Consider the following 568,123-nt stretch of genomic DNA (forward strand, 5'->3'; position numbering starts at 1 on the left):
CATCCAAGTTTCCTCAGATAGGATGAAAGATTTATTCATGTTTGAATCAGCAGAAGAAAATGGATGCATGGATGGATAATTGGATGGATGGGCTGTGTATAAAAATACAGTGCAGGTGTGGGCAATTCATTTCCCCAAGGGGCCACATCAGAAATCAGGACCGCTAAGCTGAAATCAGTTCTACTCAACATTAATTTTATCTCTTTATAAACTGTTACTTGTAAGAGTAGATGTTGCAATTAAGGAATGAGAAGACAAAATATTTGTAGTAAAAATGCCAACATTCTATCACATTACAGCAACATTCGCAAAAGCAGTTCTGAATAAAATGTGTATGCTTTCACAAAATTTCAAAGACTTTTAACTTTATTCAACTTGGTATTGCAATTTTACTTGAAGTTACTTCATCTTTAGTTCTTTTTTCTTCTTTAGTGAGAAAAGGTTAATCTGTGCTTGAACAAATGGATTAACGTCAATGATTGAGGTGAAGATTCAAAAGACAGTACAGCAAACGCAAGGTCTGCCTTCCATTCTGTATCTGAAAGCTCTTTGCCTTTCTTCTCACAAAACATTTAAGTATTTCTTCACTGAAGTCAGAGGTAAAGCCATGTGCTTAATTTGTGGAGAGCTCATTGCAAAGTTTTAGAAAGATTATGGACCTGACAACAGAAATCTGTGAGTTGTGTGTGAAGAAAGATACAGAATGGAAGGCAGATCTAGCATTTGCTATACTGTCTTTTGAAATGTCACCTCAGTCAAAGTTGTACATTACAATACATTAACAAATGTATTAAACCACTTGACATAAAAACAAGAAAACACAAACAATTTCAGAAATCTGTCGAGACTTCTTTAAAACTAAACATTATACTGTTATTTATCAGGCCAATCACAAATAAATTGAAGATTTTACACCCAAATTTGAGCCAGCACTAGTACACTTCTCTGAGAAGCCTCAAATTAATTGAGGACAGCATACAACCACTAAAAGTGACTTTGTAACATATGGAACTAGTATGTAATTTTAAAAAATCTGTTTCTTTCTTTTCACCTTTTTTTCTAAAACAATACATTTGAAAATGTATAGATATCAGCAATATTTCTATTTTAGCTTTATTAAATTCTTTTTGATTAAAGAGTTTTTACATATAGTGTTGGATTAACCTTTACAGAAACATAAAAAATGATTTTGGTAGTTACCAGTTTTGTTCATTTAGGTCAGTCTAACGAATGTGTTAAGCACTCAATAACTATTTACTTCGTCATTTCTTCTCAGTCTTATACGAGCCACTTAGTGACAACCAAACAGCCGGAAGTGGCCCGGGCAGTACAGCATCCAGAACTCGTCTCCAATCACCCAAAACTCCCAAAAGTCACCAGGTCATGTACAAATGAGAAGGTTGATGGTTCGATCTCTGGCTGCTCTAGTTTGCATGATAACGTATCATCGGACAAGATACTGAATTGCTCCTGATGCATTCATTAGGAAAAGTGCATCTGTGAAAGAGGCATTTTGAATAAAGTGATTTCACTGCTCAAATAGAGTACTATATAAGAACCAGTCCAATTACCTCTCTCTGTTGGCATACCTCTCAATCAAAATGTCCACCATCATAACTTTAAGTCTCACCAGTATCAGAATGGAAGAATTACAACAACAAAATCACTCAGTACACTTGTTATAAAGCAGAAAACTCCTTAAGTTGGACATGGTGACATGGCCATTTGAAGGGATTGACTCACTTTTGGAGCCTGCCTCGAGAGGACTATGAAAGAACTACAGTTTTTTTTTTTGTTTTTTTTTTGTTTTTTCATTTATCATTGGTTTCATTTTTTCAGCCCTAGAGGCTGCCACTTGGACCAAACACATTTTTTTTTTACCAACCATCCAATCCCATTTGATAGATAACTGTGCCTGTGCTCTGATTTGACAGACCGGTGATTCAGTGTGGGCTCCAGGCACTTGTAGAGTTATTGCTGCTGGGCCATGAGCCTTTAAATACATAAAAAGTTTCCTTCTCAGTTTTTTTTTTATTAAATATGAAATCACATCAACTATTCTGAAGTTTTAGAAAGGCTTTGATTTACAGTAGTAGAAGACTGCTGTGATTCACATTTCTCTGTACAGTGATGTCTTTATCATGTGTGGTCATGCTCCTCGACAATGACCACACAACACTGTGGTCATGCCACACGTCATGTTTCGTGCAGTTGTCTCCACATGCTTTTACGCCACCTTAGAATACAGCCAAATCTTGTGCGGTGCAGTCAAGGCATCTTAATGCTCCAAAGTCAGTATTTGAATGTCATGGACAACAACATTAGCCATTCCATTGAGCCCTATTTACGGTGTCTTTGTAGCTGAGGCAAGTGAGCGCAGGCAGGGCTATGTATAGGCTTACTGTGAAGTGGATGAAGTAGGCTGACGACTCAGGGCAGATGCACACGATGAGTGATGGTGTCAGTCTGAGAAACCGTCTGTCGCCTTGTGTGAGAGGGCTAAAGAGTTGACCAGCATGTTGGGTGAGTGAGAGGCTGCAGGCACCATGCAGTGTTGGAGAAAGCCATCTGTCATGCAACCGACAGCCAGCGTTCAAACTCCCGTATCAGATACAGGCTTACTCTCACAATGTGCTCACAGTTTTTGTCTAAGAGTTAGTGGTCGAGCAGACAATCTTTAAGAATGAATTTCTCACATATTTTACCATTTTATCTTAGTGAAAGTATCATGTTCATGTGGCCTATTTGTGTAATTATTTGGAAAAAGAAAAGTTTTGAGTCTTTCTGTGAGAAACCAGCTGACCTGAACAACATAGCTTGGTTTAAGCCACATTACTTAAGAGTAGCGTGTACGGTACTTAAGAGTTCTTTAACATGACATCACAACATCGCAAAACTATCGTCACACAACTTAGTATGACATTGAATTCTTTTAATATTTGACTAGTGATTCCATACAAGCAGTTTTTATGTTCCAGTGAGCATCTATAAGTCCTGAAAAAGGCCACACCATGAACAAGCTGCCGTCCTATTGCAGTGCTAAGACATAGAAATATATAACCATTCACACTCATGTTTTCCAGTGAGCATTGAAAATGAAGTTATGGTTCTTTCCTTATTTATTTAGGTTAAAGATTCAAAATAACTGGCTGGATTTATTCAAGGTGAGACTTACTACTAGAAAGACTTTCACTAAAACCTGTCACGGCGGGGTGCGCCGGTGTGTTTTTTGAAACAGGACCCAAAAGCAGATGTGGACGAGGAGTTGCAGGTTTAAACAGAAAGCGATCCTTTATTTGGATGATAGCAGGGGTTAAACATGGAAACCTAAGCAAACTAAAAATCACTAAGAAACAAATACTATGAACTACTATGACTAAGACTATAAGAATGACTATGACTAAGACAATGGTGGGGATAACAGACGACCTGACAACGACATTCAGAAAACAGAGGACTTAAATACACACATGAGGTGATCAGGGGAAGTGGAGACACATGAGAACACAGCTGACTCGAATGAAACATAATGACAACCCAGGGGAGAGTAACACTAACTACAATGAACAAAGAACACCAGACTCTTACAAAATAAAACAGGAAACACGGAGACATAGACATGGAGATAAAACATGACATGAACTTAACACAACCACATAGACATGAAACAGACGCAGGAACCAGGGAGACTGTACAAGGGGAGATGACAGAAATAACTAAGAAATAAGGTCTGAACAGCAACCTAGAAATTAACTAGATTGAAAATGAATACATAAAACTCAAACACTGGGTCACACAACCCAGTACCGTGACAAAACCTTTAAGATTGTATTGTGTATGTTCGTTGTTCCACAGTAACATTTACTTCCATGCACTAATTTAATAAAATCTTTTCTCCAAATCCCATTTGTATGGAAGAGGATTAGGGCCGCGGGAAAAAAAGTGGGCATGTCGTTTTTTCTTCTTTTCCAGAATTCTGAGATTAAAGTCGGAATTCTGACTTTTTTCTCAGAATTTTGGAAAAGAAAAAAAAAAGACGTGCCCACTTTTTTTTTTCTGGTGGTCCTAATCATCCTCCGTACATTTGAGAGGAGACCTGTTGTGCAGAAATTATGTCGACCAGATCAGGTGGACATCAGTAACCACTGTTACATGTCAGGCCAATCCCAAAGATTCACAGATTTGTGACATCTTCCCGTCTGTGAGAGCTCACAGCTGTCCTACTGTTATCATGACAATATTAGAGTTCTCTGGCACTTTATGCATGTTTTCTGTTGAATTACCCACATTTCAGTTTAGATTCACTTATAGAATATCCCAGGCTCTCTTCAACATCAGCTCCTCATCTTTTGAAGCTAGGAGGTTCACATGAGCTCTCTGTATATTTCTCATGACTTCCTTGAAAAGCTCATCTTTTTGCCCGAGCTTTTCCTGGTGCAGACTCGTCTCTATCCATTCTCAAAGATGGCAATCTCCTCCATGATGTCGAGACTTGTTCAGAGACTTTTTTTGATGACAGAACAGAGGGCATCTCAGTCCTTGAATAACTGAGTTTTTAGTCAGATGATTGGTGGAAAATAACTCAAAAGTATGAAGGAACAAATCATGTGTGTTGTCCTTATGTTTATTCCAGTTTTCTGGTCCCTGCCCTGCTTTTTCGAGACAAGACTATATACAGACCAAAGACAGTATAAAAGATGGATCATGTTTTACAATCCAAACAAATGGTGAATCAGATTGTGAACCTGAATGCTCTCTAGCTAACAACTTGTGATTAGCATACTGGGGATAATTCACTTCAGTTCAATTAAATTTTATTTATTTAGCACCAAATCACAACAACAGTTGTCTCAGTGTGCTTTACATTGTAAGATAAAGATCCTACAATATTACAAAGAAAACAGAGAAAACCAGAATAATCTCCATGATGCCCCATCAGCAAGCATTTTGGAGACAGCGGGAAGGGAAATCTCCCTTTCAGAAATTAATTATTTAATCAATATGACCTGAAACCAGCAACTAGGGCTATAAAATCACTAGCAGTGTTTACAGGGGTCACAGATTCAGAGAGCTGAGAGTCGTTTTCAGTCCATCTGTGAGCCACACTGGTTTCAAAACACCTCAATGGCATCTGCCACTGAACCTGAGTAACAAAGACAGCTACTTCTTGTACCATAAAACTTCTTACTGTTCCAGGGTGTCACTCTTGAGGGCCGCCCTTCAGTAGAGTCTGCGAAATTAGTTCTTGTCATTGTTGACTTGTGTAGTGTTGTACTTAGACTGCCCTCAGAGGTCAAACACACTGCAGCTTAAGAAAACACTGGCAAATAGAAAAATGGTGCAAAAGCAAACAGAACACAATGGATGTTCAATAAAACATAAGAGAAATAGCAATAAAACGTAATAGCTGTGGAAGTGAAAGAAACCAAAACATGCAAAAGATCGCACTGAAACAAGGACTCCAGTTCTTTACTAGAAAGGTTAACTTCTTAATATAATAACATGTTGTTTTTGCTTTGTTTTTTCTTATTAGCGGGGTTCACAAGAGACAGCACTGCATATGCAGATTTAAATGAGTGCAAAAACACTGCAAACAGTTATATCAGCCCTGGAGCAGATTTTGTTGCAGGTTTGGTTTGAAAAGTTTTACTTTTCTTGTTTAGTGGCTTTTATTGTTTATTCCTGGGCAGAGGTCACAGTTGGCATAGACTATAACCCTGAAAAAGCTTTTGAAGCTTTTCCTTTGGTGTTTATAAGATGGTGACTCCAAGCAGCAGATTTTCACTGCAGTAAATCTTCCAGTAACTGTTTTTTCTGACCACTTGGGGGCAGTGGAAAGAAGTTTTGGATCCACAGTCTCCTTTTTATTTCTAGAGCAAACATAGCACTTAGTTATCAAAGATAATTTAATGAATAAAGCAGACAGTATATAATGGCAGTAATGACAGTGAGATCACGGGTTCCTACTTTGGGCTGAGTTACATCTCTAATGTTACCTGCCTGGCTCGTTTCCAAAAGCCACATTAAAGCACTTCCAGGGTGGAGGAGTGTGATCAAACAACAACAAAAAACTCAGCTGGCATTCAGAAACTCCTGTAGCTGCCTATAGGTCAAATTAATTCTGCTTAGAAAAGCAGAATTGCTTTAACAAATCAGAAAGAATGATAGTTTAACAAAACAAATGTGCTCTCCACCTATCTATACATCTGATCATAAATCAGGTTTTTTTCATTGCATTTTCTGTGTTTGGGCCACAAGAAAGTCTTGAGCTGGGTCTTTGTGCCAACAGCATGTACAATACACATCTGAGATTTCATAAGGAGCTATTTTCACACTGGAGACATTTGAGTTAATAAAAAATAAATAAAAAAGCACTGCCGAAGAGTAATCACTATGTTGTACATTCCTGCTTAAAATACTAGAAATCAGGTTTCCAGTTGGAGTACATTCCGGTCTATATCAGTCCTCTGCATGTGTGTGTTTTATGATGACATCATCCTATTTTATTAGAGCTAGAGACATTCCAGAGGGACTGCATTGTTATGCTTTGCGATCACGGCTTTTTTCCTCATTAATCTGCAGTTAGCAGCACTTGGCTTCAGACTATCAAGTGTCTGTTCTCTGCTTCCACCTTCAGCCGACTGTCGGTTCAGAGTGCAGCTTGCAGATTGCTTACTGCTATCCTCCTCGTGGCTCTTCCTGGCACTTCCATTCTCCCAGGAGGCCGCAGGTGCAGGCGGCTGTTTGATGCCTTTCCCAACATGTGGCTGTCCTCGAAGAAGCCTCTCTCCCCGCTGCCCTTTGCCTTGGACACCTTGGACCAGCTTGCGCTCATCTGCTGATAATCCTAGTGTTGACGTGTTTGAATTGCACTGATCCTCTTCTAGGCATTGTGCTCTAGTCAGCCTCAGCCGCCTCCAACCTGTCTCCTCCTGGAAGTTGCCAGGGCTGTGGCACGCCGCCTCTCTGCCACATGCAGCCTGAGCTTTAATTTGAGGGAAAAATGAGGGAGGGGTAGGTTTGCTGCACAGAGGAGCTGGGGTACCTCGACACACCACATCCTCCAGATGCTTGTGTCCATTCTGCTCTATGGGGTTGGCGCGCGTCAGCTGTTGTCTTGCTGATTGATTTTGCTGCTGGGCTTTGACTGGTGCAATGGAAGCTGAAGGAAATGCCTCTGCTTTTACCAGTCTTTGCCTCATGCATGATTTTACCTTCCTCGTATGGGTCACATCCAGCTTACAAGAGGCTGGGTTGGGTTCTTGGTGGATAAACTTAAGCTTTTCCTTCTGAGCCTCCTTCACCTTCTCTGGCAGCTCCAGCGGGGCAAGTTTCAGGGGTCGTCTGAGGGGTTGAATCTCAGTCTGGTTTTCTACATCAGGCTTCGGAGACTTGAGAGCTAACAAGTCCAGCTGTGGCAAGCCTTCCTCGGTAGGCAAGGAGGTCAGAAGGTGACCCGCTGCCTCCCTTTCGTGGCCAGGTGTCTTGGAGTCGCGGCCCTTTTTAGCAGCTGGTCTCAAGTTTTGACCATTCCGATGCAACGTGGTATTTTTAGCTTGAATAGTCAACATTTCTTCTTGCTGCAAAACACCATGAACAAAAGACACGTTATTGACTCAGATGAGTCATACAATAAAAAATAATGTGACTTTTACCAGTTATAATTTTGAAAAACAACTTTTTAAAAAGACGTTTGGTATGTGGCTGAAACACGTTCTAACTCCAACCGGGTCTCTGATGTCTCGGTGGATGTTAGGATGCTCATTAATGTTAATATGGGCAGTAACTGGGAGAGCCAGGTATCTCTGTAGCTCTTAAAAGCTCATTAGGATAGCTGTTTCGAGGAACTGTTAGACTCAATCCATTCTGGAAAATAACTGAACACCTGGATTCGGATCCATTTATTAACGACTGATTAATATTTACAACTGCCAAGTTGAACATCTATAATAAACTGAGGAACTATTTGCTTACTTACAGCATTGGCTGTTTTAAATTTAGAAAGTCATCAATACAGATCCCTACTTTGCAGTGAGCGTTGGCTGTGGTCATAAATTCACTTAATGGTGCTGTCACTGTGATCAGCATGGAAATGTAATGAAATGTTAACACATTTGTTTTTCAAATGCTGCACAGTGTCCTTTAGAATAGTGGTCACAAGCCTGAAGGCTGGGAGAACAACAAATGGCCGTGAGATGAATATTCAGATGGAAAATCAGAAAGTTTGTGATACACGGAATGATTCCGTCTTTAGATCTATCCAGTTTTTTATATCCAGTTTTACTGTGTACAGTGAGTCTTATTAAAATATTTTTTAAAAAACACATGAAGGGAAAATTGCTCTTTATATGACAGAACCTCAATCCAACCTAAAAATATCTCAAATAATAAATTTCAAATACCAGTTCTGTCAGAAGAACTGTTGATGACTTTACTTTGATTATATCTGCACATATAACTAAATTAAATAAATGCAACAGGCAAATGTGTCTCTCAACACATCCAGTAACATAAATATTGTTTTCACTCTTAACTTTAAAAGTTCCTCATTCCTAAGCTAAGGCTGTTTAAAAGTCTATTACACTCACATCACACTCTGTCCTTATGCTGCTGGGTTATTACTGCACACCAAAAATAAATAAGCTAGTACAGTTCACACGTCTTAGCTCGGGATTTTTTTTTTTAATTTATTAATGAATTAAAGAAACATAGAATGAGAAGCAACAGATTATACTGGAAATAAACTATATTGATTTTTTCAGCGCGTGGTCGACAAACTACACTCAAAAGAAAAAAAGGTTTACTTTAACTAATTCAATGACATATAATTTTCCATGTAAAATGTTAAATTTAATGAAATCTGATCAAATGAAACTTAGTTGATTGGTCTACTTTCAGTTTTTGCCAATCACATTATTTGAATAAATAAACTTTTGGTTTTTTGGAAGTTTTTTTTCCTTTAAGTTGTTTCATCTGGAAAGTTACTGTAAAGCCATTGCTTATTATTTATACATTATTAGAAGATGATCTAAGACATAACTGTAAAACATGACTACATCTGCACATGCACGTTGACTTCCTCCTAGATAACAAGTCACTGATGAGGATCAGTGTAAGGATACTCACAGGTTTAGCAAACATCTCTTGCTTGAACTTTTGTTGAATCATATCTCGCAGAGAGGAGCGTTCTTGTTGTTGCCCCTGCTTTGTTGGACCGTGCCACCCGAGTGAAGGCAGTGCCACTATAGTTGCAATGGATTTTAGCAGCCTTAATGTCATTACACAGATTAGGGTCACAATGAGGCACAGTGATCTCTGCTGATCTCCAGCTTAGCAGCCAGTGTCCACACTCACTCTGAGTTCTTGTTGTTTGTTTTCATTCCCCTCAGCAGGATTTTACGTTAATAAAAAATGAGTAGCACCTTGCTGATCAAATTATGACTGAAAAGTAGCAGTAATTTTCATTTTTCACTGACCACCAGATGGTGCCAGAGACAACCTTTGAAGAGTATTGTGACCTCACTGTTGCATACATAACAGGGCCAGCTGTGAGCTGGAAGAGACCTGCAGAAATTTGATTCTAACTTATCAAATATTAATATAATCATAAAATAAACCATTTTTCCTCCCAAATAACAGTCGATTTCCATTTGCACACATTATAAAAGAGCTGCTTTGCATTTTAAGATTCCAACCTTAACACATTACTGTATGGAAAATCTCTGTATGCTCACAATATTATGTTGCATACATACAGCTGGAGCAAACAGGGAGTTCTGTGACAATTTGTAACCGATTGAGCTAAACATCACACAGCCTCGCATTACATGAAGATAAAAAGACACTGACACAGGCTAAATTCACAGAAGAACCTCTCTGGAATGTAAAAATGTCTGTCCAAGTTTCCTAAAAACTGAGCACCTGAATGGTGTTTCTGCTTGAATTATTAATTTCATTTCGTTTTCATCTTATATGCACTGTCACAAACTGTTTGGGTTCACTAAGATCTTGCTTTTAATGTTTTCATGTTTTTACATGAAAACATAATGAAATGCCTTCAACAGTTAAAAACAGATGCATTCAGTCTCCTTTAATCATTGATCATTTTTAATGGAATATTGGCACAAATGTATGCATGGAGGTTTTTTTTTGCTGAAAATCCGGTGGAACATTGTGTTACCTAATGCAAGTTTATCAGGGTAAAAGGCTGATCGATCATTAGAAAACCCCTTTTACAAATATGTTAGCACAGCTGAGAACTGTTCTGCTGATTAAAGAAGTGAATGTCTAGCTGAATGTCCGGAGCGTGAGCAATTACAAAAACAGAAATTTCTCCAGAGTCATCTTCATTTGTTTAAAAGAAACAAAGGATATAACTCAGCAGACATGATCTAAAACGTAAAAATTTTATAATACTACTTTATACCATTCCCTTCTTAGAAGCTAACTGCCTTTAACCAATGTAGAAAGAGAAGTAGGAGACAGAACTAAGCAAGAGGACATGAATCCCTTACAAGTTCTCATCTGGCAACATCATTAACATATGGCAACGTATCCATTAAGCCACAGTCTCATTGTCAACAGTGAAAAGGGACGTATTGCATTGACAACTAGAGTGCTAAAAGTCTGCAAGGAGATCCTCTGAAGAAGGCAAACTTTTAAATGCTTATTTCTAACCTCGTCAGTTTCTTAGGATATTTATCTGATGTGATCATAGCTCCAATTCACTTTGCAACTCACCCAATTAATAGATTTTCATAAAAAAAATTCTCCAGACTTTTGACTTGACCCCTATGTCGTTATAAGAAACTAATAATTCTGCAGAGCAAATAGCTTTATATGCAGATATAAAGCTATTTGCTGATATATATATATCAGACTGAACGTATGACAGATCATAACTGTCCCGTTTGAAGAGTCACACATTTACTTACCAATGTAAGACGGTTCCTTTTGGTGATACTATTACATCATCTGCAGTTCACACAACACATTGTGGGATTAAAAATAAGGTGGGCAAAGAACAGATGTTTTTGTTAACTGAATTCAGCTGGCTGTGGTGTGGATATGTGGCCAAAGCTGAAATTCCTCTGATGTTCACTTCAGGCTGCCTCCACTTCACTCCATAGAGTCACTGAAATGGACCGAGCAACCATTGTTTTTGTAGCCCTTCTTAATGGAATTATCAGGAAGAGCATCCTTTGTAAAATTCTCCTAAATCCAACATGTGGAGCGACCCACTGTGGCAATCCCTTGTAGACTGTGCAACAAGTTTTAGTTTCAGTTTTGCTGAGTGAAAGTCTGGTATTGTGTTAGTCTGTAACTCATCTCTAATAAGCAGTTTGTGTCTGTGTAATAAACGCTCTACAGTTTATGGATATAGCTAGCTAACCAAGCCTGCTAGCTGTCGCCCAATTTAACATACTAATCCAGCCCCTTGTCCCATTATTTGTCCCATTTACTCCAATAAAGCAACATGTGGGGATGTCAAAATGCTAACGTTGAGGTTTCAAAATTCAGAATTAAAATGAATGGGTGTTGTCATGTGTTTAATTCTATCGCATAAATGTATGTGGTTTAAAACCCAGTGCAATAATTTATAAAGCCCCCCCACAAAAAATATCATTTTAACTTAACTGATTACAAAAAACAAAAGGAAATTGAAAAATTTACTGCATGATTTGTAACCTTTGCATTACCTTAAGAAAGGGGCTGTGTAGACATGTCTGCTATATTATCAATCTTCACTGGAATTACACTTTAATCCCATTTCTCTTCACTTCACATGTAATTCTTCTCTTTTTCAGTCTAAATATCTTGAGACAATCAAGATAAGACAATGATGTGCTGTGTGTTGCCTGCAGGAATATTTGCAGATCTTAATCACCCTCCTATTGCAGCTTGGTTTAAATTTTAGCTCTATTGTTCCCACATCAGCCTCATTCATTGTATTTAGAAGCAGACTTTTCCTAAATGGATGAGACTTGTGTGAGACTAGTTGAACCATCAAATGTACAGGCAGACTCAATCATCATTTTTTTTTTTAAAAATCTCCTGTTCTCCATTGTCTTGTTCTCTTGCATCCCTCCCCTAAAAACGAAATGTCAGCACCTGCTTATTGCATCATATTATTGGTGTGGTGGAGTTGGTACCACTGCAGAACAACTTGGCTCTGCTTACATGATTATTTGAGATGCAAAATTACAGGCTTACCGCCAAGAGAAGGCCTCAACGCCCCTCTGCCACTGTTCTTATTGTGTCGCCCTCTGTGTTGCCTGACGTTCAGGGCTGACAGTATAATTACTACGGTGTGGGAAGAGGATAAAAAGGGATGTTTGTTCATTCTCCCACCTACTAAACATCCAGCTGCACCACATGAGCCACTCACAGAGAAGAAGGTGGCGACTACCAGAAATCCTTCATAACATAAAATTGAATGCTTACAAGCTGTACTTTATTACTGTATGCAGTGTCGTGTGCAGAGGACTAGACTTACTAAAAAGTTAAGTCCCAGGCATCTCTGGCTCTTAAATAGTTTTCATCATACTTATCTGACAGACAGTTCAGAATTTATATTTAAACAAATATGACTTCTCCTTTGTGGAATCCCTCAAGGCTCAGTCCTTGGACACCATTCTGTTTTCTATATATATGTTGTCTTTGGGTATTATACTTTACAGTTTTAAAGGAATTTCCTACCATTGCTAAGCTGCCAATATACAGTCGTGTTCAAGTCTAGCAATCTCAACAGCTTCTCCTACCTCAGCTCATGTTTTTATGCTATCACTAATTGGAAGTGTTTAAATTTCCTCGAACTCAACTCTGATAAAACTGAGGCTTTTGTTCTCTATAAAGAATCTTGGTGTTATTTTTGACTGCTATCTGAATTTTGAAACTGGAAATTTGAGTGCACACTTCAATTGACAAGACACATACTTGTCTTGTGTATTTCTCAGTCCTCTCTTGGTTGTCTTCAACTGGTCCAGAATGCAGCATCTAGGATGCCAACAAAAACTAGCCAGTAATCACATAGAACCAAATGTTTCTTTTATATTAACCTGGTTTGGGGAGGTGGCTGTTTCGGACCAACCAAGGGCTTGTTAGAAACAGGGGTGTTTTGATTTGGTTATGTTATTTTGTGCTTAGTTAGGATTGGTGTTTGTTTTTGTTTCCCCCTATTGTGTGTAAATGGTTTGGCCAAACCACTATAAAGGTGACCCTCCTGTGTCTTTGTGTTTAGGTCAGGTTGGGAGTTAAGTTGTGTCTACTTTGTTTGGTTAAGTTTCTGGAAGTTACTTTTTTATTAGAGTTATATTTAGTTGACCTCTTTTATGGGCCAACTAATTATATTTTGAACTTTGTCTTTTTGAACTTTTTGGGGGGCTTAAATTTTTTTTTAAAAGCCCATTTCTGAAGACATTTTTCCGTGTCCTCTATGCTTTTGCTGCTTGGTCCCTCACATGTGTCTAACCTAAAGCAAAACCATACCACCAAACATAAATGACTGAAGAATGGAAATCACCATCATCTTTTCATTGCAGTGTCCTTTTTTGCTTTCTTGTCTTAGGAACTGGAAACAATGTCAAATAGCCAGTTAGGCTCTATGCAAAGCTGACCTCGGAACACCTCTAAATCTCAATAAAAAAGCACATAACCTTAAATATTCTTACTAAGTATCTTTATTTCTACTCATTTGTTTTGTAAAATGCACAAATTTGGAAGGCTAGTTTTTTCCCCATTGTTTTAGTTTTTATAATAAATTCAGCTATTATTCTGCTTTAAGTAGGCCTGGAAGTGATATCAATAATCTCATCTTACTTTCAGGAAGAAACTGAATAAGCATATTTCTCAATAGGTTAATATAATCCCTTTAACATGGACACTTACGGAAAGAAAGTAAAACTTAAATATTTTAAGCACAGGCATGGTGATTTGGTTTGCATACGATTATCATTTATTTTCTCCTGCAGCTGAGATTTGCTCTGATCCTTGCCTGACCACCCAAGTACTTAAGACCTCTCTCTTCATAGTTTTAATTTTTAATTTTTTTAACCAAATACTTTGGGGGTTTTAGTTGCTTCCGGCTTAGAACCTTCTCTAAACTTTCTCTTAAAAGATAAATCAACAACATGTTATAAATTTTGAGAAAAATTGATCACAAATGAGTTTGATAAACTTGCCTGCAGCTGTTTAATGAATATGTAACAATGAAACTCCCCGGACCGGATTTTGTTCTCGAAATGAAAAACTCTTCTTGGATTTTGGTAAAATGACTTCAAAGTTGGAGATGTTAAGCACTTACAAGAAGACAGAGGCTTTCAGAAGGAGGCTCATCATTTTTATTCAAGTGTGTTATGGCTTCACCCAGGCTGTTCAAACCCAGTGAGTCACCCACACCAAATCATGCACACACACTCACCAAAAAAAAAGGAAAGAAAGAAAAAAGAAAACATACAAATGTAAAATGTTATGTAAAATGTTCATTGCACTCTGAACAAATCTCAACGATCTCTTCTCTAAATGTTGAAAAGAGAGCCACACCAGAGAGCACTGTACAGACATCAGTTTCAAAATTGCAACAGAGGACGTCAGTGGCCTCAAACCACATGATTACCAGCAAGATGGGCTATAATCTCCTGTAAGGAATATGGTACATGGTATTATTTGTTCATCAGACCTACAGAAGAACCTATTGCAAAGGATATTTCACAAATAGAAGTTATGGAACACACTTTCTATTATTACACAGATAGTAGTGCAATTTGTGTCTCTTTGTCCCTGTCGTAGATAAACATGGCACTGTTGACAGAGAAATGGCCTGCACATACTGCCACATGCAGTAAGGAACACCTGGAAGCCAAGCATGGCCACATACGGGATGCCGTAAAAAGAAGCAGCAGCCAATGACCAACGGGAATCAAATCACCTCCGTATCGTATGACCCCACGTGGCAGAAGACAATATGCAGCCGTGTTTGTCTGGTGAGAGCAATGGCGTGTGCGGCTGTTTCTCCGTGCCATCTGCATCTGTTACAGAGTAACATTCAGTCGAGGACCATCAGCGTGACATGTGGCGTGGTGGTTGAAAAATCAGAGTAATATGAACGCGTGTGGGAGGGGGATGAAAAACGATCTGACTTGCAGCTCATGAAGATTAAATGAGTTCATTTGTTTGCTTCTTCCATTCAAAAATAAAAAAATAAAATGATGCATTATGGCTGATACATTCCCCAGAAATGCTGCTTGGAAAAGTTTTACTGTGAAAGTGGAAGCAAAGCAGATGAAACTGATCGCTTAGTGAGCGTAGATATTTGGTTAACCCTATCAGTGTTCTGATAGTGATAGATTTCGATAATGGTAACGATCATTCTGGTGTACTGCATTCTCAGAGTAACAGGTGAGAGGAGGAAGCACTGAAACGTCTCAACAACAAAGTCCAAAAAGAACAGTTGTTTTCTCTTCAGTGTACTCCTTAAGTACATTCAGATAACCTTGGGCTTTATTAAGGTTTCGTATTCTCAACAAATCCCCCAAAGAGATCAAACTCAATGATGCATACAGCTGTCTCACTATCTGACCTTATATATTTTTGTGACATTAAGCTGGAATTCCATCATCCCCTTCCTTGGTTGACAGGGATTATATGACTAGGTAAAATGGGGGAAAACAACAACAACCACAAAAAGAAAATGGGAGACTTGGAGTAAGAATCATTATCACCCTAAGCTAAATTTGTTTGTGCATTTTGGATAGCTGATTTTCTGGGCCTGCTCTTGTCTCAATGCTTTTTAGCTAGAAATCTATCTGCCAAGAATCAAACAGCAAGCAAAGTTCTTAACTAGCAGGTGATAACATCCAAGCAAACTTGGGAGCTGCATATTTATCTTGGGAAAGAGTAAATATTGTTCTTTTGTATAGATCAGTAGATCTATTGATCTATACATGACTCCGTAATGTTAAACATGTTTACTGGAGAATCTTTCTCACAATATATCCTTTTTCATTGGTAATGTACAAAGACATTAAGTAGCTGCTAGCTTAAAACTGACGCTCCTGACTCTCAAAATTGACTCTAGCAGCCTGTAAAATAATTTTTATGGAAAACTTTCAGGGCACATTTCAAAAATACAAAAATATGTGAAGTTTCCGCTCATCCCCAAATGCGTTGTCATTGCTACTTTACAGCCACAACAGAGAAGAACACTAGATAACATTAGTCACAGGACTTTTAAGATCAGTCTACTCCTTTAGCACTACAGGGTTTGTGTGTTTTAGCTTGCCTCTTATAGCTCAGTGACGCCTCATTGAGGCCACCCTCATTGAGACTAGAAAAAATAGGTGGTTACTCTGTGATTGCACTCATTTTATTTTGTTGCGTTTGTCAATCAATTGAAAGTAGTTGCAGCAACCAGCTGGTTACCTAACCTGTGTTAGCCTGGGGGCCACTTTCAGTTACAAGGGGATTTTGTATTTTGCAGTAGAATGACAATTTATCATTTTATCAGTTTATTTCCATATTATCACAAACAGATGTTGGTATGTAGCTTGACCCCATTCAATTGTAGACTGATAGCAACAAGAATAAGAGCTCCATGTTGTTGCTGATACATCAGAGTCGCCTTAAAGATGGCATCTCATTTCAAGTGGTCGCGGACTTGGTTGCACACAGTCACAATAATTTTTGTCATGTCACCATCTCTAACCACTGTGTGGCTGCAGCATTAGCTAATTGAAGTACCCACATGCTACCAAACATAGCTAAATATGGTTTTAAGTTGATAAGGTCAGCTGATTTATCCAAGTTCACAAAAAATAGCTGATGCAGCTTCGAAAATAGGCTGTGTCAGCTTTGCGTCAGTATTTACTCCTTAGCCATAAAAGGCTATTGGGGTATTGTCATTACCCTGCTGTGTGGGCGAGCAGATGGCGTGAACACCTAAATTTGTGAATGAGGTAAAAATTGATGCCATAGGTGTATTTACTAAAAAAAATCTCAGCCGAATCTGAATCTCGGTGACCTCGACCCCAAAAGTCAGACGTCAAGTTTTCTGAAAATCTTGTGAATGCAACAACTTGATAGTAAGGTGATGTAGGATTCTGAAAACTGATAGCATAGTTGTGTCTTCTAGGAGGCTGAGGGGAAGCATTGGCTATTGGTAGTATTTTTAATAAATACTATACTTTTTCTGTGATTGTTGCCTGTTGTGGGTTATGTTGAACTTTCCATGTTATATCCTTTAAACCTGTCAAATAATCACACTCCTTGTGTTTCTTGCACCATCTGACTTCATTGTGGGAGGTTGTGGCAAAGCTCAGCAATTATCTCTGAAAGCACAGTATTATTATTACTGAGGAGTAAAGACCCAACATTATGAGAAGGATACCCAAGCTGCTATACACCAGAATAATCTTTTGAACCATTATGAGATGATTGTGTCTTTTAAAAGTTAGGAAGTGATTCAGTCTGCTTTGTCAATGCGTGAGTGCCTGACTCTGCGTGGTGGGTTTCAGATGTAGATTTCCTTATCATCATACGACTTATCAGGACTGAAATCTGTCTCTATGTAACCGCATCTGCTCTATTGTTGGCCCCGAAGCCAGACTGCTATAGTCTAACAATAGATTTGGTAACGTACAAACAGATCTGCTGTTGAAATGTGCCCACTTTAACAGAAACACTGACTGCTGTTTCTTCAAGGCACATATGCTCATGTGTAAAAATACATATGCATCTCAGCCATGAAAAGGCTTTTTTTATTCCAAAGATTGTTATCTAAATATCCTGTACAAAATGTTTAAAAGCCAGTAAAGTTCCAATAATGAAACAATGCTTTTAGGGCTTCTCTTAGACTCCATGCCTATGTTTGTCACGACTGAATAGGATCCATAGCTTTTTACCGTTTGCCCAAACAGAATGGCATTCACCTTGTGAGGCATGCTCAGCTACCCAGGAAATTAATAAAAGCCTGTTAAACACAAGGCTGCAGAGAATACTGAAGGTCACGCTTTAACTTGAAAGTTAAAGTGCAAAAGTTTTACCAGGTTTCCAGAAGTATTCATTGATTTTTACATGACATAACCTGCTATGGGAATAAAAAGGCTCCCAGGCCTGTGCAACTTAAAAAAAAAATTCTCGCCATCCTGCTCCATACTTTACAAAGAATATACACTTAAATTTACATTTGCATGTTAAAATGCATTTTAAATCCTGACTAATTTACATGATGGAAATTTAAACACATGTGAAGGTAGATTGGACCTTAAAAACAGGCTGGTAATCAACATGAACATCCAGAGTTAATCAAGTATTTCCTAGCCTCATGGCGAGACACAGGCGTCAGGGAGATGATGTTTCTAAGTTGCATTTCTCTGAAAATTTCAAAATGAGAATTTGATATGTACATTGGTTTGTTTGGCCTGTGCGCTTGGACTTCTTGGATTGCATTCATCACCTACAGGAAATCAAGAAAAGGGGGTTTCATTGAAGATTGAAATCTTGGTTTTTTTGTTTTTGTTTTTTTCCTTTTTTTGAATTAAAAATCATAAAGCAAGGTAAATAACTGCAGAGATTTATCAAAAGAAATGTTCATTATTTGGTAAATCATTCTTAATTGTTTGTAATTAACATACGCAGTTATAATGGAAAAAATCGATCTGCCCATTCATTACATTAAAGTTCATGCACTTCCACAGATCAGCCTTTCAACAACAAAAGAATCCTCCCTCTCCATTTTCTTCTACTGCTATTTTACTGAGAGTGAAAGGATCATCCTGGTGTTATCAAGCTTGCCTTATTCACAATCTTGAGCTGTCCCCTCCTATTAATTCATTCTCACTATTTCAGCTTTCCCCCCCTTGTTGATGTGTTTATCACCTCGTGTTTCCCTAATGGCTCCAAAGTGTATCCAAATCTCAAGAGTTGTCACTTCAGATCTGCATGCCTCCCCGTCACTGTTTGCACTCGGGCTCTCAGTGCTACGTGGTTACATTTGTGCAGGTTTCAGAAGCACGCTCAGGGTTAGCTGCTACAGGCATGCATCATGTACTATGCAGGGCTTTGGAGCATGCTCATATGTGTCTGTAATTAAACGTACACTGCTTCTAAATTCAGATGGAGTAATTTAATTGCACTTAACGAAAATTCCACCCTCTGGGTCCGCTTACACTCATCAACGTCACGGCACGGTAATGCCAACTTCATTAATCTGACTTAATTTGTGATTTTCAAACAACCTATAAATTATCTTTTCTCAGCTTAACTCATAGACCCCCATCTTGATAGTGGTGAGCGACATTTCCCATAATGCTCCCGTTTACTTGCCATTAAGAGACTGAATATAAATGCTGGCCAGAACAGAAGTTTCATTCTTTCCAAATATCGACAGGGGGTGCTGACTCCTCTGGTTGCAAAAAGGACTCTGTGAAGTTCACGTAAAAATGAACTTACTGCTGATTTATGATCTCAGTAAAGGTTGTCTTGAGCTTAAGATCTCAATAGTTTAACATGATCATTATTTTATCAAATGTGGTTCCATTTATAGAAAACAAATGATAAAGCAAGGTATACTTTGCACATTGCTGATGTCTGATTAAAAAAAAGGGTGATGTCATGGTGAATTTTCCCATCTTCTATTTAGAGTCTATGACTGTAAATAAAAGATGCCAAAACTACTGTAGAATATCTTATGGCGCTCATGAAGCTTTTCGAGGTATAGAAAAACAACCCTGCTGATGTCAGAGTGATGTTATTAGGGGTAACTTTTATTTTTATGTTTTAGCGTTAGAATTTGTAAAAAGTCACCATTCGAGGTCAAATGAAAGATAGGTTTCATTATGGAAAACATAAGAGTCAGTTGTTTCCGGGTATTGAGCCATACGAGGGACTAAGAGTCTGATTCTAAAAAAATATTGCTCAATTTACTAAAGATGCAGCACAATTTCAGTTTTATGTGTGCCCTCCAAATGGCTGGAAGCCAAAGCACTGAATCATCAATTTGTTATACAGTTTGTGGCTGCACTGGATTGTTATCCATTAAGGCAACTCCTACTACAAAAACCTGCCTTTAAAAACATTTTTAACCATATTTGAATGCTAATTATCTGCGCAAAATCATGAATGCAGAGAGAAGCCTCTGCACTTTAACTGAACTCATATTTAGCATGAATGTCAGCGGGAGGGAAAAATCATTATCAGACTCTCGGTACATTAGACCCCAAAAGTGGAAAATCTGTCTAAATGGAAAAGAACTGAGGGCTGATTTTTGTGGGTGTGTGTGAAAATAAAGCTTTTATGATGTTTCTAACAGGAGGAAATATCAATAACAGCAGCATGATCCTTTCTGATCAAAGACAAACAGATGCCTTTCACACAAATGTTCTGGAAAAGAGACGCAAACAATGTCACAAAAACCATGGCATACTATTAAATGACAGCTAATGCACATGCTAATATTGGCAACAGTATTTTGGCTTGATGTGTTGTGAATCCGTTTAAATACATGATTGCTTATAGAAAACAATACCTGATGCTTTAAGTCACTTTAAATTCTCTGTCTGCAGTGAGGCAATGGAAACATACATAACGGTAAATGCTGCTTCAAGTTATGGTGAAACAACTCCCTTTGAAAAATAGCATTTCCCCCAGTGTGCATCATTTGGTATGTAACCAAAGGTTAATATATCAATTTCTGTAGTGTAAATCTGTAATAAGGAAAAGTCTTGCAGTTTGTGTTGTGTGGTTCTTAAATGGAGCAATCTCTTGAAAAAATAGACATCCATGCTTCATGCTTTGCATCCCCTTGTGTCCGCGCCTGCTGTTCTTGAATAGTTTCCCAAGAATACTTCGATTACATACAACCAAACTGGAGGGAAAAAGTGCTGAAATAAGATTTGGTAAAGGAGCAGCATTGGAAATGTTTGACCTTGTGTATAAAACTTATGGTCCTGTGGTTGTTGGGGTCTAGATAGATTTCCTTCTCCTCATGAGCTGGTGATTGTCTGTGAAGCTGTGAAGGCCTGGAGACACCGAGCTGATGGGCGAAGGGAAGAAGCTGTTTTTCAAGGTGCTGGGCGAGATCTCCTCGATCCTATAGGAAACCGAGTGAAAGTACTGGTTGGGGTTCAGCTGTGAGCTGAATGAGTTCTTGTGGGAAAAGGCACAGCCCAGACCTCCCATACCCGGACTAGGGCTGTCATGCGAGTGATAGTGCATACAGGAGCACACTGACTGCAGATCAGTCACTTCTGCGTGGTATGGCTCCCGTCGCCGCCGTGCCCGGTGCAGCGATTCATCTTGGATGTGGATGATCATGCTGTTCCGATTGCCGGCGAGTGAGGCCCGTTCCTCGGCATCCCGCCGCTCATCCTCACTATTCATAGTCAGGAAACGGAGCACCACTAGATTGAGGAAGGCCCCGATGACCGTAAGGCCCACCAGGATGTACATGAAGCTAAAGGCCACATAAAGGGGTTTCTTCTGGAGGGCCCGATTCTTTTGAAGGGCCACAAAGTCCCCAAAGCCAATAGTTGTTAATGTGATGAAGCAATAATAGTAAGACTGGAAGAAGCTCCAGTCCTCATAATGGGAGAATGCAGCGGCCCCGATGCACAACGTGCCAATGCAGGAGAAAAATCCCACCGTCACCATGTTCTCCATGGACACATCAGTGATGCGCATGCCGCAGCACTTCTTGATGCGTTTCAGAAGGTACTTAACAAAAGTGTTCATCCTCTCGCCCAGGCTTTGAAACATGACAAGAGTCAAAGGGATTCCCAGGACGGCGTAAAACATGCAAAAGGCCTTTCCTGCATCGGTCCCTGGCGCTGCGTGCCCGTAGCCTGAGAAGAGAGCAGAAAGACAGCAGAAATTAGTGATGCAGAAAGACATTAAGTGCGGGCTACTTTTGATGGCACCAGTGCTACTGTAACCGTATATTCAAAAAGCCCCAGATCAGCTTTTGTTGACAAACATGACCAAGCAAGAAATCTTCTAAAGAGTCTGCAAGCCGTGCCAAAAGAGGTATTGAATAGGCACATGCCACAGAAATGTGTCTGCTCATTAATCTTATTTGGGCTCAAAGATTATGGCAGGAGGGGCGTCCAATTAGTCTGAAGTTTCCGGCGAGGTAAAACAGTTTGGAGGAAGGATTGGAAAAGAGTCATGGGGGAGCCAGTGAAGCTTTTAGCTTAATTAGACTTTATCTTTAGACCACAAGCTGCTGACTCACACACAAACAGACTATTGGAAATCAACCTGTGGGGCAAACAATAGGATTGATACACCATATTCAACTGGGTTTCTAAATGAAGTGTAATTGATTTTAAGTGCATGAATTGTAATTGAATGTTACTTCATAGATTGCAATATGAATGAAACCTGTAGAGCGTCATATTGATTATCTCTCCTCTAGCAAAGCCTTTAGCTGCAAGTATTAAACACCAAAGTCCTAGCCAAGATACACCCACCATCAGTTGGCATGTGTATCGCTTCAACAACTGACCTTCAAACAGAGACATAATATTTTTGGTGTACTGTATACATAAAAAAAACATTTAATGTTCTGTGTTTTGAATTTGAATTGTGATTCTGTCTTTTCCCATATGCCCGTCCACCCACACAGGCATGTTTAGCTAAGACTGAAAGCAAACTTGGCTAGTTCAATCTGATTTGCAATCGGAGCATTTATATTTGCATATGTAATGTGTGTTCCTGACCTGAGGTTTCATTAGTGGACTTTAAAGAAATGCATTAAGCGAGATTTCAAATGTTGCCTTATCCTATGGCAGAGTTTAAGTGGTTGAATTTTTTTTCAAAGCTGCACTGTCGTTATTTTTGCACGTAATATGAAAGGAGCAGATTGCACGAAGGAAATTAGAATTAAATTATCACTAAACAGCAACCTGCCATGCTGAAAAACAGCCTGCATAGAGCTGAAAGTTGAAGTTCCTCAAACTGAGGCTAACTCCAAAAGGGAGCTAATGACAACCGATCCCTCTGGCAAACAGTGTTGGGTGTAATGCGTTACTAAGTAACGCGTTACTGTAATTAAATTACTTTTCCACTGAAAAAGTAGAGTAACTAATGAACTAACTGTTCATTTTTAGGTATTTTAATTACAGTTACTTACAATGTACTTGCGTTACATTGTAAAATAATTAAACTCGCTGAATATCATTATTTAATTTCAATAATTTATCTTCTAAACATAGAAGTAAACTCTGCCGCTTTAACATCGCTGTAGTGCAGCTGCACGTCATTTCGCGCCAGTTTGCTGCATAGTCATATTCTAAAGCGGAAGATGTCAGACTCGGCTGAAGCGAGTGGCTGTTTTATGACATGGACATATTCCCGTCTCTTCACTTTTCTGAAACAAGCAGACAAGAATATTACAGTAATATGTAAGCTATGTCCTGGGGAGAAAAAACTATCGGCGGCTGTTAATAGCGCGAGTAATCTACTGAAGCGCCTGACACCAGAGCATAGACGAACACTTCTGAGTGATCCTTGTTCATCATCCATGGATAACACCGCAGCAACTCCTGCTAAGCAGGCAAAACTTGATTTTACTTCAGCAGCACAGAAAGCGTCTGAAGGTGAGCTTAATAAAATGATTGCAGGCTATCTGTTCTATTGTTTGTCCACTCAAGGTTTATAGGGATTTTTAAGAAGTATTTAGTTAAATTACTTACTGAGTAATTAAGTTACTTTTCTGACACAGTAATTAGATAAGTATTTTAAATACAATATTGACTAAGTAATTAGTAATTAATTACTTTTTTAAAGTAACTCACCCAACACTGCTGGCAAAATGCCAACTTTTACGCCAGAAATAAACAAGTTTACAGCAATTATTCTTGGTTTCAAACGCCAATTGATAAGACCAGTGCTGGTGGTGAATTTTGAAATATGTCATTCTTTAATTATTTATTCAGTTGTGCTTTATCATGCGTTAGCAGGTTTTAAGCCTATTCTAAGCCTAGCCTATCTTTGCTAGCTAAAATTAGCATTGCATTTATTATTACAGTGAGTTTATGAAAACACCTTGCTAACCTAGCTGACTAGTTTGAGCTGGCTTTATTTCAAAATGATTTATGGTTCTCAACCAATCAATAGCTCTCATTAGATTTTTGTATCTTTTGGGTTTTTTGAGTTTATTATTTTGGTTTTATTGTTAGCATACTCTAGCTTCATCAGCTCTTTTATGTGGCTTTTTTGGGTACAATCTAAAAAATTCCACAGCAAGTGGGTTAGCAAAGTGGAGCACTGAGCCATACAAATTAATAAATTAATTAATTAATTAATTAGTAAGAAGATAAAGACCAAAATGTGAGAAAAAGCGATGTGGATACTAGCAAAACAATGCAACTGTAAATTAACATGCAAACATTCTGATTCTGTTCTCAGACATGTGAAGCTAGAGACACCGGCAACCATAGTCAATTGTCTTCCAGGGGCCAGAGCAGGCGACATTGAAGGAAATTTAAAACTGCTGGCTAAGGGTAAACGTAAATACAGTAAGATCATAATTCACGTCGGCAGTAATGACACCCGGTTACGCCAATCGGAGGTCACTAAAATCAATATTGAATCGGTGTGTAACTTTGCCAAAACAATGTCGGACTCTGTAGTTTTCTCTGGTCCCCTCCCCAATCAGACCAGGAGTGACATGTTTAGCCGCATGTTCTCCTTAAATTGCTGGCTGTCTGAGTGGTGTCCCAGAAACGATGTGGGCTTCATAGATAATTGGCAAACCTTCTGGAGGAAACCTGGTCTTGTTAGGAGAGACGGCATCCATCCCACTTTGGATGGAGCAGCTCTCATTTCTAGAAATATGGACCAATTTATTAACCCCCCCAAAATATGACTATCCAGAGTTGGGACCAGGAAGCAGAGTTGCAGTCTTACACGCCTCTCTGCAGCTTCTCTCCTCCTGCTACCCCCCCAAAAACCCATCTCCATTGAGACTGTGTCAGCTCCCAAAAAGACAAAAAACAAACCAAAAACCAGCAATAAACAACTTAAACATAAAAAATCACAAAGAAAGAACAATACAGTATCCACATCTGAACCAAAGAGTAAAACAGTGAAATGTGGATTATTAAATATTAGGTCTCTCTCCTCCAAGTCTCTGTTAGTATATGACTTAATAATTGACCAACAAATCGATTTACTCTGCCTTACAGAAACCTGGTTGCAGCAGGATGATTATGTTAGTTTAAATGAATCAGCACCCCCGAGTCATTCTAACTACCAGAAATCTCGAAGCACAGGCCGAGGGGGCGGTGTGGCAGCAATTTTTCACACCAGCCTATTAATCAACGAAAGACCAAGACAGACTTTTAATTCATTTGAAAGCGTGATGCTTAGCCTCGTCCACCCCAGCTGTAAAACTCACAAACCAGTCTTACTTGTTATTATCTATCGTCCACCTGGGCCTTACACAGAGTTTCTCTCTGATTTCTCAGACTTTTTATCTGATTTAGTGCTCAGCTCAGATAAAATAATTATTGTGGGTGATTTTAACATCCATGTAGATGCTAAAAATGACAGCCTCAACATTGCATTTAATCTGTTATTAGACTCAATTGGCTTCTCTCAAAATGTAAAAGAACCCACCCACCACTTTAATCACACTCTAGATCTTGTTTTAACATATGGCTTAGAAACTGAACATTTAACAGTGTTTCCTGAAAACCCTCTGCTGTCTGATCATTTCCTGATAACATTCACATTTACAATAATTGATTACACAGCAGTGGAGAGTAGACTTTATCAAAGTAGATGTCTTTCTGAAAGTGCTGTAACTAAGTTTAAGAATATAATCCACCCACTGTTATCATCTTCAATGCCCTGTACCAACATAGAGCAGAGCAGCTATCTGAACGCTACTCCAACAGAGGTCGATTATCTTGTTAATAATTTTACCTCCTCACTACGTACGACTCTGGATACTGTAGCTCCTGTGAAAACTAAGGCCTCAAATCAGAAGTACCTGACTCCGTGGTATAATTCTCAAACACGTAGCCTAAAGCAGATAACTCGTAAGCTGGAGAGGAAATGGCGTGTCACAAATTTAGAGGATCATCATTTAGCCTGGAGAAATAGTTTGCTGCTTTATAAGAAAGCCCTCCGCAAAGCCAGAACATCTTACTATTCGTCACTGATTGAAGAAAATAAGAACAACCCCAGGTTTCTCTTCAGCACTGTAGCCAGGCTGACAAAAAGTCAGAGCTCTATTGAGCCAACAATCCCTTTAACGTTAACTAGTAATGACTTCATGAACTTCTTCACAAATAAAATTTTTATCATTAGAGAAAAAATTACCAATAATCATCCCACAGATGTAATATCATCTACAGCTACTTTTAGTACCATTGATGTTAAGTTAGACTCTTTTTCTCCAATCGATCTTTCTGAGTTAACTTCAATAATTACTTCCTCTAAACCATCAACGTGTCTTTTAGACCCCATTCCTACAAAACTGCTCAAAGAAGTCCTGCCATTAATTAATTCTTCAATCTTAAATATGATCAACTTATCTCTAATAATCGGCTATGTACCACAGGCCTTCAAGCTGGCTGTAGTTAAACCTTTACTTAAAAAGCCATCTCTAGACCCAGCTGTCTTAGCTAATTATAGGCCAATCTCCAACCTTCCTTTCATATCAAAAATCCTTGAAAGAGTAGTTGTCAAACAGCTAACAGATCATCTGCAGAGGAATGGCTTATTTGAAGAGTTTCAGTCAGGTTTCAGAGCTCATCACAGCACAGAAACAGCTTTAGTGAAGGTTACAAATGATCTTCTTATGGCCTCTGACAGTGGACTCATCTCTGTGCTTGTCCTGCTAGACCTTAGTGCAGCGTTTGATACTGTTGATCATAATATCCTATTAGAGCGATTAGAACATGCTGTAGGTATTACAGGTAGTGCGCTGCAGTGGTTTGTATCATATCTATCTAATAGACTCCAATTTGTTCAAGTAAATGGAGAGTCCTCTTCACACACTAAGGTCAATTATGGTGTTCCACAGGGTTCAGTGCTAGGACCAATTCTATTTACATTATACATGCTTCCCCTAGGCAGCATCATTAGAAGACATAGCATAAATTTTCACTGCTATGCAGATGATACGCAGCTCTATCTATCCATGAAGCCAGGTAACACACACCAATTAGTTAAACTGCAGGAATGTCTTAAAGACATAAAGACCTGGATGGCCGCTAACTTTCTGCTTCTTAATTCAGATAAAACTGAGGTTATTGTACTCGGCCCTGAAAATCTTAGAAATATGGTATCTAACCAGATTCTTACTCTGGATGGCATTACCTTGGCCTCCAGTAACACTGTGAGGAACCTTGGAGTCATTTTTGACCAGGACATGTCCTTCAACGCACATATTAAACAAATATGTAAGACTGCTTTCTTCCATTTGCGCAACATCTCTAAAATTAGAAATATCCTGTCTCAGAGTGATGCTGAAAAACTAGTTCATGCATTTATTACTTCCAGGCTGGACTACTGTAATTCACTATTATCAGGATGTCCTAAAAACTCACTGAAAAGTCTTCAGCTAATCCAAAATGCTGCAGCAAGAGTACTGACAGGGACTAGAAAGAGAGAGCAGATTTCTCCTGTATTGGCTTCCCTTCATTGGCTTCCTGTTAAATCCAGAATTGAATTCAAAATCCTGCTCCTCACATACAAGGTCTTAAATAATCAGGCCCCATCTTATCTTAATGACCTTGTAGTGCCATATCACCCTATTAGAGCACTTCGCTCTTGCTCTGCAGGCCTACTTGCTGTTCCTAGAGTATTTAAAAGTAGAATGGGAGGGAGAGCCTTCAGTTTTCAGGCCCCTCTTCTGTGGAACCAGCTTCCAGTTTGGATTCGGGAGACAGACACTATCTCTACTTTCAAGATTAGGCTTAAAACTTTCCTTTTTGCTAAAGCATATAGTTAGGGCTGGACCAGGTGACCCTGAATCCTCCCTTAGTTATGCTGCAATAGACATAGGCTGCCGGGGATTCCCATGATGCATTGAGTTTTTCCTTTCCAGTCACCTTTCTCACTCACTATGTGTTAATAGACCTCTCTGCATCGAATCATATCTGTTATTAATCTCTGTCTCTCTTCCACAGCATGTCTTTATCCTGTTTTCCTTCTCTCACCCCAACCGGTCGCAGCAGATGGCCGCCCCTCCCTGAGCCTGGTTCTGCCGGAGGTTTCTTCCTGTTAAAAGGGAGTTTTTCCTTCCCACTGTCGCCAAAGTGCTTGCTCATAGGGGGTCATATGATTGTTGGGTTTTTCTCTGTATTTATTATTGTGCTATCTACTGTACAATATAAAGCGCCTTGAGGCGACTTTTGTTGTGATTTGGCGCTATATAAATAAAATTGAATTGAATTGAATTGAATTGAAACAAGCAGATATTCTGTTTCACAGCCACAAGTGGTCCTGCCTTACAACAAAAACCAAAACACAAACTTGATCACACAGGTTTAAGTTTGCTTTTAATAATCTAAAATAATATATAACCACTCAACCCACTAATATGTTATACATATCAAATTTCGCCGCTTGAGATTAAAACCAGAAATCCTGCATATTCGTCTTGTCTGATTACACTTACATGACACACTTACAGTATGTGTCATTCGACTTAAGCAGCTTGAAGCAGTGATAGATCTTCTTTATGATACAATAAAAGTAACAGCAATCGACGGGAGGATTAGTATCCACATCAGCTTTGTCGGTATCTGTGAGAAAAGAGCAATTACAGATCATATCTCATGCCAAGCACTGGCATTAAAGAGGCTGTCTAATTTTTCACAGAGACGTCTGAGATCTGCTGCTTGTTCATTAATGAGAGAGCAAACTAAAGTGGGGGGAAAATCAAACCCTTTTCCCATAACTAAACAAAATAATATATACATTAATCTTGATTTTTCAATTCGCCCCGAGCCTGATTCAACTCCGATAATCAAACTCATACAGTGCAAAAGTTTTGGCTTCCCACACGATATGCAGCAGGATGTACTATAATGTTGCAGCACAACAACAGATCGCACCTAATCATAACCTTACTGCAGAGAGGCCAGACCAGCCATATTTCTTCTTTCAAAATAAAGTACTCCTTACAATAAATTTCACTTTCAGAATGTGTATTACTGACTTTTCCTGATCTCCTATTACTTATTGTGAAACTCACAGGAAACAGACAACAGCCTCTCACTTTATGACAGCTTAAATTGTTTTAACAGGTTAAATTGATTTAATCCCCCTCCCAACTTAAATGGCATTAATGATGAAATGAAAGTGGGGGCAGTACTGTTAGTTAAATAAAAGTCCAGTATTTCGAATTTCCGTCTTTAAAAGGATTTGAGCTTCCTGAATAAAATCTAGAAGCAGGAAATTTGAGTAAAAACACTGAGCGTAGGTGTTTGTTTTGCATTGCAGCACAGCTTATTTGAAAATTCTTTCCGTGAAGTTGGAAGTGTGTGCATAAAGTGTTGCTGCTGCGTGCTGACTACAAATGAGCCGACTGAATCTGTTGAACAATGAGCAGCGATTACTTTAAATATGGACTACAAAAAGATACGTTTAAAAAAAGGAAAATAAATTTTACTGCAGACTTATTTCGACACAGGTATAGTATTAATGCAAATATATATCATGCAGATCTGCAACTGCTTAATCATGCGAGCAAATATCCGCATTTCAGAGAAAATGCCTCTTCAGTCTATCCACTGAATTTACTAATTATTGCAGGAGAAAAAATATTTTTCAGGGTTAATGTCATGTGGAAAATATAGCAAAAACATGCCTGTGGTATCTCAAAAGTCTTAGGCAACTCTAATTACATCTCAGGACAGATTTGTATACCCAGCCATCTGTCTTTTTCCAATCTTGCTCAAAATTAGCAAATTAATTGATATTGATTCTTATTGCTTAAATTTGTTCTCAGCGAGTAATTAGGACGTAATGAATTACAGCAGCAGCTGTGAAGGAGTGACAGCTTTCATTTGATTACAACTCGACAGAGTATGCATATTACCACAAATGTCGTCCACAGATAATCCTTCAGCATTATGGGCTGCACTCGAAGACATTATGCCAACTAAAAACTACTTCTGTTCAGTCATTTGAGCTTCCTGTCACAGGAAGCTCAAAGGAGAATCCACACAAGGCTCGTGTGGATTCTCCTTTTTTTATTATTTAAATCTGGACAGATAAGCACCTAAATGTCAGTCTGATGGTGAAAGCAATGTACCATTAAAAATGTGGACCTGTTAGTGATAAGACTAATGATATTAAAAGGGAAAAAAAGCAAAAAGCAATAAAATCATATTCACAGTGATGTCCTGTCAGTCGGAGCTCTCGTTGCTCCAGCATTCATCAGTGTCCTTGCATTTCCAAGGCAATAAACAGAAGATGATTAACAGGGCTTTACAGGGATTCAGAGAGATGACCTACAGACCTACAGAGTGGATATTAACTTGTAAAAGTAATCATCCCTGACATTTATTGTATCAAATAATATCCACTTGGGTGCTGTCTATCTTGGACTGATAGGACGATACATCCAGGAAAGCTTATCGTTTTTCTAGTTTGTCCCTGCTGCGTAACTCCTGGCACACACAAAAATCATTTCCAAGCTCGAAGAAAAAGAAAGTTGTGAAATGTAGGATAAACTATCCAACTGTCTTAAAGTATTTCTTTGATGTTGCTGATGGGCTGTGTGGAGTCCGTGACAGCATTGCACTGTGTAATCTGTTTGTCCTGTTATAATGACTCTATTATCTCTCGTTGTCTTGGGAACAGACTTATTTGCTCTGCCACGCAGAGCCTGTGCCATGCACAGGTGCTTTGTGCTCATGTGTGCACAGGTGAATGCGTGTGTTTGTGCGCAGCACAGCGGAAAGAGAATCGTACTTTAATGAATGATAAAAGCATAGGACAGGAGCCCGGTCACGCTAATATTAAACATTAAGACGTGTTATGAAAAAGGAGGGTTGTGTTTCTGTAGGACTTCTCAAGGGGAGGAAGACGAGACTGGAGCTGCAGCAGGCGGGATTTGTTTGTAAAACACACCGGCCTTATCAGCCTGGAGCACAAAGTGTCTGAAACATAGACGAGCTCTCAATCCATTCAGTGAGATCCTGCTCATTTGCCAAATGCAGATTTGATATGACTCACTAAAATATCTTTGATAAATGATCTCCTAGACAGGAATCTGTTAAAACGTGTTAAAATTTCAGGGTTGCAATAACCTATGTAGCAGCTGATTGCATTGCTTTAGTAACAGGAACACACTTTCTATTTTACAGCATTTCCATAAATAGGGTATACGAGGAACATCTGCTAACATGTAAAAAGAAGAACAAAGAAGCTCAGTATTCTGTGTGTGATCTTAACGTCTCTTCTAGAATATTTCTGTATGTACACGTTTTCTGTATCACTGCACATCTGTTGACTCAGTCTTGAAATGTTTGAACAAACCGTAGTGGGAAGTTTGATAACACGACGACACAAAAGTGCCTCCTGAAAGTCGCGTCAGTATCGTCTGGAGCGGGAGGAGGTAAAAGCTGCAGATCAGTGCGCTTTCACGTTACATCCTTTTTTACAACCAAGCCACGATGAAATTAGTCTGCGAATCACCAGCCATGCTATCGTCTCTGTGAGCCTTTGCTGTCAGGGTGCTGATGTTCAGCAGGTGTACTGTTCGACATCTTAGTTCAGTTTTGCTAATTAACGCCACAGCGCTTTTCTCATGGGGGGGAAATGTAATTAGATTTACAGATACTGGTCCATAAAGCAACAAGCAAATTAAAAATTCCCACCATAAAGAAATAATACAGAACTTTAATGTGTGTACCAAATGCCATGGCACTACGGTGCATTTCCATCCATTTCACAGTATGCATCGAGGCAGCGTGTTAGTGTACATTTCAAGTGGCTTTTTATCGTAAAATTAAAGGAGTTGTTGAGAGTGCTGATCAAATCACACTGACTTGTCAAACACCAAACCCGGTGCTAAAAAACATAAAGTGTCAGAAACCACATCTTTGCTTATGAAGCACCAAATCACATTTCCCTCAATGCACTTTCTATTTTAAGGTAAAGACCCTAAAATAATACAGATTAAACCTTAACAAGCTGAGAGACTGTCTGGGTTTCTATCAGCACTCAGACGTTGTATTAGTTCCTATGCAACTGGTATCTTATATATCTAGAAAGGCACCATCAATGCTGGAAGGTACTGCATTTATAGGATTTAGAGCAACATATGCTCCCATTTACACAATGTTTTTTTGTTTTGTTTTTTCAGAGAAGGCATTGCATATTACTGCAAGACAATCTTACACTGCATTTTGCATCTTTTACAAGAGCAGATCTGCCTCCAGTCCAAACCTTTTACCAGTTGAAAACATTTGAAATGAGTGACAATTATCGGTGACTTTAGATTGAATAAATGAACTTCATTCAAATAATATATAAAATATGCATGATCTTGAAAATACAGCCTTCAAAAAGCACCTTCAAAAGTCACACAATAAAACCAAAGGTTCTGTTTGGTCCTAATCTCCTCACTGTAACCTTCAAAACTTCAGTTTGAGTTTAGAAATCACACAACCTGTCTTCAGTTATCTTTTTGATACAACCTAAAGTTAGGACTGGTGACCCTGAAGAGCACTTCAATTATGCCGCTATAGGCATCACGATGCACACAGCATCTCTCTTCTGTGCTCTTAGACTCTCTGCACATTTACAATCTAAAAACTGCATGCTGTTAGCGTTGTGTGTCTCTGTCATGTAAGTCTGCCTCTCTCTGCCCCTGGAATTGGATGTGCTAACAAAATGCCAACTGTTTTTTTCTTGCTTCATAAGGATGTTTGGTTTTCTCTCTATAAAATCTTTGTCTGAGACTGTTGAAGTAAGTTAGTGCTATATAAGGAAAAAAACATTAATAACTAAATCATATTTGTAAACTTTCTTCTAGATTTTAAGGTTCAATATCAGGAGCCAAAACAAAAGACATACAAAAATATACACAAAATGTTTTTCAAATTTTACTGTTTATTCAAGCTAAATGAAAGCATATAATGCTTTCTAACAGGTTGCATTCTGCAAATGTCATGTAAATCAGCAGCATAGCAGTACTATGGTTTAGCACTAATATAAAAGGTCAAGGAGTCTAGAAAAGCACTACACAAATACCAGCCCATTTCCTAGTGTGAATGAATAGAAATCAATAATGACATCAGTACATAACTTACAAAGGTGCATATTTGTACCCCTGCATTAGGGTACAGAAGTAGTCTGATCTTTATAAGGTACAAATCATCCCAATATATACAGTGATCTAGATAACAATAAAACATATTATTGGGAGTATGTTAGTATGACTCAATCATCTACCAAAACATTGTTTTTCATTTTCATTCAGTTTCACGACAAATATGAGACAGATACAAAGATGTATATCACTGCATTAAATATATACACAAAAGAGTTGCGTATAACCCTTTAAAATTTTTTAAATGTCTTTTGAAACAATCTCAAAATTCAATCTATAAGCGAACAAATGTGTCACACCCCCTGCTGCTCAGCACGCTCACCTCCAAACTGCTTCTTATGTTTTACACACTTCTGAATATACCAAAGCAGCTTTCGTGATAAATTGGATGACTCAACCTTTGTTTGGATCCAATCCACTTTACTATGACTTATTTTGAATGTCTGCCCACACCCACAATGTGAATCCATAGGTCTCTGTGAGTGTGAGTCATTGTTGCTTAAACTCGAAACTGACACAGCTGGCTGCCTAAATCCAATTATTATATCATTCTATTATTATAATTCGTCCTGTATGGGAAGAAAAGGGACCATCCCACAGTTGTAGACTGGCTTAATGAATTAACCACCAACCTACACCCTGAAATTGTCAGTCTCTGATCTGCTCGTGAGTCAAACATAATCCCTCAAATAACACAAATCTGAAAAGTGTTTGTCAGGAGCATTAAATATTCATGACTAAATAATAAATCAGAGTTAAAATTTATAGAAAATGTTCTTAGGATCACTTAAAATGAATAACATTTTGACAGAGGACAACAGTCCCAAAACTGTCTTTTAACTGTGATGCTTAAACCCTGTCAGCTGCTTGGAAATTGATCAGTTAAAAGATCCCAAGGGGTCACTGAAAGGAGTGACCCCTGCCGATATTTCATTTTCTTATCGTTGCCTAGCATTGTACCGGTATAACCGTGAACGGTATAATATGGCCCAGCCCTATTCTCTACCTACATTTTATGTGTTACAGTTTGAAATGTGATTTTGCATCACATTGGAAATGAGGGCATGTGTTTTTGACTGGAATGAGAGAATAAATTAAAATGGCAAAAAACAACAATAATTAGAGCTAGAAAGTTATTTTCTAATCATGTGATCGCCTATGCAAAGAGACTGCTGTGAATGAGCAGATATTTCTCTATAAGTTGTCTTTCATTTTCACACAAAGCTGGTTATATAATATGTATCATCCATAATTCATAACACTATCAAGGTAGTCCCTCATTAGTACTCACATACAAGATGGATAGTAACTCTACAAGTGTCAAGCAGTTGCTTAAACCAACTGCCTTTTGGTCGTTTGATCCCGAGGTTAATCTGCCTCACATTATTTCAGGTGCCCTGGTGGCATTAATTGCTACAGGCCATGGCATTTTAATGAAGGTCAAGAAGAGCAGAGAGCGCAGAGGTGAGAACACCTTGTTCAGCTCTCTGCCTGAGTCTCCACCACGTCACCAACAAGAGCTTAATGTGTCTGGGAAGTGGAAACGCCATGGTTACCTGCTACAGGCAGGGAACCTTTCATTATCAGTGCTTTTTGAAACACAAGTCTCCCTACAATTCCACTTTGTTATGGTACCATAATGGTTATGGTCTTTCAGCTGCGAGTCAGCTTAACTCTGTTGTTAACAAAAAAAAATGTCAAATGTACAATTGTACACTGACAAAGAGGCAATTCCACTGATATCAGAGATGCCTGCCAGCCATGTAGAAAGATCACATTTACATTTTAAGTGTTTTGTCCAATGCTCTTATTCAGAAACTTCCCGTGAGTGCAGTATGACAGAGCAGAAAACATACAGACTGAAATTACATTCACATTAAAGTCAGGAACCAATATTTTTTGTGAAACAGTGCTTGTTTTGCCTCTTGCAATGACCAGTGTACATAACAAATTTATAAAGCTAACTTCTCTTTGTTATTCTGGATGGTCTTGAATCAACAAGTCCATCATGTTATATGTAGAAGAAAAGAAAAAGCAGCTAACATCAACTATCACGACAAGCAAGGGTGCTACATGGCTTACAGAAAGTTAAACTTCAAGGCAGGGAACATTTAGAACATCCTGTTCTCAAGTCCTGGATTTCAAGAAATTGGAAGTCATAAAGGGTGGAGATTTACTATCGGCTCTAAAGAAAACTTTCCTAAAAGCATTTGACCACCGTCTTCAAATCATATGACGCAGGATCTTAGGCTATATAGCAGAAGACGTGTCACGGGGAAACCTCCTGGTGGTGTTTATGCTGGACCTCTTTTTATTTTATCTTTTGACAGAGTTCTACACAGAACCTTCTGATGGCTGTAGTAATCACAATGAAGAAGAAAGGTGATTTAAGTGACTCTGACTATGGTGTGGTTGTCATGCCAGAAGGGTTGGTCTGAATATTTCAGAAACTGCTGATCTACTGCTGCTGATCTTCCCACACAACCATCTAGGATTCATACAGAATGGTCCAAAAATAATGTGAGCAGTGTCCAGCAGTTCTCTGGGTGAAAATCCTCCGCTGGTGTCAGAGGTAAAAAGCTAGAGAGAGGAAAGCAACAGTAACTCAAATAACCACTCGTTACAGCCAAGACACAACATGTCCAACCTAGAACCAGGCAAGGCTACGGCTGCAAAAGGCCCCAGTGGGTGCCACTGCTGATGACTAAGGGTGGGAAACTTAGGCTATAATTCACATGAACTAACCATTATTGTACCATAGAAGAAAGAAAAACATTGCATGGTCTGCTGAGTCTTGATTTCTGCTGCAACATGCAGATCATAGGGACCAAGTTTGGCATAAAAAAACAAAAATGCTTAAATCTAATCTGAATGAACAGTGAGGCTGGTGGTAGTGCTGTAATGGCATGGGGGATATTTTCTTGGTTCACTTTAGACACTTGAACATGACACTAACTTCACTATACTCAAATGGTCTGTCCAATGACCAGATTTCAAAGCGCTTTGAGTGTTCAGGTACAGTAAAAAAGCGCTATATAAGAACTAGTCCATTTACCAGATTTCAATCCATTCCTTTTCATTACTTGAACAAGCCACCTCTAGTAGACAAGTTCCTGTTTGTGAATGAGACCTTCCAAATTTCACTTAGTCATTTAGATCTATTTGTTATGGTCCAGACAGGCATGTGTTTTCTTTTCGGGGGGGTATACCCCGCTTTTGCTCCCTCTCTCTTGTTCACAGGTGGAGGTGTGGCCTGGGGTTCCTTCATGCTTTATCTGCAGGCGAAGCTGCTTTCTATTGGGAGTTCCTTCAACATCTGTGTTGCACCTTCTTCACCTCCAGATCAATGTTCCCTCTAATTTTTCATGTGTCTGAGTGAACACACAAACTCCCTGAGCGATCCCTTGGACCACTGTGAGCAACAGCAGACGTGTGCACTGTGGTCACGCTAGGGCTGCTCAATTAATCGAATTTTAATCGTGATTACGATCTGGGCTTTCAACGATCATTAAAAATGACTGAGCCGATTATTAGCTCCTCCTCTCGCGCTGCTCCGTGTGGCAAATTGAGCGCACCTCTCTGCGTTTCGAACATGCATCACAACAATTAAGAGGACCCGAGGGAAGCTCGGAAAGCTAAGCAGAAGTTATTTGGTGAGGAGAGGATAATGGCTGCTGAAGAAAGAATGCCGTTGGTTGAAAAGAGAGGTAAAACGACTTAAGTGGTGTGGAAACATTTTGGGTTTGCGGAGTCAGACGTGGATCAAGTAGACATAGTGTGTAAACTTTGCTACGGTTTCGTAGCTGCACCACAGAACAACACTACAAATTTATTCAATCATTTGAAGACCGCTCACAAAGTGACATACGATCAAACAATGAAGGAACATAGAGAAAAAACTCTTGACAACACCTGCTTCATCCTCACAGACTTCCATTCACGCTACCCTGTACAACGCGACTAAATATCCCACCAGCTCCCAGAGACACAAGGATATAACAAACGCGGTAACGTTTTCCTCGCCAAAGACCACTGCTCAATTAACACAGTGAACAACCAGTATTATGCAGTATTTTGAAGTTCACTAAACATAGATGTTTACATTTTTCATTTATTTTTTATATTGCAAACATTTGCACTGTTTTCAGTATTTGCACACTATTTTATATTATTTTTTGACATCTTTAAAGCCATTATTCAATACATTGTTATTGTTAAATAAATATCGTCAAATAATCGAGATCTCAATTTCAGTGAAAATAATCGTGATTATCATTTTTGCCATAATCGAGCAGCCTTAGGTCACGCCAGCATCGAATCCATCCACGTTACATGGTTTATTAAAATAATCAAATTACAGCATTTACATTTATGTTAGACTACTTTTAGTTAAGTGCTTCAGCCCACTTACAATGAAAATTTAAAAAAAGAAATCTTGACCTGTGTAGTATGTTAACACTATTGGAAGTAAAAATAACTTGAACTCCAATTTTGAAAACACAACTTTCTTTCTTTTTAAGAAAAAAAAAAAATGAAGCTCTGACTTGTATAATGAGTATGAGTCTGTGGTCTGGGAGAAAGTCCTGTAACTCTCTGTCTGCAAAATACAGTATATAATGACCAATGTTGGGCAATTAATTATATAGTTCTTCAAAAAAGTAACCCAGTTATGCAAACAACAAAGTTTTTTGCAGCTGTTTACCTAAAAATGCAGCAAAGGCGTTTTTTTAAATAAGCATTTCAAACTATTTACAGAACAATCAGCTGTTCTGCATCAAATTTGATGCCACACAAATTATTTGTGCCACTCCAAAAAATAATTTCTGTCCACTATGAGATAAAGGAGAACAACAGCCTGATACCTGCAGGCCTGACAACAGGAGATGTATCACTCCTGTAACACCTGTAACATTCAATAGTCACCTCATTGTTCTGACACACACAACAAAACTATTGACTACACTACACACTGACTACACAAGATTTGCGCTAAACGTCGAAAATCTCTCACATCTCAAAACACCGCCGTCACTCCTAAAACTTACCCCTTCCTAAACAATAAATGCCATGTTGCCATATCATTTTTTGATTGGTTGACATGGTACTTTTTTCGACCAATAGGAAAGGGTGGGGGTTTTTTCATTTTGTTTTTGCCCACAGGCGGAGAGCGCTTTCCAGCGTTTTCCTTATAAAACGCCGTTTTCACTGTTTCTTCCCGCAGTAAATATAAACAACGATAGTATTCAGGAAGAAAACCAAACATTGCAGATATTTTTATCATAACTCTGGTTTTACGTGGCCTATCAACACAATTTAAAAACTGGTATAAAGTCCACACTGTTTCCGTCTGTCCTGCTCACATCTCCAATGGTTGTACACGTTGTCATTAACGTGGCTTCACTCCACATCAGCCACGCTGCTTTGCTAGATAAAACACCGGTGTCGGCACATAAGGATGCTGTCATAGACCGTCAACGACGTTGATTAGCTGCATATATACGAATGTGAATCACATTATTGGCTGGACTATGGGATAAGGTGGCATCGTTCTAATCCCATACGGGAGCAGCCAGTCACTTACTGACTAACACTGCAAAACAGAATTGTTAAAGTATTAATTTTAATTTCAATTCAGGTTAGATTTTTTTTCTGAGCGCAACACAGATTTTCTGTGCGCAGAGACCGTGCCAGCAGTGCGCAATTGCGCACGCGTGCAGCTTAGAGGGAACATTGCTCCAGATACGTAAGAAGTGACCGTGCGTTACTGCCCTCTGCCAAATTGTTGTCACCAATATAGTGGTAATTTATAGAGGTGGGTGGATCGAGCTAAATATCGATAGTATTGATACAAACGCTGGTGTTGGTATCAGATCGATACTAGTGAGATAGGTTTGATACTTTATTAACTTTTCTATAAGTTCAGGATGTAGCTCAATGAATTGTGTTAATTTTTTTGGATGGGAGGAATGAAAAAATGTACCTCGAACATGCACTATGAAATGTCTTTGACGGTCGCGTCTATTTTATTTATTGCCTATAGCACATGTACTCAACAGAAGTTGACCCAAAGTGTTTTAGAGACAGACAGATTCACGCTCCAGGTCTAAAAAAACCCCCCCAAAAAACTAAATGGAAAGCTGAAAAGTGTGTTTTGTTGTGTTAACTAATTACTGTGGAAAGTAAAAATCGCAGTGATTTAGTGGTCATAAAATGCATTCGGAATTTGCAAATTGATGAGTCGTCTCGTATGTACAGACTGCTCTCCCCTACATAAGCTGCCTTTATAAGTTAAAAGTATCAGTATCAGCAATACTGACCCTGTATTTACTTGGTATCAGATCAATAAGAAAATCTGGAGTATCGCACAGTATTAATTAGGCCTTCCGTGTTCTTAGTGTTCATGCTGCTCTAGCGTCATCTCCTATTTCAGCTCCGCTGTACTTTGACTCATATTTTCTTCTGAGCCCAGTTGAATTGTTTTTTCTAAAACTGACTGCCAATCAAGAAAACTGCTACAGACCTGCCTGCGCACTCCACCAGGTCATCAACTCTGCCTCCAACACCCACCTCACTGACAACAGCCCCTCCAAATCAGCAGTTCCAAGAAATGTCAAGTGAGCCACTCTTTTTTTGAGCTACCCTTTGGATTACTTTCAATCCCACCTTGGCCTCTATTAAGTGTATCTCTCGTCTCCTGCCCCACTGCCATAATGAACTCACCCTCCTGAGTCATTAACCTGTTTTTTGATCCAGCTTCTCATCTGTTCAATAAACGGTTTAAAGCGCTAGTCAGCAGTCTGACTATGCTTATTGGGTCCAAATAACACTTAAATATGACAGAATAATCCGGCCAGCCTCTGGACCCTGCAGACGCGTTCCTTCTATTAGGTCTACATGACCAAATTTTGGCTTCCCTGGTTGAACAAATATGTTCCACTCACCAAAGCCTACACCAAATGTTTAACACAGTTCAATACATAAATGCTAAGCCCCCTCAAATGCCTCCCACTGAGTTACCAGACCACTTTGCCGTAGTCCTCCATACACAAACATGCTATCTGACGCCTAGATCTTTAGGGGATGAGTAGAAGTTTTCCCTTGCAGTACTCTATATTATTCGGTCGCTCACTCTGAGCTTTTCCTGATCATCGTTTCAAACTTTCTGTCATTATAGGCTGTGTGGTAGGCAAGGGTACTCACAGGTGAGAGAAATAAACTAAAAGAGGCAGCTTTATTGATGTGATACAAACTGAAAAAGGTATGAAGGAACACCAAAAGAAACAAATTAAAGATAAACTAGAAACTAAAACTTTTGTAAACAAGGAAATCAAAACTTGGCATAATGAGAGCACAAGGAATACACACAAGAGCACACAGCTAACTTGGACAACGCGACAACAAGCAGAGGGAGACTGAGGACTTAAATACACACAGGATAACGAGAGGATGGGCGACAGGTGGGAACGCAGGAGGAACAAATCAGACGTAACGAGACAGGGGAAGCAAAACTGAACACGTTGAACACAGGATGAGGGACTGTCAGAATAAAACAGGAAACACACTGAGAAGCAGACACACGGGCTTGACACTGGGGCCAGGGAAGAAACAGACAGGTGCCTTCTATCACTCTTGAATAAAATAAAATTAAAGATTTTCAAGACGAGCCCAAGATGTTTGAAGATCCAGTGATACTTCCTATTAGAATATATCATCAACTCCATGGACGTAGTAAGGAAAGAGACTGCAAATCCCAGGAAATGGGGACATGTGTCAATTCCACTCCAGCTGTCTTGTTTGTGCCTGGGGTGTGGGCTGTTCTCTCACAGCATGTGGAACCAGGCAGTAAACCACCAATATGCTTTCTATGCACTGTGGTTGATGTATGCTGAAATGAATTATGATGTAGGTAAACATGAATTGCTTGTCCTAAAACTGGACTTGGAAGAATGGAGACACTAGTTGGAGGGATCAAAGGAGCCTTTCATAGTGTGGACTGACCACAACAACTTGTCTTTAACTCCAGACAAGCTAGGTGGAGGCTGTTCTTTGGTCGATTTAACATTACCATAACTTATTGCCCAAGTTTTTGTAACCTAAAGCCTGATGCCTTCTCTATACAGTTCTCCTTTGAGACCAGCACCACTAGAGATGATGTCTTAGCCTGTGCAGCCTGTTCCTGACTCTGGTTTACTGCGACAATTGCCTTTCCCAGGTAATCCCTGATCTCACATAGCTTTAGACTTTGTAACTTGTCTGCCTCTACCTAAGGTAATATAGCCATCTTAACCAATCAACAACAGATTCTCAAAAGTTGCTCATTTTATCACTCTATCGAAATTGCCTAGCAAACAGCTAGATCATAATCCAGCATGTGTATCTCCATGGTATACCTATGACATAGTCTCTGATCAGGCCCCTCAGTTTATTGTGCAAGTTTGGGAATCTTTCTCTAAAGCATCAGGAACAAAAGTTAGTTAATTAGTAACTTCCTGCTACCACCCACAATGGTAGACCGAAAGAGCTAATCAAGAGCTCAAGGCGGCACTGCGTCTCTCTTGGAGCTCCCCTTTAGCCTGGGTTGAATACCCTCACAGAACATTAACTTCCTTGTCCCATCACGTCACCTTTTGAAACCTCAGTAGGTTATTAGCCTACACTATTCCCATCAAAGAAAAAGAAATGATGTCACAGGCAACCATCTTTGCCGTTGCTGCCATATCTGGAAACACCAAAGCAGCTCTTCTCAGAACCATGGAGCACAACTGTCATCAGGTTGACAGGAGGAGGACCCCAATATAAGCCAGGTCAAAGAGTTTGGCCATCTTCCAAAGATATCCCTCTGAATTGCAGAAAGAAAGAAATTAGCAGCTAAATTTATTGGACTATTTGAGACTGACAGTCTGCAGTTTTCCTAAAACTCTCAGCCTCAATGAAAATTCACGCTACCGTTCACAAATCAAACCACTCCTTTCCATCCCATCTCTGTCCAGTTTGTTCTCAAATATGAACAAAAATGAATTTGGTACAATTGCTGCCATTGTTTAAAGCACAGGTGTCGAACTCCAGGCATCGAGGGCTGGTGTCCTGCAGGTTTTAGATGTGTCCTTGATCCAACACAGCTGATTTAAATGGCCATATGACCTCCTCAACATGTCTTGAAGTTCTCCAGAGGCCTGGTAATGAACTAATTATTTGATTCAGGTGTGCTGACCCCAGACCTGGAGTTCGACAAGAATCCATTTGGGCTGTGGCTATAAATGTGACAATGAACTCTGTCTTGGTCACATTTTGATGGCCCAGCCACCCTGACCGGTACTGTAATTGTTCCTTGAATTATTCTGTCACCTTGTTTCGAATACAATCCATTATTCCCACATGTAAATGTGTCTCAGTTTGCTGAGAGAATAATGTGTAACACACATGAATACAACACCCCAAATAAATGTGACTTTTTGGTAAAGCAACATCAGAAATCGCCTCATTAAAAATAGATTGCAATAAGGGATTTCGAGCGCCAGTCGACTGCGATATTACCTCAGTTACTCCATCATATCAAAACCTCACATTGCCTGCATTCTCACTGAAGCATTTCTTGTCAGGAAAAGTTCTCAAGGTCAGAGAAACTGTTCCACTGCCTGCACCAGTATTTACTGATAAATAAAAAGAAATGAATTCTGTATGTGAATTGTTATTCCCCTTGTGTTTGCCAAAAAGAAATTCTGAAATTAGCTGAATTAAGAGCAGTAAGCAGTCTATTGCACTGTCAACTTACACTAAGTCACATTTGTAGACCCTGAATCTTCTGTTAGCTCTGAGTTCAGTATTTTCTTAGGGATGGGGTAGATACTATATAAAAGAGAGAGCGTGAGCTTTAAGCAGAGCAGCCTGAATGCTAAAGGTAGATGCAAACTGGGTATAATCCATCATATAAGTAAGTCTTTGTATGTCTGCGAAGACTGTAATTCTCTACGTGACACTAGCAACAGAGGATGTAGCTCCATTCATTGCATGAATGGTTAAACCCTTTTTTTTGTGAAACAGTCTCCTCATGAGCGTGTCGCCTGATGGAACCGAGCAGCCTTGCAGGATTCAGTGAGAAGCACAACAAACAACCCCCTGAGGCGAGAAAGAACAGAAGCCAACAGACACACGTATACCAAAAGAACAAGGCTAGAGATCATCGAGTATGGTAATGAGAAAGTAGACAGAGGAAAAGTGGAAGTACTGTGCAAAAGTCTTGAGCACCATCATTTCTTTATATGTTGCTTGGAAAATGGGAAATTGATGCAGTGATTTATTGAAATGTGCAAACATAAGATTGAAAGTCAGTATTTGTTGTGACTATTTTCTCTTCCAAATAGCCTGCACTCGCTTTTGCAAGTTTTCCTTTAATTTCTTTATCTAGTCTTCAGGAATAGTTCTCCAGGCTTATTGACAGACATGCAAAGCTCTTCTTTGGCTGCCTTTTGTTCAATTGTCTGTCAAGATGATCCTACACTATTTCAACAATGTTGAGGTCCAGGCTCTGAGGAGGCCGAGCCACGACTGACTGTGTTCCACGGTGTGTTTTGTATCCAGGTATGTTTTTAGTGCACTGACAGTGTGTATAGGGTCACTCTCATGCTGAAAAATGAAGATGTTGCCAATAAGATGTTTTACAGATAGTTTGTTCCTAATTTCATCAATTTTTACAAGATTGCAAACACCACTGATTGAAATGCAGTGACAAATCATGAGAGAGTGTTTTACAGATGTCTGCAGATGTTCACTACACCGCGTTCCAAATTATTATGCAAATTGTGTTTAAGTGTCATAAAGATTAAATAAGTTGTTTTTCAATTAAACCCATGGATGGAATTGTGTCTCAGGACTCTTTGTATCGCTGAAATCAATCTCGGACACCTATGATCATTAGTTTGCCAGGTGAGCCCAATTAAAGGAAAAACTACTAAAGAAGGATGTTCCACATTATTAAGCAGACCACCATTTTCAAGCAATATAGGAAGGAAAAATGATCTCTCTGCTGCTGAAAAGCGTGAAATAGTTGAATGCCTTGGACACGTAATGAAAACCTTAGATATTTCACAAAAATTTAAGCGTGATCACCATAATGTTAGGAGATTTGTGGCTGAGTCAGAGCACACATGGGTTCGTGCAGATAAAGGCACAATGATGAAGGTTTCTGCCAGACAAATACATCAGATTAAGAGAACAGCTGCTAAAAGGCCATTACAAAGCAGCAAACACATATTTGAAGCTGCTGGTGCCTCTGGAGCCCTGCGAACATCAAGGTGTAGGATCCTCCAGAGACTTGCAGTTGTGCATAAACCTTCTATTCGGCCACCCCTAACCAATGCTCACAAGCAGAAACAGCTGCAGTGGGCCCAGAACTACATGAAGACTAATTTTCCAAACAGTCTTTTTCATCGATGAGTGCAGTGCAACCCTGGATGGTCCAGATGGATGCAGTGGTGGATGGTTGGTGGACGGCCACCATGTCCCAACAAGGCTGCGTCATCAGCAAGGTGGCGGAGTCATGTTTTGAGCCGGAATCACGGGGAAAGAGCTGGTCGGCCTCTTTAGGCTCCCTGAAGGTGTGAAAATGACCTCTGCAAAGTATATGGAGTTTCTGACTGACCACTTACTTCGATGGTAAAAAGAGAAGAACTGTGCCCTCTGCAACACAACCATCTTCATGCAAGACAATGCACCATCTTATGCTACAAGGAATACCTCTGCATCATTGGCTGCTATCAGCATAAAAGGAGAGGAACTCATGGCGTGGTCCCCATTCTTCCCTGACTTCAGTCCTATTGAGAACCTTTGGAGCATCCTCAAGGAAAAAACTATGAGGGTGGGAGGCTGTTCACATCCAAACAGCAGCTCTGGGAGGCTATTCTGACATCCTGCAAAGACATTCAAGTAGAAACTTTCCAAAAACTTACAAGTTCCATGGATGCAAGAATTGTAAAACTGCTATCAAATAAGGGGTCCTATGTTAATATGTAACTTGACCTGTTAAGATGTTTTTGATTGAAATAGCTTTTGATTTCAGTGAAATTGATCTACTAATGCTGTAAATTCAACAAATGATCTTTTTCAATTCTCTACAACCTATAAAATCTTTTGAAACTCTGTGTGCGTAATAATTTGGAAGAGTGCATTTTAAGTTTTTTACTTAAAATGCACTGTTTTACCCCTGTTTCCCTTCTTTAACATCCACCCCTCCACTGGCAGTAGATCACAGGTGTCAAACTCCAGGCCTCGAGGGCTGGTGTCCTACAGGTTTTAGATGTGTCCTTGATCCAACACAGCTGATTTAAATAACCTCAACATGTCTTGTAGTTCTCCAGAGGCCTGGGTGACCCAGGGTGATATCTAAAACCTGCAGGACACCGGCCCTCGAGGCCTGGAGTTCAACACCCCTGCAGTAGATGATTGAGCTGAAGGGCCAGAAGTATCTATCAAGTCCTTTGCCAGGTGTTTGCTGTATTTTTTTCCTATTTCTCAACTTTCCTATTTCTCCAATTTCACAACTTTCAAATACAATGGCAGTTTTCTCAATTCTTTAAGGCCACACAACATTCCATGCCGAGATAAGACAAACGCATTAGTTCATGAACTCCTTTTTAATCGTTAGTGCAAAAGCACAATGTTTACCAACACTGGTCTTGTTTTAAGTGGATGCTGTTTGATGGGGTCTGATTAATCTCCTTTAATATGCCGTCTTCTTGATATCAATGCAGACATTTCCTGCAACAGTCTTTTGCCCGTACCATCTATTCCAGGTCAGCCACAACCTGTCCATCTGGCCACATTGATACTGTTGCAGGTTGCTCAGATTGATCTGCAGCCTGAAGGATGTAACCAGCAACCACAGAGCTAACACTAACAAAAGTCAAAAAATCATATAAAAAAAACCAAAAAAAAAATATCAGTTATGGTGTGCAATTTCAAGTTCTGGCTGAATTATTTATTGCCGTTTCCTTTGTTGTGATTTGTTGTTCTCTGTGTGTTGTTCGCAATGTCCCAGCTGAACTGCTGCAGAGGCAAAATATGCCAACTGTCGCAGGTTTGCGGTCCACAGTAAATCCTGCTTTAAACAGAGTACATTAGCTCAGCATCTCTGGATATAAGTAATTCTAATATAATCTTTTTTTCTTCATCAGGGAGATGATTCTTACTGTGTTTATTGTGGACCTCTGATATTGACACACTTACATGTAAGAAGTTATTTTCTCGATTACCATAGTGATAGGTTTTAACAGCAAAGCGTCAAAGGTAAATAAGAGGTGCTGCCTATACTCAGATTCACATCTACAGTTCTCTGTTTACCTTCTTGACACCCAGAAACACACATACTTCCAAAAAGGAGACTCAGAGGCAAACCTATCTCCTGAAAACTACTAATCAACAATGAGTCACCCAACATCTTATCAAACAGTTATTGCTGCATCACTCTTCAGTTTTCTTTGGGCTTTTTTTTTTTCTATCTTCAGCTTTAAGCACAGTGCTGCCTAAGAGTGATTTCAGTGATAAAACATCGCAGGAGAGATGAGTACTAACAAAGGTGACTCATGCTTCTGCAACCTCTGGGGCAAATCACAATTCTATAACTCATCTGAAACGGTATTTCATAAATTTTCTTCTTTTTTAAATGCACTCTTTCAAGTCTCCCATGTCTGTGTCTGTCTGTGCACAAACTACTACTGTCTATAGTACAGAGAGGTTATATAAGACTCTATTATCTATAACAACGTGTAATTATATCTATATCACAGGATATTTTTACTATATATGCATAAACTAAAAAGAATTGATTGGATACATTTTTCACAAATTTTAGCAACTAAGATGCAATTGTTATAAATTTTAGAGCCAGTACAACATATTGTATGTAGAAGATGGATGTAGCTACCTTGTGTCATGTTACACTGTGTTGGTAAATTTGTGGACCCAGATGCAGGACGTGTGAATCTGGAGCTGGCTTTAAAATTTTAAACACCGAGTGATTACAAAGTCCAGAAAACCAGAGAATAAACAAACACATGCCTGGGAATCCAAGGTTTCCAGAAATCATTAAATGTAAGAATACAAAACTTGGAAACAGACTCCTTAAAGGGACAACAATGGAGGAGACTGCAACAATATATACAAAAGATAACGAGGGAAGTGGAAACCAATGGGGAACACAGCTGCAGACAATTGACATGGAAGTAAAACTCAACACACAGAGACTAATGATTGCTAAAAAAAAAAAAGGAAAGATGCACAGATGAACAGGAAAACAGGACAAAGACACAAAGAGACAAGACTGAAGGAACAGAATGGGAACACGAAAGGGAACTAATAAACCAGTCATATTTAACTGAGCTAAGAACTAAAGGCAACAAATACATTAAAATTAAGGAAATGATTCTGAAATTGTTTCACAATTTGTAGGTGCAGTTTTTTGCACATTGATGAACCTCTGCCTCTCTTAAGATGCTGTTTGTATACCCAGTGTTACTGACCCGATGCCAGTCAACCTAATTAGTTGCAAAATGTTCCTCTGAAATCTTAGATTTTTGAAATGTTCTTTTTAGTATCACCACTTTCATCTTTTCTTCCCAACTTTTGAAATGTCTGCTATAAATTTTTTAATGCGCTTATATTTTTACATGAAATGTCTCAGTTTAAACATTTGATGTTGTCTCTGTTCATTTGTGATTGAAATATGGGTTTGTGGGATTTGCAGTCATTGCATACTGTTTTTTGTTACATTTAGATCTAAAGGCACTATACAAACAGTATGAACATGCCAGAGCAGTTCTGTTCAGTGACTTCCAGTATCTACGTTTTTTCAGGCACAATTTTGCAACTTGCAGTGATTTTTTTAAATGCTAGTTAAGCTAGCATGGTAATGTGGCTGACATAGTGTCAACTGAATTATTTACTTCAGTCCTTTAAAAGGCTTGAACCATACTTATCTGTTTTTAAATTCTTTTATTTTCTATCATTTGTTTCCCCTTCCACCAGAATCTGCGAGCAGCTGCACTGATGTAACCGTGACGTCCACTTCAAACCGATCTATTACCTAAACGAGCTGTTTATAGCCTCCCAAACAATGTTACCCGACTTTTGCACCTCACTTGCCAAGATTTCATTGCTGACTATTTATAATTAATGCAGATGTTTTCTCAAAATTGATTGGTCTTGACTGTTTTGCCAGCACCTCTGGAATGACTCGATGGAAATTGACCTTCACGAATGCACTAAAGACATGTGTATGGCTAGAATTGCAGCAGTGAAAACAGCAAGTCTAGTTAACATGTAGGGCACAAATAGGTCACAAAGAGATAACCCTAACTCTTAATCTGATTACGTAATTTTTGTCTTTATGAAATTGTTCTCTAATGATTTGGTAATCAGGGGACATAAAATGAATATTCTTACACATACAAATACGTAAGGTGGGGTAGGGTCAGGTGTGTTACTTATGATGACCTCAGAGGGTTAAACCAGATGAAGAGAAGGAAAATACCCAAACAGATATGGGAGAGAATAGATGCAGGTAGACAGCAGGTAGACAGCAGGTGTTCTGAGTAAAAAAAGAAAAGTATGAGCCAATTAAGATTAGCATAGAAAAATCTTAAGAAATTGGACGCCTAGGATGGCTCCCTGCATGCAACCAAACCTGTTCTGCTTTCAGGCAAAGTAGCTTGGACTGCTATTTTTAAACCATACTCTGAAAACACTTAAAAAGAAAACTTGTATTGTTGACTGCAGAACAATTTTTACATGTAAGCATTTAATTGAGGTGTCTTTTAACCTCTCTCTGCCTCTGAGTGGTAGGGTTAGCGTGATGTTGCATTTTAGCAACATGCAAAACAAGCAAAGTTTCAGGAAGCAGAAGATGCTTTGAACTGATTTACGTGAATTTTGGCCTTACAGTTCTTCTACACGAATTCTATTTGAGTGTACCAGGGGGTAAATATGTAACCAAATCATAGACAGCCTGACTTGAAACATTTTAAGGGTTACCTGAGATTGTATAGGTCATGGTGAGGATGAAGAAATTCTTCAGCTGAAATGCTTTTTCAGACTGTGGCCACAAGAACACAATAATAACACGACAGTGAAGCTGATACTGTTATGTCTGGACAACCCTGTGTTAAGGAAACTCTGTTTATTTGTTCACTGTACTGCAGTGAGTGTGGAGCCTTTAGGTGTTTGGTGTAGAAGCTGCTTGCTGACTGTGAAAAAAACACTGACATAGGCTGTCTGTTTTTAGGTCTTTACAAGAACAATAGATTTTGTTATTAAAATATAATATTTAATCTATGAAAATAATACATAGATTTGAATAAACCACAATTCACCTAGATTGATGATCATATTATTATGATCATATCATATTGTACATATTATGTGAGCTTCATCTCACTATTAAAGATTAATAAGTAATATGATTTTCTTACAGAAAATCATATTACTTATTAAATTACATTATAGATTAGTCTAACGGGACAATGAAAAGCAATAGCTATTTCCAGTAACAGATACTGAAACATCACCAATATTTCACCAATAAACAGTGAAGGAAAATGTCGATGGACTGTCAGTAAAGTAAAAGCCAGTAATTAGTGCTGTGCAGAGAGACTTTCTTGCTCTTAGCTGACAATTACCAGCAAGAGCCATATGGATTTAATGCTTCATCACTGAAGACTGTGGTTCTACACTCCCCTACAGCACAGTTTGTTGTTATTCCTATGTCACAAAACACTGCTTTTTAGTAAAGGCTGTAATACTGGAATAATTAGAAAGAACTATTCTAAGTATTTAGAAGATGCTTAAAGAAAGAATATTTAGAAATTAACAAAGCATTTGGATAGCGCATTTGCCCAATACCCAATTTTATATTTAATACTGAATTAATTAATACTGAAAATATTCAAAAAAGTCTGTAGATCATATGTAAAAAAAGAAAATTAAAAAAGTCTCATAAATGTGGTATGGGTAGGGGGTACACTGATAAAAGCAATTACAAGATATGTGAGTGTGTCATTAATCTGTATTCTATTATTTCAGTTCAAACAATCATTGTGAAACCTACTTGTTTGTTGTTTAACATTTCTGTGTGTATCCGTTTTTCTCTGTTGCTTCAATTTAATAAAAATATCTGAGAAAAAAAAGTCTCATAAAATGATGTGTAATGTTTTTTCTCGATATCACCAGAAATATCTAGTAATATCTAGAAATAGAAATATTGTTATTGATTATATATAGATATATAAATCTATATATAATATAGTGTTAGTTGGTAAATTTAAAAAAGATGTTATGGTGCATACTGGGGTAGCTGTAGCTCAGGAGATGCAGGTCACCTACTTATCAGAAGGTTGGTGGTTTGATCCCTGGCTGCTCCACTGCCAAATATCCTTGGGCAAGATACGAACCCCAAGTTGCTCTCTGATGCATCCATGCGAGTGTGAGTGCGTGTGAATGGTAGATAGAAAGCACTTAAGCATAGAAGAAAGTGCTTGTGTGAATGAGGCATGTTGTATAAAGCACTTTGAGTGCTTTATAGAAATGTACTAAATAAGAATCTGTCCATTTACCGTTTATTCAGTAATTCAGGAAAGAAATGCCAGACTGTTGATTCTGTTCATGTGCAGTGTCCAACTGGATCCAATCAACTTTCTGGAATTTAAGAAAATGCTTTGATGATATCCAGAATTAACAACATGTTATTTTTTGTTTATTAGTTTGTTGGTTGTTATTTTTTACTGTTTGGATGTTTCACCTCCTGCAGACATGTTGCTACAGTTAGTTTGTCAACAAGTATCCAGTTGTGTTCGTAGCTTCATGGTGAATCCAATAGTCACTCGCTTTCACATCACTTTTCCAGTTAGTTAATTAACCGTGCTGGAAATAAAACTAATGAGACAAGAGTAACTGGTTGCTATGGAACAACAATTTCACATCAATACAATCTGTTCACTTATTTATAAAATGAATGTTGATAAGCAATTAATGAATAATCTAACTATAATACTCCCAAATAAATCAAGAGGTAGTCATTGCTGCAAAATGTAATACAAAACTTTTCATTAGATAATTTCATCTCTGGTAATCAAGGTGAAATCTCTGGGGTAAGAAAATGAAGCTTTTCAGAGTGTTACCGAAAGAAATAAAGACAAACGAAAAAGGTTTTCACCCTCATGGATGATTGAATGCAGTTTGCTAACCAAGCTTGGAGATTTTAGATGATAACTAAAACATGGTTTTATGTCAAAATGATGTTTAATTTTCATGCTTCAAAATGCAGAGTCCTGTCATCATGGTGACTACTTCCATCTTTTATATACAGGCTTTGGTGGTAATTTATTTCTTGTGTTTTTCCCATAGTAACACGAGAAGCAGGCTCCCCTTGCTTGACTCTGCATCCTGCCACATCACAAACTCCTCAAGAATGGCTCAGGAAACATAACACAGTCCACGTACTGCACAGTCTACAGGTCCCAAAGGATCTGCTGCTTGTTTTAGGGAGAAGGGTGCCTGTAGTACACAATACGTGTACTATACATGCAGACAAGTCGGGGCTGATTAGTGGTTACTGTATACTGCCCACTCATCTTTTTCATTTCCTTTATTGCGTTTATTAGTTTTTAGATTTTTTTCAGTTCATTATTAAAATGTTATTCTGTTTCTCTGCTTCTTCAGCTCGCTCTTTACTTTCTTATTACATGTTTTAGAGTTAATGACCCCAACAAATTAAAATGTACAAAGGGGACTTTCTCTGACACTATTTCATACAGATACAAACTCGAAATGTGCTTTAGGCAAGATTAATTGTAATGTTATGTTCTATGAGGCGAACAAACAAATCACGAGAAACCTGGAGCACAGTACCAACATCAGCTCTGCTCTACTCACTGTTGAAAACTGCCATTAACTTCAAAGCATAATCTCCCCGTGCGTCCTATAAAATGCCAATTAAACCTCTGTAGAGAACATTTCGCTGAATGCATTCTGCAGCAGCCACAGCGCAGCGTGGTCATCACAATCCTCCCGGTGCAGAATTAGTACAAATTCGTCATGTAGCATTCACATCCTGCAGCCTGCTCCTGGCAGGACTCTGAGCTGTCCCAGGTGTCACTGTATATCCCCCTGTTAGGCTGCACCTAATGACGCTCATTGCCCAGCATCGGGAAATATGGTCACTGAGTGCTGCTAAGCAACAGACATTCACACTCTTCTCACTAAAATCACCTCCCCAGCGAAATGGACACCACTACACCGCTGGGTAGGCCGCTGTTGCCTCTCTCAAGTCTCATCGACATGACTTTCTCTAGTTAGAAAGTTATATCCAACTGAGGTCTCAGTTAGTTTTTGCAATTCAGAGACAAAGGACGCACATCCCAGCAGGTCTGTGATAGTGTTGATCCGCAACAGCCAGGCAGCCTTCACTAATGGTCAGCCCGTCGACTCTTGGCTCCACGTTACAGCTTGTCTGCAACTGAAAACTGGCTTCGCTGTTTTCCACCTTCACTTCTGCCTGGTACACCACACAAAGATTTGCCAGTATTTTTATGGCATCTAACTTCAGCACACTTAACTTAAAGCTAATCAGGCCTTTTGTAGGTACTTACATATTTGAAACATTCATCAGAAATTGAAATTCATCAGGAAGATTCAAGATTTCCAGATTAGGTCCCAGAGAGTAGAACCCCCAAATGGAGTGGCAGGTGGATTATATCTTATTTAAACCTCTGACATCAAGGACCTCGTGTTTCCTTTGCTACTGAAGTGTGGTACCATCGTGTTAAGACTTTAAAGAAGGCCTTCAAAAGAAAAGAACTTATGGATGCCTGTGAGCAGGAAATGGATTTTAAAAAGAAGAAAAATCATCTTTATGTTGTGTTCAATCCCAATGACGTATTAAGCCAAACTGCAGACTGTTCAAGATTGTTTAAAAAGATAAAAATAAAGAAGTCTCCTGTAATCTTACAATTTCTTAGAATATCTGCAATTAATTATTACAGCTGTTGATCAATGAACATATGGGCCAAGATAAAGAAAGTAGGAATGACATGCTCTAGTCTAGACAGACAAACAAGAGACAGAGTAACAAGTCTGCAGGTGTGATGCAAATTTCCAGGAAAAAACGTCAAACCAATTTTGAACTGTGGTGCTACCGTTACCGTTGCTTTTCTCCCTCAGGAACAGGACAGCTTGCATTCATTGATTCTACTAACAGTTCCGCGTTATATCAAAGGGTTCTTGGCGATAAGGTGGGGCCACGTGTCCCAAAGTCAACAGGATAATCATCCTACGCACACTAACAAATTTACCAAGGAACAGCTCAAAAAGTAGAATCTCAGGCTTCAGCACTGGTCTAATTAAAAGGGACTTTACCCCTCTAATACATCAACATTAAGTCTCATTTTCTTTTATCTATTTGAAATTGTATTCATCCTTAAAACGTATGATTTGCTTTTGAATGTTCGTCCCTATTTTGCTACAGCAGTCAATCACATGGCAACTCAATGCACCGAGGTGTGTAAGACATGGTCAAGATGACCTGCCAGATGGGCTGGACTGGGTACGTCAGAAACAATCTACTGGGATTTTCCCACAGAACCATCTCTAGGGTTTACTGAATGGTCTTTTTCAGACCATTCTCTAATGGTCTGAAAAAGAGAAAATATCCACTGAGCAGGAGTTCTTTGGGTGAAAATGTCTTGCTGATGCCAGACTGCTCTGAGCTGATAAGAAAGCAACAGGGACTGAAATTACCACTCATTACATCAAAGAAAGAGTATTTCTAAATGCACGTGTCAAACCTTAAAGCATTTGGGCTACAGCAGCAGAAGACCACATCCGGATTCCTCCTCTCAGCTAGGAACAGGAAATTTACACCACAGTTCACATGGCCTCATCAGAAATTGGACAATAGAAGATTGGAAAATCTTTCCTCGTTCAGTCTCGATTCCTGCTGTGACATTCGGTCGGTAAGGTCAGAATTTGGCTTAAACAATATGGAAGCATGGTGCTGGTGTAATGACATGGCAGACCTTTTCCTGGCATGCTTTGACCCCTTAGTAGAAACTGAGCATTGTTCATGTTCATCCCTTTATACTGACAGTGTAGCAATCGTCTGATTCCAGCTGGATAACGCAGCGTATCACAAATCTTGAATCACCTCAAACTGTTTTTTTGAACAATACAATGAGTTACATGAGTTTATATTTGTATGTAGGTCAGAATATGCACACATTTTTTCTGATCTAGGAAAAGCAGGCTTAAAGCGAGGGAGAAAGGAGCTAAGATGGCTTGTTTCAGACAGAGGATAACCTGAGGGGGCTGCACCAAGGCCTGGTAAAAGGTAAACAACAAAAAAACTGTGACTCATACAAAGTACAAAAAACTTGGAGCAGGGATGAACATGAGTCCAGATTGCATATTGAAGTGATGTGAATTTTAAACAGAGTTCATTCAGTTCTGTTTTATAAGGAGAGAATATTTCAACGTACGAGACAAACACAAGAAGTTCTTTTTGCCATCTTTTGATGGGAAGCGTGAACTCAATTTTTCCACAAAACAACATTACATATTTTCCCACTTTCCAGGAATGATAGAAGACATCATTTTCCTTATAATGTTGCTCAAATGTACCACATTTATGTACAGGTGCTCTATCAATGAGGTGCGTGCATGGAAAATTTGCCTGAAATGCCAGCGGTTTCTATGGGACGCACTCACGTTTCTTTATGCGGCTGACTGGATTGCAAAGCCGGCCACCTGCATGCATAATTTTTCAGCGCTCTCTAAAAGCGTGCGTTGCATAATCAGTGCAGCACCGTGTTAATTCCTTTTCATTGTTAAATTAAAGTAGTATGACCTTATTAGTCCTACAATTCAGAGCAAAATAAGTTCACATGCACCCACACTGTTTGTGGTTTATAATGCAGGCGATACTGTGAGAATTAAAGCCCACGCCACGCTGCTTTATTTGTTTTTTCCAACCTATGTAACTCTACTGTCACTGTGCTTTTACTCTGTATTTGTATTTCACCCTCTGGGGGTCCCACATTTAGTATCAGAGGCACTACTCGTGTATCAAAAACACTAGCGGACCACACACTGTGCGCAAGCCACCGACGCCGATTTCATGCTGCTGTTCCGTGGCAATAACTCATACGGGAGACCACACACTCCCACTCTTTCTACAGATGGAATAAAGTGGTTGAGATAAGACCGTGTGGGAGTGTATTACAGTGCAGAGCGGCATAGTGAAGATGACTGTCAGGGTCCAGCGGGAGAGAATTAACAGCAGGTGGAGTAGCATTGGTCATCGGCGCTCTCAATGTATGTGCTGAGAAATTACATAAAATACCTGTGCAGTGTTATACGCAGGCCCTTTATAGGAATTACATGTCAGAGACTTCAGGAACATAACAATAAGATGAAAAGAAAACGTTCTTTGTGTCTGAGCTGCAAGCAGGAACACCCAGCAGTTTGGCAGCTGTATAGTTTGCCATGCTGACTCACAGCCTGGGGCGGCCATAGTGGATCAAAATGCAACCAGCAGCCAAAGGATGACGTGAGCTAAATGTCAGATCTTTGTTGCACAGTCCACTTTAATCCCAGACTGCTGGGAAATACGACTTGGATTCAGGTGATGACGTTCACAGGAACCTCTCAGTGTAACACACTTTAGGACAGAAAACGTTTTGGATAACTCCTACTGACCATCCCACAGATTTCCTGTGCACGCTCATTTGTTGCTACTGAAACGCTCATCATTTTCAAAGGGTTCGATGACACTCTGGTCATTCAGCATGAAGGAAGAATACGACAGCAGCAACGTGCCACCTGTTGTGTTGTAGAATCACAAATCAGATAAACATATTTGCGACTTGAAAATTCACTTGAACACCAGCTCAAGTTGGAAAAAAAAACACCTTGGAAGGTCGAACAGAACTTGTAACATTGTATTAAGCCAGTGGTTCCCAAACTTTTTTTGCTGGGCCCCCCTTTGTTTACAAGAAAAATGTTCGCGCCCCCCCGCACGCGCGCACGCACACGCGCGCACACATCCTCCAACCACACACACCCATATTTTGCTCCATTGCGGTTTATTTCACACCTCAAACATTTAGTAAAAAATTAAGCAAATACAAGTAATCTGCAATAAATTACAGGTAGTAATAAAATAAACTACTAACTCTTTCACGCTACGTCCACACCTACACGGGTATTTTTGAAAGCGCAGCTGTTTCGTCCACACGTAAACGGCGTTTCGAATCACCGAAAACGGAGATTTTTTTAAAACTCCTTTTTTGCGTTTACGCATGGACGAGGAATACAGAGTTCATCACAAAACGTCAAAGGTATGTGCCTTTTTCCACGTTATTGTTTACATGAGATGAATTGCAGAATGGCAGATAGAGACACAATACTGTTAATCTGACTGTCTGCAGGTTTTACACGCTGACATATACACAGGCAGTTACTGTCCCTCCATTTAGAAAGGCAGAGGCGTCATGGTGTAATTATTTTACGTGTAGTTGTTTTTTTCATGTGTAATAATATTCAACACTGCTATCAATACATTTTTCAAAAAATGTCTCTCTGTGCAAAATGGGTTCAAAAACATAAACAGCTGTGGGATACTGTTTGTCCGTGATTTGGAGAGCCCCAACCAATTCTGCAGGGAGACCTACCTCAGCACTTGTGCAGCTGAAGCCAAAGGGAAGATATGCTTCACTATATTTTCTAGTCTTTGGCTTAGAATGAAGTTGGTTTGGAAACATTCAGCGATGCTTCATCTCCTGCTTTGCGTGTCTGTGGCTGCCCCGTGCTAGCAGTGTCCAAGCGTTTTGTCCCCCCCCCTGCAATGGCTCTGCGTCCCCCCCCCTAGGGAGCGGGCCCCACACTTTGGGAAGGTCTGTATTAAGCTATAAGTGTTGGTTACAGTGTGTGTAGTGCAACCTAGATTAGTTATTGATAGCAAGTCAACAAGCCAGATAATGTGATCATTTAGGTGGAGAGACAGCTGTTAACCTGCAGCTTAAACAGATAATAACACCTTGTTTTTTTAAACCTATAACAGCATTAAAAAAACAGAACACATCGTCTTTGTTCTGATGTATCCACAGAGGCCCAAGCATGTACCAGTTATTTGCTTTTTGATGCTGGTGAGTTGAGCATTTTTAACACTGGACTCTTTGGGGATTCACGTGCTTTTGGAAAGAGCTAAAAGTAGCCATTTTTGTGCCAGTTTTCAGTACTCCTTTTTGGGATTGTCTGCATGTATCAGCTCCAGATTTTATTGACAGGGAGCACATAAAATGCACAGACAAATTAATTGTAATGTTACAGCATGCTGGCAGGTCAACGACTGCAAACATAGAAGCTCTTCAGTGAGTACCAGCTTACTCTTAGATTAATTTTTAAACAAGTAGTTGCTTTGAGTTACTAAAATGTTTAGCAGTTGCAGATATTTCCTTTATTGTGTCAAATCTCTGTTTTGTGGCCAGACATGCTGGGCTCCTTCAGGCCTCACTGTCACCTCACTGAGTGTGGGCTCTCTTCCACAGCAAATCTGTTATCCTGTCTTCTCTCTCCAGCAGATGGCCCCGCCCCTCCCTGAGCCTGGTTCTGCCGGAGGTTTCTTCCTGTTAAAAGGGAGTTTTTCCTTCCCACTCTCACCAAAGTGCTTGCTCATAGGGGGTCATATGATTGTTGAGTTTTTCTCTGTATGTATTATTGTAGGATCTACCTTACAATATAAAGTGCCTTAAGGCGACTGTTGTTGTGATTTGGCGCTGTATAAATAAAATTAAATTGAATTGTTGGCAGACAACTATCAGATTTTTGATGTTCACTTCTGCTTACAGCCACGATGCTCATGAGTCAGAAGGCAGAAGTACTTCAAGTTTCACCCTTTTTTGGTTCATCTCTTTTGAAGTTGTAGTGATTATCTATTAAGAGGCATTCCTCATATATTAAACAGCACGACGCATGAATTTAAATGTCCCACAGTGTGTTCTTGTGCCAACAGATGATGCAGTGTGGTGTCTCTTGAAACCTTTAACTTTGATTTGTCTTTGTAACTTGCTGTATGTGACATAACCCAGCATTAATGCTTGAAGAAATACTGACCTGTGGTTATGCATCTCCTCAAAGTCATAATATACCGCGTTGATATTATTTTGTATAATTTATAAGCAAAGCCCACTGCATTTTAGTTACGTTATATAAAAAGTTAAGTAATATATGTATTGAAGTTGGCATTCGATCCTGGAGTCTTATGTGAGGATGGTAAAAGGTCCTGCGCATATTTATTAGACCCTGTGTAACAAGAGCAAACACGTGGGATTTTTTGGTACTCATACACATATGAGAAGAAAGTAAAAGCCGTGTTTGTTAAACTTTATATACCAGCTACATTTTCCCTCACGCCCACATTCTCCCATTCAGCATGGCTCCTCTTGTAAGCTGCCTAAGAAGGACGCCACCTGGACTCAGTGCCCCCCTGCGACAAAGAGGCACTACGGTTCATCAAGCAACAGCTCACCGAACCACACTCGAGTCTGAGTGAGGCGCTCTGCGCTCTGTTTCGTCAGTGCTGGAGTGGAACAACCAGTCATCGCAACACCGAGAGACTCTGGCTGTGAGAGCAGGGCTCCCTCCCTGGGGGATGTGAACACACACATATATATATATCTATAGTATAGGTTTCTCTCCTCACACGGATGAGAACATGCTTATAAAATACTATTCACATGCACTGACAGTGTTGTGATGGATGAAATCAGTGGTTTAATGGGGAGAAAGAACAGCACAGGGCACTGAAGCTTGAAATTCTTCTGCTGTTGTAGCTAGATGTTGCTTACCTCAGCCTCAAGCTTATTGCTCTTGTGAGGTAGATATCTCTTTGGGAGAACTAAAAGCACAAAGCCAGCAATTACAACAGTGTCTTGCATAGTTTTTTTTAAAATAAGACTACAATACTGTAGCAGCAGGAGTCATATTAACAGTAAATTATGTCATTTATATTAGGTTTTTTTTTTTATTCTGTCCATCCACAATCAGGATACCAGTTTGCACTGGTACCATGCATTAATAAACTTCAGGAATATCCAGTTTTTAATCAATTTCACCTGCTCTGGATATGAGGGAAAGGGACAACAGGTGCACTGAAGAGGCAACAACAACATAGACCCCCCCCCCCCCCCCCCCCCCCTCAGATCTCTGAGTCTTTGTCACTGCTGGAAACAATGTGTTAGGTAAGTCCTAAATATGAATCTCAAATTCTTGACTCACATTTACTCTAAATGTGGGTTTTTGTTACGTTTGTTAACCTGGAAACACACAACCTTCTTATTAGCTCTGCTCACCTTAGCAAAACAGCCTTACCGTCCATGAAATTTCATCCTACAATTGTGGAAATGAATCCAATTGGCCCCGAAAGACTCCTACACAGGCATGCGCCAAGTCATGCTTGACAAAAGCAGAGATAGCTTCACTTTTATCTTTAGTGCATCATTGAGGTTATTTTGATAGACGTTAGAAAATCTGTCTTCAGCGACTGAGAAAATTCGGCTGTTATCACAGGCTGAGAAGCACTTCTTACAAATAAGCAGACTGGGCATGCTACACTCCTTTATATCTTTTCATTTATCTATTTATTTATTTTTAGGATGAAGCCACAGGGCCAAACTGGGCTGCACAGAGGGACCTCATGCAAACAGTTTACCCTCTGAGCGTTGAAAACAGACCAACCGGATCCGGAGTGAGTGACTCCCACAGTGAGCATCAGCACCACAGAAACACATTCCCATCGATCTGCGTGGAGACCTCCATCAAGCTCCCGGTAGGACACTCTAGCAAAGTGAAAATAATCTACTTGCTACAAAGTGCAGCTAGGGTAAGCGGCTCAAGTTATTTTTCAGTGAGAAGTCAGACAGTATATTAACAACTTTCTTGTTTTCAGAGGAGTGGCAAGTATAAATTCTGCCAACATAATGAGGAATTACAGCTATCAGCTGCCAAACACACTGGCTGTAATTCACAGCATCGTTTTGAGCATGCATACTGGGGATGAAAAAAAGTATCAAGTGAGAAAACCTCAGAGGACATTAATCATTGATAGAACTTGCTGGATGCACCCAGGTAACGTAACGCTGTAGCCAAGGGGATAACAACAGTAGAATCATGTAGCAAAAGCCTTGCTCGTTCTTTAGATCAGTGTTTTTAAAAATTTTTTAAAATTTTAAAATACTATAAAAAAAAACATAAAAGAAAAAAATCTGAACATTGTTACTTCACATTCCAGATGCAAATGCTACATTATTTCTTACAAATATGAGAGGATCGTCTCATTGAACTCAGTATTGTACATTTAAATATTCTGTGCCCGTGTTATTACATTGGTGATACGGGAAACGCTGATAGTCATTTTAAACATTTTACAGGTGATGAAGCAACACATAGCATTTGTTTGTGTGTGTGTGAGTGGTTGGAGGGGGGTGTAAATAAGTATTGAACATGTCACCAATTTTCTAAGTAAATATATTTATAAAGGTGCTATTGACATGAAATTCTCACCAGATGTCTTTAACAACCCATCAGATCCACACATGCACCTGAGCCCAAAGACTTAAGCCAGGTATAAAGACATAAAGGAGTCCAACCTGGAACCAGCAAGATGTACCTAATAAACATGATGTGAGTTTCTGAACATCTCCATTACCTAGTTTTTTTATTCTTTGCAACTTTTTTTGTTGTAGCAAGTCCAATGTTTATCAAGTTTATCACCTCGGTTTAATCCGGTCTTTAAGTAATGACGTATGAATCCTGCTTCTGGGTCCAAACTACTGTGCGTTTATCAAGGCTGTTGTGTTTCTAACATGTTTTAATGCTTTGTATCTTGTTCTGTTTAATCTTAACAAGCCCCTAAAAAAGACAGTGATCACTGTCGGCCTCTCTCGGTTTTTATTACCATTGTTTATTTTAAAGATCAGTTGTTAGAACCTGACAATGTAACTACAGCCCAGCCCATGCAGCAGTTTATTGATGACTAACCTCGTATTGTTGATGGATTATCTCAGTTGTTCACTTGACTGAAGTTTGGTCTGTTTACAGCATCCTGCCATCCGATTGCATTTGTCCCTGACCATCAGGCACCCTCACGTTAACTTGTATCGAGTGGAAAAAAGTTAGCATTTATCCTCCAGCTTCATTGTGCTAATGTGTTTATATTATGCTAACCATAGCTGTGTCACTAGCCACCACGTCATTATATACCAACTAGCCCAACTTCAGTAACCCTACAAACGTCACTGCTGTTTAGTTTTCTGTCTTCATTTATGTCAGAAGTGATAGCAGAGCTGTATTTTTCAGAAACCTCTCAGTCAGAACATGGTATATTATGTTTGGGTGGAAACTAGTGAGTAGTGATGTGCGATACCACTGATTTCCTTTCCGATCCGATACCAAGTAAAATTCAGGGTGGTATCGACGATACTGATCCAATAACGATACTCTGTACAAAAACTTAATGTTTCATTGTATTTCATAAGACAATATATAATTGTATTATGTAATTGTAATAATAATATAATAATATAGCTTCATAATCATTACAGGACATCAGACTACTTGTTCTTATTGCTTAATAATGCAGAATTATCATATAGAAATTAAAAAACTGAAGTTGTGCACTATTTGAACACGTTGCCTGCCTGAAGCACTAAAGGAGTCCACTAGAGACGTCTGTCTCGCCCTAGCAGCACCTGTCCCTCTCCTCCTCTTCAGTTTGCCTCAACATAAGCTCATCATATTCTGTGATATGATTTACTCTGAGGTGTTTGACGAGGTTAGTGGTGTTGCCACAAAACCTCACTGTCTTGCCACATGTATCGCAAATCGCGTCTTGGCTGTTTGTGAAGGTAAAATACATCCACACATAACTCCGTTTACGCTCAGCCATTGTTGTGAGTGCGCACGCCAAGGGGCTGCGACACATTTATACAGCCGTATTTCGCATATGACTATGAAAGACGTAAGAGGAAGCAGTTCCTTCCAATTTATACGATCCGAATGATATAATCTCTTTCCACTGCATTCCTCTTAATGAAAAACTACAAATTTCCCCCAAAGTACAAAAATATCGATATTTTAATATGAGAATCGATTCTAGAACATTAATTACTGGTATCGGAAGAATCTATATTTCAATATCGATCCGCACATCACTACTAGCGAGTTAACTCACTGCTAACTTCTAACTGCCTGGACGTAGAGCAGCCACACTCATCATTTCATTAAAGATTAAAGAATTCAGACAGTTTTTAACTGTCAGTGATGCAGTTTTCGTTTGACTTTGGGACCTGAAGCGGAGTTTGGACCTGGAAACGGCTAAAGAAGTCAGACTTAAAGACCGGATAGACTAGCACGCTAACATTTGCTAATGAGAGCAAAGTATATCAGAGTCTGAGGTGTGTGTTCTCAAACAAAATTACAGGGGAAAAAGTAGACCCGATCCCAGGCAGTGATCATTTGTCTGCGCAATATTTTGTGCCAGTCGTTGACACATTTTAGTCTAAATTCTTAAAATGAAACCAACTCCGAGCTGAACCTCGTGGTTCAGGAAAAAGGTCTCAAAAATATCCACTAACACACGTCACAATGATTACTTATAGGACTGGGAAGATTTAGTACACTTTTACAGAATAGAAATGTGGTTATTTTTGTTCCATTGCTTCTTAAATGATCTGAGAAGTGAGCTTAAAAAAATGAATTAGTCAGTTGTTTGGATTGATGACAACTAAAGTCTTGCCAAATCAGTAAAAAAAAACACTATGGCATTTTTAATTTAAGCCTTTATTCATATCCTTAATTGTACCATAATGTGCTATTAATCATTATAAACGTGCTGCTCAGTGTCTTGTATTATTAATGAGCAAATCACCTAGATTTAAAATACACTGTATACTCCATCATGCACTGCTTGAGAGAGGAAATCATCTAATCGTGTGTCCTTGATTTATGTGTCTATGCAAAGTAATGTGAAAGTCGTGGTTTTCCAGCTCATAACAGCATCAAGAAAATTCATATTTATTTTACCTGCACAGCTGGAGGTGCAGTAACTGCTGCACCACAGCCAGCCAAGAAAAGCAAAGTTGAACAGTGATGTAAAATATACATTGTATGTCCAGCTCTCCTATCAGTCCTTGAGGTGCATACAGATTGTCCATGTTGGACAGTTGAATCTGTATTTAGCTCTTACCAGACTAACCCTCCAGCCCATCTCACACACACACACATAAACACACAACAATCACTGCATGCTTCACTTTGCCAGGACTCTACCTAACAATTCCTGTCAAGATTACAGTGTTTATTATCAAACCAGAGGATGACGAGCAAAAAGCTGTTTTTAGCAGCTTGTAGGCCGACTGCAGTATCACACCAATCAGAGGATGTGCATCCTATGCAAATGGATCCTAAAACATCTGCATATTGCATGTCAATTACATGTAATATGCCTTATACCATCTATATACCATCTACATAAGTCATACACACCATGACCAATACACCTCAGCGTATTCAGTAAAAACAGTATGACCTTTATTGACAATCAGTTAATAATTACACACTACTTTTCTACCATTAGATAATTTATAGATATTATAAAAACCTTACAGTCCATAAAGACTTGTTTTAAACAGGTCACTTCATAAAGTACTCTCTCTGAGTGGACTGCTACATAAACCGGCTTCAGTGAGTGAGCGCAGGTTCACAAAGCCTGCAAGAAGACGTGTGCTGGAAGTGCCAGTTGCTTTGCAGTGTAATGGAAACTGTGACTGGCACAATAGCTCCAACAGAGACGCAGCATCTGACTCATCTTCACAAAGAGCTTTCATTAGAAAGGACGGGTGATGAATTTATCTACGAGGACACCACTCACTTATGGAGCACTACAAAATAAAAGCATTTGACTCGACTTTTCTGAAAATAGGCTTTCACAGTTTCACTGTTGAATCCTGTTAAGCTATTCACCTTAGGTTTCCTCTAGCCTTGTATCTCTGTGGACAATAACAATAATAGCGTTTTACTACAGAGTACTTCTCAGCTGCAACGGTCAACATTTGTAAGTTACTGGTGATACACAAAACTGTATTTAAGGTGAAAAGGGTTAGCGCTGGGGAAAACCCCACAAACAGGTAAACCTGTAAACACTGACTTCCTGCTCGGCACTAAACAGCAATGTTTGAGCGCAGCTACTTCATGAAGGCACTGGAGTTTTTTTCAAAGCTAAACTTGTCTGTAGCGCAGGGTACTACTATACTGTGTACCCCTGGCAGGCCTAAACACCTAGAGCACAACATAGAGCTTTTACAGAAGCTGTGTGTTATGCTAACTAATAAAGGTTATGAGTCTACTCTTCCTGTTAGCCATTTTATACAAATAAAAGCAGTTAAAAAATCTAAAGAAGGAATAAAAATCTCTCCCAGATGAGCCCCCACATTGTTAGTTATTACTGTTTCTGTTTAGTTTATATATGTGCATTTAGGTTTGCTAATTATAGATTTAAGCTAAAGCATCGTTGGATGTGGAAATCTCTGCTAGCATGCTTGTTCTACTAGCTCAATTTATTTTTTAAAATCAACTTAAAGGAGGAATACCTTTATTTGTTTATCACGCTAAACTCTGAATATAATGTAGGATAAAGCTAAAAGACTCATTGCTCTAGATGCTTATCTTTGATTAGCTCATGCTAATCAAATTTGATTAGCTCATGCTAATCATATGCTGTCATGCTAATTGCTAATATGTTACTCTGATTTTGTCATTATTTTCTCTTACATTTGGCTGATATTGTTTATGTAATATGAATTGTAGTTTTGATGGTTCAAACTGTAAAAGAGGAGGTTGAAAAATCTTTAATTTGAGTTATAAGACCTTATTTTATATTTGATTATAAAGCATTATGCTTTTGTTTGAAATCTAATCAGGGTTTAAAGTGGTGCTCACACTGATAAACCTTTATTAGACTGGGTGTCATGGAACACTTTGATAATGTTTTGGCACATCATAACAGGACACAGTGAATAATTACACCATATGTGGCACATTAATATTGACAAGAATTTTGTTACAGTTTGAGTCACTGTCCAAAAATATAACTGGTGACAGTTTTCAGTCATACCCTGAACTGTTCATATCCACCGTATAGACAAATGTTGATATTTCCAGACATTTGGCAGAGATGACTTTCACCTTTTAAGCTGTCTTTAGTCTCCTGGCAACATGAGGCAGGTGTATATGCTCACTATAGCACGCTGTTGTTGCTCTTCTCCCTCTGAGCAGAGTTTCGGCGAGAACACCTCGCGCTCGCCACATGCTGTCATTACATTTGGAGCAATTAATCACGAGAAATAAATAGAGTGAACTTGCAGGCCGGCCTGAATCGAGGGGTGCTGCGCAGAGTGCTTACAGCTTCATCCTGGCAGCCGAGATGGGCCCCTCAAGACAGCTGCTCTGACAGTCAAGTCAATTCAGTTTTATTTATAAAGCTGTAAATCACGACAAAAGTCATCTCAGGGCCTTTATACATATTAAGGCTGAGACCTGCACTAACATCATCACAGCTGGGCTCCAGTTTCAGGCCTCTGGCCTTTTCTCTCATGATCAGGAGTATGATGGTAATAAGAATTAGCTTCTGATCACGGACTTGCACTATAACTTTTCCTGGGCCTAAGGCACGCCCAGGTGAGGCTTCCAGATGTAGATGATAGACCAGATTTAACCCTGGAGAACCCATGGGGTCAGAGCCGACCCCATTGGTTTTCTAGGGAAACCATGGGGTCAAATTTGACCCCATGGGTTCTCCAGGGTTAAAAAAAAACAAACAAACAAAAAAACTTCTGTAAGTATATTAAGTATACATCCTTAATTTAAAGTGCAGCCCTGACCTTCAGGATTTTTCATCCTTCAGCTCTCCCTGTTATTACCACAACTACTATCTCCAACTCCTGTTACCACTGCTGCTGTGGCAGTAAAGAATTTTCAGTAGCATTTGAACTGAACTGTATTCACACTGGTCATACATAGAAAAGAATCATTTCCAGTGTTAACTCCATTAAAAACTGTATCTATTCAGTTTTGACCCCATAACTCCAAGTATATCATATTTGATACCTGAGTTTTAGACCTCTACAGCATCTATCCTAACAGCCTTATATGTTTTTGTTGTTTGAGACGAAAAAACTGAAAAAATTATGCAAATTAAAACTCATACATGCAAATTGATACTTAATTTCCCTCTTTTTTATTTTATGAAAGGTTCAGTAACCTTGGAATTGGGAATTTATCTCAATTTATCTCAGGAAATAATTTTTAATATAAAATCCAAACAAAGTGAGAAGGTTAATTGCTTTGGTTTCTTTGCAGTGCCCTTCCCACAGCTTGTTTGTTCGCTCATGTTAACCAAAACACTTTTTCTAAATGATGATCAATACTGAAGTAATTATTTTCCTTTAAAACTAGATTTTTCTTTTAAAAAACAAAATTAAATTACTACATTATTTTGGGATTTATCTAGTAAATACAGTATATAATTTTATATAATATTTATTCACTTCACTTTATGGGTGATTCATAAAAGAAGGTTTCTTTTACTTTATCACCAATGAGTATGTGATGCAGTTGGACTCATGGGGTATGCATCGATATTAATAGAAAGATCTTTAAAGATTTATAGTGAGCCAATGACGAATGTACTTGGCTGAATGCTGGCAGGTTTTACAGTAATATGGTAGCCTGTCTTGTCGATAGGGTCATGTGATATTCGGTGTATAGTGTGTGTTTTATACCCCTGTATATGTACATAACCAAGAAAAACAACGTGTAGTACCACATATCTTAATAGAGATCTTTGTACCTCACTTGCATAGTCCCTCGTGTTCACACTGAATTTAATTAGCTTCCACAAACAGCTCATAGTTGACACAGCCTAAATTGGTCCCTTATCTTTGCAGCAGTTTCATTTCACACAAAACTACTTCCACTTTTAGCGGCTGAAATAATGACTGGAAAAACAAAACGGGTTTCATTATTTCTGAGAACAGGTAGGAGTGTAAGAATTAAAGTTTCCACTGTCAGATGAATGTTACTTTTGAGCGTGCCATCCAATCATTGAGTGAACTCATCAAATCAGAGAGAGAAAAGAAAAATCAAAGCTCCACTGCCTAAAGGCACAAACGGCTGGGTCAAATACGACCCACAAGTAAGATTTAACCTACTTGGAGTGTCAGATGAAATGGGTCTACCTTATGAAGTCTGAAGTGGCTGGAAAATCACCAAAAAAAGATATCAAACTCACATCAAGACACTTTTCTGTGATTGCCTTGACTTTCCAGTTGTATAGTGTCCCCAAGGCACCAAGAAAATAAATGCCATCTGACTAAAACCTACTGTAATATCATTGAGAGTATTGAACATATCAAACTCACTGAACTTTGCTATGACCAGGTGACGGTTTCATCTAATGAAAACTGTCTTTGTCCATTTTGTCCAGTCTGTGCTTCATCTTAGTTTTTTGGGGGTTTTTTCTCAGAGAAGAAGAAGAACTCTCTTGCTTGATGAAAAAGCAAAGTTTGGTGATCTTGCAGGCTTCTGCTCTAAAGCACAGAGTCCTTTGCTTTCAGGTCAGATGTACATTTTAGGACCATTCAATCATTGGGTGGATGACTAATTTTTAACATAAAAAATGATGTCTTAAAACAGCTGTTTGGTGGTTTTCAGTAAATCAGATGGATTTGTGCATTTGTTTTTGGACAGTTTTTAACTCTGGATTGAGACATATTTGACAAAAAACACAAGCACTAATATGGCAACCCCAAAAAGGAGCTCTGTGGCACAGAGAGATCAGATATATGACCCTTAGAAATCCTGGAAACACATTTAATGACCTTCATTAATTTGACATAAATTTTAAAAAAGGCAAATATCAGGGTACCATGCCAGTAAATACACTATATCATATTAGTTATGTTAATCATTTATATATATTATGCAGTATTGTGAAAAAAGTCTTGGTTCCGCCTAAATTTTTTAAAATATTTTGCTAGAAAAATGGGAAATTGGTGCAGTGAGTTATAGCAAACATAAATGTAGATACAGTAGATAAAACAAAAACAGCAAATGTGCAATTCTCACTTGCACTTGAAAGTCCGTCATCTTTATTCTTCAACGCTGCCTCGACTTTCTCAGCCAAGTTTTCCTGTAATTTCTTTAAGTAGTCTTCAAGAATAATTCTCCAGGCCTCTTGAATGACTTTCAAAGCTCTTCTTTGGATGTCGACTGTCTTTTGTTTTTCTGTCAAGAAAACCCACAATGCTTGAATAATGTTGAGGTGGATCCTCTGTGGAGGTCAATCCAATCCACACTGTTCCCCTCTGTGTTTTACTATCCAGGTGTGCTTTTACACCACTGGTAGTGCAGTTTGGGATGATTGTCATGCTGAAAAATGAAGCTAAACTCACTGTTGTACCTGACCTCCTGCTTACATACTGATGAGGGTTTGAATCAAAAATGTCAAATTAGGATTCATCGGGTCCATGTGACCTGTTGCAGCTGATTTTCTGTTCGGTTCTTATGTAATTTGGCAGACATCACCCTTTTCTCCCTGTTGCCCTTCCTTAACCATGGGTTTTTGACAGCCACCAGTTCACAGTAGATGAACTGAAGGACCAGATGTATGTGTCAGGTTCTGTGTCGGCTCTTTCATTTATTTTTCCTGCTTCTTAAGGGCGTGACTTTCAAACACTGTTCATCTGCTGTAGATAATTTTTAGGTCTGATGCTTCTTCTTTTGCCCTTCATTTGTCCAGTTTCTGGTGCAAAAGTACTTTTGTATTCCATTTAAACTGAGTGATCTTTGGCATTTTCTATAGATTCAACAAAAGAAACAGGAACACGTTATGTACTTTTGCAAAAGCCTGCTAGTAACAAAGTGCCTAAAAATACAATTTAAAATCGGTTCTTTGCTAAGTTGTCTCTTGTGTTCATCTTATAATCCAAAGAAACACTTTGAAAGACCTTCAGAAAGGCTGGAGGACTTTTGCTCAAGAGCACTTTCAGAAAGATTCAAGAAAGTCTGACACCTTGAAAGTAGAACTGTAAAATATGAAAAAGCTTTTGCACAGTACTGCATGAATTTTGAATAGAATAGAATAGAATAGAATAGAATAGAATAGAATGGAATATATTTACATATGTCATCTAAAGTGCTAATAAATCCAATCTGATTTCAAGAAGCGTTCCTATTCAAATATGAGTAATATATGGCAGGTGTGAGGTACACATACACTACTTCTTAGTGAGGTCAGTTTATTGTTGTTTTGGGGTTTATCGTGGTGAAAACAACAAAACCATCACAAGACTAACGCTAAACTAATCCTTTAAAATAAAAAAAGGTGGTGGCCGCGGGGGGGGGTCTAACAGAGGAAAGTTTATCTGTATCCTTCTTTTTTTTAAATGTACCTGTAAATTAATAATCAAACTGAAGTCCCGCTGAGTGTTCTGTTCCCCTGATGTTTTACATTAGGGAACCGCAATTATAAGTCAATACTGATTTTAACGACATTTTGCAGAACGGCCTGACTGTGTCAGCTTTATCTTTGTGGTGCGTTTCTAAAATGAAATGAAGCTCTTGCAATCAATAACTTTTTGGACAGTGTTCTTTTCTCGTCTCTTTTTTTTACTGCAGGCTGATACAATAATATAATTTCCATCCTGCATTAGTGGACTCAAAACAATTGTGTGTCTAATCCCATCCTCTTCCTCAGTTTAACGCGTCACACCAGGAAGTCAACCAAAGGTCAGACCTTCACATGTTGCAGGGGGGGAAAAAGAGAAAGAAAAGTTGGGCTGTCCTCTAAACTGTTGGAACTTAAGAGTATGATAACGCATAAAGAGCGCTGTCTCCCACAGAGCTGCAGTAAATGTGGCCACTTCACCCGACGTGAATATTACAATGGCTCTCGTTGTAGCCTGGAAACAAAAGTAGATCCACCTTCACTGCGCCGTGCTGGTGTCTCTTTTAGGTGTTGCCTGGCCAACTATGAGTCTAGTGCATTAGTCCTCCTCCCCATAAGAAAATCATCTTGAATAACACCATGTCGAGTCTCTGTGACCTCTGCGTAAAGAGAAGTTCGTTTTCGAGTTTCGGGCTTTTTACAATCTCAATCTGGGCTGATTAAAAGGTCGGATTTTTTCTATTTTATTATTTTGCTGAGTTCATTTCAATTAATCTAATTAATTACAAGTCGCTTCAATCTGACATTATGGTTAGTATGATTACTAAAATGCACTCCGACGGTGGAGCGTAAACAAAGACAAACTCGGTTTACCCCTCCTTCCCAGCTTGAAATAAACCTTTATGACGCACATGCGTCAGAGCCAGGGGCGTCAGACTGATGTGATGTATGTTGCATTTTAGGAGACTCATAAAAATAAATGCAAGGAATGGAAGGAAAGTAGGATGATTTGTGCCCACAGGCGGGCTCTGCAGCTGTCTTCATTTGTAGCCAAGTTGGAGCAAAGTGTTCACTGTCCATTTTTTTGTTCTTGTGGCAAACCATTAAACCTAATGTAAATATAACCACAGGGACAAAACACACTGTTTCTTTTTAAAAGCAGGATCTGAGCAGGATCTCTAGGAGTGACGTCAGGTTTCAGTTGCTGAACTCTCGTCCTGCCTGCGGCTGCTCTCAGAGGAACTGTCTCTTTCAGCACCAACACACCGCCCGCTGCTCTTCTTCCAGCCACAGCTTTGTCTCTCCGGCCTCTCAGGATCAGTCTCGGGGTGTCTCGCAGCCTGAGCTCGATCTGCTCTGTCAGACTTTCCTGGTGACGCATCGTTAAAAGTTCAAATTGTGCAGCTGCACGAAAAGAAATGATGTATGTTTCCACAGTGCACTCGAGCACATCACGCTACGTCATTCTTCCGCGTAATTTAACCTACAGGTGATGTTCATGAGCTTAAATCTCACGAGGTTGATGACACACAAAGCTCCATTCTCACCGCGCAGTTCCCTTTGGAGCAGGGAGCGAGTGCTGCAACATGTTGCTTAAAACTTTACCTACAGACGTGTGCTGTAAATATGTTCCTGCTCTCCCCTAATTGTTGCTGACAGCCCGCTTTATCGCCCTAAAAATGTAACTGTCCTCGTCAAAGATCACAGTGAGCCTGTAAAGATTTATACACATGTTAGAGTTTAGGCTTACCTATGGTGGTTATCACCGTGATGGCAAAGTAAAATGACCCTGCGAATTTCCACTGCACCCCGGCTCTGTGGGGCTCAGCCTCCATGATGATGCTCTCCAGTTTGCGGTAATCATCCTCGCTGATGTTATATTTCCCCTGGAGACGCTTCTCCTCGGCTTCCAGCTGCTCTTTTTCACGCATCTCGAAGTCGGACTCCAGGGCGTCAAAGACAGCGGCCCCGACGAGCAGGTATGTAAACGTGCAAATGATCAGGGACAAGGTCCGCACGTTTTGCCGCTTCATGGCCAACAGGAACCGGCGACCGAGGGGCTCATGTCCCCTCGGATTCTCCGGGAAGACGCAGCAAGCGTGGGAATAGCCGTGTGGACAGCGCCTGGAGGCGGAGGCGCGGAAAGGTGCGCTCCGGTGAACGCCGGAGTTGGAGCCCCCCGCCTTGTTGTGATCCCGGTGGCAGAAGCCCAAATCCTGCTCCTGGTTCGTGGAGAGACACAAGAGACTGCTCGAGCGCCTGGACCAGGAGCCTTGCAGCCGAGAGACCCTGCGCAAGACCTGCCCAAACCAAGTCCTCCCGGTGCGCAGTGCCATCAACAAGCTGCTTCCAAGCTCGTCTGTTGCTCTCTGTTCTCTGTTCTCTACGTAGGTCGGAATGAACCACAGAAATCAGCACTGACGGATCCTTTCTTTTTCTTTCCTGCCCCAGTCGAACTTTGTCTGTGAGGAGAATTAAAATGTCCTACAGCCGAGCATCTTTCCGCGGGTCTTTAAGTTTCAGCTAAACAACAACAACCTGTTCATCGTAACATCTCCGGGATATTTTTAGCTGCCATTCTCCACACACGGGAAAGAGAGGAAGAAATCAATTTACTGTCCGCGGAGCCCTCAGATCTTCCTCGCAAGCGGCGGACATCCTCATCACAAATGTGCTGAGTCGTCCCTAAGATGGGAGGGTCACGGAGTAAGGAGAGTGGCGGGGAGTTTGGAGTTGTTACTCACACAATGCACATGAAAGATTCACGGCTTTATCCTCCGCATCTGTTGCTTCATCCGCGCCTCAGCTCAACACTTGTTGTTGTTGTCGTTTTAGGAATGGAAAAAAAATTTCCTATTAACTATCAAAACAGTTTCCATCGGAACGAAAAGTTTCCTTCAAAGGTAAATGTGTTTAGCAGCTGGAGCTGCAGGAAAAAGACACTTTACTCGTGGAATAAACACAGCTGCTCACAGCGTGCTCCGTGTCCGCAGTGGCACTCATGCTCTGTTGCACACCGCGCTCCAAAGCTCTTCTCCCGATCTGTATGTTCATCACTTTGATTTGGGACGAAAAAAAAAAAGAAAGAAAAACCCACATGTGTGTTTTTACTCCTCGTGTCGGGGTTTCTCAGTTCACCGTGCGTGTCACGAGCTGCTTGTATTTTGAAGGCTCCACATTTGATGTCACCACTCACTCCAGACGCTGCTCGGTGGGCGTCGCTCCTCCTTTTCTCAGCGTTTTTCTCTTTTTCCAAGTGTCACGATTCAGCTCTCAGTCTGCCCACTCTTGGACGCTTTCTCTCCGCAGGAAAATCAGCCCGGTGTGCAACAGATCGAGCCCCCTCCCACCCTCCTGTGCTCTCCATTACCCACGACCCCTTCCACAGTGACCACTCCTACTCATTATATGGACAGAGAGAGTTCACTTTAATGTTCACAATAAAGCTTTTTCTTTCCCTCCACATTCTGGCAGCAGCGGGAATCAGCTCTCCAGACCGGACTCAGCTGCGCATGTTAGCGCGCTCTCCATGGTGCTGAGGACAGACGGACGGAAAGCTCACTGCTCTGCACCATACAGACACGGGCTTTTGTACACATACTTTAAACAGGCACAGAAACACGTGACATGCAACAAGAAGGCATCAGATCGAGTGCATTTTAAAGAGAAAATCGAGACTGGGTTCCCACATGGCAGCAGCGGGAGACTGTCCCGCAGCAATTACAGTAATCTGATTAACAGCAGTGATGATATTCAGCACAGGCAGCAAGTAAGAGGTTCTAGTTTTTTTCTCTGAACTTCAATCCGAAACATTTACACTGCAGTTTGTCTGAGTTTGTACTGTGTTTGATCCACAGTGTCCACGTTTTACACATTCCACACAACAATGGAGAGTAAACGCAGACAGACCATGCGTGCCGAACCCTGTGTGTCGGTCAGTTTTTCCCCACAGTGCGTGCATGCTGACTCAGGTTCATCAGACTTTGTTGCCAGACTTGGTAGAAATCCCGTAGTTTTTCTTTTTAAGAGAAGTTCTGGGTACTTCATGAGAGAGGTGAGGTCAATATGAGGTGTGAGTACAATCCGATCTTTTAGGCACATAAGTCAAATTAGAAGACGCCATCTGCATGATGTTCCTTGCTTATGTAGAGCCCCGGAGTCATACCACAGAACAGTGTTTCTTGGTTTATCGTGAGTACCAGCAGAGCAGTAAAGTTTGAGTCAAGCCAAGAATTTCACCAACACAGAGCAGTGTTCAGTTCAGTTTTATCTGTACAGCACCAAATCACAGTCACCTCAAGGTGCTTTAAATTGTCCTGTAAAGTCTCTACAATAATAATCTGTGGAAACTATAAACTATAAATAAGCTACGAAAATATAAATTAAGAAAAAAACATGCAGATTTGTGAAAATGTAAAATGAAAGGCGTAATAATGTTGTCTCCCCTGAAATCTTCAGTTTTGTTTTCTTTGTTTTTTACTTTGCCAGTAACAGTGTTCTTGTGCAAACAACGACTAAACGCTGAAAGCAATAGATATAACATAATCCATGTTCTCTTACTTTAAAGGGAAATTTTCTAGTTCATCCCAACTCTACAAAAATAGAATTTTAACAACCGTTTCAATGAAAAACACAATTATGTTATTATTGAAATAATTGTTCAAATGAAAACAATATAAAAACGAATATTTCTATTTATCTTGTTTGTTAGTTCATTAGTTATTTAATGTGTGTCTCTTCCTTAACAGTTCAGTTATTTATTTAATTATCATAGCACACAGACACAAAAAAGTAGGAGAAATGGGGGTCAAAGGTTAGTCGGAGCCCACAGCTTTATTGGATCTGAGACCTAAAATATACAAAAACGAAAGCACTTTTGTGAAATACAGTATCATTCCACTACAGATTTAAAAGGTCCAAGTGATCTTGAGCAAGGCAGTTAATCCCGTGCAGCAGTAGGAACAGACTCGTGATTCTGACAGCTGCATTTGTCTCCATACATCAGACAACAAAACATTTCAGTTAAGACATTAAGAGGCACGCTTCTTTGTGCTGAACCTAAAGGTTACGAGAGCGGTCCTGTACAGATTAAAGGTCCAAATGTGATATCATAAAAACACAAATCCAACATGAATAACAATTATGACCTGGATGTGAAAAAGTACACATTTTGGCATATCAGACCTTTGTGTTGCAGCCATGTCTCCTGGCAGTAGGCTGCTAAGTTTCTAAAAAAGATGTGGTGTGAGTCACTGCAATCTGCCTTCAGTCTGTCTTGAAAGGAAGAAAAAGTAGAGCTGTCCAGAGATGGTATTTTTCTTTTCCAGTCTATGATCCTGACCTTGTGTCAGTCATGTTGAAGGACACAGAGTCATTAAATAAAACAGCAGAAGCATTTTGCACACAACCACTGGAGAGTAGGACTAAAGAGAAAGGTGACCAGCAAGGGTTCATTTGAATTATGCTGTTTCATTACATGCCAATGCAACGATGTCTATGCTGTCACAACACATACAGTAGCTATAATAGATGTGAACACCACTTCTGTCAGAGTCCATGTGCTTAACCCGGGTAAAGCAACAAAAATGGCACCAAGCAGAATCAGAAATTATGGTTCCCCTTCCTTATATGAAAACATTCCACCTTAAAACAATGAAAAATACATTAGATTCTACAGATTAATTTTGACCTTTACTCATTCCTTAGCCAGGTCATTTCTGAGTGGTTTAGTGAAGAAGGTCAATGTCCTGGAGTGGTACAGGATTAGGATCTAAATGCAGACTCAAGACAGCTGAATGAACTAAAACCAGAAGGTGGGTAAAATAAAACACAATCATGAAGTCCACTGAAAGACCAAACTGAGGGAGGGTAATAGAACTGACAGCCGGATCAAAGGACCTCAAGGAAGCTCAAGAATGTAACAGACTGACACCCACCTGGGTCCACTCTGGCCCAGGTGGGGTGGAAACATCAAGAGCGAGGGACTGAAAAGCAAAATGAATACAGGGAGCAAATGAAGGGGAAAAATTGGAAAAGTTCTGAAGGTCGACCCAGCCACAGAGCTAGGTGGTGGAGCAGTTTATGGACCCGGTTGGGGGACCGGTGGTGGAGACGAAGCATCTGCCACTGGAGTTCTCAGTGTCTGGGTTGCCAGCTCGGTTCAGTCTCTGGCTGGGGGTGTCCTGGCAACAGCTGATCCAGGCACAGAAGTAGCTGTGCACCTCTTGCTCCTTCATCCTCAGCACAGGAACAGAGATGGTCCTGGCCTTAGTCATCCTAATGTTGACCCACCCAAGTGGAAAGGCTGGTTAGAAGCTGACTTTGTTGCTGATGCAGCAACAATGCTTGAGTGCTGAGCTGCTCCTGTACAGGCCCCAGACCTTAAAATACCCACTTTGTGCATCTTTCTTCCATTTCAGCCTCTTTGATCAACTCCTTATCAGTGAATAAATGATTGTTCTTTTTAAATTTTGTGGTAAATTACAGTAGAGTTTTGTTGCTTTCATGTTTATATATTTATTTTAATGTACATACAAGCGTTGCAGATTCACTGTAAATGCGTTGGAACCAGCGTTAATTAGAGATGTGAGTTTGCTAGCCTTAAAACATTGCAATTCACATAACACATGCAAGGACTGAACAACCAACTTTCCAATTAGTAGATGACCTGCTCAAACTCCTACAGCCACCCCTGTAGCTGAAGAGCAACACAGCCCAGTTATGATGTCTCATATATGGAATAACTAGTGATTCGTTTGCAGAGATAAGTGCATGTTTGAAGAGGCATGGCCTACAATTGGGACAAAAAGGAAGCTTATGGAACAAGCAGCTGTCCAAATCTGAAAGGTAAAAATGGTGGACATAAAAAAACGAAATAAATTAATACATCTTTTATTTGTGAATTGTAATTTATACCAGGGGCTGCTAGGTGAGTCAACTGTTCATATTGTAACTGTTTCAGGGCAAGAGTGCAGACAGTTTGTTGCACTTTTGGAGAAGCATAAGAGTGAATATGGTGACATAGGCTACCACAAAGCATTTTCACCTTAGACACTGAACCTGACATTTAATTGACTTGTTCAAGCTTTGTCTCACTTAAATAAGATAACTGAAAAACTGAAGATAAAGTAATTAAACTATATGCAGTTTATCAATAGCACACTGTATAAAGTTAAAAGTCCTTTGAATTTTGCAAAAAAATGTTTTGTTGACAACTGGTTTTGGGAATGTTTATTAAATAGTGATCAAATCTTGGCATTTTTGCTGCATATTTTACATTTTCATCCTCCAATTTTCACTTACATCTACTCTCACCAGTAACAGTTTAAAAAAAATCAAGTTAATATTGAGTGGAACTGAGATCAGCTTGTTAGCATGCCCTTCCACATGTGGCCCTGTAAAAAAAAGTGAATTGCCCACCCCTGTCCTAACATCTGTGTGTAGTCTCCTCTCAGTATGAGCTGTTTACTACAGTGTGAGTAAATCTTTAAGAGTATATCAGGAGCACTGGCAAAATATTTCTTCCTTCTCCACAGCCCCCCTCCATCTGGTGGTGCCTGAGATGAACCTAGCCGGCCTCTGCCAAAAACTGACCCTAGTTAGAAACATATGGGGATAAATCTGCAGTAAGATGAGAAAAACACAGTGATGGAAGTGGAAACCATTAGAAAGCAACCCACAGCATGAGAATAGGGTAAAGGTGGAGTGCAAATGAAAACTGAAAATCCACAACAGCAAAATCCTAAACAATACATATTTACAACAGCAACTGTTCTCCATGGTCTTCTGCTCCTTCAACCATGATGCACGTTTTCCCTCATTTTTGCCGAGATAAAAATTGATCTTGGACTGCTCCGCTTCCCCGACATACCATCATAGTTTAGATTTTTTAAATGCATCATCTTGTTCATTTGAGGACTGTACATGTTATTCTCCTACATTGTGGTGTGGAGCTACTTGTCTGCCACTGATTTTATGTTGACTGAATTATTGAGAGGTTTTCCTGAAACACGTTTGATTCATGCTCTTTAACTGTTACTGTTCATGTTTAACATCCCATTTTTTAAAACCAGAAATACAAGAAATTGACGTGGATGATACCAAACCCTTTATCAAATGCAAAAGTTTTTTATAAACTTGAGTTATTTTTTTATGCATTTTTAAATGCATTGATGTCATTTCCTCTTCTACAAAGCTTTTAAAGGGGTTTTCTTTCCTCCTAATTTGAGATTCTGAAGGAAACCCAGCAAACTTGACCCAAGACTCATCTTGACACGGGTAAGAAGCCGAATGTGTTCATAAACCAAGGCATTGACCAGCGGTTCATAAATGCAGCCATTTAAGAGTCTAAACAGCTCCACTAATCAGCAGCGTCTGGATCTGTAGTTGCTCTATATTTAGCTCATAGCTCAAGTCTCAGCCCACCTACAGAACTGTTAATGCATTTCTGGAGATGCTCCGAGAGGAAAGTTTAATAATGGCAACTTCTCAGATTAGTCTCCATGGTAATGACACAGAATTTACTGTGCAATTGCTCTTCTCATCATGGCTGCACAGACACTGAAACATATTTCTGAAGGCTGCACGCGGGCAGAATTTCTCTGCATATGATCTGAGCTGACAGAAAAGACATATGACAGAAAAAGTCTACAGTGATGAGTGAGAGAAGTTGGAAATTCAACCCAGATGGATTAACTGACTGACGGCAGAGTACTCTGATTGGTTAACCCCAACCCAGTTGGAAATACCAGCCACAAACAGGAGATACACTAATGTCAACTAATTGGTTAGGCTAGTTGACAAGACGTTACTGTTTACACTCTGTTGGGGATGTATTGCTTCACAGCTAAGAGCACTGAATAAAGTACATTAACCTTTTATTTCTCTTTTTAGGGTCCTGGTTGCATCAAGTTCTTCAGATGAGCAACAGAATTATTTTTATTAGGTGTTTTTTTGTGTGTTTACCCATACATGTGTATTAAAAAAGAGAAAATAAACAACTTTTTTCACCTACTGAGAAACCAAGACCAGCCAACAGTGCAATGGAAACTGAGAAAAATGAGCTGCTGATGCACAAATGTTTCTGTGTGGGTTTGTTCTAGTAGAGGAGTGCTAGTGTAACGCTGTCTTCTTGTTTTGAAATGTAAATTACATATTTTCTGTGGCATTCAAGTAAAAGTACTTCATCAGACCTATTTTGTTACATTGCAGGAAGTTAACTAATAGAAGGGTTGATTTGATTTAATACTCTGGGAAAATATGTTTCAGTCTTCTTAAGCTATTATCAGACAACATGATGCGAGGTCGATGAGAAGCTGATCTGGAAGAGGCAAGACGACGGAAAATAGTCCCATATATCTATAACAATGCCATATAAAAGAGAGATGCTAGACAGAGAACCATAGATGTCTAGCTCTCAGTAGCGACTCCTGGTTGTACAAAACGGGCAATTTTATGTTGGAATATAAGCATAAAATACCTGCTGCAAAGAGACACATTGCAGATGAGCTGCAATTATTTGTAAAACAATCTGAGAGTGAATGCAGTCTGTTTGAGTCAGACCAAATTGTTTGGGGACAGGTTGCCTCCCACCAGGCGACCTGTACAACTGCTTTGCAACAACAGCCTCTATGGAGAAAACAAAATCCCTGCAATCACTGGTCAACCACCAGGGAGGAGGAGGATGCCGTGCTGTTTTTACTCTAATGTGACACACTTGGGTCTGTTGATCTTTGATTTCTGTAAACACCTGATGGCCTTACAGTCTTAAGCTTGTCCCCACTCCTTTATGTTGTGAATTATGGTTTCCATTACTGACCTTGTGACTGACAAGTCGCTACGACGTGAGCACGCAAGGCTGCCTCGGCTTCTTAGATTTACACTTCATTTGTTGTCTGGGATTTCAAAAGATCGAGGTATTGATGAGGAAAACTCAACTCAAGGCTTCACATACGGATTGCGCTACTGATGTCACTGATGATGTTGCAGTAACGCGGTCTGTCTTTTACGGTCTTGAGTCTATAGCTGTGGTTTATGACAACAGTGGCTGTGGCAGATAAGATATAATAATTTTAAAAAAGCTGAGCTGGAAGGGCCTGTGGCAGATAGATGGGTTAGGGACAAAGATCTAGTCCAGGGGTAGGCAACTCCAGTCCTCAAGGGCCAGTGTCCTGCAGGTTTTAGATGTGTCCTTGATCCATCACAGCTGATTTAAATGGCTAAATCACCTGTCTTGAAGTTCTCCAGAGGCCTGGTAATGAACTAATCATTTGATTCAGGTGTGTTGACCCAGGGTGAGATCTAAAACCTGCAGGACACCAGCCCTCAAGGCCTGGAGTTCAAGACCCCTGATCTAGTCTGTCGTGTGTTTTAAGAGTTTTTTACTCATCTAATTAGACAAAGTGTTGTCTTCTTATTTGTTAAGTTATTATCTGTAAGTCAGCTTGTCCACTTTTTCAATTCAACTCAATTCTAATTTATACAGCACCAAATTACGACAGTCACCTCAAGGTGCTTTATATTGTAAGGTAGACCCAACAATAATACATACAGAGAAAATCCCAACAATCATATGACCCCCATGAGCAAGCAGTTTGGCAACAGTGGGAAGGAAAAACTCCCTTTTAACAAGAAGAAACCTCCAGCAGGTTATTGGCTGTTATAAATGTGAATACATGGAAAGTTTAACATTTTCATCTTGTCGGGACTTTAACTACATACGCAGCAGCACTCATCCACACCGAGTTCGGGTTAGGTATTTTTCATATTTTATATACAGTGGCTTGCAAAAGTATTCGACCCCCTTGAACTTTTCCACATTTTGTCACATTACAGCCACAAACATGAATCAGTTTTATTGGAATTCCACGTGAAAGACCAATACAAAGTGGTGTACACGTGAGAAGTGGAACGAAAATCATACATGATTCCAAACATTTTTTACAAATAAATAACTGAAAAGTGGGGTGTGCGTAATTATTCAGCCCCCTGAGTCAATACTTTGTAGAACCACCTTTTGCTGCAATTACAGCTGCCAGTCTTTTAGGGTATGTCTCTACCAGCTTTGCACATCTACAGACTGAAATCTTTGCCCATTCTTCTTTGCAAAACAGCTCCAGCTCAGTCAGATTAGTTGGACAGCGTTTGTGAACAGCAGTTTTCAGATCTTGCCACAGATTCTCGATTGGATTTAGATCTGGACTTTGACTGGGCCAGTCTAACACATGGATATGTTTTGTGTTAAACCATTCCATTGTTGCCCTGGCTTTATGTTTAGGGTCGTTGTCCTGCTGGAAGGTGAACCTCTGCCCCAGTCTCAAGTCTTTTGCAGACTCCAAGAGGTTTTCTTCCAAGATTGCCCTGTATTTGGCTCCATCCATCTTCCCATCAACTCTGACCAGCTTCCCAGTCCCTGCTGAAGAGAAGCACCCCCAGAGCATGATGCTGCCACCACCATATTTGACAGTGGGGATGGTGTGTTCAGAGTGATGTGCAGTGTTAGTTTTCTGCCACACATAGCGTTTTGCATTTTGGCCAAAAAGTTCCATTTTGGTCTCATCTGACCAGAGCACCTTCTTCCACATGTTTGCTGTGTCCCCCACATGGCTTGTGGCAAACTGCAAACGGGACTTCTTATGGTTTTCTGTTAACAATGGCTTTCTTCTTGCCACTCTTCCATAAAGGCCAACTTTGTGCAGTGCACGACTAATAGTTGTCCTATGGACAGATTCCCCCACCTGAGCTGTAGATCTCTGCAGCTCGTCCAGAGTCACCATGGGCCTCTTGGCTGCATTTCTGATCAGCGCTCTCCTTGTTCGACCTGTGAGTTTAGGTGGACGGCCTTGTCTTGGTAGGTTTACAGTTGTGCCATACTCCTTCCATTTCTGAATGATGGCTTGAACAGTGCTCCGTGGGATGTTCAAGGCTTGGGAAATCTTTTTGTAGCCTAAGCCTGCTTTAAATTTCTCAATAACTTTATCCCTGACCTGTCTGGTGTCTAAATCCAATCGAGAATCTGTGGCAAGATCTGAAAACTGCTGCTCACAAACGCTGTCCAACTAATCTGACTGAGCTGGAGCTGTTTTGCAAAGAAGAATGGGCAAAGATTTCAGTCTGTAGATGTGCAAAGCTGGTAGAGACATACCCTAAAAGACTGGCAGCTGTAATTGCAGCAAAAGGTGGTTCTACAAAGTATTGACTCAGGGGGCTGAGTAATTACGCACACCCCACTTTGCAGTTATTTATTTGTAAAAAATGTTTGGAATCATGTATGATTTTCCTTCCACTTCTCACGTGTACACCACTTTGTATTGGTCTTTCACGTGGAATTCCAATAAAATTGATTCATGTTTGTGGCTGTAATGTGACAAAATGTGGAAAAGTTCAAGGGGGCCGAATACTTTTGCAAGCCACTGTATATATTGCAACATTTTTCCTCCACACTTGTCTTTCTTCAGCACACACCTTAATCCTCCCACCACCATTTCACTCCCGAGATCATTTGCATATCGAGACTGCCGACATATGTGAATGGACATGACTTAGCAGTCAGTACTGAAAGAGAGGAGAGAGGAGATTTAATTGAACTCTGGCTTCTTGCAGAGTCATTTTCATCACCGTTTTCATACAGACACTTTATGGTCTTCAGCAGAGCTCTGGGGGCGTCTTTGCTACAAAATGAACGGCTCTCATTTTTTCTGAAACTAAAGACTTTCCTCACGTTTGAAACAATCTAATTTCAGGCAGAGAGGAAGTGCATCAGATTGATGGATGATTGTTAGGCTGATTACAATCAGAATTACAGGTTTGCTGCAAGTTAATGAAGCTTGGGGGCTAATAATGCAGTGCTGATGTTTGATAAGAAACCTCATTTAAACTCAAAGACATGATGCTGAAGTCTGTTCTGGGTGGTCTCACTCCTGGGATGGTCAGTATACTGTTTGGGACAAAGATGAGATTAAAATATATACATTAATAAAACACCTTTATATAAAATATGTTTTAAGTGCTTGTTTTTAAATCCAGACACTATTTCCAAAAGGACTGCCTGTGTGCCACCTTAAAAAGAAATTCCCTCATTTGGAGTTTTGAAGATGTCGATGGAGAGCACTGGACAACACGACGCATGAAATGTCCTGTAAAGGTTTTGATGAAATATTTAGTCAACGATGGCCAAAACGAGATGAGACCCAGGCGTGTCCGTCATTACGGTTTTAGCTCTCATCCTCCTCCCTTACAGCTTTCTAATTGGCCAACAACCAATTAGAAAGCTGTAAGCCACAGGTCTGTGAAAATGGTTGTCAAACGTCTTCAGTAGCTCTGAGGGAACTTTGCTAACAGGAAACAGAAACCGATGATGTGGCGTTTGTAAGACAGGCAAGTGTTTGGTTTGACCGATGAGGATAAAATTCATACTTTCTAACACGTGCCGTGTTTCTCGCCCAGGCCAGTCTGTGAAGCACACAGAACGTTCACTTGCTTCTTAATGCTCCAGTTTTCTGCTTTTCATTTTCAGCTCTTCTTCTGGGCCCTGAAAGGCATCCACAGTGAATTAGTGGAATCTGTGCTCCAATACTAGGATACAAACCAAAACACGATTCTTTGCCTCCATAAACATGACGCAATCATTTGGAGTAAAACGCAACTGAAACAGTGTCAAATGTATTAACACTTTATAACACAGTCTGTGACTAAGGGTGTCATCCCACTTTAAATTATATGCAGCGTAACTTATTTGAAATTACAGTGTAATTATATTTATCTGCAAATATCGAAAGGTAGATACTCTAGAATAACGGCATAAAAAGTCAAGTTTTTAAAGGAAACAAAAAATTATACTCTAAGTAAATGTAACTAGCGCATGATTTCCTGATCATTTAACAGAAAAACTATTTTTCCCCATCTTACACCATAAGTACACAAAGGACAACTGAATAACACAAAACCCGTCACACATATCAATATAATGAATATTAAATAACAATGTAGGAAAATAAAGATGTAAAAAAGCCAAGGTTAAGACACTCCATAATACAGCCTCTGTCCCAAAAAGTACTTAAAAATTACTTATGCACTGCTTGTATTTATTTACAGTATGATTGTTTTAAAAACCTGACCTGTTACCTTTTTATTCTAGTGTCTAAGTATTAGTAAATATAATTACATTGTCATTTCAAATACAATACACTGAAATTCCATTTAATTACATGGGGAATTACGTTATTTTAAGCTAAATAAGTATTACTAGTTATTCAAATAATTAACCTCCTAGGACCTGGCATCCACATATGTGGACATCACATTTTGGGTTATTTAGACAAAATACTCCATTTTGCTCTACAAGGGCCTGATATCCGCATACGAAGACATTATACTGCTACTGTTCTATCGAAATTTTAAACGAATATCCTCATATGTGGCTCTCATTTTTCTTACAAACAAAAATTAGGTAAAAAAAAAAAAAAAATCTGGTAATTCTTTGTTTTTACATTCATCAGGTCCCAATCAGCCCAAATATCAAAAGGAAATTAAAAATGCATGTCGTGGAAGAGTTCGGGTCTTAGGAGGTTAATTATTAAGGAAAAGATTTACATGTAATCAAATTACTTAAAGTCAGTAGGATACGTTTAATTGCTACCTTTGCTTTGTTATTTAGGTTGATTTTCAGGTCCAGCACATTTGAAAGTGAGAGTGTACTGCACCAGAAGCTCAGAGTGCACACTTTGATATCAACAACTGTATTTAAGAGAAAATATGTTTTTACCATATGAATGCAGGAGGAACCACCCAGAGCTACAGTTCATTTTTAAATTAGTTCCACATTGAGCCGATAGACGCTCACGCGCAGAATCTATTAATAGTCTAACAAATAAATACATAGATAAACTCATCAGTACAGAGGGCATGAGTTTGGAACTGTTTGCATTGTATGCAGGAGAAAACATCACAGCACTAAAATAAAAAGTAGTCCATTAAAACACACCTATAAAACCTGCATTTTTACCGTCTACAACTATATATGAATACAAACTCTTTCATGGTTAACAGGTTCAGTGTCAGGTGGTGGGAGAGCTTGTTATTAGCCTTCTTTTCAGACTCCACTGGGACCTGTAGTAACCTGAAAGGTTGCAGAAATTCAACTGTTACTGGAAAACAGATTTCAAATAGACTCTATGGGTGACTGCTGTGGGTGCTCTGGGTAACTCCCAGTGCATCAATGAGCATTAAAACACAGATGTGTACACTGTGGTGAGTGTCAGTGTAGCTGCTACTCAATCACAGGCTATAAATATACTGTGTATAACTCAAAGTGCACAAACAGCCTGCAAGCTATCACTGGTCAACAACACGGTTCCAGCATTAATTCAACATTAAAAATTATTATTACTCTGTAATATTTTTCTCTCTAATTGCAGTTTATGGATTTTGAAGAATGTAAATGTCAGAATCGAGCGTCCGCAAAAAGCTGTTATAGTAAAGGTCACCTCAGTGGGCACGATAAATGAAGATCAGCACAGATATTTAATGGCTTGGATAGACAAATGAAAACTTTAATGATGCCCAAATGAACAATAGCCGACTTCTTTTAACATTTATTTACAGCTATCATAAGTCACACACAACGGGCCTAATCTAAGAGACTCAAATCCATAATTCAGTGTACTGATACAGGCTGAGGTAAGTCCATACAGCAGTGGAAACAGTTTCAGTGTTCACTCTTGGCTAAACCCAGAATTTGGCACTGTAGTAATAATAACTAAAGAAAGCACTAGCATTGTTTTGCACGTCCTTGTTGAGTCTTGTGCTACCTTTCTGTGGCTTATCCAGCAGGCTGCTTCTAACCAGCCAGTTTATGAGGTGAGAAAATCAAAACCATTCTTAACTTAAACTTTTGTTCAAGGTCACCTTCTTCTCATATAGCAGCCATGTCTCCTATGAATATGCTGAATGTGCAGGCCAGGAACAGCAGGCTTTGTGAGCAGACTGTGGTTGTGTGCAAGTAAATGGTGGATCTTGAAACCGCTGGCAATGCTCAGATATAAGTGCGCTCAGGTTTTCATATTATATTTTATCAGCCTTCTTTAATGCATCAGCCTTTGTTAAAATTGAGGCTGGTACAGAACAGGAAGTGTTGTTCCAAATATCCCCCAGTTGAGCGCCATGGGCTAAAAAAGCAGGCTAACTTTGGCTCGCATGCACCCACTTAACAAACCGGCTTGATTTTTCAGACAATATGAAAACATGAGCACACTTACTCCCCTTGACTTACAACTGACAACCAACCACACAGTATGTGTAATACAGAGCAATCCACAGTCTGACAAATCAGGGCTACACAAAATCAGATGCTGCTGCACAGCTAATAAGATGACTTCCTGTATTTGAGGCTAGCTAGCTTGCTTCCTCAGTGATCAACATTGTTAACATGTGTTGCTGCTGGTTAACAGTATGAATTGCTGTGCTGTCTTAACCAGGAAACATGAGCCGATTTACTTTGTCTCCCTGCTTTGATTGCACTGAAATGGCTGCGCTCAGAAAGGATGGAGAATTGGATTCCACCTGACATTACCCCGCGCAAATTTGCAGATTGTGTGTTTTGTTTTTATTCACCCCAAGCACACATGTTGTGTTAACTATACAAATGCAGAAACATTTACCAAAATGATATTCACATGTCAATTCATTATAATGCTACTGTATTTACATATAACAGCAACAAATAGCCCGATCTCTTGGTCAGGTCTATGACCTTGAAGTCCTTAGGCCCCGGCCTGTGGTGGAGTGTCGAGGGCTCTGATGTGGACGCTGGGCAGAGTGAACCAGGCCAAAGGAAGCTCTCGTCCAGCGCTGTCGTCCTGGAATTTGATATTCAGGTAGAAATCTCCGGTGTAAAGGAAAAGCAGGGCACCCTCACATACAGTACTTTCATTGGGTTTAACCTGGTGACAGAAAAGAGACACAGCAGTAAGAACTGTTAGTGGTCACCTCGCTGTCATTTCCTAATGCAGGTTCAGCTGCATGACTGGCTTTGATGATGAGGAGCAGACAAGTTCTCGTTCAGCTGAGAACAACAGCCAGAATTAAGCAGTTCTGCACATTCATGAAAACGAAGAATTCAAGTATTCTTTCATGTGCTTTTAAAACTCTTTGTTCAACAGCCTGCAGCTTGTTTAACATCAGAAATGAGAAGCGGTTATATACAAATACTGACTCTGAGGATCTCTTCAGAGCCAATAGAAATTGTTTACGATGAGAGTAAAAGGACCATGCCGTCTTTTGAGACGTTAGGGTTGTTTTGCCAAGAAAAGTAGACCCTTTAGACTTTCCAGTGTGTTTTCCTCCGCGTCTACTTAGCCACTCAGTTCTATTTAAAGTAACTGACAGTGACTTGTGCAATCGATCAAAACAAAAGTCCCGTCTGTCCCTGCCGTTCCCAGATGTGCAGCATATATGGAAAACAGAGCTGTAAAGATCTTCTATAATAACTTCAAATACTGCACATGAGTAAACTCTTTAAACTGTATTTACACACCAACACCAACTTTTCTATAGTGTGTTATAAAGCATTCATTAAATCTCTTTAGCGTGTAGTGCTCTCTAGTCCCGTGTAACATCTTTTTGGGGGTAACACTGTATTTATCTTCTCTTATCATCCTTTGAATGACCCTCAGATTAAATAACTATTTTCACTTTGGCTTTCAGCACAATTTTTTTATGTGGATTGATTCAGTGTGAGTTGGCTCATTTACTAGATATCAGTGGTAGCGACTGTTGCATACATGAATTTAAAACTAAGAAGACTAAACTATGCCTCTTTCCAGAAATTATGACCTTAACCCTGGAGAACCCATGGGGTACAATTTGACCCCATGGTTTCCCTAGAAAACCAATGGGGTCAGAGCCGACCCCATTGGTTTTCTAGGGAAACCATGGGGTCAAATTGTACCCCATGGATTCTCCAGGGTTAAAAATGCAATTACCTTAGTTAGGAATTACTGAGCCCATTACAATATCGGCTTAAACTCCTGTGATGTGACTGTGTTACAATCGAGTATATGTGACCTCTGCTGCAACGACCTATCACCATTAAGAATAGATTTGTATTTTCATATCTCAGGTCTTTGCTGGGAAACAACATGAATATAGAACTGTGGCTCTGACTGACTGTATCAATGTAGAAGGTGTTGGAGCCGATGAAGGTGACTCCGTCCTCCAGATCGTAGTTCTGGACTCCATTCTGATAGTCTTGATATGGCACCACGTTCAGAGCCAGGGGCCCCACTGAATTCTTGCTGCGATTGGTCAGTTTTACTTCCAGGCTCACAGCATCCCCCACTTTACAGTCGGCTATGACATCGCAGTCACACGGTTTCTTATTCACCAACACATCTTGAAACAAAAAACGAACAAGAAGGACAGAAAGGATCAGTATGGGTAGGACAAGAGAGAAAGAATAAAAAAACAACATTCAAATCTAGCAAGTGTTCATTGTAGTAATATAACAACCACCCAACACACACACACACACACACCCTGTCACAACCGCAAAAGAAATAAATCCACACTGAGTGAGTTCAGTTCAATTCCTCTAAAGGTTGGCCACTGAGTCCTGATGTGTTCCCTACTTGGCTAAGGTGCAGGGGGAGACACGACGATTTGTTTTGAACAATGAGCTCAGTGAACTGAGCGCCTACACGCTCCAGGCGGGCTAAGAAGACCGACTTCAAACGTGGGAGTTCAGGGGCTCCCGAAAAGATCACCTGAGTAATGACTCCTCTGAGAGTAACAGCAGTGCACGCGTGCACACACACACACACACACACACATGAAAACCACTTGTCATATACTTTCTAGTGTCACACCTGCGGCTGTGATAAACACTGAGTCAGAGCGGCTCAGTCTGTGTGACAGGCAGATGAAAGAGCTGAGCTCGCTGCCGCTGGTGCGCCGATCTGTTGTGTACAGTGAGGGGTGGTGGCAAGTGGGGAAGTATTAAGATAGGCAATCCAGCAGGAAGGTGGGGGGGGGGTGGGGGGGGGGGGGGGGGGGGGGGAGACGAGGACGGGTGTGGGCAGCTGAGGCTGTGCTGTCACAGCCAGTGAGAGAGAGCCCCAGGGAGGCTGGAGCTACAGGAGGGTGACATTGAGACTCATGTCTGTATTAAAGAACACACTTCACTCAACACAGACTACCACCAGCACACACTGAGGGGCTACGAGAGCTTTTCTTCTCCTTCTTTTTATTATTTGTGTTCAGCGTCTGTCTAGACTTCATAGGATGCATATAGAGAAGTTTCTGGATCTAAAAAGTAAAGCTAACTTTAACTGGCTGAAGCTTGCATTTTTTCTAGTGGCCAGCAGGGTGCAGCTCCTCTGGTAGCAACAAGAAATCATTTTGTAGAAACAAAAAAAAAAAAAAAAAAAGAAACAACATCGTCCTCCTCGGATCTATGACCTCAGTAGACACTTCTCCCTCTCTGGTTTAGTTCCAGCCCTTGCTCGTCATGTTTTCCTTCACCCGTCTTTGACATTTGGACTCAATATACGATTCCACCATCACAATGTGAAACTCTTGTTATTGACATTTCTCTTGATTTTAAATGAATATGATACATATTTAAAATTCAGAATGTTTTTGTTTCCTCGCTGAAATTTTTCAATTTTAAGTACAAAAATTTGGCAAAATAAAAAGCAAGAAAGCTGTAAGAGGGCAAGATTGTCATATGTTGCAATGATTATACTGAAAAATGCTGCGCTACTCTGCTGATATTGGACCAGGAATGGAATAAACAATCCACATAACAGTGCAATATCCTGCAAAGAAAAGTATTTTTGTAGTTAAAATGCATATCAGGTTAAAAAAAAAATTACGTTATTCTTTGTTTTTACATTAATAAGGTCCCAATCAGCCCAAATAACCAAGAGAAATTAAAAATGCATGCCATGAAAGAGTTCGGGTCTTAAGAGGTTAAAGTGGACGTCCAAGATCTCAATGCAATCAATTAAAAATCCCATTATGATTATTATATTATTATTACTTAATTTTAACAAAAGCCCTGAGAGTAAGGCTGGATTATGAAGATAATATCATCAACTGTCTTTGTTTATTTTTTGCAATATTGCAGATTTTCCAGTTTTTACTAAATTTAGCTCGAGGCTTCTTCCACACTTTTTGTACCTTTGTAGTCTAGAATAAAAAGAAGTTTGTTTTGTTTTGAGTAGTTAATGTGGTTTATTCACAGCAGCAGATTTTTTTTTTTAAAACAAACCAGGCATGAATAAGAGAAAGCACTTATGAAGGAACAAGTTGAGAAAGTACTCAAATGTGAAGCTGATGGCTGGGCCAGACGATGCAGAGGTTTCTTTCTTTAGAAAAGAAAGTGTTGACTTCTTTAACAGCACAGTGATCCATTCCTGCTCTAAACCCGGATCATTTTGTGGCCGCTCAAGCAACTGAGCTCCATCTGCAATGTGTTCTGCGTGCATTTAACCCCCATTACATGCGCTGTCCCACCAAGATTAATTTGATAGCTATATGCATGTATAAATAATGCATTTCCCGGTACGAGTCAAACTACTTTGCCTTTTCCAGTACACGAACTCACTTAGCAGAAACTGCAGCTCTGTGATCCGCTCATTGTCTCTATACAGGCCTCTTCCTGCAAATACTTATTACATTGTGTCAAAACTAAGTAGGTTTAGCCTTGTGGACGTGCACATGATCAAGTTTTCCTACGCTGTATAGCAGAGATCTGCTCGAATTGCTTGCTGTTATTCAAACACTGTAATCACCTCACGCTGTTGTGAAGAGCATATGGAAAATTACGGACTTTTGCTCTTACTGGAAGACCTCTGGTGATGTGCGTGCACACACCCATCCATACACACACGCACAAAACATAACCCTTTCATAGTGCTCAGCCTATAGTGACACCTTTGCAAGTAGTTATATTTAGTTTGTTCAAAGTCTTGTTGCTAGGAGATGTGCAAATTATAGGTAGCCTACATTGACTCTAAAACTGGAAACAAATTCTTTCACATTAAAAGTGAACAAAAGAGGATGGTTAGTCTGTAATGAGCTGATGAACTCCCACACACACGCAGCTCTGTCACACACACACCCACAGCCTGAACACTTGCTGCAGTTTCTCTACTCTGCCATCCTCGATTGCATATCAGCACAGAGGCAATCTTCTGACTTAGATAACCAACGCAAAAAAACAACAAGTGGGAAGAAAAAGAGGGCCACTGCTAAGAGGAAAATTCCACAAGAGTTAGAAATAGATGCAATTACCTATGATTATATAAAAAGGATTTCATTAAATTGGTAAATTAGCACATACGAGAAAAGTAAAAGCCAGCCAAGACGGGAGAGATCAAGGTCTCTGACTGGCTATGGCTCACTAGGCGTATCTGCAAACGTCTACGAGCCCCTCCAGCTTTTGAAAAGCATCTGCCGTGTTTTTCTTCTTCTTGTGCAGAACTGAGAGTAACCACGGTGTGCAGTTTATCTCCAAAGCCTTCTGTTAAGTTCTGCGTCGAGGTTTTATGAAGGCTGAATAAGCATGAGTTTCATCTCACAGGCTTTAAATGGGAAATAATTAATCCAGAACAAGTTAAGGAGAACACGTTTGTAATGAAAATCTGATTAAAGTTGAGATTTTTTTGTGTATCTACACAGTCATTCAATCAAATCTATATGCACAGCTTCAAATTTTCCAGGCAAAGTCTACGCCAAGTACACTTTAAGTGACACCTTTTGTTATCACGAAGATTTATAATTGTGTCTGAAATTATTTACCAAAGATTAAGAGGAGATGTAATTTGTTGATTCGTATAGTCTTAGCTCTACACTGCAGCTTCTCCAGCTAATGTTAGCTTAAGGTCTCATCTCTGATATTTCAAAGTGAGAAACTTAAAACACTGATTTAATATGAAACCGAGAGTTTACAAGTTTTGGACAACTTTCAATAACTGTTATTTTTAACCCTTTAAAACTGCCTGTTCCCTGTTAAGCAGAAAAATGTTCATTATCGTCTCTTTAAATAGTAAGGTCGTGCTTGTGCTTCCATAAATCCTGTTTTTGTTACTAATAAAACTTGAATTACAATGATCTGTGGCTGGAAAGCAATAAACCAAACTATTGCTTAGCTGTCAGATCCTAGAAAAAATGTGAAATAAATATCCTCATCTGAACTTTACGTCAGACCAGGCAGGAGGACGAGGGTTGGGTAGCAGAAAAGAAAATGAGGTGGTAAATGAGCCATAGAGCAGTTTGGCCAGCTGAGGGAATTACGCAAGCGAAAGACGCCACAAAACACAGATTAGGTAAAAGTCAGCATGAAGGAGGATTAAATATCCAAATGCTGCTCCAACAAGTGCTGCAGGAGCAACAGGTGCATCACAGGGAATGTGTGTGTTTTCTAAGAACTGACTTGGGAGAGCACTCAGCTCATTTTTAATGTATTGATTTGTTGGGTTGTGACAGGTTCATTAATAAACTCCAAGGAACGAGAGAAATTGATCTGTTTATTAATTTGGTGCCTGTGCTAACTTGTTACATAATATGTGTAACGCACTCACACACACTTCTGCCCAGATGCTGCTGGAGTTGGCAGAAGTGAAGCGCTGCAGCAGGCGTCGCCACAGCAACCAGGAAGGAAACAGAGAGAGAGAGAGAGAGAGAGAGAGAGAGAGAGAGACGACACTTTCTCCTGCGAGTATGAAAGCCACCGATCAAAACACAACTCGGATTAAACAAGCCTCTCCGCCCCTCGCAGTGTCTCTGTCACCCTTGAAGTAGGAGCGCAGGTGAAGATAAGGATGACGACCGACACCGGGTGATTTGCCCGTGTTTATTAGACTATAACGTGCGTCACCGTGGGTGTCAATACAGCTCATTAAGATTCACCCTCAAATACTGTGCAGCAACAGAGAGAAGAGGATGAGTTAGAGCCAAACAAATACAGATGTCACGTTCATCACACTTCGTGTAGGAAATGCTCATTAAACATGGAGAGTTAACGCCGCAGAAAACTGATTACATCAGCGATATGCCGACAATGAGCGTGCACGCGTTTGTGGTGCAAGAAAAGCAATGGCGTCAAGAGAAGAGGCTTACAGTAATGTTAGTAATTATTAAAGCTAACTCCATATCTGATTAATAAATAGTTAATTACAAATCGCTAAAATCAAGAACAATCAACAGTGATTTCTCTGACCTGCTCACGACCAAAAGACCTTGTGTAAAGTAAAACCAGGCTTACTGGTGAGGCTTACTACACCAACAGTGATTTATCCAGCAGGATGAACATTAACAAAGAGTTGTGCTCTGGCCCAGATGACCAGGTCAGCAGAGTTTAACAGCTCATCCCGGGCAGCGGCCGCTAGCAAGGCAGGGTCATTGATGAATGCTCCAACGGAGGTGGAGGATGTGCTTTGAAAGGTTGAGGTGTGCTGCAGTAAGTCTAAAAATAACCCACCAGCCTGTGATATTCCCCAAAGCCATCTGCCCCCTTTTAGAATTATCCCCATAACAACGGCTCATTTGATATCTCTCATCTTTCCATCAAATATTCCATCTGCTACAACGAAAAGATGATAGGAACCCGCTTACTTCAGGTGACATAAATACACTTCCACGTTAATCATTTTGGAGCAGGAGGCCAGTACATCTACAAGTCTGCTGATTTCGGGCCGCCCTGTGGCAACATATGCAGTCTAATAAGTTTGCGAAGACAAATTTACTCGGCTATAAATTTGCTCTCATTGCAACATGTTTCTAAAAGGTCTGAGTAATCGCTGTCCATCTGTCCCCTCTCCTCAAAATCCAACACTGTATGTAATTATTAACAGTTAACAGAAGCATATTTAAGAAGCTTCACCCTAAACAAGCAGACTTGCTCAACTCAGCAGCAGCAGCCTGTAGCAGAAAGATTGGGGGTTATGTTGCAGCAACAGTTTATGAGCTTGGTAGAAAAATATTGGCTCGTCTCCACTCGGGACACCTTACCGAGGGCTGCTTCCAGCCTGTACGCACTCATCGCTGAGCACCACGACCACGGCAGCAGCAGCATTACTCATCCAAAGCGTTCGCTTTAATTCCCGACTGGTGGCTACGTGACTTATGTTTACCAAAATAATACTTCTCTCCCTTTTCGCCCTTGATTCAATCTCTGTGTTTTCCTCTTCAACAATATTGCTGTACTCTGCTGGCTCACTGTGTGCATAGCAGCACCCAAGGTTGCCATTGTTTTGCATCCTTATTCTTCACTTTCAGCTGCACTCAAAAGGGGGATGCACAGGTTAAGATGCTCATTCAAACCTTTTGAGACATTTAACAATTCCACTTATTGCTACACGTCAGAATACGAGTGGAAATAAGAGCGTGCTCTTTAGTGCTTCATAAAAGTATCACATTAGATGTGAGAGGCTCTCTTGTATAAGAGAGAATACAGAAATGCCATGAATGAATACAAAAACAAAACTAGGCCAACAATGTGACTAGACTGGCTCTTGGCTCTTCAAATGTTTTAACATCAGCTAAAATCTGGTTTTAAGGTGCCAAATCTGCACAAGCCTGCAGGTTTCAACACAAGGCAGATGTCACCCAAAGTCCTCACAATGTAAAGACCCCATCCAAACAGCACCATCGACTAACACGCTCCCACCTGTGATCCTAAAATGTCAAAAATGCATAAATAAAGTGGTAAACTTCAATATTTTCATTCTGTTTGTTTTCCATTGCTTTCTAATTCCATTTGCCTTCCTGCCTGTATTGAAACAACCGACGCATGATATAACACAGCCCGCCTTAAGCACATGGTTCACACTTTACCAGATATTTGGATTTTTTCCTCAACAATTTTGTTTCCACTAAACTGTGAGTGTGATAAGAGAAAATAACGCTTTAGCTCTAGTATCTTTGCTATACAGCAGCGTCTCGAAATAAAACAGATCAATAGTGTGGGAGAGCAATAGTGAGATGGCTGTGTGCCATTACACTTTAGTGGCCCCATACTGGGATGATAGTTTTGGCTTGAGCTTTTTGTAAAAAGTTCTTGACTTCCTGCCAGACCTAACTGCGGATAAAGCAGAATGATGAAACAACCCACAGCCCCCTTTTGTGACCTCCACAGCACATCCAGACACTGAGGAAAAACTGAAATTAGAACTGGACAGCTGTGGGATTCCTCAGAGGATTCTCTAGCAGTTTATAGAGAGAGTTAATAAACTGTAACAAGAGTGTGTGGGTATAAGTTTAGCTAACACTATTCTGGACAAGTGCACAGTATACATATACCACCAACAGGTGAAGTAAATAACACTGTTTATTTCTTCACCGTGGCACCTGTATAAATTAGGGAGGAAGTGAAAGTTGACGTGTTATAAGCTGGAAAAATGGGCCAAGTTTAGGGATTTGAGTGAGTTTGACAAAGGACAGACTGTCCCTGCAGTGGTCCGTATCTATCAAAGGTAGTCCAAGAAAAGTCCAAGTGATAGAAACGTGGCAGAACACACAGAGCATCAGAGTTTGTTGTGCATGGCTGCATAGACACAGACAGTCAGGGTGTCCACTGCTGAAAGCACCAACAATGGGCACGTGAATATCAGAACTGGCCCACAGAGCAATGGAAGAAAGAAAGCAAACTATGAAATGAAGGCAAACCAGTGGCAGCGTGATGCTTTGGGCAATGTTCTGCTGGGAATCCTCGGGTCCTGCCATCCATGTGGATGTTACTTTGACTCGTACCATCTACCTAAGCATTATGTCACACCATGCACAGCCTTTCATTGAAACAGTGTTCCCTGATGGATGTGGCCTATTCAGCAGGATGATGCGCCCCGCTACAAAGCAACACTGGTTCAGGAATGGTTTGAGGAGCTAAACAATGACTTTGCATTGATTTGACCTCCAAATTCCCCAGAACTCAATCCAATCGAGCATCTGTGGGATGTGCTGGTCAAATAAGGCCGATTCACGGAGACCCCACCGCACGACTTACAGGACTTAAAGGATCTGTTGCCTAACATCTTTGTGTTTGTGTGTCCAAAACAGATCACTGTCACTGTTAATAGGCTGATTGCCGAGCATCCACTAAAGTATAGAAACAATATCTATTTTTCCCCAAAAAATGTAACTGTAAAATGGAAATATACACTATACTGTGAGGTTGTGACAATTTTATCATTAATCCTTTACACTTGACCTTTAATAATATTCTCAGACCCATGATGGATGTTTAGAAAACTTGGTATAATTTGCTCAACATACAGAATCGGGTGTTATGCAAATACTTTAATGTAGGCGACAGCTCCGAGGCTCAGATCACAATCAGCTACAGAGATTTGAGTAAGCTTACATTTTTCTCACTGCACACGAACTGACTTCAGTTCCAGCTGATCATACACACTTCATGCAGTTTCCTCTGGAGCCACAAATGTCTTTATATGAATTCCATACATACTATAATACTCTGTAAGGCCTCAAACGGCATTTGTAATTTTGAGGGGGAAAAATAAAATAAAAGTCCACAATTGGTTTGAGAGAAATTCAGCTTTCGCATGTTTATGCCAGCCCCTTGATAGACTATGGAAAATATTTTTAAATGTGTAGGTTTTTATGTCAATTTATGTACCCATGTAGCAGCATTTAGATGGGATCCAAACAACTTATAATTCTCTTAAATGCCTGGTTGAAATGATGCAGCCCATTAGCTCTGCAGGGGTGGATTCTTTTTTAACTGCTGTTTTTTTTTTCCAGTGCAGATGCTTGTATATAATTTTTCCAGTTGTGGTTTTATCATATGCTGAGAATTGGTTATGAAAATGCTTGTGTAGTCTGGAGCTTTAAGAGATAAACGCACTCTGTCCAAATCCCAATAGAGCCTATGAGTTGAGGATAAAGGAAACTGCTTATTTGTACATTTTTTGTCAACTACCCATTCAGCAACCTCATTGTCAAAGACTGCGAATCACATCTCATCAGCAACACATCACATTATTGTTAATTCACTCTTCATATTTATAGTAGACATACCAGGCTGGTGGCAATTATTAGCTACCCCAACAGCAATACTGGTCTAACGTGTGTACAAAGGAAGCAGCACTCCTACTACAACGTCATCTTTTCAGCACCTAAGAGAGAAAATCTGGGCAAAAAAATAACTTTGTTTACACTATGAAGAATTATTAGTCAAATACATATGTTACTATTTTTTTTCCACAGGAAATTAAGGTTCAACTTTATGATGAATGATTTTTCCTGCTCTATGAGTTATATAGAAATAAACCATTCCTGTGCTTCTGGACTAATTAAAACACATGCAGTGTGCTAAAGAGAACACTATCATGAACAATAGTTTATTCTTAAACTGAGGAAAAACTGTGACTGATATGTATCCATCCATCTTTTTCTGTGTATCCAATTCAGGGTCATGGAGCCTATTCCAGCAGCCATAGGTCGAGAGGCAGGTACACCCTGGGCAGAATCACCACTTTAAAACCACCCAACCCCACTCACATCTCAGGACTGTGAGGGGAAGCCAGAAAACCCAGAGACAACCTACACAGACATTGGAAGAATATGCAATCTCCCCACAGATTCAAAACAAGGACCAACTGAGAGAGACAATATGGAGAAAACCTAAATCCACAAAAGTTTTCCAAGAAGCTTAGAACAACCCTATATGCCAGGTACACTGAAAAACCCCAACTCAACATCACTGTGACACTAGAACAAGTGTCAGAAAGCACTGGAGTCATTAAAAGTCATCCCCAAAGGACTATGATTGCTAAAGTTAGCAGTAACCTATTAAATAGTTGTGACAACATTTTTAGTATGAACCACAGCCGCTGCACCTGAGCGGCAAAGGAGAACACCCTCTAGGCCTACACTGAAACTATTTGGCTGTACACATTTTTATCTAGCCTTCTGCAGCTTTAACTTTGAGGACTTATTGTGCTACAGCGTGATATTACTTTTTGAACTCTTATTCCTCCCCTCTGCATATCTTCCCAGGAAGCATCAGCTAGCAGGATATGAGCTTTGGGCTTTGGCTTTCTTTCCTGTCTTCTTCCCCTCTCGCATATCCACCTGTAACCAAACAGCAATAAAACTGCCATGATCCAATTTTTCAATTTTCCAGAAAGTAATTTAGTGTGGCACTTGGCCTCAATTAGGCAAAAAAACACTTGATTGCAGACTACATTTGGGAGTGATATCAGAAAACTCTGAATTAATTAAGGCCAATCAAGTTAACAGCTCAGAGATGCACTCGCCTGATTGAGACAACACTTTTGTGACTGCAATACATACAAAACGACACTGGTCATGATAAATTATCTCGAGGCGTCTTCGACCATTCTACGTTACTCAAATTATTAGAAATATAAATGTAAATTCATATTCCATGTGTCCAATGTGGTTTGGAGCACAATCAGGAGTACGCCTGAAGCTACTGGTCCATGTCTGAGGTGAGCCGGACAGAAGATAAGTGTTGAACAGACCCTTAAACTTAGAATTTAAAGGCAAATCTCTGTTAATCACATATAGACAAGAAGTAATTGGGGCCATCTTCCCCCAGCAGACATCGATAGCTTGAGTGTGAAACAGGAAAAAGCAGCTGCTGCAATAAATCTGAAAATCCAGAACACTGATTTTAACACAACCAGAATGGCTTTTCTCTCTATCAGTGACCATACAGCACGACGGATTATACATTCACCAGATGACTTTCAATCATCAACTATTATTCATTAAAAAAGTCTTAATGTTTCCTGTTCTCAGGCGATTTCCAAAAACAAGAAAATTCTCATTATCTGCTTTAAAACAAATTACTCTGACTTCTATAAGATTCAACAGCTTAGATGCAGAGAAACAAACAAAAAATTCAATTACAAAGTCCTGCTCTTATTCATTCTGCCCACTGTCACAATCCATAAAGTGACTCATCTGCGTACTGTCAATAAAGAGACCATGGAGATTGGTTGCCGATTTGCTGACTTAGATGACTGATTTGTTGTTTTGGGGGTTGGGTAGATAGCCAACCCTGTGGATTATAAACAAAACATCCACATTCTCTTCATGTACAGGGTAGTTTTACAAGTGTTAAATCAGAGGCTACAGTCAGCAGCTGCTTAGCTTTGCATAAACACGTAAGAAACAACCAGGCCTTCTTCCCCAACATCAGTGTCAGACCTCACAAATGCGTCTCTGGTTAAAACCTCACATAAACACACTCTTGAAGCTTTTCCAGGAGAGGTGAAGCTGCTATAGCTGCAAAGACTTGGCTTTGGAAGGATTAAGAATAGGATGCCACTCAAATTCATATGCGTGTGAAGGCAGAGGAGCGAATACTTTTGGCAATATATTGCAGCTTTTACTTTTTGTCAACTCTGGTTTCTTGCTTCTTCTTGACTGTATTATTGTAACTGGATGCTATCTTGCTCACTGTTGTAAGAACAGATATCCCTGGGGTGTGTGGAGGCTCATTTGGGTTAATAAATATCACAACTGGCCTGACAAGCACTCTTCAGGGAGTGCTATAACACATGATGATGATATAGTGACGCTAATTAAAGGGATAGAATATTTAACTAACCTAAAAAAAGTGTATGATAATTTGATAACTGCAAGCATAGTAGCATCACAGATTTGAAAAAAAAAAAAAAGGTACACTGAGTGCTTTGGCCATGTATTAACAATTCAGCGATGTCTGCAAACACAGACGAGCACAACAGCAAACTGAAACATGATAAATGTGGGAACTGTATTGCATGACAATAAGGTTCATAGTCTCTGCACCATCAAATATTTGCTAACTGGGATGGTGTGGCATATGTAATTGCAGGGGACGTTCAGCACCATAAAGTATCTGCCTATTCTTCCACAAGCATAATCTCCAAAACTGGAAAACCAAACAAGGCTGCTGTACAATCGCTCGCTGTGCCAATTCTACCCTGAGCACTGGAACAACAATATCAACAGGAGGTGGAGGTGTTTGTTTGAGGAGGACAGATTCCGAGTTGGGGAGTGGGAGAAGGCAGAGGCAGCAACTGTTTTGACTCATCTCCAGACAAATCAAAGTCATTAGTGAGCCTCCCTTGAGAGATTCGCTGCGTTCAGATCTAAACATGCCTGGTGTCATATGCCGCTCTGCACTCTTACTCTCATTTTCTTGGCTCATTACTCTACTGTGCCTCTCCTCTTAATATGTTCCAACCCTAATTATGCAAATGAATCCACTTTTTCTTCTTGGAGATACCTTCGGGCACCGTGGTGGAATTCCTGTCCGAGTCCCAACTTTACAGCCAATTAAAACCAGCTCAGAAAAGAAACCGCTGTTTCGTCGACATCCACGCTGATCTTCGTTTAATAAGGTGAAAACCCCACTGACACGGAGAGCTTTCATGAGAATGACCTTAGAAATAAGGATATCCCTTGAAACCATGTAAGATTCTAATTTTACGGACTTGCACTTTAAAACGTGTTATGGTGGTAAGGAATAAAAAGGATCTTAGTTAAAAACTAAGGTTTAACAGCAATTCTCTGGACATTTAGTACAGATTACACTAGAAAGGCACAATGAAAATAAAATATCCTTCAAGCTGCTTCAAGATGACAGACAAGGTTTAAAAAGAAGGCAGGGGAAGCACCTCTGTTTCCCATAGCGCCTCGCTTTGTTTTTCAAGCTTGCAATCATGTGGGAGGTTGAAAGTGGTAAAAATTGCTCCTGATGACGCAGATGCAGCAGTGACTGAAGAGGATTTCCCAGGCAAGAACCAAAGGGCTGACAGTAAAGGGAATGTTGTTTTCTTATGTATTTATTTAAAAAAAAAGGAGGGGGGGGGGATGCACAAAAGAAATCCCTGCATGTTCACCCACACACAATCTGCTGCTGCATGATGTCCCTCTTGCTGCTTTTTTGTTTCTTGAGCAGATAATGTTCCAAACAGAAACACTGTGGGGTACAGTACTTTAATGTAGCAATTATGTCATGGACAAATTAAACCCGAGGGTGCATGCAATCCATGTAGGCTTTAAGAAACTACCAAAGAAAGAGTTTGTACAGGAGATGTGTTTTCCTGTGGATGTACAGAAACACACACACAAAACTATCCTTACTACTTCACCTTGTCACAGTTTCCTGTACATCATATTCCATTATATCATAGCCCTGTTAAGTTCACTGTGTTACATTTTAACAGTTATGTAAAATTTGAGACTATACACTACAAAACTCTCACATCCAATAAAATCAGTGTTATTGCTCAGACCTGTGTGCAAGTAGCAACGGCGCCACCTTAACCTGAAACCTGTTGTACGTCTCTTCTGAGATGCTTAACCTGACTCCAGTCTTACCCTGTTATCTCTGCCACTATCACAGGGACGAGAGGTGTGCAAAAACCAAGTGCAAATCACCTGCATCATTGCTCAATTTTTGACTTTCCATTTCATTTATGGTCATTACTGTTAACTTAAGATTGGTCAGTGCTGCCATGTTTAAGATGTTTAACATCGACTAAGCAGGAATCTACATAAACGTTTAAACTGGATTGATTAACTTTATCTCATCGAGATGATCTATAAAGTCTGGTATTTCCTGTGGACTGTCTGCTGTAAAAATGCTGGTATGACCTGACGTTCAGCTGTCTCAGTAAAAATAACTGAAAAGCAAAATTAAGTCTTCTCATTCATATAAATGAAGCACACTCATCAAAGGGAAAGAAACCAAGGGGTGACATGCATGGCTTTCTGGGTGAATTATCAGTGTGAAGAAGGAATTCTGAGGTAATGAGCTGTCAGTACCTCGCTGGGGGGCAAATCACTATAGACAGCAGAGCTACCTGCAAGGTTATTATTTCCTCCACAGAATGTGTGGCAATCAATGTCTTAGAAAAGTTAGTTCAGTCACCTGCAGGGACATCAACGATTCAACAAGGACCGATACAGTAAATGCAACTGCAAATCTTCTCATTCAAAACTTGCGCTACCATCCGCATTATAAACAAACTCCAACCTGCAGAGATTCTTATTTTCTAATCAAAACAGCCTTAAACATGGAAAAGTACTGGGTTTAAAGTTTGAGTTTGGCCAAAGCCCTTGTCTCTGTTGAGATCTGTTAGTGATGCTTCATTGCAGGTCTTGTAATGACTGCACTGTATTCCAACACATTTTAATTACCACCTTTCTCAGCACAGTGGAGATGAATGCACTTAATTTCAGATGTGAGACTGCGAGCCAGCATGCAAACAATGCTTATCAACATCATGTGTGACTAAAGCTGAAGAGGATGTAGATCTTATAATAGGACTGTTACTTTTATCACTGCATGACTTCAGACTATGGAAAGTGCATAATTTTTGAGGAATTTTAAAATGATTGCATGTGTAAGTTTCTAGGAAGTTATTGTCAACATGCATCCACAGGACTAAAAAATAAAATAAAAAAATAAGAGAATGATATTCAAAATTCATCCTATTAGACACAGAACTCGTTTTGGTTTCCATTCTGTTGAAGAAATTATAAAATCACAATCATGGAATATTAAGACTAGAAAGTCCTCTTCTGTCACTGGTAAAGCGTCCTTCATGCCCACCCTAGAGACTGGTTAGTGACGGCCTGGTAACCACTGGTCAGTAGATAAACGTTTGCATTCTGTGACCGGTATGTGGTTGCAGGAGGTTGCTTGCAGATACTAGTTTGAAATTGGTCACAATCCCTAGCAGGGATCAAAACGATCACAAGCCTGCCATGGTTGCAGTAGTTTGCACGAAAGACACCAACTTGACTGCAAACACTTGCAAACTACTTAACCAAGCAGTAGTGAAACTGAAACCGAAAATTTAAAGTAAAATTTGCCGTTTGGTTTCAGCAATAAGGCATGGCTTTTACTTTGAAGGCAAATTATCTGCATTGACAGTTTGTTTCACACTCTTCACAATTTTTAGTTGCTTGGTAAGCAGTTTTCAAGTAGTTGCAGATAAGTTGGTGTCTTCCACGCAAATTTCCAGCACATGAGGTGATAAAAGCAACGGTAAATAAAGATCTTTACAACCATTTTCACTTTGTGACAGACACCTCTGTCACCAACCGGTCGACCTTAACTATGTCACTAATGAATATGTTTCAACTCTAGCTTCTTTATTTTGGAAAGGATTTCAATACTCTGTTGCACAGTGGAACGGCGATGTCTAATTATCGGATTGGTTGAAGCTTGCTTATACATTCGTGTGTCTGTTCCTAGCATTAATTATCTTGTATGTATATTTTAAGGCATTATAAAGGGCCCGAAAAGCAATAAGAAGCACTTTTTCAGCCATACATAATGACAACTGGTATTTTTCATAGATTATATATGAACAGTAGGCATACCAGGCTAACTAGCATGGCTAGCAAGGTGCATCTAAAATTCTCTAATATTAAATTGAACTCAAATTTTGACTCCTGAAAAAAATTTAGAAAAGAAAACATCTTATGGGAAAAAAATGGTCTGCTTACTTCTCAGGTTCCCACCTGTTATTCATACCAAAGCAGCTCTCATATATAATTTAAGCCGTAATACAATAAAAATGAGTTACCTGGAGAAAAAACCCCTAAAACAAACAAACAAAGTTTGGTAGTTTTTATGAAAGAAATGTGTTATAGAGATCACATTTTCTTTTTCTGCCAGCTGGTAGGAAAAAAAATGTAAAAATGTAATCAACTTACATTTTTACATTGCACTACAGAGGAAAATTACAACAGGAAAAATGCTTAAAAAATAAACTAAACTAAAATAAAACGACATGCACAGCTAGTTAATAAAAGATGGTATTGTGACACACTGCATGCACACATCAACAAAGTTGGAAACTAGCCATGGAGAATATATTTTTGTACCTCTTGTTCAAAACAACAAAACAAGTACTAGGATCATTATTATCATCATCATCTTTGGCATGTAATGATAAACCAATTGAGTAAAGTTTACTCAACATGATAAATGAAAAAATAACGTGAAATTTTTCCAACAATCTAAAGACGGTCGAGCAGAATTAGCCAACACCAAGTTTCTAGACTCTAAGTTAAACCTCACTGGACAGCATTACATCACTAAACCAACCTCCTCCAATCAACTTCCTAAAGCAGGTACCCGAATGCAGTTGCTCCATCAGTCTAGACTACCCCTCTCCCAGATCACTGTCAGTATGCGAAACTATCCATCCTCCAAACTCTTCCACTGACTGCACTCCATCTCCATCTACCCCTCTGTCACTTCTCAACTCCATCATTCCCCCTCATTAAGTGATGTGGGACGTGCTCGCCGTATCCATCTCCACAAGTCAAATTTGATTCCTTCTTCCCACTCTTTCACATTAATTTGTATCCTCCACCTTGCAGCCCCTTCCTCCCTCATCCTCTCCCTCTCAGCATTTCCTATCAGTCTTCCTTCATTAGCACTGGTGGCTTGCTCATTGTGATCATTGATTTTACTTTCCATTAGCTGTATCTTCTCTGTAAATATGATCCCTGCGTTGTTACATTTCCAGATTATTTTCTTTATGTAAAACCTGAGTGTTTATGCATTATAAAAAACAACGAGGTAAAGATTTAAGGATAGAAAAAGTAGCTTGAGGTGACCACTAGACTGAGCAAATATAATTAGATTTTATTCTCAAACAGCTCTGGTGCAAAGTGCTCACTGCGGTAAAATGTTTGTACTGCACACACCCAACAAAGCACCATGGCTGCTGAAAAATTAACACACATTACTTCCCCAACACCTGATTTTGCCAAGGCCAAAAAAAAAGAAATAAAGAAGTTATTATTGCTTTATGTTAAATGCCACTGTTAAGTAATAAAGCAGTCAATTCCAAGGTATTAAGACAGGTTATTTACGCTGGCAAATCTTATGCCTTTACTCAGATTTGAATATAGGAAAAAGTAATGAGTACTGGGGGCTATCAATTATCTCTATAGTAGACGAGTGAAGTAAACCACCTTCACAGGCCATCACAAAGGCCATCAAGAGAGAGCCAGGGGTGTATTAGACATCTTTCGATTCATGAGAGTTTCAGAATAAGACACGCGGCGCTGTTACTTTATGCGTGATTAGATACTTGCAGATCACAGATAAAAGAGATTTCTGTAATCTGAAGGCAGTTTGTTTAAAACAAAAAAGACCATTAAAATTGACTCAGAAATAAAACAGGGAATTGTAAAATCTGCACCTTGAATGGACCCCTGCAGGCATCATAATGATAAGCAGTGAGTCTTTAAGCTTTCAGTAATTAGTAATGAAAAGCTTTAAAATTTTAACTGTGAAAATAAAGACTTTGAAAAAATAAACCTAGACTTTGATAGCAATATTGTTCTGCATTATTTCAGCAACATCTTCTTTATGCATTTATATTTCCGTTAATACTTTTCTATGTGCTAGTTTCCATGTCGTTGGTGATGTCGGCCAGGATACAAAGAGGATACCAAAAGCTAGGTATTACTTGGTGACACCATCTGCACTGCTCACTGTGTATGAAAAATGGTCTTAGCCACTGTGACATCATAAATTGATTTCTATTGATTTCTGGTCTTTGGATCCAAACTTTAGCATACCGACTGCCACCATACTTTTTTTTAAGCCAGGACCAACCAAGTTATCAGCTAATGCTACCTACATTCATAAACTGAAGGGGTGTTACGTATACATACACACAAATTAGTGCTAAGTGACTGACTAATTGGATGGTCTGTACCACACAACCATAATCCATATCATTTGTCAAACGACTCCATTAAAAATGGAAAAAGAGCCAACAGCAACAAAAGGGCCAAGCAGACAGCAGACAGCTGCCTGTGTTGGCACAGCTGTCTATCAAAGCTAATTTAAGTGAAAAATAGTCATATCGCCACCGAGTCCGGTCAAAATTCCATGTGCTGCCCTTGGCTGGATGATGAAAGACTGATGAGAAATGATTAAAACGAACATGCATTATCCAGTGGTGCAGCACACCCTCGCGTCCTTGATGTTAACACTTCGACAGAGGCCTCTGTAGATCGTTGTCTTGGATAAATTCAAAATTGCACCGCCACAAGGTCTCACAGCTCACAAAACAGAAGCTATAAATCTTCTTCTACTGTCAAGTACCATTCAACATCTGGCTATTTATTTGCCATCTGTTCACAGACCAAATGGCTGTTGCAGCAAATGGGGGCTTGTTATGGCTATTGCTGAACACCTGTACAATTGAATGCAATCCAATTCAATGGCTCTGGAATAAAAGTGACATTCATAAAGCTTATTATACTCAATTTTTATGGTTTGTGACAGAAGCTCATTCGTATGTTTTCTCTAGTTTCTTATTTTACTTCTGCTGCAAAGTCTGCCAAATCAAGCACGCAGATCCATCCGCTATGGTGTCCTCATGGGAAAAAAGGGAGCTGCCAAAAGTGTGTACCCACTAAGTGCATTACAACTATACTGAAGTACAACATTTAGCTGTTTTCTACTGTCAGTGAAAGAATGTGATTTTGGTCAAATATGAAAAAGTCTGTTCCTAATAAAGAAACAGCAGCCAACAACAACAACAACAAAAATCTAACCATAAAAACAGTGTGATATTTGACCTCTGACCTCACTGTTACATTTCAAATCTGCCTTTCTTTCAAGCTGACCCAAAATACGTTACATCTTTATAGAAAGTACTGTCAGGAGAAAGAAAGAGCAACTTAGTTTGAAACATACTGTAATATAATATGATATAATAAGTTATTCATGTCCAGTTATTTACACATCAATACCTTTTATCCATTACCTACTTTTATATAATGTTTAAATACAAATTCCCTTAAAAGTAAACACTGCACAGAGTGAGCTGGGCTCTCTAAGTGCTTCTTGTTATAATTATTGTGAAAAAGCATAAAGTGGCAGTCAATGTAAAGTCACAAATACATAAGCAACACACAACAGTATGAATTCACCTCAGCAAACAAACTAATTTCATTTAAAAAAAGCAGTTTACTTTGTCAAGGCTGGGTATCTCTTTGTACACAAAACAGGATGTGGTCAGTTCCAGGTTTGCAGTGTAGAGGGAGACTTGTGGCTCGAGCTAGCTGGCTGGAAAAAAATCCAACTATTGCAATCCCCTCTTGTCATTTTTTCTTATTACCAAACTGATCAAAAGAAGTGACCGACTTATGAATAATATTCTTTCAATTTATTACATGATCTCACAGAAAAATCAAAGGACTTCGTCTGATAATTTCGGGCAGTGATAAAGCATCTGAAGAGTAAATGCAGAAGGTTCACTCATACTCCAATGAAGAGCGAGTGGACGGTAACTCAAGATGCTTGAGCTCGAGGAGGTTTAACAGGCCAGCTGAGCTCGGCTGCTCCCGTCCCCCCCATCAGAACTTTATTGTCTAAATGTCAATAGAAGGTTAGCAAAATCTTGTTAAGGAGTGAATATCAGATGCAATTATACAAGGAGGCATGAGCAAAACCTCTGTGGCTCTCATCCAAGGTCTAATTAGGCAGAGCAGGTTTGTGTGTGTTTGATATAATTAAGGGGTAGAGGAGAGGCTGTGTCACTGATGAGGACCAAGATCAGAGCACCAGGCACAACCTGTTGATAAAGAACACTAATCAAAAACACTCCAGTATTTTATTTGGCTAATTTGAAGCAGAGAATTGTTATTGCAAAATTAAAGTGTGTGTGCAGATGCTCACTTGTTTAATGAGTCCAGGATTCTTAATCAAAACATGTAAATGTCCACTGTTACACAGGGTTGGGAACCGGAATAAAGTGGTCAGCGTTATTCAAACTTTAAATAAACATTTTATGAAACTGAAAATTCACTTAAAGTTAGACTCATAATTATTGAAAACAAGTCTTTTTTAAAGCCCATTTTACTCACACGCCCCTCGATTCAACCCAGCACACACTGTAAGTGCTGCTTCACAAAAAGCTCAGACTTCTAAAAAAAATAAAATAATAAAAGGAGGGCACCAAGTTACCAAAATGAATGATTTATGGATTTTTGTAATAATAAATCAAGTCTGGAAAGACGCAAAGAAACACTGACACTTAAAGTGGTCCAGGCTGAGGTCTTTGAGAAAAACTATAACTTAGAGTCGGTGCAGCTCTGAACAACCTTTGAACTTCACTGGCACAAACACGAGCTACAAGACGTGGACACGAATGCACACAACAGCACAAAAACTTAGACTTTCCTACAGCACGAATATATCTTCTTAGTTACTACTCTAACATTGTGTCAGTCATTCTAAATTAAAGAAGAAATATACGTTTGCATATATGAACTTTATTTTTAGGTTTTTGAGGAAAAACAAAAACCACGCTGGTCTCAAATATGATACATTATTTGTGGATTCACTACTCAAATGACTCTAGTGTGAGTTAGAAATGATCAAAATAACTTTCATTAAGTCTGAATATTATTGGTGCTTGTGTGAATACTGTACATCAATTCCCTTACGGCATATTAAGTTAGGAAAATACTTGTGCATGTATATTTCATCTAAATCTCTTCTTCAGTGGTAGCTCAACGACACCATTCCTGTATTTGGCACTGATACGTTGAAGCAGAGCAGAGGGGTGTCAGTGCAGACAAAGAAAGAAAAAATTACCATACAGCCCATGTTCTGCTGGGTAAGAAGATAAGAAGAATTCCAATTCTCAGTGAAGATTCCTGCTGTGGTTTTCTCTTCTCACACAAATATATTTGCCTGCATTGGGAGTTAGCGGGTGAAGGTCTATTACTACAAAGGAGACTAAAATTTAAGTCTAACTTAATATTCAATAGTAGATTTTAATAATAATAACAATAATAATAATAATAATAATAATGGATTGCATTTATATAGCGCTTTTCGAGACCCTCAGAGCGCTTTACAATTCCACTATTCATTCACTCTCACATTCACACACTGGTGCAGGCAAGCTACAGTTGTAGCCACAGCTGCCCTGTGGCAGACTGAAGCGAGGCTGCCATAACGCGCCATCGGCCAACACCAGCAGGCGGTAGGGTAAAGTGTCTTGCCCAAGGCCACAACAACCAGGACAGAGAGAGCTGAGGGATCGAACCGGCAACCTTCCGGTTACAGATGAGCGTCCCAACCCCCTGAACCACGATCGCCCCAATTTTCAATGGCTTTAGCAGTTATCCAATGTTTGGGGTCAGGACATAACTTTATGAGGCTAACAAAATCACTGTTCTTGATTAAGGATTGAGGGATGAAGGAATAAGAACTCCACAAGTACCAGTAGTCATTATTATGAAGCACAATTACTTACTTAAAACCTCCAGCCGACTTGCATGCTACATAAAGCTGGCAAAACGAGATAGTCTGACTTACAGATAGACATCACAGACATAACCACAGTGAAAATAGCTTACATCTATATTAATATTCATTGCAATAAAAAGCCACTTGAAAGCCAAAAGACTTTTTTGTAGCTTGAATGAGAACAAGCTGGTGAATGTGATTACATATGAAACGACTGTTAGGAAGACAAAGGTAAGTACCCTGTAACTGTGTGGGAGGATAAAACAAGAGCATAGTTGGCAGCAAAAAGAATTCAAAGATGCAGCATTAAGCATTATAATCATATACAACCCAAGTCAGTCCAGCTCATCTCCCTTTCTGCGTGTCAATCAGATAAGTTGAGAGTGGGAGTAAACAATGAGAGCACTGGTGACAGATCGCTTGTAAAGACCTACATGACTGTTTCTGGGGTTTGCCCGTGCAGCTTTACACCATGAGCATGCTTGACAGAGGAGAACAAAAGGCAAAAGGACAACTCTCTGACAGCATGTCAGCTGAATCCCAGTGAGGGCTGACATCAGGGCCAAGATCACATTTGTCAATGTGGCTCTGAGGGTTGCCTCAGATATTCTGCATCCATTTGCGCCCCTTGGCTTAGCTAAGCAAATTATCTGGAAGTTTGGATTCAGTTGAAAGCACCATGATGCTGGAACAACTGGCCCCTCTAGTAGCTACCACAGCAGCTCTCAGTAGTAGCTCATGCGCTTGCTCTGTCCCTGAAAGTCTTACATGTCTGCACTACAAATGGCATTGGTGCTACCAGAGCAGAGGTCCTTTAAAGACCACTACAATGCTTTCTCTTTAAATATATTCTCTTTGTTACCAGTAATATCAGATACACTTAGAGATGAAAGACTGACTCTGAGACTTTTATCTGCTGGAGACAGCTGACTGGTGGCTTTTCATATCCCTGCACCAATACAATGAAAACAATTAAGAAATATCAAAGGGAAAATTACCATATGAAAAATAAAAAAGCTAGAAAGTAGTTGCCGTGTAATACTTCTCTATCTTGGATCAATTCTATTCGATTTTATTTGAATAGCGCCAAATCACAACAACAGTTGTTTCAAAGTGCTTTACGCTGTAAGGTAAAGACCCAACAATAAAACAGAGAAACTCCAACCCTGTTTGAGCAAACACCTAGTGATGGTGGGAAAGGAAAAACTGCCTTTTAACAGGAAGAAACCTCCATCAGAATATCACCGTCTATTGCTTTCTAGGTGAAAAAGACGTGAAGAGGTTTCCAAACAACTTCATCAAAGACATTGTAGCTGTGTTTTTCTTACCTTTGGTTCAAGAAGCAACAAGTATCAAACCTAATGACTTGTCCATAACTCCTCTCCAAAGAGTTGGAACAAACGTGAGAGGATTCCTAGGACCAGATTTACTAATCCAATTAGCTCAAATTAGCTTCATGCCACAACAGCAAAAATGTGTCGATGGAGTGGAAACTTCTGTGAGCGATATGCTAACAACGTGCTAATTTGTAAACAAGATGTGGCTAGTTCATTTCAATAAGAAGTAGCACTCTACCAAGAACAAAGCAAATTAGCAGGTCAAAACTAGCAGAGCTGATGAGGGAGTCTGTAATCTCCAAACCAAAAATAAAACAGGTTATTATAAGCGTATGTGTGTTTTCTGGAAACAGCATGACAGTTCAGATAAATGAGAGGTATCTGAAACAGTTTTTATCTCAAGAAGAAGAATTTTGTGTTAGAAATTGCTGGGGACTGTGAAAAATGTCATGGCTGAGAAGGAGCAGAAGATTCTTCCAGACAAGAGCTGCGATATTACAAAAACCTGAAATTTGTCTCATACAGCCAACTGTATAATGTGCAGACAGAACATAAAAAACGACACCAACAGATCCCCATTTGTGTGTTACTGCTGACGTGCCATGTCTGTAAATGTTAGCAACACACTTAAAATCTGTCTGAGCCCCATTAATTGTTGCAATTTGGCATCTATTTCCATATAGCAGGTAAGAGCTCTAAAACAATACAGTATCACTCTGATATTGTGCACTGCAGAGAAAAGACACAGACAATTGTTCACTTTGGCCCGACTGCTGTTTCAAAATGTGGCGATCACTCTAAAAAAGGAACTTGGCTGCCAGTAACCAACACAAGACCATTATTAAATCTAGTCCCTAATATTTTAATCTGTTACTGAAGGATAAAGACACAAAATGTAACTTTTTCATAGAAACCTGGAGATCAAACCAAAAAAGGCCTGGCAGGAAAATTTTACTTCATATTCATCACAGCCTTGAATCCAACTTAAAATAAATAATAATGTTGCTCTGGAGAGAGCAGCTACATGCATACAGAACATCTGCAAGTTGTTTTTTTTGTTTTGTTTTTTTTTACTTTTGGGACGCATAATTGACCAACTTTCCCACGACCAAAGCATCTGCACGTCTTGCTGGATAGATCTTGTTTAAAAAAAAAGAAAAGTAGGCTTAGAAGCCAGTTTTGAAAGCTGGGGGTTGCAGTGTCAGGCAGGTCAGAGTCATGTCCAGCAGTGAGTGGCAGGTCCGCAGGTGGACTGACCCTTGTAGCTTCTCTGGGCCAGTCTACACACCTTTATCATTCTGCAGAGATAACATACGAGTCCCAAAATAAACATTTTGGGACAAGGTGAGGTCACAGGTAGGAAGCTAGATCACCTATTTCCATGAGCTCTGGGTAGTGACCGAAAAAATACTATGAATAGATAAGTAGCAGAAGAAGGATTGATGGATGGAAAAGGTGTGCAGTACATTTCTTACATCCTGGATCCTTACAGCCTTCTTCAAAATCTGCCACTATTGCAGGCATGTGAGCAATTCTATAAATTGGTATTTCAATGCATGGTTTCCACTTCCATGAGTTATTATTTTCATCACTGTGACAACTGAGATCTGGGACTGCTGTTCAGCTGCACAGAGAGAGAAAATGAAGAAGGCAACCCATCCCGATATGATGAATGAGTGAGACAGGAATGAGATTAAGAGGAGTCCACTGAATAAATGAACAGATTAATGAAGTGAGGAAAAAAGAACAGGCGAGATGCTGCAGACGACGACACGCTTCTCTCCTTCTAAATAAAAAGTGCTGCTTCCAAGAATAGCTGCACTTGCCTCTGGCTGCGATCGCCATCATCATTAGCACCCTTGTAGTGTGATTCTCAACATAGCACAAGCTGCAATGTGACAGTAGGAGATGATGGCAAGCTGCTGACTTGTTCGGTTCGGTTTTCTACCTGCCATTTAAAAGAATCACGGGTGGTCTGAGAGCATTTGTTTCCAGCATGAACATCAAACTTGGGCAAAAATTAAAAAACAAAAAAAGTCGAGCTGCTTCATTTTTACATACCCTGGAGCAAAAATATGTGGCTGCACTTCTGATTAGTTTGCACTGAGGATATTGTACTGGAAATTCAGTTTATCTGTTTTCTTTAGGAGCTACATGGCAATAGATCTAACTCTCAACTCTATGGGTAACTCATAGATTTGAGAGCTGTATTGATTACCGTACAGTGATCCTCGGGTGGAATGAAGAATTTCCTGCCATGTCTTAATTTTCTTTTCTGCTTTCTAAAAATAAGTAGAACTTAATTCTATTTTATATCTATGAGAAGCAACTCCTTGACCTTCTCTCCCTCGCAAAGATATACACAGATTGAAAATAGAACCAAGTTATTTTTATATTTATTTAGTAGGCACAATGCAGCACATGAAACAAAAAGCTGCATCTGATGGAGTGTGAGTGTGCGGGTGAATGTTAGACAAAGTGCTTAAGAACAGAAAAAATGCTTGAGGTGAATATGTAGGTGAATTGGTAAATAGGGCTAGTAGTAGAAAGCGTTTTGAGTGCTCAGAGTAGAAAAGCAGTATATTAATTGCCAGTCCATTCACATAACCATTCTTAATGGTCAATTTCATGATGATGGATCCATTATCCTCAACAGTAGAGTATTAGGCGCTGACATGTTGTTTTTACAAGTCATGAATACTTGGATATGAGGGTGGAGCTGATAGCTAACGCACCTAATCGGCATCTATAAAGTGTACAGATATATAAAGGCAAAAATATTTGTTCCTTCTCCATTTGAGTTTCACATAAGGCCAGGTAGGTTTGGATGGCTTTCTTCCCTTAATAATGTAATCGCCATTTAAAAACTGCATTTTGTATTTCCTCTTCTTATTTTTGTCTGACATTAAAGTTTGTTTGTTAATCTAAAACATGTTAAGTGTGACAAACATGCAAAAAATAACACATCAGGAAGGGGCTAGCACTTTTTCACAACACTTTACGGGAACTGACTTGCGTTTTGAGCCAGCCTCGAGTCACTGCAGCAAGACACAAGGTGATCATCCTACATCAATCATTTTTCTTCAGGGGAGACATTTCTAGACATGCTGTCCAAGTTCTTCTGCAGAAGCACAAAGCTACAGGCAAGGTTAAGGACCGGAAACTCAGCAGCTGGCCAGGGAGAAAGACTTCTCAAAATAACTTTGCTTTAAAGTTGGAAGATGTCCAGTAATGCCATCAGCTAAGAACCATCAGGAATCAGTGGGACCTTGGTAAACCCATCTATACAGTCTGGTCATGAGCAGCGTTTTTGGAAGACTTGAAGTAGAATAAAGTCACCCCTTCAAAGTGGAGAAAAAAGCCAACAGGCTCACCTACGCATAAAAAACTGGAGCACTGAACAATGCCAGCAGGTGCTTTGGACTGATGAGTCAGAACATGAAATATTTAGCTCAAACAGAAGACATGGATCAGTGTTTGTAGGCAAAAACAATGGAGGTGGAAGTTTATTGCAGGCCATATTTCTGCAAACTACGCCGGAGAACTGGCAAAAACTGGTGGTTTTGCTCACTGTCAGATTCATACCCATGACATAACGCATTCAAGGAGTTACAAATCCATTCACTGTAATTCAAATAGTCTCAGATTCTTCTACATGTCAGATTAAGATTATTGATTAAAATACTTTGGAGATGCTGGCTGTTAAATGGTGGATATAATCAATGCCAGTCAAACAGTCTCTCAGTAGCAGTAACCTCTGTTGATGGTGATGAGTGATTCATTCCCTTGTGTCCACTGCTCATGTGTCCTAGTGAGGCAAAACTAGCATTTGAGAAAGTGGGTCAGATGTTTTTATGAGTTTATTCTATTTATTCATAACCATGTTTTCACTATTACAATCATTGTTTGTAATCTAAAGTAACATGGTGCAATGAAATATAGTTTTTTTGTATTCTGAGTAGTAATCCACCTTTCCTGAGCCTCTTAAATGTCATGGACTTCATCACTGCAGTGGCTGGTATCTTAACAAAAGCCACTTTTAGTTGTCTTACAAGACTAATATGTTTACTGCTCAGCAAGGTCCCTTAAGGCAAGGCTGCTTATGTCAGAATGCCACTTTATTCAAGTAGCACACACTGTGCCAGTTAACATTTTCACTACTCATTTTAAAATCCTCTGAGTCCTCCAGTAGTGAAGCTGCCCCATATCCTCTATATCCTTACACTGTTTCACAAAGCAGGTACCCTGAATCCTGTATGAGACTGTAACAGGGACTATTGTTCCTGCTCATGGAATTTCAAATCTCCCTTGCCAGAAATACTATGATTCTGAAGTGCAACGTTAAAGGCAACACTGAGTAAATACAACAGTTGGATCCCTTCAGGGTGGCATTAGGTAAGAAGACAGCATATAGCAAAATGATTCATCAGCTAATTAGAGTCGTCCATCAAAAGCGCCCCTCTATTGGTTACATACGCCAGTTCTTTCTGGCACGAACACTTGCAACAACTGGCAAGTGGCACATTAAAGCAGCATGACAACTGCATGATATGTAAACATAGCAGCCAAGTGCCAGCAGAACATCAGCATCACAACAGCAGTCAAGAAGACATCACTGAAAAAAGTGGCATACCACTGTTAACAATAGGCAGGGAGATGTGCCAGTAAATCTGAGTGGCAACACTTCAGTCACACATGGATCTCAGCACTGCTGCTGGCACTAGGACACTAGAACAGACACATGGAGATGGTATGGGGTTATACGTACTGATGGCTGATATTGAACAATGACAATTCAACTTCTAGTTGTCCTTGTAAACATCTCAATGACTTTTCGGTTTGCATTCGAAGGCTTAAACATAAGAGATGTCATTGCAATTAAGAGAAACACCAACAGGGTTCAGTTTTGCACTTGCGTGTGAGCAACATTTCCATCCAAATGCATCTTAACATTTTTATTGATAAGTTTAATTGATAAGTTTTTAATCCCACCACCCACTTAGATTTTTAATCAACAAACTGAAAAATAAACAAAACATGAAAACTTGCAACGACAATCGCATTAAAAGTACAATTTGAAGCCTCTTCTTTGGACACTTTCACACCGGGGTTTCTAATAGTCTTTGTCAAAGGCCAAAAACATTCTAAAAACCTTTTAGTGTAATGAAGTCAAATAAAACTAAACCCGCGCTGAAGCAAAGGAAACAACAGAGTCATGTCAAAACTTCTGTGGCACATTATCTACATGTGTTACATACAGCTGACTTCCAGCATCCAGCACCTACAGGTATTTAAGTATCACAGTGAAATTTACTGTATTATATCTACCAGTTATTGGTCCTTTACCTTGTAACTGCAGGTTAAGTCCACATCCATATCCACTGCAATTTCTTTCCAATTTAAAAGCTATAAAATGATCTAAATCACACCTTCCTATATTCACAACCTCGCACATCTGATGTGGAACATATTTAAATGGATTATTTCCTTATTATAGTATTAGATTAGGGTTCAGTGGATCATGGATGACATAACACCTTTGCCTCAAATGGTGATGTGAATTACTATGCAAGCCTGGCCACAGTTATTCGTTACACTGGTTCTCCATACATGGTAAAAAATTAATCATCCTGGCATCCTTTCATTGCTTTCCCTTCGCTGGCCCCCCTGTAGACCTCCGAGTGCTCTGAAAGTACAACAGCTCTGGGTACGTGTAGCCACATCTTATTCCCTCTTTACCTTCCATACAATCATAGTATGCAGTGATTGCGTGCAGACAAACACGGAAAATATATGCAGCACAGACTACACATTTCCAATGGCAGCACTAATTCTGACTCATAAACCTTGAATATATAGAAGTACTATCAAAAAGTAGATGAGATACTGCAGGGCACTTCAGAAAAAACACTCAGAACCAGCAGAAAGAAAAATAATAATAATATACGTGACACAGCCTAGCTGATGTTGAGGCAACAGAAGCACTAGTCATAGGTCTTAGCTCATGAAGGTTTATGCTGGCGACCTTTCACATGAACTTTCACACTTACAAGAATCCTTTTTCTACTTAAAAAAAAATTTCCTCTTCTCATGACTTCTATCTAACACTGATAAATCAATAGTGTGCAAAGTGGATACGACCTCACAGGCCACCCACTTGAGCCACAGAAATACTGTGCAGATCCATGTCAAATTATTGATATTTTCAAATACAATGTTTCGGATGGAGGATCAATTTTTTTATTTATTAAAAGATCAATACATCAATGGGGCCACAGTGGGAAGTAAACAAATATGCTACTATCAGCGAAAGAATCAGTTAATTTTCTTCCAGCTGTCACAATAATAAGTCTCAGTCTTATTTTATTTGACTCATTTACATGTTTATTGCGACATGTATTTATTTACTAGGCATTTTTGTCGTAGCAAATATTTGCATTTTTACTGATTTTAGATGATTTTCCAAGAGTTAGCAACTATTATAAGATGTCTGGGAAATTAAATGTGTATTAGAATAATGTGTATCTGTTTGAACTGAACTCTGGTACACAATAAATATTTATAATGCATACAGCTTATACTTAAAATGAAAATCACAGGTTACACATATCTATAAATATATATAATAATATATATAATTTATTTAGGTCTGGATTTAAAAAATGAAATAAGGAACAATGCTATTTTAACAAACTGTAGCTATATCACCATAATGCTTGCTGGCATCACCCCTTTTTTATTCTTTTAAAACAGTGTTTTGAGCCAATCTAAACCCAGATCAAGGAATAAAATTTACCCAGGAACTACACAGGTATGACAAGGATTAGCTTTTTTGTTTATAAGGAGACAAATAAACTTTTTGAAAAAGAATGGAAGGATAAATAGATGAATAAATAAATGGATGAATGAATAAATCAATGGATGAACTTCACTGAATGAGCCAGAAAAGGATTTGAGGAGGGGGGATAATGATGTTGGATACCAGTCAAGTCTTATTTTTCCCTTTCACACAGTTAAGTCAGTGAAATGGTGGGGCATTGATAGCATGCCACCCAACATTTGTGTTTTGATGCTTGAGATGCCCCACTGTCCCAGAGCTATTAGTTGAGACTGATAGGTAAAATAGTCTCTTTTTTTAATTTTAAATTAAACCTAAACATTAAATACGGCTAAGACTTGGACCTCAGACGACCAGCGCTACAGGCACATTACTGTAGATCTGACTCCTGAGTCATTCATGTGTGCAAAAGTCTTCAGCCACCACCTATTTGTTTATATTTTGCTACCAAGGATCCAGACTTTCTTGCAAATTTTCATAAAATGGTCTTGAACAATGACTCTCCAGAAGATCTTTCTGAATTTTTTTCTTTGAATATTTTTAAGGAAAATCTGCTTTTTCACTAATTTTCAGTCCAGTCCTTGAAGAATGTTGTTTTTGTTTGTTAAGCCCCTAACACTGATCGATGAATCCAAGGGATGAACCAGTGATGTGTCTGTGTGTAACAAAGAAGTTGGCAACTAACAAACTTTTACTGTGGGGATGAATTGTAGGGAAACTTGGCATATGTTTGCATGGGTGTGCAGTATCTGTTTAAAAAAAACCCGGAGGAAACTGCAGAATGAACAAAGTGACAAGCGACACAAAAAGGCATAAAAAAATGATCAGAGATTTGATGAACAGAATCTCAAAGTCATATCTTTAAGAAAAGCAAAAACCTGACACAGAACCTGAGAGACACATTTTATTAGAATCTATTTTAATCTACTATTTTATTGATTTCTTTTTCTCTTTGTAAGGTGACCTTGGGTTTTAGAAAGGTGCCCTCAAATAAAATGTATTATTATCATTATTTATTATTATTAACCCTTATCAGAAATAGAATTGAACAGAGTCTAAGGTCATTCTCAGGGAGGAGGAGCTATGGTGAGCTAAATTACACAATAACTGGACTGAAAATCAGTGCAACAGGCCTTAGGAAGTGATTCATCCAAATCTCTAATTTTCAGTTCATGATTGTCATCAGTATATACATAAGAGGTCACAAAAGAGGTACAAGAGGGAGTGTCTACAGCCTGGGTCCGTTACAGTTTGGGGCTGCTTTTCAGCCAGTGATGTTGGTGAGCTTGTAAAAATTGATGAATAGTGCCGTCAGATTTTGATCCCAAATGCAGTACCATATTGGAAAGCATCTGATTAATAACTACATTTTTCAGCAAGACAGTAATCCCAAATGCAATGGCAATAAAGTACCTGCATAGGAAAACCTACAATGGAACACTAAGTGGCCCAATCACAGCTCAAATCTCAACACTATTAGCAGACTGATTCAACAACTGAAGGAGTGTGGCATCTTCTTGACAGAGAATGGAAGAAAAGACATTAAACATCCAAAGACTACTTAAATAAATGACAAGAAAACTTGCCTATCAGAGTTCAGGCTGTGTTGAAGCTGTGGGAGGCACCTCGTCTCCAAACAGCTGACAGACTGACTCTCAGACACATTGGCATAGGTTTGCAAATAAATGCCGTCTAAATTTTAAATGCAGACAGCCAGTATGTTGCACTTAACCTGAGTCAGTCTGTGCCGATGAGCTCAACTTATCTGTGACACGTCTCCTTACAATAGGGGACTCGATCCAGCTGGTTGCCAACTAGTTGTGTTCTGGTTACATTCCCTTTGTCATTTTGGAATAACTACGTTACTGTTGCTAGAGAAATCTGTGTGTATGTTTTAAATCTATGATACTCTAACTACTTATAGAGTCCAGCCAATGTGAATTCCTCCCTATACAGACAGCAACAGAGTTATGATTTTTGATGATTAATCCAGTTAATTGCAATAATATCACCAACCGATTGTATGTAATTGCCATCTTAAACCAATTCAAGTGCAACCTGATAGCAAACTCACTCTTAATGGAAAGTGAAGTTAAGCATCACTTTGAGCATTTTTCACACTTTCTGTCTACCAAATTTAAGCAAAACTGATGACAACACTGTGTTCTGACTAATTTTAAAGCTTTAAGCCTTTTGAGCCACTGAGATAACATATTTACAAAAAAAACCCTCATTTTATTCTGTGACAATACTCCATAGAAGGAAGCACACAGATATGTTTGTTATTTTATTTAAAGCATCTATCCAGCAGCTTAAAGCTTCAAGACTTCAACTGAATTTCCAGACAGCTGGGGAGGTGAGCCTTCTGCAGTCTCTACTCTGAGTGACACATATTGTCAGTATGTACACCAGATTAATCAGGCTGCATTGGTAAATCCTGTACAGCCCAAACTTCAAAGATACCCCACAACCATGGAGCTAAAATTATGAGGATGATGGAAACAGAACCCTGCGTTGGTTGAATTTCGTAGAGGGTGAAGTCAAAACAAACATTATCTTACATTTGGAAGCTCCTCTGGACCTCTCTGACTAATTATTAAAGTAGCAATATGTCATGGTGGGATGAGTACGAGAGAAAACACTGACTATGACTAGCCCTTAGCACACCCAGTGATAATGAAAATTTGACAGGTGTTTTTGTCAAATTCCACCATGTTTCCATGTGAGCCCCAGGTGTGCTGTGCGCCTCCAGCAAAAAAAACATACTACCTGTGAACAAAGTACTTCAGCACACCACAGTTTCAAGTGTGCCATGTACTCTGCATCAATGTTATCTCACATTATCATTCTACATCTCAACAGTCTGACATTAAGCACGAAGAGACTGAAGAAAAACCTGATGATAAAATATATTTGAGAGAAGATATTATGATACTAACAGGCTACCACATCAGTACTATATATTAGTGAAAATACAAATATTCCATGTAGAACCTGCAGATGTAGAGGGCTGTTTTCAGCTATGTCAGTCTACTGTTGCATAAGATTTAAACTTCAAACACACCAGTGGTAAGTTGGACAACTACTGTACAGAACTCAATGGATCAAATAACATCTATTTTCCTTAAAATGGATTAAATATCTTGTGAGCAATGTTCATTTGAGATATTGTGTCTTTCGAATAATGGAATAATACTAATCTGCAGGCTCATTAACTATTATAAAAAAGATTTCTTAAGATTTGCATGTGTAAGTAAGTAAGCAGTTGCTTACTTTTGACTACTCATGCTTAAGTTGACTTTAGATTGACCCTTGCATATAAAATCTTAATAACCACATCCATTAATAATTATGGCAGTAGATAATTCCCTCTAAAATGAAATGGGTTATGAGTGCTTGATAAAAACCAACAGTATTTAGCGCTTTTGTAGCCGTTACACCAGTAACATTATTAGGATTTACTGCTACAATATACAGTACTGCAGTGGTGGTCTCACAAACAAACTTTTTTGTTAGTCTCTCTGCAGCCCTGGAGCAGCGTAGTTGATCAGTTATGTGTGTAGTCCCAGCTTGGGCCAAATCAAAAATTCATGCCCTCCTAACCATTTGCTTTGGATTAAAACTACACCTTCCCTTGCTACACCCAGTTTACTTATTTGCTGGAGCTACAGCACAAATAGAAGTGAGCTCAATTAGCATATAATAAAAACCTGCACCTAGTATTGGCAAGCTGCCTGTTGATGGGATGTGGAGAGAAAACGAAAACATCATTTTTTGGCAAGCCGATGCGTTATAACGCTGCTGTGTTTGCAGGTGAAAAGGTCTCTTCCTCCAAATCATCAGAACAGGCAGGGGTGAAAGGTTCAGGGCAATCACAGTGTAGTAGCAGGCTGTAGTGCGGTTTTAGCCTGTGAACTCTTATTTGTACAGTATTTGGTGTAATCTAAATGCACAGTCCTGGACAATAGACTAATTTTCATATAATTATATTGCAATGAAAAGCTACTTTTGGCTGCTCCCCTACTCCCAAGAGGTCACCACAGTGAGTAGCTCTGCATGTTCAATTTGGCAAATTTATATGTCGGGTGTCTTTCGAGACGCAACCCCAAAGGAATTTGTGTCTCCTCCTGGGACTGAACTAGCTTTTACTTGTTAGGCGAATCTATAAACTACTACAATATGGGGCCTCTACATAATTATAATAATTCATTACTGCATGATTATAATTATTGCAACATAATCTTTATAGCAAAAACAATACCACGAGTAAATGCCTTGATTTTCTGTACAGAATAGGCCTTAGGCTCAACTGTCTGCAAAAAAACAAAAGCAAAAAAAACAAAAAACGATGTGCACACAACAACATGCAGTATCTGGAGCACTAACCTATGATTTCTAATCACTTAATTTACAATTTAGACGTGCACCACTAAACAATGAGCACAATCTGTAATGCTTTTCATAAAGCTGATTGAGTCAGCTATCATTTTTGTATTTTACTTCCACGTAGACGGGCTTTTGTGTAACTCGGTCCCATTTCCTTAGTTAAACTCACAAAAATAACAGTTTAATAGGCTTAATTTTTTTTGCACCAACAAGGTGATTCCCAACCATTTCAACATGCTGTATAGTGTGTTCTTATTTGACGAAACTGGACAAGTGGAGGATAAATGAGGCATAAAAAATACCCACAGCAGATGAACAGTATGTCAAAGTCATGTCCTTAAAAAAAATAACGGAAGAAAACAATCCTCTAAAGACCTGACAAAGGACCCGAGAGGAAATTAATCTGACCCTTCAAGTGATCCATCTACTGTTTACTAAAGGCCTCCTCAGAAAGGGTCTCAGTGGGAGGATGGCTGTCAACAAGACATTTTAAGGGTAAAAACTGGACTAGACGTTCAGGTCTTATGGAGTGATGGATCCAAATGAGAAAATTTTGGTTCAAACACTTGTCAGTATGTATAGAGAAAGTCAGGAGAGAGGTACAACAGTGAGTATCTACAGTCATCTGCAAGACACGGTGGAGACTATGTGATGGTTTGGGGCTACACTGCAGCCTGTTGGGGATTTTGTCAAAAATTGAAAGACTCATGAACGATCCCAGGCGGGAGCTCACCACCTGCCGTACCTCAGCATTATTCAACCAGTCGGGCATCATCTCGACAGAGAACGAAGCCTGGAGAACTATTCCTGAAGATTACTTAAAGAAATTACAAGAAAGCTTGCTTCGAGAGTTCCAGCTTTTTTAAGTGTGGTCCTACCAAATCTCATTAGAAGTGTACAAACTCTGTTATTGGCTTATATACTTTATTCCCATTTAAGCTTCAATACATTGCTGTACCCACACAAGAAATGAGGTGGTCAAAACGCTTGTGCAGTACTGTATCTCTAATCAATTCCCCTTTTTCTAGTTGGGAATTTTTTCCCCAAATTTCTTTTTTTTTTTTTTAAATGTAATTTGCATCGAAAGCATAAGAAACAGAGAAAAATGAAAATGAACTACAACCAAAGATCTGTTTTAGAAATTATGATTTCTTTTACATTTTGTTTAAAGATTGTTTTAACTAAATACTTTACAACAGCACACACGACCAGCTGTTACTTTCAGAAAGTTTCCAGAAATATTGCATTCAACAAGAATAATGCATTTGAACTTCAGAACAGAAAAGTTTGTAACAAGACTTTGTTAGTTGGCATCACTTCAGTGGTCAGACTGTCACCCATCATGAAGCTTTTACCCTTTTCAAGCACATAAATCTGCCTATTACTGTATTTTTGAGGAGACCTACAGTAGCTTTAATAGGGCTATAGCTTTCATTTTTTTTGAGAGGCCACTGTGGGTGAGTAAGGATAATAACAGACGACCCATGCTACAGCCCCCAGTACCCGTAATTGAGACCATAATTACATTTAGCTCCAGCCATGAGCTGAATTAAAACTAAGATTTAAAGCTACTACCTGAAACGCTTCTCTCTAGCTCACCTTCACTCTTCCCTTCCCTGTCTCTCCTCTCGCCCAGGATGACTCAGTAAGCACAACCTTCCCAAAAATCTCATTAAGGCCCACCACAGCCACTGAGTGCTGTTGCATTATTCATGTGTTTTTCCCAAGCACTCTCGAAAAATGGGTGAATAATTCCATCTGATGTTTAAAATGCACAGCAAGAAATCAGCTAGGTTGCATCTAAGCATACTTTTAAACTAACAATTCCCTGGCTGAGCTCCCAGTAATTCATGACCACACACAGACGAGATTTAATTCAGACTTAACAAAAGCTTCGTGAAGTGACACGGATATCAAAATTAAAATAAATAATTCAATTTGGGTGATAAAAGTCAGTATAATTAAATCAAGATCATCAGTCTCAGATTACGTGACTCGTGAGGACCGAGACATTTCAGTGGACTTCATACCTCCAAAACATTAGCTTTTTATTTATGCATGACATGCTAATCTTCTGTGTTCTTACCAATCCCTGCACAGGCTAAAGATATCTGCATTAATTCTTTAGGTGATGTTGGAGATGTTAGACAGCCTGTCAAACTTCAGAGACATGGGGAATTGGTCCATGTGTGCAAGCACAGAGAGGCAGGAGTGTCTGGGAGTGAAAGGATCAGCGTGTGCCTATCTGAGTAGTGTTATACTAACAGGGATACATATACTACATGGACTATCACATAACATGTTATGATTGACTTGCCTTCCAAACCAATCATATCTTGAGTGAGCCTTGCCGGCTTGCACGTAAGGCTGCCACTTAAACATAACAGATAAAACATCAGATTATGTATCCGCATTCATTGCACAATGTGCTACTGATGAAAAAAAAAAAATCAGGATAAATTGATTAAGTGAAACCAAGTGACTCAGTTTAATTAGTGCAAAAAAAAAAGTTTTGGCAAAGATGATGAAAAGGATTCATTTCGTTTGTAAAACAACTAACAATTTAGTAAACAGCTACAGGCAATAAAAACATTATTTAAAAAATATTACTATTGTAAGTCTAATGAATAACAACATTTTCACTGGCAAGAACAGTTGTACAGCTCAGGCCTGCCAGTAGCCTGGGTGTTAAGTGCAGAATTAAATCCCAGATTGATCTCAGAGGTTAACTGACTCACAGTTAGTCTGCTAGTGTGGACATATGTCCGCGGGCTATATTTATGACATGACTGCAGTCTCTTACTTTAACTAACTTCCTATACATATTTCTTCTGCACAGTTTAGACTGCTGTATCATTTCATGACTTCATTTTTACCTGCATATGAGACAGATGCTGTAGGCGAGCCCCAAGGAGGACGGGAGATTCCACAGCTGTTGCTGCTAAAATATGCAAATTGGTAAAATATGGCTCCAACTAAATATAACCCACCATTAAAATTTTAGTGTTACATTAAACAGGAGCATAATGCAATAATGACCCCGTGGAGTCATGACAGAGAACGAGGAAAACATATGAATACATGTGTTTCAGGTTTCCTTAAAAATGAACAGGTCATTTCAGTATATTTATTACATTATAACACGCATACACTGATTTATGAGTTTCACAGTTCAGGGGTTCTGCTAGTGTATAACAAAGTGTGCAGCTACTGCACCTACAATAAGTCTTTACAGTGGTGAAGATTGCATTTCTTATAGATTTAATCTTAGAAGTAGGTAGGTTATAGCACCAATACAGGATACTGATTTGATTTTTTTTGGTGCTGAAAGTTGTTGTTTATTTTATATTTAGTCATATTGCTGCTATAAAATATTTGTTTGAGGTTTACTCTGTATTATCTATATTATAAATTTTCTTTATTTGTTACAAGTCACTACAAAGCCACTGCAGATCAAACAGTGATGTTTGATAAGTTAATATGACCATTCAGTAAAAGCAGAGGAGTTTTTCCAACTGTGATATAACCTTTTAGGATCGTATTTGACTCGGCGTCGTGAGGTCATGTACCACTTTTGAACGTAGGAAGGTGGATTATTAAACCACGTTATTCTTGAAACTACAACAGAGGTAGGTGTGGGTTTTGTAGGTTAAAGTAAGGAGTGTAACATGTGACAACATGTTGAGTACGTGACATTAAACCATCAAGAGCAAATGACAAAATTTAACTTATTACCAAATCTTAAAGACTCCATCTCCAAATTGAAGATCTATAGCAAATTTCTGGGAAATGTGTGACATATTAAGACCTGTTTTTTATGTAATTAATTTAAGACTTCATTTTTGCCAAGCTTTAGTGAAATTATATTAATGGGTACTGGCAGCGCTGAGGGTTGTAATCATTCGGTTAAATATAGATATAGATAAGTGAATGCATAGTATTTGACCCCTTGATTGCACTCTTTTAATTTGAATACCGTCTGGAACTGCCGACAAAATCTGATTTATTTTCTCAGTACCATGACGCAACTTGTTTCCACGGCTTCCACTTCAAAGTGCCATACGAGCAGTTAGAGCAGAGACTAACTCAAACTGGCAGATGGGCAGAGGACATCCAGTAAACAGCCACACAGGTCAGGATGACATTAAAATGTCTTTCACTGGCCAGTTCACTAAAGAAGGGAAGCTCTAACACATGCACAGGCAGCAGCCTCCAGCCTCTAAACTATAGCCAAACCTAACTGAACAGTTTCTAAGTTGTAATTGTGGGATGTACAAAAAATTAAACTTTTATTCAGAGTTTAAGCCAACAGTGGTTAAAATGATCACTTAACATGTTTATTGAGGTCAGCTGTAACAGTAAAGTGCATATGAATGAACCACACGTGGCAACAACACATTTGTACTGTACTCAGACCAGCAGACCAGGACATCCTGCTGTCTGCAAGATCGTCTCTCAAAGCAGCATCCAAAATTTACCACACACTCAGGTGAGGATCCTGCCTAAGGACACTTTAGAGTCACGGTGAATAAAAGGAACCACCACTGACTCTACCACCCACTCTGCAACCTACTCTAGAACCTGAGCCACAACTGCCCTGCTAGTTTTTGTATTTTTCCTTTTCAAAATTAGCAATGGTAGGAATATTGAATCAAACTATTGCTGACTGACCAAAACTAGAAGACGAGAACTTCTGCTGAAGATCCAGAATCGCTCCCTAAAGGCCTGCTTAACATCGTTGTGTCCTGACAGCTTTAGGTTAGGGTCAGGATCGATAGAGTCGATTCCTCTTACAAGACTGATTAGCACTAAATTCCCACAGGGCAGAAACAAGACCAACACTGATGTAAAATGCATCTACATTAACTTACTCAGCCCGTGCATTCGTCTTGCTTGGAAAAACCTGCATTACACACAATGCAACTGAACAGTGATTTGGCGATTTTTTTACCCATGGTGTGTGATGTAGGCTAAGCACAAGATAAGATCCAGTATTAGCAAAGTTTGGGCCTGGTACTGGCCGGTTGTCAAATATGGAACGTGTGGGACTCAGATCGAGTTTATACATGTGTGCGTCTCCACCTGTTATGTGACCGCGTCCTGCTCACGCCAGACTGTCTGAATCACGCTCGGGCAAGAAGGCAGAACTAAGGCCCTTCTGCTTTCATTTATAATTCAGAGCAGCGCCACATACCATTTGTCTCCTTCAGAATTACAATTTCATATCTCCCGTTTCTGGGGAATTGCTTATCGAAACAGAAAGAAGCGGGTGGACATGTATTCAAGGTTTCAGGTGTTCTTTTATAAAAGCTCTTAGGGAATAAAAGGAGTATCATGCTGGAAATTTATCAGGGAAAAAAAAATCTGTGTGAAAGCAGCGAGAGATATCTCCTCACAAAAGGCTTCCAAGGGTTGCATGCATTCATCAGTGACAAAATCAATTAATCTGCTCCACTTTGGCTGCATCTCATCTTCTTTCTCTCTGTGCAACCCAGGTCTGATGCCTCTATAACCAACACTAAATCTCTTTAGATACAAGTATATGCTGTTGTGAATACACTGAACTTAATGCAATGAAAATATAAAGGGCTTAAACACACTATGCTGTGTCTGGGAAACAGATTAGCCACAACAAAAGATGTGCGTTCAAAAGATGTAAACAGCTCCAGGATGTGTTACGTCTGCAATTTGCTACTGATTCTCATGAGGATTTCTAATCAATACTGACTGAAAGATTTGCAATTTAAATCCTTGAAAGCTTGGGAAAAATCTCTTAAATGCCAAGCTTAAATCCAGCATTCAAATTCCTTCTTTTCATAGCACGGCCTCCTAAAATCTCAATTTTTTTTTGCTTTTAAACTGGATTTGCAAATCTATAATTAGCACTGCTCCGGTTCAGACCGAGAAAACGTTTATTCTACAGCAATCCCTTTTCAGCTTTCCCCTTTGTGACCATTTAAGTCATTTAAGAACCAGTTTCACTCCGAAGAATGCCCCTGAATTCCCTGCAGTACTGTACGTGTCTCAATTTCAGCGACAGAAAGGCACGTTCCATGTGCAGCTGAGGGTAGCACATAAGAAAGCAGAGTCCAAATTTAAAACAGAACAAATATTTTATTCAAGCAATTTGGTCGCCTGTTAATTATTAAGAATTAGAAAGTTGGAAATGTAGCTAATGTGCTCAATTAGAACTGTGTGGGTGTGGTTGGAACACATTTGGCTGACTGGCTCATTTGGGGAGAGATGTGACACAGATGTGCCCTCGCTTTTCTCACTATAAGCTAGTGAGAAAAGCGAGGGCAAAACCCCAAAAGCAGCGCTCTAAATGGAAGTTTATTACCAATTAGTAAATACTCTTGCAGGAGGCTATTAGGGCGTTTAAAAGGGATATTTTCTTGGCCAATATTGGGAAAAAGTAAAAAAGTATTGAATGCCTGCAGTTCTGTTTACATCCACTAACCGAATCCTCTCAGTTCACAAACTAAAAGTTCTTATGTTTGGTGCATTATGTTGATCAGCAGCATTACATGCCAACAAAGTGATTCCAAACAGAAAGAATAACCCATCTTTAATATCTCAAAGTCGATGTCTGTATGCTGGAGAAGTAACAGAGAATAGATTTATGGTTACAGAACATGGACTGAAGCAGAGCACAACAATTCAATAAAGCCCAGTGAGCTGAGAGAATGACATTGTGTGTGTGTGTGTGTGTGTGTGTGTGTGTGGTTGTCGCATCTGCTGCACAAAGCTCCATGGCAGCCTGGCTGAGACTCTCTGGTCAACCTGTCATCACTGGTTCTGACTCACTGCTTAACCTTTGTGAGCATATGCCGTTATTTAGCACAACACTGGCCCCGTGGGGAGAGAGAAATGGATAAATGGATGAGGCGGCAGGCTCCCTCCCTCTCGCCTATCCATCGACACACAGACACATATTGTACATGTACACACGCTTATCTAGTGCACTCAAATACTCAGTTTAGACAGTTCACTTATCTGTGAAATATCCCAACATCTGCAGGCATTCATTCAAAAAGAAAAAAAAAAGAAAAAGAAAAAAAGGCAGGAAATTCAACAGATCCTTGAATTCTAAGGCTTCTCACCCACCAAAAAAAAAAAAACGGCACAGTCTGTCCTAACAAGCTCTCACTGTATTTTACGACTCAGAAAAGAGGATCACAGTGCCAGCATGCTTTGAAAAATGTAATCCCTCTGGACTGTGTTCTTGCATGGATGTGTCCTGCAAAAACAGCACGCTACCAGATGATGTCAGAGGTTGAGCTGGGTTTAAAACTTTCTTGCCAATCATCTCTGCACCCCTGACGTGCTGCTGGAATGGTCTCAATCAAATGACTGAAAAATAGAGGTTTTTGATAATCCCCCAGAGCTTCTATGACGGTAAAGATCATCAACATTACATTTGGTTGACATTGTTAGCATAGCAATTCAATTTTATTTATATAGCACAACTTTAAACGTCAGACTTTTTAAGAAAGTTTAAAAAGAACGGTAAACACCTTACAAAAAAAGAGCTCCAATGATCAGGCGATCCACCAGCAACAGGCAATATTGGGGACAAAGAGCTCTAGAGAAGAACGAAGCTAAAGGCGGTGCAGCCACCTACTCTGACAGGTTGGGGCGAAGGGAAAGGCGAGAGGATCGTTAGCCATATTAAATTATGCATTACTGTCACGGACATTAAGAAGTCTTAAATCAAAAATGGCAGAAAGAGTAATTAGTCCAATCATTGCCATTGTTACATTTAGTTAAGGCATCAGTCACAGAATCTAAGAGACCGGTCAGCAACCCCCTGGCAACCGCTTGTTGCTAGGAAAAAATTTGTATTCCCAGACAGTTGCAAACGACTGCTGGCAGTCACTGTGAATATAACTGCTAAAGCCCCAGTCACACAGACGTAGTGATTGGTCAGTGACCCCTTGCCAACCTCAGGTTTCTAGGGAAAATCATGTCCAACTGGCTGTCGAGTGGTTGCTGGACACTGCTGGCAGTGGTTAGAAATTTTCCTTAAAGAGGAGCTATACCAACAACATCTTTGTGATTCCTTTTTTCCTCTAGCATATTTTTCCGTTCACCATACTTTACTTTGAAGACGCCGACTTACTGAAGGAGACCGTTCACCTTCAAAGTAAAAGCTGCAACTTTTGACATGTACTGATTTCAGCAGGGACAACTGTTATTTTTCTGGTTTGTTTGACACTTTTCCAAGTTTTAGTTACAGTCGGTGGTTAGTTGGCAAATGTTTGCAGACATGTGTCATCTTCCATGCAAACCATGTATGAGCACAGTAACCTGCTCGTGACCAAAGCAAATACAAGGAGCTCTATGTCACCCAGCAACCACTCGCAAAGGGATCATGAAATATACTCACCTAGTTTTCAGCAACAGGGAATGGAAGAAGGGCTCTCATGTGCAATATACTTATGCAAATAAACAAGTTTTTTATTTTGAAGTATTGTCTGTATTTTGAATAGTTAAAAACAGACTACTTTCTTCCTCTGTAAGAATCACATACTGGAAAACGGCACTCGAGATTATGCAGACAGGCTTCTATACAAAGAGAAACATTAGATCTTGCTGATGCCTCAAGTGAACAATGCATGCTTAACATATAATATGGGCCTCTAATTTGCTTTCCATTATAAAATAAAAAAAGACAAATGGTGCAGTTTATGTTGAAAAGAACAAAACCGAATGGAGGAGTGTTAGTATGACTCACGGGCAATCTAAAAACTCACCATCACCCAGTCCAATCCAGTGCAGCTGATTCAGGTAACTCAGCTAGCAGGCATAGATGTGCAAAACCTTAGAGCCCTGTGGGGTGTAGGTTACTGTATTAGATATTTTTTGAGCTGCGAAAGCAAACCAAAAATCCTACAAATACCCTACAACAATGCTGGCAGTGTGACTAGATAACCTTTAAATTCTGAAACAGTCTAAATGCTCATGTTTCTTTGGGGAGAACAAAAACTCCATCCTGCTCCCTAATCTGCAAAACACTAAAAAGACCAGTTACCTGTTATATGTATTTGTTGCTTCTTTTTGTGATCCATGAATAAGACTTTGGCATTATGTTTGCAGACAAAGTCACTATTGGAAATAGACTAGTAAATGGGATCTCTGGAACTAATTACAAGGCTCTGACTGCCTTTAAATACCAGGTGGGTAGAACAATACCAAGTCCTGATGACAGAGGAGAACAAAAGGCCACCCCAGCTGGATAAAAGGAGGACATAAAGCGATTCAGCCTTTAAAAACACAGTGTGTATGTGTGTGTTGGTCAGACTGTGCTCAAAGGTCAGTTACAAAGTAATAACATTCTGCGTGGTACTCAAACCTCTGATTACTACACCAATAATCCCTCTTTCTTTAACTCTTTCTGGGACAATTAGTTCATTTAAAGTCACCTGAATAGAAATCTAGTCTAATGCTTTCCTGATGGATTTATGGTCTCGACCGTTAGCTTTAAATCTTTTTGAATACAACGTAATGTTCCTGACGTCTGCGTTCCAAAGCTAAGCTGTTCGCTCGGAATGATGTTTTGGGACTTTGCAAACAGTGCTGTTACACATCTACAGTCAATCTCCAAAAGTTGAATCTGTTCATCTGGACGTAGCGTTTTGTGGGAGAAACGTTTCGTCACTCATCCAAGTGACTTCTTCAGTCTCAGCTGACTGCAGGTTTCCCCAATCTTATAAACAGTACATCTGCATAATGACTGAAACCAGCCCACTGAAGGAACAATGGGCTGTGAGGTCAGTTCCTTAATCATAATTATGCAAATTATGCAAATTCTCATGACCATTGATCAACAATCACTGACCAAAACCCACTGATCAAAGAACACTGATCAATGACCATGAGTACCATTCACAGAGAGTTGGGGAATGGCTGCAATCACAGCATTGTAAGATGGTGAAAGATGTACCCTTAGGCCCCCTCCTCGATTCAGAGATGGTCTTTCCCTTTTCACGTAAATGGCCTCCTTGACTCCGCGCTCAAACCAGCGTTCCTCCCTGTCCAGGATGTGTACATCCTCATCATTGAAAGAGTGTCCACTGGCCTGTAGGTGTAAATAGACTGCAGAGTCCTGGCCTGACGAGGTAGCTCTTCTGTGTTGTGCCATCCGCTTCGCTAGAGATTGTTTGGTTTCCCCCGATGTATAAATCCTAGCAATCCTCCTGGCACTTAACAGCGTACACTATGTTACTCTGTTTGTGTCGGGGACCCGATCCTTGGGGTGGACCAGTTTTTGGCGCAGCATATTTTGGGGTTTAAAAGCCACAGAGACGCAGTGTTTAGAAAAAATGCGTCTCAACTGCTCCGATACTCCTGACACATATGGGATCACTACAGGTTTTCGCTTGGGCAGCGGTTGTCCTTCTCTCCTGGATCAGCTGGAGCTTTCTTTAGGTGTCTTTCCAGCTTTGACAAAAGTCCAGCTGGGATAACCACATTTACTCAGGGCCTTCTTGATGTGCTGTTCTTCTGCCTCCCTGCCCGCTGCGTCAGTGGGGATGGTGTTCGCTCTGTGTTGTAGCGTCCTGATGACACCCAGTTTGTGCTCCAGTGGATGATGAGAGTCAAACCTTAGATACTGATCCGTATGTGTAGGTTTAAAGAGTATGCCCATATAGCAGACAGAATAGTAAAACAAAGAATCACATTAGAGCAGCCCTGTGATGGACTGGCTGTCCATGGTGCAGCTTAGCCTGTGGAGCCGATACAGCCACCGGCCCAACCGAGACCCTCATTCAATAAGCAGCCGAGAAAATGGATCAATCGATCTGATTAAACAACAGTGGACTGAGACAACTCGCCGCAATTCTAGTCTAAATTCTACTGCATTAACAAAAGAGACATTTAACTGCCCTAAACTGAATCTTTGCCTCTGTATGCCCATTAAACTGTTCCATCTATCTTTTTTCCCCCATGTATGTCTTAGTGACCCAGTGAACATATTTAGTTCAACTGCAACTCCGTAACAGGAGTGGAGAGGTGGTAGATGCTCTCATTGTAACAGGAGCTAGACATGAGCCTTTGCTGGTCATTTCACCCATGTCTACAACCCAATTATTTCTCCTAGACTTCATTGTAATTACCCCTTTCAGTCAGCACTCTGATATTCAGAGAAAGGCCGTGTAATGGATCTGTGACCAAGCTGTCACATCACATTCAGAAGATGTGATGAGATACGAGATGGCACTTCTTAAAACCAAATCATGGGTTTGCTGCTACCACACTGCCATTAAATTTAAATTCAGGTAAAATTTAGAAAGTAGACAAAACTAGTCAGGTCTGTGCTAGTCTTTACTCATGAATTTCCACATCACTGCTCTCTAGGGTAGTGCATCCTTTGGTAAACATCTGAAGTATGTTGGCTAGTACTGAAACATTACAAGACTGTCAAATATTTCAATCAAATAAACATATGTATTCTGTCATCTGTGAGGGATTGATACAGATCCCTGGGGGGGGGGAAAGATAACTGCTGACCAAAATTCAAAACTTGCTTTAAATAAGTGTTGGTCAGCTCCAAATTCTAACTGATTTTGGAAGAAGATGCCTTAACGTGACTCAGCTCATAAAATAAATAAATGAACCCCAAAAGTTCCAAAACCAGTGCTTTCATTTAAATAATATAGTGTTCCACTAGATAAATGTATCGTTAAAGCCTTACGACTCCATCTGACAGTTAAGTGACAATCTGCCTTAGTTAATCGTTTTTAATGGGGTCAGTTCAATTTGAATCAAACATTAAGCTGTTCAGATGTTTGTATCAATTAGCTGCTTCCTACTGGGACATTTAGACTTTATTAACATTCTATTGTGAATTTTCTTGATGTGTCCTTCCTGACAGCTATGAAAGCTATTAATTAGTGACAATTAGGCCAACAGCCAATGACAGCAGTTATGTGGAAAGGCAACATTCTTGCCCGTCTTTCAGAATGATTAATCACGTAGTCTGCACTACCTTTTTAATTGATCTCGTGTGCTACAAAGCATTTATCTTAGCAAACATTAAACAACCATAGTAGCGCCCATTATCAGAGGTAGCAACATTAGCGTTTAAACTCAGTGTCAAAGTGTTTTGGATTTGTATGAAAGGGTGTATGAGACCAAGGAAAAGAGTTTTAAAGGGCAAATTAAAAGAAAGGGCAAGAGAGATTATGGGATGCTACGATCTTTTCAATTGTTTACAAAAATGGACCACCTGTGTTTTCCGAGCAAAGTAGGGTGCTGCAGTGATGTTGTACAGCCCTCCAAGTCTTCTCATAATATGCTGTCACCCAGGCACATATCATTTTTGCAAACTGCAAGCTCTGTGCACACACACTGCTTGCTCTGGAAGATACAGTTTGCATTCCAGGTCAGAGGGCAATGACAGGATAACAGTATGCTCAGTGGTTCTCAGCAGGTGTTCAGTTACAGCCACGGCCGGTACGTGTCAGGGCCAGAAACCTGTCAGTGGTGTGAGCAGCATCAGTCCATTACATTCTAAAAAAGTTTCAGTTACACGGATCCACAGCGCTGCTGTTCCTGTGGATCCTTGACCAACATCTGATGAGCCTCAATGAAACATGATAGATGAACTGCTTCATAGCAGCCTTATGGAAGGAAAATCCATACTGTGTGAGAGGAAAAGGTATAAACTGGCAGCGGTGGGAGACTTGAGATCCTTTCAGCAATGGCAGACAAAGCAAACACAGAAGGAATTAGGTACTGATATCAAATTAAATGAACACTTATTCACGCTCATGCCTCCAGCTAATTTAAAATAAACAAATATAATAAATACATGTCTTAGAACTGTGTGAAGAAGACTAAGATACCCAGAGAGATCCCATCCAATCACAGGGAGAACATGCAAACGTCACACACAAAGACACCAGCTGACTGATGGCTGAGGAGTGACAGTGCTAACCACTGCACTGCCCTGTGAATCATAAACAATCATTAAAAACTTGACTTATTTTGATGCACAGCTGCAGCAGAAAAATACAATGCCTGTCCACATCCCAAGTCTTATATAGTTCACATGATGAAGGTCAAATGATACAAACAGACAAATTTCTATACTTTCCATTATTCATTTAATTTTTCAAACAGATCCGAGGCATCCACAGACTGAAATCAGGAGGGGAAAAAAAGCAAAGGTACTCCATTCATGTGAGAAAAGATCTGATTACATCTCTGTGGCATCAGAGCATCAATGAGGAGGATTGATAGTGACAGATGATGCAGTAGAGCGACTTCTCTCTCACTGACGCTATGTCGTCTACCACTGTCGCCAAAAAGAACGGCGGGCTCGACACATGTCCGAGAATTATGTTTAAAGAGAAAAATGCTTGTGCACTGGCCCCAGCTCTAACCCAGCAAACCCCAAGTCCGACAAGGTGGTCACATCACCAAGAAGCAGGCCAAAGATCTCGATGGTTCCTGTTCTGATTACAGCGAAACAGTTTCTCAATATATATCGAGACAGAATTTTATATCAGAGTATTAATATTCAATGCCTTTAAATAAGAAAAAGACATATTGTGAGATTGTTAGTATAGCTCAGTCAATGCAATTAATACCCTATATATAAAGTGCTTATTATATGCAATCATCTCATAGTTTATTCCTCTCTAATTTTACTGACAAACACACTTTGTACTCTATACATAACATTCAGAGCAACCATCAAACTAAAGTCTTTATTATCGAGGGTGGTTTTCAATGTACAAACATGACTCACGCACGGAAGAGATGACTCGGTGCCACTGTGATTAAAATACTTCAGATGGTATTTATGATATAAATTATATAGCTACCCGTAGTTTCTCTCTGCTGATTGTTGTCACTTTGATTTGCACCAAAACAAGTGAAAATGATGATTCCTAACTGGACAGACTTAAGTGTAAATGACTTTGTATCATATTATGATGACCCAGTGCTCCCCTCATTTTTTGAATAATAAGGGCATTGAATAATGTTTTTCCTTACAGACACACAACTAAAGTAAAAATAATACAGAAAACAAAATATCAACTATAATAATAATTAAATGATCCAACCTTTAAATCAAACAGTAACTGAATAGTTACTATTGATTTTAAACTGGATAAATTTACCTTTTAATATTAATCTAATTAATTTTACCATCTTTAAAGGTGCAATCAAAACTTTTTTTTAAGGTTATTTAATTGAAAAGTGTTGTACTCTTAAATACACACTGACTAGAGTGTAATTTTCGAATAAATTGATGTGTTTGCATAAACTTAAAATAATTCATTTCAAATACATAAGAGCAAGTGCCGGTTTGTGGAAGCTGCCATGTTCCTCTTGAATACGGTGGCCAAGATGGGCAGCGCAGTTCCACCTAATCATGTTTTATGAGCCACATACATACACCTTATAAGCTACTCTCAATTTAAAGATAACAAGTGGCTCTTTCAAACTATATATGAAACTATACACAATTAGACGTGTGACCCTCCCATCTCTGGAAACCTAACAACAAACAAGCTAAACAAGCATTCATTCTGCCAGCTAATGTTAGGCTCAAATGTCCTAAAAAGAAAAGAAAAGAAAATGGAGTAAGAGTCTCTAAAAATAGAGAATGTACATAGAGTGTATTTGCTGAGTATCCCAGTCCAATGATGACAGATTCGCTTTAAAGAAAGTTTGACTAACACCGACTAACAGCAGCAAAAACACCAGTGCTTAGTAATAGAAAAGCCCAGGATATCCTCTACAGCTCATCTCAGTATTGCTGTCATCAGACAGAAGACTCCTTTCGAAGTTTTACAGTTTTACAGAAATAGACGAGGACACGTATTGACAGCTGAGGTAAACTGGACTGACAGCCTACACTCATTACGATGAAAGGCTACTGTTAGTTTGCCCTACAGTAGCCACCGTAGCTTGGATTACAGTATGCACGTGAATTTGGAGGGGTACGAGTGTAGAGCTTTTACACATTGTACTTTCAACTTTAAAGTAGTTCTCCATCCATCCATCCATCCTCTTATTCTCATGATAATGATTTCAACTCTCCAGGCTTATCAGTGTGTCTATTTCAAGCTACACATTATTTTCGATACACTGAGCACCTTGGTTCAGCATCACAAGTGAGCAGAAAAAGGTCTGCAGTCAAGCACTGGCTACAAGATAAGTTGCTACCTAGTTTGTGAAAGAAACTGCCCGAAATCAAAGTTAACTAACTCTGTATTGACCCAAGTAAAAGTATGTCTCCATTGAAGACACACAATCAGATGTTTGTTAGTATTTCCCACAGTTAAAGGTTTATGGAGGAAAGTTTAGTAACTTGGCAACACACCTGTCTTTGTACGACAGCAGGTGAAGCAACTGTGCTACAACGTTCCTCCTTTTAGCAGAAATAAGTGTAGGAACATTGGTTGGACTTGGTTGCATTTAGAAATGTCAGGTAATCTGTCTTTGAGGAATGAAAAGACAGCCGTTGGGGATACTCTTGTTTCCTCTAAAGAAATCAATAAGGGAGGTGGTTTTATTTGATATAAGACTGGGAAAGAGAAATAGGTTTAGGCCGAAAATACATTTGGAAAACAGTGAGAACTAAGCCGATGCTGAAGAAACACTGGATAGTTACAATTATACAACACAAATAATGAGTTCAAATGGAGCACGTTTTTTCTGGACACTGTGACGAAACCTCCCCAAATTGATCTCCACAACTTCAATTCAAACCTTTACTTTAGCTGCATCTATATAATTTTACTAAACTTTTATTTCTCCTACTCTTTCCTCCCATCCCAGCAGTCTAAATGAATGGGCGAGTGTGTAGTGTGCTATCTGTGGCAAGCCGGGGGAGTTTTGATTTATTTCCACAGCTCACCCAAACTGACGCACTGACAGCCCGGATTGTTCTGTAGCCATGATAAATACCCCATAAACAGACGCTCCAAGCCAGTTAAATGTGCTAACTGTGGATCCATACAGGGCCGGAGAGAAAAAGGAAAGGCTAGATAGGGAATCGCAGAGTGGGCTGGTTTACGCTTTGCTCTCATTTCCACATTAAAGCTACCAGGGTGATAGGATAAGACTGGTGATTTCAGCCAAAGTAGAACAAATGATCCTTTCATGCCTCCTCCTAATGTGGTAAAAATGTATTAACAATGCTTTGTTACTCAGTGTTGTGTTATGGTAATCCTACATGACACAATGTGCAGAAATCATTATTCACGTTCATAATGGGTTAAATAATGAGCTGAAAAGCAATTGACTCTTCCTGTTAGATCCCCTTGCTCAGGCTAACCGGGAAGAACAATCAATTGAAGCCTCTCCTGTTATGCTACCCCGTGATTTCCCCTCCACTGCACATATGACTCTCTTTGTTTCCATCCACACATCCATCTTAGTCCATCTGAGTCAGGGCTGCCTCGGTAAATCACGCAGACTAGCTGGAAAACTTGCAAAAGAAGTGTGAATGGTCCCATATCTCTCTCTGGCTTCAATTGGAGATCTTTAGGCTGCCTGACTGACAGAGCTAAAAAAGAAACAAGCAGATAAATGAGCCTCTGCCAACCCAGTCCTCCTCACAGCACCCATCAGTCAGCTAAATGGGCCACACCTGCTGCAAATTTAAGGCTACTCGCACTCCAGTAGATGGAGGCTGGTAAGGTATGTGTTTGTGTTTATGTCCTAGCAGATATAGAAGCATACGAGTAGATTTTCCAGTAAGCCATACCCACTCATTCATAGACACATTAAAACGGAGCTTTACTGTGTACCTTTAAGAACTCACACTCTGATGAATGCATCAGGGGCAGCTGGGGTTCAGTATCCTGCCAAAGGACACTTTAACATATGGACCGAGGAACCAGGTATCAAACCACCAATCTTTGGATCAGTATATTCTACCTCCTGAGTCACAGGGTAAGTAATGTTCACTAACAAGTGGCTGACGTCACACCGGCTACAACTTGACATCCAGTATATGTGCTGGAAACAAGAAAAAAAAATCTACAGCGCTTACTCGCCTTCCTTTTCTGCTGCTGCAGAAAAACCCAACAACTGAACAGCTCTAAACAACTACGAATACAAATTCCTTCCAACAAGTCTTTATTCTCAATTATTTCATGTAATTATTACTTTTAATGATTTTCTAAACACAAAACACATCAGGCTAAAGACCAACACAGTACATTCATTAAACGCTTGTTTGTCCATTGATGCTAATTTGTACGGCAGTTTAACTGATTAACTTATTCATCAAGTAAAAAATACTAAACTTTGAAGGGAGGAACACCCATGTGAGTATGTGATTAATTCCTCTGTTTCACATTTAACACTTTTTCCAGTCTTTTCAGTTGTGTGACTGTAATAAACCATTTGCAGAGTCAATTAAAATTAATTATTAGAATTAAAAGTAGACTGACTACTTGCATTGCATTCATGATTAAAATCGAAGCACTAAGTTTTTATTCCATGTATTTTTCTTCATACTCAAAACATAGTGTGTGTGTGTGTGTGTGTGTGTGTGTGTGTGTGTGTGTGTTAGCCAGAACGCAACAGGCTGATTATGATTTGTGAAGCCGTCTAGCGCTGCTGCCCTTCATTCAATACTTTGGATTCTAGCAATTTTAAGTAAAATGTAACAGAACAAAAACAACCAGAGACAAACATGACATCATGCTAGGAAGTACTAATGCAGTCAAGATTTGATGTAGCTTAATATAGAGCAACAAATGCCTTATACATTTTTGACAGCAGTAAGTAAAGCAAGTAAGCATATTGCTAACTTGTAAACACTAAACAGCCTGTGATAGCGGAAAAAGGTGGAAGTATCCCTGAATCAGTTAATCAAATAACTGTATGAGTATTAGATGCAGAACAGGGCATGTTCATGTAAGACTGAGTCATTTAACCTTTACATACTGTTGATATTCCATGCCTTCACAGTATAGAAGCTGAGATAGTGACTCTGATCAGTATAAGTGGAAGAGAATGGATGGATGGATTTATTTTAGATTATTTAGTTATATTGTGGGTGTCTGTGCTTGCAGGTGCAAAGGTAATGTGCTTGTTTTTATATAGCAATGTCACATTCATTCAGCACTTTATTCCACACCTCAAACACTTAAACTATCTCACATTAATGGCTTATTTAGAATTACACATTAATCTAACAGGTGGATTGTGGGAGGATGCCAAAATAGCTGGAGGAAGCCCAGGGGAAAGCTCGTCAGTGCGGTAACAGTGCTAACCACCACAGCACCGTGCCACCACATTTCAAAATTTGTGCCTATGTGAAGAGACAATTTCTCAAGGTACTCTGTCGTAGGACTTTTTGTGCACCAAATATGATCGCGTCTGTGCCGTTTTACTGTTACCACTTTTTTCTTTATTTGACCTACACTGGTAGATCTAAAATCCATTCAAGGAGATACAAAAATATAACATTTTGATACATTTAGTTTTGGGCTTGTGTATTGCTTAACTGGTGATTCTAAATTGCCTAGAGGTGTGAATATGAGTTTGAATGGTTGTCTGTCTTTGTGTGTTAGCCCTGTGTAGCTATGGTAACTGGGAGCTCCAGCCCCCCTGTGACCCTGAATTGGATAAGTGGAAGAGGATGGATAGATGCTGCATAGTGGGCCACTTTGGGGAAAGTCTTCAGTTAAATAATGTAAAGTCGTATTATTATTAAAATATTTATCATTTACACAAAATTTCTGTTTTCTTGCATATTAGGTTACAAACAAGCAAAACGTTTGCCTTTCAAGCAAACGCATTTAAAAGATTTAAAGGGATCTGTTATGCTCATAACTAGAACAGCTTTCCAATGAGTGACAGTTCAAAATAATCCTTATTTTTCTGATGCTTCATCTTAGTGCAGCCCCTCAGTTCATTCATTGTCAGAAACAGGCTCTTTTATCGCTCCTCACTTTACCTTCAAGCCAACTTTCTCCTAATTCACTGCCCCCCAGGAGCTGAAAGTTTAAAAAGCAGGTAGTGTGGTTGTCTGTGGTCACAGCTGGAGCTGTGTGCCTGAGATAACCATATAGAGAGATCTGCTGTCAATGGCATCATCCACAGCCAGACTGGAAAAAAATTAGAGCAGTCTGAAATTCTAGCTTCTGGTTCATACAGATGACTTATGATTAACTCGCTTTTTGAAACTTTAGCCACGTTTATTATAAGCATTTACATATTATTATATATTACATAAACATAAAAGAAGGGCAGATGTTTAACTAGATCTAAACCTAATCATGGTGCACAAGTTTGCACACGAGGTTCAGTTATATCTGAAATAAAAACAGAGATGTGCCCAACACCCAGTAGATGTGTTTGCATTTCTAGGAACTTGTCACAGACTGAAGGCGGCTTTCTGCCATCTCCCACCGGCCCCATAACTGCTATGCTGAAAACCGCAGAGGAGCCTGAAATTGATGTGCTCACAGATGCGACATATTAGCAGCTACAGGTGGAGTCAGAGCACTTCTCTTTCATTTTAGTCATGCATGCATTCGCCTCTTTCCTCTCTCTCAGGTCAGCTCCTCTAATCATCGTCACTGCAACAGGACTTCAGTGTAAGGTGAGTCTGAGCTGTTTGGCAGCATCATTTGTCAAACCTGCAGCACTTACGGCAGATGAGCTTCTGACAATCACTTAAAGCCACATTATTCCATGAGGCATCCCCCCCTGTGTGTGTTGAAAAGCCACCGCCTGTGACTGCTCCAAATGTCTATCTGTGAATGCGGAGGGTACTGGGGGGAGAAAAAGGGAGTGTGAGTCGTTTCAGAAGTGCTGTCTTATTAAATTATCTCTTCGCCTTTTACAGCGTGGTCTCCACCCTTCGCTTTCCATCCCTCTGCTAGACTAAACATTTGTCTTTCCATTCATGGCTGCATTTGTATTCCACTGAAATGGTTTCCTGGTGGCGTAGCGAGGTGGGGGGAGGAATGGGTACAAAGTCCGCGCTCAGGCTCGGAGTTTTCCACATCACTGCATGGTAACAACGCTCAACACACAGAATGCTGAAAATCATCAACTGTCCATAATTACTTAATTCAGCTTCAAAATTTTGGAGTCAGATTTTTATCCAGGAATAGGATAACAGTAAATAGCTTTTGCAACTGACTTGACACATGTGTATATAACATGTGCTCTCATTTACAAAGTACAAAGATGATTGCTTAGAGATCAATTAAACCGTCACTCCCATCCTACACATGTCAGGGTCCTTCTTGCCTGATATAAACCTGCTGCCCTCTCTGTGTACAGTATCACCATCCACCCAGCTGGTGTCACACCCTCACACAGCTTTGTCTTGATTGGCCAGGTCAATGTTTATTTAACAACACTCCATTACGCTGACTCCCATCACAAGTTGCACCACTTTACCTTTAATCAAACTGACAGCTGAGATGCTATAATCAATGAGGCTTTACAGAATGGCCGGCTGTGAACAAAAGAGGGCACCTGCTCTGGCACTGTAACTATGAAGGGCCTGTGTGGGGGGTTGGTTTCGTGTTAAAGTCACTACGGGCGTGTTAAACTGTTCAAATGCTTCTACTTTCAGTAAATATGAATATTTGTATTCATCCATCCATGAATTTTCTTCTGCTTTTCCAGGTTAGGGTCACACGTGGTCCGGACCCTCTCTGAACACGTTTATGTTCGGGAAAAATCCTACATGTTTAAAATGCAGCACAGCACGAATTCACATACTGTTTTCATATGCAAATGTGACTTTGTTCATATAAAAGAAAATGCCACAGAGTATTTTTCTAACTACTATGAAAGAATTTTGATATGCTTTTGGTCAGCAATGAGACAAAATCATTCTCTGAAATCATCTATGTTGAAAATCTGGGCACATTCACGTAAACTTCTTGTCCGTTTTGGTAGCACCAGATTCAGTTCCCTGCTTTCTCAGCTCAGCTATGTCCTGTCTATTATACACAGTATCAGAAAGGAGATTTTAAAAAGTGGGGTGTGATTTGTGCTGAGTAAAATCTTTCCTCTGAAAAATGTGATCTAACAGCCTCCCGTCAAACGTCCTCCCTCCAATTTTAAGGATGACAAGTACTCCTTATGGGTTTTGGGAGTGCAATAAAATTTTGTCACAGATAATTAAACCAGTCAGCCAGCAGCCTTGTGAAAAACAATAGCTGAGAATCTCCAAGACTGCCCTGCTGACATTTAGACTGTTTGTGAAGCCGTCTCACAATTTCAACAGTGCTTCCAAATCCACGGTCAACATATATAGTTTAGACTTGCTTTTCAGGATCTGTAACAGACTGGCGGACTGCTGGAGCTGAAAATTAAAGGACTATGAAGAGCAGCGAAAGTCAGAGGACTTTTTTTTAATTAGAGCTCAAACTCAGGCAAAGAGAAACGTATCAATCCAGACTCATATAGCGCCAAGTGCAGCTATTCTAGGGATAAGCTATGATATAATCTGTCATAAAGGTTTTTCCTCATCTGTAACAACATGGCCTTAAATTACATTGTAAATACGTCTGGTATACTGAAGTCACAGCACTATATTCATACTTCTCTTAAACAAATAAAAACCCAACGGCAGCAGGTTAGGAATTATAGCTTCTGTGAAATCAAACTCGTGGAGATGATGTAAAAGTTGTCGACTCTTTCCACGTACTATATTTTAGGGCAGACAGAACAGTATAAACGAGTGCAGCTCTCTAATCTAGTGTTCACTGCATAATGTCTTTTCACTTGATGTTTTGTCGTCAGCAAAGGTTTACCACAGAAACACAAAAGTAATCCGCTTTAATTTCTTGCCCACTCAGTGAATTAGAGCCATTTTTCTGAACCTCAGCAAAATGAAATTCAGCACTAACAAAACGATGTTTTACTAATTTAAAAAAAAAGACTTGCATATTTGTGATAACGCAGTGAATTTGATCATATATGATCTCACTTTATTGCAAGTCTGCTGATTGGACTGTGGGGCTGATTCTGCCCTGAGGTAAAATCATTTACTAATGGCCTCTGTTTGCTCTCCATTCAATAATAGTAATGAGACTATAAACAAACACAAAGCCATAAAACTGATTCTGGTACTTTCCATGTTCTCTTGAACCTGTGTGATTAAATATTCATAGGGTTTCTATAGAAGCAAATCATGAAGAGGATCAAGTTTCTCATGCAACACAATTGTTTAAGCACAGGCAGAGATGCCCGTTTCTCCAACTTAAGGCCAAGAACGTGTAACTAAAAAGCATTTACACAGTTGAATTTTTTAATATATTGTGTTTCACTACAAACAGCTATGATGACATACAGTTAGTGACACATGACAAATTTCTGACACCAGCTGAGCGGATGTAATGTGATTACATGTTAAGCTTTTAGACTCGACTTAGTACTACAGCCCTGCGCTGCCTGGAGGATGGGTGGACAGAGTACCTTAAAATAATGTGAAAAAAACCCAAACAAACAGAATTTACTTTAAGAATTAAGTCGACCTGAAGAGTTGGAAAGAAAAAAAGTATGAATAAGTAGTTGAAAACATTAAATTATCAATACAAATTTGTAAATTATTAATAGAAAGTAAGGCTAGCAGCTGTTAGGTAATGCATGAGCAGTGTAAACAGCCAGCTAGAATCACGAATAAAGAAGTTGGATATGTTTGAATTGTTGATTGAAAATGAAAATGATAGACTGTGGACTACACTGTTAGAAGTAGAACAATCAACAGCATTAAATGAGTAGGTATACTAACTAAACTGTGGATGAGTGGTTTTAATGATATACTAATAGGACACCAGCTGTAACAGATGGTTACAGTAAGGTGATAGAGTTCATATCCAGTTTGAACGTGCAGACAACCCACAGGCCTGAGAGCACTGGGGGCATCTGACCCCGTCCTGCAACAGCAACAGGAACAACAAACAAGTCCTTTATTGAATAAGCATCTCATTTTTTTTAATTATAAGTGCAATATAAGGTTTTAAGATTACAGTTTAGTTTTGCAAATGATTGAACATTTGTCATTACACATCAGAAAATAAAATGAATTATTGTAGAAGAACATCATTATGGAGAAGTTCAAAAATGAATTTTGGATAACGTGGTACTAGTTACACTAAGATAAAGCATGCACTGTGAAACCGACTCACAGTTTGCTACGACAAAAACACATTTTATTAAACTAAGTATTGCAAAAGTAAAACGACAGTCCGTCAGACCTGCAGCCTCCCTGTCGTCCAGCGCTCACATTGCTCTCCCCAGGCCTAAGGCTCTGCTCCGGATTTCACTCTTTATTTATTTACTCTGGACTCTCTGCTCAGTTCGGCTACACTTCCTCTGCTACTCTTGCACAGCCAGCAACCCACCCGGCTCTCCACGCATCCAGCCACACACTCTGCCCTGGCTCAACATCCCATCTGCAACGCCCTGCAGTAATTATTCATCTTTTATCTAAGCAGATCTTGGCCAAGGGAAAAAGATATTTTCCCAAAACTGTGATGCTGTATAAAATGTAAAAGGCAGAATGATTTTCAAATCTCATAAACCCTTATTTTTCCACAATAGAACACAAAAATCACACTGAATCTAAACTGAGACACGTTACTATTTCTAATTTTTTTTTTTTTTTTACATAGGTTTAATATCAGCTCATTTTCAATTTGATAGCAGTAAGACGTCTCAAAACAGTTGAGTCAGGGTCAAAAAAAGGACAGAATTGTAAGTAATTTTAAAAGGAGACAGCCATTTTGCAAATACTTGAGTAAATTGGTAACAGATCAATCATGACTGGATATAAAAAGAACCTGAGTTCAAAAGTAAATATCGACAGAGGTTCACCAATCTGCAAAAAAAAAAAACAATGTCTAAACATTCCAGAATATAAAAAAGTGAATACTTTAAATCTTCTCTTCATCCAAAATCATCAAAAGATTCCAGGAGTCTGGAGAAATCTCTGTGCACAAAGGCCAAGGCCTAAAAAAAATCTGTGCTGGATCTCTACGACATTTCAAACAGCACTGCACTGAAAGCAGGAATGATTCTGTCTCAGAATTTACAGCATGGGCTCAGGAACATTTCCACTCATCACTGCCTGTGAACACAGTTTGATATGCCATCCACAAATGGAGGTTAAAGCAAAGATGAAGCCTGCCATCTTGAGCGAGGCCAAGTGGAAATCCTAAAATCTGATATGAATGACACAAACTGTTTTACTGTAGAGTGTGATATGAATGAGGGGAGAAAAACACTATTCCATTTGACTGGAAAATGCCATAAAACAGACCAGGGGTGGCACTGGGAAGTAAATGACTCCTTTGGCACACTTAAGCACTTTGAGATGTTTATTATTGACAGCTAACACCCCTTTAAATTTGCTAAAATTACATGCTGATGGTTCAGAGACGTATGCTGAGATGCAACGTGGATTTTTTATGCACTCATCAAGACTATTAAGGAGTAGAAAATAATTTGATTTCCAAACAGCACAAATCTCATGCAGCCATTTCACATCAGCGCTGTAATAATCTACGCATGCCATTTCTAACAGACAGTGAAATTATATCTGCAGCAGCTTCTGCATCAATCTTAGAAAACATAAGAGTGTGTCACACAAACCAAAAGAGAGAAAGAAAAAAAGGAGAGTAAAATTATTAGATTGAAATTCTGGAATGATTCTATATTAACAATTCTGAAACAGCATTAACATAATACGTTACTTAAGCGTTGAGAGTTTCATTTAAACTCTTTGGTCATCTCTCACGTCAGGAACGAGTTACCTTTGTATAGTGACAACACAGCAAGGCAAACAAAACAGCTCTCCACAGACGCTGTGGGAATTAAACACAAGTGTAATCAGAATGTTTGAAATTAAAGATGCATTCACCTACAGCTATTTTACTAGAGTGAGGCTTGGAGAGCAAAGACATTTCAAGCATCCAACTGGACTAATGATTTTAGACATTGGGGAAATCGTTGAACTATACCCATAATTGAGCCTGTGATAGCCTTGGCAACCCTGATAAAGGCATCCTAATGGGCTGAGGCAAATTATCTGGCTCACAACAAGCAATCCTCGCAAAGGCCCAGGTCTGAGCTGCATAACTACTTCTGCAGAAATGAAGACATGAGGGATTAACAGTTATGTCTGCAATAAGAATGCACACATGAAACAGAACATCAGCTTTTCTCTGGAAAGTATTTGAAGAAAGTGCATGTCAAATGCCAAAACACCCAGCGAACAGTGAATCCACTCAAGCGTTTGCTCCTGATTCCTCCATTTCTGTCTCAACAGATTCTTACATTTCCATGCTTGATCTGCTGTGTCGCTTCATTTCGCAGATTGCTTTCTCTTTGCAAAAGGAGGACAGCCCCAGCTGACTAATCAAAATGCTGGCAGGGCCCGAAGAGAGGCCAGGAATCTCAGAAAACAAACACCGGCAGTAAATCAAAAGTGATTTTAGAGGATGATCACAGATGGTGAGACTGAAAAGTGCTCCTACAAATTCTGTGAGTCCCCGGTGATTCACACATTTCCCAAGCTGCTGTCTACACTTCTCCAAAATAGCTTGTGGCCCATTATAAATGCAAATAAAAAACATGGCTTGAGACCAGTTCTGGAGGTTTATGCACTAACTGACAGGTGAGAGATGGTCATGGAACCACCAAAATAACCGTAACTGGAAGACAAACATGCTCAAAGACGTAAAATAAAATCCACGTAGAGCTTTAGTCATAATGTTGCACATTTCCAGTAGCTCGAGTTCACAAACATTCAACTGTGGGTGTGGCGTGTGAGCACAACCATTAATCTCGCAGGAAGACAAATGCAAGCACACACACAAAAGAGACTCACCCCACTGCAAAGGAGCAAGCTGCAGGTGCTCCAGGACCAGCTGATTGAGGACTCCCTCAACGCTGGCTTCTCCACAGCGACGCAGAGATGGGTGGGCGTGGTTAAGGACAGCAGCATGGAAAAGCTTTGGAGAGTTTCAGGAATTAATCAGCACAGGAGTCTCTGCTCTATATTTACACATGGAACACTAACTGCATACCTGGTATTAAATAAAAATACATCACACTCTAAATATAACAACAATAACTAACAGACAGCTACTCTGAGGCAGGAACGAAGCTGGAGAAAAGTCAAAGATACTCTAATGTAATTAAATTAAAGGAATGAACAGGCCCTTGAACTTCTGTGTTTGTCGGTGTATGCTTGTACACCGGTGTGGAGGATTTCGCACAAAGAAATAGATATCACTTCCTGTTTCCACTCAGTGCCTGCTGTATACCATATGTCAAAGAGCACATGTGAAAATCAGCTAATGCTTGTGTAATAAGACTGATTACCTTTTGGCAGCAAATCTAACTCAATATTAAAGGCTATTTAGATAAGACAAACTGAGTATCATGTGCCTGTAAATAATTATATAAAAGTTTAAGTATAAACCTGGAAATTGAAAAAAAAAAGAAGAGGCAATTAAACTGCTTTATAAATTCAAAATAGCAGGCTTCCTGTTAGGTTTAGGGAATGGCTCCAACTAAGTCCTGTGGTGGTACATGTGTATACTGAATACTTTCAGACGTGTAGCTGAAATTTAGTGCCAGGGCTACTTTTTAAGCTATAGAACCCATATAAACCATCCATGTCCATAACCCATAAAATGTGCAATTTTTCAATAGTGTCTGACACAAAGTTTCATGAGTTTTCAAGAATGATTCATTTGTCTAAAGAATATTAAAAGGAGCAGGGTTTTGTACCAGCCAGTGCATGGACACTTAGGAAAATAATAGTCTATAACATCATTAATTTAATTTTATCATTGGAGTTCTGATTAAATGGCGAAAAAGCTATAAACACAAGACAATTCTGATAGATTACAGCAAGTCACAACCATTTAGATTAAGCTTTATATCTTCTGCACAAAAGTGGAAACAAACATTAGCCTGTGCTTACAATTGAATGTGTATGAGAAGTGTTTGCAGAGTGTCTGCTCTCACGTCTCTCTGTAGCCACTTTCATTGATTACAGTAGAAAAAAGGGATTAATTAGAAAAAGTGTGAAGCTGGTAGTCTGATTAGCAATGATGGCTGACTTATGTAGCGAATAACATGTCAGCTTTTGGAAAATACCAACCTGGGCTGAACCATGAATTTAATTTGTTTATATCTTGCCTGTTGCTAACATTCCAAAATTGTGGGTCCAACACAATGAGATGCTTTAGAGAAACTGAATGCTGGATATTTGTACTGTCTGCAGCTATAACTGATGTCTTGGGTTTTTTTAAGAATTGGTTTTCTGAAATAGGTCTGAAGCACCGATAAAACATCTGCATGAAAATTGTGAATGATGAATTCATTTATGTTAGGTGACCCAAAGGATCCGTGTAAGTGGGGAAAAACATTAATGAAAACAAACACTGAGTCCTAGATATGAACACGAGAAAGGTTGGTGGGGTCTAAAGTACTTTTTTAATTCAATTAAATTCAGTTTTATTTATCTAGTGCAAATTCACAACAGATCCTACAATAACGGGACGAAAACCTCAGAATCAGATGGCTCCCCTATGAGCAAACGCGTGGCGACAGTGGGGAGGAAAAACTCCTTTCTAACAGGAAGAAACCTCTAGCAGAACCAGGTTCATCGCGGGGCAGCCATGACGGGACATAAGACACATAGAAAAGTTCATTGTGCATGTAAGAAATACAGTGTTTGAAATCTTTTCTCTATGCCAAATACCAATCTCAACACTGAGTGCCTCTCTGTGACAGTTTTTATGTCTATATACAATATGTACACAGTAGTAATCTGACAGGCCATTTGCCTGCTCCCTATACTACCACTTTAAGTTCAGAGCACGAGGCCACATGCTTTCATTTCTCTCCTCCTTTCTTATTTTTCCTTATATCAATTTTTATTTTTCTCCCATTCAGATTCTTTCTGCCAGCTTCTAGTTATCTTTAACGTCATATAAACTGCAAAGTCAATCATGGGGAAATGAGCAATTTAGTGGACGTTTTAACACAAACCCACAACCCTCTGAGGCTTTCAACAATGACGAATCCCCTTTTAAAATGCTCTTAATGGTAATTGTAGGCCAATACTGTAGTCCTTTTGTGTACCTTTTGTTCCCAGAAGTGTGTAACAGATTTACTACTGTAGAGAGGAAAGTCTGACACAGTACAAATGCAGGAAAATGATCTTACTTCAGTTTAGGTCGTATATACCGAAGAAACTGACCAGATCTGTCAGTCATTTGGATTACAGTACAAACCTATGTAGATCAGCGGTTTACTCATTGACCAAAACTGCTTAAACTTCCCTACTATATTATTAAAGAGCCAACACAGCTGCTTCTGTAGTATACACTAAATGTGTGGATGTATGCACGTGGCTGATATTACACAAACATCCTCAAATAACTACCAAAGCTGTCAAAAAAACAGACATTATTTGCTGGTAACAGCACTGAAGACAGATCCATCATGTTATGTTTATGTTTTGCATTCATCTAGAAGTCAAAGGTGAACGGGGAGCATGTTTTTATAACGATGGCATTAAACTGATCACGGGGAAGGCTATCAATGTATGAATACTGCATCAAAACAAATACGGTTGTCAGAGGGCAATTACCCAGATAATATGTGATGACAAGGACGCCGCTGATCATTTACACAGCTGACATTTGGAATAATGGGTGAGACGAGCAGCGCCTAGAGCACCAAACCTGTGTCTATTAACCTTTGAGAGAAAGTGCAGAATGCATGAAGAGGGTGAGAGAAAGAGAGAGTGAAGGCATCTATGGACAAAGCATACTGTGTGGAAAGGTGCGGCTACCTTTCTGTTGAATTGTCTGAGTCACGATGAATCACGTCACATCATCCGTATTCCAGAGAATAACGGTAAAGTGTCAGTGTTGCAGCTTTGATCACTCAAAGCCATGTAGAATTTCTATTTCAAGGCTTTGCTGGAATTGTTGGGTAACACGAGCTGCTAGCAGATATGGTCTGTTTTCAGGTGTACAACAGGGATGATACAGTAGTATAATGATCAGTATCCTGAGCCATGCTTGACTTTGAAATAGATATATTATATAATATGGGCATGATTAATGCACAAAGAGTAGTCTCTGTAACAGCACTCTATTGTAAAGAGAGCGTAAACTTTCACTACACTCATCCAACTTGCAGGAAAGATGTCATGTTCTGAATACAGAACATGTTCTGAATTAAGTGGATACTGGGTGAAGTGAACAGAATGAGTGTATATGTATATGTGTGTATGTGGGAATCCACATACATGAGGATCTCATCTGGACAACCAACTGCTCCAAGTTGGTCAAGAAGGCCCACCAGCGCCTCTTCTTCCTGAGGACTCTGAGGAAGAACCACCTGTCCTCAGACATCCTGGTGAACTTCTACCGCTGCACCATCGAGAGCATCCTGACCAACTGTATAACAGTCTGGTATGGGAGCTGCTCTGCCTCGGCCCAGAAGGCGTTGCAGAGGGTCGTGAAAACTGCCCAGCGCATCTTCGGAGCACCACTTCCTGCCATAAATGACATCTACAGGAAGCGGTGTCTGAAAAGGGCTGGGAAAATCATCAAAGACCCCAGTCACCCAGCACATGGACTCTTCACCCTCCTGCCCTCTGGGAGGCGCTACAGGAGCCTCCGGACTTCTTCCCTACAGCTGTCAGGCTCCTGAACTCTGTCTCCTGACATCTGACCCACATTAAACTCATGGACTGAACATAGACAGTATGTTCTACAACTGTTTATAACTTGTATAGTTCATATTTCCGTAAAGTTTTCATATTTATATCCTGTTCATAGCCTGTACATAGCTTGTACACTCACTACAGCCTGTACATACTTATAGTTATAGCATATTCATAACATACCTTCATACCGTGTACATTGTAACATACCCATAATAGACCCATATTTTGCACCCTCATACCTATAATACACCCATTTTTGTAATATATCTATATTATTGCTAAAGCACTTTCTGGATGGATGCAAACTGCATTTCATTGCCTTGTACTTGCGACATGTGCAATGACAATAAAGTTGAATTCAATTCTATTCTAGTCATACAACCAACTGTGAAATAAGCCGGTATTAAGTTAACTTATATTATATTGATCTGGTCAGTTGAGTCGCAGAGGGGGTTGTTAATCAGTTTCAGCTTCTTTGGTGTTAATGAAATTAAAAACAGGTGCACTGGGGGGCAACAATGAGATGATCCCCAAAGAGGAATGATTTTAGAGTTGGAAGCCCCCGACATCTTTTCTGACTGTTTGTTCACTAACTTTTCTATTTGACTACGGTCAGTGTCACTACTGGTTGCATGAGGTGATACTTGGACATTATAGAGGTTGCACAGGTGCACAGTCCAACTCCTCAGGGATGGAACACCAATATGTGCCATTACCAGAAGGTTTGCTGTGTCTCCCAGCACAGTTTGAAGAGACTAAAGGAGATCAAGGAGACAGGCAGTTAGTCAAGGAGAACTGGAGAGGATGGTGGAAGGTCCTTAACCTATTGGGACGACCGGTATCTGCTCCTTTGTGCCAAAAGGAACTGCCAGAACCCTACAAAATGACTTCCAGGAGACCACTGGTGTGAATGTCTCAGACCAAACTCACTGCCCGGCACTGTGGAGTCTGATTGGCATTTGTGCTGTGCTTTTCACAGCTAAGAGCAGCTTCACCCTGAGCACATGTGATGGATTTGAAAGGGTCTGGAGAAGCTGTGGAGAACGTTATACAGCCTGTAACATTGTACAGCAAGACTGCTTTGGTGGTAGGTCAGTGGTGGTCTGGGGAAGCATATCCATGGAGGGATACAGAGACCACCACAGGCAACAGCAGCCCGACTGCCATGAAATCCTTGAACCAACTGTCAGACCGTATGCTAGTGCAGTGGGTCCTGGGTTGGTCCTGGTGATCATCAATGCTGGCCTCATGTGCAAGAATCTGCAGGCACTTCAAGGTGGATGAAGGAATTAATACCATGCCATCTCGGGCATTTTCTTTGGTCCATCCAATGCTGTCAGGTTGTGTCTCAGACTATCCAGGAGCTCAGTGATGCCCTGGTCTATATCTGGGAGGATATCCCCAGGGACACCTTCTGTCATCTCATTCGGAGCACTCAGGGTATCTCTGAATCAAGCCCTCTGGAGATTGATAATTTTCATTTCCATTAACGCTGTGGCATCCTTTCATTCCTAAAACATTACCCAGTCCATATCAGCATAGATATTTAGAAATTTTTTCCCCCGCCGTAGAGATCTGTGTTCCTTGAATTCTTCTGAGCAGCGTATTTCAGAACTCGTATCCGGAGTGGCTTCCAAATTCACCTTTGCTATTTTATATTCAGTATATCTGTGGGCACTAAACATCACATTCAACAGGCCATTTCAGAGAAAACTGGCGCTTGTGCAAATGATTAATATGCATGTCAGCTGTCTATACTTATTGTCAACAGCCATTCACGGTTTGGTACTTTTCTATTTATTACCCAGATTAATTTGGATAGTTCTAAACAATTTCACATTTCTATTATGCAGTTGAAATAAAAAGGAATCCAGAGTGTTGCTTGGAAAATTGGTTCATCCTACTTTGAGCTGAAAGAGTGACTTTTAAGCTGTTAATTTGTGAATCTGTATTGTTCTGCTTTTAAGTAGCTTCTTATTGGATAAGCCCAGACAGTCAGGGAGACCTTCAGAGCTGAGGTTTGACTGATGAATTATACAAACAGCCTGCCTAAGCAGTTCAGCTGTGCAGTGAAGGTGATTTATCACAATTTAAAACTAGTCCTAGATTGCTCTGGTACAAGGTGTATATTTCAAGTCAACGTGAATATTGGCATTCTTTTTAACCAAGTTCTGAACTTTAAACTATGTTGAGTTAACAAATATTTCAAGAATTTAAGATATAGTAGCGACCAAAAATACAGAACATGTGAAATTGTACTTTTTCAAATAACTGTATGTGTACATCTAGTTTAATCAAAAGTTCAGAGAACAGGTCAATAATCAATTTTTAAGGCTTATCTGATCATTTCCCATTTAAAATCATCTTCCCATGCACCTCTGGACCATTTTTAGCTATTCTGCTATTAATAAATCATTTTACAGAAGAAGAAAAAAAAACCTCTTGCACTTTGCTCCTACCCTCTGATACAGCACAATGCTGGGACACAACATAATTCATGTGATTTCCACTGAATGTTATAACTAAGGTGACTCAGGACAAAAATCCACATTGACATTCTCACTCTGTTTACGGAGCAGGACCTGGTGAATGCCGAATAAAATGACGAGCATGCTTCTGCTCTGCATTCCTGATTGGAAACTATGAGCCCTTCAACTGAAAACTGCTTAGATTTAGTTGGCAAGTCATTTTTGATCCTTCACACAATTTCAGGTCAGTTTTAAGCAGATGTTACAAAAGTTGGGGTCCACAGCAAAACATCAAAGTGCACAGTGCAAATGTCAGAGGGAGACTTTAAGGGAGTGATCAAAAAAAAAATAGCAGCAGTGTTGGAATCCATGCGGACATTCAAGATGATCTTAAATGGGAAATCAACGAAGTTTCAATCAGATTAAATTTTTGACTTTTATAAACCTCCTTACTTTTTTGCATACCTTATATGTATGTACTTTTTTATTTTTATACATGCATTTTATTTGGATTTTATATTGATATTAATTGATAGTAATTATTGATATAATCATAACTAATGACTACATATCCAGAGCTTTTTAAGCTCACTATTGAGAGAAGAACTTCCACACTGTGCATTGAGAGATGACTCATGGACTTGGCTATGACCTCCTCAGGGGGAAGACACACACATAGCATTTGCTTTTATCTCTTCCACTTTTCATGGCATCTGTACTGCGTGTGGCAGAATCACTCTCTATGAATCAGTACCGAACACCATCAACAAACCTAGAGTAATACTGGAGGGAAGCTCATAAATTACAAATTAAAGTGACTGTTAGTTGCTCAAGGCCAAATAATTGTGTCTAAGTGTGACATGCAGTGTAATCAGATTTTATAGTTCTCTATTTTTCATATTGTAAAAAGGAAAATCTACCCTGAAGCAGAATTTACATTGTGCTATTCCGACAAGTTTAGCAGCTGAGTCATTATCAACAAGGATGTGTTTCAGTGTGCAGAAAATGATAGGATCAAGGTTTGACTTGATGATATAATGTGGCATCTGTCGCATAGTTGAGTCGCTTGCACTGAATTAGTAACAGACTCTATACTAGTTCTACTGTACCCTAATGAGCCATTTTCAAACACAAGCCACTCATAATGAAGGTTAAAAGAGTAAAATGTCACATTTTTAATTTCTAGTACAATTTCTCACTTGAGAGCCCGGGGTGTAGCTCATTTCAAATTAGATCAATACTGCAAAGCCTCTAAATCCTTTTCTTTGGCTTGTTCTTATAGGTCAATCTCCTGTTGACACCATCCTGACTAATATATCATACATGCTACATGCTATTCACACTTAAAAACAAAAAAAGAAACAACAATAGTAACATATGTTCAAACAGTCTGCTTCAGGTTTTTTTTTTTGTTGCAGTAAAGGGAATGCTGTTGGGAATATATTGGTACGTCGCTTTCTTTCTTCATTCCTGCCTACAAGCCGCCAAAGTGCTGGGAGATAAACCAATGCATATGGTGATAGAAGTGTTTACGCCCTCATGAAAAAACAAAATACATACACACATAGAAAACAGCATTTTCAGCTCCCAGACTGGATTCCCCATTAATTGGTTACCATGCTCACTAACAATCAGTAGCTCTTAAATACGTGCATGGTACTGCCAACTACTGAGTGATGAGCTGATATAAGGCACTAAAGATAAATCCAGACTGACTGACTATATACTTCTGTAAAGCTCTGCTTCCCTATCCTGGCAGCAGAAAAGAACTAAAGATGTCTTAGCTGTAAGCAAAGGACATTGTAGGGGCTTTGCTTTAAAATATAAAGTGGCCATTGTTATAATTTTGTGCTATATTAATAAAACTGCATTGAACTGAATTGAAGTCCTGGCTGGATTCTGAATTTAAATAGTTTACAGGAATTTCTGTGCATGTAGACTGCAACAGATTTGCAATTTCTGAAACCTTATCAAAGTTAAATTAAGTTCTTTGCAGACAGTAGAAGTAATTTCAGTGATCCCATGGGCTCCAGCTATTGTTTTCACTTGTGTCAATGTAGCACAACATACCAGACACTCAAGTCTGGATGTGGAAAGTGTTATGTGGACTAATGTAGGTTAATTAAAATACAGATAGTATAAGGTGAAATCGCGTCAGCTTTTTTTTGCAAAGTTCTTAAGCCTTCTTCATTGTACTGTTTCTTGCTGTATTTTGAAAATATGATTTTCCTTCACTGTCTTTGGTTTTGTCCTTTTCTAACCAGCCCTGGCTCATATCACCCATTCCTCCTTGTTTATTTAGTTGTGTGTGCTCCTCAACACTGTTAAGCTACCTGAGCAGCTTTAGTTTATTTTTTTTATGCTTCTTTCACCACCCCAGTTTTCCATGTTTCTAATATGTGTAGTCTCGCTACTAAGTTCTGGACTAAAATTTTCTTTTGGTGGAACAGTCTTCCCAAAAAAACATCCTCTTTGAGCAGAACATCTAAGAATCAGGAAATCAAGTACCAAGGTAGCAAAAGATGAGCAGCTGTCCAAATAGCTGTCTGTAGGCAAACAGCTCAAAAAGGTTTTCTACCTTTCCCTAAAACTCAATTTTTCCACATAGAGATTTTAATATAGAATAGAACCCCTGACTTGGGGATAGTCTATATCTGCTAAATTAAAAACATCTTCAACATGGAGAACAACAACAGATACGAAACATATGAGCCAAAACATTAACCCCTCCTAACACACTCCTCTCTGGTCTTTAAGTCTGACGTCATCAACCGTTTCCAGGTCCAAACTCCGCTTCATGTCCCAAAGTCAAACGAACACCGCAGCATCACTGATGGTTACAAACTGTCTAAATTCTTTCATCTGTAATAAAATGACCAGTGTGGCTGCTCTACCAGGTGTAACATTTAATTTTAACATCCAGGCATCCATGAAAACAGAATTTATGATTTTTAACAGATTTAGAAGTTAGCAGGGAGTTAGCTCGCTAGTTTCCATCTATGACAGTTCATGTTCTGACTGAGGGATTATTGAAAAATTAAAACAGAGTTCTGCTGTCACTTCCAACATAAATGAAGACAGAAAACTAAACAGCAGTGACATTTGTAGGGTTACTGAAGTTTGACTAGCAGGAATATAATGATGTGTTAGCTACAGAGCTGTGTTTAGCATAATATAAACACAGTGAAGCTGATGAACGCCAACTTTTTTCTGCTCAATGAAGTTAACTTGAGGGTTCACGGTGGTTAGGGACAAACGCAATCGCATGGCAGGACGCTGTAAACAGGCCATCATCACTTAACAGCTGGATAAGCACTCTGGATGGTGGTTTCATGAAACAATGTTAGGCACAATCAGATCACTGCCAACCATTCCCGCTTGTGTTTTATCCACATGCTATACTCACACATTTTGAAAAACTACAAATGGAAACTTTTTTAATTAAATCTCGCAGAGTAGGTATGCTAATACAATGTCACTATCTTTAATGGAGCTCTGGCAAAGTGTCTCATTTCACAATTCACAAATTTCACATTTATATTCCCACATACTAATATATCACTTCACAGTGTCAGAGTAGCAAGTGCTCTGCCATAAGCGTCCCCATCTGCTAATGCGGGCAAAAAATGTTGCCTACTGGCCAGAAGGCCTCCAGATGAAGGGTCCAGATGTGCTCTAACACTGATCTAACTGATATCAACAAACAACAACAGTTAAAGGAATGCTGACAAAATCTGTTTGACCGTGATTATGGCCACGACTGTAGGGGATTATTAGCTGCAACTGGTAGAGCGTATTTCAAAGTATTTACCAACTATGTCTATGGTCTTTGTAGTTCACTTTAGGCCAATTCCCCTAAAGATGCTTTTATAGTACATGTAACCACTGAAAGGATATAATGCTCCAACAGATGCCCAGCTTGCTGTTGATCTGACAGCCTTGGGCGTGCTGTCGCTCCTCCTCCAGCTGTTTGGGGTTACTGAAGCGAACACTTTCTTGGTCCGGCTGTGGCAGACTCTCAAAGTCAAACTTGTCCACCTGGATGGCCATCCTGGAACAGGAAATGGGAGAAGCACTTAGATGTACATTCGTACTTATGTAATTTTTCACTCGCCAAAAGGAAAAGGTTTATGACTCTGGAAATAACCCTTACATAACTGTCATTTAAAACTTTGAAACTAAGTTAAAAAAGCATGAATGACATGAATTTTTATTAAGTTCAAATTGCTCACAGCTGATATTTGAGCTACTGTTAAGCTTTGGACGTGTCCAAATATTAAAAGTTAAACATAAAACATCAAAAATATAAAACATCAATATTTAGCAGGTTCTTGAGAGAATTTATTATTGCATTTTTATATACATATATTTGTATACAACAAAACTATTGAGAGTGTTAGCAGAGTACAGTAACAGTATGAGAAGTCTTGGGGTCATTCTGACCAGTATTCGTCTTTCTGTGTGCACATTAAACAAATATGTTTTTTATATGACTACCTTCATTCATTTGCACAATATCACTAAAATTAGAAATATCCTGTCTCAGAATGATGCTGAAAAGCTAATTCATACAGTTATTACTTCTAAGATGGACTATTGTAATCAGTTCAGGTTGTTCTAAAAGCTCCCTGGAAAGCCTTCAGCAAGATTACTGACCGGGACTAAAAACAGAGACCATATTTCCATGAGAGGTGGAAAGAGAAGAACTGCGGTAAAGCAGGTGGCCATTACACAACTTTTACGAAAAGTGACACAAAAATCAGAATTTCCAGATCCAAACTTGTCATGAAATGCATACGCACACTGAACGTGTTGTGTTTTTGTAGAAAATTCTAAAAACGCACTGTGAAAATAACGATGCCAGAATCAAGCAATGATGAGCTGGATCTGATGTTTCTAAACAAGAAAAGGAAGCAACAGGGATTCTGCGTTAATCAAACTCTCACGAGAAGGCAGGACAAGGGAGAATTTCATAGTTTGACCCAGGAGTTGAAGCTGTATCATGGTTGCTTTAATATATATTTCAGGATGTCAGTGGGGCAGTTTGAGCTGTTAGCAGATGTGGGACCAGATCTGAGGAGGCCATGAAATCATTTCAGGGAGCCAACTTGTAGCAACATCTAGCTGTATGGAGGTAAAATTGTACTATTTTACTATTTGTATGTCATTGTATACAGTGTTTTGAACTACAAGTGCACTTCTTGCCAAACACAGCAGTATAACCAGTGTGAGCAGCTCCATTAAGAATGGGTGAGTTGAAAAATATATGCATGTATTTTATGTGTCTGGTGTGTAAAGGACTTAAGTCAGGAGTGGGAGAGAAATATGCAAGGCTGGTGCAGGACTGGTATGGTAAATGGATGGAATGGACTGGTTCTTATGTTGCTCTTTTCTACTGTAGCTGAAGTGCTCTATGCAACATTCACCCATTGCGTGTGCATAGGTGCATTTTATCTAACATTCACATACACATGGATGTAGTGAAGGAGGATGACGGCAGATGATTCGGTGTTGTGCCCCCTAGAGGGAACAGCTGAAAGAAGAAGACAGAAAGAGAAAGAAGAAGAGCAAGGCTGTAACTGAGCAGAGGAGACTTCAATTCAAGTCCATGGAGTAACTAAAAAATTGATGTGTTCAGGGTCAATGATACATTTTCTTAGATACAGTTCATACTGTAACCAGCTGTAACTACATTCAAACATTTAAAATTGTGATTAGGATATAACTACTACAAAAGAGATGGAAGTTCTACTAATCCAGAGTATGTAATCACCACAAATCTGATGACAAAAAAGTAAACATAAAAAGCTTAAACCACTTCCTGTTGACACAAAACAAAGAAATGTCACTTATAAGAGCAAGAAAATGTCAAAAAATACAAAAAGCCTTTTAAAGTAACACTTCAGGGTTTAGTATCCAATATTAACTATATACTTCATGAACTTACAGGTCACATTTTCTCATTATTCCTCAACAGATCTCAGCAGAAAACCTTGCATACACCTCAGCATGATGGCAGCCAATGCAACCTGCCTTTGTGTGGTTTGGCCAGTGCTGAATTATTTATCTAGTCTGAGCAAACACCCTCAGGTGCAAGTTTCCTCGTCTATACTGTGGGTGTTTCTAAGTTATTTATTAACAAAAGTCAGGCTCATCTTTGCCTGAGGTTACCTCAAATGTCACATCCAGGATTCAGACTGTACTTGGAACAAACTAGACAGACCTTTCCTGCATGTGTGGAAAAAGAAGAAGAAGAAAATGACCCACAAGACCACTTGTAATTACCTCTACATTATTCAGGACTTCTATTCAAAGAGGACTAGATCCATTGGATCCATTCTTTCTCTACCTGCATACATTTCTGTAGAATTCAGAGTGAATTACATGTATCCTAGCACACCGATACTAACACACAATCATCAGGGATTTTTATAAGGCAGGCAAAAACAATCGCAATGAAGGGCTTTGAAACCTAGCATAAGGCTATGGGCGTGTGTTGCATTTTCTCTAACTTATGATTCGTCCTCAGAAAACCATGTAGATAGAACAATTTTAAAAGGAAGTTTTTATGCTTTTCCAGTTCATTTTTAGTAGCATTGTACGATTAAGTTCAAAATAATTCTTCTTTACATTATGCTTCATTCAACAAGTATATTATACTTTGTCAAATTCACTGTCTTAGGAAAACTATTTCACCTCACTTCCTTCCTTTATGCTAACCTTAGCATAAAGGACCTTAGATAGCCCCCAAAGACATATGGTTTGAATCACACATGAGTGGGGGCTTATGTGCTCACAGCCAGACCCTGTTTGCCTCAGTCACACAAACCTAGAGACTGGTTGGTGACTGCCTGGCAACCAGTGGTTGCTAGGGAAAAATGAACATTGCCTGACTGATAATGAGTGGTTATTGACAGTCATGTGAGCCAAGACACCAATCAGCGGCTCCCTGGTAACCATTCACTGCTGCACCAAAAACCTCATCGCAGTTGCTTTGGTCACAAGCAGCTTGCCAGAGTCACCTGTAGTTTGTATGGAAGGCATATTTCTGCAACCAATTTCATCCAGTGACAACCAGCAACCACTTGCCAACAGGTCATGGAATACTCAATGACATCATGCAGAGACATTTTGGTTGTTTAGGGCAGTTTAACGCCAGAGATTCTGGCTCAGAGGAGTTACTTCTACACACATCAGCCTAAAAATGTGTCCTTGTTTAAAATGAAGCCAAAATTATAACCGTATATGACAGAAAATATGAAAAAGAATAACAAGCGTCTTTTGAGGAGCTTGTTACTTGTCTCTAAGGTCTATTAATTACAAACAAATGGAATGACGTGTGAGAGGGAGTCCCACTTGCTTGCCATCATCCATTGAGCAAGCACAGCTAAAAGAAGTTCAGTCATCAGCTAGCAGCTACAAACATGTGTTTCTGTCAAGTGCTGATAGAGACATGGCTGCATTTTTGTGGATGATGTTCCTCATCTGCTAGATGTTGTAATATGCAAATGTTTGGTTAAATTTGAGCTATAATAACTCTGTGATGTGAAAATTTGGTAGTGTTAGACTTCTTGCCTGTTTTAGAGTGTTGCTAAACTGTGCAGCCACTTATTGCAACTTTTACCACGATACTGAATGCATTTTAAAGGGTTTTATGCATGCAGCCAGTGAAACTAGGTAATCTTTCGGCTTATTACAAAACTATTAAATTCCTTTTGCAATCTGAGACATGGGCATAATGCAACTAGAAAAAAAAAGTCTACAGCAGCACTTAACAGCAGACAAGAAATTTCTTAGGCCTGTCTTACTGGTGTCATGATCAATGTTCCCTCCAAGCTGCGCACGTGCGCAATTGCGCACTGCTGGCACGGTCTCTGCGCACAGAAAATCTGCGTTGCGCACAAAAAAAAAAAAAAAAAAAACTTTAACAATTATGTTTTGCATAATTGTTAAAGTAAGTGACTGGCTGCTCCAGTAGGGGATTAGAACGATGCCACCTTATCCCATAGTTCAGCCAATAATGCGATTCACATTCGTATATACGCAGCTAATCAACGTCGTTGATAGGCTATGACAGCGTCCTTATGTGCCGACACCGGCAATGTGTACAACCATTGGAGATGTGAGCAGGACAGACGGAACAATTGACGGAAAAAGTGTGGACTTTATACCAGTTTTTAAATTGTGTTGATAGGCCACGTAAAACCAGAGATATGATTAAAAAAATATATGCAATATGTTTGTTTGTTTTTCCTACGTTGTTTATATTTACTGCGGGAAGAAACGGTAAAAACTGCGTTTTATAAGGAAAACGCTCGAAAGCACTCTCCACCTGTGAGCAAAAATAGGCCCCCTTCCAACCCCCGCAGCCTTTCCTATTGGTGGAAAAATGTACCATGTCGACCAATCAAAAAAATGATATGGCATTTAGTTGTTTAGGAAGGGGGAAGTTTTAGGAGTGACGGCGGTGTTTTGACATGTGAGAGATTTGCAACGTTTAGCACAGATCTTGTGTAGTTAGTGTGTAGTGTAGTCAATAGTTTTGTTGTGTGTGTCAGAACAATGAGGCGACTGCTGAATGTTACAGGTGTTACAGCAGTGATACATCTCCTGTTGTCAGGCCTGCAGGTATCAGGCTGTTGTTCTCCTTTATCTCATAGTGGACAGAAATAAATTTTTGGAGTGGCACAAATAATTTGTGTGGCATCAAATTTGATGCAGAACAGCTGATTGTTCTGTAAATAGTTTGAAATGTTTATTTAAAAAAATGCCTTGGCTGCATTTTTAGGTAAACAGCTGCAAAAAACTTTTTTTTTGAAGAACTATATAATTAATTGCCCAACATTGGTCATTATATACTGTATTTTGCAGACAGAGTTACAGGACTCTCTCCCAGACCACAGACTCATACCCATAATACAAGTCAGAGCTTTATTTAAAATTTTTTTAAAAAAAAATAGAAAGAAAGTTGTGTTTTCAAAATTGGAGTTCAAGTTATTTTTACTTCCAATAGTGTTAACATACTACACAGGTCATGAACAAGATTTGTTTTTCATTGTAAGTGGGCTAAAGCAGTTAATTAAAAGTAGTCTAACATAAATGTAAATGCTGTAATTTGAATATTTTAATAAACCAGGTAACTTGGATGGATTCGATGCTGGTGTGACCACAGTGCACACGTCTGCTGTTGCTCACAGTGGTTCAAGGGACCGCTCAGGGAGTTTGTGTGTTCGCTCAGACACATGAAAAATTAGAGGGAACATTGGTCATGATGATGTTTTGCTGTAAAACTGTGAGGCAGACGCCAACAGACTCTACCTCACATAGAAAGTTCAGAACAAAAGTGAAATCATTAGCACTCTTTCTTCCTGCTTTTATTAGTCTTATCACTCTCTACTTTGAGAAATAAAACAATATGACTTTTAGTTCTCCAGTCACCTGCAAATCACCCAAACATCCATCAGGTAGCATGGAGGCTAACTTAAACTTCCTGCTTACCCCCAACCAATCATAGCAGAGAGCTGTCCCTCCCTGAGCCTGGTTCTGACAGTTTTCCTTCCCACTGTCACCAAGTGCTAGTTCATATGGGGCCATTTGATTGTTGTGGTTTTAATATAAAGTAATAGGAAGTTCCTTGAGACAACGGTTGCTGTGATTTGAATGAACTTGCAAAAACAGTTTTGATAAAAGTCGTGTCTCCCTCCCAGTTTGTTTCTAAGCCTTAAGGTTGAACCACTGCTTTGACAGGAATCAACATAAAAAGTATAGTAACGACCACAATCCACAGCGGAGCTCTTTGTCCACTGACTGGTTCACCTCTGGATTCTGGTTCATAGAGCACAGTGGCTGTGTCCTGTGAACTAGTTTCTTGTGTTGTCTTTCACTATATCATCATCACCGACAACTCAAATGATAACTTATTAAGCCTCCAGTTTTGTGCACCCCCACCCCCCTTACTTTACTGTTCCTGGTCAAAATTGACTGGTCTGTTTTAACAGCTCTTAAATTACGATAACAAACATTTTTCATCATCAAATTCAGTTCAGGGGGTCGTTAGGGGAACACCACAGAGGTTGATTAAAACACTCAAAATTCAATAAAAGAGGTGATCTTCACTTTTATATGTTCAAGTGCATAGTGTGGAGGATATCATAAGGCCCTGAGGCAATCAGATGTAAAACACAATATTTACGAGTGTTTTAAGTTGTAAATCGGGGAGATTTGACCTGATCACGACAGGAAGGTTAAGTTAGTAGAATTTTATTTTTACTGAACCTTTGGAGATAAATATTGCTTCACAACAACAAAGCTAAGCTATATAAACAAAAATCTGCCCAAAAACAAGCCTAACGAGAGCACTGAAAGAGCACAGCTACCGCCAAAGGGCAAGCGCTTTAGTCATAAGGCGTCGTACTGAAAAAATAAAAAGTGTGTTGTAAAGCTCCTTCCATGCCCTTTCATATGATGATTTTTTTTTCAAGATCAACTTTGACCTTGGGAGCTAAGAATGAGGGTAAAGGTCAAATGCTTAGCCAACCTAGGTTGTCACGTCTCCCAAGGAATTGAGTACTTATTATATTACTGTGAAGACATTACAGTTAAAACAAAATTTTACTGATTGTCACATTTGGTGTGACCTTAAGCTCAACCTGATTTTTACCAAAATTAAATCAGCTCAAGCCGGTATTGGTCTCTACCGTGTGTGTTTCTGGGTGTGTCCAGAAACACACATGCATCAAATTAAGGTGGAGGAGAAAAAGCAATGCAATTATTATTCCACAGCCTTTACAACAAAGCACAACACAAATTAAATAACAATTACGACTTCAAAACCAAGACAATAAGGAAAGCTGCTCTTTGCTGCACCACAAATACACCCGCCTTTGAAGATTAGTGGCACTAGGCTTATGTCACTGACTGAAGTCCCACCTTCAAATGGGCACTGTGTTTTATTTAGTCATCTTCAAAAGCGCACATGACACACTAAGTCTATAAATACTGTGTAGCACAATGAAAATGGTTGATAAATTGGAGGGCGCAGACTGGCAGAGTCTGGGACTGGTTTTCTTCATGTAATTACCAAGAGACAGACGGTCACATTCAAATCTACACTTCAAATGGTAATACGGAAAGAAATGCATTTTAAGGGAAAAACAAAATAAACGTTTAGCAATTACAACACTGAAGAAAGTGTGGTTTTCATATTTATCACGTCCACTTCTCCTGCAAAACTCGGGTTAAAAAGTGCATTTTTCAAACATCCCTTGTTTGTCCTTCAACATATGTCATTTTTGTGTAGTGGCAGTCATGACAACACTTGTCTCATGCGGTGGGTAACATTTGGTCAGTGAGAGATTGTTTAGAGCAAAACATTGACATTTGAAACTTTGAGATTCAATAGTGTTTGTTCACTGCAGATATAATCAAGTTTATATGACTACAAACCAAGAAGAAGCAGCAGGTTTTCTTCAGTCTTTTGCTCCACATGCTAAACAAACTGAAACAACTGCTTAAATGCTTTCAATACACGCCTTTGTATTATAACCATTAAAACTCTGTAGGATTTACATGTTTGCATTACCAACATTACATATCTCAGATTAGATCTCAGACTGTATTCATTGTCTAAGTAGAAACACCAGAACAAACTGATTTCCCGTGCTCTGTGGAGCTTCCAGTTTGAGCTCATAAAGTCACAAAAATTCTCAAATCACTTACTTCTGACTTGGTTTTAATAAAGAATTAAAAAAATTAAAACTCTATAGAGCACGGCTTCAGTTCTGGCAACATTTTCAGTAACACTTTAAACATGTAATACAAAAGTGAATGAAAGTTCGTCTACCGATGCCATGATATTATAAATAATGATATCCGTCAATCATTCTCACGGCTTGGACACCAAATATTGCCATTATGTCAAAACTTCTGGCATCTCACTACTGACTGATTACAGGAAAAAAGATACTAACAAATATCAAATCAGGTATTGCTTTATCATTTAAAGAGTCACATGGTTTTTAATATTGATCAGGTTTAATTGTTATTGTACGTAAAATACAGACTGCCCATTAGGTGTAAATAGTCAAAATACAGGGGAATAAATCTATCAAAACAATGTCCTCCTGAGAACTGAGGGGAAAACAGCATCTCTCAGTTTAACTTTTTTGTCCACTAGAGAGGACATACTGAATAAGCTGGGTCTCAGGAGGATATTAATTAGATTTCAAAACAGTATTATAAAGCATAGAAGACAATGTCTAACCTGCTCAAATACATTTTAAAACTGGGTTAACTGCATTCCGGATAACCCTGTCTTTAAAAAAGACAGAAAAACTGAAATCCATTATAAGCAGGGCCACTGCACAGCAATTAAATGTGGAGCCAAGGCAACATCCACCACCTAACCAGACCCAAAATGGTGTTTTTCTAAAGCAGGAGAGCATTAACAAAGAAAGCTCTCCTACTCCCACTCCCACCATCTTCTTCCAGTGATTTGATTGTGGAGTCTTTCAAAGATTACACCATATCTAGAGATTAATCTAGCCTATTACAAAGCTTTTAATAACAAACTGCGTGCTGAGCTGTGGCCACCGTGGAACATCTCTACTCCTAATTCCAAGTCCATTTCACCTCCCTGCTCCCCTCCTTCAATAACAGACAGCTTGGCCTTTATTTCCCAAGGCTGAAAAAGGTGGAGATGTGAGATTAGATGGATGTACGGACTGATTTCACCAACATTCCTATGTGTCAAAGGGTGAGCTGTGAATTGGCCACTCAAACAAATGTTCAAAGGCCATGTGCTTATGGAAGCCAGAGCCACAGAAATAAGCAATTGTATTCATGTCCACGACAAATACCTTCAAATACAGAGGTCTATTCTTTTGCTATCATGTGTCTGGGAGCAGGCCTTTGGCACTGTTATTTTCATAAGGTGCAAATATTTTTTTTTGTTTTTGTTTTCTAGCCTGCATCTATTCAGTATTATGATGACTAACAATGAGCTTGACTCCCAGTGACAGCAGAGGCAAGGCAGAGGTGTATCACAGCATGTTTAAAGCACAGAACATAAGGGTACAGTCATGTTCTGCGCTATTTTTTGTGGCTTTGCTGAGCAGTCCGGGTTTAAACAGACCCTACTGATTACACTTTATCTTCATGGTGCTGTGCTTACTGACTGTAATAAAACAAATAACCAATTTTGTCAAAGAAATCTGCATCTGATAAAAGAGATTCATAGAAGCAGGTACTTGTGTCATATGCTGTATTTGTAAAAAGGAAAAAACGTGCCTAGCTTTGACGCAGTACCAGTGTGTATTTTAGTCCAGAAAGTTTTTCATCGCTTTGCTAGAGCAGGGATGAAAGGTTGGGAACACAAAGGACAGGGCTGAGAAAGCTGAAGCTGGGATTTGAGTTCAGTCCTCCACGTGGTGTTGGTTTTAAGGTTAGTCAAAGATTGCAGCTTCTGTCTTCACAACTAGCTTGTCCGTCCATAAACACGAGCTCTTGAGGAAACTGGCTGGATATAAATCTGATATCGATCAGTCTCTGCTGGGCTGACCGATATCAGATATTTATGGACTGATCTATGTACTGATTCAAAGAGTTTATCAACTGGGTTAGGGGACCTTCCTGGCGTAAAACCAGACTAAAAACTGATCACCCACTACTAAATAAACTAAGTTTTTAAATAATAAATGAAATTGTTGGCTAATGACTGGTCTTTTATGTTTACTTGTATCATTAAATTGTGTTATGATGAAGAAGCAGCAGCTGTGAAGCTTTAATTTTGGTGATATTTAAGTTTACTCTCTGCTTGGCAGCCATGAAGTTTATGTACAGCCTTCTAACCAAGCTGGTAAATGAGGCCTCCAGCACTCCATCCACATAATGTCTCAGTTACACTACAAAAAAAAAAAAAAGGGATGCAAACATTGCTGCTAACAAAAATGAAAAAGAAAAAAAAGTTGGTTGCCCATCCATGTGTACATGATGTCTATTTTCCACATTTTTTGACCAACTGCACATAGTTGCTGCAACAAAGTGCAGCAGTGGTGCACTCTCAACCTCTAAGCAACCACCTTCAATCATGAGCTGATTGCATAGGCTGCCTGGTGGGAGGCAACTTGTCTCCAAACTTTCAAACAATTACTGTCCCACTCAGACTGACTGCAATCACTCTCAGACAGCTTGTAAATAATTGCCTTCTAATTAGTAAATGCAGACATTTTGCCAACACACTGCAATCAGTCTCAGTCAACCTGCGCCAAGAAGCACAACTTGTCCGCAACAGGCAACTAAACTCAGCTGAGCCAACTGGTTGCATTTGTTTGCAGTCCTGCAGCAACTAAGACACGATATGTGGTGGAAGTTTCTGCCTTACAGCTCTGAGATTCTGGATCTCTGAGACTGAATGTAAGTAGTTAATGTCCATTTCAGTGTAAACGACAACCGACCGACCGACAGATGTGCTACCATTGCTTTATTTTCAGAAATAAATATGAGCAGTAGTTTCAGCACTACTCTTATTTGAACAGCAAAAGCAATTTCACAACCCTTGGAAGATGCTGAGCAAACACTACCCCCCCCCCCCCACCAAGAAACAAAAACAAAGTTCACTCACAAAAGCATCGACTGGATTAAAATTTTCATGCAGAGAGCTACAGGTATTCCATAAATGTACATGTGTGCTGTGTTAGACATGAAAAAGCTCTAAACACAAACAGGCCTTGTTTTACTAAATACCATCTTGTCCACTGGGTGTGACTTCTAACACTTTATTCCTAATTATCACCATCCTGCAATAAGCTGTGTCAGTGAAGCCCTTTTTAATGGCAGTAATGACACCAGCTTAGGATGCGACGGTCACAGAAAAATGACCCCTTCCTAATTAAATGCTGTGTTGCCTCAGACCAAACGTAGACGATAATCACATTAAAGCATATGGGGCTGCTTTCATCTGACCAACGTGAAGAAACGAATCATTTCAGCTGTAAGATCTGTGAACGCACGCCTCTCTGCTTCAAACACCTCAGCGGTGCAAGAGATTCAAGTCTTCAAAAACAAACACTACCAACAGATTATTCATTTAAAAAATGATTCCAATGACGGCAGTGGTGATGCTGAAGCTTCATGAAATTTTCTGTAATTGCTTCCCGCTAGCAACTATTGATTGGTATTAAAGCTATTTAGCTTGTTGCTGGAGATATTTTGTGTAGTTCCTGTGGTCGCAGCGCTATGCATGCATGTCCTCTCGAGTGACAGGCTGTGATCCTGCTGTGAGGAGTGTGTACAATTTCAATCACGTCCTCCACGGCGTGTTAGAGAAAAGCAAATCGTTTGCAATCGACAATTTCTCCCGAGCCTTTTTGCATATTTCTTTAACAGTGCGCGATTGTGTTCTGTCACTGGGGAGAAGCAGAGAGCGACGAGCGTACCGAGAGCAAGTGTGTGTATGTTTTCACAAAGAGGGTTATTTTTAGCTCACGTGCAAAAGCTTAAGAGTGAAATCCACAGAGGCCTGTGCAGAGGCAGGCGAGAGCAACAGTCTATTTTTAGACTGCGGCTGACTCTTTGTAACCCTTTGTTTGCAGCAGCTGCAGAGGCGGTGATGCTCCATCCATTAGCGTCTCGTTCGATATATGCTGAGCTCCAGCAAAGAGGAATCCTTACAGCCAATTACTGGATGTGGATAGGTAGCGAAGAATGCCTCTGTGCAGACAATCTCCTAATGCGCTGGCTGTCATTAAAAGTGAGGATTCGTGTGCTATTACAGGGCTTGACAGTGTTTTCTATTTCTGTTTCAGCTGTTAAACGCCAGCAGCTTTTTTGGGGGCTGGGTGAAGGCATTTTGCCATTATTAGACAGCGCAGTGAAGAGAGGCAGCAGGGCATGTGAGTGCAAAGAAGAGAATGACGTGCAATTTAATCCCTCAGTTGGAGTTGAACCAAGGATGCTGCAGTTTGCAAATAATAATACATTACAAGTGTTACTGTAAGAGAACTGGATAATCCCTTGAGGGCGCAGGGCTTAAATGTCACATCAAGGTTAATTAAGTTACTGGAGAAGAAACCGTATGAGAGTCATATAACCGCCATGTCTGTCTGTATGAATAGCAGAACACGTTTTAATAACCAAATAAAAGATGAAAAATGACTGTGAAACAACTACGAGAGGCTGATAGATGGAGTGGTTCTAGCAGCGCTGTATATAAGAACATGTAAAAAGAGATCTCAGTGTTCCAACAGCTTAAGCATCCACAGACAGCAACAGAGCTAAAACGCCCCCTAGGGAATTTATCGTTTCAAGAAAATGTGAGAGGAAAAAGAAAATCTCTGTAGACGATGACAAAAAAAAAAAGACCACGGGTTGTGGAGCAAATATACGTGTCAGTGGTCACATGTTCTTATGCCCTGTCCCCAGCAGATATAAGGTGCTTTTAATAGATGTGATACATAATGAGTATGTGTATTTTCTAAATGCTTTTCTAAAAAAGAAAAGAAAAGATTATGATATAAAAACTGAGCTGGGACTGCTGGGGATGGGATAACTGACTGCAGATGTATTATGTGCTCTACTGCCATAAAAGTAGCACAAGAAGGGGGAAAGGTGGTCACCATGGAAACAAGCTTTGTTTGAAAAAGCTCATGAGGCGTGTCTGCCCTTGTGCGCACCGATCCAGCAGAAGCAAAAGGCACAGCGAATGGGGAGGAGACGGCAAGAAATGAGAAAGTGCTGCAGTGAGTGCTAGCCACACGATCGACTACAGCTATTACGGAGCTGGCTCAGCACTGATAATGGTGGACGGCAGTGGGGAACTAGTTAGCGCCAGGAGGTTGATGCCGTAATAAGATGTAAACCCCCCCAAAGGCCTATTTAAATCTCCAAGGAGACGCAGCTGTCTGCTGATGCAGAGTGGGTGTTGGAAGGTCCGAGAGCAACCTGCTGCTGGCAAGGAAAAAGACACCAGATGACTTTCAAGGCTCGGAGCACGCAAACTACTCAGCCCTCAGAAATGATGTTGATTTTAAAAATAGCCACTGACTGATGTGAATACTACTCTCCCATAAGACAACAATAAAAAAACCTAACAACATGACCGTATACTGATTGCAGATAATGACCAGAGCTGAGCAGTACAAAAACTGAGGCGTTTTATGAGGAGGAAATATTAAACAACATTTTTCTGCAGATGATTTTTCTGTGTAATTCCAAAAATAAGTCATTCTATCAAAAATTACTGTGGAGCCAGGAGAAATTTTGATTTCTTAAAATTAAATACAAACAAAATCTAAATTAGCACTAGAGGAACGCGTTGAGGCAAATGTGTGCGTGTGTGTTTGAGTTTACTGAAATCAGCATGTTGCCTCACAGCAAGAAGGTCCAGAGTTTAATTCCACTATGAGGCCAGGGTCTTTCTGTGTGGGGTTTGCATGTTCTCCCCGTGTTTGCGTGGGTTCTCTTCGGGTACTCCGGCTTCCTCCCACAGTCCAAAGACATGCAGTTAGTGGGGATAGGTTAATTGGAATGTCTAATTTGCCCATAGGTGTGAATGGTTGTCTGTCTCTGTGTTAGCCCTGCGACAGACTGGCGACCTGTCCACGGTGTACCCTGCCTCTCGCCCTAAGACATGGACGGAAGGCATGAAGTCCCAAGGCTGCTCTTAAAATAATTAAATAAATACATAAATAAAAACCGTAATAATCTTAAATGTATCTGATTTAAAGTTGGCATCTCCTTTTGCACTTCTGCACTGCTGTAACCACTTGCACTTTAATGTCCACCAGTTTGTCAGTGTGTTAAACGTGAAACATGAAAGACTAGTGAGTAAAGAGAAAACTCAAGATTACACTTGATTGTTTCCTTGAATGTCCTCTTTCAGACACACTGTCAGGGCAGATTACAGTACACAGTTACACATAAATGTACAAGGACAAAAAGACAATGATTGTGGATTTACTGTTGAGCTCATGCTGCCTCAAGTGTGGATACTCTGGAGTCTTCTGCTGAAAAATGCAGACCCACCACTCATTACCACTGATGATCCATAACATGAAATTTGGATCTTGGTGCCAATGTCCAAGAGAAACAATCAAGATGTACACAAAGGTAAAGGCTTGAAGGGAAACTTGACACGCATAGTGCAGCTTTTAATATCCAGCATTTTTCCTAATATTTGAACCATTGATTTGTAAACTCAAACCCACCTTCCAATTAGTGTAAGATTTGGGCACAGTGGCCTAAACTGTGGAATGAAAACTTAAGAAAATAAGGAAGATATTGACGATGAGGTAAGAAGAATCACACGAAAAAGAGGTGGTCACGGACCTTCTCCAATGGGTTACATTCATCCAGATGATAGCTATAGACAGAAGCCTCAGGGCTTCCGCTCTCCATTTCCAATAATTAGATACTGCTCCAACACGTGCATCAAACCCATCCTACACAAAACAATCAGTCACCAAACAAACTGACTGACTTGCAATAAAACCCACGTAATTACAGTGCTTAAGAACTCATCTTGGAAATGAAAATGACTTTTCAGTGTGACATATTGGACAGTATTTCTTATTTTCTATTCATATTAACAACAATTTGCTTCATCTCATAATTTGCTCTATAGAATCTAAGAAATGTTGTATCCACTGCTCTGTTGTATCCAGAGCAGTGACCGTTAGTGTGTCATCATTTTGGGGGGATTAGCTACCATGCAGTAATCGCAGGATGAATTCACTAGTTCATCAAATCCATAATTAAAATAAATGGTGAAACATACTAAAGAATGAAAGCTACATTTTACAGTGCCATTATTCAAATGGGCGTAATTTCAGAGAATTTCAAAGTTTACAGACCGCTTTTGCGTTATATTTTGCAATGACAAATCCATTAATCACATTTAATTTAATCCATCAAGATTATCCACACTGACACCACAGAAGATGAATAATGTGCAAAAATGAACAGATTTTTAGCGTTATACCTGCTTATGTTATTAGATAGCTGCTTTGTGAGTTTACAGTATGTGCTAGCAAACTACAAAAGGGCACCTAAATTAAAAAAAGAAAAAGAAAACAGACAAGTCAATTAAAATGTCCTTCCATTAAAATTTCACAGTCACCAACTAGAACTGTGCAGGTTAGCTAGCTTTACAGAGGCTTGTGCCAATTGCAGGACTAGCTATCCTAACTATGTAGGACTCACCAACAAGCTGTACAAGCATCTCACTTTCTATGGAGCTTTTCATAATGTGGCTTTAATTTGCCAGAGGTACTTCCAAACCTCTCAAATCTTCAATGATATCAAAAGCAACATATCCACAATTCAGTTTGCACTAGTAGTTGTCGTCCTTTTTTTCAAACGAACTTATTCTCCAGAGGGTAAACAGCGACTTTAAGAACTGATGCCGCTGTAGACACACTCGAACATATTTCAGTGTTTCAAGGCCCTTGCCTCACACTCACTTTCACTGAGTTATGTTGCTAGAGTGACACTGAAGTTTGAAAGTGACACACCTGACCTATGTTTGGATCTTGATTGTTTAGCACCTTTAATTGCTGACAGCTGAGAATTTGCTGATATTTTTACAGACTATCAAAAAAAGACAAGACAAAACAAATAAAATCAATTGGAAAAGGTCAATGACAAGTTTCAGTATCCTTCAATTCTTACAAGTTAGAAATTCAGTCTCAAATACCAACGTATAGGTCTGCATTTCAGTAGCAGTAACGGTGCTTGAAATTTGCATTTCACTGTATTCCAGAGCAGCATTCCATTTTCAGCACGATCCTGTAAAATCTCACACTTTGAATAGTTTTGAGAAAGAGCAATATTATGCCAGGAAAATCTGCAAAATCTAGGCACAAAAGAAGAAAGGACACACTATCGTTCCTCTGTTCTTCTCTGTTAAAAGCCGAAATGGGGGGAAATAATGGTTTGGATATCACTGTGGTTGGATCGCGTCAGTGTTTCGGAACCTTTTCAGGCTCCCAAACATCAAAGTGAGCATTTGCAGTGTGAGGTACTTCACTTTTTCTCCCATTTGCCATAAAAGAAGACCATGAAGAGGATGAAGACCTTGTAAGACATGTCTGTGAATGATGTGAGAAGATGAAAGGAGCACTCAGTCTCTCACCCTCACAGGAAGAGATTACACATGTCACAAACTGAACTTCTCCAACACCGATAAGCTCTGTGTTTTCCTGTGACAGAAACTAAGTTATCGGGTGTCATGTATCTGAAAATGCAGAAATGTGTATGAATATGGAAAAAGCTCAGTGTCTAGAAAAGTCTAAAAACTGCATTTCTCCTCTTCACTCAAGGCGGGTTTTTCATGACTTTTTATTTGCGTAGCTTTGAAAAGGCTCAATGTAAACAATTAAAAATCATAGCAGGAAAATACGGATGACTGACAGAGTCATTTCTGCAAACGTCGGATTGAAGCATTAGCTTCAGCAGTCCTGGATGAAGACTCCAGAAAACATCTTGTGCCTGACACCTCATTCATCATAGAACAGGACAGAAATATGAAATGACAGGGCCATCTGATGTCGACAGAGGATGGAGCTGGAAAGACGAGCACAATATGGTTCAGCACACAGAGCTCTGCGACTCCGTGGCCCCGTTTCTCACCGCATGCAAAATTCTACCCCACTCTGAATTAAGCATGCTCTGGGTATGTGAGAAAGGCATTTTCCAAACAAGGAATGGGGGATGAGTGATGCTGGGGAGGATATTCTCTGCCTGGAAATAAGTGCATGCTGTGAAAGAATCAGTAGGATGCTTCTGAACTGATCTCCTGATGAATTCAAATATCAGGCCTCAAGAGAAATATCTATGGGACGGATATGCTGATTGGTGGGGCCTAAGGCAATAGCTGTCTTTAAATGGAATTCCATTCAAAGGAGGAAAAGACGTGCAAGTCCATGCATACATCAACACGTGAATGTTCGACGGAAAGCATTAAAAAGTGCTTGGGTAAATGGGGCTGGTGTATAAAGCGCTTCAAGTGCTCAGGCAGAGTAGAAAAGCACTACATACCAGTCCATTTAGCATCAGCATTTGCTGCTACTTGATATTTGTTTGCCTCAGTGATTCACACTGTCCGATTCTAAAGAGGCAGTGATTTAAAGCAGTTACAGAGCATTTGACTTCCATTTAAGGTCATGTGCATATCTTTGGTTTTATGATTGCATCTGTGATGGAAGAAAGTGAAGTTCAGCAACTAAAGAAATTACATAGCAGCAACAGATGGCCTGACTTTAAACAGCAGAATAAAAGACATTAAAACAAAGACTGATACTAGAAAATCAGCATCAACAAACCTTAATTCAATAATAGTTTTATTTCTGGTTTAAACTTTTCCAGCCACCAAGTTTGGGTTGTATAGTTCGCTGTACTCAAAGTTTACCCGTCAGGATTCTCCTTAAATTCGGACTTGTTGACTGGCTTTTTGAAAGCAGGGATGGAACAACGTTAGAGAATTGTCAGCGTTCAGTTGTGGATTCTTTGTGTGCCATGTTTCTCTTTTACATTGTCTCAGTTACAAGTAGTTATGAATAACCCCCGAGCACATGCATTTGGTGCTTCACACAACTGCTCTGAGGTTTTACTTGCTTATTTTCAAAGATAACTACACTATCTGAGAGGACCAGGGTCAAATCAATCATTGGTGTATGGATGCATGCATCTTTTATAAGTATAATAATTTCAGTCTAACATGAAAGTTCTACATTTTTTGTTCCACAGAGGGTGGTAAATGGAAAACCAGCATGGAAGTTTGGAACAGAAATCTCTTCCAAGAGACTGAAAATGGTAAAATTGCATTTTCAATCAAAGACATGTATTCAACATACGGCATTATTCAAGTTAACAATTACTTGCAGAAAACCCCTGACATCAACACCTATAGGCAAATGTAAAATAATTGTTTTGGGTCTGTATAGTAATTGGAGCACCTGGAGAGCCAACAAAGTTCAAACCATGGTCTTTAAAGAAGAAAGAATGCTGGAAATAACTATTAGGAAAACCTTTAAATTGAGACATAAATGTAACGAAACAGATCCTCCTGTGGTCATAAATGACAGCAATGGCTTGTTTGGAAGTCTTACCAGGAGAAAGCTTTTTTTTTTTTTTCCTTTTTTTGGAATGTCCTTTGGATAAAACCAAACAGCACATCAACACAGACACTTCATACCAGCTACGGATGGTGGTAGCGGGGTGGTGATTTGGGCTTGTTTTGCAGCCTTAGGACACGGGCACCTTACTGTGACTGAGCTGACCATGAACTCCGGTGTCATGCAACAGAACAAGGATCTAAGCACAGCAGCAAATCTACAACAGAATGACTGAAAAAGAAAAGGATCACGTTGCTGCAACGCTCCGGTCAAAGTCCAAACCTCAATTGATTAAAATCCTGTGTGGACTTGCAGATAAACACCCTCAAACCTCAATGAACTGAAACAATGTTGTACAGACGTGTGGGCTAAAATGCCACCACAATGATGTGATGGATTATCACACAGAAAAAATTACTTGAACTTATTGCTGGTAAAAGTGGTTCTTTAAGCAACTGAATCTTTGGGTAAACTTGATCTTTAGCTGGACTGCACACAGTCCTATGAAAACAGTACCCTTCAGTGTTACAATGAAAACCCACTACACTGCTGGTATTATAAAAATGTAATTTTTCCTTTTAGAAATTTGAAGTCATCTCCTTTTAGACAATAATAGTGTCAAAATTGTGGCAAGCCTGTTGAACTTAACTAGTCATTTCTAACCAGGAAAGATTACTTGAAGAGCCGATTGCTGAGCTGTTTGGCTGTGTCTGAAAAGATCCCTTTCCACCCCCTAATTCGTCTCAGAAAATAACATCCCACCCCTGTAGAGAAGGGCCTATGAGTCACCAAACGGTGTACCTTCGCTCATGACCAAAGATTGCACTGGAGAGAGAGAGTGCCGACAGGAATCATAATTTGCCACTTTCCAGTGAAATGACAAGCTGAGAGAGACAGACACACAAGCGAGTGAGGCCGAGGTAAGCTGCAGGAGACGCTGGTGATTTATGTGCACATGTGCTGGTATGTCTGAGTGGTATGGCTGGGGATGGAAGTAGGAAATTACAATTATTCTCTGACTTAGTAGATTTGTGTGCATTTATATTGTACTTTGTTACACTTTAAATTAATCTAACCATATTACAGAGGGAAGAAACACTTATCTATGCTTAAGGAATCAAAGTGATCTTCTTCTACGCCAAGAGAGCCACAGAGCTCTTCGCTGTATGTCTCAACATTGTCAAGGAAACAAAACAACAACAGCAAAAAAAAAAAACCCTTTTATTATGAACAGTGCCTGGGACCACTGGATGGCCATAATTACTGTGACCATTGCAAGAACTTCAAGCTTGTTGCCTTTGAAATGGTTGTTTCAAAGACAGGGAGCGGGTCTGTGGCCACCCGCAGTCGGCTGCCATCCTTAAAGAGGCTTTGATCTGTCAAGATGGTGATAAAATGGCAATAACACAGTCAGTCTGCTATAAGTTTGTGACTGAACAGGGTAAAATAACATTTTTCTGAACTGGTGAAAATTGCAATTCTGTAGCCGTCTGTTTCAAATACACAGAACTAGAAAGTCATATTAGACTACTGTGAAAAAGCACTTCCCCCTGTCTGATGAACCTTTTTTGGCATATTTGTCACACTTGTATGTTTTAGATGATCAAAAGCATTTTAATGTTAGATGATAATAACCTGAGTAAATACAAAACGTATCATTTTTTTGGAAAGCCAAGTTAAATTTCATTTGGCACACACAGGCCTGATTACTGCTACATGTGTTGAATGAAGAAATCGCTTAAATAGAACCTGTCAGACAAAGTAAAGTAACCTAAAAGATGTCAAAAAGGAACACATCGTGGCACAAAAGAAACTCAGGAACAGAAAAGAAAGAGAAACAAAGTGGTTGACATCTATGAGTCTGGAAAAGGTTATAGCGCCATTTCTAAGGCTTTGGGACTCCAGTGTGTCACGATGAGAGTCTTTATCCACAATTGAAAATGTAGCCAACCTTCCCAGGAGTGGACGGCCTAATTACCAATTACAAAATTAATCCAAGATCGTACTAATGACTCATCCAGGAGGTCTCAAAAGAACCCAGAACAATATCTCAGCTTTCAGGATGGGGTTATCAAACATAAGGCCCCGGGATGGGGGGGCTAAAACATTTTGAACTTTTAACTTTTTCTTAATTTTACTGCTTGTCCTTCTACTGAAACTTCCACTATGGTATTTTATAGCACACTAAAAAGTCTTCCTGTTTAGTTTGCTTTTTCTCTCTCTACAATAGAAATGTCTTTAAAAAAGTGTGTCCAGAGTAAAATTATAGGACAGTCTGGGCAATGAGCTCCCAAGCACCTTTTCTGTAATTTCACACATATGTTTCTTGCAATCGAGTCCCAGATTTCTTTCATTACACAAAGAAACATTTCTTCATCGTGTAGTAAAAGTAAGACGTGCTGTTGAAATTACATTTCTTTTTCTTATATTGAGAAAATGAGGATTTAAATGCTATTTACACTGAAAGAACGGAAATTGTTACTAGTTCGGCCCACTTAAACTCAAAGTGTGCCCCCATTGTAAAATAAATAAAACACAGCACCACTACATTAAATAAAAGAGCTTTCTGAGGGAAAATGCACGTGTCAAGTTCTGCTTTACCTTTCCTATATTTAAGGATAAGCTATGCAGTTTAATAACAAATAAACACTTAAAGCAATCATCGATTGACATTATTACCTACACAGAAAGCTCCACAGATTAAAAGTCTACATGTCTCATACTTTCTGGCATGACCGAGGCAGGTTGTAACTGAGCCACATACATCATAATATACAGATGACTTAATGGTACATCCAAGACTTTCTCAGGTTTATATGAGAATCAGAAGTCCAGGCTCAGCGCAACAATATTTTGCAATTACACCTACAAGTCAGTGTGTTTATATAACTCACAAATAGCTGAACAAATCCATTAAAGACATGTTCATACCCACAGATCATGGCCATAAGCAAATACACGCAGCTATAAGAAAGAAGAAAAAGAAACACCTATATTAACATTTAAACACTCGCCCTGCAGAGTTCTACTTGTCAAGTAGCTGGAAGGCAGGACGTCAATACATAACTTTGATTTTTGCTTTAGGCAGTAACTAGCAGTGAAGTGAACCAGCTCTGAAAGACCTAAAATATTGCCTGAATGCCTCAGGTGAAAGAAAAGAGCCAAATAAACTTGAGAAATTGTTATATTTTGACTCATCACGATACAGGAAGTACGCTGAAAATATCTGTATGTTTGTAAAAGTCAAACCTTCCACTCACCTCTGGCATTCGCTGGCATGGAGAACCAGGTCCTGATTGTTCTTGGCCCTGACAGTGAGTTCGTGCTCTGTTGGGTTGAAGATGTCGAGCAGTAGATGACAATGGCGAGTGCTGTGGACACAGAAACAAGAAGTGACTGTATATTCTGCACCATGCTGCCGTCAGTAGTTTTAGCATTTAAGAAACGCTGCAAATGTTAGGAAGAGGTCCCAGGAGGATGCTGGAAAAACTCTACTATAACGCCATCCTCACAGAAACATCGAAAAATCACCTCAATGGCCTTCAAATGCTTCAACAAGGTGCCACTTTTGTAACTTACAAAAAAGGCAACTATGACTACACAACACCTGTATCATGCGTGTCTCAGAATTGAAATCTATTCTTTTTTAAGGTCATTTTAAATATCAAATTATAGTTTGCATCTAAATATCATGGCACACGTTTGAAATCTGATTTCTCTATTACCTTTTTTCTTTCTTTCAAGCTGACCTCAAAATGAGAGTATCAAAGAAACTACTGTCACGAGAAAGAGCATGAGCTGCCTAGTTAGTTAGAAATATACGGTAGTATAATATTATCTAATAATCCCGAGTTATACATGTCCAGCTATTTATAAATCAATACTTGGTATATATTATCTACTTCTGCATAATGCTTATATATCTAATACAATACCATTTCCTTCCTGTGTTGTTTGTGGTCTACTGATGGTTTTTGTATCTTTATTCTATACTCAATGTGAAGGAGGTACTCTTAGTATGTCAGTTGTTCAATTGCTCTCATCATTTTCTCCTCATCTGTCATCTGTATTATTTTCCATTACTCCTGTTGTTTTATTTTTTGTAGATTTGTTGTTTTTAAATGTGCTTATAAATGAATTGACTTAGTTTTGCATTATCTATATAGTTCTGTTGCTTGTGTGTGTGGGTAGTTTAAGCTGCACCTAGAATGAGATATGCTGCATAAATAAAGTCTTGCTTTTTTCCATTTTGCACAGGTTTACATAATTCACACTCACAAATGCTAAACTTAAAGCTCATCATCTGTGTGCTGCAGTCTGTCTGTAACCTGTGCATATAACGGTTTGCTTATTCATATAGGAGTTCATTATTTTCTAAATTAAATTACCTTCTAAAAATACAGGCCAACATACATGGGCCGACCAAAAGCACGACATCAAGAGAAGACACGGTGTGAAGTACTCATCACTCCTTGTCACAACATCAAAGGTGGCGGTGCTTTCATCAGGCCCACAGGTCTAGCTGGAGCAGGTCATCTCCACATAATACCGCGCCTGCTTTTCTCATGCAGATCATAAGAGGGCCAATTTGTGATTTAGATCAAGACAGGAGAGATGATGCTGGATTTTCAAAGAGTTAATTTTAACCCCTAAGTAGGTGTTATTTCTTTTTCCCTCCATAATGACAGATAAAAGGAAGGGCTGTCGCAAAACAGAAACAGAAGCAGACTGACCAGTGCAGCGAGTATATGGTTACATAAACAAGCAGTTTATAGACGTACAGCAACAATGTGACAGAACTTCATGGCTTTACGGTATTATAGAAAGTGGCCAAACTTTCTGGGTAAATTATATGTAGAAGCTTTGGACTATTTACATTATATAGCTTAGGATATTTGCTTTAAAATCAATATTTACCACATTATTGGTTGACCACGATAAACCATGATAAATGAGTCAAACGTGTAAAAAATTACAGTTAGGACCTAGAATTAATTGCCGACATTTTACTTTGTAAACAAACAAACTGTGTTCAAACAGTGAACACAGAAACTATAACTAGGAACGACAGAACTGACACCAGAAAATGACACAAAGTGTTGTAAAATTTTGTGAAGTCTATACTGCCCATTGTTCCATCATCCCTCACATTCACCCTCCTCCCACCGAGCTCTTTGCCTCTTAAATCTCACGGTTAATGGAGGCTTTAGTTGAGCTTTCCCTAGTCCCTAATAAACTGACGTGGCAATTAAAGGAGCATATTTTTTAAGGCCTATCCCGGTTCCTTTAATTGTCTAGTTGTCTTTGTTGTCGGATGTGATTAACAAGCAGAAAGGGGGAGGTGCTGATTTATCAGCCACCCTGTTCAGCGAAGGAGATCAATCAGGCATCGAGTTAAGAAAGCAAGCCTCATTGCTCATGTGCTAAGCACCAGGTAGAGTGACAGAACAGACAGCAATGGAGGCGCACACCATGTGAAGTCACACATTTTTGTAGGCGTTAAAAGACTAAAGGATGAAATGATTCTGCGCAGCGGTTGGACGACTTCATTCAAGATCTGTCGCCGCAACAACTACCGAACGTCTGTAGACGAAAGCTAAAGATTATGCTTTTGAACTAGTGGGAACTGAGTCATAACACTGAATCATTTTGATAAGTATTCTGAGCTACTACGCTGGGCACAGAGATCTAAGCTGAATAAATAATTCAAAACCGCCAATAGGGTTTCAAACTATTTGTCTCCATTTCAGTCAGTGAATTTTTACATTCCTCTTTGAAAGCAGAGAGAAGCGGAGAGGGAGCAAAATTATCCCCAGCGTTTCAAAGTGAACGCACATCCAACCTGCTTCTTTGTTCGTGGTGTACAAAGCAAATCATTCACTAATGAAACAGCAGTACTGCTGCCTTATATACATTTAATATAACTCACAACTATAGATTGCTTGCTTTGGTTGTGGAGCAACACCCAAAGGTTTTGAAGGTGGCAGGGATTCGTTTCATCCTACTACCAACATGCACAGATTTCCATGCATATGTGATGACACCTGCGAAAACAGCAGATCATTTTCAGTGCACCTGGTGCTGTGCCAAAGAACAGAGTACAGTGAGTTAATGACTGTCACTGCCTATTCCCGAGAATCCCACAACACTAACAAATGAACCACGAGGTCAGTATTCTGCTCATTTGAAGAGGACCCTGTTGCAGAAGAGTAATTCTCCGAGTCTGCCACATATTTCTTTGAAACCACGACCACAAAAAGCAAGACTATGCAAACTCTGTAGGTACAAAAAGGACAACAACTGTTGTTTTATGCCTATAAAATATTTCTGGCTCTATGTTTTTCTTGTGTTCTTGGACTCTGCTGGAAATGCTTTAAAATATTTGGCTTTGCATGAACCTCAGTTCAAAGCTAGGTCATGCTGGCTTTGTAAAGCAAACATAAATATAGTTAAACGACAGTATATAATATATAGTTAATGTGTACCATTCTCTGTGGACACATCCTACTTTGCAACTGCATATTTTTATCCTCGGACTGCACTAGAGTAGTTTTGCATGACTCTCAGTTCAAAATAATCTTTATTTATGGGCCTCGGTGCTGCTACTTCCCTTAAAGACAACTTTCCTCTGATTAGTTTCCCCTCACAAAAAGGTTTGAACAACACACGAGGTGATCTCCCTTCCAGAGCCGTGAAAGTCATAAAGAAAATCCCCCGACTGACATCATACAGAAAGACAAATGGGGGGGAAAAAGGACCATCTGAGACAGAGTGGTTAGAAAAAGCTCAGTCTGAAGCCTGACCTTTTAACCCACAGGGATTACTTTGTATCTGACTTTGTTATTTGAGGTTTTGCCCATGTTTAATATGAGTATATATGTCAAAAAATGAGGAAAAGTATAATGGGTCGACTTTTTTAAAAAAACTATTCAATCAAAGTGTTTGTCATTTTGATGTGATTGGGGACATTGTTGAGGCAAGATAGTAGGGTGGTAAAAATAACACTGTGAGAACCAAAAACGCAAAGATCGTTAGAGCTGGGCCCACACCTCAGTCAGTTCTGCAAATTGCAATCAATAGGTGCTGATTTTGCAGGCCTAGTCTGACACAAAAATGTGACATACTCCCTGCACACTAAATGTAACGGCGACTGAAGGGGTATTTTTAGCTACAGCAGCCAGCAATAAGGGACAGCTGACTCCATGTTTATGTCTACATTTAACCACTGAGATTATTAAACACACAATGAATATTTGTTATACACTAATGTCCATAAAGAATTAAAATCAAAGCCCAAACAATCCTTTGCCAAAAAACAGTCAAAAGAAAACACACTAAAGAAGAATTAGAATATCATGAAAAAGGTCTTTTTTTGTACTTAGTGCTAATTAAGCACATGCAGCCACAATCAAAAGAAAGACTGTTGATTTGAAAGCTGTCCAGATGACAGTCATCACAGCCCGCCTCCTCCTCAAGGAGGGTAAGACGCTGAAAAGGCTGGATGTTCACAGAGTACAGCATAGAAGCACTTTAAAAAAGGCATTGATGGCAAAGGAAGAATCTGGTCGGACAAACTGAATCTTTGCCTTTTGTCCCGTCTTCCTCCCATCACCCTCCAACTGGTCGAGGCACTCAGTGTTGCGATTGGCATTTGGCATAGAGAAAAGATTTTAAACACTGTATTTCTACATGTCTTATGTCCTGTCATGGCTGCCCCACCATGAACCTGGTTCTGCCGGAGGTTTCTTCCTCTTAAAGGGGAGTTTTTCCTTCCCACTGTCGCCAACTACTTGCTCACAGCGGGTCGTCTGATTGTTGGGGTGTTCTCTCTAATATTGTAGGGACTTACAATATAAAGCACTTGAAACAACTTCTGTCATGTGGCACTATATAAATACAACTGTATTGAAATTAAGCCCACTATTAAAGCAACTGGGATTGCAATAACACCTCAGCTGTGCCATAAACCGACTGCCTCCATGTCCTGCTGCTTGATGCAGTAACTCATGGTAAAAGAAGCCCAACCAAGGGGGTTTAAACTCTTTTTTGATTGGTCCTAGCAAATATTCTAATATTTTGAGACAATGGATTTTAGATTTTCATAAGATACAAATCATAATCATCAAAATGAAAACAAAAAGGCTGAAAACAAATATGAAACTTAACTTTTTCATGATGTTCTCAGTTTTAGAGATATACTCGTATTTTAATTTTTTAACAGTATCTCCACATGGAAATAGATTTTATCTCTCCGAGTTTTACTTTACCTCTCCTTGACATTTTTCATTCACGCCAAAATAATTTTCACATTAAAATTTCGACATGATACCCAGTGAGGGCTGATGTCAAAACTTTTTCACAGCCCTACTGTTTACCAGAAAGTTGTGATATCTGCCAGCAGTTGAGGCTGATCTCCATATTCTCAGTAAGGCCTCAGTCATACAAGAGAATGTGAGAGGTTTTTCACTCGGGTGCCTTGTGACCTGACGCTAAATAATGTTTCGTGTTCTTTAACACATCGTACGTGTCAGCTGTTACACTCAAAATTCAGATTTATGCAGAGGAACAGTTTGTAGTAAAATCTGCTAAAATCCTGCGCTCCACACACACTCAGCCCCCAACAATTTCTAACAGAAGACTTATTAACACATATTTATCCATCTTCAGTATCGTCTCATTTGCTATCACATTGTTTTAAGAGAGCAACACATGCGTAAAACCTGAACTATTCTATTGTTTTGTTAGTGCATTACTTGCTCCCTCATTTTTGAGCCACAAATTTTTGCTGTTTTTGATAAAATGCTGGTCATTAATGAAGTGAACAAGCTGCATCTGTTTAGAATTTCTAAATGATGAATTTTCCCCACTTAGATGGGGCCCATTCTCAGCCTGATGTGTGGTTTCTGTGCATGCCACCGCTGGCAAGTTTGCCCCTGGTTCATACCACAACAGATTTGAGATTTATCACAGGCAATTGTGGTATTATCACAAACAGACTGCATGTAAGTGCCAACTTGATCCAGTTAAACTAAAATTGATAGACTGACTCCATCCTACTGCCGTTTTATCCCTGTCTTGCAGCTAGCTTGACACACCAAAGCCAGTTTGAATTTTGAAGATTTCAAAGGCACATTGTCACAATTACTTTGGTCATGCAGTGGTTTCCAACGACCGTTTTCTGATGTGACATAGCCTGAACTATGCATGATTAACAGAATGCACATCCATAAAATGTTCCTCCTCAACAGCAAAGCATTTTTCCAGGTCGACACAGTGCTAAGTGAATAGGATTTTAACAGGTTCCTGTAAAGTATGGATCACTGAGCATTTCACACATCCTGCCTATTCATCACATTCTTTAAGAGATCTGTCAACTCACACATGGCCTTACTCTGAAGAGGCCCAAAAGAACAAAAACGCTACTGAATTGTGTCATAAACATTATGAGTAAAAGGTAAAATAAGATGTGATCGGTAGAATAGAGAAAACTCAAACTGGCATTTAACTTAGACTATAAAAAATATAAACTGCAGGCATGTTGGTGGGTATGTTGGGAGGCTTACTGAGAATATGGAGAATTGAAAAAGGGTTTACAATGTCAAAAAAAGCTTATTTTATATCGGTAAGAAGTAAATACTATATATAGACACTGCTCCCAGAAATTAAAAAACAAAAACAAAAAAACCCCACACACACAGAAAAGACATCAGATCTCAGCAGAGGGGGAAAAAGCCATGCTGGAAACACCGATATGGACTGTGTCAGGAAAAAAACTAAAATGATCGACCTACAGAATTCCCAGAAACCCAAAGTGAAAAAATGATGCAGCAGGCTAGTCCATTTTGCAGCAACTCTAAATGGTACTCAGTAGTTTGTATAACCCCCACGTGCCTGACAATGTCAGGATAATCCTCAGACAGTGTCCTTTTGGAATTCTTTCCAGATCTATTCTATTGGATTTAGGTCAGGCAACCATGACTCCAGTCAGTTCTTCCAGGAACTACCTGCATACTCTTACCACATGAGGCCAGGCAGTGACATGAACCAGGAGGAACCAAGGACCCACTGCACCACCGCAGGATCTTACAACGGGCCCAAGGACTTCATCCCGATACCCAATAACACACAGGGCGCTGTTGCCCAGCCTGTTGAGATCTGTGTATCCCTCTACTGATATGCTCCTGGCAGTGCTCATCCTGTTCCTGCTTGCACGAAGGAGCAAATACCGGTCCTGTGGGGTCCAGGTATCGCCTCGTGCTACCAGTAGTGACACCGACCTCAGAAAAACACAAAACTAGTGAAGAAACTGTCAGAAAAGATGAGGAGGGGGAAAAAACATCAGGGGCCTCCACCCAGGTTGTCTCATTGTTCTCCCGCTAGTGCACCTGCTGTTAATTTCATTAACGCCAAAGCACCTGAGACAGATTAACAATTGCTCGGCTACCAAACGAGAAACAAAAGGAGATGGAAATCATATCGCGTTATTTTAAGCACAGAACCACTGCAGTGGGGCTAGCCATGGGGGGTTGAGGTGTATGGGGAGAGGAGAATCAGGACAAAGTATAAAGTGGAGTGAATGTAATTTATGTTTGGAAAATGCCCAAACGCTTATTGAACCTGGTCATTTTTTCATTAAAGACTGATTTAAAAAACAAAAAGATGAGTGGGTGATCGTCTTGGGAGGGTCCAGCTTTAATTTTCTTCAGGGGGCTCCTGCCAGGAGAAAGTTTTGATAACCACTGATTTAGGGTGATTAAGTTTTACTCTTTCACATCGTAGACAGATGATGTTGTCAAGCACAGCATGTACTCGTTCATTTGGCTTACTTCAAGGTATTTGATCTTGACATGATTTAGTAAAATATTCCATTTTTCAGCCAGAACTAACAGGAAACAAGCCTGACTAGACTACACTCAGCAACACTCAGTTTTAAACATAGTGCAATTTCTCACATTCTCTTTGCTCATAAGAAGCCTAAAGGTTAAATCAGTTTGTTAGTGGCCAGATTTTATTTTTATTATTTTGAAGGAGAGGAAAAAAAGCTTCTCCCTAATTCATAAAAGGTCACTAAAGCATATGGCTATGCATAAGGAGATTTAACCTTTTGCACATTTGCCTAATGTGCAAACCACTATTTTATTTTGACATAAACTTTTTTAATTTTTCTTTTCACTTTACTCACATTGTGTTCCTTACTTGATATAAGCATATTTAAAATGCTGTGCATTTGTTCTAGAAGTTTAGCATTGAGAACAGCATAACTCAGAAAAAGAGACACAGAGACAGACGAGTTAAAGTTCTTCAGCAAGAGTAGAGTGGTAAATGAGATGAAGAGGTCACAGCAGAATGTAATTCATTAGCGTAATCTGCTGGTCTGCTGTTATAATACTAATATTACTGTACATATCAGGTGGTGACATGCTGTTGAAAGTGTGAGCATTGAAAAAGGCAAGCAGGGAGTCAAAGGAGGACAGTAAAAGGTGAACAGCAGACGGTGGCAGCTATCTTATTAGCCGTGATGGAAACATTACGCAACACTGATGAGGGAGCCAGTTAGCTAGCTAGGCGACAAAACATGCCTCACTGGACAGTAACAGTGAAGGACAGAGACAGGAGAAAGAATCACAACTGTATGGAGTAATGAGCAGATTTATCTTTGTAAAGCTGTATTTATTCTTCTTTGTCTGCACCCGTGGATCATTGCGAGTCATCTCTAGGACACATTCACGAGTTGATGTCACTAGCAATCCAGCAACACACAATTCTGGCCCAAAGATTAACCATATTCAAAGCCACCCACTTGTTGGGAGCAGGTGAGATAATTCTTTTACAAAATGTCATGCATTTATTAGAAAACAACACTTAGATAACAGACAATGCAGAGAGATGCAGCAGTGGTTCACTAGTTGAATTCTACCAGAATCTGTGGTGATGCTGTGTTTCTGTGTTCTTTTATTTGTTTAAGGTAAGACGTGTAACACAACCACAAAATCAAAAGCTTTACCATAAAGTAATTTACCAGCTAAACAAAAGTCTTGTTTTATTCTGAATTTAGCAGTGATGCCAGGAAGGAACTATATACGAAGCGCTACCTTTAGTTGAATTAATTACACAGCCATATGAAGGTGACTAATTGGGCATTAATAACACAAATTTAATTAGTTTTAGCTTCCCCCCCCCATACTGGTTCTGAAATACAATTTTCATATTTACTATATCAGCATTGGTAGAAACTGTGGTCATGTGAACTATGTGATGGTTCCCTTTTAAGTCTGCTTCACATGTAACTTGATACAGAACATGGCCTGAGTTAACTGTTTTATTAGTTCAAAAAAGAAATAACAATACTGTACTGTTTTATCTGTTGATATTGTCTACATCCACTAATCATTAAATACCAGTGTTTCCCCAATAGTGAATTCATTGGAGGACAGAAAGAAGAAAAAACAGGAAAAAAAGAAAAAGGTTTAAAAAAAAAAAAGTAAAGTAAGTAAAAAAGAAGATGATGATGAAAAGGAATAGACTGGATGAGGAGAACAGTGGACACTAAACACTGATGCAAGCATCTGCTGTACTACTACACAAATAAGGAGGATTTCTCCTGGTTTTCTTTCTTTTTTTAAGAGACATGAAGAGGAACAGTAGATAAGTAGAGAGACAGGAAGGGGAGGAGAGGGAGGAGAGGGAGAAAAACAGAAAAACAGATCGTAAGGATAAGCTGCTCTGTTATTGAGCAGTTTCGTACCACCACTTCCAAATTCTCTCTCAACTTCTCTTTTTTTAAAAATTCAATAGTGCTTATCATAACAAGTAACGCTGACTCTTCAACAGGGGAAATTCAAACAAAATGAATGTGTGTGGACTCTGCATGGGTAAGCAGACAATGGGTTTTTGAATAAATGTTATTACACTGTGAGCCCCATGTGTCTGAAATATTTATTGTAAACTATCTCAATCCCTCATCTGTGAGCCTTGTAAAGGTAGTCTTAGAAGGTCCAGACGTGCTATTATTTATTCTGTGAATGTTAAATGGTAACAGTGATGCATCAGTGTATGGTCAAAGGTCGTTTCAAACATAGGTGCCCCCTATGTTTGGTGGTGCATCTTATTAACACAGTAGGAAAGGAAAGTTGGCGGCACCGACTTCTAACAACTAGTTTGCTGAGCTGTGAAAAAGAGCACTCATCCTGATTTTTTTGTTTTTATATTTATTACACATTTCATCTTTTCAAGTTTTCATCATCGAAAAATTTTAATAGAAGACAAAGCTAACCCGACTAAATGCAAAATGCGCTTTTTAAAAGATCATTTCATTTATTAAAGGAAAAAAGTTATCCAAACCTATCTGGCCCTGTCTGAAAAAGTAATTGCCTCCTAAAACCTAATAACTGGTTGTGCCACCCTTGGCAGCAAGAACTGCAATCAAGCATTTGAAATTACTGGCAATGACTCTTTCACATCGCTGTAGAGGAAGCATCTCAATTAGTTTTAAGTCGGGACTTTGACTAGGCCACTCCAAAACCTTCATTTTGCTTTTTTTGCCATTCAGAGGGTGACTTGGTCGTATGTTTCCGATCGTTGTCTGCTGCATAAGCCAAGTTTGTTTATTTATAAGGACAATTCAAGTTAATCGACATTCACACCTAAATTCATAATGTAAATATGTCAGATTTAGCCACATAGACTAATTTTCAGCTATAGTATGCGAATAAGTAAAATACAGAAAAACGTAGGAATTAAACTTACATCCATATACCAACGCGAGCTCGAGTTTCAGGACATGAACCAATAGCTGGATATTCTCCTGCAGGATTTTCTGGTAGAGAGCAGAATTCATGGTACCTTCAATTGTGGTCCAGGTCCTGAAGCAACAAAGCAGCCCCAGACCACACTACCTCCCCCATGTTTGACTGTTGGCATGATATTCTCTTTATGAAATCCTGTGTTAGTTTTTACACATGATGTAACCTTCCAAAAAGTTCAAGTTTGCTTAAGCAGTCCACAAAATCTTTTCTCAAAAGTTTTAGGGATTATCATGTTTTTGGGCAAATCCCAAAATGTTGATTTTCTTCTTCATCCTCTCGAGTCTCAAGAAGTCACTGGGATGAGTGACGAAACGTTTCTGTTCACATCCAGTTGAATGGAATCAACTTTTTGGGATTTCCTTACCATGACTGAGCATGCATCAAGACATTTTCTGGCTAATGTGAGACGACTTTGTATTCTTTCTGGTCAGTAACAGATTTTACTTTTAACTCTCCAATGGATGCCACGCTCACCACTGTTTCAAGTTTTTCTCCATTTGTGAGTAATCTCACTGTTGTTCAAGTCCCAAATCCTTGGAAATGGCTTTTTAACCCTTTCCAAACTGATATATGTCAATACTTTCTTTCTCACCTGTTCTTGAGTTTCTTTAAATTTTGCATGATGTGTTGCTTTTAATGATCTTTGGACGACTTCACTTGGTCAGATAGGTTCTATTTAAGTGATTTGATTTAACAGGTCTGACAGTAATTAGGCCTGGGTGCGGCTGGTCAAATTCTATTAACCATATTTCTTTGAGTAAAGTTAACAATATGCAGTTACTCAATGAAAGAGCATCATTCTGCTGAGCAGGCATGCAGGGCAATGAGGGAGGAAGTGATGTAGTAACAAAGGTCATAGAGCGTTAGCACAGGGTTTGTGCACATGTTTCTCTTTGAAAATAGCATTGCAATTCAGAGCAACGTCAGGCAGCTGAAGGAGAATCATTATGTTTCTGATATAATTTGCCGACAGTGTAGGTCCCGCAGGTTGAGGATGGTCATTCTCTAAAAAGAAAATGTGATGGCTGAAGACACGATCTTATTACAAGTCATTCCACCATAAAAATCAGAAATACCCAGAGCTCGGCTTTAAACATTCAGAATGAGAAGTTGGTAAAGAGCTAAAGGTAAAGACAGAGGCCGAGTTTTGGGACACACTCATTCTGAACATCTCCTCTCTTATTCCAATAAATGAACACTTTTAAAAGCAACTATCCTAACCGCATCAAATAATTTCAATGTTCTGATCACTCAATGAGTAAGAAAAATCTGACAAAGTGTTTAATGCCAGTTTTTGGTACTAGCCAAGTTTTCAAGGTATTGTGCTAAAGACGTTTTATGAATATCTTTATTATATATTTAAAAATCCCAATCCTAAATTTACCTTAAGCAACTCAGATACAAAATACAGCATGCTCTGCATGAGACTCTCCATGCAAACATGGAAATGGGCCAAATATTCACACATTATGTCAACAGTACAGTCTGTCTGTCGGTGAGGAGACTTCTTGCACGTTAATATGTGCTGCGGTTTTGGAGCACCTTGCTTTTGGGTTGGTGAGGGTCAAGGACTGAAGATATAAAGCCCACTGAGTCACTAAATGTGGAATTGAGCCATAATAAATTTTTAAAAGAAGAAAGAAAAAGGTTAGTTCACTTTAGAGGAGTTTTTAAGAGTCAGTCTACTGAAACATTTCTAAACCTTTCAATTTCAGCACATTTCAAATGTTTTCAGATCTAGCTGATAACCAATAGAGACTGTATAATAGAGCTGTGAGGCTGAGAGAGCTAAGGGTGCAATAGAGATAAGGGAGAGGGGGCTGTGATGGCAGGGTGATGGTATAACAGTCGGTGCAGCACATCTATCAGCACAGTGCCAAGATTGATGGCTTAAACTGCAGATATTATTACTGCTAATGATTCACCTCAAGTGGCCATTACTGTGCTATGATCCGTCTCCCTTGCTTAGAGTTTTTTCACGACAGTTGGGGGAACTAAAATAGTAAAGTGAAGCGAGACAGACCAGGGAATAAAAGTGGGTGAGGATGGGTGAGGATATGTGAGGCCATGAATATCCATTCAGTATGCCTTCACGTCTGCTCCTATCTGACCCATCTGTGAAAATATCATCTCTATGTCCTCGGGTTTGGTTAACAATAGTGTCATAGCAGGGCTGCTGCTGCAGTGGTTAAAGAGAATGTCAGTATCTGCTCCCCAAATCAAGAGAGAAAACTGTGTATGAGGCAAAATGAAGCTTTAAAAATGAGATTTATCACCAGTTGCTGTGACAAGGGAAGCTCTGTGATAGGTTATTATTCATTGCTTGTCTGATACTGTAGTCGCTAACGTTGAGTTAGTATTGTTATTTTATCTGTTTGAATGATGAAGTCACACGAATAGCCCGGTAAGATATAAAAGCAGCATGGAAGTTGTAAGTCACAAGATCAAACATTGAGGAAGAACCACCCCCAAATTATCCAGAGACTTAACAACTTCTTTACTGTCAGCATTTAGAAAAAACTGCTTCACTTTGCTAAATATGAGATACTTTAACACTTCCTTTAACAATTTTAGGCAGCACTGAGCATTAAATGATGAGTGAATTAGTCTTCTGGAAAGCATTTACTGGAAAAGCTATCAGCAGAATGTGAAGAAACAACTATGGTACAATGTCCATCCTTTATATACAGTCAATGTTATCCATGTTATCATATTCTAGTTAATGGGACAGCGAAAGACTTAGAAATTATGATTATTTATGATACTATTTATGACCATTCATTCATTCTTTAATTTATTATTCATACCTTTTTGTGCACTTCATATCCACTTTAAAGTTTACTGTGTTGTGTTTTGTTGTGCTTTAGAGGCGATATGGGACAGTTTTCCAATTTTGCTGTACTATTGTACTACGTATGACAGTGCAATGAAAATAAATAGTTATCTTATCATTATTATCCTGTTGTTCACCAAACTAGCCCACCAGTCTCTGCAGATCCCACATTCACTCTTTGGATAAACTTCTTTATGTAAAAAATGTGATTTTTACAGTAAAGTAAACATAAAAAACAGAAAGGCTATACAATTTTTTAATAGTTACCTGGTAGCAGGGAGGGTGCTGACTCGGGTAAAAAACACTGAAGGTTCCACATCAACATGGACACCCAAAGACAACTCCCTGTAGTAGCCCTCAACTTTGCCTGCTCCCCCAGAGTACTTGAAGTTCAGCACTGCCTCCAAAGTCTGCAAAAGAACAGAGGAGGGGAAAAAATGTAGATCAAAACAAACTAAAACAAGCAGGCACAGGTGTTGCAAAGTTACTCCAAAACAGATGATTCATGAACAACATGTCACATCCTAAAACTGAGAGGAGAAGGTGTTGAGTGTGGGTGAAAAAGCGTGGATTTTCTGGCTGTGTGCCACTATAATGGGGGGAGGGTGGTGGAGATTGGACACACAGAATTACTCAAAGGTACTCTGTGTTGGGGAGAGAGGAAGGGCCACAGGATAAGCAGCCAAGTGGGCGAAGCGTGGGGAAATTAAAAGTGGCAGTTTATGGTGAGCGAGCACTAGCTGACTCAGGCAATGGGGCTGAAACAGGGTAAAAAGATCATCCAAGGTCCTGCTTTTTTTTCTTATGCAGCATATATCATCTCTCTGCAAATTGCTGATGGAGGAACTGGCTGCGCCTTTCTAGAGAAAATAAAATCACTGATTCCTTGATTATTTTCGCTCTTTGTCCACTTTTGTGGAGGCTGAGAGCCAAAATGGAATGATTTGGAGACTGCTGGCTAGACGGCTGACCTATTACAACCTAATGAACAAAGCAGAGCCCACTGAGCAATGAGAGATAACAACATTAGAGAGAATTATTATTATTGTACATTCGACAGCTTAATTCCAAACTTACACTTATCTGGTACGGTTCTGGCTTTATTTCACGTCCTAGTATATTTTCATGTTCTACAAACCTACACTCTTCCTTATACATTATAATGCCATCCATGGCGCCATGGATTCCCATGAAAGCTATTCATCTTCCCCTTAGGATGAAACCATTAGCATGCTTAAAAGAGTATCCTTTCTCCTTTGGGTGCGGATGTGCAGCTCAGTCTTGTCCCATTATGTGGCCTGTGACAGAAGCTGTCAGCCACCGATGATGCAGTCTTGAGATGCCTTCCCTTGCGACTGAACCCAAAATGACAACTTGACCCTTGTAACCTTAATGACTCACATGATGGCAGGGTGGGGGGCAGTGTTTCACAAAGGACTTAAACCTTGGCTCATGTGACCCTTAAAGACTGACACTATTATTATTATTATTATTATTATAATAGGGTAGATCAATGGCTCTCAGGACCACCACCAAGGGGAGAACCCCACTATGGATTAAACATGTGGGACTCCATCAGTTTTTAGGATTGAAGACGTCTCTTGGATGTGAGGTGAAACATATTCACCGTCCAGCTGCCTTCATTTCAAGCACATAAGACCACCAATTAGTTAACAAATTACACAGACACACTAACTCTGTTCTTTTAACTGGAAAACTTCAAAATCTAAACAGAAGAAACTTGACTGAAGTAGATCCAGACTAGAAACAAGTACATTTATCTGTAAACACGGTAGAACGCAGATAAGAAAAGCACTCGGCTAAATGAAATAAACTTGAAACTAGCTTGTTACCACTTTTCTCGCTGATTTTTTCCCCTGGTCTCTGACTAAAAATTCTTCTTATAAGGCTTCTTCGTCCTGAATGGTGTGCCTTAGTATAAAGCTTTGTAACCTTACATGTTCAACAGAACATTTCACAATGTTAAACACCCCCAAATTATCCAGAAGTTAGTAAACCTAAATATCATGAAGCTGATACGAGTTGATTTTCATCCAGCTTAACCAGACATTTCTAAGCTAATTCATCTATTTTGTCTTATTTAATTGTAACATAATCTTTCCCACACTGCAACAGTGTAATCTACATTACTACAACCAGATGATTTCACTGACCAACACGAAGGTCAATGAAACAAGACCTAAGCAACTCAACAATCATGATGGAACAAACATACGTTTCAGCTTTGCTAATGCAAACCCAGAACTTTCCAGACATGCTCACTTAAGACACCACACTAACTAAAACTGACAAACAGGTGCTGGTTGGTCTTTTATTCACCTTCCTCTTGCATTAAAAAAAATCATATTTAGTACAGTCTGACTGCATGTGTAACGCCACAATCAGCCAGAGAGAGCTCTAATGACGCTGTCTTATGCTTTACATACACACATGCTGAAGCAGACATAAAAAATTGACATGATTACAGTAATAAGTGGTGTTTATGTAATCTGCCAAGTAGTTCAGGTTAATTAAAAATGAGTTAAATTACCTGAAAAAGTAAGAAAATGTTAAATGGAGTGGTGGATAATATAAAGGGGTAAACTGCAATGATGAGTTGTTCATTAGTGAACTCATGTGAACAGAATCACAGCTACTGCATTAAGATATATGCATTAACTTTGAGATGTTTGATCTTAAAGCAAATGCACAACTTTTTTGTTGTTTTTAAGCAGCAGTCACCTGACTCCAATTTTCAAAACTGTCTGTAAGTTACTCACAATATCCTCTTCACAGTAATGAACATTACATCTTTATACATAAAAAATGACTAGTTTATGGGGGGGACTGACAGAATAAGACATTAAGACATGGACAGTAACAGTATAGTGTGAAGTCTTTGGACTTATAAAAACACATGGTACAGTGGCTGGATCCTAGAATGTTGGTCATACATCACATCACCCAATGAGTCTCAAAAACAGTGATGGTTTGACAAAATGTAACAAAGGTCACTAACCTTTGAATTACAAATAAATAACTATACTAGATAAGGTATGGAAACAGTATGGTAAGTAATACAGCTGAAGCCTATGATTTATTACTGCGCTGTACATAAATGCATTGATGTAGATTTAAAATAATGCATGCAAGCCAAAACTGTCTTAAATGACACATGACCTGAAACTGTGTTTCTGGCACTGATTTGGCTTCGAGTGGCAGAACAAGAAGAGAAAAAAAGACAAAAAAAACTTTACACTTCACTGAAAGTCATCCATCTGTTAGTGGCAGATCAGTGTACTCAAATACCAAACAGCTAGAATAATGTGCTGTTAAAACACTGGCCTTAGTATCATATCAACAGCATCAGAATGCTTAATTTTAAGTCCAACCTTGTGATCGAATGCAAAATAAAACACAGGCTGCAAATGAAAACTCTGATATCCTCTGAATACTTTCGTCTTCTACTACTACTGTGGAAGTGAAGCGGTGGAGCCAGTCTGCTTTGGATCTGGACGAAGAACAGCTGTCTTACAATTCCAGGAAGAGACAGACTCATGCTGTGCTGGCAGCAGAATGAAAGGAACAGCATGTTGATATAAATCTCATTTAAATTGATTGACTAAATTCCCTTTGCTTCCTTGAGTAGAGAAACCAGTTGTAGACAGTTCCCAGGAGTCCACATTTTCTCTCACTTGTTTTCCTCCAACAAAGAACAACTTTATCCTCCTAACATCGTTGTCTAAAGCTTTGCTCTGCAGCAGAACTCGTCTGTTGTCAAAATTATTTTAAACACATCAAACAGCTATAACATTGCATTGGGACACAAAATGCTTCATTCAAACAAACAACCGATGCTTCATATCTCTACAGTGTATTGCAACATATTTGTTTATAGTGAGTATTTCTAACAGTGAGACATAAAAAGATATGCAACTCATTTTTCCTCCAAGCCGACCCGTTGCTATGTTACGTAAGTGTCATCTTGTGGCTGCCTATGTGGTACTAATAACTTCAACATGATCCTCTTGAGGATCAGCGATTGTCTCAGTGACACTATCAAACAGCGATTGTGTACTCTGATTCTCTCTTCAGTCCAGGGCCAGCCCCTGAGCTCCTCATTCATTCAATTCTCACTCTGCTCTTGGTCCTCTTAGGACTCCACGCCAATCACACCATGCTAAAAATATGTCCTTCTGTAGTGAGCTGGCTGTGCTAGGAGCATGCCAGTAACAACACACTGCTTTAACAGCACAACACAATGCCTGGCTGCACAGATGCATAGAAACAACATGATTAGTGAGAATGCCCAGATTAGAGCAATGACTTTATCAAAGTGTTCACCATCACTGACAACTAGAGGTTGTATTTAGTGGGGGGGGTTTTTTCCATCCAAGTTAAAGTCTCATAGTTTGTGACCAGCAAGAAAATAAAAAAAAAGCGAAGCAAGAGGAAATAAATTAAAAGAGCTAGAGTTAATTTATTCTAGTGAATGGTGTATCAGCCTTTTTTGAAATAGGATAAAGCAGGAATACTGACAGAACTGAAATAACAGTGACAAATATTAAAAGTGACACTAAACCGAATCTGCAATGATCACCACGCTAGCATATGTGTAACTGCTAAAATTAACCACAATAAGCAACCAAATAAATTCAATTTAGTTCTAGTCAGTTTTACTGCACATGAGTTCAACTTTTCAGTTGTGCAAAAACAGCAACACGTCTCAAAAAAAAAAGTTGTGCGTCTCGAAAAAGTCCATAAACACCTGGAAACTGAAGACACCAGCTTGCTGGACTGGAGAGGAAAGTCGTCCCATTCTGACTGTTCCAACAGTTCTGGCTGATCTTTCACATACTTTTTGTTTCTTGCAGTCTGGACTGCAGGCAGGTCAGCTTGATACCTACTCTTCTACTACAAAGTCACGCTGTTGTGCTCGATGCAGTATACAGTTCACTATTGTCTTGCTGAAATACAAGAGGTCTGGAATGCTCAAAGAACTGTGTACCGATGGCGTCTTTCCAGATGTGTAAACAGCATATCCATAGGCAATAATACATCCCCATACATGCAGACTTTTGTTTGTCTTAGTCGATGTGATTCCCATGACAGAATTGTGGCCATTTTTAATGCAGCACTGCTCATTGGCCTGAAGATCACATATATCCAACATTGATTTCCAGCCTTGTTCTTTGCCCACAGAGATTTCACTAGATTTTGCTAGGACTGGGACGATATTAAGCTCTGTAGATGGGAAGATATTTACAGACATTACATTTATGTAGAGGAACATTATACTGAAATTGGTCACAATTTACAGACAGTTTTTTACAGATTAATGAATTTCTATCCAGCTGTACTTCTGAGAAACTCTCAGGTGTAAAAAGAGGATCTTAGACATGTTACTGACCGGTTGCCAGTTGACCTAATGAGCTACAAAATGTTCCTCCAGCTGTTGTTTTTTAGTACCACTTACTTTTTCAACCTTTTGTTACTCACACCTAATTCAAAATGAGCTTATATTTTATTAAAGCAGTAATATTTTCTATTTTAAACATTTGATATGTTTTCTGTTGTGAATAAAATATGGGTTTATGATTGCATTTTATTTCTATTTACATCTTACATAGTGCCCAAAGTCTTTCAGAATTGGGTTAGTATGAATAGGAGTTTAAAATAAATAAAAAACAAACAAACAATACATTTGGTTAACATATCTCATAAAAATGAATCATTCCTCTTACATATTTTAAAATAATTGAATTAACTCTACACACAGAGAAATTGCAAACTATATTTAGATTGAGTAAAGGCTTGAATATTTGATATTTGATTGCTTTTATCCAAACCTTAGTTATCGTGTCTGAAACTGCGTCTCAGAGTCTCAGTCTCTGCAAAATAAAACACTATCAAAGGACGAAATTCTCAAAGACAAGCACACAATGAGATATGTGGGAAATAAAAAGGCCTCCCGGATTACCATCGGAATAATAGTACAGTAATATGTAAAAACGGCTCCACACTAAACCCAAAGATCTTAACTCTAATATAGCTGAAGAATATAAAAGACCTTGAAGATGGTTTTTGCTGATTATTCGCTTCAAACCTTGGTGAGAGTGCAAGGAACCAAATGACATAGAAATGATTCAGGATAACGGCTGGCAGTTAATATTATTGCTATCTAGCTTGTGCTAAGCCATTTATAATTGCTCACTCTGCACCTGTGACTTGGTGGTAAATAATCCACACAGGTCAGTGGACACAGGACAATGCTTACCTCTGCACAACCTCTACTCACTACTGTTCAACAGCTTAATATAAAAAGTGACTGAAAACAGTGAATCTCGCCAAAATAAACTTACATATCCAGACAGAGAAGAAAACAGGGTGTTTTCTTTGCATCTTTGCAAACCTTATGCCAGCAATGACACAAAAAGACAGTTTACATTTTTATAAACCAATTTGCAACCATTCCTACACATTTTATGCCTGTATTGATGTTTTTCTACATGCTTGATAATAATATCACCATTAAAGCTGGTCTAAATTAATATAAATGTACTACAGAAAACCAACATTGCCTTGTGTCTTCATTGGCCTTTTTTAAATCTTCTTAAAAACACTTTCTCACTGCAGACGGGACACGGATGGCAGATTGGCTTTCACCTTGAATGCCATCACTCCACATTGCTGTGTTGTGTCACAACAAAACCCCATAAGACCATCCTCTGTGTTCATCAACACAAACTGCAGCATCTGTTCGACAATGGATGTGCACACTGAACATCACGCACTCCTACACATAATGGGTTAACAAAAAAGGAGAAGACAAGACAAATAACTGAAGGCTTTTTGAATGCACTGGAATGGAGATAAAGACCCTGACACATCGTGCTGAGAAGATTATGGCATGGCCACACGTCTCCTGACAGGAATACTAAGAAGCAGCATCACAGTGACATGTAGGCAGAAATGGGGACTCTCAAAAATGCACAAACTTACGAGGTTTATTGACTGCTGTTTGTTGGCACAAAGGCAATGCTTTGGTGTTTCTTAGAGGACTTCAACATTTTGGAAAATTCACTTATAGGCTGTCTTACTCAGGAAATCAATATCAGTTTAAGCAGTGTGGATTCAATACCAACGCAGTTCCTTGACAGCATAGTCAAGCACACTATGCAATTACCACTGAAGGCACACGTATAGTCAATGAAATAAAAATAACATCAATTTTTGAAGTCTCTAATGTTTTGAAGAACAATCAACAGTCAAAAATGCAAAGAATTCTGTGACTAATGAGGGTTTTTTTCCACTTTTCTTCTGTTTGAGCAGAAAATGCATTGCTTGCCCACAACTTTTGCAATCACTCAGCTGTCCATCTGCATCTGAAGGACAAAGGTCACTCTTTCGAGGATGCCAATGTTCACATTTTGGACAGAGAAGACAGATGGTTTGAAAGAGGAGTGAAAGAAGTCATCTATGTCCACTGTGAACGACCAACTTTGAACAGAGGCGGTGGTTTACGTCACAAACTGTCTGCCATCTATAATCCAGTTTACAGATCCCTTCCCAGACGCCTTAACGCCCACTCACATCCTGGGCCATTTGACATCAGTAAATCACATGACAGGGTGGGGCTAGGTTTCACAATGGGTTCACCTGAAACGTTGGCTGATTGTGACCCACACCCGTTTTCACACCTTGGCTCGTGTGACTAGGCAGAGAATCAACAGGGCGTCCATGACCCTCTTGGGGACACTCGCATAGGGCTTAAAATCCGGGGCTCTCCACTAATTGTTCTTAGAACTGAAGAAGCTTCTCGGCTGACAGGTGAAACGTCTTCAAGGAAACGTAAAGAATTCCAGACGCTTTTCTTTCCAAGCTTCTTAGACTACGAAGACCTGGATGACTGAGAACCTTCACAGACAACCTCTGCGATGGTTTCCCAGTTCAGTGTGTTGTGGAAGCAGATGCCCAGGTACGGGAGCCATGTAGCTCTCCCTCTTCCTTCCATGGTCGATCACCATGTCTCTGAATGATTTACAATCAGAACCAGATGATTTCTCTCAAGACGACACGACCAGGTCATACACCTATGCTCTGCACTCCTCTCCTGCTCATCAATTATACATAAAATTACTACAGAATCATCCGATTATTTCTATAGATTTACAAGGTGAACAGGACTGGAGACAGCACAGTCCATTGTGAAGCTTCTATACTACACCTCACCGTATAAGTTAGGGTAGGGCTGGGCCATATCATACCGTTCACGGTAATACCGGTATAATGTTCGGCAACGATAAGAAAATGAAATATCACGATAGAATATGGGTAAAATGCGCATGCGCAGTGCCTTTATTTTCATACGCACATGGCGGAAAAAGCATGGCAGTGACGGAGAATGAGAAGGGCGAAAGCGGATCGTTGAATGAAACAGATGAACCAGAACTGGTTTGTAAAAATGCTGCAACTTCAGTGGTGTGGAACTGGTTTAGCTTTCATCCGTCAGATACACAACAAAGCACTATTTTTGGTAGAGCATGCTAGCGGGCCGTCGTTATTACCGTGTTTGTTGGAAAATACGGCACACTTGAAATCAATCCTTTCATTTTTCTGAAAATCGACAGTGCCCCTTATAATCCCGTGTGCCTTATGTATGAATTCTGGTTGTGTTTACTGACCATGAAACGATTTTATGTGGTACACGGTGCTCGAAAATCTGTCAGATGTTTTAGTACAACTTTGCTAAGCTACGAACCCGCACCGCTTGATGGATTGTCGGAGCATTACGGCTATCGTAGGCAGGAGCCTCGCGGAGTGCGCTTCAACATAATATTACCGTATTGTGTGTGTATAACCTCTTTTTAAGTTTTGTGGATATTATACATAGTTATGCTGAGAATATGTTGGCCAATTTCCACTGGAAATGCCTTTTGGTTAAACTGTCAGCAAGGAATTTGCATTTGCACTGTTAAATTTTTATATAACTTTAATGCACATAAAAAACAGCTGCTTGTTTAAGTGAAAATACACTGATCTTTTGGGGTTTTTTGCACTAATAAAGTTGTGGAGTTGTAAAGTATTTTGTCTAGTGTCAATTATTTCGTCAGTTATATCGTTATCGCAAATTTTCAAATGTATATCGTGATAAATATTTTTGGTCATATCGCCCTGCTCTAAGTTACGGCACAGCCCAGTCTCACATACCGCATCACTCAGTAATCCATGAGATTCAGATGTATTTACTGATATTTCTTAAAGCTTCTCCATCAGCAGCAGATGGATTGTGGGGAATGTACCTGACAAATCAAACACACTGTTTCTAACAAGCAGTCACTTCTGTCAGAATGAGATTAAGCTCTTTGCAGCATACAGATGATTTGGTCACCCATTCCCAGAAGAACAACGGTGAACACTTCTTTGTTACATGAAACAGTCAGGATGGTATCTTCTGCTGCTTTAGACTCCGTTTACAAATGTGGCTCAGGATCAATGACAGCAGCCAAGGACTATGAGGGGCCGTACAAGCCAAAATTCATTCTTTCATTCTCACACACATATACTCTTCTGTCAGACATGTATTGTCACTCTCACATACATATATTCTTCTTTCACATACATATACTTTCACTCTCACATAGTTTTAGTTTAATTTTTATATTTAGATATTTTTATTCTCATGTTTACACATATTTAACACACATTCCAATATTGTGCTCTCTTATACAAGTATTTTAATGTACATATTTACAAATTTTCACTCTAACATACATGCATTTTCATTTATGCATTCCTACATTTTGCTCTCATTTACATGCATTCAATATGCATTTAATCTCATGCATTCTCTTCTTACATACATATATTATTTGTGAGATTAAATGCATGCATGTATGTTAGAGTGAAAATTTGTAAATATGTACATTAAAATACATGTATAAGAGAGCACAATATTGGAATGTGTGTTAAATATGTGTAAACATGAGAATAAAAATATCTAAATATAAAAATTAAACTAAAACTATGTGAGAGTGAAAGTATATGTATGTGAAAGAAGAATGTATGTGTGTGAGAGTGACAATACATGTGTCTGACAGAAGAATGTATGTGTGTGAGAGTGAAAGAATGAATTTTGGCTTGTACGGCCCCTCATATGATATGTTTAACTGACATTTTTTATTGTAACAATTAACGATTTATACAGGGAAATAATGACTATTAACAAGGTTGCCCAAACTTTTGCATCCCATTGTATATTATATGGAGGTCTTCGTTCATTTATCTCAGGCATACTGGGTAAAGTTTAATAAAAACAAATGCTTCAAAAAGAATGAATGTTTGTCTTCCACAGTCTATTTCCTTTTTTAAAAACAATGTTAGATTAAAGAACCTAACACTAATTTAATGGCAGTAACTGCAGACACAAGCACACAGAAAGAGACTTTCACCACATTATTTCCACAGACCTAGACCTACAAACCTAGAAACGGCATAAATCAAAGACACACTTACACCAGTTTCTATTATTGTTTGAAAACATTTACTTTTTCAACTTGATCTGATACTTGTTCTTGTTTTTATTATCTGGAATGCAAGTCATCTTTTATTTTCAGATTTTCCATCATATCTGGGACAGGTGGCTGAACCCAGGGTTGACAGAGGGTCACGGCGTACTTTGACAATGAGATGAAATTGTAGCCTCTGTGTCTAATTGTCCTTAAAATGAGGCTTGACCCCTGCCTCGGTTGCATCTGCCTAGTGGCAGGGAAGCGAGCCATTTAAGTTGCCTGCTGGCCTCGACTTCAGCGGGAAACTGAGAAATCGCCTGAGGGCATTCAGATGCAGTATGTTCATTTGGAAAGATGCTAGGACTGCGTCTCATGTGTGTTCCTGGGTGTCAATCACTGAGCCAATCAGCTGGGCACCCGAGGGCGAACAACTTACAGAGAAATAGTGAAGAGTTAAACAGCTGAAGTGAAATCCAGATCAAATATCGGACAGGACTAAGTTGCCAAATGCCCTGCAGACACTTGGAAACTGATGCTGAGCGCTCTTCTTCATTACTGAAGACAGCCTATGATGGCGTCAAACTTGACGCAACATGCTGGCAACAATAGGAGAATGTGAGATCACTGTGCTGTCTTTTACTTAAAGTTAATCAGTGTATAAGTCAACCATCATTTGGTTCTGTCTGAATTTTATGCTTGCAAGAGGCACTGTCAAACAATTTATAGCCTTGACACAGTTTGACATTAAGATGTTTCTGCTGAGCTTGTTGGCAACAGATTCAGGAGAGGGCAGAAGGACTGATAAGAGTGAATATGTTTTTATTGGCCCAGTGGTGTAATGACTTTGTAATAATCGCTAGACGATGAGGAGAGAGGACGCTGTGAACAAGTCTGTTGATTTGACAGCTGATGGGGGACAGGGCATCTAAAACTACTCGGTAACAAACACGCTGCATGGAAACATAAATAGCTAGCATTGCTGACAGGGAAAAGATGGAAGGTTTTATTTATTCACAAGTACTTTTTGGTAAGAAAGATGACCTGGGGATGCACACAAGTTGCCATAGCATGGTATAATCACCTCACCGGCTCCGAAACCTGCCGAAAAACCTCACCAGCCTATGCGGAAGAGTCCAGAGCAGATCCATTTAATGATGGTCCTGACATTTCTGCCTGCGGCGTTTATAATGTCACGCTCTGCACCCCCTCACAGTTAGGGTTTGCTTCTGATGTGGCAATTAGGATGGGAGACATTTTAAACAGTGGGTGAGCAGCCTTCCCAACTATGAGGAATCTGCGATGAGGGGGGTTACGAGATGTCAAGCTCAAGTTATTATAGGAAGTGGAGGAGAGCGGAAACAGTGCCACAAAATGTGAAGAGCACTGTATGACATAAATTCCCTCCGGCAGCTGCATCATTCCGGTAATATGATTGTCACTGTGACATGCAGTGAGAGGGGGAAAAAAAGCAGCAACATAAGCCCGTAGTGATGTTAATAATCATCTTTACAATGACATAACTGCCATCAAGCGGATATTAAGTTGTAATCAAATTATTATACATTATTAAACGTACCACAATAATTCTATATCAGGAGCTCATTTGACTCATATTGCTTTTAATATCCTGCTTTCACGTCTTTTATATTTATAGTTTCTATAGTTTAGTTTATATTTTCCCTAATCAGATTTACACTGCTGGTGTAAAGCTGATCGTGCCTGTGTTCTTCCAGGGGTCTGAATAAAGGGGGGTCTGAGGTGTCACTGCCCATGCTAAAACTTTGTTGCAACCATCTGTTGAAATTATTGGGGCCGGCTTCCCCATTACTCCATAATGCATTATCGTAAATATAACTCTGCATATTAAATATTGATATAATATGCAATAAATATAAAGAAGGGCTAATAATAGATACAATACATACAATACAAGTTCTGGAAAAAAAAAAAAGAAGGATACCTTACATCCCTTACAGTCGCCTATAATTTCACATTTCATTTACTCTGCAAATGTGAACTTATTCTCCATTTTCACGACTCGGCAGCCTAAAACCGAACAGCAGTTTGTTAGCTCTATTACCTCGCCACTGAATTTTATTCTTCATTGTGGCCCACACATTGTTACGGGTGGCAGGAGGTCTATCCACAATTAATATCTTTATTTCTCTCTGGTATTCATTTCTGACACAATTCCCATACACCCTTTCCGAATGTTTTTTTACTCCTGCCATGCCATCCTAATTGCATAACACTAGAAATGACTCTCTATCCTCCTGCAGACCAAAAACACATGCTTTGATGAGGTGGATTTCAAGCAAACTTGGGAAAAGTATAATAGTAAAGACTTATGGGGTCTGCAGATGTCCATCTCCAGCAGAATATAATCCCCTCTAACAGAGACATTACATTTTTTTTAGCGATGACTGAATGAGGAAAATCTAAACCGTGTCGAAATTGGCTATATTTTAATGAAAACATTTCAGCCTCTTCATCAGATGATTTGTAGAATAATGATCCATTAAACTGAAAGTTTGCAGACTGTACAATTAGTATTTTTAATAACTTATTATGCAGTGGTTTCTGGCCAACATGAACCAAAATGAGTTTAACACTTCTTTTCAAATGATTAAAGGCAGTCCAGTAACGTCAATAAAAAAAATTTGGGTTTTTGACATTTTATTACATGTAATTATGAGAAAAAGCCATTAAGCATTAGCTACTGGAAAAACAGTCAGGTCCAGTGGAAACCACCTCGTAAGAGGCAGTCTGTAGGCATGTCTCATTGCTCATAACTGAAAATACAATGAGTGCCTGCGTTGCAGTTTCACTTTGCACTACCCCACTTTGTTTTTAAGACATAAAAATGATTCATGGAGGGATAATTGGATTTTTGGGATCAAATCCCACCCTGAACTGCCTTTATTCTGGCAAATCGTACCTCTAACAGTGTTGTGCCTGCAAATAGTGTCAAACTGCAAACTCTCTCATGTAGCAAAAGAGTCTTCTGTGGATACTGTTGGGTAATTATTCCAAACTCTTGGGGATGATCTAATTACTTTACCAGCAACATTCAGATGACACACTAATTTTATTTTAAACTTTCATTAAATATTTCCCAGGTTATAAACACAAAACATTAATAAATAAATACATAAAATGTCTATCAGAGGTAGAATTATTAATAAAAACAATTCTTTCAAATTGTGTAATCTTGCCATTCAGAACCACATTCAGCAACTTTTTTTTATGGTTGAACTTCCTTTGACATCACCTGAAATGGCAGATTTGTGATGCATGACAGTTTCTAATTTGAGTGATTTGCATGTTAAACCACACACAGGCATTGCAGATTTGCTGGGAAAACAGCACCAGACACACTGGCCTGGTTGGGATACATTATGCTACACCGTTTCAGTTTCTGCAGTGCAAAATCTACATGAGTGCTGAGGTAGTGACATCCTCAGGAGGGACATACAGTCCACACAGTTCCATGAAAATCAGAAGCCAATTAAAGCTTCTCTCTCCTCTTGAGCTCGCTGAAACCCTTCAGGACTGTCCCTGCTCACAAATCCTCTCTCTCTCTCTCTGCATCCTCACCCAACAACACCCGGTTACCAGGGAAACGCCTGCGTGCCGCTTGTGCAAATATTTAAAATCACAGCTCCCTGACTGGCTACAACACCAGGGTCATCAAGGTCCTACAAAAATGGAGCTGAAACAATGGAACAATGCTGCTGTGCCACTTCTGTATACACTCTTAGATGAATAATCTTTAGTCAAGTCATTACGTTTAAGATTTTTCACATGCTTCAGTTACTCAGACAGAACTACCTATATGTTTCATATACACATATACATATATACACACACACACATACACACAATAACCATTTACCAAGTTTCATAAAAAGTAGTTACAACTTTATAATGATTCTTGTAATCGCTATTATTATTGTGGCCAACTGTTGCCTGTGAATTCTACACACAGTGTCTTAAATTTAGACAGTAAACTAATCCGTAGCTATTGTCAATATTATTTGGGCACTTACTCATACAATGCAAACCCAGGTGTCTCTGCTTCATGAGTGTAAGTACTTCCTGTGGATGATAAAAGAACCATTTCATCCAGAGTAATTTGATTTGTTGTCTGAGTGTTGACTAATTCGCTTACATACTGTTCAATCTGATTATAGGTTGTGAGTCATGTAAGGAAAGGAAAGAGGATGAACAGCAGCACTGCATTTTCTCAGGGACAGAGTTGTATCTGTATGAGATGCAGGCTGGCTACTGCAGACACGCAGCATTGCCTCTGTTCATGTGTGATCAGAGGTAAACAGACGACCCACGGGTGCCTCAGACACCAAACGCCTGCTCCTTTATGTAACCCTGTGGTCCAGTACAGGTGTCACACCATTTACCAGCTGGAGAGACTACAGGAAGAAGCCTCTCATCACACCTTGGACCCCCACTGCTGTTCTTATAAGTTATCAGCAGCAGTCGACCACAAAGATGTGAAACCTGCTTTGAAGAGCTGAGAGCAAATTATAAACTGCATGCTGATGCACACACACACTAAATATAAACAAATAACTCGCCAACAAAGACCTGTCAGAAGCACGTTGCTACACAAACATCCTGTTGAGGGTGACTTTGGTGCATCCAAAGGTGATCTGATTGACACCGGTTCAGTCATTGACCATGGGCAGCATATGGAGCCACGCTTGGCCTGCCTCACTGGATTTCACACATGGATTCAAGTCCAGCAAGCATGATGAAATGCTTGATTCTCTACTAATTTCACCCCCTAGGCTTGCATATACCAGCAATTTCACACTCACAAACGAACACATGAACACACAAAAACACACACACACACACCAAGCTAATAAACAAAACTTTACCGTGACCTTCTTGGGGCGGGGCTGAGTTTTTCACTGAGCTTCATTTACTTGATCACAGCGGGTTGTGCTGTCTTTGATATTTTTGGACCTGTTACTCCTCCTTGCTGTAGGAGGTCATTTCTAATTCATAACCTGCCAATTAAAACATTAACTTAAAAGTAAATGTTTCCATATTTAATTGGGCTGTCAATTTTCCCCAGAAGTTGGGTTGGATGACATGGGTTAGACAGCAAACACCTTGCTCAGATATACGTTCTATGCTGCTCATGCACTGCTTTTATCCACCATTCTAACAGCCATCAAGTTTACGTCAAGGTACTTTCATACATTTCACTGATGTGTAACACACATCAGTAGTGCTAGGTGCTAGATGAGGTGCTGTGATTTATTTATTTTTTTTGTCTGTATAATGTAAACAGCTGCTGTGTTTCGTGTGATGATTCAAGCTTGTTTTGCCGCTAGAGGACTTGGGCACCGATCATTGAGATGACCATGAACACCTCAGTATAGCAAAATAGTCTAGAGTCAGATGTGAGACCATCTGACCAACCAAATGCAGCAGAAGACTGATCATGAGCACAGCAGAAAAGAGATAAAGGAATGGCTGAAAAGGTGGGTAATGATTCGGGTTGTTTTTTTAAGCCACAGGACCTTAAAGGAGCTGAACTACTCTATATATCAAATTATTCTGGAGTTAATGTCAAGCTAAAGCTTGGCTAAAATTGGGAAATGCAACAGGATGATGATCCCAAGCACACTCACAAAGCTAGAGAATGATTGAAGGAAGAAAAAAAAAAAAAAAGATCGAAGTGTTGATCATGAAGAGGATTCAGCCACAAATGCTGTAGTGGAAAGTTAAAAGAACTGTGCATAAACAAATGTTCACAAACCTCAATGAACTGAAGCAACATTGTAACGAAGATCGTTTGAGAGAGGTTTGCGGCTACACGTGATTCTATAAGCTTTTAAATCATGGGTGTATTTTCACGGGAGTCCATAAGGTGCAGTATAAAAAAAAAAAAAAAAAACCTGTACAACTGTAGCTTTCACGTCACATTCTGGTCTGTTAAATATACGCAACAATATTCTATTCATTATATATTTCTGGTATGACTGCAACTAACAAATTGCCAAAGTGGAGTGTTGGAGTGTAACAGGTTCCATTTAAACCTCCCTGGTTTTTATGTAGAACCAATTTGGCCTAAAGGTTAATCTTCTTTACACAAATTTGACTTCAGATTTGAGTAATATTTTTACCATTTAAATCCTATTTGCACATTCTATTTCTTCACCATCATTTTAAATATGACATATATTTATGTTTAGGTTCGGTTTATTAAAAGATAGAAGACAAAAGTACCACTAAAGAGATCTTTCTGAAATCTAAAGACCTATGGGGACAAGCCAGTCGACCAACTGTTGCTTAGCTAATAAAAAGCTGCCTGGGAGCTCAGACAGAGTTGTGCATATTACATGAGTAGTAATTAGAAAGAAGAATACAAAACTCAGATGTCCCTGGGGAACATGTCTTAATGGACCAGATCATTTGGCCATCAGTTAGAGACAGAAGGTCCCAAATCACAGCGTTAGCACTAACGTAGCCGTGACAGGCCATCAGGGAAAAGATGAATGACACCGACTCGTCTTCCCTGTGCATTTATATATGAGCACAGCCAGGATGAAAGAGCTAATACTGAATAAGACGACTCGTGTTTCTGCTATTAGAAATGGGTGCTCCCTTTGCATGTTGCAACTAGGCTCTAAAGATTTCCTCTGAAGCGACAGGCTTGATGACTCTCAGAGGAAATCAAGTTCTCCCTTTCACAGTTTGCTCAAATATAAACGATTCTCACTTGGGTAAAGCTCAGAGGTTTAACTTAATGAGTGATGCATTCACAGAAGCTAACCTTTAAAGAAAAAGAAAGAGCTACATGTAAGGCAAACAACCAAAAGGGGGTAAAAAACAAGGCTCACACTCAACTGTAGTTCTGTTTTGTTTGTATTTTATATTTTATCAGAAGGAAATGCAGTAAATTATACATCTGAGCTCATCAAACCGCTACCTGGAGCATGAAAGAGTCTGTAGAAGGTCTTGCTTACATTTTTGTAGCAAAGACCAAAACAGAGGCAAAATAAAATATAATAAGAAATCTAGAAATCTCTGGAGGCTTCCACACTACATCTTGGTGACACATCCCCCAGCCTTAACACCATCTATTTTCCCATTTCTCCCCGCTCATGTTTCCTCACGTCAACTCGCACTGAGGCACGAGCGATGTACCTGCTGCAGCCCGGAGACAACAGGCGGCCATATGCTGATAAAGTAGGGGAAATATAGGTGCTATGGGCACAGCTGTGGTTCACAGCCAGGATTTCAAACCGCAATCAGTGACGACTGTGTAGTGCCAACAGGTAAATAAAGCACAGGGAAATAAATGGCTTGTAGGAACAAATCCAATGGCACTGTGCAGTGCGCGGGTTTTCTGTATACTTATAGCTCATGATGATTATGCCTTTTGGTTATTCTCCATTATTTTACATTCCCTCAACTCTCGAGAACACCACAGTTAGAAATCTAACCAACACCTGAGAACTGTGGCACTGTGAACATTTTGCATAAACACAGATGGTGATCATAGACATCAACAGCAGGCTCACAAAAGTCAACAAAATCTTTTCTCTTTGTCGCAGTAAAGTTCAGTTCAGCCTTCAGACCGATACTATCCACCATGATACAGCAGCCAAAGCCAAGATGTCTGGGTACACAGGACGTCTAATCATAGGTTAACTGAATTATTGCTTTTATCCTGTGTCGCTGTGGATTAGGCTGAATAAAACTCGTACATCGCTATTGACTTGTTTACAACCAAAGTGAGCTTTGATATCAAAGCTTTCTGTTATTACACCAGTGTGGAGCCCTGGAAGTGAAAAACACAGTACTTCATTTTTCAGCTTTTGTTATAAGCATTAGTTACTGTACTGAGCAAAAAGCCTCGAGCCACACCTTGGAAAAAAAAACAAAAAAAACAAGGTGGGGAAATAGGTGCAGTGATTTATTGAATCGTGCAAACACACACGGACATACAGTATATGAAGCAAAAAAACAGAATTTGTACAATTCTAATGAGCTTAAAGTCAATATTTGGAATGACTAACATTACTCTTCTCATGGGAGTGACACTGCAGCGTCAACTCACATTCTCTGCTAAGACTCTGCATGTGCAATTTTCTATAGACGTCAATAACTAGCGTTTTGGATAAAGACCGGTAGTAATGGATAGCCCGGAAAGAAAATGTGTTATTAACTGTGCTGAATTGTATGAATTGTGTTCCTCTTGAAAAAGCTCCTTCAGGTAAAGATGAGATAATAATGTTCACTTTGTGCTGCACTTTTAGATTTCTTGGTGAGATGCCATTGCTTGGCCAACACTAAACATCCCATTCATTCATTTTCAATACACTGGTGAGTGGCATTTAGATAAATTTGCATGCTATCTGACGTGGATTCATCTATAACTTCAGGGTCATTGTAGTATGACGTCTACGCAGCAATAATAATCTAACCACTCCCAACCAATCTAACCATTGGGGAAAAAAACATGACAATAATCTAATAACTATTTTCCACTGTCAGAATGCTATAGTCTCTGCATTGCTAGCAGTTGCTCACAGACTGTGTCTATTTATTTGCCTCTGAAGCAGAAAGAGGCCTTCTCTATTAAGCCACTTCTAGCATGTCTAGAAGACATTAAATCTTGGATGTCCCTAAACTTTCTAAGGTGTAATTCAAGCAAAACTGAGGTGATTCTGTTTGGTCCTAGTGGACCTTGTGAACCCTCTGCTATTGATTTGGGACCCCTGGCAGAGTATTTTAAATCTGTTGTTACAAACCTGGGTTTTAAGATGGACAGTGATTTTAAATTAGACAGTCAAATTAGGGCTACTGTCAAGTCCAGTTTTTATCATTTAAGGCGCTTGGCAAAGATAAGACCTATTTTATCCAGGCAGCATCTTGAAACGGTAATCCATGCTTTTATTTCATGTCGTCTAGATTACTGTAATGCTCTGTATTGTGGAGTTAGTCAGCATCTTCTCTCTCGTCTGCAGCTGGTCCAGAATTCTGCTGCACGACTTTTAACCAAAACTCGTAAAAGAGAGCACATAACTCCCATCCTGGCTTCACTCCATTGGCTGCCTGTATATCTTAGAGTTCATTTTAAAATTCTCATGTTTGTGTTTAAATGTTTAAACGGTCTTGCCCCAACTTACCTCTCTGAGCTTCTGCATCCTTACTCACCCCCCAGGTCTCTCAGGTCAGCTGACAAGCTGCTCCTGGAGGTACCCAGGTCCAAGAGGAAGCTCAGAGGGGACACAGGGCCTTCTCTATTGCTGCTCCTAATCTGTGGAACAGTCTGCCCCAGCACATTAGAGAGGCCCCTTCACTGTCCACTTTTAAAACACATCTTAAAACCCATTTTTACTCCTTGGCATATGACACAGTCTGACCCAATTTTATTGATTTTATTGTTTTGATCTAATGTGCTGATTTTATTGTTTTAAATGTAATTCTCATCATCATTTTTTATACTATTTTATTATTGTCTTTGCTATTTGTGCTAATTTTATTTATTTTAATGTCATTTTAATAATCATTTTATATATACATTTTATTTATTTTTATATTATTATTTTTCTTATTTTTTAACATGTTCAATGTATCACTCTGGCATGTCAAGTGTACAGCACTTTGTGTTCAGCTGGGGGCTGATCCGAAAGTGCTATATAAATAAATTGCTTGCTTGCGTCTAGTCTTGAATAGTTGCCATATCAGTTCATCTGACTTAACTACTATCCAACATTTTAACTAAATAAATGGTGAAAATAAATGGAAGGTGTCCAACTGTTAATGTCATGTTAACTGAAAAACACAACCTAAATTCTAACAAAGTGAAGGCTTCTACTTGGTCTCGCAGTGGATTTCCAAAATTTTATGGTGTGATATGGAATGATCAAATCAGACACGATAGAGTTCAGTCTTTCAGATCGACAAAATGCTATTTGCACTGACAAACTACATAGCTGATGCAATTAACAGTGGGTTGAAACAACAAACCCATATTTTTCAGAAGTCTTTGGAAACATTTAACAGTCATTTCAGATTTGATTCACAGCGTCATGACCGGTTTCAGAGTCTATAAATCTTGGGGTTGTCACATAACTAAAAACAGCAGAAAAAAAAAGAAGCTATATGCAAGCAGCTTAGTTTAGCATGATGGGACCGAGTTCTAAGGTAAGCACAGGTTGTGGTGACACGCATAAAATGCATCAGTTGTCACTCTATACACCCATTGCTAAAACAAAGCACAAAAAAAAAAAAAAAAGTGAGAAAATGCCACATCTTGCGGAAAATGGCCTGACCCAAACCTGCAATCAACTTTAAATGCTTAATTTCTTCCCTAGGCACAGCATCCTATAGCTAAATTCACAGTCTTCAAAAATCACAACCCAAAGCGCTATACAACTGAACATAAAGTTGGTTGTGGATAAGCCAAAGGGGAGAGAAAAGAAAGAACATTTTTAATCCTGCGCCATGGAGGAGAAAATCATTCAGTTGTTCAGTTGGAGTTTCACACTTGGGCAGACAACTGTGGCAGTTATAAATATCTCTATCACGAGCCGGGATCTGTACATGTGGAGAGAGCTGGGCTGGGCTTCTAAAAATAGCAGGCAGGTTGGCTGGCAGGCAGCAAGCCGACTCTGACTGTCTCTACTGGATTTGATTAGGCCTGAAGAAGCTCTGCCCGCCCACCCCCAACACTCACCCAACTGTGTGTGTGTGTGTGTGTGTGTGTGTGTGTGTGTTGGACAGCATTTCTTTTCCAAAGGCATAGCTCTTTCTCACTGCACACAGTCACAGGCACACTCGTCTACTGTTTCAAAAGTGCTTACATTAGCTTTTCTCAAGCACGATTCAATTTTCCTTGTTGCCAGGATGTTTAAGATGAATGTCTTGGCATATATGTGTGTCTGGGACTTACCGACAATCTGAAAATAAATAAAACCTTGCTCAAGTTATGACATAGTAATGGTGTGTTATGAGGTTCAAAAGGTAACAAAAAAAGAATAAATTCTGGAAAGGTTTTTGAAGTTTGCTGAGTCAATGCTTCCTGAAGAGATTTCGAAAATTTACCTCCTAAACTCATCATAAGAACTAACGAATGTTTCTACATTAACGAATCCAGAATCATCTAGATTTATGTTTATAACCACAACCTCACACAGCATTACTAGTTTGAGGATATTTTAACTAAATATTCACATGAGCTGAACCCCATTTGAACCCATCGGCTCGGGCACGTGTGTGAAATGTGTGTCATGTGTTGTCTGGTTTCCATTTACATCCTATTCAAAAATCTAAATTTTCCATTGTTGTGAATATAAGCATGACTGAATGTTTGTAACAATGTTTCAGACCATTTAAATTCTTCTTTTTTTTTAGTCTGAACTGCTAAACTGATTTTTCTAAACTTAAACTGTCATTTGCACTCTTCTGTCACTGTTTGTGATTATGTAGCCACAATCTTTGACACCGTAGTGTTTTTACTGCTGCTGAGTGTCTTTGTGGACTTTAGTCCTATATGAGCTGAGAAGACCATGATGAAGTTAAAACTAACCAATAATGAATAGTTTTTTTTTATTGAAATGACCGAAAAGCAGAAAGAAAAGACTTCAGATCCAAAGAGACTCAATACACAGAAACAGCAGATAGCTGTGCAGACAGATTGCTGGCTATTGCATTAGCATGCTGAGGAAGCCACAAACAATTCCAGCCTGACAGATGTTATTATTCTTTCACAAAAACATTATCCAAGTGCAAATCTATAGGCTACAGGCTGTTATCATTTTCACTCAGTGGAAGACTAAGGCACAGCTAAAGAAATCTGACAAATGGAGCAGGTTTTAGGCAAAGACCGAGTTTCTTTGGTTCGGATCATTTCTGCTGAAGTCTCTTAATTCACCGAAGCCACCTGAGGGTCCTGAATGTGTGGACAATTCCACTGAAAGCTGGTGAAAACGACTTGCTTGCAGCTGGACAATGAAGTCATTCTTTAGAAGGAACAAAATGTTAGTATTTTAAGGTTTTAATATTTTGTTTGAAGTGTTTTAGAGGTGTTGATTCAACTGATAATCAGAATGATGCCTTCACATTATTACTCCCATGCAACGCTGTGAAGCTACTCAGGAAGACCTCAGGAAGCTACAGATCAGGGATGAGGTATACTTTATAAACCAACAGTGAAATTGTTGAACAGACACAATTATACATAAAGTATAAGCAGAGAATAGAAAAGGCTCTGAGCATCAAATCCACTTTGGGAGCCCCTGTCAGAGACATTACTGCAGAAATGTCTTCCAAATAACCACCTGCAATGAGACTATTTCATTTCATATTTGGCTGGGTTAGGAGGTGCAAGTCACACAGAAAATTGTGCACTCTAAGACCCCTGATGCTGGCACAAGGAAGCCCGGTAAAAGCTTTCTCTGTCCTAGAATGTTTCCCTCAGAGGAGCACATACATCTACACTCTAACCTCAATCTCTATACTCCAATAATGTGGCATTATGAACAGGAGAGCAAAATTGCACTGGATGCAGTCTCACAGCATGCTGGACATTTGGCGTTTTGAAGATAATCGTCGAACGTGTCTGAGGGGCCAGCCTATTTCTGTAGCACAGCTTCCCCTCAAAATGCCCCCGATGACATCGAGCGAGCGCCAAAGAAAGGTTCACAGGAGGGCTAAGTGAATGAGCTGGACTGCACACCAGCCGGTGTTATAGTGAGTCATGCACAATCACAAAAGTGGGATTACTGTTACTCAAGTCACCCTACACTAGAATCCCCACAAAAAACTCTGCAGCTGCTCCTACTCCAGGTAAGTTTCATGTTTTCAACAGAGACAAGCACATCAGATGTTTGTGTCTACGACCAAGGTTCTGGCACCACAATCAAATAGAACTGAGCTTCACGAGGTGATGGACTCCCACTGAGGACAGACTGAAGCATAAAGCTATGATGACGAGGCGAGTAAAGTAATTGACAGTGTCAAGGAAACCCAGTTAAGGACATGCCCTCGCTCTCGTAGGAGATGAGTGACTGAAGATTTGAAGATAATCGGGAAAAACGGCACATCTGAGCAGCCATGTCTCCTTCACCTACTGTGGATCCATTCCACCCTGACAGTACACACACATTTTCAAGCCCACAGGCATTTGCAGTTTGGTAGAAGCATTGAAAAACAGGTGTTAAGATTGAGCGATGGAAGGTCAGTGAGATAAACATGTGGACTCCTCCTGTGCTGAATACAGATCAGTCATGATTGATCGCACTTACTCATAGTCTGCAAATATTCATGCCAAGAAACACCAGTGCCAGATAACACATTGACCATATTTACAAAACATGAAGGAATACGATTTATTGAAGAAAGCGTGTAGAAGCATATGCCTGTCAATTAATAGTAGACAAATTTGGTATAGGTGCTAGAAACAAATTCACACTTCACTGGCCCAGCAAAGACAGAGATACGCAGAGAACAGAGTACTGTAGTGCCAAGCCAGTTTGGCTAGAAGGGTTTCAATTTCCGGTGCATCTGTCCATCCATCCCCCGGCCAAAAACCGCTATTATCAGCTAATACAAATTCTCTCTCACCCAATCACACGCACACACACACAATGACGAATTAATAGTATTCATATAACAGTAGCTGTATGCTAAAAGGCACTAAAACATGGAGAGAGTTCATAAAGGATTATCAAATGGTTAGAAAACCATCCCGTTACAAGAGCAATGTTTAAAGTTTCTATGATGTAAACACTTTTTCTTCACTGGGTTTGTGAATTAATGTGGGTTGCTACTATGTCTTACCAATATAGAAAGAGAAGACGAATGGACGAGAGAAGACATATGGAAGAAAGCGCTGCTGGCATTCACGCATAAATTGCTTCCCAGAAACAACCATGTCGCAAAAATATCAATATTGGACAATCCCATAAAACCACAGATTGGATTTAATAACAGCAATTATTGTGCTCAGCGCCAAATTCGGCTCTCTGCAATATCTGTGCAAGTGCATAATGGTTAAAATCAGTAAATGCTTGCTGTCAATGCAAATGCTAAAAAATAAAAGGGCAAAATTTAATGAGGTTCAAATGAGTCGTGGTTAGCAAGCTAGAGTATAACTTGGCTTTACTATGAATATGGTTATGGCAAGTTTGTAATTTAAGTTTTTAACTGAATTTGAAAAAAAGACCAACCTTATACAGTTTATCCAGGTTAGCAGGTGAGCTAATGTTAAATAACTTTAGCCAAAACAGAGCAGCTCAGGGTCAGATGTGACCCCCAAAATCAATAATGAATTCACTGTCCTTCTGATGTTGGCCGTTCTTTTCCCCTCGACGCTGATCAGATTCCAGTTGGTAGAGGCTTCATTGGATAAAACTGGGTTTTGTCTCACAAACATGAGCATATCTGCTCATGCAAACAAATTTCTTGCCACCCCAATGCAGCAGCAGCTAGTACTTCCTACTTCCTGAAGCCACATAATCCTTTGTTTCCTACCTTATGTGCAGTTTATACTGGAATCTGTCTTGTACTGTGAGCCTTTGTCCTATGTAATGTATGTAATGTAATGAATGTAATTGCTGTTCCGTGTTGATGCTACAGGGTATTAAAGCTGCATAAAGCATGTTTAAATTTCAATGTCCGTCAAGAAAGTCTGAGATGTTATACACCAAACTTGAGCCTGACCTCTATGGGTGCTTTTACACATGTATCCTCCTGTTTCTGCTTTAATTTTATTTGAGTCTACTTAACGTTTACATTGGTGATGTCATACAGAGTGCCTATTTAAGGGATGGCGTCCTCTATCATCCTGTGCCAAGGGGTGAAATCAAATTCTTTTGACTGACAGTAAGCCGTGCAGCACATGAACCTTTTATGTCCCCTCTCTCTGGTGTCATAACGAGGTCAGTGATATGAAAGAGACTATAAAAACATAAACAGCGTACATGTCAATATAGATCTGTATATTAAAGGAATACATTTACCTGATGGTCACCACTACTGATCTAATGGCTTAAGCAATCTTTTTCCTTTTTACTCAAAATAAACCAACTGGGCTTGACTGTTCCTTACAATCAAACAGATTTATTACTATGTTAGCTTGTGTACTAATACTAAAACAACATAGCTGCTCTCATAAAATCTTGTGGTTTGCCATTAAAGCTTTAAAGCCAATGAACTTTAGCAGAGTGCACTTGAAAACAAATCAGCTGCTCATTTTTGATCAACGTTGAGTCGGTACGAGCAAATTCTGTTTCTGTCATTAAGGAACCCACCCACATTTCTGCATGTTTCAGAGCTCATTATTATATAACGTTTGTAGCAGAAGCTGGGGTAACTTCCTAGGGAAAGCATTTGTGCTAATCCCTTCCAAAGCCAAAGAAGTCGGTGGGTCCAACTTTGGGTGACAGATTGTTGTGGTGTTGTACTGATGCTGGCACTCTTATTGTTTTATTTTGGTGGAAATGTGTGAAACAGACTCTGGATTGTCCACTTTTACAGCAACGGTGCCTCTTAAGCAGTCCATACATGGTCCACACCCGATTTTGACTGAAAGCTTTCAAGACACACAAACACACAGCTTGTTAGAAAAATCACAGTTAATATTGGGTGTACAGTCATCCAATAAGGATAGAATCCACTCACTAACCAATCACTAACAGCAAAAAACACCAAACTTATTTGCTGGGATGTTGAACAATGCCATACCTGTTCCTCCCTTGTACGTCAAAATGCATTAACAGTATGCTGGGTCCTGTAGGTTTGAGTCAAAGTGCTGAAAACAATACACTCTATAACAACAATGAGTCATACAGCTGCAAACCCAGAATAAATTTGCTATAGCATACAGGCTCAGGCGTCTATTGTGCACACAGTGAAATGAATCACTCTGGTGTCTACTCCATGTCCAACAATACATCTACAAGAAAGAAAAGAAAAAGCTCACATCCTTACAACCTGCTCTAAGGCAGAACTCTAGCACGACCAGAGTCTCTTTGTAATTGGCTTTTTATGGAGGTTCGTGCACCATATTCTGCTTTTAAACCCAAATCAAACTCTGCCTCTAATAAGCCTAACCACTGATTAAAATGTCCAGCCCATCTTAAACAATGGCTGGTTCTTTTTCCACTTACAGTATGGGCAGTGGATATTTAACAACTTATCCAGCAAATCCAAAAAGATGAGAATTCAGAGTTTTACCAGAAAAGGTGTTATGCAAAATGAGAAAGAGATAGTACAGAATGAAGAATAAAAAAAATCTTCATGCATCAGATCCAACAAGACACAATCAATGACGTTGGCCTAGCGTCATTGAGAATACATACAACTCTGTCTAGGAATTACAGAAAATTAAAATAGAATTTTGATAATACGATGTTCTCTCTGAACAAACTAATATTGCAGCTGCTTTTGACCTTGCACTGCAGATTATCCAAACCATAAACAAAAAGGCTCAAAACACAAAGAAATCCTGTCATTTAAATTCCAGCTCCATATTTTTGTTCTTTGTCTCTGCATGATTCTAAATAATCCTCATGCATCTCATCCTGGGCACTGGTGCAGTCCCTCAGTTCATCCCCTGTCTGAAAAAAGCTGTTTACTTTCCTTCTCCCTCCCTTCACGCCAACTCGAACAACAGGTGGGTGGGGCTTCTTTGCTCATAGCTAAAGCTCTGCATCTGAGTTGAATATATTAGGAATTTCTTCTCTCACCAAAAACTGAAACCAAGGTTTTAGAGCAGGCTGAAGCCTGAATGTTGGTTAACAGGAATTATTTATACACCAACCTCATTTTGTTAAATTCTTGGCCATGTATGATATGAGCTTCAACTATTAATAATTGTATACACTTAATAAAAAGATCACAAATATTTTACATTTTGTTGTATGTTTTTTTTCTGTTTAGATGGCCATTAATCACACAAAACACACAAAAAACACAAATATAATAAGCAGTTTTGCATTATGCAGTATAACCAAATCTTTACATTAAGCTAAAGTAATATAATATAAAGCACAATATCCACTTTTTGTTCATCTACGATCATTTGGCCCAGTCATTCTTTCCCTTTATAAGATAATGTAAGTGCTAGAAGCTTCTGTAAAGACTTAGACTAAGTTCACCAAGGCTTAGATTATGAAAAAAAGTTTTTGTTTTTTTCCCCTCCCAACAATTAGTCATCATCCTATCAAACTTTTCAATGGAAAAGATGTGTTTGGTAGCACATCTGAACATCAAACAAAATATGTTTTCTCTCTGGATGATTCATACAGGACAGAAAGCTTTCACAGGTATTGTGGCATTGTGACTTTCAAAGGCAGCACAATGCAGTCTCCACACTTGCAGGTGTCTGCTGTGCTACAGGTGAACCCTCAGCAACTAGACTCAGTCAGACCGCCCATTTCTACCCTTCAGATACCCACAACTCCTCAGTGAAACTACATCCCCTGCTGATCCTGTGCATTCTCATTCTGCCGGTCTCCTTTCCACCACTCTTTATTACCTAGTCTAATTTATTCTCCTGTTCACTCTTGCTATTTTTGTACAAAAACCCAAGATGTTCCCCTCGTGTCTACAGCTCAGATTCAATGAGCAGAGTGCATCAGGAGCCAAGATGTATTACCATCCACATAAACGCGCTGCTTCCACAGACATTTACCAGAAAGTCTAACTGATAGTAAATTGTGCAAAACCATGCACACACAGTATACAGAGCTATTGGTGTGAACAGGAAGAGAGACAGAGGCAAAGTAAGAAAGTAAAGAAACTAGCCAGAGATACTTAACATTTGTGAAAAGGTGCAGTGAGATTGGACAAGGATGAAAATGGATTTTCACTAAACCATACAACAAGCCAGAAAGCACAAGAAACAGACTGTTTGCATTTTGAACTGAGCAAAAGTTTCCTTCCCCCCACGCACTTCAGAGAGGCTTTTATTTAGTCACCTTAATGTGGCTGTACTCAGCCTTGCTGGACTCGCTGCCGACGGGCTTGGTTTCAGCCCTGGGTTTGAGGACTTGGCGGAGGGGACTGGAGATTGGTAAGCCCGTCACACTGATTCCATCTGTTGACAAAGCACAGCGAGAAAAAAAACAAGAAATCATTAAACTGAGGTTAGCAAAGCATTTGCATCATTTGTGGTTCGAGTATTTCTACTACTGTTGGGTATCATTATAAAATATTGTCACTCCTGAGGTTCCTTCATGGGGTAGTGTTTAGAAAGCTCAGAAAGACCTAAATTAGATCTGATGCAAACCAAAACAACTGTTTAGTGTTTTTAAACAGAATCTGTCTTTTGACAGACAATTCACTCAGCATGGCAGGTCTACAATTTCAGCAGAAGCCAAAACTATCAGGAGCAACATGCTGTTCCGAAAGGTCTTGATTAACATTCATGGTCATTCTGTAAGTTCTAGTGTGTAGTGCTGTCAACATATATTGCATTACACTGAGAGATCTAATAATTTCTCTGCTGTCACTGACATAAAATCATGTGTACACACAACAGAGGCTTACCCAATGATACAAACTTTATCATTTTTCTTATTAGATAGCAAACATAGTTCATCTATTGTATCACAATTGCTCTACGGCCTATCCGATTTTCAAACTTTTAAATAACAGAAAATCTGAGATCACTGGGTTTATGGTACTATTTTGTGCATGAGGATATGAATGAATGATTTTATGTCCATGACCTGAGAGAAGCAGCATGGATACAGGAGCAGCTGCACAATCAGCAGCTGTGTTAGGCACCACCAGAGGGGCTGCTTTGCTTTGAACTCACTGAAACAATACACAAAAATGACGCCCACAGCTTAAGCTCTGACGTCAAAGGAATCATGTCACTCTCCGACGTCAGCAGGATAAAAAGCCCTGCAATTTCCCCCTAGAGAAGGGAAATTACCGGCCTTTGCAGCAGCTTGGGCTATTGGGTTCATGATGGACATATTCACAAACTGTCCAACTCTAAAATAGCTACATAGAAAACAGTTCAATAGAACCACATGGAACAGGACTTCTGTCAAAGGGACTTGCTTGTACTAAAGGATTACACTACTGTGCTGTTAGAATTCATTTAAGAGAAAATTTGGATTATGCTAAAAATACAACAACAACCAATAAACATGGAAATGTTGCAATTCCGACTAACAACTCGGCAGGAAAAACAAATGAATATAGCCATAACAAACGTGAGCAGATGAGAAAAAAATCTTAGTAAAAATAGCAAGAATTCATAAACGGTAGAAAGAACACACACAGATTTCCTTCTTGCATATTTTTTTGATCAAATAAATAAGAACAGTTTGTTCAAACACACAGTGCTTCGGGCTCTTTCGTCTCCAACTGCAGTCTATTTTAAATAAAGGCCTGATTCCCGTTTCGGAATGTGTTAGTAAGGACCCAGGCACTTTTTGAGAAAATTCTCAAACTAATTAATTATCCTCTGCCCACCTGCTGCAGATAAAGGGGACTTTGATCTAACCAGAGGCTTCATTTACGTACACCTACAATAACAGACTTCTGGGGCCACCTGGGGGCAACAGAAACAAGTTGAGAACACAACACTGATTTACTTTATCATCAACTTTTATCATCAAGTTTTATTGCAAACTTGTTGGAAAACAAGCTGCTTATTTACACATCTAACACTTACACTGTTATTCATTTGGAGTCTCTTTTTTTCTGACCACCTGGCAAATGAAAGACAAATAATAACTTGACTCTGGAGAAAAATCTTTTTTTGCTCGACTGTGTTTAACAGCTGGTAGGTAATTGCTTCTTTCTGCAGTTTTGTGCTGAATGAGGAGCTTTTTTCCAGCCAAACAAGAAAGTTGCACCTTATTACCGTGCAAAGATACTGTTGCGCTGTTTTCACTGCGTTGCCACGTAACCACAATATGTTCGAGGTGGGTCTAATATCATGTTCATGTAATAAATGTCAGGTGAAATGCAACTTATGTGTGAGTAATTGTATTTTATATTATTGAAGAAAAACTAATTGTCATATAATACTGAAGAAAAAAGCAGAACCTACTGTCTCCTGCAGTTAGAGCCAATACTGCATATTCTGCTGCAAAGCGTAGCTGCAGGACTGAGATACACGGCTACTACTGCATTAACAAAGAAATGAATGATTTATCTTGCTGTAATTAACAACCATAAGTGATATCAGATGGATATTAGCTGAACTACTAAGCAGAGATTTCACAATACCAGCAATTTAGTAGCTGGCAAAAAATACCACTAGAAATAAGTAACTCAATACTCGCCCACCAAAAATGGTGCTTTTGTAAATGAAAGCAACAAACCTAGTTGCCCTTTGATGTTAATACGAGGTATTACAATATTTACACTATGACAGCTCAAACATTAGCCATTGCAAATATATTCATATTTATATATTTGTTATTTGTAGTTATGCACTCACTTACGCTCTCCCCGAATTTGCTTGGCTCAACTGGTTGTTGGAGCTGTGTCGCAAACAGGGAATTTGCAGACTGCCCTCTGGTGGACACACTAAGCCACGTCAACAACCTTAACATGGCTGAAAAGTGTTACTCCCGTTTTTTTGTTTTTTAAATGAACTTTTTTTTCTTTTTTAATGTATTTATCAGCTGTGTCAGGTGGACAGATTGGCAAATACCTAATTTCAGGAAAAGAATAAAAAATTTAAATCAAAAATCACTCTGGCTCTACTGCTCAACTTTAAATATCTGAATACATGACGATCCCGGTCTGAAACGAAACAAGTTCCTTGTGGTTATAATACCCTACAAATAAAGCAGAACAATTGTTATGACTTGTTAGTTATTACACTTATGTATATGAATATAATTAACCATGAGCCCCACCCCCCCTCAATAATCATCACATTGTCAACTGGCATTAACAGTTAAACCACCTTACTAAAACCCCCAAACAGTGGATTCATCTGGACATAGAAACGCTGACCAAACGTTTTGCTAAAGATTCAAATCTGACTGGTTGACTGACACAGTCTCCTCCTATTTACTCATTTGCTATATCCTGCTTTTTAATAGGTTAGATGTACATGCAGGCAAAAACTCAGAGTGTCGGGGAAGGACAGAACCAAAAGTGACGCTTTTAGGACTTTATTAACCAAATCCACCTTTATGATACACAGTCTCTTTCAGGAGACACACGATTCGCCGTGTCCTGTGGTAAAGTGGGACCGTGTGAGTAATGAGTGTTGTGATTAACGATGGCACCCCTCACAATCATCACCTCCTTTTTCACCCACCTTCCAATCAGCATCTGTCTCGTTGCCTAACGGCCTCAGGGAAATTCAGGTGAACTCAGCATTTTCATCACAGGCTGCCTTGCTGCCAGTGTTTAAATAGAGGGGCAAAGATTGGGAGTGTCACTTCTGAAATAAATGGAACATTATTAGCAGAGATCTAAACGTCCATGAAATGCAGTGATGATAGGTCAGCTGCACTCACCTTTACGAGGCTTTTTCCTACAAGACAAATATAGCTAACAGATTTTGAAAATATGACCGTTACATTAGAATCTTTTTCAATTGGTCGTTCAGAGGAAGAACCATCAAGATAATGGAAAATGCAAGTCAAGCACTGCTGGACCCGATCCTCATTCAATATAAACTTTAACTATTAAAGATGAACACCGCAGTGTTGATCACTGTGTTTAAAAGCGCTCTGTCACATATTGTGTATTTCAGCATAGTTGTCTTTTCTGGACATCACAATTCATGAAATTCAAACTACTGTGGCACATTTTTTATGCAGCTGATAAACTTGTTATTATATGCTGCTCAAAATCTAAGATAATAAAAACATCACAGCATAGCATAAAGCTAATTAAACTGTAGGGATATCAATCTGTGCAAGAAGTAAAACCCACTGTGAATCCATTTGACCTGCTTTAGTAAAAAATGAAAGTGACCACATGGGAACAGCAGAAGCAAGAGCAAGACAAACCCCAGAAAAAAGGAAATGGATTTGCTGACAGTAGCCCCAGACCATTGTTCTCTCTTCATCTCTCCTGACTGATTTTTCTCTAGTTTTACTTTTTATTATGTTCTTGTCACTACTGTTAGCATGTGATGATACATGCAGGCCATTCAGGGTGCAAAGGTCATGCAGGATGGCACATCTAAACATAAAATAGTAAGGTGTGCCATGTCTCCCAGCCCAGTCCCTATCTCAAAGGTGTAGAGGACATACAAGTATTACAATGATCTCCTGCAGGCTAGTTCCTGACCAAACTATCAGAAACATGCACATGAGGGTGGCATGAGGCCCTGACATCTTTTAGATGCACCTAAACTCACAGCCCTACATCCTGGAGGTTGTTTGACATTTTCCAGAGAATACCAGAAATGACAGGTCCAGAGCCCAGTTCTCTTCATAGTGATGTCCACACTAAAAACATGTGACAATGAAAGAAGAAAGTCGAGCTGTCAGTTGATGCCCTGAAGCTCAAGCGCACTTAAGTTTTACAGCAGGAAAATTATTTGATATACACAACAGCAAGTCCACCTCTGATTGTTTATGTAAGTCTGGACTAAAATCTGATTATGATCCTTGCACATGCACTTAAACAAGCTATGCCTGTTCAAAAAGTCTGCAACGTGGCTGAATTAAAACACTTCTGAAAAGAAGAGTGGGCAAAAATTCCTCCAGTGATGTAAAAGACTGATTAGCAGTTATCGCAAAATGTCAAAGAAGTTCTTTCTGCCAGGGATAGGCAGCATAGGATTTAGGGGGCAATCACTTAATGTCACACAGAGTCAGGTAGTTTTGTTTTTTTCCTCTAATAAATGACGTTATCATTTAAAAACTGTATTCTGTATTCCCTGGGATTATCTTTGTCTAATATTAAAATCTGTTTAATGATCTGAGACATGTAACTGTGGCAAATATGCAAAACACTTTAGCAGCATAGCATAGAGAAGAGCATAGTTTAAGGCTTAGAACTTACGACTTTACAACGAAAAAAATAGTCAAAAGGGGTGAGGCATTGAGGCATCCCTCTGCAGAACCAATATGATAATTATATATAGTAGAATGAACACATATTCCTGTTAAATAAAAAGACCACAAGGGAGGAAATGGTAATTCAAAGCTTCAGCTATGGACAGTCTTTTATGATCAAACCCAGAACCTGATCTCTCCTTGATCTGAGGTGGAAGGTGGGACCTTGATTAATTTTTAAAAGTTGATACAGTCTTGTAGAATTTAGTGGAAGTAAGACTAGATGACCGTCACTAGATGATAATTTGATTTAGCTTTCCTAATCAGGCTAGTGCAGATATTTCCTTGTCGCCTAGAGAAATCTTCAGGGAGAGACCTTGGATCGTTCTTGTGCTTTATCTCTGCTGTTGATGGCAATGAAGACTTTGTGAATAGAGCCAAGTATTATATCTGCAACTAATTCTATTTTAATGGGGGTTTATAAGATATAAAAACATTAAAAGTTTTGAAAATTTAAAGTTTTCTAATTCCATGGATGGATCAGTGAAAGAAAACATAATCAGTGATAAGTTGTAGGGAAAAAAATAATTTCTTATGTTGGTAATTTGTGAATAAGATTAGGGGATTGTAGTTGATAAGGCAGTGATTGGACTTTTTAACAATGACATTAGCAAACAGGGTATTTGTGGCATCTTTTAGTTTTTTATCCATTAATGTTAAGAGGATCTATTATGTTTCTATGAGTTAAAAAAAAAAGATTTGAATTTTTTTAATGATGTCAGACAGCCAGTCCAGGTAAAGATCTCAATTTATTAACATGTGACAGAAAACAGCTAGCGATCAGAGCTGTTTCCATATTTATCAAATTTAGACATAGTAGCATAGTATTAGCATACATAGCAGTCTGACATAAAACTGCACATCAAAAATAAGTGTGCATGTCCAAACATACAAACACACAGTCAAACATACATAGTTTGACATACAGTCTTACTTTCATCCCTTCATATGTACACCTCTATACACTATGAGAAGAACAAAGACCAAAATTAAAATGGAACAGAGAGATTAAAGAAAGCCTAACCTATAAAATTAGTTTTGAGCTGTTATTTAAAACACCTCGATGATTCGACCAACCTGACAGACTGAGGAAGACTGTTCCAAAGTTTAGGAGCTACAACCTCTAAAGAATGGTTCTCTGGTTTTAACAAAGAACAACTGAAGACCCCGATCAGACGACAAGAGAGGCTGGGATCAAGTCTCATAGCTCTGCTACAGCAACAGAAGCTGGGCCATGTAGGGCATGTTATTAATAAAATTTTAGAATGAATCCTAAATTTCACCGGAAGTCAGTGAAGGGCAGTAAGTATAGGGATTCAGGCTACAGCTAGTTTTTGTTAGCAGCCTAGTTGCTAGTTTCTAAACCGGGCTTACGGGCTAAGGAGGACAGTGAGATGCACGTATAAAGTCAGTTAAAAGCGTACAGCACGCTAAAAACATCACAATCTTCACTCACTAGATTTGTCTTGCTGCGATTTCTCTCTCTTCCACAAAATTAAATTCCACTTGGGTCTCCACTTTGATACTTTGATACACATCTATACCATAAATAAGCATCTGCAACTGATCCAAGTAGGACATCCGGGGAGCGTTTCAAACATAGGAGCAGATCTGGGAGCAAAACATCCCCCTTTCTTTGCTCTTTGTGTACATTAAGTTAACTTTCCGATGATGCCTGTGAATTTTTTAACTACCAAAAACAAAACAATCCATTATGTATTGCCTCATTTGGATTGATTTTATTTTTATAAAGCATATAAATGCCTCCACATTTAAACTAAAAAACTAATTTTAGTTAGAAATTTAAGTGTCAAAGTGACAAAGATCAGGGAATGCGTGAAGTGATTAGCGATCACAGTCACTAGGATTTGATGCATAGTATATGAGCTGAAAAGAGTGGAGTTCTTTCTTTCTCCTCCCTCATGATTTCATGAGACAGAGAACAATGTCCAACTTTGTTTGTTTGTATTATTTCAGAGTAAATTCAGCTGCTGTGAGACACCTTTCCCAAAGATTGATTACTCCTGTAGCTAAACTGAAGGATTAAGGTGGATTTCCACATCTTTTTGAAGGGAGATGCTTTTACAGCTTTACAATAATTTTTAAAAGCCACCTCTAGCAATGAGAGAAAGCAGGTTGCAAATGTTTGTAAATGCTACTTTTATTCATCAATGATATGTACTGCCCAAGATGAAGCGTTATATGGAAACCTACATAAGATTTATATCAGGAATTGATTCATAGCATAATACCAACTCAATAAAACCTCTTGGATATTGGTCAGCTAAGCAGCAGAGGGGATTGCTAATCCATTTCAGCCGCTTTGGTATTAATGAAATTAAGGGCAGGTGCACTAGAGGGGCAACTATGAGACAACCCCCCAAAACAGAAATGGATTTACAGGTGAAGGCCACTGACAGTTTTCCCTCCTCATCTTCTCTGACAACTTTTTCCCCCCTAACTAGCTTTGATTTTGGCTAGGGTCAGTGTCACTACTGGTAGCATGCGGTAATACCTGTGACCTACAGAGGCTGCACAGGTAGTTCAACTCTTCCAGGACGACACATCAATATATGCCACTGCCAGAAGGTTTGCTCTATATGCCAGCACAGTCTCAAGAGCCTAAAGAAGATTCTAAGAGACAGCCGGTTACTTCAGGAGAGCTGGACAGGATCATAGAGGACCTTCACCAATCACCAGGACTGGTATCTGCTCCTTTGTGTAGCAAGGAACAATGAGCACTGCCAGAGGCCTACAAAATTACTTCATGAGGGTGGTCTGAGGGCTAATGTCCTCTAGTGCGCCTTTTGTTCACTCCCCAGCACTGTGGAGCCTGATTGGCGTTTGTCATCGAATACCAGAGTTGGCAGGTCCAGCACTGGTGCCCTGTGCTTCTCATACATGACAGCAGGCTGATACTCAAAATGTGCAGACGTGAAAAGGTCTTCAGAATTCATGGTGAACGTTATGCTGCCTGTAACAGTCTTCAGTGCAAGCCTGTTGGTGGTGGGTCAGTGATGGTCTGAGGAGGGGTATCCATGGAGGGATGCACAGACTTCTACAGACTTGGCAACGGCACCCCAACTGCCATTAGTTATTAGAATTAGAAGAGCCTACACCGGTGCAGTGGGTCCTAGGTTCTTCATGATGCACGACACTGCCCGGCCTCATATGGTGAGAGTCTGCAGGCAGCTCCTGGAGGATGATGGAATCAATACCAAGCTCACCTCACCAAAAATAAGTAAAAATACAACACCTCTGGGACATTATGTTTCAGCCCTTCCTGCACTTCAGACTATCCAGGGGCTCAGTGATGGCCTGGTCCAGAGCTCGGAGGAGAACCCCCAGGACACCATCTGAACATCTCTCAAGGTTGTCAGGCATGCATACAATTTAACCAAAATGGACTAGCCTGCTGCATCATTTTACTTTCAATGTGTCTTTAAATTCAGCTCTCTGTAGGCTGAGCATTTCCATTTGCACCAAATGGCATCCTTATATTCCTAACATATTACCTTGTCCATACAAGTATAGATGTCTGTTTTTTTTCCCTGATGTGATTTCAAAGCGTTTCTTTTACATTTTTCGATCAGTGTATTTTAACAAATTCTTTTCTGATAGAGAGCACTATAGACTGATTTAGTCTGTACCTTGGAAGTAAAAACAAAGTTTTTGAAACAAAGATTTTCTCCAAGAAAAGAATCCACATACTCGAGCTGTTCACAACAGCAAAAATATGAAAAGCTTCCATGGAAAGGAAAGTGTAGATTGAATAGCAGCTGTGCTGTATGATTTGACAACAGAGAGTACATTTGAAATCTAACATCAAAATGTCACAGGTTAATACTTTAAAAAAGGTGTTCTTAAGCGCTCAGCCTGGCGGTCTAAGTTAAAAGTTAAGTAATCTGAAACTAGCTACATCAGTAGGACGGCAGTGCATACGCTCAGAGATGTCGACTGAGGACATGCAAGATAAAAAAAAAAAAAAAAAAAAAATCCTTCCAGCCTCCACTCCTTCGCCTTACTATTTTCAATGGGATGATATTTTCAATGTATCGTCCTTTCAGCTTGAGTCCTTTAATTCACAGTCTTCTGATGCGTTTCTGGCGTCTCTTTCTCTGACAGTTGCAGACACTGACTACGGTACAAGGTGCTGTCTTCAAAGACAGCCGCAGCATTAATGTAGACACTGACACTGTCATTAGATACGACGCCCACACTATTTAACACAATAAAGCACTGTAAGTCAAGGCCCATTACTCCTGAGTGATGACATCACTTCCATTTGATCCTGTGTTATGATTTTGTGGTTTTGAGCTGGACACAGAATGAGAGATAAGCCTGTCTGAGGATAAATCACTGAGGGTCAACCTGTTTTGAACGTTACCTCTGTTTCCCGTGACATAATTTAACCCACTGGTCTCAGCTCAAACACTACACACTGAGTGCCACGTGGACAGTTAAGCTAGCAGGCCGACTTTCTCTGCACCGTGCATAAAGATACAGGTGAATTAACACACTGCACATAATTGTGTACAGTTGCATTAAGTAACAACACACAAGTAGTGCGCACACCAAGTCTCTGACCACACACTGAGTTTTTCTTCATATTTCTTCATATTTCATGTGGGCAAAGTAAAGGAAAGTTTCCATGTGTCCACATTCGTATTCATCCACATGCTCACAGCCATCTTCAGATTTTGTTATTGCAGTTTTTATCAACTATATTCATTCAGGACTGACTGTGTTGACCTACTTGTGCTACCAAGGACAATGAATATTTATAACACAGAGAAATTTCAATTAAATGGTTCGGCAACAATGGGCATCTTTTTGCTTTCATTTTTTTAAAATCTTATTAGAATTTGATTTGTTGTTATAATTGCTTTTGACACAGGATACGTGAACAGTTGGTCACATGCATTTCTTCAGATTAGATTTTGTTTAGCTGGTAAACATTCAAGAAACTGCTACAAAATATGGGTACTCCTTTTTAATAAAAACTACAACACATTTACATTAGCTTAGCTACAAAAGTGGCTGTCTATCCAAAGTGTAAAAGACCCTATCATCTAACTTTTACAAGAGGACAAACGTGTCTTTTGAAATACTGAACCAGTGCCCTTCACAACATACTGAATACTAATCATCCTTGTTTGTTCGTTTCACAAAGAGAGTATGACATTTAGGGTCATCTTGAAAGAAAGGTAGATATGAAATGTAAAAGTAAGAGTAGAGGTTAAATGTGACATGACATTTGGACATTTTATGAAAGTTTGATCTTATTTAACCCTGAAGAAGAGGTCAGTCCGAAGTAATGTGATATTAGGAATCCACATATATCATTCCCTATAATACAAACAATGGCAGTAAAAACGGTTTTAAACAGATCTATATAGAATCATTAACACTTTTAACACTAATAACCTTCAGATCAATCTATTGACCTTCAAGCAGAGGTCAGGGGTCAAATGTAACATGATATTTTAAATTTTAAACATTTTTGTCAGTTTTCAACCAATAAATCAGTAAGTTGACCTTGAAGACCTCGTGGATGTAAGGCACAGAGTGGCTGTGGAAAACACCAAAACAGAAAATGGCTCAATGGTTTTCTGGCACGTTTTTTCAGTGTTGTTAAAAAGAGTGCTGCCATGTAGAAAATCGCATATTTCAGCAATTCAGCATTGTTTTTGGTCTTTGCAGATCAACACATTGTTTATATGAGCAGTGCTGTTTTTTTGTGGATTGTATTTCTTAGTGCTAGACACTAATTCATGTCATCTTGAAATGCCAAATCATAACAAAAGGGTACATTATTGCTCAGTGATTTACCACAAATGGTATTTAAACCATTGCTTGGGGACAGAAAAACTTTGAAAAGAAATAAGAAAGCCTGTGCCGGTCAATATTATCGTCAATAATGTTTCACTCAAACATTTCCTTTAGAGAGGTAATATGCATCTGTTTCATACACCACAAAACAACTGCATAAATAGCCAAGTATCTTATTCCCTCTGGGCAAGATACTTGGGCCAAGTTGCCTCTGATAAAATAAGGACTTGTCCATACATGGCAGAATTAAAATGTATGTGTCCCCATACGCGTTGGCTAAGCGATACAATTAAACTGTTGCTGAATGTAGCAGTTGTGCCAAAGATAATCAAGGTTTTACAGTTTAATTAGCAAAGATGGCAGAACTTCCATAATCTGTAAACCTTCACAATCCTCCACAGAGCACAGACAGAAAAAACTAAATCTTTCTGCAAAGCAAGTTCATCAGCATGTTAACACAGCGTTATTAATGTGACTCCATTACATAGCATCAAATGTGTTTAATAAAAACGGCATCCCATAGTGTCACTATAACAACTGCTTTTTATAGCAGAAAACAAGTCTTATCTCCTTATTTCAGGGCCTCGATTATTGCTCAGCTAATTAAAACATTAAAGCAGTGTCGCTTAAATGACCTCATGAGGCGAGTTGGCACTGCAGCTGAGATAAACATGCAGCATTGTATGCGTTTACTTTCCCTGTCATTTGAATTCACGTGCAAGTACACGCAAACACACCAAGAAAAATACTCTGTGCTGCACGAGCAGGTCCGTATTGATCACTCATTAATATTCATCAGCCCATAGAGGCTGTGGTAAAGAGGTTCAACGGTGTGAAGAGAGCTTGGGAATGAGACAGGAAAGAAAGAAGGCTGGGCATGAACTATGAGAGGCTAGGAGGAGGAACACAATGAATGAGCTTCGAGGTAGGGGAGAAGGTCAGACTATTTTTTTAAGCAGAAATAAGAATTAGAAGAGAGGAAATCCAAGCGAGGAAACTAAAAGCTAGGAGGGAAATGGAGGTGTAGAGACCTCGAGACCTCGATCCTATTACTGCAGAATCTTAAATAAGGCAGGCAGAATGCCTGGAACAAGAACACTCCTTTGTACAGCAGCGCATGAACACTCATCAGCAATCAATATGTACATAATTTGAGACAGATAGTTCAAAGATGACTTTACTATTTTCCATTGCAGGGCTAGCACTCAAAATGATTATCTTACTGATCACCAGTTTAGTTCAGCGATTGCTTTGTCTATAAAATGGAAGGAAATAGGCTAAACGTACTTGTGCAATGACAGCAAACAGAAAAGAGGAAAGCTCCTGTATTTGAAAAGGTAAATCCATCATTTTTTTTTTAAACAACAGTTATTCAAAATTTCTGTCAGCTACTGTTCCATCTATTGTTTCAACACCACTCCACTGAAAGACAAATGCAAAAGTAACCATCGGTAGAGAAGTTTCAATCAAGACACTTGACATTATTACAGAAACCATCCATTTTCTTAAATGACTATGCAACTTACTGTGACAGGGGGCTAGAGCTTTTCCCAGCTGTCATTAAGCAATTCAGAGTCATTTTACAATCATTAGCTGAACCAATATGTATGTTTCTGCACTGAGAAAAGCGGGGCACCTGGAGGAAACTTACAAAGACACAATCCCACACAGAAAGGCCTCAGCTGACCTGCATGCTCGAGCCAGGAACATTTTTTCCTGTGAGGCGAGAGCACTAATCCATGTCTTATTACTAACGAAGTCTTTTTAAAAATATTCATGGTTAGCTTATAATATGTTACGATACGCAAGCAGAGATATACAGACCTGAAAATTTAGCGAGACTGATACTGGGGTTTATAAAGCTCAATTGCGATCTGATTCTTTTATTTTTATTGGACTCCACTGTATAGGTGGCTGCGGTTCAAAAGGCAGAGCAGGTCATCTACTAATCGGAGGGTTGCGAGTTCAATCTCTGGCAAGAGGCTGAACCCAGAGTGTCTCCTGATGCATTCATCACAGTGCAAATGTGTGTGAACGTTAGACAGAAAGCACTTGGACATATAAAAAAGCACTTGAATGGGTGAAGGACGCATGCTGTGCTTTGAGTGGTAGAAAAACGCAAAATAAAAACCACTAATTACCACTAACTGTGCAGTTTTTGGGCAGGGGTTCTGTTTTTTGTTTTTTTAAATAGCCCAACAGCTCCGCAGCATTTTGGATCATTTTTAATGATAAAGTTAAAGATACACTAGTGCTGCCAACATAGGCCAAAAATAAAGTTTAATGATTTCTTAAAATAAGATCATACAACTATTGAACCATTTAGTACAAATTTAATTTCCCGTGGTAAATATAAGACTAAAATTGCCATAGTTAAAGCAGTTTTGAATGCTTAGTTCCAGTAGCTTATTAAAAATATGTCGTGTTATTTAGTGCTTAGTCTGTTTAAGAGGGTAATCATGAATTAGAATGATATCAGCACAGACTGGTCAGGACAGGTGACAAACTTAATTGAACCTTTTTTTGATGTTATTTATGCTTCTTTTTATTTTGTTTTGTTTTTTCTAATGAGCATCAAACATACCTGTCTGGCATGCCCAGTTGCACTTGCACACAAACATACATCTTGATAAAGGTTGAAATGTTAAAATCTCTAATGTTGTAGTACGTAAATATTGATAAATAAGTACTAACCTGTAAACCTTGATGATTATTTACACCTATAGATTGTAACCTTATAGTAAACAGGAAACAGTCAACTGCATTTTTCATCTTTAGTGCTGAATTATGAGAGGGCTCACCATCGTTGAGGTCCTGCAGCAGGTTTTCCTGGCCGGAGAAGTCGAGCTTGACTTTGATGTTGACAGTCAGTGTCACAGACTGGCCCGGCTTTAGAGGCAGGTGAGACAATGCCTCATCTAACTCCCAGCTCAGAAATTCCCCAAACACTTTTTCTGCAAACACACAAAAGAAACATAAAGGATCGGTGAAACAAAGAAATATCGGAAAACAAATGCCAAGGAATTTCCCAATGGGATACAAGGTGGCAAGACGTGGATGCAAAAGTATTTGGTCAAAGTAAACAGAGATGTGCATGGAGCCATTTGAATGCAGCTTGCGCAAATGTGTGCTTACCAGAGCACTTGTTGGTGTGTGTGTGTGTGTTTTGTTCAAGACGATGGAAAGAAACAGCATCTGAGGGGCATCTGATTTACCTGCCTCAGGCTGCACCATACAAGGTGTTACTATCACATTTCTTCTGCAGTAAGCTTTCAAGAGCAACAAAGCCGCTGATGGATCTTTTACCCACCAGTCTCTCGGTGCCCGTCACTATACCTGATGCTCTAATTTATGCCACAAACCCCTGCTACCTGCGAAAAATGGCTCAGCTGCATCCACTTCAGACAGAAGCGCCAAATGAATGATACATCACCTGAATAAAAGCATGTGTTCTGTCTGTGCAGGTGAGCCTCTCCTGCTCTGAGGGATTGGAGGAACAGCAAGCAGGCTGGGTTTAACACGCACTCACAGAATAAGGTGATATGCAAGCTCGCTGCAAGAACAACGGTTTACAGTTCCCTGCCTGATTCATAAGCAAAGCATGTAAAAACCCTCTAAGAGGATGTGAACAGAGGCAGCATTAAATAAAGATTTTGTGAATAACACTCTGCTTTAAATATTCATAAACTCAGAGCTTTTTGCAGTGAATTAAAGGAGAGGGGGGGGGGGGGGAAGGGAGGCAATGAGATGAAGTAAATGAAATGGGAAAGGGGGGAAGCTATTTATTTAAATATGCAACATCAGGCCTCACATTTCTACAGGTAAACAGCTATGATTGTGAATGATGTCATCACACTCTTTGATTACAAGTCACAAGAATAGCAGCAGAAATGAGGCCTGTCTGAGCCGCAATAGGGCGAGAGTACAGGCCATCAGTGCAAAGCAGAGCTAATTTTATAAGCCATGTAATCAATAACACCACTGTGAAAGTTTTATTGTTCAGCTGTGTTGGGTTAAAGATGCGCTATACATTAGAATTTTAAAGAGATTTATGATTATCACTTTCAATTTTAAAGTAAACATCAAGCTAATGCTCAATTTGCATAACTCTTCTGAAAAACCAATCATACTTCAAATTAAGATTAAAAATCTCTAGCTTAATAAAATCAGTAGTCAGACACATTTCTCATTATCAAGTCTGTCTGTAGATTCAAGAGCTGTGTTTCTCTGAGCCACAGTTCTGGGTGACTCTGCTATGGAGCTATCCTTTGTTGATGACCAGATCTTTTTTTAATGAACCATCACCAATACACTTAAAAAAACCTCACAGGACAAAATGCAGTCCTGTTTAATCACATTTGATCATCTGCGTTCACCCTTCTGTGTAAATGTACATTTTTGAGAGCTAAAGCAACAAGTGTTATGAATTAGAATTGTTGCAGTGACTAACTTTGATTGCAAGGTGATGGGAGGCAACCTGTCTCCAAACAACTGCAGCCCGACTCTGCCTGCAATCCCTCTCAGGCTGCCCAGAGGTTGTCATGTAATTGCTGTCCAATTTACACAACCCATTGCGGTCAGTCTGAGTCAGTCTACGCCGATGAGCCTGTGTCTCTTTACAACTCAACCAGTTGACAACTGGCTGTATTCTAGTCGTATTCAAATATGAAAGTGAGTGGAGGAATTTTACATCTGTGAGGTTCTGACTGGACACTGAATGTAAGTAGACAGCAACAGATTCTAGACTTGTTACTTCCGGGTGAGCGTACGCTGGCGTGTCTTTCTGCCGCTGCTCTCCGTGTGTGTGTTCTCCGTGCGTAGCTCTTTTTTAATCTTTCATTAAAGTATTTAATTTTTACAGTCTTAGCCTCCGAGCACGGCTTCTATTTGACCCTGGGAAGCCTGGATTTTATCGTTTTTTCTGTGATCGACTCTCCTGGGGACCTGTTTCACCAGCCTAACGCGAGCCCTCGCTGCCCCCTGCACGTACTACTGTTCGGCCTGTCATCGCATCAAGTATCTGTCTTCTCAAGCTGCCGACGTTGTGCACAGTGCCAGGTAGGTAATCGCAGTTACTTTTCAGGCACTGGGCTGTAATTCGTGGCTGTGGCATGCTGGCTAACGTGGTTTTAACTTGGCTGTGTGAACAAATGGAGAAACTATGATTCCCCTTTTAACCATACGATGGATATGCCTACTGTTGCTTGGTTTTATCATTGGACTATGCAGTGTTTTTTATAGCCATATTAAAGGCTCGGACCTTTATGCAAATGACGGAATGCACTATTCAAAATTGGAACTGCTACATCTTAACACAAGGACTCGGCTGCCTCCCCAAACTTATGCGCGCTGTGTTGCCTTGGGGATAGCTCGCTGTCCACGCTATATTCACCAGGGCTGCCGTCATAATCTGCATGTGTATAACAATCCTGTGGGAAACGGACTTTCTCACCAAATACCATCTATTTGGTCAGCTTTCCGTCGTAACCCAACTAGACTGGACAGGAAAAAAAGAGGTGCCAACACCACCAATTTTCAGCATCTGGAATTTGTACCATCTGGTGCTGTCACACATCCAGTCTCGGATTCTTCACCACTTAAATTGGCATTAATCAATGCAAGGTCCGTGGTGAACAAGACTTTCATATACCGTGACCTGTTTGTTTCTCATGGCTTGGACTTTCTCTTTATTACTGAAACTTGGCTACCTACTGATGATCGAGCTGCTTTTGTGGAACTGACTCCTGAAAACTGTAACTTCCTCAACACACCTAGGACCTGCCGTCGTGGAGGCGGCCTGGCAACAGTCTTCAGAGATCACTTTAAATGTAGAATGCTACCCAGAAGTGTCTACACCAGTTTTGAACTGCAACTGTTTATGCTGGATCTGTCCTCTCCTGTACTCTGTGCTCTAGTTTATAGGCCTCCTCACCTTAACAAAGACTTCATTAAGGAATTTTCGGGTTTTCTATCTGTGACATTACCAACCACTGATAGGCTTCTAATCCTTGGTGACTTCAATATCCATATGTGTTGTCCCTCTAAACCTTTGGTTAGGGAGTTTTTACAACTCTTGGACTCATTTAATCTGACCCAGTCTGTCAACGGCCCTACACACAAGCAGGGCCACACTCTTGACCTCATCTTGTCATCTGGGCTCTCAGTGATCGGCGTTGAAGTGATTGATGTGTGTCCGTCTGACCATAATTTCATTTTGTTTAATATTCCAATTCCTCACTCATCCCCCAAACAAACCCAGGCTCCCTCTCTTATACGCCCTATAACACCTGAAACTGCTCCCCAATTCTCAGCTGCCTTCACTGCATCTCCTTTAGCCACCTTTGATGAAAGTTCTCCTCATAGCAATAATCCTGATGAGCTTCTTGCATTTTTTAATTGTGCTTGTACCAACATAATGGACTCAATTGCTCCTTTAAAATGTAGACGGCAAAAATTTAAAACTCAGCCTTGGCTAAATAAGGTCACTCGTGCCGTCAGGCAGGAATGCAGGAAAGCAGAACGAAAATGGAAGAAAGATAAGCTCCACGTTTCTTATCAAGTGTTTAGAGATTGCTTAAATAACTATCAGCGCACCATCAAGGTAGAAAGAGCAAATTATTTCTCCATGATTATTAACAAGAAGTCTGGTAATTCTAAAGTTCTATTAAATACAATCAACTCCGTCCTGCATCCCACCACATCAGTCATATCTGAGACTGCCCCACACACGTCTGAGGATTTTCAAAAATTCTTTACTGAAAGAATTAATGATATCCGAGCACATATCCCGCTCCTATCCCAAGACCCCTCTGAACCACCTACATGTTCATTCCTTTTTTCAGAATTTAAACCGGTTTCATTATCCCATCTCACTGATATAATAATGCACATGAAACCAACTACGTGCCCCTTGGATATGTTACCTACACCATTTCTCAGAGATGTGCTGAAGACAGTCGGCCCCAACATCCTTGCTATTGTAAATGGCAGTATCTCATATGGAACTGTTCCTGACTTGTTTAAACAAGCTGTTGTCCAGCCGCTTCTAAAAAAACCTGGTTTAGATCCGTCAGGCCTTGGCAATTTTAGACCAATCTCTAAGCTGCCTTTTCTGTCTAAGGTTCTTGAGAAGATTGTCCTCCACCAATTATCCTCAGACACGCATAATATTCTGGACAAATATCAGTCTGGTTTCAGGGCCTTCCACAGCACAGAGTCTGCTCTACTGAAGGTGTTCAATGATGTGCTTCTAGCTGCTGATTCTGGAAAAAGTACAGTTTTAATTCTTTTAGACCTGAGCGCAGCATTTGACACTGTCGACCACACAATCCTATTAAACCGTCTAAAGACATGTGTCGGCATTCAAGGCTCTGCTCTAAAATGGTTTGCCTCTTACCTAGAGAGCAGAACATATTCTGTGATGCGGGGTAACAAATACTCTTCCCCAGCTACACTCACTTGTGGAATACCTCAGGGCTCTATTCTGGGCCCGGTCTTATTCTCCTTATACATGCTCCCATTAGGCTCCATTTTTCAGAAACACCAGATCTCTTACCACTCTTATGCAGACGATACACAGTTCTACCTCTCTCTAAAACCAGGTGCTGATAGTACACTGCAGAAAGTCTCAGAGTGTCTTAGCGACATACATTGCTGGATGTCTCTGAACCTTCTCAAACTAAATCATGACAAAACCGATATTATAATCTTCGGTAAGCAGGACTCTATTAGTCTCATAAGAAACAATTTGGGCCCATTATCAGCTAATGTACATCCCCATGTAAAAAATCTTGGTTTCATTTTTGAGTCCACTCTTAAGCTGGACAAGCAAATAAATTCAGTTGTTCGTGGCAGTTTTTTCCATCTCAGGAGCATTTCTATACTCAAAAATATCCTGTCATCTAAAGACCTGGAAACTGTTATCCATGCTTTCATATCGTCACGTCTTGACTATTGTAACTCTCTCTATTTAGGCATTTATCACTCAAGCCTGTCACGCCTGCAACTTGTTCAAAATGCAGCCACAAGGCTCCTGACGGGTACTAGAAAGAGAGAGAATATTACTCCAGTACTCGCATGTCTACATTGGCTACCAGTTAAACATAGTAAAACCTTAAAATCGATTCTATTTGTTTTTAAAGCTCTCCATGGTTTGGCTCCAGGTGACATTTCAGATCTTCTTAGCCTGCACTTACCCACTCGATCTCTGCGCTCCTCCAGTCAGATGGTTTTATCAGTTCCACGCTCCCAGCTCAAATCTAGAGGTGACAGGGCTTTCTCCATTGCCGCCCCGAGACTCTGGAATAGTCTTCCCCCCCTTCATAAAATTCTCTTCATCCCTGGAAGTCTTTAAATCAAATCTCAAGACCTACTTATTTTCCAAGGCTTTCGGATCTCTTTGATATCCTTTTTTATTCTGTCTATTTGGTCTCTTATTTTATTGGATGGTGTTGTATGTGTATATACGTTATGTTCACATATGTGTGCTTGTGTGTGAATGCGTACAGTTTTTGTATATGTATGTGCATATTTGCATGTATATTATATGCTATATACTCTTACATGTCTTACAATTCTTTTTTTAAAATGTTTTCTTTCTATTTTAATTCTTTTATTATATTATCCCTCTGTTCAGCACTTTGGCCGACACTTGATGTCTTTTAAATGTGCTATATAAATAAAGATGACTTGACTTGACTTCAACTTTCTCCAATTCATCACAGTTAATCACCGTATCATCTCAAACAGTTTGCATGAAATTGCTAACTTGACCTCATTCAACCACAAACAGAGCAGATTAACTCCATCTTATTATGTTTTTTTCCCCCTCTTGATAAAACAAAGTTGCTTTGAAAATACCAACTGAATGTGAACGATCCTTGGCTTAAAAGCAACTATTGTCCAAGTAACTGACAGACCATCACAAACATTTTGCACTGGTCTCCAACCACTGTGTTTGCTAATGTGACTACAGCATAAAGTAGGAAAATGACAGCTGTTTCCTGTCCTCCTTATATGCTCTGTATAGTTTGACGCAGCTTCTGTTTTAAAAATAATAATAATAATAATAATTCTTGTGAAATTGCAAGCATTGTCTTGAGTGACTGATTAGCTGCACTGGCCCCATCAAAACCAGAACATGTGTTAGGTGACCCTAGTGCTCCGAACAGGGAGTCATCCTGATGGAGTCAAATGACAAAGAAACGCAGAGGCAGCGGACAGTCTGCTCATGGTAACACAGTCACTGGAGCATTAATAATCCCATTTACCTTTCATGTTACGGGCTGTGCAGACAAAAGTATTTCATCCTCGTGAGACGTGAATTTGTACAGAAGTGTTTCTGAAAGACGACTGAAGCGAGGTTTATATCTAAAACGCAGCAATGAAGTTACAGTGATGAACGAAAGGTCTGACACCAGTTTATTTTCTGCTATTAAGAAACGATTCAGTTTATGTCTACACTTATTTAAATCTAATACAATAAATTGCTGCCTTTGTTATCTATACAGTCGTATGAATATATATTTATTTCTGGGAAAATGGCGCGGTCTCATATTCCAAGATGGCTGTGTGCGCGCTGCGGCAGATAGAGTAATGTTTTGTTTGTTTTGCCACAGATGTCTTCCTATTGTGACTGTGCTCATCTTTTATTCATTCAGCTCCCAAAGAGAATGGAGAGAGAGGCTCTCTCAGCTGTGGCCTGTCTAAAGCCACTACCAGTTTATGACAAAGGAGGCACAGGTGGGAACAAGTAACACGATGATCAGGAAAGACTAGTTTTGTCCACATGGTGCTACACTACCACAGCCTCTGTCCCCAGACTGGCTCAGACATGCAGCCCAGGCGTGATATCATAATGCTGAGTATATGTATGACTGAACGACGCCTAGGGAGAAAAATATGAAGTACCACAAGTTTATCAATGCATGAAACCTGACGACACTCAACTCCACAGGAGGCCAGACACAAAATATGCAATGAGAATTTGTGCACCTGACACATTCTCACTCAATCTTAGTGTGCAATGTTAAACTAGTGATTAGGTTTCCATCTAAATGTACCACAAAAAAAAGATTAGCAAAGAAAACATGCAAATCAACACATTTTCCGCTGAACAGCTGGTGCTGTTAATTCTTCCAGGTGGGCATCGTTAAGTCGCTGAAGAAGAAAAAGCTCAAAGAAAATTATGTTAAGAGACACAATGTAACCTTAAATGAATGATAAAGATGGCGAAAACATGGCATTTACTTTCATGATTGTGATGAATGATGCTGTCTGTTCAATCCAGAGAAAAAACACATTGAATGCTTCCATCCGTCACCAAACCAACATGTTTTGGTTTTTATTGCTCCATTTTCACTCTGGCTCAATCCGAAATTACACCAACTTTAAGTCAAGCGGAAGAATGTTTTGTGAAATTTTTGCCAGCCAATTCTTTTTAAGATGTCTGCTTCAATTCATCTAAAACTAACACACAATTTTAACATGAGTGCTGTAAATCATTGATCATCTTTGAGATTTTATACCCATTACTGCAAAAACTGTTTCAAATGTAAAGAAAAACAAACAGTTAACATTAACATCATTAGCAGTACCGGTTGGCAGTACTGATGCTTACTTGATGGTTGTTTTGTTTTTCAAATGGATTTGAACAACATATTAACTAAAGATGTTCTTTTCTAATAAGAGGTAAATCACAATCCTTATAAGAGTGTATTTTATCATCAAAGTTAATGTGTTAGAAGCGTAAGGATTTGATCAAGTTTGAAAAAGCCAGGTTGTGCACTGGGTCACAGCATTTCCAAAACTGCAGCTCTCGTAGGGTGGTCCTGGACTGCTGTGGTCAGTAGGTGTTATAAGAAAGGACCAGTAATGAACCAGTGACAGAGTCGTAAGTGGCAAAGGCTCACTGATGCATGTGGGTACTGAAGGCTGGTCTGTATGGTCCGATCTAACAGATGAGCTACTGTAAGTGCTGGAAAAGTTGATGCTGGTTCTGAGCATCTCAGTTTTGCTGTTTTGGCAGCAAAAGCAGGAACAACACAATATTAGGCATGTGTTCGTGATCGGTGTACAGACACCATGATGTTTTGCAGACATGTGTAAAATTATACACTTACTGCTTGCATATATTTCCATCTGCACCTGTTTTCCTTACACAGACACATGGAGAGGGTACAATTATCAAAGTGGTCAGTTATTTAGAGTTAAGTTTTCTCATAATCAAAATGTTTTGCTATGATCTGATATGAAAGGCACCTGTACCCAACCCTGACATGCAAATTTTAAAGTAACCCAAACCCTTTTTATAAGGTGATCGCCCCTAACAGAGACAGCAGCAGTATGAAGAAATGATCAGCTTACAACAGATATCAAAAAGGGTCTCGGCACTCCAAGAGAATAAGGTAAAATAAAGATGCTCAAAAAATGTTTTTGATGCTTCAAGAGTAATTTCTGTTTATAAAAAGTTTATGTTTCAAATGAGCGCTTGCTGACTTTCTTGAAGACATTCTCTGCCATTATGATAGTCCATTGTTCCTGCTTTAGTCCCCAGACCATGTTTAGGAATCACAGAGGAGATTTTCTGTTTCACAGTCTAAGGTTTGGAAATCTGGGGTTAAACCCATTTGTTTTAATCGGCTGATGGGGAGAAAACAAAACAATTTTTTTGGTTTGGTCCTTAAAGAAAGTATTTTTTGAAAACTGTTGCGTAACTCTACAGAAACTGTAGCTGAAGCTTTCTGAAAGCCTAGATACCAAAATATATAAAACAAAACAGTATTTTGGTGCAAAAGAAGATGGGATAAGGCTGCAGTGTCAGTTATACAACCTGCAAAAAGCATCATCTTGTCACTGCATCGAAGAAAAAAGAAGAAAGCGAATTTGGACTCTGTCCCTCTCTTCTACATTCTCTGTCCTTGTTTGCACACTTTTTTTGGATTCTTAGAATTACTCAATGATAATATGTACAGTAAATGAAATGTGCAAGTTTTTTGCTGAACTATCTGTACATAAAGTCTTTCTCTGAGAAAACAGCATGTGTTGCATCATCTCTTCTTTTTACAATCCACACAGTAAGTGTTTGGGAACTGAGAGGATCAAAAGTTGTAGTTTTAACAGCCAAAAATTTCCCAGTTTAGGAAAGAATTTCAGCTCCTGAAGGGTTCAGGGACCAGACCAGCAGCATCTATGCTAGTATATTACTTCTATGTGGTTTCTGAGTGTCTTGCACATATAAGCTAGGCCTCCCCCCTGCATGGATGTCAAGATAAGCTATCCCCGAATCTGTATATTCTATTTTTCACAGCAACAGGACCTTCACAGAAGCTAGATTTTGGACTTTGCGGTGATACCGAAGAGGATGCTAAAGGAACATATTTTTCATACCTCTTTTCCAGCTTTTACTCAGCAAACATTCTCACAGCTTATTACTCTTACTTTTTCTGTAACATATGCATCGGGGCAATCTGGAGTTCTGCACGTTGCTTAAGGATCCCTGACTAGAGGATTAAAGGGTTAAACCACTAACAGTGACTGGGGAAGAAGGGAGACCAGTTCCCTGTCCTTTACAGTCCATCGTCACATTAAATTTGTATGCAGAGATTTCTCTGGATTCTAACATCTGAGATTTTACACACTGCACATTTAAAAAAAAAAGGATGCAAATAAATTACATGTGAAAACATCTGAGTTGACTGCTAAACTGTTAATTAATACAAGTTGAAGTGTACAATTCGTCATTATTAAATAGTGGGACATTAGTAGAAATCTTACCCAACCAGACTACAAATACATAGTCGCTAAAATGTGGTTATTTCTTCTAGGACTTCCCTTATTTAAGCCACACTGCTTGAAGCTGCAGGGGTTTCACAAGTGACAGCAACAAAGAAGATGAAGTTACACAGAAAAGAAGTGGATGATCAACTGCACTGCAATCCAATTAGGGGATAAGGTTGTATCACGCAGCCCACCAGGCTGTTCTTCCTCTGAGGCAGCATGTTTGTTTTGGCCTAACAGTCATTTTCTGACTAGAAAGCTTTAACAAAAGGCTTCATCAAATAACAGCGGGACCTAGTTATTCAATATATGAATTCTCTTTACTCCAATACATGAAAATCATCTACATCTAGAATAAAATTTGAACAACTACCAACAAGTACAGCATTCCGAATGTCACTGCATAAACAGGCCGAGTCTTGTTCTAAGCACTGCGTCCATAATGCCTTACATTACCCGCAAATATAAACTCAACATCTTAATTCAGAGCTTCTGATCAGAATGGTGCACCATTTCTGTCCCTACAATCTACACAAATGTGCCACTTGAGTTAATTATTAGACCTTAAGATGACCAAGTGTACCTTTTTCAACTTATTCAAGATTTAAATATGTAATATGAGGAGAGGATTTAAGTTTCACAAAATATTTAAAAAATAAAATTTGATAATTAGTTTTTAAAGCCTTCCCGTTTCCTTATTTATTTAGGTTAAATAAGAAGCACATAAGTAATGCAGGAGTCAGCACAGTCTAAGCTGGCTGTATTTGCAGGTTCAGATGTAAAAACAGATACCGCTTTGAGCCGTTTTTATCACTAGAGCAATGCTATTGAAACACCAGTCCATTTTACAAGTGTATGTATAACTCGTAATAAAAATATATAAAATCCCCGATCCCAAGTTTGGACCTTTTTAAAGGCTAAATTTGTAATGTAATGTACTTTATTTTCTAAGAATGTAGGAATACATTATTTATCAAGGCATCTACTGTATGTTCCAAAACAGACTAGATTCAGTGACTCTGACAAACTTGACACACAAAGACAACATCTCGTTGTTGCTCTGCCCAAATCCTCTTGTTGCTTAGTGCACAGTTTCTTTTCCTTTCAGTGTCTGTGGTTGATTGACCGCAGCTGACAGGCTGCTTGTCAGTGTGACCTCCTGCCTATGGCACAATGCTGATGCATCTGGTTTATACACGAGTTCACGGCTGTACAAAAACAGTATTCGGTATTTTATTATTACTCCAAAGATGAATGAGCATAGCAAATGTTTAATTTTACTTGGACTTTAGACAATCTCAACTCACTCTTAGCCACGCTAGGCTTCAGAAAACACTCGTTAAAACAAAAGATGAAACTTATCTGAACAAACAGAAGAAGTTTATTACAATTTGACCAAAGCAGATCAAATGAATTCATGCATTCGAGTCATTTTTGTACCACCTCTCTCCCTTCTCAGCTACTGCAGCTCTAAGAACAACCAATACAATACTATAATACTGTGTAGATTGGTAGAAAGAAAATCCATAAAAACTCAATAGTGCTTCTAGACTCAGTAGTACTCACTTCAAATGCACCAACTACCACAGACCTGAAGCAGAACACTGGAAAAATATCTAAATTAAACTAAACTAGTTATACACATAAAGCAAGACTTTATCACTGGTTGTAATCAATGGAGGGTTAAATACAATACATACAAAATCAGGAATTAGTGAGAGACTGTGTCCCATCAGTTCACACGTATTTTTTTCCCCATTTTTCACTGATATATTCATATGTGTAATCAAGTCAAAGAGCAAGCCTACTACTGTAAAAATGTTTCCTGTTTGTAACTTCTATTCAAAAATTGTTCTTAGTAACAGTGCATCCTGAGTGCATTATTCAATAAGACCACTTAAACCGTTTCAACAGGCAGTATCATCACAGACAGCCTTGAGGAGCAAAGCAAAACCTAAATTGAATTTTTTTTTTTTTAAAGATGTCCTGTGACACACTCCAGACGGAAGCTGATCTGACATTAAAATGGCCTTCAAAGGTCTCACAGCTCAGATGTGATACGTTATTGGTTACAGGGTTTCTTTCTTTGTACTGTAACAAAGCCTGCAAGACTGCACCCATGGAAATAGGTGTAGAAAAGAATGCAATCTGTCACAAGTAGATCAAATAATGAGAGGGCTTTGGCATGTGCTTAGTCATGCATCATGCAATTATGATGTATATTACCTGGAACTTGTTGCCTACAGTAGATGTTACAAAGCAGAAATAAAACATACAAAAGTTGGCTGGAAAGTTGGCATGAAAGAAATGTCTAACCAGGAGAAGTCAAACAACAATGTAATATTATGTGCACCACCTAGGAACTCCACTGTTCTACTGGGTCACTTCAATGCCTTTGGTGATCTGAAGGTGTGATAGGGCATATTATTAGTTTTCCCAGTTTAGGTTTTTGTGATTAGTTTCTCATTTAGCTGGATTTCATGTTTGGTTAATGTTGTGTTTTCAGCCCGAATAAAAGGCACGCTTTTTGTTCCACTTCCACGTTTCGTTTGTCTGCATTTGGGTCCACTACTGTCTACTCACAGAGCATGACAGCTTGAGGTGTGTGGAGGTTTGCCCAACCAGTATGTATGTATTTTGTGGACTTGGAGAATGTGCTGGAATGCATCCAAAATACTTGGTTCACATTTCTCAAAACAATTTAAACTCATTCCTGAAGAGTGTTGGACTTCACCAGTTCTTTATCATCTGTTCAAGTGTTGCTCAAGTGTTCGAGCTACGTGGAGATCGTCAAGTACGATGGTCTCAGGATTTTGACTCTGCTTCTTGCAGATGACGTGGTTCTGTTAGTCTACCAAGCTATCACCTACAGCTTGCACTGGAGCGGTTGGCAGCAGAATAACAAGCAGCTGTGGTGAAAAATCTTCAAGTTTGAGACCCAGTTCAAGACTAAAGTAGAGGCAGTTCAGGCATCAGACGATGATGCCCCCTGGGCGCCTCCTAGGTGAGGCGTATCTAACAGTCTTAGCCCGTGTGACCAGAGCAGACCCAGGACATGCTGAAGAGATGTCCGTGAGGTCGCTTAGGAATGCCTCAGTGTCCACCGAGAAGAGGTGGAGATAACGGCAGAGAGGGAGGTCTGGGCATCTCTGGTTAGACTGCTGTCCCTGTGACCTGGACCACGGTAGGCAGCGGAAATTAGATGGACGCTTGCCTTTTAATGTGCAGAGTCTAAGTGCATTAGCACTCAGATTGAGATTTGATGCACAGCCCTATTTCCAGCGCTAAGTATAATGTGTTGATCACAGCCAGTAATAAGCAAAGCGACCATATCTGTGAATTAAAGTGACCATATCTTTAATGCATCTAAAAAGGACGCCTAGAAAGAAACCTTTATTTCCAGACGGTAACAAAAAAAGCACTGCTTTCATGTGCATTTTCATGCATTTGATGGTTCACTGATATTGACTCTATCAATTGGGGATATTGATGTGTCAGAAAGATTTATAAAAGTCCTATTGTTAAGAATCAGAGAATAAAACAGGCAAAGAAAAAATAAGACAGTAAAAGGCACTTGTGACTAATGATGATCTAAAAGCACTAAAGTTATACCATAACTACACTTTCAGGGGGGCTCAATGAATAAGTGCTGCTGTTGTTGGTCTGACTACGAATACTGGTCCTTAGCAGACAAAGATTTAAAGGGAAAAAAGAATCAGTTTGAATCAGAGGAATAAAAAGAACTGAAATTGGAGAAGATAAGCATTCGAAGAAGAGGAAGGACTTGAAAGGGCTGGATAAAGATAAAACAGCAAAGACTTAAAAACAAAAGAAGAACAGAATATTTCATTCACAAGGAATTTGAACAACAAAGGAGGAGAAGAGAAGAGCTTTCTGCTGCATCTTTTTTGGACAATTAAGAAGTTTAAGTACTTGAAACAAAAACCTTTTTTATGGTTGGACCTTTTTCACATAAGGTCTTAAACACTGTAGCTCTGAAGAATCGTATAAGATAATAACACTCAGCATATTAAAAAAAAAAAAAGACCAGTTGTTCATCTGTGTCTTTGATATTATTGAGGCACTGGATGTTTCAAATTTGGACCCAGAGTATTTATCACTTCTTCATCCAACTCTGAAAATAACATTCCCTAGGAGGCAACGCAATATTTGGAGCATAAAACAAACAAAACGGTACCACAGTTTTATTTCAAAGAGAATGCTTTGTTAACTAGAGAGACTACGTTGTTCCTTGGAGTCCAGCCAGCAGAGAGCTTGGATGTGTGAGATGCAACAAGAGGTAGACATCAGTGGATTACTGTGTTCAAATCTTGTATCTTGTAAGTCTTGTACCATTGACCAGCAAATTACTATCTATTTTAAATCAAAAACTGGGCAGCGCTTTTGTATAGAAGGCAAGAGTAAAGCGCAGCACCTCTCTCATCCTGCTGTCGCTGAGTTATAAATTCTACATCAGGACTGGACACCAAAGGCTTCTGCTATCTCTACACAATAGAGTCTTCAACATATGTGAAAGAACAACAAAAGTCAGACTAGACTGGCCCCATGAGTGTTAACCCTTGGGCAGAGGAGGCATGGAGCCTGTCATCACAGAATTTTGAAGCCATTTCAGAAAAGTCAGATCAGTTCCAGATAAAAGGAAACTGGCTCCCAGCTTCTCCTCCTTCACTCATCGCTGCGTGATTAAACTCCCACTGCTACCACAGGGAGTCAGAGTGTTTTTTGGGTTTTTTTAATCTTCAAGAAATCTTTCCTTCATTTTAAATGTCTGTATTTCTGAGGCTAAACTGAGGATATACAAAGGTATTTTCTTGGCAGGATCTACTTTAGTATGTAGGGAAGAAAGGTGTTTTTGTCAGAATTAACAAGTGAAAATGTCAACAGACTTCTCTCTGCATCTGAAAAAAGAAAAACATAAAATTTAATTTACATAGCGACACAGGAGAGAGTAATAGAAGCAATATTTTAAAAGCTATGATAACTCAAGTTTTGCTCTTGGTAGTGTTGAATAATTTAGGGTACTCGTTATAAATTAAAATAGTTTACAGCAAGAATAACTGGAGTAGCATTTTACCAGTGGAGACAGCTCTTACTCCGAGTAAAGAAAGCAATAATGATTCTAAATATGGTCAAGTGACACTGGTTTCTCATAAACTGGAATGCTTCCAGCTATTAAAAAGGACCCAGCCAACCAGCGGACCTGAACAGTGGTAACCACTGCACCACCAAATTCTCAGGACACACACTGGCTTTCATGTTTTGTTTTTTACTACAGGGCAAACTTTCCGAACACTGTCACCTGCAGATGGAATTTTGAGTCAGATTTTGAACTTGTATAGCTTAAAACACACACACACACACACACACACACAGTATATGTATATATACACATTACCAGTCAAAAGTTTGGACACACCTTCTCATTTAATGTTTTTTCTTTATTTTTGCTACTTGCTATATACTGAAGACATCGGATAACATAAAGCAAAAAATATGGAATTATGTAGCAAAGAAAAAATTTGATGAATAACTCTAAATATGTCTTGCATTTTAGATTCCTCAAAGTAGCCACCCTTTGCTTTGTGCAATTTTTTGCTTTCTAAATGGGTTTGGGACCATCAGGTGTGTTGTGCAGAAGTCAGGTTGATACACAGCTGGCAGCCCTATTTGACAACTGCTAGAATACATATTATGGCAAAAACCAATCAGTTAAGTAAAGAGAAACAACAGTCCATCATTACTTTAAGCACTGAAGGTCAAGGAAATCTCACATTAACAGCACCTTGGATTAGAGCCCAAATAGATGCCACACAGAGTTCCAGTTCAGACACATCTCTACATGAACTGTTCAGAGGAGACTGCATGAATCAGACCTTTATGGTGAAATAGCTGCTAAGAAACCACTACTAAGAAAAAAAACGATAAGCAGAAGAGATTTGTTCGCACCAGTGGAAATCTGTGCTTTGATGTGATAAATCCACATTTGAGATATCTGGTTCCATCCGCCGGGTCTTTGTGTGATGCAGATAAGGTGAATGGATGGTCTCTACATGCATGGTTCCCACCGTGCATGGAGCATGGAGGAGGAGGTGACCAACAAGTGCTCAACATCTGTGGGAACTCCAAGACTGTTGGAAAACCATTTCAGGTGACTACCTCATGAAGCTCATCAAGAGAATACCAATAGTGTGCAGCAAAGGAAATCTCAAAGGGTCGCTATTTTGAAGAATCTAAAATACTAAACATGTTTATTTTCACATTTTGTTTACTACGGGTTTATCCAACTGTCCAACAGCTAGCATATATTCTTTCTTGCTGAAAGAATAACAAAAATGACTGATGACGCGCTTTTACATCACATGTTTTCCTGGAGAATGAACAATATTTTAATTCTTTTCCCCTAATATGTAGGATGTCAATGTCATGTGAAGGCTGTGTGCAGGCAAGAATGGTAGTAAGGAGGACCCAACGTGTAGACTCACGCAGGGGAAATAGCTTTATATCTAAAACATAAAATAACTAAACTGAAAATACCAAAAAACTGAACTGGCAGGCAGGAAGACAGAACACACAGCATAGCAGACGGTAGATCGCGACACAGACCAAAGAAAACACATCAGGGAACGAGAGACAGGAGGGAAACACAGCTGGGGCAAATCAGGGCTAATGAGACATGGGAAGCAAAACCAGACACATTAACATAAGACACTGACCTTCAAAATAAAACAGGAAACAAAACACAGAGACACGGACTTAACACGGGGATACAGCAGACAGGGGAGACAGCAACTATGGATTACAGACAGAAAACCAGAAGACTAACAAACAAAACCCACACAGAGAACCTACAATTAAAATAATCCAATAACCCATGAGACAAAGAAAGCTAGAATATAAAGAAACAAACAAAATCAAAGAACCAAAAACACAAAACACTGGGTCGACGACCCAGGCACCCTAACAGTCAAATGTTAGGAGACTTACTAAAGCAAAAGCTTGACAATGTCAAAGCAAAGGTGTTTAAAAGACACGCATTGTAGAGTTAATCATCTGGTTCCACTCTGATTTAAACAAAAAAGTAACAGCAGGAGACTTTATCTTTGCAGCTGCAGAGATGCTAAAATATACCATCGACAGTTAAGTAAAATACAAGTTTCTTCAACGCTGTGCAAACTGGAGTAAATGCCAGATAACTTTGTTTTTCCAAAAAATAAATAAATTGCCTCCTTTTTCCACATAGACAATTAAAGGAGGACAAAAGCCAGTGAGAGACAGAGAAACAGAGTGAGGGAGACTGCAGAGATCAGACGGCCTGAGCAGGTGTTGAACAAAGAGACAGAACACAGACTGGAAAGCCACAAGAGCATGAAAGGTCCCCAACCACATACAACAAGGTAGCGACCCCTGCAGCACTGCGGACAAGGGGGCTGCAAGAGGCTGGAGCAAAAACTAAGTGGGCAACAAAGTCCATCAAAGCCTATTGCAACTACAACACAGATAAGACACTCAATGCACTTTGATTGTTTTAGTGCATTTTTTTTTCAATCCACATTTTCTTCTGCAATCCTACTGTGTTTTGAACTTTCACAATTTCTGTTGTAAATCTAAATCAAGAGCTAGAAAATTGAACAAAAAGGTATAATAAACAGACTTGGCTCATCTTGCTGAGGGTGCTTACCTTTGGTGCTGACAATCTTAGAGGTGAGCTCCAAAGTCTCTATGTCCTCAGATCCAATGTTCTCTAAGGTGATGGTCAACTGCTGCGTCTCTCCGTTGAACAGCTGGACAGACACGGAGCTAGACAGCTCTTCTTTGGACGTGGGGTGAGGTGTGTAGGCTGACCTGTAGGTAGGTTCAAAGAAACACATGGCCATTATAACTAATCACAGATTAGGTGAATAGCATCGAAATACCACATGATGCATATATGATTGTATGTAGAAGTCTTGAGCCACCCCCCATTTTATTCAAAAGAGAGTTTAAGGTGCTGCTTCTCAGGATAGATGAAGGTATGTGTGTCTCCTCATATATTATGTTAGCCTAGCAATAGCTCTGTAGCTAGCCACGACATAGTGAAATAGGACTAGTTGAAATAATTATCTAAGTTTTCAAACACTGCTGCTATTTAGCTTTATATCTTAATTTGCATCCAAAGTTAAAGCAGTGCTCTATCTTGCTGGAAATGGTATATAATCTTTAGATGTCAAATTAACTAGCTAACTTACAGCCAACATCTGACCTTTCTAAACCTCATAAATCTTCATTTTCATGGAAGCCTGAACTTTAAACTTTATTGTAGCATGTCTGAGAACAACCACACCGATCATTTTATTGAAGCTGTAAGATTAACTTGGACCCTTTTCAGTGATGCTTCAGCATTTATTTGCACTGAATGAGCATCCATCCATTCTCTTCTGCTTATCCAATTCAGGGTCTCAGGGGGGCTGGAGCCTATCCCGGGGGTACACCCTGGCTAACACAGAGACAGACAACTATTTGCAGTCGCATTCACACCTGTGGGCAATTTAGAATTATCACCTAACCCCACTAAATACATGTCTGTAGTGGGAGGAGGCCAAAGTACCTGGGGAGAACATGCAAACCCCACACAGAAAGACCCTGGGGCCAGATGGTGGGAATTGAACTCAGGACCTTCTTGCAGGCAACAACACTAACCCACCCCGGCCACATTTGGACTCAGAAATATTATTTTTAATGACATGGGGCATGCCAGCAAAAGATTCAGTCTCCAAACTAGAATTTCGATGTTCTAAAATATTAAAACTGCAAATTTTGAGTTAATTTTTAGAATTCAAATAGTATAAATGTGAAAAGCGGAGCCTTAGATACTGCCGTTTAGTGCTGTAGGCAGAAAGTCTGAGGCATCCTGTAGAGACTCTCTGAGCTTTGAAGTCAAAACTGAAGGTCTACCTGTGCATCCTGTGAGAACACCACACGCTAGAGCCAAATATTACACTTCTATTCGAGTAGACACATGAACTATATTCCAGCATTAGAGAATAAAAAGATTTTCCACATCAAAAGCTGATGAAGTGCTGTACTTACACAGGCATGACCTAAATAGTGAATTTTTAAAGCAGCTTTCCTGTCAGAATGATTTACAAAAGTCCAGACGGCGTGCATTACCTGCTATTTACTGGTAGAAATCTTACCACATGACTTCTACTTTCATTTCTCAAATAACACACAATCTTGGGCTATAATGTGGTTCATGACCTGGGTTTAAAATAAGCTTCACACTGTTGGTTTCTTTGAAGTGTTTCTGTACTCACCACAGGATCCCAATATGCTTGCTATGCTATAACTTTGGTTTGTAATTGGTATGACTTTAAGACCACTCAGCCACAAAGCTATCCCTTTTTCATAGCTATACTTGAACACAAACATTTCATGAAATAAACACATAAATACTAACACAGGCAACTTTTACATAATGGTGTCAATACTCCTGAAACCTGCACATGCACTCAAGGGCAAACTGCATCACGTTGGCCAAAAACACGCTACTCAAAATGTTAACTTTTGTTACTTTTGGGCGTAAAAACTATGAGTAGAGTGCAGTCTGTGAGTGTTACAACAGTCGCACATTTGTCATTGTTTTGGCTCTGTATCTCAGCACAATGGATGTGCAATGAAACAATGACTATAAAGCTAAAGTGCTGACTTTAAGCTTTAAAGGTGTTTGAGGGTGTTCACATCAATCATTGGTGAACAAAGCAAGACTCTTTGCCCTTCCTGTGTTTTTATGAGAAAATGTTCTTGTCTGTTGATGCAGTCTAACACTTCAATTTACTTTACTGAAGACAAAAATGAGGCCAAAAGGCCAACTCTAGTAGAGAGAAACCACAAAGCATAACATGATTTTCAGTGGTTAAATAATTTACCAAGTAGTTATGAAATACTTTACCCTTTTGCTGTGGGCATCAAAATGTTGTATTAAATATATGTAACCCAATCTAGCTAATTTGGCTGCCAGCTAATGTAATTAGTGTTGAGGTGTTATCTTTGTTAAACAGGTGTTGTGAACCACATATAAACCTTTCGTCACCCAATTTGGCAAAGCAGGGCTTACCCAATGTTCACCCCTGACCTACTGAGACCTGTGACATTATCAGCATAGCAACACAGTCAGATCTTTTCTACACTGACTGTTAGTGAACAATTAGTGTCATAGCAAAGACAGCGTGCAGAGAGTTCCTGACCGTGGCAGTGACGTCTGGAGCTGGAGGCGAGGAAGAGCGGGAATGACCTCCACTAAACAGCCGCTAGTCTTCACACCAGGCAGGCCATCCAGCAGGCAATCGCTGGTTACACCAAACACTGATGTGTGGTAACCTGGGTTCAAATAGAAAATAGAATCTTTAGTGGATGAAATTACTGGAGTGGAATGGTGAATCACTGACCTTTAAAAATGAGTCTGACTCAAAAGTGTGTGCAAAAACACAAGCTAATCTTTCCAGCTAATTATTATGTGCAACAATCCAAGTAATGAAAAAATCTTTTCAGCCACACTGACCGTTGACAGTAATGTTCCCGGCTGTACGTGGGACGCCAACCAGAGTAACAGGGTACAGGCCAGACTCGGCAGGCAGAGACAGCGCTGCAGGCAGAGATTCAAATTCTACTCCAGAGGTCAGCAAACCCTAAATGCAACACACAATATGATTAGGAATGACCAGGATGTAATGCAGAAATCAGACTCGGCAAAAGCCACCATGCCAAAACCAAGGAAAACTGACTGCAAAACCAGTCTCTCATCTTTTGGCCTAACATGGTTCCTCATTTGTTTTCCTTTTGAAAAAGCAGAGTGAGGTGCAGCAGTTCAATTTTCCAACACCGATTCAGTGTGAAGTATCTCTCAAAACATTTCAAATGATCCATCATCCTAATCTATTCACGATGTCCTGAAGATTAAATTTCTGGCGGTATGTAGGGCTGTGCGATATGACCAAAATCACATATCCCGATATAAAACATCTACATTTTACATTTTCTGTAAATTCTACGAATCTCGCTTAGCTGAAGTGTTTCCAGCTGGGCGTCGTGTACCTGGAGTCGAGTGTTTTAACCGATGCATGAAATGATACATTTTTAGACATAGGTTGTAACGGCCGCCGTTTCCTTTGTATTTATTACACGGCGTGCTGCAGGGAAAAGCCTGTTCTAACGTTTGAGTCTAAGGTTTATTTTTTTAGCACCTGACGGCTCTTTTTTGCTTCTCATCCGTAAATACTCTGCATATTTTTTCACGTGATTCCGTTTATTTTGAAAAGTCTCAACAGGATCTTGAGCTTTATTGTGAAAGGTTTATGTGGAAAATAAACAAGCGGACACGCGATGGTTTTACCGTCGTTGGTGCTAGCGAAAACGCATAAAAACAGGCGCTTGTCCGTCTGTAGTGTGGTTATATTAAATATAAGAGAAAGAGAGAACTTTAATAAATTAATATAGCCACTACAGTGACCATCAAAACGATGAAAAAAAAATATTGCCGTAAACAGTTTATTTTGTGACACCACGAAACAAACGATAGCGTAAAATGACATGATAGATGTTTTTATATCGTCATCCGATATATATCGTTATATCAAACAGCCCTAGCTGTGTGTGAAGGCCATTTCCATGGAAGAAAATAATTTTGTGTGGGAAATGACCACTTGAGCCATGTATACCTGAGAGGTGAATGAAAATAAGTCCTACTGATAATAACACAGAAGGAAGGGGGATCAAAAAGGTTTCAAATTCAACTGGCCAAATCCCCACCGGATATTATAGAGCAGCAAATTCTGTTCAAGTGTTTATGGTTTATTACACCTACACCTACAGCTAAGCCATAGTATTGAATGTGTGATTACTAAGATATCAAAATGATTATTTTGAAGTGTGACAGGTCAAAAAATAAATTATGATAAATTGCTGAAGGTAAGGTTACCATTAAAGGAAGGATAGCAAGATCTTATATGTGAAAGAAAGCAATTGAAAAGTCCCAAAAAGACGATATTAAAAAAAAATAAAATGAAAATCTCTCTCACAAAACACCTCACTACTTCTAAAATTAGATCAATTCTGTCTCAGAGTGATGCTGAGAAACCACTTCATGAATTCATCACTTCTAAACTGGTCTATTGTAATTCATTATTATGAGGCTGTTCTAAATTTCTCTAAAAAGACTTGAGTTCATCCACTCACTACAGTGAGAGTACCATCAAGGACTAGGAAGAGACACCATATTTTTCCCACATTAGCTTATCTCCACTGACCCAATTAAATCCAAAACTGAGTTTAAAATCCTTCTCCTCACATTCAAAGTCTTCAAAAACATCAGGCTCAATCAAATCTTAAAGACTTTTTTTAAGTATTGTATTCATATTGTCCAAAAACGCATATCACTGTCAGGCTGCAGGCTTACTTCTGGGTCCTAGAGGACAAGAAAGAAACAGTGGTGAACCAGTGACAGGGTCATGGGCAGGCAAGCCTCGCTGATGCACAGCGAAGGCTGATTGCCCTCAGTGGTCCAATCTAACAGACGAGCTGCTGTAGCTGAAACCGCTGAAAAAGTTTGTTGATTCTGACAGAAAGGAGTCAGAATACACAGAGCATCAGAGTTTGTTGCACAGCTGCAGACCGGTCAGGGTGCCCATGCTGATCTCCATCCACCACCCAAACTGCCACGTACCATCTACCCAAGTATTGTTGCAGACCGTTTACACCCTTTCATGGAAACAGTGTTTCCTGATGACAGTGGTGTGTTTTTAGCAGGATAATGCGCCCTGCCACAAAACAAAAACTGTTCATAAGTCATCTGAGGAGCACAACAATGGGTTTTAGGTGTTGATCTCCAAATTCCCCATGTCTCATTCCAATCCAGAATCTGTGGGATGTGCTGGACAAACAAGTCCGCTCCATGGTGCCCCCATCTCATAACTTGCAGGACTTAAAGGATCTAAAGTTAATATCTTGGTGTCAGATACCACATTACACCTTCAGCACTGCTTCAGGAGTCTAGCAGAGTCCTCAACAGGTCAGGGCTGTTTAGGCAGCAAAAAAGGGACCAATATAATATTAGTCAGGTTGTCATAATATTATACCTGATCAGTGTATATGCTGCAGCATATCATTAGTGTTTTGTTCTGTCTCCTTATGCTCTCGTTGGTTGTTTTCCCTTTCCCCAAACCCCCAACCTCTCACACCAGATGCATCTCTCTGAGCCTGGTTCTGCTAGAGAATTATTCCTATGAAGGGGAGTTTTTCCTGCCCACCATCGCAAGGTGTTTGCACGAAGGGGCTCCACTGATTGTAGGTTTTTTTCCCCTATACTGCAGGGTCTTTACCTTAAAATATAAAGCACCTTTACGCAGCTGTTATTGTGATTTCATGCTATACTGTTGACCTGAAATGACACTAAAACACTAAAAATGAGTCATCACTCAACAGTGTAGTCCATAGTGACATCCACCACCAGGTACTAAATGTAATTGCACTAGAAAAAGAATACATGTATCATGGAACATCAATTAAATCAGGCTAGATACTAAAATCCTTATTTGAGAGATTCAGTGAGAAACCTACTACACACTTACTGCCACAGTAAAGATAGTAACTTCATGACTGTTCTGGGGGACAGACATTGATCTAAGCAATAAGAAGAATGTGGGGAATTCCCCCCCCCCCCATTAGCAATTAGTCTAAGTCTTAACACACAACTGTGAAGAACAAATGGCCTGAACATTAACCCATTAGCTGCTTGAATGTTATTAGCCGAGGTAATTCATCAGCACTGTTGCTGTGTGAATGCAACATCTCCAAAAGTTGATTCTGTTCATCTGGACGTAGCGTTTTCAGTGGGAGAAACGTTTCGTCACTCATCCAAGTGACTTCTTTGATTTGGAGCAACACACTTTTTGGATTACACCATCAGCTGATACAGAGGTCATCCAAATGACTGTGATGAATGGCTATGGATAATTGTTGGATTCTGACCCCTTACCAGTCTGCACCGCACACTCCAGCTGAACACTTCTGTTTGAGCTCCGTTTCCACAAGGACAGATACAGAAACGTTTTACCACCTCAAGACTTTTTATAGCATTTTGTAAAACCTTCCAAGGTATTTTGTTTTGTGATATTTTATTTATTCTACTGCATTTAGATTTTTTCCAAGTTTTGGCTGGTGTAACACAGTAATATGCCAATGTTTAGGATAAGTTCTTGTCTCATTTGGTAACACTATGAAGTAATGGATCTGTGACTCAAATTTCTTTGATCAAATGTCTCGATGGCGACATACCCCACCAATACTGCTGTCAGGATTAGAAGATTATTCTGTCTTTATCCTTTATGCATTGGAAAACATGTCTGATCTGAATTAGTTCATGATGTTTTCTTGAAAACAAAGAAAATCCTTTCAAATTATTCCCATTTCATTTTCAATTTTACATCTGTTTTTAAAGAACTTGTGATTGTAAAGAACCCTTAATTTGTTTCCCCACTTTTATTAAATTTTTTTTATTAAATTAAATTTCTGTTGGAATAATTTTGCTAGCAAACAAGCCAAACAAATCACATAACCTTTTGGCACTTATTAGCAATCTCAGCAGCCTGTACTACCTGGTGGTGATCGCAACAGGATGTGAAATTAGCTGTCTGTAGGAGTCTGAAGGGAAAATTCCCAGCTTGTGCCCACTTGGCTGGAGTGGAAGAAAATCCTCTAAGTTTCAATTCTAGTCAGTAAATCTGTATGTGGCTTTCAAGTTTTCTTATAAATGCTTAATCATGTCCCCTTGAGTAACTATTTACATTCCCAGTACACTCAGCCTTGTTTAACAAGGCAGACTGAGGTGACGTAATGACTGCATCAATCCCTAAAAGCAGACACTACCTCACTAGAGAGAAGGCTGCCTAAGAGCTGAGCCTCTGAGGTGCCACCGCTGTGATTTAAGCTCTTATTGCTTTCACTTCATGACATTACAAGCTTTTTTTAATAGCAGAAGGATCAGTGATAAGCTACTAGAAACAGCTGATCTGTTTTCTGCCTTTAAAAGGTTCATTAGCTTGTTTTATTAACAATAACAAACCAGGTGAAGCAAAGTGAGCAGCACTGTTTGAGTTTTACTAACAGAATGCACTTATCCCTTTGATTTGTCCCATGTCACTATAGCATGAATATTATTTGTGATTACTTTGGCAACAACAAATGTTTTATAACAAAAGCCAGACAGCAGACATTTCTATTAAATTTGTTTTTTTCGTCATGACTGAAGAAAATGATTAATCCATATTTATTATAACTATCTGGGCTGACCTGAGCTGAGTAAATGAAAGAGAAAATAAAAATCAAAACTAGTCATTTTAACAGAAAGCAAACAGATACACAAACTTGTTTGTTGAAAGTATGAAAGAAGCATCTGATGGTGACCCCTCTGAAAATGAAAAGCTGGCGGTTGTAGTAAAAAGCACCACTTTAACAGAAAATCGATAAAGCACAAAGCAAAGCTGTGTGTTAGCGCTGAAGTCGTGTGGTGACTGAGAAGGAGAGGCTGCCTTGCCAAACTAAAGGGTCACCTTGATGAGAGAAGAAGGAAAAGTGACCCTGTGTGTTTGTGTGTTTCAGAGAGCTGGTTTTGTACAGTGGATAAATGGTTGTTCTAGTGTACCGGCAGTCACTTTGTCTGGGTTACAGGGGCGCTCTTGGCAGCTTACGTCATTCTGTCTGTCTACCTGCGTGACTCTACAACACCACCTAAGGTTCCCAGCTGCCATGGAGATGTGAAAGCTTCAGTCTCCATCTGTGAACTGATCAGTTTACCTGTAGGTGGGGAGGAGATGGTGGCATATCTGACCTTGTCTGTGTGACTAATTCACCTTACAACATATGGGCATAGTGGCATCGTGAACCTCTTCCCTTGGGCTTTACACAGCTTTTTGACATTATAGAGTAGGTAAACACAGGTGTTACCAATCACATTAATGCAGAACCCTAATTAATATGATTAGTAACACCTGTGTTTACCTAATATTTCATGTTAGAACTAATTGCTCAACACATCTCCTTAACTATTTATTAAAAAAGTAAAATAAGTGCTTACAAGACATTTTTGACACTTCTATAAATAAACTGAAAACTAAACAGTGTTAAAACAATGAATTTAGCCAGGTATCAGTATGCAACAGTAGTTTGCGGCAGGTAATTTCAAATGCAGCATTTCTGAGCTCAACAAACATCAGCAAACACACAAACTGTTTATGTGCAGTTTGTGTCAACACAAACCTCTGAGGGCAAGAGTTTTAGTTTAACTTGAATATATCCCACCCACTAACAGGGACCACAATATAAATATATAATAACAACTAGGCTTCTTGGCACATGATGATTTGGTATTGCACTGCAGTATACAGTGGATGAAATATACAATTCAGATTTCAAACAGCACTACAAAATAACCAACACACAATAGCACACCATAAAGTGAACACTGAGTGGTCAGTTCAAACACAATACATAGTGCTTAGTGTGTACAAAAACACTCATGCTATTAAAATTATTGTGCTTGTTTGACTCTAAGCACACAATTTAACCCACAATTCTGACTGAAATTGTGACTTTTTTTTCCCTTTGTTCTTCCAGTTTATCTTTGATATGCCATCATTATACTTTACTGATGAGGTTTGAGGGTTTAAGAATCATCTGTTGGATGATGAATATAACATAAATGTGTATAACGTTTTCTCATATTCCAGAGTGATGCTGTCTTTCCAGATATTTGAATATGGATTCCTCCTGGAATCAGCAGAAAGACAAAATGATTATTATTGTGATGATAATCATTTTTTTCATATTTCTTTTTACAAATGCACACAACTTTGCATTTACTGTGAATGAATATATAAAACTGGGGGCAACAAGAAATGTTGTAGTTCAGCCACCAAATGTTATCTCTAACTTTAAAGTTTTTAAAGAATGAACTGAAGAAGCCTCTTGGATGAAAGGTGAAATGTCTTCAAGAAGTCCAGTCACCTTCTGTCATTATTAAAAGCCTACACAGACTTAAAGATGCTGATTTAGTTTAGTTTTTTTTTTTTTTTTCTTCAGAAAGTCAACAGTATGGTATATCTTAAAAGTCGGTGTAGAGAAATGATATTTCTCAGACTAATATTTGGCTTGTTACACATAGAAATGCAAATTCAGGGACAAGTGGACTGTGACTATTCCTTGAGTTACCAGATGTTCCAAACTGCAGGTTGTCTGCGTTTCCTGTAACAGCATGTGCCATTATGTGTTGATGCAGCGTGGCTAAATCAACCAGGAGGACTTGTCCAAGTCTGTTTGGCACCAGCTCTGAGATGGCCTCCGCAATTAGGAGTCCACTGTCACTGCTTACGGTCTGTCACAAAACTTGCACGGTAATTTGTTCTCGACTTTCCAAATAATTAAAGCAACATCACTTTTGACATGTAGTGCATTGTGTACACTCCTGTGTGCCACTGCTATCTAACAGCATAAAGCAAAGCTTTCCCCTGCTGGCCTTTTATCAAGCCTTAGGACTGCTTTGCATTTCAAGGAGGTCCCACATCACTGCATTCATAAACAGACACAGCAGTGAGCAGGAAGAAAAGCAATTTATTGGGAAATGTTTTCCACCCCTTGACTCGATAAAGTGGCTTAACATGTGTGCATGAAAAAAAGCAAGAGTGACAACATTTGTAAGTTAGAAATGGATGTTGAAGACGTAGAGATCTATGCATGAGCTGGAGATACACACACTATTAAATATTAAACAATCTGGTTAAAATGGTCTCTTTTAAAGTAGAAATGAAACACTAGATGTCTGTATAAAGACATCACGGTGTCTTGCTCTCTAAAACTGACACATATTCAACACTGCCTGTGAAGCTGCATTTAAGAAATAAGTGCCTAAAGTTAGACTTACATTCGTTTAAGCACTATTAGCATCAACCAGCCAATAAACACAGTAATTAGCTGGTTGACTGTGCTGGTTGGTTAAAACCTAAAGCACTAATTTCTTAAATCCAGCTTCACAGGCAGCGTTAAATATGTGTACGTTTTAGAGAGTATGGCTCTATAGTGTAAATTAGCCTTTATATATGTTGTGTTACATGCAATAATCTTTCTGGCACCGTTGTATTTTTCACTCTGTTGTATATAGCATTTGTATTCTATTTTTATCCTATTGTATATTTTATTCTATTTTATTCTACTGTATATAGTATTCTATTTTTATTCTATTCTGTACAGTTGTGTACTGTATTTATTCTTATTTTATTCTAATTGTCCTTCATAACTTTTGCACTGTCCACTTCCTGCTGTGACAAAACAAATTTCCCACGTGTGGGACTAATAAAGGTTATCTTATCTTATCTTATGTCCACTTTAAAACAATTTTTCCCTCTTAGTACAGAAAAGGAAAGGGAACGGTCGACCTCTGAAAGGATGGTGAATAAAGCAATACAAGCATTACGAGATGGATCTCTCACTGGAGGAAGAAGAGCTCTCACAATCAAATGCAATCATTCCCACTCATTTAGAAACTGTCCAGAAAAGAAAGATTTTAAGGTAGGATAACTAAGCAAACAAGAATAACTGAAAACCAGCATCATTAGGAACTTATTACTATAGCAACTACTTCCTGTGCTTTGATATTTAACCATGATTATGGTGCACTTGTTAAGGTTAAGTGTCATAAATCGACCTACCATGTTTTCTACACGCAGTTCATAAGGCATTGGGTTGTAGACCATGAGCTGCACTTCACAAACATCCCCTTGAACCCACTGGAAATCTAGGGAAAGACAGACAAAAACATTAGATTTTAGTGGTATTAAAACCCAGGTGCAATTAATGGTAAAATCCACCATAACACTATGACGCCATTCATGATCAAAGGCAACAATCACTGTTTAAAATAAAACAAACAACCAAGACTTTTCCATTGCTGCTTGATATACGTTTTCAGCTGTTCAGTTTGTTGTATCTTTTTCTTTCATTACCAAACAGGAAGTTAATTAAAAAAACTTCCTTGATTTTTCAGCTAAGCAGTGATGACTTATACAATGCCACACAAAACGTATAACACTTTTTTGATTAGATGACAGATTACAAAAGGAACTCGTTTTCTTTTCATATGTTGTTAAAACCTGTGATTTCCCCAACAGCAAGCAATCTGTGCCTAAAACTAGCTTGTACGCATTTGCTTGGATCTAATGGTTCAACTAATTTCCATGACCTCTCAGTAAAAGGGGGAGAAAACCTGTAAGAGGCTGACAATCAGTCACACTAACCATGACAAATGGGCAACAGCTACGCACTGACACATTCCAATAGACAAGAAACAGGACAGAGCAGAAGAGCAGATCCTCTTGTTGAGCTTGTAACACACACATTTGAGTGTACAAGGACCCAGAGTGACTCTAAAAAGGCTGTAAATTTGATTCCTGTGACCGTCAAAGCGACACAGATTTCCTGTTCTTCCCTTGACCTTCTGAGTGACCAGTGATGCTCCAACCAAACTTCTATATTTTCAAACATAATGATAGCGAGTTTGGTAAACTAAAATTTTGCAAATATTGACAGTATAAACTTTAACTCATAGGTTTCCATTTCTAAAAGCAATTAATTCTGTTTACTTACTGGTTTGTGAGCTATCAACATCATTCTGATGGTTACTTAAGCTGCAAGTAATGTTTCAAAAGCTTTGGTAATGCTTGTACTGTGTGGCACAGCTATAAGCATCATCTGAATGGCTATTATGAAGCCATCATTATGAAAATGATGTTTACAATACTTAACATGAGCACTAAACTCAATAACTTGAGTTTATTATATAATATTACACTACAGAATATTTCTAACTAGGCAGCCCGTTCTCTTGATGATACTTTAATTCTGAGGTCAAGTTGAAAGAAAGGCAGTTGTGAAATGTAAAAATGAGGTGAGAGGTCAAATATGACATTAAATGTCAATGCAAACTATAATGTCATATTTAGAATCCTCATATAAGCATTCCTCTATATACCTCAATGTTATCAATATAAACAATAGCAGTAAGAAACAGCATGTAGCATTATTATAATTTTGACCTTTTTATTAGGTCTATTGACTTAAGGAGAGGTCAGAGGTAAATGTGACATCAAATCAAAGTCTTTTTAGAGTACTTTCTATATTCTGACAATATGCACCACACTAGGAATCATAGTTTTAAAGCTGCAAGGCTTTTTGTCAGCAACCAATCAGTCAACCAATAAATCATTAAGTCCTTGGTGGAGGTAATAATGGACAATGATGTTGCAGATGGGCTAATGTCAGAGGTAATTTAGGTCATTTTTTTCAAATCAATATCATGATTAAATTTAATCTGACTTGCTAGTATATTTTGACATGAATCCATATGGCACAAATACGAATGACAAACAGGTTGCAGGACAACGGCACGGCTGGACTGGGTACCTGTCAGCCCCAACATTAACTGGATATGTTTAGCATTAACCACAATCATTTGCTAAGTTATGATGATTTATGAGCGAGAGCCGTCTTCCCGTTCCTGCAATATACATAAGTGTCTCTGAGATACCAGCAGCTTTGACTAGACTACAGTATTTGAAAGAAACAAGAAAAGAAATCCTTATGTGTTAATGTTATCAGAGTGGACCTGTTAAAGACTCTTTTCAGAAATCGCTACAGCTGTGTAACACACAACAGTAAACACACTGTGGGCCATGTTATGAATACAGATTGTGTGGCACAAAATCCACAATAATTTGAATTGATGCATGCGCTCTTTAAGGCTTGATGGATTTCATTTTCTTTTCTTTTTTTGTGTTTTAAATGGGTCATTGTTAGTTCACAGAAAGAAATTTATTAAACTGTTGTGATGAGCTACCAGCAGTGATATTGAGATCAAATTATACTAGAACTTAATTAAAAAGATTCCAGAGAAAAGGGTTTTTAAAGGGCAGGGTAAAAGGTGTGCTCGCATTATGGTTTCTGAAAAAGATTTTCAAAGTACCAAACAGTCAGGAAATGATCAGAGAAATTCATCAGGCACTGAGACCTGACAGAAAACCTTTGTCCAACTTTGAGAGAAAAGTATCCATGATTCCTGAATAAGATATTTAAATTATTGGGGGTGGGGGGTTAAACGCATTGAAATGCTGCTGCAGTAGTCCCATCTCCATTTTGAAATGTAACACATTCTAGTCCATTTGGAGAGCCCTTTGCTGTAAATAGACTTGCAAAAGAGGGCCTTAAAATCCTACCTCAGACCCTGGCAGGAAAAGGGATTTATGGAAGGCAAACTGCAGCCATGCACCCTGGGAAATTAAGCTAGTCAAAAGAAAGATATCTATAATATGAATGTCTGGAAAGTCCCACACAACCTGAGGTCTGGCTCACAGGCATACTCTCATAGCCAGCCAATTAAGTGTGAAATACACCTCAGAAAACAGAAAAAAAAAGTGGATTGCTTCCATCTTATTTGTGTTGCTTCAGTCTTAGCTTCTCAAGTGACCATTGATATTCAGCACATATCTACAAAGACTTCATCTCTTTCAAAACTCTTTTTACTTCCCACCTCAGCTGCTTGTAATGAAGTACAAATACTTCATATTACTGTACTGAAGTAGAGTTTTTAGGCATCTGTACTTTTCTTGAGTATTTATTTTTGTCAACCTTCTACTTTTACTCCCTACATTTTTAAACATCTGTGCTTTTTACTCATTACATTTTCAAAACAGACTTACTTGAGGGAAAGTTTTATTTCCCATCACTGAAACATCAAACCAATTTGAGACTAAGTGGAAGGGGCAATAGCCCATAAGACCATACACGCCAACCCTCCCGCTTTTCCGGGAGAATCCCGAATTTCAGTGCCCCTCCCGAAAATCTCACAGTCGCTCACTTCCAGCCTACCCGGTTTTCGAAGGACCCGGCCCACTTAGACCACAAAGGCCGGGTCCTCAGGTAGATGCAGCCTCTGTATTTGGACAGCCCCGGCTGGGAGATAGCTATAACGGTGACATTTAACTTACTTTAAATAAATAATTACTGTAAAATTCAAGTTGTTTGTATATGTATACCCCCCACCCCCCCTTGAATGTGCAGATGTCCATATATTGTGGTCGCGGTACTTTAGCATCTAACCAGCGTTACAGAAGAGGAGTGAGGATAAAGGGAGTAATGTTTTTTTGTTTGTTTTGTTTTAAATTGGCAGGTAATGTCAAATACAACATCTCTTAACACCTCAAAAAATATATTAGCAAACAAAATGTTTGTGTCCTGCATTTCCCAGGGAGAGAAGAGTGTGAGATAACTTCCCCCAGAGGTGGAGGAAGATGTAGGAAAGACAAGAGAGGTTACATTTTAAGGTAAATGCTGCTCAGTGGCATTTGACAAACGGGAAATTTAAAGCTGTCACTAAATGTCCTCGTTTTTTAAAATCAGATATTGGATCTGTATATGACGTGAAGTTCTGTTTCTTTAATGTTGTCCTGCAAAACAAACTGAGGTATACTAACTTTGTCTTATACAAAGGTTGCAGGAAAATACAAGCCACTTTAGCGTGGAATAATTAGGTTAGCTTGTCATACTGTGGGGAATTTACAGTAAAGGACTTTGTGTTCATGGTCATAGTTGGGTTATGTCAAGTGTAGCCGAAATGATACTTCAGTTTATTCACACAATTAATTCAAAGCAACAGCATCACCAACAGAGGCTGGCTGATCAAAGCCTGTCCACAAAGAAAATCTGCTGGAGCTCACAGCAGAAAATATCCGGTCCTTAAGTCTGGGTCCAAACTACGCTGCAGGTTCATAAGTCAAACGATCACTGCAGCATTACTGGGAGTTGAAAAACTGTCTAAATTCTTTCATCTTTAATAAAATGATCAGCGTTGCTGCTTTGCCAGGTGTAACAATTAAGTTTAACATCCAGGCACCCATGAAAACAGAATTTATTCAATTTAACAGAGTTACAAGTTAGCAGGAAGTTAGCTCGCTAGACTCCACCTAAACATGATATGCCATGTACTGACTGAGAGACTTCTGAAAAATTAAAACGCACAGCTCTGCTATCACTTCCAACATAAATGAAGACAGGAAAGTAAACAGCAGTGACGTTTGTAGGTTTACTGAAGTTGGGCTAGTTGGTATATAATGATATGCTACGTGATCGCTAGCGACACAGCTATGTTAGCACAACATAAACACAGTGAAGCTGCAGGATGAACGCTAACTTTTTTTCCACTCAGTAAAAGTTAACGTGACGGTTCCCGATGGTTAGGGACAAATGGAATCGCGTGGCAGGATACTGTAAACGGCCCAAACTTCAGTCGGGAGAACAACTGAGATAATCCATCCACAATCCGAGGTTAGTCATTAATATACTGCTGCATGGGCTGGGCTGTAGTTACATCATAAGGTTTTAAAAACTGAGTTTTAAAATGATTAGCGGTAATAAAAACAGAGAGGCCAGCAGTGATCACTGACTGTTTTTAGGGGCTTGTTCAGACGAAACAGAAGATGCAAACCATAAAAACATGTTAAAAATAACAACAGCCTTATTAAACGCAGAGTAGTTTGGGCCCAGAAGCAGGGTTTATCACGTCATCACTTAAAGACCGGATTGTGACTCTTTTCCCCACACAAAGCCACCACAACCGATCTTAGGGTTGTCCCACCTGTTGCCCCATCTCACTTTAACCCTCGACTTTGCTCATGATTCTATTTAGGTGTTAACGCAAAATAAAAAAAATAACACTATGTATTCCCATGTTTTCTCATTTATTTTATTACTATATTAATATAGCAACAAGATACAGTTAGCTTTGAAAGAAAAAAATGGTAGAAATGTCCTTCAAAGAGCTGCATTTCAGAGCCTGTACATTTTCACTTTTACTTGAGTAAAGAAAAGTCAAACATTCCAGTGTTTCATTTGCTTCTTTAATGGTAAAATTATTTTGTTAAACTGTCTCTCATGTCCTGTTAGAATATTTTTTTTAATAAAGATTTTAGAGATAAGATGTTAGGGGCTGTTACTGCACCCCACTGTGAAATATTGTATTTAACAATCAGCAGCATTCATCTTTTATACTAAATTTTATATGGTCAGTAGGTCTGGACATTGAAGCAAAATTCATGCATATGAAATTAGAACCAAAGACTGGACCAAAGCTTAGTTTCTGGGCCTGTTTAAAAGTGTTAATAGTCACTAATTCCCCCAGATGAGAAACATTTTTAAAGCAGTTGTTTTGACACTGTAAATGAGAGAGTTTAATGGAATTTAATCCTTTTGCTATGTGCCATTGTCCTTGAAAAGGATCTGTGGTTTTATATGACAACTTGTGTTTTCAGCTTCTAAGATGAACCTCCTATTATCAAATGTCAAAAATCCACAGACAGGTTGATTTCTTGTTTTGCCAAGTTTGTAATTTGAAGGAACAATTTCTAAAAAATACCTGCAACTGCCAGCAGCCCTCAGCCACCTAGTACAAACACCTGTAGTATCAATTTCAAAATCCAACATCACCTTCTTCCCAAGCTGACCTCTGACCTTTAGGCCAAGGCCACGGAGATTTAAACTCGTCTGACATTTTAACTACATATGCTTACGGTATCAATTTGAAAATCCTGCATTGTGGCGCTCTCAAGTCACAAAACACACAACATCCTGAATGTCCTTTGAAAAGCGTGGAGAACTCAAAGAAACTACATCTGCAAAGTTTTCTTAATTGAGTTATGTTTCTTTTAAAGAACAGAGGTGGTCATACCAAATACTCACTGCCAAGCTTACTACAATTGAAGAAATTCTGTTTTTGTCTTATGTACTGTATTTGTATTTATATATGCAGCTTTTAATTAACTCCCTGCAAAAGAAATTACAGTGGTTATAATCAAGTATAGGATCCAGGCATCTATAGAAAACAGATGTCAAAAAGTTAAATAGTTGAAATCCAAAGATGTGCATGTTTTTTTCTTTCAGCAGGGGGGAAAGTAAAGAAAAAGACACAAGCCTGCAATGACTTTGGATGCAAACAGAAATGAAATAGATAACTGCAGAGTTTGGAGACTGATGTAAAGTTAGCCAACACAACACTGCAGCATGTTGAAAGATCTCAGTCTCAGCTTAAACAATACAGACTGTCATCCAGAGACAGCATCACATTTATCATTTGCATTGTCACATCTTAAAAGCCAATATTTTTTCTAATTTATTATCTCAGTAACCTGTTGTCCCACAACTTACTGCCTTTTACACTGACTGCATTGGTTTAGAATGGTTAACTTTGTCCAACAGCTCTCTTTTCTCATGCCATAAGGAGCTGTAAAATTAATCTTTCTAATTGTTTTGAAAATGCTTTGAACAATAAGTAATCCTCTAATACGCCTACTGTCTCCCCTAAATTAGCTTTTGTTTGCTAATTTCGACAGCAGCACTTGAAGCTCCGCAGTGTGAAATTCCTGTTTTCCCCCTTTGGTAACATTTTTGTAAATGAAACTTCAAACAATCCAAACAACAGGAAGCTTCATGTAGCAAAGTTAGGAGGCAGATGATCAAATCTTACAGTGCAGGTGGCATTCAGGACTGAAACGAGCCATTTGTGACTAGACTGACCAGGCGTCCCACTTTATATGGGGACTATAGGACAAGATTTCTGTTACTCAGGCGCCTTTTAATAGCTCTGATTTCTAAACATCAACACTACAGACAGTTTCTGCAATGTCTGATATTTATCCAATGGCTGCAAAGAAAGCAAGGAGGTCTGACTTCTAACTCCATTAAACTTCATAAATCATGTTGTTCACGGATCCCCGGATCTTAAACTTTATTACAACATCTGAAAGAGCAGACTCACTGATCACACTGATCATTTTATTGCAGATGAAAGAATTAAGGCCATTTTTAACTCTCAGTGATGCCACACAGTTTTGATTTTGGGAACAGAAGAAGGTTTTGGATCAGGAACTGACTAAGACTTAAAAGCTAGATTATTTGACCGATAAGTCCATTCAAATGTTCCAAAAGGCACCACAAACAGCGACAGCAGCTTATGTCAGCATAACTGCCAATCAAAACAGCCGTGCCCCTCACTTTGAGGGTCACCAGTCCCCACCATTTCACAGCTTTTGTACCAGGCTGGAAACATCTATGGGAGTCTATGTGGATTGACTCGCTTTTGAAACCAGGTTTGGACACTTCAACATTGACCCAACATGGTGGCATCTTCACTAAAATCATAATTGGACTTACCTATTTTCTTACAACGCTCCTCTCCTCTGTTGTGCATGATGATTGGTGAGTAGATGAAAGGGCTAGCATTGGATATATTCTGTCCCAGCAGGCCTTTCACTTTATGGGGCCGCAGACTGACGGGCAGATTAAGGAGCTTCACAGATCTATCGACGAAGAAACAGTGGCATGGGTTACCGTATTTTTCCACAAGTATTCAAGGTTTAAAGTTCCTTAATGATCATTTGACATGGCAGCAGACTGACAGAAACGAGGCCCCTGTGGCCATCACTAGTAGGTGGTAGGTGAAGTGTCTTACCCAAGGACACAACGACCAAGACAGACAGGGCTGGGGATTGAACCGGCAACCTTCCGGTTACAAGATGAGCTTCCCAACCTCCTGAACCACGGTTGCCCAATATCTAGGCAACCTTTTAAAGAAAGTTATTAACAACTGCTTATGTAATATATGGTATTTCAAAGTGTTTGTGAAGAACATTCATATTTATTAGAGCCCACTGATAGAGAGAATTATGGTACTATTCTTTGTTAAAAGTTACAAGTTCAGCAAAACAAAAAAAGTACAGGAACTTGAAGAAAGTGTGTACTCCACTCCTTGCATTATACACAAACAATTGCAGGAATCAGAAATATCTGAATCTTAAGTTATTTATAAAAACAATAAAAAAAAACAAGGGACTGTGCAGTGGTGGTGCAGAAACTAAAACCAATGAAATTAGCTTCAATCTGATACCTACAGGAGCTCACCGTCTGCTGACAACAGTTTTAGACATTCACCAAAGTTTACTTCACTTCAATGACTGTCAGTTACACCATATGAAGTATGCTTGTTAACGAATCAGTCAGTGCTTGAATAACTTTTTTTAAAGAAAGCTTAGGGCTTATGATGTGGATAAAAGCATTATGTTACTATTTTATAGGACCATTCAAAATTTGATTAAATGACTGGAAAGACAACTGGTCTGCGCCATTTGTCTCCCCTCGAAGCACATATTTAAAGAGTATGTGGTAAATCATCAATTATTAGTTAAACTTTTCAATGACAAAAGGTGAAATTGTGAATGTGTGCGAATTTAATGTTATGCTATTTTATGTGCGATGTCCCACTCATTTGTCCAAGACAAATTTCTCTCAAGGGAGACAAAGTCTAATCTAATCTAATTTTACTGCATGCAGTGTGGCAATAATTAACATTAATTTAAAACATTGTAACTAAACTCCCAAGCGTCTGACCATCAAACCATAAAGTGAAGGGATCACTTGATCAAAGTATAACAAAAAGCCAGTTTAACTTCAGGGACAGCAGTCTCTCCACACAGAAAGCATAAACCGATGTGGATCCATTTCACTTAATTTGTTGTGACAACATGTGAACTGGAGAGGCAACATCTTCCTTTTTTAAAAAAAAAAAAAAAAAAAAGAAAGAAAGAAAGAAATCAAGCCACACTGGAGTAACATTAATTAGACTGCCACCTTACCGAACAATAGGCAGCTTTGTGAAGGGCACTGGAGGTAGCTTCAAGCCATCGGGAAGGGTGATAATCTCCATTCCACCAGGACACTTGGAGGTGTAGTTCTCCAGACTCTGGGTGACTTCTTTCTTCTCTATAAATATAAGAGCGCATCACAGTGAAAAAAAATCCATGCCCCTAAAGCAATCTAAACATAACTCTGTCAAGGACAACAAAGTAAAAATTACAAACATGATGTGAGCACCAATGTAGAGGACTCATCTTTGTGTCCTACATAAATTAAACGGCATCATTACTGACTTGTGAGAAATTTTCTCTCAGCACTAAAAGCCCCAATCTTAAAGAAAAATTAGAGTTTATACTTTGTACCATCAACACCTGCTCACCCAGCCACAGGATGTACTTCTTACAAGTGTGTCCACTAAGGGAGGAAAACATTTACTTGGAAATATTTTATACACATCCATGTGGCTTTAGGAGGATTAGGAGTATGTAAGGGGAGGTTCTATGACAGGCTTTTTGTAATGGCAGATGGTCATGTTCGTAGACTCTGATAGCCAGCAAGCAAGACAGACACCTTCTTGAAGTACCCAGGTAGTGTAGGGACTAATTTTGCTTGTTGGCACAGCGGTAGTTCAAAGTTTGCAATGACAGCAGGATTGTTGTAAGTGGTGTGCATCATTCTGGTTAAACAAACCAAATGAAAACAAAAAGAGCCACTTAATGAAAAGACCAGTTATGATCAGAGTGAAAAAGGAAGAAGAAACAGGGAGAGTGGAGCAGACAATAATTATCTATAGAAATACATTAATGAATAATGTTACCGCATCTAGCAACAAATTGTCTTTTGCTTACATCAATAATTAACATTAGCGAACTTAACAACCAGAAGAGACTAGTATTAGCTCTGAGTGTTTATCCTTTTACTAGCAACTGACTCGGTGTTAAATACGTCATTAAATAGAATTTAACCTAAGTATCACAACAATGCTGATTGCAATAAATTTGTTAACGTCACATTTCAAACAGACTATATTAAAGCTGTATAAATTAAAAAACAATTAAAGATAACTTATAGATATAAAAACATTTTATACAAGCTCTAGACTGAATAGAAATGCTAGGAGGGCTTTGGAGTTGACGTCACGGCGCAATGTATTGTGGGAGTGCGACGCCATTTTCCGGGTCCACAAATCAAAACAAACACACTGTGTTGGAACGACGACTACAAGAGGATGCTTAAAAGCAGCTCAAAAAAAGAATGGACTGTATAGAGACCGATTGCGTCCAGAGGCGAAGCGGCGGTACCTGCAGAAAATAACGTGCATTGGAAATGTGGACCCGTATGAAATACGGCCGTGGAGTCATTAAAAGGTAAGTCAGCTTGAGTACTGTGAGTGAAATGCATGTGATTTCCCCCCGAACATTCAGATTAGTGCAAACATAAATTCATTCATGAGGGGAAATTACAGTGAGAACATGTGGAGGCTCTGTTAGAGGCATAACATAGTGAGTTCAGTGCACTGATGTGACATTGTCCTGAAGGATTTAGTTATTCTTTATGGTTAAAGAAATTGAAATAATTAATTCATATTTATTGTAAGTAATTCTAATTATAAATCTTGCTTCCATGTTTGTATCCCGTGTCACTAAAAATACATTTCATTTTAGTTTTATACATTGATTAATGACCTGCAGAATCTCCTTATCATATTAAGTGATTCATAATTGTCACTTTATGCTTTCTCCATCTTGAAAGTGATTACATCCTTGCATTGCATACTTTAGGTTCATTTGCTGCAGGCGGGTTTCTGAGAGAGAACAGGCAGATTTAGAATATAACATGCAGCGTTCTATAGATGGATACATAAAAAAAAATTAAAAAATTGCACGTATGTGCCAACTTTCTAAAAACTTGTTACATTTATAATAAAGTAGATAAAACACATTTATGTCGCCCTTGGCTCATTGGTTCTTGTCTTTAAATTAACTTTGTCTGTGTGTGTTTCAGGTACTGCACTCTCAAAGACTGAATGAACCAGCATTGCAGCCATGGGTCACTGTGAGCATCACAGGAAAGGTTGAAGACGCCCACTGCACCTGTATGGCCGGAGTCGCAGAGACCTGCAGCCATGTCGCTGCTCTTCTGTTTAATGTAGAAGCAACAGTGCTGATCCGAGGCACAAGGACTGTTACAGATGAACCTGCATACTGGGTTTTGCTGGGTAATATGACCAAGACACAGCCAGAGGTTGGCCAGAAGATAGACTACTTCTCTTCAGCTGCCCAAAAGAAGGCTCTTGATCAAAACATAAACAGACTGTCCGTATTGAAAGGTAAAAGGAGCCGTCCTCAAAAAAGAAAAATCCCACCTGCTACTGTGGAGGAGTTGTCACTGCTATTGGATACTTTGCTGGAACACAGTAAAGCTGTGGGTTGTGGGAATGACCCATAATATTTTATCTAGGGGTCTAGATTTATGTCTATAGTGCACTGCCATGTAAATAATTTGCATTTATTGAATATGTACTGACTGAGTACCACTGTTCAAAAGTTCAATAAAGAAACAAACTAATTTTTGCCTCTTTTTTTTAAAATTAAAACCACTTTATAGAACATCACATCAGTTACAATGTAGAACCCATGTCATCTATAGTTTACAAATGACAAAATGTTTACACAAAATCATGACAGTGTTAACATGATAACGCTTACTACTAACTGAATCTTTTGAAAAAAAAAAAAAAGTACCGCTATTTATACAGCACAAGACTTAAGAATATTTAACAGGAGTTTCCCTGGTTTTACTACCACACTGTTCACCAAACGCAGCAAACCTTCACCATCTTATCCAGAAGGGTCACCTCTTCACCCTCACATGGAAGAAGTAATCTGATTGGCATGGTGGTATGTTTGAAGCAGGTCCCTTACGTAGCGCTGGAACCCAGTCACGATGTGTTTTATACATTTCATAGGCTGAATTGCCTGGGATGCTGCCAAAAAATTAGCAACTCAGAAGGTTATCCATAATCACTCAGTAGGGTATTTGTTCTAATTTGCTATGAGCTCAGAGTGCATCAGGAAATAAAACTAATAGGCTATCAAGAGTAATATATAATATAGGGCTGCTCAATTAATCGAATTTTAATCTAAATTACGATCTGGGCTTTCAACGATCATTAAAAATGACTGAGCCGATTATTAGCACCTCCCTCGTGCTTTACTCTCGCGCTGCTCCGTGTGGCAAATCGAGCGCACCTCTCTGCGTTTCGAACACGCATCACAACAATTAAGAAGAAAGGGGAAGGTAGATAACAGAGGGAAGCTAGGAAAGCGAAGCAGAAGTTATTTAGAGTGACTGCCGTTGTTCTGACAAAACGTCCTACCTATCAAGCTGTCCTACTTGTTGTTACTGCGCATGCGCACAATTCAAAACGGCCATATTTCCGGTTTAAATAGTACACGCCTATTATTTCATCCTACCCCGATCTTGTGCCGATCTCGTTGCTTCGAAAAAAGGTTTGTATTAAAAATTTTACTTCTTTATTACAGATGATAATTGTTTATCTTAAGCTGCTCAATCGAAGTCATATTTCAAGTGTTTATTTTGTGCTTTTAAACTTCTGCAAACCTTCTCAATTTTGGTTGAAAAGAGAGGTAAAAAAAAACCTTCAGTGGTGTGGAAACATTATGGGTTCGCGGAGTCAGACGTGGATCAAGTAGACATAGTGTGTAAACTTTGCTACTGTGTCGTAGCTGCAACACAGAGCAGCACTGCAAAGTTCACTAAACATAGATGTTTACATTTTTCATTTATTTTTTATATTGCAAACATTTGCACTGTTATCAGTATTTGCACACTATTTTATACTATTTTTGACAATCTTTAAAGCCATTATTCAATACATTGTTATTGTTAAATGAATATCGTCAAATAATCGAGATCTCAATTTCAGTGAAAATAATCGTGATTATCATTTTTGCCAAAATCGAGCAGCCCTGATATAATATACATATGTAGAACTTACCGGAATGAAAATGTCTGGCGCACACCAACAGATATTTGGAGATGGAAGAGAACTGGATCTGTTATCCAAGCTAAACGCGATACACGAGCTGCCTCATGTTGCTTCCAGGTTGGGAAAGAATGAAAAGAAACCATTTTCAAGCTTATTCTCTTACCGGTCGTGCGATCGAATATTGCAGCCGACCACACAGCAAATACGAACCATGGCTGTTGTGTGTGCCGTCGCTCCTTTTTCGCTTATGCTTTGCTTGGACCTGGAAAATGGCGCATCAGGCCAAAATTCTATCCACGCCCACCCCCGTGACATCACACTCCAAAGTCCTTTTAACAGCGCAGGGGGCGGGGCTTAGGCTCAGAACAAACGTCTTAAATAGAGCACGCTATACTCTCTACACCAGTGAACTCCAAAGTTGTCTGAAATACCAGTGAAAGTCAACCTTTATTAAAAATGTCTCACATTTATGCTAGAGCTAATGATTGCAACAAGGCCCTCCAAATGTCCTCAGTTCAAATGCCACTGGCAGAGCTTAAGAAATTGAGAGCTCAAAAAGAAAAAGAACTTAAAATTAGCGAGGGAATGAATATATCAGAAATATTAACTCAAAATCATCAGCACAAGGCTAATGAAAGAAAGCTTAAAGCATATGCGGCTCTTCAGGAGCAAAGAGAGCAAATTATACGTAAAAATAACCTTAAAGAAGTTAAAAAAGAAATCAATTTAAAGGAGCAACAGGAGAAAAAGCCGTTAGTGGAACACCTTGGAAACGAAGAAAGAACGGAGGCTGAAAAAAAAGCCAGGTTTAAGTCACTCCACAGCAGCTGGGAGGACGCAATCCGGCTAAAGAAAGAGAGAATACAGGACGAACAAAGGGAAAGTCGGGAATGGGGTGAGGCTGGCAGGAAGGCTGACAAGATGTTATTGGCAAAGGATATGGAAGAGGCGCAAAAGAGGCGTGAAAAGTACATTGAACTTTGCCAATATAATAACGAGAGAGTCAAAGAAAAACGTGCTTTGGCTGATCTTGAAAAAGGAATTGAAAGACAGTATTTGTTAAAGCAACGACGTCAGGCCACCGAGAACGAACGCCGTTGTCGCGATACGGAGCTGGAACTTTTAAAAGCCGCTCGTAAAAACATCCCAGTTTTAGACAGAACACAGGGGGGAAAACATAGTGTGGTTTTAGAAAAGGAAGGTTCAGATGACTTTGAACCAAAGTCAAAAGAACCACTCCTACAAACTTGTACTCGTCGGGTTCGTTTCTTCCGTTGTCAGGAACGCAGCAGCTCAGAACAAACACCAGCTAAAACGGAACGAGTTCGGCTGCCAGCAATTAATAACACGAACAGGCGTGTGTCTGTAGCTCAAGACTCACCAGCTAATGCTAAAAAACTCATTCCCACACCCCCTCCCCTGTTTGAGAAACCACAGAAAACACAGCGTGCCCCCGTTATTAAAAAACAATACAAGGTTGTTGCACCTTACGCACCACGCTTGTTAGAGACGTGGGACATAAATACGAACAAAAATTTACTTCCATCCCCCCCTCCTCTTCCCATCAAACCACAGAAAACACAGTGTGCCCCCGTTATTAAAAAACAATACAGGCTTGTTGCACCATATGCACCACGTTTATTAGAGACGTGGGACATAAACACAAATAAAAATTTGCTCCCACCCCCGCCTCCTCTTCCTATTAAACCACAGAAAACACAGCGTGCCCCCATTATTACAAATTAAGACAGGGTTCTTGCACCTTACGCTCATTACAGACATGGAAATATTAACAGCAGTAAAATATAAATAACACCCCCCAACCGGTTGCAGCAGATAGCCGCCCCTCCCTGAGCCTGGATCTGCTGAAGGTTTCTTCCTGTTCAAAGGGAGTTTTTCCTTCCCACTGTCGCCATGTGCTTGCTCACAGGGGATCATTTGATTGTTGGGGGTTTCTTTCACAACAACAGTGGTGAAGATATTCACCACTGTTGTTGTGAAAACAGGGCTCGCAAAATCACTAGCCCGACGTCCAGGAGCTAGCGATATCTCCGGTCAGGCGACCAAAATCTATCTCAGCCCTGCCCGTTGGGCTGTATGATAACCCGATGGGCGGGGCTGAGATAGATTTTGGTCGCCCGACCGGAGATATCGCTAGCTCCTGGACGTCGGGCTAGCGATTTTGCGAGCCCTGGAAAATATAACTGTTTTGAAAATATTCCCAACAACAGTTATATTGCAGAGTCTTCACCATCCATGAGCCATTACAATACAATTAATAAAAACCTTGAACTACATAAAAATGTTGATGTTTGATTTTGTTTACTACTACGTGTCTGATAGTGATTATCTGAGTAGTGTAGGAATGTTTAGCTTGTTTTAGAGTTTAGAAATGTGTTAAGATAGAATGTAGAATTATTGTAGAGACACTGACACTGCCCTGGATATAAATAAAGGCCTGACTGTGTCATGAACTTAGGAGACCCTCCCCCAGTTTGAACTGTGAAAGTAAGACAAAGAGGAGTTAATGTTGAGTGGAAATTCTGCAGGGCATACCTGAGTGGGGGTCTTAAAGTTTGTAACTGGATAACTGTGGTCTGGAAGGGAGATGGACTTTTATGACCGGCAGGGAGTCACAAACGCAGAGACACACACACATACACAGTGCTTCAACTGTTACACTCACAAATTCACATGCACACTCACTCACGTGCACTCACATAGACATACGGGTATGCGCACACACAGGCACTCACGTGTTCGTGCACATAGACACAGACACAGAGTTTGCAGCACACCGTGGGGGTTTTATGATGCGGTCGCTTCTATAAAGCTGCCTGGAACTAACAAAGGGGTGAAGATTGTTGCAGAGGGACACCGGCCTCATCTTCCCTTCTAGAAGTGCATGCTTAAATGAAGATGAATAAAGATTTTGTAAAAATGACTACTGAGTTCCGGTGCCATCTCTGGATGCCTCGACGAATAAAAGAACCGGGGTAAAACTGATTTCGTAACAGTTTATAAAACAATGGTCCGTACCACCAACATCATTATGGAGATGTGTGAGAATGACTGGAGGACTACTGTGAAATCAGAAAAAGCAGAGTGGGGAGGTACTTCCTGTAGATTACTTCTCCAGCTGTGTAAATTACATTTTTCTCAGCAGCAACAGCTTTGGGGTTAGGCGAATACCAGGACCAGTCAGTGCACAATTACCAATTCATCAGGTGCATAACAGCAGCTGGAGCCTCACAGCTGGAGCGCACTGTACTGAGTGAAACATTTTCACACTTCGGCAGCTCCGCTCTTTGTGTTTGTCTTTTTTGCGCTAGATTCTGAAGCTGCAGGTTTGATCTCTCTCCAAACAATATTGAGTGAACCAGCAGCAAGAGAAGATCCAAACTAGCTTCATGTTTCGCTTCACATATACATCGTCATGAATTCCCTCTTACTTTTGCTGTTTTGCTTCCACCACGATTAAAAAAAAAAAAAAAAAAAATCACACTTCATGTGTGACAGGTTGAAGGACTACTGTTGAAGGACTACTGCATATAAAACTGTTCGGTTAATACTAATTCATATCAGTTGATATGAGGACAAAAATAATGTAAATACGGTAAGAAAATGGTTGAGTTTATTATTTTTCATGTTATATCAATGGCTTTCATGTTATTTAAGAGAACTGCAATCTACAGGTCCTTCTCAAAAAATTAGCATATTGTGATAAAGTTCATTATTTCCTGTAATGTACTGATAAACATTAGACTTTCATATATTTTAGATTCATTACACACAACTGAAGTAGTTCAAGCCTTTCATTGTTTTAATATTGATGACTTTGGCATACATAACTCATGAAAACCCAAAATTCCTATCTCAAAAAATTAGCATATTTCATCCGACCAATAAAAGAAAAGTGTTTTTAATACAAAAAAAGTCAACCTTCAAATAATTATGTTCAGTTATGCACTCAATACTTGGTCGGGAATCCTCTTGCAGAAATAACTGCTTCAATGCGGCGTTGAAGCAATAAACTACTGCATGAGAGACGCAAGTCAAAATCACTCTCGTGATTCTTTTCCCCCTGTTTTCTGGTAAAAGTGTTTAAAAGTTGATATATTTCCAATGTGTACACTGTTAAGATATTTAAGAGGTAATCCTTCATTGTTTTGTAAGCTTTAGAAGCATTATATTAGAGTTTTGTGCACATAGCCGGCGGGCACGCCAGTGCAGCCCCCTCTGGCTTCTGCTCCGTGGCTACTGGGTGACCCCTCGTCTGGGGATCTCCTCAGCCCTTCCCAGGAGGGTGGCACGGATGGCCCTCCGGTGGTACTCCTTGGGCTCTCGCACTCTGGGGCCTCTGGATGTCTGGAGCCTGGATCTCCTCCATGCCTGCTTCATGCCCTGGGGGACGGGGCTATGGCCCTCCACACCCTCTAGCAGACCGTTACATGGGGAAACCTTTTGAATACATGCGCGCTGATCCACACAGGTGTGCACACGGGTGTTCACTGTTCGTAGACATAAACTACACCTTTCTTAGCTGCTACTTCAAAGCACATTGTGCGCCGTCTGTCCTGCGTGCTGCACAACAACATTCAATATTTAGTATTTACTGCTGTTCACACTTAGCTAGATTAACGTGATGGTGTTGTGTTTAGTATGTTGCTTTGTTGTTGGTTTTTTTTGCTTGTTTTCTCTTCTTTTTCTCTCAACAGGTGATCCAGGAGATTTTCTTTTCTTTGTCTTTGTAAGTGCCCTTTCTCACTGTCCCTTTTCCCTTCTGTTTTTCTTTTCCTTCCTCTCTTTCTTTCTCCCTTTCCTATCCCCCAGTCATGTCTGTCCCATCTGTAACAACTGAAAATAAAATAAATAATAACAACAAAGGTTGATCAAATGGACCAATACGGCAATGCCATGATGATCCATTTGGCAAAATTAATTCATTTGGTATCCTTGTTGGTCTTCAGACAACAGTTCTGACGGCTAAAGAACCAAATGGAACAGACAAAAAAAATAAAAAGTTTTGTGCACATATACGTGGCGGCTTTGAGCCTCAGTTTTTTTACTGTGTAATGGCCAGTAAGATAGCAGTAGGAGCTAAAAACGCCGCTATTGTCAGCCATTTTGTCAGGAAACCTGCTCAAGTATATGTATAGTAAGCACTTTAGTATTTCAGTTTATTATTTAGTGTTTTCTTCCACCATGTGACATTTAGCAGTACAGAATGTGAAATGTTTCTGTTCATTTTCACTGCAATAAACTACTGCATGAGAGACGCAAGTCAAAATCACTCTCGTGATTCTTTTCCCCCTGTTTTCAGGGGTGTAACATTTTGGAGGCACCGCTGGGATCGCTGCTTAGATGTCCGGTGTCCACAATCTGCACATCGTAGTCCAAGCCAGCTAAATCCCCCCATACAACCCAGGCAGACTGCAGTGAGGAAAGTGTTGCTGTCGAGGCGAACTGGTAGCTGTGTTTTAGCGCATGTTTCCTGAGGCCAGCCAGAGATCATCAGGGGCTGCAAAAACGACTCAGCTCAGCGTCACCTGTACGTGCAAATTTCTTCCTGCCTACTGCCACAATGTCTTCGGTGGAAGAACTGTGAGAAGAGGTTGTCTGTGAAATGCACACTCTGTCCAAAGATCAACTAGTGTCAATCTGCGAGTTCCTTGGCATTGCAGAGGAAATAGATGTTAGGAGAAAAACACGACTGTCACTGCTAACACACATCCAAATACACATTGAGAGAGAAGGTATAACAGTACTTGAGGATGAAGGAATGTCAGAACTGTTGTTGCTTAATGATAAGATTGCTGAAGTAATGAAAGAGACAATTGTTGAGACTGAACCAAATGCAAATGAAGGGGGTTATTCAGGGCACAGAGAGCAACTAAACACTGCAACCTCACTGGTAACAGAGACAGCTAATGCAGTTAACACAGCGGTTAGTTCTCACTCCCAAGCTAATCGCTCTGTCCCTAACTCATCTGTGTCAAGTGCCCCTCAACGACCAAGCCCTTACTGGCAGAAAGACTTCAAAATATCAGGCCAGATCGGTGAACCAGGTCAAAAAGACAAACTGACATGTTCCAGTCTTGCTCACCAGATCGAAAATGGACTGAGCAGAGGCTACTCAGAGCTTGACATTGTAGATGCTGTCATCAGAGCTATCTTGCCAGGTCTACAACTACGCAGCTACTTGGAGGGAAAAGCTCAACTCACCCTTCCGACTCTATGCCGCATCCTGCACTCCCATTGCCAGGAGAAGAGCGCCACCGAACTCTATAAACAACTTGCCTCTGAGGTACAGACCCCAAAAGATACTGCTCAAAGCTTCCTGATGAGAGTTTTAGATCTAAAGCAGAAAGTCCTATTTGCTTCCCAAGAATCAGAGTCAGGACTCAAATACGACCCAGCTTTAGTCCAGCGTATGTGTTTACACACCATACTCACCGGATTCCAGAGTGACAGTGTCAGGATAGATATGCAGCCACTCCTGTTAGACTCTAAGACACCTGATGAACTCCTGTTAGAGAGGTTAAACATGGCTTGTGCCAATGAGGCAGAAAGGAAAAACAAGAAAAGATGTTTAGCATCACAGACTGCTACAAGTGTGAGTGCAGTGCAGTCAGATGATGTGTCCCCTGCTAAGAACCCTGTGAAAGAAGTTAAAGCTAAGATACCACCCGAGCTTTTAACTGAGTTAGCAGAGCTTAAGACAAGTGTAGCCTCCCTGAAAGGTCTCAATGCAGAGATAGCCCAGATTAAAGAGACTCTACAGCAGCCGGTGCCTGGTCCTCAGTTATATGCCCCACCACCAGTTATGCAGTATGATAGGTACCAGCAGCAACAGCAGTATTATAGCTCCCAGGGCCCCCGTCAAAGACCACCACCCCCTCAGTATCCTGTACAGCACTACACAGGTAGTCCAGCCCGCTGTGAGAGGAGGTGCCACATTTGCCAGCAGAATGGAGTCAACGAACGCTGCACACACTGCTACCTCTGTGGGAGTAGAGAACATTTTCAGGCTGGATGTAGAAGCAGAGGTATGAGACCATATAAAGAGAAACATTTAAACCAGCAATGGTTACCACCGAGGGACGAGTGTTAACCATGCCCATCATCCACAAGTCCCAACATTGCTCCAACTGTAAACAAGAAAAGTCAGGCATGAGACAGTGTTCAGCATGTAAAAACGCACTTTATTGTTCAAACGCATGCCAGAAACAACACTGGAGACAACATAAGAGACAATGCATTGGCTTAAAGACTAACAAAGACAATGAGACTGTTCAGGTACCACTGCCGCCAGCTCATGTAAACACCCCTCACAAAGTCACATCTCTGGTGGGCAGGCAATGTCTGGTTGAGTGTCTCCTGGACGGCCACAGGCTTCAAGCTCTATGGGATTCAGGCTCACAGGTATCGATCATCGATGAGAAATGGAAAGAGGACTATCTGCCACACACAGAGCTGAGGGATGTAGCAGATATTATGGACACATCTGAACTCACCCTGACCGCAGCAAATGGGACCAACATGCCATATCTTGGGTGCGTTGAGACAACCTTCCAACTTGTTTCCGGAACTGAACAAACAGAGAAATTGACCATCCCCATGTTGGTAATGAAAGGTTTTCAGCTCACATGCCCTATTATAGGTTACAATGTCATTGAATACATTGTGAATAAGACTGACCAAGCCAAACTGTACAGCACAGTGAGGAAAGCATTTCCCAGCCTCAAAAGACACAAGGTGAAAGCTTTTATACAGGCTGTTAGTGCAGATACAGTTGACGAGTACAAAGTGATGACAAAGAAAGACTGTATTACTGTACCTAAACAAAGCCACATGCATGTTGAGGGTCGTATAGCAGCAGGGCCATTTAAACAGGACATGGTCATGATATTTGAGCCAGACTTAAACCCCCAGTGGCCAGACAATCTTGAGTTTTTTGACACTTTGGCTAAAGTTAAGAAGGGTACTTTACCAGTCATAACACTAGGTGTCTCTAACCCCACTGACCATGAAATTGTCATTCCAGGCCGTACGTTAGTTGGCTCGGTTCAGACTATTACAGCTGTTTTACCTGCCCAGATGTTTGAAAAAGCCACATCTGTAGCTACTGTTAACCAGACAAACACACAAGCCCAGTGTAGCTCTAGTGAAGAGTGGGACCCACCTGTAGATCTTAGCCAACTGGGTGAAGAGCAGAGAGTATTAGCGAAACAGATGCTCAGAGAGGAATGCCATTCTTTCTCTAAGACAGACAATGATATAGGCTGTATTGAAAAACTGAAAATGACCATCTCACTCAAAGACAACGAACCAGTCAAACGCACATACTTGTCTGTGCCACGGCCGCTCTACCAGGAGATGAAAAGTTACCTGCATGATTTAATAGCACAAGGCTGGGTCAGAAAGTCAGACTCGTCATACTCCTCACCAGTCGTTTGTGTTAGAAAAAAAGATGGTACTTTAAGACTGTGCATAGACTACAGAGACCTGAATCGGAAAACTCATCCTGATCGCCAGCCCATCCCCCGCGTCCAGGACATTATGGACAGTTTGGGTGGAAACTCCTGGTTTTCGCTTTTAGATCAGGGGAAAGCGTACCACCAGGGGTTCATGTCAGAAGAAAGTCGTCCACTCACTGCTCTTGTGACCCCCTGGGGATTATATGAATGGATTCGCATCCCCTTTGGACTTATGAATGCCCCTGCAGCATTTCAGCGCTGTATGGAAGAGTGCCTGGATGGGCTGCGCGACATCTGCATCCCCTATCTGGATGACACATTCGTTTACAGCAAGACATTCAAAGATCACTTGGAGGATGTGAGAAAAGTGCTCCAGAGATTGAGAGGTTTTGGCATAAAGCTTAAGCCAAGTAAGTGTGACATGTTTAAGTCTGAGGTGCGCTATTTAGGCAGAATAGTGTCTGCAGAGGGCAGTAAAGTGGATCCTGCAGACTTTGAAGCAGTCAAAGCACTCAAAGGTATAAAACCACAAAATGTTGGTCAGCTCAGAAAAATGTTAGGCCTTCTCTCCTACTACAGACAATACATAAAAGATTTCTCCAGAAAAGCAGGTTGTTTGTATGCACTGTTAAAAGCTGACAAAACCACAGAGAATTCAGGCACCACAAAAGGGCCAAGGGCAAGACCAAAGAGAGCCAGTCAAGTTGTGCCCTCCTCAAAACAAATCGTGTGGACTGACCAGTGCACTTGAGGAACTAATAGACTGTTTGCTCCACCCACCAGTGCTGGGATTCCCAGATTTCACACAGCCGTTCATCGTACACACAGATGCCTCACACAAGGGGTTAGGTGCCGTGTTGTACCAGAGACAAGATGGTAAGCTGCGAGTTATTGCTTATGGCTCCCGTACTCTAACAGCAGCTGAAAAAAACTACCACTTCCATGCAGGAAAACTAGAATTTTTAGCATTGAAGTGGACTATCACTGACAAATTCAGAGACTATTTGTACAATTCCCCAACATTTACTGTCTATAGCGATAACAACCCGCTAACATACATTTTGTCAACAGCCAAACTGAATGCCACCACATCAAGATGGGTCGCTGAGCTCGCTGATTTTCACTTCACCATTAAGTACAAACCAGGGAAGGAAAACAGTGACGCAGATGCTTTATCAAGAATGCCACTTGATGTAGAAACCTTAATGAGAGACTGCTCTGAGGAAGTGCCACCGGACACTATCTCAGCTGCTATCCAGGCCATTGAGGTACAGAAAGACACACCTGCCACATGGACACTGTCAGTTGCAGCAATGTCAGTCACAGCGGAAGGTGAGCCAGCAGAAGCAACATTCACACCCATACCAAAAGAACAGCTTAATGAAGCGCAAAAGTCTGATCCTGTTATAAGCCCTGTATTACAGTGTAAACAGACAGATTCAAAACCACTGCCCAAAGAGCTAAGAACATTTGACCCTAAGACAAAATGCTTGTTCAGAGAGTGGGGCAAGTTAACGCTAGATAACAGTGGCATCTTATACAGACTCACTTCTGCCCGGAAACAGCTAGTCAGTTCAAAAAGACTGTACTTGAAGAGCTGCACAATAATATGGGCCATCAAGGTGTTGATCGCACAGTGTCTTTGATACGTGAACGCTTCTTTTGGCCACACATGCAGGCAGACATCGAGCATTATGTGACCAACGTTTGTTCCTGTGTAAAGCAGAAAAAGCCCAGCCATGAAACAAAAGCTCCTTTAACAAACATTGTAACTATGCAGCCCTTTGAGCTGGTGTGTATAGACTTTCTCCATCTTGACAAATGCAAAGGTGGTTATGAATATATTCTAGTGATAACTGACCACTTCACACGTTTTGCACAAGCCTATGCCACCACCTCAAAGTCAGGCAAAACTGCTGCAAACCTGATATTCAATGACTATGCCCTAAAGTTTGGCTTCCCCTGTCGCATTCACCATGACCAAGGAGGTGAATTTGAAAATCAGCTATTCAGTCAGCTCAAGAAACTGTGCGGCATGGCCGGTTCTAGGACAACACCCTATCACCCAATAGGGAACGGTCAAGTTGAACGTATGAACAGGACATTGTTGCAAATGCTTAGAACGCTAACTGAAACACAAAAGTCAAACTGGAAGGAATCTATCAACAAGTTAATGTATGCATATAACTGCACACGTTGTGAAGTCACTGGCTACTCCCCATTTTACCTACTGTTTGGACGGTCACCCAGGCTACCAGTAGACATGCTCTTTGGACTGTACTCAGAAACAGGTTTTAGTGACCACAGAGACTATGTTGAGAAATGGAGAAAGGGCATGGAACAAGCATACTCTATAGCAAATGAGACTGCAAAGAAAGCTGCTGAAAAGAGCAAAAGACACTACGACACAAAAGTAAGGAGTTCTGTGTTACAACCTGGCGAGAGAGTTCTGGTCAAAAACCTGACACCTAGAGGAGGTCCAGGGAAACTGACAGACTATTGGGAGGACACTGTTCACACAGTAGTCAGACAAATGGGGCCTGACCTCCCTATCTATGAGGTAAGACCGGAGAGAGGCAGAGGGCGCTCTAGAGTGCTTCACAGAAACTTGCTTATGTCATGTGACCACTTACCTTTTGAAAAAGTGCCCGAAAAAGATAATCGTACCCGTCGCTGTTGTGCCAGACTCTGATGATGAGAGCAGTGTTGATGAATACCGCTGTCATTACGCACCACCTCAACCTGTGTCCCAGCCATCAGAACAAGAACTTCTTACAGCAACGTCTCAGCCTGCAGCTTCAGCCCCTGCTCTTGCACCAACACCAGAGCCTCTTGCTGGAGAGCATCTGGAGGCGCCTGACCCAGCTGTCGTGGAGACAACTTGTGAGGAGGCAGAGCCCAGTGCAGGTGACATACCTGCCCCTCCCCCACCTGTTGTACTCGAGAGACTTGAGGAGGAGACACCTCAGCGGCCACAGCGACAGAGACACCCGCCGAGACGGATGACGTATGACCAACTGGGCACCCCATCCTGCTACAGTGTTCAGCCAGCACCGCAACTGCTTCCTGTGTACCCGGGTCTGGTCCCATGATTTCCAGCTGTGCAGTCATACTGCACTCAGCCCATTGGTTTGTATGGACTCCAGCAAATGTAAGTTGACACTTTTTAACGGATGACTTGAGAACTGTACTTACAGACTGTCATCAAGAAAAAGACATTAAAGCTTAAAGCATACGCGGCTCTTCAGGAGCAAAGAGAGCAAATTAGAAGGAAAAATAACCTTAAAGAAGTCAAAAAAGAAATCAATTTAATTTTGCTTTAAAAAAAAAGATTATCGAGATAAATATCGTATATCGCCATCCAGCTAAAAAATATCGACATATGAATTTTGGGTCATATCGCCCAGCCCAACGACCACCATTGCTGCTTGAGATTTGAAACGCATACCATAGTCAAATTAATATCTCATCAAAGCAGTTCGCTCATGTAAAGAAACTGGGATTAAAGGGTTAAAACAACAAAAATATAATTAAAACTTGCTATAAATATTTTAAGCAGAAGTAGTTTTAAAAGACTGACTCATTTAAAGTGGAAAAAAATATTAATATATAACATTTTTTTAGAGCACTTTTTGGGGCGGGACCATTTTTGGTCACGAGGACCATGAAAGGATGGATTTTTTTAAATGTGCTCCTGCACACAAATAATAAAGATGGATCAAAATGAATGTTGGTGTCGATCTTTGGCCCATCTAAAGGCCTAATTATAATAACAATCAAATATTACTTTAAATGTATTTTATGGAAAATATTTAAGTTTTTCGGGTTTTTTCTGTTAACAAAAACAGTGCGCTCACGTACCCAAACTGGGATTTAAATAGGTCTCACATTTATGCTACAACTAACGATCAGGTTTCCCATGCTACGGTTTGCACAACTGAAGCGAAATTAAGTAAACGGCAGTTAAATGGGGAAACCAAAGAAATATACATACTAGTGCTAGAAGCAAGCACATGTGAAGCAGAGGATAACCAAACAAAGCAGGGTTGTGACTTAGATAAAGACATTTCCCAGCATACTTTTGGTCCAAACTTCATCAAGGCCCTCCAAACATCCTTGGTTCAAATGCCAAACAAGGTACTGGCAGAGCTTTAAAAAGTGAGAGAGCAAAAAGAAAAAGACCTAAAAATTAGCGAGGGAATTAATATATCCGACATATTAATTCAAAATCATCAGCACAACGCTGATTTAAGAACATTTAAAGCATACGCGGTCCTTGAATACCAAAGAGAACAAATTAGAAAGAACTAAAATTTAAAGAAATTAAAAAGGAATCAAGTTAAAGGAACAACAGAAGAAAAAGCAGTTAGCAGAAAACCTTGAGCAGGAAAAGGGAAACGAGGCTGAGAGAAAACCCCGATTTAAGGCTCAACTCTTAAAAGAGCAGCAAGACACAATTGCTGCACGAGCCCAAGAAAGAAAAAAAAAAAAGAAAACTAAACGAAGCGTTAGAGGGAATTAATATATCCGACATATTAATTCAAAATCATCAGCACAACGCTAATGTAAGAACGCTTAAAGCATACGCGGCTCTTCAGGAGCAAAGACAGCAAATTAGAAGGAAAAATAACCTTAAAGAAGTTAAAAAAAGAAATCAATTTAAAGGAGCAACAGGAGAAAAAGCCGTTAGTGGAACACCTTGAAGACGAAGAAAGAACGGAGGCTGAAAGAAAAGCCAGGTTTAAGTCACTCCACAGCAGCTGGGAGGACGCAATCCGGCTAAAGAAAGAGAGAATGCAGGATGAACAAAGGGAATGTCGGGAATGGGGTGAGGCTGGCAGGAAGGCTGACAACATATTATTGGCAAAGCATATGGAAGAGGCGCAAAAAAGGCGTGAAAAATACATTGAACTGTGCCAATATAATAACGAGAGAGTCAAAGAAAAACGTGCTTTGGCTGATCTTGAGAAAGAAATTGAAAGACAGTATTTGTTAAAGCAACGACGTCAGGCCACCGAGAACCAACGCCGTCGTCGCGATATGGAGCTGGAACTCTAACTTAGAGTTAGAGGGAATTAATATATCCGACATATTAATTCAAAATCATCAGCACAACGCTAATGTAAGAAAGCTTAAAGCATACGCGGCTCTTCAGGAGCAAAGAGAGCAAATTAGAAGGAAAAATAACCTTAAAGAAGTCAAAAAAGAAATCAATTTAATTTTGCTTTAAAAAAAAAAAAGATTATCGAGATAAATATCGTATATCGCCATCCAGCTAAAAAATATCGACATATGAATTTTGGGTCATATCGCCCAGCCCAACGACCACCATTGCTGCTTGAGATTTGAAATGCATACCATAGTCAAATTAATATCTCATCAAAGCAGTGCGCTCATGTACCCAAACTGGGATTTAAAGGGTTAAAACAACGGAAATATAATTAAAACTTGTTATAAATATTTTAAGCAGAAGTAGTTTTAAAAGACTGACTCATTTAAAGTGGAAAAAAATATTAATATATAAGATTTTTAGAGCACTTTTTGGGGCGGGACCATTTTTGGTCACAAGGACCATGAAAGGATGGATTTTTTTAAATGTGCTCTTGCACAAAGAATAATGATTGATCAAAATGAATGTTGGTGCCAATCTTTGGCCCATCTAAAGGCCTAATTATCAAAGTCAGTTTTTTTATTTGTCAATTTCTTCAAATGTACTTGCCATACAAAGGAATTGAAATTACGTTTCACACTGTCCCATGCGTAGACTTTGACAACAATAAAGTGCAGATGCACAACATTTAGGTAACATACAGGATATAACAAGACAAGACCTAACATATAATAAAGTGTTCCAACAGTGTGCTCTGGAAAGTAGTATGCTAGTCTACTTGAGGTAGTCCCAGGTTGTGGTTGGTAAGGGTTTTTGTTTTAATGCAGCATAAGACTGTAGCAGCAGTAATAGTAATATAAATAATATAAATAGTGCTAAAAAAAAATACAAAAAAATATATAGCAGCAGGTGTGTGCAATTGCAATGCAGAGGTAGTTGTTTCCAGACAGGAGTGTTTTCCAGTTCTTGGTTCAGAGAGTGTTTCCTTGTTGGGGAGTGTGCGTGGGTGGGGTGGGGTGGGGGGGGGGGGGGGGGGGGGGGGGTAGAGTCCAGTCTGTCTTCCTATACTTCTGCCAATCTGGTGGTTCTGCTGGCTGGGAGCTGGGAGGGGAGAGAGTTCAGCAGTCTCACAGCCTGGTGGATGAAGCTGTTGGTGAGCCTGGTAGTGCGGGAGCGGAGACTTCTGTATCTCTTTCCAGAGGGCTGGAGGCTGAACAGACAGTGCGCGGGGTGGGTTGCATCGTTGACAATTGTGATGGCTTTTCGGGTGAGGCGGGTGGTGTAGATGTCTTGCAGGGAGGGGAGTGGTACACCAACTATCCTCTCAGCTGTTCTCACAATGCGTTGTAGAGCTTTCCTGTTATAGTCAGTGCAGCTACCGCCCCACACAGTGATGCAGCTGGAAAGGATGCTTTCAATGGTTCCTCTGTAGAATGTGGTCAGGATGGGTGGTGGAGCACTTGCCCGCTTGAGTTTGCACAGGAAGTAGAGGCGCTGGTGTGCTTTCTTGGCCAGTGATGCTGTGTTGGTGGTCCAGGAGAGGTCCTCACTGATGTGCACCCCCAGGAACTTGGTGCTGCTCACCCTCTCCACCGCAGCGTCGTCGATGGTCAATGGGGGGTGACAGGTGTGGCCTCTCTGGAAGTTGACAATAACCTCCTTGGTCTTGCTAACATTTAGCAGGAGGTTGTTGTCTCTGCACCACGTGGTCAGGAGCTCAACCTCTTTCCTGTAGTGGGTCTCATCGCCCTTGGTGATGAGCCCCACCAGCGTTGTGTCGTCCGCAAACTTCACAAGGTGGTTGGAGCTGTAGGTTGGTGTGCAGTCATGTGTCAGCAGGGTGAAGAGCAGAGGACTGAGCACACAGCCTTGTGGAGCCCCCGTGCTCAGGGTGATGCTGTTTGAGATCTTGTTGCCCACACGCACCGCTTGAGGCCTCTGGCTGAGGAAATCCAGCAGCCAGTTGCAGAGGGAGGTGCTGAGGCCCAGTCTGTCCAGTTTACAGATGAGTTGTTGTGGTATTATGGTGTTGAATGCTGAGCTGAAGTCTATGAACAGCATTCTCACATATGAGTCTTTCTTGTCCAGATGAGTTAGGGCTGGGTGGAGGGCAGAGCAGATTGCATCCTCTGTGGATCGTTTCGCTCTGTATGCGAACTGGTATGGGTCCAGGGTGGGAGGCAGGGTGGATTTAATGTGTGACATGACTAGTCGTTCAAAGCACTTCATGATAATGGGTGTCAGTGCCACGTGGCGGTAGTCGTTGAAACAGGCTGGGGATGGTTTCTTTGGCACAGGTATGATGGTGGCAGTCTTGAAGCATGATGGGACAGTGGCTTGCCTCAGGGAGATGTTAAAGATGTCTGTGAAGACATCCTTCAGCTCCTCTGCGCAGTCTTTCAGCACACTACCAGGGATGTTATCTGGACCCGCTGCTTTCCGGGCGTTGATGGTGATGAGTGTCCTCTTCACGCTGGCAGCAGGCAGGCACAGAGGCTGGTCGTGTGGAGGTGGTGGTGTTTTCTGTGGGCGTGTGTTGTTCTGTGCTTCAAATCGTGCAAAGAAGCTGTTCAGGTTGTTGAGCAGAGTGGTGTCGCTCTCACAGCTACGCGCTGCAGGCTTGTAGTCTGTAATAGCCTGGATGCCTTGCCATAGGCTTCGTGCGTCCTTGCTATCATTGAAGTGGGAGGTTATCTTGTGTGTGTAGTCCTGTTTCGCTTTCCTGATGCCACGGGACAGGTTGGCTCTCGCTGTTCTCAGGCCTATTTCGTCCCCAGCTCTGAAGGCCTTGTCTCTGGCCTTCAGCAGCCTGTGGACATCTCCTGTTAGCCATGGCTTCCGGTTGGCTCGAGTTGTGATACTTTTCATTTGTGTAACATCATCAATGCATTTGGTGATGTATGAGCTCACCGTGTCTGTGTACTAGGGCTGCCACGATTAGTCGACTAGTCACGATTACGTCGACTATCAAAATCGTCGACGACTGATTTAATAGTCGACGCGTCGTTTGAAGCTTTGTAAGATCACAAAAGACGCAGGAATAAGTAGTAGGATTTAAGAGTGTAATAACGGACTGAAACAGAAGATGGCAGCACTGCATGTACAAGGATGACAGCTGCCGTTAAACCCCGAAGAAGAAGAAGTAGCTCTGTCCCAGAATTCATAGCGCAGCCCAGCTCAGTTTCCAACAATGGCGGCAGCTAGTTAGTTTTAATATTACTCTTATTATTCTTTCTGGGTTACAAAATAAACGTTTAACATATTTTCAGGCGAGAATGTAGCTGTGTAAACCTCAAATATCTGCTCAGTTTATCAAGACACCACATATTTTCAAAAGCGCTCCGACGTTTTCGGAGACGTCTGTTAACCACTAGCTCGATAGCTAGCCGGGGGAAAGGCTCACTAGAGCCCGTGAGAACACCGGACTCCCAGCAAATGGTTTTCAAACCCACCGCCGTCTTTCGCTACTCAGGTTAAACATACATAAGTCACTTAGATAACTTAAAAATGTTATTGTTTGGCTTTTTTTTTAGTATTTTATTTGTTCCTGAGTAAATCGGTTTGCCTGAGATTAAAGTTATAGTTTTTACACAGCTGAATAAACGTCAAGCAGACAACTGGTTATCAGAAGTGTGAGATGCTCGAGAATATACTCCGGTGTCCCGTTATATTTTAGATAGCAAGGAGTTTATTAAACTGCACCGAAACAATCTGCAAATTTCATTAAAATTTAATAAATTATCATCTTGTCTTTATTTTTAGTTAGCACATACTTTAAACACTTAAAGCTGTAAGCTAATGATCGTTATATAAGAGCAGATGCATGCTGGTGCAATAAGCTGTACGTTTTACGTCCAATGGATGCATGATCTGATTAGTCGACTAATCGCAAAAATAATCGGTGACTAGTCGACTATCAAAATAATCTTTTGTGGCAGCCCTACTGTGTACTCCTCAATGTCTATGATGTTATTGTAGGTGGCTGCTTCCTTGAATATGTCCCAATCAGTTGACCCAAAGCAGTCTTGAAGAGCAGAGGTGGCCTCCTGTGGCCACACTCTTACCTCTTTCAAAACAGGTTTGATGATCTTCACTCTCTGTCTGTATGCTGGCATTAGCATAACAGTGAGGTGATCAGAGGTGCCGATGTGGGGGAGGGGGATGGCTTTGTATGCTCCATTTTCCTGTGTGTAGACCAGGTCCAATATGTTGTCTCCCCTTGTTGGAAAATGTACATGCTGATGAATTATAATAACAATCAAATATTACTTCAAATGTATTTTATGGAAAATATTTAAGTTTTTCGTTTTTTTCTGTTAACAAAAAGTGCGCTCATCTACCCAAACTGGGATTTAAATAGGTCTCACATTTATGCTACAACTAACGATCAGGTGTCCCGTGCTAAGGTTTGCACAACTGAAGCAAAATTAAGTAAACGGCAGTTAAATGGGGAAACCAAAGAAACATACATGCTAGTGCTAGAAGCAAGTGCATTTGAAGCAGAGCATAACCAAACGAAGCAGGGTTGTGACTTAGATAAAGACATTTCCCAGCATACTTTTGGTCCAAACTTCATCAAGGCCCTCCAAACTTCAATTAATATCTCATCAAAAAATAGCAGAAAATCCGTCAAACAAACTCGCGGAAGCCAAAGAAAAAAATCGAAACTTTGTTAAAGCAACGACATCAGGCCACCAAAAACAAACGCCTTCATCACGATATCAAGCTGGAACTTCTCAAAGCCGCTTGTAGAAACATCCCAGTTTTAACACAACAGAGGCGAAAAAACAGTGTGGTTTTAGAAAATGAAGGTTCAGATGACTTTCAACCAAAGCCAAAAGAACCACTCCTGCAAACTTGTACTGGTCGGGTTCGTGTGTTCCTTTGTCAGGAACGCAGCAGCTCAGTAAACAACACCTAAAACAGAACGCATTCGGCTGCCAACAATTAATAAAACAAACAGGCTTGTGTCTGTAGCTAAACACTCACCAGCAAATGCTAAAAAAACTCATTCCCACCCCCCCTCCCCTGTCTAAAATCTCAAAATTCACTGTTAAAAAAATCCAAAACACACCAGACAAGGAAAAGTGAATGGTTCAGTCTAACACATGTGCCAGTGAACCATTAAACTTCAGTAAAACTATGCAGTTATGAAACGTAACTTTCACCTCAGCCAAACCGATTTGCTCAGTTGTAAATAAAACAGTGAAGTAAAACTGAGCAGGTGTTAAACAGCTGACAGGTAAGGAGGAAGCATGCAGGTAAACTGAGGGCCTGTTGAGCTGATCGCTGGTGTCCTGAGAAAAATATCAGCTCATTCTTTATGTTACAGAAGCACAGAGATACAAGACCAGGCGGAAAGAGACGATCGTTCGGTCAAAATGAGAATCTGCGAATGCAACATGTGGAACACAAAAAAAACAAAACAAATAAATGCAAAAAAAAGAAGAAAAAAAACTGTTAAGATGGAACTCGGTACACTCTGCATGCTGACTGTTAGCAGAGCTAGTGACATCTCTGAAAAAATCGGAGTACTTTTGCAAACATGTTCTATGTTGACAACCTGACCAGACGTGAAGATTAGGCAACTACAATCGCGGCTAAAACACTATTAAAAGTGTAGTTGGTGACAGAAAAACAGGGTATTTTAAAACTTTATACCACCACCATTGCTGCCTGTGATTAAATGTGTCACTAATTAATTAATTAAGAGTCGTAAATATTTATTCAATTAACTACCGTAAATCCCGGACTACAGAGCGCACCTGATTAAAAGCCGCATGCTCTAATTTTAGAAAGAAAATCAATTTTGTACTTTTACCGGTCGCACCGGATTTAAAGCCGTATGCGTTTCACTTGTAATATGAGATATTTACACAGAAATATTACACGTGAGGATTTTTAACGTTTAATTTAATCCGTAAGGTAACATAAACGTTATGGTAACATACAAAAATACATACTGCAAATGCTTTTTTCCTCGAACAGCGCCTGTAACACGGCTCCCTTTAAGTATACGTACGTATCGGTAACACACAAATTACGTTGCTTAGGTTTTTTTTACGGAACACTGCACAAACAACATTACAACGTCTCTTAACAACCGGTAAAAAATATGTACCGTATATATACTACTTATCAATTTTATTGGTCTACTGTTACCAGGCAAAATGTTTTTGGCCGCATGAAAAAAAAAAAATATGCATTAGCTGCACGTCAGTATAAGCCGCAGTGTTCACAGTGTGGGAAAAAAAGTAGCGGCTTATGACCCGAAAACTACGGTACTTCCAATTTTAATTAATTATTTAATGGTGTATTTAATTCATTCATTATGTCAGTCCTGGCATTCCATACAAAATTTCCCTGATTCAAATATAATCGGCGGATTTCAAAACTTGCGGTTTTAATTTTCGTAAACGACACTCAATGACTCATTAACTGACGCTACTTATCAGCCAATCAGTGGCATGGAGTCTGACGACGTCACAGTGTAGTACCTAGGGCTGGGCGATATATCGAGTTTTTTAAAAATATCGATATATTTTTATACGAGATATGAGATGTGACAATATCCTTTATATCAATATAGTCTATGTTACGTTATAATTATAGTTGTGGAGCCACAAGTTTGCCTCTCTTTCGTCCACTTTTGTCTTTACGCAACGTTACTCGGCCTCGCCTCTCTCCTTCACTGAACACAACTCCCCCTCCCCCATCGCTTCACCTGCAGGCAGCGACAAGACGGACACGGCAAATCTCCGTTCACGAGTTACTGCGCATCGCCCCGTGCGTGGGGCTGGACGGTGTTAACGAGCTAACCACGCTAACGCTATGCAGCCCAGAGGGGCTGCACGACCTAAAATCCTTTCATTTTCTCAAAAGTTGACAGCGCGCCTTATGTATGAATTCTGGTTGTGCTTGATGGCTGCGAACCGATTTTATGTGGTACACGGCGCTCAGTAATCTGTCAAAAAATGTTCTAGTATGACTTTGGTAAGCTACGGAGCTGCACTGCTTGATGGATTGTCGGAGCATTACGGCTACCGAGGAGCCTCGCGTAGTAATACGTACTGTGCTTAAACGTAATATTACCGTATTGTGTGTGTATAAGGACCACAAATGGCACCTGTTAAGAGACATGGTTACGAAGCGGATTTCAAACTCCAGGCTGTCAGTCACGCAGCTCTGTTGGGAACAGAGCAGCTGTGAAATCCGTCTTTGTTATTATGCTCAGCGTCTGTTAGTTTACATTTTGACTGCACAATTGTGAGCTCTTTGTTATGCACAAAACAACATTGTTTTTTTTTTTAAATTTATGGAGCATTATTATTTAATAAATGCTCATAATTTATTTTTCTGTAGTTTTTTTTCATGTACATCTACGCTGTATGTTAATAAAAGTGCCTGTGTGAGATCTCGGACACAGCTTTGACTAAGAACTCTCTTTTTGCTCTTACTTTATGGCTTTAAAAAAAAAATATCGAGATATATATCTTATATCGCCATCCAGCTAAAAAATATCGAGATATGAATTTTGGGTCATATCGCCCAGCCCTAGTAGTACCTGATCAAAACGCTTGGAACCCTGGGCTATAAACTACTATGACCAAATGGAGAACCCAGAAAAGCATGGGTTAGGCAAGTGAGGCCTGCAGTTCTGGAGATGTTGTTCAGGCTTCTTTTGTGACCTCCTGGATGACTCATTCATGTGCTCTTGGAGTAATTCTGGTAGGTCAGCCACTTTTGGGAAATATCACCACTGTTCGAAATGTTCTCAATTTGCGGATAATCACTGTGGTTCACTGGCTTTCCAGAATGGCAGCTGTCAATGACTTGGATAGCTTACAGTCATTAATAATTGAAATCTTCATTTAAAATTTGCATTTTATCTTTCTGTATATTAAAATGTGTTGATGATTTGAAATGTGTGAGAAATATGCAAAAATAAATAAATAAGCAATCAGGAATCAGTACTTTTCATTCAGCACTGACGACACATCCCCAGATATAAGAGCTACCAATTTCATAGGCACCAATGCACCCCTATTTCATTGAAGATGCAGGCTTTTGAGTCAGCATTAATACGGATGGTCCCTTAACTCTTCAGTCCAGATGACATGGCATTCACATTTTCAAAAAAGGAATTTCAGATTTCAGTTCGTCTGATCACAGAACAGTTTTCCACGTTGGCTCAGTAGATAGCTGGATCATGTTCATATGTGACTTCTTTGTATGACAGAGCTTTAACCTGCACTTTTGAATATCACATCAAACTGTCTTCTCAGACACTTTCTGATTTAGTGTTCCTGAACCCATGCAGTGATTTCCATGACATAGTCATACCCGTTTTTAATGCGCTGCCACCTAGGGGCTAAAAGATCACACATATTCAATATGGCCTTGTTTCTTGGAGAGACTTCACCATATTTTCAGAATTTTCTGGTGATGTTGTATACAGTAGATAATGGGATAATCAAAGTTTTAGCAATTTTATTTTGAGAAACATTATTTTGAGACTGTTCAACAATTTGTAAACTGGTGAACCTCTACCCATCTCTATCATCTATAATGAAAAACTCTGCCTCTCTGGGATGGTCTCCTTATATCCAATTATGTTCCTAATCCAAAACCAACCAGTTTAGTTGCAAAATGTTCCTCCAGCTGTTTCCTTTTACTACCACCTACTTTTCCAGCTTTTCTTTTTCTTTTTTTTTTTTTTTAATGGGAGCCTCATGAGTGAGGTGTTCCAGGCATGTCTCACTGGCAGGATTATATCTCAGCTAGCCTGTTGTTGCCTTGGTGATCCCCATGACAAGCTAGAAGAGGTGGCCGGGGAGAGGGAGGTCTGGGCTTCTCTGCTTAGACTGCTGCCCCCGTGACCCAACCCTGGATGGATGGATGGATGGATGGGAGGATGGATGGATGAAAAATCCATCTGAACAGTCAGATTGGCACTGACAGAAAACTCACTTATCACACAGTAAGCAACAGACTCACTGTTAAATCAGTCATATATCTTGTTTATGTTTTGAGAAACAATGCTAACAATAAGTTGATGCCAGACTGAATAATAGTGTTAGCCAATTAAAAAAGATGACGCAATAAAAACAGATCCGTTTAATTAAAGCCACCCAGGTGTTTTCTGTATTTGCTGTGAGACATTCTTTTTTCACTTTTTTAAAAAAAATTTTTTATAGGCACTACAAGGAAGCGGTGAGACTAGAGCTTCAAGTAACTTTAATGATAGTGCAGACAAAAGAATTATATTCAGAGAGAGACTTATTAAATTATATAGTGCAATGAAAACTATTGGGAAGCAACAGACACATGTGTCAACAGTTTTAGGAATAATTTAGATTTTTGTGTCTGTATTGCTAACAAAAAGCCAGCAGTTACAAAAATAGCATAAGTTAAACATGAATCTTAAAAAAATAACACTACAATTTTTTTTAAAGTTACAATTTCTCTATAATAGCTCACTATACAACTTTATAAGTATATACTATATAAGGTAAGCCATATTAAACTTACTTCTGCTTTAGTTTACAAAACTGTATGCATAGTAAACCATTTTTTGCTGACAAAGAAACACTTCCTCTCTGCTTATTTACAAGATACCAACAAGGTAAAAAAAAAAAGAAAAAGTAATTTGTCAGAAACGCTGATAGCACAGATCTAAGCCAGCACCCATAGACTCAATGGCTATCCAGAAAAACAAGTGGTGCCCAACAAAATGTATATACGTCTACTTCAATATGACTAAGTAAAAATAACAATAAAGAGAATTCTGAATGGCATACATTAGCAACACAGATAATTATCAAGATATTAGTCAAGCCAATGGCTTGAGGTAACCACACACAAATGTAAATGGCATAAATGTGTTGCTTACGTTTAAGCAGGGCTCTAGAATGCGACCAATGGTGCGACCACAGTGCGACCAACTGTTCAAGTAACAAAAAAAAAGTCTCTGCAACTCTGAAAGTCTCCATGTGGTCGACAACAGACACACATTATGCCCATACCGTGGTCTAAACCAATCAGAGGTAGTGAATAGCCTAGGCCAACAGAAGTGGATGTAGCTGAGTGTAATGTGAAAAGATGCAAAGAACTACTGATACGTTTTTTGTTAAATTAAGGCCTGAGCCGTGTGAAATTCATAGCCAGTGCTCTGACACAGAGCCATCTGTTAGATTTGTATTGTTGATTGCCATTTATGCTTAGAAATATTTAACCATATATGCTTAGAGGTGTATAATCGATCGTGTAGTGATAGGATGTGTGATCTTCAGTAGGCTGTAAAAGGCTTTGTGTGCATTCCAGGATGTTCTGGTATTCAAACCCACATCCTGGGAGCATGGGAGAGGTCGTACCTTGTCTTATTGTTTTATGGTAGGATAAACGTATCTATGTCTGTTTTAGGCTAAGTGCCTTTTGTTTAGATGGACCACTAGACTCCTGGCACCATCTTTGGGGAGTCACATTTCACACACACACACACACACACACACACACACACACGGTATTCTTTGTTCACATGCATACCTATGTAAGATGTCATATGTTAATAAACCTATGCATATTCATGGAACCACAATAAAAGAGCAGTGTTACGGGGGAGCGGACGAGAGCAACTGGGGTCAAGCGAAGGAACGGCGTTTGTCCGGTTCTCTCCCGTGCACGTGAAACATAAAGAACTTGCTTGCTGTGTAATTACATTGCCTTCAACGTTCCAGCGAATAGGGTTAAGCTACAAACCTATCACCATCAATCTTTGAATGTTGAAAAAGCACAGTGTATCCAGAAAACACATTATATGCTGCGATAAATGCACTGCCCAAGTGTCCCCTCTCCCCACTGCCTTTCAGGCAGCAGCAAACATTTCGTCAGAAGAGGTTGATGTGATGATTAAGTTTAACACTGTCTACAATATTGCCAAAGAGTGCCAAAGCACTTTAAGCACAAGCACAAGATTGTTAGCTAATCATTTACAAATCCATATTGTCTGTATGGACATCAATTTCCCCCCCAAAAAAGTGCACATGTAAAACTGTGGTGTTAAGCGATGCGGTTGAAAAATTTGGGTGCGCCTAACTTTTGTGCTGGTGCACCAGTGCAGCCGTGGCAAAAAGTTAGTCTAGAGCCCTAAGTAACATCTGTCTAGGCGTCGGCGTAGCTCAGTCGGATGAGCAGGTGACCATATGCCGCATGGCTGAAAGTGGCCAGAGGCCGACCGACCTGTTGGCCTTAGCCGCATGTCTTTCCCCCTAGGGCTGTTCGATATAACGATATATATTGGATGACGATATAAAAACATCTATCGTTTCCTATTACGCTATCGTTTGTTTCGTGGTGTCGTAAAATAAACTGTTCACGGCAATATTTTTTTCATCGTTTTGATGGTCATTGTAGTGGCTATATTAATTTCTTAAAGTTCTCTCTTTCTCTTATATTTAATATAACCACACTACAGACGGACAACTGCCTGTTTTTACGTGTTGTCGTTAGCAACAATGACGGTAAAACCATCGCGTGGCTCCGCTGTCCGCTTGTTTGTTTTCCACGTAAACCTTTCACAATAAAGCTCAAGATCCTGTTGAGACCTTTCAAAATAAACGGAATCACGTGAAAGAGTATGCAGAGAGTTTACGGATGAGAAGCAAAAAACAGACGTCAGGTGCTAAATAAATAAACCTTTGACTCAAACTTTTGAAAGAAAATGGTAGCCGTTACAACTTATGTCTAAAAATGTATAGTTTCATGCATCGGTTAAAACACTCGACTCCAGGTAAAGGACGCCCAGCTGGAAACATTTCATGCAAGTCGAGTTGCCCGAGATTCACAGAATTTACAGAAAATATTACATTTTTGTGATTTATATCGTTGTCAGGACGATAAATGTTTTATATCGGGATATGAGATTTTGGTCATATCGCACAGCCCTATTTCCCCCCTCTCTTTCCCTCCGCTCTCCTGTCGAACTTTACTGTTTCTATCCATGAAAGCCATTTGAAAGGCCAAAAAATATATATTAAAAAAAAGAAAAAAAAAGAAACATCTATCTGGTTGTTCTTTCCTATGTAAATGGAGTGGATGTTGTGCAGCTGTATGCTCACATTTTGTAACCAAACAGGTCAATTAAATGCCGTTGTATTAAAAAAACAAAGAGATATGCATTTCTCCACTACTGTAATGTGGGAAAAAGTATACTGAAGAAGGTCAATACTGAAGAAGGTCAAGTTGGCAATTACATGCAGTACGCGTGTGATTATATAGTGATTAGCTGCAATAAACTGATGAAAATATCAAATCTGTTGCTGTCTATATGCCCAGAAATTCACATTAAACAGAAATTCACAACTACTTCATTATTTAGGTTCAAAGTCCAGCTACAGCTTCTCAGAAATTACACATATTTACACATTACACATATACTGACAAGGATCCTGCAGCATAGTGAATTAACCACAAAAATAACACTCAACAGGCATTCTTTTACATAGGAATATAACCACATCACAACCAGCTGGCAACCAACTGAGTTGACTTCCCGACTCCAAAGAGAAGAGTCACAGACAAGTAGGGATGGGAATCGAGAACTGGTTTTTGTAGAGAACTGGTTCCCAGTAGTCCCATTTCTTGGAATTGTTAGTCTGCCTGCTTATCGGTTCTTGTACTCGCTGTACTATCAGCTAATTTTCCATGTCAGACATTACTTTTATTACACAAAAGGACGAGAGTGCGATGGTAAAGTAAAGACTGCTCCAGGACAGAAACAATTGCATTATGCTGCTAACACAACTTCGGCTCTTTACAAGCACCTGCACAGACAGCATGCTAACGCTAAGCTAGCCAAGAACCCAGAGTGATGTTAAAGCTGAGTGAATGCCAACCCCAGCCCAGTAGCCAGACCTCGAACTTCAACAAGTAACAAGCAGATGAGAAGGCGGGCTGCAGCTTCTGCTTCTAACTGTTCATGTTTCTGAAGTAGAATGACCATGGCGATCACTTTAAAGCATATTTGTACTCGTTATTATCTTTGCTTTGTGCTCTACTAAGAGAAAGATGATCATATGTGTATCCTTATTAGGATAGGGATTTCTGTTGGTGTGTGAGACTGTAGCCTCAGGTCTATATTCTTATCCGGTAATTATGAGGCAATGCGTTTCAGGTTATTTTACAGAGTAACATGAAAATTAAGTATTAACAAATTACTTTTTCCTGGGAGTAATTAAGTACCGTACTGCAGATTGATTGCAATGTGTTGGTAATATGCCTGCATTTCTAAATTAGACAGCAATTATCTGCAAACCTTCATGAATCAGCCTTCCAACAGGAAATCTCTGTCTTAAAAATGGTCGTCACAACTACTTGCACTTGATCACTGACAGCAAAAAAAAGTACTAAATGAAATCCCCGGGAAACACCCAGTTTGCATGCTGTGACCTAGAAGTATGTTTTTGTTTGACCCAACATCCTGAAAATGCTGCATGTCCCCAGTTGGAATCACGGTAACTTTCTCATTCTAGTTCACTATCACTTCCTGTAACAGCACTTTGCTGTTACACATTCATAATAAGCCATGCTACATACACTACACTACAACTATTAAAGCAAATTGTGATGGTTAACAAATAATATCAGTCCTATTCTCCAAACCCAAGGTGATATATGGAGCAAATACAGCACACCAAAGAACAAATCAAACGGTACAAAACAAATACACATTTTTGTCACTATGCAGCTGTATGAATAAAATGAAACAAATCACTGTTGCTGCTGCTTTCAGACAACTCCTATTTGTAAACTCAAGAAGACAGGACAGTTGATGTGTTGTATCAGTGGCCTCACTTCAGTTATTTTTGTAGTTTAGTGTATTTTTAATTCAAAGAAAGTTCCATTTGTCAAAGATCCTTGCATGCACTGAACAACTTTAGAAACATAACTATTATTGACTTACTAAACTTGATAATGATATTAGAGATGGCACGATACCACTTTTTTATGTCCGATACCGATACCGATATCATAAATTTGGATATCTGCCGATACCGATATTAATCCGATATAGTGTGTTTTTAATCAATAAAACTGTTTTTTTTTAATATCTTGCTGCATTTTGTATAAGTTCATACTCAAGTTTAAATAAACAACAACACTAAAGCTATTCTGTTATACCTGTATGTAAAAAAAATACACTGCACCCAAAATATTTGATAGTTCAGCAATACTGATCAATCTAATAAACTTAAACCTGTACCATCCTCCCTATTCTGGTATTTTAAAGAGTACTTAGCAGAAATATTAAGCAACCTAACTAATAGGGTTGCAAACTCCCAGCAAAAAAAAGGGAACCACCCTCCACCTCATGATGCTTAATCAACATAATCAACTTTGATGCAGTGTGGAAAAAAAATGCACAGAAATAAATTATTTTTCAAGAATAATTAAATAGATTCAACATCTTTCTTCTACAGAATTGCAAACTGCACAGATGGTATCTTCCCAAAGGAAAAAGTACTATAGCTTACTAGGGTATATTAGACATTTAACAGTTACCATATACAGTAATGGACTTCTATACATTTTACATCAGATTAAAACTTTGGGTGTAAGACTGAGATAGTTATTTATTAAAAGCTAGACATTTTAAATGAGAATAAGAAAGATAAGTATGTCTTTGTGCCCCCTTTTCCCTGTTAATGCCCTATCGGCCCCCCTGGCTAAACTTTGCTAGATCCGCCCCTGCACAGTTACCAGCCGTCAGCTACGTAGAAAAGGATCCTGGTCTAGAAAGTAATATTAAATAAATTCTAACAACAGCTTATCAAGGTTAAACGTGCTGCTGTTGTTCAGCTGCTGTTTTCCTCCTTGTGGTGCAAAGTGGGCCAAAATCAAAGAAGAGAGACGGACTCGCGACAGAAAAGCCGATCAGCTGATCATTAAGCAGTTTCATGAAGTAGCGGCAGGAGAGGGAGAGAGAGAGAAGAGGCAGTCGCTCCACATATCGGTTGTTAAGCTTAACGCAGGTACGCTTTACAAACATTCAGAGATGAACTTACACACTTGCTTTACTTCTCTCTGGGATAACTTCCTCGGAGATGAAATGCTGGATTGCTAGCGAGGCTACAAATACACACAGCCGCTCTATCACGTGATGCACACTGCTCCGACTGCTACGGTTATGAGCCGAGTTACGCCGTGTGGCAAGTTTTGTGAGGTGCTTTTTTGATATTTAATGGATCGGATTACATTTTTTATTTCTCGCCGATATCCGATCCAGGAATTTACGTCAGTATCGGACCGATACCGATACGTAATATCGGATCGGTCCATCTCTAAATGATATACAAGTAGTAAAGTTTATGCCTAAATATAAACAGTTTTAAAAGGCTACTGCTGCACCCATGCACCCATTTCAGTAATCTGGGTGTTAATTATGCATGTGAATATAGCTGGCTAATTCAATTTAAATTCTCAAAACAAAGTTCAGGATGACTGTAACAGAACATGTGTTCAGAGAATCTGATGCAGGCAATCACGTCTGAATGTCAATCTGCCCTTTGAATTTATGATGCAAGTCTGCAAACTCAAGAAAAAAATATCAATGTACCAGTTCAGGAACTGATATAAAGCATTTTTGCTAAGGCAATTTCACTGGTCACTGAAATTAAACAAGGAAAACATTGCATCATTGTTCATCGTGATTCATCCACTCTCTTGAAATAGTAATAAGACTTCATTCCTTACCCCAAAACCCTCTTTCAGGTTTTCCAAAGTCCTGGCCGCCACAAAGTTAGGAAGCCATACAAACACCAGTGCCATCAAGCACCAGTAATGCCTAACATTCAATGCAATTATCACATTGTTGTTCATCAGACTGCCAGTTGGGTAAAATGAAATAACATGTCAAATTAAGCACATAATGGAAGTACAAGTGCATGCCCATATTTAAACTTCTTAATTAATCAAAAGAAATAAAAAGTAAGTGAACTCAGTGACAACAATAGTGTCCTTTGCTCTACACGTTTGCTCTTAAAAACAACACACTGATTTAAAAGCATGATTCAGAATAGAGGGCTCTTTACTGCAAATTACGAAGAGACAACTAAAAAGAGAGGGAATTTCTTACTACAAACTCTCCGTCCCAAGAGACAGCAGCCATAATCTAAAGGTTCTCACGTCTTTTTAATGTTATGAACCTTTAGAGGATAGGAACACCTATGTGAGTTACATATAAATGGAAAAAAACATCCCCACAGCAGTCTATTAACATTGGGGAACTGGAAACTTTCACAGTACTGTACATTTACGAATTTTTGGTTTAAGTGAACACAAATAACAAGCTTTTGCTGACCAGCAAACAGTTTTCCACTTTGCCTCAGTTTATTTTAAATGGCATGGCAAAAAAGATGCTAAAGCATTAGCAGCTCTGCTAGCTAAACAGCTGAACCAGTCAAACACAGGAGAACAAGTTTTCACTTCATTTCAAAAGGGAGAGACAGTATAACACTTATTAAACTGTCAAAGCTTCCCATCCAATAAATAAATAAATACATAAAGCAGGCAGCGTACACAATAGCAGCTGAGGGCAATGCCAGCTCCATAGTATACAGCTGGATGCTTCACACTTGGTATTGCTTGCCCTTGTAAAGGCAGGATGTGTGAAATGGGTGCCATGTCTTTCTTGATACGTATGCCAACATGTTTGTCATGAGAAGACACAGCAACAGAAGAAAGACATCACAATACTGAAAAATAAAGTAAAGCTTTTTACTGGCTGTTTTAGAAGTTTGGACAGGGGAGACAGAGATGCTTTTATTGCTTTTATAACTTTGAATGAATCTAATTGGTTTAATTTATCACTCTGTCCAGTTTCACTACATTTAAAAGTACAGTTTAGTGACTTTGATGATGATGATGCACCGAACATGTGCTCAGGAATCAAACTTGGAGTGAGAGCATTGTAAACTGCTGTCCTATTATGACATAAGTGCACACATCAAAAGGGACTTATTTCACAAGACTTCGCTTCTTCCTGGTACTTTTAATATCACACTGCTGACGGGAGTAAAGGCAATCAAACGGAGGGCACCAAAACTCCACCCGACAGCGCTCTGAGCCCAAAAAGTTACACAAAGTAAATATGAAATGGTATTTTAGTGCAGCAGAAAGCACTGCTGAAGAACTCGGCTTACAAGGTCACTTTCTTCAGGGAGAAAATACCCGCTCACTTCTTGTGATACAACAACAAAGTAGTAATTACATCACACGGCTTTTCTGCCCTTTGATGTGTGTAAAGCTGTAGACAGACATTTTTTTTCCAGCAGAGCTGTTTCTAAGAAGGCTTGTCCCAGCAACACCCTAGGCAGAGCTGCAGAAGTCCCTTTGCTAACATTTAATATTTTATACTGTGAGTCTGCTTCATCTTGTTCCCACCTCATCTCCCTTATTCTCCCTCCCACCATCAATTCTCATAGTAGCCAACCAGGGATTACGCTGGCCTCTTTTGTGTGGCCAGTGAAGCGTCTGGCTTGCACAGCTTCAGTAAAAACCCTATCTCCTGGCTGCTGTCGCAGCGGGAGAGCACAATGTTGCACTCCCGCCAAGAAAAAGCTGGCTTTGTTGTGTATCGCATACTATTAAAACTCGTGGTATAATGCTGCAATCACCAGGGGACAGGTTGGCTGCGTCTAGATTTTTTTTTTTTTTTTTTTTAAAGGCAGGGCATGAAGCTGAAAAGCACCACACAGGTTTTCAATTCTGCAATGAAGCATTAGTGTGTTCTGCTTAATTTCAAGTTTCCTCCTGACTGTTTTTTGTGAGCTGACCTTGATCAGACAGGAAATCCAGCATGGTCTGCAGCAGGAAGGACAGGTGGCGCACAGACAGGGCCGGGTTGCCCATGCGACGGGAGGCATAAACCAGTTCATGCAGAAGGCGCATCTGTACAGCAGCCCAGCCTCTGTGGGTACCTGTGGGAGAGGGAGAGCGATGACAAAATAAAAGTCAGATTTACAAGGCTGACAAAGCTCATTGCTGACATCTAATGTTATGCAGATATCAAATCAGATTAGTCCACATGCATCGGAGACATATTCTGCCTGACGCAGATCAGCTAAATCTTTGTTGTCCCATGTCAAACATTCACATTATCATCTCCCATATTGTTTTCAAATTGTATTGAGATCTTTATGCTGATATCTGTCTGCACGGTGTTGAGTTTTATTATGCTGATGCTAATTCGTTAATCTTTATCTTTTAACACATTTCCCACCCTGTCTGTATAAGCTCTTTGTAAACATATTCTATAAGATCTCTCCCAGTTACTCTATAAAAGCTGTTTTTCAATCTTTGGATGATCAGCTTTAAACACAAAAGGTAAATGTCATAAAGTCAGCTAGAGTTAGGTCATAACACTGAATCATTTTGTCTGAATAATATCAAACATATCTTGTTATCATATTCCTGTTGAAATTAAGGATTTCACTGGCACAAAACAAAAGACCAAAAAGCAAGAAATATTCAGTGATTTATTTTATTTTTTTAATTGTCAAGCTATGTTAGAAAGAATTTTTTTTTAAGTTCTTTTTTCATAAACCCGTAAAGGCTCGTTTTGGGTAACAATCAGAAAGACAGAGAAAAACATGCCTGTGTGTGTGTGTGTACACAGTGGAGCATCTACCAGTCAGTCAGCAACCAGGGAAGCACAGAACAACTACGCCAACATCTGACAACCAATCATCCAAACAAAATTTAACTCAGTGTTACGCTTCCTCGCGTCCCAGAAATACACCTGCCAAGTTTCAAGCAGATTAGTCAGTTGTCGAGATACATGATGAGCAGATGGTCACGCTGACCTACTGAGATGTCTGGAATAATTAGTAATTAACACTCATTTTAGGCCAAATTCCTCCAACTCTGATCTGATCACAAATGTCTTGTACAAGCACAAAATTAGCTTAAACTAATTCGCTGAGGCCATCAATTCAAAGTATCCATGTGTAAACTTTGGCTTGCTAACTTAGCTGCCAGTGTTTTGTTTCTGCAGAGCACCACAAGACATCTTAATAGCATTCTATCTTGACACCAACAGTTACATAAGGCCCTCAGCCCCCCACGAGATGCCCTGCTCCACTCCCAGCTGTCTACTGTTGACTCACTGAGTGGGAAAGAAAAACTAGAGGGTAGATGCACTGGAGAGGCTGTGGGGGCCAGAGGGAAGGAAGGAGGATATTTGGTAAACACTCTGATGTTTCCTCGGCTTAAATACCACTTCCAGTAACATCAAATCGTGCCCATGACGCTTTTCACTTATCAGCATTTTTCTACCACGGCTGTTATTCATCCTGACTTCTTCTGCCATCTGAAAAAACTGCAAATGCCATTCCTTCATAAGAGAGTTTTTTTCTGTCATGAAAACTGCACCCACTAAGCAGTCTAAAAATAGCTGACTTCCACCTGTCTGCCAAAAACCGGCGCTTATCTGGAGGACAGTAATCCAAAGGACACTTCGGATTTTCTGAGCATGTCGCTCTCGCTCAAACACGAAAAACGTGTTCATTTGTGGTATTTTCAGTGCTGAACTGGAGGTGTCTGGCAATCCAATTAACACACCACCAAGATAATGAGTGTGGTGCCACGGCCAAGCAGTCACACTGTCATGCAGTAAACCTGACTCAAAAGGCACCGTACCCTCAAGCTGCCTCTGATCTACTGTGTAGGGTGATGAGATGGCACATACTGCCATTGTTCTCCTCCATTATAAGCATCCAAAATATTACAAACAGAGAGAACTCCAAAAATTCATTCAACAGAATGACAACAGAGCAGCGAGAGGACAAAAGACGACAGAAAAATGCAGTGTCCCCATTACTGCTAGCAGAAAGGCGTGGTGAGAAAGGGCATATGAACCGCTTACAAAGTCATTTGCTCCACTGTGTCTCTGGGCACAGCAGCCTTATTGCAATGCACTATTGATCCCCATTTTCTTTCTTTTTGAACTTGCAGCTCTACTGTATTGCCTTATAAACTATCAGCTGATCTCTTCTGCTAAAAGCCTTACTTCCATCATTTCCTACTTTCCCATCAGCTGGGAGAGTATAGCTAGAATATGTAACAGTACTTCAACAAATCCGGCATCCAATCTGTGTGTTCAGCCGTCAGCCATTGCAGCAGTGGCAAATCGTCTTGAGGTGGTGATATCTACTCAAAGTTATGCGAGGCCAGAGCGTCATCAAACATACTAACGAAGACACTTATGTTATGAATAGCCAAATTATTGCATGTTACATTTTAAGCAATGCCACTTTTAGTTACCAGGCAGCAACCAGTGGGACACAAAAATGATCAGAATTGCTGAACTTGCCCTGTCCACCGTGTTTGTGCTATCGGTGGTTTTAGAAGGATTTTGATGAAACCGTCTTTGATGAAATTATCTGATAAATAATATAGCCTGCAGCGTGATACAGCTAATCCAAAAAGTTCTTCACTACTCCCAAAAGTTTTAGTACTTACTACTTTAGTATTATTTCGATACTTAAAACAAATTATAGATATCCATGTCCTACTACATTTTTTGCATGTATTTATTCATTGTATAAAAGGATTACGTCAATAATATCATTAGAAGCCCATGCTGCATCACGATCAATAAATTAATCTTAAATGTTAAAGTAGGCAGCTGCACACTACCATAGACTTTGTATAAAACATAAAGTGCCCTCCATAATTTTGGGGACAAAGGCACAATTTTTGTAGTTTTGCCACCATATTGTAAATCAAACGGATTGTAAATCAAACAATCAAGATGATTTAAGTGCAGACTTTAAGCTTTAATTCAAGTGGCTTTACAAAAATGTTTGCATGAACTGTTCAAGAATTATGGTCATTTGTATATACAGACCACCATTTTCAGAGGTTCAAATTATTGGGACAAACCAGAACTCAACAGCCCTGGCACATCACCAAATATTGTTCTCTTCAATTTCTCCACTAGACCTTCGGTTGCTGCTTTCGTGTCTTTATGTGTTCAGTTTTGTATTTAACAATAGAAACACAATCCCCGCTGGGTTGAGATCAGGCACTTGGAGAGTAAAGAACATCCCATTTCTTTACCTTGAGAAACTCTAGGGTTGCAACCCAGTTCCACCAGCAGCCATACTATAACTCTGCCTCTACCACGCTAGACAGATAATGTGGTACACTTTGGACCAGGAGATGTTTTTCTCTTTTCGGCATACTTTTCATGTCATATTTTGAACTATGATAGCTCTTTTAGATGTTTTCTAACAAAGTTATTAATAATAATCTATCTGTGTAACCACTGGTTTGCAGCTTGTTGTAGAGTGTTCTTGATTTGATAAGTTGTTATGAATTTGTTTTTCTTTACCACAGAAATGTTTCTGTCATCATGCACTTCTTTTTTGGCCTTTCTCGCTTTTTGTTGTTGCCAAGCTGGGCAGTACATAAAATCTTTTCTCTCTCATTCATTCTTTTTCCCCCTCTGATGGTTTTTCAGCCTAATGATCGCTCCCTCACTTGCACCAACATCCCTTCGGGCCTCATATTTTCAAATTATATTAAAATGACAGTGAAAAGTTACAAAATACAAATTCAAGCCTTTGAATCAACTTCAGACGTTATGCCTGCTTCATTTGTCATGAAATAACACGGCAGAAGGCATCACCTGGCCATGAAACTGTTTATCAACTGTTTATCTTTTAACAGTTCATATTTTTTATAACACTAATTAAATTAAAGCTCAAAGTCTGCACGTCAATCACATATTGATTGTTTGATTTACAATATACTGTGATGGTGTACCGAAGCAAAACTACAAAAATTATCTAGCTCTGAAACAAACATGGAAGTGCATTAGATTGTTTATACTGGCCAGCAGGGGGCGACTCCTCCAATTGTAAGTCCATTGGTATTAACGTCTACTGGAAACCAGCCTTCAGCCCTCCTTGTCAGTGGCCTCAGTTTAAATACTAAGTAAATGAGTTTTGGGTCTCAGTCATGAAAATGGTGTTTATTTTCCTAATTATAGAATCCATTAATGTCCAAAAGGACCATTTCAAAGTGACAACTGCCCCTTGATTATTATATGTGTGGTTTGAAAAAGCAAAGATGCGAAAACACTCAGATCCAGGATGCAAGACAAGCTTTTGCAAACCAATGTATTACTTTTTTTTTTTTTTTTTTAAATTCCCAGTGATTATGTATCATCTTTTATATAGTAGTTTTTGAATACAGTGGATTTTATCTACTGTTCTTTTCCAAGACTTGTTGAGGAAGCTTATATGTTGAACTGTGTAAAATTATTCTAATTTAAGTGAGGTGCCCTTATAGAATAATGCTATTATTTAATTATTTATACATTTTAATTGACTCCCAAGAAATGCGCTGCAGTTCTACCTATATTACTGAGTTAGAATAATGAAATAGGGATTGTTCTCATGTTTTCTGTTTGTGTTTTATTTTTCAATGATTTGCTCTACCCCCAAAGAAACCATCTACTTTTACCTCTAACAAAAGCCAAACAGCAAACTTTATATCTGATGTGAGATCAAAGAAAGGGAGGAGAGAGAGAATAGCTAGATTGTACAGACAGGACTCTGCAAGGGTTTTAACCACTTCAGATGTTTAAAATCATCATGCAGTATCATCGAGGAGGTGTCTGATCTGTCCCAGATTGATTCTGCACCAACAGATGGTATGGCCCCCACAGAGCTTGGATCTTAACATCATGGAGTCAGTGTGGGATTACATGCAGTGACAGAACTGACAGAACTGAAAAAGTCTGAATCCACAAAAGAATTGGGGCAAGTTCTCCAAAATGACTGGCACAAGTTAATTTTAAAAAGCTAATTTTTGAAGGCTCCTCCGCAAATGGCTACCTTATCGTGGTGGAAGGATTTGTGTGTCCCAGGAATCACAGGAGCTGTGTTGTCAGGGGGCTTCAGCCCCATGGTAGGGTCTCCCATGGCAAATTGGTCCTGGGTGAGGGACCAGACAGAGTAATTCAGTATGAGTAAAAGATCAAGGGAACAGGGTGGGTGCCCTTAGTCCATGGAGCCCGGTGGGGCACAGCCCCAAAAAAGGACATGGGACCACCCTCCTGTAGGGCCACCACCTGCAGGAAGCGCTCTAGGGGTCAATGTGTATTATTTTATGTTGGCATTAAATACTGTATTTAAACATAACATACTGTAGTGAAACTATTTGGAACTTTTTTAAATATGAAGATAAAAATGAGGTATTTGAAAATCAAGATTATGTAGTAAGTTTATGAGTCTAAAAGAAGAAGGAATGAAAAAAATAGCACGCAAACCTTCTGTTCTCAGCAAAACATTTCCAAGTCACAAGTGTCTGACAGTGCTGTAGGATAAATGTGTGCCAAAACCACCTTTTTAATTCTTTAACTGAAAGCTTATTAAACCAGACACCTTAGTGAAACGTGGATTGTAACTCTGTTCTATTGTGGTGTGAGTGCTTTGGTCCACCCATTTCACACTGTGAAATTTGCCTCTACATGGGATCCTTTTTTTCCCCTCCTCATGCAACTCTATAGTGCTCGCCTGATTTGGTCTGAAGAGAGCCGTTTTGGTCAAAGTCCCTTGTCATGGGCTAGATAGAAGAATACAGATGAAGTGCAGATCGAGTCCAGCTCTCCTCCAGACCACTTTAATTACAATTTGCTGAAATGTTATCATGGACTTCTGTCCAATGCTGCCTACTGCAGCTCTAAGGACAAGCATTTGACCTAAAACATGCAGCTTGTTTGTGCATTTACAAAGGAAAAAAGGCCCAAGATTAAGAGCTTATCAGAGCAAAATCCGCTCTCGCCACATCTCTTGAATACCAATCACAACAAGAACACTGATGTCCCTGAACTTTTCTGTACGCTGTTTTCTTTTGAATGGACGGTGCTTGCTACTGAGAGGCTGTAGCGTGCAAGGGTCAAGAGTCTGCAAGAGTACAAGGTTTATCAGGGGAGGCCGTACAGAGTAGTCTACAAAAGCTCAGGTCAGGTCTCACCCATGACTCTCTTTGAACAAAGTGTTGGTTCGAATGCAGAACACCCTGAAAGAGTGCTTGTGAAAAGACAGCAAAGCTGGTAATGAAATGAAGGCTCTTCATCAGCTTAATCCATTAAATATGTTGACACTGCTGTTAATCACACACTGTGAATCCTGTGAGAGGGCACAGCATTCAGAGTCTGAGAAGACTGATTCAGAGAGAATTACTCCTTTTCACTGATATAAAATCAGCACTTCTGCCTTGCAACCCTTAAAAAAAACAAAAAACAACCTAAATCTAACTATAGCCGTTCTCAAACATCAACTCCCCATTACCCTTCCTCCCATGGAGCACCTAACACTTCAGACACACTTCTCACTCCTGGAGATCTTCTGTCTGGTTTAGGAGAGGGTGCTGCCAGGACAGAGTGTACAGGAGGCATTAAATGTGGAACCCCGTCGCTCACTAGGAGCAAGATTTACAGTGCACACCAACTCAAAATCCTCTTTAGGTGTTAAAAAGCTGCTATCTGTATTTACTACAGAGAAGCAGTGTCAGCTTGCAATTGAAAGACATGGACAAGAGTATTTTGGCAGCTTGCCTTATTTCATAAGTTATTTATAGGAATTAAGAGTCCAAAACTGGGGAGGAGATGAATCACACCACCATGATTTACGATTTAAATTTGTGCCGATCAATTTACCGCTACTGTGCTAAAATCAACACTGTTAAAAGCCTGTTTTATTTTGCACCTGATGTGGTCATGACAGTGCTGTTAGGAGTGTTAATTTATTTGTAATGAGAGGGGAAGAGTTTATCAGAATGAGTGCATAATTGGCAAAGGTGGATGGCTGTGAGCACAGTGTCAGAGCACTGGCTCCATCATGTAACTCTTCAGTGAGTCCTCCCTCCGCATGTTTAGAGCCTCCACAGTAAAACTGGTATTTTTATGAAACAGAATAGAACTGGACTGAATTTAGCACCACAGTAAATGCGTTATTGCAGGGAGTAAATAAATGAGCTTCCAGGTTACAAAAATCGAGGCGTGCTGTGGAATTACTGTGTCACATGCCACAATGTCAAAATCAGTGCAGGACACCCAGCAAGCAAGCATAAAAACACCTTAAGTCTCACTCTCATTACTTTTATTGTTATTTTTTACCATTTTCTTTTTTTCAGTAGCAAGATGAATAATTAAAAATAGCTGCATCCATAATATGAGGTAAGTAGTTAGAGATGTGTTTGGAGATTGAACAAGAATAGCCCGTAGGTTTTTGTTTGTTTGTTCTTGAAACAAACAACGTGAATTGTTATGCCAACATACTATTCAGCCACCATGTGACCAAGCCTACCTTTGCTGAAGTCTTTAGGATCGAGTGACAGGCTGTACCCAGGTAACGTCTCCAACAGCAGCTTGTAGCAGGCCCTCCAGCCAGGCTCTGGGATGGTGGGAGCTACACACTGCATGGCAGCGACACGCTTGAAAAAAGCTGACTTTCGATGGAATCCAATCAATTCATAGAGCTCAGACAGGATACTGTAGCGCTGGATCTTCTCTTCCTCCGACAGCTGTGGAGAGAGAAACACCATTATGTCTTCCTGCACTGGAAAATTCACTTTTTAAAATCACCTCATCTTATCAATCAATACATGTGCAAGCTTTGATATTCAGAGGCGCGAGGGAGGTAAATTTTGGTGAGATGACCTTGTTTAAAAGTGTTCTTGTGACATCACGGCCACTTTATAAGCCAATCACAGGTCAGGTAGATATATAATTTATCAAACACAGATTTCTGTTAGGGCATGTTTTTATCAGTGTCTTCTAATGTACCAAGAGGGCAGCATTAATATTCCAAACCCATTGATGAAAGATAATGAAAAGACGACTTTGCCTGACATTAAAACACTGAGATTTAGTTAAAAGTGAAATGCTGTCTGCCCAGCTCATTGGGGAAAAAAAGGGGAAAAAAAGGAGACATTCCTGGACAACTAAATTTGGTTACAAATTGTTTACAGCATGAACTTACTATCTCAATGACACTGCTCTTAAATCTATGTTTGTATTGGATCTTGAGAGTCCTGCAGCTATACAGATGTTTTTTAAGATTAATGATGTCATGGTTTCATTTATTAATAAACAGGCAAAGTGTCTGTTTTCTTATAAGTTACTTAATTTAAAGCTCATAATCAGCTCTTTTACACTATTTGTTACCCGTATATTTTCGTCAGCTCTTTCTCATTATTTCCTTAGTTCTGCCTCTTCCTCTTTACCTCGAGCCTCATCTCCTGATCTGAGGTCCTCTATCTCACAAAAACATGCATATAAGATCCCTATTTATTCCTGATATTGTCACAATTACGTATTGTCAAGAAACTACTCATGAAATCGTTCTGTCTCTAGAAAGCTGACAACAAGCGGCTAAACAGCAGCAGCTGGCTATAAGATAACATTTTGACAGCTAACGTTACGGTGCAAGCGTCCTAAAAATGATCAACACATTGACTATACTCATCACATTGTTTATTTGCCAAGCATCCAAGTCAAGCAATTTTAGATCCACTTCAAAGAAAGTTTACTAACACCAGCTAATGGCTCCAAAGGCAGCAGTGCTTAAACACGTAAGAGTTCAGGTTATCCTCAACAACTCACCTCAGTATCACTTCCAGACGGAAGTAAGCTTCACTGACTCCTCGACTCCTATCACTCCTTTCAGTTTTACACCCTCCTCTAGATTAAATAGACGTGAACACCCAGCATACTGACAGGTGACTGACAGCCTACACTCACTATGGAAGAACTGTGCTGCAGTTTTTGAAGCAAGTCTGGGGTAAAAATGTATTATTTAATTGACAGATATCAGGTTTTTATTCATGATTTACTGCTTAGTGTTGAGATTTTTTTAACATGTTCAAACATTTTTGTGAATAAAAATGTTTCTATACACAAACTCTATACACAAATACACCAGCTGTAATTCATAACAGATGTGTGCCATCTAAATTTGACATTTTTAATCTCTCCTTACTGTCCAAAATGTGATTGTCCTACAGGGGCCACCGTAGCTAGGATTGTGCTCTAGAAAACACTAAATAAGGTTGACTGCAATCTACTGACATCTAGTGGTGAGATTTTACACACTGTGACTTTAACATGTCTTTCCAACATCAACCAAATGAAAAGAAAATCACGTCATTTAAAAAGTTGTTCCATTAAATGGTTTTGGAGGTTTGACGCTGGATAAAAATTGTTAAGAACACTTTCATCACACTGAACAATAATAACTATGACACAGGAGGAAAATTTCAAGGACAAATGCAAAAAAACAAACAAACTGTGAATCAGTGTACTCAAAGGTGTCCTGGAAGAACTTCACTGACTCAAAGTCGTATGAGGAAAAAATTCAGACACAAAAAGAAATGTATTAATCGAATGATAAAGAGCTAAGACCAAAAAAGCAATACATACTCCGAGGGTACAATATGGTGCAAGCAAGGCCCATTTTAGAGTGTCTTTTTGCTAAAGGTCCTGTGATTTAACTGTCCACCACAGAGCCAGTGGTCATATTAATCATCCCGTGCGGCTGGGAAAGCTTTTATTTCCCGGTCAGATGGCGTACCTGTCCCAGGTTGATGTAAACGGCATTCTGCAGGAAATCGGAAGCCTCTCTGGCCCTCTTCTGAATAGCCAGCACCCTGACTGCTTTCACACAGGCCTCCAGCTCGATGACACCTGCGTTCTTGTACTGCAAAAGATAAGAGGAGGAGTAAGGGGCAGGAGGAGACTCGGTGTTAATGAATAATGAACAGTCGATCAGAGTCGCCTTGAGTTTTACAACCCACCACATAATCAGAGAGAATGTTCTCTCATTAACATATGACCGTATTCATCAGTCACGACGGACCAGTGTGATAACTCAGATCTCCTATTGCTCTACGTTCAGGAATTCCCAACCATTACTCAGTTTCTGCTGAAAAAGCTGAGTGGTTGCTGCTGGTTTGCCCCCTTTTTCCCCTCTTTTCTTCTCTTCTCAAACCTCACCGTCCCTCAACTTCCTTCCACTTCCACCCTCATTGTCTCCTTATTAAAATTCAATTAATATCTGAATGGCTCTGTGTTGAGATGTAATTTAATTCTGAATGAACTAGTTACAGGTAAAAGGGCTGAAAGAAGGTCAGTGCAAAGAGGCAATTATAATAATGAAGATAAAGAGCAGGATTGCTTCTGAATAGTTTGGAAGCATAATGAGCCTATTCGGCTTTCCCTAAGCATTAAAGATACTTTAATAGTATTCTTGGTGACTTTGTACTGGGTCCAAGTACATTGTGCTATAAATGGAACCTGTACAATAACTTTTCTGTGTGCAGGAGTGCATTATTGCTGACTAATAAGCTTCTAGTCCTACTATCTACACATGCCCCCATGCTTGCCCCCATAAAGCTTCAGTATAGCAATAATAACAAACAGCTGCTGTCAGCATGTACAAGTTTGAAACAACTCAAATAAAATAAAATACTGCCCCCTGCTGAAATCAATAAATATTACTACACAGCTTACGACGCTTACGTTTCTGCTTACCAGCGCTTTTGGTTTTGTGTGAGCATTAGTCTAAAGACTGAATGGCTGTATTTAAAAATACCCTTTATGTTCTCTAATCTGATTCCCCATTCAACTCAAAAACACAACCCATTAACCTGGAGCTCTGCGGCTTGTACTATGAAGCAAGATCGGGATACTCAGTATATCTTTTTCTAATCTGGCTTCAATTACCCTTCACTTAACCACTATTCACAAGAAGGTGCTTATCAACTCTGTAAGTTAAACCAGGGTTAACCACATAATTAAGACTGAGGTTTTGCAGCATGTAACCAATCACAAACAAGCACTGGTCTACTGGCAACAGAGCAGATCATTTAACAAACAATAACAGAACTACAGGATAGGAAAAATATGAGGTTAAACTCGTAATATACACCATCAACATGACAGCTACTACAGCCAAGCAGCACTGTCAGGAAAGCGCTGTATGTAGCTGTAGTATTAACTGCATCAGTTAATGTAAATACTAGTAAATATAAAACCAGGAGGGAAATCTGGCAAAAATATGCTGACCACATAATCTAATGGACTTATCAGTGTAAATAACCAATCATTACAGCACTGGGAGCTCCTGCTACAATAATTAATTAAATGAGCGAGCTGTTAGATGTATTCTTTCAGCACGTAAGAGAGTTTTTGCCCCATTCTTTCCACTGCAGGCCTGATGGCATTAAAACTGGCTGAGAGAGAGTACACAACAGATAAACAACAGAATTCAAAGCAGTTGCAGGCTGACTTGCAAATTTCATATAAAATCAACATGCACAAGGCTTTAGTGTTCTCTGTTTTAGGATTACGTTGCTTTATAACTCTAGAACAAAGAAATAACTTTAGAAATGTCTGCAGTCAGCAAGAGTGATCAGGCAGTAGGTGGTGGTTTTGCATGCACTGACCCCTTATTCTCATAAGACAATGCACCATGACGAAGTAGTTTGATACAGTGAAACCACAGGATAAAACATGAGGTTATCTTGCCAAGTGTCCAACGCTGCTTTTTAGCACAGACCTCTAGATGGTCACTCATCTCATTTTTACCAAGTCTAATATCAAGAGAACAGCCTCAATAAAGATAAACTAAAGCACCTTTGGAGAACAAGTGCAGCCCCAGGCAGGACTTGCTGCTTATCATGTACAATTAAAGGAGAATAAATGCTCTTAATCTGCAGAGGGTGTTTTGATCTAAAGAACAAGGCTGCCATTAGTACTTTTTGTTGCTGTTTCAATAGCTAAAAATCTCTCTTTAGGACCTCCCTACTGCATCTGTGGCTCTCTGCTAGGAGTCTAATTTTCCTCTATTCTGTAGGCATTTCTGTAGGGTTCATCAAGTTTAAGACGTTAAAACCACATATCAGCAATCTAATATTACATCATTCTTAGCAGTACTGTAAAAGTACAGTGGAAAATCACAGGATTATATGAGCTGGAGTTAGATATTGTGCCGTTTTATATATACTATACATAAAATGTTTAATATCTCAGCCTACATCATATGCAAGAATATGTTATGACTAACATTACTGCCTTTTTAATAAGACATTATTAACTTTCAAAGCCTTTATTAAGACAACTGAAGAAACACATTTAAATATTAGTGATTATTTATATGAATCAGTTTCATCCTATGTTTGCACCTCTGAAGCCCTACTGCAGTTCATGCAGATCATTTACATGAGATGAGCAAGTCTGTGTACCAAAAAGTTTCTGACAATATGGCTGGACATAATGACAGCTACTGATGGAAAAGTGCCTGGTTGCGTGACACTGACCTTATGTTACTAAATATAGGCTGTCATATATTAACTGTACCTCTAAGTTCCTCACTAAAAGCCGCCATGTGTGCTGTCAATCTCATCGTCCTCCATGCTGGGAAACAACATGTGGCCCAAAATGTTCTCCAAACTTTCATAATCAATTGCATGAAGCCTCCAGAAGTATCCAACAGAAAGGCAGATATCACAGAAATGCTGATTTGCATGGGACTAATCACTGTCACAGGGCTTCTGTGCTCTGGTTTGAGAGCAGAAGGAGACACAAATTCCTGTGAGGGTTGCATCAGGAAGGGCATCCAGCATAAAGATCATTGCCAAACAAAAATTTGCAGATCCATCAGCTGTGGCAACTGCTTACAAAAAAGGAGCAGCTAGAAAGAAGCTCATCTTGTCCTTGTTTAGTCCCCTCGGGACTCTTATTGAAAATGTACGGCCTGCTTGTTAGTGTTTGAATATATTGTTAAGAAATTCTGAATGACAATTAAGCTTTATTGTAATCGTCTGTACAGCAATTTTAAAATAGTTCATGTTATTATCCTCAAGCAAACCCAACAAGAACCACACTGGTTGGGTCCTGGCTTAACAGCCGTGTACACTTCGGGCAGTACCTTTCCATAGTAGGAGATGGCCTCTTTGTACTTCTCGATAATGTCCTCAGGACTCAGGCAGTTCTTTGCTCGTCCAATCTCAGTGCTGGTGTCCGCACTAATGCCGTTGGTTGTGAGGGCTCCTACAGTCAAAACAGGACAGCATAAGATTGGTACAGGAAAGAAACAGAGAAGACAGTGCATCACTCTGGTCTGCTACTAAAGGAAAGGAAGGAGAAACAGAGTGAACAAAGGATGAAGAGAAACTCTTTAAAGGAACCATACTGGACACCCCGTCAACACAAATACATTCAAATATATTACATAACACAGACCACGTTACAGTAATGGATTGAAATATTGTAGAAAACCCACAGGGTGATGAACCAAATGTGTTTATCCCATTTTTCCGATTTAAAAGAACTAAAGCATGAAGGGGTAAAATTAACAATAAGATATAAACACAGCCACAGGTAAACTTACCTGTTAGTCTTTAAATGAAAGTGCAGAGGGCCTCTCTAAGCCAAATCTGATTAGAATACACACTGACCTGTGTGTGTGTGACTGTCATGCTGTCACAATGTATACGATGTGATGCTGGCCAAATGTCATTTGTATCATGATAAAGGGGCAATGATTGTACAGTGCAATACACTGTGTCATTTTTTAGTTAGCGATGATACAAATATACACAAAATATAATAGAATATACTTGCTAATATACTGACAGATTCAGCAATGGTGAGCGTTTAATAAGCAGGAAGTCTGCACGACTGGTGTTTGACTGCCCCCTGCTGGAGCAACAACAGTCTTCAAAGAGAAATATTCTAGTAAGCAATTGCTTTAAATCATTTTGACAGGGTTCAATTATTTTTCTTTCGTAATCAAGAATAAGATGTAAGCTGGTATTGTTAATGGGTCAATAAATAAGGAATGGAAGCAACTGAGAGAGGTCATTTAAAGATCTGGTGAGGCTGTGAGGAGAAAAAAAAATGGTGAAAGCAAACCAACAGAGGAGAACATCTGTCACAGGAGGGAGAAATACATCGGGTGATTTGTGAAACAAACTATATAAACCAAGGTGGTGACGGTGAAGGATGAAGAGTGATATAAAAACAGATGCAAACGAGGGCACGTGTGATCACAAGCAAGCAGGCAAATTGTTGTCCAGAAGAGCTAAGTTGGTGATACATTCCATACCTGGATCAATGAGAACCTCCTGAGCCCCTACAGACAGAGAGAGAGAATGCAGATTCACTCCATGACGCAGGGAGCAATGTTAGCAGTGTTAGTCCCAACAATTTGCAAAAATGGCTGCTGCTGGTTTGCCATGAAACACTCTGAGCATGTAGCTGTATTATTGACACTGCTCAGTCATCGGCCGATCAACATGCTATTAAGTGATGACAAACAATTTTGAGATCAATAAGGTGTGGTGAATAAAGCTTTGTGTTAAGCTTCCAAACATTTACACTGCTGCAGCTGCTGCCACTCTGGCTCATTGATATACTACACCGCTATACACACTATAGTAGTATTTTAACTATATTAAACTACATACCAGTGCCATACATGTTACATTTTGTACATAGTAGTACTTATAATGTGTAATACAAAGTGGTTGTAACTACATGGAGGTTGATTAAATTTCACTAAACCCATGTGCGAAACAGAGCATGTGCAATGGTACTAAAAAAGTTGTGTACTTACACAACTCAACAAAGTAATAAAAAAATAGTATGTTTTACTCTTTGTGAATTAGGCCAAATGTGTAAAATCTGCAAACACGAGGAGGCACCGGTGCAAAAGTAACTGAGGGAGGGAGGCAGTATAATGCCTTCATAAAGTGCTGCATTTGAATCGCAACACCTGCTCAAAATTTCATTTCATTCTCCTCATCACAATAAACAAACTGTTTGTTTAACAAGCAAACTGTATTCACTGGCTTTTAATACAGTATGAGAGTTATTTGATACTAATATAAGTTATTTGGTATTTGGTACTAGTTATTTTGTAGTTCTGTACAGCACTTTGGTCAACACTGCTGCTGTAATGAAATGTGCTATAAAAATAGAACAAACTTGAACTTAATATTATTAATGAAACTAATAAACCCAAACTGATCGTCTTCAAAAAAGAAATAATTATAACTGAATAAAACTGAAAAGAAGAACTCTACTTTTGACAAATTCGGAAAATATTTAAGTAGTACAAAACCTAGAATAACTCTGGCCCATACTGTACATATTAGGGCTGCACGCTTATGCTCAAAATGATAATCATGATTACTTACAACACTGACATTTTGATGATTTCTCAGGATTAATCAATCATTTTATTGCCAAAAACAAAACACATTTACACCAATGTAGTGTGAAATTATTTGCGTCAAAATAAAGGTGTTCCACCTTATCAATCTAATACATACATACAAAAAAAAAAAAAAAAAAAAATCAGCACCAAACTTAACACAAAATTAAATCAGCGTGGGGTACTACTTTCACTTTTACATTGCATTACATTCCTGTTATTTAAAAAACGTTTTCAGAGGGACAGGACTAAAACTCATAGCGACATGAGATCCCTCTCTGTTACTGGAAATGGCTTCATGCAGTTTGTAAAGTGTTTTCAGGTGTTTGAGTAAGTTAGTTGTGGCACAAACACTAAGACACTTCTTGATTAACATCACTTGAACTAAATAATACGAAGTATTGCCAAATAGATGATGGTCTGCTTCGCAGGACAAGCTCTTTGCCTTCTGCTGTGCCAGATATTTGAACCTTCTTGTGCATTTGTCTTTTAATTCAGTGTCACTCATCCAGTCAACAATCAGGAAACTTCTAGCTGCACAGTGTAGGGAACAGCAGTGACAGGCACAGGCAGGCAAATATTCAGACGCTCATTTAGGGAGCTCTCCGATTCCATTTTGCTTTACGTTCTGTTTGCGGAGCATACATTTTTAGTAGTACTTAATCACAATTATTTAATTGTGAAGAGCTAAAATCGTGTTCAAGATTCAAATTCAATAAAACTGTGCAGCCCTAGTGCATAGCTGAATTCCTTTTTACTGAACATTTAGCTTTAATTTGTTCGCTGTTACATTTTTACTGTCACTGAAATTCCCTTTTTTAGTTATTTTATTTTGATCATTCGTTTAATGTTGTTGTACAGCCTTATGTAGTTTATAAATACTTAAAACTATCTGAAAATTAATCGTTAGGGGAAAAAAAAAAAAAAAAAAAAAAAATCACATTCCAATCCTAAATCCACACATCCTCAGATCCATTCAGACAAATGCATTTTAATAGTGTTTGTGTTTAGCAGACGATCTACAGATTCAGTTAACTTAAGGTATACACAAAGCTGTGTTAAAATTACAGCAGGTTAAAAGCAAGTTAATAACAGGGCAGGCAGAATAAATGATGTTAACTGTAAATTAGCACTCATCGGGTTAGGTGAGAAAAGCTTTGGAGGTTTGAGGAGGTACTCTGCACACAAAGTAAGCAGCTTTCTTGAGCAAGCAAAGCTTAGCAGTGTTTGGGCTGCCGATCAGTAGAGATATTCTCAGTTACAACTCACACATAGAAAACAGTCATCAAGGCCACTGCTTGACAGCACAGTTACAGAGCGATGTGCTCACCTGCTCTGTGACGTTTCCCTGCATCTAGTGGCTGGGAGATACTCTGTTTGCGCCCCATCATCTTCCCCGCTGTGCCTCCAGGGTAGTGGAATATGACAGAGGCTGAGCATAAACCCTCCAGTGCAGCTGCAGACAAAAAACACAGCACTCTATCACTCCTGTTTTCTTATTCAAAACATCTGAAGATCACTCAGATTAGTTTGCACTAATGATCATTTCCTTCAAAGTTTTGAGATCTGCCTGAATTACTGCGCACTCACTGCATGTAAGGTGAGCAAAGGCCATCGTATTTACTCTTATCAACAACTGTAGTATTAAGTCTGCTTCCTCCCAAACTTACCACCTAGCCAGAGGAAGTCATTAACTCCCCTGAGCAGCTCCACAGCCATGTGGTAGTGGACCAGCGCGTCCTGCAGCATGCCTGCCTGGAGACACAAGTCCCCAACGTGCTTCCTCATCCGTCCCTGGCATCGTTTCTTATAATGCCTGAGGGGAAACGAGTAGAAAGAGGAAGAGAAAAAAACGTCTTCAGACAACAGCAGGGTGGATCAAGTGTGTCAATTCAATCTGGAATAAATGTTTCAATTTTTGGCAATTGATTTGTTTGAATACAAAAAACAACTGACTTATGCTGTTGTAATTTCCTATGTCAGCAGGGGGTGGGGAGTCTTCTACAATGAGGATATATTAGGAGGGAGAGCAAAAACAAAAGAGAGCAACAAGACAAGGACAGAGTATGAGCTGTCCTACCACCCCTTGGCCTTTAGCCTTGCACAAGAACACACAGGAGGTAACAACTTTACCAGGACACACAGGGAACTTAGCTGCCTTGTGCAAGACATTTGAGATGTCTGAAAAACAGGAGGTCGTATGAAAACAATATAAGGGATCAGCAGGTGATCAAGGGCTCAGGGTGAAGTGAATTCATGGGCAGAATTCTCTTAGCAGTGTCATCTAGAAGCAGGGATATAAAAATCTACAGGAACAGCTATTCTGGGAGAACTGTGTCACACATTTGGGCAGTTTAAATATTCATACAAATGCTCAGCAGGCTGCTTGTGAACAGTTTTCTCTCTGATAATTATTTCTGGTAGGAAACTAGACTGCTTAGTAAGAAAAAAAAAATATATCAAACTAGATCTGCAGTTATGGAAACTTTCATCTGATTCGTGTCTAAGGAGCTGCTGTGCCAGGCTGGAATGTAGCACATGATCTCATGAATAAAGAGATGAGATCTGATCTGTGCCATTCAGCCAGACAGATCACAAAACAGCACCTTCTTATTCCCAAATGCTCTCTAAAGCTGGAATGAACTTCAGCAGCAATGACATGTAATGCTTAGGAGACCAAACTATCAGCTCCTCCTTCATCAGTGTCTTCATGTTTCAGTATTAAAAGCACCTTTTTCTAAAATGACAAAGATTTAAAATAACTATTTGGTACAATATTTTTATATTTTGTACCCATTTATTTCAGATTTTAAGCCTGAGAAACAAAGAAATCTTGTTTATAATACATATTATCACTTATGACGTAAACAATAGTTAAAAATCATAGTTAAAAATGTCATAGTATTTGCAGATACAGGGACACAGGTCAATACTGCTGATACCAGCCATAACCAATATTCAGCTAATGGTTTTCACACATACACACTCACACGGAAATGTACAATATTAACATAAAATTACTACCCTGGTATTTACCATCTAAAAAGGCATTTATAAAACCCAAAAAGTACAAGCACTAAATACCAATAAAGAAATAGACTTTAATGTTTTTCATTTGTTTTTATTTATATATTAAATTTGAGTTTTTGCCTTCTATTCAGTTAGATTGCAAGGTGGGTTTGCCTGTTTCAGTTTAGATTTTTGGATTAATGTTTCATATTAGTTTAGTTTTTGTTAGTTTTCGCCTTTGTAATCATTACAATATGAAGTTCTTTCTTGTTGTTTTTTATCTTGGCACGGCATAGGTTTCAGATGTCTACAAGAGGTATTACAATAAAAACAGCACTTTTGTGAAGGCAGTTCACTCACACACATGTAGACATTCCAAATCTCAGTAAGCAAATGCACCAAAATCCCATCAGTCGGGTTATGTTGACAAATTTTACCAAACTGACAAAAAAGAAAAAGAAAAAAAAATGCTCCATGTTTCTAGTTTATTTTCTCAGCTCCTTGCTGTGTCTGACATACCCTCCCAGAAGCAATAAAAGGGAGTTTGTGGTACAGACATCCTGGGAGAAAGAGAACAGGCAGAGGTAAATCTATTTGTGGATCACAAGCAGATTTGACTTTAGTATCAGTTCAGTGTGACACGCTTGCCATGTTCCAGTATGTTCCAATATTTGCTTATCAACTAAATCTGATCATCAGTTATACTTACTAATACTACTGTATATTACCATTACTTTTTATAATAATATAAAGTAACAATATATTTAATCATGTAGGATATGGTAATGGTAGATTGTTCTTACACACCTCTTTATCACTTGTTTTTAAACATCATGAAACTGATGAGACACTCCAGCTTCTGACATAAAATATCATTCAGTTTGCTGCTATACTGATAGCAGTAAACATGGATGATCCTGGATTAGTTCATTTGTTTTTGCATCACAAGAAAATACTGTTTTTAAGACTGTGCTGAGTGACTCTCTTAAGATGCTGATAGCAGCCAGTGCTTTCATTAATTTTGCACAATGTACAGAGATACAGTTGCAAATGATGAAACAATCTTAAGGTGAGTGATCATTCAATTCATCTATAAATACAAGCACATTGTATAAACTTTGAGACAACACATACTACAAGCTTGGTTTTGATCAGCAGGTATCATTCTGCCATTTCTGAAACATTTCCAAACGTTTCACCAGAAAGAATTCTGTACTTCATCATAATTACAAGAAAAGGGCATTAATCAGTACACTTTGAAATAATTGTAAATGTAACTTTGAGAGTCTTTTAATGAGGCCAAAATCAGCAACATAATTGAAGGATGTGTCAAAGTACAATTGAAATAGTTTCCCATTATGAATTTTAATACTCTTAAATTTAATAGGTTTTAATTGGATCTTTTGTTAAAAAGGTTTTGCCATTTTCACTGTAATTAGGACCAAACTACACAGGTCTTGGAAATAAAGTCTCATCTATGTTTCATTACGTCAACACAACAAGGACTTTTTTTTCCTCATTTAGTTTCATTCATTATTGATTTTATATCTATGAATTTCATGGATAAATAAACACTGTTGCTACCCTATTGGTTAAACTTGTACAGTCTAGTGCAATCCATGACCCATGAATTCAGACTTCAATAGTCTGAACCCTATGCTTGTTTTTAATGCTTTGCCCATCCCATTTGCAGGTATGAAGATGGCTGATTGCAAAAAACATTCTTATTTAACAAAGCCTAAAAACAAAAAATGATCTCACTGATAAATAAATAGTTTTAATAACATCTGTGTCCACCATCAGAAGTTTGTATGAGCAACTGGACTGCATTAGATATATTTATATTTTGGGCTTGAGACATATTTGTAAAACGTATTAAATCAACCTATGCCTGTGTTTCAACATTATCAATGAACTTGAACTAGCTACTCTCCAGACTTCAGGCTTAAACACATTAAACAAAGAGCTCTAACTTGTAATGTCTAGAGTACTGCCTGTACACTAAGTGGTGTAATTCATTATCAGTGAAGTACCCTGGTTCCAACCAAAACCAAAAAAAGGATTTTTGGAAAAAAGTAAACAGCTTTTCTTGTAATATTCAAGCTTTTTTAAAGCAACATGGAATTGGTGGAAATGCTCACCTGGAGGCTTCAAAATAACAGATTGCAAACCACCTGGAGATGTCACAACAGCTATGTACACTTTTTATACCATCTATGGTTCTACTTTTAACATTTCCTAGGAAAAACACCACCTAGGTTACTTTTGTGCTTAAATTTGACTTCTCATGTGTCACAAATCTTCCACTGCAACATTGCTGCTGCTTGGCACTAAAGTCATACTTTGAATTAGGTAGTGTGTCATCAATAACAGTAACTCATTAGAAGAAAAGGATGGAAAATGCCCTTCATTTCGTTTACACACAGAGCCAGGAGGACAGGTATAATGGGAGTAATTAGGATTTCTTGTAAATGGGAAAAATACTTAGAAACATGGTTATTTAACTTCTCTTAGAATCAACTGTGAAAGTAGAATTAATCTGTGTGTAACTGGTGAAATTAACAAAAATGTTGTGCTGCTAATTAGTACTTCTGTACAGTGCTAAAGAAATACCACTTTGTGGGGTGTACTGAGCCTAGACTGCCTTTCACAGTATGTAATTCAGGATTCTTTTTTTTTTTCCCCCGGTGGAAGAAGGAACTATCTTGCATTTAAAGACTATTTATTCAAAGTGCTCTTACTTTAATTCTGATTCAGGTTTTCAAAGCCAATAATGTCACCTAAGCCATTTCCACCCAGTTGGTTCATAGACTGAACAATGTGGAGGAGTGATGAGTTTGGTTTGGAGTCATCATCAAATGAACAGCAGCAGTGTTCTTTAGGGCAAAGCTAAAGCTGATGGGATAGATGTGGATTAACTAATGAGTCTAATGTCTCACCTTTTTGCACCCAATAATAAACTCACAGGACAGTATGAAAGAAAAAAAAAGAAGAAAGACAAATAAAGCAAGGTAAACAAACAAACATGAACACAGCAAAAATCAAAAGACAGATTTTTGACAGGAGAATTTCTGACCAGGTGAGGCTGACACGTTAGAAGCAACCTGACACAGACAACACCACCGACCTGTAAAATAATGTGACTGCGATGACAGAACGACTCACCTGCTGTCCGTGTCTAAACCCACAAAGTCCTTCTTCTCAAAGGGCACGCAGAGCAGGGGGATCTTGTCACCGGATTTATCTGTGGCGCGGTCAAGCCGCTTGGACTCCAGGACAATATATATGGACTCCACAAAGTCCTCCACTCTCTTCTCCACATCAGAGCACTCTTCAAAGCTGGGATAGAAGGCCACGTCCGTGCGCTGCTGCTCTGTAATTTCCCCACTCAGCCCAAATACCAGTAACCGCGAGTCGTACAGCGTGGAGCTGTACACCTCCTTCTGGCCGTGGAAGCGCTCGGCCGTCTGGGGCCACTCCTTGGACGTGGCACATGTGGTGATGGAGATGAGGCCCACCACTTTGCGGTGTGTCTGGAAGTCACCCCACTCGTTGTTTTCAGGCAGGTAGTGGTGGCGGTAGCGAATGAGGATGCGCTGGGAGTCCCTGATGTTCACCTGGCTCACGCTGGCAATGCGCTTGTAGATCTTGAAGAACTGATCCTCGGGAACGATGCCAACCGGCTGGACCACCACAAGTACTGTCTGGTGGTCCTCAGCACACTGCATGTAGTCTGGGACGCTCATCTTTACATGTGACTGCATAAGACCGAAAAACAAAAGCATTTAAAAGAGATGATCTTAATTCAATTTACAGTGGCAACAATGACCATTCAAAGGATTTCATGCACTCTGCAGCTATCAATCCTCTACCAAAGTGGAGGCATGTTTCCAGTGCAGTATTTTCTGTATTAACTGTGCACCACTCTGACTCGTGGTTCGGATCATGTTACACAACAGTGAACATGAGACAACAATTAAAATTCCACAATTAAGTGCAAAACATCACGACACACACAAAATAAACTGAAACATTAACTGGTTCTATCACTAATAACTGCACATTTCCAATATTACAATACTGAACAGCAATTTGGGAAATGCTAGCAAAAAAGATGGGAGGGGGTTTGTCGCTACATTAAAGAAGATGAGGGAAAAAAGAGCAGAGATGCCACAAAACAGTTTGTGATGAAGACAGAAGCTGCTGCTGGAAGTTTTTTTATGTTAAGAAGAAAAAAGAGAGCTTGAGAGAGACATGGACAGGGCTGCTCCACACACAGCAACAAGAAACCAGGTGGGTATTATTCAAGGTGTGACACAAAGTTTGGAAGAACAAGTAAAAATGGAGTATGTTTCACAGTTCTCCTTCATGCTGAAATAATAAAATAAAACTATCAAGATACAGCAAAAGGTTTTTGTACCACAAACTGGCACAGCAGTTCTTAAAAGAAGAAACCAGTGTTGCTAAGCCAGCAAAGCAACACTAAAAGTCTAAAAGACACCAAAAGACAACTAAAAGATTCATTGGCTTTAAGTGCAACATAAAATTACCTAGAGCTGGGCGATAGAACGATAACAATATGTATTGCGAAATAACTTTTTCTCGATAGAAAAATTAAACTATTGCGATAGGCCTCATCTCGCTTGTCCTCTTAAAAAAAAAAGAAAAGCCAATCCAAATTAAGTAGCGCAGAGCCGAACCAATCACAGCCGCAGCGTCATGTCACGTGACTTGTTACGTACAGCACAAGTGCCAAGGCGCACATGTGTATTTGTTTTTGCAGCCGGGCTGCCCAGATAATGAAGGAAATGAGTTTGCCGACTAGAGAAAAATCAACCGAGAGCGTGAGCGAAGGTTACCGAAGAAAAAACCGATGATGGTTCCAATGCCGGAGAGATTGTCGAACGGAAGGGCCATAGACGTTCCGTAGTGCGAAGGTATTTCGGTTATTTCAAGTCTGACAAAAAACAGAGTAGCGCGCACTGTAAATTGTGCCGAAAGCAAGTCTGGAAATACAATAAACCGGTGCATGCTCAATCTCTGACTGAAAGCGCTAATTCGTCATTCGGCTTTTGTCAGACTAAAGTAACTGTTAAAACTGCTTGAAAAGCTAAGCTATACAACAAGGAGAGATTGAGAATTTCCTTTTAGTTCTCAGTTTATTTGATATTGACAAAAGTTAGCCAATTTTGTCTGTTCTTCTGTAAAACAAACTAAGATTTATTTTTAGAATTAATATTTTGTTTCTAAGTGGAATTGACAATTTAGTAGTTTGTTTTGTTTGTTCTATTTTGAAACTTAAATGCTTTAGCGGCTGCCTTTTGTGTAGTTTGCAATATTTGCCTTTATTTATCTGAAACTGAAGTCTCATGTTCCTTAAGTACATCTACCCTGTTGAACTTGTTATGGGAAATAAATATTTAAATCAAAACAAGCTGCAGATTATTTCACATTTTACTTGTGAGCAACGGCACATTTAAATCTTACAAATATAGTTATTTGGCTTATATCGTGATATATATCGTTATCGCCTGAAATGAAAAAACATATCGTGATATGAAAAAATCTTATATCGCCCAGCTCTAAAATTACCTTTAAAATCCTTTATAAACTTGTTAAGTTCAAAAGTTCACAAAGCTCTCAGTTGTTTTAGCCTCCAGTTACTGTGGTCCTCTTCTTTGGGACAAGCTGCCTGCTGACCTGAGATCAATTACATGTGTGCAAACATTTAAAAATACTCAAAACTGTTCTGTTCACAAAAACTTGCACTCAATAGCCGTGCATGTGTAGTAAATTGTAAATTGAGTTTATGTATAATGAAGTTTGCTATATAAATAAAATAGCCAATTGTCTATATTGCAGATGATGACAGAAATATTTCCATAGTTAAGAAAAACAAATTCAGACGATCTAAACAAGTCAAGAACGATCTGGAGTGGGTATCTGTTTTCATGAATGGAAACAGAGAGAGTTTACAACAAGCACTTAGACTTAGGAAGGCCATAGTTCGACAGCAACTTCCAAAAATGTGTCCTTGTCCAACAAACTATGAACCTATACGTATATATCTGCAGTTGAAGAAAAGTGTGTGGTGTTTTGTTTTGGTTTTGTAATTGGATTTCTGACAGTAAAAATATCTAGTTACAAAAAAAATAGACAGCCATACCTCTTAAAGTGACAAACTAAAGGATGTCTTTTATTAATTAAACTGTAATACAAATCTATGCAGTTTATTAATAGATAGTCTCATATAGATCGTGAGCAGGTTTTTGAGAAGTTTCTCATGAAAGCCGTTTTATCAAGGGTTAGGAGAACAACACAAATCTGCTGAGTTTAAATGATAAAGTCCTGCTTAGTGTCTCTGCTGTGTAAAGCGACTCATCCATAGCACGAAACGATGACAATAAGGATGCACATCTGCCGAAAAGCAATATTAACACCCGCTAACACCTGTGATAGAAACAAACAAGAAGCAGTTGGAGCTAACATGTGTCAGCTGACACAATTAGCAGGAAAAGAGTGAGGAAAACAAGGTATCCGATAAAACAGAAGTCCCGGTTTAATGAGCTTTTCATAAGCTAATATGTCTCTATAAGTTTGTGGCTCCCGTTCAACTACATTCTGTCAACACACTGCTTTCAGCTAGCTTAGCTTAGCTAGCTAATCTATGAATGTGTTGCTTACAACGGTCATACAAAAACAGCACTGAGTAATGCGCATATAACCTTAGTCAAATTAATCTTCTTTTACAGAAGTGCCATTAATACATTTCAAATAACGAATATTCACGTTACCTTAGCAGCTACCTGTCAAATGTTTGAGCTTCCTTCTTTGGCTCAGTACTTAGCGACAACAAATTAACAGCGAAACTTCCGGTATCGATTTTCAAAATAAACTCTCTAGCTGTTCTAGGAAATACGAAAATCAGTTCATTCAATGATTATTTTTATACAGTAGATCTTTTGCCACTTTTGCTAGCTTACTGTAACGTGATAGTTTACAATAAACTAACTAGTTTTCAAGTTTCAGATTTTGAGAAGTTGAACAATACAGAAATGTGAGCCGCAATGAAGATATGAAGAAATTATACTCTGAATTTTTACAATTAAAAACCACTCCCACTGCCAATATGGATAATGTTCATGCCATGCTAGCACTTTACCGTGTGACCTTGTGGGTCAGTTTATTGAGTCTGTTGACATCCGCGACCCTCAACCTGCTGCCCCAGCATGCAACAGCATAGAGGATGGCACTGGCCACAACAAACTCATAAAAAATCCTGATCATTGTCTGATAGATGTTGAAAGACCTCAGCCGCCTCAGAAAATAGAAACGACTCTGGCCCTTCCTGTAGAGGGCAGTGGCGTTTTTAACCCAGTGCATTTTATTAGAAGCGTGAACTCTGGGGTATTTATAATCCTCCAGAATGTCCACATCGAGCCCCTGGATTGAAAGAGGGGTCATAAGTTTCCTGGTCCTCGTAAAGTCTTCAATCAGTTCTTTAGCCTTTTGGCAAATGAGCCATTGCACTCAAGCAACATCATACTACATACCAACTTAAATGTGCATTTTAATGTTACCAATTTCTCCTTCTTCCTCTTCTCCTCCCTTTAGGAGTTGCCTCTAGTCTCACCCTATCTGTCCATAGACCTTTCCTGTCTTCCTGTCTTTCCCTCCTGCCAGCTATATCCTTATTCCTTCTTCTGCACATGTCCAAAGCATTTTAGCTTTACTCCTCTTAGGTTCTCTCCAAACCATAAATCATAGCAGGTCACAGTCTTGCAAACCTTCTTATTCATCCCTGTCACTTGTCTTAGCTCTGTCTGCACTCTTCACCTTTCTTATGTGTTGTCCATTCCTTTCAGAATTACCCAAATGCAGCTGGTTATGCATTTAAACTGGGAATAAGAAACTAAGAGTGTCATGAATGGAAGATGCCTAAAAATTAATAAAGCACTGATCTGCAAATTAAAATGACCTTCTTCCACATCACTGTCAAATTTCTCATTCAAACAGAGAACACGTATAGGGATGTGTATAAGAATAGTCCAGACAGGTAGATTCAACTCCATTTTATTCATTTATTTTTTTAACCCATAAATCACTTTTCACAATCTTCTTGGAAGACAACAGCATTTTATTCCCTATTTTCTTCTTTTTTTTGGCCAAGGGGAATTGGTCCAAAAGCAAAGCAGGAGCTCAGAGAGAGAGAGACGTGGAATGTCTGAACCATGATTCATAGTGATTATACATCAATAACAGGCAAACATCCACAACCATCAACTTACAAAACAGTGCACAAACATTGTGTGTGAAGGCCGTCATCGCCGGTGATCCCAAACCGTAACAATACGAGTATGACAGCGAGGGGGACTGACGGGTGCTATGAGTGAGACAGGGACACTGGGCTGTTCTCAGTTAAACAGGAAAAAGAAAAAAAAAAAGAAATGGAATGATCAATATAAGTAAACTAATGATAATTAGCGGAATAACATGAATGCATAAAAAGCACAGATAAGTGAAGCCTTCATTTTTCCCATGTGGTGAGTGTTCCCTAAGGCTGGTAAGACTAATTCAGGTCGGTACAAACACATCTGCTTGCACCTTTACAGCTGTGTTCAGAATGAGGCAGGGCTTCAGTGCATAGTCACATTACTGCATCTTCATGCCAGGTTATTCAGATGAAACTGTAAGATGAAATAGACGGTGGAATGAGAAGATACGCGGTTGAAAGCCAGATCACTCAGATCTTTTGTTTGTTTGTTTTTTAACTCTCTTCTAATTTCTTTTGCATCTTTCTGCTCTGTGTTTATGAACACAGAGCAGCCATCAGTGCCAGAAATGAAGCTTTCAAGTTCAACAGGAACACTACGGAAAAATGTAGAAGATGGCAGGTAAGTGCTAACACTGCAGTGAGCATCCACCAGCTAAAGTGTATTACAGGTATAAATTGGCACCAAATGCAACATAAAGAAATCTGTTCATCCCACTCTATTGGATGCAAAACGTAAGCAGCTGCTTACTGAAATGTATGACCGCTGACTTTTTTTTTAAGGAGTAAACCAGTTTTTAGTAAGTTTGGCCCATTGGAGATAAATCATAAATATATATGTAATACTTTGGTGTGATTCAGTTAAGAATCAAATGTTTTTTTAATTGTTTTTTGACCAGAATCCAAAGACATTGCTTTTTTAATGCAGTGTGCAGGTTTACCTTGATGGTGTCCCACAGTGTTTTATTTTTCTTGGTTTAGGGAAGTAAAATGTAATTCTATGGAATAATACTGCAGTAAAGCCATGAGCACACTCATCTCGAGGCTTCATAAGAGACTTTCACAAACCACAGCAGCTTTGTCCACCAATTCTACTGCCTTTGGTTTACACTGTGCTGATGGACACTGTCATACACAATCCTGCCAACAGACATTAGTGGCAGTAGAGTGCCATGTGCAGACAGATAAAAACAAGCCTACAAGCTAGCAAACATGTATGTAAACAATGGACCATTTAAAACGTTATCAATAGTTGTCTTTGTATAAGTCGTTGCATTAGACTTACAGAACGATGTATTTTTGGGTACAGAAAACTTGACGGTAGCTTTAACGCACTGCACACAAGCTAATTATTTTTAGCTGTTATTTGTAATATTGTGAAGAACACGCACTTGATTTCTGGTGGCACCGTTCCTTTAAGTAGGTCAGCTCCCATCCTACATAAGGAGACCAATGGACCAAAATTCTCAAAAACCAGCTTCACCTAAAATCTGTCTTTTAGCTGCTCTAATTCTGAATTAATTGGATTTAGGGACTTCACAGTCCTTGCTACTTAGGTGTACATTTGCATCCACATGAAGTGCAAACAGTGTGCTGTAATGTGCAACATGGGAACCTGAAGGCTACAGAATAAGACGCCAAAAAGTAGTTAAGACTGATGGATGATGGTGTGCTTGGTCTGCCTGCCAGATCAGGAAGATTCTGGGTTAAATGTTGTCATCCAGTGGATTAGTTTAATCTCCGGCGATCAGTTGGCCACGGCCAAGATTAGTCGACCTAATTACCGCATATTCAGACAGCCCATTGATTCCTAATGGACCAGGAGCACTAACACTAGCCTGTCAGATGGAGAAAATAAGATCTGAGAGGAATCAAATGGAGAGAAAAAAGGACATAAAAAGAGAGTAAGAGTGATTTCAAGCGTAATGGTGCATTACGGGGAATGTGTCTTTGCTGATTAGTAGTATTCATGATATTTGGCATTTTTCATTATGGCATTGAAAGTGGGTGGTCACTGCTAGTGGTGCAGAGTGAGAGAGAGAGAGACAGAGAGACTGGACAACAGGACTCTGATAGGACACAGGGCGGGTGGGGAAATGGGGTTAAGGTACTCCGTCGTCCTCACGCCAGCTTCAGAAACTGTTCCACTGTATCCGCTTCCACTGCCTCGGAAAACATTTCATAGTTCTGTCGAGAAAATGCCAACAGTGTTAATAAGTACACAGAACAACAAACCAGCAGCAGCACAATCCCACAACTGCTGGAAGTAACGCAGCACTCTGATAAATCAAAAGCAGAGCTGTCACTGACATTTGAATACTAGTTTCCATAATAAAAGCCTCATTCAATATTTCAAAGATACGACGTTCATACCGACACCTGCCCCACATGAGCCTCGTGTAAATGTATTGTTCACTTTGTACAACTTGACCACCGTTAAGGAAAACAACTGTTTCAGTGAGTTCAGCGTTGCGTTATTGGTGAGAATATGTGAGTGTGTGTCTGTACGCCTGCATCCTAATGTGATATTTGTGAGGATGACAATGAACGTCAGAACACAAGACTATTTGTTGAAATGTATTCAAAGGTTTTTATATTTTAAATGCATCGTTTATCACGTGTTATTAAGTAACAGAGTTCTTGTATCGTCTCCACCGTGATCCTTTTTTTATCCTCTATAGTTATTTTTGGATCCATTTACGTTATGTTGAGAATTAATGAGGGCTTTCTGCTGAAGTTTTGAAAATCAAACTTCCCCCTAACATGGCCATTAAAGGTGACTGAGTTTGCAGGTCCTTTTGCAGAGAGTGGGAGCTGCTGCCAGCACAGAGGCAACATCAGATTCTGAATGTAACCAAGAAAAAGCTCAAATAGAAATACAGAGATTTTTAAACCACTGCTGCAGCACCAACGCAGGCATCTTTTTATGCTAATTCAGTTTTGCACACACATATCCTTGGTGTATAATGATTAACCAGTTTAATACTGACACAACTTAGTAGAGACGCAGTGACTGTGGAATTTTGATATCAAATTTTCAAGAGAGAAAAATAAAATAAAACCCAAAAAATGCTCTTCAACAAACCTCCTTGAAGGCATTTAGCAATTTGACAGCGACGGCTAACTAACTAGTGACACATGCGTTAACTATTTAATGATATATTGATTACTGATATACTGAAAATTTGAGGGACACATGCATTTAACAACCGCGTGATTAAATCATCCTGCAGGTGGAGTTTACTTTGAAAAGTGTTCACACATGTTCAGTTGTTACAGGCAGCTTACAGGGCTTTGAGAGTGAAGTGTCAGGATGCTGGAGTAGATTTGAGATTTCAGTTTCAAAAACGTGGTTTCACATTTTTAACTTGTGTCAAACAATTACTGTGTTGACAGCAGCAGCACTTCACTGTATGAATAAGCAAAGAGGCTGTGTGTGTGTGTGTGTGTGTGTGTGTGTTTTCCTTACCCCACAGTACTGGTGTTCGTTGAAAAGCTGGGGAGGGACTGCCGTCGGGTCGCCCACTTTGCTCCTCATTTCATCACGGAGCTCCCCGCCCACAGAGATGTCGATGAGCTCGTACTGGATGCTTTTGCTTTCAAGGATTCGTATCACTTCTGCCTGTTGAGACTTCACCTAGCATTAAAAAAAGCCCCCCAAAAAGGCCAAAACAAGGGTTTTAGGATCTTAATCAAGCCAAATACAATTAACAGGAAGCAGACAACTCATTTATCTGTGTTTAATTTGCAGACGGTGACATGTGACACCACAGTGTCCAATCTGCTGTTCACTCACTACATTTCTAAGAGCTTAGCAGAGCAAAATCATGATAGCTGTCAAGCTGATAAGTGTTTTAGTCAGTGTGTGATAAAACAAGAGGCAGATGCAGGCTTCTCTGCAGGACTGTTCAAATACACCTAGTAATACTATTTTCCCTAAGGGGGAAAAAAAAACAAGACCCCTTTTTTCTTTTTTTTTTTTTTTTTTTTTTTTACAGGAACAACACTGTAATAGAAAAGAATATGATTTAAGTCATTTTTGATGCTCTGCCAGTAAAAAGCTGCAGCTTTATGTTGCATATGTTACACAAATGTGATGATTAATAGATGTAGTAGACAGTCTGCTATCTTGTGGGTGACTCAGGAAGTGTGTGTGTGTGTGTGTGTGTGTGTGTGTGTGTGTGTGTGTGTGTGTGTGACCACACCTAAAAACAGCACTAACTGGCAACACACAGACAGCCCAGTCTCATTTCCTTAAACTAAAAAAAAGGGGAATTGCTCGTATTTGTTCCATAAAATTTTAGGAAGCACCTCTGAATTATGAGAAGTTTCATGTGTGCTGCAGCTGACTGGAAACATTGACATAATAATGTAGGTCTGAGCTACTGAGGTGATTCTAGAAATGTTTTGTACACTTATGCCATTGCAGTGAAATTATAATAAGATGTTTTGAGGAATTGCATTAGTCTTAATATAAAAAAGCAACAGTGAAACATAGACAAGTATTAAATAACTACAATGTTGCATCATCATTTTTTAAAATAAGTTAGGTTAAAAAAAATGCTACAGTGACGGGTGTAGCACACCGCAGCCACCATGAAGGTAGCTAGAAGCAATGCTGCACATGCAAGAGTTAAAAATGAACGCCTGTTACAACCTTTTCACTGTGCATTTCCTCACAGCTAATAGATACCAGATGTTTGTCCCACTCCACTATACAAGCTAACTTCAAAAAAAAAAAAAAGTCCTGCAAAATTATTGTTTAAAAAAAAGGTTTACAATGTCAGTTTGTACACTTCTGCAGATAGTCTGGACATCACCTTGTTCCATTTAGTCCTTCTTTATATATTCTGTGGAAAATTATGAACCAAACTCTATTACAAAATCCAAGAATTTGCTGCACTGACCATATAAACAAATACACACATGACAACATAAAGTGGTTTGATGCATTAACGTTAGACTTTCTACTAGTTACTTCGGCTTACATGTGAAATACCAGCCAGCTCTTATTTAAAGAACATTTGTATTTTATTACCGATTCCCTACTGGCTAACTGTCGATCTAGAATAACTGGAACAAGAAGATAAAGGATTGGGTGTGCCGCTTATAAAAATCCAAATTCCTTCGAAACATGTGCCGTTTAGTAAATCAGATTCATGCTGACGTATTAGATACACTCTGTTTATATCAGGCCTTAGCGTTATGGTTTAAATTAGCGAGAACAAGCAGCTGCCAGATTTTTAAATGTAGTTTGGTGCGCTTCTCTCCGTACAGGAAACGGATACTTGTGTTCGCTACAATGAACCACTCCTCATGCACCACAATAACACTATGAGAATGTCACTGATTAGAATAAGTAAGCGCTTTAAGGAGAATTATACGCAAAAACCTGCTAGCTAAGCCGCTTCATAAAAACACCTTTCTCCCACTAAGGCAAGGGAAGCTAGGTGGAATAAGGCAACCTGCTTTGTCTTTACGGGTCGTTTAAGTTTAAATTTAATTCCCAATGATAACTTTAATGATTATCGAGCTTTCACACTAATAACTCTGACGTTTCAATAATGCAATAAAGGGGCAGTGAGTTAGGCATAGGCCCGCTGCACTGTTAGTCAGGAGGAAGCTTACTACTGATAGGGTGCTGGGTGTGTCTGTTGGACTGTTAGCTGCTGCCACCGGAGCTAAAAGCATAAATATTACAGTACATGTTGTCAATTATGGCTGCTTGACTCACCGTCCTCGAGGCAGTAACAGTGGTGTAGTACAGTTTGATTCCCATAGCTGCAGATCCTTCCAGTCTCCCTTTGTGTATCTGCTTGCAAGTAGCTTTCTCCCGCTGATATCAAGGTAGCTGTTAAACCTGGAAGGACGTCCGGCGAGGTCCGCTTTTCAAAATAAAAGACATTTCGACTTCAAGTAAAACAAAGTCATATGTAACTTAAAAAGTGGGAAACACATTTAAGACAGATTTATGATAACGTATTTGCCTTTAAAGTACCAGAAAAATGTATATGTGGACTCTGAAATCACTAATTGAAGCATTCTTGAAACAGCGACATGACTGAATACAATAGTAACAGAAACAGAACTAGTAGCAATTATTATGGAGGTTTTGAATGTTTGATCAGAGAAAAAGCAGTCTGAAGGCATCAACGGCCCTTGTTTGACTGAGAAAAAATGGTTAGGTAGGTTAATCAGTGATTAATTATATTTCTAAACACTGTTATTAGTTACATTATTATTATTTGCTTAAGGTCTGCGCTGGCAATCACTGACAGCTCTTTTGACATGTTTAATGTTGAGAACGTAGACAGGAAATGGTTTGTTATACTTGGGCAAACTTGATTATACTCTTCCTCTATCCTGTGGTCCGCTGTGCATAGTTTAAAGAGACAGTACATGACTTTATTCATGTTTCAGTGTGGAGTGAGGCATCAACTCCTGTCAGCCCTACATATAGCCTATATGTATTAAATATATAACCCTACCCTATATGATATAGGGTAGGGTTATATATTTAATTCACTCCAGGCTGCTACCTTCTCTCACTCAGTCTTACACACCTCCTTCTTGTACCCTTTCCCCTTCTTCATCTCACTTTATTAATTTTGTAATAAAGTGAGATGAAGAAAGACCCTGTCTTTCTTAATTTTTCTCTTACATTTCATCCACCTTTTGCAGAATTCCAAACAATCAGTTGCCAGAGAAAGTAAAGGCAGTTTAATACTCGCTTCCAGCATGAGGATACAGATAAAAGCAGTAAGAGAGTCGAATGGCACTGGATTTTGGGGAAAAAAAGAGAAAAAAAAGGATGGAAATTGTTGTGGTGAACACACATTTCGAGAAGGAGGGAGGACAAAGGGTGACAAAAAGGAGTGTAGCAAGGTGCACAAAGGTAGGCTATATCTTATACAGAATCTGAAAGGATTAGGAAAGGAGGAGGAAAATGTAGCCAGGAAGCATTGCTTGTTATTCTGTTGCATGACTCAAGAAATCAAGAAGCAGCACCTGAAGGCAGGAAGAAGAAGGAAGAATGTTGGGTGGAGTTCAGCAAGAAGTTGAGACAGGCTCTGCATGGTAGGGAAGAGTTACCAAATGACAGGGTTAGGGAAGCTGCCAGGAAGGTGTATCCAAGAAAGTGTGTTTTCTGGACAAAGGAAAGCAGACAGGTAGACCTGGTAGTGGAATAAGGAAATATAGCAAAGTGTTCAAAGGAAGAGGTCAGCAAAGAAAAAGTGGAATAGTCAGGGAGATGAAGAAAGTATGCAGGAGTACTGGGAGACATGGCAAGAGAGTGGTGACAAAGTAAAACGGAAAAGGCTTATACTGAATAACAGAATAACAATTTTTTGAGGCTGGACATGAAGAAACGAAGAAAAGGACAAACTTATTTTGCAAAGACCATCCATCCCTTTGCTTATCCAGGTCTGGGTCATGAGGGCAGCAGCCTAAGCAGAGGAACTCAGATCTCTCTTTCCCCAGCCACCTCTTCCAGCTTATGTGGGGGAACGATTATGCATTCCCAAACAGACTTTTCATAGACTTTTCATAGCCAGTCATTGTCAGTCACCCTATTCCAACATGGAATCCATTACTTGTGACAGGCTTAATTCATCATCACATATTTTCTTGAATTTTTTTTTTTAACTTTTCTGATATTGGGCTGTACAATCCCCCCAAAATAGTCTATATGATAAATATCATTATATTATTTTAATAACTCTTGCTGGATATCACGTATGTTGCTGTAAGATGCCAGACAACCTAACTTGTAAGATATCATTATTTTGTTTATATGTGACAAAGTACATGGTTCAAGCAGAAGGATATAAATGTAAACAATATGAAAAATATCCTCTTAAAGTGGCACAATGCCAAAGTATCTTGTACATCTAGATTGTTTGGCTGTTCTGCTGTTGGATTTGCTGGTCCACACTTCTGTAAGTAGGCCCAGAAAGTTGATTCTGTTCATCGGGATGAAGAGATTTCAGTAGGAGATACAGGGGAGAACTGGAAATGCTATGTCCAGATAAACAGAATCAAATTTCTGCGATTTCCTTGCCTGGAAGATTGAGCATGCATCAAGTTGTTGTTGTAGTAGTGCAGAAGAGCAGCTGCATTAATGATATTGAAGCAAGTTCAAACCAGTGTTTTGCACAGGCACTGGAAGCCACTCTTTTAAGTACCAGTCATGTTATACCAAATATCTTGTGCACATGTTAGCATTGTTGTAGCACCACTGCTCACAAGCTATGGGCTCCAAGCATGGTGTAAACCAGTGGTCTGCAACCCCCGGGCCACGGACCGGTACCGGTCCCTGATTCGTTTGGTTCAGGGCCGTGAGAGTTGAGGCTCAGCTGTGAAATTTATGGTTTTCAGGGTTTTTATCAGTTTTTATAGTTATTTTTTTTATCATTTTTATCGTTATCTTTGTTTTCCTGGGTCTTTTCCCCTGTGTTATGAATAAATCTTCCTTTTTTTGGTACCAGTACTGGTTTTATTTGGTTGTAATTATCGGCGACACCTTATAGGCCGGTCTGTGAAAATATTGTCGGACATAAACCGGTCCGTGAAAATATTGTCGGACATAAACCGGTCCGTGAAAATATTGTCGGACATAAACCGGTCCGTGGCGCACAAAAGTTTGGGGACCGCTGGTGTAAACAAAAAAATTCTTGATGATGATGATAATGACACTCATTGCCACTCAACAATACTCCATTGTGATCTTCTCTTTAAAACTGAGTATACAAAGATGGGTTACATAGTAACAGTTACACACAACAAACATTGTAACTGAATGTGGAAACACCTTTGAAATGTAGCAAAAAAACAAAAAAAACCACAATTCTTGTCAATTATATACTCCTTAGCATCTGAAGTGATGATTTTTGAGGACCACGTGTTCCATGTATGCACCCCTTGACTCCTGGGAAGTTTATATATTCATGGAATTGTACCTTTAAAAAGCCTGGAATATAGCATCTCGGAAATATTGTTATCATGAGTGTAGAATATGTATATTTCTGTATAGTATATGTCTGTATTTATAAAGACTGACCGGACCAACACAAATAAGTTTTCAGCTCAGAAACTGAGCCCACATTTTGTTGTTGTAATCAAGGCCTTCGTCAGGGACTGTAATGAACTCAGCTTGTCTAGATATGTCTGGGGCTTAATTTTGCCACAATTGCAATTGTTTGTTTAAACAACAAAGACTCTTATCCCTCAATCCATACAGAGCATAACTCTTGTTTTCCCAATTTTTAGTTTCCCAGTCAATATTTGCTTTGGAAATCCTTCGATATTTCACTTAGTTATGTGTTTTGTTCAGGAATAAATCTAGCAGGAATTAAGAAAATAAATTCTCTGCATATACATGATAATTACCCAAAGTAACCTCTCATTAAGTCTGTAGGCTAGTCCTTTTCCCTCAGTTTAATTTTTCCCAGTGAATGCTAGACAGTACCCTGACAGGGAGTCGCAAAGGCACCATATTTGTATTCCCCATTATACGGGCTTTTTGGCCATGTATTGGTTCAAAAGAAGCAATTTTCCTCCTCATCTGTATTTCAATCGAGTTCTCTCCACTCATCTGCTTAACTGAACTCAGAGCTCTAACATAAGAAAAAATACATAAATCATTTGTCATGATCGCTGTTAGTAAACTTGTAAAAAGTACTGTCAGTAGACATACAATCATCCCCAGCATTAAAAGGTTGTTGTTTTTTTTCCAGACAGCTGATAGCTAGCGACCTATACCAACAATCACTGGTTATAGCCTAATGTTATACTGACACCATAATTCAGAGTCAGGTGTCCTAGAAAAACAAACAAACAAGCAAAAAACAGACTTTGCCTCTCAAAAGTAAATAAATTCACACTTCGTATGAGTGCACATTCACTAATTCTTTGAGTCTAGTGTGTTAGTACCACTTCAGAGGAAGTTCTAGAAACAGCAGCTAACACTGGCAAAAACAACTGAAAAATCAGGATGATAGGTTCGTAGCATAAAGCTATTCGCTGGAACGTTCAAGACAATTCTACTACACAGCAAAAAGCATTGAACACCAAGCAGAGCTCTTTATGTTTCTCATGCACGAGGAAGACCCAACTGGACAAACGACGTTCCTTCGCTTGACCCCAGTCGCTCTCGTCTGCTCCCTCGTAACACTGCTCTTTTATTGAGGTTACATGAATATGCATAGGCTCATTAACATAGGTACACATGTGAACCAAGAGTACCGTTTGACCCCATAAACGACTTCCCTAAACCTACCCTAAAAGTCCCTTTTGTTTAGATTCTAAACAAAAGGGACTTACACTAAAACAGATATACGTGTGTTTGCCATACCATATATCAGCAAGAGAAGATACGAGATCTCTCATGACCCTAGGGTGTGAGTGTGTATGCCAGAACACTCTGGAATGCACACAAAGTCTTTGCAGACTGCTAAGGATCACACATCCTATCACTACACAATCGATTATACACCTCTAAGCATATATGGTTAAATATTTCTAAGCATAGATGACAATCAACAATATAACCCTGACACAGGATATGCTCAGTATCTCACTTCGGTGTCAATGTCGTTAGATGCATCACTTCGCTCTTTGACTCATTTTGGACTTTTTTTGGAGTCATTGTAGTGCAAAATATATATATATTTTTAAAATCTAATATTGCAAAATGTTCAATTGACACATCAACTTGTTCTTGACAATTTAAGTATTGGTATTATTTGACCACTATGGCTAACAGAGAGTAAAGACTTGGCAGATGGATGGGTTCTTGCCTGTTATTCTTTGCTGTAGGTCGCTGGCCTTCTGATACAGTTTGAAATGAGTATGGCATTGGGCAGCACAACTTTTGGACAGTGATTCTTGGGAGTCTGCACAAATTAGTCAAAATCCTCCCTGTCTGCCTTAGGTGTCAGGAAGCGCTGTGTGGCAGGCAGGAGTTGGACCCAAAATGCAGGCTCTCAGACTCAAGGGGTGAACTCAAAATCACAGCTTCATTGGCTGGCAAGGAAGATGCATACAAAACAAAACTACATTGGGAAATCTAAATTCAAGGAAACACAGGGAGAGAGTAACACACAGCAATGAGGGACGACATGACACTGCCACAGAGAAACACAGGGCTTAAATACACTGGGGAATAACGAAGGAATGAGACACAGAAGGACAGCACAGCTGGGGGAAATCAGAACTGAGGAGACAAGGAAGCAAAGTAGGATACACTCACATGAGACACAGACGCACTCGACGACGTCGACTGGGACATGTTCAGAGCATGCGCAGTCGACATCAACGAGTTTACGGAAGTAGCAGTATGCTTCGTCAATATGCTAGCGGAGGAGATTATCCCCACTGCGAGAGCCACCACATTCCCAAACCAGAAACCGTGGATGGACAGATCGATCCGCGCTGCAGTAAACGCCAGGACCGCCACCTACAACGCGGGTCTCGCCACTGGCGATATGAGCGCCTACAAAGCGGCCTCATACGGCGTGCGGCGAGAGATGCTAAACGCCGGTACCGGGAGCGTGTGGAGTCCCGCTTCCTCCAGGGCGACACACGGAGTATGTGGCACGGACTACGCACCATTACGGACTACAAACCCAGGGACACTGCGCCGATCAACGCCGACTCTGCATTCACCAATGAGCTGAACCAGTTCTACGCCCGTTTCGAGGTTAGCCAGGCGGCTAATGCCATCTACCGCCTGACTACCGAGGACAGTGACGTCATCAGCGAGAGACCGGTGACCAGCATCGCGGAGCATGACGTCCGAGCGGCATTGAGGAGAGTGAACACAAGGAAAGCGGCGGGGCCAGACGGCATCACCGGCCGTCTGCTGCGCTGCTGTGCTGACCAGCTAGCAGGTGTGTTCACTTACATCTTCAACGAGTCCCTGGCGAAGTCTGTGGTCCCCACATGCTTCAAAAGATCCACCATCATCCCGGTGCCCAAGAACAGCAAACCCTCATCCGTGAACGATTACCGGCCAGTTGCGCTGACCTCGGTAGTAATGAAGGTGTTTGAGAGGCTGCTGAAGAACATCATCTCCTCCTCCATCCCAGACACCACAGATCCGCTCCAGTTCGCCTACCGACCCAACAGATCCACTGAGGACGCCATCGCCCACGTCCTGCACACCACCCTCAGCCACGTGGACAAGAAACCAAAAAGCTCTCCAGAGAGTGATCCGTACAGCGGGAACGCTGCTGCAGGATTGCTCTCCCCCCGCTTCAGGACACCTACACCAGGAGATGCCGGACTAGAGCAACGCAGATACTGAAGGACCCGTCCCATCCTGGCAACAAACTGTTCCAACTTCTACAATCTGGTAGAAGGTTCCGCATCATCCGGGCAAGGACAGAGAGACTCAAGAGGAGCTTCTATCCTCAAGCCATCCGGGCCCTAAACCAACCCCCCCCCACACACACACCCGCCCTCTCACATCATCTATAATTGACTGAGACTCTCCTCCAGACACTCAATTCCTTTAACTTTAAATATGTTTATATTGTCCATTCTGTAAAATAGTCAGATGTCTATTCATATTAATGTACAGAATTCACCTGCTTGCTGCTACTACTGCACATTCACCCAATGTATATACTATATATATATATATATTTATAATGTTATTCCTCTACCCCCCCCCCCCCCCTTTTTTTGCACATGTTGAGGAGCGTGTCAGGATACATTTCACTGTGTGTTATACTTGCACTGTGTGTTATACTTGTATAACTATGCATGTGACAAATAAAGAACCTTGAACCTTGAACCCTTGACCTCAAGGGAATAACAAAAGACCAACCATGAGAACATAATTCACAATACAGAGTGACAAAAAACACAGGAAACTCAAAACATGCGAAGACACAGACCAAGAAACACGGAATTTACACAGAACAGAGGGGGCACAGAGAAACATGAGGGGCAAGGGATCAAAATACAAAATACAAAAATCACAAAGAACCAGGAGACCCAGGACCCTGACATTAAGGATGGGTACCGATATCTGGTGCCATTATAGCACCAGTTCTGACATAAACAGTAGTAACCAGACCGAAAAGCAGCGCACATTTCGGTGCTTTATTTCTGTGCTTTTTTTTTTCCTGAGATGTCATACACTTTGGATTCTAGCCAATCATTTTACCTTTCCAAGGATAGTAGGCGGGCCCAGGTACGTACGTTCTTTTAGAGCAGAGCTACAGATTAAAAATGCCCAAGGCAAAGCGGTCAAAAGTCTGGCTGTACTTCACAGCAAAATATGCAAACTCAGCAGCCTGCAACAAGTGCTTTAACCCTTTAAAACCGGTCGGAGCGGGCACGCTCTGTTTTGCGTAACTATTTTTACATCCTGGTAGCTCTGCAACCACGTAAGCTAGCGCAATAATTTTTTTTGCATATGAAACCGGAGGAGTTGTACTTACATCTCATGCCATCAGCTTGTCCTAGGTCACAGTTTCTTTCCACATATAACTTTGCAAAAACTGCATAAAAAGCGCTTGCAGAAACAAAAACATAATGTTCCAGAAACACGCTTCGCCGATCCGATCAGCTGTTCATAACACTTCCTAGGTTGGAATAGTGGTCAGCGAGAACTTTCACATGACCGCCATGACCTGCCCGAAACAGGAAGTGACGTAATTTTCGCGGAAATGTAGTTTTTTTTTACAATCAGGGTCTCATGAGCCTGTACTGGTGTTTTTAAAAGTTATCTTTGACTTTATGATTTTCTGTGTCGTTTCTGGGATGCTTTGGACTTATATTGCACTGTTGGAAATAGTTTATTTTGATGCATATGCTGCTTTTTTGCAAGTTTGCACTATAATTTTTATTTTCGTTTTTTCCTGCAGTATATAAAAATTGGTGTATCTCAAAAATAAAACTATGAAGACACTCAAAATAAATTTCCTGTGGTGGGAAACTATTTTGTGCAACTTTTTTGTATTTACAGTTTTGAGGGATAAGCCTCTTACATTTCTCTAACTAAAAATATATGTTAAAAAAACAAAAACGATTTTCAATCTTTTTGTAGTTTATTGCACTTTTTTGCAATTTATGTAAATACTATGCACTTAATCCATACATATTATTAAAATTTGGGTTATAAAGGTTGTATTGATGTATAGCAACTTGAAATGCTCCCAAAATTGGCACTACAGCATGTAAAAATATAATATAAGCTCTGGCGGACTTGGTTCTATGGTAGGTCTTAAAGGGTTAAGGTGATACTGCGCAAAGGAGGTAACACCTCGAATCTGATGAAACACCTGGCGACGCATAGCGTTTTTTAAAAGCCGAGAAATGCACCGTATTTGATAGCTTGCTGCACACCGAGCACATCTACTGCAGGTGTGGCAAATCTCCATTAGCGAGTTTAGAGCGGATCGCCCCGTGCGTGGGGCTGGACCGTGCTTATCATTTTGCAGAAAAAAAAGAGACTGCTAAAAATAAAAACATAAGAGGTTTTTGGACAAAGTTTGTGTTCTCCATTCTTTAAGCACCGGTTCGAGCACCATTTAAGCACCGGCACCGTTTCAAAAGTACCGATTTCGGATAAAACCTAAACGATATCCGTCCCTAGTCTGCCTCTCACATTTGCTTTTATAATCGGATTTCGTTGTGCAACTTTGAGAAGCTCAGACCTCGGATAGTGATGATGGCCTTGGCTGTTTTTGGTTGTTGTCGACTGTTGATAATTCAAAACACTCTGTCTTTAGCTTTCTTCTCAAGCACAGCACATGCTTGTCTTTCTTCAGGAATGGCAAACTTCAGTGGTGTTTTTGTGCTTCCTTTGAGCTTCGTCCTTTTCTTTAAGTACATTATGTCACCCTTGGTATCGAAGTCATCCCGATCTCTCTTTTTCTCCTCCTCAGTGGGTCTCTTCTCTGTCTCTTGCTTTTTTTAAGCTACTTTGTAGCTAGCTAGTATGCTGCTCATTTGTTTAAAACAATTTTTGTTTTTAATCTGGCGTTTTCGTACGTTATCCATAGTGAAAAGTATGGCTAGATTCATCTTTCTTCCTGTCTCTTTGTGCTCTTCCTTCTCAGCTGTTTTCTTGCAGCCAGTGTTTAGAGCTGTTCTTAGAAGAGATCCCTCTTAAACTGTGCTTTGTCTACTTGGCTTTGTGCTTGCTCTTCCTCCCACAGATTTTATTTCTTTCTTGTTCCTTTTTTCTTGATGTCTTTTAAAAATTTCTTTCATGTTTGATCTGCTTGACAATCTTTTAAGCAGTTTCTGGAGCATACTTCTCTTTTTTGCTAACTTCATTTAATGGATCCTTGACTCTTTTCTCTTTTTGCCAGTACTTGGCTGGGATTTCAAATCATGGCAGCATGGAGGGCCTGGTTGAAATTTTGAACAGAGGTATTTTGTTGAAACCTCAAATTGTTTTCTTGGTCAAGCCCTTGCTCTGTTTGTTTCTGCTTGAATTCTATTGGCTGCTTGAGTACAAGCTTGAATAGTTCTTCTTGTTTGAGCTCAGATTCCTTAGCCAACTGCTGTTTGGCTGTTTTGTCTGCAGCAGTTTTGTCCATTGCACAGGAAAACTGAATCTTAGTACAAGGTTCTACCATTTCTTCTGTGGTGAAACTTTTGTTTATTCTGAAGAAACCAAGTTTCTTCAGATTAAACAAAAGTGTTGGAAAGAATGGACATGTTAGACAAAATAAGTGTATCTAAGATAATGTTTTTGTAAGATGTCCTAGTTACACGGTTCTGTTTTTAATTTGTTTAGCTGTGTTGAGTATGCGATGTTGCGAACACTGTAGCAACAAATGGTAATTTCATCCCTTTAGAACCTTTCTGACTACGTACTTCTGGCATAACTTATAATGATAAACAAGGGGGCGGGGAGTACACATTATAGAATACTCATAACTTTTAATCTCAAGTTATAGGATTATGTATTTTGTTCTATTTTCATTTCTATTTAAACATTTTGGTCTGCAAAAGAGGATTCTCTTTAAACTCTGTAAATCCTTTAGGTTTCTTTGCTGCTGCTTGGCGACTCAAAGGTTCAGCTCCCTCCATAGATTTTCTAGAGGACTGAGGTCTGGAGACTGGCCACTCCATGATCATAATGTGCTTCTTTAGCCATACATTTCCCTTCTTACAAATCCAGCGGGTGGAGTTGCAAAGTACCGTTGTCACCTTCTCACCAAGATCCTTGGAGATCAAGAGATCTTCTTGTAGCCCATTCAGGTCTCGTGCCGGTCTACAACCTTGCCCCTGAAATCCTTTGACAGCTCTTTGATCTTGCTCATGGTGGTGGAAAGGTTGGAGTGGAAAAACTGATTCGGTGGACAGATGTGCTTTATAAACATAAGAGGTTGAGATCAGGATTACCTGTAATTGATTGACTATAATCTTTGTGTCACACGACCACACAGCCAATCTATGGGAAGCAGAATTCTGGCTGGATTGTAGGTGACCAATAACTTACTTCACTCAATGACATGCAAATCAATTTATAACTTTTATGCAATGTGCTTTTATGGATTTTTGGTTCATATTCTGCCTCTCTCCATTGAAATGAAACTGCCAGAAAAACAAGAGAGTGATTTTTTTAAACATATGTCTAAAAACCAGCCATCTCTAAGTGCAAGTAAATCCTATTGGACTTCCATGATAAAATGTTTGATTCTACAGCATAATATTTGCAGTCTTGTTCAGTATTTGTTTGTAGTAGAAGTCATTAAGGAGTCCGTGTTCTTTTAAGGCTCTATTTTGCTAGCTTAATAGTTAATATTATTGTTAATTGCTTTACTAATAAGTTAGCTAGCTTTAAAACTTCTAAATGGTAGTCAGCAAACCAATTAGTGATGTTCCAGTGGATACATGCATCTTTTATATACAGCCTAAGTTAAGTTTAGAACCTTGGTGAGTATGGTGACCAGGTAGTAATAATAGTAATAATAAGTTTTATTTATAGGCACCTTTAAAGACCCTCAAAGTCACCTTACATTAGTACAACAAAATAAAAACATAAGGTAAATGGAAAAATAATAATAAAAAAAAGGTATCCCACTTTATGTGAGACTGCGTTGCATTTTTAATCCTTTGAGATGCTGTAACACACCGGCTGGTTCTAATATTTAAAAGGCACCGCAGGATGGGAACTTTTAGCCAATTGGTGTGAAAAAACCTGGAAGGTCTATGGACATATCAACAATAAAGCAAATAAAAAGACTAGAAAACCACATATAATAAATATTATATTTACTTAAAGCATATATTCTTTCATATTTAGGCCCATTTACTATTTGTCTTCATATTTATTAATTTTCAACATGGAGGAAACGAATTACATGAAGTGACACAGCACATGTCTCGAAAGAAACGTGGGTTGAAAATGCACCCATAAATGGATGCAGCCCTGCTGAAAATAAAGATGATTGCTGGACAGAACAGCTGAAATAACATTTAACAACAGTAAAACTTGCTGGAATATGAAAGGGGAATACGTGAGTGTTACAAGAATATCAAACAAATGCTGCCTAGGTTTAACATGACCTCTTGGTGAGGGGCTAACTGAAAAGTTGTTTGTTTTCCCTGCTTCATGAAGTCTTTTGTTTACATTTCCGTTTAATAACACCACACTCAGAAATTGGCAAGTCTTCTGTATATTATTGCATTATTTGATTTAATGGGTATTTTGAGCCTTATTAAGTAATATGTAAAACAAATTTAACTAGCACAGCTGAATCAGGGCGACTAGTGTTAGTCAGAAAGCAGGAATGTGGGAAAGGGTCCAATAGTCCCATTATTTAGCTGATTTAGGGTTTTAAACAAGTAACTAAGCTGTGCGGAAGAGCCAAGAACATTTCTGCTGGAATTAATGCAAAAAAGTAGTTACATTACATTTGTCTGCACTTTCATTCTTCTTAAATAAATGACTTCTGCACTAACTATAGCTAGGAGGGTCGATATTTGTTGGAATTGATGCAAAGCAAAAGAACCCACTATTCATTATTGTGTGCACATTGTTTATTGGTATATGTTGTTGTACAAAAATTTGTACCAGAGGAACAATATTATCTCCCAGGTTTACACCAGAGGAGGGAAACATGCTCGTTAGAGAAATAATAAAAGCCTTTCTGCAAATCTGTTAATTCAGAGAATTGTACATGAACACTTGGGGGCAGCAGAAAGATATTTTTGGTCTACAGCGAGATCTGTCTGTGAGCGATAAAAGACAGAGATGACATATTAATGAATGATGATTAAATACATTTAATATTCACAGGCAATAAAAAGTATTTAATGCTGCACAAAGATCCACTTATGCAGTATGTCATAATCTTTGCAATAAAACAGTGAACATCAAACTCTTACTAGCAAAGATCTACATGGGACTAGAGGAGGAATGAATAAATATAATAAAAGTCTACACAGTTTGGAAGACAGAACAAACGAGGAAATGGTACAAATTCCAATCACTTCAATGACCACATGTGTATGAAATCAAGCACTTAGACATGCAGCCTGCTTCTACAAACATTTGTGAAAGAATGGGTCTGCATGGTACTGCGATAGGATGCCACCAGTGCAACAGGTCCAGTTGTGAAATTTCCAGACCACTAAATATTACACAGTGGTATTAGTAGCAAAGTGGAAGTGACTGGGTTTAAATGGCCATGCAGCTGTATCCATGCATTGCATCACCAATCATAATGCAAAGCGATGCAGTTGTGTAAAGCATGCTGCTACTGGACTCTAGAGCAGTGGAGACATGTTCTCTGGACTAATGAATCAGGCCACTCTGTCGGGCAATCTGATGGATGAGTCTGGTTTTGCCAAGAGAATGTTATAAAGTGGGGCAGCACGGTGGTTAGCACTGTTGCCGTACAGCAAGAAGGTCCTGAGTTCAATTCCACCATCAGGTCGGGGTCTTTCTGTGTGGAGTTTGCATGTTCTCCCCGTGTTTGCATGGGTTCTCTCCGGTTACTGCGGCTTCCTCCCACCGTCCAAAGACATGCAGCTTGTGGTGATAGGTTAATTGGTTAATCCAAATTGCCCATAGGTGTGAATGTGAGTGCGAATGGTTGTCTGTCCCTGTGTGTTGGCCCTGCGACAGACTGGCGACCTGTCCAGGGTGTACCCCGCCTCTCGCCCTATGACAGCTGGGATAGGCTCCTGCACCCCCCGCGACCCTGAAAAGGATAAGCGGAAGTGAATGGATGGATGGATGTTCTAAAGTTTGGTGGAGGGGGAATTATGGCGTGGGGCTGTTTTTCATTAGTTGGACTTGGCCAATTAGTTCTATGGAAGGGAACTGAGGGGCCAAGACAGTTTCATGGTCCACACTGTGAGAACATTTTGGGGATGGCCCCTTCCTATTCAAATACACGAATGCACAAAACAAGGTCCATAAAGACATCAATAAGCAGGCTTGGTGTAGAAGAACTTGACCGGCCTGCACTGTCCTCAACCCACCACCTTTTGGGATGAATTAGAGCGGAGACTACGTGTAAAGCCTTCTGGAATAATCATCAGAAATTCCCAAAAAACACACTTCTAATCTTTGTGGTTTGGGTGGGCCGACATCATTTTAAACCTATTGATTAACAATAGGATGTCACTTAAGTTCATATTTGTGTGAAGGCAGACGAGCGAATGATTTTGGCAATATAATATGTAGGTAGGGAGGTCTGACACAAATTTCATTTTGAATTCTGAACATACAGATGACAATCAGCATTTCATGTTCAGCGTGAGGTGTATCCTGATGTAATTTTCCTCTGTGTTGGGTTCACTGTGAGGTCTACTCCAAACTATATACATGAAATTACATTAATCTGACAACAAAGACTTCTTAAATAAAGGAAAAAAAGTGCATCAAACCCAGTGATTCCTTCAAGGATATTTTGAAAGATACCTGAGCAGCTCAAGTATACCACACTCACATCCCGGTACTGACATTTGAGGGGGCAGCACAACCATTGAGATACAGAAATCAAAGCGACCATTACTGACCATTAGTTTTATTAACTTTTAATTAAGTTTAGTGATTTCTTTTAAAAAAAATTTTAACAGAAGTAGAAGGAAACCTCAGTGTCAGGTATGGAGGATGCAGTTTCAGTCAGCAACCAGGGAGCCTGCCAGATCTGCTACAGGCTGATGAACATGGTTGCTGTGACTGTCAGTAGCTGACTGATGCAAACTGTTTTCATCAGTTTTATCACCTACTTTAAAGGTTTGACCAGTAACATATTGCAGGTTCTGCCATCATTTTATTATTTTATCACTGAAGATGACATCATAAACCTAACTGAAGTACCAGGAGCACATGAAGCTCAAGAGAAGATCTATTTTCAAACAGTTAGAATAGTAGGAAAGAACAAATGTACATCTATCATTTTCACAGTTTGGAAAATTTGTATAACATTGTCAGCTGCAAACCAATTAAAAATCCCAACACAAAACCTCTCTTGTTCGCTGATCACGGTAATATAGGCACATTAAAACACTGCACCTTTAAGTAAAACAAATGTCTATTAGCAAAAGAATTGATAGAAGTCAGAAGAGTAAAAAAAACAAACAGTTGTACTTATGCCCCTGAGTACTGCATTAATTTTAACACATGACCAAAGGCAGTACCAAAGTGTGTGCTCAAAGGCTACTGTGTGATTGTTGGGGTTTTTTAGCCTTTACCTTGCAAATAGACCGCTTGTTGTGAACTGGGACAATATAAATTAAACTGAATAGAAGTAAAGTGAATAGTAGAGAGCTGTTACATTGTATTTTGTTATTCATAACTTGCAAGAAACACTCGGAAAGCAACCAGCCAAACCAACAATAGGATACAGGAACAGACTTCTTATTCTAAAAAGAAGTTTGGACTTCAAACTTGAGGATGCTGCAAACAAAAAACAAATCTGAGCATGAACTGAACACAAGTTCCCCCATTACTGATTAAAATGGCAAAGAACAGTGTGTTCGGTTTCACAGACTGAACCCTGAATTCCCTGCCTTCCACTAAGTACTCAAAGAAACTGCAAGGGGTTTAACCACCTACTTGGCTGCTCCAAAGCATTTGTCAGACAGAAAGTTTTTATTTTTTTATCTTAACTCTGTCATTGGCTCAAAAGCCGGCACATTCAATGCCTGCAGCTCTAGAGTGAATTGCAGTTCCCACACTGGAGAAACAGTTTGCATTAGCTACCCAGTCATGCCCTAAAGCTGGCCTTAGACCAACGTGGGTAAAAAGAAGCCTTTAGGTTTAAAGCAGCTCAATCAGCTTTGAAGGGATATTACAGCATCGTCTCACAAAAGTGATAATCTCAGTCAGTCATCTCATTCCTGATCCAATAAGAAAGCTCATCACGACAGATACGACTCTTATGAGAAAGACACTTTCAGCTGTAGCTGACTCAAGATATCGATGCCAAACCCTCCCATTCAGCTAGTTTGGGAGCTTCATTATTCCCATTCACACCCAAGTCTCTTCACCCCTCTAGGTGAAGTAAGAACCCACATGCTTCAGTGTTTGGCACTAAATCCCTTACATGTACTGAGTCCTCTCTCAGTTACAGGCCTGTGTTGTTTATCTACGGTACAATTAGCAGACAGATTTCATTTGTGCTACTTGTCTGAGCTAATTATCAATACATATGTACAGCATCTCACGCTAAGCATTTCCATCCAGTATGTAAATAACAGCTGATGCCCTGCCAGGAGGAACATTGTGTAAAGGGTTGCTAAGGAGACCAATTAACCACTGAGACATCCTTGAAAAACAAGCAGTCAGGTTTGGCATCTGTTTTAGATTAGAGGATCTGCATGTACACACAGGTGCTCCAAAAAACAGTGATAAGACAGTCTTTTACATGTTATGATCTATTTTCTCTCTTTAACTTTAAGATTACAAAAGCTGCTGTGCCACTGTGCATTTTTCACACTATTAACTATCACAAATAAGATCATCTCATAGCAGCAGAAACTAGTGACAGTTAGATGATCACATATTGCATATATTCTGTCCCTCTGCACAAGATAAACAACAATGAAAGTGGGCCAAAGTAAAGAAATCTTATTCACAAACATTCAGGAAAAAAGGCAGAGCAAAAATAACCAGATCCAGAAGTTCTCCAGTTGCTGGCGATCAGAATATTTCCCCTGAATATTTGTTTGTATTTCTGCTGAGGAAAGACAGACAAAAGCTTGGTTATCTGTGTAACACTGAAAATGCATAAATAAATTATGACTGCTTAATTGCTGATTGCATTTGTACCATATAGGAAAAAAAGAAAAAGAAAAAATAGAAATAGTTTTTTGAAAAAAAAGTTAGACATAGTTGGGTCTGTGTATTAAATCTCCTTTCTTTCTTTCTAATGGCCCAACTTGATATCACGACAAATTGTGTAATAGACACGCCTGTCCACCATGTCCTTTTCATGCTTTGCCTCTACAAGCGGTGAACTGCCCTGTCTATTACACATTTGGTGTGATACTTGTTGTACAGACAGCAGTAGTTTTACTTTGTTCCTAACAAGGTAAAAGTCTGTTTGTATGAAACACAGCAGCAGTGGTGACAGCAGGGGAAAAGATCACTTTTCTACATGATTAACAGTTGTTGTGCAAATTAACTGTAATTAGCTTTTTTAACTAGCAAATTTTTTGATTGTGTTTAAAGTATTGAGCAGTAATGAGGAACAACACTAGAAAAACATTGTCTTTCACTCCATCTGCATTGTTTCCACTGTGACATAGCGTCTTTGGCGTCAGTGCACGTCTTTGTTTATTTTTATTGCTGTTGCAAGTGGAATATACTAAATTCTTTGCACATTAATCTTGCAGACAGACCTGGGACATCTGTTTTTTGTTTTCTGCCACACTAATGTGGTTGCTGTTTGTCTAACTACTATTTAGGATCATTGTGAAATGCTTACTATGCTACTTTTAATTGACAGTAAATAGCTCTCCAAAAGTTGATTCTGTTCATCTGGACGTAGTGTTTTGTGGCGACTGAAGAAGTCACTTGGATGAGTGACGAAACGTTTCTCCCACAAAACGCTACGTCCAGATGAACAGAATCAACTTTTGGAGATTTACTTTCCTGGATGATTGAGAATGCATCAAGACGACAGTAAATAGCATTTAGCTATAAAATGAAGGAAAGCAAGCCCATGTTCTTAAGCTCTCTTCCCTATCAGCCCTGCATGTGCATTATAGAATGAATAAATAGCTTGTAAGGCAACAACCTGTTTCCCATTTACTTTATGAAATAGTTACAGCTAAATTAGTGCCTAACCTAGCTAGATTAGCTAGCATTAGCTAACAGACAACTAGTTAGCCAGCATTAGCTAACAGACAGCTATTTAGCCAGCATTAGCTAACAGACAGCTAGTTAGCCAGCATTAGATAACTTAGATTCAGAATCAGAATAATCTTTACCTGGCCAGGTTTGTGCACACAAACAAAGAATTTGACTCCTGTTGAGTTTGTTCTCTGCATGCAAAAAAAAAATTAATTTTTAAGCAGTATATACATACAGTATCTCACAAAAGTGATTACACCCCTAACATTTTTGTAAATATTTTATTATGTCTTTTCATGGGACAAAGCTGAAGATATGATACTTTGATACAATGTAAAATAGTCAGTGTACAGCTTGTACAACAGTGTAAATTTGCTGTCACCTCAAAATACATAGAATAGGGTGACCATATTTTGATTTCCAAAAAGAGGACACTTGGCCCAGTCATGAACAACTTTAATAATACTGTTTGCTCAAAGAAGATTTTAACATATTTAAACGATGCTTTCTCTGTACGGTTAATGAATGGTGAAACAAAAATGTCATATAGGCTTTTACAAGTCAACAAGGACAAAAAAATAAAATAACTTAAAAAATCTCTGGAATTAAATAAGGGTACAGAAATAAGGCCTCATCTGTATAAGAAAAATTACCCGTGCCATGACGGTATGAGGCAAATTTCTTTTGCAGTTCGTCTGAAAAGCTGCAGTTGCGCTTTGGCATCTTTTAAACATCACCAGCTGCGCGCTGTCTGTCCCGTCTGTGAGTGCAACTCACAAAGCTGCAGCTCGGGGATAGTGTCACACATATAGGTCCTCTGTAGGAAAACCCGGACATTTTCATCAATCTCGAAAATCCCCCCGTACCCCCTGACAGAACGTAAAAAGTGGACATGTCCGGGGAAAAGAGGACAGTTGGTCACCCTAACATCTGTGGTGGAGACCACAGATCACTTGTGAATGTGATTATTCGTGGCTGCTCTCATTTTGTGTTGTAGCAGGTTGAATAATCCTTTTGGGGATAAAACACAGAGAAACATGAAGGAGATTTTCCTGGCCTGGGATTTTATAGCAGATAACCTTAAAAATATTCTGCAGTAGATACATGTTTTCAGTATAGAACTGAAGAAATTAGGCTTTCTTGTTGGAAGTTTAAACGGTAGAAGGTAGGAAAAGGGGCGTATGCATGCTGCTTTTATTCTGCCTTTAGTGGCATCTTCCTCCTGGCACCTGGAAATGAAACCCTTTTGTTTGGGGAATGATGAGGCGAAACTTTTCTGTCCTTATTTCTTGTGAAGTGTTTAAATGTTTCACTCAGTACAGTGCGCTCCAGCTGTGAGGCTCCAGCTGCTGTTATGCAGCTGATGAATTGGTAATTGTGCACTGACTGGTCCTGGTATTCGCCTAACCCCAAAACTGTTGCTGCTGAGAAAAATGTAATTTACACAGCTGGAGGTGGTACTTCCTGTACATTGGTACAGGAAGTACCACCCCATAACTACACTGCTTTTTCTGATTTCACAGTAGTCCTCCAGTCTCTCTCCCAGGCATTCTCACACATCTCCATAATGATGTTGGTGGTACAGGACCATTGTTTTATCTACTCAGATAATCACTATCAAGACACGTAGTAGTAAACAAAACAAAAGTAAACAAAATCAAACATCAACATTTTTATGTAGTTCAAGATTTTTATTAATTGTGTTGTAATGGCTGATGGATGGTTAAGACTTTGCAATATAACTGTTGTTGTGAATATTTTCACAACTGTTGTTGTGAAAAAAAACCCCAACAATCAAATGATCCCCTGTGAGCAAGCACATGGCGACAGTGGGAAGGAAAAACTCCCTTTGAACAGGAAGAAACCTCCAGCAGATCCAGGCTCAGGGAGGGGCGGCTATCTGCTGCAACCGGTTGGGGGGTGTTATTTATATTTTACTGCTGTTAATATTTCCATGTCTCTAATAAACCTGGTGCGTAAGGTGCAACAACCCTGTATTGATTTTTAATAATGGGGGCACGCTGTGTTTTCTGTGGTTTGATGGGAAGAGGAGGGGGGGGTGGAAGTAAATTTTTATTCGTATTTATGTCCCACGTCTCTAATAAACGTGGTGCATATGGTGCAACAAGCCTGTATTGTTTTTTAATAATGGGGGCACGCTGTGTTTTCTGTGGTTTGATGGGAAGAGGAGGGGGGGATGGAAGTAAATTTTTATTTGTGTTTATGTCCCACGTCTCTAATAAACGTGGTGCATATGGTGCAACAAGCCTGTATTGATTTTTAATAATGGGGGCACACTGTGTTTTCTGTGGTTTGATGGGAAGAGGAGGGGGGGATGGAAGTAAATTTTTATTTGTGTTTATGTCCCACGTCTCTAATAAACGTGGTGCATATGGTGCAACAACCCTGTATTGATTTTTAATAACGGGGGCACGCTGTGTTTTCTGTGGTTTCTTGGACAGGGGAGGGGGGGTGGAAATGAGTTTTTTAGCATTAGCTGGTGAGTCTTGAGCTACAGACACACGCCTGTTCGTTTTATTAACAAACAGGCGTTCCGTTTTAGGTGTTGTTTGTTCTGAGCTGCTGCGTTCCTGACAAAGGAACTCACGAACCCGACCAGTACAAGTTTGTAGGAGTGGTTCTTTTGACTTTGGTTGAAAGTCATCTGAACCTTCCTTTTCTAAAACCGCACTATGTTTTTTCCCCTCCGTTTTGTCTAAAACTGGGATGTTTTTACGAGCGGCTTTGAGAAGTTCCAGCTCCATATCGCGACGACGTTGTTGCTTTAACAAATGCTGTGTTTCGAGTTTTTTCTCAAGTTCAGCCAAAGCACGTTTTTCTTTGACTCTCTCGTTATTATTATATTGGCAGAGTTCAATGCATTTTTCACGCCTTTTTTGCGCCTCTTCCATATCCTTTGCCAATAACATCGTGTCGGCCTTCTTGCCAGCTTGACCCCACTCCCGCTTTTCCCTTTGTTCATCCTGCATTCTCTCGCTCTTTGGTCTGACTGCGTGCTCCCAGCTGTTGTGGAGTGACTGGAGCATTGCAGTCCTTTTTCCCTCGTCTTTGACGCGTTTTTTCTCTACTTTTGTGGCTTCTTTTTCAGCCCTTTGCCCTGCTAAGACTTCCTCCCGCAGCGCTTCAGTTGTGCGAACCTTTGCACGGGAAACGCGATCATTAGCTGTGGCATAAATGTAAGACATATTTAATAAACGTTGACTTTCACTGGTATTTTAGACAGAACAACTTTGGAGTTCACTTGTGTAGAGTATAGCGTTGCTAAGGCTCTATTTAAGCGTTTTGGAAGCGCCTTTTTTTGTGACGTTGCAAAGGCCTTTGATCTGTCCGAGCTTAAGCCCCGCCCCTGTGCTGTTTAAATGGCCACGCCCCCTCCCGCCATGCCAGTAGGCCAAACGAAGCACACGGAAGCGACGTACGTACTGTGTTGTCGGTTGCAACGTTAGATCACACGATAGGGAAGGCAAGAAGCTGGAAAATGGGCTCTCTTTTCATCGTTTCCCCTCCTGGAGGCAACGGGAGGGACCGCATGTATCCGATATTACTAAACGAAGACGTCAGGCTTGGATTGCAGCGGTCAGACTCGGACCGGCACGCAAGGCGAGTGCAACGAAAGCGAAAAAGAGCACTCATCGGAGGTAACCCCCGCCCCCAAAACATACAAAATTGCGCTCATTGTACGCTAATCTGCACATAACTTTCAGATGAATCACGCACCTGGAATACTGGTGTACATTTACCTTATGTGTATGCACTAATTTTATCTTACATGCTTTCATTATGCAGTTGCAGAGTATGAAGGTGTGCCCCGTGCAGAAGTAATAGATGAAGATCTGACAGAAGACCAACAACAAAATCACCATGTCATGGAGGCTGTGGACAGGAGTTACTCATATCATGTGAGGGTGAAGACACAACACTGCTTGATAAGAATGTTAAGGTGTGCTGTGTTTTGGTGAATATGTGCCCCAGTGTGGTTGTCAAACCAGGGCCAAATGAAACTTGCTCTTGTTGAGTATTTATAAAGCTGCTGTGTTGCATGTACAGTTCATTGTAAATAATTGTACTTTCTGTAAAGTGGTTTCAATAAAACAGAAATGAAAAGTATGTTTATTTATTCATTTTTATTCAAGATCTGTTCACATGTACTTAGCAAGTACATGTGCAGGTACACATGAAATGCAAACTATTTACATGGCAACGCACAGCTGGCATCAATCGTGAATCGTTCATCTAGAGCAATTTTGGGGGCAGCTGCTGAGGAGAAGTCAATGTTATGTGCAACCTCTGGCTGTATCTTGGTCATATGGTCAACGTACTCACAACGTGGAGGCTTAAAAACGGCCAAATCTTGTACCCAACCGTTTGTGAATTAGATGTGCGCCGCCAGGATTTTATAATTCCGAAAATGATTCGCCGTGTATGCGCTGACTCCACAGACAAGGTAAGCGAAAATATCGGGATAGGTCAACGGCGGTAGGCTGTCTGGGTTTCCGCTCCACTGCCTTATTTCATACGGGTCCACATTACCGATGCACGCTATTTTTTCCAAGTACCGTCTCTTGGCGTCTGTATCGGTCGCGATACAGCCCTTTGTCTTTTGCGCTGATTTTAAGCATGGTTCTGACAGTACTGCTTCCAACACAGTTTTTTTTTAATCTTATGTCAAATATGTTACGTGTAAATTCATACTTTATGTTTAATGTAAAAAATAAATGCCAGCCCTTTTCTACAATTCCCCTGTGGGAGAGGAGCTGGAGTGGGCAAGGTATTTATTTGGAGGTCTTTCTTTCTTTTACCTTTTATCGTCAGACACAACGCAGAACCACACCGGTTACATAGGCGAGACATAATTGTGTTTGTACTCCTCACCTGGTTGCCGCCACACAACCTTGTGAACCATCTGAACCAAATACGTTTGTCTTGGTCTCATCAGACCACAGGTAATCCATGTCCTTAGTCTGCTTGTCTTCAGCAAACTGTTTGTAGGCTTTCATGTGCATTATCTTTAGAAGAGGATTCCTTCTGGGACGAAAGCCATTTGATGCAGTGTATGAGCACTAACAGACTGACCCTCCACGCCTTCAACCTCTGCAGCAATGCTGGCAGCACTCATACATCCATTTTTAAAAGACAACCCCTGGATATGATGCTGAGCATGTGCACTCAAAGTCTTTGGTCGACCGTGGCGAGGTTTGTTCTGAGTGGTACCTGTCCTGTTAAACTGCTGTATGGTCTTGGCCACCATGCTACAGCTCAGTTTCAGGGTGTTGCCAATCTTCTAATAGCCTAGGCCATCTTTATATAGAGTAAAAATTCTTTTTTTTTCAGATTCTCAGAATTCTTTGCCATGATGTGCCATGTTAGACTTCCAGTGACCAGTATGAGAGAGTGTGAGAGAAATAACACCAAATTCAACACACCTCCCAATTTGCACCTGAGATCTTGTAACACTGAGTCACATGACACCAGGAAGAGAAATGGCTAATTGGGCACAATTTGGACATTTTCACTTAGGGGTGTACTCACTTTTGTTGCCAGCAGCTGTGTGGTGAGTTATTTAAAGGGGATGGCAAATTTAGACTGTTATACAAGCTGTACACTGACTACTTTACATCGTATCAAAGTGTCATATCTTCAATGTTCTCCCATGAAAAGATACAATAAAATATTTACAAAAATGTGAGGGGTGTACTTTTGTGAGATACTGTATATATGTACATATAATAGATACAAAGTAAGAAAAAATCAGTTGCATAAAGTGTTAAGAAACTATTGGCAGCAAGATGTTATCTCAGTTGCGCAACCTGACAAATTACTTTTCAAAACTACAAATCCTTAATTTAATGCTTTAAAACATTTTTTTTTTTAGCAATGAAATGATGTGTAATTTCAATTCAGCTTTACTGTCATTTCAATCATGGCAGAGTCTGTGCAATAGTGCATAACAACACTGTGGGTCAGTATTATCACCATTTTTGCTCATATGGTAGCAAACTGTCAATCACAAGACACGCCTGGCCTGAATCAGACTGTGCTTTATCATGCTGTTTGATTCTAATAAGACCTTTAAAAAAAACAAAATTCAAAATGAACATCATTTTGTATTCACTATGATGCTAACCTCATAACTGAGGCCGTAAATCCAGAAAAGTGTGTACACGGGACATAAATCAAGGGCTTAAATAAAATGTTTCCCTCTGCTGTTACTGCAGCTTACTGTAACTTTGTCTCTCCAAAACGTGAAAAGGACATGGTGGACCGGTGTGTTTATTACACGCTTTCTTACTCATCATTTGTCTCAGAAATATTAATTTCATACACCAAAGCATATTATTTTGTACATGTGCTTATTTGCTATGACTTTTATAGTACTGGCAATGTCATGTCACTGAGATAACCAAGAGGAGCCTTTCTTGTTTTTCTGTAGGAACACTTTCTTTTGTTTGTTTTCAGGATTATGGAATCATTTATTGAGTATTGGTCTTATATGGAGCAATTTAGCTGTGTAAACAAGCAAGTGGTGGGAACAGTGAGCTTTATCAGATCCTGTGTGTTCATGTTGATTATTAGATTTGCTGGCTTAAGCTGTTAGTACTGGCTAGACTAACTGATTGTGAACTGACAGGCCTATATATAGTCAGTCACAAGCTGGTTTACATAAGGTAAAGAGGTAAACTGTGTTGCCTAGCTCACGTGATTTTAATTTTTGGTTATTATGAGTTCACTTGGTGAGTTTTGGGTTTGTTGCTCATGTCATGAAAAACACTTTGCAACAACTACACATCTCTGGGCACTGAAAATGTCTGCTGTCTGACATATGAGCTACGATGATGTTTGATCCAGGCTAATTTACAAAGGTTAACAAGAAATATGACTGAGTGACCAATAAAATTACAAAAGCATTATATAAATGCAAGTACATGACATCATACTTATCCTCTTTGTTTCTAGCAGCAATACCAACAGGTACCCTAATTTTGTATTGCTCATTGTTAATACTTTAAGCTGTGGCAAGATTACTACGAACCTGGAGCTGAGCAGCACATTACCTAACACACTCATTAAAAAAAGCACTGTTATGGCTTCTGTGGTTGTGCAAGTATTGTTACAAATTCACACAATGAATAGAGAAAGGGTTTAATACATGAAAGACATTTCACATTGTTACATACAGAACAAAACAAGACTATTTCTGCCTCCAGAGATGCTTATTTGACTAATCCCACTAGTTTACCTCTTGGTCAGTAGCATTATCATCTCCCACAAGCACCAGCAAAAACCTCCCTTGCTTTGCACTTATGTGACATTCATAATCATTTCTTTAACATTCTAAAGGCACACTCAATCACTGCCAGTAGTGGTTACAGTAAAGGTATACACCTGAAGAATACACCTGAAGAATACTCTTGGAAAAAAAATCCAAACAAAACTGAAAACGATTTTCATTATATATTAAATCCCTCATACAAAAAAAAATCTAGCTCTCTTAAATACATTAAATACATATTCCAAAGTGCTATGATGCTGAAACTTGTGGTGGCACAACAACAAAAAATGAGGTTTAAATCTTAGACTGGCAGTCGACATCAACATTCCAGTGTGTCCTCAGAGCTTTAAAGCCTACATGCAGAAACCCAACGCTCTCCTTCGAAGACTCCGCACACTGTGCTATTATTTGATGGAGTAACCTTCAAGGAAAACTCAGCCTTCAAGGCAACTGAAGAAAATGCCTACCAAGGCACAAAGTGAAGGTCTGAAATACTGCAGCTCTCTGGCAACACTATATTATAATATGACTTAGTTTTACTGTAGTGTTTGAACAGGAACTGTGTAGCAGACTTTTTATCTTAAAGAAATGCAGATTTTAGCTGTGATCAGTAATCACCTTTAAAGAATACCTATAGTTACATTATTAAAAACCAACGTAAATCCATCCCTCTATCCATATATCCAGTTTCTTTTGTTTATCCAATTCAGGATGTTGGGGGGGCATTATTTTGCACATTATTTGCACATGAATTTGCAATGTGCAAAGTAATTACTTGCACATTGGACAATATCCTCTCCAGACATGGCTACAAAAATATCCTTTTACAACACGACAATTTAACAAAGTACATATCATCTGTTTAAATAACACTACTGTAAATTGACAGAATAACATGTAGGCAATCATTTTCTACTTTTAATGATCTTCCTAAGCTTAGAGAATTGTACTCTTTTAAATAAAGCACCAGGCTTTGTTAATACATGAAAATTCTGTGTTATTCAGAAATAATCCATAAGAATATAAAAATTCTAATATCACTGTTTATCCCTCTTGCAATTTGCTACTTATTTATTTATGATGCTGCAAAAATAATCAGTTCACTTTCTATGAAAGGAGTGACACTAAAGGAAGGCTTGTATGATTATTTGGACTTTGATTTGAAGTCCAGCACTTGTTTCACTTTCCTCAACATTAAAGCTGCAATTCCAACACACATAATCAAAGTGACCACATACAGCCCCACAAACAGAACAGCATCACCACTTCCGTGCAGACTTGAGTACAACTTCCTGCGGCCCACAAAGTCCAGGTAGGACGCGTGGATCTGACACAGGGTGCAGCAAGATAAGAAAACGTGGAAGATTTGATGACTCTGTCCCACAAAATCGCACCGCCCGGGGAAACAGCGCTCCAGCAGAGGGCAAGTGAAGAAGAAGGCACAGCTGAGAAAGAACGCCACCTGGCCAAAGTGGTAGATGATGGCTGGATCACTGCTGGACCAGAAGAACAGTCTCTTGGCCACTGGACTGATGTCCCAGGAATAGGCGAGCGCTGAAGGCACCACCTGGCACACCTTACGCACCCATGTTGGTAGGCTGTGGTTGCAGTATTTGCCGTAGCAGCATCCCAAACATGAAAGGCAGCTGAGGATTGTGGCAGTGGGCATGAAGATACCACTCACCAGTCCATGGAAGCTTTTATCCACAGCATAGTAAAAGTGGACTACAGCGCTGCCGTACTGATACTGCGCTACCCCTACGTAGTCCAGAAAGTAGAAGCAATAATGAGCAAGGTCAGACTTTCCTCCCAGTAAGTGTGCTACAACACTGAATGCAGAGTAGGTCAAAGAGGACAGGACGAGGATGAGCAGGGGCCACGAATGACGGTCGTTGATAAAGTCCACAGTCTCAGTAAGCTGGCACAATTTAATCAGCAACACTAAAAATGCCACCAGGTGAGTCCAAATGTTGAGGGTCTCATTGTGGCGCTGAAACAAGGACAGGAAGTAGTAGCGCCAGTTTTGGTTGAGCGGACGATAGCCGGTGCAGACGTAGCGTTCCCGGAAGTAGGAGGGAACCTCGGTGTCTCTGACGGTGCCGGGCATGGAGGGTGCAGCGTCAGTCAGCAACTGGGGAACCTGCCGGATCTGCTGCAGGCTGATGAACACTCGGCCGATGCTCTCCATCACAATGGTTGCCATGATTGTCAGTAGCTGGCTGATGCACACTGGGTAGTTCCTGCAGATAAGTTTTTGAGAGTTAAAACCCACAAATTTGTTTTATTCTCAACCATTTCATTATGCTCCAACTACAGCGATATACATTGGCAAAGCAGGCTGTTGGGATGGTTCCAGGGACTGTTTGAATAGATCTTTTCTGGAGTCAAAGCAGAAAGCACAATTGGGCAGTTCTTCTGATGTAAAGTATTTTATAATAACCCTGTATATATATGCAGAACATTTCAGGTGAGGAGAAATGTGAATGCAATGCTTACTCGGTTGTTTTTCTACCCCTACTAGGAATGTTTAGGCTCATCTAAACCACCTACTGCAACTAATAGGAAGTAAGTTAGACACAAACAGATCATCACAATGAGAAAGGACGGACAAAATACTATATTAGCAAAAATCCATGTTTGTTTTTAGATTTAACAGACACAAAAAGTCATTACTGAGTTTTACATGTCACCACTGGTGTACTTTTGAACTTTATAAAGAATTATCTGGCTATTGTTATATCCAGCTACAGGCAGGGCTTTCCACAGTTAGACCTAGAGCTTGTGTGATGCTTAATTCTGGAGTGAGTAGCTGTTAGCTTTTGTTTGCTGGTGTTAATGAAACTTGGAAGTGGATCTAAGATTCCTGAACTCTGATACTTAACGAATAAATTCTCACATGACGGGAGAATGTAGTCTAGCTGTTTATCAAGAGAAAGTGGGATTTTTATGATGCTCGAGCCTAATATTAGCTGCCATAATGTTAGCCTAGAAAAAGTTTTTGCTATTCAGCCAACTTTTGGCAGCAGCTCAGAGACGGGAGAGCTGCATGTCTAATCTGCTGACACTGAGTAATTGTATCAATATTGGTATAAATGAGCATGTAGAGCCTGCTTTACCTCATGCAGATGTCATATAGAGTCACTGACAGGTAGAGTAGTTCCACTCTACCTGTAGAGTAGAACTACTCTAGTAGTAGAGTAGACAGGTAGTAGACAAGTAGAGTAGTTCCACTCTACCTGTAGGAGCAGTTTTGTGTTGTTAAGATATGTGCTAATGCTCTTTCTCTTCCCACCTCAAGCTAATGTGTGTAACAAGACAATATATCTATGCTGAGGTGTTTTAGTCAGAACCCCACCCCACTCCAAAAAACAGAAACATTTTTCCTTATTTACATCTTTAATGATTGGCTGCAGAGCTCTGAGAGAAGCTGCCACTTCATGCGTGCTCATGCATGTGTATTAAGTTACTAAGTTTTCATTTAGAGCAGTTATTTTGCTCTCAAGTGATTATCTTGCTGTTACTGCAACTACTGCGAGGGACCTGTTTTAAAGAGTATTCATAGTAAAGCATTTTGACACACCAAGAAGAGTGAGGCAGCTTTTGTTGTATGGGTTTAGAGAGAGTGTGTGTCTCTATGTTTGGATGAACTGTGCAGCTTTTACACCTCTTGATTCCTGCAGAGACTGCTGTACTTCAGAAGTATCAACAAAATTCGTCATATAAACCCGTCAGCTTTTCCCCCCCTTGTGGTACAAACAAAGCGTGCCCCTTTCATTTGCAGCTGTGTGCTTTATCCTCTCTTTCACAGGTTGCATGTAAATGTTGCTGAACTGCAGAGCTCCTTCAGTGACAGACTGCTGCATCCTAGATGCATGAAGGAGCGTTTCCGCAGGTCCTTCCTCCCTGCAGCTGTCAGACTGTACAATCAGAACTGCTCCCAACAAACATAATGTTTACATCTGCGCTGTAACTGCAATAAGTTAACCAACCGATTCGCACTACAACCTGGTTTGCCTCTTACTAGTAGTTATTTTTATTTAATTTAATAACTGTACAGTACTCTGTATATAGTAACCATTGTCCTTAATGTAAATATTTAAGAAAAATTGTGTATGTTTCTGTTCTGTGTCCTGTGTACTGTTTGTTTGTATATGTGTCTTTTTGGCTGCTGTTACAACCAAATTTCCCCTTGTGGGACAATTAAAGGATTCTTCTTCTTCTTCTAAGGTTATTTCAGCTTGAGCCAAGATGATGCAACAAATAAAACCTTTGGTCCACAAGTCCTATCTAGAAGAAGCAAAAGTTGTAATGGGCTTCAAGAGGGGAACCAATGGAAAGATGATGAAAGGTTAAAGCTCCCCTTATCTTACTCAGTACACTGTTGGGGTGCAGTGTGTGACCGAGGTGCCACTGTGCTGTCCTGCTGGATTGGCAGGTGAATTTTGTTGTGGTGATTTTTGACAGAAATCACGTGAACAGATCTCAGAGAAAAGACTGAAACCTGCAACCTGTGGGTAACTAATCAGCTGTTTATGTTAACGTCTAGTCCAAGTTGCGTCTATTCTTTGTAACTGGCCGCCCTCACTTAACTGTAGCAGGCTAGAACCGGTCCTGAGCTCGGTTCTCCAGCCTCTTCCGGTCTGTATTTCAGCAAAGGAAGGATTTTTTTTTTAAGTTTTGTATATTAATTTGCAGTAGCAGGCTATTGAAGAATAAGAAGGCGATATTGAGAAAAAACGCAGCACCTCACATCAGTTTACTGCCTACATAAGCCCCCCCGCCCTCCCCTTTCTAAAAGCATGTTACAGCCTGTTGAATATCAAACTTCCTTCGCTAAAGTTGTGTCGATTTACCAGATAATCGTGTGTATGCTACCTGGAGAGTCTTGGGGAGAAAACCTCCCAAAACAGTTCTTTAAAAGTAAAAAGGAGACTTATTCGACTTAATGTGTCCGTAACATTAGCGGTCTGTTTAGTGTTCAACTACCCATGAAGTCATAAATGGATGATGTCTCACCTGCCAGCCTGGGTTTTGTCGATGTCCGCCGGTAAAACGACCGCTCCTTCCTCCTCCGCCTGCCGACAGCTCGTTCAACAGATTGAATCGCTCTTCTGAAGCGACAGTCGAGGCGCTGGAAATGCGGCCGGAAGTTTAGACTTTTACCCCACAAAATTAAAAGCGTTATTTTTCAGTCATGCATCGTTGTTGTTATTCCTGTTTGCGGTATAGTTTTGTTTTTTGTTGCAAATTAATAAATACATACATAATAAAATGTCACGCCTCCCCAAACACCCCCAGCACTGAACTAACAACTGAACCTTATACAGTCCAGTGCTAAATACCCCTGATGAATGTAAAACCAACACATTGTCTTCAACACCTTTCCAGTTTTCTGAGATCACGCGTTAAAGCTAGTCTCTTGAGCAGGAGAATGACTTTGTTTTAGTTACAAAGAGGCATATCAGGGGTACTTCCCAAAGTACAGAACATGAGCTCTAAAAACTAAGTACTGTAAAAAAAAACAAAAAAACAACTACTGATAATTAGAAGTCAAATCTAATAATAACTGCTAGAAATAGGAAGATTTGCAGACTTTTTCTGCATTGTAAAATTTAAAAAACTCCTCGGAAGCTATTCTACCCCTATCTTTTCGTTGCATTCGAGATTCTTAATTGTCTGGGATGGTTGTTAAACTTATTGTCGGTTACGGTTTTATTTTGAAAAAGGGATCCCGGAAGGTGAGCCGTGCTCTTATTTTTTTGACACCGGGTGGATGTTGAGGAAGAAGGCGGTTTTCTAAAAACATTAAAACGAAGTACCGAATTAAAGTCTCCGAAGTACGTTGCCTTAAGCCTGACACACGCGCACACACACGTGCACAAAAATATGTTTAGATAAATATTTTTAGAAGCTGTTTTCTCATGAGCTTATTAGGAAATATGTCTTACTCTACATTTGGGAGGATATTAGAAAATAAACTTGAATCACAACAGGCCTTTCCAGACATTTAATTTAATGTCTAAAGTCCCGGACAGATGCTAAATCAGTTCATTTGTTTGAGGAAAGGGCAGAGGAAGGTGCTTAGACTGCCTCGGGGTGATTTTTCTGGAACATTCGTTATCATTGACTTTGCTCCGGAGGTTTACAGAGTTTACACAGACATCATTACATAACCTGGCATTCAGGCTATGACCACACCACTTAAGTATGATTTGAATAGTGAGGCTTGTACGAACGTGTTTTATTATCGTAGTCATTTTGACCAAAAAAAAGTTCTCACATTAAAAAAAAGGTGATTAACACAGTTTGTCAGAACAAACAAAGTTCTTCCTAAAACAAATTTATCTGGAAACTATGAAGAAAATAAAACTACAGGGACACACCCTATATTAATATACGCCCTGGTTTTATGGCTTCGAGATATCTATTTTCTTATAAAACCTTTGGCAAGAAAATGAGCAGGTTTTACAAGTCTTTTTGTAAACTGTGAGATTTAAGGATGTTGTGTACTGTTAAAAAAGTGGTTGAAACACTGTAAAACACTGAGCAAAGGGCATTGTGTGCGATATTTGTTTTGAATTCATTTCAGTTGCTAAAGAAAATTGCTAAAGTTTTCTATAACCAAGAGTCTTTGACTGGAATACTGAAATGAGCTCCTTTGTAGTTTAAGTCTAAACTAACAGATCTTTGTAATTATTTTGTCTGAAGCAGTGGTCAGACATAGACTCTGCAGACTGCAAGCTGTACAGTGTGAATAAATATTTCACAACACACAGTTTTACCTTTGGAGCATACAGTGATGAATTATGCCACTGAGACCTCGAAAGATATAGGAAGGCTTTTTCATTGCATGCGTCGCCTTTATAATATTGTCTTATCACCACAGGACCTGTACATTGTATTGCAATAAAAAAGTTTTCTCTGAATTTCTTAGAATGGAAGCCTTGAAACAAGACAGAGGAGATAAACTCAAATTCTGAAGTGCCTTTTTAAGAGGACAATTTGTACCGACTATACTTTGCTCTCAGATGTGTATTATAAAGGTGCTGCTTTTGGGAGTGAGCCAAACATGGAGGTCACGTCTGCATGTTTAGATTTAGGATTAATATTGGAATAATATTGGATATTTTAGTATAACCCCAAGGGGTTGTGCCATATAGTCATATGATGATTAAACATGTAAAATGCGTTAAATGCACAGAGGTGTTGTGTATTGTATGCATGAGCATTGAGGGGGATGCATTAATATGCATTATTGTGAGTATCAAGGGCTTCTTTTTTATATATTGTAAATGGCTTATTTATGTAAAGGAAAACCTCCATATTAAGCACCAGGTCACAATACAACATGTACTGGAATACAACACACACGATTAGGCTGTATTGCAGTCAAATTACTGTTTGCATCAACCCACATACAGGAATAATAGTCTTCTGTTTTTTTTCTTGTGTGTTTTCCATGTTTCAGAAAATTATTTTGTGTCTTTTGTTTGATCTCCTTCTTCTTTTCCCTTCTGGCTATCAATCTGCCTGCATGTGCATGCCATAATAACTTATGCTGTTGTAATTTCAGAAAAGATTATTGAAAGTCGTAAAGAGTATGCTTAACAGTTTTAACCACTTCTTTCGTGCCACATTGCCCACGATAGGAAAAGGAAGCTCAACTCTGAATAGGTGCTTGCTTTGATCTTTTCTGCAGCTGGATGGTGTCCAAAACCATTTAGCATCAAGACGTAATTGATTGCAACTTGACTTAGAATGACCTGACAAATAGACTTATTTATAGTGTTTGTTTCTTCTTTTTTCAGAGCAATTGGTTGCGGTCAAATAAAGTAGGTAAAATAGGTTATGTCCCATAAGGACTTCTGTTTAGAAGACTAATTATTTTGAATGTGGAACATAAAATCAGTGTTAGTCCACAGTGTGAGACCCGTCTTTCAAACAACTTCACAGTTAACAGCATACTTAGTACACAGCTATGCATCTACCAAGTGTGAAGTAGAATTAAAGAATTGTTTCTGATTAGCAAAGATCAGTCAGACACACATTCACAGAGCCACCAGTTAATTAGAGAGAAAGAATCTGTCTCGAAGTTCATTAAAAATGTGTTTTCTTGAGCAGTATTAGAACTGAAAATTTGTACTCATGCTCTAATCTTTCACATAACATCCATAACATGTGTGTGTAACTTCATCTACATTTACTTGAGCAAGCAGAGTGTCTTTTAGTGTTACAGACACATCAGCAGTAACTCTGTTCCTCTTCACAGTTTTAAATATAGACCTAAGTGTGCTGATAAAAAAAAAAAATGTAAAGACTATGTTTGCCACTCCCTCCTTCTCACTGTTTATCTCTCACAGAAGTATTTGCACACTTCCTGTTGTTAACCACACTCGTTTAGTAATACATACTCCCTGTTTCTACTTTGTTTTTTCCACGCTCTAACATTCTCTCAGTTAACATTGACATTGTCTGTTTTTGATGCTGTTACATTGGAGTTTATTTTGTTATATTGATACTTGCTACTTTTATTTTATTAAAAATCATTTGTAAGGGTGGAGAAAAGTTGTTGCATTGCTACACTAAAGCTAATTCTAACATTTTCAAAGGCATATCGGACATAGCGAAGACATAGATTTGGACAAAAACACTTACGTTAATATGGCAGTTGCATTGTGTATAAAGGAGAATATGAACTAAATTTGAAAAGAGTCAAAAGCAGAAGTACATTCCTAAGAATGTACTAAGAAAAAGTAGACTCCTGTAAAACTAGAATAGTGTGACATCTAGTGGACAGAAATGTAAACTAAAATTAACACAAACCTTGCAAGCACCAGCTGATAATTATATATATATATATGTATATATATGTGTGTGTGTGTGTGTGTGTGAGAGAGAGAGAGACTTTGTGTGTCTTTCTTTTTCACTGATAAACATTTGTTATATCTCTTGTAGCTGTTAATATAACACCCCAATTATAATCTTCCTATAATAATCTGTGTGTTTGTTTCATTGTCCAACAATTCCTGCTGCACAATCAGGATTTAAGCAACAAAACTAGGCATACAGGTTGGTCTCAGGCCTCTCAAGGTTCTTATCTATAGCAGATGGTATGATGTCATTTGACAACAATTTTATGTATTTATTTACATTTATGCAACAGTAGCACCTTATGAAACCATTACAATAATTTTTATTTTACAGTCGAACTGTACTATAATATGGGTATGCACTAATAATAATAATAATAATGATAATAAAAATAAAAATAATGATCAAATAAAACAAAAAACAAAGCTGAATTTTAAGTGAGTTGCTTAATTCAGTTTTGAAAAAATCAGATGTCACTATCAGAAGAACAGAGGAGTCTGTTGCACTGTAGAGCATTATTGCATGAGGTATGGAAGATTTCCTGCTTGTGTCCTTATGGCAGCAGTGGAGCGTCAGATACTTGTACTCCTCCACCAGACCATTTGGATTTGCTCCTCCTCCTGAACATCATTACCAGTCTGGTCTTATTAAGTAAGCCTGCAGCCTGCAGTAATATGCAGTGTGTTTAGTGAAGTGTGGATTAATTTAATCCAGTGTAGATTGTGACTTAGGAAAGATTTGCATTACAACTACAATACATTTGACCTCATATCAAAGTCTTTTTAGAAGTAAACACAACACTTTTAGACCCCCTCATCATTTTACTTTAAGCTCTGCTGTACCAGCGATTCTTCAGTCAGTCATTCATATCACAACAAACCAAGTGCTACATACTGTGTGCAGCGAGCAAAGATATTTGGGACTTTAGCCCTCAAAACAAACAGACCTAAAAATGTAAGCCTTCATGTAATATCAAAAAAGATATCAATATCCCCACTTCAGCAAATCACACTCAATCAGTGGACTGATTGATTGTAAGAAGTAGGTTTGTGTGCGTGTGTGTCTGACAAGCACTTCCGCTTTTGTGACTGTAAAGTAACAATGAGGGAAAGCCCTGTGTTGCTGCAAAGCAAAGGCAGGGAGTGTTTTCCTCTTTCTAATTACGCCCTTTTTAGCCAGTAAAAAGGATAACTTTTAACCTCCTTTCCTTTTTTTACACATCCTTTCAGAAAAATTCACAAACTAAATATGTTTCTAAAAGTGTGTAATTAAACCCTCTTTTCATTTCTTGGATGTGTAACCACTGTCCGTGGAGCTGAACTGGAAACTATTGGATGCTTGACATTTTACTTTCCAAACCTATGACTGAAAAGAATACCGTGTCACCGAGTTACAGTCCCTAAAGCAGCCCGTCTCCAGGCCTAATTGGGTTGGATGGCTCAGCCAGAAATCGAGGTGGCATTTTGCCGGAGAATTCCCTCAGCTCCCCAATGATGAGCCCAGTGTGCCTTCCTTTATCAACGTCTGCCTGCTTTTGCTGAGTAGTTTGTTTTTGCCCTTCGCAAATTTATCACCTGTCACATCTAATGGGACCCAGTATAGAGTACAGAGAGCCCTGGTGGATCCCTTGGGTTCATCTTTGTTTCCATTTCCACCACTGCCATAGATAACTCCTTCAATAGCTGGAGCCCTCCACCTCCACAGTGCTGGAGGGTTTCTGTGCGCTGGCATGGAAACAAATAAAGGCCTTTGCAATAAACAGGATAGAAGTTCCATTAAAGCCTTTGTGGCGAGATTGAATTTGGATGATAACAATGGACCTGTTTGACTCAAAACTGGGAAGTTTTGTTGGCAAAGTCTTAAAGAGTCTGAGTGTTCCCCAAAGTTACAAAGTAATTTAGATACACAGATCAGGTACAAATATGCCCAAAAGGTCATGGAAGGATGAGTGAAAATCTGTAAGTCTCACAAAAATGTTTTCTCTGCCCCCTTCAAATGGAGTGGTGTCATCATCATCATCCTCATTGTCTTGTTTCTGCCCTATCATATCTCTCCTCTAAGCGGAAGGTTTGGCTATTACTGCTTTTGAAGGATGTTTCTAAATATTTGTCCACAGCCACACACTGTATAATAGATCAAACTCGTTCCACAGGCTCAATTAATTTGAGATGGAAAACTTAGATTTAATGTGAGTGTTTTGACTAAAACAGCTTTTAGTTTCAGTCATAATTTAGGCATCTAAATTCTTATAGTTTTACTCAGTTAAATAGCATAAGATTGTAGTGTTTCAGTTGACTAACAGTGTAGGTGTAACAGTTTGGCGTGTTTTTACTAGTGAGAGTCGTCCACACAGTTTTCAAAGCATCTTAGTTTCCTTGACATCAAATGCAAAACGTGTCCACACATCTACCTGTTTCTTCCTACCAAGTGTTGACATTTTATGGCATTTTCATGAATGTTACGACCCGGCTCAAAAGCCGCAACATAAATAAGGAGACGAACACTAGAATTTAGGTGAGAAGAGGTTCTATCTTAAAATGCATTGCAAGTTGGCTAAAATAGCTGGTGCTACCAACTCAAGGGCTAGTGAGCCTCCCCTGAAAGCCTGCCTCAGGTATGCTTTTATCCACACCTGACTAAGTGTGGCCAATTAGCAACAGCTGAACACACTGAGGAAATTAGGGGCTGCAGAGGGGCGTAACAATGAGAAACAGGGAGCATGGGAGCTAGCTGTACTATTTCCCATTGTGCTGGATTAAATAATTAGCTTGTGTTAAATGTAAAATTAAGCTTTTTCATGTTTTATAACCTTAATATTATAGGTTTTCACATGCGCGCGCACACGTTCTTATCTTCTTCCGCTCTTATTATCTTGGTTTCCCTGACGACCTCCTTTTCCTCCTTTCAGCACCTCTTGCTCTCAGATGAGTGTTAAAAACTGTAAGTACAACCCAGGGAGCTTTTCTTGAGTAAAGCACTTATGGGCTGTATCCACTTTGAAAATTAGTGAAAAAATAAAAGGAATAAATGTTTTCTTTGTCAATAAAGAAAGTAAAAATGGAATAAAAAAAAATCCTGGATACCCGTTTCTTTGGTTGTACATTTTCAGAAAAGTTACTGATCCCAGTTTGTGTGGGGTTTTTTTTGTTTAATTTTGTTTTTATTTTATTTTATTTTTATGGATGCAATCCACATACTCACAAAAATGCATTTTCCTTACAAATGTGGAACCATTTAATGGGAAATAAACCGACTTTCCATCAGCATAAGATTTATTGCCAAGAAGCACTGCTAGAACAAATAATCGACCAAACAGAACTTTCCTTACTTTGTGTGCAAACACACACGTATCCCACTGGTGACTGATTCCTCATAGGCATACAAGTATCCCGGAAACAACTGTTGTCACGAATCCAACAATATTACAGGATAGTAAAGCCAGAATAGTGAAGTCTCATCAAATAAGAGAAGGCGCTTCTGGTTGGGCCTTTCAAAGTAAACGATGTAACTTTTATAAAAGTGGTTTGCGCTTTTATTCTGTCTCTATTTTTCTCAGATGTGGCGATAATGTCGGTGAATTTAGCATATCTGTTGATACTGATGCCGTCTTTACGATGCTTGCCAAACTAAAAGTAGATGTAGTGTTTTATTTTGACAGTAAGATTTTTTTCCCCTGAGTATCCAGGTAGCTTGACGCGGTGGGACAAATGAAGTTCATAGTCCACAGCTGGTGATGGCGGATGTTGAAAAAGAGAGCATGAAGAATTACCACATAGCTTCGGAGAAAATTAACCCGGAGGCCAGTCGCTATCCTTACTGTATAGTGTGGACACCTATCCCTGTGTTATCGTGAGTTATCGCTTTTTGGCTAAATGCTCCAGAAATCGCACGAGGCGACAGCAGTAGCTTAGCTAGCTAGCAGACGCACAGTACCTTCCTGTTGCTGCCCTCCTTCCAAAACGATTTATATTAGATTATCTTCGCTGCTAACAAATGTCTAAGTTACAGCTGTGCACGAAGAACGGTTACATTTAATGAGCACGGTTTAAACTGAAGATGTTTGTACGTGTAAATATAAATATGCAGATATATGGATCACCGATACGAGGCAAACAAAATGGTAAACATGCCAGCTATTAAGTGATATGCTTAAAGTCAGCCGTTGAGGACTTTGGGTCATCAGTCAGTTTTATAGTTCTGCGAAAGTATATCTTACTGAAACTTTGAATATCGCAACGCAGTTGCTTTAAAACTCATACTATCGCCTTTATTTTCAGTGATATTACTAGTAAATATTACACTAATCAAACGTGTGTCTTTGTATTGGCTTGTCTAATCTCAACTTTTGCAGTCACGCCCTCTTAAATAGTACTTCAATGTAGTGATGGTAACTTTGCATGTTTGTTTGTTTGTTTGTTATTGTTTCTCTCAGATGGCTGTTTCCCTTCATTGGTCACATGGGTATCTGCACTTCCACTGGAGTCATCCGGGACTTTGCTGGGCCTTACTTTGTTTCAGTGAGTACTGACTGAAGTTCTCCAGCATTCACCAAACAATCCTTTAGCCTTTTATGCTAGATTTACTATGGTAAAATGCACTTGTTAGTGATAGATATGAGCGTAAAGAGCGCACTGTTAGTTTTAACAAAGGATCTAATAAAAATCGGACATGCTGTGCCTTGCGACCTGTTGCCTTTAAATCCAGTATTTCTCACTTCTGACACAGAATAAAAAATAGAAATGAATAGATGGCTGTACATCTACATATATACACTATACAGTATGAGCAAATGAAGGCACAGCACTATTGTGTTTTAATGTGGGACATCTAGGTTTTCCAGTAGGACCAGTAAGACTGTTTCACAGTAGTGCAGGAAGTCATTAATTAAGTGTGGTTTTAGTGCTACAAAGTACTCTCCCAATAATCTCATGAGCATTTTCATACATTTGCAGTGCCACCGCTGGATTATGCTGTGCTGTGGCAAAAATAGCGATGTTTGCCTTGTGTGTCAGAAAACATTCTGTCTTGGCGGCTGTAGAAATTCCTAAAGAGAGCTTTGTTTTGCTGCACTTTTGTGTTGTCAGACTATCGTTTAACAGATTCTTTAAAAATTATAGCTAAGTGTAGAAATAGTTCATAACAGCCTGCTATCCAATATGTATAGCATATAAAATTGCTGTGATTATTAATACATAAAGAAAACTTGAATAATTTGTTTTCCTACTTAGGAATTTAATAATACCTAAATATGTTTTTTGTTTTTTGGTTTGTTTTGGTTTTTTTGGAACATTCAGATTTGTTTATTCCGAAATGTCATTTTCTTTTATGGGAATGGAAGGTACACTATTCCTTGTAATAGAAGAAAGAGTACAGAGAGCTTGCAGCTTGGATCCATTTTGACTTGTATACACAAACAAGCGAACACAATAGTGAATCCTAACAAACAGGATGTTAGACCAATTTCCTAAATTGATGCTAAACTACATATTCCGGCTATTAGGGTGCTGAAAATGTCTCTTATTCAACCTTACATTGCTGAACAAGTTTTGCCCTAATGGTGGTGTCTTTGTTTAGTGCTTTGATGTAACCCCCCCACCCAAAAGAAAAACCCCAAACAACATAAAACAGTTTTCAGTGAGCACAGCTAACTTAAAGAAATATTTCATCTTTTGCAGGAGGACAACATGGCTTTTGGACAACCAACAAAGTAAGTTAATAAAAATCGTATTTTTTACGACTTGTCTCTTTACATCTGTCATACACATACACATACACATTTTTAACTGATCATACACACACATCCACAAATGTGCAATAACACAAATGTGCAATAATCTTTCTGGCACCGTTGTATTTTTCACTCTGTTGTATATAGCATTTGTATTCTATTTTTATCCTATTGTATATTTTATTCTATTTTATTCTACTGTATATAGTATTCTATTTTTATTCTATTCTGTACAGTTGTGTACTGTATTTATTCTTATTTTATTTTATTCTAATTGTCCTTCATAACTTTTGCACTGTCCACTTCCTGCTGTGACAAAACAAATTTCCCACGTGTGGGACTAATAAAGGTTATCTTATCTTATCTTATACACAACAATAAAGTTTGTTTTCCTCTTTAAATCCAGATACTGGATGCTTGATGTAAGCAAGGTTTACGCCAGCGGCTCCAATGCCTGGGACACAGCCGTGCATGACGCTTCAGAGGAGTATAAACACAGGATGGTAAATATGTGGTCTTGTGTGAATGACTTTGCCTCAACTGTGAAGTGAAGAAATAGTGGGAATGATTCTTGATAATGTTGTCTTCTCCAAAGCACAACCTATGCTGTGATAACTGCCACTCGCATGTCGCAATGGCTCTGAATCTGATGCGATATGAAAACAGCACCTCGTGGAACATGATCAACCTCTGCCTCCTCGCTCTCATCCACGGAAAGCATGTGAGGTAAGAAAAGCTCAGCGTGTCTGGAAAACTGAGAGACAGAAAAACAGTTGATGTGGAGTTTTTAGTGGGCAAACAGTGCAACAGGAAATTATTGATGACCTACTCTGGTGTGTATCTGATATTGGTTCAGTACTGAATTCAAATAGCTAGGCTGGATAGTGGATCCATTCCTTTCCATTCTGCATTGTTCTGCGTGTACTGCACCACACGTCAGCAGCAATTTACTGGCTTACTGGAACCAAACGTAACAGTGCATGAAGAAAAACTAAGATCAGTCTGGAGGCATTTCCGGTTTGCTATGCCAACAAGCTCTGTTTTTCTCGTATGTGCTCTATATTGTCTTTGGGATGAGATGCACATACAGTGAAACAGAGAGCAGAGAAGGGAGAGAAATTGGAGTAATCCTAACTGACAGCAGCCAGTCCCCAGCTCATGCCCCGATCAATCATTTTGATCAAAAGCTTCACTTTGTCATACCAAAGATTGATTTTTCAAGCTTGTTAGAATTGTACACAAACTTTTTATTTTGCTTTATGTACTCTATTTCCGTGCATGTTTCTATGGTTCAATAAATCACTTCACCAGTTTCCTGTTTTCCTGACAAAGTATAAAGAATTCAGGGGAAGCTTACAAACCCATTTAGAGGCTCAGTTCATGCTTTTTTTTTTTTTTTTTAGACATCTTCTGGCACTCAACTGTAGACTGTTGCTAAAAAACAAACACAATTATTAATCACATGAATTTTCTATCCAAATCTAACCTCAGTTACGATGATCTAGTGATGTTTTAATCGATGTTTCATTTGCTCCAGATAAGCATGAACAGACTAACAGTATCCTTTAAAAAATATTCAATCTTCCGGGGAGCACTGAAGTGAACTACTTTCAGAGGAATGCACATAGTATTAGTGACTATCATCCTTATTCTCGAGATATCTGAAGGCTGTCTACCTTAGAAGGTGATACAGTGCAAGCCCTGTACTCCACAGCTGCTCTCTTCAAAGCCTGCCTAAGAAGTAGGGCTGAAGCCTGTGAATGAGGTTTCTCTGTGGAATCCCAGGGGTTCGGACATAATTTCACAGGTATGCCTTGAACCTGTTGTGTCTCAGGACAAGAGAGAGAGACCTGATTCTTGGGAAATAATAAGAGTGTATATAGGACATTACTGCAATGTCTTTAAATTATAGCATGACAATAAAAAAACTACACATCCCAGCAGAACTGCAGTAATTGTCAGAAAGTATGTTGGGTTGTTTAGTATAACTTAATCACTCTTACTTACTTATGCAAAGGGGCCTCAATATTTAGTCTTATTTAATCTAAGGATATTTCTTGTGATTGCTTTACTGGTCGATTAAATTCAAGAAAACAAATCATGCTATTCCGCTAGTCTTAACACAGATGCCACAGAAACGTGTAGCCCTTTGTGCCATATATACTAGTGTGCACATACACACACAATTTAAGTTTGCTGAGTGTGGCTTAACATAAGCATCGCTAACATCATCGACCTTCTTTCCTCTCAAGTTGATTGAGAGTTGAATTTTATTTATATAGTGCCAAATCAGAACAACAGTCGCCTCAAGGCACTGTATATTGTAAGGTAGACCCTACAATAATACATACAGAGAAAAACCCAACAATCATATGACCCCCTGTGAGCAAGCACTTTGGTGACAGTGGGAAGGAAAAACTCCCTTTTTAACAGGATAAACCTCCTGCAGAATCAGGCTCAGGGAGGGTGGCCGTCTGCCGCGACCGGTTGGGGCGAGAGAAGGAAGACGGGATAGAAGACATGCTGTGGAAGAGACAGAGATTAATAATAGCCTGTATACAATGTCGTTAAACGTCCCTGTGATCAACTGAACATTTGCTACTTTGCTCCGACACAGCGTACATGCAACCCTTGCTTTCTAGAACATTTAGAGAGGTTTTGTGGGGCTGGCATCAGTTACTTTCCATTTTGCTTGTTTATCCCAAAAGTCCAGACACCAGTGTGTGCGATGTCTGTGCTCTAATTAACTTATTTTTCTCTTAGTTTTTTAGCTATCCACACCAGCTGCTTGTTTTGCCTCTCAGCAGGGTTAAACAAAAAAAAGAAAGATGTGTATATCATCTACACTGATTCTTGCCATAGCTACAGGAAGAACAAGGTTGAAGATGCCATGTCCCTTGTCTTCTGCTGGTCATTATAAGGGCTGTGGTTGGGATGGGAGGGGGCTCATAAAAAAAATAAGAGCTCATTCCCCCGATTTGTATTTGTGTACATCACCACATGCATGCTTGTTTCCTCACCTTGGTTTTCCTGTCATCTCTCTCCAGCTGTGCAGGCTTTCTGAAGACCTGGCTGCCTTTTCTGATGCTCATGGGCATCGTCCTTACAGTGGCCCTGGCCCTCAACCTCCGGTGACCTGGGAGCAAGTCTAGGGACATGGTGGAAACCCCCTCGTGGGTCAGATGTGGCGCTGACCTTTTGAACAACACAGGAGAGGGGAAACCAGTAACAAAGACTCCTCACCTCTGAGAGAAGATTGATGGACAGGATTGTCCAGGACATGCTTGATTGCTGGCTCGAGCATGATCACTGGCTTTACTGCCGTGTGGATGCTGGAATGTCCCAGTGATGGAAGTCCATTTATAATCGCCTGCAATGACTAGGACTACACAAAAGCATTTATTGGATTCTGAATATTAAAAGTGTGACTGGCGGTTTTAAGCCATTGCCGCCTGCAAAGTGTAACAGTAAACAGTTGAAAAGAAGTACCTACATTGTTGAACTCTTTGAGGGAAACACATCCATGCCTTGCTTTCAGATTTTACACGGATTGGGATTGTAATCCCATGATTCAGTGCTTCCAGGATGCCAATTTTATAGCGGGGCGCACCAACATGTTAGTTCAGTTAGCTGCCTTTCTGCAGGAATCTATTGCATCTCATGCTCGACCTAACGTAGCTCTTCCACAGCACTGCAACGTCTACCTAAATACACAAAAGCAGTTTGTGTTTTTGTGCATTTTCTTACTCTGTAGGATATCAAAGAGTTTGCATCTTCAAAAGGGAAATATTTTCTCAGATCTGTTGGACATGCATTACACATATCACCTCATGATACTGTTATCTATCAGTGCAACAATTGTAGCAACCTCAATGGCTGTGGTAGAAAATTAGAGAATAGAGAAGCCTTTTTGTGTGACCAGCACAGACTTTGTCCTTCCATATCTTAGTCTCTCGGTAGTGGAACAGTTTGTCTGTGACTCTAAAGGTGTTGATGAAAAGCCAGCTGATGTCAGAGGTATGAAACCTGCTGCGATTTTGTTTTGTTGTCCCTTTGCTGCGTTCGACTTTTACGAGAAAAAGCCAGAGTCAGTGCCTCGAAACGACCTCTCTTTGCATCTTCAGCTTTATGGTCATTTTTGACGACTCCTCCTAAAAAAGAAATGCACATGATGGTTGGCACTCAAAATCCGTTGCCATGGCTGTTGTGAGCAGCATTAAATCCCCTCATTGTTTGCAATCAAACAGGGAAAAAAGTGTTGAGCCCTCTCTTTGTCTGCGGTGCTGCCAAAAGCAGCAGGTAGCCAGGATCCTCAGGTTTTTTCACGCTCACCGACCCCTGTTGAAAATCCCCCGTTTCCACCTCGGCGCCTGACCAGCATCGCTCGCTCCTGCTGTTTTTCACCTCTGCAGATCAGATTGGAAGGTCATTGTGAAATGTCAGCACTGTTTCGCAAAGCTTTGATGTATACCGACCAACATCCTGCAATAATCCAAAGTAGATGTCATTTAAGTGTGAGCTTAAAGGGGTTTTCTGTAGTAACTCCAGGGCTAACACCATTTTCAGGCTCCTGTTGGAAGCAGAATTTCTGTGGCCTCTAGTTCTGTGTTACACCCATGTTGCCTGTAAATACTTACACATCAGACTGTACATCAGGTGCTCTTTATATACTTTGCTAACTTGATCACTCTTCAGATTTGAATGGCTCTCTTTACTGTACTTGTAATGTCTGCTTGGCAGTGAGGCAGACCTGTGCCTGGATGAGTGTGTGTGTGTTTGTGCGTGTTCTGCACATTAGAGAGAGAGCATGCACTTGCATGCAAGCATGTGTGTATTGCATGCATGCGAGAGTGAAACTGTTGGGGAGGGATGTTCGTGGTTGGCTCATAGCTATTGCTTCTCGATTATTAATCGGCTGCATATCATTGCAGCAAACTGCCTAGTAATTGATTTCTATATTTATTACTCAGTCTTTCCCTTAATCTCTTTAAAATGTTCTGTATTCACTGGTAAAATTGAGTAAAAATAAATAAAATATTAGATTGTACCAGACCTGCCTCAGTTGATGTTGATCCGATGCCTGTTTGTATGTTTGAAATGACCAATCTGGATCCCAACTAGATTGGCAGCTCTCTATAAAATATAAAAACATTTTATTTAGTAATACTTTAAAGATACAGGAAATCGAACCCAGCCATCTGCAGTAGCCTTCAGTATAAATGAGTTGCCTTCTCAACCAGGTGAGATGTAACAACACCCACAGGGAGAAAAGGGAAGCTGCTTTTTAAGACTATTGTAACATGAAAATTGATTAAAAATCATCAGTGATTGCAGTGGAGTATCAGTGTAAGCATAACACACTACTTCCTAATATTTGTAGATAATTAGATTATTTTTCGGTTATTAATTTGCATAACTGAAAAACTGCTATGATGATCAAAGAGTGAGTACTTTAACTAGCTGTGGTCTGGATTGTCAGCTTTGGGAGCTCAAAGTTAAAAAAAAATCAAATCTGGTAAAGTATTTGTTTTGTTCTAGGGGGAGAGTTTCCATGTGTCTTAAATGGAAGATTTAAAATGTGTATATTGCTCCCTTTGACAGAACAGAACAAACTGCCTGTAACTGGAGTGAAAAGAGAAGGAGACACCAGTGCACGACTGAGCAACAGGAACACTTGTGCCACCAAGTCTGGGAAACTGATGCCTCGCCGGCACTGAAGAGGCAGCAGCAGTGAATTATATCTCTGCTGGTTTGGGAACACACACTACACACTAATATATGAAAGCTTCACTTAAAAAAAGTCACCATAACATGGCTCTTATTTCTTAGAGAAAAATAATTCTGATGAACAACCTGAGTGAGCATGCAAAGACTAGAACCATTTAACTAGCGCAAAAGGCTAATATGATCAATAAGACAATTAACACAGCAAACTTGGACATGAGACGTGTAGTTGTAAACTACATGAGGCCTTTTGTAGAGATAAATTTAAATGAAAGGTGCTTTTTGCTTCATAAAATGACATTTATTTGTAGTGGTAGAGTAGGTCAGTATCCCTTTAAAAATGCATATGTATGCCCTAAGATGTCAACTATTTCTTTTAAATGACTGAGCTGAGCAGACTACACTGTGAGTTGTGTCCAAGAAGGAGCATGCCTTTAAAGAAAACGTGGAAATGTGCTCATTATGCCTAAACTGCAGTGACATTTAAGGTGCAGACTTGGTGGACCTGCCTGTGGAAAATCCCAGTAGAAATAAAGAGTAAAGTGAAAATCCCTTTGGTGTTCTGTAATTGCGCTAAATGTCAGAAAACGGACGGCAAACTGTGTCTTTGAATGTGAAACCTGTCCTTAATGAAGCAGCTCATTTAGCGCGCTTTGAGGCATATAAGGCAGTGGAGGAATGAACGGTCCTTTTGAGAGCAGCCGGCATGCCTCACAACATTGCCGCCTGTAACACATAAATATAAAGGTATATTTCTGAAAGAGAGATTGTGAAGATCAGCAGTACTTCGGGCCTATTTAAGGGCGGCCATGTGCGGGAATGCCACACTGAGTGGGGATGATGTGAATGGTTTTAGATGTTGCCTCCTGCGGTGCCTTGTTGTATCCAGGAGCCGGGCCCTGGAATGCGGAGACCTGTGTCCACAGCGATTCAGACCGCTCACAAAAGACAGTTGGGATGCTATTATTAGTGCCACCACCCATTATACTTATACCAGTCTGCAATGTCAAAAACCCTCCTTTGTTTCTATAATCCCAACATATCTTCTATGTTGCAGACCATACAGATGCGCACTCTGAATGTGTCCGACTTCCAGCTTTAATACGTATAAAAGTTATTATAGAGATTTGTGGCTCTGCTTTTCTCTCTCTTGAATTCGCATCATTCAGTCGTGACTGCTGTGTTTCATCAGGGCTGTCAGCAGGAGGGATGATGTTTTAAGACTGAGTCATGATATGCGAGAGCCTGTCTCGTCTTTAAATACTCTCGGAAGTCATTCAGGTAGTAGTCATTGGAAGTTGTCGGAATAAATTTATAAAGAAGAGGAAGTCCTCGCAGGTTTCATACTCAGCTGCCAAGTGGCCAAAAGTCTCATTATCCTGTAGATCATCGTGGTGTTAAAGAAAAGGGGGGGGATCAAAGGCTGAAGGTCTGGTCCCCAAACACTCCTCCCCCACATTTAGCGCACACCACCTGGGGAGCTGGGAATGACGAGTATGTTTGCCTGTTCTTTGTTCTGAAATAAAACTGTTAAAGTCCAGAATTCATTACATTCACGTTTATATTTGAATGCAGAAAAAAGGAGAGAGAGAGCGCGCTGAAATCCCGGCCACTTTCTCCTCCTCATCCATCCTTCATGCCTGCGCTCTCTGCTCGGGACTGAGGGGAAGATCTCGTAGATCCGGACGGAGAGAAGCCCCTCCCCGCAGATCACTGCACTCCTCGATGGTCCTTTTAACTTCATTGCTGGAGCAGAAGCAACGCCCCGAAGGATCAAACACCCCCTCTGATCTGCACGACCCTCACTTTTGTTCTCATGGAAATCAGAGCCAGCCTCCCGGCCACACTTTCTGCAGAGATCCAAAGTTAAAGGCGCATTCCCGGCCGGGACAGCTCGTGATCATGACGTTTCGGTGGAGCTGATCGTTTCTCCCCGTGTGCGTGTATTCTTTGTCGCTGTTTCTTGCCGCTGCTCTCCAACCGGACACTTTTTTGTTTTCCTTTCCAACATGCTGGATTTGACGCAGGGCATTGTTTTCTGCGCGCTCCTCGCCTCCGTTTACGCTTCTTGCCCTTCGCGCTGCGAGTGCTCAGAGGCGGCTCACACCGTGAAGTGTGTCTCCAAAGACCTGCAGAGTATCCCGGCTGGGATCCCGGGATACACGAGGAATCTGTTTATAACGGGGAATCAGATCAGCCGGATCGGTCCGGAGTCTTTCAAAGGGTTGGAGAATGTTACCAACCTATCTCTGAGCAATAACAGGTAAGAAACTCTCCCCGAGCCCTGGGGCTCTTTGTTATTGTGCTAATGCAAAGCTCCGAAGGACTGACACTGTGACAAAACTCTGTTTTCCCGTTCTTCACATGGCCCCCCATTGTTCTTGAACTGCACCGATCCATTGGTTTAAGTTCTGTTACCCATGTGCATAGTAGTGGACTGTGTTAAAATGACCACGTTCAGTTTTCTTTCAGGTTTGCTTCGAGGTAAATGTGCTTTCATTCTCCCAGTCTTGATGGTGATTGCTAATGATGTCTCATCTTCAAATCCAGAATTTCTGAGGTGGAATCCCTCACCTTCAAAAGACTGCACAGGCTTCGCTCTCTGGATCTGAGCAACAACCAGCTGGCTGTTATTCATCCTGAGGCCTTTGCCGTCCTGAACCAGTCTCTGCGGGAGCTCAACCTGAGCCGAGCCCTCTACAACCACCCTGCGGTGACCAACTTGAGCACGGCTCTCCACTGGAGCTCCCTGGAGACCCTGAGAGCACTGGACCTGTCGGACAACAGTCTCATCTTTTTGCCCCCGCGCATTTTCTCCTACCTGAGCAGCTTGCGGATGCTCCGGCTTTCCAACAACTCCCTGGTGGCCATCCACAACTCCACCCTTTCGGGTTTAGAGCAGCTGGAGGTGCTCGACCTGACGCTCAACGCCCTCAAGACTCTGTCAGAAGAGGGCCTCCAAGAGCTGGACTCCCTGCCCAGAGCTGCTCTCCTGCTGGGAGAGAACCCGTTCACGTGCACATGTGGAATTGAACCTTTTGCTCAGTGGCTCAACAGGTCACAGAATCGCATCAGAGACGTCGAGAGCCTCGCGTGCGCCTTCCCGGCCAGCATGAGAAACACGTCCCTGCTTGCCGTGGGGACGATGACTCTGGGATGCCACGAGAGAGATGCTGCGGCAGACCTCGCTCTGCAGACCTCTTATGTCTTCTTGGGTATAGTCCTGGGCTTCATCGGTCTCATCTTCCTCTTTGTACTCTACCTCAACCGCAAAGGCATCAAGAAGCGCATCTACGACATGCGAGACGCCTGCAGGGAGGTGTGGGAAGGCTACCATTACCGCTTCGAAATGGACTCTGACCCCAGGTTATCACAGGTCTCCAACAGCGCTGATGTGTGAGAGGACATTTTGCTGTATTTTCTGATGAGACAGACTTTCTCACCCCCACACACATATATGAGTAAAAAAGTGTATAAAATGTACAGATGTGTAAATATATACAAAGCAACATGTTCAGAGCCTTTGAGCCATGGTGACTGAAGCATGCACTGCCCATCTCTCCCCATTTAAGCCGGGTCTATCGCTATTCCTTTGCTGTCCCGAGTGGGCACGATTGTTCCAAAAAGACTATGCTGGCTGCCTTTTCTTATATCTGCTCCTGCTCTTTATGTACTCCACAAAAGTAACAGCAAGTGCCTAAAGTCAGGTATTGTTTTCCACATGGCACAGTCATTCAGTATTTAGCTGTTTGAAAAGAAGCAACAAAACGCTGCCATACAAACTCGACACTATTAAAACAAACCTCTGGGAATTTAAAGCACAATCACTCATTCATCTTTAAACCATTTCACCCCACCTCCTCCCTCCCAGGGTGCTGGAGGGGAATTAAACCACCAGAAAGCTTTTCCAAACGCTCTCCTTAAAATAATAATAATAAAAGAAAAATATCACCGCTCCGCTCCTCTTTGGCAGTCGGATAAGAGGGAGGGGTGGACAATCCAGCGCAGACCAGCGGAACTCTTCCGGCCCCCCTTCTGCTATTTTTTTTTCAATGAAATGTCGCTTTGTGTCAATTCCTTGAGTTTTATTGTCAAAATGATGAGAACCAGTCCCCGGGCCCGAGGCCGCTGAAAGCAGTCTCCCTCCCTCTCTCCCTCCTTAAAGACAACAGGCTGCTCTAGAGGCTCTTTGAAAGAAAAGTTTGGCTCTCCACATTTTTTTGTTTAAGGGATTTTTTCTCTCTCTTTCCGATGATAAGATACAGATGATTCTGAAACACCAGCTACATTGTTTCATTCAGCGGTTTGCTCTGACCAGTTAAGGGCATTAAGTCTTGTGAAAAGGAAGAAGAATATGCTCTTGGCTTTTAGTTTTTCATTTCGAGAGAAGTGTCCTTTTAGGGGAAGTTGTTTTTCCAATAATTCTTCGTTCACCTCTTTAACATCCAGAAGGTCATCGGTAACCATCTAGGGTCAGGGGTAGGTTTACGGTTACTTTACCACCACCCCCACAAACCCTGGGCTCAAACCCTACCCCTGACACTTAGGTGGACTGCTGATGACGCGGTGGGGGGTAGAAATTAAACATAAATGTACATGCATGTCAATCCAGCATGGCCAAAATAAATCAAAATGTATCCTTACAGCATATTTATTTCAGCCATTCTCGTCTTCATAGAAGACAAAAGCGATTCTCTCAGGCCTTCAGAGGCTCCAAATTCAGACAAACACACAGAGCGGATGGCAAGCTGCCATCATCAGTTTGTTTATTACCCACATTTCTTGCTGTCTGTGGGGCAAAGGAGGCCTGCAGTTACGTGAAACAGCCTCGCCTTTGTTTGATGCCAAAGTAGCATCTTCATCCCATCAAGATGTTCTCCATACTCCCCTGATAGCGGCCCAGAAGCGTTTATAACCTGGAACCAGTTCACTGCATGTGGAATGACAAAGCATTAGAAAGTTGTACATGTCTGTGCTGTCATTTAGCCCAAATGTAACCTTGTGCGTTATGCAAACAGCCGAAATGAACGTACTGTTAATGTCCGGAGGTATCATTTCTCCCGAGCCGCGGCACCACATTAAGCCGGGCATTTACTCGGCGATGAGAAAACAATTGAGGCTCGTACGCCGTGCACAAAGGGACGGCTCGGGTGGCGAGACGCCTCAAATGAGCTTTGTTTCCCGGCGCTGAAAAGACGCCTTGTTGACACTCATTCTGTTTCTGTTTTCACAGACGGCCATTATGCTGTCACGTAATAGGATTCACTCACGATGACAAAGTCGAGCGCTCTGATCCAGCTATTGTTCAAGTGTCATCATTCCTAATAATCTCCTCCTGGGGGGAAAATCCCGGGAAAAGTTTTCATTTGGCATTACGCAACGTGTCACAACCGGGACATTAAGCCGGCCACAGGTCATTGGTGTCAATTTGCAAGACAGAGAGAAGAAGAATGATTCTCTGCATGTCATTACTTCCGTTTTCACTCATTAAAGTGTGGATTTGAAGCAGTGCCTTTTTGTCTTTTTATGAGTCTGCCTGTCTGAGAAATGTATGGTGTGCTTGCTATATGGGCTGTGGGAGACTGCCTCAGCAGGAATCCAAGGAAAAGAGAGGAACTTACAGACCCATCCAGGCGCCCTCCATTACTCCCTGTGCTAAAGAGAGGCTTGTTAAAAACAGGGGAAAAAACTGCTCCAATTACTCCTCTTCCTCAGACTGCCGCACGTATCTGATTAAAAGATCATGTCTCTGTTTCAGTTTTGCTCACCATGTCTTGCTTTCCCACAGGCTGGTTTTTTTTTAGGTTTCTTTTGAGGAAGCAGTTTTAAAAAGTGTAACAGCTTTATGTTCCCGTGCAGCGTGCGGTTCGCGCAAAATACATATTCAAAGGATTTCTTTCTCACTTATTCCTCTGGAGCGCAGCAGGCTTTTGATTTTATACGTCTGCTGTCTCGGGGAACATCTTGGCGCCATTACACTGGGCTTTAATGGCCGTGATAGAGAATATGCCTTGAAAGCGATCGCCACATCTGCGAGGAATTGAACATGTTAAAAAAAACATAAAAATAAACCCACAACAGTCAGCAGCGTGATGACAGAGACAAAGTGGCATTTCCACCTCCCCCCACTCCCACTTTCCTCCACTAGCATGGTATGACAAGTACAGCTGTCTCTCCCATCATAGGGATCATGTCATTATTTACATTTGGTATAACTGAACTGTACAAACACTCTGCTTCAGATCCAATGTGGTGCGCCAAACCTGAGTCTTGCTAGACTTTTACTCTAACAGCTATCTTGATTGTGGCGTGAGGTCAGCGAAGTCATTGGCCCAGCTCCTCAGATGCTGCCTATCCATCATCTCTAACAAGTCTGCTCAGTGAAGGTGGAGACTAAAAACTCCAGTGGGGTACTTACCCATTGTTCTGCTGCTCACTTGATCAATGAGGCTAATTGTGTTTGCCAGAGGATGCAAGGAAGGAGGAGTTGGTACAAGTGGCCCAAGTGCCCATTAAAACCAACTGGCCTCCCATTTATCATTTTTATAAGGCCTGGAGCTAACCGCACATTTAGAATGGTGCATACACATACACACTGCCATTATAGTATCTGCAAAAAACAAAAGATGTGTATGTTTGGTCTTTCCTCAAACAAATTAATGGTGCAAATTAATAGTTTGTATTTCGCTTTGCCGAGATATATATCAGATATATACCATCAACAATCCAAGCAGGTGTTGAAGGAGAGACCGCAATAAGCGGCAGTATCATCGCAGCTTCAATTTTCTGACACAAAACAAGCGACGAGGACTGAAATTTCAGTTTGAACTTATTAAACTCCACAAATGGATTCGATTTGTGCTTGATTGCACACTCCCTCTGTCCCCGCTTTGTGTAAAACCGAGTGTGTGTGTGTGTGTATGTGTGTTTCCGCATGTCGCAATGGGATTCTTCATGCTCTTGAAATTCAAACAAAAACCTCTTGGTGCATAACCACAACGAGTCCCCAGACCCGTGATAAATGAGAAACAAATGCTTCTCAACAGAGTTTTGTATGAAAGCAACGCTTATGTAAAACATTCCACAGCAACAATGCAGCTGCCCTCTGAAGTCATCATAATCGCATCTCTATTGATCTCCAAATTGACTACGACTGTAAACGAAGAAAAAGCTCTGGACTGCCAGGCCTTATACCCCCACCCTGTCCCCTGTGACTTATCCCCCTCCCCGTCCCCTTTTCTGGGCCTCTACCCTGAGAGCAGAGAGTGTCCTAAAGCCTTGTTGTGGGCTCTGCTGTGTTCCAGCTGGCCGTGGACCAGTCCCTCGATTGTGGCTCCTCACAAGTTTTGTTTAGCGTTGATGTGGTCGTTGTAGGAGGATAAGGCTGGGCAGTTCTCAGTTAAAGTGATCTGTTTTCATCTGTGTCCCACTCATCTGTGTCTACTCAAAGTCTTGATGAAACCCCAAAGCCGAGGCTTTTTCCAGGTACTCGAGTTTAAAGAGAAGAGAGTTCAACTCTTTTTATGTCTCTGATTTAAGATTCTCAAGGGAGCCCAACATGGCGTAAAGATGATCACCAAACATAATCAAGCCATGCGACTGATTCAGCGCACCAAACGAAGGGCTCGAGCTATACTTCATTAAGAACTCTCTCCTCTGGCCAGTTCGCAAAAATAGAGTATGGCTGCCGTTTCTTGGTGATTATAAATGGCCTTGACCCATTTTTAAAAAAGGACAAGATACTCACAACTCCTGTGCTACTTCATCATCTGCTTCATGCATCAATGAGCAGGGCTGGAAATGAGCAGCAGGCAGAGCAAATACGATAGTCTGGCTGGAGAGTGGAGTCATTTGAAAACAGTATTGTGAGCAGTGGCTTAATTTATTGCTGGCTATGCCTTTTCTTCCAGGTTCCAGCTACAGGAAGTGATGGGAAAAGCCATTTCAACTGAAAAGTAAAGCTGCAGTTATCATTAGTTTCACAGGAGCAAAGTGTCAAGAGCGTGTATGTGCAATATGAAAGTTGTTCCTCATAACAGGAGACTTTTTAGTTACACGACAAAGCAGCTAAAGAGCCGCCTAAACTGCCGAGGAGTTGGTGGAGACCAAAACAGAAAGAGGACTGAATCTGGGACACTCCGTGTGTCAGCTGGCCAAAACCACCGTTACAAACCAAGTCTGAGGTTTCTAATGTCTACATCGGCTCAGCCCAGCATGTTTTTTTTTTTTTTTTTTTTTTTTGTATTTTTCAGCCTGGATGCAAATATACATGAACTAGAAATAACAGATTTGCGGGACAGTTGTGGGTTTACGGCACCTTTTTTTCCTCTTGTTTTTCAGCATCCATCCCAGTCAGCCATAATAACAAGCCTCCACGTTTGTATGATTTCATGATTTATGCTGCGGGTTTGGATGCAGTGCTTTAGAGATCTCTTCCCACATCTCAGTGATGCCTTTGGTTAAAACTGATGACCAAAACAAAAATATGGGCAAAGTTGAGATAACTTGGAAGTGTTCTGGAAACAGCGAGGGAAGGGAGTACAGCCGCTCCGATGATGACGAATCCTTAAGTTCCTGGAATGTGTTAGGTGTGAACTCTCCATAGGTAGTTTGACCTCTCGCCCTCCCAGAGGGAGGAGTTTTAAGCTCATTATTATTGCCTTCATTATTTCAAATGCTTGACCAGATGCCCGAGCTGGAGGTGGCCCTACGCACCCCACAGGGATCCGAAGCACCTGATTGGTCAGGAGGAGAGAATCGGTTCGGAGGCCAAAGGGTAGATTCTTCCGGAGTGAAGACACCATCTGCTGACTGTCTGTCTCTCTGACTTTACATCATCTTGCTACATGAAGGAGTTTGATACGGGTCACTTTGGATGAGAACATCCTGTTACAGCACTGCGTGTGACATCCTGCCTGTAGTATCAGTCTCAGGTGTTAGATGTACAGTCAGTCTCTCCAAAAAGGATTTAAGTTTGATTAAACCAAGTGTAAATCAAAAAGTGCAGACTGTTACACACACTAGAACCTGCTCTAATTAATATTTTTATATTATCAATGGATTAAAATGGAAGCCTCTGCAGATTCCTTACTGTATGGTGTTTTTTGACATATTTCTCCTCATTATTTAGGCTTTCTGTCCCACCACAACGGGTGGTTACTTTCAACCTGATATGAAACAGTGTAAAGATATGCCATTTAATGTGTTGATAGCACACACGATAGATGTTTTACTTATTAAATGACTTATTGACCCTGAATCTTACCTTGTGCCCTACTGTAACCCTGAAAACTAGGCCCAACTTTAACATGTAGTCATTTTCATTTGCTTCTTAATGTCAGACCACTTTTAGCCCAAGCTGTGCAATTCCTACAGTCATACATTAATAAGAAAGACATTTGATTAGTCTCAAAGTGGGCTATTTATGTTTAGCCCAAGAGGCTCTGGGCTATATGAGGCTCCAGAAGCTATGTCTCAGAAAGCTATGCATTCTGTTAACTTGGTTAGCTCTGTTAGGATGATAGAGTTACCACTTAGAGAATTTACTCACTGCTCCCAAACTTCCAAGACTAGATATGAGCTAGATGCCAATAAAACAGATAGTCAGTGGGTTTTGGCAAACAACTTAGGGTAACGTCAGGCAGAACTCCAGAATACAGTCCAAGAGGTCATATACCGAAAACCAATAACATACAAGGAAACTTTAAAAAACAACAAGAAGACAAAAACAAATGGAAGGCAGGTTGATGGCTGAAATGCTCGAATAGAGACAAGACAATCAGGAAAAATTAAAGAAAGCAGCAGGTGGTGCAGCTACAGAGGACTGACTGGATAGTTGGTGTGAAAACTGGAGGGAACCCTGACGAAGACAAAAAGTAAAGCCAACCAAAGGCAGAAATGCAGATTATTTCAAAATACAACTAGAAGCAATAAAAAAGATCACATGAACATATTATAAAGCGAAAACTGCAGAATGAAGTCAAACTTTGACAAGAGCCAGATTTAAAGATGGATTTAAAAGGTTAAAATGTATCCACACATATTCATCTAATGCTCATGGCTCCATACCCCCTAATGTATATAGTAGATGTCTATGAACATTGTTTTCAAGGCTAAATCTGGCCAACCTTTCAAAGGATTTCCATTTTATGTTTAATTTGGCTGAAAAGAGAAAGGTGAAAACTCATCCTTAGTCTACTACAAAGACTTCAGCCATGTACCAATAACGTACTGCGCAACTTTCTGTTCTTTAGAGAGTTAAGAGGTGTCAGAGTGGCACATCAGGATCACAAATGTGTTAAATTAAGTGTAAAATTTAGCCAATCATAATTGGCTGTTGTTTCAATAATTTCATTGTGGTTTTGTTTTTAATTTTTATGTGTGTTTTTTTCCAATATTAAAAAATATAAAACACAGTTTCTAAAGTTGACTCTAGTTGAGGAGTTTGCAGAGGTATTACATTTAGTTCCCAGTTGCCTGAAAGCACTTGATACTGTAAGGTGATGATGATCATCTGTGATTAAGCACTTAAGCGCTTGGTGACAGTGGGAAGAAAAAAACTCTCTTTTAACAGGAAAAAACCTCCAGCAGAATCAGGGAGAGGCATCTATGTGCCATAGTTGGCTGTGGGTGAGATGTTGAGGAGATATGCCCTTTCACCTTTTAGCCAGATAAAGGTGTATCTTTTTAATGACCTAAGCAGGAGGCTTTTATGTTTCCTTTTTCACTAGATCATACTGTAGTTTAAAGTCAGGGAAAGTCGTCTTTATGCTGGGTTTTTGCTGGGTGGTTAGGTTCTAAATGGAAAAACTGGCACCGTACAAAACATGCAGTGTCTTTTAAAGGGAAAATATTAGCATGATTTTGGAAGAACGCTGGTTAGCACCGTCACTCAACAGCAATCCACTGGCTCTGCATGCTCTCCCTTGCTTTCTCCACCTTTTTCTGGCAGTCTAAATATATGCAGTTTGGGGTAAGTGGTGATTTTAAATAGATCATAGGTGTTAACGGCTGTCTGTGTCTGTCTGTGACAGTGCGACAGACTGGTGACCTGTCCATTTTAGTGTACCCTGGCTTTTACCCCATGACAGCTGGGATAGACTCTAGCCCCCCCTGCAGCAGTCCATAATTTATTATTCCTCAACGCCATGAAGCTCTAGTTTTACATAATACAAAACATCTACTTTTGTCCTAAATAACATGCTCTATCCTTACTATGAATACAGTTTAATTGATTTAATCTCACATACACTGTCCTGCTACTACAAATGCTCAGTGGAGCATCCACACAAGAGCAATGCACAGTTCAGAGAAACACACAGTTCACTTGTGAGTATCTTTATCTTTGTTTTTAACAAAAGTTTCTGATTCAGCAGGCGTTGCATGGTTTGACCCTTCTGACAAAAGTCCCCATATCCTGCATAGCTCTGCACATAAATTAGATACGGATGCTGTGCTTGCCTTCTCCACCACCACACCCCCTTTTTGTGTCCTGCACACGCAGATATTAATCTGTCTTAGCCAGCACGGAGCTCATGAGCAAAGTGAAACCTTACACAGTGTAACCTTTACAGGAGAGAGGCTTCTAAAATGAGTCTGTGTGCCAATCATCTACAGGTCAGGGGTCTGCGGAGACCGAACAATGCCTTTCATTTGCTACAACTCCCTGCTCTGTAGAAATCGGCATTAAGGTAGAAAATATAAGAGTGTGAAACCCGATGCCGGCAGAATTTTGAGCAAGAGTGACCATCCCCAAGGAGAGAAGAGTCACCTACGTTGAAGCATAGCTCTCATTTACAGTTTGATTAATGTCATGCGTAGGTTTCTTTTTAAAGCATTCCTCCTGTGTCATCATAACACCTTTGTCATCAGGGAAGGATTCCAGTGGAGGACTTTCATATGAATGTTGATAGGCGTAAATGGAAAGAATTCAGAAAAGAGGAAACTGCTCCTGAAAAAAATTCTTCTGGGCTATTTCCTCTGACAGGAAATTGTGTCTTTGATCTAAGCCACCACACTCATCTGGTCATCGCATGTGAGGTGTCACTCTTTCCTAGAGCGGAAACAAGGAAATTTGCTATCACTGCTGTGACTCATAGAGAATATTGGACACTCAGGCCCCTTAAAGATGAAAAAAGGGACTCTAAATTTGACTAAAGCTAGGCTTAAGAAGTGTTTGATGAAGCACAAAGTGCAGCAGGATAAAGTGACTGATTCGTTTGTCTTTGCAGGGAATTGTCATCACTATTGACTAAGCACAGTCAGGGTTGAAGATTCACACCTGTCAGACTACCAGAGAGTGTGTCCTTAGTGTGTGTGTGTCCTACACTCACAGTATAAAAGGTCATTTTCATGCGGAGCATCCCACATGGTCACAGATCAGTCAGAAAAACAGAGGAAGCTGATGATATCACACTCACATGCAAATCTAACATGCCTTCTGCTTCTCTGTGCAGTCACATATAAAAAAAGAAGCAGAATTCAAATGAAGCTGAAATCTCTGATATGGAGATTGTGGTGCTGGTATTGCAGCGCCTGATTTATAACCTGCAAACAGAAGGTGGAAGCACATTGATCTTCATGTGCCGTTTGTCACGGTTATATTCGACCGCATCATTACCGCCGCCTGGGTCTTTTCAGCGTCAGGGGGTAGAGGAGGCATCATTAATATTGTTAACAAGGCCAATGAGACTTATATGATGGTTGTCAAGGTCAAGCTTGACACAGAGAGGTGAATTCTCTGCCTAGTAGAGCGGGTAAGTTAAATGTTACTGTTTGGAGAAAATTAGTCAGTCGGTTAGTTAGTTTGTTAACCTCCAGCACAAAGGAAACTTTGGGTCTTTTGTTCTAGAAAGAAAATCCATCACTTATCAGTTAAAGGGTAACCGGACCTGCTCACTAGCAGCTGTTTCTTAAACAAACTCTGAGTTTCTCTCTGATTGCTCCCATCATGCTGCACGGGAACCTGAACCAGTTGAGACTGATCAGCATGTGAAGGTGTTTATGTTTGACTTGGTGCAAATTTTTCTGGATGCTCTTCCAATATTAGTTTACTTAATAGGTCTCATATATATTTAATATATATATTATTTTATATCAAATGCCAATATATAAAATATCTTATTTTAAAGACCTCAAAGTACCTTATCATCCCAATTTAGCACATCCCAATTTAGCAATCCAGCTCTCTGACAGCTGGTTTACTTGTGGTTCCACCACAGACACTTTCTCTACTTTAAGATTAGACTTAAAACTTTCCTTTTTGAATCCTCTCTTAGTTTTGCTGCTGTATATCTGGGCTGCTGGGGGCTTCCTATGGTGAGTATTTCTTCTTCACTCACTGTGCTGCATTTAATCATTATTACTGATGATTAATCTCTGACACTCTTTTGGGCATCATGGTGGTGTGGTGGTTAGTACTATTGCCTTAGAGGAAGGAGGTCCTGACTCTTCCATCTGGCTAGGGCCTTTCTGAGGTTCTCTCCGGCTGCCTCCTGCAGTCCAAAGATCTGCAGTTAGCGGGGTCATGTTAACTGGTGATTCTAAACTGTCCATAGCTGTCAATGGTTATCTGTCTCTCTGCGTTAGCCCAGTGTCAGATTGGTGATGTGTCCAGGCTGTACCCTGCTGCTCGCCCTATGGCAGCTGGGATAGGCTCCAGCACCCCATGACCCTGACGGGATGGATGGCTCTCTTCCACAGTATGCCTTTCATCCCGTCTTTCTCCCATCAGGAGCAGGTGGCTTCCCCTCCCTGAGCCTCGTTCTGTAAAAAGTTCCTTCCTGTTAAAAGAGAGTTTTTCCTTTCCACTGTTGTAATATTGTAGGGTCTTCATCTTACTTTATAAAGCACCTTCATTGACTGATGTCATTTGATGCTGTATAAAAACATGTAAATAAACTTCTAGATATGAGGAGCTATATAAATTGAGCTGCTCTATATGTATCTGTTTGATCCATAGTGCTATATTCAGTTGGTTTCATTTGCATTTTCTCTATTTCAGATTAAAGCATAATAAAAATATATTGAGATTTACGAGAAAAATAAATGTGAACATTTGATGGATTTCCAGTTTGGTCTATTAATAAAAGATTCAAGCTAGGATGACTGAGCAGATGATGCGAAAGGAAAGTGCTCCCCTCCATTTTTATTTATTTTAGAAAAATGTTATAATTCACACTGACACTCATGTTCCTTATTCCTCCAAATAAAACTAAGGCTCTGTGGGATGCTGATTTAACTTAGTGGTTGAGCAGATGACCAGAAGGCATGAGTCTAAATATAACAGCCCAGGTTTGGTTCTGACCCCTCTGAGTCCCTTCGCTGCACATCTTCTCTACTTTCCTGTCTCATCTTTACAAAATTTCTCTAATAAAGGTGAAAAAAAAAAAAGCCCTGAAATGATTTATAAACTTAAGGCTCAGTTTTATATTTTAGCAGTTGCTATGGTGATGATGATGGGGTTTTTTCCACTAGCCCCACACATGTAACTCTGTGTGAACAAAGTTAGAGTCGACTGAGCTAACTGATCATCTGTAACCAAAAAATGAGTTAATCGACTCTGACTTCAGGATGAGATTTTGTCAGACCTGCTTTCTGGAACAATCTCCAGCATTCAGCCTGACAGAAGCACAACAGCAGCTGTAAACAATCTGCTCATTAGCCTGTGATTGGATACAGGTTGCAAGAAATGTCACCTCTTTGCGGTACACACATGCAGAGTGAGCAGCTTCAGAGTGTTTGTGTTACTGTTGCGTTGACTAAGGCAGCATGCTTTGGAAATCTGGAAGGGCTTGTGGAGCTGGTTTGGGGTAAGGCTCTACTTTGCAGCTATTCTGTTACACCTTGTTGTTGTCCCATTTCTCCTGACCTTGATGTTTTGCTTCTGAGCAGGATATTGCTGATTTTCTTAGTTCAAGCAGAGCATGTGTGCTGTTCATGGGCTACACGAAGTAAGTGGGGAATTTGTATGTTTAAAAGTTATTTTAGTGCTGTGATTTATTACCACAGTGGGCTTACACTCTATTTCTTTCTCAGCATATAGCCCCCAGATGCGCAACGGTAACAGATATGTTGGCTTTTCACAGCAAGATGGTAGACTAAGAAGACTGGATGGCAGCTATTCCCAGGATCAAATCAGACAGGCCTTCATTTCTCCACGAGTAGCTCACAGCAGTAGCCTCAGCACAGGGACTACAGTTAACAGAGGCTATAGTGAAGGGCTTTCTGCTAGCAGCTATGAACAGACTGTTTCAGAACCAGCCCAAAGCTTGGTAAGGTTAGTGGAGAGCAGCTTGGTGACAAAACCTAACTGGTACACAAATGTGAGGAGCGTTAATGCTCAGGAGGTGCCAAACCGCTCCTCTTTTAGCCTTTCTGCTGCTGTTGCAAGTGGGAACTCGCTGAATGGACTCGGTCAAAACCAGAACAGCTTTCCTGATAGCAGCAAGGAAATGACTTGGCCATTTCACCGTGGTACACCCAAAACTAGCAAGGCTGGATCCAGCAGCGCCGCATCTCTTCAAACTCTTACAGGAAGCTCCTCGTTTAAACCAGCCTCTCAGCATTCTGCAGCACAGAAACCTGCCAGTGCAGCTGTACGGGGGCAAACATCAGCAAGCGCTCCTGCAAAACGGGTCACTCAACATAAATCTGAACCTTTAAGTATCGCTAGAGACTTCCCCGTCCATGGCTTTGGGAAACCATACGGAAACACATTGCTTCCTGCAAATACTGGGAACACCCGAGTAGGCTACATGCCGTCTTCCACTTCGAACATGATGGTGAGCTACAAACCCAGCTACACCTTCGCAGAGCAGAGGCCCACCAGTAGCAACCCTCTTCAAACACCATGGGGAATCAGGAATCTAGCCCAGGAAGTTCATAGTCTGCCTGCCTATGGAAGTAACACAGTGGGAAATTTGGCTCAACGCTTTGCTCCAACCAGGATCTATGAGGTCCCCGAACACTTTGGAGGCTATGCTATCAGACGGCTTGGTGACGAAGAGGTCGAGCAGGTGCCACAGACTACCACACCTCCCCCACAGCAGATGGAATATCTCAACCCAAGCAAATCTGAGCATCCGTATGCCAAATGGATGACAATCAAGCTACGTCCAAGATACTAGAAGGTGAGTATCTCATTACTGTTCTGTTTATATGCCTGGCTGGTATCTAAGGTGTATCTCCTACCAACAGGTGCAGCAAGAAGACATGGATGAACGTTTTCTTAAATAAATTATTGAATTGTAATTTTGTCTTCTGTCTTGACTTTATCTCCCAGTTGTGAGGTACTAGTAAAAGCCAAAGCTCGTGTGTCTATGGATGTAGACTTGGTGCCCTCTAGTGAGTAAATGATGTGATGCGAAACTACTCTTTGAGGAAAAATTTGCTATCGATGCAAAGATCCACTTCAGGGAACACACAATCTCACTCTAGCTTATTTCCAAACGACTCTTATGGAAAAGTTGCTTTCTCTAAAGCAGCTGAGAAGTATCAGCAATGCACTGTGCAGCACCATAATGTACCTCTCAAAAGTTATTATTTTTTTTTTAATTGTAGAAAGAAGTGCTTACAGGGCATTTCTGACACAACACAGTGGAGACAGTCAAGTTATTGTAAACACTTGTGTCATTGTATATATTAGCCTGGATGACTTACACCTAGCTCTGGCCAGATTTAAAGCAAACTTGTACTTGAAGCAGTTAAAAGAACCGTGCGTAAACACCCAGCCTACAAAATGATGTCCTCTGAGTCAGATCAGTTGAAACATCTCAATTGCTTCCTGTGGGGACAGGAGACTGGGCTATTTACTTTCTGGAGTGTGTGTGTGTGTGGTGGTGTGTTGTGTGGTTTTTTTTTTTTTTTTTTTTTTTTTTTTTTTTTTTTTTTTTTTTTTTTTTTTTGTCTTGGCTGAAATCGCACTGTTTAGACAGATGGCTCAAGCTGCTGAGTCATGGTTCAGCTGCAGATTTCTAGAGGAAAATATTAAAATTGCTGTGAAACAGTTCCTGATGGCACGGAGTTAAAAGGACCCAAAAAGTGCACCAGAAGACCCGCTGTGGATCTATTGGGTCCACAAAAGCACCCTTCTAACCAAGGAGAAGATTTCTATTCCTCAGTCTGTCCTGGGATGTGTTCTGAAAATCCTGTTTTGTTTTTGTGTGTGTGTGTGTGTGTGTGTGTCCTTGTTTATTACCCCCAGCAGGTCACTCTGACCTGCAGACGAATGCATCAGCTCTGCAGCTAGCCTGAGTGCTATCTAGCACTTGCACATCAGCCCAGAAACAACCCATCCCGCACTATCAAAGGAAAAACACTTGTAACTCACTGAACACTTGATAATTTTACACAAAGTGATCATGTTTTTTGTTTCGCAAAACCTTTTTTTTTTTTTTTTGGCAAAATGGCAACATGAAATTGAATCTATACACATCTTGGGTGGATTGTTTTTAGTGGACTGAAACATTTCATCATAAAGGAGCAGCAGTGAAGTGAAGACACTTTTCCAAAACCAAGCCTTTGAGGAAGTTGTTTTCCTGTACTTACAGTTCATGGTTGACTGCTTGTCATCAACACTAAACCTTGCAAATAAACCTCTTTGGTTTGAGATTTGGTGCCTTATATATAAATAACCCTGAGTTGCTCCTGGTGCATTTGCTATTGTGAATGTCACATAGAAAGCACTTGGATGGAGAATAAAAGCTTTTATGAATGAGACATGTTGTGCTTTTAGTGCTGAAGTAGAGTGGAAATATGCTTTATATAAGAACTGTCCCTTTACTGTTTATGCATCACCAAATGCATGTTCAGCTCATTGATACTTTCAGGTCTTTTTAGATTAACAGACAGGATATAAGCCAGAATACCTAGGATGAGGTGCCTCTCTATCCTCCTTTTCCCCTTTTGATTCCCAATCTGACCCATCGTCTTGACAAGGGCACATATACAGTTTGAAGTTATTACCACAGAACTGTGGGATCATTCATATGAATTATATAACAAAAAATATACATATATAAGCTGTTGATGACCTTCCATGTTCCTTAGTGCTCCACAGTAAACAACTGCACTTTTTGTGCATCCATATTCACCCATGTACACTGAGCTACAAAGCAAACTATCATAAGGGGATAATGGCCTGCTTTACGCTCCCCCTCCTGAATTCACTCTGATTAAAGAGACAATGATAATTAACAATATGAAAATCATTTAAATAAATAAGGTTCATATGTATGATATTGTCTACATTAAGGTTGTCCTCTCCAACCTCTGGCTTTCCTTTTATGCAAGATGCCACAAACCAAACTCTTTATGTCCAAACTCCAGTGAGCTAAACAAAGCTCCTGGGAGAAGGAGGCGGCTCATGTCTGGCTGCTCACTATGTATCAACATACCCCAACCTGAGGGACAGTAAATGACCTGAACACACACACACACACACACACACACACACACACACACACACACACACACACACACACACACACACACACACACACACACACACGTGCATATGATATGTCATTGTTTATTTCAGAGAGAGAGCCCTCATCAGAAAAGCCTGGTTTGCCCCCTTGCGGTTGAATCGTGCAGTGACGTTGTTTAAAGGCCTAATTATCAGACATTTCTGGAGCAGGTGTGACTGAGTCAGCCTTTTTTATTCTTATTTATGTAGTTTGTGCTTTTAAGAACATTATATATTTATGTTCTAATGTATGAAGGTTATTCTTGGTCGTACTTAACTTTTTTTGGTTTGCCAGAGTAACCTGTTGTTTCGCTAAATACAGATGTTTGCTAGCATCCAGCGGTCGCCATTCCTTGTAGTGTTGTGACGTGTTTATTTATTACTTATCGTTTCCTTGTTTTTCCCCCTACTTTTTTTTTTTTCAGTTTAATCCAGAGTTTCTTCTTTCTTTAAATTGTTACATTGTTCCAAAGTTATACTTCTATCCTAAAAAAGTGTAATAGGATTTTTACATTCAGGCTAATAGTAGCGGTAGAGTATTGATTTACCCCCTGCCTCCCTGCCTCCTGATGATATGTTGCTTTTTATGTGATGGTGGCATCACAAACTGCTTGAAATACAGCGTTTATCCTTTGACATAAGACAGATTTATTCATGTTTTAGAGATGACTGTAGATACTCTTGTGCCTTGCACCTCTCTCCTGACATCCTGCATATATAATGATGACAAATAAAACCAGAATAATATTTTCAGCTCTCCATATCACCTGTTGCCATTTCATTTCAGTCCGGTTTTTGTGTAATTTTGAATACCTCAGTCTTTTCTCTCCATTTCCCTTCCTAAAGAGTGGCTTCTTGACAGCCACCGATCCACTGAAAGCATCTCAGATGAGGCTTTGATCAACACTAGACAGATCGCCTGAACAGCCAGATGCCAAATCCTGTGTCAGGTCATTGCTAGATATCTTTTCCTAGTTCTTAAGAGCATGACTTTTCAGATGCTGTTCAACAGGTTGTTTTGTGTTAGGCTGTTAGGAACACAATAAAGATTTAAAACTGGTTCTTTGCAAAGTTGTGTGTTATTTGTAGGCAAAACATTGGTTCATCCCTTGAGTTTCTTTGGTGTTTGTTAAGTGACTTCACACAAAAAAACAAAAAAAAAGAAGCATTTTTCTGAAAATGTACAAGTACAAGGAGTGGAAATTTGTGCAAAAGTAGCCAATATCCACTGAAAAACCTGACAGCTTTAAAACAACAACAACAAACAAATTAAAAAAAAAGAAAGATAAAGTCTGGCTCCTTAGAAGTATAAAGAAATAAAGGTTGGCCCTAAACCTTGGCACAATACAAGAAGTGAGTGTGTTAGAGTTGCTCCCACCAGCTGTCACACTGGTGTGAGGGGGGTAAGACATACTTTTACAGCAGTTATGCAGATACACGCTGTAATTTGATGTTGTGACCAGATGAGGGCACCATGTCTTTAGAGCAGAGAGAGGAGCCGGCTGACTTATAGGAAAAAGTTCATACAAATTAAATACTGAGTGTAAATGTTAAATAAAATGAAAGACACGTTTCCTCAGTTGATGCATATAAAGCATCATAAACCTGCTCCAACCTTCTACATGCTGCATATGATCATCTACTGCTTTAACAACTGCAGATGTTGGCAATCAAAAAGTACTTACTCATCTAAAATCTGTTTTGTAAGGAAGGGAAAGAAAGGGCACGTGTCCACACTGGAAGTAACGTGGTGACCAGAGACCACAGAAGGTGAAAGATATTTGGCAACTTCATGCAATTACATGTGAAATAACTGCTGGTGAGGCAAAGTGGACCGGACCTGCAATAAACTTTCAGGTTAGTGACTGAAGTCAATGAGAGTGATTGACATATATAACCTGCTAGTAAATACATTATAAGGTCACAGGAGCCTGGAATGTCTGCAAGCGACCGGCTGGCAGTTTCAAAGCGATGCACGACGAGTGAATCGTTTCCAGTGTGTACGCAGCTCAGCACAACATGCTCTGGAATCAGTGCTGCCAGCACTACTGTACATTGGAAGACTCTCTGGATGAGTGGGACGGGGCTTTGGGAGATTTGTTAAGTGCTTTGTTGATGTGATTATAACGGCTCGAGAATCTCTTTAGAGACCTGGAAAATTTCTGGCAGCATGTGTTTACTACTGGCTGTCAAGAGTGTTTGTCATGGCTCTTTGGAAAAAAAATCCATGACAGATGTCTTTAGGCCTCAGCTGGCTTCAGGTGGCGGTATGAATGGTGCTGAGTAGGTTCATAGATGAACTGGGGGTTGTTTTAATGCCTCTCCTTAGTAGGGATCTACTGAGATGCTGACAGAGAAGAAGATAGTTCATAACTGGCTCCATAAGTCGAGGTCTGTTGTTCCCCCGGCACAGACTCAACCACTTCGCCTTAAAACAAACATCATCTCTCGATTATAAATTACTGCTTAGGCTTTAGTTTCTCTTTGGTGTTGATCAAAGATTATTCAAACTTAAACTTACCTAAAATAACCCCCAATCAATGTGTACAGTAACTGGTCACTGTCAAAACGAGCCTTTACAGAGATGTAACTGACTTCTACAGCCATAAATAATTCACTGGTGAGTTGCAGTATGACCATGATACCTACCTACAAGGACTCTATAAAGACCTCTGCTGTTGTGCCATTACTGACAAATGACCTGAAGAGATTACAGTGGGACAAAATTAACCTTCCTGTCGTGTTTGGGTCAAATCTGACTGATTTACAACTTAAAACACTCATAAATATTGTGTTTTACATCCGATTTCCTCAAAGCCTTATGACATCTTCCACACTATACACTTGAATATATAAAAATGATGAGCACCTCTTTCATTGAAATTTGATTGTTTATATTGTAAGTAAAGACTCTATAGTATTAGAGAGAGGACTAAAACCATCAGGTGATTCCCTTTGAGCAGTAAAAGTCGGTCCAAATGTGTACATGAAGCTCACCAAGGATGAAGCATGCCATCGAACTTTGCATGTTGCCTCCTCCTGCTACTCCCACAAACGCTGTCTAGATCTGTGGGAAACACTATAATCCCATGCAGGGGTTAATGGTAACCATCGAGAACAGTGACCTGCCATCTTCGATCAATAATCAATTAAATCAAATTAGGCAAATTAAAACATATTAATATAAAGGGAGCTGATTTTGCGTGTGCTACAGCCTGGCGTTGCTTTCAGGTGATACCAGGAGATACTTGTCCTGCAAATTGTCCCGCAGTTCCACTTACCATTAAGCCGGCCCCCATTCCCCATTCTCATGTCTGTCATGTATTCATGTACACAGCAGTCAGTGCTCTTCTTGCAGAACTTCAGCATGTAGCCATCTAGCTAGCACTACAAAATGCGAGTGAGCAAAAATGGAGCAACTACGTAAAACAGCATTATTTGAAATCAAACATTTGAAACAGCTCAACATATATCAGCAAACAAATGATTTCTGTGCAATTTCAGTCACAGTCTCTGAGCTCAAAGTACAGTTTCATTATTTTAAAATAAGAAAAAGCATGTTAATGTTTGTTAACTCAAATTTTCAGTGGTAGGGAGCGAGGAGTGTGTTGTGGACACATTTCACCTTTCATCCAAGAGTGAGAGTCAATGATCGACAGTCAACGCCCTCAAGACCAATCGCTAGTGATTAGTGAACCAGAAAAATGAAATAAAATCCGACTGCCTTCTTTTCATGCATTTGAGAATGCCTAACTTCCCTCAGGTTAGGTCAGCGGCTCTAAAACTGTGGGACGTGAACAAACAGGTGAAATATGTGAAGTACAGTTTATCAAGTGACTCATTTCTGAGCGATTTCTTTCCCCGTGCTGCACTGATACAAATGGTCCCCTCCCTACACTTTAACCCCTGAGTCTGAGCAGTGAAAAGAGCGCAGTGGAGGGTAAAAGCTCAGTGCATTATGGGAAGTCCCGCACCAGCCGGAGTCTAGAGTAGCATAACTAAGGAACAGTTCAGGGTCACCTTGTATTTTTACAAGGCCTAGCTAGTTGGGATAAGTATAAAAACTAAGTATCATCTTTATACACAAAAGGACTGTTTTGTAACAACATATCACAATAAAGTCACTTTATTTTTAACAAAAGTATGAAATACTATTTTGAGCAGAATGATGTGTAAGGTGGAAAATAGCCAAACTGGGAGCTGCTTCCACAGGAGAAGCTCCTCATGGCTTAAGTCTCTGTCTCCCATTCTACTGTTAGAAGCTCAAGAAGCAAAAGTAAGCTGCAGTCTGAAAGTGAAGTGCTCTGTTGGGATAATGTGATACTACAAAGTCTTTACGATGTGGTGGTTTGTATGTGTGGACAAGGATTCCATCATTTCGCCCTCACTCAGGCTCAAGTGTTGCCTCATCATTAAAGGGACATTCTGCCAGTTTTACACAGTGATTTATATTAAACTGTTGGGAGTTCTTCTGAGCCTTTCAAACCACCTGTTTGATGTCTTCCACAGCTCTAAAAGTACCTAAGCTTTATGTAGTCTGGGTAAACCTGGACTGGACTTAGCCACATCTAAAAAACATTTCACATGTGAAGTGTGAGCATGCAGAATGTGAGAGTGCTGAGGAGCTGCACTATGAGAAATGTAGAGGATTTAGACTGTTGCAGCTTCTGCTACTTCATGGACGTACAATACTAAATTGGTTGGTGAGCCTTCAGAGCCGTTTAAGCTGCACTTTATATATATCTCTCATTTGATTATGATCTGAGTTTGCGGGTGATCTCTGGGACTTATCTATAGCACTTGGGGTTATTTTAGATCCATTGCCTTGAAGCATTCCACTAAAGTCACACACTAAAGCAAGCCAGGACTACTTTTTTCCTGCATCTTGATCTCAGTGAGACTTGCTGAATAAATACGACTAAAGTAAAACAACATCAAGAAGCGGCAGCAGGCTTTGAAAACGTACTTGGTGCCACATTTAGCTCATGCCGACTGTTTTGTTTTTATGGATGCTATTTTGTCTCTCCGTTGAGGACAAGAATGGAAATACTTTAAAACGTCATTATCCTGTCGGCTGTAGCTAAATAAGTAGGGGTGCTTTTTCCCCCCCCCCATCACACATTAAACCAGGTGCTCTGCCGTCTCCAAACTGAATTCAACTTTTGTCAAAACATCAGATGATATTCTGGAGGGAAAAAAAAGTCAGCTTTTCTCGCAGTAAATGTCAGCTCCTAGCTTATCTGTATGTATCGAAGCGCTCTGGCTGTTCCCCAAGTAATGTAAATATATATGTAAATATCAGCATGTGCGACCCAGGGACAAGGACAGCCTTGTAACATGGGGGTGAGATGTCAATCAATACAGGGATGGGAAAACATGGCTGTGCATTCAATAAGCAGCATACTGCACAGAGATGAGATGTGCCGTGTCTCTGCATCCGTGTGTAAATATCAAAAGCGTCAGCAAAACACAAGCGCTCTGAGCTGCTTTAGTCGTATCAGATTGTCTCAGCGCGAGTGAAATGCGAGCCAAATAAAAAATTCAGGGCTTTATTCACTGCGGCCTCAACCACGTAAAGAAGAATAATAAATAAATCCACAGCAAATGTCTTACGAAGATTTAATGTACATTTATTCTTAACACGTGGAACATATAGTATAAAGATTTCATACTGAATAAATGATATTCATTAAGCCAAAAAAAAGGAAAAAAGAGGAATTTACATCAAGTTTTTAGCTACATCATCTGAAATACAAATATGCAGAATCCGCATCACTGAAAAAAAAAAAAAAATAAAAACAGTTTCTTCATCAAGGTCTAGTTTGTCGTTTATGAAGGAGCTCGAATGGAACCGATTTGTGTTAATATTCTCTACACCCAGACGAACAGAAAGTTGAAGTTGTGTTTACTGAGAGGAGGGGGTGGCGCTGGATCTGACAGCAGCTTAACGACCCCCGTCCCCACGCTCACACACGAGCGGGGTGAGGCGCTGAAGTAACGGAGAGGGCGGGCGTCAAGTAATCACATGGCGTTCTCGATGCAGGGAAACTCGTCAAAGATTAAAAACGGTGAAGAGCAACAGAAGTCGAGAAAGAGAAAGTGTAATGTACAACATCATATATACACTGCAGCTTGGACTGCATCTAGAGTTGAGGACCAGTCCTAAAGAGGTGACTTTTGAATATAAGGGTCAAGTCATACAATCAAGGGACAAAGAGAAGAGGTCGGGGTGTTGTAGGTTCACCGTACTTTGGGGGGAAAGCCGTTTTTCTCTCTCGACATTTAACTAAAACTGGTTTTAAAAACTACAGTTTGCTGCCAAGCCAGCGGATCTCAGTGTGAAACAGTATTATTACAGTATGTTTACAGTTTTTAAGGTGTACAGTACAGAAAAAAGTCCTACAATCTACTGCACAGGCCTCCCATGACAGACATCTGTTCACAGCCAATAATGTGGTTCCTGTGGGGCTGAGTATATAGCATCCAAAGTTACAGCAATTATACCACACCACAGTCCATGAGTCTATGTAGCCTCCAAACATGAACCATAATATTGTTTAGTCTGTGCCCTCTTTCCCCTGACGACCCCCCTCCCCCGAGGGAGAAAGCGAACACGTGTATCCCCCAAACTCACTGTAAACGAGACAGCAACTTTGGTTACAGTTTTTTCTTTTTTTTTTTTTCTCTCTCTGGAGATTTTTTTTCAATAAAAAACAAAACAAAAACAAAAGTCCTTTCTACAGGGCAGCAGCACACTCTGTCCTATGCCTGGGTCCCAGTCTGTTCTTCTTTGCCAGTTTCTTTCAGTTTCAGATGTTTGAAATCAACAGCTACTTCATGATATTCCTTCCTTATAGAGAGAAGCAGGGGTAAGAAAGACAGTGGAATCCGAGGTGATTTTGCATAAATTAAAAAAAAACAACAAAAACTAAAAAAAAAAAGTTTTGCTTTTGTCACTCACCCGCAACTAACAGACACACGCACGCACGCGCACACACAAAAAGGTGGTTTAGGGGGAATAGAAAGAGGCAGAGCTGAAACCTCTCCACGGCTGTCATGACTGGCCGATCAGAAACAGTACATCACAGATTACTTGGGACACCAGAGAGTTCATAAGTGGGGACATCGAGATGTCCAGTAGCCGCGACTCATACAAAGTGAACTCAGAGTGGTTTTCTTCCACCTTAGCCAGGGCGTGCAAAGCCCGCGCTGCCCGCCGCATCATGTCCACACTAGTAGGCTCAAACTGGGGTCCACCCTGCATTTGTAGCAGGGAGCTCTGGCTCTGCTGGTACTGCGTAGCCGCTAGGCTGTCCTCCAGGAAGCCCAGTAGGTTGCCCACGCTGCCTTTCTGCACAGCGATCGCTCGCGCTGCAAGGCTGTCACCCTGGGCTAGGTTAGCTAGCAGGATCACTGCCATTTCACGGCAGACGGCCACCTTGCGCTCGCCGACGAGTCGCACGAGCGAGCCGTAGAGCTTCTCCAAGCGGCTGAATGGCGGAGTGGCCAGAATGAGGTCGACGTTGTTGTCCTGGATGCTGAGCTTGCTGAGGGTCTCGAGGACCAGTCTCTGGGGTGAAAGGGAGCCGTGGGGCCCCAGCGTGGGAAAGGGATCCAAGGCCTCTGCTGAAGGGCACACAGCCCAGTGGAGCAGGCCATCAAGGAGAGGCAGGCATATGCTCTCTGGGTAGATAGAAAGGTCCAGCTGGCCGGAGATGTTTGCCAGAGTGACCAGGCAGTTCTCCCTTAACACCTCAAGGCAGTCCCACCACCATTCGTCTCTCTCGCAGCTCACGCCTTCGTCTTCCTCGTCCTTCTCGTAGGTAACAGGCGCCTGTTTGCGTTCAGGGTGCCTGTGTTGGAGCAGCACCAGGCGGCCCAACAGCAACAGGAGGCCAGGGTGTTTGGACATCTCCAGGTCATTGCCAGGAATGAAGGAGAGGCTCCTCACAATGTTGGAGACGCAGATGCAGCGCCGAGCTAGCGAGTCCTGCCAGTCTGATAGAGTGCTAAGTGGCGTTTCATCCTTGCTGTGAGGTTCATCCTCCAGGATTTTGATGTTGCGGCGGCTCTGGAGATCGGGGTTGATGCTGAACAAATACTTGCCGTTCTCCTTCTGCTCCTCGGCACCTCCACGAACTACTTCCTCCGTGACCGACCCTGGGCGAGCGGATAGTACATCGTCAATGGTGGCAGTGACTGGTGCGCCAATGGGAAGAGGAGGCGTGGTAGTCTTTGTTGGAGACTTGTGAGGTTCAGAAAACTGGGGCTGCTGCTGCCGAACCTTATCGTCACCACTGGATTTAGGCTTCTCTGGGTTTTCTGCTGCTGCTGTTGTCCCATTCACCTTGACCTTCTTGCGGTTGTCAGCGGCTGCTGTTGTTTGTTTTCGCTGCTTGAGAAGCTCCATCCGGCTCTCAAAGTGGGTCTGGATGTGCTCAGTAGTGTCACCACCACCCACGCTCCAGTGTATCAGGCCGCTGTCAAAGCTCTGCCGCTGCCCAAGCTTGGACAAGCGGTTTAGCCGGAAGGGATTCTTCTTCCGCACCACCTTGATGGGGAGTTTATCAAACTTGCTAGCCTGTTTGGGCTTTTCCGAGTGTATACTGGGGTCGTGGGAGAACCCTGAGGTAGAGGTATTGGCTTCCTTGATAGAAGACTCCCTTTCCTTCTCCTCTTCCTCATCCTCTGAAGACTTATCTTTGTGGGAGTTCTCCTCTTCCTCCTCCTCCTCCTTTACCTGGACCAGTGAAGAAGTGTCAGGATTGGTCTTTGTTTCCTCTACCTCCTCATCCTCTTCGTCCTCCTCGTCCGAGTTCATGTCCTCGCCCTCAGGCATGGGAATTTCATCATCAGAGTCCTCAGCTGCATTGGGGTCTATTAGGGTGCGCTGGCCAGGGTCTCCTACTTCATACTCCTTAAGGATGCCAAAGATCTCAATGAGACAGCGTCTGAAGTACTCCACTACCAGCTCCAGAAATCCAGGTAGCTGTGAAAGCAAAGAAGGTGGTCACTAAATTTGACAATTCATTCTGAAATGTTGACAGAAACAAATGCTAACAGGTTGTGGATGTGTGCAACCTACCTGGCAAAGGTTAAAAGTAGAAATGCTATTGTCATCATACAGTAGAATGTTAATGGTGTCCAAGGCCCAGGTGCTCTCAGCTAATAAGCCAGACTTTAATGACATCATTACCCTCCAAGCCTCAGGAGTGCCTTTGAAAATAGAAACAGAATGAATATAACTAAAAGTAACCATGATCGGTCACTGCAGCTTTAAATAACATGTAAAGGTTTACTAATCTTGGGACTTTAACTCCATACTACATGCAATACATACTACATACTTGTGTCACCTAGTGTGAATACGCAATTCGTATCTGAAAGCTGTCTTAACGCAAACTGAGAAATATCAAATGGTAAATCCATTACATGTGGTAAATCCACATGTAATAAACAATATGCTAAGCATATTGTTTATTACATGTATAATGTTACAAGTTATCAGGCAAATCAAATTTTATACCAATGTCTTTCATGGTGAGCCGCCTGCGGGGTTTCAGGTGGGGTTGGGTAGCTTCCACAGAGCCAGGAGGGAAGGCCACATCTCGCCGGATCATGGGTTGCTGCACGGGAGCCTGGCCAATGTGGGACGCGGGAACTGGAGGTCCAGCTTTCTGCACCTTAATTCCAGGATGCATATAGGGGGATTTGCTGGGCGACGTTCTGCTTTCCATGGATCGGGGCATGGGTGCTGGGCTCGACACCTGAGGAATGTGGTTTTGGGAAGCCGAGTAGGTGGAGGGCAGGGCTCTGGTCATGGGTGGTCCAGAGCCTGCGGGGACAAACGGAGGCTGTCGCTGGTTGGCATGGCCAGGCCACTGTCCCTCGTGGTTCATGCGCTGATCTGATGGCATCATATCTTCTGAGCGGTTCATGCCGTGGTAGCCGGGACCCTGGCCCGACACAGGGGGTCCCTGTCGGTTGGGATAGTTCGGGTAGCCCATCTCATTGCGGCCCTGCCACATTGGGCCCTGGGAACCATCAGGGCCTGAAGGCATGGGACTTGCCATCATCTGGGGAGGCATCGGGGACTGGGAATTGGGGCCTGCAGATGACGGCCCTCGATCCCGTCCGAAGGGGAAGGGGAACTGGTTCTGTGGGCCTGGCGGTCGGCGCTCCCCTCCAGGGTACGCATTATACTGATTATACATGTCCTGCTGGCCCTGGGGCCCCGAGGACTGGGGTCCTGGCTGTTGCTGCCCACTGTAAGGAACGTTGTACATTTCTCCCTCATGGCGCTTGGCAGGAGGACAATACCCACCATCCACAGGACGTTTGTAGTTCTGTCAGCACATAAAATTAAGCATTACAATCTTAAACTGAGCACAATAATTTTAGCAACAGCTCATACTTCTGTTCAGCTGGAACAGAACATAGTACATTACATGAACACTGAAAAGAGAAACCCAAGTAGTAATAGGAGTACTGCAAATGCTGGACAAACTGTTCTTACTGGCTGCTGCTGTGGATACATTCCTGGCTGCTGATTTGGGTAAGGCCCACCAGGGGGAGCTCCTTGGCCAGGGAACTGATTTGTATAGGACTCATGCCTAAAAATACACACTCAGATTACTATATTTCTTCATTTCAGTAAATGATTCAGTTACAATAAGAAACTCTGTAAATATCTTTAAATCTATCAATGATCTCACTGACAAAATGCTGACATGCAACCATGTCTGTCCTTTTAATCTTTGTACAGAATAGTCTCTGCCCTGAATGGTACAGACCGTTGCTGTGGTGGAGGACGGCTAGGCGAGTACATCCCTGTGTCAGCTCCAGAAGGCATCATGTTGGGCTGAGGAGCTCCCGGTCCCATGTTGACATCAGGGCCCATGCCTGGCTCTTGTCTATAAAAGCAACAAGCAATAATCATGAAGTGATTTGATTTAGTTGGAAAGAGAAAAGGACACTGAAATGGCACAGGTCAGATCACAATCATCTTATCTTATTAACTATAGTATATTTACCTTCGTTCATATCCATACGGGTACTGTTGCCTCTGGCTCATTGGCATGTTGGCCATTGGGCCTGGTGGACCTCTGTTATACTGTTCCCCCATTCCACTGTTGGGGCCGGGTGGCATGAACTGTTCCCCTGCTAAAAATAAATAAACATAATATTAGTTATGGCTATGAACGAACCCTTACAGAATCTGGGGTTTGGTCACATGGACGGTGCTCACCTTTCCTCATGCCTCCAAAAGGGTCCTTGTTGGACTCGTAGGGACCCATCCGACCCATCATCTCCGGTGTGCCTATCCCAGGCTGATAGCCCTGAGAGTTGGGAGTCATGGCGTTCCTCCTGGGAAACGCCGGGTCTCCGCCATCAGCAAAGGGATCCTGTAGATTAACGCTACTCCTGTAGGAAAACAGATGGCTTTTTAGCAGAATGTGGAATTTTAAAAAATTCATAGTAATTAAGACTTTTCTAAGTTTTCTTAATTTCTTTTTTTGAATGTTTTCTGTCTGTCCCTCTAACAAGACACAGAAGACAGTTTTTACTGTAGTCTTCTAAGCCCCAAGTGCATACTTTATAACTATAATCCTTTCATATTCCTGTTGACTAGTCTGGTGTTTGTGTGTGAACAGAACCCCATCAGTGTTAACTTTAAAGCATATTTTGCTGTTTTTCGTATTCCAGTTCTTGCTTCTCTGATCCAATTTCACCACAGGTGGAGATTTTACTACAAACGCCACAGAAGAACACACTGGTTTTTGAATCGTACCTTACGCCAGGCATTGGGGGCATTTGCGTGTGTGGGGTGGAGGCTGGTGTGGGGGGCTTCAGGTCTCCCCCCTCTGCCATTGAACTAGTGGTGGACTGAGGGGTTTGGGGTCCTTGCAAGGATCCAGAACCAGCTGCAAAACACAAGGATACACACAATGACTAAGTGGGAGAAAAAACAAACAAACAAAAGAAAAACAGTCAAGTGCTCTGGTTTGTAACACTCAGAGATTCCAGAGAATTCAAAGAACATCCCTCTCTCCTCCTCGCTCAAGGAATAAAGGCAAGAGCTGATAGTTGATAGTGAGGCGGGTTAGGCAGAACACTGCTGGGGGCTTTTAGAGCACATGCTGCTTTTGGCAATCCTAAATCCCATTAAGAAATTCCTGAGTGCTGCACAGAGGAACACAGTTTGTGTCGAGCTGACTGGCTTTTGAGTGCATAGCCAGCAAAATATCTTGAATCTTCCAGCTCATCACCGGATGCCTGCCCCCTCCTCATCCACCGCTGGGCTCCAGGAACCACCAGGAAACAGTGATGTAAACCTTCACTGTGACAGATTACTGCCTGGGCTGTAGAGACAGGAGACAGCCAGCTATATGTGTGTGTGTGTGTGTGTGTGTCTGATATTTTGTTTGTGTTGTGTGTGTGACATACTAGCAATCATCCTTAACTTCAGCTCAGGACTTCTCACTATTAGCAAGCCAGTCTGATGAGTCACAGGTTCCCATTCATTAAACTGGCACACACACACAAACACACACAACACCCGGGTCACTGGCAGGTCACAGTTATTCACATTTTCTCACATCACCCTCTTGCCTCTCGAGCTTTCACGCATGCACACAACATTCATTGGCTCACCCTCCCTCACCCCCTCCTCCCTCTGGGCAGGGATTTCCCTCTACTAAAGATGAAGGGAGGGAGGGCATGATAGAAATAGAGTCAGAGAGAGAATCGTGTGACTTACACACACACAGTCACACACACACACACAAAACCCTCTTCCCCCATTCATCATTTCTGGCTCAGCACTAATCTCCAGGGAGTGTTGCCGTGCTGCTGTAGCCCAGGGCCAGGCACCAGGCAGCGAGGACACGCCACTGACGAAGCATCGCTATCGCCAAATCACCTCCTGCCCCTCTCCTGCCATTACTTCCTCCACCACCCCCACCACCAAAACCCTCCCCTGCCCTTCTTTCGTACTAACCAGAGGGCTGATGCCAGCTGACAAGCACCCTGATGTCTCCTGTAACAACACCCCGCGCTGACTCAGTGCCCCGTGTCTGACAGCCTGGGTCTCAGCCAGACTGAAGCAGCATGTGGTTGCTCCTGGTGTGGTTGCTCCTGGCAGCTATAAACAAGGAGTCCCCTCCAAAATAAACAGCTTCTCATGCAACAAGCAATGACCCTTCCTGGCTGCAACCTCCTCACCCTTAACAACTGGTATGAATGAGCGCCAGTTCATCCGCTGACTTTTACCCAGTTCATTGAAACATTTAGCATTCTGCTGTCATCACCGTTGCCACAAAAATCAAAGTGGGGAAGTCGGAAAGGACAAGTCTTTCGTCATGTCCTGTGCAAATGCCAAGGACTATTCCCCCAAGGCATGTGTTTGTGGAACCGTCCAAAGGACTTACAGCTACGCCGCCGCCATTTATAACTCCTCCAATATAGGGAAGCAGCGATTTATGGAGGGTGGCTGCTCCTACATGAGATGACAAACAATGCTCTATGAATGGCTTTAAAAACTGCAATTAATGGGATACAATAAAATAGACTAGTTTATAGACAGCTGATGTGAGGCAAATAGAGCAGAGATGATGTGATGAATTGTACTTAATCCAAACTGCGCCCAAGGGAGAAAGGGAAATCTGAAATAAGCTTCATTCATTGCATTTTAAATCTAAGGAGGCAGTAAACTGCGTGACAGTGAAGCGGAGCAGCAGCGCTCACCTGGGCTGGGAGGCTGGATTTTGGGCTGGTTCTTTTTGGTGTCCGTGTTGAAGAAGTCTGGGGGAGGGTCCTCGCCGCGCTCCATTTTGCACTCAAAGGCGTACAAACACTGGATGTACTGTTTTTTGAGCGAGCTGGCTGCGCTGCTCGACGTGCCCACGTTCAGGTTGGTAGCCAGCTCCCTCCACTTCTTGTTCTTGTTCACCTGGTGGGCGAGAGAGGAAGGAGGTGGTTCAGAAAGCTGTATACGAAATTTTTTTTTTTTTTTTTTTAAATCACCGACGATCGTCCTTCTGATCTGAAGGATTCACATCAAATTCAGGTGGAAGTCCAGGTGTACCTGGGTGAGGCCGCCGATCTCTTTGACGGATATGTAGAGCCTGAAGAGATCGAGGGGCTTACGGCCCACAGCGGGCAGATTGTTCATGCCCATGGCTTTCTCCTCAGCAAAGGCCAAGTATCGGTCCACCCAAATTTTCCTCTCTGGCTCCGGGCCAAGCTCGTACAGACGGGTTATTTTCTCATTGGTGATGGTGGAAGAGCTCGACTTCTGTTGGACGGGTGACGGAAGAAAATCGTAAGAACGAGAAAAAAGGAGGGCGGGGGAAAAAAAGCTGGACTTTGAATGTGTACCTTCTTGGATTCTGGCTTGGGAGTCCCCTCCACTTTGTTGTTCATCTTCTGAGCAGGATTCATTTTGTCCATGCCAAACTCTGAACTTGGAGCCATTCCTGGGAGAACAGGGGCAATGACAGAAGGGTATAAAAATAAAAAGATTACCAGTCTATAAAACTGTTTTATAGACACAACCCTCAGGCCTGCAGCTGTACTCCAATCACCTGATCATTGCTATAGTTTAACTTGTACTCACCAGGGCTATTGTTGGCTATGTTTGCTCCTGCCATTGGATACGGCCCTGGCCCACCTTGGTTTATCATACTGTGCATGCTGTTCATGCCTGGGCCATACGGAGAGCCTGCTCCCATCATGCCCTGGGACATGTTAGGATAGCTGGGTGGCCTACAGAAAAGAAAGCTTGATTAGAAGAAATGCTAAAAAACAAGAACCACAAAGAAACAATGGATGCGCACTAGTCAACTTGATGATTAAAAGTTGCCACCCCTGTAGCAGACACTAGAAATACTGGTCAGTTAAACTAATTATTTCTATTTTTCTAATGTCAAACCGAGTTAACTAAGACGGCAAGCAGCAACCTGCCACTACCAGGGCACACAGTCCCACTCTTTGTGACAGGAAGTTGTAAACAAGCAAGTTGGGGAGGTAAGGTAGATGAAATCCCTGTGAGTCAGTGCAGTTCTGCAGAATTTTATTCCAGATAATGAATGGTACTATCTCGAGGCTGTGTCAGAGTGAAATTAGCGCTGTTTCTACAATGGTCACTTGAACCTGGCTCCAAAAGAAAGTCAGTCTCCACAGACTCAGATGTTTCAAAAAGCGTGTTCACAGCCTGATACAAAAAATGTGGCTTTGGCTTCTATAAATATTTTCCTGTAGAACAAGTCCACAGTGACTGACTGTTGTTTTTAACTTAAACATTCAGAGACTTTTATGGCCACTATGACTGACAGATGCGCTGACACAGGCGGCTGGAGGTGAGCTACGTCTCAGCTCTGCTAATTCGAGTCTCTGAACTGGACCTCCTCACGGTGTTTGTGCTGTTGCTGCCTTTTGGATAAATTTTAATGAAATTTTCTGACAAATAATATGGTTTGCTGTCAACTTAATCGTACTACCCAGCCCATCCAATATGTCTGTGCAGCAGTTTTTGGTGAATGCAATTCTAGCATTCTATTTTTCTACCTTTCTTTGAGCAAAGAGTACAAAAATAAGAAGAAAAAAACATTTCATAGATGCAACCTTAGGGCCTTGTCCAAATATAGTCGTGTTTCCTTTTAAAAAACAAAACATAAGCATCAAAACGTTGAGTCCAGAAAGTATTCTTCTGATTATTGTGCTAATTGTAACTTTTTTCTCAGTGGTTCTACAGTAGTTGACTAATCTAATTATTTTCACCTATTTAATCAACTAAAAATTAGTCACAAGTAATCCCTGAAAGGATCCACTGCAAATACAGACTTTGCGTGAGTGAATTATGCCTTTTCCTTCACAGAGTTCAGTTTAATTTGTAGGAAACATTAATTGAAGTCACAGGGTACCATTTGCCAAGCCCACAAGAGCTGCTCTGTAGGCTCAACAGGCATCCCTGCTTAGGAAGGATGTGATTCAGTGATTGCAGAGACCATCTCCTCTTCTGTGATAGATAAGTGTTTGGGCTACTGCCACCACTCAAGCACTAAAACATGTAACAGACTGACTTGTGTGTGAGGCAAACCAAGGACACACACACACACACACACACACACACACACACACACACACACACAGCAAAGTAATGAGAAAATCTCCTTAAAGCTATAAATTCAATGACCCTCAACAGTCACAGGCTCACACAGGTGTCACTGATGCAGCCAGGAGCACCCACCTGTTGTGTATAGAGTTTGTTGGTCCGTGGTGCATGGAAGGACCACCATCCTTCCTCGTCATGCCCGGAGGGGGACACATGCCGGACCCCACCTGAGGAGGCATGCCGCCCATATTGGAGGCCATGGCAGGACCGTAAGGCCGAGTGCCCATCTGCCCTGGACCTATCCTGCCCGGTGGCATGCTTCCATACGGAGCCCCGCTGCCCTGACCGGGAATGGGGTTCATGGAGCCACCCATGCCGGGGCCACTGGGGTAATTGGCGTTGGGCATCCCTGTGTAGCCGGGCTGCCTGGGATAACCTGAAAGTGTTACAGATCAACATTTAGAGTTTCATGCCCTCCTGCTGTGTTTCAGCCTAAAACAGATCTCATCTAGTCACTTCTCACTGACGGGATAAAGAGTTTCACCAGTCCGGCTCTAAATTTACCTCAGCTTGTCAGAACAAGCAGCCTGATGAAGCGGGCTTTATCTGGCTCCCGCCTTTCTCTGCTATGACTCATAGCAGAACTTCTTCAAAGCCTACAGAAACCATCTGAGACTTCAAAGTGCACTGATATAATTTCATAAATGTAAGAAGTGAGAGGAAACTTCAAAGCCTCTTGGAAAAAAAAATCTGGGCTATCTATGAAACTGTGATGGTCACAGGACAACCACTGTAAACTCATTCATAATATTTTTAGTATTAAAAAAAAGAAAAAAAAGTCTGCTTGATATGACAGAGCGGAGACACTGCACTCTTATTTTTCCTGCTGTACAGAAGGCCCTCAAAGCAACACCACCCAACACTCACAGCCTCATGTCTCACCTGGCGGGCCGTACTGGCCCCCCTGAGGGACGTAGTTTCCCATGGTATTGTTCTGAGGATAAGGGCCCATCCCACTATGCATCTGGACTCCTGAAGACTGGCGTGGAGATAAGGCCGAGCCAGGCTGTCCAGGGGACCCGTAAGGAGGCATCTGAGGATTGCGCATGTACACTGGAGAAAAGACAGTGAACATTAAGCAACACTGTTAGTTTTTACACACACATATCAAAGTTTAATTAATTCTGCAACCAATATTAAGTGGTAATAATTAGATGCCTATTGTATCTTATGTTAAACACTTAATGTTAAAAAAACAACAACAAGAAAATAAACAAAAAACAACAAAAACAAAACTTCACGCTACATCTGCTTTAGCATACATTTGCACAACACATTATGGCTCAAGCTCTTCACTTCCTCACAAACACAACACAGTACAGTGTGTCTGCCTGCTCTCATTTGACCTGGCAAGTAGAGCACATTCTTATTTAGAAGCACAGCCTGGGGGAGTGCTTGCAGATGGGAGGAATGCATACAAGTGCAAACAATCACACCTAAAAGCTGCTGAGAATGCGGCGCACACACTGCTGGCCACTGAGCACACGAGGAGATACTCTTTAAAGGGTTTCTGTTTGCAAACACTTCTAACACACTCACCTCTGTCCTGGCTCATGGATGAGTGCATGATGCTGTCTGACTGGACGCTGGGCGGCCGAGGAGGCATCTGATTACCTGCGGGACAGCAATGACATGGGTCTGAAATTACTGTGGGAACTGTGGAAATTTGTCTCCTTTATTTACAATCAATTCTTGCTCTTAAACTTTGAAATACTGGCCATAAAATGAGTGTGAGCCAGTCACATTCAAGCTAATAAACTGTGGCAAGTCTCTCCACAATGAGCAGCGGGTGGCATTGTAACCTCCGTCTCTCCGTCAGCGAATGGTTTACTAGCATCATGTTAGGAGAAACCTAAAGGTCCATATCTTGCAAATCGCTTCATAAATTACAAATGTGATCCGCATCGAGTTTTGAATTAAAACTCTAAATCTGTCTGTTTTTTATTAAATATGTCAGACAGGATTTCTGCTGGATACAATGAATAGCTGACTACAAAGACATTGAAATTATTGTTGTTGGTTAGCCGTATCGAGCAGGTCCATTTTTACATTTAGCAGTCTTTGGCAAGTGAAAATAAATAACTGCTCAGTTGTTTCAGGACATCATATTTATGGTGATTTTCCTGTAAATATTCTGCATTTGTACTTTATCCTGTTCTCTACTGACACCCACATAATGCTATGTATTATTCTTCTAGAACAAACTTGGTTTTAATTTTCACATTTTTCTTTGCCATAAAATCCCCCTACGTAGTCTTTCGCAGTTGAATTTCAGATTTCAAAGACCATTTCAAAGCGACTGAACTTAAAGACCTGAAGATCTAAAACAACTGTATTAAAGCAGAGTAGAAAAAGAATAATGTTTTAGCTGTGTGCCGCTGTAGGTCTGAAACAACAGTATTAACGGTATTGTGCATTTACCTGGCACAGCAGCGGGGGACAGAGGGCCGGTGCGAGAAGGGGTGACGCTAGCTGGGGAACCCACAGGTGACGGCGAGGGTCCACGTATGCCCGGCAGGTGAGGCGAAGTGTGCGGGGAGAAGGGTGACTGGGCCGGGTTGCTCTGCTCGCCCTGGCTGCTGGACACGCCCGAGGTGCTGACACCCGGACTCAAAGCGCCTTCTGTACCAGTGGGAAGGTCGTCGATGGACCCGGATAAATCCTTGAAGGAGAAGAGCAGCAGAACATGAGTCGACGATGACACTACATTCGTTCGTTTACACTGTAACAAGTGGCTTAACAAATTTATTTTTACAATTCACATCACCAACTTGTTACTGATAACAAGTCAACACATTTCGCTCTCGCTTTTCCATAAAGTATCAGTTCCTACAGCTTGTGGAAGCATTTACATCATTTTGTGAAGCGATGATGACTCAGCTGCTGATGAGTTCTCCTTAACATGAAGAACCACCAAGCAGATAAGCAGCTCCAGAACAGCGGCGAGGCCCACAGACGAGGAGAAAAAGGCCAATGCTACAGTTCTCAAGCTGTAACGGCTAGCCGTTAGCTAAACGTGTCGCTATGAAGAGAAATTACCAAGCAATTAGCAATATCAACTCGATATGCAGTCAGTAGGTACACCGGGATAGATATCATATCATTACAATTGCTGTAGTAAGGCATGCTAGTCTAATCAAAGATGAAATGTTCAGATATGGTTCTGGTAACAAATGAAGCAGAAATCCACCAGAATTATGGAGTTATTCTCTTCTTTGTGATACAACCATGATCATGGCATCGGGGCTGCGGCAAAAAGACGCATTGTCCAACAAGTTACCTTTAAAAGTAACTGATGAGCATATGGGCTGCAAATACAGAACAAGCAAACTCTTCAGGTTTCATCAGACAAAACAAAACAAAAAATCTCCGCCACTCTTTGTGGAGGCTCAGCTTATGATGGGAAGAGAGAAATTAAGTGGAAGAACTGATACTTGATATCACAGGTAAGGGTGTGTGTGTGCGCTGGGATGTAAATGAGTCCAGCCTGGCTCTAAAAACGTATAAAACCTGGAAAAAGAAAGCGGCTGCATTCTGGGAATCACATTTGGGAGAAATGAATAAGAAATGATGAATATATTCAGGCTTTTCTCCTCCTGACCTGCATGAGGAGGGTGAGGCTGCTTTATTTTCAGTGTCATGTCAAAGTCAAGAGAAGTCAAATCAAGTGAGTGGAAATCCAAATGGGCACTGATGCATTACAGCAATCTTTGCCCTCACCGGGGTGTGTATGTTACTCTCTCATAGAAGGCTGCCAGCCCTATTACAGTTCAATAATACATTTGGGTACAATGACTTCTTTTCCCACCTTTTTAAAAATACTCCACACATCACTCCCATAATGCCGATAATGATCCGTGCTGGCAAGGAGAGCTGAGTTTGACTTGCAAAGAGAAAGTGGGGGGAAAAAAAAACATTTGAAGCGAGTCATCTCGGGAGGCAGTTGAAATAATTGGTGCTGGGCACGGGCTCTGGTGCCATGTGGTGTTGTTATTGAGCCTCGCTGGCTGCGACACAAAGACGGGCGGGCGGGCAGGAAGGTAGGAAGGCAGCCGGCAATGATTATGTTTGTGGGAAGGTGAATGTTTACACACTGGCCACTCACGTGGAGACCATGTGCTCACTCAGAAATGCAAGCTCATCTGCCAGTCACATCGGAGGAAGGGAAAAAAATGGGAGGGAGTGAGGAGGAGGAGGAGAAGGAGGGGGTGGGAGAGAAAAAAAAAAAAAAAGCAGCACTCATTGGATTGTGGCCAACTATTCCCATAGAAATCTCACACTCGCAGGCTGGCTGCAGCCCCGAAGCCGGCGGTTTTGCACTTGAAACGGCGCCCGTTGCTATTTTTGGGATGTGACCTGATGGAGGAACCCCAGAGGGAGTGACAGGAGGACGACGCTGATTCAGAATCCACCCTTCCCTCCCCCTCCAATCCACCCTCACCCCGTTCCTTCGGCCCTCCCTCCCTCCGGCTCTTCCTCTCCTGCTCCGGTGACTGCACAAACCCAGGCCTCTCTGACCCACACTGGAAATACGGCACCAACAAAACCACGTGAAACGCAGCAGGAAGGGAGTATCGCACTCCAAAGTGTTTCCCTGGCTGACGCCCAATTAATGTTCGCAAATGCAAAAGTGGGTTAGAGGCACATCATTAGGTCTTCGTGCTTTGGAATCACGAACAGGGAACCGAACAGCGTGACATTCTTTGCTCAAACAACCATAGCAGGAACCCTTTTTCCAGCAGCCAGCATCGTCAGCTGACCTACACCCACCCCCTCCTTCTCCTGTTCCCAACCAAGAGATCACAAGACTGGTCATCTGACAGAGGGCTCCATCTGAAGGACTCCGACTGGCCAGATGCCACGATGACCACCTCTGTAGTTGGTACTCACAGAGACTCAGAAGCTGCTGCTCAGAGTCAAATCTCAGCCACAAAACAAGTTCTAAACCACGGCTTCCTCAACACAGACCAAAGAGGAAAGGATTCAGTTAGTGGGTTCAGCTGAGGAGACACACCTCAGCAGGAGGATGCACACTCAAGACGAACAAATGGTCATCATGAGACAGAAAAAAGGATTTAACACATGATCGTGGATGTGGGGTACTTCTAGAGGTCCATGGGGTGTAAAAGCAGAACAAGATCAATCGAGTATATCAGTCGTCATTCTTGGTAGTACCGCCTCACGGTGGCTTTTAAACCATATTAAGATTTGGGGATTGAGGTAAACTGTCTGATTATTATAGTTTGTGTGAAGCGTGCATTTATTTTCACTCAATAAATCTCCATTTCTGCCTTTTTTTTATTAAACCTATTTTCAGTTGACAGATTTACTTTTAATCAGAGGTTGGCAGTGATATAACTCCAAACTAGTTACGCATGAATCACACATTTATGTTGTTGTCTTGGAGCCTAGAGGTTGATGACCACCAGCTAAACACAGAGACAAGAATCATGCCATTAAAGCAACTATCGCTTTAAACCAATCAAGATTAGATGGGTTAGGATGGCGGGTTAAAGGTACGACCACCATATTATCATGCAATACCAGGATTTCAACAATCTTTGGAGTTGTGTTTGGGTTCCAACGACCATTTCCAAACAGCATTGATTAAAGCTCAAGAGAATCGTTTTGAATAACCACGTTTGCATTGTTCTGGTGCTAAAATTGAACTCCTAACTCAGAGACGGACTGTTAGCGGTCGTCATTCCTGCCACACTTTAAAGTCCACCGTGTGGCGTGCATGGCTAATTGGTACACTGAAGTGTGCATCATGTGTCCAGCAAAAAGCTGGGATTGAGTTAGCTGGAATAAAGTTGTGAGAGCAGTCTTCCATTTTTATTTTCCTCCAGATTACAGAATATCTGTAAGAAACAAAAAGAAGCTGGTTGGTGCTAACAGGTCCAGACTGGGACCAGAATAAATCAGCAGGACTTTAAAGTGACATAACATCTGAGAAAAACAGGAAAGTAAACAAAAAAAACCCAAACAAATGTGTTTTTGTGACAACGCCGCATGGTACGGCATGAAAACCGCAAAAATTAAAATATCCCTTAATGGCCCAATAACGCCAGCAAAAGCTCCGTTTGTGCAGCCTGTGTGCACTGCTACAGTGGCACGTATGCAGCGTACAGACTGAGCTCTTTAACATTCTGTAAATATCTGACAGCTCTGATTCCTCAGCTTGGATAGGCAGAAGAATTGTACACACACACACACACACACACACACACACACACACACACACACACACACACACACACACAAGCTCCTACCTACTCCCACTCTGCAGTCATTGATTTTTCCCAGCTCAATACTGCACAGCACCAGCCTGTTCTGCTGACTGCACAAGCCGGACAGCGAGGAGAGGACGGAGGGGGGGAGGGGTGGTGGCTGCTGGTGATACTGATGCTGCTGAGGCTCTGCTATTCAACGCGCTCATTATTTAAGGCAAATGATGAAGAGGAGGAGAGAGGACATAGATCAGGCATGAGGAGGAGTTGAGAGGTGGCGTGGTTAAGTTGGAGTAGCGTGTGAGCACAGGTGGGGTGTGTGACTCTGTGTGTGTGGAGGGGGGGGAGCTTGAAGGAAGGTCACAGCAGCATTATCAATGGCAAATATGACAACTGACAATATGAAAATACAGACGAGCCATTTCTCTATGTGCAGGGGGAGAAAGGGGAGGACCGGTGAGCCGTGTTGCAGAGAGAGCAGCAGAGAAGCTGCAGCTCTTTCTGTAGAAAGCCTCTCTGTGGCAGCCATTTTGTGCTTTTTCCCAGCACTGCCTAACATGGAACTTCAGAGCTGAGAAGTGCAGAACAGTCTTCGGGAGCTTTCAAAGGCTGAAAAGCAGCGTTTCGAACGATGAATTCGTTTTAAATTCATTTTAAAAACGATACAAACTTTCCAGAATTTTATTCTTCTTCGTCTCCTTCTTCTAACGCACTTCTTGTTCACAAATGCTGAAAATCTTCGCTGCTCCCACAGTTCTTACATTCTCCACTTCTCTCTCGCCCGTGCTGTCTCTGAGTCATCTGCTCTGCTCTCTGCCGTCCTAATGTATGCCATTTGCAGATTACTTCACTGAATCAATCAAGCTCGACCAGAGCCATTAGTCTGCCAAGCCAGCCTTTTTTCTCCCTCTTTTTTTTCCTTTGGTAGGTTATGAGAAGCAGAAAGTGGAAGAAGCAGCGTAGTGGCTCGGAGTTAATGACACGTATCTGGAACATGTAACCCTGGTCAGTGGTGTAACTAGATCTGGTGGTGGTGGCAGTGAGGAGGAGGAGGAGGAAGAAGAGAAGGGAGGGGGGTGCCAAAGTTCATCTTTGAGTCACACACTTTCCCTGACCCACTTCATTCTGTCATCCTCAGACCTCAGAGTCTCACCCGCTGCCTGGGCTGGCAAGCTTCCTCGTTCTCAGGCCTCCAGATGCTGAACACAATATATACAGCAAGAACAAAACAAAACAAACCCAGCTCGCTCACTACAGAGTCGACACATCCGCTGTGGCAAAGTGAAGAGAGTAAGAAGAAAGGGATAGAAGAGGAAGGGGGGGAAGCTGGCTGCATGTCAAGGGCTGCCATGGTTACTGTGATCCACGTGGTTGACACGTTAGAGCCGACACAGTCCCTCCCCCCTGTTGCTGCCATTCCTAGGTCTGTCTGTCTCTGTCGACGGCCTCCCTGCGTGCCTGGCAGGGTCACGGTGCAGTCAGCTACTACAAAAGAAGAAGCCCGTCATTGTTACAGGAAACGCAGACGCACCAAAGCCCTGTTCACCCCCCCACACCCACACCCCCCAAATATCCCTCCAGCTCCTTTAATTACATTTGTTGGGGAGGCCTGGGAGACAACACGGAAGCACAAAGCGGACAGGGCACGCTCAAACTTTTTGTCTTTTTTTTGCCATCTCATTCTGGAGATGTTTATGTTTATATGCCAACGACCTCGTCAGCAGAGCACTCCAGCGCTGCGCATTTACCACTTGTTCAGGACAAAGTAGGCTTTTGATATCAGAATGGGGTCATGGGAAAAGTCATCGCTTCCCTTTCAAGCTTAAGATCAAGTGAATTTTTTTTTCCTCAGCGCAGTTTCTCTTCTCTTTCTCTCAGCTCAGAATCTGAATGTGCTGACTTGACTTACTGAGCCCAAAAGCACATTATCTCTCGCCTATGATCAGAGCGCTTGTCTTCATCATTCACAAATGACACACAGTCCTTAGACAAAGTACAAGTTAATATATTTGTTCTGTCAAACCACCAGTCAATGCTCAATGCTACATTACCATGAAATGCCAGCGGGTTGCTGAAAAGAAGACAGACGTGTGGGCGTTGCCGACATGTCAGCCGCCACCCCAGAGCCTCCACCTGTATCTGGGGACTGTGTCCACGTACCAAGGGCTGATGGGAAGTCAACCAAAGACCTGGGGAGAGGCTGCTCCAGCCCCAGCTCAAGATTTGCAGGGCTGAGCTCAACCATAAGGGGGCACTCCCATCCCACTATGAGGGAAGAACTGGAGAAAGGAGGAGAAGCAAGGCAGGCCCCTGCCTCAAACAGCAGCAGCAGCAGCCATTACAGGGTTTCACACACACAGCACAGACAGACGAGAAACTCCAGGCACAGTCAAAGCACCCTATAGGTGCGCCATGCACCCTTACTAACGATATATATATATATATATATATATATATATATATATATATATATATATAGCAGATGACTCGAACCCCAGTTAGTGTTTGAAATTAACAAATCGCATTTGTGCAATTTCATCTCCCCAAGGTAAATAACAAAGGTGGATAGTGACAACAACAGCAGGGTGTCACAACGCTCACAATACCCTGCTGGGGACAGATATCTCAGACACAATGTCTACTACCTCCACAGATGAGCAAGCTCAAACTCCCAAGAGATCAACATTACACTGCTACTTTATCAGCAGCAGCAGCCACGTGGGTAGGATAATAACATGGACCAGAAAGTAGAAGATGAAAGAGTGAACCAGCAAAAACAAAAAAAAAAGGGAGGATGCCACGGTATACAAAAATCTAATCCTTCTGACACTGATCGGTGCTGTTCGGCTTTTACTTTGCTGTGTGATACAGGCTTGCAGTAAAAAAAATGAAATAAAAATCTAGGCCAACTATGAATCTTAATCAATAAGTAGGGAGGTCTTTTTTAAACGCTCCACATTTGCCTAATTGAGCTTCACTGTGGGGGTAACACAAAAAAAGGAGGTGTGCAATGCACACAAACACTGCAGCAGCCTGTGTGGAGCTACCACAGAGTAGATGAAGGGAGGCGGTGGAGAGGAGGAGGAGGAGGAGGGAGGGGGTGGTTGGAGGGGTCTGATTGCTGTGAATAATGGGGAGATGGTGTGTGCGTGGGGGGCCTTTTGTGGAGATCACAATAGTAGCAGGGAGTCCCAGGGCAGCGCACAGATGCCCGAGTGAGGCAGGCAGCTGCCCAGCCCGAGGTGAGGGGTGATGGGATGCGCAGGGCTGAGGGGGCTGGAGGGGCCTCGGGGTGAGGTGGGGGAGCTAGAAGGGTGGGGAGGCTCCAGACCTCTACAGCCAGTCTGCCTGCTTTCCAGACCAGCAACGCCCCTCCCTCTTACTGTCACACAGCGTGTCTAGAGGGCGCTACTAAAGCAACGGACAGCAGCAGTGAATTAACTGGGGATAGGAGGAAAAAAATCATATGTAATATGAAAAGGGATATTTCGCAGAGCAAGAGTTAAATTCATTGTGAGCCTCTTTTCATCAGTCCATGCTCAGCAGCTTGTTCCAGCGAGCGCCAGAGAAAGCCAGGGACATACAGTGCTGCAGTCAGCCACAGTCTTTGTGCTGCAAAACTAGCTCAGCCCAGCAAAAATGGAGGCAGAGGGGAGGGGCATGGGAGAGTGTGCGCGCGAGTGTGAGAGTGAGTGAGTGTGCAGAGAGCGCAGAAGGGAGAGGGAGAGTGCTTGATGCACTCTGTGTGTGTGTGTGTGTGTGTGTGTGTCAGGGTTTTTTTGTTAAGTTTTTGGGGTGGTTTTTTTTCAGGTGGAGAAACAATTCAGTGAAGTAAATGCAAAACAAGACACTTTGTCAACAGACTGAATTTCCTCAAATACATTCATTAAAAATCATCTAAAGAAAAGAAGGAGAAAGAAACAGACGAGCTGGGAGAATTGGGGGGGAAGGCACCCTGGAATCTGAATAAGACATGTCCACACAGGAAGCAAGGCCCCCAGAATAGCAACAGGAAACTGGCCCAGGACTCTGAATACTGTCAGAACCTCGCAAAACAAGGCTGCGCTGCACAGCGTTATGAAAGCTGATTTACTGAGAGAAGAGAGCGAACGAGGAAGGGAAGAGAGGGGGAGGAGGGCGCAGGCGAAGGAAAGAGAAAACGAGAATTTAGACAGAAAGAGGAACGAGTCAGAGAGAGAGATAGAGAGAGAGGGGGGAGAAATATATTCATATAGAAATATATTTCAAACAGAAATAAAGAAATGCTGCACAAAAACAGAGTGTAATAATGAAAAAGGCGCTGAGGGGGTTGGGCTGGGTAGGAGAAAAAAAGAGAGAGAGAGAGAGACAGAGAGAAAAAAAAAAGTGGGCCGGCCTTGTCAGGCTGATTGCTCCAGAGCTATGTCGCAAAAACAAGCTTAGCTGCCGCATGAGAGCAGAGCTGGGTTGGGCTGAGGAGGGAATGGGGATTGGAGGCAGAAGGAAGGGAGGGGAAGGGAAGGGAAGGGAGGGGGGGACTCGGAGTTGATCAGCAAGGCTGGAAGATCCCTCGGTTCCAGATCAGAAGGCTTGGCACATAACATTTAAGGTCATTAAGGGGGGGGGGGACTGTTGTTGGTGTGGGTGGTCCCTGAGCTCTGGATAAGAGTGGATTCATGCAAAGGCGGGACTCAAGATAAGCAGTGATACGTTTAAAGGTGGGGAAAACTAGGATCTTCAGTGGATGGCTGTCCAACCAAAACAACAAAAAACAGGAACTTGAGAACACAAATAGCAGAAATGCATCAATGACTTTACACATGAGGCTCAAGAATCTGCATAATTAGGGAAATACATTCTCCTAACGGTAAAGACTCTTATTGTGAGAAGAGGAACCAGAGGACCAGGACAGAGGAGAGAAAAAACAAACTCGAGTGCAAGTGTATGACCAACATGTGACCTTCCTCTTAAGTCTAGAGCACATTCAGACACATCAGAAAAGAGGAGCACCACAAGCAGTGGGCGGTCCTGAGTGGGATTAGCCCCACAGTGGAGAAAGGGTGTACAAAAGACTTGGGAAAGGACAAGAAGGGGATTTTAAAGAAAAAGAAGGGAAAAAAAAGACTAGAAGAGAGGTGGGTGGGAGTGACGGGGCTTGATGGTGACCTGCTAGTTATTCCCCTTTCCACGGTTTGACACAGAGAGGAAGTGTCACATCTAAGGAGTATGAAAGACTTCTGCTGGGCCCTCGATGAACGAGTTCCCGAGTATTCACATCTGCAGGGCTACTACAACACACACGGACACCCCAAAAATCTGACCAGCATCACACGTCAACATTAAAGGTGTATCCCAGACGTGTGACATTAGCACAGACATCAAACTCGTTGGGGAGCTGCCAGGGGGGAAATTAAATAACTCCTCAAGAAGAACTAAGTCATTCATGTGTTTTAAAAAACATGGCAGAGTCCCCCCTTTAATCATGAACTATGGTTATTCATTACAAACCGAGTCAATAATGTGAAGTATTTGATCGAAAAAAAAGAACACAAACCCTTTTTTTCTCTCCTACTTCTTATCTCTTAATTCATTTCCTTTCCTTGAAATGCCACAAGTGTTATAAGGCCAGATGAATATTCGAAGACCACAAAGACTACTACTTTGCTGCTGTATTTTTTCCCCCCAAGACAAGCTTCAGTTAGATAACCAAATGGTAAAAACATAAAAAAGTATTCCTCAGAACTGATCAAATGAACAGCGAGGTAAATACTCAACAGTTAAACTGTGCATGTGTCTCCTTGAGTTAGAGTGAAAACAAACCAGGAACCAGTTGAACCTGCTCAGCTAGTTCCACTCTGACCGCACATGTGTGTGTGTGTGTGTGTCTCTCTATGTTTTAATCTCTCTCTCTTCCACTTCTTATCCGCAGCCCTGTTCTCAAACCGACTGTTGCTCTCCTACCTGCACCTTCCAGCAGGCACTGAGCCTTCTGTACACCTTTATTCCCACCTCAGCAGCGGCCTAACAGACGCTGGGTTTTTAAGCACCTGCCTCAAACAGACCCATCTGTGCTCTCGATGAGGTGATGTCTGGCTGGCTCTGCACGAATGCTACTAAAGTAGCTAAATGGCATTTACCCCTCAGTCGCTGTTGGATCGGGATTCAAACAGGATCTCAGGCAGATTAAAAGAAATGAGTCTATACAAATTACTGCAGGTTCTTACAAAATAAACATTTTTTTCCCCTTCAAAATAAACCTGTACCTTTCTTTCTGACAGATGCACTTAAATATGCTCCTTTGCTTGGCGTAAGGCTAATTAGTTATTTAAGATTAGATTAGCAAACGCTTCCTAAATGAGAGAAGCACACACACAATTTAGTACCAGTTACTTATTTTGAGACAAGAACAGGAAAATTTGTATCTATTACGCTCATCAATCCACTAATAAGTGGAAAATAAAAATAATCATACCACATAAAACCTCCACATTTATTGGGCTAGAATACAAGGAAGAATTTGTGTGTGGACAACACACACAAAAAAAAAACATTTCTATACATTTGATTTATACAACCTTGGTTTCATATGTGGTCAAACCAACACATATGAACCCCAACAAGTCTGACCAAGACCCCTTAAATGATCTTTTCTTTTCTTTTTAAATGATTATTTTATTTAAGCTACACCCATACAGTCATAAAGCAACAGCAGAAGGACAATGAGTAAAGCAGTTTTCAAAATGACTGCAGCTGTAAATCTTTCTCTCGGTTATTTGGGGGAACTGCATGTTAAAATAGAAAAATTCAATATTAATCAGATCAGATATTACACATATTACTTCCAAACCTGGCTTGCTTCCTAATAATGTCAAAGTGAGCCCATGCAATAGGTACCCATCCAGGCCAATTCCCACCTAAACCAAACAGAGGCTTTCCAGTAGTGACAACAAATCTGAGGTTGACTGTCTCCTGGTGTGTTCAACACGCGACAAAGGGCAACTTCACATTCAAGCCCGAAAACGGCTCAAGTTAGCGAGTTACTATAACTACATTAATTCTTTTTGATATTTGTATTCCTTGGTCACAAATGTTATTATCATTTCATTTTTTTATACAAGTATGCATCTTGTTTTCTTTACTGCAGTGACCTCACGTTTGAAATGATTTTATTATGGCAGACCAGTTAGACTGGTTTTTGGGCTCCGACCTCACAGGTCCCCAGAAATCATGCACAAAAACTGGAGTGATAATTTTTAGAGCCTGTCGGTGGACGTTGAGGTGTTAGAAGGGATGGATAGTGATGCAGGGCAGCGACATAAAAATTAAACAGACCGCCAATTTGTGCTGTGTTTGTTATATGGTATAAGTAGAGAGTGCCATGTTATGTGTGTGACGCAGCATAGCTCGAGCTGCCTACCTCAACTAGCTAGTAGTAAGGACCACTGTCTGTATAAGCAGGTGTCCTGTTAACAACAGCAGAATTGTGATGCAGGCTGTAATGAATGTGTGGCTCTTTTTTTAACAACACATCCATTTATTTTGAGTTCGGGGAAAGGACCGGGCTAAGTACTATTTTTTTCTTACTGATAGCAGTCTTTACACATATTTCAGTTCTATCGCACAAAGCATTGGAGTTTTTACACCACTCTTTATTGTAGAGTTTCATTGTCACAAATCCTTTTCTCAGCATTTCTGACTTGTTGGTGATATTTTCTGCCGCTTTTATAGTTTGGCAGAGGTTACAGAATAACTTCAGCACCTTGTACAACAGGTATCATCGGTGCACATCTACTTCTAACACCTGCAGGTGTCACCTCAGCTGCTCTGACTCAGGCTGGCAGGGTTATACTCTGAGTTAGCATGGTCTCATCTGCACACACTTTGGTGTACGTGCCGCAGGGATGAGGAGGAAAAAGAACGGGAGGAGGAGATCTGTTTACCACTGCCATAACCAGATTAATGGCTCTGTCGGCCAATCAGACAGCACTGATGGGGAATCCCTGAGAAGATAGAAAGTAAAAATAATAATAATAATAAAGAAATAAATAAAAATAGCCCTGGCCTAGCCTTCCTGACCAATGGCCAGGTCCACAGAGAGGTGTATAAATAAATAAGGGAAATAAATAAAAGAGGAGGGAAACACATCCTGAGGGCATCCCCTACTGGCGTAGACAGCGCTGCCTCTCATCCCTCCCTCTTTCAGCATCTTCCACTCCAACCAATCACTCACACTATTTGAAGTTATTTGCTTGCACTCCCTCAATCCCACACATCTCCCCCCCCTCCCACCCCTCCAAACTCTGCTCCCTCACTTTCATTCTTTCTTATTAATGATCTCATTTCTCACTCTCCTTCCCTGAGGCCCAGAATGAGGTTAGATCTGCAGTCTGACCTATAAACACTGCCATGGAAACTGCAACGTGTTACAGCGAGACACCTCTTTAACACGGAGCATGGGGTGGAGGGCTGGTGGAGGGTGCGTGTGTGTGTGGGGTTGGGGGGTTCTCTCACCTTTATCTTAGCCAGAGGGCTATCAGATGCAAGATTTGCTTCACTTTCAACAATCCTTATCCAGGCAGAACTATTTTTTCCCACTTTCCGATTTCTTTGCTCTTTAAGAGAAAATGGAAACCGGGACTTTGCTTGCTCGTGCTATCAGCTTCTTGTGGGAAGGGTTGGGGTCTAAATTAACATTATAGCGCTCTTTACCTCTCCTTCAAAAATTCTTGTGCTGTTGTCACTAGTGCTGGGCGATATGACGATATATATCGTGTGGACGATAGAAAAGTGTCTATCGTGTCATTTGTCTTCTATCGTTTCTATCGTTTCTAACCCGAATTTTACAAATTATTACATAAAATATATCATTAACCCTTTTCGGAGCAGGCACACTCCGTTTTCCCTAACTATTTTTAAATCCCTTTTTGCATATGAAACCGTAGGAGTTGTACTTACACCTTATTCCATTAGCTTGTCCTCGGTCACGGTTTCCTTCCACATATGGCTTTGCAAAAATTGCATAAAAAGCACTTCCAGCAACAAAAACATAATATTCCAGACTTGCAGCAACAAAAACATAATATTCCAGAAACAGGCTTTGCCGATCCGATCAGCTGTTCATAACACTTCCTAGTTGGAATATAAGTCAGCGCGAACTATCGCATGTCCGCCATTACCTGTCCGAAACCGGAAGTGACGTCATTTTCGCGGAAAATGTAGTTTTTTAAGCTTCAAAGTCTATAGTGTTGGTGTTGGTGTTTTTAAAAGTCATGTTTGACTTTATGCTTTTCTGTATCGTTTCTGGGATGCTTAGAAGCCAAATTACACTGTTGGAAATACTTTATTTTGATGCACATGCTGTGTTTTTGCAAATTTGCATTTATTTATTTTCATTTTTCCTGTAGTATATAAAAATTTGTGTATCTCAAAAAGAAAACTATGAAGACACTCAAAATAAATAAATGTAAAGATAAGCTCTGGCGGACTTGGTTCTATGGTAGGTCTTAAAGGGTTAAATAGCCTGTGCAAATATATTAGTGTTGTCTTCTCACTATACATACTCTTAATTTTATGCAAGAGAAAATAAAGTATAAAAAAAAATGATATTTTTCGCAAAGAAACTCCGTCTTGTGGTTTTGCAACATGGTGCTGCTTTACGTGCACCCGGATTTGCGACATGCTTTACGGTAACTCAAATCAAAGACTGCACCCTCTCCACTCGCTGTTTAAAGACTGCATACTTTCCAGATGACCACAGGTCAGGTGGTATATCGTGATATATATCGTTATCATGATATAAAATAATTCATATCGTGATAAATATTTTTTCCATATCGCCCAGCACTAGTTGTCACTGAATTCAACTTTATTTATACAGCGCCAAATCACAACAACAATCGCCGCAAAACGCTTTATATTGTAGAGTAAAACCCAGAATAACAGAGAGAAACCCCCAACAATCAGATAACCCCCTATGAGCAAGCACTTGGCGACAGTGGGAAGGAAAATCTTCCTTTTAAGAGGAAGAAACCTCTAGCAGAACCAGGCTCCAGGAGAGGGACAACGATCTGCCATGACATGTTGGGGGAAGTTAGGAAGAGGGTGGGAGATACTTGGTTTCAAATATTCCATCTAGGAGGGAGAAATTGCTCAAGATACTGTGAATTTAGCAACAAAGCTATTACTCCACTAACATCTGCAGAACAAAATATTGGGCCTTTTTCTACTAAAGCACATGATACCCACAGAGTTGTGATCATGTATAACATTTCCATCACATTGCTCTGAATAGATTGACTACCAAACCATTGGATTCACAAGCACAATCGATTGCACAGTGGGATCCAAAAGCCAACATTTACTCCACATTTGTATGTTTCCTTCACTCTGAGTGACACTATACAAATTCACCTATGAAGTAACTCAAACTGAATCACAGAGCAAAGCCTAGTAAACATCAACTGTTTTGAGAAATAAGTTCAATTTTAGTCTGAGTTTCAAGCAGGAGAAATGGGTACAGAGTATGAAACACCAGGATGGGATTTGCTTAAATCTCATTTAAGGGGTGAACCCATGGTCGAGGGGGTTTAGGCGCTTACCAAATCGGCTAAAGCAGCCTAGTTCCCGGATCAACACCCAGCCAGAACTTTGCTGCATGTCATTCCCCTGTTCTATCCCCACATTTCCTGTCAATCTCCACTCCACTCTATCGAAATAATAAAGGGAAAATATTATAACATGTTCACAGAGGCAGCCATAATGACATTTAGAGCTGGGTGATTTTCCTCTACCACATATGGCTATAGATTCTGAATCCAATCAAGTCTGACTAACATCACTAATTATATCAGTGCTGTCCTACATGTTGGGCTGACTATGCGATTACGATTACAAATGGTTTATAAATGTTAGTTTAAATGTTGCTTCTGTGGGATATTCATCAAGGGCGTCTGTGAATGTGGTCTGTGGACTTCTGGCGATGAAACCTGCTACAAAATTCAGAAGTTAAAAGCGAAGACAGAAGCCTCACCGGCAGACTGGATGGCCGCGCCTGCATGCTGTCTTCTTGACTGCTCTTGTTTGGCTGGTTAGATGGAGGAGCGCTGGACTGTGAGCTGAAGGAATCCTGGGAGAGTTCCTGATTGGAAGAACGAAGACAAGAGACAAAACGGACACAATGTAAAAAAATAAAATAAAATAAAATCTCAGTCGAGCATTTATTACTGCTTGTTCCCTTTTTGCAGTGCACAGCTAATATAACCACTGTCACACTGATACAAATAACAGATCTCCACTGGGCTGGATAAATGTAGAGAGCCGTGACCGACTGTGATTTGAATATTTACTGTACGTCATGTTTGTGTTGCCACAGGGCTCACATGGCATGGGGAAAACTCGCTGCTTATTCTACAGCTTGTGCTTCAACTTATCATATTTTTTAATTTATTTTTTAAAAGAAACTACTAAAAACTGCCCCGTTCTGTCAACGGTCTTGTGTGCGGTCCATTTCCTGTTGTTCATACTATCCATTTAACAGACAGGAGCCTGTTTAATTAACTAAGTAATTAAAGCTTAATTACCAACAAAGCAGCTCTGAGTGGGCCACACCAAAGGTTTATTCAAAAGCTCTCATGGCTGTTTCACTGTTTAACCCTTGCAGAGCAGCATCTCACTTCTTCCATGTGTTTTTGCTATGGAAAGCTGAGCGTGCAATGTTCTTTTCAACCGACTATTGACAGTTATCAAGTGAAGGCATTTCCTGGGAAGCAGGCAGTTTGCAGTGCCACTGTTAGATCGGCACGGACATCATTACAGCACTGATTAAGTACAGTAAAGTCAAGAGCATGTGTCAGCGCAGGAATCTCCTGCTAATGGAAACACAGTTGCCCCTGACACAGCACATCACATCAAATTACAGCTAAAGTGTTCTAATAGAGTTTTGTGTGAGGATTACCTGTGGAGGAGGTGGGAACCTCTGATAAGGTGACTGCTGCTGCTGCTGCTGTTGTTGTTGTGGTGGTGGTGGTGGCTGCTGCTGCTGTTGCTGCTGTTGCAGTGGGGGAGTCTGAGAATATGGTGATGGCTGGCCCTGCTGGCCATGACCTGGAGGCTGTTGGGCTTGAGGTGGTGGACCTCCTGGTTGTTGTTGTTGTTGTTGCTGCTGCTGCTGCTGCTGCTGTTGTTGTTGTTGTTGTTGTTGTGGTTGTTGTTGTTGTTGTGGGGGCCCTTGCTGCTGCTGTGGGGTTTGCTGCTGTGGTGGCTGCCCTGGACCAGAGGGTTGCGGGTACCCAGGCTGGCCCTGAGAGCCCTGCTGACTTTGCGGACCAGGTCCCTGCTGCTGTTGTTGTTGACTCTGCTGTTGCTGGGGAGATACATAGGGTGGCTGTCCTGGCTGAGACTGCTGGGGCTGGCTATACGGAGGTTGACTCTGAGGAGGGCCGTGGGGACCTTGAGATTGTTGGTATGGGGGTCCTGGCTGCCCGTGTTGGCCTGGAGTCTGTGAAGGATGGCCCTGTTGGGGGTATGAAGGTCCAGAGGTTCCTTGGGGTTGGCCAGAGAAGGGAGGTTGCTGCTGTCCAGGGTGAGGTGCAGGGCCATGCTGACCATAGTAGCCCTGACTTTGCTGCCCATAGCCTCCTGGGCCCTGTTGTCCATATGCTGACATCTAGAAAATAGGATATCAGTTATCAACAGTAGTTTATCTTCAAAGGGGAAGACTACCGATGCTTGATCTGAAAGTGCGAGCAGACACAACCAGGCACAGTTTTACTATCCAGAGCCCCTCTGTGGAATATCAGTCACTACCTGAATACAGCATGTGTACTGATGGGATCTGCAGAAATATATAAAAATAACTCAATATTCAAAGTCACCTCTTTAGTTTTTTTCCCTTTTCTTTTTTTACCATTCATTCTCCACAGAGTAATCAGAGCATCTCTTCATCTTCCTCACAGATTAAACAGAAAAGACAAACTGCCCCCCCACCCCTCAGTTTGAGTGGTGTGTTCCTCACTATAAACTGATCAGTCAAAGCACATAAGAAAAAGCATCCAAGTGTCGGAATTCAGCCGTGTATTGCTTTAAATTACTGGCATGAAAATAAAAATTGAGTTTTGACTTCATCTCCTTGAACTTCAATATGAGCCTTTTCATATTCTGCCCGAACCTGCTCGCGGAATGCCTTTCAATACCAGTGTTTTTGTTTCATTACCCTCAAGGAACATGGAAGGAGAAAGCGCTGACCTTGTGAGGAAACACTGTAATAAGAAAAGAAGAAGGGGGGGGAGCCATGTGTGGGTTTTTTTTTTCTTCTTCGCAAGGGGACTGAAGGGGGGTGGGGGGGTTCTCAGCTACTCAAGAACTATAAGAAAATACAAGATAGTAAAGAATGGCCTCACATTTAAAACAACATGAAGTGGCTGTATTGTATCTGTCTGACAAAGGCGGGGAAGCCGTTTTCTTCTCTGCAGGGCACTTATCGAGTCCACGGTCAAACACCAGGCAGGCCAGTATGAGATAATCACACCACACAATGGGCACAAGACCACAGGCAGCGGACGCACAAGAAAAAGGCTTCACTCTACGGGATTCCCTGCATGCATTTCTCTGTTAAGATGAACTGCCTGGCTGAGAGAGTTCAAGAAGGGGCTTATTCCTAGCTATGAGTAAGTAGCTATAGCAAACTGGATGTTTGCCGTTTTCAATTGGACAACGCTGTCAGAAGGTGCTGCCCACTGTGCCTGTCGACACAGCTTGGATTTCCCCCCCATCTTTGGCTTTCAAGCATGAAAATAAATCAGACAGTGGGAAACTGATGGGCTGCTCTCTTTTGGGTCTATCCCTGTAAAGAGTTTTTTTTCACCCCTCTTCTTTCTTCAGAGCCTTTTGGGATTCAAGTGAAAAAGATACTGAAACACAGTTTGGTTGGACTCTTCAGAGGAGGTTCATGGATGTAGTCGAGGAAGGCGCGCAAAGGGTTGGTGTGACAGAAGAGGCAGAATTTTGGTTGGGGCTTTCATCCACCCTAATAACCTATTATTTAAAGTCCTGTTTAATTATGCAAGATAAGAGACACTCAAGGTGACAACGCCGATATTTCTTTGATGTCTAGCAGAGTAGGTGAATGTTATTTGGCTATGTGTTAATGCACTTTATCCTCTAGTTTACAAGATATATGTGGTTTAAAAAAACAGATACAGGGTTACACTGTAAATCCTTCAGATCTTTAGCTTTTTGTTTAATTACAATTGTTATGCTAAGCGAACTGTCTGCGGGCTCAGATATGACATCGACGGTAATCGACACACACACATACATACACACACATCGTACCACGCCATCTTCCCTATGACAGCCAGAACAGGGTCATGCCTTAATGGCTTTCAATTCCTTTAAGTCACTGTACCTGGATACATGACATTTGTTAAATATCTTCTGCTAACGAAGAGTTGTTTTGACCTGGATTAGACTTTCTAGTAATGACATAGTTGATCCAATGCTCTATTACTCTGGCAGTATGGCAGAATAGTGTTACCCCATCGATACTACAGGCTCTCCTCTCAAACCATGCTGTAGTTTCTTATCCTAGTTCATGTCTTCTTCTCACTAGATGGTGCACATTTGTGGAATAAATTCTGACTGCACAGTGCTGCTTTTTAAACTCGACTGCTACATATCACCTCACAAATATTTTTCTTGTCATATTTCTTATTCAAATTATTTTACATTTCTTTTTAAGGACTTTTAAATTGGTGCAGTTAAACCAAAATGTACAAAAACATCTCATCACCCTACTTAGTGGACAATCTGCTAAATTTATTAGCATAATTGATGAAAAGAATTTAGCCTAAGACACCAGATATTTCAAAAATCATCTGCACAGAAATGTCTTAAATCTCTGTGACAGCAAATATTGGTTGTGTAAGGTTTCAATTAAAACTGTACAAATAGAGAGCCAAGTTAATTATTACTGACCTGTTGTCCGTATTGCATGCCACTCATGGTTCCGGGTGGTCGGCTCTGCATCCCAATAGGGTACCTCTGAGGGCCCGGAGGGCCATAGCCCTGCCCTGGGTAAGAGCCTGCCTGCTGGGGTCCAGGCCCTGTGGGAGGTCCTTGCTGCTGCTGCGAGAAGGGGTTGGGTCCTCCATATGGTTGGCTGCGTATCTTCCCTACCTGGTCCATTGGGCCTGGAGGCTGGAGAAGATACAAAGAGAATATGTGATACATCCATGAACTGACAAAATAGATTGCTGGAATGACAATTCTGACATTAAAGCTGTATGGTGAAGCTGACTTTAGAAATAACTGTGTGATCCACACAATTATTGTGATTTTAGTGCTGATGGTAATGCCATGTCTAGAGTCCCTATTAGAGGGTTCAGTCATACCTCCTAACAAGCTCTATAATGATACAAATAAAGGGATCTTGTTCAGAGCACAGTGATGTGACAGGAAAGGATGAGAAAATGCAGTCCAGGTCAAATTTAGCTAGAGTTATTTTAGAACCTTTTTTAGTGAGTTGTCTTGAGAAGGCATTACTCAGCATGACTCCACTGCAGTGTGTCCTATGAGCATCATCTCATAAACCAGCCACAGTGTAATCAAGCAAATATAGAACAAAAAGCAGAAGGGAGGGAAAAAAAACTGTAGTGGATTTACTTTCCAAATAGAAAGGGAAAAAAAATTGGCCATGAATGAATGAATAAGCCCACTACATCCGCCAGGAGCGTTTCCCAGCCCAGGAGATCATTGTGCCAGTGGGTGGATACTGTTACGGCGGAGACGTTGGTAAAGGTTTCTATGAAAATAAGCTTAAGGAAGTGGAAGTGTCAGCTGGAAGCCGTGTAAGGATAAGGGGTCGGGTGGTGGATGTGGGGAATGACCTAGGGCATCCTGGACTCGTAGAGATTCACGTGGTAAAAACAGGGAATGTTACGGAGTCAGATGGCATATTCTGGGTTGGTGGTGGTTTATAATGAGGTAGCTTCATCTGTCAACAGCTGGAACCAGTGTCATAAAATGTCTATGCCATAAAGTCGGTGACAGTGTGTTTGTGTGTACATAACACATGGTGGGATCCCTTCCGACAAAACACTCCCCCGGCATGAGAAAAAAAGAGTATATCCAATATTTCTAAAAAATTAATAAAATGGGATTCCACTGCAGCATTATTAACTGGTCATCAAGTGGAAAAATAAACAAATAGCAATTCACAACAAGTTTTCTGCTCGTTTGCCATGGTCTGATGCCATCAACACATCACACTTCTGACAGCCTGTGCGTGTTCCCATCAAACCCACCGCAGCGGCGTCTGAAAGTACAAACCACAACGGGGTCTTTGAAGTAGCAACACCTCCTGGCCTGCTGACCTCGGGCAGCAGACACAAAGCTTTCATTGCTTCCCACGGTTATTAATCTGTGTGCAAGTGTGAGTGTGTGTGTCTGCATGCGCGTGTGCGTACGGGTGTGTTTTTCCTCCCCCAAAAACCTCTTTTCCTCGGTTAAGGGAGACAACCACTGGGGCTATTTATAGCCAGTGAGACGGAGAGGGCAGTCTGCCGAAAATGTAACAGGTCCCAGCTGCACTGCTGTTTGAACCCGGGCCAGGGCTTGCTCTTCCTGGGCTTTAATAAAGCAGCAGGCTTTGGCACTCTATGAATGACAGTGCTGCAATGAAAGAGGGGGAGGTCGGGGTAGGGGGTGACTCAGTAGGAGGCTTGTGTGTTTGCGAGTGTGTGAAAATATGTGTGTGTGTTGCGGAAGACTGTAGCTGTTGGAGGTGGTGGTGGGGGGGGTATGGAGAAGGGGTGGATCAACAAGCTGTCAGCGTGGTCAACCGACATTATCCAAGATAACATATTCCACTCCAGATTTTCCCTCTAGCCTCCCCCAGGCCACACTCTCCTGAGCTCCTCCAGGTTCACAAGAGTGTGTGTTTGTGTGTTGTGTTGTATGTCTGTGCAGGGAAGGAGTAGGTGGGAGGTGGGATGGGGTATCTTGCACTCCCTTGGGTCATTACCGACCGCACCAGGGGAAGAGGTAACAGGCTCCACTGTGACCTCTAATGCACTTTTAACCCTAGACTCGAAGAAAGGACACCATGCCTGCTGCCCCCCCTCCCCAGTCATGCCAAGAAAGGAGTCCAAACATCACTCTACACAGCTTAAAGATGACTGGTAGAAAGCAGTGAAGCAGACACCACATTGTTGCTGGTTTTTTACACATTTCCAAAAGTTTCTTTTGTCCAATTATGGCAACGAGGAGCCAAGAGGAGAAAAAAAAAAAAACTGGAGCGGTTTCTTTCACTGGACAGAAATATCCTATAGCTCTTTTCTAATGAGCTGCTTAAGCAGTTAGACAGAGCCTCCTGAGTCATCTGTAAAGTGTGCCACCGAGGCCTGAATCACTGGTAATGTCCTCCAATCCACATGAAAAATGACTAGCATGCAAACAAACTACAAAAGCCGGCACACTAAAGGTAAAATCTATTTCTCATTTAGACAAAAATCTCCCAGCTATGACTGGGCCATAAAACAATCAACCTTTCTTCCCCTCACCAATTTCGGTCGATACTTTTGCCAGCAGTGAGAATATTTCTAAACGAGCGAACAAACTGGCTTTTCCATTAAGAGCCATGACAGCTCGGCGCCCAGCTCAGCGGGGAGAGAGCTCGCAAGTACGACTTGACTACAATCGGGGTTTCCAGCCCGGAGTGGAACGTGCAGAGTAACGGCTCCCGAAACAACCACTCTTCTCCCTCTCGTGTCTCAGTTATCACCCACTCCACAGATGCAGATAGGGGTGCTTTGATCAGGTCAGGAGATAGTGAAGGTGAGCGTGCACTGTTCACAAGTGTGTTAACGTATTTAAAATTAGGCTTCATTTTCTTATTTTTTGAGTCATAACTATTAAACATTCTAAATCTTTTCTGTAGGAAAATGAAGTGAAAAAGCAGAAGAAACAGGTAGACTGCACTCCATTGAATTTTGTTAGCGCAATTTGTGCTTCTAAAGATTATGAAAACATCATTTAGAAGAAAAATTAATTTGTCGTATTCGTTGAAACAATAATGCTCTTGTTTTGCAGTTTTTCCACTTTACGTGGACCAGTTCTCCCAGTATACAGCCAGTATAAATGTATTTATTTTCTCTGATGTACCAGCAGACCTTCCACAGTGTAGGCTCTAGCTTGTGGGGACAAGCAGCTGTCTCTACCTGACAGGCTTCATGAGTTCATGGAAATCCACTCTTTAAAAAAAGTTCAATAAATGCATGATGTTTCAAAAGCTTGAATTGAGCAACTGTTTTTAATCGTTGATGACATTACTGACCACAATAATTTGTGATTATGACCACAATGAGCAGCACGGCATTAACAGATTTATAAACTTTGTTTCTACGTAACACAACTATTGTAATAATTAACTGCAAAGTCACTGGATCAAAGTCACTGACCTTTTTAGAAATCAGTAAAGCATAAAAAATAACTACTACCTTGAGCCCTATTTTGCAGGCTTTGGCCTTCATATGCGTTAAATCACAACACCTCCTCCCATCCAAAAAACCCATAAATTATAAATCTGCTATCACACTACTGGCAATGTGAAAAATTTGATCTGCAATGTAGTCAGTCAATTAGCATTCAATAACCTGTTTGGATAATTAAAGTAGCTGAAGCCAAACTCCAAAAATCCAATGAATTGCCATCATGACCACACAATATGGGTGGGACGTGTCTAAAACCGTGCTCAATATAATCTTATCACATTCATGTTTTGGCTCGATGGGTTTAAATGCATATGGTTTACAGCTCAGCATAAAGATGAGGAACGCAGGGTGTTTGTTTTACCTCTCTGCCTCATTCGATCATGTTAACACATCTGTACTCTGCAGGCTGGGAGATAGCTGTGGCCGGCCTACTGCTCGGCACTTCATTGATCTGTTTACCAGTATTTTCCTTGCATTGCTTAAGTTGTTCACATCGGACACACCATTACACATCCTTCAAATTCCCAGAGCTTTTGTAGAGGCCTTTGTAGGTGCGCGAATGTCTGCTTTAACCCAACTAAAGAGTCTACTGCATCTTGTAGACAGAGGCCTGTGAATGCTATACAAGTCTGTTCCTCGTTCTCTTGCTTACAGAATTAGCACTGCTGCTGCTCCTCAAGTTGAGAAATTTATCAAAACCAAAAAAAAAAAGAAAAAAAAAGAATAAAAGTAGAATTAAGTTAGCAAAGATTAGCAGTACAAGGTTGAGGGAAAAAATTCCAATAGAGGGGATATATACATATCATTTGTTAGTTTCTGATCTATTTAAAAGGACACTGGATTTCAAGGTGAAACAGCCATATCTTTAACAGTATGGGCATGGTTGGTGGTTGAATGTTCAAGGCGAAGGACAGAAAGAGATTCGTTTCTGATGTATCACAGGAGAATGTCAGTGGTTTTAGTGGTGAGGTCAAGATGGACACAGCGGAAAGACGATAAGGCACGCAACACTACCGAGCTGAGTGCAAGTGCTTTGAATCCAAGTGCTTTGAAAGACAAATGGCCACAATAAAGGTCTCGCAGAGAAACCTGCCACCTGCCACTTACTGGCAAAATATGGTCAATCTCATGGAATTTATAAAACTACTTTCTTACAGCATACAGTATTAAAAGCTAGATTCTCAATTCCAGTTTTTCAACAAAGGTCACTCTGTGAATGATAAACATTTGAGTCTATTTTAGAACAGCATTTAACACTTTGAACTATTTCCCCTTTCTTGACTAACCAATTGACTTTGTCCGTTAAAATCCCCACAGTGTACAGCAGAGAATTCAAATGTTATGTTTTGACTGAAAAAAAATGACATTAAGCTCCAGTTTACTTTCATATACAACAAAGATGCATCAAATATTAAATTCAACAGACTATGCAGAGCTCTCACCAATTTTAACATGTTAGTTGCTTTTTGGTGTTACCTTGAAAGGGCTTTTAGCATGTTAGCATGACACAACCAAACAAATAACACCGAACATTAAAACACAGCATTTGGGAGAAAAAAAAAGACCTCAGAGAAACTGTTATATTTATTGTTCGACTTACAAAAAACCCCAAATTAACAGGTAGCACTCTCTTGCTTGATGGCTAACCCTACGAGATGTTAGCAACCTTTAGAAATATATACTCCTGGGTAACAATAGCACTAAATTAGCTTGGTCACATTATAACTCTCTTTTATAATCTGCTTTCCCCATTTAGTGTCATTTACATACACAACACACACACACACACACATATACATATATACACATACACATATATACTTACATACATATACATACACACACATACATATACATACACACATATACATACGTACACATACATACATATATATATATTCCTCCTGTAGGATCTGTGTGGTGCCACTGAGAATCAGAGAGCATATCCCTTATATGGTCATGTCACACATCATCTGTAGCAATATTATGAGGGGCAGCAAATAAGAAGTTAAATAGAGGCTCATTTCAGACAGAGGAGCAGTAGCAAGGCTCAGCACGAGATAAATTAAGAATGATTTTGATCTGTGAATCATGCATCTATTATGATAGAGTCCAAATATAAAAGTAAGGTTTAGAAAAGGATCATAATAGATGTCTGTTAATTTTTAACATTTACCATGACCCTGTGAATGCCAGTGGTTTACCTTAGCCACACATAAATAACATAAAAGAGCAAATCAGACAACAAAGAAAAAAACATGGTATATGAAAATAACTCATTCCAATTACAAATAAAATATTTTATCATATTCTACTCTCATGAAATAGACTGCTTGTTATATAACCGGTGAGGTGGTGTGCCCGTCATTGTCCTCAGCATTTAGCCATAAATCAGAGTGTAAAATAAGTTAACATTCATTTTCAGTGGGTATTAAATTTTTAGTATGGCATTATAAAAGTAATGTGACTTGGGGGGAAAAAAAAGAAGTTCTGTTGCGTAGGGGAATTCCCTGACAAATACAGATCAAAAGGTATGTGACAAAGTGTTGCAGCAACCACTTTTTCCTGTCAGGTTGATTTTTCTTTTGTTTTGTTCTTTTTACACCTTTAGAAAGGTCACTGGCATCTTATCATGCGAAAGATGAAAATATGCCAGTAACCAGTATTCTATGGAAATAATTTGGCATTGCAAAAATGATTAGAACTATATTTCCTCATGAATAATATATAACAGATTTAAATCAATAAAATTTACACTAAAACCAAGGATATCAGTATAAATGCACTCATCAAAATGTATTACAAACCCCCTCATCAGAATCACTTCAAGTCTCTGAGGTGTTTGTTTGCAGGCAGAATCTCACTAAACTCCTGGCACATTGTTCTTGACTCGACGTGACTTAAAGGTTTACAACAAACCTTCCTCACACAGAAGCCTTAACTATGCGTGCTGGATTACGTCTCAAGCCACAACACGGTACTCTCTCCTTTTTCTGCTCAGTCATCTAATCAATTCTGAAGGAAACGCTTCCCCTCCTTTTTTTCCCTCTGTTCCATAAAAAAAATAAATAAATAACTACAATTAGCACATGGCTAATCTGCATAGAGGGAAGCCAGAGCACTCTTGGCAGAAGAGGTTGCACGGAGTATATTGTGTCATGATAACAGGGGCTGCTGGTGGATATAGCAACTAGTCAAAAGCGCGTGTGTGACATGGGGTTGGGGAAAGGGATTTGTCAGGCACTGGGGAGGGTGAAGTGGGTGGGGCAGAGCTTGAGTGCAAAGCTGGAGTCTATGGGGCCAAGCAGAGCAGATGGACCGAGGGGGGGGGGGACTGCTGCTAATTTAATCCGCCACACAGCCACATGGCCTTGACTCGGCACACACACACACACACACACACACACACACACACACACACACACACTACTGTTCTGTGTTAAAGCCCTTGGACATGCAAACACACTACAGCAACAACACATGCTGGCTACGGCCCCCCTCAGACGGTGGCTACGTCATACAAGTCACATCCATAAAGAGAGGATATCCTGCTCTTTATCACCAATGTCAAGTCAGAGGCTAAGATTTGTTTCTAAGGGTCCGTCAGGTGAACCTGCGCAGCGAAAACTGACCCCACGTTAATGCCGGCACTCACGTTCACAGTGGGAGCTGCCCAGTGTGACCCGACTTCACTGTTTAAGCTCCGAACACTGTCGCTGTACAAGTGAAGGGTTAAGCACTTTCCTCCACAGTAAGCGACTGTTTTCCTCATCCACTTTCTCTAGTGACATTTTTACAGCTGTGTGAGGAGTCATGCTGGTAACACTTCCCTTTAAACGCCCATACAGCAGACAGAGGACCAAGAACCTAGGCTGAATATTAAACCTCTTGTCTTTATTTATTTAAATGGTATAGCAGCAAAAATTGCCGTTACATCTACTGTATTTTCCGCACTATAAGGCGCACTTAAAATCCTCAAAAATCGGTAGTGCGCCTTATAATCTGGTGCGCCTTATCTATTGTGGCTGTGTTTACTGACCTCCAACCGATTTTATGTGGTACATGGCGCTCAAAAATCTGTCAAAAAATGTTTTAGTAGGACTTTGCTAAGCTACGAAGCCGCACTGCTTGATGGATTGTCTGAGCATTATGGCTACCGTAGTCAGGAGCCTCGCGACTCATGGTAATCTGGGTCCATCCGCGTCAGGTCCCAAAGTCAAACGAACACTGTGTAACTTCTTTCATCTTTAATAAAATGATCAGTGTTGCTGCTTTACCAGGTGTAACAATTAAGTTTAACATCCAGGCATCCATGAAAACAGAATTTATTCAATTTAATGGAGTTAGAAGTTAGCAGGAAGTTAGCAGAAAGTTAGCTCGGTTGTTTCGCTAGTTATCTAAAAATGATATATCATGTTCTGACTGAGAGATTTCTGGAAAAAAATAAAACGTACAGCTCTGCTATCACTTCCAACATGAATGAAGACAGAAAACTACACAATAGTGACGTTTGTAGGGTTACTGAAGTTAGGCTAGATGGTATATAATGCTGTGCTAGTGATCGCTAGCGACACAGCTATGTTAGCATAACACAGTGAACCTGGAGAATGAATGCTAACTCTTTTCCACTTGATAAAAGTTCCCGATGTTTTTTTGACAAATGCAATCGCATGGAAAATTGCTGTAAACGGACCAAACTTTAGTAGGAGAGAACAGCTGAGATAATCCAGCCACAATATGAGATTAGTCATTAATGTAAGATAAGATAACCTTTATTAGTCCCACACGTGGGAAATTTGTTTTGTTACAGCAGAAAGTGGACAGTGCAAAGTTACATAGCAAAAAACACTGGAACAACATATACTGTTGTTCCAGTGTTTATAGAGCCGCTACCAGAGAATTCAACATTAATGAATCAATGGTATAGAAGTGGAGGAAGCAGGAGGAATGAGTTGAGTAAAGTTTGACTTATCTGACTGTTTTGTTTCGTTTAATGCGCCTTATAATCCGGTGCGCCTTATGTATGAAAACAGACCCGTTTGTCAACAGTGCGCCTTATAATCTGGTGCGCCTTACGGTCCGAAAAATTCGGTATTATTAGATTTTCATCCATTTACACCTGTAGGGATTATTTTATTCTCAATTCACCTACTCATATGTTTATGGGTGTCATTAATGTGGAAATAATGCTTAAATTAACTATTCCCCCATCTGGAACATGTATAGTTTTTGATTTCGGTGGTAGTCATCCTATCTTTTATGCAAGGGAAAAAACCAAAATCATCATAAAATATACCTAAACCGTATATTTCATTAACTCACATCCAAATAAATTTGATGACTTGTTTTAGAATTTCTAGCCTTCATCGCTCCCAGAGTACAAAACTGTTACACGTAAGCAATCCTGTCGCTGGCTAAGCTGCTTGTAGCTGTCCTTGAGTGCATTCATTGGCTCCCTGTTACATTCAGAAGCAAATTTAAAGTCACTGTAAATCATCCCAATAGAGCACTTCACTCTCAGACTGTTGGCTTATTTGTGGTTCCTTAAAAGTAGAATGGGAGGCAGAGCCTTCAGCTTTCAGGCCCCTCCTCTGTGGAACCAGCTCCCAGTTTAGATTTAGGAGACAGACACTGTGCACTTTTAAGATTAGACTTAAAACAGATTTTTTTTTTTTTTAAATGATACAAGACAGTGACAAAATAGCACCAAACTTGGAGAGCTGGATTTAAAAAATTTTCCACCTAAAAATTACTTGGAATATAATTTAGCTAGCTGTAATTTTAACCCATTTCCATTCCTACTCTTTATATGTGTCCTAATTACATTAGACCGTAATATGAACTGATCTTGATGTTATCCATGTTTTGACATCATTTAGCATTTATTAAACTAAGGCTATATTGATTAGTATAAAGAAAGTCCTTCTTATAAAACCAAAACAACAAAAAACATTCATATTCTTCAACGTGACATATCAGGAAACGCAACATCCTGAAACCAGAACTCAGGTCTCACATCAGCACAGTACAGACATTTTTTTCAAGTAATATAAAAACGCAACAGAAGCTTTATGCCAAAAAAAAGTTGCACTACAGCAATGACCAATCATACTGATTCATTTAAATAAATGATGACCAAGACCTGCCCCAGGCTGTAATGTTAGTCCCATTTGGATATCAGTATCTAAGGGCTAATTACATTTTGGGAAACCTTATTAAAAATTCTTATTACCTTAATAATTCATAACATTATTTAAATCAAATTAAAAGACAAGTTTTAAAATTTTCCCAGGGGTGTTAAAAACTGTGCGATCATTATAATAACTGAACCGAGCGCCAAACACAGCAAAGTCCCAACTCCAGCGTAGTAAACAATTGAGAGTGCTTGTTCAGAGGAGCTTAAGGAAAGCTTAAGCAAAGCCTACCAATGTGTCCAAATAGTTGTGGAAAAATCTATACCTGTAAGCTACAGTAAGCAAGCTAAGAAGGAGGGGCACATTCTCAATTAAACAATTAAGTCTTAGCTTTCCAAATGCATCAACCTCTACTTAGTGCTGACCGCTGCATGACTCTGAATAAAAGCAAGCACGAGGATTGGGCTGGGTAGAGGGGGCGGCAGCCGGCGCCTGCTGGTGCTATCATCCGTACTGAGCAGAGGCAACAGCACCCTACACACCCAGATGTTCACCCAGCTGTTCCAAAGAACTCAAAAGCTGTTCTGGGAGGAGAGGAAGAAGGGAACTCGTGCACTCGGATGACAAAATCTGCTTTCACATCTCCGCGAGATGAAGGAAGAAGTGAAGCCTTTCCAGGGTTATTTAAAGCTTAGAAGAACAACAGAGGCGACAACAGAAAAGTAGGAGCTAGGAAAAAAAACAAGGCGCTGCTCTTGCATGAATTAGGGTTGGGTTAAAAGGCATAAAGGAAAACACTGCTGCTTAAAAGGGACCCTTTGCATTTCTGGGCACTTTTATTTCCAATGACAAGCAGCCAAAGGTAGATGTCGCATATATTACAGGTATTCCTGGGTCTGTTAAAATAAGGTTTGATAGCAGAACATTTGTAAAACCTTAAAGACTAGTCAGTTCTTTCTTTAGCTTCCACTTTACTCTGACATTTAACAATCACACAGGGAGAAATAAACCGTGGCGGCAGCACAGACAGCAGTGTCTGCACATGCTGCTCTGGAACTCTACTTTGTAGCTTCTGAACTTTCAATTGCATTTGGGGAACAAATACTCAGATAATAACAACTAAATTGCTCGTCATCCCACCAGATCATGAGCTCAGACAAAAAAAATGGGAGATCTGGTAACAACTCAACCTTAAATCTATTTTTTCAAACTACTTCTCCCAAGATCAAGATCAAGCGAGGTATGGATAGATGTCCCCTATTAGCAAGCATGGCAATGGTGGGGAGGAAGAACTCCTGTTTAACAGGAAGAGACAACTGGCAGAACCAGGCTCATGGAGGGGCAGCCATCTTCTGTGACAGTTTGAGAAATAAGGAGAAATTCCAGACATAATAACAACAGTACAAGTGGTTTATATGGCGAGTCATCCACGCATTTTGAAGGAAAGTTTGTTCATATCCGATTTAAACATCCACACTCGAGATGGAAAGAAAAGCTCAAGAGATATGGTTTTAAAACAGGTATAATTTGACATATTTCCAAGCGAAATCATCAAGAAGACCTATGAATATGGTGTGACTGTCAAACTGATGAGTTCTTAAAGTTAAAGAACCAGTAGGCACCACTCAAACCCTAGTCATGTGCTATTAAAGATAGCGGAATCTGAAACACCTGGCTTTCTGACAGTATGTGTACAGAAGGCAGGTCAAAACTAAGCAAGGCTGTCAGTAGTTTTATTAATGTTGAAAAGCTTTGAATACTTTAATTACTTCCAGTTCCCCTGTCTCAAAGTGGTTTGTGGTTAGATTGCAGAAATATGATCTGTTGCTATAACAATTATTAGACATTTTTATGCTAAAACATATATGTTAATACACCATGAAATTTGAAGCTAATATGTGTTAAATACAGGAGCTTAATCATGTTTCTGTTAAATGAATACAGCTGGGGTGTTACGTTAAAGCCCAAACTTGGCACAGGGTTTCCTGTGACTGCACTTATCCTGTTACAAAAAAGAAAAAAGAAAAAAAAAAAAGCATTAATTCATTAAGTCCAAGACTAAACAAAACATGCTAACAACGTGTCCGTTAAAAGTCATTGGCCAATGTGTGTCTGCCATTCTGCTGCGACTGCTTTCAAAGAACTAAAACCATGACAGCTTTCCATAGTAGGACTTCACTAACCATTGCACGACCAAAGGTAGTTAGAACTGTACAGAATCATGATTCTGCACAGTTGACCAAAATGTTACTTGACCATAACTTTAAAAATAAGAAACTCAACTCATCAGTACCAACATGACAGTGGCGACTGGCACATGTGAGCGACTGTTTACTGATGATTAACAACATAGCTGTGAGGTGCTAACTGGTTCCCACACTGTACTGATAGACACAGTGTGTGTGTGGCTCTCCAATTAGGTAGATCAGAAAATCTTTCTGTTACCACCCAGTACAAAAAAAGCGTAGGAAAACTCCCTGACCTGTCAGTGCAATGTTAAGGTTTGGTGGTACAAGAGAGTGAACACTGGCTGTGACTCCCAGCTGTCAAACTGTCAGGCCAAACATATATTTCCAGGTGACAGCGGCTGTGTCCCAGGAGTGAGACAAGGTGAGGAGAGTTTGGATGGGAGATCAGCAGGGCTGAGAGCAAGCCAGTGGAAAGAGTGCAGCATGTGGTGAGAAACAGCAGGCAGCAAACCAGATGTTCAACATGCAACAGTGGCGTAATAGAAAGTAATACATGTATATTGCACCTTTGTTGAAGAACTTATCAACACACTGTTAAACAGAGCAAAAGGCAATTTGAAAATGCATTTTTACTTTCAAATCAGGTTTCAAAAAAGCACAATACTGAACTAATTTAAACTACACTAAGCCCACCTTGACTGTGAAACATAGCCAAAACATTTCTTCAATTATAACCTGTGAAACAATTTGAAACTTAATGACACATTAACAATTACACAGCAGCCCTTAGAATATTGTTAAAATGTAGTTACAGTGGACACTCATTCTGTAAAGCACACCGGCGTGGCTTGTTGAGTACAGTTCAAGAGTGGCACTGGCACTCTGGTCACACCAACACTTTAACGGGAACGCTCATGGAAGAAAAAGTGGTCTCTGCTCTCCTCTTCTGCTCAGAGATAAGCCACTCGATGGGTTAGCGGGCACAGCAACTCCTCCAATGCTCTGTCAGCATTGGAGGCAAGACAGCGATCGGTTACATCACGTTGCCGAGGCTCAGCAGGCGCTGCCGAGAAGGATGCTTATTCAGGCTGACCATTGGAACCCTGGACGACCCATTACGATAAGTGTGTCACTCACTAGTATGCCAAAAATACCCTGGCTGCTGAATGAGGCGAAGCCACTTAAGGACCTGGCTGGGTCACTGGCTGCCTCATGGTTAGAGTCACAACTCTGATGCTGACGTCAGACACTCTGTCAACATAAGGAAAACATGCCTGGTCATAATCTGAATCACAGACGGGTCATTTTAATGAAATAAAAGGGGTTTTGTACTTTACAGCAGGGCTTTCTAGTCTTAAAATAATCTAAACACATACATAAATAAAGCTAGACAGCTGTAAAAAAAAAAAAAAAAAAAAAAAAACACAAACAAAAAAAACTGTTCTCAACACGCTTCAAAACAAATGAGAGAGAGTAAACTGGAGTGGTGAGACCGTTGGGGTTGTTAATTTGCACTCTCCTGTGGGTAGAATCGCCTCTCACATACACGCTCATGCAAATGTCCAGGTAGAGAGAGAAATATGTCAACGCCCGTTACTGTTCTTTCTACAGCCATGCCACCACAGGTATCACCAAAGCAGCGCAATCTTAGCAGCAGCCTGGCACCAACCTGGCACATCAGAAATCACCCGCTACACAAGGCAGAAACAACACTGCTAGTAAACTGCTTCTTCTGCTTGTCCCTGTGCAACTTTGCACCTACTGAGCACTGGTTGCTCATCCATGTGCCCAACAAACCATCAACCAAACAGGCTGCTGATACCTGGTACAGGAACCAACTGTGATACTGAACTGGAACGTGGCCTGTTTTTATTGTAAAAGTGTATGATATTTATTTTATGTCAAGCAACAACAAGTACCTTACTTTTAATAGCATCATTTTGAACTTTAAACAGGGTCTAAGTCAGACTCCAGTAGTAAGAACTGTTCTGATGTCAGTTACTGCTAAGGTTGTTGCTACTGATTATGTGCACTGTCAATTAAACTGTTAAGTAGATTACTTTACTGCTCTTTGACACTACAGATTATAAAGCTTGCCTCTTACATTTCCAGACACAAAAGTGACATTTAAGTTTTATCTCACCGACAGTCCAGAGGGGATTCACTTCAAGGCTGCCAACTAATCAGTTATTTCCTCTATCAGACACTTCATCTTTTCATCTACAAACTCTTAAAAACTGTCAAACATAGCCGCTTTGTCATAGTCCAAAACCGAAAAATTGTAGTTGTTAACATGAAAGACTAAGAATGTGAAAAAACAGAAATGTGGAACCAGTTGCTTAAAAAAATACTTTATCTAGCAGAACTGTGTGCATGTCAAAGTATCCAGCAGTGACTCTCTGAAAATATACCTAGACATTACAATTACAAAGCAGTTACACAGTGTGCAACATATACTCCCTATGATCAGTTATTGATTTGAGAATGCACAATATGCCCTCTGTTTGTTTGCTTGTTTTCACCAAAGACTCAGATCAGATCTCCTTTCCTTCGTTGGGAGTTATTTCAGATCTTATTGTGGTCAAAGATAGATTAAGCTTAGTCTGCATTTTTTGAAGTGCACAAAGACAGAGTGAGAAAGAAACACCCAGTGCTACCTAGAATTCTGGAGGTTTGCTAACAAGTTCTTTTCCAAGACTACTTTACAGTATATTGATCTTTGTCAGAGTGATCAAGGTCCACTAACCTATGAAAGTTAACAAATTATTTTTGTTGTTGTTTTAATTTTACTATAAACTGAATTTTCTATATAACAAAATATGCTTTGTAGCAAGACTAAAAGTCAGACTCACACAAAATTAGAAATTGCAGGTCACACAATAAAAAAAAAAGAAAATGACTGTACTAACATCTGAAAAGTTCAACCAACTGTATTCGTTGAAAAAAGATAAATGATCATTAATTAGAACAGTTAATACTACTTTCTATCAACTAATCTGTTTGTTAAAGGCAGAAAATCTTTTTTTCTCAGATATTTGCTTCTGATGTTGTAGCTTTTTATTACCTCACTGTTACACATTTATTTTCTATCAATTACTAACAGAATTTTTTTCCCCTCAAACATGGGGCTTTCACAGGATTTGTCATTTCCACAGCTTTGCTTTTATTGACAACAACGAGAAAACAAACAAACAAAAAAACCCCTGTGAATATCACATTAGGCAAAACAGAAAACGAGGTAATGAAGAGCGGGCACAATTACAACTCCAGCTCACATCACGGCCGAGTTCCACAAAGGAAATGAAGGTAGAAAGATCAGCAGCGTCTTGTGCCCTTATATTCCTTTTTCCCCTGCTTTATAGATGAGCCATTGGCTTTTTTCCCCCCTTTGCGGAGATCAAAGGTGAGAGCTGCATGAAAGCTGGGAGGAAGCATCATTCTCTACCACAGAGTATCAACAACTGCACCCATTTAAAGGTTAACCACTTTATTCCATAAAAAACACACACACCATACGTCATGTAAATGAAGTCTGTAGTCCCACACAGGCCCAGAGAAGGATATTACTATGCTAATCCGAAGCATTTTTAGAAGGTAAATGTCAAAAGAAATGAATTACCTTTACATTCCAGCACGCCCTGATGCAATAGCCCAAGCCTGACATTTGTCCACGAGGAGCTTGTTTTTCCCAGTGTATTTTCAATTGCAACAAAGAGGATACAATTATTCAGATCAAGTCATTTCCACCATGACAGTGTCTGTATTAACCTTTTGAGTCATTAAACCAAAGACTCCCAACACAAACTGTTTTAGAGACAACTTGAAATCAATAAAGTTTGGGAGATGCCGGTGGAACAGCAAGGAGCTGAGAAAAAAAAAAACAAACAAAAAAAAACAAAACACTGAGCTGGACCACACAGCTGTGTGCTGTGGCTGAGAGAAAAAAAAAAAAAAAAGAGCGATGTTAGTAAAGAAAGACGGATGGCTGGTGACACGTGGAGTAAGAGCAGGTCAGAGGATCCTGAGGCAGTGGCAGACACACAAACACACAACAACCACGTAACTGCTGCACTTTACACAGAAATACACACAGCTGTCAGGGGCAGACGAAGATCATTCACAAAACACCACCACCACCACCCCCTCCCCCGGGTATCACTGACACCGTTTCTCCCTCATACACACACACACACACACACACACACTATTCAGTCTCTCTCTCACACACACATACACACAAATACAGTTGCCAGGAGGCAGCATGCTGTCCATGAGGCCTGTGGAGAATCATTACTCAGCAGAGCAGACTAAAGAGCCGAGAGTGAACTTCCTTTTCGAATGCTCAGTGTTCCTCTTCTCCACGGCACCAAGCCCTATTAAACAGGGGTCCAAACAGTAGTGGGAAGTTGCGCTGTGTGTTTTCTTAGAACTGGGAGTTGTGTTTAGTGAACAGGAACAAAACAGAAACTGCTGGCCCAGCTGTCAAAGACTAGCATTAGGCTCTCAAGCGACTGAATAACGGTAGATAGTGTGCTATACAGTGATGTGTATAAACAGTCTGTATCTCAGTGGTGGTACTCCTGTCAATGGCTAAACTGAGGCAACTATGCACGCTTAATTTTAGGAGAGATAATTTTCCACAAATTCAAGAGGCTGGACCCAAAAAAGCTGGCAAAGACTGAAATTAAACTAGTCACTGACGCTATGGAAATATTCTCTTATCTTCACTTATTTTCTAATTCAAGTTTTAAGTGGAAAAAACAAACTAAAAAAATAACTCAAACCAAATGCAAATTAGAATTTTCTCAGCAGCAAACAATGTCATTACAAATTCCCACGCTCTCAAACAGTACATACAAAAATAATAATAACAATAAATCCAAGTTAATCTACAACTTTGTTTATTGTGCTTTGTCATTATTGGTTAATTAAATAAACTAATAAATGTGTAATTGTGGCCTTACTCGTGCAAAAGGGAAACTTTTTGAACATTTCTGGTGATGGTGGTGGTGGGAGGTGGGGGACACACCTGGCGTTACACGATTAAAAAAAAAAAAAAACAAAAAAAACCAAACAAACCCACTACAATCCACTTCAGAGTATTTGTTTGTGTGCAAGGTGTTATGGAAACCCATAATATGAGCCCTTATCCACCATTCAGTTAACGCATTAATTCATCTTGAGCAGGTGGCCCAAGGCAGGTGAGTGGCTTGTTTAAAAAAAACACAACAACCCAAAAAAAAAACCCAACAGCTGCTGAATTATTACCAGAGCCACCAATTAAAAGGCTGATCGAGCCACTGCTAATGACAGAAGAGCTGAAGCCTTTAATAAACTCTGCTGAAATGTAGCCGGCAGCACTTCAGCAGAGGGTAGCCTGTGAAAAACTGACCTGAACTTTGGTCTACCGGCTGCCACATCAAACTCTGCAGTCAGACATCAAACATACAATCTCCCTGACTAAACATAACAAGTATGTAGCAGTGGCCTCATGTGACATCCCTTTGCTATGATTTGAAAACAGTCTGGGTCCCACGCGTGTTTATTTGCCCTTAGTGAAAGGTCCTGTCCTCCACACACCATGTCTTAGATCATATCCATTAAGGTAATGTGTTCTCTGCACCTGGACCACTGACATCAAGACAAACTCTTGTAGAGTTCAAGTTACTGTGAGTCTGCTCAATTCAGTTACACTAATGATAGTTTGTCAAAGCCCTTTTGCCTTCTGCTAAAATACAGTCGCTGCTACCTTTACATTTGCTTAACAACCAAAAAATGTTCAATTATCCTCCAGCTTTCCAGCAAAACCTTGGATTCTTTTGCAAGGAATTGCTCTGAAGGCTCATTAGCCCATTGGAAAAGCATCCACGGATTTAAATCCAATGAAGGAAAAGTATTGGATTAGACATCAGTCTTCCTGTGGAAGAAATTGAGAAAATACAAGGCTAAAAGGACATAAACGCAAACAAAGCTAATGCATTCTCAAGCTAAATCATTCTAGTAACAAATTTTAACTCATCATAACTTCTGTTTGCATATTTTAATGATAATTCACTGCTTTCACTGGGGGTGACTGCTACCAAAGAACACTTAGCAATCCATGTGCAGTATTTTTTAAACCCATTTTAGGCTACGTTCACACTGCAGGTCTTAATGCTCAATTGCAATTTTTTGATCAAATCTGATTTTTTTTTCTGCTTATTCACACTACAAATAAAATGTGACAGCAAACGCGCTCTAGTGTGAACCCTCAAAGCGGCCCGCATGCGCAAAAGAAGACGTCACACACAACGCGCTCTGTTTAGACCCAGACCAAACAGTATTATTTGACTGATGGCCCTTAATATAAAGACTTGTTTCGGACTCTACGTTTCCCAATTTTGCTTTAAGTTATAAAGTTATTTTGTTATTTACATATGGCCTAATAATTATCCTTATTGCTGTTTTGAGAGGAGCGGTGCTTCAAAGGATAGTTGCAGATTTCTGTCAGAGTCTGCAGATTATACAGTACAAATAAAATGTTCACGTTTCTCCAACGTTGTCTTCCCAACAGTTTCACCGGATGGCCAGGAAGCGTTCACGATGTCTTCTCTGGCGCTGATAATTGGCGTCTGTCTTGTGTCAGTGACGTAAAAGATGGATTTAATGCGACATGACCATTCAGCAGCAGTCGCTTTCTAAAACATCAGATATGTATCGGATTCAGTACCACATACGAAAGTGACCCAGATCGGACTTGAAAATATTGGATTTGTGCTGTTCACACTGTCATACCATGATCGGATAAGGGTCGCATAGAGTCAAAAAAGTCGGATTTGATGCGCTTTCGCCTGCAGTGTGAACGTAGCCTTAAGAGTTTGACACCCTCTGGGAATTAATTGCAGCATTTCACATACACTTAGCTGTAGAGGCACATAACAGTATCTCATTTTGAAAGTTCACCTACTGCTAACCAACAAGCACTGACCAGTACCATTTCCTGGCTGGACAGTTTGCTAAGGTCACTGCTATTTAGCTGTCAATTTAGTGCAGTAGAGGCACCTGCATCACAGGTTCACACTAAAGTGACTGTCCAGCATTCAACGCACCTCCAGAGCAGAACAAGGACCACTGAGACTTACTGGAGAGGCAGCTGAGCATATCAGGCAGTGTTTCCCTCAAATGCAGATTGCAAAGCAAGGTCTACTGATGCTGGCTTAGTGGACTAAGCATGGTGAAACATGAACCAGTTCTCCACGAACTCCAGTGTCTGGTTAGAGCTGCCCTCTAGCTTATGGTGGTTCTATAGAGCAAAACAAGAACTACAGCTGGTGTGGTTTAAGACTGTGGAGTTCTGTCAAACTACAGGATGTGACACTGCAAACAGCGGACCGACATCAAGGACCAGCACAGCAGGCACCTAACCACCCTACCCAAGGGTGACTCTGGTCACTACCATTAAAAAGAATGGATAAAGTAATAAAAAGATACACTAGGGCACCCTACATTTGGGCAGCTTGCCCAAGTATAGTCTATGTGTGGGAAACACTTCAATAACAAGGTACTTGGCAATTAAAATATTTACAGCTGAGCACCTTCTATAGCGTATTTAATAATTAATTAGGCTCCCCCACAAATATCATTTGAATCAGTTAAAGATGTTGTGCTAACACAATCTATCACCAACCACAAACATAGCAACAAATTCCAAGAAAGGTGGCAGGGCATTTCTTTGACACAATCAGATATGATAGAAAATATAAAAAAGGGTTATTTGAAGTTCATAACTCTCAATCTGACACCCTGAGTACTACGTAAACCTGATGAATGCTCAGTTTAGAAATGAAAGAAATGCCATTTAGACACACTGACACTTAGAAAAATGTGCAAGGTTTTCTAAAATATATTCAACTGAAAAGAAATAAAACGAGATAGGATTCAGATGTGCGCTATTTAATATATATGCAATGTCAGGAACGTAATCTGCATGTATCTAACTGCCGACATCCAATATTTATGCAAGTGATGTAAATATGGCAACTCTACAGCAATAAAGGCTGGACCCTGCTGAAATTGAACTCATCCACCCTGACAGCAGCAATTCCCAGTTTGCCTAAATTTAAAGCCGTCCCCGGGCACAGACACTATTCCACATGCTGGAGGTGACAAACTGAAAGTAAAAAGGAGCATCCTAACTTTCCTGGAAACAGCAGCGAGAGGCCCTCCGGAGAAAGATGGGCGCACTCAGCGCGACACCCCTCATCCTTCCTGGAATATGTGGGGGGGTTTTGTATAAAGCGACGGCGATAAGCAAACACGGCCCGTGTCCAATTGCTGCGGAATATCTGGGTGTTTGTTCTAAAACACACTGAACCGAGCACTTCTGCGGCCACTCTACAACTGTGCACCATCCAGCTCTAAGTGCCAGCAATTTAACTTGTTGTGGATGCAGCGAAAGTGGCAATCAAAATGTGTGAAAAGCTGTCGCCTTAAAAGTTTAAAGCAACAAGTGGTGGGTTCACCTCTCTGGATGAAAAGTCTGATGAAACATCTTTTGGTGGGAAATAAAAAAAACAGCCCATCTATCACGTTTCATTTACAAAAGCCACGTGCAAAATGTTTTGAGAAAACGGACACTGAAAGTAAATGAGAATACAGAAGAGATATAAAAATGTTGCTTTTTAAGCAAATGTCAAATAAAGAGTTTAATTTTATGCCTCCCGCAATTCTGTATGTACACAGATAAAGCATCCTTCTGTGGCCTATATATGTTTAATTAATTAAGCCAAAACCCACAAAATATTCTCAAATGCATCCAACTCTACCTACCTACATTGCCTATGACACATAACTGTAGCATAAAACACTACACAAGGGGCCGTTATCTCTTAAGAGAAAGATGTAGGTAAGCACTGTTGACATACTCTGCCTGTGGAAGTAAATTAGGCTACCTGCCGGGAAGAAGAAGAAGAAAAAAAAAGCTGTGACACTTGGCTGACACCTTGCTTGCTTGTAAACACAACTGCAGCCAGTTAGGCTCCATCACGTGGCCACAAGACTTTCAGGGCCACACCAGTCTCCTCAACTCCTGATCTGGAAACAGCACAGAACACAGTTGTAGGAGAGGGGCTATATGACCACACCTACTCTCTCTGCTGTTCTGGAGTCAGTTGACTTGAAGGAGCAGTGCACGCTGTGTACCCCCCTCCCCCCACAAGCAAAAATCGGGAAAAAATGAAGAAAAAACCCCCCCCAAACTTTACATGCGAGGTCAGTAACAGCAAAGCAGTGACTGAGCACGTGCCAGCGTTAATCACACAAATAAAAACAACGGTGAATCCACATCACTACATCATCATGCAAATTACTGCAGTGGGAGGAACTGAGCAAACTGTATTCTCAAAATGCTTTCACAAATAAAATGCAACCAAATCATAGGTTAGCATTTACAGATAAATAAGTAGTCTTTGTGTTTTAGATTTTTGTTGATATCACTAGAATAATAAATATGTTTTTACAATTCTTTCTAATTACACGACCATATAGCTGCATTCAAAATCGCTCAAAATGATAATAAATACAACAAAAAAAATCAAAAAAGAGAGGCAGGGACTATGTTTTCTTTACGCAGTGGAGGAACACTGGGCAGAGGGGGCTGTTTTTCTGCAGCCTTCCATTAGATGCAATTATAAATGGCCGAGAGCAGAGGGATGGGGGAGCCAATCAGATCTCGGCTCGCATGTCAACCTAAGACCAACTGTCTCCTGGCTCTGACAGCAGGATTTTACCTCCATAATTCAAATCCCAAAGCAAAGGCAATCTGCACTTTGCCAACTCCGAGCGCCGGGGCCGTGTTTACAGGCGGCACATGGAGGAAAGAGGCAGAGAAAAAAAGACAGCGAACCGAGTCGAACCGATCCCGCAATGAATGAAAACCCTCAAGTCGAGACGAATCAATCGCGGTCACAATCACACTTTGATCCGAGTAAACACTTTATCGGGATGGAATTGTTGCCATTCACCCGACTCTTGAGACACATCTCTACTCCGGCCTGCAGCGGCTTTTTAACAGACACAGCGCTCTTTTTCTTAATGATTATGCAAATGTTATTTAACGGCAATCGCTGTCATTTGCATCTTGTTTATCGCCTCGACAGCCACTGACACAACTTTTGATAGCACCGGAGGGAGCTCGGCACCGAAAAGAACCGGACTCGCTGCGGATTCTCGCACAAATGACAGCGGTTACAGCACTGACAGCGAGGCTAGAGCAATACCGCGAACAAATATCACCTCATCTCCCTGCACACACGCACACACTTTCTCCCCGCTAACTCTTGCTCTACTTAGTCAAACTCTTGCCCTGTACCAAGCAGGGACACACACCGATACCCACGTCTCGGAAAGTTGTTTCTGACGGAATATGCGGCTTCTTTCTCTGTCTAAACACTATTGCAGGGGTGGTATTGGGAGAGAGAGAGAGGCAGCCATTTTAGAGCTCTTGCTACATAGACAATGGCTGGTCCAATGCAATATTCAACTCTACAGTGCTTTTTCTCAGCGACTGAGAGACTTTAAGTCAGTCAAAGTGTGTCAGTGCAGTGAGTGAAGTTTACCTGATTTCTGTTTGGAGGTTGTCCAGTGTTTCCCGGGCTCATGGGAGGCGGATGGTGGGTCCTTTGTTGCCAAGCCGGATGGACCCCACCATACTGACTGCTGCCCATATCCCCTGGTCCCTTGTTGGCCCCCTCCTGATTGTTATAGTCTCCTTGGGGATAATTCGGGTAGCTCCTGGTAGGGCTGGGGGATGTCAAAAGCTGATTTAAAGTTGGCGTAGACGTAGGTTGTTGGTTTCCCATGTTATATCTCTGATTATTATAAGAGGCAGCCATAGCTGTGGTTCCTCCTGCTGGCTGTTGCTTGCCTGGCTGCCCCCCAGCCGGAGGCTGGTTGTTACGCGGGGAATTCATGGCCCCGTATCCCGGGCCCTGGTAAGAAGTCCTGTTCTGGAACGGGCTGTAGTTGTTGTAATGGTTGGGGTAGCCGTGTTCGTGTGAATTAGGGGGGTAAGAGTCCATCATGCCCGGCCCCGATGCAGCTGCCATGCCAGGGCTTTGTTGTCCGCCATGTTGATGAAAAGGGGCCCGGGTGTAGTGCTGGTTGTAACCGTAAGGAGGTGGAGGAAAGGGGCCCGGGTGGTGGTGTCCCATCCCCGGATGGTTATTCCCTTCGGGCCCGCCTGTATCATTCTGATTACTGCTATTATTATTTACCCTGGGTAAATTCCCGTTGCCGTTCTTCATGTCAGGATCCCCTCCTCCCCCAGCATTTCCAGCATCGGTCCCGTCCTGCAGCTCCTTCTGCCCAGGAGATCCGCCGTCAGGTCCCGGTTCCTTATTTTCATGCTGTTTCTCTCCCGGTACCGACTCCTCCTGTGTGTCCCGATCCGGCTTTTTTAGTTCGGATGGCGGGCTAGTGTTGAGAGTGGCGACGCTAGCGACCTGAGCGGCCATGATATCCCTCTCTCTCTCTCCCCCACTCTTTCTCTGCCTCTCTCTCAGCACGGCGACTCACACACAATCAAACTTCGAATAACCATTGAATATAAATACAAGTATATTTATAACAACGTACCCGTTGTCCCGGTTCATTCCCCCCTTTTCCCTCCGCCCGGACCGGTATCCGGTAATCCACCGCGACTCCGTTTAAAGTTAAAACAGAGAGGGGAAAGTTTGTGAAAGAAAAAATGTATAAATACAGAGCCAGGGAAGTGAATTTAACCGACACAAGTGAGTGTGTGTGTGTTGGAGGGGGGCCTTCTGTTACAGAACGAGAGCGCGAGCTAGAAATCAACCAAACCAGCACGAGGCTCCGCGAGATACAGCCATCTTACCGACATGTCGCGAGAAAATAAAAACCCGGAGCGGAATCTACAGCAACTGGATTCGGACTGCTTGTTCCCTGTTGTTTATACACAAGGAGAGCCGTTATTGAAGGTCTAATACGCTTTGAACTGAGCGCATACATAAAACCGTCGACGTATTCGAGAAGCGGTGTTTGATAGCATAAAGTGCCAGCCGTACAGAGGGTAATTAAATGACGCAAATTAATAAAAAGCTAATGTCTCCTGGAGAGATGTTTATTTAGAAAATAAGTTACAGTAATTCTCTGTGCTCTTTCATTTTAAATAGGAATTCATCAATATGCGTTATAATATAATACATAATATAATCCTAGTAAATAAAACACGATTTTAGTTGTATGCTTTTATACTGGGGATACTACCTGCTACGATACACGTAACTTTACAAAGTAGATGTTGAATAGCTCTGTTTGTCGTTACAAATAACCAGAATTTCCCACATTTCATTTTTACTTCAAATATCTTTCAAATAGCCACGTGCTTGGTGCTCATGGTCTTTCTTTATATATCTCACTGCTAAATACTGACTGTTTTGTGTTATCAAAACACTTCTGCCGTCCCTTCTTTTGCCATACTATTTTTTTTTTTTAAATTTCAGCCACAACTGTGCAGTTCGTGCGTAAGCTGTGAGGCTTCTGTTACATTCATTTGTGGGTTTCTATCAGCTGGTGAAAGGGGTGGAACAAAATAGGCTACAATGTCATCTTCTATAAGAGTGTGCTAATGGGTGGAAGTGACTGCTTCCATGTGTCTACAACAGCAAATGAGAGAAGTGGGTACAGCGGAGGAAAGTGGAGGAAAGCATGAAATTACAGCCTGTGCATGTTTGTGGCGCATGTGTGTGTTTGAGAGCGCGCGCGCGAGAGAGAGAGGGAGCAGAAAAAGGAAGAAGAATGGGGGATGGACTGAGCCAGTCTCAGACCAGGAAGTGGAGATAGAAAAGGAGAAACAGCGATGGTGGGAAAAGTGACAGGGCCGCTGAATATTTGAACATATCATGTAGGAGTCGAGGCTCACTCCAGCACACAGTGGACAGGACATATTTGGAGAAAGCATAAAGTAGCCCTATACAATTAACAGGAACAGACACCCTAAGTCTCTCCACCACTCTCTCTCTCCCCACCCCCTTTTTCTTCGTGTTCTCTGCCTGCCTGCCTCGCGCTCTCCTAGCAGCAGCATCAGCCCTCGTGCTGCTTTCAAGTGCTGTCGGAATTTTCCTAATCAACGTCACCTAGTCTGATATTAAAGACATAGGGAGTAAAAAATTAAGTAAATATGAAAGAGAGTATAAAATGTTTTAACATCTTAATTGCCATAAGCTAAGGTTGTCTATAGTGCGGGCAGAGTGCCAAATCTCCTTTATAAATGCAACAAAAATGTCAGGAGAGTGAAAGGAGCACTTTAGATTCTGTTCTAATAGGTCTAAGGTGACATTAGCTACTTTACAGGAAACAAGTGTCGAATTCATTAGATTAAAAAAAAGCAAAGCAAAGAGTTTAAAGCAAAGTCGTACGCACAGGTCACAAGCTAAAAGAAAAAATATTGGTTTACTCTACAGACAACTACAAGTAATAACCAAAATTGAGGAAACTGAACATTTTATAATGTTTTTCATTGTTTCACACGAAACGACACCTTCCTTCTATACTTTAAATAACGTAGCGCACATTAACGTAAATAACGTACTTAACCGCATTGCACGTGCTTTTTGCTTTGAATGTAAAAGCCAGACAAGCCTGACAACACTGTATTTTCGTTTTCATATAATCGAATAACACGAGATGCTCACGACTTTAAGCGAAAAGGCTGTGAAAAAATAACGTTCACTTCCGAGCTGTAGCGCCTGACCGCTGCGACACTGTGCATTCGCAGCGTTCACGTGGAGCACGTGAAGGCAGCACTGCCGCTTGCAAAAGCAGCAGAACTTTGCTATGTGAATGTGGGGGATGGGAAGCAGCAGCGCCCTGCTCTGCTCAGCCCTTTCTCTCTACAATGCGGGGCTTTCTGCTCATATTGCTCACCCTATCTGTGCAGAAGTAGACCATGTTTTCTTCCTTAAGTTTTGCTAAGAAATCAGCAAACATATCCACATGTATTTCAAAGCTGCAAAGACAGCTTTTGTATGTTTAATAAAGGAGAGAATGCAGGGTGGAGGGGGTCAGCTCAGCTGCTGTCTGCTTATATAGGCTAAGGGAGGAGTGTAGGTGCTGTGTGTGTGTGTGTGTGTGTGTGTTAGCAGAGAGCGCAGATAGAAGGCTGTAAGGGAGGAGGGGGGTAGGGAGCTTCTTTTTCTTTTTAGCATAAACTTGCTGTTTATTATAAAGAGGTGCAGTCTCTCTTCTCTCTTTCATATATATATATATATATATATATATATTTTTTTTTTTTTTTTAAAGCGCACTGCAATCTGCTTTCTATGCTGCATGTTCTCAGTCCTATTTTAGAAGAGGCTTCAAAATGTGCTCCATTTATCTGGGTTCACCTTGAAAAATATTTATCTGTTTTTTCAGCCGCCTGTGTGGCTGCAAAGTGACTTAAAAGCCCTGAGATCATATGGTATGTTAAATCTCTGTGGGAGAGCAACAACATGATGCTAAAGACCTCCTGTGCAGCAGAGAGTGCCATGCATTTATTTATGTGATTCTTGTTTTACAAGGATATGGTGTTCTTTAAAATGCCACGCTGCCTGTTCGGACAAGCTCAGCGGCAGCAGGCACGAGGACCTCCTTTAGCACCGAATTAATAGGGACAGGATGAAACTTCGAAAGCAGAGTTTCTTTCTCTGAAGTGCTGGAGCTGAATCAGACAACAGCCACCTACAGTAATTGATACTGCTGCTCGTATACAGTCCCTGTACTATAACTGTTGCCTCCCACAGATGACTTGATGAAAAAGTGTTACCATGAAAACTTACTACTCGCTAATTCGCTGTCATAATCTGGCTTGGCACACGCAGGAAAAGATTCACACTACCTACACAGTTTTGATCCCTGTGTCTTTTGTCAAATTTACAATTATTTCACCAAAGAGGAAAAAGCAATGAAGGCCTGCAAGCTGTTTCACCTGGACTGCGATTTGTGTCTTTGCTCTGACCATTGATAATGCCTGCTCAGGGAGAGCCAGAAGGGATTGGAGGGGGGGTCATGTGGCATTCCGCTCTCCTCGCTACATCCCCACCACCCCCCACTCTCCCCTCATGTGTCCCAGGACGATGATTTAAGAGTGTTTACTTGTGCTTCGCCACCGCCTCCCTGCAAGGATGAGCTTGATGCATCACCTTCGGCCCTGGTGCCATGGCTTCCCTGGCCGTCACCAGGGCAGCAGCTTGGACTTCATCCAGCCCCCCCTTTTCTGTTTTCTTATCAGGGGTTGATCATAAGAAGGGAAAAAGAAAGAAAACAGCAGCTGCATTTAGAGCCGCAAAAATTTGCTGGTTGTTCGTAATTCATATCGTCATATCTGGTTTTTCAATACAACACAGTCATTTCACTGGACTGGCTGCAGCCATAAATGTTTTACAAACTCAACAAAGCCAAAAATATTCCATTTCTGTTCAGTTATGTAGGCCTTTGATATTCTTAAATATGCATTTTTAATAGAGCAACTTTGTTCACATAATTTCAGCGCTGGACTGTAAAAGTGTCACTCTAGCTAAGTTAACTGGTGACTGATCATTCAGGAGTTTTGCTTTTCTTTTAATCCCTTGGGATCCAGTCTGGGAATGAAGCCATACAATCACCAAGACAACCCAATAATGTGGTGTGGAATTCCCTAACAAGACCGGAGTTGAATTCAGGCGCACATGCATGGTGCACACCCACGTGTACAATAGCCACACACAACACGTACCTGACAATACTGTACACGCTGAGAATTTATGGCTGTCAAGAGTCCATCATTTACGCACACTTGCACCCAACATGAGTGTCAATTCCACACCCGCGCTGTCCCGGCCACACACAATCAAAACAGTTGGGTCCCTTCCAGATGGTTGCCAGGCAGCAGTTCAACGCATAGTCTGGAGTGTGTAGAGGAAGGAAGTGCCACTTTGCGAAGTGCAATTGGCATCCGGCTTGTTCCCAGACAGTTTGTGTGTGGAACCTGCTGTTTAAATGTACACCTGGCAAACATACACCCACTGTTTCATAAACAGTGCTGGAGTAAGAAATGTCCAGTAGGTGACCTGCACGGTTTCCTGCACAGTTCTTTAATAAATGTGGACAACAGTTTTTATATTGGCTTTAAGACAAAGCAAACCACATATGTTGGCCCGGCCTTCACAGTCAGGAGCCACAGTATACATTTAATCCCAACATACTGCTTTGATAGATTAACGGATATTAAAAAAGCACTTTGGGAATTATTCTGCAACCTTATGAGGTCATGTTTCAAGTTAATCTTTCAGCCATTGTTCTTACCTGATTTGATCAAATGGAATCAAACTTTTTGCTAGTGGCCACAGCTCACCCTGAACTGCAGAGCACACATTCAATCAGTCCTTGTATTATTTTCTTCTAAGCACTGAAATCCTCTCTCTGTTCCTTAGGTGAAAATAGACTAGGGGACTCTATGCCCCATGACAGGCTTTCAAATCAAAGCCGATAGGACATATTCAGGTTACACCGGAGCACTTTCATCCACCTTTTTTGTGTGTGGGGTGATAATTTGCTAGGGGGCATTTTTTTCCCAAGTCCCCAAATTCATAAAGTCCACACAGGCACCGGCGCTGAATTCTAAACACTCCATTTTCTCGCAGTGTGTTCAAGAGAAGCAAAGGAAAGACTCCCGATCTCAACAAAGCCAGGCAAGGTTAAGAGCACTCAAAATTACGGTGTCCACCCTGCAAGGACAGAGAAGTACTCGCTCTCTTTTCAGCAGGGATGAAAAGAAACCGTCAGGGGAATCATCTCTGTAGTAAGGAAACTCATCACTGTGAGCATAGTAGGAACTGCTCCATTGTGGGTCAGAGAGCCCAGCGTGTGAGCTCCTCATTGACTGAAAAACAATGCTGTGTGTGATTCACAGGTCCCCGTAAATCACACACAGCATCTTTTCAGTCTCTCAGCTATGAAGCAGGAGCCAAATATATAGGAAAAATAAGACCACCCCAGGCTTCTATAGGGGATTACAAAACCTGGATTCCTCCAAAAAAAAAAAAAAATAAAGCTTCTTGTTATTTTTAATAAGTTTATATTGTAGCTTCTAAGTATTAACCTGTTTATGACTCCTGTAGAAGACTCTATGGTCAGACATGCCAGCCAAAGTCTCTGTACTTGCTAGGCTTAGATAGTTACAGAAATCATTCACAGCAATTTCTGTTCTATGCTCTCATATCCACTTTTTTCTGAGAACCATTATGCAGTGGACATGTTATCAGTTTTTTTTTTAATTCACAGAGTGAATTTCCGAGTATTCAGTCTATAATTTACCTACAGCGACTTTAAGACATGCACGACTTTCTGTTGTCCAACCGTATCTAAATTTTACAGCGTCAGATCTGAACACACCCCACTGAGTTTCTTGTAAAAGCTGCATGCGCCTTATTGTAAAATGTCAGTTTTATTGGAATTAATTCGAAATTTTCTAGTGGAAAAATTCCCTCGAAGCTTCTAGTCAGAGAAACAGTTTGGAAAGTCAGACGGAAGTTTGGTATTCAAAGTTTTGTTACTAGTACTAATTGATGCATTGCAAACCAGTTATTTTGCTTTGATTAAATTTGCAAAATGGTGTATATATACATATATATATATATATATATATATATATATATATATATATATATATATATAAAATTTAATCATCCCCTTGCTAATTCAATGTGTAACATTCAATGTACGTGGAATTTACCACCAGATTTACCACTAAATATGAAATAAAGAAGCCTTCAAAAAGCACTGCAACAAAAGCAACACCACATTGCTTTTAAAAGTTTTTTTTTCATTTACTTTAAAATGAAACTTAAACATTGAGTGAATTCCTGATTTGAAAAAAAAAATGTTTCCTGTACAAAAGACTTAATTCTCTTTTCATTGCAATGCAGTTTCTTTCTCCCTTCAAGTAACTTATTATTGAAGTTTTTGAAGTGCAGGAACATGCTATCTGATCTAGCTTGCTAGCCAATTAAGCTAGTTTCCTAATCAATAAAGAGACAATTAGCTCTCTCATAACAACACCACCCTGTAACTGCGTAATAAAGTTTCTTCTTCGTGGAACAGTTTGTGCTCTGCCAGAGGTAAACTTGCACAAATATCATGAGGTCTGTTATGTTGTTAAAGTCTGTTATGTTTTTAAAGGAGGGTCCTTTATTCTGGACCCTCCTGTTCTCTGTGCTCTTAGACTCCAGTCTCAAGATGGCTTATTGGTGCATAATGTTATATTTCCTCAATTTAAGATAAACTCAAAAGATTTACATGAGTGTAAGTGCAACACTTATATGTTAACTGATTTGGCTGCTAAATTTTTCAGATTCATGTATACCTAAGTCTTGACTTAGCTTTACAAAAACATGTTTAAATACAAAGTTTGAGACGTCATAGCTAGCATTTAATACACCATATTATTTTGTACTTGCCAACTACTGTGAATTTTTTGGCTAATATTCATTAATATTAATAGTCATCTTTGAAGACTCTGCCAACAAATTCATATTCATATTCTATTTTTTCAATATGTATATCAAAAAAAAGCACCGGATGGTTGGTTTTTACACTAATTTACAGAAGTCAAGCACTCAAGAGCTGTGTTAAATAAATTAGAAAATTTGAAAAATCTAAATAATAAAATAGCATTTACGTGCATGTGTGCATTGAATCATACTTGTTATTAATCTGTGTCTCTCTTCCACAGCATGTCTTTTATCCTGTCTTCCTTCTTTCACCCCAACAGGTTGCAGCAGATGGCCGCCCCTCCCTGAGCCTGGTTCTGCTGGAGGTTTCTTCCTGTTAAAAGGGAGTTTTTTCCTTCCCACTGTCGCCAAAGTGCTCGCTCATAGCGGGTCATATGATTGTTGGGTTTTTCTCTGTATATATTATTGTAGGGTCTACCTTACAATATAAAGCGACTTGATTCGACTCTTGTTGTGATTTGGCGCTATATAAATAAAAGTGAATTGAATTATTCTTTTTGACCATATGATAGCTCAAAAAGGTGGGTCTGTTTAAGGATCCATTCAAATTTGGCTTACATTTCCCAAGGTCTTAAAAGTTAACTTAATTATTTATTTTTTAGAAAATTGAATAATTCAATTCAATTTTATTTATACAGCGCCAAATCACAACGACACTTTATATTGAAAAGTAGACCCTACAATAATACATGCAGAGAAAAACCCAACAATCATATGGCCCCCTGTGAGCAAGCACTTTGGCAACAGTGGGAAGGAAAAACTCCCTTTTAACACCAATATAGAAGCATTATAAATTAGAATCTGATTCTTACAAGTGTTCTTACGAGTGTTTTTCAACATAGAAAGTAGGATTTAAAGGATTTAAAATATCATGTCACATCTGACCTTTGACCTCTCCTTTAAGGTCAATAGATTGATCTGAAGGTCAAAGTGATAATAATACTATATAGAGCTAAAATAGAACTATTTTCCTTATTTTCCTTACTGCCATTGTTTGTATTGACACCATGTATGAGGAATGATATATGGGGATTCTAAATATCAAATTATTTTATTATGACTGTTATGTGCATTACAGTAACAGGATATAACCATTTAAATACACAACAATTGTTCCTGAATAAGAATCCTTTTTTTAGAATTAAAAAAAACGTCAATTTTCTATGATTTTATAATATTTATTACTTGTAAAAAACATTTAAACAAATTTATTAAGTAATGGCATGAAAGCTACACGTGTACTGTATCCACATAAATAAAACCAATAATTATACTAGCTATGTAATGGGTTTCAAAACCATACACTTTGTGCTTGTTTTTACTGCACTACAAACTTCTTAAAGTACATTTAAAAAGAACAAAGTATTTAAAAGTAAATACTGAGCTGCCTTGGAGGAGGTTTGTGCTGTCAGAGGGCTTCTTGTACTTTATCCGTTTTCCTAGGCTTTTTGTTCACTTCCTTTTCTCCAAATGTATGTCATTTCAAACGTTTCGCTGTCAGAGGCTGGCTGTTGCTTTGACCTGAATGACTTTATAATCACATAAAGTCCCTCACTTCATATTTGTCTCGATGGAGCAACAAAGATTTTAAGACAGTAAGATCATCCAGAAATCTGGCATTGTGAGACTGAAAAAGGAGTTCATCGATTTATAAAATAATTAAAGAGATATTTTCCTTTCAAGCAATGATTAATTTTAAAACAACAAACAATTAAATGTGTGAAAATAAATCTAAAACACCAAAACAATAGAAAAAAGCATTGTATTGCCTTAAAAATACTTTAATAAAATAACGCTTGTAAAAGATTTCATTCATTTCAAAAAATACTTTGATGTTGATGGCGCTGCTCTCCTTTCCACATGCACATGACAGACTGGACTTTAGATTCCACTCATGCAGTATATTCATGAAAGAATGAATGAATATTTAAAAGTTTAATTGAACCAAATATGATTGTTTGAATTAGGGATTCAGGAGCTACAAGTTTCCAATCAGCGGTGGCAGTCAGGGGACCTGTGTTTGTTTGGAGGTGAAATAGCAGACTGTAATGCAGACTTAATGAAAAGCAGAGTGGGCTAGCAGAGAGATGGACAAAACTGACACGTTGAAGACTGGTGTGATTAAGCTACCTGTTACAAAACAGCCCTGAGCATGCATCAATATGAACTGTGGCAGGCTGAGAAGATGAATTGGACATGAATGAATGGATGGTGTGAAAAATAAAATAAAGAATTGCGAGCTGCCGTACTTATCCAGAACGGAAAATAGAGTCTATTTTTATGGAGAAACCATTTTCAGCACGTAATATCAGTATGTTGATACAAGATATTATATTGAAAAACGGCTGATGTTATTCAATCCCTGGGCCCTTGAAGATGCTCAAGAGACCAATCTTCTCATATTCTGAAATTGGATATATTTCAGCTGTTTCCAGCTGAATCATTTTCTTGTCCCAGTCTTTTACCCATTGTTTACAGATGCGCCTTTCGTTGTGCCTGAACTCTTCCCTCTTATGGGGGCTGATGTTTGTGCTGTTTCAGGCGTGATCATTCTTACTCACAAAGGGCAAGGATGAAGTAAAACTGGAAGGAAGAAGGGAATGAATGTGAGTGGCAGAGTCACTGAGACAGGAGGAAAAGTTGGGGACAAACTTTGTCACATGAAACACTACATTTGCAAGGCGGCATGTGGGATAACAGCGAGCATGCCCCCATGGCACACGTCAAGAATGACCTTTTGGAGCCAGTGTGTATGTGGGGTGGGGGGTGAGGGGAATCCAGCACCACCCACCCACTAGTCAACTGTGAAAACAAAACTTTATCTTGACTCTTGTGGGGAGGTGCTGAGATAGGGGACAACAAGGTTTCTGAGGGCAGAAACTATTCTTTGGTACTGATTGTTGGCCTGCAGGAAGGTGGATGAAGATAGAGGTGGTACTGGCTTGAGGGTCAGATTTCAAATCTTTGCATTGAAATGCTGATGAAAGAGAACATTCAACTGTAATTGCTCTTTTGCAGCAATTGTGGTTTGACGCACCTCACCTCTGAATACCTGGAAAACCCACCGTGAACGCTGATATGTTGCAGCTCCATTCCTATTCTCCGCACATGGCAAAGGGACAAGGATACTGAGATTAACGAACAAAATGTACTATAGTGTGTGACAATAAAGTAAAACGAGGCTGTGCATATGACTTTCCAGATTTTCTCCATCTGTTGCCAGTGGAGTTGATAAAACATAATCCACGATTTCCTCTGAATGTGATATGAGAGCTTACAATTTGGAACGCATCATTTGGATCATTTAGGATTTGGATTGGGTTCACATTTGAAGAGGGTATTTGAACCAGAACCTTAAGAGACACTGCTGGGCACAGCTCTTGCCAAATAGGGCATTTATAAAAGGCTGGCACAGGCCCTACAGAGTGAAGGCTGGCAAAGGCATGATGCCCACATCATAGTGCCAACCAAGGGTTTTGTTTGGCATGTGTCTCTGTAGTATGGTTTGTCTCCTCCAGACAACTGGCCCAAACACAACTTAGCATTAGGTTACAGAAGCATTACAAACAGAAAGTGATTCATTAAAAAGCTCTTGGCATGACACAAGAGGTGGAGGAATATGGATCAATAGCAGCACAGGTGCAAATGTATGACTGTATGCTCCTTTAGCATACAGCGCAGTATTTGGTTTGGATTTAAATAAGTTAATAAATAACTTTTACAGAGTTGCTGTGCCGTGAAAAAATAAGTGCCTCTTAATAACAAGTGCCATTTATTCGCTTTAGTCATTACTGCAAATGAAAAACCGACAAGGAGAACTAATATCTCTTCAATTATAAACCCAGCGTAACGGCATCTTTACCCTGAACCTTCCTACTTGAGGATTTGGCCGGATGCCTCTCCAAGAGATTTTGATATCCCTTGTTTGATAGCAGCAGGCGCCACATACGCAATCCTAGCTGAGACTGTTACAATAAAAAAAGGAGCTCTAGGAACACAGTCAGGGACAACAGCAATGTTAAATTTCAGGCACAGAGGAGAGCGATTTTTGTCCTGCAACTGTAGAAATCAAGACAGTAGAGAGAGAAGGGCAAAACACAGCTAAAGTAATTTATTCTGCCTCATTTTAACCTGCCAGAAAGGCCTATTTTAAGAGAAAATTAAAAAAAAGAAAGAGAGGGAGGAGGTGCTGAAGACAATGCATTTTAAAGGAGGCTCTTCCCCCAGTGTGCCTTTATCTGTCAATCAAACCCAGCAACATAAACATATATTAGGAGAAAAGACAGAGGGGTTTCCATAGCCACAGTTTTAAATGGCACTGTCGTGCTGTACTCAGAGCCCCCACCTCCTTTTTGCATGGCTGTTTATTTGCTGTTGTGCTGGAAGAATTCAGGTTGTGCAGAAAAGCGCTGATAGTGAGGCACTGGCTTGGTTTGCGCTATTTCCACTGCAAGAGAAAGAGGAGAGAGGGAGACAGCAGAGGGCCGAGCAGACTGAGGAGAAAAAAAAACACATACAAGGCCGGTTATGCAGAAACACAGATTTAATGTAAGGCTTGGCTCTCTGTTATAAGCAGGGGAGAGAGGAAAAAGCTGGTCTGGAATGGCAGGAGGAGGGAGACGGAGAGGAAGAGGAGAAGGGAGTAGAGCATCTTCCAGCAGACCAAGTCATTAGCCTGTGGATTGAGGACTTGGAGGTGTTTTAGGAGAGATTTGATCTGATAGGAATCACTGTGACCATCCACTCTCAGGGCAAGAGGGTACCCCAGCTGAAGCAGTTCCTGCCCGTTCCTTGGGTAAAGAGTGCTATAATGCAATAGGCCCAGGGGAAATCAGGTTTCTCTACAATAAATTAGCAACCCCCCACCCACTACCCGTTATTATTAAATCATGTTTACTGGAATCACACGCATGTCCTGGTCTTGGTCTGTGATTTCTAAAGTGCCTGCTTTTCCCTTTTAGGTGAATTCATTACATGATATTTCATAAGCACTTATCGATTGTGGCCGAGGGCTAAAAAATTCATCAGAGCGTTTGGTTTTTGAATCTGCGTGGAGGATTTTTTTTTTTTTTTTTTACAGATTTAGACCCATGTTTAAAAAAAGCAAAAAAAAAGCATTTGGTTAATGCCATTTGTTTAAATATATCACCACTGGATGCTCAGTTCATCGGCCCCCCATGCAGCTGAGCTTTCCCCTCAGAGGTCTTTACTTAGGCAATACATAAAACATCAAGGATGTAAGCGAGAAGCGCTGTTCATCAACACAATGTGTGGTGTGAAAAGAGGATGCAATTCTCGCAGAGCCACATTAAAGCACTCTCCAAAACCTCTGATTCTGCTTCTTCTTGTCATCTCTGCAGGAGACCAGGTAGGAACCCCTTAACTGTGGCTTCTCACCCGCCGCTTAATCTTACCCACAATCACATTCAGTGACAAGCACACAAAGCCATCCGGCCAGCCCAACAAGGCTCAGCTATTATGTAACCACTGACAGCTGGGCTTTCAAGGGAGGGGTGAACCCCCATCCGTGTGGCAGCACTTTGTGTCAACCAGACGTGACAGTCAAGAAAGGGCCTGGGTAGAGAAAGGGTATTATCAGGCCAAGCAGGGGCATACGCACCGGGTGATGGAGTCCAAATCCAAAGAGAAGCGTCGACACGACTCCAATGTTTCCTCTAGTTCCTTAATCGAACGTCATGTAGCACGCTCTGTCTTTGTGACATTCGATAATTGGCCGCCCATCAGTGACCTGAAATATTAATGCAAAGATGTGGGTTTAAAAAATGATTGCGGTTCATGTTGCAGAAACAGATGATAAGGAACTGTTTGAAGTTGGCCCAAAGATGATCTTGGTTGCACGAAGACCAAATGCACCCAAATGGAGAGTCACATGTGCATGGGCTTGAAGTCTTTATTGCTCCAAAGGGGGTGATTTCTCCCGATTGTTTTTCTTAGTATTTCATTTCTTTGAAATGGTGGCACATGACACTGAAAACAGAGGCACCCCCAAATGTTTGATTAAACCGCGCTTCGCCTCCCTTTAGACCGACGGCGCTTTGATGCTCTGAACACACAGCCAAGCCAAAGGACCCAGAATAGCAGGGGGATAATCGGCAGACGGTGTGTTGATTTTGTCACCCTTTCCAAATAATTCCCTGTTGTCCCAGGGAAGAATCGCTGTCAGTGGCGGCATTCCAGGGCAGACAGACTGGAGAGATTGCACAGGATGAGGGCCACCGTCTAGATAGTGGAGATCTAAACATGTCTGTGGTCACACAGACCTGGCCTTCAACATGCTCTTTAAAAAAACGGGCTGTTTTGATGGCGTGGACAGTGCATGCATATAATCTTCTTAACAAATAACTTGGAGTAACAAGAAATCATTTTGAAGAACCATACTGTTTGTATCACTTTCATCTATCTATAATAATAAATGCACTGTATGGATATATATTAGTGTTTTTCTACAACAGTCTGGCATAACAGTATAATGTTACTGCTACTTTGACTTTAGTCAAACAGATATTCTCCTAAATTCATTTCCATTCATTATAATTGTTTACAAACTATAGTATGACAAACTGGCCTTTACGTTTATAGGCTACATGGAAGGTAGCCTTTTGCTAACTTTCCCACCACATCTCAACATGTTTGCCCTGGATATTTAATAGTACAGAGAATTCAGCAGCCCCGCACCCCTCCAAAGCTTCAATTGTGTATCTGTGGAGCATTTTTACTATCTGACCCAGGCTGCTCTCCACACGAGGATGTTCCAGTTTACCGACCACCAGAATAACCAGTTCTACATCCTGTGCAGCCAGGTTTCTGGTGCTCTCAACACTGAGCTGAAGCTTGTCAAGTCGAGATAGAGGTCATAGTACAGCAACCGTTCCCTCCAACAGGCAGGCAGCTCATTAGCACAGACTGAAAATGACAAAAATAGCACTGAAAACGACACGTTTCACTGTCACACTTTGGCGGAATATATTTGGAGGACAACGTAAAAAATTATTACACTTCCCTTCTTTATTTTCCCACTTTTAAAAACAGTTTTTGGAACAGATTAAAATCAAAATCCAGCCCGTGTTTTCCCGGAAGCCGGAGCCTCAATTTACTGTGTGTGCTTTCAGCGCCGCAGCACTCACTGGCAACCTTAACGATTCCTCCGCGGCTCACTTGTGTGTGCGTGTATGTGACTCTTGTTTTACAACACAAAACGACAGCGTTTTTACCCGGTACGCCACATAAAAGAAAGTGCAATAGTTTCTCTGAATCGTCTGTTCATGGGATAGACAATATAATGCGTTTCAACGCCCGCAGAACAGGTTTAGGAAACTTGGCGCACTATTTCGCCCCACTGTCCTGTCTTTCTAACGCATACAATACATTCCTGTGTTGTTCCGCCGTGTGACAAGGCCCTGCCTGCTTGCCTGCTGTTCCTGTAAACTCCCGCCTTGACTCAATGAGCGAGAGAGGCAGAGAGACACAGAGAGAGAGAGCGGCGAGAGGGAGCGAGTAGAAAAGCCCTATAAAACAAGCAGGCCCGCAGCACTCACGTTGGAGTTCATATTCTATTATAGAGCACACATCAAGTTTGCTGGGTGTAATGAACACAGTAATCACATAAGAAAATAATGACTCACACATAACTGTCGAGAAATATAAATTTATTCGCCATATCTGCCCGAGTAACAGCTTATTCAGCTCGCATTGTCCACCACACAAGCGAGAATAGCTTCAGCGTCCAGAAGTGTGTTTGAAGAAAAACTTCATCAACGGTGTGAGCAAGTGGACAAACTCCTGTAATTACTGCACTTGCTGTATTATAGTTTTAAATATAAGAAAGTATTCCAGTTATCTTACAGTCAACATGTCCTTCAGCTGACATTAAACCTTAAACTGAAGCTATTTGGTATTTAAAGCATTTCATTTTGGATCATTGTTGTTATCTCAGCCGTGAATATCATAGGCAGGCTGTCTAGAATAAAAAAAAAAATACTTGAGCCTGTTATGTTCCTGTGGGGACTATAAAAGTACATCTGTGCCATTCAAATGTGGTGCCTTTTGTGCTGTCCCTTAACACTCCCCTTAACACCAGGTTTCACAGCTAGATTTGCTGAGGTGAGACCCTGAATTTGTGTTTTTACCCCTCCTCTCCACAGCTAGCCAAAAGGAACAGCTCCCTTTATCGGCTTTGCATCTCAACTATCAATTAATTTCTGACCAGGTTCTGCAAGTAGCCCAATGTGGTCGAATGATGACTGATGCTTTCGCAGTCAGACCGCGTGCAGGACCAGACTCCACTTGCCCCTAAGTGACAGTTTATGGTCTTTGATTTGGTTTGGCTGGAGATTGCCAGGCAACAAAACTACCCCGAGTCCTGAATGAAACAGCCATCTGTTCCATAGCCCGGTAAAACTGAATTAATTTGACGCACAGGTCCTAATCCTGGAATTCAACTGCAGATTGATTTTTAAAAATGTATTTATTTATTTATTTTTAGATCAGAGCAACTAAAAAAAACAAAAGGAGGTTAAATTAAAGAGCACGGTGACCACAGCGGGACGTGGGGTGGATACAGGCTGGGAGCACTGCTGGGCTGCTGCACACTGAATGCAGCCGTTCGTTGCTACTGACTGCATAAAAGTGAAATGGAATCAAATATGAAAGGCAACAAATGAGATAATAGCACGAGTCAGGTGAGCATGTCGGTGACCTTTAACCCTGCAAGACTCCCCTGCTGCCCTTGACCCGCAGCATGCCGAGGGCAGGGCCCTTTGGCTTCTGCAACGGCCTCTCTTTCCAGTGTCTACAAGGCTTTATCCTTTCTGCTTCATGCCTGTTAAACCTATATGGATTGTTTTACCCTCCGATCCACGGGCCCACACAATACCCATTGAGAAAGGAGAGGTCAGAGGCTCACCGCTGCGACCCCCTCGATGAGGGAGCTTCATGAATGGAGTTGAGCTTGTATCCCATTCTCCACCCTGGTTCAAATCATGTTGCCCGGCACAAGGCCACACTTCTGGGTCTGGGTAAATCAAAAGGGAGCGAAGACAATGCGGGAGAAGCTGAACATCATGGCTGCTGCTGCTGCTGCTGCTGTTTTCCTTCCCACACAGCGGAGGGGTTAACACGGATGGATCTCTATGATATTAAACCGATGCTAAGAGACCGGGGTCTGACACTGACAAATCTACTAATACTGCCACGGTGTCAGACACACTTCCAGGCTATCGCTCTGTCACAGCTGGTCAAAGTGTCTGATAACCTACATGCTCTCTCCTAGTCTTCGATGTTGTCTCATGCTCATGTAGGTCATAAGGTGTAGCTGTGGCAGCGGCCGACTCCGCATGTTGATCGTGGCACCTTTTGGTTTCATGGCAAAATTAAAAACAGTGCCGGCAGGAGATGTGTTTGATTCCCTCGTGCTCTTTCATTCTTCATAATCATCTCTCTTTGAAGGAGATTAAATGACACAGAGGGTCAGAGAAGGTAGGGTCAGCTGCTATTTTTAGTGTTGATTGTTCCTCTTTTTTTAATTATTCAGCCAGGCTACTCTTAATTTTGGAAACTGCTTTGACAGCAAAACAAGAAGAGCGTCTCTCTTAGTCTGAGCAATGCTGATAGTCCACGAGGAGCCAACAGGACAAACAGCTCCCTCTTTTATGCCAGTAATTAAAGCAGCAGTGGGTGGGAGAGTGTGGGAAAGAAGCAGGGAGGACTTGCAAGAGAGAGAGCTGGTTCAGGACTGCCACCTGCTGGTAGTCTGTGTGCAGTGCAGGCAATGACATGGAAAGGGCTGCGTTTAAAGGGTTTTCTGTAGTGAGCGGCATTGTGCAGTGATATTGTGCACTGTGGAGATTTAGTTACCTTTCCTGAACCCTCGTGGTCGCTTCACCAGCATGTAAATGCTAGTATGGAAGTCCAGTATCTATCATCTCACATGCCATGAATGGCAAAAAATAATTGAATAGGGTGACCCACACTTGGCAGCTGAAGTGGGGGATGAATTCTGATCCCTGTAATAAGAAGGGCTCAGTGAGCGCTGCAGGAAGCCCCAGCTCGGCTCCAGCAGGAGAATGACTGGGTCAGATTAAGGTTGAGGAGTTTAATTATGAACAAGGAAATGAAGTTCTCAAAATCTCTGCGGCTCGCGGGATAATTTTAGCTGAGAGACAGCGGGCGGGTGTCTAGGCCCGTCTTTTTCTTCTCAGTCTGCGCGCTTCCAACTGAAGCATCTTCTGCCACTTCACAATCAGAAGCCTCCTGAGGGATGAGGAGGAGGAAGTGGTGGCGGTGGTGGAGGGGTGGGTAATAGAGGGAGGAGGGTGTAGAAGAAGGAGACAGGGATGAAGTGCCACTTAGGATATTGCTTCAAGGACTGCTCTCCTTGTTAAACTCATTGCTGTGGGCATAAATATAGCCAGGCGTCAGATGATTTATTGACACGCGTTCCCTCTCCTCCTTCTTCCTGCCTAACAAGCCTGTGGACAAACGAATTGTCGAACTGGAGGAATTTTGCCTTGATTTACACTCGGTCCCCGCTGCCTGTGGGAAATCGTAGAGGAAAGAGCTGAGCGTGTCTGAACGTCTGAGTGTGTGTGAGAGACACACACACACGCATAGACAAAGAGTTGGAGGGTGTAGATATTTTGTTAACCAAACCCAAAGCCCAAACGCTTCTTAGATTTACTAAATTTTTTTGTTTTATCAAACTTTGTTCTGAACAAAAGGAGAAAAAAACACTTCCTAAAGGGGGACTGCACTGACTTCACAGTTAAGGCAGATGATGCTAACACATAGCATTTCAAATAGTTTTCTAATGTCTGTTGGGTCCCGAGGCTCGAGAGCATAACTGCCTTTGTGGTTATGTGAACCTGGGCCGTAACAAAAAAGCTTAGGCAACAGTTTGAAAGAAGCGGATATTTAATCTGCCTCTTCTGAGAGCTTCGATTTAATAAAAGTGCTAAAACAAAAGTCTTTTCCTTTGCTGAAATGCTCTTCAGTAAATCCCAAATCTGATTCCTTAAGTGGCACCCATCAGCATTATACACTTTCAGTGGATTAGCTGACTGCCTGTAATGTGTAAGGTGTCACTCTCACACAAATACACACAGAAACACGCACGATAATCTAATGCATGTTTGGGGTCAACTAGAAATATCCTTGTTTTTGAAAGGAAAGGAGATGGAAATATATTTAAAATGAAGTTGCTATAAATAATGAGTAGAAACCCATTTTCAGCAACCATCACTCCTGGGTTCCTATGGCCTGTTGCAGCTAATGTAAATGTATTAATTTAAAGGCTGCGTTTAATGTTACACTGCTGAAGCGATAAAGTTGACCGGTTGTGTTTGGAGCCATTGCATTGTTGTTGTAAGAAATGTTCCAGTGTGTGGTGCAGTGTGCACTATTCCCTTAACTGAAGAGTGCAAACTGGCTCTAACCAGAACAGTGGGAAACAGAAAAGTGGGAGTCCAAAGTGAGCGAAGGCGCGAGTACATCAGAGTCTGCAGTCTGAGGAACGGCTGCTTTATTAAATGGTAACAACAAAGCAACCAACTCACTGTCAGCGCTGAAAACTGCAACTCCAGGATGCTGATCTTCAAAGTAGCATTACATTTGAAAAGAAGGGATATCTGAGACTGGCTGTTAAGAGAGAAATATTAAGAGGGGACAAAAGAATGAACTGAAAAAGAACTGTTCCTAGTTACAAAGTGCTGGACGTGTGCTTGATTTTATATTTAAACCATCACTCTAATAAGTGATGGTTTGTGGAACGAGGAAAGGTTCCTCTGTTCTGCAACATGTGAAGTAGCGTGTGGATACTGCTACATCAGGATAATGCCCAATGCTAAAGTGTGCGACCGACCTACTAGTCTAAGCCTGCCCATTATCAGCTGAATGCATCTTTAAAGCCTATTTAAAACATACACGAACACCTTCCAAGTTAGTGTGAACACTTCTGACTTTTACCTTCCGCTTTTGCCTTGTCTCAAAAACAGAAGTGAGAAAATAAGACGTAAAATCCGTACTTGAGGTGACTCATCTAAGTACATTTTAAATAAATCCTTGTTCCAGGCCTTAATAAAAGCTACATATGGGCTGAGGAAAGCCCTTCTTTTATTCGTGTTTACAGTGTGATTGAAACGTAAGACGTAAGTGTTTGAGAAACCCTCTGTGAGAAAAAACGAGGGAAGATCTTAAGCAAATGTTGAGGAAGTGCACTTAAAAGCCTGACTCAGAACTTCCTTAAATTTCTTCCTCTTGTGTCATGATTATCCAGCCTTTAAGGCCAGAGCTTCATCTGCAGCTGGCAGCACACGCGGCCCTAAATAGATGGACACGAGAGCAGATGAAGAGGAATCATTGCCGACTGCTCTTTGCCACAACAATGTGCTTCACCAGTTGAAGATAATAATTGTACATCTCATAAGCTGTCAGCACCATGTGCTCACATGTAATTTCTTTGTCTGTCTTACTCCTCCCTCCCTGCCGGCTCTGTTTTTTCGTCCTCCTCATCCTCCCTTCCTCACAGTGTCAGTCCCCACTGTGGGTCGAAGGGTGGCACATCAGGCCTGATTTGCTCTGACAATGAGCCACTTGCACTAATTTACTCATTTATGCTAATATGATTGACATTTCATTTCAGCACACTCCCCTCCCCTGCCACTGATAGGGCTGGTTGAGGCAGCCAGTAATCACTGACAGCCCCATTAAAGGGAGATTGCATGCAATTATCTCGCTAATTCAGAGGGTTCTTTTAATTTGACAGCATAAAATTGTCAATCTTGAACGAGGCCGATTGCACTTCCACGACTAGCTAGAAATAAATAAGAGAGGTGTGTTTCCCATTTCAGCGCTCCAGTGACAAAAGAGATGCAGAGAGAGCAAATGGAGAGGAGAAGGATACTCTGCTGTTGTCTGTCCTGCTGACAGGAGTCAGGGTGATGCACAGAGGGCAGGAAATTAATATTATCCTAAGTGTCACATCACTTTCACTACTCTGAAGCCATCTTGATAATAGACTTCATTTATTTGATTTGGTGTTGTCTATTCATCATCATAGACACATCTACATGCCAACGCTAAGAGCTAACGGGGAAGCATGTTATCAGAAGTAACTGGACGTGTGTGTATATGTTTTAATCTGTTGTTGTTGAAGCCTGTCCTGTTCGGGGAAGGCTTCCCACAATGCTTTGGAATCTGGCTGAAGGTCTGACTCACAGTCAGCGTTCCAGATCACCCCCAAAGCCTTACGGTATGGGCTTGTATTTTTATAAAATACTTATTTTGTGATGAGTATGGGTACATTTTGATAGCAATACAAAGGCAGCGGACAAAGTCATGATGAGTATTAATAAACTTGGCAATTATGTAGTTCTAAATCCCTTTTATCTCCACCATACCTTTATTCACATACTTTACAAGAGGAGTTCAGTTCAATCCACTACCAATAACCCAATAACTTACAATGCCTGTTTCTGTAGACATTGTAAGTCATTGGGAGTTATTATTGAGGCTGTATGGAACGGTGGTGAAGCACTATTCTCAACTGTACCGAAAGGTGTTCGGTGAGTACATATTCAACGTTACACATAACACAGATATTTAAAGTCATGTCATTTTCAAAGTTGATTGATACTTGGGTTATTAAGGTTTCCGCCACAGTAGCAATAGCACAATACACAATAACATGCACGATAGTATAAAAATGGTATTTGACTCCTAATTGGTCACGACAATGGCTGCCAATGACTGAGACTGGTTTTGCTGGAGGGGTCTTCCTGTTTAATGGGAGTTTCATCTTCCCACTGTCACCAAGTACTTGGTGGTCTTATTGTTAAGGATTTTCTCTGTATTATTGTAGGGTCTTTACCTTATAATATAAAGCACCCTGAAGCAACTATTATTGTGATTTGATGCTATATATATACAATTGAACTCAGTTGAAGTGAATTGAACTGAATATTGAATATGGCTACTATAGGCTTGCAACCATATTTTTTATAGTGCTCTGTTTCTGTATTTTCAGATAAGAATATATACCATGGACTTTACCCAAATGGTGACTGAATGTTGTAAAACACTATTGGCTGTAATGCTGTTTCATTTTATGCTGTATTGTAATAAGACGATTTTGATGTCTTCCAGTCAATATGCTGAAAAGTGGTCAAAGATATGAACATGTGTGTGTACTCAGACCTTCACCTGCATTTTAACTCTTTGCTAAAGAAACCTGCCAGTGAGGGTTTCTCTGTCGCTGACATTCAGTATCTAGAAATGTAAAACATTAAAAAGCTCAAGTTATACTTTTTGACTTGAAATAATCACTTAATTAAACTGTTGGTTGATCAGAAAATTAAATTATCTGAACTTATTTTTATATTTGCCTTTTTATTCCTTTTTAAATAAAACAATAACAATAGTGGATGCTTTCTTGTTGCTTTCCATTGCTGCAAAGTGAATAGCATAGAAATTCTGACGTGCTGCTTGTAGAAAACGTGAAGTTTGAAGATGAAGTTTGAGCTGACAGGAATTAAGCAGGACACTTTTGGATATTAAGGGAGGGCTTTCTTGGGCTCGATTAGGCCAGGTCTGCATGACTCGCAGTTCAAAATAGTCCTTATTTATTTAACACTGGGGCTTAGTGCAGCCACATCGTTCTCTGTCTAGCTCCAAACTTGAGTCTCAAAGCCCCTTCCTTCCAAAAGCACACATTTCCCAGATTGACAGAAAAACATAATGTGAAGCTGATGAGCCAGCACAAGAATAGAAAAAAGTCATTGGAAAGCTTGTCTTTTTAATCTACAGGCATTAAACATACACACAGTATTTTAATTGAAACCTTTCTCATGTTTAAAATGAGACTGAATCATCTTAAAGGATATAGGAGACAAAATAACGAAGCTGATGATAGGTCCCCTTTAATGACATCTCATCAACAAGACGAGACTCTGATTAACGGGGAAAATAATCACTTATGATGATAGCCGGCAATTTTTTTCGTGTCTTTTTTTGTATGTTTTATTCGGGCAAAGATGTTGAATTTAGCTTCACAGTCTTATGTGTGTATAAACAACAGGAAGTCCAGGCACTCAGCTAAAATTAATATTCAGATAGCAGGACTTCATCACTCCAGCTCCCATAAAACAAAAGGTCCTCTTTTATAAGTATCTGCTTGATCGTATTGTTAGGAAAGTGAACGGGTCAGGAAGTCTATAATCAGGTTAGAAATACATTCATTGGATTGTTTATATGTACGGTAGAGTAATGTAGCTGCCACATTAACGGCGGAAGAAACTGTTGGTCTAATTGGTGATTATAATTTGGCTGTAGGTGTGCAGATGAGTGTAAAATTGGTCCGAGGTGCACACTGCCACCTGCTCTGCAAGAGGAAGTTCGTCATTTTTTGGTAACCTAATTTGCCGTTTTTCTTTCTTTCTTTCTTTCTTTTTTTTTTTTTTTTTTTTTAAAAAGGTGTTATAGTATGTTTTTCATATATTGTCTGCTATGGGACAAGACCATGGCATCAGTATGAAAATACAAATTATCATAGTGGTAGGATGAGACAAAGGGGTGCAAAACATGCAAATAAGCAGCAAAATATAAACTGCTGCAGCAAGAAATAAGAAGTATCAAAATGTCAATAAAAAAGATACGACTTTGGTGGGATGCTGGTGTGTGATTGTCACATTAACGGGGGAAATACAAATGTGTCTGAGTCTGAAGATGAATCCTCGCCTCATTCAATTTGCACACGTAGATAATGTATGACATGTACATCTCACGGCTGTCTCAGGGCATTTTTCAGAGACAATTGTAAAGCTACTGTTAATTCCAAATTCCACATCCACCTTATTCTCTCTTCCTCAGCGAAGGCTCTCAGGGTTTCCACACAAAGTAGGGATTGGTCATTTCCCCATAAATACAAGGGCCCCTGAGCCCCCCCCTCCCCTCCCTTTTCAACAACCATCAGCCGGCCCTGGAGAAACTGGAGCTGGAGTGGATGGGAAAGGCTGCGAGAAGTGGACTCTACATGAATGAGAGAGCAAACCCTTGGCATTCAGCGCTTGAAAATAGCTTTTCACGCCACACACTCAGAGAAGCCAATTGGGCTGTAATGCGTAGCACGTCCTCTCTTCTCTCTCGCTGCAGGCGATTCAATTACCTCCCATGCAAATTGGCCAGGGCTTTCATTTCTAGGAGGCAACCCTGGTAACTCATAAGGCATCTCATTGGTAATACTCAGCAATTAGGGAGCTAATGCATCTGTTTGTCATGGTTTGGAGGCAGTGAAAGACACTGGCGCAAATGAAAGTGTCCAATTCAGAGATCGGGGGAAAGAGGGAAAGAGGTCCAACATGAATGCAAACTCACTTATCTAAATTCCATAAAGCCTGATGAGATGTGCTCAAAAAATGCTTCTCTCTGAAGTCGAAATCTTCAAAGCGGAGAGGGATATTCTGCTCTCTGCTGCTGACACCAGAATTCAAATTACATTCAAACTAGGAAAATTTATACATTTTCAAGTGATAAGGCTAAGAAAGAAAAGAACGATTATACAACAATCTAATGTGTTTGCTAGTCTCATGAATCTATTTGCCGTGTGGGTGTTCATGTTTCTGCCAGGATTTTATTGTTTATCTAACCCCTCATGAATAAAACATCCACTAGTCATTTTTACTGCATGCTGTTGCATTATATCAATCATTCACAAAGCCTGTACCCATAATTTGATTCTCAATGTAATATTCATGGCAACAAAAGCAGGTCCACAAAAGTGAAACTGTGGAGACACATGCATTTTTGTCACCTCTTTATAAGAGTGTGGTTTATTCATCATCAATCTTGCGCGTGCTGTTGGAAAAATAACACATTGTACATTGTTTGTGGTTCACATTGGGCTCAGATTAAATTACTCTACCCGACGTAATGCACAGCAATAATAAAAGGCTGGTGTGTGAGAGCGCACCGAACTCGACACAGGGCACAGCGATATCTGCTGTGGCCACCAGAGGGTGGCCATGCATTATTTAAGGACTGGCCGTGAACAGGACCTCCTGACAGCTGTGCCTGAGCTGAGATCAAGCCAGCCCAAACCATTCATTTGTACAGATGTTTTCCTCCAATGTAATAAACACCAGGGGGCAATTTAACCAGAGCTCAACATGAGGATCAATGAAAATGTCACCAAACCTTGAAAGAGTATCAGCAGCTGTGTCTCTTTAAGGGGGCAGATTAGTGACATGAGAGTTGTAGGAGATACATGTGCACATTTCTGAGGTCCTGATGGTTATTATAAATCGGCCAGTTCATTTCTGGGGCATTACTTATGCCACGCTGATGCAATTAGTCATCACCACTGTCGTACTTGAGCCAGCATTTCGTCTTTTCCCAATTTGATTGTAATTATTTGAGCTCCCGACAAAGTCAACATCTGAATTAAATCAATCTGTGATGTTTTGGCGACGATGGATGAACTTTCTTTTTTTTAATTCCCCGAAAGCATCATGAAGCTGCTATTAAGATGCAGAGTGACAACAAAGATACCTTGTTTCACAAGCCTTTAACAGCCTGGCATTAGAAGTCAGGCTGCAGTCTGGATTTGTATAGGAGTTTAAGCTGGTGATACTGTGATTGCAGACCCTCAGTATGAGCTTTTTAGGGGGATCAAGCTATCATCCTCTGCTGTAAAGACCCAAGAAACATCCTGTCCTTGTCACTTGTTGGGAGACATCCAGAGAAAGCCACCCTACAACCCCAAATGACTACAGAATGTCTTTCATTTAAAATACCTTTCAACACTTTCTCTTAGTACCTATAAAAACACAAGTATAAAAAAATATATAGTGAATATATAAAAGAAAGTTCCCAGATTTGTGAAGCTGGGACTGAAAAATATCTGCGCATTTTACGTAACAAGTAGCTACCTCTGAAGGTCATATAGCCTGTCACAGTTTATATTAGGTTATGTCATAATATATAGTTTTTTTTAACACTGTCTGCTCAAATGTTGTATTTTATGTAAACATATAAATACATTTATGCAGTACATCTGCTACAGAAATATTAGTGCATCATAGAAGGAAATTATTTGTGCGTCCCTTCCATGAAAACAGCTGACAGCCGTTCTTCGTGGTTTGGTTAAAAAAAACAAAAAACAAAAAACTTACAGCACAGTAAATCACAGTGGGAATCTGTTACCTTTACTGTCACCTGGGATAAAACAGTTTCCAAAACAAATAAACAGGAGGCCTGCTGTGGTGACGGGCACAGCGACAGAGCCTGCAGCCCTCTCCCAGCCTCCGTGGCTCTCCGTGAAACAAAAGAGCAGACGGTGATTCTGACCGGGCTCTTTTGTCAGGGCCTCCATGGGGGCTCTGATTAAAACAGTTCGACTCACAGAGGGGGTCTGGAGGCCCTCCCCCTTTCTTGAAGTCAGCTATACCTGCAGCCTTTCCATGGAAGAAGTTCCCAAGGTGAACTTCTGCCTGGATTTAATTCTTATTAACGATACACAAGAGCTTCAAACAGATCAGTTTATATATAAGTGTGGAGATTATCCAGGTATCCCACTCACTAAATGAGTGTGTGAAACAACATTTTTGACTTGATAAGGTCACTGAAACATAGAAGTTATTGCTGCATTTACGTTTTGTCACCTCAGAAGTTCAAAGTGAGCCATGGCTGACCCGTGATGGGGCACGGTGTGAGAAAATGTGTGAGGGAGTGTGTATATCCCCTCCCTTGTTTATAAAGTGTTGATTCCAGACACGGTTCAATTATTTCTATTTTACATGGTGTGTATTTACTCGCTCTGTAACAGCTGCGATAGACAGATTCCTCAAAACCCTCAGCAAAGTAAATGGTTGAGAAAAGTGATGGTGTGCATTACTTATATGAATAGTGCAATGTGATAATATGTTTCTAATTCATTTCAGTCCTTATTGGTGCTTTCATGACCTCTTCAAATGTGTCTTTATCAAAACGCCACGTTCATTTTCTCTTCTTTATCCTTTACATGTGTAACCTTGAATAAAGTTAGCTGTGTTAGTCATGGATTCTCAAAATACAAATTCATTGACATAAAAGTACTTGAGCGAAATAACCAGATACACAGAGCCTTTCTAACATGCAATAATTATTATCCTTGCGGGGATTTAACCATTGCAGTGCCTACAGACATGCAGTGTTCCAAGACTTCAGCATCACTTAGGTCACAAACTGATTGGTAGAAAAATTTTGGGCAGTAAAGGTAATGACAGCAGAGTTCATCTGGTAAAAAAACATCAGAGGTAATAAAAACCTTTCACGAGAAGTTCAGGCAATGGCTGAGGTGGATGCTGTAGACTGTATATAAAAGACAGACATAGCTACCATGACGTCACCCGCTGACTTAGGACCCCACATTTTTGTCACTATTTGTTTGTTTTTTGTCTTGTTCACATTTGGATCAGAGTGCTAAGTTATCAGCTAAGCCTAACAGGCTTGGTTAGCAAGCTGTACAGGTGCAAAGGACAGATACATACATTACTACAGAGTAACAGACTCATTTTCACTCGCCCAGACTGGACCACAAACGTCATCTTTAGTGACTTAAATGGTCAATTGTAGCACAATCTTCACCAGCCTCAAGAGGAACTGCAGTTTTTGACACGGCTTTGTAGGTTTCAGAGGTTGTAATTGTTTGTTTCATTATTCCAGAAAGTTTTTACACTTCACACAAAGCACTGAAATCTGTTTCAAATGAATTTAAGGCCGTGGCTCATCATGAAATTTCAGTAATTTTGCTCACTGAAGTCGATTTCCAGGCATAGCATGTCAGGGTTTCTCTGCACTTTTCAGCTGGGCCCCCATGTAGACGTGTCAGAGCTCAGTTCAGAGGTCAGGAAAATCTCAGGAACTCCACTTCAACTGCTGTGATGCTTACTTCTAAATGTTTGCAGTAGTTTGGGAAGCTGATGCTACAAATATATTATTTAAGTGCACTCAGACACATTAAATCATTTTCAAATTTGAAAATCATACTTGTAATGATGGAGAAAAGAAAAGGGTTTGTAAGGAAAATATTGTCTTGGTTTTTACACCCTAAAAAGAATGAACATAGAAAAAAGCTTTTTTTCCCTGCGGGTTTCTCTGGACTTTACAGGGACAGAGAGCAGACTGATGGAGAGGGACTGAGTGAGAGAAGGAGGAGGGGGGTTAAAAAAAGAAAAAGAAAAGAAAAGACACTCCAAGATGAAGGGCCAGCAGAAGAAAAGGGGCAATTACTGTTCCTTTCTTATGGAAATCGTAATGAAGTGGGACATGGGGCTCAGGACAATAGAGGCCACAGGCAGGTTGAGCGTCACCATGTAAACTGCTTCCTGTTAGGGAGCCATTTAGCCCTCACTTTTACTGACTAACAAGCCATCTCCAGGCCAACTACAAAGAGGCTTCCCCATCAAAGCTGGAGGCTGTCTGTGGAGTCCAGATAGGCTTTTCCCAGGCCAGCTCACATCTAACGGCACAGCGCCGGCCTTTAGGCTGCTGCTTTAAAACGTCTGTGTGTTTATTTATTTTGTTACAGGAATGACGTCTTCCCGCTGTGCACATCTCCAAGCTGGTGGTTGTGCAGCTCGATCCAAAAGGTTTTCCACCTTTGACTTTAGGGACTCAATTTAAAATTCAAGGTTCACGTCAGAGATGAAGACGCTGATACCAGGAGGAGAAAAAGCATGATGGTGAAATCCTTTTTGCCCCCAGCTTTGAAGCTGTTTTTGCTTATAACAAACATGGCTGCACAGAGAGATGCCCTGATGATTAAAAAAACAGCACTACTACCAACTGCACATTTGGCAGCACATTCTTCTGCTGTTTTGATTTTCATTTATTAAAGTTCTGTTTGATTGCATTACACACACACACACACACACACACACACACACACACACACACACACACACACACACACACACACACACACACACACACACACACACACACACACGCACAATTTTTGTTTTGTCCCATTTCTCATTCATCGTCTCTCCCTGCTCCTTTTTCCTCATTTCTCCTCACCATCCAGCTGCTTGGGGCTCAGGGCAGCCCCTCTCTGAGTCTTTTTTCCCTATTAAATTGGAGTTCTTCTTCCCCAGTGTCACCAGTGGGGCTCTTTCTCTAATATTCTTTACTATTTTTTCCCAACATAAATGCTTCTGTCACTATATTAGTAAGATAAAAAAAAAACAGTTCATTGAAGATTTACTTGAGTAAAGCATGTCTTTAATTGATCACAGCAAGCTGTGATTCACAATTCACAATTTTTTTTTACAAATAGGTCCAAAAAGTCACCGCTTCAACAACAATACCATTCTTCCTAATTCAAATGTAATCTGATTAATCAACAATCTGATTAATCAACAGTGTTTGCTATAGTGAGTGGGGTTTTTTTTTTTGCACCAGGAAGAGCGTCTGATGTAAAAATCTGCCACATCAAGTAGTCGGATTAATCCGCTGTGTGAATAAGGGAGCAGCTAAAAGAAAGTTCAGTCAAAGTACTTTGTGTAGCTGTGTGTATGTGTGTGTGTACTTGAGCACACGTGTGTGTGTGTTTGGGGAGGTGAAGGAACATATCAGTCCAGTGTTTTTAAAGTTTCTTTTTCAAAGCTGGATTTATACGGCACATAAATGTTGACTGGTGCATGAAGTGAACTTGAAAGTGGTGCTTGAATCATGAGAGCACACACAAAACAGATTCGCACCTATTAAATGATGAAAAAATGCAAATAGCAAAATATTTGCAGAGATATTTTCTATACGTTGCACTGCAGCAATTCACCACAGGACTCACTGAGGAGGGCGGTGTGTTAGGCTCAGCGGGGATAGGGTGGATCTGGAAGGCCCGTGCTCTGTGGTAAAAAGCACTGGCAGGGCTTGAAGGGGGAGATCTGCTTCTATTGTCTTTTAATGAGAGCCTTTGATGTGGCCCTACTGTTTGCTGTTTGTACACCTGGGTCACTACGCCTGCATTCAGATGAGCTGTCTGCTGGTGAAGAGGAGGCAGGGGGCGCGATTAGGCATATTCCAGGTAACACTTTCCAGTCAGCTGCTGCTGCTCTGCCTGGGAAGGCAGTAAAAGCAGCTCAGCCCCCTTTGTTTACCCCCCTACTTCTGTTTACGGTGCAGGGAAGCTTCCCTAACACCACCTCTCACCTATAACGCTGCCTGTCCTGCAGACTCCACGGATACTCAGAGAGGTTGAGGCAGCCTGCCGCGGCTCACAGGCTTCCTTGCAGCCGAAACAGGATGTATAAGACTGAGGAGCAAGGCATCAGTAAAACTACGATACAGAATCAAAGAAGAGCTTTGTGACAGCAGCAGACGAATCAACAGTGGGGAAACCATAGACAGGTCATCCCAGTGTTAGGAACACATTACAGTTACATCTGAACCTATAAGATTATAATAAAATATATTCTTCATCTCAGGAGCTTCACTTGGTGGTTACATTAAAAAAAAGGATTAGTAAGGCTTTTTCAGGGAGTTATAGAAAACATTCCAGAAACTGGCCCAGATGGAGTAACTCTGGTGGCTGGGTAACTTATAAAATAGCATAACTGATAACTGAACTTAATATTTACTGATCAGCTAGTTACTTGAGTCATTATTAAAGTTTAATCACCAACGAAAGTAGCTACACAACTGGTTCATCTGTCCCCAACACCAGATGACACATCTTATAAAGGTGAAGGTCTCTCTTTCTCCAACTATGGAGTTTTTAAAAGAATGAAGTAAAAAAAAAAAAAAAAGATATTTCTCAGCAATGTGAGACACAACATTGTGTTTTGGAAACAATATGTCAGTTACTGTGGACGGTCCACAGACCTAACTCTAACCGATTTTTGTGAGCACAACTGTTGCTTATGAAATTCTGCGCGTGTTTTCGACTTGCGCTAATCTCAGTAATGCAAGTGATCAGTTTAGTTTTATCCTCTCTTCTTTTGAAGGGCATTTATTTTTCATATTTGTCACATAACTGTTTAAAATGAAGACAGATTCTGAGATCTGAAAGTTGCAATTCATTGAAAAATCCCTAAAAAAGTCACCGGCTAACCCAGAGAGGAAACACTAGAATATTACTTATATGAAAAGTTTAAGCGCAAGGCGCGATCGTGGCCTTTCAAAACAGTGTGATTTATGTCACTGAAACCAATGTAAGGAAACACAAACATTGCACAAATAAGTTTAAATATTTTTTTCTTTCTTACTTAAATCAGGAGATTAGGAGAAGGGGCAAGGGAGGGGTCGTATGGTCTCTCTGAGTATGAACATGATGCTACGTGCTTTCAAATTATAGCTGATGTTCACACACACACACACACACACGCACGCACACACACACACACACACACACACACACACACACACACACACACACACACACACACACACACAAAGAAAATCCATATCATGTAGCGCTTGACTAGAACTCATAGGTTAAAGAAACTGTATGCATTACAGCTACAGCACTTGTAGTAAACAGCAACAGGATCCGAGTCATTTGACTTTACTTATTTTCTCTATCATTTCTTTTTCATTTCATTTCACTGGCATTTCCAGGTTGGCTGCATATATAATGTGTTGTTACCAATCCTCTGTATAAGATGCTGACAGCTCATTGGTCATGCGCCGGAAGGTGACGCCGTCGTGTGTGAACATCTCATTTTAATTGTGCATTTATAGAGAGAGAGGAAGTGCTGGCAGAGGAAGAGGGTGATGAGCTCTGAAGTCACACGTTCTCTGACTCTGGGTAAATAATGTTCACGGCTTGCACCTATCATTATTCCTCTCTCTCTTTAACACTTACTGTTTGTCAGTGGAAACTGGCCTCGCTCCTTTTGATCTCTCGCTCCTCTGCTCATTCAGCCCGCTCACTAAAAAACAAAACAAAACAATAAAACTTTCCCTTCCTTCAGGTCTGTACAGAGAGATAGAGAGAGCAGTCTGCATCAGGGACTGAGGTTATAAAATACCCAGCAGACAGTGGGGCCCAGTTCAGGTAATCCACCCGGAAATATCTGTTAATATTTACTAATGTCTTTCAAGGCCTCTCAGCACAGCCGAAGTCCATCCCTCTTCATGTCAGAGGGAGATAGGCTACAGCGTGACCTCACACAGGGTCTGCTGGTAGTATGTGTTTGTGTGCGCGTGGGTGCATGTGCACACAGCTGGGGGCTGCAGCAAGGAGATTTAACTGTGTTTTTTCACACATTGGTGTCTGCTGAACTCAGCTGCCCATATTTGCATCAAGCAACCCCGATCACACTGGAGAAAAGAAACCTTCGAGCAAGAAAATCTGCTTGCCTGTCAGCTGGAGCTGAAAAATACACTTGATAACTCGACAGAGTAGAGCTGGAAACAAGCCAAATCACTGAGCACATTTAAATGTTAACAAGATTTATTTCTAGAAAGTTAATGAAATGGCAAAAAAATCTGTGTGATTGCTAAATTTTACTCTGTTGTTTGTTAATCCTGGATGAGGGGCCCCTCCTCTGTTTCTCTTCTGGGTGAAGTAATGACAAATTTCTGATTTTGAATGAATGAATGAAGTTTCTCCTTTGGACGGCGGATTCATGACAGTGTAAACAGCTGTGTCAATGCTCCAGTAAAGATTCAAATCAAACTAGCCAATGAGACTTTACAAATAGTGTGTTTGCTAAATCATTAAATAGAAAAATGTATGTGTGCTCTTTTTCCTTGCTGCTGTAAGTTGAAGGACTCGTCCTGCAGATATTTTTTATGTAATGTGTCCTAAAGAAACTTAATCCCAAGTGAAATCAAGTGTAGTTGTTTGTGTTTTCATTATATCAAAGAAGGAATAATCTGGGAAAAGGCAAGAAAGTATTTTATTAAGAAATACTTCAAGCTTTATCAGTTATTAGTTTACCAGATATGTAAAAGCTCAGTAGTTCATCTAATACATTTGATGTAGCCATAAGAAACTGTGATTCCTGTGGTCAGCACTTCTCCTTCAGATTCGGTTGGGTCAGTTCCTGTAGTGTCAAAGCTCAGTCGCTTATCATTAGCATGCCAAAGGTCTCAAGATCTACTGTAGGGCACCTAGATGAAGGCTGGCTAGGCTGGGGGTGGGGGTAGTGGGGTAGGGGGGTAGGGGGCCATTTACTGTCCTCACTAATTCTTTTTATCCCCTTCAAAGGGACAGGTGATTAGGAGAGGAAAGTTTAGATTTCCTGAACTTGAAGTGGAAACGCAAAAGTGACAGACGGAGCTCAGGGCTCAATCCACATCTAGATAGCAGGGGACTAGTGTGTGTGTGCGTGTGTGTGTGTGTGTGTGTGTGGGTGGGTGTTTGTGTGCTGGGGGGTTGCTCACTCTTTGCTGGTTTGAGATTTAAGGAAACAGGAGTTGGAAGTTGTCTTACTTGCAGCTTTTTCTTCTGTCTTTGCAACGCTACAGTTGAAATCAAAGAGAGACATGTGAATATAATAAAGTTCACAGAGTTTCAGTCTACTCCACCAATGTAGGATGTTCAGTTGTACTGTACTGTATCAGTGCATTGCATTGTATCGCAGGTATTGTGTTATGTCATATCGTATAGTTGCATTCATCATATTGAATGTATTTTATTGTATTATATTGTACTGTATTGCATCAACCTATTGTATCATTTTGTAAATATAGTATCATGCTGCATTGCATTGTGTTGTAAACCTCTAGATAAAAAACAGATATTTCATCCCAAGTTAATAAACTCTCACTGAGGACTGAAACACTTTTTCATTCTGTGTCTCTGCTCAGTTAGAACTACTAAGTGCCCAGTTTTTTATCATTTGTAACTTTAGTTACTTCCTTTTAATCGTATTATTGATCATTTTAGTTGCTGCCATTAAATTATTGTCTGTGCACGCTGTGCTGTGTTGGTTATCAGAGTAAGAATTTATTTTGCTGTGCACCAAAAAAAATGCATCACACTTAGGTTTTGTAGTATAGATGCACTGCACTTTACTTAGGTACAGTATTGACAGTCTGTACTACTTTATACTATTAAAATTTTCCAAAAAGAAAATCAAACATATTTGTTTTCACTTCATTTATTTATGTATTGAACAGCATTGTGCTTTCAGTTTTACACAGAAAGGACATGTTACTCAAACGGTTACTCAAACAAATGGATTACACTAGTTTGTTCCAGCTTTTTACAGCTTTATGCACCTGGACCAGCTTTAACCTCCTAAGACCTGAACTCTTCCACGGCATGCATTTTTAATTTCTCTTTGATATTTGGGCATATTGGGGCCCGATGAATGTAAAAACAAAGAATTACCAGATTTTTATTTTTTTTTTTACCTTATTTTTGTTTTTAAGAAAAATAAGAGCCACATATGAGGATATTCATTTAAAATTTTGATAAAAAAGTAGCAGTATAACGTTCTCGTAAGTGGATATCAGGCCCAAAATTGAGTATTTTGGTCTGAATAACCCAAAATGTGATGTCCACATATGTGGACGCCAGGTCCTAGGAGGTCAAGTATGTGACTATATTTTCCACATGTGGAAAAACTTTATCAGTTAAGTTAATATAATAAGAAGTTTTGCTGCCTCAACCTCGTGACTGATTTAGACTTCTGTGATGAATCTTTCTAAAGGCTGTGACATAACTACATAAGTAGCTGATGCTGTTGCCATAGTGCCAGTCACAATAGAAACAGGTAAAATCTTGGAAGATTTTTCCCAGAACATTGGCACATAACCCAGCATCATGTCAAATACTCACACTAATCCAGAAGAAGAAGGACAATTTAACAGTGTTCACAATTAAGAACAATTCTGCTTGTTTTAAACAATCTATCTATGGTAGATATACATATATACCGCTCACCGCCCCCTGGGAGTGGTATATGTGTATTTATCAAGTTCAGGTCGTCTGCCAGAGGCCTGAGAGTTTGAGGGTTCTGTGCAGTATCTTAGCTGTTCCTCGGACTGCACTCTTCTGGACAGAGACCTCTTAGGTTGTGCCTGAATTCTGCTGGAACAACTCTTACAGACCACGTTGGTTCTTACCTTCCACATCTGGTTCAGTTGTGCCTTCAGCCTGTGGTACAGCTTAATTATCTTGTGCTCATTCTTTCTAATGTTGCTGGTCATTGGGATTACAACATCTATCACAGCTGCACTCTTCTGCCCTCTGTCCAGTCACAGAACACCCCACCCCCATAACAAACAAACAAACAAACAAAAAACATTTTATGTATGTGTATATGAGAGAGACAAAGAGAGATAAAGAGGGACACTGTATGTTTTCTCTTCCCAGAGCTGACTCATCTGCCTGCCTGTGTTTACTTCTTTAGGCCAGCGCAGTCCTCTCGAAAATATGCATCCATATAACTGTCTCTTTGTGAAGCACCAGACCTCTGTAATATTTCTCACCTAGGTGAGTGTGTGCTGATGCCAGAGCATGGCCTGAATCAGTTAACCCTCAGCTGTCTGCGCAGCACAGTGTGTGTGTGTGTGTGTAGAGAGAGAGAGAAAAGCGGTGAGAAACCTCAGGTAACTTTTCAAGCAAACTTCATATCTTGGAGCAGACGTTCGCTCACCGTGTGGGATGCAGCTGCTCCTCATCCACACTCTGCCTGTCACCCGGGGAGGATGTTTTCGTCTTGTTTTATGTATCCACCTTCTCACTGGGCAACACATGACAACTGCGTGTTCTGGTGCTGCTACAGAACGCTCACACACGACGCTTGTCAAATGAAATCTTAATTAGGCGGCTCCCTGTGACGTGTGTGTGTCTGAAGGGGGTTAGCGGAGCCCGAAGGCCCGGTCGGTGGGGGATCTGTTCTGTATGCAGCCGCTTTTTAACGCTCTCTGTGTCTTTCTATCAGCCTTCTGAAATAAAAAGAAAGCGACTGTTGAATGATACGGAATGGAAAGGTGTGAGAGAACCCCTTTACATTTATGGCCTCTGTAGAACTGGAGGAAGTGGTGTAGTAAAGTGGAGTCACACTCCAAAGCCCTCACTCATTTCCAAGTACATCACAGACTGAGGACTCAGAAGCAATGAAGAAACAAACGAACCCCCCCCCCCCCCCCCCCCCCAAAAGGCTGAGATCTACAGCAATCAACTGTGTTTTATTATTTTATATGTTAGAAACTGTTACCATAGGTTTTTCCTCACACCTCAAATACTAAAGATGAAACACTTTTTTTGTTTCGCTTCAGTTGCTTATTGGATATTTATGCAAATTACTGATTTTTCTTTAATTAGCTAATATATCATTTGAATGCTTAACTGCAAATGCAATTGAAAAAATAATTTCAGTGTAAGTTTATGGGAATATCGATCCAAGCTGACAGTGCAGTAAAAAACATTTTCTTAAAACTTGTTTTTAAAAACAAAACTTCAAACGTTCCAGTTTTGTTCTTGTCTCTACACTGAGGTCATTTATTTAATTCACCTGTGATCCTTACAGCACTGAGACAGTCAGCTTTATCTGTCTGTTGATATTATTTTCTAAATGTAAAGCTGTCCTAAACACATCTGTAAAACCCTTTGAGACTAGTGTGTCAACAAAATGAAACAAACATTTTGAACCTGACCTTAATGACATTGTTCACTGTTTAATTTCAAGCTTCTGTTCTGTAAATGTGTGCAAATTGTTGCATTTTTACAGAGAAAATACCTCATTTAGTAATAAAGTACCTCAGATCATGAATTGAGTAAACTGTGTCACTTTCCCACCATTAAAAACCACAGACACAGAATGTCCAGCAGCGGGTTTATTTATTATTTAATTAACAAAAAGTGGCAAAAATAAACCATTATAAGTATAAGTACAAGTAAAATGCAGCTTTTCCGTGTTATATTATTACACATCAGAGATTACAATGCTTAACCTCTTAATGCCCAGTGCATCATATTTGATTTGTACAGTTTTTGTGAGTTTTTTAGATTTCTCTATTCTCTGTGATTTTTTCCCCAAATACTAAACCAATTGCATGAATAAATAAATAATAAAAAAGTGAATAAAAAATAAATCAAATATGATACAAATCAAAACTCATACATGCAAATTAATATTAATTTTTAAAAATATGTGTCAGAAGTTTAATAAATCATTTTCTAGCTGTTATGTTTATTATTTCATGGTTCAGGCATTAGAGGGTTAACAATGTGCATGTTGTGTCTAATCTGAAGCAATACTTCAGGACTGTTTAATTTACACATTTTCCTGTGCAGATTCATTTTTTATATTTTTGTACAGGGGTCGGAGGGATTTGGAGCAGGACCAGCCTGTTTTAGTTATGTCGTATAACTAAAACATTATTTTGATTTTCATTAAAACGATTGTTAATTCTTTTTCTGATTTAACTGTATTTAGTGTAAAAAAAATCAGAACGATGTCTTGTAGTTTAAAAATTTTATGGCACTCATGGCATCATAGCAGCAGACATATAATTTTGCTATAATGCTATAATATTAATACTGAGTTTAAAAAAACTTTCTAATTAGCAGAAATACAATTAGAATGAAAATAGTGGAGAAGATCTATAATTTTTTCCTGTTTTTCTTGTTTGTTTGTTGTTATCTCGCGCTCTCTCTCTCTCTTCCATGTACAGTTTGACTCCATGTATGTCAGAACAGAAAAAGAAAAGGAGCAATTCTAAAACTGCACTAACTTAATTACATTTTCCCCCCATTTTTGTGCTCAAATTTTGCGTTGGGTGTAAATCTTGTGGTTTAAAATACATTACGCAGTGTTTATTAAATAAGTATTTAAGATCTAGGGCTTTTGGAATATTTAATATCACTGCCATGGAAAGATTTTCCAGGGCCCATTATGCAAATTCAGGCATCACTTGTTGGGCCATCCACACTTTGGCACGACAGCAGCGCAGAGTCTCCCCTAATGGTCCTCACTCAGTAAACACCGGTCCTCTACCCATGTGGATTTGAGACAACAAAAGATTAGCACTATTTGCAAATATGCAACTGAGTTCAAAGGCACGGCTCCCTCTCCTCGCTTCCCTTCTTTTGTTTTGCATGCACAGCTTTGAATGTGTAAGGCTTCAGTTGCAACAAGCTGCAAGATATTTTTGGGGGTTAAAGTATAAATTCCAAACTTTACCCATTAAGTTTTTCTTTTCTGACAGCGGAGGTGTTTCGTTGAATTTGATGATCCAATAAATTTAATAAATAGATTTTTTTTACGTGGACTTTGGTTGAAAGAAATATGTGTTTCACGCGTTTCTCTTTCACAAGAAAGAAAAGAAACTGATAAATTATAAAGACGTTCGGTGTGAAGTGGGGCGGCGTTTAGAGACGGAGAAGTCCGCTAATAAACCACGCCCCACATCCCCATGAGGTCCCTGATGGCCCTTAAATGAGAAGGCCTGGAGGTATAGAAACCAGTATCTACTCGGGCCTGTCTCGCAGTCTTTGAGCCCCTTCCCTTCGGATTTAGGTCTGTTGACACACCTTGGAAATATGACTTCTTCCAACCCTGACCAGCGTCTGGAGCATCTCCTCAGCGCCGTGGAGAGCGAGTTCCAGAAGGGCAGCGAGAAGGGAGACGCGTCCGAGAGGGATATTAAACTGACGCTGGAGGACGCAGACTTATGGAACAAGTTTAAAGAATTGACCAACGAGATGATTGTCACCAAGACGGGAAGGTAGGCCCAGCGTGTGGGGAGACCTGGTGGTGTTCTGTGGGAACGGGGCCGGGCGCATTTTACGCTCGGCGTTTTAAATGTGTTTGCAAATTTGAAATTAAATTGAAAATGTATAAAAACACGATTTTAAATCTGACACACGTGAGCACGGGAGCGCTGTTTGTGTTGTTTCTGAAGCCTTTGCAGGTTTAAAAGATGGTAATTAAACTTGTGTCTCTGTAAAGTGTAAATTCACAGACCACATAAATTCTTATTTTTCATTTTTCAGGAGAATGTTTCCGGTTCTGAGGGCCAGCGTAACAGGTCTGGACCCAAACGCCATGTACTCGGTACTGCTGGATTTCGTCGCCGCAGACAATAACCGCTGGAAGTACGTGAACGGGGAGTGGGTTCCCGGAGGCAAACCGGAACCCCAGAGCCCGAGCTGCGTCTACATCCATCCGGATTCCCCAAACTTCGGAGCGCACTGGATGAAAGCGCCGGTGTCCTTCAGCAAAGTCAAACTCTCCAATAAACTTAACGGCGGTGGTCAGGTGAGAGAGAAACGCACAGTTAAAATTATTACTTACAATAACAGTAACTTAAAAAAAACCAAAAAACTTTTCTTTTAAGAAACATTCATAGGATATGTTAAAATATTTAGTGACGTTCTAGTTTAGACACACCAAAATGGAGTTTAGTGCTTTTCTCAGTCTGTTGGATTACTCTGGATTTATTACATGGCATCATAATGTAGATGATTTGTTTTAATATACGCAATTCAGTGAATGTTATTACTTTCACTTGACATCATTTGTTGTCTTCTCTTGAGTGCAAAAAAAAAGATGAAATAGTGACTTCTGTTCCTTTACAGATCATGCTGAATTCTCTGCACAAATATGAGCCGAGGATACACATCGTGAAGGTGGGAGGCATCCAGAAGATGATCAGCAGCCAGTCCTTCCCAGAAACACAGTTCATTGCAGTCACCGCTTATCAGAATGAGGAGGTCAGTGGTGTTAGAGTAGCCTGAGGATAAATCTCCATCTGAAACTGTTATCAGTGCTTACGTGTTTTACATATTGACTGAAATGCTAACAGCCGTTTGCTTCTTTCAGATCACAGCTCTGAAGATAAAGCACAATCCCTTTGCTAAAGCCTTCCTGGATGCCAAGGAGAGGTTAAGGCCGAGAACTCAACTTACTCCTCAATGAGTCAAGTTAGCATGCTCTTATGTAGCATCTAATCATGTCTTTTTGATTGCAGGAGTGACCATAAAGAAGTGTCCGATCACAGCACAGACAGTCAACAGTCTGGATATTCTCAAAGTGAGTACTGGATGGCATCTTTGCATCAAGGCTGATGCTGGTTGTTATATGTATATATTTTAATTCTGACAGCTTCCATGCGTGACTCAGTTGTACGCGTTTTTCCTCCACAGTTGGAGGTTGGTTCATTCCAGGCCAGAGTCCCATCTGCCCCAGCAACAGCCCCCCTCAGTTCAGCAGCACAACAGGCCACTCTTCTGGATCCTACTGCGAGCGCTACTCCAGCCTGAGGAGCCACAGAGCAGCCCCGTACCCCAGCCACTACCCCCACCGCACCACCAGTACAAGTAAGACTCCTAGTCAACGTACTATATTGATGAAATAAATAAATGAAAGAACTGGAATTTGATTTGTGGTGCATTAATTTTAATTTCAGATAACTACATGGACAACACTTCAGGGACTCTGCCAACTCATGACAGCTGGTCTGCTCTTCAGATCCCCAACTCCACAGGCATGGGCACTCTGTCCCACACCACCAACTCCACATCCAATTCTAGGTGAGCTTATTTGGTTTTATTCTGCACTTTAGGCTGGGAAATTAGCACTGAAGCAATAAGTCACTCCAACCCTCTTTTTTTCTCTGATCCACAGTCAGTACCCTAGCCTCTGGTCAGTAGCTGGCACCACGCTCACCCCTTCAGGCTCGACTTCAGGCTCCATACCTGGAGGTCTGACCTCCCAGTTCCTTAGGGGCTCTTCATACACGGGCCTGACCTCCTCGCTGCCTGTCTCCTCACCTTCCCCAATGTACGACCCCAGCCTGGGTGAGGTTGGGGTCGGGGAAGCCCAGTTTGAGAGTTCCATTGCCAGGCTGACTGCTAGCTGGACGCCTGTAGCTCAGACCTACTGAGCAGCTGAAGCTACCTGGTCATCGTCTACAGGGGTCGGAGGGATTTGGAGCAGGACCACAGACATGAACGCAGCTCCTGGAGAATATGTGGAAATTTCACCACGTCTAAAAGGATTTTGTGAAACAGCTTAGAGCAGAGGAGGGCAAATAATTTTCCCAAGGAGCCACATGAGAAACTGGGACTGTTGTGGAGAGCCACAACAATTTGCGTATAGAGTGCGGCTCTCCACAACAGCCCAGTTTCTAATCCAGCTCATTGGGAAATAATAATTGCCCACCCCTAGAGATATTTGAACAAGATGACTTGAATAAAGCTGAGAGAACTTTGAAATTGAAGACAATCAGTCAGTTTCCCTCTAAAGAGATAAGCTTTAGAATAGCTGCACAGTCAGAAATTATTGCTCTTAGTAAATCCTCTATGCTTATTTCATATTTGTTACATGGTTGTGTGGCGTCACCACCTTGCTGACATCACACAGCTAAAGTGAACTGAACAGTATCTTGATGCACGCTAATCATCCAGGTAAGGAAATCCCCCAAACTTGTATCCCTTCATCTGGATGGAGCGTTGCAAAGGTTTCGTCACTCATCCCAGTGACTTCTTCAGTCGTTTCATTTTTATTCTTAACTGTATAAGAGGAAAGGTTCTGCTAATATTAATGTGTATATGAGTGTATATAGAATAAATTAATGTCCTGTGTTTTTTCATATAAATGTGCCTTTTGTGAGTCCAATATAAATGTTCTGTGTTCAGACTGAGTGACATAAGTGCCTTCTACATCTTGTAAGGGAATAAAAAGATGCCCCCTACACAAGTGCCTGTATATATATAAACCTATCTTATTTGTATCTGGTGAACTCTCTTGAGTTTTATTTATGTCATTTAATAATAAATTATAAATGTTTGTTTTCTCAAATATTTCTTCCTTTTTTATTCTTGGCACCTCATGTTAATGTAAAACAATATAATATATATTCAGATTCACATTTCAGCACAGAGAGAAGACTATGAACAAATCCTAAGATGCGAACTCTTTCAATGGCTGGATTTTTAATTTCTCTTGGCTATTTGGGCTGATTGGGACCTAATGAATGTAAAAACAAAGAATTACATGAATTTTTTAATTAATTAATTTATTTTTTACCTGATTTTTGTTTCTGAGAAAAATGAGATCCACATATGAGGACATTCGCTTTAAATTTCGGTAGAACAGTGGCAATATAATGTCCTTGTAAGTGGATATCAGGCCAGAGCAAAATTTTGTATTTTGGTCTAGACAACCCAAAATGTGATGTCCACATATGTGGACGCCAGGTCCTAGGAGGTTAAAGATGGACACAATCTTTAATTTGTAATCTACATAAACCAAACAAGTGCCATTGGCTGAATTTTTTTTATTGTTCATTACAGTGATTGATTAAAACACTGGTTTAATTAACAGAAACGCTTTCCTAATGTACCAAACACCTGTTCTTATTTTAGACCCCACAGGTTTTGTTCTCGAGGTGTAACTTTGTGTCGCTTTGCCCTCAACTTTAAACCTTTGGCCCTGCAACACAACCTTTCTTTAAATACCACCGACCACATGCTTGTACTAAAAGTGAATGTGGCTTCTCTGGTGTGACTGAAATGATGATTTGATGGTCCAATTTCAGAAATTTATAAGGGGTATTTACCATCACTGGCACCCTTTTGTCATAATCTGCATCAATGTGCGACGTACAGTTAGCACGTTCAGAAGTGCATGCGAGGAAAGTCACAGAACATGGACCCAATATGCTAACACCTGAATGAAATACACTGGGATATGCTAATTAATGGAACCATTCATTCAAAGTTAGCTATGTAATACTAGCAGGGACACAGTGGAACAAAACCAGAATCTATTCACTGTACCAAGCTTTTCATTTGGCAGCATAATCTGAACCATCATGCTATAATAATGTCCATTGTGCACTATCGTCAGTTGATCCCACAAAGGTGGGTAACTGTAAATGAAAAAAAGCCTTTCATGGTTTATAAATTATTCACATAGCGAATGAATTTGTGTTTATAAACAATAAGCAGTTTATTAAATTTCCATAATTGAGTAAATACCCAACAGTATTTTATGTATAAAATTATATACAGAGAGTCTCAAGATTTACAATAACTGGAAAACTGGATCTGAAGAACAGCTGGGACCACAGCTAACATCAAAGTGTAAATTTAAAAAAAGAAGAAGAAGAAGGAACAATCACAGCTTCAGTGAAGTCACACAAAAAACCCAAATTAGTTTATGATTCAGGTTTCTGGTTGAATCAACCCAATTCCAGGTTTGGGGGGCTTGCACACTCATGATGTCAGTGGTGTTGTGTGTGTGTGTGTGTGTGTGCGTGCGTGTGTCAGGCCCATGGAGGGTTTGGCCACAGTACAGTGATGGAGTGGTCCTCACCGAGGTGCAAATGAAGGCTGGCGGGTCACGGGGCCACAGGCAAACAGCAATGAAGCAGCAATGTGACCCACAGCTGGTGGGGCAGATCGTGGCAGCAAAGGTCCTGTCATAAAATGTTGATGTCTCCCAACCCTCCACTTTACTGCTGTTCCAAATCCAGGACCGTACGGGTTTACTGCATGCAACAAATGGACACAGATGGACTTTTTCCAATTTTATTATTTATACTTGAGAGTATTGAGAATAATCAGGTCAATGATATTTCCATTTTGTTGATTTCATTGTGCACCCTGGCCCTTACAGTGTATCACTGGTTTAGATGAGCTGTCAGGTAAAATGTTTTATGAAGAGCTAAGCTCACAGTAGCACAGGTGTTCCACAGAGGTCCTTTCTTGGACTTCTGTTATTCACCTCATACATAAATAATACCCAATAATGTATAGACAGTTTCTGGTACATACCACAAGTGTCACCTATGTTTTTTTAAAGACAAGATAGATAATTTTTTTGTTTGTAGATAAAGTCAGTATCATTTAGATGTAACGGCATGAATGCTATTTAGAAATGATCCAGCTTTCCGTCCATATTCAAATGCTTCAAGGTCACAGAACTAAAGTTGTGTATCTGAAATACCTGATGTCAGACTCACTCAGAATCAGAGAGACTTTATTCATCTTGAGGGAAATTGAGTTGTCATAGCAGCAGCTCTCATATAATATGAAGTGTGGAAATAAATCCGGATAGAATTTGACTTCTGTATACGTACGTGTAAAAGTGTTACAAAGTTTACTGTCTGCAGTAGATTATTTACGTTCATGCATCTTCATCTCTAGGCTATATTTCATAAATGCCCACTTAATCCTGCTCTCTTATTTAAACACACACTCTCACATTAGCTGTACCTCTCATTTACACTGAACTTAGAGGAACTCAGTTCAGTGATTCTGTTGCCTACAAATTTAACAAGCTACAAACATATAAAGCTGCTTTCTCTTATTTCATTATAGCATTTAAAGGATTATGTTTATGATCACAAATACTTCTTGAACATTTTCTTAATACTGAAAATCTATTGTGTATTTATTGTATTATCTATTTTAAAGTTGTATTCAGTGTACACAGAGCTGTCTTGAAAAACAAATCCAGATTTCATTTCATTGACTGATTTTTAAATGAAGGATTTAAAACTACTACTACTACTAATTTTACTACTACTACTACTATTACTAATAAAATTGTTAATAATAATAACAGTGCTCAAAGCCTTTGCATATCCTCCTATGTCCATGAATACACAATATCTGTGTTTCTGTGTGTTTGTTTGTTTCTTTGACCGTGAACTTTTGTACACAATCAGGAACTGAGCAACCAAACTTAGCACATCTTATGTCTCTGAAGGTTCTCATCTGTATCAAATTTCATTATGTTGCCTAGCAATTACCTAGCAACATGCTAAAATTAGATGTTTCATACCTTTATGCACCTATAACATCTAAGAAAGGCATTGTATAATTTTAATTTGACAGTTTATAGTTATGCACAATATATTATGACATCATCAAGTTGCCTATCAACCACCTTGGAATGGGCTAAAAGTGTAAAGTAAGCTCCTAGAAGAGACAAGAACTTTACTGGTCTTATTCATATGTTATATTCCAGCAGCAGGTGATCAGACATCTGACACATCAGCAGTGTCTGAGGAGAAGCTGAGCTGGTAGGGTCAGAAAACCAAAGAAAGAAGGTAAAAGACATTAAAAGACTGTAGCGCTACAGGATCAGGTGATAATTCTCTTCAGGTGAGACACAATGAGTCACTTCCTGGACAGAATGCATACATGTTTAAGCCAACTTTAGTATATGCAACAGATCATATTGATTTATAAAGCTGTAAATTAGCTTTGTCAAAATGTCATTTGACACTTTGACATGTTTTTAGACATTTTTCTCACTGGACCAGTAAAAAACAGACATTTTGTGAGAATTTACGGTTATATTTGGCAACACTAGCATGAAACACACTCTGACTCTTATGTGTGTACAGTATTTTTATATTTTCAAACAAAACAAATTAAACAAACACATTTAAAAAAAATAGCAAAAATTCACTGGACCCTTATTTTCATCTTCAGTGTGAGTGTGTGTCTGTGTGTTTATGAGCAGTTGTCCGGACCTGATGGGGAAGGATGTTTGCTGTTGGTCTTTGCTCAGTCTGGAGTGGTAAACAGGTCCTGCTGGGCTCAGTGGCCCTCTCAGTTAAGGTGTGTGTGTTTGTTTGTGTGTGTTGGCCAGAGGACCCTCTGCTGACTGAAGCCTTTGTCCTCCACGATGGCTGATCTGCTCTGTACACCCGAGACTGCAGCCTGTGTTGGCCTTTGCTAATTGACAATTGGAGTTTGACTTTGCACACCAGCCTCCTCTCCGCCCCTGGAAGTGTGTACTCCAAATAGGCTTTACAGAGTGTGCTCAGCACCCAGGTGTGGAGGATGGAGAACTCTAAGTAACATATCCACATGCTGGATTGGCTCGGAGAGGTCTAATCTAAGTTTTATCTGTGTAGAGTCTGATCCAACTAAAATTTATCAGAAAGAAGCTGGATGCAGACAAGAGGCAAAGTCAAACTTGTTTTTATCATCTATGAATGCACCATGAACATCAAAATCTGACAGTCCCTCCTAATCCCATCCCATCTTTGTCCTGGTGTACCCTCACGTATCCATCATCCGCTTCCAGGAATAATTCCACCAATTAGCCTTACGGAAGAAGGCGAAACAGTGCTCACAAACACCATGACTGCAACGGTGAGTCACATTGTGCTACGGGCCTTGTGGGTGATTTACGAGAGGCTGCTGCCAAAAAAACAAGTCGCCAAGTCTGGAACAGCGAGTCAGTGCAGCGGTGAGGAGGTGTGTTTGCAGAACGCCCGCCTCGCCCACCCCAGAACCCCAACCCCATCCCTCTGATGTCTGTGTGTCTTTGTTAATGAAGAAATTCTGGTACCTTGGTGAGACATTGCTGTCAGCTGAGCAGATTCTGGCTCCTCCGTGCCCTCAGCCTCTGCACAGTCATACCGCCGCCCCACCCAACCACAATCCCATCAGGCTTCAGGGTGACTTTCTTTGACCAGGATGGAGCGACTTCAAAAACTAAAATGCTAATATTTAATATATATTTATATAAATATTGAATATGTAAAGACAAGCAGAGGCAAAAATATGTAAATGAATTAGGATAATAATAATTTTCTTAGAATTATGAGCTCTGGCAGCTGATTAATAGACCACACTGTATTATATAGGCTCCATTTTTAAAAATTTGATTGGTGAATGCAGTGCAAATATGTGTAATACAAATTTCCAATAATAAAAACTGGGACATGGCCAGCGACCAAAGTGACCTGAAACTTTGTGAATCCGACACTTCACTGGTCACTGACAGTGAGCTTTCCAGATTAATTATGTTTCTTCTTCTTCGTCTATAGTTTGACTGAGCTCAGACGTCACTTGGCTTAGATAGAAAGAGGAAGAGAGACATTTCTCACTAAAATATATGGCACCAATCGAATTCAACCTGCTACTATGTCAGGGTGTAAACTAACAATGGAGAGAGTGGAGACATTAAGCTGGGAACAGAATAAAAATGGCATTTAAAGCACAAATGAATATTTGACTGTTAATAATGAGCAGGGTCTAGTTACCAAAAACTATTTTAACTTGTCTAAAGTTCTCTTCAATCAGCCTCAAAGCTGAAAAGGTTATCACAGTTGGTGTAAGTGTTAAACAAGCTCGGTGCTTTGTAATTCATGCTGGCCACTTATTTTGTGATTGCTACTTTAACACCATCCAGTCAACCATTGGACAGCCATGACAGAATAAATGAAAGCCCAGTGCCCTATAATTTTCCTACGGGGCACCGAGCTTGCAGGAAAACTACTGACAAAAATGTAAGCTCTGACATAGTTACCTGTGGTCCGCAGACAGCAGGCCTGATAGCCTAATGAGGCTGCTGACTGCACAGTGTTTTTGAACTACATGAGCTATTTCACACATTAGGAGGAGCTGCTAACCAGCATAAGCTAATGTATGTTCCCTCTGGTAGCTGTAGTGATATTGACAGCCTCTCACCATCCTGACAGCCCAGTCCAGTTAGCTGTGGACAGTCACACAAGCTGAAAAGTCTTGTAAGCAAACTGGTCCTGAGGGAAGGAACATTTAGCAGAGGCGCATGATATCCAGCGTGGTCTCAGTAAGACAGCCTGCCTTTGACTTGTTGGTTATAGCCTGGCTGATAGTCCTCAGAGAGCAATGTGGTTTAATGGATGCATTTAATATGTTTAATTATTTCTCACTGCTATCAGCAGCACCATTTGCATCCCAACAACTTCAAAAGTGCAACTTGGCAGATTGGTTAGATGATGGATTGCTGCAGTACAGAGACACAAGAGTGGAAACACTTTTAGCTGCTCTGTAACATCTGTAACTGATCAGAACTTGCAAACACAATCACTCAGAATATAATTAGGGTGGCTGTAGCTCAGCAGATAGAGCAGGTCATCTAATACTCTGGGAGTTTAGTTAGAATAATTATATGTATGTATGGCTGCTCCAGTCTGCATGCCGAATACCCGTGGGTAAGATACTGACCCCACCCAAGTTGCTCTCCGATGTATCCATCCGAGTATGAACGTGAGAATGTTAGACAGCACGTCAGCACAGAAAAAAAGGTGAGTGAGGCATCGTGAATAAAATGCAATATAAGAGCCAGTCCAATTATTTTATCTTACAAGATGAAAGAGCTGATTTTTAAACATTTTTTAGCTCAAGCACACACAGACGCTTATTTTTGCACTGGCTGCAAACAACAAACAAATATGAGCATTGACTGAATAAGTTATTTAAAGAATTTTCTACCTTTTCATCACAGTGCGAATTCCCGGTTCATTAATCAGTATGTGGTCACAGATATAGTCGATATTTATGTGTCATTTACTACAAGTATAATGGGGTAAAATAAAGCTAACTTTAAAACATTTTCTTTTATTATTAAAAAAAACCTTGCATGTAATTGGCTACACCTGCCCTTATTCACCGTTACCTCAGAATTAAGATTTCAACTATTTAGTGACTCTGTTGTAATAGTTAAAGCTAAAATCTAACGTGCCATCTTCTACTGTTTCCTATCAGATTGATAGGATTTGTCCTCCTTTATTCAAAAACTACCTAACACTCTAACGCCTTTGATACGCTCTCCTGATGTTTAAGGAAGACACCGCCCTCTTGTGGCTGAAAATGAAACATCTTATTCAACCTTTGTTTTCCAAGCTCACAAGCTTCTGCAAGCTCGTGAGCGTCCAAAATCTACACAGCAGGAGCAGGAAAAGGCTTCCTGGTTTTATGATTGCACTTCTTCAGACTGATGGTTCAGAAACAGAACTCAATTACATTTTAAATCCATTTATTAAAAAAAAAAAAAAAATCCAGACACATCTTTAAATATGGAAACAACATGCAAAGGAAGAACACTGCTGTTACATTTATCAAACTCTTAGATTTAAACATGAATCTATGCACTTCAGACATGCACGTCAGCACAAGCATGTCCAGTAGAGAGATGAAGGGGGGAGTTGGTTGGTGCCTGATGTCAGCTCTGGTGTCATTTACATGAACCGTGAATCTAAAGCCTCTGACAACAGAAAGCCTCAGCTGAATTTGGCTTTAGAGAAATCCATCTCTGGGTGCTGAGCCATGAACCTGCAGAGACAGAAGGTGTCAGAGTCAGAAACAAAAGGAAGGCGAGGTGCAGTCAGCCTGTGAAGTCAGTGAATGGGAGATTCGTTCATTTATGGATCATGACAGTTGGTTAAACTTTTTAGGAAGGAACAGAGCATCTGTTTTCTCACATTTCTATGAAGTGAAATTATTCTAAAAACTTTCTGGACTCCAGGCTGGTCAGAGAAAAGCCTTTGTTTTCTGCTGCAAAGCATGTTTATTTTAATTCTACTAAGAATGAAAAGCTGTACGCTTCGTCTGAGATGACACCTTCACACAACATGTTTGATTGGACAGACACAATTTGACCTTTGTGTCACTAAAGAAACTCTGAGACCAATTACCTCCACAGCGCTCCCTATGGTAGTATTGTTTAACCTTTATAAAATTAAACAAGATCCTCAGAGGCAGCTTTAACAAGCTAGAAGAGGAAGTGGGCTTCAGCAGACAGCAGAGGAGGGAAAGGGGTCATTCCCAACAAACAGTAATAAGCTGCACACGAACCACTGACTCATACAGTCATTGAAACATCAGTCTGAGGTTTGTTTGTTTCCCCCCCCCCACTCAGGAAAATTCCTACATGGAAGAATTTTTATAAGAGGCAAATTAAAAGAAATAGATTGTGTACTGCTAAGTTAATTTTAAACAGAGTAACAGGAAATTGTGCCATGTTAATTGTTACCATCCACTGTTTGCCTAAAACAAAGTTTCCATTTATTAAACCGATTGCTGTGAAATTTAAAGCTTCAAATATCATTATTATTTGTGTACAAAAACAAAACTGGGTTCATGTGCTCATAAATCAATGAGCTCTTTGTGGTTAATCACCATGACACAATGACAAAAATCAACACAACTGAATTCATTTTATATTCAAAATGAGCCGAAATGTGTGACAGAGCACATAAAGATCAAGCCTGGGGGCCATATTTCCATAGACAAGTATCGCCCTCTGGTGGCCATTAAAAAGATTGCAAGTTTAAGGCTTAATTTTTAAGATCCAGAAGCTAAGTCTATCTTCTATAGTGTCTGCGGCTTAAGTTTTGTTTTTCCTCTAAACACAGCAAGTGGAACTTCATGGATTGTCTCTCTCACCAGCAGAAGTAAGGCTGTGCCATTTTTTGTGTTGGAGAGTGGAGGTGGATAAAGCTCCAAGTGCATGTTAACTTCCCTAATGTACGGATTCAAACGTGATAGACTCTTCATCTTTACCATACCATACATGGACCTGCAGCCTACTGGGATACATACTGTTTAAATATTAATGCCTCGACAAACACACCATGTTACTTCAGATCTCCATTTGTAACATCGTTTCTAGGCAATTTCACTGACTGGGATATACTTACTTATATTTTATTGCTAATTTCCAAAGTATACTACAAACTTTTTTACTCAGTGGTATCAGTTCATTTCACTACACTATCAAAACATGCCTGCAGGAGAAACATCTTTGCATTTTCACATGAAGGCAACCGATTCTTTTCCCATCTTTTTTCCCATTTTTTGCCGTCTTTAAAATGTGATTAACTTAGTTTCATGACATTTCATTTTTTATCATCTCTCCTGCAGCTTTGTTTGGATTCTTCTTTAATTTTTAAAAACTGGTGCCCATTTTACCCACAGTGTGGCTCAAAAGTAGACGGCTCCATTATTCAGGTGTTTATTAGCGTCTACTGTAGCCTTCAGACACAAAATTTGCACCAACACTGAAACCTACTTTTTAAGAATATCTTGTTTCTTCTGCTCTTCAGATGTAGGTAGGCCCATGGATTTTTGCCTTTGGTCGTACATCATCTTCTCCACCATACCACGTGTCTCTCCATCCAGATCTGACAGCTGTTCAACAGGAAGCACGCACAGTGAGGAAGGAGCAGAAAGATCCACACGTGTCAGTAATCTTTTAGTTCCTTCTACAATAAACAGTTAGTGTGAATGTTGCATTTACCTTTGAGTTCTCGGGACAGACTTTCTTGGTGTTAATTTCAGGATCTGTAGTGACGATCTTGCTCCACCACTCCATTTTGTTAATCTGAAATCAAAATACGATTTGACACACTCTCTCTCTCTCTCCAGTTGACTGAGTAATTCCACAGTGTGCCACACATCTACATGTCTTCTTACCTTTTCCAAGTGGACAGTAACCACCTTGCCATCATCGATGAGCCAGGAGCTCTCCTCTACCTTCACCTCGTTGTAGAGTTGGCCATCAATAACTGGAGGATGTCCTTTCAGGCCCACTTTGATGGAGCGCCGCTGGATGTCCACCACTACATCTTTGCCCTTAATGCGGAAGTTCACGCTAAAGGGCACTGCCACCTGTGGGAGGAGTTTAATCATTAATATTTAAATTATACACGGGCACTGAATTGCAAGTAGAGGTGCACATGTGTTCTTATAAGCTTATAAAACTCTCGTCTGCACAGAAAAAAAGAAAAGAAATTCCACTGCTCTCCAATAAAACCTTTTTTCCACTCAAAACTGTCTGGCTCAACTTGAATTTTAGGGTTTTCCAATAAGTGGTAGTACCTGGTAACAGGCACTGTTTTAGTATCTAATGAGCTGGAGTGATCTCGGTAGATCTGATAATGTGATTTCAACAGATTGCATGCCACTGATTGGCTAGTCAGTGGTACCGCACGATCACTTATGACAGTGTCGCCTTATGAAAATTAAAACTGCCCTGAAACCCGGCAACGAGGAATATGGCCACACAAGAAACAACACCGTGGTGTTTGAGTCATGCACCGAGCAGGAGGTATAAGATTACGTCGACATCCTCCATTTCTCGCATGTTGCTATAACAACCCCAAATACATTAGGTGGTACTCAAATGTAATGGCAATGTTAAAAGATATTTAAGACAACTTCCAGCACCTTTTATTTATCCAGTATTCTGTATGCATTCTGACTCTTTCCACAACACTCTTGGCATATCTGAATAAAGCTGGAAGGAATAATAATGTAGAATTCACATAACAAGTGTCATGATTTTCCCCTTCTGCAAAGGCCAATGGAAAACAAATACAAATGTGTTCTGGCACAAGCTGTTTAAGGAAACACATCGCCTGAAAGAAAGAGGCACAGGGCAATGCACAGGAAACATTAAGAGGGTTTTAATATGCATCGTATTGTGCTATCCAACTGGCAAACTCAGGCAAAGGTGACATTACTGAGCTGTAATAACAACATTATGATGGAGCTGTATGTATGGTGAGAATACAACTGAAAGCTGAGAGATGCTCAAAGAACTATTCAGATGTTCAGTGAACACAAGCTGAGAAGAGGTAAAGTCCAGCATGATGCTGAAACCAGAAAGAACTCACATCAACTTCAGACAGGGACTGCGTCCACTTGTAGTTGGGCAGGTCAGCTCCATTTCCCGAATTAGGCTTCAGTTTATCTTTGTCCTTCTCATCCTCCTCTCCTTCAGAGTCAGACTGAAGGAAAAGAAAATGAACAAGAATAAGAGTTAATTAAACAAAACATTAAGTGCACCCCATTTTACTGCTCAGTCAACACTAAGTAATAAGGTACATGTCAAACTCCTCACTCACGCCTTTCTCTTTCTCGGCTTTGTCAGATGACGTCTCTGCTGCTGCCGCTGTATTCTCTTCTTCCTTCTTTTTCTAGCATAAAAAAGCCGGACATAAATTAACAGACACAACAGTTCAGAGTGTAATTGACCGTTTCAGAGACACACTGATGACAGAAAATTTTGAAATCCGCATTTCACCTTATCAAGCTCAGTCTGAAGCTTCTCTGCTTCCTCGTCTGTCAGCTCCTGGATTCTTGGACCGTCGTCATTCTTCTTTTTCCTCTCCTCCTCTGCAAGCTTGGCCGCTCTTTCAGCTTTCTCTCTCTTTTCTTTCTCTTGTTTCATCTGCTTCTCTTTCTGGGCCTTCAGCGCTAGCTTGCTGTGGTGAGCAAAGGCATCCTTGACGAGCTGAAGAACACAAGGGATTTCATTTAAAACTGAGGGACAGGTGGAGTTGTACGATTATCACTGAACTCTTGAATGTGACACGAGGTATAGATCGAACAGCAATGCTCACCTTCTCTGCTGCACCTGAGTCTCCACCAGTGAAGAAATCAGTTTTGCGGCGGAGGAAGCTGAAAAATGTGTTTACTAACTGTTGATAGAAAATAGGTCAAGAATAAGTTACAAAATCCATATAACAGATTACAGCTTTATTATGGACTCTGTGTCTGAAATAAATTACTGCTTGGATGGGAGAGCCTTCCTTTTCTGTGCTGGGTGTCTGCGTGTTCACGACTCTTAAAATACACCATTGTTACCAAACATCGTTGCGCTTCAGCTTATGCATCTGTTTCCAGATCACATCCTTCACCTTTTCCTCATAACAGCAGATCTCTTTTAGCAAATACATTTTCTTCCAGAACCTTCACTCATCCGGGACACAACGTCACATTACTACAGTAAGAAAATTACTTGTAACGAACATTACTTTTAACAGTTTCTATCAGGACCATGGACCATCTAGTAGACATGCTCAAACAGAACTAAGTTCATTTTTTGCTAAGTTGTGCTGCCTCCTTAGTCACATGTATGCCAAATTCACCAGAACACTCCGCAGACAGTAGCTAAGATAGTCCACGAAAGCCATAGTTATTAATAACAAAATCATTTTCTAAACTTAGCAAAACAGTTTAAAAACATTAATTTTTGTGCGTGTTTGTGACTGCTCATAGGCACGGTGTACATACTAGCTTACATGCTAACCACGTTAGCGTTAGTACAGTAGCTTTAGCATGTTAGCACGGCGATGCACTGCTTTACCTCTTGCACCCCTCCTTCGTGTTGCTGCGCCATAACAAGCAACATGCCGTCATATTTTTCTTCATCTTCACCCATGCTGACTGACTGAGAAACGGAATCAGGACCGGCGCAAAAATCAAGCAAAACAAGTTCCGTTAGAAAGAAAGCAAAGCTGTTCTGTGAGAGTCACGCTGAACACTTCCTGGAAACAACCCCCTTCTTGCTCTTGTTTCGACCAATTGGAACAATACACTGTTACTGATAGCTAAGACACCCAATAAATGGAAGGCGCTGTTTTAGGGCGGGACTCGGGCTTATTTGAAGAATAAGAATATTCTAGAGAAGAGAACGGAGCCATGATTGAAACTTTAAATTTATTCAGTTGAATGCTAATCGTCATGATCATTCAACATATTGGATTAAAATAATAATAAACTCTGGCCTGCGGATAGGTGTTATAGCGGATAGGTAAAAAAAATAGGTGCAATTTGCTGGAAATGGAGCTTTAAGCATCTACTTGTTCTTCTTTTAAAAAAAACCCCACAATCACAGACATAAACAAGTATAAGATATGCCATAAAAAGCAAGATGAAAATATAAAAGTCAAATTTCCAACCTTAATTGTTAAGACAAGAAGTTACACACTGATTTTGGGTATGCAACCTTTTCTATGATAAAGAACCACCCCTATCACTAACATTCCATAAACGCTATTATTTTTCTGGACAGTGTAGTTAATAATCCAGCCATCCATACACCCATTTACTTTCTTCCACTTATTCTTGGCTGGGTCATGAGGGCAAAAGCTCGAGCAGAGAAGCCCAGATTTCCCTCTCCGGGGCCACCCCCTCCACCTTATCCAGGGGCATTCCCATGTGAGCTGAAAAAACATAATCTCTCTAGGGTGTCTTGGGTCTACCTGGGGCCTGCTCCTGGTAGGATATGCTTGCCTGTAACACCTCGGAGGCACCCTAGGCACACCGGAGTAGCAGCTCTACTGTGAAACCTGCTTGAATAACCAAACCCCTTATCCTATCTCTAAGGAAGAGGTCAGACAACTTTTTAAGAAAGCTTACTTGTGTCACTTGTATCTGCGATCTCATTCTTTCTGTCACTACCCAAAGCTTGTAATCTTAGGTAAGAGTAGGGATGTAGATCCCCTGTTAATCAACAGCTTTGCCTTTACACTTAGCTCTCACTTTATCACAACGGACCAGTTTACATCACTGCACCTGCACTACTCATCTTACTCATGAACAAGATCCTGATATACTTAAACCCCTCCACTTGGGGCAGAATCTTGTCCCTCACCTGGAGTGGGCACTCCACCCATGTCCAGCTGAGGAGTATGGCCTCAAACTGTTGTCCGTCTTGAATCCGAGGTTCGACTAGTAGATGAACTCTCCTTTCCAGTAGCCTGGCATAGTTCTTCTCACTGAGGCTGAGGAGTATGATCCCCATGCACTTGTAGCACACCCTCTGGTCCTTCTTCCTAAAGATGGGAATCACCACCCTAGTCTGCCAGTTCAGAGGCACCACCCCAGATCTCCACACAATATTCCAGAGGTGTGTCAACCAAGACAGCCCTACAACAGCCAATGCTTTAATGAACTCATCCACCCCACAGGCCCTGCTACCAAGGAGCTGTTGAACTACCTCAGCGAACTTGCCCCCAGTGATGGATCAATTATCCCACTCGACTTTACTTCCTCTACAGAAAATGTGTAAATGGTATTAAGGAGGTCCTTAAAGTATTTCTTCCACTGCTTGCCTATATTAGTTGAAGTCAGCACCACTCCACTTGCATTATTCACATGTGAGCAGAGTACTAATTTCCCCTCCTGAATGTTTGTCAGAATCACTTCACCGTAGACTGAAAGTCTTTTTCCATGGCCTCACTGAACTCCTTCCACACGGCGTCAACGCGGTTAGCTCACTAACGCGTTGCCCCACGCATGGACCGATCCGCGTTAACTCGCTAACGTTAATGCGGTTATGATGTTAACGTCATTTTAATGAGATAAACATTGACAGCACTAGTGTAGACACAACAGTGGTTTCCAATAGTGGTTCATCTCTTAAATGCCTTTTTCTATGCTTGAATGATTCATAGGTTAGCCTTAAGTAACTTAACAAAAACAAAACAAACAAAGAAACAAAAAAACAAAAAAAACAAAAACAAAAAAAAAACACTGAAAGAAACAATGAAAAACTCAAACTATTGCTCAAGACCACTTTAAAAGTTTGCAGCAAAGGCTGGCATAGCAAAAACAGCATCAGCAGTGCTAAGATAGGTTAATATAATATAATATAATATAATATAATATAATATAATATAATATAATATAATTATAGGCTCATGTCATTATTGGTTGAATAATTTTATGAATTCCCCTCTTGTATATTCAGTAGCTTTTCAATACATATAGAAGAACATAACACATAGTCATACTGTCATTTTGTCTTGTTTCAGTGTTTTCCATAGGTTTTCTTTTTCTGTAGGTAAGCACCATACAGCACACCTCATCTTCAAAGTATAGTAGCTAAAATGTGGTGCATAGACTACATAACGGTGTCTTGGCAGCGATAATTTTGCCTTAATAGAGACATAAGCCCAGACATACTTGACAGCTAATGAGGTTGATCCCCAGTTGTTTGCTTCATATTGCTAGGTGACTGTGGTCTCAAGAGCAATCCATTATTTGAAGACAACAGAGGAGGAAATGTTACAGATGGGGGAGTAGGACCACAGCACATTAGATTCGAAACATAGAGTGTGCCCATTCCCGTTAATCATAGCTTTTAGCATAGTCAGATGTCAAATTTAATGTTAAATGTTAAATGCACATACATATCCTATTAGACACTATTTGTTTTGTTTTCTGTCTTTTCAGTATCTAAGCAATTCTTGGCAACCATGTGTACTCACCTTCCCCTAGCTGTGCTTACATCACTCATTCCTTTCGTAAGTTAGTTGTGTTTTCCTGTCAATTTCTTGTATGAATTTTTATTAATTTTAGTTTGTCTCTACTTTGATTTTCTTATGTCTGATATCTGTTGGATTTTTATGTTGCTGCCTTTTGGATTTGTTTGATATGATTAGTGAACACCTGTGCATGATCTTAGGGCTTAAAGATACAGTGTATAAAATACCACTGCTAGATGTCAGTAGGTTGCAGATTGCAGTGAACTGAATTATAACTTCTTACCTTTCGCAATGTAAGTGCATAATCCTTGCTACAGTGTAGGGCAAACAACTGCTGTTCATCTGTGGTCAGCGTAGGCTGTCAGTATGCTGACTGTCCACACCTATTTATTGTGTTGGAGGCTGTAAAACTTTCTGAAAGGAATCTAAAAGGAGTTGATGAGTCAGTGAAGCTCACTTTTGTCTGATGACAGCGATACTGAGGTGAGCTGCTAAAGATTTCCTAAACTTTCTCTCATTAAGCAATGTCATTTTTGCCGCTATTCACTGGCGTTACTGAGACTTTCTCTGAAGTGGATATAACATTGATGGACACTTAATTAATAAACTCTCATAATATGTGTAAATGTTATCCAACTGTTAATTTGAGGGAAAGTGTGATTTTTAGGACACTCGAGCCTAACATTAGGTGGCATAGTGTTAGCTTATAACCAGCTGTGGTTATTGTTTAGACGACCTTTTTATTAGCTGTCTGGAGATGAGAGTGTCACGTGCTTAATCAGTTGGCAGTAAGTTTTATTACCTGCGCCAATATCAGGATAATGCATGTTTTCATGTCCTGGTGCCCTGACTTTAGTTCTGGAGATGAGGCTTGAGGTAAGGATTAAGAGGATGAGGTTGAAATGAGGAAGGAAAGAGAGCAGTGGTGGAGAAGGAGAAAGACCTAAAGAGAAAGAGATGATGAAAATATACATGCACAAATGTTAAAAGGTCATACAGAGTTTTAAATCAATATTTGTGATCTTTAAATCAAAAGTAACTTATGGCATAGTACTTATGTGGCTGGTGTCTAATTACATAAAACGCGATTAGATGGAAATGCTAAGTCTCATCCACTGTTTTTAAGATGGTGGTGAACAATTTGTTGGAAGACATAATTATACACTAATCATTGTATATTTATGAGCACAACATTTTTTTTTCTACGAAATAAGCTAACCTTGTAAGCAATACAAAAATGTTACATTTATTAAGAGAGATGCTTTTTGTCCACAAAGACTGTTCCTGAATGTAGTGTTCATCCAAGTGTCACGAAAATCACAAAAAATAAACCCATTATTACTGTCAATGGCTGCTTATGTCAATATTATACTTAAACAAATAAACAATGAATCCGAAAACACATGATCTTATTCTTAGCTAGGATTATGGAGGAACTCCAGTGGAGAAAGAGAGGAAAGACTGTCAAAAATAATGTACGCTCTGACTCCCTCATGTGGCCATACTCTCAGTGACAAACAAAACGTCCTGTTTTTGTTCCACTTCATAATCTTTATTGGTTTAAAAAAAGCCACATCTGATATCAGAAATTAGTTCCTGATACAACATATTTCTGCTGAAAAAAAAAGAAAAACAAAGAGAAACACCTAAACATTCGATCTGCTACAGTTATAATGTGTCATTAGCAACAAAATGCAAAAGGCTTCACCAGACAATTCAACCCTTTCAGTAAAGTAAGAAGTATAGTTCGATAGATATAGTCAGCAATTCATTACTTCTTCTAAATTTTGGTCTTCGTGGTCCAAACCAGAACAAGTTTCCCATCATTCCATTCTAGCCATGCTGGGGTTGGGCACTACAAAAACCTCAAGTATTCTGGAAGATTTTACAGAAAGACTACAAAAAAACTTTATTCTTTACACATGCAAATAAAACAGATCGTGGGTGACACATTGTGGAATACGTGAACTAGTTTACCATTTGTATTAAATTACTACAGTTATGTTCCTTAACAACTGTAACCATAAACTGATAATGCTAAAGGGCAAAAAAAAAAAAAATGGACTCAGTGACTCAGCTGGGAAAATCCCCGTCAGGACCCGTGGGTAAATACAGCAAGTACATTTGCTGTCATGAAAACACACCTTCACTTCATGAGTCAGCTTGGGATAAACATCGCTAATAAGTTACGGCACACGATACAACCTAAAGTGTAGCTGCAGATCATGCTGGCTCACATAATATTTGAGAATTGAAAGCAAACGGTAAAACAGTCACAATCAAAATGTATCCAACACACAGTTAAGATATGAGCTTCAGAGTTATCAGCTTTGTATGAACTTCATGTTTTGAAACAAATAATAAACTGATTTGAAAAAACAAAAAACACATTCCATGTTGTCTGAATATTAACTCATGATATGAAATATTAAAAAAACAACACCTGAAGGCTTTTTTTTGCAGCCTTCAACTTGTATTTCCAATTGGACGTAACGAAACACAATACAATTACAATGAAAACTCTACTTTTCCTCTACATAGAAAGTATGCAGTGACACCAGTCAGGTGCTTCCCTTAGAAAATTATTCAAATTCTGGAAACTATCAGAACTTTATGTAGACTCATTAACTATATATTTGCGACATAACCACAAAACTGAAAGCAAACACATACTCATCAAATCAAATCAACAATAATGAAGGCATGTGAAATGTGCAAAACAACAGAAACAACACCAACGACAAACTTTAAATCTAAGAGTAAAATCAGAGCAAGCTCTTAGGATCCTAACTCCTTCAAGGACGAGGGGACGGTTATACAACATGTATGATACAACACCTAAGAGCTGCTGATGACGTCTGCCTGCAGGGCAAGCTCCCCATTAAGCAATCCTTCAAACACAAACATAACATTTATGAACCAGAAATATCTACACACAGAGCCCTGAGTTCACTGAAGTCCTTCAGACAATGTGAAATTTCACATTTTCCTTTTGCCACAGCAAAGCCACAGTCTCTGCAAACAGCTTGGCTCAGCCAGGCACTCGTGTGCAAGTAGGGTCTCCTTTTGACGTCCCGTATGTCACCTTTTGGACACAGTTTGACAAATAAAGAAAAATGTGGTGAGTGAATCATGTTCTCACATAGGTGCGGATCAGCGGGACACCTGAAGAATTTGTCTCTGTGTGTGAAGTGGAGTATGATGTCGGGGAACTAGAAGTGTGACCTGCAAGAACACAGAACAGAAAGAAAAGCTATCATGAGCATGAACATGCAAACGTGGCAGACTCATTTTGCTTCCTTGCATATCATACAGACAATACACATAATGTTTGTGTGGCAGTAAGAGTAAAGTCACCAAAACTGATACTTTCAATACCGATCCAAGCAAAAATGGCAACAACACAACAGTACTTGTTTTTTGACACACAAGAGTAAAGTTCGCTGTGTGGTTTCCTGTTGTGTTTGTTTCGCTGCACATACAAATGGAAGAGGATGCACTTAAACCAGTGTACGGGTTATTCAAAACACAAACCTGACTATGGTTTCATACTGTTCCACTCATCTACAGGCAGCACTCACACTGCAGGGAAGGACACAATCAAATAACAATACTGGCAACCACCAGTGCTACCCTTCAGCCTCCTAGTGGACATACCAATTTCAAAATGCTACGTCACCTTGTTTGTGAGTTATTGCATTCGCAAGGTTTTCAGAAAATTGGACCTCCGACCTTGAGCTCAAGGTTGCTGAGATTCAAACTCGTCCTAGATTTTTAGTAGACGGTATCAATTTTAAAAGCCTAGGTAACTTGCTTTGTGACGTATTGCATTCACAAGATTTTCAGAATATTTTATCTTTGTCCTTGAGGTTGAGGTCAGTGAGATTCAAACTCATCCAAGATTTTTAATAGATGCACCTATTGTATCAATTTGAAGGTCCTACATTCCTTGTTTTCAGGTTATTGCATTCACAAACGTAGGTGTACACGCCACCTGCTCACCCAGAGCGGTGCCTTTCACAGGCTAAACACCACTTGCTGTTAAAGGTCTTAATAAGTGCTTAGTTTTGTTGATTGTTGTTAGTTCCTTTTCTCATTTCTCAGATCAGGTGTGAATCACAATCTAATTAGAAACACGAGTTCTTGGTGTCAAATGGAATGTGTTCATTTTATGGCTATAGAAATGTCTAAAATTTCACAGAAGTCATATTTTCAATAAACTACTCTGCTACTCTTGGTGTAGTGGTGTAAGCTTTCTACACAGGAGTGGAAATATATGTATGTAAATGTTTCAAGATCTCAGCAAGTGGTACTACTGCTTAGTTCCACATGTGACGGTGTCGTACCCTTCCATGGTTCTGTCACCTGTACATTGTAACGCACTTTTGTTAAACTTTTGTTGAAATTTTTAGATGGATGGTCCATTAAAAATTTCGACCGTGGTTCAGGGGGTTGGGAAGCTCATCTTGTAACCGGAAGGTTGCCGGTTCGATCCCCAGCTCTGTCTGTCATGGTCGTTGTGTCCTTGGGCAAGACACTTCAACCTACCGCCTACTGGTGATGGCCAGAGGGGCCAATGGCGCGATATGTCAGCCTCGCTTCTGTCAGTCTGCCCCAGGGCAGCTGTGGCTACAACCACCAGTGTGTGAATGTGAGAGTGAATGAATAGCGGAATTGTAAAGCGCTTTGAGTGTTTAGAAAAGCGCTATATAAATGCAATCCATTACTATTATTAAATGTGGACCTTTTCCAAATGTTCTTGAATTGTGTTTCTTACCTACTTAATACTTGTATGTATATTTTTTTATATAAAAGATGAAAATTGCTTGCTATTGTTATACAGATAAGCACATAACTTCATGATATGTTTTGTAGTTTTGCTTCCAGCTCAAACAAACAAGATATGATTGAAGTGCAAACTTTCAGTTTTAATTCAAAAGGTTTAACAGAAGTGCTGAATTAACAGTTCAGAAATTACAGCTATTTTTATAGGACCTCATTTTTAGAAGCTTGAAAATAACTAGACAATTGACTAATAGTCAGTTTCATCGTCATGTGAAGCCTGTTTTCTTGTTGTTTCATGACCAATCACACAGATAAAAGACTGGACCTTTTCACTGGATCTGTTAATATGACATCCAAAGAGTTTTGGAAGACCACAGAATATAGGAAAATGTGATTTCAGAACAAGTAACCAAGTCAAAAACACTCAAGGTCTTACAAACGAGAGATGTCTTCATGAATGGAAATGCAGATAATTTACAATAAGGTGCAAACCACTGGTTACATTCAATAACAGAAGTGCTAATTAGACATTAAAAACCTAATAAGAATAAAAAAAAGGACAGATGAAACCAAGATTAACTTGCACCAGAATGATGAGGAAAGTATTAAAAAGGAGAGAAATGATTCATGATCTAGTGATCCAAGGTATACCACATTATCTAACATTGTGGAGGCAACATTTTGCCATTGGCCAGCTAAAAGATCTAAAAAACCAAAAACAAAGCAACACATCATGCCACGATCTGAAGCTACTTTAAGAACAGATACGAAACACAGTCATGGACATTTATCATCTATCAGTCTGGAAAGGGTGACAAAGGCCTTTTTAAGACTTTGATACTCCAATAAGTTCCACAAAAGGAGAAAAATTGCAAAAGTGGTGATCCTTCCCAGGAGTGGCCAGCCAATCAAAATTACTCCAAGATTGCACCGATGACTCACAAAAGAAAAAAGTTTAAAAAACTGAAAGTCAGTGTTCATGATTCCACAATATAAAAAAGAGAAAGGACATCAATTTTTGGTCTGCAGACTAAAAGAACACAAAGGCTTGTTTCACATTTACTAAAAAAATATCCTGATGATCCCTAAGACCACCACCAGGCCCTTGTTGCTGTGAGGCAACAGTGCTAATAACCGTGCTACATCTTTTAAACCAAAATCTGTTAAAACCAGCGCCACTCAACAAAACGTAGACCATGACTACAGAAGAGCCGTACAACATATCACGATCATACCCTTATTTAAAGTCAAAATATATTTTTGTGCAATTTTTCCAACATTACATTATTAAGAATTAATTTGTAAAGCACAATGGAGGCTCTGTCATGGTATGGGACTGCATTTAAGCCTGTGGTGTTAAGAATTTTATCAAAATTGTAGGGATTATGAACACTGAAAAGTATCTAAAATACTGCCATGTAAAACCATCTGAAAATCATCTAACAGGCAATGACTTTATTTTTTTTTTTAGCACACCAACAATCACAAACCCACTGCTAATGCAGTAAAAGCATTAATGGAGTCACTGTCAGTCATGGATTGGCCTCCTCAGAATTCAACATTATTAAAGCAGTGTGAGATCAAGTTGATTAAAAAAAAAGAAATAGAATAAAAGCCAGCAAACATCCAAATATGAGCTTTGGAATGTTTTTCAAGAATCCTGTAGATTAAAAATGACAAGAACAGAGTTTAGGCTGTTTTAAAGAATAAAGATAGTCATTCCAAACTTGTTAGAAGTGTACACTCTGCTTTTGCTTTCCATATGGTATTTGCATTTACCCATGTTTCAATAAATCGCTGCACCTATTTTCCTCAAAAATATAAAGAAATATGAGAAAAGCTAAAGCAGTGCTACACAGTACTGCAGTTCAGATTTTAATTATTTTTAACTGTGTTTTAATAGTTTTTAAATATTCTTTTGTAAGTATAAGTGACATGACGCATCATAAACTGCTTTTCGGGGCATTCATACGGTAATTTAAATCCCATACATCAAACAGGAACTTTTGGCTGCAACAAACCAAGTTGGTTGAAATGTTTGTTGTGAGTTTACCATGATTATAAGTTAGTTATTTGTTATTAGTTATTAGCTAGTTATTTGAATTAAGGGAAATTAAGGGAAATGCTTCTATCACAATCTGCTGCAAATCTCATTCCACCTAATCAATGTACAGCACAATGCTACTGTATTATGTGCAATTTTATCTTCTTTGCAAGAAAAAAACAAGACTATTAAAATACTGAAATAAGTTCAGTCCAGAACCACTTTTGCCATTTATCTCCATTCACTCCAATCTTCAGTTCATAGTGGATAGTCTGAGCCAATAGTGTGAACCCCTTGTTGGTAAACTGTGGTCATTTTGGGCAAAAGATTATTAGAACTCTTTAGGATCCATATTATTTTATGTTCTCGTCACTGTGACACGCTCATTGCTGATGCCAGCAAATCTGCCACTCTGGCTAGAGCTACAAAAAAACAAACAAGCATAGGTGGAGTAATGTTTATCAATGGCAGCCATGTGGAAATGTTTCCAACAGCCCAGCACCAAACACAAACAGTTCCACAATATGTAGTACAGCGGCCATATTTTCAAGGATAAAAATATGCAATAAGCTCACTCTCAAAGATGGAAAAAATGGTAAGAAAGAGAGGACAGGAGAGGAATATAAGGGAATATTTTCAAAGTGCTCAGTGACATCTAATAAATCTGAAATTTAATGTTTAGGTACGGTTCTGAAGTATGCTGGAGTTTTCAAATTAGATATTGGATCAAACATGATGTATAGCTGTACATACATTTTTATTATAAGGCTGGATGAAAATATAGACCGTTCAGTACAGTTCAGTGCAGGCTAAAGTAGCTAGTTTGCAGTGTTGTGATAAAGTTTACAGTACTGCATGTTGTACTGGTGCAGGGCAAGCTATGGTTTTGATGGTCAATGTTACACCAAGCCAAGTGAAACTGTGCTTATCTCTTTAAGCTTATCTGTGCGATTATGTTACTGAATTCAGTTAACACTACAAAGAGCAATAAAGCTTAGAGCTTACAGCACAGCTCAGGTGATCACAGCCTGTATGCAAAAAGAACAAATCTACTGTAGCTTACAAAACAAATTTTTACAGGTCTTCTTTCTAGTGAATTCCCCCCATGCTTCATTGTTACACTGTACCCCACACGTAGAATCTCACATTAACCCATGAATAAAGCAATTAGTACAACTTTGATACAATTTAGGATGTTTTATTTAGCTATTGTAATTCCCACTGATTCCCTTTTCTTTGATTTGTGATAACAAACTTAATTACATATGAATTAGGCCATGAAAAAAAGAGAATGAAAGGAAACAAAGGTGTGAGAAAATGCCAATCTTAGTTTTGCCAATTGCTAAATGCTTTTAGAAAAAAAAAACGTATTCCTTAGTCTTCGTAAATATTTAACTTAGTGCTAACCTATTTCTAAACAAATCTTTTCTATTGCCTGAACTCAGTTATCAGTTAATGACAAAAACACATAATTGTGAAAGCCAGATCATGAAGAACATTGATTAGTTAAAAATCACAAATGTTAGCTTTCTTTTTTTTTGGTTATCTAAATAATCCAACCACCCTGCCAGTGTAATTTATGTTTGGTAGCTTGTAGTTTGGTAAGATTTCTTTTTAGATTTTCTTCAGTCATAAAGTGCACAGATGAACTGTTAGTGTAAAGCAGTGGTTCTCAAACATGTTCTGGCATGTCCTGCTTCAATGCCCCAATAATATTTTTTTATGAATCATTAACAATAAAAAGGGTTCAAAATAATTTGGAAAATTACTTCAATACTGACCTAATTTCACTTCATACTGTTTACCTAGTTGTCAGTGCCCCACCTGCAGGGGCTCCACGCTCACTGAAATTTAGTGAAGCAACTCAATAGAAATGACGCAACTGCTCCAAAAGCTACTTTTTGACTGGTGCAAAACAGCAGTTCCTGACTTACTGAGAGAGGAAACTGCACAGCTGCTCACACATATGTGACAAAGTGTGACTGTAACATTCACTGATGCACATTATTTTTTAATCTATAAAGGCTCTAAAACAGAAAAGTTACAGAAAGTATAAACGTAAAAAAAACTTGAATGATTGAATTGAATCCTGTGCTCCTCCCACATCCTACTTCTAGTATATAGTAAGTAGTACATAGAAGAGCCTTAGCAGGCCTCATCTATGTAACCTCATGGTGACTGAAGCATCTATAATCAGTCTTGATAATGAATAAACCACTCAGAATGTTATGTAACCCCATGACTGCAATGTCTCTCAGCAGAGTTGCGGATTTTACCTGCAGTTTCTATTTACTGGCACTGAATGGCTTATATCGTCTATTGTACAGTGGAGCTAATCTAATAAATTGACTTTATCAGAATAGCTTGTTTAGGACAGACTTTCAACAAAGCAGAATAGTGCAGATTTCTTACCTCCATTGTTCCTCCAAATCTCCCTGGCACACTGATCAGAGGAGGTCAAATCTGATATTTGGATATTGGGATTTGATTTGTAGTCATCTTAGGTAAACAGAGAAAAATGAGATTGTTACTTGAATGCACTGAAGCATTTCCTAGATGCCGGCAGGAACACTGATACTTCTGTAGCAAAGGAGTCGGTCAGGACTTACTGTTGTTGCTCACTGAAAAGGACTCGCTCTCCCTCATCGTCTCGTTTCCGCTGTCCGACAGTGTCCTCTCATTCCTGGAGATGTGCGGCCTCTTCTTTGTACTCTTCCGTGTGCTAATGCGGATGATTCCACGCACTAGCCGACACTCGGCCTCCTGCTCATCCATTTTATGCTCCTCAGCCAGTGAGTTGATGAGCTGGTTGATGGCCTTGCTCTTTTTCAGGAACACTGAGTCTGAGGTGCACCGGGCCAGTTCTTCAATCTGATATTCAGAGTAGAGCTCCAGCAGCTTCTTAGTAATCAGGGAATCCACATTCTCCTCCCCATCCTCCCAGTCATCAATCCTTATAGACTCATGCAGCGACTGGTGGCTCGGCAGTGTCTGAACACCAGGAGGTGGCACGTATGGCAAAGTGGAAAGATTGGTTTTAGCACCTAAATACTCTATTGTGCTGTCCACTTTGACTCCAGCAATGTGGAGATCCTCCAACCAGGGTTCTTCTGCATTGTACTCTTCTTTGTTGTCTCTTGAGTTCATAGCTTGGAGACTCAACCTCTCTGGTTCATCTGGTGAACTCTCCTTTGGTGCCAGGCATGGAGCGAGGATGGAGTTCTGGCAGACCCTGTACAGGCCGCAAGTAAGTATGCTACATATAAAAGTCCTACAGCTTCTTGGAGAAGCGCATGGATTGCAGGTTTGGGTTGCAGTGGATGGCTCAGCTGAGCCAGGAATGAAGCCAATGGTCTCATACTGTCTGCCATTAGCATCCTTCAGGTCAGCTTTGTGGACTCCTTTTGGCTCTGGGTTTCGTGCTCTGTCTTCAACTGGGTCCACACAACGTTCTTCATAGGACGACCCCTGGCTGTTGCTCCGGCTGGACCGAAGCCTGTGGCCTGCGCCACGTCCTGAACCATGCGTAAGGCTGCTGGAGGTGCCAGCAGACATGATTGACTGCATCAGAAAATCCAAGAACAAAAATGAGAAAAACATTGAGGTCATCTGAGGTTCAATTAAACGATGAGACAGGGTTGAAATAGTACAGCTAAACAAAACGCTTCTTATAAATCCACATTGTCAAGCAGGAAATAAGTGTGCTCCTAAGCACCTGAGGGCATTTCTCTTCAAAACAATCGTGAAACTAATATCCGCAGGTGGCAGGTAATGCAGCCCAACAGGTTTTACGGAGTATGTGTACACACAGTCAAACACAATTATCCGTATCTGCCATACATCATGCATTATATATCAAATATAATGCATGATGTCATGGAGATCACAAAATACTCATTGAAACTCCAATGAGTACACTTTCCTGGTGATTCACACCTATATTCATTTCAGAATTATATAGTTTTATTTCCTTTTACTCATTAAGAACACATAACAATGATGAAGGTTACTCTATGGATATCTTATAAATTTGAATCCCATATTCTAAAACAGAAGCCTTCAGTAAAATTAATTTAACAACAAGTGTGGCTATTTCGCCAGTCATTAAAACAACCTGAGTAAAGACGAATGAATGCCGAATTTGAAAAAAGGTGTAATTATAAATTATAATTATTTTACATTTGTATTTATTTATTTATTACATGAATCTTATTAGAAAACAACAATGAACTCCCAATGAAGCAATTCTTCAGTAGTGTTTGGCAACCTGTGTTGTGACGATATACGCCTGGACATTTATCAACAGTATGACTTAGCTTTTAAAAAAACAAGTCAAACGGGACTATAGTATTGCGGTTTTGTCTTTATCTAATCACAAACTCGATTTGACGGTAACTTTAGGAACATATGAGCTCGAATTTCCTCTCAAATACAAATATTATTTTCACTTTCATGGCGACTTGTCATTGCGGCAGTTTCCTCCATTAGAGGACTTTCTCACCTAACATTACTCACAGTTTACACGGTGCGTCCACCGGCCGTCTCCCGAATTAATGCTAGATTCTCCACTTTATGGTACACATTTATTTATTGTAATCCATTTCGAACGTTTCGTGTATGAATTTCGCCCCAAAACGCCAGTTTCAACAAAGTTTTCGACCAAATCTGTGTACCTGAGCGTCAAGGTAGAAGAGGCGCACCAGGTAGCTACAGCCAGAGGTTGGCCTTCCGGTTTAAAGTGACTCACAAAATAAAATGTACATCAAATTGCCAATGTAATTTTGTATCTTGCACGATAATAGCGCATCACGGGCGTCTTAAATTTTCTCAGGAAGGCAATGATAAAAAAACAACAACAACAACAACAGTTAAAACACAGTTATACCCAGCCTACCATTATAAAAGGTAATTCTTACACTTTTATTTTTTTAACACATTTCCGCTGGTTATTGTCCTTAACTGTACATATATTATGAATCAGCGTCAAGTCACCTACACTGGTCATTGAATTACCGGATATTCCACATGAAAGTATACTGATATTTTTTTTAAATATATTTGAGAGAACAATTTAGTAACAACAGTGCGAGTAAATAAAGTACATCTTTAACCAATATTTTCGTATGACTTTTATTATTATGGTACATAAAATATAATATTGAATGTTGTGGTTTATTTAGAAAGAAAACCAACCGGAAATACTACATTGCTTTGCGTTGACTTTGACAACACGGCTCGTTTTATGGCAACGTAGCTAAACAGCAGGTAGTCACGAATGTGTCAGGACTCCTCCTAGTAGAGCGATATGCATTAAAAATAACAAAGTTTTTGTGTTATATGTCATTTACTCATAAAGGACCGCCGGAGCTTAGCATAAAGGCCGGCAATAATCTATAAGTCGAGGAAGCTAACAAGCTAGCAGTGGTAACAGCACTTTGGATTTACTGTTGTTAAATAACTCCGCAGCTGGATGAGCTTGCTAGGATGAATGGGAAAGCTAAGAAGCTAACGATGGTCATTGTGTTATAGGTTGAATTTGTGCTGTATTTTTGGAGATAAACTTTTATAAATAATAAATTAGGAGTTATGAGAATAAACAGATATGTAATTTCGAGCACGGGGTCTCGTGGTTATTTACAGCTGGATATCCTCGGTGTGGGATTAGCTTATTTTCTCCTTGGAAAGACGACATTCGCTCCTTTCGGCTACCTCAAAATACACGGGAGTCGGTGATGCTGTCGGTCGCTGGACAAATGCACCGGGTGTCCGAACTAGGACAGAGCGGCCAGACTCCGTTATAAACAATGAAAAACTGCGAGTATCAACAAATAGACCCGCAAGCACTTCCGACGCCCACCCCGACCCCTCCGCTTCATAATGGGAATGACACGGAGAAGAAGAAGGAGCCGAGAAGACCCAGGAGAAAGTGGGAAGTTTTCCCCGGAAAGAATCGCTTCTACTGCGATGGACGGATCATAGTGGCCCGACAGAGTGGGGTCCTTCCCCTTACTCTGGGTCTCATCCTCGTCACAAGTGGTTTATTTTTTATATTTGAGTGAGTTCATCTTATATTATATGATTCTGTAATACTGATTGCGAGTTCCGTCCAAAAGTTGTCCACAGATGATACAAAGCTGCTTTTTAAGCGGATATTTTAATGAACTGAGCCCTGTCTGGCGCATTAAATCTGTTTTATTTATTTATATTGTTTGTCTGTTTGATTGTTTGTTTTTTCCTAAAGCAAGAGACTCGCTAACATACAGCTGGACTTAACAGGATGATATTTAATGATGCAGATTGCTCAAAAAAACAAAACAAAACAAAAAAATACTGACCAAAGCGCATTTTTGACCCTGCACTCTATGGATATTTGTTTTAACCTGTGTGTTGCAATTATGTTTATTCTTAATGTTTTTTTTTCTTAATATTTGAAGCTAAGTGCACATTATTAAGAAGTAGTGCTTAATAATAGAAACAGGATTCTTTCTGCCACAGTAGAGTGAAAATGTGTTCAGTCTTCTGGGAGTTTTATCGCAATTAAAAGAGTTGAATGTTAATTAAAATTAGATCCATCAGTGAGTTAAAGAAATGAAGAAGGTAGGCTCAGTTATATGTGACAGAACATTATCTGCATCTTTTCCCAGTGTGCCTTGGTAATTACCCCTGCCTGTGTTTGTTTCTCAGTTGTCCGTTCCTGGTCAAACACCTGACCAGCTGCATACCTGTTATTGGAGGAGTCCTCTTTGTGTTTGTGCTCATCACCCTGCTCCAGACCAGCTTCACCGACCCCGGCATCCTGCCCAGAGCAACACCAGATGAGGCTGCAGACATTGAGAAACAGATTGGTAATGTCTAATAGCTGCACTAGTAACTATGAGGTTGTCTGCAAGGCCTTTGAATTTGACGTCCCGAATTGTTTCCTACAGACTGACATTCTGTTGGAAACACTGCTGGATAATAGGAGGAGTGGGGCTATATGCACTTGAGTGTACTGTGTGCTAAACATCAGTCTCTGGGGCTGAAAAGGCTTAAATGCCCAATATCTGCAGTTCCTCAAATAGCCACTGGAGGCAGACTCCAAAAACAAGCCAACCAAATGGTGGCACTGAGAGGTCAAATGCACTGCAACTCAAGAAAAAGCCTGCATATAGAAAAATGCTGTAAAAGCACTCAAAACAAAACACAAGTGTTTCTGAGAAGGTGATAACGTGACAGACTAGCTGTGGCTGTAACGAAAACCAAAACATGCGATTTATACACATGAATCATGTGATTAGATAGCAAGATACATTTAAAATTGCCTCTATAGTTCCCCCCCCTCATAATAACTCCATGGTGGATGGATTTTTGTATACAGTGCTTAACAAATGTATTAGACCAGCTGTCATAAAAACAGAAAACACTAATATTTTAGAAACTTGTCAAAAACTTGTTAAAAAAAGTAAAAACATAATATTATTTATTATCCATATTTTTATATCCAAATCAGAGAAGAAGTCAGAAGTGAATCACACATTAGATTCAACCATTAAAACAATTTTTTTCTGTTCAGGAATTCAACTAAATAACTGATTTGGCATCTTAATAAAAAAATAAAGGTGGATTAACATTGCAGAAATACAAAAAGTGATTTTGGTAAGCAGCTGTGAGGCATCTGTAGCATAAACCTTACACTGGGTGGTGTAAGGTTTTCTAATAAAGTTTTTCAGCACTGTACGTTATTATCAGCACACTGGTGGTAGGGGCATGACCCTCTTGATTGATACGTCTTCTGATACAGAGAACTGTAGTTGATACATCTCGCCTTCACTACCTTTGGTGTGTTTTCTAGTTGTTTCATATGATTGTTTGATAAATAATGTGCCTTCTTGTAAAGTACAGCCCGTCTAAGAAGTTTGTGCTTCGGATTTGGTGAGTAATATTTTAGTCTGTGCTGTGCTAGCAGATATAAGTGTGTTTGTTGTACGCGTGCAGTTTATGTAAGTAGCCCGCTAATCAAGCATGCTAGCATTAGTTGGTAACCTAGCACCCTGTTATACAGATTTTGTCAAACAAGAATGATAAGAATTGTTCTTAATAAATCAGCCATGTTGGTAATGATGGTGCTCACTGAGACACATATGGAAAAGGAAAAATTAGTCACCAAATATACTTGGTTGGCCTAAAATCTGTGTGCAGGAAATGCTGTCCAGTGTTGTCACATTTATTCTCTTTTGGGATATTTCTGCACTGTGTTTTGGCTCTAAAGTTTCGTATAGGGCAGGGAATCTTACCCATAAACCAGTACTGCTTAAACACAGGTTATTTTATTCTAAGTTATTGAAGAGTCAGTGGCCTTGACTTTGTTTTGATTAAAACACCATTCATAGTTTCAAGAGGATGAAAGCGCTGTTCTGGTGTCGCTAATTATTTATTCTGGAATCACACATGCGCGTACATTTTAATGGCTCAGTCACAATTTAAAATTCTTCAGATCATTTTAATGATGCGGAAGTCATCAAGACATAAAAGAACATAAGTGGAATTTGCTGTGACTCAGTGTAATAAATGTCATGTTGGCACATTGAAAAGTGTCTGCTGCCTTCTAATTGTGGACTGAAGTTTTCACTAGATTTTATACAGATTTATTTTCCCCAATCTTTCACACCTCAGACCTGTTCAAAGCTCATCAGTTATGTTCACTGTCAGTTTTATGCCATGCCAATATTATTTTTACTTTCCATATGACTTGCATCGTTATAATGACCTGCATGTCTAAAGCTGGCTTTCTGTGCACTTTGGAAACTCCTACTCATGACCAGAGTTTAGGCAGTGGTGATGTAAGATCCACATGTTATCCAACTGAACTGTACAACAGCTATTTTTGAAATGAAGATTCTGGCGTAAGTGTTGAACATTTATTTGGGCCCCAATGTTTCAGGAAAGATTCTGGAAAGCTCTCTTGTGTAGCTTCTTAGTTTGAATTAGCACACGGTTTAGTATGGTATGGAATGGATGACACCGACTTTTGTAAAAAAAAAAAAAAAATAAAGAAAAAAACCCATAAGGAACCTTCTGTAAGTTGCACAAAAAGAATAGTGGGTATTTCTTTTCTTTTTTTCTATTATTTTTCTCATGTTGGTCAACCTCTCAGGCACATTGTCCAAGTTACTGGGAAAGAGAACTTTAAAAAACAGTTTTTGCAGGTTGGTCATTTTGTGAAAGATGACACATCATTTTCCATCTGCTGTTACGAGCTGCACACCTGACACCAGATGTCTTTCTGCTCAGGCTATTATTGGGCTATAATCCACCCCTCGCCCTGAGTAAGAGTGGATAAAAGCGCAAGTTGTTACAACCCAGTGAAGTGGTCAGACCTGATTTTACAAGGATGTGAAGTATGACAGAAAATGATTATAGGTTGAAATTGTGTACATTAAAACAGGATTCATATGTACACTATGCTTCATTGATTGACAGTGGGAGTACCTGACATCTGGGGTGTCTTTGCTGGTGGGATAGTCAAAGCAGTAACAGCCAGCCATTAACAAGGCAAGCTAACTGAGCTTTAATGATCACTTAGCATGAGTCACACTAACTGCCTGTTGCCAATGTTCTCCATTTTGATGCTGAATTACACAAGCATCAACTTCCTTCATATTTTAATAACATGATGTGATGGATGGATTTGATTGGCTGCCATGGTGCTGGCATTGGAGAACTTTCTCAACTTTTAAGTGCAAGCACTGAAAGCAAAACAAAGGTACAGATTCACAGTTTAGTTGTGCACTGCACTTAAAGTCAATGAGAGGTGTGGGGATTGAAGTTTGAAATGCAAATGTGTAAATCCCTGTTTTGTGTGCATGGAGACTCTCCAGGCACTCCAGGTTCTTCAAACTGCCCATAGACACAAGCAGTTTTCAGGTTCATTTGTGTTTCAAAATTGGCTGTAGGTTTGAATATGAGTATGAATGTTTGGCTCCATGTTCTAGCCCTGCGACACACTGGCCACCTGTCCAGGGTGCACTCCCCCCTCCCCCTGTGGGTTCAAGTCTGTAGCACTGATTGAGGGAAAACTTTTTGAAATTATCTTTTAGAGCAATCTTCAAAAGGTTTTTAATGAGAAGCTCAAAGTATTGACCAGAGATGCGTGCAGCCCTAATGATGTGCACGCATTGCTGATAATGTGATGGTATCCATTCACACTTTTATCGTGCTTTAAAGTGGTTTGTGAATGTGACACTTGTAAGTCTGCTGCCATGACTTTGATGGAAGTGGGAACCCGGATGCTTACTGCAGCAATAACTGCACACCTACCTTAGATTTAAAGCACAACACTGTGTCCCTATTTTCACTGTTCTTCTCTGTAGACAACACTGGAAACACCAGCTATCGACCTCCGCCTCGCACCAAGGAAGTGCTAATCAATCAGCAGGTGGTGAAGCTCAAGTACTGCTTCACCTGCAAGATGTTCCGCCCTCCGCGCACCTCCCACTGCAGCCTGTGTGACAACTGTGTGGGTGAGCTGTGAACACACAGCGACACTGACATTTACAACCCATAAATAATAAAAAGAGGCTTCACAGAGCTGCAGAGAGCGCACTTTTATATAGCTCAGTGCTCTAGAGTTTTTTGTTTTTTTTTAACATTCCTAAAATGTGAGTTGATCACTGTCTTTCAGAGAGATTCGACCATCACTGCCCCTGGGTTGGGAACTGTGTAGGGAAACGTAACTACCGGTTTTTCTACACCTTCATCGTGTCGCTCTCCTTCCTGACGGCGTTCATCTTCGGCTGTGTGACCACACACCTAGCACTGAGTATGTGGTTTTGCTCTGATCTGCAGGTGTTTCATGCTTGGGAAGTAGCCGGCTTCAAATAGCACCTGCTTGTTTGTTTTGTTTCATTCGGACTGCCAGGCGTGGTTCACAACAGCAGAGCAGTTTAATGTCTAATAAGAGCAATATACTTGGATCAGCTCAGTCATTTGCCACACATTAAATTTCATGTCATCCTGAAATCGTGCTCATTTTCCTCTCTTTCAGGAGCTCAGGGCGGGAAGGGCCTAGTGTTTGCGCTTCAGGAGAGTCCGGGGAGATATCCTGTACCGAATAAGATTTTTTTATTAAAAAAATACAGTCAGTGACAGAAGTCGGATGAAAATCAGTCAGCTTGCATATGTATATATAACATATACATAGGCAGCATCGCCATCTGTGATAATTTTTCTTATTTGTACTGTTTTTAACTGTGTTTTTTTCCACTTTATATTTGGAGACAAAAATGACTGTAATCCGTAGGGAAGTACAGACTGAGGCTTTCTGGACTGATATCAGGTTCTAAATACCAATTTGGCAAATATCCAGTGCCCAAATGGGGATATGTTTTAGTTGATTAGCTGTTGTTATGTCTTATATATTGCTTGCATTGTGCCAGTGAAACAAATTTGGCACAATTATCAAGTCTTTTGTTTTTTCCTATGTAGCCAGTGTTTTGATAACTTGGCTTTCCTTGACTCAGTCTTTCACTGCAGTAGAGCTGGTGATATGTTTCTTTTCAGTTTGGTCCATTTTGGGCCTCTCAGGCTTCCATACATACCTGGTTGCTTCCAATCTTACCACTAATGAAGATGTGAGTACCCAAAGCTGCTTTTGTGACTCAGTTTGTCATGTTATTTTGTTCATTTTGTGATGCTTGTTAAATCAAAGAAAATATACTCTGTATGTAATTTGAAAGTTCAAAGAAATGTGTGCAAATATAATTAATATTAATTTTCTGTTAGTGTGGAAGTATATTTAACATTAGAATACTTTTAATTAACAATAACAATAGTAACAACAACACAAATATTAATACTAATATTTTGTTAATAGTAAGGGAAATCTTGCAGATACTTTTGTATTCACAAAGTGAACAAACTCTACCTCCAAAATAATGTTTGGGGAAAAACATGTCATATGTTTTATATCAGAATCAGATCAGAATCAGAAAGACTTTATTTATCCCCAAGGGGCAATTATATGTGATTTGTTTTTATTTTTTATATTTATATTTTTATTTTTTAGATTAAAGGCTCCTGGTCAGGGAAGAGTGGAGAAGATGTTACAAACCCATACAGTCATAAAAACATCTTTATCAACTGTTGTTCGGTGCTTTGTGCGCCCATGCCGCCAAGGTTGGTCCTCTTTATGAATTACTCCTTCCATCATTAAATCTTTAACATTGAGTCCAAGTAACAAAGAGAGATGCCTGTGAGGATCCTTGTATATTAGTTTTAGCTATTTTATTACTAATGGGCTGTTTAAGATGGTGAATATTTCATTTGCAAGCATGCATACTTTATGAAAGAAGCAATCACTGATAATTTTAAATAAGCTTGTATGAGTTGATAAAGAGAGCGCAGTACTAATAAACCTGTAGCAATACATCAGCTGGATTGTGGCTCTTTTTGAATTACAGACCTTCAGTTCATTGTTTAATTGCAATTTAGTTTTATGTGTGTAAGTAGCACCAGTTTAGTTGTCTCAACCACTTACTATTACAAGATAAAGACTCTCAGATGGAAAACCAGACAGCCAAGAGAGTAAGTTGGAGATGGCGGGGAGGAAGAATTCCTAATTCTTAATCTGTGATGTGCGTTCTGCATTCATGACAAAGATGAGAAGATATTGGTATTAATGGAGGAACATCCTCGCCTCATAACCTGAACATTCGTATCTTTCTGTGCCATTTCAGCTTGATTGACAGACGGGGTTTCCTGCCGGCAGATGAGTCTGCCCAGACTGGCAGTACGGACATCGAGCTGCCCACCCTGGCCGCTAAAAGCGAGATAAATGTGGTAGGAGCCGCTTTTGCATTGCAGAAATCCCCCTCTCCCGTGCCTGCACCCTCTGACTGCCACCAAAACTCTTTCTTTGCCTGAGAGAAACCTCGTTGCCTGCTGTAGCCCCAACCCAGCATCTGTCTGCTGCCTGTTGTTGACTGTCATGTAAGGGTTTGGTGTATTAACACTCTAGTCAGAGGTTTATCGCACAGTATTATGCCTCTTATTGGAAGTTAAAGGGATAGTTGAACGTTATGGCGCATTTGTTTGGTTTGGTTGGTGGAGTTTAAAAAAAAAATTCTTATTTCTATTATTCTATTTCTTATTCTAGTAAAGAGCCGCAATGTTTTAGCTCGCTTTACTTATTAATTTATTATCATTATGAAAGCCAGATAGGGTACTAGTTAGGAGCACTTACTTGCCACTCAACGCCTGTTTTGGTTTTAAACCGAAAGCTGAAGGACCTAGAAGAACATCAAATGAAGAGAATGTGGTTTGGGGCTTTTGAAGCAGTACAATCACAGTTTAAAGACTGCTTAAACTGGGTTACTTTTTACATTTTTAATATTTTATGACAACATTTGAAAGTGAGTTGTCCTATCTTTAAGAACTCATTAACTAAATATAAAAAAATTCAGAGAAGTCTGTTTATGGTCTGTGTGTTTGAAAGATGAGAGCAGCAGTGGTAGACAAGTAATTTGGATTTTTAAATTGCCAACTGTCAGTATTGGTGTTAAAATCCTATACTGGTGAGACTCTACAAAGGACAAACTATTGTATTTGTTATATTCTACTAATTCTAATGGTTGCCAAACCATGTTTTTATTGATGTATACTGAGGTGTCAAAACTCATCATTAAGGGTAGAGGGGGATCAGATGCTTTCTTAATGGGCGCAAGAGTTAAAGGAAGAGTCGGGGGAGGGATATAATATTTTTATAAATGACCAAGGGGCACAACCACACACATAGTCCATCCATCCACTTCCGCTTATCCTTTTTCAGGGTCGCAGGGGTGGGGGGGTGGAGCCTATCCCAGCTGTGTTAGGGCGAGAGGCAGGGTACACCCTGGACAGGACGCAATTCTAACACATGGACAACCATTCACACCTATGGGGAATTTAGAGTTTCCAGTTAGCCTATCCCTACTAAGTGCATGTCTTTGGACTGTGGGAGGAAGCCGGAGTACCCGGAGAACACCCACGGAAACATAGGGAGAACATGCAAACGAAACAGAAAGACCCTGGGCCCGACCTTCTTGCTGTGAGGCAACAGTGCTAACCACTGTGCCACCGTGCTGCTTGCACACAGTTTTGGGCTAATTCTCATACATGATTTATGACTTCGTAGAGTGACCACTAGAGGTATGTTAATTGTCACGAAGTCCCTGCCCTGATGATATTAAGGTCTGCTGCTAGCAGCACTCTTTGAATCGCGAATACTGAATAATTATTAAGTTGAATTGTCAAAGACGCAGACAATTAAAATAGAAAAAAGAAAAAAAAAAAACTCAAAAAGATCAACAGTAGCCAGTCACCCAGTAACACCTCTTAATCTTGTTTGTTTCTTAAAAAAACAAAATGTTAACGTATTGATTTATAATTTTTGTTGAAGGCATATCTAGAAATATAGATGACAAACATGAAAAAGTAGCTCTAATGCCCAGGTTTAAATAAGAGAACTAATGATGCTTTGGTAGGTGCATATTTTAATTCAGGAAATAGTCAACTGAGGTCCTGTTTCATGACTTCTTACTGCATTAAGCTAAGGTGAGAAAGTGACATTAATCTTCTCATCTGACTCTGAGTGCTAAATTGAACTGCTGTTTTGTTTTTTTTTTTAAAACTTGAACTACTTTGTTAAAGTGTCATTTAATATGGTATCTTTAGCTGTTGTTCAGCCATGTCTACCTCATGGAAATGCACACATAAAATTCTTCTTATGCTGTTTTTAATAGAGAGTACTACTCTCTGTATGCACATTTTTTCCTCAGTGTTTAATTCTATGCAGTATCGTGTGCCAGCTCCGGGTGTTTAGAGAGCAGGAGATGTAAGAAGTGTTTCCAGCTCCTCCTCACAGAGCATCTCTCTTGTTGTTCTCTCTGACAGCAAGGGATATAAAAAGATACTTGAAGTGTTTTAAAGCCAGTTTTGTTTACAAGACTTGCCCAGAGTTCAGATAGAGTTGCAATCTGAGCCTCAATATATTCACATATCGCGTAGTACAGTGAAAGTCAGTTGAAGCTGGAGTCTTGTGTTTTTGAGTGTGTATAAGCTAGTCTTTTGAAGTCAGTTGATAAGCTGGTGACGCTGTAAAGAAAGCTATTTCTGTAACAGCGGTTTGTAAATTTGAGTGTGTGCTGTTTGTTTTCTCCTGTCATGTCTGTCTGCATATAAAAAGTTAAAATGCCAAAAGATTTGTGACGAGGGAAGCTCCTCATATCCTTCATCTCTTGCTTCCCGTCATGCCTTTGTTTCATTTTTACGTGTTTGTTTTTTTTTTTTTTACGACGTTTCTGTTTTTAGTATCTGTAATGTATAACATTAAATTTTTGTCCGTGCAGTTCATCATGTGTGTTGTCATTTTTCATTTTGTTTCCATCCATCATCACCGTTTTCATATCACAGTACAAGGAGACATACTTTTCTATATTTTTCCTACGAGACAAACCCAGAATCAGTCCCTCCCTGTGTGTCTGATCACCCAGTGCTGACTCACTGTTCTCTGTGTGGTGTGTCTCTGTGCCTGCGTCCCTCCACCAACACTAGGAGGAGAAGTGTCTGGACTTTGCTCTGTCCTGCACTGGCTGATTAGCCGCTGTTAGAGCAAAGAAAAGCGAGCCTTGAGCTTGGTAAGCCTGTATAGAGAAAGGGAGAGTGAGTGCAGACAGCCTGTGGCCGCCGTTGTCTTTGCATGCCCCTTTGCTTGGCTGCTTTACTCCCGCATGGCTTTAACCATGGCCAATGTTAAATGCATTGCAGTGTATAATTGATCACAGTAAAGGGTGCATAGTTATGGATCAAACAACTCTCTTGTGCTAACCATCAGACTGTTCAAAGACTGACAAAAACAACTGTAGGAAGATGTTCATTCAGAGGTCAGTGAAACATAATGACAGCCATTAAACCAGCTTCCTAAAGAATGAACTGCAGGGCTTTAACAGTGCTTAGAGACTTCCCATGTATGTATAATTTTTAGGTTTAGGAGTGGAAACGGTGTTGAAATATACCCACATGGTGACAGCACATTTTCTCGACCCTGAATTATACGTAGCGTATAAACTTTGAATACAAACTAGCATGTGGAGGAAAAAAATGGTTTAGCATTTAAATGAAAAATTTTCCAGAGCTTATGCTGTTAAAATTCATTCATTTGTCAGACTAATTTAGATTCAAGGCTAAAGACATTTTGAAGCGAATTCGGGTGAATAGTTGCATTTAAAAAGTGCCCAAAGCAACATTTTATACTAAGAAATGATCAGTTCATGTAAAACAGGTTGCTCATAGTATCAAATATTATCACCGAACTGAACTTCCAGTCAGTTCTGTGCAGGTTAACAGCTCCTTTCAGCTCACTCTTTTGGTTTTACTGGTCTTAGTTTGGCCGAGCTAACTGCTACTTTCTATTTTCATTGTGTGTTAAATTGCTTTAGCAATAAAATGTACTTTTTAAAAGTACATTTGCATGCTTATAAAGATCCCAGCCAATCTCTGTTTAATTCAGTGTTTTTTATTTGGCGTCAGTTTAAAGCAAAGCATCTCAAGGCAGGTATGTTTATAAGGTAAAGACTGTGTAACGTTACAGAGTGGGATAAAAACATCTGCCAACAAGCAGAAAGAAGTCAGGTTCACGGTCTGCTGCTGTACTTGTAAACATTTACTGTTTTGAGCTACTGAACCTTTAATCTCAGTTCAGATCAACTCGGATGTGTCAGCTTGAAAATGTAAACTGTTAAATTGCAAAGAACCTACCACACAAATGCAAGCTTGATAATGGATGCATTAACAGAGCCAATGCATCCAATCACTTCCTTTTAGCCAGCTTGTCCCAGTGGTCACTCATTGTATTACAGACAAGAGTTTTTCACATAAACCACAATTATAAAAGTTTATAAAGCATTTACTGAAGACCACTGACTGTAAACAATGCTAGGTTTTATCTTTTTGGTCAGGACTTCTTCGTGTGCAGATGGTTTAAAAAGCATAGAAGATGTTTGTTAAACTTCAACATCTCCCAGAAGAATCTTACAGTTTGTGATCTCAGTGTAAAGCCTGACCTATGTCTGATCCTTTGGGCAAGCCTGCAGGGATAGTGATATGGAGTTCTCTTTAATGGATCCAGCATGACACGTAAGAAGCATCCACACTGGAAGAACTAGCAGTGATGATACCGTAAAAGATGGACTTACCTTCCTGATCTGAGAAATGAAGCCTTTAAGAGGACGTGAAACACTACACGTAAAAAGGCTAATTTACATGACGGAGCCCTGCTCTCAAAAGCTGATATAGATTTAACACTGTCTGTGAAGCTAATCACGTTCGTGAAATGCTTTACAAACCTGAACATTACAGCTAACGGCCAGATTTTCCCATTTCAGTGCAGGTAGCCAAATAATGAAGAACCAATTACTGCGAAAGAGACAGACAGTGAAAGTGGACAGTATATCCTCGGTTTCTTAACGTAAAACTCACTGTTGCAGCCAGGGACAGCACAAAAGTGATCCCCTTAAACCACAGCTGTCAAACTCCAGTCCTCAAGGGCCGGTGTCCTGAAACCTTTCTGTGTACCTGCTGCAACACACCTGAATAACATTAGGTCATTAGCAAGACTATAGAACTTGACTTTTGATTCATGTTACAGCAACTCATGAGTGAATGAAAATGGTGCAATAACAGTACTTTTAAAAGTACAATCTTTCAAACACTTACACTTATTTAAAATTGCTTGAGTAGGGTTAGGGGTTGCCACCTCAGCATGCACTCATGTCTTGCTAATGACCTAATGTTATTCAGTTGTGTTGCAGCAGGGACATATTTAAAAGTTTTGGGACACCGGCCCTCAAGGACTGGAGTTTGACACACCTGCCTTAAACTCATTTTTAGTTTTGGTGTTGTTATTTTTCTCTGAGTTATCGATTCTATGGGAATAAAGGAATCTCACAAAACAGTCATTGATGTCATAGTCACTATGTCCATCTTTTATGATATTTATGACAATAATGTGGGAACCAGAGGTAACAGAATATTAATAACATTCAGCAACTTTAACAGTGACAGGCAAAATAACTGCTGATGACATAAAGTGGGCAGGTTCTGAGTTAGACTTCTCACATTCTACTTGAATGGTGGAAACGACTACCAACGAGAGTGAAGGATACGGTTGACTAACATATGATGGAATGCTTTTAATGTTCACTAGTGACCAGTCGTCAGTGATAAAGCCACAGGCACCAAGCAAACTGCTTCTTGTGTGGATGCCCTGTTAAAGTCTGAATATTCTGGCAGCTGCTACTTAAACGTCATCAATCCTTTTTAAAAACCAGCTCTTGCAAGCTATCACACTTTGTTTTAGTGCCATTCTAAAAGTTTGGTGTAATAAATGAACAGGATTCTTGGGCTAAATCAAATATGAAATGTGACTGGCCAGGTTCAATGTGCATGCCTATGCATGTCTGTGGCATGAAATATTTTGGATATCCTGCTTGAGATCACGTGTGGATCCTGCTTGCACTCCTAGTTGGCCTTTGACTCATGTTATATTTACTAAAGTAATTTCAGAGCCTGATGTTTTCCCTGTTAATATCACTAGCTTGTTTTATCACTTGTTTTATTACTTTTTTTACTTCCTCTTTCTTGCACTGCCCTTGCAGTGCACACAGGGAACTAAAGGTCTGCTAGAATCGGCTGCGCTCTCTCCGCTCCTGTCCACCTCGTGTCCTCAGGGGAAACCTCAGAATGCTCATTCCTGCCCAGAAACCAGCCCAGCGTTGAACTCTGACCCCACATCGGAGTTGTCTAAAGGCTGCAGGGGTAACCATACGTCCAGCTCCCATGGCGATACTTCTCGTCCACGTCACACCAAAGCTCGCTCAAAGAAATGCAGACGAGAGGCTCTGCATATTCCCAACCCTGCATTTGATGTCCCTGTTTCCCCTACCTCTCCGGACGCTGCCCCTGACTCCAAAGCCAGGAGCCACAAAGGAGGCAGCCTCACCCCGTTGCACTGACTGTCTTGAATGATGTTTTTCACAAGTCAAACACTGTTTGAGGCTTGCATGCTGTAACACAGTCAGATCCAAGTTATATGATTTTTTTTGTTTGGTTATTCCTGTTGGTTCTCTGAAACTCCAGGAGTGTTGAAGATGTTTGTTCACTGAGTAAGACAATCACAGTGGAAATAGGACAGATTGGATGAAGATGATTCTAGGTGCAACATAGCGTTGGTGTAGAGAAAAGTTCTAAGAAGGGCTGTGAGCCGTAGATTCTTGTGTAAAAAAACAAATTTACCAGCATGTCAGATTTCACCAAATTTGTGAAACAGCGGCTTTAATGTATCAGGTGGATGGAAGCTCTGAATTGTGTATATCTATAAAGAGAAGATCCTTGAAGGGAAAATCCACCCAAAAATGTTCACATCGATAGCATCATCTCAAGCTGTACAGGCAGTGATTAATGGAACAAGTCACAGAACTCGTAGACAAAAGCACTGTCCTCAGAACACTTTCTTGTGGAATCACCTGTTTAGCTCACTGGGTTAAGCAGGCAACCCATTTGCCTCAAGACATGTCTTCCCCCTGGTCTTCTCCCAGGCTTCCTGTCTTCTCTTTGCTCTCCTATTGCAATATAATCCATATAATCTGGTACAGAATTTATATGGAGTAAATATTTAGTCACCACAGCCACCACAGGTGGGTAAGGTTTGGCCACCCCTTCTGCCCAGTAAGTGTCAAACGGCAATGTCTGCAAAAGAGCCTTTTACTGTAGAGTGGTTGAAATATCTTGTAATTTATTCATTTGGATTGTCGTAGGGCTTTAGGGGTATGTCTGCTCTGATTAACAGGTGTACCACCACCTGTCATTGTCTGTTCTGCTAATTTAAATCTCTGAACTGGATCTCTGGGCTGTGTTTGAGGAGGTGGTTCTTTTTGGAATATTTTTAATTAATTATTAATACTCTTAATAAGCTTTTGTTTCAGTTTTACTATAGGGAATTTATTCTTCTGTTATGTCTGTGAAGGTTCTCAGTCATCCAGGTGATCGTAGTCAAAGGAGTTTGCAAAGAAAAGCGTCTGGACTTCTTTAAGTTGCTTGAAGACGTTTCACCTCTCATCCGAGAAGCTTCTTCAGTTCTAAGGTCAAATGGCCGAGAGTCCCAGATTTAAACCCAGTGGGAGTATCCCCCCAAAGAGGGACAAAGGACCCCCTGGTGATCCTCTAATCACATGAGCCAAAGTGTGAAAGCGGATGTGGGACCTAATCAGCCAGGGTTTCGGGTGAGCTCATTGTGAAACCTGGCCCCACCTTGTCATGTGAATTCCTGAGGTCAGATGGCCCAAGATGTGAGTGGGCATTAAGGCGTCTGGGGAGGGAACTCAAAACTGGATTATAGATGGCAGACAGTTGGTGTCGTAAACCACCGCCTCTGTTCAAAGATGGTCGCTCACCGTGGACATAGATGGCCTCTTTCACTCCTCTTTCAAACCATCTGTCCTCTCTGTCCAAAATGCGAACATTGGCATCCTCAAAATAATCCAGTTTTGAGTTCCCTCCCCAGACGCCTTAATGCCCACTCACATCTTGGGCCATCTGACCTCAGGAATTCACATGACAAGGTGGGGCCAGGTTTCACAATGAGCTCACCCGAAACCCTGGCTGATTAGGTCCCACACCCGCTTTCACACTTTGGCTCATGTGATTAGAGGATCACCAGGGGGTCCTTTGTCCCTCTTTGGGGGGATACTCCCACTGGGTTTAAATCTGGGACTCTCGGCCATTTGACCTTAGAACTGAAGAAGCTTCTCGGATGAGAGGTGAAACGTCTTCAAGCAACTTAAAGAAGTCCAGACGCTTTTCTTTGCAAACTCCTTTGACTATTCTTCTGTTACTTGACACTTTTAAAAACTTTTTTTTTTTAAAGTTTTACATAAAAATGCTTGTTATGCATGAGTCCTCATGGCATACCTTTCTATGGCAGTCATGCCTAAACGATTAGGAATGATTTGGTACATCTGGTAAGCAATCATTTGGTACTACAACAATCTGTCAAATGGGGAAACAAGAACTAGAAATAAGTTCTGAGCTCAACCTGCCCACCTCTTTAAAAACTATCTGGCTCTGTGGCTGCTTCCACTGGGTTTCAGTCTAACAGAACCTGAGGGTAACAAATGCAGAGATAGGGATATAACTGAACTATGCACTTGTTTTTTCCCCCACATCTATAATAATGCAGACAAAGATTTGGTCCACTGACCTTAGTGACATTGAATATTGGATTAATGATTCAAATCTATATGTAAAACACCTCATTTTTCACTGAAGGTGATGACTTTGTGTTCTAAAATAAGCAAAATGTGAATGTTGTTGTGTGGATTTTTCCGATGACCTTGCACGAACAGCACAGTGGATAAGATGTAAATCAGTTTAGTGGTGTGTACTGTTGTTCAGATCTTCGTGCTATAAAATGGAATTGAGTGCAACTGCATGGTCATGACTAAAAGGTGTATTTTATGATATGTTTCTTTAAATACATTCAAACATTACACCATCTCAACACACCTTTTTGTAGGAAACCAGTTGTGTTTCAAAACTGAAACAGCATTACTGATTCCCGCTTGTATTCTTATCACCATCACACAATGATTTAAATCTCCTTTTCACATGTCCACCTCCTGCTCACACACCTTGTGTCAGTAATAGCAATACCTTCTGTCTTCTCCTTTCCCTAAAATTGTTTTTCTTTGTGCACTTTGACAAATCTGAGACTTGTGTGAATGGAGGATGTACTGGTTTGTTCTCAGGTGAAAGCTTTAGGTTAGGTATTCAATATGCAAGTTCAATGTGACATGTGTTCACACACATTGTGACCCGATGGCAATAGCTGCACAAGAGTGCAAAGACCCCAACTATCATGTACACACTGTCCGTCTATAGTTCACCTAAAGAGTGTCTGTGCAGCATCTGCTGTGTCAAAAGTCACCCCAACACCCTCAGTGACATCACTAAGTGAATGCGAGTGATGCATTTATTAGGAGAAACATACTGTACTGTATTTGTACCAACTGTAAGGTGAATTAAGCCAATGCTCCTGTCAAAATAAAGGAAAGAAAAATACAACTCAGTGAACAATCTGTGTATTTTTTAAGCTGACCACAAGGTGGCACTGGTGGTCCATGAGCGTGAACTGGAGTCAGTAAATCAGTCAGTGAGCCACTGTTTGGACAATTTGGTGTTTTGTTTCCACTTCTCAGATGTTTAAAACTGAAAATAATCAAAAGATTTTTCTCTTGTCCTCTTTGCAATGGAAAAAAAAAGATCACAGTACTACATCTGTCCAATTAGTAAAAAATAAATATACTGTAGAGAATTTGGTGTAGAAAACATTAAGTCTGATTTTCAGGTTCATGTGGAGCCATGTGCTACATAAAAGTTTATTCAATACAAAGTATGAAACTTTTTTGTATTGAATGATTAAGTTCTGTTTTGCAGAATCGTGAAACAAGCATCAGAAGCAAACAAGCTTCTTTTATTTAAGTCACAATTCTACAGAAGGAACACTACGAATATTTTAAAATATGCTTAAAGTGCCAAAAGTAAAATACTCATTTTCAGTTTATTTATTTTATTGGATTATAACTGATTCCTTGATTTAAGTATTTCTTTAATGTGTCAGTTGGTGTCACGGAATGCGCTGGCAGACCGTGGGGAGATGGGGAAATAGGACCCAAACGCTGGACTCTTCAATGCGACAGTGTTTATTTACAAAGGTGGTGAAGTAAACAACAATAAATCCCCTAGTGTCCCTGACTCCCGTGTAGTGTCTTCTTTCCCAAAAAGTCCCCGTGTAGTGCTCTCTGCTCCAGTGTCTCGAGCACTCCTCGTGCTCACTGCTCTCTCTCGTTCCACATTCCTCCTGAGGGACAACAATAGAGGCAGCCGTTAACACACTATACCCTAGCAGGCATACACTCACACTTCCTACGAGCTAGAAGACTGACGTGTAGTCAAACGCAATAATCCCGCGCCGGTGGAAGCTCCATCACTCCTCTAAATAGTTCCACCGACGAGCCCTGATGAGGAGCAGGTGTGTGGCAAGGGCTTCGGGTGTGGCCAATCCTCGAGCTAGGCCACGCCCCTCAGGCCTGAAGATGCCTGTAACTTGGCCACAGAAACAGCAACACACAAACACACACAAACCTGCCTACAAACAGATGAGGATAGATCAGAGGCAGTGCAGACAGCACACAATAATAATAATAATAATAATAATAATAATAATAATAATAATAATGATACAAAAGGTCCACACTGTTCACGGACCCCGAGTCCCCGGAACCGGGTCCGTGACAGTACCCCCCCTCTAAGGGTCGACTCCCGACGACCCGAAAACAAAAACCAAAAACCACAGCACAACCAACCCAGGGCGGGCGGCGGGGGGTCCAGGACGGAGGGCCCCAAAACCACTCCAACAACTCCACTAAACAACAAAAAGGAACACCTCAGTTCAATAGTCCAACCCCAGCCCTAATGGCAGTGGACATAGTTCTGGCAACCGACCCGGTGGGCGGCAAAACAGGTGAGATCTACTGTAGGCAGGCAGAGGCAGAAAACAGTTCCGGAGGCCTACCTCTAGTCCATCGGGGGGAACGCTGGACCTCCGGCGGACGGCCATGTGTCCGGTAGCAACGACAAAACAGTTCAGGGGGCCTGCCACTGATCCAGTGGCGGCGAAGCTTCAGCTCAGGCGGCCTGCCACAGGTCCGGTAGCAGCGGCGAAAAGGTTCCGGTGGCCTTCTCCAGGTCCAGTGGCGGCGGCGGCACTGCTGCTTCCCCGGCGGCTTGCCCCGGGTCCAGTGGCGGCGGCGCTGCTCCAGTGAGCAACAGCGAGGTGTGGCACATGGCCGATGACGCGCTGGTCGCAGACGTGGACGCGCTGGACGTGGATGGTGTGGAGGGCGCGCCGGACGTGGACGGCGTGGAGGGCGCGCCGGACGTGGACGGCGTGGAGGGCGCGCTGGACGTGGACGGCGTGGAGGGCGCGCTGGACGTGGACGGCGTGGAGGGCGCGCTGGACGTGGACCCTGCACACTGATCCCCCGCGTAGACTGATCGGATTCCTCCCGCCCGCCGACCTTCGATGGCTGTGCGCGCTCCTCCGGCCTGCCGAGCCCCTCTCTCGATGGCGGGCACTCCTCTCGCTCTCCGAGCTCCTGCTCCTGCTGCAGCTCCGGCCCCTGCAGCTCCAGCTCAGGCGGTGCGCGCTTCTCCGGCCCGCTGAGCCCCTCTCTAGACGGTAGCCGCTCCTCCCGCTCGCCGAATCCCGGCTCCGGCTCACAAAGCTCCACAGTCGGCGAGGCGGGCTCCTCCGGCTCGCTGAGCTCCCCCGGCTCGCCGAGCTCCTGCTGCGGTTCGCTAAACTGCTCCTCCGGCTTGCTGAGCTCCACAGCTGGCGAGGCGGGCTCCTCCCGCTCGCTGAGCTGCTCCTCCGGCTGCGACGCGGGCTCCTCCCGCTCGCTGAGCTCCGCCGGCTCGCCGAGCTCCACAGCTGGCGAGGCGGGCTCCTCCCGCTCGCTGAGCTGCTCCTCCGGCTGCGACGCGGGCTCCTCCCGCTCGCTGAGCTCCGCCGGCTCGCTGAGCTCCACAGTCGGCGAGGCGGGCTCCTCCGGCTCGCTGAGCTGCTCCCGCTCGCTGAGCTCCACAGCTGGCGAGGCGGGCTCCTCCCGCTCGCTGAGCTCCGCCGGCTCGCCGAGCTCCACAGCTGGCGAGGCGGGCTCCTCCCGCTCGCTGAGCTCCCCCGGCTCGCCGAGCTCCACAGCTGGCGAGGCGGGCTCCTCCCGCTCGCTGAGCTGCTCCTCCGGCTGCGACGCGGGCTCCTCCCGCTCGCTGAGCTCCGCCGGCTCGCTGAGCTCCACAGTCGGCGAGGCGGGCTCCTCCGGCTCGCTGAGCTGCTCCCGCTCGCTGAGCTCCACAGCTGGCGAGGCGGGCTCCTCCCGCTCGCTGAGCTCCGCCGGCTCGCCGAGCTCCACAGCTGGCGAGGCGGGCTCCTCCCGCTCGCTGAGCTCCTGCTCGGGCAGCGCGAGCCTCTCCGGCTGCGGAGCGGCTATAGATGGATGAACCGGAGGTGAAGATGGCAATGCGGTAGCTGCAGGTGGTGAAGACGATGGCCGAGCGGGTGATGTGGAAGGTGAAGCCGAGAGTGCCGCGGTCGCTGCAATCAGATGGGACGCTGGTGGAGAAGTAGCTGCAGAGGGCGGAGGCGATGATGGTGTGGCAGCTACTCGTGGTAGACTGGACAGCGATGCAGGAACAACAGACTGGTGAAATAGTGGCAGAGTAGGTCCAGCAGACATATCGGCCTTCGACTGAGGACGAGGATGAAAGGCTGACTGGACTAAAGACGGTGTTTCGTGCTGGGCAGCAGACTGAGTTTCGTGCTGGGCAGCAGACTGAGTTTCGTGCTGGGCAGCAGACTGAGTTTCGTGCTGGGCAGCAGACTGAGTTTCGTGCTGGGCAGCAGACTGAGTTTCGTGCTGGGCAGCAGACTGAGTTTCGTGCTGGGCAGCAGACTGAGTTTCGTGCTGGGCAGCAGACTGAGTTTCGTGCTGGACAGCAGACTGAGTTTCGTGCTGGGCAGCAGCATTAGCATTCACACAGTCCGAGACAGAGTTGACAGATGGGGTGTGTAAAGAAAAATTGTCCAAATGACTCACCACAGCCGACTGTTGAGAAGTCCGGAACTCCGGCTGCGGAGAAGAGCGCCGGCGGCGCGAGCGTCGCTTCTTTGACGATGCCGGGGCCGGCGCGAAAGGCTGAGATTCCACCAGTCGGCCGGGCAGGAGAGCAGCTGTGTGGTTTGGAGCAGCTGGTCCTTTGTCTGCCGACTCAGCAGATGCCGCAGAGGTGAGTGGAGATGTGGTGAGGTGCAGAGGGCGTGTGAGCTGTTTCCCCCGCAATGGAGGGTCCAATAGGTGAGTCGCAAACGACGGTGGGGAAGCTATCTGCCTATGAGAAAAGAAACAGGCAGCAAGGGCTCCCAGGGAGGTCGCCACATCCTCCTCGCCCGGACAGCCCAAACCGAAAAGCTCAAAGCTGGAACTTGCCCTCAGCATGGTTATAATAGAAATTAATTTCTTAATGTCCAAAAAGCTCACAGAAAAGGTGGTTGAAGACAGGAAAGTATCAAAAAATACGACCTGTATGTGTCTCTGATGTGGATCTGCCGCCTGGATAATGCTCCGACAGTAATTCCAGAGCTGGGCGAGCAACCCCTCCTGTGAAACGGTCCTTGAGTCCGCTGGGCCCATGAGGGCGGGATTATTCTGTCACGGAATGCGCTGGCAGACCGTGGGGAGATGGGGAAATAGGACCCAAACGCTGGACTCTTCAATACGACAGTGTTTATTTACAAAGGTGGTGAAGTAAACAACAATAAATCCCCTAGTGTCCCTGACTCCCGTGTAGTGTCTTCTTTCCCAAAAAGTCCCCGTGTAGTGCTCTCTGCTCCAGTGTCTCGAGCACTCCTCGTGCTCACTGCTCTCTCTCGTTCCACATTCCTCCTGAGGGACAACAATAGAGGCAGCCGTTAACACACTATACCCTAGCAGGCATACACTCACACTTCCTACGAGCTAGAAGACTGACGTGTAGTCAAACGCAATAATCCCGCGCCGGTGGAAGCTCCATCACTCCTCTAAATAGTTCCACCGACGAGCCCTGATGAGGAGCAGGTGTGTGGCAAGGGCTTCGGGTGTGGCCAATCCTCGAGCTAGGCCACGCCCCTCAGGCCTGAAGATGCCTGTAACTTGGCCACAGAAACAGCAACACACAAACACACACAAACCTGCCTACAAACAGATGAGGATAGATCAGAGGCAGTGCAGACAACACACAATAATAATAATAATAATAATAATAATAATAATAATAATGATACAAAAGGTCCACACTGTTCACGGACCCCGAGTCCCCGGAACCGGGTCCGTGACAGTTGGAGAGGATTGTAATGATATATCCTATATAATCCTGAGCCTGTTTCTTCCTGTTAAAAGGGAGTTTTTCCTTCCCACTGTCGCCAAAGTGCTTGCTCATAGGGGGTCATATGATTGTTGGGTTTTTCTCTGTATGTAATATTGTAGAGTCTACCTTACAATATAAAGCACCTTGAAGCAACTGTTGTTGTAATTTGGCACTATATAAATAAAACTGAATTGAAATGAATTGAATATGCTAATGGGTAATTTTCTATACTTATAAATGTCCTAATATCCTGTGATGTGATGCTGTGTATTTTAAAATCTGCAAAAAAAGTAAAGAAGAAACTATGCTGTGGAGTACCAAGTAGAATATTTTTCATTTAGTATAGTAGAAGTAGAAAGTAGAATAAGACAAAAATGCACAAGTTATTCTGTTTCACTTCCATTCAATTTCTGGTTTATTCATATAGCAATAAATCACAAAACAATCACCTCAAAGTGCTTTCTACTGCACGGTAACCCTACAGTATTCTGAAGAAAATCCCAACCATTAAATCAGCACTTTGCAATGTAGTAAGAAAAAACTCCCTTTTAACAGGAAGAAACCTTCGGCAGTCCTAGGCTTGGTGGGTGAGGAGAAAAAGAGAAACAAAAAGTGAGGATAAGGATCCAGAACAAAACACAGACTACAGTAAGAGAGAGTGAAGACAAAAGTTCAATGATGCACCTAATAGCAGAAAGCTCTGCCTCCCATTCTACTTTTAGATTCCCTAGGAACCACGAGTCACCCAGTAAGTCAGCCGAAGTGGTCTGTTGGGATAATATAGTACAATGAGGTCTTTCAAGACTTTGTATGTGAAGAGAAGGATTTTAAATTTCAATTCTGGATTTAACGGGAAGCCAGCAAAGATAAAGTAATTACAGGGGAAATATGATCTCTCTTTCTAGTCCCTGTTAGTACTCTTGCTGCAGCATTTTGGATTGACCAAAGATTGACCGAGAAAGCGGTCAATCTAGCATGAACTAGTTTTTCAGCATCACTCTGTGGCAGGATTAAAGAGATTGGACAGATGCAAGAAAGCAACCCTATATATATTTAATGTGTGTGTTGAAGAACATATCGATTAAAAATGACACCAAGATTCCTCCAGTGTTACTGGAGGCCAAGGTAATACCATCTAGAGTAAGAATCTGGAGAGATACCATGTTTCCAGGATCTTTAAGACATGTCTGTTTATCTAACTGATTTGTGTCATTTGGCTTCATAGATAAAGCTGGGGATCATCTGCATAGTGATGACAATGTATGTTGCATTTTCTAAGGTTAGTGAAGTAGAACTGGTCCCAGCATAGAACCCAGTGAAACTCCTTGACTAACTGTCATGTGTCTAGAAGACTCTCCGTCTTCATGCGCAAATTGGAATTTATGAGCTGGATGCGATTTAAACTATTGCACTGCATTTCCTTTAATACCGGCTATGTGTTTTATTCTCTAGGTCTAACAGCATAAGCACAGATAGTCCACTGTCAGGTGTTTCTGTGCATTCCTATGCAAATGATCAGTTAATTGTCTTTTGATATACAGTGTATCTGGAAAGCATTCACAGTGTGTTTGAATTATACCTGGGAGTCAAAGCTCGCTGATTTATTGCTTTCTTTTTATCCAGAGTCGTACACAGTAAGGATGTAAAACTATTAACAAGATCATCTATCTCTGTTGGAGTAAAGTTGGATTGTTGCTCTGGTTCACGTTGTTAATAGACCTCTCTGCACTGAATCTTACTTGTTATTAATCTCTGTCTCTCTTCCACAGCATGTTTTTATCCTGTCTTCCTTCTCTCTCCCCAACCGGTCGTGGCAGATAGCCGCCCCTCCCTGAGCCTGGTTCTGCTGGAGGTTTCTTCCTGTTAAAAGGGAGTTTTTCCTTCCCACTGTCACAAAAGTACTTGCTCATAGGGGGTCATATGATTGTTGGTTTTTTCTCTGTATGTGTTATTGTAGGGTCTACCTTACAATATAAAGTGCCTTGAGGCGACTGTTGTTGTGATTTGGTGCTGTATAAATAAAATGTAATTTAACTGAATTGAATAGAAATGAACTGAATCTGCATCATGTTGGCAAATGGCATTGCTGAAAATAACAGTAATAGTACCACTTTAAACATTCAGACTGATTTTGGTTTTCCAGTGCAGTGTAATCCATTATTGTAAAATTTAATGTTGTTGTTGATCAATGTTGTTATAGATATTCACAAAGAATATCTATAACAAAGTTTTTTTTTTTATAGTAGTTAATTTTTTAGGTGGTCTGGGAGCAGAAAATCTCTAGGAGGCTAGGGTTTTGTGTAATGGCCATTATTCTGTTTAAATGAATTAGTCTCTATTAAAATGAATTGTTCAGTTTGTGAGTCCATGCTTATTGTAAGCAGTAACTGACTGAGGAAACAAACCTGAGATTAACTAACTAATTAAGAAATCAAGTGAAGAAGTAAAGGCATATTAAATTTATATTGCAGTTCTCTAATTTGCTCTCATGTTATGGTGTTATGCATTGTAAGATTAACACTGTAAGAGACATTAGTGTTGGGACACCAGGGAAGGCTGGACACACCTCTGAGCAAAATACAATGAAACAATGCTTAAAAGCCAGATTATCCAGGTGTGTCAGAAAAGGACTGGAGTTGAGTCTAGAGACAGAGAGAGAGATGAATGCGATTGTTGCTGTGTCTTCCTCTTTGTCACCAGCTTCCTCTGATCAGCCCTGGCTAACCTGTTGTTATATTTTTCTATTATCTTCAGCAGTTAATTGAATAAGCACATTGTAGGTAAGGTTATGTAGGAGATTTTAATCACTGATCACTAAGACAATCATTAATTATAAAGGAATGCCACACTAATTATAAATGACAGAAAATATTTAATAAAAGAACAGCAGGTTGAAGCTGTGCTATGAAAGGAACCCAATCCAGATTAGTCAAATGTGACATGCTTGGAGCAGATACCAACTGACCACTTTAGCCAGGGCCATGCTTGCAGGTACCTGATTGTCAGCACCTGGAGTACCAGAAGGTCAATAGGAGGATAAGCTGTTCATGGGCAAAACCCACAAACTCAACTTTGCTCTTCCCCAAAATCTTATTTCCTTTCAAATGTGGCACCATTTATGGTGAAATAAACAGCCTTTCTAACAGAATAAGATTTATTGTAAAGAAGCATTAAGTTTATATTATATTCCAGTCACCTTCAGGTCTTTCTCCCTTTGCATCTGGCCATTTACTATTGCTAGAAATCGCTCACACTGTTGTGCTGATTCATGGTCAAATTAATGAACATACAAAATCTGTAAGCATGGAGAGTTTTTGAAACAGAATATTTCTGTTTACCATTTATAGCCCATTTGTATTCGAAGTTATTTTTCACCAATTACTTTAAAACACAGAGAGTATAAAAGATGTGATCTCACCTAATGGAGCTGTCAAGTCCTGTTTTGAAGCCTTAAGATAAGCATTGCAGCCATCACCACCTTTGTTGCTAAAAGCCACATTTGATGAGAAGGAGTGATTCTAACTATGTAACTGCAGGTTATTAGCTAACGACTTTTGACTGACAAGTCAAAGAGTGTGCAACTACATACCTCCAAAACCAGTGACTGAGGCCATAACCTTAGCAGGCAAGTGTTTATAGAGGTCAAAATTAAAAGCTGTTTTTGCAGACTTTTTGGAAACTTGACATGTTTTTGTCAAAAATTTCCAAAGTGCTTTTTAAAACAAAAACAAAAATAAAGGAAAGATGGATATACAAAGTTCTCACAAACGTTTCCAAATGTCAAGAACTGGAGTGAGAAGTATCATCAAGAAATTCAAAGAGAGCCAAACAATACACAACAAGTCTGGCAGAGGTAGGAAGCAAAATATTAGAAAGAATCTGGAAAGAAACTTAGTTATAGATGTGAACAACTGCTGAGACACAAGATAACGACTGAGCCAAGTTCGTCTCAAAGATGACAATCAAAAGAACCCTGCACAAAAATGGACTATAAGGTTGCAGAACAAGAAAAACTTCTGCAGATGAACCACCTTCAAGCCCACCTGAAGAATGCTAAAGACAACCTGGAGAAAGATTATGCATACTGGAAGCACACCTTTGGGTCAGGTAAGACAGAACTATAGCTCTTTTGTCACAGAGATGCTGCTTATGTTTGAAAGCAGCATCTCTTTCAAACATAAGCAGTCAGCTGACAGAAAAGTACAAATGGACATGACAGGACTTTCAGAACGATCTAAAAATAAATGAATGAATAACAGCCACATTGAAAAAGGTCCTTGGTGCTTTATGAGATGAACAGTACTGAACTGTAAAATCATTGTCCCTGATCTTTGTAAGAGCTCCCAGTCACTGTGATTTCAGCTTGAACGAAAATGCTAACAAAAGACTGATTACTGTTTCTGAATTTTGCAGACATGACCAGACAAACAATATCATCTCTTTACGCCCTAGGCCAGTTTTAAAAATAGACTTTAACCTGAAAAAAAAAATCCCTAAATTCATTCAGTAACAGATGCAAAACTGTGAGGGCCACAATGAGCAATCTTGCCAGGCCAGAGTTCATCTAAGGATATTGTTGATGAAAACTATAAATTGGAAATTCAAGAATTTGATGTACGTTGATTAAATGGAAACGGCAACTCCTAAATTTAGGAAAGGTAAAAAATCTTTAAAAAAATTCTGGGATCCAAAAGTTCCAGACTCGAATGTTAATGATAAATAGACTAGTACTTGTACCACAGGCCGGTGGAAACAGACTTCAACTGAAAGACATGGAATACATTATAGACCCTTATGGTCTTAGGCGAACAGAGACTGGGTTAACAAGAGGTTTGACTTCGAGTATTTCTAGGTGACAGTTTCTTTCAGTAAGTTTTCTCAGAGGAATGTCTTTAGAAGAGAGCAAAACAGATTGTCCTTGGTGGAAAACTTAGGTTGGAGTGCGTCTTGGGTCTGTTAGCCATTTATTCTGATTGGCTTTTGTTAACGTTAACAGAGGGGACTGTTATTTCACTCTCCAAGACACAAAACAGTGGAGGTTGGCAGCCTTGAAATACGTCCAAAGGAGAAAAACTTGTTGCAGAGAATATCCATGTTATGCCTATACTCCAGCCAAAACAACTGGGTGCTCCAGGAGGAAGGGTTGGATGAGACAACACGCTGAAGGGCAGCTTCCACGTCCTGATTCAGGTGTTCAGTCTGGCCATTGGTCTGAAGTTGGAAACCAGAAGATACGCTTATTTGTGCCCCCAAAGCTGTACAGAACATATGCAAGTGAATTGATGGCCCCGATCAGAGACTATGTCACAGGGTATACCATGAAGTTAGAATACATGTTTAACTAGGACTGCTGCAGTCTGGAATGCTGTTGGAAATTTGGGGAGTGACAATAAGTTAGCTGTCAAGAAGGCTAGTCAAAATCCAATCCTAACAGTGATCAAGGTAGTGTGAGCACAGGAAAAAGTGTGAATGAACTAGAGGCTGAGCTAACGATTCAGGGATGCATTTCTCCATAGCTTCTCTTTCAGGATGTCACAGCCTGTAAAGGCAACTAGTGGAGAATGATATGAGATAGGTCGTCTATGGCACAGTCACATGCCTGCCAGGAGGGAAAGCATGGTATTTAAGGAAAACTTCTGTTAAGTCATGATCTTCAGGGACAGTGGTGAAATCTATAGTAGAGCCCTGTGCGGGCCTATTTTTAAATCCTACTTCTGTCAATCCCAATTCTGGCTGATTGATATTCAGAACTTTCACATACCATTAAAGCTACTGGGGGCCAACCAAGCTTTCACAGGTTCAAGTCCAGCTACCACAGGGTGGTATGACAGGTAAGTGTTCCCTGTTCTCAGTGCATGCAAGGCAGTAAATAATAACTCCACTTAAATGTCCTAAAACCAAAGTAATGAGGCTGTTCTTAAAAAGAAAGTATCTGTGTACAAATGTAAGGAGTAAAAGTAAAAAGTTGGTGAAAACATAAATACTGAAGTAAAAGATGAAAATAGTGGACATCAGCCGTTTAATATCTACATGATAATGTCTCTGCACTCCAGCTCATAGGTAACCTGTTTGTCCTACATGTGTTCAACTTATGAGGGAAGCAGGGCTCCCCTCTCATGCTGTCCTCTGAAGAATGTCAAGACAAATTAGGTTACCCTCGGATAAAAGAAGCTGCCTTGTTTAATGAGTTCCTCGGAAGAACAAATAAATGTTTATGGAGAATCTCCCCCTCCTGTGTCGTGTATGGCAACATCATGAAAACACTGGACTGTTGCCAAGGAGATCCCCTCACTTTTCCTAATGAGTGTGGCCTTTGTGTGTTGCGGGTTAAAACTTTTCATCACCCTTTACTATGAATTCACTTCTTGGCTCTGATAACATCTAATCACCCTCTTTGGCTGACTCATTTAGGGGTGCAGGCCTCCTGCACCACTTTTCTTTAACTGCCAGAGTCAACATCAAGATCAAGGGCAGGAACATTACCAGCTATTTCATCATGTCGTCATTACTGGTTTTACCTAAGGTTTAGCTTATATATTTATATATATTTATATATATTTTAAGAGTCTTGTTTTTTTTTTTAACAATTTACTTTTTACAATAATTAAAAGTGTAAAAGTGTAACTTCAAGGTGATATAACTAATAATAACAATTTGTCAAATGACATTTAAAAACAATGTGATAGCGTTCTTCTTAAAGACTTGGATATATCATGTAAATCTGCCACTCCTCTTAGCTAGTTAGCATTATTTTACTGTTTAGCCTTCTGTTGCACAGCTTTCCTGGTTTGCTTCAGTCTCACAACATAGTTTGGTCTAAAGTGTACTATACTGGCTCACAGTACACTACAGTATAGTTAGCAGTTAGCTGATAATCATAATGTAGCATGGCATTTATTAGCTAGAAAGCCATATTTCCAGCATCTCTAAGCAGCATATCAAAGACAAAGACACACTGGTGTAAATTAATTGTGTGCTGTGTGGTCAAATATTTATGCTTGTTTGAGGTATGTCCTTTCTATGTTGTGATCAGTGTTGGGATTGTTATAAAAAAAACAACCCCCACCCACTTTTCTTAAAAGTATTTCATGACATTACTTAATTATTTCCAGAAAAAAGTAATACATTACAAGACTCGTTACATTACCCTCTCGTTTCTCCGTAAAATGATCTGAAACAGACAACAATAACAATATAAACATATAGGTTGTAGTTACACACAACAGCACAAATCCTAATGAGGACACACATATGATATTTCTCTATTAATATTTAGGTATGAGTACAAATGTGACAGCAAAAAGTAAAGAAGAAAACCAGCACAAAGAGACATCACAGCGATCGGCACGGTGATTCTACTTAAGAAACATGAACAGTAGAACAGGAGAAATCGAGGGTGCAGCCTGACTGCTCATCTGTTTGTTAGCAGTTCAGGGTGTGACTGCTGGGCTGGCGTCAGCATTCGCTCGCTTTTAACATCACTCTGGGTTCTTGGCTAGCTTAACGTTAGCATGTGAAGTTGCGTTAGCAGCATAATGCAGCTTGCACTTTACCATTGTACTCTTGTCCTTTTGTGCAATAAAAATAAAGTAATGTTTAATACACACTGTAGACTGCACCACTATCTGGTACATGAACTGAAAACAGCTGACTGTAATGGAAGTGCAAGGGGAACCGATGAACCGAATCGACAAACAATTCCAAGGAACTGAACTACTAGGAACTGGTTATCTGCAAGAACCAGTTCTTGATTCCCATCTCTAGCCTCAGAAGAGTAAAATAACTGGTAACTCATATTCACCAAGTTCTCAGAAACACGAGTTTGAGATTTCAGGTTAAGGTTCATCTGTAGGCCTGTATTGAGTCCCATATAGCTATAACCCGTGTCAGGGAAGTCTTGTTTGCATTCATACTGTTGCACTGATGTGTCTACGTTGCATTGCCATTACGAGTAAAGTTAGGCTCATCATTTTGGATTTGGAGGTGATAAATATTGACTTTCCTATAATAAATACAGCACAGAAAGATAACTTTAGATAACTGAGAAATCCACCGTTCATTTAATCCCATTGTAGATTGACTGACTGAATCTCTCAATTAGTGTTTCTTCATTGATTGGCAGACTGACAGCAGGCAAATGGAAACTGCGAACCTTGAGAATACGTGCTAAATAAAAACAAAAAAAAAACTTGAAGCATTTGTGACCATGTAGAAGAGAACAGAAGCCATGTGTTTTATTTCTCAATTCGAACTCATGGTTTACTTCCCTCTGAATAACCCCCACCCCCAAACATTTCTCTCCCTCTCAAGTTTTCCCCTCACTGAAACAGAATTACTGTGTCAGGTTTTTTCGTGATGCAATTAGTATAAAGTGTGGGCATTTTTACAGCATGGGTTGGCATTGCCTCACCCACCTCACCACCAACCTTTCAGCCTCTAACACTGTGTGGGGTCCACCAGCGTGAAATCCTGGTGAAAGGGTTGGACTGTGTGTGTGTGTATTTTTTCAGGGAAAGGTTCTTTCTTCTCTACTGTAAGGTTTCAGCTTATACATACATAGATGCAAGCAAATATATGTATATATACAAATTAAATCTGTAGAGAGAAATATTTAAAGTTAAATTAACATTTTATATAAAAAATAAAATCATTAATCTAACTAGCAATGCAGCAGTTATGACAGTGGAGTACCCCTCTATATAATCATCATCATGTCATATCAACTGAGGAAAAAATTAAAGGTATGTTTTTTGCGTGCACAATCATGAAAGAAATCATTCTGCTGAGCTTGTTTTTGAACTCGGAAGGTTGTTGGGATGGTTCCTGCCAATGGAAGCTCTAAATGGACCTGAGCTTGGGTCAGGCCTTTCGTGCAAGCTCAGCCAAGAAGCAGAAAATAAGAGCCTTAAAATAGAGAAAGCACTGCAATTCTGTCAATGGGCCGTGTTGTGCAAGTAAAAATAATTCAGTGGGAAAATATAATCAAAGGGCTCGCCACTCTTTATTCATTTTTGACTCCATGCAAGTCAAAATAAAGCAACAGTGAGCGTGAATTGTTGGATTTCTCACATTGTTCACAGTGCTATTAGGAGACTGAGCCTCTAAACACACAGCTGACTTGCAAAAAGAAGAGCTTGTTAAAGCCAAGCTGAAAACTGAGAAAAGGTAGGAGGACACAATAATGACCAGTTATAGAAGTTACCAAATTAACACTTACTCCTTATTTAACTTCATTAAAATGGCCAAAGTTGCTAACAAACGTACAATCTAATAGAAATCTAATCTTTCTGTTAGACTGACTCCAGTCTAAAAATGTTACCTTACTTTTAATAAAGTGAGAAAAATCTAAATTAAGGACAATGTCTATAAGTCACTTTTGGCCATCTGCCATGGAAATAGCAGGTTGGAAAGTACACCATGTGTTGTGGTGAAGGTGGCAAATGGACAAAGGCATTGGGCTTTAAATTATTCATTACACGCTGTGAGTCACATTTTAATTTGAGTAAAAGATTTTGTTGTTTCACCATAACCAAAGCCTCTCCCTAACCCTACCCAACATTGTTTTAGTTGTCTAAGCATAACCCTAACCTCGCCCAAGCTGCAAATATAGTTGCTTTAGTTGCTCAACTTAACCCCAAGACTGACTCTGACGTGTTTTACTCAAACTAGCATTGTACTTGCTTGCAGTCATCAAACAGCAAATGTCATGGAGATAAATCTGTTCACATGAATTAGACCTAAGCTTTGAGGCAGATTACTGACTACTCTCATGGTACACACTGGCAAGCACTATCTAACCAGTAAAATGTCACAACTAAATGCAATAGCGTTGGCAAGATTAAAAATCACTCCACTTTTAAATTAAATTTTGATCTACTGTGGAGCAGTGCATTGTTCTCAACTGTAACAAAGACATGTACTGAACTCTCTGCCACTGTGATCTCACCTTACTCTTATGGGACTTTTAGCTATTGCAATATTCTTACCATTAAGCCACACCAGGATCTAAGGATCAAGTTTGTGTGCACCTGGAAGTCCTTTTGCAACCAAAGGAATCACGCTTTGTTTGTCTTGACAAAGAATAGAGGTTTAAGACAATCCACACATAGGCTTCACTTTTCAGGCTAGTCTTTCTTTTACACACAACCTAAAGTTTATGCAATATTCACTTTATTCAAGAACATTAATTTACCCTTCACATATGACATAATATAAAAGAAAGAATTTGCACTTAGAGATCTAACCTTTTTCTAAGCTCCATAAGACGGTCCTCTGAGTTACTGCTACTTGGGGAGGTCTTTATGACATTATCCTCCACGTTACTGTTCACACAGTTGGGTGCCATGTGTTCTGCCCACAAGAGTGTACCTATGGAGCATAACTATGGAGCCCTAATGATAGAGGACCACCCCTGAAAGATACTGCTGTGCCATTAAATCATGTTCCATATGCAAAACAGCATAAAGGTATATTGTTGTAAGGAACATTTAATAAATTCTCTTTTAAATTAAACACTCTTATTACATTTACTGTGTTTCCTTGGCTTATAAAATCTCCAAGGTTGGTTACATTAATTGCTCGTTAAAGTGCACACAGGGGTACATTTTAGTGTCGTTGAAGGAAATAACTGTAGTATGCATTTGTAAAGTTTCATCATTTCCTATTTGGAAAGATAATTCAAAAAAGTTTGTTAAGAATGAGAAACTTCTGATTTTAACTGACCTTCACAATCTAAGCTTTGTAGCTCTGATTTCATCCAGTAACCCTTCAAAATAGCTGGATTACCAGTGAAAGACTTCAAAGATCCACAGTTTGTCAATCCTGTGACGTATATGGCTCGCCTGCAAGCCAAGTCCAACATCAAACGAACGGACTCCAATGAATTTATGTGCCTGTAAAAGAGGTTTTTGGGTTGAGGGTAAACGGCCTGACATCTGTGTTCAATCTTCACTGTGGCATGTAATGAGGATCACGGTGCCTTTGTTCTCTTCTAGAGGAGAAAGGGAGCCAGGTTGGGGGGCTGAAGCTCAGGTAAGCCTGCATATGTGCCTCAAAGCTAATGGAAAACATTAGTTAAGAGGTGTGGAGAATCGAGGCTTTGCGCCTGAACCGGGGACCTTACCAGAGGCCTTTAAAGCCATGTGGCTAAATCATCAGGACTTGGTTCTGAAGGAAGGTTTGGGCACAGACCACATATAAAAACAAGATGTGACTTTCACATATATACTGAAAGTTTGACCTGCTAGCAGCTAAAACTGTAATGTGCTACAAGTTTAAGGTCAGTAGGTCAATTTCAATTAGTACACCTTGTGAACAGGACTGAGCCAAAGTAGGAGCTAAAGAAATGTCAAGAGTGTTTATTTTTCCTCACAAAACTTTTATAAAAGGCCTTCCTTTATGCTCTGTCCAATTTTCTCTCACATACATGAGCCCGGTCTAAAAGCCAAATATGAAATGGTCACAGAAAACGCTCTGTATGCTTTCATGGACCATAGATAGTATATTTTACATCTACAGATTTTCTCGAAACAAAGTGGGGATGCCAATAGTTACCATGGTAACTAAGAAAACAGCTCTTAAAAAGCATTATATTTTAACTCAAACTTTTATCTTTTTCTAAACTTAATGCAGTAGTTTTAATGCTTAAGTAACATTTTCAGTGTTTTTTTTAAAAAAAAATAATACATATGAGCTGTGAAGTAATTTGCTCCATCATTAACCTCTCCAATCTCTAAATTCAGGTTTGTCACCCTTTAAAAATGGAAAATATATATTTTTTTATAAATAGCTATGAATCAGAATGTATGAGATACAACAGATATCCAAATACCAATACGCTGTTTCAGATAGTGTTCTCCCACCTGCTGATGAGAACTTTTGTTTGCAAGCCACTGATCCCAGCTGGCATTGAGGTGCCAGTCTATCACAGACAGGAAAGAAACCATTCACGCTCACATTTACATCTACTGCACGTGTGATTCTGTCAGTTTGAACTGCCGAGGAAATCAAAACACACGGTGGGACTATATAAAATCGATGCCACTCAGCATGTTCAATTCAAAAAGCGTCTTGCTGTGAGCTGACAATACTAACCTCTGCACCACTGTGCTGCCTCTAAGCCTCAGTTACAGAAAGCTTGCACATGAAAGCTGAGAGAGCGACTTTCATGTGCAAATCAAAATCAATTCCAAAAAGAGTAAAACTCGTGCATGTAAAATCTAGTGGGAGAAACCTTTTGACAGATACAACAACTTTTTCGGGGATATATGAGACACACTAAATGTGGAAATTATTGAGTTTTAGGGGGATGGTTTGGGGATTTTGTTACTGGCTGCTGAAAATACCAGCAAAAATGAGAATTTGACATTTGTCAAAGTGTGTTAAGATTCACTGATTCACTGAGGTGTACCCTCAGTTTTTACCACTAACATCCACTGGATCTTAATTTGTCAGACTGCTCTTTTTATTGTGACTTTAGTAGTTTTAGAATCCTTTTCATGTGGTAGCTCTGCTATTTTGTCCAGACCACATATAATTTCATATGCAAGTGCAGTCTTCAATTGCAGCTGCATAAATAAAACTGAGATGCTCTGGATCACCTTTTCACTAAAGGGAAATCGGCACTTGGGTGGCTGTCGGTCAGCGGTTCTATATGCTGACCAACAGCCAGGACTCTGAATTGGCACCGTGTCCTTATAAAAAGAACCACTTATGGCCTATGGCTCCGAGAAACATTGAAAGGCTGTCTTTTTTCAATTGCGGACAGAAGGGACTTAACATAGCAAGACCTTCATATTCATTTAGAAAAGTGCATATATTAAAAATAAAGCAAGAGGATATCTAAAAGGATGCTTGGCATTTTCTTACAAAGAGTTGCTTTTAACTAATACACTGTTAAAGTGTATGTATAGTTTTATCTAGAGGCTGACCGATATTTGACTTAAAAAAGATACCAAAATTCAATGATTTCAAAATCACATCATCTGATACATCAGCAAATATGTTTCATATATTTATTTCTTTATTTGTTTACACTCTGCCGAACTCTGCTAAAATCATTAAAATGTATCTGAAAACATATTTGAAGGTTTCTTCTTCTTCCCGTTTTAGGTTTTGAGTTATCAGTCACCATAATTACCAGTACTCTTACTGTACTTGTTATTAATCTCTGTCTCTCTTCCACAGCATGTCTTTTATCCTGTCTTCCCTCTCTCATCCCAACCAGTCGCAGCAGACGGCCGCCCTCCCTGAGCCTGGTTCTGTTGGAGGTTTCTTCCTGTTAAAAGGGAGTTTTTCCTTCCCACTGTCACTAAAGTGCTTGCTCATAGAGGGTGATATGATTGTTGGGTTTTTCTCTGTATGTGTTACTGTAGGGTCTACCTTACAATATAAAGTGCCTTGCGGTGACTGTTGTCGTGATTTGGCGCTGTATAAATAAAAATGAAGTGAATTGAAGTTATTGAAACACTTCCCTTCATCTGTTTGCTGTTAAATCTGATCATAATTTTCACAATTCATGGGCTTGCAGCACATAGTAAACCCAGAAGGCCTCGTGTTTAAACACCAAAAAGGTCATAATTTTGTTTACGCTCTCAGCATCCATTAGCAACCCATAAGGTTATGTTCATCACAAATGATGACTTAGACCTAAAGGGTTGACTGGTGCAGAAGACAAAGCATAATGTAAATGCAATATAGAGCACCTTAGCTTGTTT

The 568,123-nt window shown here is 40.3% G+C and overlaps 12 protein-coding genes across 20 annotated transcripts; 4 read left to right on the top strand and 8 right to left on the bottom strand.

Moving 5' to 3' along the window:
* Window positions 1-5,892: 5,892 nt before the first annotated feature.
* LOC135933242 (uncharacterized) lies at window positions 5,893-9,241 on the bottom strand. The gene is made up of 2 exons (XM_065471288.1): window positions 9,127-9,241; window positions 5,893-7,580 (listed from the first exon to the last, which is right to left on the bottom strand). The coding sequence occupies exons 1-2, from the start codon at window positions 9,166-9,168 to the stop codon at window positions 6,513-6,515; spliced, it is 1,110 nt and encodes a 369-aa protein (XP_065327360.1). The 5' UTR covers window positions 9,169-9,241; the 3' UTR covers window positions 5,893-6,512.
* An 11,217-nt stretch (window positions 9,242-20,458) lies between these two features.
* On the bottom strand, window positions 20,459-72,568 carry kcnk9 (potassium channel, subfamily K, member 9). The gene is made up of 2 exons (XM_065469915.1): window positions 71,587-72,568; window positions 20,459-21,836 (listed from the first exon to the last, which is right to left on the bottom strand). The coding sequence occupies exons 1-2, from the start codon at window positions 72,170-72,172 to the stop codon at window positions 20,959-20,961; spliced, it is 1,464 nt and encodes a 487-aa protein (XP_065325987.1). The 5' UTR covers window positions 72,173-72,568; the 3' UTR covers window positions 20,459-20,958.
* Window positions 72,569-85,224: 12,656 nt separating this feature from the next.
* On the bottom strand, window positions 85,225-333,314 carry trappc9 (trafficking protein particle complex subunit 9). 8 transcript variants are annotated; one of them, XM_065471289.1, is made up of 25 exons: window positions 333,243-333,314; window positions 329,614-330,206; window positions 329,388-329,417; window positions 325,110-325,255; window positions 324,770-324,895; window positions 322,330-322,356; window positions 321,151-321,272; window positions 317,794-317,919; window positions 315,529-315,745; window positions 307,984-308,127; window positions 272,550-272,676; window positions 271,072-271,217; window positions 263,526-263,611; window positions 255,332-255,458; window positions 255,018-255,150; window positions 252,473-252,636; window positions 234,798-234,950; window positions 221,089-221,207; window positions 192,876-193,018; window positions 179,231-179,341; window positions 178,902-178,934; window positions 157,759-157,912; window positions 147,524-147,614; window positions 88,000-88,223; window positions 85,225-86,773 (listed from the first exon to the last, which is right to left on the bottom strand). In XM_065471289.1, exons 2-25 carry the CDS (start codon window positions 330,192-330,194, stop codon window positions 86,594-86,596), a joined length of 3,510 nt encoding a protein of 1,169 aa, XP_065327361.1. In that variant the 5' UTR covers window positions 330,195-330,206; window positions 333,243-333,314; the 3' UTR covers window positions 85,225-86,593. The 8 variants fall into 8 exon arrangements, with proteins under 8 accessions (XP_065327361.1, XP_065327363.1, XP_065327362.1 ...); XM_065471291.1 differs by lacking the exon at window positions 329,388-329,417 and having other exon boundaries at window positions 85,226-86,773; XM_065471290.1 differs by lacking the exon at window positions 322,330-322,356 and having other exon boundaries at window positions 85,226-86,773.
* Window positions 333,315-334,507: 1,193 nt separating this feature from the next.
* Window positions 334,508-340,584, bottom strand: sh3bgrl3 (SH3 domain binding glutamate-rich protein like 3). Its single transcript, XM_065471298.1, has 3 exons — window positions 340,455-340,584; window positions 338,190-338,357; window positions 334,508-336,907 (listed from the first exon to the last, which is right to left on the bottom strand). The coding sequence occupies exons 1-3, from the start codon at window positions 340,497-340,499 to the stop codon at window positions 336,842-336,844; spliced, it is 279 nt and encodes a 92-aa protein (XP_065327370.1). The 5' UTR covers window positions 340,500-340,584; the 3' UTR covers window positions 334,508-336,841.
* A 24,583-nt stretch (window positions 340,585-365,167) lies between these two features.
* paqr7a (progestin and adipoQ receptor family member VII, a) lies at window positions 365,168-370,392 on the bottom strand. Its single transcript, XM_065469916.1, has 2 exons — window positions 370,312-370,392; window positions 365,168-367,535 (listed from the first exon to the last, which is right to left on the bottom strand). The coding sequence occupies exon 2, from the start codon at window positions 367,496-367,498 to the stop codon at window positions 366,440-366,442; it is 1,059 nt and encodes a 352-aa protein (XP_065325988.1). The 5' UTR covers window positions 367,499-367,535; window positions 370,312-370,392; the 3' UTR covers window positions 365,168-366,439.
* A 7,480-nt stretch (window positions 370,393-377,872) lies between these two features.
* tmem222b (transmembrane protein 222b) lies at window positions 377,873-384,912 on the top strand. The gene is made up of 6 exons (XM_065471299.1): window positions 377,873-378,015; window positions 378,599-378,683; window positions 379,842-379,873; window positions 380,301-380,397; window positions 380,490-380,620; window positions 382,942-384,912. The coding sequence occupies exons 1-6, from the start codon at window positions 377,900-377,902 to the stop codon at window positions 383,027-383,029; spliced, it is 549 nt and encodes a 182-aa protein (XP_065327371.1). The 5' UTR covers window positions 377,873-377,899; the 3' UTR covers window positions 383,030-384,912.
* Window positions 384,913-387,344: 2,432 nt separating this feature from the next.
* Window positions 387,345-391,128, top strand: tpbga (trophoblast glycoprotein a). The gene is made up of 2 exons (XM_065469917.1): window positions 387,345-387,881; window positions 388,169-391,128. The coding sequence occupies exons 1-2, from the start codon at window positions 387,628-387,630 to the stop codon at window positions 389,016-389,018; spliced, it is 1,104 nt and encodes a 367-aa protein (XP_065325989.1). The 5' UTR covers window positions 387,345-387,627; the 3' UTR covers window positions 389,019-391,128.
* Window positions 391,129-409,697: 18,569 nt separating this feature from the next.
* Window positions 409,698-465,177, bottom strand: arid1ab (AT-rich interactive domain 1Ab). Of its 2 annotated transcripts, none has more exons than XM_065471301.1 (20): window positions 463,874-465,177; window positions 441,441-441,662; window positions 438,421-439,131; window positions 437,497-437,604; window positions 422,680-422,920; window positions 421,798-421,872; window positions 421,141-421,311; window positions 420,334-420,634; window positions 418,702-418,850; window positions 418,464-418,561; window positions 418,171-418,380; window positions 417,831-418,035; window positions 415,876-416,008; window positions 415,333-415,508; window positions 415,118-415,244; window positions 414,878-414,997; window positions 414,601-414,697; window positions 413,611-414,430; window positions 413,170-413,300; window positions 409,698-413,073 (listed from the first exon to the last, which is right to left on the bottom strand). In XM_065471301.1, the coding sequence occupies exons 1-20, from the start codon at window positions 464,768-464,770 to the stop codon at window positions 411,139-411,141; spliced, it is 6,927 nt and encodes a 2,308-aa protein (XP_065327373.1). In that variant the 5' UTR covers window positions 464,771-465,177; the 3' UTR covers window positions 409,698-411,138. The 2 variants fall into 2 exon arrangements, with proteins under 2 accessions (XP_065327373.1, XP_065327372.1); XM_065471300.1 differs by having other exon boundaries at window positions 415,118-415,247.
* A 37,121-nt stretch (window positions 465,178-502,298) lies between these two features.
* On the top strand, window positions 502,299-504,643 carry tbxta (T-box transcription factor Ta). Its single transcript, XM_065469918.1, has 8 exons — window positions 502,299-502,483; window positions 502,752-503,016; window positions 503,337-503,471; window positions 503,581-503,642; window positions 503,729-503,790; window positions 503,904-504,077; window positions 504,167-504,290; window positions 504,385-504,643. The coding sequence occupies exons 1-8, from the start codon at window positions 502,299-502,301 to the stop codon at window positions 504,641-504,643; spliced, it is 1,266 nt and encodes a 421-aa protein (XP_065325990.1).
* A 7,886-nt stretch (window positions 504,644-512,529) lies between these two features.
* Window positions 512,530-517,845, bottom strand: nudc (nudC nuclear distribution protein). Its single transcript, XM_065469919.1, has 9 exons — window positions 517,645-517,845; window positions 516,899-516,976; window positions 516,580-516,789; window positions 516,401-516,472; window positions 516,170-516,283; window positions 514,968-515,162; window positions 514,792-514,875; window positions 514,564-514,682; window positions 512,530-512,825 (listed from the first exon to the last, which is right to left on the bottom strand). The coding sequence occupies exons 1-9, from the start codon at window positions 517,717-517,719 to the stop codon at window positions 512,774-512,776; spliced, it is 999 nt and encodes a 332-aa protein (XP_065325991.1). The 5' UTR covers window positions 517,720-517,845; the 3' UTR covers window positions 512,530-512,773.
* Window positions 517,846-523,671: 5,826 nt separating this feature from the next.
* kdf1b (keratinocyte differentiation factor 1b) lies at window positions 523,672-530,933 on the bottom strand. The gene is made up of 3 exons (XM_065471303.1): window positions 529,988-530,933; window positions 529,791-529,877; window positions 523,672-523,774 (listed from the first exon to the last, which is right to left on the bottom strand). The coding sequence occupies exons 1-3, from the start codon at window positions 530,931-530,933 to the stop codon at window positions 523,680-523,682; spliced, it is 1,128 nt and encodes a 375-aa protein (XP_065327375.1). The 3' UTR covers window positions 523,672-523,679.
* Window positions 530,934-532,601: 1,668 nt separating this feature from the next.
* Window positions 532,602-547,464, top strand: LOC135933248 (palmitoyltransferase ZDHHC18-B-like). The gene is made up of 9 exons (XM_065471302.1): window positions 532,602-533,433; window positions 534,063-534,223; window positions 537,728-537,877; window positions 538,039-538,176; window positions 538,402-538,453; window positions 538,885-538,987; window positions 539,422-539,531; window positions 540,092-540,194; window positions 546,047-547,464. Exons 1-9 carry the CDS (start codon window positions 533,183-533,185, stop codon window positions 546,401-546,403), a joined length of 1,425 nt encoding a protein of 474 aa, XP_065327374.1. The 5' UTR covers window positions 532,602-533,182; the 3' UTR covers window positions 546,404-547,464.
* Window positions 547,465-568,123: the final 20,659 nt, after the last annotated feature.

This window comes from Pelmatolapia mariae, linkage group LG22, assembly GCF_036321145.2.
Source record: "Pelmatolapia mariae isolate MD_Pm_ZW linkage group LG22, Pm_UMD_F_2, whole genome shotgun sequence".
NCBI lineage: Eukaryota > Metazoa > Chordata > Actinopteri > Cichliformes > Cichlidae > Pelmatolapia > Pelmatolapia mariae.

Excerpts from the sequence above, each read along its gene's own strand:
- tbxta (XM_065469918.1), top strand. The coding sequence starts at position 502,299 with ATGACTTCTTCCAACCCTGACCAGCGTCTGGAGCATCTCCTCAGCGCC. Across the intron at positions 502,484-502,751 it reads ATTGTCACCAAGACGGGAAG|GAGAATGTTTCCGGTTCTGA; the intron begins GTAGGCCCAGCG and ends TTCATTTTTCAG. Across the intron at positions 504,291-504,384 it reads AACTCCACATCCAATTCTAG|TCAGTACCCTAGCCTCTGGT; the intron begins GTGAGCTTATTT and ends TCTGATCCACAG.
- paqr7a (XM_065469916.1), bottom strand. The coding sequence starts at position 367,498 with ATGGCAACCATTGTGATGGAGAGCATCGGCCGAGTGTTCATCAGCCTG.
- nudc (XM_065469919.1), bottom strand. The coding sequence starts at position 517,719 with ATGGGTGAAGATGAAGAAAAATATGACGGCATGTTGCTTGTTATGGCG. Across the intron at positions 516,473-516,579 it reads TTCAGACTGAGCTTGATAAG|AAAAAGAAGGAAGAAGAGAA; the intron begins GTGAAATGCGGA and ends TTTTTATGCTAG. Across the intron at positions 514,683-514,791 it reads TCTGTCCCGAGAACTCAAAG|CTGTCAGATCTGGATGGAGA; the intron begins GTAAATGCAACA and ends CCTGTTGAACAG.
- sh3bgrl3 (XM_065471298.1), bottom strand. The coding sequence starts at position 340,499 with ATGGGAATCAAACTGTACTACACCACTGTTACTGCCTCGAGGACG. Across the intron at positions 338,358-340,454 it reads CTGTTACTGCCTCGAGGACG|GTGAAGTCTCAACAGGCAGA; the intron begins GTGAGTCAAGCA and ends TTTTAATGCTAG. Across the intron at positions 336,908-338,189 it reads ACGAACACCAGTACTGTGGG|AACTATGAAATGTTTTCCGA; the intron begins GTAAGGAAAACA and ends TTTTCTCGACAG.
- trappc9 (XM_065471289.1), bottom strand. The coding sequence starts at position 330,194 with ATGAGCGTCCCAGACTACATGCAGTGTGCTGAGGACCACCAGACAGTA. Across the intron at positions 324,896-325,109 it reads TGACTTCCTCTGGCTAGGTG|CTGCACTGGAGGGTTTATGC; the intron begins GTAAGTTTGGGA and ends TTTTGTCTGCAG. Across the intron at positions 272,677-307,983 it reads GGATTTCCTGTCTGATCAAG|AGAAGAAAGAAGTCACCCAG; the intron begins GTCAGCTCACAA and ends TTATATTTATAG.
- tmem222b (XM_065471299.1), top strand. The coding sequence starts at position 377,900 with ATGGCGGATGTTGAAAAAGAGAGCATGAAGAATTACCACATAGCTTCG. Across the intron at positions 378,016-378,598 it reads ACACCTATCCCTGTGTTATC|ATGGCTGTTTCCCTTCATTG; the intron begins GTGAGTTATCGC and ends TGTTTCTCTCAG. Across the intron at positions 380,621-382,941 it reads ATCCACGGAAAGCATGTGAG|CTGTGCAGGCTTTCTGAAGA; the intron begins GTAAGAAAAGCT and ends ATCTCTCTCCAG.
- tpbga (XM_065469917.1), top strand. The coding sequence starts at position 387,628 with ATGCTGGATTTGACGCAGGGCATTGTTTTCTGCGCGCTCCTCGCCTCC. Across the intron at positions 387,882-388,168 it reads CTATCTCTGAGCAATAACAG|AATTTCTGAGGTGGAATCCC; the intron begins GTAAGAAACTCT and ends CTTCAAATCCAG.
- LOC135933248 (XM_065471302.1), top strand. The coding sequence starts at position 533,183 with ATGAAAAACTGCGAGTATCAACAAATAGACCCGCAAGCACTTCCGACG. Across the intron at positions 533,434-534,062 it reads GGTTTATTTTTTATATTTGA|TTGTCCGTTCCTGGTCAAAC; the intron begins GTGAGTTCATCT and ends TTTGTTTCTCAG. Across the intron at positions 537,878-538,038 it reads CCTGTGTGACAACTGTGTGG|AGAGATTCGACCATCACTGC; the intron begins GTGAGCTGTGAA and ends ACTGTCTTTCAG.
- kcnk9 (XM_065469915.1), bottom strand. The coding sequence starts at position 72,172 with ATGGCACTGCGCACCGGGAGGACTTGGTTTGGGCAGGTCTTGCGCAGG. Across the intron at positions 21,837-71,586 it reads CACGGTGATAACCACCATAG|GCTACGGGCACGCAGCGCCA; the intron begins GTAAGCCTAAAC and ends CTCTCTTCTCAG.
- kdf1b (XM_065471303.1), bottom strand. The coding sequence starts at position 530,933 with ATGTCTGCTGGCACCTCCAGCAGCCTTACGCATGGTTCAGGACGTGGC. Across the intron at positions 529,878-529,987 it reads CTTTTCAGTGAGCAACAACA|ATGACTACAAATCAAATCCC; the intron begins GTAAGTCCTGAC and ends TGTTTACCTAAG. Across the intron at positions 523,775-529,790 it reads GATTTGGAGGAACAATGGAG|GTCACACTTCTAGTTCCCCG; the intron begins GTAAGAAATCTG and ends GTGTTCTTGCAG.
- arid1ab (XM_065471300.1), bottom strand. The coding sequence starts at position 464,770 with ATGGCCGCTCAGGTCGCTAGCGTCGCCACTCTCAACACTAGCCCGCCA. Across the intron at positions 439,132-441,440 it reads GCATGCAATACGGACAACAG|ATGTCAGCATATGGACAACA; the intron begins GTCAGTAATAAT and ends CCTATTTTCTAG. Across the intron at positions 416,009-417,830 it reads AATCCAGCCTCCCAGCCCAG|CTGGTTCTGGATCCTTGCAA; the intron begins GTGAGCGCTGCT and ends TGTGTTTTGCAG.
- LOC135933242 (XM_065471288.1), bottom strand. The coding sequence starts at position 9,168 with ATGATTCAACAAAAGTTCAAGCAAGAGATGTTTGCTAAACCT. Across the intron at positions 7,581-9,126 it reads AAGAGATGTTTGCTAAACCT|CAAGAAGAAATGTTGACTAT; the intron begins GTGAGTATCCTT and ends GGTGTTTTGCAG.